The sequence below is a fragment of the Bos mutus genome, chromosome 18, assembly GCF_027580195.1.
Source record: "Bos mutus isolate GX-2022 chromosome 18, NWIPB_WYAK_1.1, whole genome shotgun sequence".
Taxonomy (NCBI): Eukaryota; Metazoa; Chordata; class Mammalia; order Artiodactyla; family Bovidae; genus Bos; species Bos mutus.
The window spans coordinates 50944018-51431285 of record NC_091634.1 but is presented as its reverse complement, the minus strand read 5'-3'; the positions used below and the strand labels follow the sequence as shown (position 1 = coordinate 51431285).

Sequence of the window (487268 nt, the reverse complement as noted above, 5' to 3'; positions counted from 1 at the left end):
ACCAGTTCCTGAAAATAAGTCTCCTCATACATTCGATTGATTCTGTTTCTGTGGAGCCCCCAGCTCTTTTAGGACCAGGAGAGCAGGACCGGCTACAAAGCCATTTCAGGTTTCTGGGGCTCCTGGAAGATGGGGGGGAAATCAATGTTTTCAGCAACACCACCAGAGGGCAGCAGAGACCCCCTAATGAGGCATTCCCCCGTGGTGGGCAGAGTGGGCTGTGACCTCAGGAAACGCAGCAGAGGAAGAACATGCCTTCAGGCAGGATGGGAGAAGGAGCCGCAGGTCAGAGAGAAAGGGCAACGGGTCGTTTATGAACTTTAAGAACTTTAAAGAACGGAAACTGCCTTCTAGAAAGGGCCAAACAGAGACATCTTGTGGCCAGAGAGAGAAAAGCTAAGAGACTGGGCGGCAGAAGCTGGGGCACAGACTCCTTCATTGCCTTTGGCTGCAGGGGCAAGCATATCTGTGTCCTTGAGAAAAATGGCACGAACCCTGTGTGCCCCTTGCTTAGAACCCACGACGCTCTCACTCTCTCTGCTGTATCCTCAGCCGCATGAGAGCCGGTTCTAGACATCCTGACCCTTTGCCCCCAAATGCAGTGTGCACCTCCAGAGAGCAAATACGTCGTCTTGCAAGAGCTCGTGTGACCTTCACACCCAGGAAAGTGGGATGCGGTGCTGGCATCCAACACTCTGCATCATCATGTTTCCCCAGCTGTCCCACCAAAGTCACTGGTGGCTGGTTTTCCTGCTGATTCGGGGTGTGTTGCAATTCCTACTGAGTCTGTTTGCTCTCGTTGAGTTGAGAATGGCACCCCAGGTGTTTTCCTTTTAGGATATGGACTTTCTGTTTGTAACAGAAATAATTCCTGATGTACAAAAATAGTACAAGAATTCCTTCACCTGATTTCTCCAGTTGTTAACGTTTTACTGAGTTTGCCTTATCATTCTCTTCTCTTCCTCCATCCCTCCCTCCCTCTCTCTGTTTTATTTTCTGAACCACTTGAGAGCAAGTTGCAGACCCGATGCCCCTTTACCCAAATACTCGCTATATGTTTCCTAAGAGCAGGACCAGCCTCACACACAGCCACAGACAAATCTTGAAACCAGACCATTTGCACTGTTACATGTTCTTTCCTTCTATTATCTAATCTGCAGACTGTATTCAGATTTCATACTTGTCCCTGAAATGTCATTTTGGTACGTAAGCAAACAGATCATTTTCTCTTGCTCCAGGGTCCAGTCCAGGGTCACTCTCTGTCCTTAGCTGGCACAATTCTGATGTTTCTTTTGGATGTGGGGGGCAGTTACTTTGGGGCACATAGCTCTGTGGGGTTGGATGCAGGTCTCACACCTGGACATGAGGACTGAGAGACAGCCCTGCCCCATTTTATGAGATTGTCTTCATAGCTGACTCTTTTCCCTCTGCTGTTGCCCCACATGACGCCGGCTCTCACCATCTGTGCCTCTTTAGGGCCTGGTGAGCCCAGGATCTGGGTTCGGTCATCTTCCATCCCTCATCGGGCATTTGCTTAGTGTCTCTGCCACCCCTGGCCCTGGGTGGCTGGATAGAGACACATCTCTACATAGGCAGATGGGTCCCTGTCTCCTGGAGCTTGTGACCAGGGGCCAAGTCCAGGCCCTTTCCTCCGAGCTGGGCCCCAGGCAGGCCAGGACTCTGCTGAGCCTCATCTGGGCAGTGGGGTGAGTCGTCATCCAGCCTCACAGGGTAACCTCAGGGAGGACATGAGATGGTGCTGGGGAGGGATCTTTGGTGTCTGGCCACAGTAGCCCTGGGTGGGATGGGGGTGGCTGCCAGTGCCCCATTCCCATGAGAGGTCTGACTACGCCTGCCTCCAGGGAGCTCTGCCTTCCCAGATCTAATCCCTGACATTTTTAGTGCTGCTCAAGATTGAATAATAATTTTTTCTTAGCCGACGTGTCACACCAAGCTGGCATTTCACAGGGTTCACGAAGCCAGCAGGTGGGTATGTAAACTTGGAAAGGAGCGCTCAGTCAGGGCTGCTGCAGACCCCACAGTGGTAGTGACTTTGTAGCCCTGCCAGACTGGCGTTTCTCCTGACTTTGAACCCAGCTTGGGGATGTGCCTGGAGGCCCCAGGGGGACTGGGATCAGGGAGGGCCCCACTGGGTCCTGCTTGGTGAAAGCAATGGGATGACTCCTGCCCCGAAAATGGCTCCATCCTGGCCAGGCTGGCACTGGGGGCATCAGGCCAGCTGGGAGGGCTACAGCTAGACGGGGAGATGGGAAAGGTTCCTGAACTGTGCCAGGCCTCAGAATGGCAGAGAGCAGTCAAGAGCCAAACACCGTCCCAAGTTCACACAATGGGAGGCGTTGGGGGCAGGGCGGGACTTATCCTGCTCACCCCTCACCCCCCAGATTCTGCTCCCGATCCGACTCCTGGCCTCCAAAACATGAGATAATAAACGTGTGCTGTTTGGGGTCATTTGGTTCCGGCAGTCCCAGGAAACTCCTTTTTAATTCAAATCCTGGCCTTTCATCCGCCCTCTGGGGCTGATCACAGAGGACACAGAGCCAGTGTGAACCCTGGGGGAACAGAGGATTCATGGGGGTGCTGACTGACCCTGCCTTCCACACATACTGGCCTTTCTCACACTTCCCTCTCCTGGGCGCAGGGCCTAAGCTCTGGACTGGACCCCAGCACTCTCCTGGGCAGCCTCTGTTCCTGTCCTTCCCATTGCCTGAGCCTTGGTTCTCAGCCTACAGACCCTCAGTAGGGACAACCACAGACAGCGCCAGAATGCAGAGCCCAACTCGGCTCTGCCGGGTAACCTCGGTGGGGGCCACCTGTCCTCCCCAGGCTCAGCTACCTCACCATGTAATGCGGGTGGCGCGCACCTACTCCACTTGGTTCTGTGGGCATTGCCGTGCCATGCTGTGCTAAGTTGCTTCAGTCATGTCCAATTCTTTGCGACCCTATGGACTGTAGCCTGCCAGGTTCCTCTGCCTGTGGGATTCTCCAGGCAAGAATACTGGAGTGGTTGCCGTGTCCTCCTCCAGGGGAGCTTCCCGACCTAGGGATCAAACCCACGTCTCCTGTGGCTTCTGCATTGTAGGCAGATTCTTTACCGCTGAGCCACCAGGGAAGCCCTCTGCAGGCATTATGTGAAATTATATCTGTAATACAATCCAAATCGTGTCAAGGCCCCAGCGCCTGGTGACATCACTGTTCACCAGTCTCTGCTTTCCTGAGTCCCATCTATAAAGCCCAGTTCAGATGCTTCCTCCCCGGACAGCTCTGTGTCCTGTGCACCAGGGTACATGGTTTCATCACCTACAGTGACAGTACAGTTACTAACGTTTATTGGGTTCTTCCTGTGAGCCAGGCACTGGGCTGAGTGTTTTACACACACACACACACACTGATAAATGTCAGCGATTATTCTTACACACAATAATTATCAGTTTCATCACAGAGCTTCCTTGAGCCTCTTACACATAGACCCTCTGCAAATGACCGCAACTCACTTCCCAGCCAAAAAATGGTACATTACTTAAGAATAGTATTGTCCACAAATCAAAGGAAACGCCAAATAATTGTGGCTTTAGGAATATGGAAATTGGGAATTTCCTGGTGGTCCAGTGGTTAGGACTCCAAGCTTTCAGTGCTGAGGGCCACAAGCCATACAGTGTGGCAAAAGAAAAAAAAGGAAGATGGAGATTCATTTCCCACGTGGGGTACTCCACAATGTCAGGGCCTAGATTTCTCCTATCTTGTTCTTGCTATTCCTAGAGTCACCTCAGGCTCCAAAATGGCTGCTGGAACTCTGGTCATCACATCTACTATCTAATCAGCAAGAAGGGAGGAGCAAAGAAGGCCATGCCCCTGTCTTTACTTAAGTTGAGCACATCACTTTGTGATCATATCCCACTGACCAGAACTTAGTCACACGACCACACCTAGCTGCAAGAGAGGCTAGACTGCAGGGCCCCACTCTGGGAGGGCCCACAGGTGCCAAGTCTGCATAGACTCAGTCTGCACTTGCAGCCACTAAAGCCCCAGCCTCCGGGGGCTCGGTATAGACTCCCTCAGTCTTCCCTGACAGGGCCCCACATCAGGGATCTGGGAAGCTTGGCAAACACCCCGCTGTGTTCCAAGAACTCGGGACTCATGTGCTGAGCAAGCACCAGGGACAGGCCTGGTGTCCCATCTTTCCCCAGGCCAGTGGTGGCCTTGGATTCCCCAGGCTCAGGATATTATTTGTGGCATGCCTCGTTGCCTGTCTGCAGTCTTGACCAAACAATTAGAAAGGGCTCTCAGATTTCCTTATATGAGTGGGAGAAAAGAAAGAACCAAAACCAAACTATGTTTCCCTTGGAAAGCCAGGAGTGATTTTGAAACCTGGTGATGCAGGATGTTGGGAGGGGTTGGAGTAGTTGTTGTGTGGGTCCACCAAACAGAAAAGTTCAGGAGCACTCCTGGGAGAGGGCCCTGGAGGATGGGGAGAGGGGTCTGGGAGGAAAACTCAGAAGTTGTGGGATCAAGTCCTGCCTTGGCTGCTGGATGCTGTGTGACCTTGGACGGGTCACTTCCCCTCTCTAGATCTTGTGTTCCTATCTGTATAATTGGAGGGTAGGACCCAGCATCCCCTTAACTCTTCTGCCTTGTCATCAGTTCCGTATGCCAGAACAGCCTGCCCTCTGACCTGTATAGCTTTCTGAGATGCCTTCAGCCCACAGCTCGGCACTGTCCTGGGAACCCATGGTTCCTGGGAGCCCAGCCCCAGCTCCATGTAAAGGGGCCTCTCTCCATTTTCTTTCATCTTCTGGACTCCTGGCAGCACAAACATTTCCAGAACAGGAAAGCCTTGTTCCTTCCTAGGCAAAGAGAAGACAATTTGGGAGCAATTAGCAACTCCCCAGGAGAAGAGAGAAAGGGAAGAGTGGTGGGAAAAGAAAACCCTGAGGTGCATCTTATTTATATTTCTTGCAAAGCTTTTCCTCTTTAATTATACAAAATTCTGAAACATAGGTAGAAAGTGCGGAGGAAAAGGCAGTAACCCACATCCAGAAATTTCCATTAGTTGCATTGGGGCACGTTTCCTTATAATCTCTTTGCTAAATAATTTGTATGATTTCATAATTTCTACATATCACAGGCCTGTCCATGTTGCTTCTTATAAACTCTGCATGGGTATAATTTTGGGGTTATTTGTTCCAGCTTTTTATTAGGAAAGATTTGAAATATACACAGCAGTGGAAAAAAATAGGACAGTATAATTTGTGTCCCCGCCATCCAGGTTCAGACTCTGTTACTGTTTGCCAGTCACTGACCTTGTTTTAATGGCTGTATACTATTTCACGAGAGTATGTGTACTGAACTCAGTCAGCGACTGAACAAATGTTTATTAAGTGGCTACTCTGTGCCCAGTCGTCTCTTAGGCACTGGAGCCACATCAAGGAGCAGTAGCCCTGCGTTTGCCGAGTGGACATTCCAGGGGGAGCACAGCCAGGTCAGGGAACCAATAGCCAGCAGGTGAAGTAGGATTTCTGACATGCAGCCCAGCCTTCCTGGGAGCTCAGAGCACCCTCAGGATGGATGGAGCCCTCTACAGGGACTTTTGGTTTTCATGTGTGTGTATGTGTGTGCATTTAATTTTATCAGAATATAGTTGATTTACAATATAGTTTTTAGTTTCAGGTGTACATCATAGTGTACAGTTATTCAGTTATAAATCCAGTTATAATATATACATGTTCAGTCTTTTTCAGATTTTTTTCCCCATATAGGTTATTGTAGAATATTGAGTAGATTTCACTGTGTGATACAGTAGGTCCTTGTTATCTATTTTATATATTTTTCAGGGACTTTTGGCCCATCAGTTTGAGGCTGATTTCCTCAGCAGGATGGAATCACTAGGGCATGCTCCAGCCAGTGGGAAGTGAGTGCCAAATGGTCCCCAGATTTTTTCAGCCACATCTCCACAACAGCCACCAGCTGTGTGTAGGACACCACCACTGTGGGGTCCAGCCAGTGGTCCCCGAAGGCTGAACACATGCCAAAGCAGGCCTGGTTAGCATTTGGAGTCCAAAGCAAATAGGAAGGGACATGGGAGATGCAGAAACATACTTACAAAGTGGGGACGATCCCATTTTAAAAAACTTCCAAGACTGTTGATTTCCTTTGCTTTTGGTGCCAACATGTCTCTTGTTTGGTACAAAATGCCAGTGGTTGTAAGTGGTACTTTAAAATTTGTCCTTTCTTGACAAAGCAAAGAGTTGGCAGTCCCTCTGCTGGTTCCTGAAATTAGGGAAAAGGTAGAATTATCAATCTATGATGTGTAAGAGCTGAAAACCGCCATCTGGTCTATCTCATACACTCACAGAGGATGGGGACAGTAAGGCATGGTGACCCTTTCGTGCTTTCTGATCTGTAATTTGAATCCTTTTTTCCCTTTATTTGTGAAAGTATGGTTGATTTACAATGTTGTGTTAATTTCTACTGTACAGCACACTCAGTTACATGTATACATACATATATATATATATGTATACATTCTTTTTCATATTCTTTTCTGTTATGGTTTATCACAAGACACTGAATAGAGTTCCCTGTGCTTACAGCAGGACCTTGTTGTTTATCCATCGCATATATAATAGTTTGCATCTACTAACCCCAAGGGCTTCCCATGAGGCTCAGCTGGTAAAGAATCCGCCTGCAATGCAGGAGACCTGGGTTCGATCCCTGGATTGGGATGATCCCCTGGAGACGGGAAAGGCTACCCATTCCAGTATTCTGGCCTGGAGATTCCATGGGCTGGATAGTCCATGGGGTCGCAAAGAGTCGGACATGACTGAGCGACTTTCACAGGAACTAACCCCAACTCCCAGTCCATCTCTCCTTCACCTTCCTCTGCCTTGGCAGCTACGAGCCTGTTCTCTTGTGTCTGTGAGACGGTTTCTGTTTCGTGTTGTTGTTGTCGTTCTGTTTCATAGGTGAGTTCATTTGTGCCACGTTTTAGAGCCCACATGTGAACGATATCGTATGGTGTTCGTCTTTCTTTTTCTGACTTAGTTCACTTAGTATGAGCATCTCTAGGTCCATCCACGTTACTGCAAATGGCATTATCTTGTTCTTTTCATGGCTGAGTAATACTCTACTGTGTATAGGTATCACATCTTCTTTATCCATTCCTCTGTTGATGGACACTTAATGTTGTTTTCATGTCTTAGTGATTGTGAATAGTGTGCAGCTTGAATTTCTTCCTGTCCAGCCTGTCCCAGTGTCCACAGGCCCCAGACTTTGAAGGGGAAGGGCAGTGTCACCTGGGAGGCAGGTGAGCCATCAGGGTCAGTGAGGAAGAAGGGGAAAGGATGTTTGTGGCTGCAGGGATACAGTTTTCTAGGACATGTGATGTGGGCACCTTTATTCCAGCTCTCCAAATGAGGAAACTGAGGCATAGAAGGGCTTGTGTTCTGTGCCCAGGGAAATCAGAGTTGGATGCCAAAGTCTGTGCCTTCTATCCATATAGCATCTTGATTTCACCATTCAGGACAATTAAAAAATAATAATCTAGGGTAAATGAATGCAGATAAGACACCTTTTTATTTGGCACAGCCAGAAACATTTATCAAAAGCCCAGAAAACTGAGATCTCCCTTTCACAGCATTTTGTTCAAGGAAAGAATACTACAGCACACATGCACACGTATGTACATTGCGTATACACACACGGATGTACATTGCGTATACACACACGGATGTACATTGCGTATATACATGCGGATGTACATTGCGTATATACACGCGGATGTACGTTGCGTATATACACACAGATGGCCTCAGGCGAGGTGCCAGCTGCCCCTTCACACTTACAGGCGCTAAATGCTCAGATCCCTGTTTTGTTTCTGTTTTGAGCTCCCTATGACCTAGGTCTACCTTTTGGGGATGACCTCAGCCAAACTGCTTGGTCTGAATCCCAGCTCCTCCACCTCCCAGCCCTGAGACTGTGGCCCAGGTCTGACCTGCCCCACATCTGTAAAATTTTCCTCATCTGTAAAATAGGAACAGTAAGATAGCCCTTTGAAAGGGTGTGGTGGGGGTGACTTCCCAGGACGTGATGGCCACTTTTGTTCTCAGACCTGGAGCAGGGACCTGGCTGGGCTTGGGACGGGGAGGAGGGGGAACATGAGCCAGCAAAGTGGGAAGACAGCCAAGATCAACTCTACTGTCTTGAGGCTTCAGTGAAGCTGTACCACATCTGTACAAGGCACTGGAGGGTGAGTTCTCTTTGGGTGCCCTGATTCCACAAGGACAACTCAGTGTCCTCCTTGCCTCTGTAGAACATTTTTCTCTGAACAATAAGTGCTGAGTTCCTGTGCTTCCTCCCTCCCAAGGCAGCATTGCACATCTGCCACGTTTGGCTGGGATGGACACTGCAGAGGCCAAGACTCGGGGGATGGGTGCTTCTCAGGAGCAGAACTTCAGATTGGAGGTGGGGCGGGGAATGTGGCCTGAGACCAAGTTCCTCTCAGGGCAGTAACTTTGAGGATGCCATCTACTCCAGTGGGGCCTTCAGTGACCATACGATGTCAGAGGAGAACCTGATGAGAACTTGGAAATTTCCATAGAACACCAGTTTGGGTTTGGTTCCTTGGACTTCTGAATGATCAAAGGTCTTTAGAACTCAGAGAAGTATGCGATTAGGATCCATGTTCCCATGTGGGTGCTTAGGATGGTCATAAAGCCATCCGTTCATTCAAGACGATTCTTATTCAGCAGCTGTTCTGGACTAAACCCTGGAGGACCACGGTGGACAGGACAGGTGTGTGCCCCAGGTTCCTGGTATCTCAGTCTAGAGGGAGCCTCCATTTAAAGAAGAGCTTGGCACTTTTGGGGGCTTCCTTTGTAGCTCAGTCAGTAAAGATCTGTCTGCAGTGCAGGAGAGCTGAGTTTGATCCCTGGGTTGGGAAGATTCCCTGGAGAAGGAAATGGCAACCCACTCCAGTATCCTTGCCTGGAAAATCTCATGGACAGAGGAGCCTGGTGTGCTACAGTCCATGGGGTTGCAAAGAGTTGGGCACAACTGAGCAACTTACTTGGCACTTTTGTGGGTGGTAAAGACTATGTTCAGAATATCTGGCAGGAAGAGAGTTAAGAGCAGAAAGAACCCACATCACCTGCCCCCACCCCCGCCCCTGGATGGCTGCAGTCAAAAAGATGGACAGTCACAAGTGTTGATGAGGATGCAGAGAAATCAGAACTCGCACGCATTGCTGGTGCAGCTGCTTGGAGGGATGGCCTGGCAGCTCCTCAAAAGGTTAAACATAGAGTGACCATGTGACCCAGGCATTCCACTCCTAGGTATCTACCCAAGACAAATGGAAAAGCCCGCACAAAAATGTGTCCGCGAATGTTCACAGCAGCACTTTCACAATAGCCCCACAGTGGAAACAACTCAAATATCCATCAGTAGATGAATGAGTAAACAAAACGTGGTCTGTCTGGGCACTGGGATGTTACTCTCCCATGAAAAGGGATGAAGCACAGGCTATGACACAGGTAAACTTTGAAAACATCCTACTAAGTGAAAGAAGCCAAGTCACAAAAGACCCACATATTGTATGAGTCCTCTTGTATGAAATGTCAAGAACAGAGACATTCACAGAGACAGAAAGTAGATCAACAGTTGCCAGGGCTGGAGGGAGGGAGATCAGAGGGGGTGGCACTAAAGGATATACGGTTTCTTTGGAAGGTGTTTTGCAGTTACACAGTGCTGATGATTATATGCCCTCGTGAGTATGTTAAAAAAAAAAAAACTGCTGAATTGCACGCTTTAAAATTGTGAATTTTATGGTATATGAATTATATCTCAACATTAAAAAAAAAAAGCAGAGAGAAGGGCTGGGAAGTGAGGGCTTTCAATCTTTCAAGGATCTCCCCCCTTGTAAGTCCTCGAAAGTATGTAAGATAGTCATCATCCCTTTTTAGCTTTCCAGAATGTTGCAGCCCACAGAGTTGTGGCCCCCTGCTTCTTGCTAGGGGTTATCTCTGTGGCCTGGGTGGTCCATAGAAGTTGCCGGAACATTTTGAGCACAGTAAGTGCTCAGAAAAGTCAGTCATATCAGAAGCTGTGGAGGTGTCTAAGGCAGTCACATCTTTGCTTTTCTTCGGAGGTCAAAATACCATCAAATCTTTCTGCCCCTCAAAGCCAGCTCTTGTTGGACCCTCTCCATTTAAATGTATATATAGCCTTTTAGTGAAAGGTAATAGCAAGGGTACTGCCAGGTACTATTGGGCAGGTTGTTCACTGTGTAAGCAGCATTTATTGAACATTTGCAATATACCAGAAACTGTACTGAGCTCATTTTCTATGATAAACTTTGTTCAATCTTCACACTTAACCTTGGGTGAGAGTTGTTCTCCTCACTGTATAAAGGCAAGGGCCTTGGGAAGTTTCATGATTGCAGAGAACTCCGCTCCTTTCACAGCTCTGCTGGGAGTGGTATAACTCTGGCAGGAGCCTGGCCTTGTTGTAGAGCAGGCCCTGCCTGACTGCTGGGTGGAGCAGGGGATTCTCCACCACCCCAAGCCTCCCCAGGCGTAGAGGGGCCTTAGCCTGGGGCAGCACAGCGGTTAGAAGCTTGCGCCAGGTGTCAACGGGACCTTTGTCCAACCTTGCTGTTTCTGTTCTTGTGCAAATTGTTGAAGCTCTCTGGTTCACAGTCCTGTGCTGGTTGTATTTCCCCCTCAGTGCATGCCGGCAGGGGCCTAGCTGTCCTCTTCAGAGCAGTACCAGTGCCTAGTGCAATGCCTGGCATGTGCTAAGCATGTAATTCATATTTCTTGAAGAATGAGTGAATAAATGAATGAGTGCTACTCAGTGCTGGAGGCTGGACCGAGACTGCAAGATGGGCCCCTAGAAGTCACCAGACCCCTCATAGAAGAGGCCACAGCCCCCAGGTGCCCCATCCTAGCAGAGGTCAGATTCTCCGTGGGTGGTCCTCCGCTGGGGTCTGATCAGCACAAAACCCAGAAAACAGGGCTGGAGGGGCCTCTGGCCTGGTAGGGGAGCAGGGGGGCGGGGGCGAGTCCTGGCCTCTCCTGTTTCGGCCTTGCTGGCGCCGTGACCTTCCCCACCTGGCCCCGTCCATCTCACCGGCTGCCCGGGCCACCAGGGAGCCTTTCACAGTGAGGGGACCTTCTCCATCTGCAGGGCCTCCCGGGACTTTCCTCTCCAGCTCTCCAGTTACATTCCATTCACAAAAAACAATCTAGATCTTAGAAGGAAAAAAGTGAGGTGGAAAAATGTGGTCAGGGAGCAAGTAAGCTGGGATTGGGGCACAGGAAGTGGCTGCTCCGCCCCCTTTCCACCCACCCACACACATGCCAGCTGGGGAGCCTTTCCATCTGCTGTGTGGACTGCCTGCACTGCGGAGGGGGCGGGTGCTGGCCCAAGAGGCAAAGACACTCAGAGGTGGACCCCCTCCACTAACCAGCCCTTTCTTTCCTCGCTGCTGGGGGCTGTTGGGCAGGTTCACTCTGGAGAGGACCTGGCTGTGTCCTGCACGCCGAGTGCCCTGGCACAGGGCTCTGCCACTCAGCGGGCAGCTTTTCCTCACACACACCAAGGACCACCTGGACCCACGGTCCTGGCTCCTGTATCTTTACTTCTTATATGCCTAAAGCAGAACTTTGCTAAGGGAGGACCACCCCACCACAACTCTGAGACTCTCCATGGCTCCCACTGACCTACAAGATAGAATAATAACAATAATAGCCCTTACATTTCCTAACCATTTACTGTATGCCCAGACTGTGCTAAAGGAGTTTGTGTGCAATGCCTCTTCCCTCTTCCCCTGTCACATGCAGTCTTCACATTATGAAGCACGATACAGAAAACTGCACAAACATGTATGTACTAACAAACTAGAAACCTTTAACCTTCACAGCGGCCCCACAAGTGGGCACTGTTACTATCCCATTTTCCAGATGAAGAAACTGAGATGCAGAGGGTTAGCTAGGAATAGTTGCAGGCCTGAGGTCACACAGTGAATGAGAGAGGCTGGATCTGAACCCAAGCCTCTGGGTGCATAAACCCATGGGATCCTGTGCTGCCTCATCTCAGGGAGTCCTTCAGATCCCCCTCCCCAAGGCTTTTCTCCTTGTGCACTGAGGTCAGAGGGTTCAATGGCTTGCTTGTCCAGGAAAGGAGGAGACCCTATTATGCCACCGCACGTGCCCATGCACAGAGTAGGTGCTGGGTTGTGCCTGTGCGCTCCTCTCCAGGCAGTTTTGTGAGAGGCGGTGGGGAGACAACATTCCCTGGGAGGCCAAGTCAGTCACGAAGTCTGATGGGAGCCTTCACCCCTTCACCCTCTTTTTCCGACTTTGCTGGTACCCAGAAGAGGTTTGTTTTGGGACAGAGTCCCAAGATCGCCAGCCTTTGCCTCCCACTGGCCCCTCTGGAGCAGGACCCACAACTGCATCTCCCCTCACCCCAGAGCGCTTTGCACACAGTAGTAGGACCTAAACAGACTGAATTCCAGACTGCATGGTCATCTCTGCCGCTGGGAGAGCCAGTGTTCAAACCCCACCCCTGGCGTTGCCACCTTCAGAAAACGCTTGGCTGCTTAGGACCTCAGTTTCCTCACCTGCGAAATGGTAGGAACACCTTGCCTGCAGGTTTGCTGTGCAGCTTCAACCACCCCTCTGCAGTGCGCCTGGGGGGGTGTTGGCACCTGTGGCAGTGGCTGTGTCCCCACCTTCACGTGGCAGCGCGCATAGATCTGGTGGCTTAAACAAAGCCCTGGGCTGCTCTTCACCTTGAATCCTTATCCTCGTTGTCCCACAAAGCTTATTCTCATTCGGGAATTTTTTTTTTTTTCCTGTTGCATCTGTCAGTATCATAAATACTTGCAAAGGGAAGAAAAAAAACTCCCCCAGACTTTACGTCAACACAAACAGCCCTAATTGGTCCTGGAGCCTCATAATTCTCAGATTGTCTTGACCATGTGTATCTAAGAAATTCACAGCAGCAAAGGTGAAGGGTGTTTTCATTCGTAAATTGAAGTGGAGGCTTTGTCTTCAACTGAAATTTGGCTCCAGCCCCTTGCCTTGGGGCACTTTTTCTGTGTGTGTGCAGAAATCTGACTTATCACTTTCTTAGGGGAAGGAGAAAATGCATGAATATTTAATTATTCTGCTGCCAAGAGGGGAGGGTTGGAAGCTAAATGAATAAAGAACTGGATTTTTCTTTTCAAAGGCCACGGCAGAATCCGATCTGGCCCTTCTGATTTCCCCCTGTCCTCCCGCCCTGTGGCATGTCGGGGGCCGCAGCTGTCATGTTCCTGCTACCCTGGCCTCTCTAGTTTTGGAAAGGATCACTCGTAGGCGTGTTTGGGTCATTTCCGGTTGGTTCTTCTGGGCTCCTTGGCATATTTTGTTTGGCTTGCAGCAAACATAGGCGAAGGGGGTGGTGTAAGGGGAGGTAAGATCCAAGCACGTCTTTGGCAGAAGAATTGCCGGCCAGCAGGGAAAGGGAGCCTGTGGCTGATGAGGCTAGAACATTCTGCTATGTGAAAGCCAAAAAATTCCAAAAGAAACATTCTGTAGTTTCCAGCCTGTAAGAAGGAAGAGGATTTCCTCTGTGGGCGGCTTCTGGGGGCTCAAGGGAGGGCCCCCAGCAGTGGCGGCCAGCACAGAGGGGCGGGGGTGGGGGCGGGAAACAGGGTCGAGAGTCTGGGGAGGACCAAATTTGGAGAAACTCAGGGGCAAGCGTTTCAGCCCAGGAGGGAACGAGACTGTCTGTAAAGGCAGAACACCCTCCCCCGGCGCTGGTCCTGGGGCCAGCTGCCTTTGCTTCTTGGGGCTGGGGGGAGGGTAAACTGAGGCATCAAGGTGCCTTCACTTTTCAGAGTGAGTTTCCAGGAGGGCTGCATGTTGGGGGGGAATGACCACAAATACAGCTTGCTGGGCACCCACTGTGTTCCATAGGCTTCCTGCACACATCCTTGCAAGGAACTGGCCATCAGGCCCATAAGACAGATGTGGAAACTGAAGCTCAGAGAGGCAAATGATCTAGCCCAGGCTCATTAGGAAGAACCACCTCTTCCCCAATAGATAATTTTAAGTTTTGCTCTTCTCTGTTTAACAACAGGATGCCAAATATAAAGGCATTCTCTATAAACTGTTTAACATAAGAAAAATAGGAATTCAGTTTTTTCATAACAATCATTAGGAATAAAAAAGGGAAGGGGTCAATTTTGTTATCATGTGTCCATTTGTTGCCATCTGACAAAAAAATAGGCATAATTGATGTGCAAATAGCCCATCTTTCATATCAATAAAGCTATAATAAAAATTCAAAAATGTTTTTAAATAATCAAGATGTTTACAGTGTGAATAGCATCCCCTTGGGTACGACACCTTATGCAGTGCACATACTAAATATCCGAACACAGCAGCCCTGATGAGCAAGCAGACTTGAACTTGAGTCTGCCTCTCCACAGCCTGGGTACTCCGGCTCATCCCGTGGCTTAGTTGGCTTGCAATTTGGCCTCATCCCAGCTTCTAACCATTAATGACAAAGAACTCTGATGAATCAGAAAGGAAGGAATAGAAGGGAGAGAGGTATAGGGATTCAGTCCAGTTTGTACCACTCTCTCCCCGTTCCTAGCACAAGGCCTGGCACGCAGTGGGCTACTTAAGGCAGCCTGAATGAATGACTGTGTGAATGAAAGCTAAGTCCAAGCCTCTCCCCTCCCTCCTTGTCTGCATCCCGTACAGTGCTGAGCTCAGGGATGGTGGCAGACGGAGGGGCCAGTCTGAAACCCCACTGAACCAAGGGAAAGAAGCCAGTTCCCACAGGCCCTGGGACACAGTGAGCCGTGTGAAAACCGCCAGCCAGAGCCTCTTATAATCAGGGACAATGCTTGGCCCTCAGTCTCGAAGGACATCCCGGGGTCTCCGGAGGCTGGACTGGTCCTGCCAAGGGCCCTGGCCTTCTGCCCACCCGGCACTGACTGCCGAGGGTGGGGCCCACCTGGCGACTCCTTCCTTCCAGCTGCTGGCTCCAGGGGTTCCGGCCACACCCTTCCTGTGGCTGCCTCTTCTCTTCCCGCCCCCCTGCTGGCCGCGCTGCTCAGTCTCTCCCTGCACCACCCCCAGCCATTCCAGGCTGTTCCCTTGGGGCATGGAGCTGGAGTCCTCAGCCCCAAGCAGGTGACAGAGGTGTGGGTGTGTCAGCTCTGGCTCTGTGTGGGGGACTCACGCGTCACGCTCGCTGAGGATGGGTCTTGAGACAGCAGTGCTCACCTGTGTAATGGGTCATTGCCTCAACTCACAGGTGGGGACATGATGCTCTCAGGAGTTGAGGGACTTGACAAGGTCATACAGTTAAGTTTGTGAGAGATGGTTGAGGTTTGAGTTCAGGCATGTCTGCTTCCATATGGGGAGTGTCCAACCACTCTGCTGGTCTGCCCTGCAGAGGCTCTACAGACCCCAGGATTTCAGCCTGCTCACTCAGGCTGCATCTGAAATTCTCACACTGGTGAAGATACCCAGGGCTATGTTGGAATCAGAGAGAACATTCCCCCTCATGCCACCCCTGCATTCCTGGCTCCAGTAACATCCAGCAGAACACCCTGAATAGATGAGAAAGCTGAATGGACTTTGCTCAAACAGCAATTCTTGCCGGGGAGGGGGAGACCAGAAGGGGTCGTGTTTCTTCCTTCTGAGGTTTCTCCAGGACAGACCATGGTGGGGGTTTGTGTGGGTGTCCTCCTACGCCTGGAGGACAGATGTCTCCTCAGAACCTGGCTGTCAGAAGAAAGATGGAGGCAGATGGTGGCAGGGAACACACTCAAGCCACAAGGCTGGGGTGGGAGGGTGGGCAGTTATGAGAGAGGTGTGGCTCCTCAGGTGTGGATATGGTCCCTCAGATCACCAGTAAAGCCCTGTGCTGCCAGAGAGAGACCCCTGGCCCTTGTGAGCAGTCACGTTCTTGGACATGACTTGGACATTACCACTCTGACCCTTAGTCTCTTCATCTGGAAAGCAAGCACAACATAATTCCTATGTCATGGGTGGTTGTGAGGAGTAGTTGACCTATCAAGATGAAATTAGTGTGCTTCTTGGTGCTCATACATATTAGGAAAAAGGAAGAAGGCTCAGACTATCTCAAAAGTTCAGTTTGTAGGTTGAGGGAAATAATTTGCCATTTCCTCCAGGACCTGGCTTTGGTTTGGCCCTACTTCCTGTCCCACTCTGGCCAATCAGGCTTGCCCTGATATAACCCCTCCCTTGCCCAGAGTCATCTCAGCCACTTGGCCGGGGTCTGACCTGGCCCCGTTGGTTTAATTGGTCTCAACCTGCATCTGAAGGCAAAAGTGGCCTCTCTGGGCATGGTCTCCCCACCCTGCCCAGCTGCAGCACTGCTGACCCCTCCAGTGACTCCGATTTCCTGTTGCTCTAGAGCTCAAGGTCAGTGGGTCATCAAGTATGATCAGTCCTCCCCTTCTGTCCCTGTAAGCCTGGATCTCATCTCTTTGTCTGGATGGTGGATGGTCAGACCACCTGAACATCCTTCTAGCTCCACTCCCCACAAGGTCCACACTCAGAGTGGTGTTTCCCTACACCTCATCCTCCTAGAAAAGTCTCAGGAAGGACTTTGATTGGTTCTGGTTAGGTCACATGCCCACCCTTGCACCAGTCACAGAGGCTAGGAGAATGTGAAGCTGTGATTGGCCTGGACTGGGTCACTTACTCTTGCATGTTGCCAAGGGACAAGAGCAAAATACTGTGATTGACACCTTCCCCCAGAACCTCAGGGTTGGTGCGGGAGAATCCACTTCCCTAAGTCAGGGATGCAGTTCTGCAGTTTCATGGGGCAGGGTGTGGGGCTATGGGAAAAACCCAAACCCCAGATGTCTACACTCAGGCTAAGTCCAAGGTGGGGTGAAGCAGGGTGAGATGGAGCTAGGTGGACAGGGCCAGCAAGGGGAATGCATGGGACCCCTTCTGCTGTGTGTCCAAGGAGAAGGGGTACACTGACACCCACTGTGTGGGTCCTGGGTGGCTGTCCTGGTGCCTCAGGCCTCCCTTCCCTGCCGCCAGAGCACACGTTGCAGACATCTGCCCTGCTGGCTGCTGGGGGTCGCCCCCCTGGAGTTTCCTGCTGCTGACAGGAACCATTTGCCTTTTTATTACCCGCAGCGCACATCTGGGAACACTCTTGGATCAGTCTGGCTGAGCCAGTGGGCTGAAGAGCTGGCTCCCAGGCCAAGCTGAGGGGGGCAGGGCAGGCAGCAGTGGCGACAGCCTGGGTCTGGGAAGCGCCTTCCTCCCCAGCCCCTCCTGTGAAGCTACCCCATGTGACTGGCTTCCTGGACCGCTTCCACAGAGGGGTTGTGTAACCAGCCTTGTCCAGGAGGGAGGGGATGGCCTGGGCCCAGGGTGGGGTCCCACCAGCAAGCCTGGCCTGCCAGGTCCAGCAAAAGGCCTCTGGGGGTGGGTAGCTTCAGGTGCCAGGGCAGTGGGCTTCTCTGGTTAGGGGTTGAGTTGTTAATTCTCCCCTTTCTTTTTTTTTTTTCTTTTCTGTTTTTCTTTTTCTTTCTTCCCTCTGTCCCGCCCTCCCTCCCTTTCTTCTTCACCTTTCCTTCCTTTCTTCCTTTTTTCTTCTCTCCTCCCCTTGAAATGACTTTTTCCTCTTCCCACTCCAAGAGCACATCCTCAAGAAGCACCTTTGAAATAGCAGGAAGCAAGCAAGAGACTGAATAACATCATTTTGGACAAACCTAGTCTTTCTGCTTAAAGATAATGGGATCCGGGGAGGAGCTGTTGTGCTCTTGCCTGCCTCTCTGTGTCATGTGCTGCGTCCCCTTCCCCTCCAGCCTTTAAAAGAGAGAAATGACCCTTCAGCCTCCAACTGCAGGCCCAGAGCTTCCCTGGTGCTCATGGATCACAGATGCTTGCTTCTGAGGTGAACTCAGGTGCAGAAAGGACTGCACAGAGCTTGGCAGCTTGTGAACTAGACCAAGGTCCTAAGGAGCCCTTTCAGAGGCAGCCATGAACCCACCAGCCTGCCTGGCTGGGCATCAGGCAGCCCCTTGCTTTCCTGGCCCTCAGTCTGTGCATCTGTCCCTCTATCTGTGGCTCCTTCCAACAGCCACCTGCTCAAACCCGTACCAATACCTGGCCATTTAATTTATTTATTATGGCATGTTTATTTTGTTTGAAAGTGTCCAACTCTTCTCTAATGAAAAGCCTCATCAGGGGAGGTTGAGTGTCTTTAGGGGGCAGGGGCCAGGGGATGCTAGTCCCTGGTCTCTTCTAAGCTCGGAGAATCCCTGAGGTGTTGCTGAGGCTCTCAACATCCCCATGGCTTGGCCGGGAATGTTCCTTGTGTCCCTCTTATTGTTCATTTATTTCACAAATATTGACAGAATCCATCTGGACATCAAGGCATGTGCCAGGTATCTAGATTATAAGAGTGTGCAAGATAGAATGTTCCTGCCTCTTTTATTTTAGTGGAATGTTAGAAATAAAACCAATGCAAATGATTACAGTTAGGAAGGTGGATCTATAAAGGCACTGAAGCCCATGGATCCTAGGTTGACCTGCTTCAGAGCTGGGGCTCCTCCAACCTGGGCTGGGCAGAAAGAGAGGGTCCACTCTTGGGAGGAGAGGGAAGAATGCTTCAGGCATCAGGAGCAACACATGCAAAGGCCCTGGGGCAGCAACAGCTTGGTTCTAGGATCTGAATGGAAGCGGGTAGGGCTTGAACAGAGGGAGGAAGGGAGAAAGAAGGAGAGAGGAATAAGAGGACATTGGGGGTATGGGGCCTGATAACTGGGTCCCTGAAGACTGGCTAGGACTTTGGGCTTTGTTCTGAGTCATTCCATGAGCTTCAGCAGGGAAGTGTCATGGTCTAGCTTATGTTTGAGGAAAGGAAGACCACTTTTAAGGTGGAGGAGCATACAGCGGGAGGCAGAGAGCAAGGAGGAGTCCATTGTAATCATTTAGGCAGAGGTGATAGTGACGTGAAGGTAGAAAATAACAGGGTAAACCTGGAAAAGTCAAAGGGTCCCCCCATAAGGGCCTAGTTAAGAAGGGGAACAGTTAAACAAGCATTTACACAACAGAGTAAAAAACATAAAGTATAGAGGCAGCTCTGAGGGCTGCAGGAGTTGTTCATGAGGGGCATTCGAACCAGCCTTGGAACAGTCAGGAGGGCTTCCTGGAGGAGGAGACATTTAAGCTGAAAATGGAAAGAGGAGTAAAAGCTAGGGGAAAGGGGGGTGGGCAGGAGGAAAGTACTGTTCCGGGCAGTGGGAGCAGCCTGTGCAGAGGGCTGGAGATGAGAGGAAGCAGGCACGTTTGAGGACTCCAGCAGGTCAGGGTTCTCCAGAGTAAGATGAGGATGAGGAGCCAATCAGGGCTGGGCTGTGACCAGTCTTGAGGTCACAGAGGGCAGAAGATTCTGTTTTGAGGACCCAGGGCCAAGGAAGGGTTTAAGTCTCAGTGTCATCATCAATTCTGTGGTTTTGAGTAATCCCAGTGGCTACTGGTAGTGTTGGTGTTGGGGAGACAGGTCCAGAAGAGTTAGTTCTAACTCAGCTGCTTTGTCCTGTGAAAATCAGTCATCGAGCAGCCAAGTCTAACAGGCCTCACCTGGGAGGTGGCATGTGGCACGCATGGTGTGGTGGGCTCAGGAGTTAGAGATCCAAGTTCAGGTCCCAGCCCTGCTCTCATCTGGCTGTGTGACAGATGAGTTGACTGAGAGAGGTCAAATTAGGCTTTGGGAGATAGTTCCATGTTATGGGTCCTGGCGTTCCCATGGCTCGTTTGTGCCTCCTGCACTGGCGCTTTATGGTAGCCTGGGGTGTCCTGCCGGTATCAGTCTAACCTGGCCCCATCTCCCACCTCTGGAAGGAGTATCACCCAGACCCAGGTGTTGGCATCATGTTCTCTTTTGGTGTGTACTAGGAACAGGATCTTTTTTTAAAAAAGTATTTATTTACGTCCGCACTGGGTCTTCGTTGCTGTGCAGGCTTTCTCTAGTTGAGGCGAGCAGGGCTACTGTAGTTGCAGTGAGTGGGCTTCTTACTGCAGCGGCTTCTGCAGGGCTCCAGGGCGCACAGGCTTCACTGCTTGTGATGTGCGGGTTTAGTTGCCCCACAGCATGTGGGATCTTCCCAGACCCGTGTCCCTTGATTGGCAGGTGGATTCTTAACCACTGAACCACCAGGGAAGTCCCTAGGAACAGGATCTTTTTTAATTAAAAGAGGAAATGCATGATATGTTTGACTATTAAAGCTATTGCATGAACAACCTAGCTGAAAAACAATAACTAAAGTATTTAAAGCAGTTGAGTTCCTCGCTGCAGAGGAGGCTTTCAGAACAGCAGTTGAGGCTGGTTGATGATGTGGCCCCTTGGTCATAAAAGGCAGTGTTTGGAGAAGTGGACGAAATGGAAGGAGAAACAGATTATAGGAATTAGGCCCACCGGTATTTACGAGGCTCATCGTTGTCACCCCATAACTATAACGTGCGCATTAATGAGTCCATTTAGCTCAGCACCAGCCTGTCATCTGCCGTGGGCCTTTCCCAGGGAAAGCAGAGCGAATGCTGCTTAGACTCTCTATCTGGGGGATGAAGAGGTGCACGGTTTAGTTCCATTCTGAACATTGTCCCCCGGCTGCCTGACCCCAGGGTGGATTTGCATCAGGACCCAAATAAGGTCCACACTGTAAGGAATTACATACAGAGTCTTTGACACCTCTTGTTTTATATTGGCACATAGTTGGTTTATGATGTCGTGTTGGTTTCAGATACACAACCGAGTGATTCAGTGGTATGTGTACATTCAGCCCTTCTTTTTCAGATTATTTTTCCTTATAGGTGATTACAGAATATTGAGTAGAGTTTCCTATGCTATACATAGGTCCTTGCTGATTATCTGTTTTATATATAGTAGCTTGTGTATGTTAATCCCAAACCCCCCTAATTTTTAAGTACCGTTTAGTTTACTTATTCAGTCTCTCGGGCCTCAGCTGTGGCATGCGGGATCTTTGCTGCATGTGTGGGCTCTTTTGTCGCAGTGTGCAGTGTGCTGCACGGGCTTAGTAGCTGCAGCACACAAGCTTAGATGCTCCATGGCACATGGGTCTTAGTTCCCCCGCCAGGGATCAAACCCTTATTCCCTGCATTGCCTGGTGGATTCTTAACCACTGGACCACCAGGGAAGTCCCCCAAACTCCTAATTGAATATATCGGTTTCTCCATTTCTTTCTGTTTTTTTCTCTGCCTCTCTCTCCCTCCTCCCCATCTGTCTGTCTGCCGCTGTCCTGTCTCTCCCTTTCCCTCTCTGTTTCATTACAGTCTATTTGTTGAAGAAACAGGGTTATTTGTCTTCCACAGTCAGAGGAGTCTGTTGTTAAGTGTGCATACACAGACGCACATATATAAAAGTGTAACCCTCCTGCACTGTCAGGGCTTCTCAGGTTCTCAGGCTCAGGGCCGTGGACGTTAGGGCTGGCCCATCCTCTTGGACAGGGCTGTCCTGTGCACTGTAGGGGGTCAAGCAGCATCCCTGATGTCCACTCACAGACACCAGTAGCATGAAGCCAGCTCTGCGAGGGAGCTGACCTGCAGGAGTTTGGGGGGCCTGGGTCAGCACCATGGGGAGGAAGGCATCTTGGCTGGTCCCCCCAGGAGCTCCTGGGCTGACGTGGCCCTCAGTGCTATATCCAGCTGGGCCGAGAGGGTTGAACTTTATGCACCAGTGTTACTGGGTCACTGAGCCTGGCTGCCTGGGAAGGGCCTGACCTGGGAAGGGCTTACTGCCCCACCAGGGGTCAGGACGGATCCCCTTTGAGAGGATCTGGGTGGCTGCACAGGTCACTGGAGTGAAAGGACATGTGCGAATGATGGGTGTGTGTCAGGGGTCCTGGCAGGCAGATGGCAGGGCCATGACTGCTGCCTGGGGAGGAACAGCACGGACAGCAGCCGCGTCTCTCTGAGCACTTACCGCACGCTGGGCCTCACCAGACGCCACTGTGGAGTGACTGAGAGCAAGGCCGTGGGGGCTTGCAGGCGGTGGGGCAGGAGTGGGGCATGTCATCTGCAGAGAACTTAACAAAGCAGCTAAAGGTCCATCTGCTTTTTAACGTGTAACTGCGTCATTGATGTACAATCCATATACCATACAGTTGACCCCTGAAAAGTGTATGCATTTGTAATATATTCAGAGATTCTGCAACCACCAAGACTTCCAAACCCAGAATATTTTCATCAACCCCGAAAAGAAACTCCATTCCCTCCAACTACCCATTTTGCTCAACTCACAGCCCTAAGCTACCGCTGATTTACTTTCTGTCTCAAGCCATTTGCCTGCTTTAGACATTCCACGTAGAGAGAACTTACACTATGTGGTCTTTTGTGATTGGCTTCTCTTACTCGACGACATACTGCTAAGGTTCATGCATGTTGTTTGTCATTCTTTTTGAGGCTGAATAGTATTCCCGTGCATGGATAAACCATATACATTGATCCATTCACCCATGGATGGACATTTGAGTTGCATTCACTTGGGGCTGTTATGAATAATGCTGCTCTGAACATTTGTGGATGAGATATAATGTGGGTGAATGTTTTCACTTTTCCTATACCTAGGGGTGGAATTGCCAGGTCATGGTGACTCTACATTTCACATTTTGAGAAGCTGCCAGGCTGTTTTCCAAAGCAGCTGCCTCATTTTACATTCCCATCAGCAATGTATGAGCACTCCAGTTTCTCTGCATCCTCACCAACACTCACTACCCTCTTTTTGACTCTAGCCATCCTAGTGGATGTGAAGTGCTATCTCACTGTGGTTTTGGCTTACATTCCCCTAATGACTAAAGGTGTTGAGCATCTTTTCACGTGCTTATTGGCCATTTGTATGTCTTCTCTGGAGAACTGTCCACTCGAATACTTTACCCACTTAAAAACTAGCTTGTCTTTTTATTGTTGGATTGTCATGCGAAGAGTTGACTCATTAGAAAAGACTCTGATGCTGGGAGGGATTTGGGGGCAGGAGGAGAAGGGGACGACAGAGGATGAGATGGCTGGATGGCATCACTAACTCGATGGATGTGAGTCTGAGTGAACTCCGGGAGTTGGTGATGGACAGGGAGGCCTGGCGTGCTGCGATTCATGGGGTCGCCAAGAGTCGGACGCGACTGAGCGACTGAAGTGAACTTAACTTGAAGCATTCTTTATACATTCTGGGTACAGATCCCATATCAGATTTGTGATTTGCACATAATTTCTCCCATTCTGTGAGTTGTCTTTTCGCTTTCTGGATATAAGTGATTAGAATTGGAGGAGCTGTCAGATTCTGTCACAATTAGCACTAAAATAAACTGGGCTGACCATTGGAGCTGAGACAGTGAGCGCAGTGATGGTTGCCCAGACAAAGACTTCAGTCAGGCCTGGAATGTTTGGAGTCAAGACAGGAGCCTGGCTGGGATGGAGGCTGCCATTGGTGGAGAGGCTTGAGGGAGCCTTGACTGCCGAGCTTAGAGCTTCGGTGTCTGGAGTTGATCCTGTAAGGGGGAGCCACAGGTGTGGGAGCAGAAGAGTAATATGAGACAGGGGTGCTAGGAAGGCTGTCCCTCTCCAGCTTAAATGCGTGCCACCCTCGCCCAGGACAGCCTTTCTATCCCTCACCAGGGGGCCACCTGGCCAGTCCCTTTGGAAACCACCAGGGCCATCGGCACCTCTTTCCTGTGCACGGGGACCCCTGGGTGGCCGGAAGCAATGTATTGTAATTCTGGCCTCCAGGATTTCCTGCAGCGGCCTAGGGGCTGAACGGGTCTTTGTGAAAACCCTCCCCAGAGAGCCCCCGCTGCCTGGCCAGGGTCAGACCCAGGAGGGATGTTTGCTCTGGGGCCTTGAGGAGAGGGCCTTACGAGAAGCGAATGCTGTCTGCTTGTTGGGCTGAGGGGCCCTCCGGAGCCCCAGCCACCAGCCTCCTGGCTCTGGGTGAGGGTCACCTCCCAGAATCCTCTGCAGTGGGCCCAGTAGGGTAGGCTGCCAGCTCCTGACCCCAGCTGGCTGTCATCAGCTTCCCTGTACTTTGCGTTCAGCAGAAATGAATCTGGGATGTCAGAGACCTCAGTGGAGCCTGATGCCCACCTCCCATGGGCAGGGGGCACGACCCCGCACTGAGGACATGAAAGGTCACCCTCGACTCCCCTCCTGCACCTTCTCTGGGGACAACCAGATCTCGTCACTCCTGGGCTCTAACCGGCTTTTGGCTGAGGCAGGGACACACACTGGCCAAAACGGAATTTTACTTATACAAACAGTCCACCCAGTGCCAAGCAGACAGAAGGGGCTGGGTAAATGGGTGTCAGAGAGGACGGCGGGGGCTGTAGGACACCCCGCTGCCCTGCCCAGCCAGGGGTGAAGGGCTCTCCCACCACCAGGGCCTTCCACCTCTGAGGGCTCTGCGGTCCGAGGCTGCAGTACCGGGCACAGCCTGGCCACTGCAGCCTCCAGACCCAGCCAAGGCCACATCACGTTTCCTGTCACCAAACTTCCGAGACCAGTGTGTGTCTCTGTGGCCTGGCTCCGGCCCCTAATTGTTCTCATGAGAAGCTGGCTAGGGAGTTGGAGCAGAGCCTGGCCTGGTGTGGGTCAGGGACCTGATTTCTGCTCCAAGGTGGCTGGAGGGTTTGTCCTCTGAGCCCCCACCTAGAACACCTTGTCCCCACTGTGCCCATCCACACCCAGCCTGACCAGGAAACTGACACAGCTGCTCTTGGGAGTATGAGGAGCCAAGGATACAGTTGGATATTTCTATCCCCCTGCAAAGTGCTCCTGAACCCCACTGTCTTCCTGTGGACCACAGTGGAACGCCGTGGGGGAGACATGCTGGAGCAGGTGTGAAGCCTGGCTGTGTGATCCTGAGTATATGGCCTCATCTAGAAAGTGTCCCTTCCCCCAGAGGTGACGCTGCATGGCTGTGGGTCTCCTCTCACCCTCAGTTGGACTGGAAGGAGGACAGGACTTCTAGGGGCCGGGCTTTCCACTACCAGGGAAGTTGACCACCTCTCCAGCTTGTGGGTCAGGGGGTTACCTTAGTGGCCATATGGGGCAGTGGAGGGAGATGAGAGCTGATACTATTAATAACTGAGCATTTACTATGTGCTGGCTTGTGCTGGACCGCCACACTGGGTGTCTTGTTTGGCTGTCTCTGTCCAGGTACTGTTGTTGCCATGTTTCAGGTGAAACACCAAGACTGAGAGAGGAGTCGCAGCTCACTGGGGGTCACCCAGTGATCGGGGGGCCTGTGATGGAAGCAAGGAGTCTGTTTAAACTGCCTCTGAGGGCTCTATGGGTCCCCCTCCTTGGTGTAGGCACGGTGCTGCCCTCAAGAAGATTCTAGGGGGAAAGAAAAAAATGTTAAGCAGTAAATGAGAGGATTTCCACTTTCAAGGCATGCCACATGGGAGACCTCTGATAGGCAGTCGGAGAGTACTTCTCTCAAAAGGCGACTTTCTCATTTACATCTTGTTAAGCCCTGAGAACAGACACCTTTGCATTGAGAAGGGAGTAGCAGTCCAGGAACTGCTTAGTCAGAGGCTCAGCTGAGGGGTTGAAATGGGCTGCCCCCCTGAAGTGCAAGATGCGCAAGGGGAGGGCAGACCCCAGGCCTGTGGGCCTGGTTAGGCCGTGTGTGCTCCTGCTGAGCTGCATGCTAGGGGACAGACAGAGACACCTGTCAGGTTTCCTGCCTTTGAGGAAATTCCAGTTAGGTGGTAGGTGAGATGCAGAGGCACAATAAGTGACCCACAGTAGCAGGGTGGGGAAGAAAGTGAGCAGGACCTGGGGGTGAGGGTGCAATAGCTCCGAGGCAAGCGAGCCCTGGGCTGGGTCAGGGTAGGACAGGCATGGCCAGGACCCTCACAACAGGAGGGGAGATTGTAGGGGTTTCCTATGGCCGCTGTAACTAGTGGCCACAAATGTGTTGGCTTAAAGCATCACAGATTTATTCTGTTACTGTGCTGCAAGTCAGAAGTCTGACACGGATCTTCTTGGACCAAAATCAAGGTTTCAGCAGAGCTGGTTCCTCCTGGGGACTCCAAGCGGAATCTGTTTCCTTACCTTTTCCAGCTTCTAAAGGCTGCTGCATTCCTTGGCTTGTGGCTCCTTCTTCCATCTTCAGAGCCAGTGGTTCAGCATCTTTGAATCTCTGAATTTGACTCTCTTGCCTCCCTCTGCTGAGGACCTTGTGCTTATACTGGGGTCACCCAGATGATCTCAGACAGTCTCCCCATCTCAAGATCCTTCACTGAGTCCATCTGCCAAGTCCCCTTTGCCATCTTAGGTCAGTTATTCACAGATTCCAAAGATCAGGACACGGACACTTTTAGTTCAGTTCAGTTCAGTCGCTCAGTCATGCAGGCCTCCCCGTCCATCACCAACTCCTGGAGTTCACTCAGACTCATGTCCATCGAGTCAGTGATGCCATCCAGCCATCTCATCCTCTGTCATCCCCTTCTCCTCCTGCCCCCAATCCCTCCCAGTATCAGAGTATTTTCCAATGAGTCAACTCTTCGCATGAGGTGGCCAAAGTACTGGAGTTTCAGCTTTAGCATCATTCCTTCCAAAGAAATCCCAGGCCTGATCTCCTTCAGAATGGACTGGTTGGATCTCCTTGCAGTCCAACGGACACTTTGGGGAGCTGTTATTCAGCGGATTGCAGGTTGATATCAAGATAGGCATTTGGGGGCTGAGAATCCAGAACCCCAAGGGTGAGGGTAGGTGACAGGACTGAGCTGCTTAGTAAGGGGCTGGTGGGGGCTGAGGTGCCACAGAGAATCACCATAGGCTGAGACTGTCACCTGGCAGCCTACATAGACACATGCGATTGAGTGGGGAGGGGGAAACCCTGGCGTGGCCTCTTGCCAGCAGTGTGACCTGGGACGATTCACTCTACATTTCTTAGTTTCACTCTCTGCAGGTGAATGGGCGGGGGGCATGAGAAGCATTTATAAATTGTGAAACACAGTGTCTGGCACACAAGAGATGATGACCCTATGATGGCAGCCTACAGTGGGCCTGGGGAAACAGTGCCATGGGAGTGTGTGTGGGCCAGGCCGCACCTGGGTGATACGATCTATCGCAGGACTGTCTCACAAGCTGAGAAAGTAAAGGGTGTCCCAAGAACTCTGATGACAGCAAAGACACCAGGGGCCACGTTGTGGCCCACAGAGGTGCCTAATGGTTGTGTGTAGTGGGGTGGGGGGAGCAATGGGGGACCTGGGTTTGTGCAGGGGAGGGGCCTCCGAGGGGAGAAGTGGGGGCCGCTGAGCTCTGCCCATGGACAGGATTGGGGTGGACAGAGTCCTGGAGCTCAGCTGAGCCCCTGCCCTCCAAAAAGTGCCCCTTTCTCTGTAAAGGTCCTTTCATCTGACGGGTGGCCTGGGGGCTGGCTGTGCACCAGCCCAGCCCTGCTCTGGGGAGGGCCGGATCTGGGCGGCGACCCAGAGGCCGCTGTCTAGGGGACTGTCCCCGATGTGGACGGGCTGGCACTCCTAGGGGGGCTACACGCCCAGGGCCACCGAAGCCCTAAATCACCAGGAGACAGTGTGCAGGACAATGGCAACATGCAGGAGATTGAGGGCAGGACAGTGACCTTGGCGAGAGCTGGCATGTGGGGAGGGTGCTGCCCTTCTGCTCAGGACCCTTGGAGCCCCACAGGGCAGCCCCTGAGGGACATTCACCCACCACCTGGAGTCGCCACAGGCCCGACTCTTGCCTGGTGCACCTGTGTACCCGCACAAGCCATGGCTCACACCTGAGGGATGATCGTGTTGACAGCACCTACTATGTGCCAGGCCTGTGCTAAGGCTGCAGAGATGCCACGGAGCCTGGTGGTTAAGACCACAGGCCCCAAAACCTCAATGCCTGGGTTTCAGTCCTGCCTCTTCATGTCCCAGCAGGGTGGCCCTTACCGCTTTGTGCCTCGATTTCCCCATCTATCAGGTAGAGATAGAGCAGTACCAATCTTACAGGGTGTGGTGTTGATGAAATGAGTTGACATATGGAAGGCCCTAGAGGGGCCTGTCCTGGGGCCTGGCAAGGTCTTGGTGTCCACTGTTCTTGTTCCGTTGTCAAAATGTGGAGGCCCCACTGTAATGTGCAGAGCATGGGGCAGAAGACGGGAGGCGACATTGTAGTGACGGGGACAGCTGTCCTCAGAGCTGGCCGGAAACAGCCAGGTGGGGGCTGTGCACGTTGGCTGGGGTGGACTCGGGACACTGGCCTCAGCCACATGGAGAAGGTGGACTGCCTCTCTCCCCAGTATTTGTAATACTCAGAAATAACCGGCTGGCACTGCTCTGAACACTCTCCACATAGTGTCAGCTCATGGACTCTGCCCACGACTTGGTGTGAGGTAGTGTACTTGGCACTACTACGTGCCATCCTTACTCCACTTTGCAGATGGAGAAAGTGAGGCGAGGTGTGGCAAAGGGACTTGGTGACGTCACTCGCTTTGTCTGTGGTGGAGCCAGGATTTGAACTGAGATACCCTGACCACAGTCCTTCCTTTTTGCTGGTTTCCAAACTGCCTCTCTGGGGGCACTAAAGAGCTGCAGATGGTTTGAGGGCAGGGAAGTCACGTGAGCAAAGTGGAGTTTTGGAAGGCTGGATGTGGAGCAGAGTTCCAGTGGTCTGGTGTGGGCTGGGGAAGAGAGGGGAGCAGCTCTAGGAGAGACTGTTCTGCAGTCAGGCAGGAAGTGATGTGATGGCCTGGGGGAGGGCTCAGTGAGGCTGAGACTAGCTCAGGAGAATTTCAAGACAGGGGATGTGCCCACAGCCACAGGAGGCTAGGGGCTGAGACCGCCTGCAGACAGAGAGCAGCCCAGGCCCTGTGAGCGGGTCTCCCCTGGCTTGTTTCTGCTGCCTTTCGCTCACTGCCTCTTTCCTCGTGAGCCCCAGTAGAGTCCCTGGGAGCAGCCTGCTGGCCTGGCCTCTGTGGGGGCCTTCTACCTGGCTTGCCCAGGACCCCTAGGCAGCCACATCCCCTACCCTGCTGGGAGCCCAGGCTCTCAGAGCAGGGTCACAGGGATACAATTGGCCTCCATTCCCCCCAGATCTGTTAAAACCCAGCCTGAGAGGCGGGGAGAGGCCCTTATTCTGTGAAGACGGCCAAGGGCACCTCTGCCCATGCATCCAGACTCCATGACGTGTGTCCTGAGGCTCAGGGCTGGCTGACAGTGCTGTGTGCTCACCTGGCCCCATGGACTCCGAAGTCAGCCAGCCCAGGCTGGTGGCTGACTTTGGGAGGGTTCCTTATCTTGATTTCCTTCTCTGTAAACATGGGGAGATTAATAATAATAAATGTTAAAAGATTCCCATCTGATGAGATTGTTTTGAAGATTTCTTGAAGATAATGAACATGAAGGTCAGAGTAGCTGCAGACATGCTCATTACCATGTTTTCCTGGCAGGGCATTGCCTGAGGGACTGGGGAGATTGGCGAATGTTTGTTGAGCACCTATTATGTGCCAGGCAGTGTTCCGGCCCTGTGCTAAGTGCTTCTGTGTATCATCTCATTATTTGTCACAGGAATCCTATAAAGACACACTGTTATTATCAGATTATCTCCAACTTTAAAAAATTGAGGCAAAATTCATATCCCAGGCATGCATGCTAAGTTGCTTCAGGCATATCTGACTCTTTGTGACCCCATGGACCCCAAGTAGCCCACCAGGATGCTCTGTCCATGGGATTCTCCAGGCAAGAACACTGGAGTGGGATGTCATGCCCTCCTCCAGGGGATCTTCCTGATGCAAGGATTGAACCCACACCTCTTACGTCTCCTGCATTGTCGGGCGGGTTATTTACCACTCGCATCACCTGGGAAACACACATCCCATAAAGTTCACCAATTTAACATTCATCACGTTAAAGTGTATGATTCAGTGGCATTTAGTATATTCCCAAGAACTTTTCTGGTGGCTCATTGTAAAGAATCTGCTTGCCAATGCAGGAGATGCAAGAGACTTGTGTTTGATCCCTGGGTCAGGAAGATCCCCTGGAGGAGAAAGTGGCAACCCACTTCAGTATTCTTGTCTGGGAACCCCATGGATAGAGGAGCCGTGCAAGCTGTAGTCCGGGGGACCGCAAAAGAGTCAGACGTGGCTTAACGACTAAACAACAGCAACAAGGCTGTTCAACCCTCACCTCTATCTGATTTCAAAACATTTTCATTACCCCCGAAAGGAGACCCTTACCCATTTGCAGTCACTCCTGATCCCCCTCCCCAGCCCTAAGCAACCATTAACCTCCTTTGTGTCCTTGTGGATTTACTTGTTCTGGACACTCCATATAAATGAAATGGAATTCTACTTTTTGTGGCCCTTTGTGATGCCAAAAACTGGGCTTTGGTGCACTGGTAGCAGACTGAATCTCAGAGACAGAGTTTTGGGTAAAGTAGAAAAGATTAGTTTTATTGTTTTGCCAGGCAAAGGGGACCAGAGTGGGTTTGTACCTCAAAAACTGTGTGTCCCAACCTGGGGGGATTTGGTGGGGAGTTTTATAGCAGTGCTTCAGGGTGGGGCTGCTGATACGGGTCACAGTGTGTGCAGGGCCCGCACGCCTTTAATCTTGTCTCAGGTGGTCTGATGAGTTTCTCTGAAGAGGAGAATGCCGATATCTTCCATTTGTTGGGGGTTTTAGTTCTGCAGAAGAGCTCAGAGATACTGTTGCATGCATCCCTGGTGGGGGGCAGACCAGGGCCCTGCCCCAAGGCTGCACTCTTGTTTCTTGGCTGCCCTCCCTTGCCTGATGAGCAGCTGTTTGATTTTGACTTGTGGAGCTCAGAATCATGGAGGCTGAAGTCTATTCTCTACAAACAAGAAATGGGGGACACAGAAAGACTTCTGCACTCAGGACCCCCGTCGGGTCCTGCTCGTTTCCGTTTCTGTCTGGTTTCTTTTCCTTTGCATGGTGTTTGCATCGCTGTGGTAGCCTGTGCCAGAACCTCATTCCCTCATGGTTGAGTAATCCTTCACTGTGTGGATGAACCCCATTTTGTTAATTCAGTCATCTGTTGATGGACATACAGGTTGTTTCCACTTTTTAAAATCCCTGTTTCTAAAGACAAGGGAAATGGGCCAAACCAGCTACTGGCTGAAGGTCAGCACCTGACTGTGACCCAGCAAAGACAGTTCCTGAGGGGAAGAAGAACCCACGTGCACACCACAAGCTGAATTCACATCCACAGCAGCCGTGTTCACAGTAACCCCACATTGGAAACCACCCACATGTCCATCAGCAGGGGGTGGATACCAAGCTGGTGTCCGCATACAGTGGAACATCATCCATCGGCAAAAAGGGAGACGAGACCCCTGCAGGCTTTTTGGGAGACCCTCGAAAACCCACTGAGTGAGAGCTGCCAGGCACACTGTGTGACTCTGTTTATATGAAATTCTAGAAAAGACAACTCTACTGCCACAGGTTTTCAGGGTGTGAGTGGAGGGTCGGCTGGGGAGGGGTAGGAGGGAGATTTGGTGGGGTCAGGGCTAAGGACACTGATGTTGGCTTGTGAGGTGCTGGGTGTCTGGCTGGCACTGGCAGCCCTGGGTCACTGCCTGAAGGATGGCCCCAGAGTCCCCTCCAGCTGCTCCCCCAGAAATGGGCTGATTCAGGATGATGAAGGCAGCGGGGTGGAGAGGCCCTGTGCAGGCCTGTGTCTCTCCGTTTCTGTCTCTGTTTTTCAGACTCTATCTTTGCGTTTCTCCATGTGTGACATCTCGTGTCTGTGTGTGTATAACTCTGTGCATCTCTCTCGGTGTCTGTCTCCCTCTATCTCCGTATCTATCTTTGTCTGTCTGTCTGTATTTCGGTCTCTATCTGTATGTATCTGTCTCTCTGACTTTATATCTCTGTCTCTCTCTCTCTGACTTTGTCTCTGTCTCTCTCTCCCTCTCTGACTCTGTCTCCCTCTGACTATCTCTGTCTCCCTCTCTCTGACTTTATCTCTGTCTTTCTGACTCTGTTTCTCTGTATTTCTATCTTTGCCTCTGTTTGTGTCTCTCTGACTCTCTCTCTCTGTGTCTCTGTCTCTTCCCATCTCTGTATCTCTCTCTCGTGTTTCCGTCTCTGCATGATCAGAATCAGTGTCCCCTCCTACTTCTGGCTCGAGTAAGAAAACCCTCCTCAGGGCGGGGACTTGAGAGGGGGACAGGCCCGCCCTGACCTGGCGCGGCTCCTTCCCAGGCCGGCTCTGGCGCCTCTGGGCCGGCGGGAAGAGGCATACAGCCCAGGGAGGCCAGGGCCTGGCAGGCAGGCCTTTCCCGGGACGGGACCGCACTCCCCACCCCCTGCAGCTGGCTGGCTTTCTTCTTCCTTGCCTTAGAATCAACTCCCACTCCCTGGGTCTCCGGGGCCCTGAGCACTGGGGGGATGGACCTGCCCCCATGCAAGCACCCCCAGCTTGCGTGCCCTGGGGTCCCAAGGGGAGGAAAGGCACCAAGCAGGGCTGGCCGCCTGGAGGAGGGGGCCTGTTACAGAGGAGGGGCTTGCACAGGGGAGCACGCACTGTAATGGTGGCCCTCCTCCTTCCCCCAGTGGGTTAGAAGCTGTATGTGTCTCCCCAGCCTCAGCTTGCAGGCCAGCACTGGACACCGCACCCTGGGGTCCCAGCTGCTGGGAGGGTGACAGCTGGGCCCCACCCTGGGGATGGGTTCCAGCATGTTCTCTTCCAGGGTGGAGGCAGATGCAGGGAGGAGGAAGGAGAGGGGTGGCTAGGAGGACCAGTGAGGGAGCAGCTGGGGATCTGAGTGACCTGCTCCAAGTCTGGGCTTGCCCTGGGCACGCTGGTAAATGACTTGACACTTCCCTTCTCTCATCAGCAAAACGCTCATGATATTGACCACCCAAGGTCATTTTGAGAATAAGATAAAAGTGCGTGAGGCTAAAGTCGAATAAAAGGATTCACCTGTCAGCTCTTAAGAGGGTGGCACTGTTGTTATTACTCCCGTTTCACAGATAAGGGAGTCGAGGCTCAGAGAACTTCAAGAATTCTCTCAGGTTGTCAGCTGCAGAGCTGGAAAACTCTTGCATTTTTAAGTTTTGGCTTCTCCTTGCTAGGTTTATAGGCTCTCTGAGGCCTTGTTTCTGCAGCTGGCAGGGAGGGAGCCTGTGCAATAAACAGTTAAGAATCAGTGAGTGAATTGGTAAATGTCAAGCTGTGTGACCCCCGGCCAGCTCCTTCGCCTCTCTGGGCCTACATTGTAATATTTGTCAAGTAAAGGATGAGCACTCTAAAGAGCGTTTAGGCCAAACTCCAGGAACCCAGTGAAGAGAAATGCAGGGCAGGGCCTGAGCAGAGGGACTTTCCAAGGTTCGTGGTCATTTTTAGACTTGCTCTCAGGCGACAAGTGACCCGCGCACTGTCCTCGGCCCGGCCCGCTCTTGGTAGTTCTTTTTCTGGCTGCATGAACTCAGGCTGTGTGTGCAGCCAAAGTTAAACTCAAGAGGGCTGGACACGTGGCCTGGGCGGGAAGCCGGAGCAGATGGCAGGCCACCTGTTGAGGGGTGGCTGCAAATCAGCGCTCCTGCTCCTCCAGTGGCCCCCTGCCTCCTGTGTACCCTCCCTTCCCGCCTGCCTTTGCCTCCTGCCTGCCCTCCCCAGTTGACCTGGGCCCCTGGGGCATCCATGGTGGGGTTCTGGGCTGAGGACCCGCACACAGGGGGATTGCAGGGGCTGGTTCCCTCTAGAGCCTGGTTCTCTGGGCTGGGGAAGGCAGGCCCTGAGCGTGCAGGCAAGGGGCTTTGTCCACCCTCTGAGAAGACCGGAGGGGGGCTGTGGCCATGCTGCCCCTGCGTCTCTGACTCCCTTGGCCTACCACTCCCCCTCAAAGGGGTCATCTCACCAAGTCTTTGTGCATTTAAAGATTTTGAAATTTGTATTATTAAAAAAAAATCACAAAGCAATATATGTTCATGGTTCAAGGTAGAAACTTTTGAAAATACTCATAAGCAAAAAAGCAAAAACCCCACCATCTGTTGCTCCAGGTGTCAGGCATACCCATTTTTCTAGTCTCTTTGCCTTGGACATGTGTATTACTTCAAAAAAAAAAAAATTCTCTTACTTTTACAATATGGTGCTAATTTCCTTCTCAGTTCATACAGAGGTGGCCAGAGTGTGATTTTTTTTTTTTAATATCGTCATTCTGGATGGCTGCATCTTTATACAGGGCTCGATCCCCTATTCACAATGCCAAAATCATAAAAGCTGGAAAAACCAAGTTTGTCTGTAACTCATTTGGTCTCAGAAATCTGCCTTGAATGGACATGAGGCTATTTATAGCCTCCATGGCTGCTCTTCAGCATGAAGATTCATGTATTTTGGTACAGAAATATCAGTGGTTTTGTTTAAGGGGGCTGCCCCCAACCCCACTGAGTTATAAGGTAATGTTGAGCCTAGGTAGCATTTTATATTTCTAAAACCCACAGAACTGTGAATCCTGGAACTCTTATGAGGCATGGAGATGAACTAGATTTTAACTGAGTGGACGAGTTCAGCGCTTACCTTTGCTGGGTGTAACGCTCTCTGCGAGTGTTTTGTGCATAATCCTTATGTCACCAGGGAGAGAGAAAACTCTGGTGTTGTATGCAGTTGGTGGATGGAGACACAAGGCTCAGAGGGTCCCCTGGGACGGGTCAGGGTGGAAGTCAGAGCCTTGACTGCCAAGGTCAAGCACATGCCGCCTCCCTGCCTCCTCCCCTGTGCCTCCCTGATACAATTTGAGATGGCACCATTATCAGTGTTTTTCAGGCTGTGGCTTATGAACCGCCTGCGTCTGAATCCTTGAATGGCCACTAAAATAATGCAGATTTCCAGACCCCCCCCCGCCCCGCCACCACCACCACACCAGCCTTGGGACCTGGACCTGAGAGTACTGCAAGCAGCAGCTTGCCAGATGGGCTCAGGGTGATTCTGGGGCTTGTCATGTTTGAGCTTGTCTGGGTCCCAGGGATTTGAGTGAAGAGATTAAATACTGTCTATCTCCTACTAGACATGTGCTTGGGGGGTTCAGGGGGCTCAGTTTTGCCACTACCTCCTGCTGCCAGGGACATGTCAACCTGAGCTGTCAACTCAGGAGCCCCTTGTCTCCTGGGTAGCCCAAGGGCTACTGGGCACACCCTCTTGGCCTCAAAGTCGTGACTGGAAATGGGCTCTCCAAATCAAAGTTGTTAATCTTGGTGACCAGAGGGAATTGTAGCTCTGTTCAGAAACTAGGTTCCCCACCCACTCCCTTCTCAGAGCCTTACCTTCCTGGATCTTTGAGGGACTCAGCATAAGGTTCCTGCTTATTTTCTGGCCCCTCTGCTTTTTCTCAAAAGAATGGTTACACCTTTTATCTTAATCCAGCCTGCCTGTCTTCCCTCCTTGCCTTCCTTTTCTTTCCCAGGAGTGAATCCTTCTCTCCTCTCACTCATCTCCTTACCCGTCTGTCCGTTCTCCCTCTCTCCTTCCTTCCATCTACCCATGTATTCATCCATCTGTGTATCCATCCGTGCACCCTGGCACCCACCCAGTGAGTGCTCAATAACTTGTAGTTGAATGAATGAATGAATGAAGAGTCTCTCCAACCAGCCTATCCAGTAACCTCATGAAAGACAGGAAAAAGATTCATTTAGAGTAAATGGTTGTGGCTGAATGAGTCCCTCACACTCTCCTCGTTCATTCATTCATTCAGCAAATGTTTATTGCGTGCACCTAGGTGCCAGGCCGAGACCAGGTTGTGGTGCTGGAGATACAGTGTTGAGCAAAAACAGATGTCTGGCCCTTACCCTCATGGAACTTGCAGATTTGGGGGGAGACAGATGTTAATAGAATAACCACACTCATGAATTCATAATTGCAAACAGCAATAAGTGCCCAGAAGGAAAAGAAATCACCCAGCATATCCCAGAGGTTCCTGAGCCAGGCCTGGGGGGCCAGGGAGGCTCCTGTGGGGTCTGGATCTTCATGCAGGAACCACAGGATGAACCAGCCTCCAGGAAAGAGCCACTGTATCAGGTAACTCCAGAGAGGAATTAAATAAAGGGACCTGGTTACAAAAGTGGTAATGCAGTTGAAAGAGCAAATAGGGGCGATTAGGAACTGCAGGAAGCTGCTGTCACCTCTGCCTGAGGGACAAAGAGGAGACAGTTATTGGGGCTGCAGCTGGAGCACAGAGGAAATGCAGCCATTTCTGGAGACTCGGCCCAAAGCGGGAGGGGAGATGGAGAAGGGGAAAGGGAGAGAGGAAGAGAAAGAAAGAAATACCCCGGCTTCTCCCTCCTCTCGCCCTGGGGTCTCCCCAGTGCCTCCATGGGCTGACCCTGAGTGGAGGGGAGAAGCAGAGGCCAGGGGACCTGCAGAACATGATTTGTAGGGTCAGCCTGCAGAGTAGAAGGATGGAGAATGGCTTATACCTGGCATAGGCAGGAATGAAATAGGCACAGAGGGGAAGGAATCAAATGCAGTCAATCCAGACGGTACATGCAAAGGCCCTGAGATGCAGTGTGTGTGTGTCTTGGAAGGTCAAGGCCAGGGGCCCAGAGGTCCTGGAGTCTCCTGGAGACGTGGCAGGGCCAGAAATAGGAAGCTCAACCTGTCACCTGAGAGCTGTGAAGCCTGAGGATTTTAAGCAGCAGGGAGACCATAACCAGATTTGTGCTTTGAACAGATCACACTGTGCAGCTCCTGGGTAGAGAGCGGATGTGAAGCACCCCAAGGGGAAGCAGGTGGGGTCACTGCTGCCCTGCCAAACCTCCCAAGCCCCCAGCTTCCACCCAGGCCTGGTAGCACTCCCCTACCCTCCCCATCCCCACTCTGGCCCCCGCATCCACAGCAGGAGGGAAGCTCCAGCTTCTTCTAGTGAGGCGGCCATGTCCTTGGTCTTCTGCTGCCCCCAGATGAGGTCCCCTGTTAAGGTGGCCTTGTCCACCCTGGTACCCTCCTCTAAGCACCACCCCCACCCAGCTGCCCACAGCCTGAGCTGGAGTGCCCGCCACCGTGGCACCTGTTCTCGGCTATTTTTTGCAGCTCTGTTTTCAGGTCTGATAAATATTGATGGCCGAGCAGGGTCCTGGGTGGCCCTGCTGGGAGATAATCTTTCTGGAAGACGAGTCAGGGTGCCTGGCTGGAGTTGCAACGGGACACCCAGGCCTGACTCCCGGCCTCCGTGCCTGCCCCCACCCCACCTCACCCTAGCCTACTCAGGGTTGGGGGTCGGGTTCAAGCCTGAAGCCCCTGGCAGCCACCCAGAACGTCAGACTTGCTCTAGTTTTCTCAGAAGTCTGGAGCTGGTCACCAGAGGCCTGAGCTCTGGGGTCCCAAGGAAGAGACAGGGTCACCAAGATGTTCTTGAATGGCTGGGTGAGGGCACCTTGGCCTCAAAACCAGAAACCCCCAGTTTTCAAAGGTGAGAGAGCTCGAGTTTAGGAATTCCCCTTCCAGCTCTGCATGCGACCTTGGACAATGTATAATTCCCTGGGCTGTGGGTCCTCACCTGCCAAATAAACAGGGTGGTCAGAGAGGGGCCACAACCTCAAAACTCTCTCCAAAAAATACACTTCTTGGAGGCGGAAACCCTTCTGGGGGACTCCAGAGGTAGGGGGCAGAAATGGCTCCCCATGCTGAGTTCTCAGCCCTTCTGCATTCAGGAGTGTTTCAATCTTCCCGAGGCAACAAGGGGTGATGGGCATGGTTGTGGACTAAGGAAGTATGGCTGAGAAGTCCCAACCACTTGCCCAGGGCCGTGCAGAGAGTAAACGACAGGGCTGGGATTTCCATCCAGACAGTGAAAGCCAGAGACAACTTACTGCAGTCTGAAGTGTAGGCTCTGAAGCCAGACAACCTGGGTTTGAATTCCAGCTCTGTCACTTAGAAGCTGTGTGGTCTTGGGCAGTAGCATAGCCTTTCTGAGCATTTGTCTCCTCATCCATAAGGTGGAAATAGTACTTGTGCCTCTATCTCATGGGGCCATTGGAAGGATTAAATGAGAGGATGTACACGGATTCAGAACACAGATTCAGAACTGAGCAGGGCTGACTTAGGGCTTGGGACCCTCTCCTCCTAAGACCCGTGTCCCTGCCACTGCAGCATCCCGCTGCCCATCAGCTTGGACCCTGTACAGCATCTGACCCAGACCTTCGGATGGGCAGGCGCTCAGGAAATGCATTCTGAACCCAGGAGGGAGTGGAGTCAGGACCCAAAGTGGGCACTGGGGACTGTAAGTCACTGTTCCTGGTGAGCGCTGTCCTCTGGACAGCTGGAATGTTCTAAATCATTCTAAGACATGGGCAGATTGGAATTTTAAAATATGTTTCCCCTTTTAGAGTGAGCCATGCCTAAGTATTTCTGGCCTGTGAAAGGAACACAGTTTCAGAGCCAGGACAGGGAAACCATGCGTGCTCACACAACCCAACGAAAATACCAGCCACCAAGCCCTTTTCCTCTGCGGCCCATGTGGGCTGCATGGGGGCTGCTGGGGTGGCCAGGGGGTGGGTGCCCTGCAGGGAGATGGCCCACAGCGTCGGGCAGCTGAAAGACAGTCTTAGGAGCCAGGGAATCCTAGGAATTCCACAAGCCACCACGAATATGGTTTCAAATGTCTTAGTATGCATTGGTGTCTAACATATACCTACCCCATAGGAGCAACTCCAGTAGAAATACCTCGTGTGTTTTCAACAAAAGACATGGACAACAATGTTCAGAAAAACAGTATTGGTGTTTGAGTAAGATGGGAATGGCCCCAAAGCCAAGCAGTGGTGGAATGGCTGGAAAAATTGTGGTAAGCTCACCAGTGGAATATTATGCAGCAATGGAAAAGAATTGGGTACTCTCAGGTGCAGAAATGGGAGAATTTCACAGACATAACATAGAGCCACAAGGCAGACTCAGAGACTACATATGATATCCTTCCATTTATATAATATGCAGTCTGTACTGACATGCAGTTGAACCCTGAAAACATCATGCTCAGTGAAAGACGCTAGTCACAAAAGACCACGTATCGCATGATGCCATTTCAGTGAAATCTCCAGAATGGGCAGATCCACAGAGACAGAAAGTAGATGAGTATTGCCTAGGGCTGGAGGGTTGGGAGGTGACAGCTTATGAACATGGGGTTTTTCTTGGGAGCAGTGAAAATATTCTCCAATTGACTCTGATGATGGTTGCACAACCATCAGAGATTAAAAGCCACTGAACTATTCACCATTGAATTGGTGGATGGTGTGGCATGTGAATTATATCTCAGTAAAGCTGCTAAAAAATAAAAAGCAGTTTGGCATTAGAAGCCAGGACACCTGGCGTTCCAGCAGGGACTTGTTACCCTTGATGGGGGTAAGGCCTGGATGAGATGCAAGGGGAGCTGCTGGGAGGAAGCTCAGTTCAGGAGGCTAGCCGTGCCTTATTTCTGGGTGCTGATGACACAGACATGCTCAGCTTGTGAGAATTCCACAAGCTGGACCCACATGATGATGCCCATGGTTCTATATATACGTGGGCACACTTTTCTATATGTAAAGCCTAATGAAAGCTTTTAGAAATTACTGCACCCTGGTTTAGTATTGGACACACACTTCAATCCTGTTTTACATCCCCATCAATGAGTCCAGCACCAACCAACCGCAGAAATGAAAGACCAGGGCAGGCGGGCTGGCCATGGGGTTTGGAACATCCTTTGGTGATTCAGAGGAACAGCTGGAAGGAATCTGTGGCTGCTGGCTCCCCCTTCCCACCACCATTAGCCTGAGCTGAGGTACCTGCAGCCCACCAAGTAGTCCAGGGCCTGAGAGCCTGGGCTGCTGAGGGTTGGGGAACTTGGGCTAAGCTGCGGCTGCTGGTGGAGCCACAGGCAGGATTTGAAGGTGTCTGGTAAGTCTGCCTCCCTGGCAGGACCCATCTAAGGACAAGAATTGGGAGGCTGGCCCAGCAGGCCAGGAGCTGGGCACGAAGCAGCAGGGTAGGTTAGAGAAAGGCTCTCTGGCCAGACTCCCTGGGTTTGAACCCAGCTCCCCCAGTTCTGCTCTGTGACCTTGGGGACATGTGTTCACCAGTCAGAGCCTCAGGGTCCCCATCAGTAAAACAGGGTAAATAATAATGCCTATTTTTCAGGCTGTTGTGAGATCTAAACTAGGTGATGATGTAAGCTCTGAACATAGCACCTGGCATCTAGTCAGCATGCTGTGAACCTGAGCTGCTTACTATCAGTACACACTGGGGGGCAATATTGAGCACCTACTGCATACCAGGCACTCTTCAGATAGTATGAAGTCCGTGGTCTACTTCTTCCCCCTCTCCTCCCCAACCCACCTATTCCCTACCCACATGAATGATTACTGTGGGTTTTGTGCGGCAAGTCAGGGGTCTGTTGAGAAACCAGTGGCAAGGGAGTCTTTGAGGACACACAAGATTCTTACGGCATTTGTCCCCGCATCTCCGGTGCAGATCCACCCAGGTGATCATCTATCAAAGGAGCTTTATGAGGCCCTGAAGTTCACAGGAATAACCTCGGGTTTTGCGATGGAGGAGGAGGTCGGGGAATAGTGTCACCAGAGGGGTGGGCCTGGGCTGTTTGTGTCTGTTTTTTTTTTTTTTTTTTTCGGGTTCATGGGAGCAAGGCAAGATTTCAGGGATACCTGATTCTGCTCTTAGACTCTTTATCCCATGCTTTTGCCCTTAATTGTGTAATGCAAGCAGCTTACAAAGTAGTTCTCTGGAGCACTTTTCTCAGGCCCCAGAGATGGAAAGTGGTCCTCCCACTTCCACCCTCTGACACCCCTATATTTGAAAACAGAAGGGATGCTAAGCTAGGGTCACCAAACACGCTATATATTTTTAATGTTTACATTGAACAGATCAGCCCAGTTTACACATACAAACACTAGGAAATTTCACCAGCCCCAGCAGCTGGGCGCTTACCCCAGGCCCAGGAGATATCCCCTAGAACCTCAGTCTCTCCATCTCTCAGGTGGAGCTGGTGAATCCTTCTTCACCCCCTGGATTGCTGTGTCATACGAGCTAACGGATGTGAGACGGCTCATAAGACGGCCTTCATAAATCCCAGGGATTCTTTTTTTTTTTTTATTGTTAACGGTTGCATTCCTTCCCTCTGAGAAGGAGGATATGCTTTTGCCTGTGGCCTGCCATGTTTGAAACTCTGAGCACAGCTTAAAAATACTTACTTCATTCTTAGGAGGAAACAAATGGAAAGAAATAAAAAAAAATAGGACAGTCAGATGATAAATTTTGTTTTTCTGGTCCCCAGTGAGCCAGAAGCCAAACACATAAGCACACGTTGCCTCTAAAAGAGGAATGGTGGGCCAGCCTCCGAAGGGGACGGGGTTCTGGGAGGGGTGCCTAAGGCCCTGTACAGCATAGAGAGAGGAGGAAGCAGGCAAGGGCGCCATGAGGGGGGCAGGCGGGTTGCAGGGTCGGGGGGAGCTGGGGCCACAGGGAAGGATTTGGTCTGGATTGCTGGCACTTGAAAGAATGAAAGACTGGAAGCCGGTAGAAGCAGCCAGGCAATTCTGGAACTTGGAAGGCACTGCGAGGTTTTGGATAGAGTCTGGCATCCCATGTTTAAGCATGGATTGGGCCCCAACTGAGTCCCCCGCCTTGTGACGCTGTGGGACCTCGCAAGGGAAGCCACCCAGAGACAGACACACAATACGACGTGTGATAAGTGCTTGGAGCCTGGAAACTTGCTCTCCCCCGCAGTGCGAGGGCAGATTCCTGCGGTTTCTGGGCCAAGGCGACCCTACAGGAAGCTGCAAATTTGCAATGTGCCCAGACGTTTCACGCTGACGGTCTTCTGGTCTCCTGCAGACCCAAGGTGGGCATTTTCTCTCTGTCCCTAACACTGGGGTGCTTGTGAGCATCTGTTGGTGCTTCACAATCCCATCATGCTTGCGAGTCCCAAGAATGAAGATGGAGAGCACTGGGTGGCGGTCCACGTGGTCTGCGGGTGCCTGGCCCCCTCTCCGCAGCTGCAGGGAGGGCTGGGGGGCTCAGAGGGAAGCGAGGAGCTGACTCTGCTGGCACCTGGAGGCTGTGGCTCCAACATGAAGTTATTATGAATGAACCTTGAGACTTGGCCTCATCGCTGGCACAGACTCAGCCTGTTTTGTGTCTGAGTCTCCTTAGGTGTGAAACTGGGGACATATGTGAGAACAAGCTGGCATCACAGGGCTCAGGGCAAAGCTAATGGCCAACATAGCCAGGGAGTGACAGAGACACACCTCCTGGGCTCTGGCCCTAGCTTCGCCTGCTGCATGACCTCCAGCTTTTATGTCTCTTTGTCTCCTCACCTGGAAACTGAGGACATAGCAGAATCTATCTACCTCACTAGCTTGTTGCAAAACGTGTGGGTCAGGGACCTGTGTGTGCTTCACACTCAACCCATGTGCACAAGCGCTCCTGTGACGTCTGCATCCAGAGAGAGTGCTCCGCCTGGACGGTCTCACTTCACCTTGCTCGCAGCCCTGTGGGGTGAGTTGCTTTGTTATCCTTGTTTTACAGATGGGGAGCCCGAGACTCAGAGAGGTTAACTAGCAGGCCAAGGCTCTCACAGCTAGTAAACGGCAGAGCTGTGATGTCCATCTGGTATGTCAAACTGTACCAGCGTCTGCACCCCGGTCACCTATCCACAAATGACCAACCGTCATCACCTGCCTTCCTCCTGCTCTGCTCTGTTTTCACCTGTTCCCTGGCTCCACGATGTGTGCCTGGGGACCTTCCTGAGCCACTGGGTCATAGAAGGAAATAGAGACATCCAGTGAGCAGCTCTTCCCTCCACTCCTGGCCCCCTTTGTACACACACATAGGTACAAGCGTGAATACATGCATACATACGCATAGGGATGCACACACGTGTACACACTGACACATGCACACACATGAATGCAGGCATATGTGTACATACAGATGCATACATACACACATGCACACTCCAACACTTGCATACACATACTTTCACACATGTTGCACACACTCAGGGTACTCTCTAGATGACTAGCTTAGCCAAGAAAACCACTCCCTCTCCTCCTGTCAACCTCTGAGGCGCTTCTCCCCCTGACTGTGTGTGTGACTTCTCTACCGTGGCCCGCTCACCTGGGAGTGCAGACAGGCAGTCGCAGAACCTCCTCAACCATTGGACAGGACCAGGAAGGATACCCACACAGTCACCTACCACGTGCCAGGCCCCTGTCTGTGGAGGGTCACGACCCCATTGCACAAGGCAGAAAACTGAAGCTTAGGGAGCTAAGGGGTTTGCCCAGGGCTCACACGGCTTGAGAGCGATGGGGCAGGATTGGGACCCAGGAGGGTGGGCTCCGGCAGTGAGCCAGGCTTTGGATCTACACAGTGAGCAACAAAGACGTGCTTCCCGCAGGAGGGAGCACCCGGGCTCCTGGGGGAATCAGTCAGAGAACAGTCAACAGAAAAATAAATAAAATCGTTGGCAAATTCCGATGCCAGTGAGCTGAGACTGAGAATGACAGGGCAAGCTACTTCAGTTGGAGAAGGAGGAAGTCCTCTGGGGGAAGACCAAGACCATAAAGAGGAAAGCAGCTGGCTTCATAAAGAGAGCCTGGAGAAGTGTTTGAAACAAGGAACAGCATGAGCCAAGCCTTAGGGGACCCATATGTAACCCCCAGCGGACCTCTCTTTCCTGAGCCAGGGACTGTGTTACCAGCAAGCTCTTGGTCTATGTGGGGCTTGAGAGTTATGCTGGGACACAGTTATGCAGACCTCACCCTTTAACGTTCTCCTCATCAGGCTCCCTCCTCCCAGCAGGTATTAAAGATGCCAGAAGCAGGGAAGCCCCTTGGCCCTGCCCCCAGCACTCCCTCAGGACAGGCCTGCTGACAGGGCTTTTTCCTGGCCTGGGTGAGAGCCCCCAGTCCTGCACTTCTGGCCATGGTGATGGTGATGCGCTTCCTGTTGACCCCTGAACTGTGAGCCCTGGAATATCCACCAGGGATTCCAAAGAGGTGGCCCTTTCTCTTGTTCCCTTTACTTATAATGCATGACCTTCCTCCATGCCAAGAGGAAGCCTCGTTTTATTTACATGTCAGTGCCCCAGAGGGCAGAGGGGCCAACCTGGCACCTTTGTCCCCAGGCTGACTCTGGGCTCCAGCTGGCGGGTTGGGACAGTTGTTAACTGCTCAGAAATCAGAGACTCAGATTTTTGAAGCTGGAAGGGATGGGCATTTTGCAGATGAAATGTGAACCCAGAGAGGCCTGGATTTGCCCAAGGCCTCCCAGCCAGTGCCAGAGCAGCAGGGAGGATGGAGCAGTCTTGGCTGTGTCCCCTGCTGTGGACAGTCTCCATCAGCAGCTGGATGACGGGGCCCAGATGTTTGCCTAGTGACTGTGCAGCCAGGGAGTTGAGAACAGGGGCCTGGAACTGACTGCCTGGGTCTGAATGCCAGCTCCGCCATTCACGAAGTGTACCTTAGAGCTCAGTGCCTCCTCTTTCTCATCTGTAAAGTGGGCTGATCATGGCACTTAATGCAGAATTATTGGGAGGAGCGACTGAGCGGATGTGTATAAAGTACTTAGATTCTGCCCCTGGCAGGTACTAAGGTTTCTCTTTCTGTGTTTAATAAATACAATGGCAACCCACTCCAGTACTCTTGCCTGGAAAATCCCATGGATGGGGGAGCCTGGTAGGCTGCAGTCCATGGGGTCGCTAAGAGTCGGACACGACTGAGTGACTTCACTTTCACTTTTCACTTTCATGCATTGGAGGAGGAAATGGCAACCCACTCCAGTGTTCTTGCCTGGAGAATCCCAGGGACGGGGGAGCCTGGTGGGCTGCCGTCTATGGGGTCGCACAGAGTCGAACACGACTGAAGCGACTTAGCAGCAGCAGCAGCAGCATACATAGGTACAGTAAATACATGGAAACAGTTAACCCCCTGCCAGAGCTTCTGCCTAACAAGAGGAAAAATGGGCCCAGAGTTGTTGAGTCATGTGTCCTGGAACACACAGCCCTTACACACAGGACCCTTTCTGCCCCTGCCCAGCGGTGGGCTGGGGTGTGGCAGGCTAAGGAGTCTGTCCCTAGGATGGTGCATTCTCTAATATGTCCCAGGAGACAGGGGACAGCTCTTACCTCTGTCACCAGAATTAGAACACTGGGCCCTGAAAGGTGTCCCCAACCCCGGGCTCCTCAAGGCTGTAAAGGGCCCGTTAGAATGGGGAGGGGGCAGGGGCCCCCCAGCTGACTCGGCAGCTTGCCTACTTCGGGGTTGAGGGAGCAGCCCTCCCTTGTCTCCTGGGACGCCGGTCGCGTCCTTACCTGGCTCCGGCTGCGTCCTGCTTGACCTTTACTTAAAGACCAGCTCTAGCGGCTGATGGGTTTCTGCGGGTCCCCGAGGAGACCCTTCAGACGGCTCGAGCCAGGCACGCTGGAGAGAGCCCCTAATTGGGGCAATGAATCATCGAGTGCGGCTCCCGGCTGGACACAAAATAGATAGAGGAGCCGGCGAGCTATTGTGCGCAGTTTGGGACGCGGGGGACGGGGGGTGGGGTGGGGGTGGAGTGGGGGGGGTGGGGGCGGGGGGGAGGGCGGAGGAGTAGGGGGAGGGGAGGGGGGAGGGGAGGAGGGCGGGGGGAGGGGAGGGCGGGCAGAGGGGAGGGAGCTCGAGGGAGGGATTCCCCCCGCCCGCCGCGCTCCCGCCCTGCCGCCCTCCTCCTCCCCTCCTCCTCCCCTCCTCCCTGCGCACCGCCCGCCGCCCCGCCTCCCTCCTCCCCAATTAAATGACCCAACGCTTTGGCAGGCGCCGGAGCTCGCACATGCGGCTGCCGCTCCAGCCGCCCGGAGCCCGCCGCCGCCGCTGCTGCGTTCCGGGCGCGCTCGCCGCGGCGCCGCCGGGGGCTCGGCTGGCCGGGGGGGCGCCTCTGCGTGCGGCGAAGCGCCCGTGCCCGCCGCCAAACTTTGCGGCGCGCACACATGCTCCAAGTTGGGCGCGGCGGCGGGCGGTGAGGGCCGCCCCGGGCGCGCGGGGGCCGGGGCGGGCGGGCGGCGCGGCGCGGCCATGAGCGGGCGGCCGGCGCCGGTCTCCCGCAAGCAGCGGCTTATGGCAGCCGTGGGCGAGCGGACGGCGGGCGGCGGCGGCGCGCCGCTCTCCTGCTTTATCTGCGGCGGCTGCATCGGGCGCGGCAAGGAGCTGAAGCTGCAGGTGAAGCAGCCGGCGGCGGCGGCGGGCGCGGGGGCCCCGGCACAGCCCTTCTTCCCGTTCCTGCAGCAGCAGGAGCCCGCGCCCGGCGCGCGCGAGCTGTCCCCGGCCGACGGCTGCGTGCTGGTGTGCGCCGTTTGCCGCTGCTTCCTGGGCGAGCAGTGGGCCGCCTTCGAGCGCGCCCGCACGCCCGTGGACAAGCGCATGTACTGGCTCAAGCGTCCCCACCAGTGCGACGCGGGCGCGGGCGGGCGCCGCGGGGGCGCCGCGGCCCCTCGCGAGTGGAACGTCGCCTATGCGCTGGGCGGCGCGGACGACGAAGATGAAGGCGGCGGACCCGGGCCCCGCGCGGCTGCCGAGGAGCCTCGAGACTCGGAGCTGTCGGAGCTGTCTGACACCGACCCCCTCTCTGAGCCCGACCCTGCGGCGCGCGATGGCCCCAGTCCCCACCAGGATGGGGCGCCAGCTGCGCGCTCCGCCCCGGGGCCCGGGCCTCGCGGTGGCCGCTGCCTGGAGTGGAGGCCGGCGCTGGGACCCTCTCCAGGACAGGGTGCGGAGACTCCGGCGTCTGGGGATGTGGAAGAGGAGGGAGTCCCCTCGAAGCTCCGCCTGGATGGGGAGCCCAAGGCCGGCATCCGGCGCCGGCGGAAGGGCCCCGGGAGGCACTGGGTCCCAGAGGCCCGGGCCAGCGTCCTGAGGGGAGTTCAGGACCCTTGGCAAGGGCCTTCAGTCCAGGTGGCCCCTGCAGAGGGCACAAAAGGAGCTCCTTTGGGCAGGGTCGCCAAGACTCCCGAGAGCAGGCCACTGCGGGAGAGCCGTGGGGGCTACTGCATGTCTGAGGACAGTGACATCAACATCACCAGCGAGGAGGAGGACCGCAAGGAGCAACCTCTCCCAGGCCCCCGAGGCCCCAAAGACAAGGAAAATGGTAGTGGCCATGCACCCCGGGTTCCCCCGGAGAGCCGGGCAGCACCACCAGAGGGCCTTTGCTGCTACATCTGCGGGTCAGCGCTGTCCCCAGCCTCGCAGCACCAGATCCACGTGCAGAAGCAGGAGAAGCTGGCCCAGGCCCCCTTCTTCCCCTTCCTGTGGCTGCACAGCCCGCCGCCGGGGGCACAGCCCATCAGCGAGGGTGGTAGCACCCTGGTGTGCCCCTGCTGCTTCTCATCCCTCATGCAGCAATGGCAGAGCTTTGAACTGGCCAATGTGCCCGTCCTGCAGCGGCTCTACGTGGTGCCCCTGAACAGCCACGCCCCAGGCATGGCCTCCAAGGGCAGGCGGCTCCTGAGGGAAGAAGGCCCACCCAGTGGGTCCCTACCGGAGGCCTGCTACCTCTGTGGGGAGGACTGCACCCAGGATGCCCGGGCCGTGGCCTCCAGGAGCCTCAACGGCAATGCCAGGGCCTCCATGCATTTCCCCTTCCTCAGCCTCCTGCCCTGCCCGCCCAACGCTCAGGGCCCCAACAAGCGCTGTGAAGTCCGCAGCTGCCCCAAGTGCTTCAGCGTCCTGGAGGACGTCTGGGCCCTGTACCGGGCCTGCCAGAATGAGGAGCTCATCACCTCAGTGCAGGGCTTCCTGGGCAGGTACCACCAGGCCTTCTCTGCCTCGGACCCTACTCTCTCCGAGCCGCCCTTGTTGGCCCAGGGCAGCCCAGCATCAATCTGTTACATCTGTGGGACTGAGCTGGGCCCCGGGAAGGAGTTCCAGCTCAACGTGAACCCGTCCAGCCGCTTGGGCGAGAAGGAGCCCTTCTTTCCCTTCCTCACTGTCTATCCGCCCGCCCCGCGTGCCAGGCCAGCCGACGCCACCGGCCTGGTGGCCACCTGTGTGCTCTGCTACCACGACCTGCTGGGCCAGTGGCTGCAGCACGAGGCGCGCGGTGCCCACCATGCTGTCAGCCCCTGGTCTCGGCAGTACCGCGTGGAGACATTTGTGTGCTTCTTCTGCCAGCAGGAGAAGAAGCGGTGTCTCGGGCTGAAGGCCGTGAGGGTGGCCAGGCTGCCCTTGTTTCTCTACACCCTGCGAGCGACCCACAGCCTGCTAGTGGATGACGGGCGGCAGCTGGTCATCGGCGCCTGCATAGAGTGCGGGACCCTGGTGTGCGCTGGCCAGGGGCTCCCCCGCCAGGCACCCGTGGGCTGGAGCTCCCCAGTGGCAGCTGCGAGGAAGGTAAGCAGCCGTCCTCAGTCATCCTCTGAAACCCCAGCAGGGAAAGAAGAGATGTTGTTTTCTATTCTGCCGGGGAGCAGTTTGCACTGATTCTGTGTGCTGTGTTCCAGCAGGAGGGGCCCTCTTGGGTCACCCTGCTGTGCTAGCCGAGCCTGGAGGCCTGGGGCAGGCCAGAGGAGCTGGGGGGCCGAGTGGTCCTGTGGAAGAATAGGGCATTGCTGAAAGCAGCAGGCATGGGCCTGAACTTGAGTGTGTGTGCAGCGGAATCTATCAAACAGAGGAAGTTCGGGGCACGTCTGTCATCCGCCTGATAACATTGGTAATTAGTCCAGCCACGCGGGTCACTGAGAGGTCTCGTACTTACCCGGTTTGAAACACATCAGAAGTTCCTCTCTCTCTCGTTCCCACTAGGCTTAGTTTTTCCAGAATTTTCCACCCAAGTTCACACTTTTCCTTTGAGGCTCTCTGGTTGCTTAACAGCCGATGAAGAGAGATTTCCAGACATGGAGGTTTGGGGCCCGGGAGACAGTGGCCTAGACAGGCCTTTCTCCCGGTGGGAAGAGAGTCTTTCTTCTCTGCAAGTCAGCTGTGCCGGGGGAGGGTGGGAAGCCTGGCGTGCACCCTGTTTATAAGGCGCCTGCCTTCACGCTGCCTGCCCGGGAGGAGCCAGACGGGGTTCAGTTAATTTTGGATCCGGCTTTGCAGAGGCCAAAGCAGGAACTGCCCCCGGTGGGTCTGGGGAAGCAGACATCTGTGAGTTATGATCACCATCATGGCTACCGGGGCCAGGAATCCTAGTTTCCACTGAAGCCAGTGGTGCTAGCTTGCCTAATCCCATGCCTGGAGTGGTGGCCATTGGCGAGGGACTGGCGGAGGACACGTGAACAGGGAAGGGTGCCTTCGCTTGTCCAGGGGTGGATGTCCATCTGCTTGAAAGCTTCCTGAGTCTGCCTGCCACACAGACAGACTGTGCGCACGTGTGTGGGCTCCTGGGTTGCATGTTCACACGTGGTGGCTGAGTCTATAAAGTAGGTGCCTGGCCCTGACACCTTTGTGCTCTGCCCAAGGTTCCTTCAGCGTCAGCATCCTCTTTGGGCTTAGTGCTTTCTTTGGGGGCTTTGGTCTGGTTTGGGAGCTTCTGTCTTTAGAACGTTTGGGGATGGCTTCTCACCCCCACTGTAGATGCTGAACTCTCCTGGTGGTGTGGGGCAGCCCTGCCGGGGGTCTGCTGCTGGGAATCTAACCTGCAGTTCCTGGAAGGGTTGGACCGAGAAGAGCCCAGCCTAGCTTTGGAGCAGGACAGGATTGGGTTCCAATCCTGCCCTTTCTCTTGTTAACTGAGTGCCAGAGAGGACACCTCTCGTCCTCCCTGAGTACATGTCTTTAAACTGAGGAGTGGAAATAAGCATTACCTGCCTCATGGGGCCATGCTGCTGCTGCTGCTGCTAAGTTGCTTCAGTCGTGTCTGACTTTGTGTGACCCCATAGACGGCAGCCCATGAGTACTGAGAATTAAATAAATCGGGGCATTTGATTGCCTCTGCAAAATCAAGTGCTTGGCATACAGTGGGACCCTTCATGTTCTCCCAGTGTGTTGGGACAGATTCTTCCAGGATGCAGGTGGCTTCTGTAGGATGGGTACAGATTTTCATCTTGGCATTGGGGGGCATGGGGTCATCAGAGCTCTCCCCATGAGGCTTCTCAGACTGTTTGCTGCAGACCGTCTAACTGCGATGGGTTTTCCCATGTTGGTTTGCTCACCTGTTGGGAGTTACTGAAATGCTAGCTGGGGGCCTTAGCTGATAGAACTTAAGGAAGCAAAGAAGCTGCAGTTCCCAGTCCAGCTGGGACATGGGGCGTGGAGGGAGGCCAGGTATGGATGAAGACGCTAGCTGCAGTCTGCCCAGAAGGGGCCGGTGTGAATATGGGAAGGCTAAAACATCACACTAACTTCTGCACGATTTCTAAAACAACTTATCTCATTTGCTTCTTGCCATGTCTGTATGAAACCTTATTATTCCCTTTTTAGAGATAAGTAAATGGAGACTCAGAGAAGTCAGATGGCCTTGTGACTATCACACAGCCGGTAGGTGGCCTAGGTGGGTCTTGAACCTAGGTCTTTCTACCCCAAGGTCCTGCTCCATCCATCTGTCTGGTGGAAGAAGAGCCTTGGAAGATGGGTGGGATTTGTTGGTGGGGGAGGATTCAGGAGAAAGGGAAATGAGATTGGAATGAACTAGAAGCCTTGAAATCAGGAAAAGAAGAAAGGGTTTAGAGTTGAAGATGCAGAGGGGCAATCAAAAGTGAAAGCAGGTTCGGAATGGGCATGGGAGAGCTCCACCTGGGGCTGGACCGTGGCAGCACCCCAGGTGGCAGGGGAGGCCACCGGGCCTGTGTGAGGTGGGGCAGCAGTATGGGGCTTAGGCTCTTCCAAACAGAGGGAAAGAGAAGCCACCACTCTGCCCCTAGGAGAGCCTGACTGACGGTCAGCAGACTTCAGGAAACACAGCCTCCCGTCTCCGCATTCACGCAGCAGATATTTACGGAGCGCCTCCTCTGAGCCAGCCGCTGTTCCAGGCCCTGGGCGCTGGTGGTGTCAGGGGAGGGGCACGAAGTGTCCACAGGGAGGACAGCTTCCTGCAGGGCTGCGAGCACAGCAGGACGAGGCTGCCGAGGGCCAGGGCGGGCACAGGATGAGCACTCAGGGTCCCGGGGACTGCAGGCAAGCCCAGGGGAGGTGTGGAGGCCCCCACGCTCCTTTCCCGATTCCACTCTGGAGACTCTGGTGCTCGAGTCTGTATTCCATGTATCTCTTGGGGACAGTTTGAGAATCTGGGGTGGGGCAAGTGGCTGGGGCATTGGAAGGTGGCCGCAGGGAAGCCGCTTAGCTGGGACAGTGTGTTCCAGAACCTGGTCTATACCACCTGCTACGATGCCTCAGTTGTTTCCTATAAGTGTTTATCTATGACTAAATCAACTAGAAAGAAAACATGGAAGGAAGAAAGGAGGGGTGTCATTGGTACCCTCTGTTTAGATTGTGGCTTTTCTCACCAGCTGGCCCCCTCACCCTGCAGAGCACCGTGCTCTGTAGCCACTGCCTCTGAGCTGGCTGCTTGGATAGGGCTGTGTTGGGGATGGGCTGGGGAGGCTGCAGCCCACCTTTTTGAGGGAGCTTTTCCTAGGAGGGGCCTCAGCACTGGGACCTTGGGAAGACCCTGGGTTGGCCTTAATATAGATCTGGCTTCAATCTTCATTCTGCTGGAAGCTGGCTGTGTGACCTAGGGTAAGACTCTTGCCCTCTCTGGGCCTTAGTTGCTGCCTCTGAGAAATGGAGATGCTCTTTCCTCTGAAAAGTTTGTGATGTGACAGCTGCTGGCGGGCAGCAGAAGTATGGGTCTCATTCATTCCCTTCTCGTCCCTGAGCTGCTCCTAGCTCAGGGTGGGTCTCTCACTGGCACCCACGGGCTCCAGTGTCACAGCCTCTGCCCCCACTTTTCTGCTGAGGCAGGGAATGATTGTCCCTCTTGAGAGCTAGGAGGCACGGCTGGCCAGGCTGCAGAGATGGTATCTGAGGATATAATAACCACGAGGGTCTAGAACGCTTCCCGAGTTCCAGCCTGTGCCAGACTTTACTGTACTCACACTCACTGGGTCCTCACAGCAACCCCGTTTAGGGAGGTACTGCTATCCTCATGTCATAGAGGAAAAAGCCAGTCCATAGAGGTCAAGGAGTTTGCCCAGGGTCATTCAGCTAATGATGTTGAGGTCAGCACTGGACTAGGAGCCTGGCTTTGGAGTCTGTGCTCTTGACTTCTGTCCCCTCTGGGGCTCCAGCTGTAGGGGTGGCAGTGCCCTGGGTGGGCAGGTCGTGATAGTCCTTGTGCGTGCCCCTCCCCGCCCCCAACTTGAGCCAGCAGAGCAGCTGGGAGGCAGGAGCCAGCTTGCCTGGGCCAGAGGTCCTGAGAAGCCCCCACCAGCTGGCTCTGCTGCCAGCCCCCCTGACCCTGCACATTTTCCCACCCACTGAGAAGTGGTGCCCTTTCTCTTTGCTGCCCCCAGCATTGCCCAGGTGTTAAGATGTCAGCTGGGACCTCCTCCTGCTGCCAGGAGAAGCCTACTCCAGTCAAGGATGGGTTTGCCGCGTGATCGAGCACTTTCCTTGTGAGCCAGTTGGTGGCCAGGCCACCCTTGCCTCTTCCCTCTGTCTGGGGAGCGTTCTGGGCAATGGAGCGTGCAGCTGTTTACCTAACCACACCCCGGCCTTCTCCGAGGGGACGCCCGCCCAGCCCCCCGAGCCTGGCCTCCCAGCCTGGAACAGGTGTTGCCGCTGGGCCGCCTTTCTTTTCTCCGCGCTGACATCTGAGGCCTGCAGAGAGCGTCTGTCATCACTCGCCTGTCAGGACCGCGCGCACATCTGTTTCCCGTGTTCCCTGCTCTCTGCGCCCACTCGGCTCCTAGCTCTTCAGGGAGGGCCTGGCAGCCCCTCCTCCCAGGGCCAGGCTTGAGGGGCACCTGGACAAGGTGATTGGACAGAGGAGCCTTCCAGAAGGTGCCAGGAGAGGCTGCCAGCTGGGTTGACCCTGGCACCCTGTCCCTGGCAGCTGCTGCTAAGTGACTGGGCTTTGGGCCTTTCCCAAGCTCTGACCACCTCCTCCGAGGGGACGTCTCTGCTTTTCTTGGCGAGTTAGGAGCCATCTGCTCAGTCGAGTAAACTTTCCAGATGCGCCTCGTCTTAACCCTGGAGGTGATTGGAGACAACTTGGATGGCCAAAGGTCTTCAAAACTCAGCCTCCCTGGAGACAGGGAAGGGGCCAGGGCAGGGCTGGAGGGATAGCTTGCCCAGAGCTTTTTGGCCCCTTCTCTGCCTAGATCTCTCTGGATCTGACCCCTGGGAGGTTAACTCTGCTGTGACTGTCTTCTGAGCAATTGAAGGTTCTGGCCTCATTGGCACATTTTCTTGGCTGAGGAAGAGCCCACATCTGGATTTCAGGTCCATCTTCTGTCCCAGGTCCGTGTCCCTGCAGGGACTGTGGAGAGGGATGGTACTTCTGCCCTCTGGGAAGAACATTTAGGGCCTTGGCTTCCATTTGCCACTCGGCCCCAGAGGGAGCCCCGCCAGGGTGGTGGTGGAAGGAGCGTGTGCACACCGTGTGACCTGTGCTCGTTTCCCGGCTGGTCCTCAGGGGTCACAGGTAGTTTGCCAGCCACACGTGGAATCTGACCTGTGGTATTTATTAAGTTAATTTTTTTTCTTTTTCCTCCAGCTTTATCAAGCTATAAGTGACTTACAGCATGATACAATTTTAACGTATATGCAGAGTACTGATTAGATACGTTTATCTATTGCAAAATGACCTCCGTTCCACCCCATAGTTGCCATTTCTTTTTTGTGGTGAAACCATTTAAGATCTGTTCTCTAACAGCATTTGAGTATGTGATACAGCGTTGTAAGTGTAATCCTCAGTTAGATCCCCAGACTTGTTAACCTGTGGCTGGAAGTGCAGTGTTTCCCCGTTTCATGGGATCTAGGTTTTAAATTTGGTATGTCATTCTGTGGCCCCAAAACACCATGATGTTCTATGCTGGGGAGGATAACGTGTTAGGGTCAGAAAACCCTCTTGGGTCATCAGTTTTCAGGCAGCATTATGTCAGGAGGACCAACAAGCCCACAGCTTAAGGCCGCTTTAATGGGTTTATTTTTTCCAGTGAGGAAGCTGCAGTGCCTGAGGGCGAGGTGGGGTTCGTCTCAGGTCGGCAGGGGCCAGTCGGGTGGGCCTCGCTGGGAGTCCGGACTGTGGGCTGGCTCTTGTTTTTGTTTTGTTTTTACATTGAGATCTAATTCACACACTAAAGACTCGCTCTTTTAAAGTATACAGTTCAGTGGTTTTTAGTGTTTTTACAGGGTTGTGCAGCTGTCTCCACTGTCTAGAGCATTCCTGCCACCCCCCAAAAGAAACCCCTTCCTTATTAGTGGTCACCTCCCGCCCCCAGGCCCTGGCAGCCACAAACCTCCTGTCTGTGGATGGACATATTCTACATTTTGTGGAAATGGAGCCGCACGGTGTGTGGTCATTTGTGCTTGGCTTCTGTCATTTTGCATGTTTTCACGATTCACCCACACTGTAGCATGAATCAGTACTGCATCCCTTTTAATGGCTGAATAATATTCCACTATATGGATAAAGCACATTTTGTTTATCAGTGGATGAACATTTGGGCTGTTTCTGCTTTTGACTGTACACTGTGAACATTCGTGTACAGGTTTTTGTATGGATCTGTTTTCTCTTGGGCAGGTAACCCAGAGTGGAATTGCTGGGTCTCCTGGTAATTCCACATTGACTCTTTCAGTTCTCTCTTCCTTTAGGGGTTTTAGGCAGCCAAATTACATGATATGACTTAGGTTTGAGAAAGGCACATTTATGACTCCTTAAAGCTGTGTTCCGTCAACTCACTGACCACCGTCACATATCCATAGGTGGTCTCCACCATGGGGTTTGTTTGGAGCTGGGAGTTGGTCTTCTCCCTGGAATAAGAGGAGTTTTCTTAAGAACATGTTGCACTTGCTCGTGGGGATTTTTTACTTGCTCCAGCTATACCCCTGGAAATTAGAAGCCCAGATTCTGGCCCCAGGACTCAGTGGCCTTCCCTCAGACCCTCCACCTGTCTGGGTCTCAGTTTTCCCCTCTGTGAAATGGGATCAGATGGTAAAGAGTAGAAGCTGAGCCCCTTGGCTCCTGTGCAGCTGTCAGGCTCTCATCTTTCTACACCTGTTTGCAGGAGTGGTGCTGGGCAGTGGGGAGAGAAGATCCTCGAGGTTGAGCTTTAGCTTGGCCTGTGAGTCCAGTGGCTCTGAAGGTCTCTGCCCCCTCACTGGCCGCCCCAGCCACTTGCTGCCCGACCTATTTGGTGTGGAACCCTGAATGAAATTGATTGCTGGATTGGATTTCCTTCCAGAGGTGCCAGCAACCTTGAATGGATGACACAAAGGTCACAGTTGGTATTTGGCTCAGCTGAGCCAGGCAGGCATGCTGGGGCCCTGGGCAGGAGCAGCCACCTCTTAAAGCTGTTTCTACCTGCAGAGTGTGAGTGAAGTGGGGAGAGGAGGCAGTCCAGGGTCCAAGGAGGACCCCACAAAGGTCAGAGCCCACCAAGGTCACTTTGTCCTGCCCACCTATTAGTATCAATTGTTGGCAGAGCCAATGCCAAGGAAGATCATTGAGGGGGTTCTGTCCACCCCCGCTCCTGACACAGACATCGTGAGGTCTCAGGACATGGTGGTGGTGACGATGAAGCTGTAGCAGATGATGCTGATCTGATGGCGCCCACTCTGTGCCAGCCACTGCCCTCCTCCGCAGACTCCCTATTCCTCCTGTGACCACAGAGGGTGGCGTGCACTGGCCCCTGGAAAGGTGGCATGAGTCCCTTTTCTCAAAGGGGGAGACCAGGGCTCCTGATCCTGAGAGTTTTGGATTACATGGCAGAGCCAGGATGTGAGAGAATGGGTGGTCTAACAAATGGGCTCTCCCCATGCCCAGGTGTGAGTAGCACTCATGGGAGAGAGTATGGGGCTGGAAGGAGCCCACCCTGATGGAGCCACAGGAGAGGCTGCCCTTGGACTCCTGCACCAGCTCCCTGAGGGGGACAGCGGGGGAGGGGTCGGAGCATTGGCACACTGCAGCCGTGTTTTATAAGCCTTCCCAGACCCATAAACCTCACCTGGCTTTCAGACGAGGGTTCACAGATGGGGATTAAGAGGTTTGTGTGGGTTCTGCCACTGGGAGGGACGGAGACAGGTGGGAGGCAGGCATGGCTTTGCAGACTCCCAGACGCTGCAGCCCCTGGTCAGAAGGCTCAGGGGTCCTGTGTTCACAGCCATCGGTCCAAGACGCGGGAGACCTGGAGGAGCCTTTCAGGCCTGTGAGGCTTAGATGGCCTGAGAGGGTGGCCTTGCATGGGCGTAGGTGCCAGCTCTTTTAATCCTGAATCCTTTGACGGCAGGGTCTCTCCCCAGACCCTTTTCCTTCCGGAGTGTCTTGCTCCGATGTGTGCTGTTCTTTCTTTTGTGTGATTGTGCGATGCCCCAGGGCCATCGCATGAGGCGGCCTGAAATGTTTGAGCAGTCTGCATCACCGGCCCTCCACACCCAGCGCCTTGGATGCTGAGGGCCCCAGTGTGAGGAAAGAAAGACGGGGTTGGGCAGCCTCACTGTGCACTGCCCCCTGGGTCTTGGTGGGGAGGGGGCGATGGTGGGGGCAGGGCCCTACTGGAAACAAGGCTTCTGTCTTGTGCCAGAGCTGAGGCTCCTTGGGCACACACACACCCCGGTCCAGAGTAGGGCAGCCCTCCATCCTGGCCTGGGCACAGCCTGGTCTGACTGTAGTCACCCAGCCCCCCTCTTGCAAAGGGAAAGACTGCTTCCCTTGCTCCTCACCTTCTTCCTCTTGTGAAACTGCACTTTCTTTGCTTTTCAAAACTGTGAGGAAAGTGGGCTCTGGCTCCAGTGACTCCTGCCATGGAGTGGCCAGAGTCCTTCCAGTTAGCAGGCAAAACCTGGACCTCACTTACCTGCCGCTCACGAGGTGATGGGGAAGCACCAGGCTTTCTCTGAGGTGAGACCTGGCTTCGGGGCAGGTCCTGAGGAGGGTGGGCACGGTAAGGAGCCTGGAGACACTGAACTGGAGGATGGCCAGTTGTGGGGGCATGAGAGGATAGACCCTTTCCCCCCACAGCCCCTGGCCCACTGACTGGGCACACCCTGACACACTCATCTCTCACACTCACTCTTTTTGCACACATACATTCACACAAATGCATGCTGTCTTGTATGAACAACACATACACACTCCCATATCACATTCTCTGAGAGGTCTTAATATCTGTCACAATTTTTAATGTCTTTTTTTCCCTTTAGTTTTGTCAAATTTTGCTTCATGTATTTTGAGGCTCCTGCACGTTTATGGTTTTTTTCGTCTTTCTGATGAATTGGCCTTCTCGTCACAGATACATATCTCTCTGTTTCTGGAAAGATCTGTGTCTTGAAGTCTGGAATCATCTCCATCTGAAAATCAAGGCCTGTGAAATCCAGAGAGGGAAAGGGACTTGCCCATGGCCACATCACTGTCGGTGTTGAGGGCAGGATTCACTTCTCTCTCTGCAGCTCCTAAGATTTCTCCACCCCAATGGTGGCTTCGAGGCATTGGGTCTGAAAGGAGCCCCATTCTGATAACTTTCTGGGCGTCTGCATTTTGTTGTCATGATTGTCAGGTGGCCAGAACTGTGTCCCCGCCCGCCCTCAGTAGAGGACCCCCCAGGAGCCCCAGAGGTCGGCCTCCACTGGAGCCGCGCATCTGGCTTGCAGCCTGCGGAGCTCAGCTGAGCATGCTTGGAACACCCTCTGGAAATTTCTGGCCAAACTCTGCTCTGCAGCTCCTGACCCTCCCTACTCCGTTTGGTGAGATTGTTCCGAGCGTGTTGGGCGGGCCTTCCCAGGACTCACATGTAGAATTTTTCCAGGTGGCAGGAGAATGTCCCCCCTTGCTGGCTTCTCTGGTCTGTGTAGGCCTTTTGGAGCTTGTGCCAGATCCACTTCCTGGTGGCTTGACCCCAGCCAGGCCCACAGTCTGGAGCTCCTCGGGGGCTCTGTGTGCTCCATCTGAAACTCAGGCCGCCCGCCAGTGGGGCCGAGTCAGCCCAGCCAGGCCTGCTCCTGTGTCCTGGAGGAGAGCCGCCTCCACCTCCCTTGGGCATCCTGGGAAACCCTGGGACCTGCAGGGGGCTTGGGAGGGGTGTTGCTTAGGAGATTTTGTGGGGAGAATTGATGCAGTAAGGGGACATGTTTGCCTTAAAGCTGTAAATAAGGGAGCGTAAGTGAGGTGATGGGTTGGTTCCCTCAGCAGCATTTCACTGAGCCCCCACAAGGCCCTAGATGCTACACGCAGAGTTGAGGACCATAACTGTGCCAGGGGAGGCGGTGAACGCTGTCATTATCTAATGCTAGACGTGGTCTGTTCTTGTAAAACACATGCTTGTTTTACATACCACTGGGCAAGAAGAGTGCTGGTCACGAAACCGACACTCTATCCATGATAAGGTTCATCCTGATTTCAGAAGTTTAAAATGTAAAATAGTCTGGGTCCTCAAATCAGTGAGATGCAGTGAAGTGAATGAGGATGATGGTGATGAGGAAACAGCAGCGGCAGCTGCCACGTGTTAGATGCTCGTAAGACATTGTCTTACTGGCCCTAGTGACTAGGACTCTTGGGGGTGAATGAGGGAAGTTGGCACCTGTCTTTCTGGCTGGGCCCCTTGGGGTGACTTTGCAGAGACTGCTTAAGGTCCCACTGAGCCCGGATAGGGCCGTGGTTGGAGTTGCCACAGCGAAATGGCTACACTGGGCACCACGGAGGAGCAGTCAGCCTTGAAAGGCCCCTCGCCTCTGTCACCTCCAGGTCCAGGCCAGGCAACAGGGAGCGGCCCAGCTGGCAGGCTGGCCCTGCAGTGTCCTGGTGCCCCGGGCTCTGTGCCCCGGGGGGAATGACGGGATCCCTTGTGATTCTGGCTGCAGTGGCGCTGGGGCCTTAATTAGGTGGAACAGCCTCAGCAGAAACTGGCAGCTGCGTGCTCAGGGGCCCCGGCTGGTGGGAGCGGCAGCAACAGGGCTGCCACTGACCCCCCCACTCCCCCACCACCCTACTAGGGGCAGCTTCAGGCCAGACCAAGGTCCTAGGGAGGGTTCAGGGTTCCTGTCAGGACCCTGCAAGCATAGAAGCCTTTCTGCTTTGGGGAGAGATACAGGACACCAGGAACTTGGTTCCACACTTTTCCTGTTAGGATGCCCGCCTCTGCGCAGTGTCACTTAGCTCTCCCAGCTGTCCATAAAAGGGGGGATGGAATCGTGGCTCTAGGCAAGGCTGTGTTGGTTGCTCTCCAAGGGCAGATGGTGTGGTTTGGCCAAGGGTATTCTGAAGTCAGACCTCGCTACCCACCCCTGCCACCCATGTCGTCCTCAGCCTCACTTCAAAGCTCTGAGCCCCAGGCTTCTCATCCATACACAAGGACAATCTTATGTTCTCCCTTATGGGGGTATGAGGCAGTTGAAGCCCTTAGTGACAGCCTGGCAAGCCATCAAGACCCCAGAAATGTTTGCTGTGGTTACTGGGGGCAGAGGAAGGAAGGGGGTTTGAAGAATCTGAAACTCCACTTGGAGGGGGTTAGAAAGCTTGGAAGTAGCCCAAGGCACCTGGGGTCTGAGGTCCCATCATCCCCTCCCTGGGCTCCCAGCACTCATCTGAGAAGTGAAGGGAGCATTTAGGTGATTATCCCTCACGTGGCCTCTGTCCCTGAGAAGAGCCATGCTGATATGTGGTGGCAGTCAGCAGGTGTGTGTCAGCTGACTGCTTGTCTGTGGGCCTGTTTCCTCATCTGTATATGGGAATTATTGTAGTGTGTGTGTGTCATAGAGCTTGGTACACAGTACATGTTCAATAATATTGGCCCTTATTGTTTTTAAAAAATGCTATTGAAGTATAGTTGATTTACAATGTTATATTCGTTCCTGCTATACAGCAAAGTGATTTGGTTATACATACTTTCTTTTTTCATATTCTTTTCCTTATGATTTATCACAGGGTATGTTTTTTAAGATGTGTGTGTGTACCATTTTTAAAGTCTTTATTGAGTTTGGTACAACACTGCTTCTGTTGTTTGTATTCTGCTTTTTTTTGGCCATAAGGCTTGTGGGATTTTAGCTCCCTGAGAACCAGTCGAAACCCCACCTGCCCCAGCCCCACGCTGGAGGCAGAATCTTACCTGCTGCGCTGCCGGGGAAGCCCCGTCACAGGATGCTGAACATCGCTCCCCGTGCTGCACGGTGGACCTTTGTCCGTCCATCCATCCTGCATGTAATGGTTTGCATCCGCTCACCCACACTCCACCGCGCCCCCACCGCTCTCCCCTTGGCACCCACAAGCCTTTTCTCTGTGGGTCTGTTTCTGTTTCACAGATAAGTTCATTTGTGCTGCATTTTAGATTCCACGTGTAAGTGATATTATGTGGTGTTTGTCTTTCTCTTTCTGACTTGCTTAGTAATGATAGTCTCTGGTTGTATCTGTGTTGCTGCAAATGTATTTTAGCTCCTTTTCTGACTGAGAAGCATTCCACTGTGTGTATGGACCACATCTTCTTACCCCATTCCTCTCTCGGTGGACGTTGAGGTTGTTTCCGTGTCTTGTCTGTTGTGAATCATGCTGCTATGAACATTGGGGCACATGTATCTTTTCAAATAATAGTTTTGTCTGGATATTTGCCTAGGCTCTTAATATTTTTGCTGTTTGTCATTTAGTTTCCTCTCTAGTTCTCATCATTCTGGAGAGCTGACCCATAGATCTCAAAAACACAGAGATCTGAAGCCCATTAGTGAGATGAAATGAACCAGGAGCGGCACCTTTTGGATCAGGCCATGAGGAAGAGGGACGCTTTAGAGGCAGGAGTTTGGGGAGCTCACAGAGACCCCTCGTTCTCAATGCTGCATCCCCACTCCTATAGACAGACTTCTTAACCTCGAAAGCAGAATCTGGGGCACACATGCATTTTTCTGGGGAGACGACATCAGTGGCCTTTATTAGACTCTCAAAAGGGTGCATGACCCCCCAAAGGTAAAGAGCCACTGTTGGCATCTGCACACACCCATAGCGTGATGCGTGCGGGCTGACTCCTCAGTGTTCCTTGAAACCATCTGACGTGTTCCCACTATCGTATCTTAATATATGCTCTTTCTTTCACTTTTTTGCATATTTTCCCACTCCCGGAAGCCTTCCTTGCTAACTTCTACCAGCTGAAGTCTTTCTGTGCTCCCCTAAGGGCCTAGGCCCTTGTCTGTATGCAATTTTCCCCTACTTGGTAATAATTAATCACTTCATTATGTGCGCTTCATGTTGTCTTCTGGTTGCTTCACATCTGTAAGCCCTGTCTCTCCAACTAGATGGAATAGCTAAAATTGGAATTTTTATCCTTGAACTCTCCATTGGTTTTTCTATTGTGCATTGTACACGGCAGATCCTTGCCAGCTGGGAGAATGGCATTCCTAAAGAGTTCCATAATTGGCAAAACCACAGTTGGCAAAACAAAGTCTCAGAGAAAATAGGTTAGGGAGGAAACAGTAAAGATAACATTAAGTATCTGTTTTTAAAAATCATAGTAAATTTCTAGGAGACAGCAAGTTAAAACACACCAACTTCGTCCACTTTTAAAGCCCTATTCCACGAGGTAGGCTTTTCCTGAGTTTCTTTCTTCAGTAGATGGTTTCTTTCTTCACTTTCCTGTCATCTTGAGGTGCTGAGGGAGAATTCTCCTGTAAGGTTTATTTCTTCTTGAGTCAGTTTTGGTAATTTATGGTTTTTCAGGAAACATCCATTTCATCTAGGTAGTCAGAATTAATTGGCATAACTCCTTCATCAGTTCAGTTCAGTCGCTCAGTCATGTCTGACTCTTCACGACGCCATGAATCACAGCACGCCAGGCCTCCCTGTCCATCACCAACTCCCGGAGTTCACTCAGACTCACGTCCATCGAGTCAGTGATGCCATCCAGCCATCTCATCCTCTGTTGTCCCCTTCTCCTCCTGCCTCCAATCCCTCCCAGCATCAGAGTCTTTTCCAGTGAGTCAACTCTTCGCATGAGGTGGCCAAAGTACTGGAGTTTCAGCTTCAGCATCATTCCCTCCAAAGAAATCCCAGGGCTGATCTTCAGAATGGACTGGTTGGATCTCCTTGCAGTCCAAGAGACTCTCAAGAGTCTTCTCCAACACCACAGTTCAAAAGCATCATTTCTTCGGCCCTCAGCCTTCTTCACAGTCCAACTCTCACATCCATACATGACCACTGGAAAAACCATAGCCTTGACTAGACAGACCTTTGTTGGCAAAGTAATGTCTCTGCTTTTGAACATGCTATCTAGGTTGGTCATAACTTTCCTTCCAAGGAGTAAGCGTCTTTTAATTTCATGGCTGCAGTCACCATCTGCAGTGATTTTGGAGCCCAAAAAAATAAAGTCTGACACTGTTTCCACTGTTTCCCCATCTATTACCCATGAAGTGATGGGACCGGATGCCATGATCTTCGTTTTCTGAATGTTGAGCTTTAAGCCAAGTTTTTCACTCTCCACTTTCACTTTCATCAAGAGGTTTTTTAGTTCCTCTTCACTTTCTGCCATAAGGGTGGTGTCATCTGCATATCTGAGGTTATTGAGATTTCTCCCGGCAATCTCCTTTTAATGTCTATAGATTCTGTAATGATGTACCCTCCTGCATTCCTGATATAGATTGTTGGTATCTTCTCTCTCCTTTTTTTTCCCCCTGTTGATCAAGCTGGCTAGAGGTTTTTATCAATTTTATTAATCTTTCAAAAAGTTTTTATTTAGAGATGGTACCTCTCTAATGTTTTGAACCAGTCCTTTTGGGCTTGAAATGTAACATCTTTTGCACTTATATCCTCTCTTGCTCTATTTTTGCAAGTGTGGACAAAATGTTTTGAAACCACCAGGGCTTTTCCAAGTTTTTTATGCTTAAGAGCACGTTTTCCAAGCCTGATCTCTGTCTGTGTTGAGTCAGTGGATGTTAAAATGATTTCTGTCAACCTGCCCTTGTGACCTCCACAAGTGACGTCAAAAGGGGACGTTCTTTTGCTTTAGGGGATTTTATCAAACCTCAGATAGGTAAGAAAGAATTATAAATTTTTTAATCTAGATAAGAAAAAAAGACTATCTCAGAGCCACAGATTGTGAAGGATTGATGTCCTTTTGTACATTGGCAGCTCTGTTATTTAGAATATACTGTTCAATAGTGCAGTGTTTCACTTTTTTTATAGAGTATCCACTCTTTAAAATGTTACATGTTCATTGATGCTTTTGCTACAAAGTATATTTTATCTATAGCCTGATTGAAACTTTTGTTTCTCTTGTCTTTGCATTTATGACAAATCTCAGAATGTCTCTTTATTCGCTTCATCAAAGAGGTGTGGAGAGGGGAAGGGACTTGCCCATGAACACAGAGCATGTGAGAGGCTGAGGCAGAGTGCCAGTGCCCTGGGATATTTCCAATTCATCAGTCAGGGCTCTCCCTCCCATCACAGATGTCTTGATATTTTTGCATTAGCAGTTTGAGGGGCTGTGGGAGGCCAGTGCCAGCTGCTGAGCCCGTGTGGAATCCCCACCCAAGGCACACGTAGGGGGCTCACGAGGGTGCAGCTGGATGGTGCAAAGTGTCCTTCTGTGAACCCACTGCTCCTCCATCACCACAGCCACCTGGTGTCCTCTCAGAACCATGGCAGTTATTTCTGGGTGAGTTGCATTCTTTAAAAAATCTTTTTCTTCAGAGAAGGAAATGGCAATCCACTCCACTGTTCTTGCCTGGGAAATGCCATGGACGGAGGACCCCGGCAGGCTGTAGACCATGGGGTCACAAAGAGTCAGACGCTACAGAGTGACTAAACAGCAGCCATGTGGGAGGGAGGCCTGCTGGAGTCCGGGTACTGCTGAGAAGGGGACTCATGGCTTTGAGGCCTGTGTATCACTGAAGTACCGACGTAAACCACCAAGTGATCTTTACTTGTCAGATCGGGAAACTTCAGAAAGATTGATTCCAGACTTGGCGAAGGCTTGACCCTCTCATTTGTTGCTGGCAGGTGTGCCTTGCTACCATCTTTGTGAAAAGTAGACTATTGTATCACTTAGAATATGTGTGCTGTGTATTAATATGTATGCAAGTACAAAAAACAGAGTCTAGAAGGATATATTCCAAACTGCTGAGAGCGACTGCCTTTGGGGAGAGGCTGGAACTAGGAGGGTTTATGTGAAGCACTGCTGAGTTTTAAAATATGAGTCTGTTCATGTGCTGTGTAATTTAAAAATAACTGGAAAAAATTTTTCAGTAGGTTTATGAGATAATTTACCCTTTTAAAGTATAGAATTCAGCTTTTTTTATTATATTCACAAAATTGTGTGACCATCCTTACTGTCTAAATTTAGAACATTTTCATCACCCCTAAAAGAACCCCTATTCTCCCTTCCCCCTAGCCCCTGGCAACCGCTAATCTCCTTTCAGTCTCTATGGATTTACCTCTCCGAGACATATTATGTAAATGGAATCATGCAATATGTAGTCTTTTGTGTCTGCCTTCTTTCAGTCAGCATAGTGTTGTCAGGGCTTATCCACGCTGTAGCATGTGTCAGCACTTTGCTCCTTTTCATGACTGAATAATAGTCCTCTTTGAATGTATAGGCTACATTTGTTTATCCACTCACTTACTGATGGATATTTGAGTTGTTTTCACCTCTCAGCTGTTGTGAATAGTGCTGCTTTGAACATTAGTGTACAGGTTTTTGTGTGGATGTATTTTTTTGTCTCTCTGTGGTATGCATAGAGTGGAATTGCTGGTTGTAGCATAACTCTAGGTTTAACTATTTGAGAAAGTTGTCAGATTGTTTTCAGAGGTTATACTGGTTTATATGCCCACCAGCAATGAATGAGGATTCTCATTTTCAATTTGCTTTTTAAAAGAGGAACAAAGCAGGTGGGCATGTTATGTTTATTTATGTATCAGTAACAGTATGCACGGGAGAAGGCAATGGCACCCCACTCCAGTACTGTTGCCCGGAAAATCCCATGGATGGAGGAGCCTGGTGGGCTGCAGTCCATGGGGTCGCTAAGAGTCAGACACGACTGAGTGATTTCACTTTCACTTTCCACTTTCATGCACTGGAGAAGGAAATGGCAACCCACTCCAGTGTTCTTGCCTGGAGAATCCCATGGACAGAGAAGCCTGGTAGGCTGCAGTCCATGGGGTCACACAGAGTCGGACACGACTGAAGCGACTTGGCAGCAGTATGCACGGAGAAGGCAATGGCACCCCACTCCAGTCCTCTTGCCTGGAAAATCCCGTGGATGGAGGAGCCTGGTAGGCTGCAGTCCATGGGGTCTCGAAGAGTAGGACATGACTGAGCGACTTCACTTTCACTTTTCACTCTCATGCATTGGAGAAGGAAATGGCAACCCACTCCAGTGTTCTTGCCTGGAGAATCCCAGGGACGAGGGAGCCTGGTGGGCTGCCGTCTATGGGGTCACACAGAGTCGGACACGACTGAAGCAACTTAGCAGCAGCAGCAGCAACAGTATGCATTCAAAAAATATTAAAACTCTTTTCTGTCCTTGAGCCATCATAACGAAAGAAGGTTTTAATATTTAATTTTTTAAAAAGGTGACAAATGTCAGCTGTGTGGTCTTGGGCGAGTAAATTCACCTCTCTGTGCCTTGGTTTCTTCTTCTGTGAAACATTTGTGATTGTACCTGCTTCAAAGAAGGGATTAAAAGAGTTAATGCATATGAAGTGCTTGGTATCTGGCAGTTAGAAAGCCCCAAAGAAGTGCCAGCTATTGTTTTTATTATGATTCCATTATTATTGTAGGGATTTGGGAAAGTACATGAGGAATAACCCAGCCCAGCCTCAGTACTTGCTCCCCACTTTGCTCAGAGGCAGCTACTGTTAACATCATTACGTGTTTCCTCCTGGGCATTTTCAGTGTGTTTTTTTTTTGAAGTTAAAATGAAACTCTCTTGTGCAGTTGCGGATCTTGCTCTTGGCGTCCCAGCATAAGCAGGTCCCAGTGTTGTGGTAAACACAGTTTTCATGTCAGTGCGGTAGGCTCCCAAATAAAAAGGCCATCACCCACCTCTACTGCCCCGTCCCAAAATGAGCATTTAGGGAGCTCAAAACCGTTTATGCCACTGTAAAATGTATTTCAGGCAAAGCTGTGTAAGCTTTTTGGCTTGAGAAGATTTCCCTGACCTCATGACAGGCCTCAGGGCGGGTATGGTATGGTGCCAAAAAGGACTCAGGCTGTGAGCACAGTTTCCAGAGCTCCTGGGCCTGGGTGGGGACATGCAGAGGGAGGGCACTGGGAAAGAGAAAGGAGGGACTAAGGGCAGCTGACTTGACATTTTTGGATCTTTTCCTGGAGTCTGATATGTTCTGTGTTGACAATGCAGACGGTAGAGATACAAGGGAAGTCATAAAAATGACCCATATTCCCATGACCCAGAGCTTCCAGCCATTTGCCCTACACACGTGTGTACACACACTGCTGTGGGTGGAGTCACACCCTATGCTGTGTTCTCCAGTCTCTTCTACCTTGGACATCACAGGTGTTTCCAGAGCGGCTCAAACTGTAGACTGTGGACCAAGATGCCTGGTTCTCCTCAGGGCTGCCTCCCTTACTAGCTGTGTGTCCTTGGACCAGTTCCTTAACTGCTGTGTGCTGTGGTTGCCCCAGCTGTAAAGCAGGGTGACAGCCGTCTTTATGTGAAGCTGTTCTGCAGCTTGGACGAGCTAGAATGGGTGAGAGCGGAGGGCCGGCTGTTATCCTCGGTTCCCACATCGCTTAGCATCCTCTGAGAATAGGGATTGTATGGGCTCTGTAGTGACCCCGGGTCACCTGTTGCTGGACACCCAGCTTGTTTCTGGGTTTGTGCAGATGTGGCGGCTCTGCAGTAAGCCTTCTTGAACCTCAGCTGCCCCCACTCTGGGCCTGCCCCTCACTCCCTCCCCTTGGCTCTAACTGGATGACCTCAGGAGCTGCCTGGCCTGGCCTGTCAGGTGGTGGGGAGCCTGGGGGCCTCCCGGCCACATTGCTAGCCATGCAACAAGTGGCCAGAGGGCTGGGAGATCAGGAGGGGGAAGTTTTCTTTGGCAGCCTCTGAGTGGCTTCCTTGGATGTACTGAGGCCAGGGGGTGGGGCAGCCCGTCTCAGGCCTCGGCCTCTGTTGGAAACTACCTCGGCCCTTATGGGAGAGAGGTAGGATTCGAACGCGCACCTTCCCAAACAAGCATGAACCCTGTTCTTGGCTCTGCCGGCAGTGCCTGCTCTCCCCCAACCCCTGGCAGCTGGCAGGTCTTGACAAAGCCTCTGCTGTGGGGAGACCACAGGAGCCTCTGGTGACAGCGTTCCCAGCAAGCAGGCTTCGGATGAGTTCACTTTGCTGGGCTGAGAAGACATTATTGGAAGAATAAGGGAAAATACTGAGTACCTACTATGTGCTCCTCATATTCCTCCTTTCATTCAGTTCTTTGGTGCCTGTTTACTGAACACCCACCATGTGGTTAGGCATCGCAGAGGGAATGATAAATATACCATCTTGTTGAACACTTGCAGTGTCTCCATGGTATAGGTGTTAGCCTAAAAAAATGTCATTTTGAGATAAAAGTGATTTTACATATAAAATCACCCAGTTTTCCTCAGTGATAACATCTTATGTAACTAGTGCAACGTCAGAGCTGCAAGTTGACATTGACACAATGGGCCCATCTTATTCAGATTTCACGTTTTACGTGTACCTATGTGTGTGTCTGTGTCTCTGAGTATATTTGTGTGTGGGGGGCCTGTTTCAGTTTACAGGGAGGAAGTGAAGCTCAGGGGTCAAGGCCTTACACACAGCCAGGCAGCCAGGGCGCAGCAGAGCTGGGCCTCACGGCCAGACATCCTGGCTCCACGTTCCTGAGTTACTTTTGGAAGAAAATCACCCTTCCTCTCTGCTGCTGTTCTTGGACTTGGTAACCTCACTGGTCTCTGCTGGAGCTGTGAACTGAGACCTCGGCAGACTAGAATCCACGACATTGGTGCTGAGCTGCTGGCTCCTCCATTTCACAGATGAGAAAACTGAGGCTCAGAAATCTTAACGGGTTTGCCTAACATCACCGGCTGATCAGGGGCTGGTCCGGGTCTGTTTCTTCTGGGTCTGCACATGGCAGTGACCACAATGAGCTGCTTTTTCCAAGAGGTAAAAGGACAGAGGACATTGTTGAATGCAAACAACAGGCTCAGGATTCAGATTGGTTACCAGGGTGACGTGGGGCCCTTCGGGAAGATGTCTGAGCAGGAGATGACTCCGGAAGTGTGTGAGGCGACCTCAGGCACTTAGCATGCCCCCAAGTGTGTGCCAAGGAATACTAACGATAGGGTGTTGGGGTGATTTTTTTCCTTGCTCACAAGCTCTTTTTTGCTTCTACTGTTTGGGAAACAGTAGATTAGAGAAAGCTAAACAGGATTGTGTGCTGCGGGACTTATCAGTGCCTTTAATGTGCTGATGTGTACTGTGACCCTCCAGGTAGAGGAAGGACCTGTGTTCTACACAGTATATCTCAGGAAATGTTTAACAAGACTCTCCAGTGTGAGATGATGAGGTTCTTCTGCCAGGGCTGGGGTGGGCAGACGTGCACAGGGAGCACTTTTTTTTTTTTTTTTTAAAGAAGAGGCTGAATAGAACATTCAAGGCAGCTGTAGCTCTGCTGGGCCTGAATGAACGTAGGACCACCAGCTCTCAGATCAACATGAAGCCTCCTTCCCAGCACAGGAGGCACTGAGATGATGTCAAGGGCAGACACTGGGAGCAGGACTGTCCAGCCACTGCGATCAAGCCATGTGCCTTGTGTGTGTGGACATGTGTAGATGGGGGAGAAATAGGCACAGATGAAGCCAGCCAGGCTGACAGAATTTCAGGTGATTTATTATTTTTAATATAGAGTTTTTTTTTTTCCCCCTTCCTTAAACCAACAGAGACGGTTGGGTTCCATTCACTGAGTCAATAAAAAGCCATTGTGTGTTTGGAGTGAGGGTTGAGAACAGCGTAAGAGAAGTGGTTTTAAAAGAAGGATTTTTCTGAGTGGTGTTAGGCAGGCGAGCTGGGAGAAGGAGAAAAGGAGACAGGTATAAGCCACTCGGGAGGCAGCCGTGGTAACCCAGGCCTGGACAGGAGCTGAGAAGGCGGAGCTGGACGCAGTCTCACAGCTTCCTATTTTCCCTGAGGCCCAGAGAGGTTAAGTCACTTGCCCTAAGTCACACAGCTGCCCATCTGCAGACCCAGGATTTCAGTGTCTTGGAACCTTGCCATGTGGCACATCGCTGTCTTCATCCGCAGTGTGTTTTCACTACCATTTGGGGTGCGTACTGCTGATTTACCCTGTAGAAAACAGGACTCCAGTGTGTGTGTGTGTGTGTGTGTGTGTGTCAGGATGTCCACTGCAGCATTGCGTGCAGTAGCAAAAATGAACCCTGTGAATTTCTCTGTGACGGAGAAGATTCAGGATGTCCCAGGCACTGCGCCACTGTGAACATCACGGGAAGGTTAGAGAGAAGGAGAGCCTGTCATTGTGAAACCTAACAGCTGCCGTTCGTGTCACTGCTGGTCCACATCCCTTGTTGGATGCCTTTCAGGCCAGAAACATTTCCAGACTTTTCTGGCCCTTAGTCAGATTCTTTAGTGTGATGCTATATTTTACATAACATCTCTGCGGGGCTGGGGGCAGCACCCTGGAGTCAAACTCCACCCTCTTCCTGCAGTAAGATGTGAATATCCCATGGGGGAAAAGCCCGGGACTATAAATAGTCTCCAGGCAGGGCCTGTTTTGCTGACAAATGAGTGCAGAAAGTGTTTTGGTTTCCAGAACTTTTGGATTTGGGGCTTGTGGGTAAGGATTTGGGGATCAGCGTTACAACTGCCTCCACTGGAGTGATGCCGTGTGATGCCGAGTCCCGGGTATAGGAGAGTCTGGGTGATAGGAGAGAAGGCCGCTTTTGTGTGCTTTTGTGTTCATTTGAAGATGGAGAAGGGTGGGGAAGGAGTTAATCTGACCATGTAGAGAGGGGGACAGCTGACTCTTGACCCACACGCTCCTGCCCTGTTTCACTGGTGCAGTGTGTGTGAGTCACATTTTCAGTGTTAGGAGAAAAGGGAGAAATGGCCTCTGGTGTGCCTGGTGCTCTCCTGGTGTTGGGGGCACTGGGGATCTTTCATAAAGTCAGCTTGTCTCCTCCATGAGGGAGTCCCAGCCTGCTCTCCGCCCGTTGCTGGTCCCAGCTAGGCCAGCCGGGACCCTGAGCAGCCCCATAAATCCTCTGGCAGTGTGCTACCATCCTACACAAGTGCTCCCCTGGCACTGGGGGAGTCCCAGACACCGCGCATTTAGATGGGGTGGGACCTGCTGGTATTCGTGGTTCCTCATTCAGAAGCTAAATGGATCTTTTATTAAGGTCAGCATAGTCCATTTCTAACTGAATTTAAAGGTCACTCCGTGCTTGGGTTTCTCCTGAAGATGCTGGAGTGGCCGGCCGGGTGTCCATGGCATTTGGGCACTGGCAGCATGTCTGGGAGATCTTGCTGTGTGGGGGACCAAGCTCTGCCCAGGGAGTCTCCAGATCCTAGCCCAGACTCGTCAACTCTCTGTTTATCTTGGACCAGCAGTTTGAACGTCTGTTTTCTTGGGGTCAGAAGAGGGGCCAGATATGATTCATTTATTGATCAACCGTTTACTGTGAGCACCTTCTCTATACCAGACATAGTGGAGAGAACCCGTCCTGAGGAGCTCAGAGCCTGGTGGGCAGTTGGGCTGATGGACAGACAATCCCAGGAAAGTAGGGCAAGCTGGAGTCAGCCCCGGGGGACAGACAGGGAACACAGGGAGGCCCTCACTCACCTGGGGAAGGGCAGGTCGGCTTATGACCCCTGGGGCCCTTCCAGCTTTAAAATCTTAAATCGCTGTCTTAGTTTCCCAAAGAAGTCTGCTCATTAAATCGCAGTTCATGAGGATGGATAACGGGAGCTGTGCTTCCCCCTGAGGGCAGCGGCCCCTCAGCAGGGGCACCTCCATAGGCCTGGGCGCATGGCCTTCTCCCCCAAGATCGAGGCCACGTGTCACCCAGGTCAGGAATCTTGGGCCTGGTGTCCCTGCTCTGTCATCCTGGAGCACAGCGCCTGAATCCAGGACCTCTGTCACCCAGCTGGCAACATGGGAAAGTTCTGTGAGGTCCTGGGCTGGCGGTCCCGAGTCCTCCAGTAACAGCCAGGAGGCCGAGCCCCAGAGGGAAAGCATAGTGTATCCAGGCAGCGCGGCCGGCCCAGGGCCAGCCCTCAGCCTCACAGCCGGAGCGGAGCTGGTCTGATGGAGCAAAGTCAGCACGATGGCTTAGTGTGTTCTCACTCACCTTCAGCGTGTGATGGGTGTAGAGGGCAATTTCTGGATTCAGTGACAAACTGAGCGTGTTCTGTCCAAGGAGGCAATGGTTCTTTCTTCTGGCCAAGGATGCCTTCTAAAAAATATTTAAGTATGATTGATGTACATTGTGAAGATTTCTGCCGTACAGCAAAGTGATTCTGTGACACATATACATGTAGTCGGGCGAATCCTCCAATGTTGGGGGTGTTGGGCCGCTGAACGGTGACCCTCAGGGTCCCCACTCCCTGAGCCTGTTTGGAGACGGGAGGAGGGGAGGAGACGGAAACCCTGGCTGCCTCTGGGCCTTGCCCTCCAGCTCCAAGCTGTCCCATAGCCTTGGGAGCCCTCAGGATCATGGCGCAGGTCATCCCAGCCCCCAGCCATGGGGCCAGGGGTCACAGAGAAAAGAGCTCAGGTATCCCTAGATGTGAACGGGAAAGGAGTCTTCCTCTGCTGGTCAGCTGGAGGCATGCATGAGAGAGGCCAGCCCAGCGCATTCCCTGAGCAGACATTTCCTAAGTGCCAGCTGCTGGCCAAGCTCTGTCCCAGGCTGGGCCGGGGGGGCGCAAAGCCATGAACAACACGGAGTCCCTGCGCGCCCGGAGCTGACCCCGCGCCGAGGAGACGGGTGGTGAAGAAGTGGATGAGCAGGACAGGCGGCCTGTCTGACGGTGGCCTTGGGGGAGAGGGGGTGTGGTGCTGGGTGGGAAGAGGTGGCTGCAGTCCTGCCGGCTGGAGGCTGGAGGCTGGGCCTGGGCAGGGAAGCCGCGCCCCCCGGGGAGGCCCAGGTGGCTTCAGAGATGCTCCAAACTGCCCGCAGACAAGCCTAGACGCCACCATCTGATTTTGATGAGCAGCACGGAGAGCCCCCACCCGTCACACACACACGGGCTCCTGGCCTCCGGGCTCAGGTCCCAGCGCTGCCTTGGGCCAGGCCTCCTCTGTGCTGGCAGCACGTGTGCTAGGCGTGGGGCTCCTCTGTCCCCCGGTGTGGCTCACATGGAGCCAGGCACGGACACCGGTCCTTTTGACCAGACTCAAGGGAGGGAGATGTATTTATTCTGAAGTGTAATCACCCTCTCCAAGAATATACAACAGAGGTCCTGCAGTGTTTATTTTGTCAGAGGCGTACTGGCTTTAACTGCGAAAAGAGGCTAGTTTCTTCACCAAGATCCCCTCCTCCTTTATTTCTGTGTAAATATGCAGTTTTTTCTTGTCTGTCAAAAGTGTTTTGGGTGGGAACTCAGAGTTTGCACCTCTGCCCTTTTTTTTTTTCCTTCTCTGAATTCTAACTTTGGGAGTTCAGGATTTGAAAAGGATTAAATGGGGACATTCCGTCTAGAGGGTACACTTTGTCCCTGCAGAGGGCCTCAGTCAGGGGCAGTAGGGGAAGGATTTTGAGCAGGGGCCTGATATGACCAGAGACAAAGCCAGCCCCTACATGGAGGTCCAGGTGACATCCCAAGGCTGGTGGCCGGGAGAGCAGGGAGGAGGCTAGTGCAATGGTCCAAGCACAGATAAGGGGCAGCGTGGATGGCCACAGTGGGAAGGGTCAAGCCAGGCCCACAGACAGACTTCTAGGCTGGAGAGCATGGTCACCAGGTCTACCTGACTTTGCCTTGCTCTGCTTTCCCCGAACGAAAATAGCTAGGACTGTCGCCCTCCCCTCTGCGGTCTGCGGACGGCCCCGCCTTCTCCCTCACCTGCTCCCTGACACTGTGTCACTCTCTTCTTCCTGCTTCCTTCTGCCTTCACATATACTTGGGTCTCAGTTTTGTCACTAGCGCTGCTTGTCCTCTGGGGCCAATTTTATCTCTGTATCCAGGCTCTGAGTTCCCTCTGGACAGGGGCCTCTTGGAAGAATCCTTGGGTGTTGTCCCTGTCTCCAGTCTTGGGTGCCCAGACCAGCATCACTGATTGCTATGGCCCGTGTGTCATAATAGAGATAATCAATATTTGTGGAGTGTCTCTTGAGGGCTTTGGTCTCAGTGGCTGTACAGACCATCTGCTTCAGGAGCAGGGAGACAAGGAAGCTTCACTCAGGCGACCTGACTTCCCCCATGTCATGTAGCTGCATTGCAGAGGTCAGGCCTGAACTCTGGGTCTTGTGCCCTCTCCCTGGGCCAGCATTTCCTGGTGTGGTTGGTGCTCTTACACAGGCTGACATCTTGTAAGGGGCCCAGAGTTTTGGGTTTAACCAGCTGTGTGCATCACATGTGAGAAAGCTGTCCTTCAGGTTCCACTTCTGACCTTGTGGCAGGGAAACCCTCAGGGCTGGGGTCTTAATCAAACCCCTCCCCTCACCCCACTTCTCTCTCTTTCTCTATCTACACTAGTGTAGTCACATGGACATATCATAAAACTTGCCATAAACTTGTGAAATTTTTCAACATTTTTAAAGCTCTGTATATTTCAGAATTGAGGGTGAAGAAAGCAGTGTTTGCAGACAGAATTCCTGGGTATAGTTTCCTTACTAACATCTGCGGATGGTGAATGATGCTGGTTTCTTCAGTCTTCCGAAGGTTAGAAAAGTGCATTGAAAAGGAAAACTTCAGATAAATGAGAGCCTGGTAGGTGGCCCAGGGCCGTAACCAAACTTAGGGAGGTGAGGTGGGGAGACAGCCCATCAGGCCCCGTGGATGCCCGTCGGGGAGGAGACGGGCATGGAAGAGCTGGGGAAGAACTGGGGTCTAGAGCTGCGCCCGCCTGTCCGGCAGTTGGCAGGTTGGGCGGTGAGGGCCAGGGCAGGCTGCTGTCATCCCTGACCCTCTCCTCCCCTGTCCCCACTTGTCTTGGGGAATCCAGCACCTTCCCAGGAAGGAGTGTGAGTGCCAGGGTCTCAAGGAGTTTCCCACAAGCCCTGTTCCTAATGAAGCCAGGTAAGATTGCACAGCATCAGTGCAGGGCACGGGCACCAGGCGCCTGCTTGAGGCCTGGCCTGTCTCGCCGAGGCCAGGAGGTTGCTCCCTGGGCTTCCAGGAATCTGGGGGGTAAACAGAGCAGAGCCCCGGGGGGCAGCGGCAGATGCTGATGGAGGAGGCTGGCCGCCACTCCAGAGTGGGCCCTGGAGAACAGGCTCCACACCAGCCCCGGGTCCCGGCAGGGGTGAATATGTGAGTTTTCAGTTCTCACGGTCACGGGGCTGCCAGCACTCCTGGTGCCCTGTGATCCTTAGGATGGACCCAGAGAGGGAACTGTCTCCCAGTGTGCCAGGGGTGCCCTCCCTGGGACCCACCTGCCCCTTGGAAAGGCCCCTGGGGTCCTGGGGGCCCAGTGTATGTGGAGATGACTTTGCTGATGGCCCAGAAACCTCCATTTGGAGCTGGGCAGAAATCACACCCAGTTCCCTGTGTCTGCTCTTGCCTGAGCGCCCTCCTCAGAGCCCAGATGTGGTCTCCCCAGGCCCAGGGTGGAGTGAGGCCTGGCTTCCAGGCGGAACGGGGAGCCAAGGGCTCCGGCTCGCCCCGCCGCCGCCCTGGCGACAGGCTGCAGGCCTCCTGGCCGCTCCCCAGGCCCTCAGGGAGGCTGGCCAGCCCACGGCGCTCCCCCGCCCCCGCCTCCAGAACATCTGTGCTCATGGGAGAGAGGCTCCCAGCCCCACCCGCCCCACAGGCCAGTTCTCCCCGGATGCTCTGGCTCCCTTGGCCCCAGTCTTCTCCAGGAGCCAGAGCCCGGGCACCTGAGCTGTGAATTCACTCCTGGCTCTGGGGCCTCTCCCCCAAGGACCTGCCCCCACCGCCTCCCCAACCCCTGTCCTTCTTGGCACCCAGACGGTCTCTCCAGGGCCAGCCTTGACCTGTGAGCCTTCTAGATCTGCAACCCCTCTGCAAGGGGTGAGCATCGGGCCTGCTCAGGGGGGGTCCTGGCAGCCATGGGCATGCTTGTATGCATGGCCAAGAAGAGCTTAGAGGTGTCGGGAGAGCAGGGGGCTGCTCCCTGGGCTGGTGAGGGCAGAAGGGGGAGCACCAGGGTCCTTGGGCAGGAGGGGGGCCATCAGTAAGTGGGGGCACGGGACACAGCTGGTCCACTCCGCCCTGCAGAGAGGCCCGGGTGGTGGACACAGCCGAGCCCTGCTCCCTTCTCCTCTGCTGCCCCTCTGACTGGAAGCTAGCGGCTAGGGCCCCGGACACATGCCGCCCAGATCTGCCTGGCAGGACAGAGCGAGGGCAGCAGGGGCCTGGGGCCCAGCCACAGATGAGGGCAGGGGCCAGGGCCTGGGCCGACTGTTCTATGGCAGCTGCTTCTTTTTTAAATAGTGATTTGTTTGGTTAAAATGTGCCTGTGCCAGCTCTTGGCTGTGGTGTGGGATCTAGTTCCCTGACCAGGGATTGAACCTGAGCCCCCTGCCTTGGGAGCAGAGTCCAAGCTACTGGGCCACCAGAGAGGCCCCTCTAACAGCTTTGTTGAGACAGAACGCACACATCACACAGTTCCGCCATCTAGTGTGTACAGCCTGGTGGCGGTTAGCATTTTCACGGGATCAGGCGGCCATCACCCCTGTCCGTGTTAGAGCATGTTCATCACCCTGAAAGGAAGCCCCATGCCTGTGAGCAGTCACTCCATCTCCACCACCCCCACCCCCAAGCCCTAAAGTCACCACTGATCTTTCTGTCTGTCTGGATTTTTCTCTTCTGGACGTTTCATATAAATAGAATCATCTCTTATGTGATCTTTCCCATCTGACTTCTTTCACTCTGCAAATGTGTTTAAGGTTCATCCGTGTTGGAGACTGTGTCAAACTCCCTTTTTATGGCTGAGTGACTCTCACTGTCTGGATGTAGCACTTTATGTATCCCTTCATCAGTGATGGGCATTTCTGTGTTTCCGCCTTTGGCTGTTGTGAATAGTGCAGCTGTGAGCATCCATGGACAAGGCTTTGTGTGGACGTTAATGCTTTCATTCTCTTGGGCAGATGCCTGGGAGTGGAATTGCTGGGTCACGTGGGGAACTGCAGGACTGTTTTCCGTTTCCACCCGCAGTGTTTTCCGACATCCTCACCAACACTTGTCTCTGATTCCAGCAGCCTCAGTGGGGGTGTGGTGGTGTCTCAGTGACCGGAGACTTCCGGAGGAGATGACTGTTGGTCTAAGGTCCAAACAATAAGAGGAAGTAAAGAAGGCATAAGAGAGGGGGAAGGGCATTCATGGTACAGGGGACAGCATGTGCAAAGGCCCAGAGGCAGGAGGAAGGTGCATGGTGGGGAGGCTGTCTGTAGCGGAGGCTGAGGAGGCAGGCAGGGCTGGAAGCACCATGATGTGAAGGGCAGAGGCCCTATTGAAGGGTTCTAACTGGGGGTGGCGTGCCTCACCTTGCCTTTTGAGAAGATATTTGGCTCTGGAGGGTAGAACCAGAACAAAGGCAGCGGTTCTTAAGCCTGGTGTGAACTTGCAGTAGGGCATGTCCAGGGCAGAGTGAGAGGTGACTGCTTCCCAGGGCTAGTAAGGCAGGGTTTGCAAGATGGCTGGAAGGCTCCTCAGTGTGACCTGGGCCTTTGCTGCCCAGGGACTCTCTGCCTCCCCAAGACCCAGCTGGAAGCCCTGGGTGGGGTTTGGGGTGCTGTAAAAAGCAATTGCCTCCCTTGGCCTTGACCAGGGCCCCTAGAAAAGGCCTCAGCCCTGCCCTGTCCCTTCTCCAGCCTGTGGCCGGCACTGCCCGGCTGGGCCTCTGGGCAGCCTCCCGCGGCCCATTCATTCACAGCCTCCCCCTGCCTCCTTGAGAAAGGAGGGGCTTCCAGACCTCGAGGATGGAGGTGCTGGCTGCAGTCCAGCCCCGCTTCCCCGCCCACCACCCCCTCCCCAAACACCCCCACCCTGGCCTGCCCTTTCTTTATGGCAGGCAAAGTGCTAATTCCCAGTGCAGAGAGGTGGGCCAGAGTCTGCGGCCAAGAGAGACTGTTTACAGCCTCCGGCGGTTCTTGGCTCCAGCGGTCCGGCGGGCTGGCCTTGCAGTGACATGTTTATTCTCCAGGCCCACTGCCGGCCCGGCACTTGGCAGGGCCGAGCGGAGGGCTCTTGCTGATGGGGACGGGCTGGCGGCTGGGGCTGTTTGTGTCTGTGCTGCCTGCTCTCTCACTCCCTCCTGTTTTACATTCAAAGGGGAGATTGAGGCCCTGAGGCTCAAGGGCCCTCTGCCTTCCCCAAGGGCGCTGTCCCCACCACAGCACCTTCAGGAGCTTCACCCTGGCTCCCTGTTTGGGCTCCCAGGGGAGACCCTGTCCAGAGTTGTACTGGGAAGGTTGTGGGGGCCCCCTCTGCCTGCCCTCCAGGCCAGCCTCAGTCACTGAGTCACTCAGCAGAACACCTGGCCTGGGCTAGGCCCTGGGTGACAGCAGTGAGCAAGACAGATGGGGCCCCGTCCCCAGGGGCTGGCGGCCCAGCTGGGCGGGACTGACCATCCGTGGGTGGAGAGAACTAGGCTCCTTCAGAGATGCCCTCTCCTCCCCACCACAAAGCCCCTTCCTACCCACAGCACCTGGGCGTCCCCGTCAGCCCCTGAGATGCTGTGGCGAGGAAGCCGGGCTTTGGAGCTGGACTTTGATGCTGGCTTGGATCCCATCTCTGAGTCCCCACTCCTCTCACAGCCTCTGCTCTCTCATCTGTAAGATGGGAGGAAGAGGGTAGCCCTTTACAGCTGACCTCCAGGGCTGATCAGTCAAACATCCACTCAGGATCCCCAGATGCCTTGCCAGGCATGCAGTAGCAGATGAAGACTGGAGTTTAGAGGCAGCTTTCCTGAGGGACCAGGCTGGGAAAGGACAGATGTGATTCTGTCTATCTTGGGATGGGGTTGGTGTCCCTGGGTCCCTATCCTGGGGCCTCGCTTGAGGAGCACCCTTGCCAGGCCAGGGTAGCCCCATGAGAGAAGTTTCAAGTAGCCACTTTGGGCATAGAGGTGTTCAGGAGGGTCCTAGGTGCCTGGGCGCACGTATGGTGTGGAGTGTCGATTGGCTGGTGACTTTGGATCCAGGCTGGCTCTCTTGTTTCCCTGGGGTCTGACCTTGTGATGTCTCAGCATTCCTTGCAGATCTGGGTTCTGAGCTGTTGGAGGGGCCACACCATGTGGCTGGGCCCCATCTCAGTGGCTGCTTCTGTCCACCCCGCAGAGACAGCAGAATCAATTGGGTTCCCCAGTGGACACGAGTGAGTGCCCGCCCCTGGGCATGGACTGTTTCTGATCTGCAGGTCCCTCCGTGCAGCCCTCCACTTGGACACTGACATCCTTGCTACTTCCTCTCCTGGCTCTGCCCCCACCGCCCATCCCCTCTCCATTATTCCACCAGAAATTTCCATGTCTCTAGACCTAGCTTGGTGAACTTGTTCTTAAAGGACCAGGTGTTAGATATTTCAGGCTTTGTGGGCTGGCCTCTGGTGTCTGCTGCATATTCTTCTCTGTTATTTGCTTACTCTTTAGAATTCTTTGAAAACTTAAAAGCCATGCTTAGTTGGCTGGCTGGGGGGTTGCGGTTTGCTGCAGCCTCCTCTGGACCAGCCGCGTGGGGTGTGGGCTGACTGTGACACCCACCGCGTGAAGTTTTTGTTTCCTAAGCACCAGCTGTGCCCCCAAGCCTGCTGAGCTGTATTCTTGTTGGCTCCATTAACTCGGACAACAACCCTGTGAGTGACACTGTGAACCCACTTCACAGAGGAGGAAACTGAGGCACAAGGAGATGAGAGGACCAGTCTGTGGTCTCACAGTTGGTCAGGGCAGCACTGGGATTTGAACCCAGACCAGCAGGGTCTGTCTTAACCATGGAGCCTCACCACATGGCTTTGGTGCCTGGCTTCTCTGCTTTCTGCCCCTTCCCTGATAATTTTGGATATAAAGGAAGCCGGATTCTATTCCTGGCCTTTTCTGGTTCTCGTGCCCCTAGCTGGCCTGCGTCCCCATTGACATTTGCCTCCTCCCATCCTGCCCCATCACCTTTGCATGCCCCGAATTAGGGAGACACCCTCTGGAGCCACTCAGAGTTCCAGAAAGAGCTTCAGCAGCACCTGCTCCTCTGTGGCCAGCCCTCAGGTCACACCAGGCAAAGCAGTGTCCCTTCAGCCACTCGGCCCACATTTTGCAACTTAATATCTAAGCCACGTGGGCTTGGCCATAGCACATGACCGAGGCGGGGAGTAGAAGCCCCAAGTGGTCAACCCAGCATTGCCTGCTAGACTTACCCTGGCGGTAGGGGCAGCTGTGGCTGAAGGCTCACTGGGAGAGACTGTCCCCTACCATCAGCCAGCACAGAACATGATCCCTTGGTGTCCTGAAGCTATGGGCCACCAGACAGACTGGTTCTGAACTTTCTGGCCTCCCTGGTTGCTGTTAAAAAGACAGGGAATTTTGGACAGGTGGTTCAAATGGGAGAGAAGACAAGTAAATATATGGGGATATAGTTACATGAAAGCTATTAAAATACCAGGAAAAATTAATAAGACTTGGTGCTGGTGAAATTGCAGAAATTCGGCTGATTATTACTGCTGCTGGCAGCATAGATCTGTATCATATCGTCTGTTCCCCAAACCATTTGTCAGTCTCTATCCAGGGTTTTAAAAACGCTCCATGCTGCTGCCCAATAATCACATTGCTAGAAATGTATCCTAAGGAATGCGCTTGGAAGAATGAAAATGGTAAGACACACAAAGATGTTCTTTGCACTGTTATTTATAATGGGGGAATTCTGAACATCCAACAGCAAGATACAGTTAGGTACACTGTTACGTATCCCTAGGGGTGGAATATTCTGTGGCTTTAAAATGAGGTCCATGGAGCCCATTTGAGCACAGAGAAGCTGATGATCTAATGCTGAGTCAAAATAAGCAGAACACAGAATTGTAAACATGTCTTGATTACAGCCTTAAAGAAATATGTCCATGTAAGTCCAGACTGGAAGAGGCCTTGAATCGCTGGTGCGACTGTTCACAGGGTGATAGGACCCCTCCCATGGAAGCACACTTTAATGCTGTCTCCGTTGGTCTCAGTGCTAAATGTCAGGCAGACGCTTTTGCCACTTCCGTGTCGTGTGACCTTGGACAGGCCACTGGCTGTGTCTGAACCTCATTTCCGCCGTCTGTGAAACCTCCACAGTTCCCTGGGGCTGTGGGACCTGGAGGGGCCTGCCTCACAAGGCCTTTATGGGTGATAACTCGCTATCCAGTGTGAAGCGGGATCGCCACCGTCTAGCCTGAGGATGGCTGTGAGGGTGGAGGGGCGTAGACCGGGCCCCCCTGCCGGCTGCCCCGAGGAGCTCGGCCTCTGCCCCTGAGCCACCTGCGAGGCGGCCTGTCCAGGGCACTCAGCTCCGGAGACTTGGAGCTGGGTGCTACCCCAGGCCCTTTTTCTCTGCTTTCCTGCCGTCACATGGGGTGTGTTTCAGTCAGGGCTTCCATCCTGGGAGCCAGTGAGATCTTGGAACTCTTGAGTCTCATGCAACAGGGGGCTGAAAGCTTCTGTGTCACCACGATGCTGGTGTCACTTGAAACACGGCCTCTCTAACGGCTTTCACTTGGTGAGGATGCCTGTCATGGGCTGAATTGTGTACATACACGCGCACGCACGCACACCTCCAGTTCCTATGTTGACGTGCTAACCCTAGCGCCTTAGACTGCGGCCATGCTTGCAGACAGGGTCTTTAGAGAGGCAGTTAAGGTAGAATGAAGTCGTTCGGGTGGGGCCTGATCGAGTAGGTCTGGTGTCCTTGTACGAAGAGGGAATCAGGACACAGACACACACAGAAGGAAGACCACGCGCAGACGCGGGGAGAGGACGGCCGTCTACACGCTGCAGAGAGAGGCCTGGGAAGGAGCCAAGCCTGCTGACCACCGTGGTCCCCAGCTTCTAGCCTCCAGAACCCTGAGAAAAACGCATCTGCTGTTTGGGTCCATGCCTGATCCCTGGTTACACACTGCCCCCCCCCGATGTCCATGAGAGGTGTGCAGCACCCATGGGTGGTGACGGAGGGTGCTCAGCAGTGTGTGAAGGGTGCGTCTGGGCTTCACATTGGACATTTACACTGTTTCCCCCACTGTTGCAGATAACGTCTTCCTGCATGTTAACTGCTCTTACGCCTGTAGGGTGCGTCTCCAGAAGAGTCCTGGGGCTGCGGCTGCTGCGTATGGCTCTCCACCCACCCCGAGTGCATTGGTCAGTGCAGCGGGTCCTGCCGTGTGAGGAAAACACCCCTCCGGCCTGGGGAGCCCAGGGCCTGGGCCCTCAGCCATGCGGAGCGCCCTCCAGGGGGCCATACGACCTTGAAGGTCATCTTCTGGGCTCTGAGTCTGAGCTAGGGTTCTCACAGGAGCGGGGAACATCAGAGGAGCCCCTTGGCTGGGAGAGGGAAGACCAGTGTCCACAGGCAGCTCAGGCTCACAGGCTCCCGGGGCGGAGGTCAGCGGGCTGTTGGCAGCTGGGCTGCGTCAGTCATGTGGGAACGGAGGTCCTGGTCATCCTCACAGAGATTTTCTGTGGCTGGTTCTGTGACAGAGAGAGGGAGAGAGCGAGCTGCGAGTGGGTGGAGCCGTCACCAGGCATCTCTGCCAGGCTGGGAGCCAGCCCTGGCGCCCTCCCTCCCTCCCTCCGGGTACAAAATATCCCGTAATAGGCTCTGGCTGTTAGGAGTCCAGAGGCAGAAAGAAGAGATTGACATCATGCAAGTATTGGGTTCGGTGAAGGAGTCCCTCTGGCCCCATTGCCGTGTTTGTGGCTTCTGTCCACCTGGAGAGGTCTGCTCGGGGGCCAGCACCTCAGGGGCCGGTGCTGGGGCCAGTGTCCCCCCGGGTTCATGGCCACCTGAACCTGTGAACTTGCCCTTATTTGGAAATAAGGTCTTTGCAGATGTGATCTAGTGACGATGAGGTCAGGCTGGATAAGGGTGGCCCTGAATCCACTGCCTGGTGTCCTTATAAGAAGAGGGGAATTTGGACCCTGGCAGCACAGTGATGGGTGGAGACGGACACGCACACAGAGGCCACGTGAAGAGGGAGGCAGGGATGGGAACGCGGCTACAAGCCAAGGGACGCCGTGTGGCTGGCAGCTGCCAGAGGCTGGAGAAGCCCCGAGGGCTCCTCCCTGATCCCTTCAGGAGGCCTGTGGCCCTGCCCACACCTTGGATTCAAACTTGTGCAGACTGAGCAAACGAGTTTCTGTCGTTCAAGCACCTGGTTTGTGGTGACTAGTGACGGCAGCCCTGGGACACTTGCACGCATGCACACACCGCCCCCCCCAGTGGGCCTTCCTTTTCCGCCCTCTGGCCCTGCGTGTGCCCTCTTACAAAGCCACGATAGTGGCCGTTACACGCCTTGTCCCCTGGGTAGGGCTGGCCATGGGATGGGGCACTGTAGCTGTGCAATAAAGTTTTGCAGAATAGAGGGGCAGGGGCCAGAGCAGGAGGGAAAGGGAAGGGGTGACTCTCAGAGCTGACCCTGTGGGCAGGGGATGCCCCCCTCCTGCACTTGCCCTGGCCTCTTTGTCCAGTCTCGGCTTCTGGGTGGGAGTGAGGAGTGGCGCTGTGCCAGGGCCAGGGCCATCCAGAGTGCCCAGTGTGCCTGTCCCTCTCAGGCCTCAGTTTCCCTCACTGTAAGATGGGTTCATAACACCCTTTTTTTAGGCCCTCTTGGGGAAACAAGCAAGCTGGCCCATGGAAGGCAGTGTGCTGGACATTTGGGTGGGCCTTGACAAAGCCTGACTTGGTTGGGGAGCAGCTGGGCCTGCCGAGGGAGGGCGGCGGGGTGGGGGATGCCCACGGAAGAGGAGGAGGGCACAGTGGCTGAGGGTGTGCTGTTGAGGGGGCAGGTCCCACATGGGGCCCCAGCTGTACCAGTGCTGTCCTGGGGTAACTGATTCTGCCTCAGTGTCTCCACATGGGAAATGGGCGAGGTGAGCACACCAGCCCCACAAGGAGCCTCCCGTGGACTCTCAAAGCCTGTACCTCCGGTGACAGATAAGAGGGTGGGAGATCGAGCCTGACACGTATGAGACTTGCTGTGCCTGTGGAGTCGGCTTGTCTTCATTTCTGAGCTGTGTTTGGGGCTGAGGAGCAAAGTGCTGGCTGGTCAAACCAAAGGAAGCTTCTAGGTGCAGAAGCCTTTGCATCTGAAGGTTGGTCATCCCTTGAAAGAGCAGTGGAGAATGTGACACAGTGGGCGTCTAAAGGTCCCTGAGCCATCCATTCCTCCCCTCTGTGCTTTTGAGTTGGGGGGACCCATGTCAGAGGGACCCATGCTCAGAGGGACCCTGATATGTGGGAGAGGTGGTGCTGTCCAGACCCGCTCGCTCTGCTCCTGGCCCACTCTGGTTTGTACAATGAGAACTTTGCATAAAACTGGGGTCCCACACCCATGTCTCTCCCCCACTGGGACCCCGCTCATGCAGCAGGAAGCATCTGGCAGGGGTCAGTGGGCGGTCTGCACCGCAGAGGTGTGGTGTCCTCGGGCACGGAGGCCTGTCTCATCACCGTGGACCCCTTGGGCTGGGAATGGGCAGCTCCCCAGGAAGGCATCTTTTCTTGTCATCACTTCTTTCCTTCCTATGTTTTCCAGGATTGCATAAAAGCCCCTCTATGCTAGCTACAGCCCCAAGATCATAGGACCCCATCCTTGTTTCCCCAAGACCACCAAAGTGCTGTGTTAGGCCCACTGCACAGATGGGGCTCACTGAGCCCTGCCAGGCTGGTGTTTCTGTTTCTGGCCTGTGTCAGGGAAGGCGGGCTCCCCTGGTCGCCCAGCGCTGCAGGGGACAGGTGGGTGGCACTTCCCAGGGTGGCCCCAGCCTGAGGGAGGGGGGACTCTGCCACAGCTTTCGGCTGCTCTGGGGAGCCCTAGGCTGCTGCCACCCACAGGGGTCTTCCGCTGCCCAGGCGGGCTCGTGGGCCTCACATGGTGTTGGAGCATCCTCCTGGCCCCGGGGGCCGGCACCCCCACACTCAGCCACTCACCCCTTTCCTGGAGGCAGAGGGTGGGAAGCATTCTGTGACGTGTCCCCCACCCCTCTGTGCTGGAGGCAACTCAGTGTAACCCTGTGCCTGGGTTTCCCTTGCCCTGTTGGGGCCCCCTCTCCAGTGGGTGGCTATAAAAATAGCACTTGCTTTCAGTTAGGAGCTGGGGGCGGCGGGGGTCCGGTTTCCCTGCTCCTGGAGGAATTACCGGCCCACATGTTGCCAGGAGCCTTGGCTGGGAGAGGCAAGCGTGGCTCCAAGCCGGCGAGCGGGTGGCGGCGCAGATGGAAACTCGATCCCGGCTCAGCAGACTGTTTGATTTATTTTAAAATCAAGCAGATGGCTGCTGCAGGGGTTTGTTTAAGTTCAGCTCCGAGCCGGGCCCACGGCCAGGAGCCTCGGGGCAGCTGCGCCAAAAATTTTTCAATGACTTTGGTCGTCTAACCACCTCTTCCCTCCCTTTTGAACTTGAGCCTCACCACACACATGTCGGCCGCTCGCGCCATCTCCATGCGGCCCGGCTGCGCCCAGCTCTCCGGTCCCCGCTTTGTCTTGCCGCGTCCACCTCTTTGTCCTCCCGTATCTGTCTGTCTCTGCCTCTGTCTCTGAGTCTGTGTGTCTCCTGGTTTCTGGGTCTCCTCACTACTCCCTTTCCCAGGAAAGCTTGCCAGCTCTCCGCCAGGCTCCCTGGCTTCCTCTGCACCCTCTGCCCTGCCCTCACCCACCCCCAGCGGCACCACTCCAGCCATTGGCGCGTGGGGGAACAGCCAAGCTTTGTGGCCATGCAGCGTCCCCTGGGCTGTCCCCTGTCCGAGACACTGTGGCTGGGAAAACCAGGCCTCCACCGTAAAATCCTGGAGTAGACCAGCCCTCTGAGGGCAAGCGGTGCAGCTCCCGCCCGGGGCAGGAAGGCCAGTAGCCTGCAGCTGTCCCTGCTGGGGTGGAGCGGGTGGCCTGGGCACCCATAAGGAGCCCACTGTGTGGCTGTGTATCTGGGGAGGCCGGCCGGGGGCTGCCAGCGGGATTCTCACGCCCCCACGTGCTCATGCACAGACACTCACACACCTCCCCCAACACTGCTGGTGGACAGACCAGGTCATATCCCCCAGGCCCCCAGAAGAACTGACTGGTCCCCTGCTCAAATGGCAGCAGGCTCTGCAACCCCAGACCCATCCCCTAAGGGACCCAGCACCCGCTGCCACTTCCTAAACAAAGCAAGGCTTTAAATAGCTGCCAGCTCTGTAAATAACCCCAGATCCACGAGGGGCGCTCTCTAGACAGGTGGGACACGGCCTCCAGCCAACCCTGTACCAAGGAGCGGGGTGGAGGGCTGATGGCACTCAGGCCCCACGGCAGCCCTGGTTGGGTCCAGGGTGTTTTTCTGTCTCTGGATGGGATGGCCATCTCTGGTTGATGTGGTGGGTTCTGACTCAGCTGCCCATCCCAGCCCCTAGAGTCACCCCAACTCAGTGACCCACCTCAGGGAGGGCGGGAGAGGCCTGCACTAGCCTGGCCACAGGGCAGCTGGGGGTCCACAGGGGCGCTGGGGAGAGGACAGGGCAGGACGCTGGCTCCACACCTCTCTTCCTTTCGGCCACGTCCACGCTGGCAGGGACCTAGCCTGGCCCCCAGTGCCCCTCTGCCCCGCCCCAGGGTCCTCAGTAGAATGACATGCTTCAGGGTAGAGGCCCCAGCTTTCTCCATCAGACTCTGCCCTGAATGGATCCAAGGAGACCTCAGGGACAGACTTGTCCAGAACGGCAGCGCGCGGAGCCCAGCCCTCAGCTGGGTCCAGAGCAGAACTCCTGCACCCCTTGCCTGAGGGCCAGTTGGTCAAGTGGTCACAGGACCATAGGATATGCTGGAGGCAGCGCCCTTGAGTGCAGGACCATGGCCTCTACACATCCCCGGGGGGGATAGTTTCACATCCCAGCACAATTGCATTAGTTCTCCAGGGCATCGTGGATGGTGGAAACCAGCCCGCCAGCAGCTTTAAAAATCTTTGTATCTGTTTTTCAAAACAGCCCATTCCCATCTCCCATGGCCATGTACCAGCATCTCTGTCAGATCAAATAATTTGAAAATTGTAATGATTTTGGCATTTCCTAGAACAGCCCAGGAAGCTGAAAGCATGGCCCAATTAAAAAATGCGTCCCAGTTCGCTTCGTGGATTGGATGGGTGGGGGTCATTCCTGTTGAAAATGCACCTTGGGAGGTGGGGAAGTTTTTGTTGATTTATTTTCTGTCTCTCTGGTCACCTGCCTGGGCTGGCCTTCACTGCACAGAGGCCTGGATCCACCACAGGGCTTCATTAATACTGTGACTTCTCTTCTCTTTCTAGTTTAATTTTTGTGTAAGAAAGAGGAAAACAAAAATTTAAAAGCTGCATATCCCCAAAGCTGTAAAACTTTTTGAAATTTCATTTTCTAGGTGGTTTTACCAGATTGATGTTTTTGTTCATTTACTGATTAGTTGTATGAAGGAGAATATGGTTTATGGGCAGGCAGGCATCAAAGCAATCACACCCGAGTATTCTACCTCAGGAAAACCCAGAAAAGTGCCTTTAGACTTACCAGTGTTATGAATTATAAAGTCTTCAAACTGCTAAGCTTGATGATGACCAAATGGGGCCAGCACCATTTTTCTTACCGTTCTTTACTGTATAAAAAAATAAACATCATGTAAAATTTACCATTACACCATCTTAAAGGGTCCAGCCTAGTGGCGTTAAGTGTTTGTGTGTGCTGTTGTGTGACCATCACCACCATGTAGTTCCAGAACTTTCTTATCACCCAAACTGAAACTCCATACCCACTTCCAGTGCTATTTTCAAGATGTTATGGAGGCAGAGACGCTGCCTGGGCAGCACAGAGCACACACAGAGGTTTTCCGTGTAGGGGCCAAAATCCCTGGATGCGGTGGAGAGAACAGACCAAGGAGCAGAAAACGGTGGCAGAAAATTGTATGTCGATGACAGGAGTGGACACAGAGAGGGACCAGGGGAGAAGCAAAGGAAGAGGGGGGTTGAGGAACAGAGGAGAGGTTCCAGAAGCCAAACTTAAAAAAAAAGCACCCTGGGTCTGGTTGGCAGCTGCAGAACATTGTTATATTTGAGTGGAGCTGGAGGCTCTACAGATTAGCGAGAGCTGTTCCAGTTCCAGTTTATAGCTTAGTTTGAGTCAGACTCCCTGGTTTCCTGGATGCCCAGTCCTTGGTGGGATCCAGAAGCTCCATCATTCATTCCGTGGAGGTCTGCTGAGCATGTTCTGAGTACAGGAGACCCAGCTCTGAACAGGTCAGACCTCCCTCCGCTCCCCACACCTTCCCCCATCCAGTTCATCTTCTGCAGGCGGACCTGACTGAGAAGAAAGGAGGGAACAGGTACACACCGTGCTGTCAGATAAACCTGCAGCCAGGTATCACCGGAGAGGTGGGGAAGCCTGGAGGGAGCTGATGAGCAGGGGCTGTATGGGGATTGACTGGCATGCTTGGGAGCGGCTGGGAGGCACAGCTTTGACTGGCAGGAGGGGCTGGTCAGGCGAAGAGTGGTCCTGGCAGAAGGGAAGAGGAGCAATCACTGTGAAAGTTCTGGTGGGGACGCGCTTGGGACTGTGTAGGTAAAGCGGGTGGTTGGCTCGGCCGGTGGGTGAATAGGGAGGAAGGGGAGCCCAGGAGGACTGGAGGATGTCAAGCCCTGAGAGTTCCAAGTGGGAAGGGGATTTGTTGGGGTGGTTCCCTGGGGAGATGTAACCTGATGGGTGGAACCCTATCCCTCTGGCTGCTGGGTGGGGAGCAGAGTGGAGAGGGCAGGCATGGACGTGGCATCAAAGAATATGTTGAGTCCCATCAGGGTCCACCAGCCACCCTTCAGTTGGCCTTTGATCACTCTGACTGCTTCGTGGAGAGTCTCGGGCTCTCTTCAGCGCCCCCTTATTGCTTGCTGTGTCACAAATGCCCCCAAATGTTGTAGCTTAAAACAAGGTTTGACTGGGGCTGGGCGGTCAGCTCCAAGATGGCGCCTCACACAGCCTCGACTGGAGCCTCAGCTCCTTGCCGTGTGGGTGTCTCCCTAGAGCAGCTGGCTTTGCCCAGAGTCAGTGACCCAAGAAAGAACCAGTGGGGAGCCTCAGTGCCTCAAATGACCTGGTCTCAGAAGCCACGCGTGGTCACTTCTGCCCTGTTCTCTTCACGGGACGCGAATCCCTAAGTCTGGCCCACACTCAAGGGCTCTGCCTCTTCAGGGGGAGGCATGTCAGAGCATCCATGGATATGTTTTTAAACCACCACACTCGCTGATCTCCATCTTTAATAGAGAGAGAATAGGTCTTGGGTCCCGAGCCTTCATTGGGCATTTTATTTGGCTAAAATTGAATAGCATTGCATCATTTTCACAGTATGTATTTTTAGGGTTATTTTCCACTTATGTTGCTTAATACTGATTTTCCTTTTAGGGTAGTCATGTACATTATAAATATATTTAAGCTTAAAAAAATGAGTTGACTTAAGGGAGATTATGAAGTAAGAAACACTAAGTAGATTTCAGAGGAAGGACAGAGAGAGTGAAAATGCCATAAAGTAGGAGGTGGAACGTGGTGGCCACGGCTGGGGCCTGCTGGCAGCAGAGTAGCTGAGAGTTCAGGCTCTGGGTTTGACCCCGGCTCAGCCTCCTGCAACTCTGTGACTGCGGGTGGTAATCTAGCCCCTTTGGACCTGTTTCCCTGTTGATAAAGTTAGTGAGCCACCTGCTGCCTGGGCGTTGTGGGGTATCCAGGGAAGGGCTCGGCACAGGGCCGGGTAGGGAGTAAGGGCCCATGAGTGTCCACTGCTATGATGGCAGCCTGTCCACACAGTCTTCAGGCTCCTTGAGATGCTCCTGGAGTGTGTGGGGGGGTGTGTGTGTGTGTGTGTGTGTGTGTGTGTGTGTGTGTAGCTGGAGAACTGAGGAGATACCCACCCCCTCTGTTCACTCAGAGCAGTGGTAGCACCTGTTGGTGAGGGGGGGAGGCTCCTTTGGGGGGCTCTTCATCTGGTCAGAACACTGAGATTGCCCATAAGAGATCAGTGGCCCGAGTAGCGGCCGTCCTCCTCACCCACTTGCCTGCCCAGCCGTCCTCCGTGCGTGCATCTTCTCTGTCCTTTCATCCATCCCATGCGTGTATGCGTCTGGCCTGCCTGCCTGCCGTCCGTCCTTCCACCTACCCATCCATCCACCAATTTCCTTTGCACTGTCCACACGCGTGTCCATCGCCCATCTGTCTGCCATGCACCTGCCTGTCCTCCCCCGTCCCTTCATAGTTCTGTCTTGCCTGGCTCCTCATGGCATCTACCTGTCCATGTATCTTGTTTTCCTTCGGGCGTCCACCCACCAGTCCATCCATCCATTCCTCCTTCCTTTCGTCCTTCCGTGCATCCACCTGTCCATCCATCAGTGCATTGGTCCATCCATCCATTTAACAGGCATCTGATTTTGTACTGCTGCTGCTGCTGCTTCTAAGTCGCTTCAGTCGTGTCCAACTCTGTGCGACCCCATAGACGGCAGCCCACCAGGCTCCCCCGTCCCTGGTATTCTCCAGGCAAGAACACTGGAGTGGGTTGCCACTTCCTTCTCCAATGCATGAAAGTGAAAAGTGAAAGTGAAGTCGCTTAGTCGGGTCCGACTCTTCGCAACCCCATGGACTGCAGCCCACCAGGCTCCTCCGTCCGTGAGATTTTCCAGGCACGAGTACTGGAGTGGGGTGCCATTGCCTTCTCTGGATTTTGTACTGAGAATGTAGCAATGAACAAAAGAGCCCCTGCCATCAGAGCATTCCTGTCCAGTCAGGGAGGCCTGTACATTGTGAAGGATGAGAAGAGATGGTGGGTTATGCTCTAATGGTGTAGTGAGCGCCTGCTGTATGCATGCAGCCTCATGATCAGTGAAGGCAAATGCATGAGGCCCTCATAGTGGGTGTGTGTCCACAGGACAGAAGTGTCAAAAGGGGATGTGATCAGCTCTACCTTGCAAGGGAGGGAATACTTGAAGGGCTCCTGTGGGATGTGCAGGAGGTGGCCGGAAAGGGTGATTGAGGTGGCAGGAACCACACAGGCAAGTTTGGGGATGTTTGCATGACTGAGGAGCCTCTGGACGGCATCCTGTCCTGGAGGAGAACTTGCAGGTTGGGGCCAGAGTCGGGGGTTGTTGGGCCAATTTGAAGGAAACTCTGGGAGTCGCAGAGGATAAGCGTAGGCAGAGAACGTAGCAGGGAGGTTATTTCAGGCCAGTCAGGACTCCGGATACATGCTGGCTCCGTGAGGAGCCCTGGGAGAAGGGAACTCATTCACTAATTCACTCAGCGTGTCCTGCATGCTGGCCGTGTGTGGGCACAGGGGGTGCAGCAGGAAACAAGACAGGCCAGGTCCTGCCTCACCATCTGATCGGAGGCCTCAAACGTTAAGCATAAATCGATGCCACAGGATGCCCTGCCAGTAGTGAGAAGAGTGTAGTAGAGAAGACACTGGGGTGGGGTGGCGGTGGGGAGCACTGCCTGGGATGAACAGGCTGGCCTCTCCCAGGATGGAGGGCAGGCATGCCACGGGGCATGGGGGGAGAACAGCTTCCAGACAGAGGGGCAGCTCACAGAGGCCCTGCGGTGGGTGCAGCTGGCCTGCTGGGGCAGATGTGTGATCCAGTCTCTACGGACCCTAGCACTCAGCTTGTGAGGAGTGAATGGACTATAGGCATGATGTCGGAGATCAGAGATGGAGAGGCCTGTACAGAGGGTTTGTGTTTTTTTTACTGTGGGTGCTGGGGAGCCTCTGAAGGTGGGTGAGCAGGGGAGGTTCCTGAGCATCGTTCTTGGGCAGCAACATGCAGGATGGCCAGGATGGGGAGGGCGAAGCTCTTGGGCCAAAAGCTTCTGGGGGTGCTGAGTCATGCAGTTAATGCCAAGGCTTTAAGATCACCTGAGCCTGGGACCCAGTCCTCCCCTGCCGCAAACCAGCGCTGTGACCCAGGCGAGGTACTTCTGCCTCTGAGCCTCCGTGTCCTCACGTTCAGAACAGGCCTAACCACGGGGCCTGTGTCTGGGGTTGTCATGGAGATGCCAGATGTCAGGAGTGAGCAGCCCCTCCCCTGACTGCGTAGGAACCTTGTGCCTGCTCAGTCGTGTCCAACTCTGCAACCCCATGGACTGTAACCCACCAGGCTCCTCTGTCCTTGGGGTCCTCTGGGCAAGAATACTGGGGCGGGTTGCCATTTCTTCCTCCAGGGGATCTTTTTGACCCAGGGATCAAACCTACGTCTCATGCATTGCAGGTGGATTCTTCACCACTGAGCCACCTGAGTAGGAACCTTGCTCACACTGATTCTGGCAGCTTCCCAGGCCGGCGAGAACCGCATGTGTCGTGGATGGATGCAGTCTGGCAGGAGGGCAGCTCTATCGTTTCTGATGAAAAGAAGATGCAGAGACGTGTCTCAGTGTACCATGCCGCAAAGGGGCCTGGGGCCTCCCGCCCTCCCTGGGGAGAGAACACACCCAAGTTACAAGGCCCCCAGCCCCGCAGTCTGTTCCGAGCTGTGCAGGGCCTGGGCGTCCGACAAGCCAAACAATTGTTTTTGAGTCACTGCAGTATGGCAGCCAAACGGAACTGCTTCCATGGTCGGCTCTGGCGGGAGGGGTGGAGGGACACCACCTCCTCCTCGAAGGGGAGGCTACTTGGCTGGAGTCAGGAGCACAGCTTGCAGAGTTGGGGTGGGGGGCCTCTGTGGACCTGGGCTGAGGTCTGCCCCAGGCCGACAGGGTGCCCACTTCGGGGCTGCCACGCTGGCTCTGGGTCGGCAGGGGTGGAGGGAGACGGGCGGCTGCATGGAGGGGTGTCTCTCCCTGCAGGCATCGGCAGGCTGGAGCCAGCTGCTCTGGCCTTGGCAGGGCGAACACAGAGCAAGTCAGCACAGCCTCCGCAGTGCCAAGGCCGGGAGCAGGCTTGCGGCTCCCGTTCCACTTCTGTGGGCGGGGCCTTTGTGCCCACCTGGCTTCCCCCTGGGGCCTGGCCCTCCTGCACCCCCACATTCTCTGACAGTGATGGCTAATTAGAGCTGATGTCCTCTGGGGGCACTTTCTATGTGCCAGGCACTGTGCAAAATGTTTTCATGTATACTAAGTTGTTTAACACTCGCAAAATACTGTTCGCATTTTATGGAGAAGGTGATGGAGGCACAGAGGAGTTAAGTAAATTACCAAAGGTCCCACAGCCAGCAAGTAGTAGATAGAGCTGATTCCAGAATCCATGCTTTTAGCTTCTTCACGAGATCACCTCCTACAGCCAATGTTGACAGTGCCAGCTGCAGCCCCTAGCCCCCGGTGTGCAAGAGGCAACCTTTCCCTTAAATTAAAGTGAATCCAAGTATAATAGTCTCAGCCCTTTCCTCTTGGTCACAAGCTGGCTGCCACAGCTCCAAGCATCGCATTCTTACAGGAGGATAGCATCCAAAAGCAGAATGGGAAGGGATGGGGTCTCCTTTGCCATTTTCTCTTTGGGGCAAGGGTGTTTTCCAGAAGACCTTAGCAAATTTGGGTCCATCTGTCCAAGTTGGGTCACATGCCCATCTGTAATTGCAAGGTGCTGGGAATACAAGTATCTGACCTTTCCAGACTTCACGCGCGGCAGGCTCTGCCATCAGAAAAAGAAGCAGATAGGAATGGCTGGTGGGGAGCAGCCCAATTGGCCTGATCTTCAAGCAGGGGTTGCCACCTCCATTTTACAGATGAGGAATGAGGCTCAGTGGCAGGAGCCTGGCCTGGGTCTGTGGACCCCGTGCTGGCATCGAGCATCTGGGCGGGGTGCTTCCTCCGCGTTCGTTTCAGAACTGCACCTCGAGCTGGGGGTCAGCCTCTGGAAGGCTGCAACAGGGCGTGTGTGTCTTTTGGGCGTCCTTGTGTGACTCAGGAATGAACATCTAGAAGGTTCTGAATCACCCTGTACTGTACTGGAACAGCTCGTGTTACCCACACTCCTCTCTGTTTGCAAATGCCACAAACCCAATTCCAAAAGTGTGTTTGTGGACTCCTGTAACCAGTGACGGTGCAGCTGAGCCCAGGCACCCTTGGATCCAGACGCATCAGTCCTTCCGCCGGTCTCCATCCTCAGCTTTGCTTTCCCCTGTGTGGAATGCATCCTCGGGCATGTTCTCCTCACGGGTCAGAGATGGCTAAGGTCAGTTCTAGGCTAGCATCTAGTGATTCCAAAGAGGGCACGGAGAGGAATTCCTGGGAAATGTGCCAAGGAAGATTCTGACCGGCCCACCCTTGTAGAGGGGAAAGGAGTCTGTTGGTGGACGGGGCCACTGGGTCAGGGAGGGACAGATGCTGGTTAGATACAGTGAAAAAGTTGCTTACTCCAGATGAGTGAGTGATGGAAAGGTGAAGGATAGATAGATGGACAGATGAATGGAGGCATGAATGTGCTGATGGTTAAACAGATAGGTGCTTAGATGGACAGATAGATGGACCAATAGCTGGATGTGTGGTTGGAATGGGAGACAGCTGGCTGACTGTAGCTCCCCCTCCTTTCCTAGAAGCTCCCTGGGCAGAGCTGCCTGTGTGAGTGATAATGCAGGCTCTACTGGGTCTTCCACTGAGGCAGCTAACTGCTTAGCCCCCAAAGCCCGTCTAAACCTTCAGTTTCATTTTTGTAGCAAGGTCATTTCTGCTCCTTCCCCCATGAGTGTCTTTAATAACACTTACTCTTCCCACAGCACAAAATGATGCCTTAGAAAACTTGAAAGATTTAGAACAACTTGCAAAAGCACATGGGGAGTCGTCATGGTCCTGGCCTGCGGACCCCTTGACTCTGCCAGCTGGTGGGTGTCCGTCTGTGGCTCTTCTCTGACAGCTGCAGGTGCCGGTGCTTGGCAGCCCCTGTGCTTTGGTTTAGGGAGCGCCAGCCTCATGGGGCCTGGTCCCAGCCAGACTTGCTTCCTCCCAGTGGGGAGATGAACGGTGGTGACCTTTTTGGCAGGCGAACCAGAACCAAGGTGTGGGCTGTTCCTACCTCTCTTTGGAGGTGTGTCTGTTGCTACAAGGCCGCAGGGAGGCGGGCGCTTTCACGGCTGCTCCCCTGGGAGCTGCCTTCTCAACTCAGAGGAACATGCACATCGCAGGAGGCCACGAGCTGCCTGCCTCCTTGGGGACACGCTCTGAACGGCCAGCCCTCACCTGAACGTGAATGTTCTGCCCATTTTCATACCAGCCTGTTCCCCTCAGGCAGGCTTTTCAGACCACCCTGTCAGACACCCTCAGAGGGGCAGGCAGACGGGGTCTCAGGCGCTGGATGGGCTATGAGTGTCCAGAGCAAAGAGGGACAGGGTTGCTCCCTGGTGCTGCTTAGGGTATGGGCTTGGGAGCAGAGTACACGGGTCCTCAGTTGGGTGCTGCCACTCAGGCCCTCACAAGGTCTGGCTGTGTTCCTGTGTGAGGCGCAAGGCAGGGAGAAGGCGGCCCTCTCCCCATGTCCTGGGTTTTCCTTCTTAGGCCCCGCAGAAACAGCAGCGCCCTGCTCTCAGGTACCTGCCCTTCTGCCCAGAATATCTGCTGCTTTTCATCAAACATGCTAGTGTCACCTCCTCCAGGAGGCCTCCATGACTACTCCAGTTGAAGAAAGCTTCTGTATACCCTGGTTGCCTCTCTTGGATATCAGCCCTGTGTCTGTGTCCTTTCTGATGTGGATGGACGTATGAGTGACTCTGGGTTCCAGTGTGTGACGCGCTTGAGCAGGACTCCCACGGCTGGGCTTCTGGGCATGTGGCCATGGGTCAGAGCGGGTGGTGGGCAGGCAGAGGCAGGGGACGTGCCTCTGGTCCCAGGGCTCTCTTGAGGGCTGATGCCTGGCCTTGTCCTCATTAGTGCAACGCATGGGGAAATAGCGTACCAGCCTTCTCGCCCCAAGAATCCGAGTAGTCACCTCCCTCCCTTGCAAAGCTGCTTGCAAAGATGAGGCGTCTGCCAAGCCACATTTATCAGCCAATCATTAATTCATTTCCTCATTTTTTATTAATCACTGCCACCAGCCAGAGCTTCAGATGGGGATGAAAAGCACTAAGGAGGCACCAGGTTGGCAGAATTGCCACCCCAACCAAGGGAACGGGGAGCTGGAGCCCGGCTGGGGCCCTCCAGTGGGGACTGCTCCACCTTTGGGGGCATTTAGAACAGCTCCAGGGGCCCTGCTTGTCTCCTTTCATCAGGGGGAACTGCTCTGACAGCCTGTGCACACACGTCTGTATGTTTGCATGTTTGTATTGCTGCGTGCATGTGTGTGGGTTGACGTTGTAGTGTGTTATGTGGTGCATCTGGGAGACATGGGTGTGTGATGTGGGTACACACAGAGCCTGTGTGCACAGTGTGTGTTCTTATGTGTGTGGTATGTGGGGGCTGTGGGTGTGTGACATGTGTACACACAGAGCCTGTGTGCATAGTGTGTGGTATGTGGGGGGGTGTGGGTATGTGATGTGTGTACACACAGAGCCTGTGTGCATAGTGTGTGTGCTTGCATGTGTGGCATGTGGGGGCTGTGGGTATGTGACATGTGTACACACAGAGCCTGTGTGCATAGTGTGTGTGCTTGTGTGTGTGGTACGTGGGGGGTGTGGGTGTGGTACGTGGGGGGTGTGGGTGTGTGATGTGTGTACACACAGAGCCTGGGTGCATAGTGTGTGTGCTTGCGTGTGTGGTATGTGGGGGCTGTGGGTGTGTGATGTGTGTACACACAGAGCCTGTGTGCATAGTGTGGGGGCTGTGGGTGTGTGATGTGTGTACACACAGAGCCTGGGTGCATAGTGTGTGTTCTTGTGTGTCATGTGGGGGCTGTGGGTGTGTGATATGTACGCACAGAGCCTGTATGCGTAGTGTGTGTTCTTGTGGGTGTGTCTGTGCATGTGGTGTGCGCAGTGTGCATGGGTGGAGGCAGGGGGAACACACAGACTGACAAGGAGTTTCTCTGGATGATTAATGGCCTTTGGAAGGAGGCGCCGCGTCCATCAGACGCTCCTGGCAGGTTCTGAGCTCGGCTCCCCGCCTGCCTCCTGGCTGAACCAGCCCAGGTGAGGCTGTGTTCCCAGCCGGTGGCCCAGGGCTGGTGGGCCAGGTCCCTGAGGGAACAGAGCCCCCTCCAGGGCTGCTTGCTTTCAGCTTGGCCTGCCCCAGGTCCTTTCTGCCCTTGCCCCTCCGCCGTGTGCAGTGTGGACCACCCGGTCAGCAACGCGGAATGCTGCTTTGACCCCCACCCCTAGGGCACCCACCCTCCAGGGACTGTTGTTCAGCAGGATCAGACCAGGGCCCAGGAACCTGCATTTTTAACAAGTGTCACGGGGGTCTGATTCTGGAGGGCTGCAGACCACACTTTGAAAAACCCACTAGTGCTACAAGGGAAGGTGCCCTCCCCCTTCTGTATTTGTCCCTCGTGCATCCATTCTGCCTCCCTTTCGTTGGCTGTGTGACCCTAGGCAAGTCACTTTACCTCTCTAGGCCACTTCCTCACTTTTTAATAATAATCCTGCCTCTCACTCATCTGGGGATCTTTCTGGGCCTCAGCTTCTTCATCTGTGCCATGTGGGTATACTAGCCCGAGCCTCCTTGGGTTCTCAGGTTCTTGGGAGGAGTGAATGAGTCATTCCCGTGGGCATCTAAGTGGCTGTCGCTGCTGTTCCATGCCCTGGAGCTAGGGTGTGTGGTTAGGGCCATGTGGCGCACAGTGGGTTTTCAGGGAAGTGAATATCTTTCTAAATCCTAGTAATAGCATCTGAGCTTACTGAGCTTCCTACCACCTGTGGCTTGCGACCTCCTTACCCCCATTTTACAGACAAGAAAACTGAGGCTCAGAGAAATCACGTGACTCACCTGAGGTGAGTTGGCCCAGGAGAGCTTGATCCCCAGACCCTTGGGATCTTATTTCTGCCCTTGGCCTTCAGGTTGGGGAGGTGGGTGAGGTTGAGGCTCCAAAGTCATTAACCCCCTCCCTTCCCCCAGCAACCCTGGGAACGCCGGCCGAGGGCACAGCGGGGCGGGCGGGGCTGGAGGGGTTGGGAGGCGTTGGAGCCACAGCCGCCAGCAAATCCAGCCCAGCTGGGGGATTAGACCGCATCTGGCTCGGTTTACACCAGAGAAACAAAGGCGGCTGCCGGCGCCTTTATCTGGTACGGAGGGTTGGGCGGGGGGAGCTGCCCTCAGCCCTGTGGGGGACCTGGGTGGAAGGGAGGAGCGGAATCTGGGCCCTGATCCCGACACTAGCTCCCCTATCTGCCCTGTGACCCACAGGGAGGTGACCTCACTTCTCTGGATGAAGGACAGAGTGTTTCTGGGGTGAAGTAGAGGGGCCAGGCTGCGGGGTAGGGGGGCAGGGAGTCCTCGGAGCCCCGGTTCCCTGCAGCTGCCCTTCCCAGGCAGCCTGCCCAGCCTGGAGTGGGGGTCCCCACCCTAGGGGCACGTGGAATGTGAGCACTTCCCCCTCAGGCTGTGGCCCCAAACTTAGCACTAGGTCTCCCCTTTCAGTCATAGAAGGGAAACAGCCAATAAAACAGAAAATCAGAGCGAGCCCGGAACTGCACCCCTCCTCCAGCAGCATGGAAGTGTTGGCTTGGGGGGGTGTGCTGGTTATTTATGCCTCCCTGACCCCAAGGGGGTTCTGGCCCCCGGAGGGGTGGGTTCTTAGCTCTCCCCCCACCGACAGCTCGCGGGTGTGGAGGTGTTCTGACTCCTCCCCGTCACCTTAGGGGCGGGGGCTTGAGCTCCCCCTCACCGCCTCAGGGGTGGTGTGGGCCTGGCTCCTCCCCAACGGCCCCAGGGCTGGGGGTGGGGGGTGCACCGCCTGCCCACCCCGGGAAGCAGGAGGGCGCGGGTGCCAGGCTGGCGGAGGTGGCCGGTGGGTGCGCGGCTCGCCGGAGCCAGGAGCTGACCTTATTAGCCGGGGGCAGCTGTTCGTGAAGCACATCTGGCAGCGGGCTGCGGCTGTATCCCGCGGACTGCCCCCGCCCCCCAGCCTGGCGTTACCTTCCAGGAATGCTGGCAGCGCCTCTCCATCTGGAGCGCGTTTCTGGGGCAGCCGGCGCCCCCTCCGGCGCCGGGCCCGGGGCTGGGGGTGGGCGCCGCCCGCCCGGATTTCCTGGCTCCTCCCTCCTCCGCTGCCGGTGTGGCTCCCAGGGTAGGCCCGCCACTGGGCCCGAGGCAGAAGGGGCAGCGGATGTGATGTGGCTTTCTTCCTGGGAGGAGTGCGAGGCCTAAGGACCAGCTGCTCGGCCCCCACTTGCCGAGAGGGGAAACTGAGGTCTGGAGGAGTCCGAGGCCTCCTATGGGGCCCTGTGGCTTCCGTGTGGTGCTGATTTTGGTGTTAACCTGACACCATACAGGTGTGATAGGTTCATTATCAACCCGCTGTGTGACCGTCCTGGCCCGGTGTTCACCTCTGGCTGGCTGGCTGGCTGGGTAGAAGCTCCAGGGCCTGGGACCCGGCTGAGGGGACAGTAACCACTGAAAGGCAAAGCAGGCAGCCCAAGGCTATGGCTGCGGGCAGACAGAGCCGTGTAATGCCTCTCTGGTTCCTCGCCCAGCCTCATCATTTTCAAGCTGTGTGATCTGGGTGTGTGACTTCACCTCTCTGTGCCTCAGCCTTGGCTGTAGAATGGGCTGGTAGTGGTGCCTCACACAGGAACGTGACACTGTAGGTGAGAGATAGCCTGAGAACAGCGCGGGGCGGGATGGAGCTGAGGGCTTCCATGAGCAGGGCCGGGGGAGATGCTGTGAAACACACACAGTCAGATGTACAAAAGAGAGCAGCAGGTACGTGTGTCTGAATCCAGAGGAAAGGTGGGTGGGCAGCTTGTAGCCAGTGTGAAGGCTGGGAATGCCCACTCTTGGGTGCATCTCTTGAACTCTGTGGCCAGGCAGTGGGAGCCCTTGAAGGTTCATGAGCAGGAGAGTGAGCTGGGCCCTGCAGCAGCAGTCCCCTCTCCACTTCGGGTGGAGCGTCCCTCTGCTTCACACTGACTTTTTGGCACCTACCAGGTACCCCAGGACCTCTGCCCAGCTGCCCCTGCCAGCGCCTCCCCAGCCCCACACCCTTCTCCTCCTGCAAGGCCTCCTGTGCATCTCGTGTACTCTGATTGTGTTTGTCACCTCAGCCTCACACCAGGGGTCTCCAGTGTAAAACTAGACGCTCGTGGATGGGGTGAGGGGGACTTCTGCAAAGACTGGTGGACAGGGGCCATAGGCCGAGGGCCTAGCATGGACAGAGGCTTGGAGAAGCGGTGAGCTTGAGTAGCTGCCTACTCTGGGGGCCTGTCCCATTGACTGGAATCCTGAGAGGGGAGTCCAGATTTGAAGTTGACAACAGGCTCCACCCTTCAGGGTTTGCCTTATCCTGGAAGTCATGGGGAGCCAGTGAAGGTGGGTGAGTGAAGCTCCTTGGGGCAGGATGAGCTTGTCTGCTGCACTGACCCCCAGCGTCTTGAGTGGGCAAGATACATCCTAGGACCCCCTAGTCACTGCTCAAGTGAATGAAGAAGGGGTATCGGGGAGCAAAGGCAAGGGCTTGGCTGCAGACAGGGTGGTGGGTAGGAGTGGACGGGGGAGCGCTGGGGCCTGGGCTCCTGGCTGGGCCACCCAGCCAGCTGTGCTGTCACACCCACGATGGGGGAGCCGCCGTGCGCATAGGCACCCCCGGGGGTGGCATCCTGCCAGGGACACTTTCTCTGCCCAAGTTCCCTGCAAGGCCCAGCAGGAAGAGTCTAGGGACCCGACCCTGGCCTGGTGCCATAGGGTACCTGGGGGGCCACCCCCAGCCCAGTCACCCGCCAGTCTGCCCTGACTCCCCCAGACACCAGAGCTCTCCCTCCAGCATCTGCTGCCTGCTTCCTCCCTCCCCCAGAGCCTGTTTGTTTTTCTTCCAGAACTATCGCCTCCCACGGAGGCAGTCATCCAAGGGAGGTGCTGTTCTGTCCCTCTGCCCTGCACAGCCCCGCCATGCCTCGCAGCCCTGGAGAGGATGCTGTGGGAAGCTGGACCCCGGGCGGGCAGGCGGCATCCTCAGATGCCGGGATTTCGTCAGCCTTGGCTCCCAGTTCTGTCGGTGGAATCCCGGGCGCGCATCCTGGAAGGGGGCTCTGGAAGGCCCTCTGCTTGTCTTGGCCCCTCTGCCTGCCCCACTTCGCCCCTCCCCCCGCAGGGTTTGGGTGGAGATCCGGTGCGGGAGGGCTCGGCGGGAGGCGAGGGCGGGGCTCTGCCGGGTTCTCCAGGTGGCCCCCGACCCGGGCCTGTTTGGAGCAGTCGCTGCAGCCTGCTGGCGCCTGCTGCTCTCCCCCATGCTGGCTCCACCCCTTCTTCCCATTTGTTACTTTCTTTTAGTCAGTTCATCTCACCCCTGATGAAGACTTACTGTGTGCTGGCTGGCCAGACCTACCGAAGTAGGGCCGTAGGAGGGAGCTGGGACCAGAGTGGGCTCCTGACAGACCACTGTTACTCTTGTGGAGAAGGGGGCGAGGTGTCTGATCTGCCTACATGAGGACAGATGAATATTGAGCGAGGTGTGAGCAGGGTGGGCCTCAGTGCCCCCTGCCATTCTCCTGGGGATTTGGGTAGGGGTTTGGAGGGGGCGGGGAGAGGCAGGAGCTGGGAGAGCCATGAGGAGGCACGTGGATGCACGCACCGATAGCTGAAAATTCCCACTGAGCCTCCCCTCTCCTGAAGCCTCTCAGCGGCTCCAGGCTCCTTCAGGGCCAGACGTCTTGCCCTTGAACTCGGTCTGCAGCTCTCCAGCGCACTGGGGCTGGGAGAGCGGGTAGGGGTGTAGCTGGAAGGGCCCCTGCTGGGCCACTGTGTCCCCTGAACGCAGTTGGGGCATCACCAGGGTCTGTGATTTTTTTTTAAAGTTGTTTAGGTGCCTTAAAAAAATTGTTTTTTCTTAACTGAGTATAGTTGATGTACAACGTTGTGTTAATTTCTTTTGTATAGCAGAGTGACTCAGTTAATCATCTATATTCTTTTCCATGAGGGTTTACCACAGGATACTGAGTATAGTTCCTTGTGCTGTTCAGCAGGGCTTTGTCCTTACTCCATTCTATGTGTAATAGTTTGCATCTGCTAACTCCGAGCTCCCTCTCCATCCCTCCCCCTCGGCAACCACAAACTTGCTCTGTCTGTGAATCTGTTTCTGTTTCATCGATGGGTTCATTTGGGTCATATTTTAGTTTCCACATTGTTGTAGCCACGTGTTCTGGGAAACAAACTCACTCAGAAGGACAATGCAGATAGTGGAGTGCAGTTTATTACACCGGAGGGCCCAAGGCAGAGTCTCTTAGCCAAGGACCCCGACCAGCATTTGTGAAAATCTTTTATACCCCATGTGTACGTGTCTGAACCCACCACTCCAAATCCTTTGAGACTTGCATAAACCAAGGAAAATACAATCCCAATAACCCCATCATTCATGTGCTATGTGCTAAGTTAAACAATTAGCCAATAATCAATAATTGCTTACACTCCGATAGATACAGAAAAATTTATGGCCTGTCTGGAGGAAGGGGTGATTAGTGTATGTTTTCTCTTAGGCGATGAGTAACCTAGATATGATCTTCAAGGTTCCTCTGTCTTGAGGGAGTCTTATCCTTTTGTTGTTGTCTTCATAGGCACTAAACACAGAGTTCAGAGTCCATTGGAAGGGTGGCTGAGCATGATCAGCCTGAACGGGCCTAAGATGGAGTCCAGGCCCTATGAATTCCTTCTTCAACATGTAGGTCATATCATGTGGAATTTGTTTTTCTGACTTCCTACACTGAGGATGATCATCTCTAGTTGCAAGACTTCATTCTTTATCATGGCCGAGTAATACTTCATTGTGTGTATATACCACATGTTCCTTATCCCCCATCTGTTGATGGACATTGAGGTTGTTTCTGTGTGTTAGCTAGTAAGAATAGTGCTGCACACCTGGAGCCGTGTGAAAGGCTGAAGTGTGGATTAAAGGGTAAACTGAATCGCAGGCACACTGACTCAAGAGGCCCCGCCCACCATGGGCCGCTAACCTGAGACGTGCACCTGGGGATGGTCACCCTGGTGGGCGCACCTCCCAGACCCCATCACACCGCCTGGCAGCAGGAGGGTGAGATGCAGACCAGGGGACCACTCTGTGTCCGGAACGCTGCTCTGGTCCAGATGTCCAGCTCCACCACAGCGCTGAGCGACCTGGATGGTCGATGAACCTTCCCTGGCTGCTGTTTTTTCCTGAAAGATGGATGCCAAAGGCGACCCTTTCATGAGGAAGTCTCCAGCTGGACATGTTCACCTCATGTGACACTTACACCAGTATTTGAATCATTATTTTATTTAAATAAGACCCCTTTTTCCTTAAGTAAATTTGTTTTAAAAGAATCACTTCAGTCACTCAGTCATGTCCGACTCTTTGCGACCCCATGGACTGCAGCCTGCCAGGCTGCCCTGTCCATCACTAACTCCCGGAGTTTGCTCAAACTCATGTCCATCGAGTTGGTGATGCCATCCAGCCATCTCATCCTCTGTCATCCCCTTCTCCTCCTGCCTTCAATCTTCGTTTCCCAGCATCAGGGTCTTTTCATCAAAATTGTGGTAAGCAGCTGTGGCCCTGGCTGGATGCTAATGTTATTGTTGTTTTTGGAGAAGGAGCTTGCTGACTGTGATAAAAACTCCTTTTGGGCCCCTTTTGTTTGGATTGTTGAGATAAAGTTATATTCCTTAGTGTTTTAAGCAAGTTGCCTTAAATTTGTTATGTATCTAATTCTTAAAATAGTCCTTACCCCACACGCCCATTGCCAGTTAGTTGCGAGTTTTTTATATGCATATATGCCAGAATTGGTACAGATTAGGGGCCTTTAATAGAAAGAAGTTTCCTCCTCTGGCTGGAGGGAGAAGGAGGGACTGGGGCCCTGCCTTGGTGTCAGCCTTGTGCAGGCCGGCAGTTCCAGTGATGGACCCTAGGTGGCGCCAGAACCCCAAAGTGCAGTATCCCTCTCCAGGAGTTCCTCACCAGGGATCCTGAGTGTGTGTGCGTGCGCACACCCATGTGCGTGGTGTGTGTGTGTGTGGGGGGGGGGGTGGCACGTCTGTATATGTGAATGTGTGTATGTGAGTTTTGTCTCTTGATGTGCTCTCAGTAGTGGGTCAGGGTGTGTGTATATGTGGGCATGTGTGCCTTTGTGTATCTGTGTGTGTGTGTGGTTGTGAGTTTGAGGGAACCTGGACCACCCTCTCCACCGGCGGTCCACACCCTTGCTGGGAGCATGGTGGATGTGGGGTGCATGGACCCCCTGCCCGAGGCCCCAGCTGCAGGGCCCCTGTCCGCCCCTGCCTGGCCCATCCTCAGGAGATGTGATTAGCAGATGTACAGGGCCAGGCCATGATTTATGTTCCCGGTCGCCTAATTATTCCCAGCCTTGAAGGAGGAGAAATAAAATGCTTTGCAGGGCTGGGAACCCGAAATCCCAGCGGGGGCTACCCCACCCCCACCCCTAAAGGCCCCAGACCTCTCGCAGCCTGGAGAGGAGGCTGTGGGGGGGCAGCCAAGGGTACTGTGCCTGGAAGTGATGAAAGGGGGGCTCTGTAGAGAGCAGACCTGGGTGGGGGACGTCTGTCATCTCTTCTGAGTGCTGAAGTGGGGATTCAGGCCCACAGTGGTGCGTCCCCTGCCCTTGGCCCCAGCAGCCTAGTAGAAGGGCCAGACTGTGTGCCCCGAGGCATCATCCCGGTGCTCTTAGAAGGAGGTTCCAGCCCTTGCCTTAGGGCCCAAGAGGTGCCTCCAGATCTGAGCCCCACTTCCTGTCTGACTTCATCTTGTAGCCACCCCCACATCCCCTGCACCGTGGCCTCCTCCCACTTCTCAGATGTGTAAGTTCGTTCTCCCGTGGCTTTGGTGTCCCCTCAGGGCTGCTGCCCCTTCACGCTGTCAGTGCAGCCTTCCTTGGCCACTGTCCTTTGGCATACATCTCTGAGCACAGGGACCCTTGGCATCACGTGGGCAGGGTCCACATCCCCTTGTCACGCTGTCCCCAGTGCCTGGACCTGCACTTGTGGATGGGGAGTGCTCAGTAAATATTTGTGGTTTGGTGGAGGACAGACAGATGGTAAGCCTGCAGCCTTGCCGAGAGGCCCAGGCTCAGGGCAGAGGATCTCAGGACTCAGAAGCTATGGGGCCCCGTGGGTGGCGGGGAGGAGTGGCCTTGGAGACTGCTCAGGGTCTGGAGAGGCCTCATCCTCGGAGGAGTGCTGGTCGCAGCTGGACACACAGGTCCTCTGTCCCTCCTCTGGGAGCCTGGCTCAGGCCCTTGGCCCCAGGGGGCTGTGTTTTGTCCCTAAGCCTCCAGCAGAGAATTTGCTGCTCCCAGAGGAGGTGCACCAGGACTGCGGAGCTCAGCTCTGACCTCCTGGGGTCCCTGGCCTTGAGCACCAGGGGCTCCCTGGTGGCTTTGGGCAGGCCGGTCACTCAGCCTCTGTGTGTCCCTTCACACCCCTGCGTAGGTTGGTACGTGGGCTGTCCCTGTCCCGGGGACCTGAAGAGGGGAGGTAGGGAGGGGCTGGTCTGTGATGGCTGCAGGAGATGGCTGATTCCTGCCTTTCTTTTCCGAGCAGTGTCAGAAACACATAGTGTGATGAGCAGCCAGGCTGGACATGCACTCGAACTCGAGGGCCTTTCTGTAGAAGGGTCTGGAGTCCGTGCCGTGGTGGTGACTCTCATCTTTTGGCCATAGGAATCCCTGGGGGATAAATCAGCCAGTGGCATGTGGTTAGGGCCTGCTGCGGGCAGCCCTGGCCTTAGAAGGGCTTTCTTGGGGCCTTGCAGCCCTGCCCGTCTACCTGTGGGGCCAAGGACAGGCAGGCCTCTGGCTGTAGGGGTTGCAGGGGAACCTGGTGGGGAGGTGGGCCTGGGGCCTCAGGAGCATCACACCCCCTCGCAGAGCTCACAGCCCCCTCTCCCTTGGCTCTCTCCTGTGTGTCTTTGTGCCTGACTCTGTCTACCCATCTCTCCCTGCTTCTTGACTCTCTGTGACTGTCTTTGTCATCCTTGCCACCTTTGTCTCTTTCTCTCCTTTGGTCTCTTCCCCCTTTTCTGTCTCTCCTCTCCCTCACTTCTCTTTTCCTCTCCCTCCTCTTCCCCGCAGCCTCCTCTCCCCCTGCCTGCGCGCTCTCTGAGCAGCTGTTACCTAATAGGCTGTTAATGATGATACAGTAAGTGGAAGGCAGAGTCCTGCGGGAGCCGCCATGATCTGTGTAATTGGTCTCGACGGAGACAGAAGTATCTAATATTTACACACCAGCATTAGTCCTTTGGGAGCCTTATTTTGGCTGGAGCCAAGCTGGGAGAGGTGGTTCTGGCTGGTACTATCTCCCCCATCTGCACCTGCTCAGAAGGTCTTTGGTCGGTAGGACCTGCTCTCCTTGGGTGGGGATGCCAGGGCCTGGGACATGTGGGCTCAGTTGGGGAGGTGATCTGACTGGAGCAGCGGGGGTGGGTGCTGAGCATTCAGCACCCCCTCCAGTTGGTTCTCCAGGGGACATCACAAGGCAGGAGTCCCCTAAAAGTGAGGCCAAGGTGGGAGAGCTTAGGGCTGGGGTGGGGAGGCGGAGTGGGAGGGACAGACAGGTGGGGGCAGAGACAGACAGGCGGCAGCTTCCAAGCGATGTATGTGAAACTCTGGATCCAGCTGTGCCTGAAGTCCTTCTGCCCGGGACTGCTCACCTTACCAAGTCAAGTCCATCTTGCTCGATTTGCTTTTGAGGCACAGCTGAGAAATCCTGCCTTACCCAGGCATGAAAGGTTTTTTAAGCAGCCATGGTGTTTGTTCAGATTTTATTGTACCCAGTAGCCCAGTATACCCAGTCAGGAGGAACAAAGCTGGGCCAGAGCCCACCCCCCGCCTGACTCTTTCTGTCCGTCCCAGGGCACAGTGGGGGATGCTGGTGGCAGACCCCTCCCCTGGCTTCCCAGCAGGAGGAGTGGGGCCCAGGAAGGGGCAGTTCTGAGGAGCGCCTCATGGAGATAGCAACCCCTGGGATGACAATGTCAGCCCAGCAAGCTCACGGCACAGCTGGGAGGTGAGCCAGGACCCCCAGCTCTGGAGCCGGGGAACATCTCTGGCTAAGGTCGCCGCTGGCCTGGGGCGTGGGGGCCTCACACATTGGAAGTCACTCAGTGGAAACGACAGCTCCTCGGAGCAGAGCTCTGGGCTCTGTGCCACCACACGGGACAGGCGGGCATCCAGGCCAGGCCTCAGGGCCAGGGGTCTGGCTGGGGCTCCCGCTCCCCAGCTGTCTGCCCAGCAGGATGCTGCAGGCCTTCCACAGGGCTGTTCTGGGGCTGTAGCCTCTATAGTAAACCCCTTCTTGTAAGTCGTGTTTCCCTGAGTTGTATGAGCCTTTCCAGCAAATCATCAAACCCGAGGAGGGGGTTGTGGTAGTTCCCCCAGTTTAGAGCTGCTCAGCTGAAGGCGAAGGCGCCCCAGGCTGGCAGTGGGCATGGACGCCGGTGACAGAGGGGGTGGGCCTCATGGCCTCAGCTGTTGCTCACCGACGCATCCTGCTTAACTCTGCTGGTTAGCATTAAGACTTGAGTTAAATTGTAGGAGCCCTAGTTCTGTGGGTAGAAATGGATGGTCATCGTGGGGAGGCATGTTATTCTGGGATCCTGAGGGCCTGGCTCTGAGTGGAGCTCAAGAAGTGAGTGCCAGGCTCGCCCTGCAATGAGGCGGGAGGCAGGGGCCCAATGCCCAGACGCCCCCGGAGCACAGCCAGTGTTTCCGCTGTCATCACAGCAGCTGCGATGTCCTGGGTCCAAGAGCCATGTGACAGGGCCACCCAGTGCCTCGTTCTCGCATCTTGGCAGCAGGCAGGACACTGGGTCCTCTTCTCTGGCTCTTGCGGGTTGCCTGAAGAACAGCACCCGAGAGCCCCATGCTGTGTGCTCTGTGTTTATCGTGTTGGCCGTGACCTTGGGCAGCTCCTCGCCAACCCTCTCTAGTTCCGTCCACTACCCTGCACCAGGCCGAGCCCTTGGCTATCCCCGGAGAGATCCTCTCTCCCTCCCCACGGCAGAGAAGACGGTGGCCTTCTTTCTGAAGGTACTTGGATCCCTCGCCACAGGTCCCTGTTCAAGGTGGCCAGTGGTCATGCATACACTACTTGGTCTCTGGCAAAAACCCCTGCCAGCTCCAGGCATGTGCCCCCAAGGCTAGGCCCTTGAGCACCCACTGACAGTTTACAAACTGAGCTCCCTCCAGGGCGAGCTGGGCTTTCAGAGACAGGGCGGCCGCCTCCTGGGACCCCCGACGAGGCCTCCCCTCCCTGAACCACCACAGCCCTGCCTGAAAAGCCCTTTGTCACAGAAGCCCTTGCAAGTGCCTGTTATATCTCTGACCACAGAATAATATGGGGCTCATTCCTTTTAATTTTTATAATTTTGAGAACACCCCACCTTATGAAAAGTAGCATTTGGTAAGTGTTAATACTGGTTTTTAAAGTAAGAGTTTTGTAATGGTTCACCCATTTAAGTGTAGAGTTTAATGAATTTTAGAGTAGTCACAGATGTGTGCAGCAATCACCAGCGTCGAATTCTGGAATATTGCATCAGTTCAGTTCATTTCAGTCGCTCAGTTGTGTCCGACTCTCCGTGACCCCATGAACCGCAGCACGCCAGGCCTCCCTGTCCATCACCAACTCCCGGAGTTCACCCAAACTCATGTGCATCGAGTCGGTGATGCCATCCAGCAATCTCATCTTCTGTCATCCCCTTCTCCTCCTGCCCCCAATCCCTCCCAGCATCAGGGTCTTTTCCAATGAGTCAACTCTTCGCATGAGGTGGCCAAAGTATTGGAGTTTCAGCCTCAGCATCAGTACTTCCAATGAACACCCAGGACTGATCTCCTGTAGGATGGACTGGTTGGATCTCCTTGCAGTCCAAGAGACTCTCAAGAGTCTTCTCCAACACCACAGTTCAAAAGCATCAATTCTTTGGCGCTCAGCTTTCTTCACAGTCCAACTCTCATCACCACTGAAAACCAACTCTCATGACCACATGACCACTGGAAAAACCATAGCTTTGACTAGACGGACCTTTGTTGGCAAAGTAATATCTCTGCTTTTTAATATGCTGTCTAGGTTGGTCGTAACTTTCCTTCCAAGGAGTAAGTGTCTTTTAATTTCATGGCTGCAATCACCATCTGCAGTGATTTTGGAGCCCCAAAAAATAAAGTCTGACACTGTTTCCACTGTTTCCCCATCTATTTGCCATGAAGTGATGAGACCAGATGCCATGATCTTCGTTTTCTGAATGTTGAGCTTTAAGCCAACTTTTTCACTCTCCTCTTTCACTTTCATCAAGAGGCTTTTTAGTTCCTCTTCACTTTCTGCCATAAGGGTGGTGTCATCTGCATATCTGAGGTTATTGATATTTCTCCCAGCAATCTTGATTCCAGCTTGTGCTTCTTCCAGCCCAGCGTTTCTCATGATGTACTCTGCATATAAGTTAAATAAGCAGGGTGACAATATACAGCCTTGATGTACTCCTTTTCCTATTTGGAACCAGTCTGTTGTTCCATGTCCAGTTCTAACTGTTGCTTCCTGGCCTGCATACAGGTTTCTCAAGAGGCAGGTCAGGTGGTCTGGTATTCCCATCTCTTTCAGAATTCTCCTTATTGCCATATTCAGACTTAAATTGAAGAAAGTAGGGAAAACCACTAGACCATTCAAGTATGACCTAAATCAAATCCCTTATGATTATACAGTGGAAGTGAGAAATAGATTTAAGGGACTAGATCTGATAGACAGAGTGCCTGATGAACTATGGACTGAGGTTTGTGACATTGTACAGGAGACAGGGATCAAGACCATCCCCATGGAAAAGAAATGCAAAAAAGCAAAATGGCTGTCTGAGGAGGCCTTACAAATAGCTGTGAAAAGAAGAGAAGCGAAAAGCAAAGGAGAAAAGGAAAAATATTCCCATTTGAATGCAGAGTTCCAAAGAATAGCAGGGAGAGATAGGAAAGCCTTCCTCAGCAATCAATGCAAAGAAATAGAGGAAAACAACAGAATGGGAAAGACTAGAGATCTCTTCAAGAAAATTAGAGATAGCAAGGGAACATTTCATACAAAGATGGGCTCAATAAAGGACAGAAATGGTATGGACCTAACAGAAGCAGAAGATATTAAGAAGAGGTGGCAAGAATACACAGAACTGTACAAAAAAGATCTTCATGACCCAGATAATCACGATGGTGTGATCACTGACCTAGAGCCAGACATCCTGGAATGTGAAGTCAAGTGGGCCTTAGAAAACATCACTACGAACAAAGCCAGTGGAGGTGATGGAATTCCAGTTGAGCTATTTCAAATCCTGAAAGATGATGCTGTGAAAGTGCTGCACTCAATATGCCAACAAATTTGGAAAACTCAGCAGTGGCCACAGGACTGGAAAAGATCAGTTTTCATTCCAATCCCAAAGAAAGGCAATGCCAAAGAATGCTCAAACTACCGCACAATTGCACTCATCTCACATGCTAGTAAAGTAATGCTCAAAATTCTCCAAGCCGGGCTTCAGTAATACGTGAACCGTGAACTTCCTGATGTTCAAGCTGGTTTTAGAAAAGGTAGAGGAACCAGACATCAAATTGCCAACATCTGCTGGATCATCGAAAAAGCAAGAGAGTTCCAGAAAAACATCTATTTCTGCTTTATTGACTATGCCAAAACCTTTGACTGTGTGGATCACAATAAACTGTGGAAAATTCTGAAAGAGATGGGAATACCAGACCACCTGACCTGCCTCACGCCTCAAAAAAATCCCTTAACGCTTAGCAGTCACTGTCCATTCTTCCCTGCCCTTGCCTTAGCAACCACAAATCTATTTTACTTTCAGTCTCTGTGGATTTACCTCTTCTGGAGATTTCCTGTAAATGGGATCATTTGGTAGGTGTCCTTGTGAGTCTGACTCCTTTCACTTGGATGAATGTCCTCCAGGTTCACCCACGTGGTAGCATGTCCGTGCGCCACTCCTTTGTGTGGCTGAGTAACATTCCACGGGACGGCCGTGCCACATTGGGTCCATCCTTTCACCACTGATAGGTGTCTGGGCTGCTGTGAATGCCTGTGGACAGGTTGTGTGTGGACGTGTTTGTCTTGGGTTCACACTCCCGGGAGTGGAGTTGCTGGGTGACTGCAGGCTCGGGCCCCCTTGCACAGTACCACCTCCCCCAGCTCTTCAGGGTCCTACCCCGGTGTTACCCGGTCTGGTCCTCTCACAGATGTCCTGAGGGCAGCATCACCTGTTCCTCCCAGGAAGGACTTGGGTCTTGTGTGCCACTGTGTGCTAGTCCTGAGCCCAGCAGGCACAAAGTAGGTGTTCAGCTAACTCAGGACGGGAGACTGAACCATGAGACCTGGAGCTTCTGCCAGCCTGGTCACCCCTCTGCCCAGGGGGCAGCAACTTCCCTTTGGTGCCTTGCTCAGGACATGTCAGCGGTCAGGAGAGCAGACACTTCTGAACTCCCTGTTTCACTGGGCTCAGCAGAGGTGACAGGGCCCAAGGTCACTGAGCCCTGCTCAGCCTCACTTGGAAGCCAGACAAGGCCAGAGTCAAGGGTAGCCCTGGAGGAGGCCTGTGGCTTGCCTGCCTGCCCATGAGATGCCTACTGGGCATTCCTGGGCCATCTGACCTTGCCTACTGTGGCCAGACCCCCAGCTTCCCAGGTTGCAGACAAGGCTCTTTCTAAACCCAGAAGGCTTTTCTTGTTTCCTCAGTAATTTTGTGTGCAGAGGCCCCCGTAATGCAGCAGCTGCCCAGTGGCCTGGCACCCGGCTCTCTCCTCACCCCTGCCCGCCTCCCCGTCAGAGGCAGCTCATTCGTGGCTGCATGACTGGATTAGGGGCTTCCTCTCACCCCACTGGTCCTCTGGGTGACCAGGCCCCACCAGGTACTCAGACTCCGAGATGCTCAGAGCTCCCCATTTGCATCTCCCTGGCAGGGGTACCGCCTGGTCTGTGATTGGCACAGTCACCTGCCTAGTGCAGAGAGGGCTCCATGGTGGTTTGCCAGATGGGAACCTAGCAGTCAGGTTGAGCTTCCTGCCCTTTCCTTCCTCCATCAGAGCCAGCGTTTATCCAGCAAGTGTTCTGTACCAAGATGATGCTACTGTGTGCATCGAAGTGAATGGAAATAACAGCAATGCTGACTCCCATGAACTGCGCCCTCCCGCGAGGCCACGCCCTCCCGGTCACACACATACATCCCTCTACCCTCCGCCCCATGGGGTCCCGCCCTCCCACTCTGAGGTTGGGGTTGTCTCCCCATTTACAGCAGGGACCCAGAAGATTAGAGAAGCTGGTGTGGTAGCTGGGTAAGCAGCAAGCCTGCACAGATGGGCCCCCCTCCAGGACAGTAAGCAGTGCTCATGGGGGTGATACCTATGCTGCCAGACAGGTGGCTGGGGGGCATCGGGCCAGGAAGTGCCCAGGCGGTGGAGGCGCAAAGACGGATCGGATCCAAGCCCCACACTGTGGGACTGAGTCCAGGCAGACGGTTCACCATTCTCAGCCTTGGTTTCCTGGTGCCTAAGAGTGGGCCTGAGTCACCCTCTGGGTGTTCAGTGAGAATCAGTAAACCCATGTGTGTGCCAGTCATTTTTCTTACCTGGGAGGCAGAGGTCATTGATTGGATAGTATCCCCCCAAATGCCTGTCCACCCAGAGCCTCAGAATGTGACCTTGTTAGGAAGGAGGGTCCTCACAGGTAGAGTTTGTTAAAGTGGCGTCACACTGGATTAGGGCCCTAAGTCCAATGACTGGTGTCCTTATGAGAAGAGGGGAATCTGGACACAGTGGCATGTGGGGACAGACACAGAGGACAGCCACATGAGGACCGGGGCCAAGATGGAAGGTACGCTGCCACAGGCCGAGCTGAGGACCACTGGCCGTCTCAGAAGCAGAAGGAGGCAGGAGGGCCCCACCCCTTGACCCCGGACTGCTGACCTCTAGAGCTGTGGGAGGACACATTTCTGTGCTATTCGGTCCATGAACTTATCTAATCCATTGTCATAGGTAGGAACTGTTCCTGGCTCCATCTCAGAGATGAAGAGACTGAGGCACCCAGATGGGGTCCCTCACCTGAGCTGCACAAGCCGATAGATGACAGAGGCTGGACCTGGGAGCCCCGGGATTGTGATTCCCGAGCCCCCCAAGGCCACCCCTGTATATGGGGCTCAGGGACCCTGCCTGGCCTTCAGGAGGCGCTCTGAGTGCTGCTGACACTGCCCCATGGAGCCGCCTCGGCCAGGCTCCTGCAGGGGACTTGGTGCCTGCGGACGCTGGGCCTGTCCTCACATGCCCAGCAACGCCTCCTGAACTGTGCCGGGCTCTGGAACTTTCTGCCTCTTACTTTGGACTGTGCTCCCCTGTACTTACTATGGAAATCACCTCTTGACACTGTGGTTTAAGGAGACCACTCCCCAACCTCTCGATTTCCCCCAGCTCCTCAGGCAGACCCCAAGCCCACCTACAGGACAGTAGATCTCCGGGAACACACTTTGAGAAGCACTGATCAGGTTCAGGCTTCTAGCGCAGAGTGCCCTGGAGACTCTGCTTCTCGGATTGTCAGAACAGGAGTTCAGCGAGGCCAAGGTCTCAGAGGGGACCCTAATGTCCCCATGGGTAGGAGGTCATGGGGGACTCATAGGACCAGAGCTTGAGCAAGCTAAGCCTCTGGCAACCAGAGAATTCTATGGGGCTGTGTCCGGCCCAGCCCCCCTCAAGTTGCAGATACACAGCCAGAGGCTGTGGGGCCCAGGACACGTCTGCCCTTGCAAGCGCTGTGGCCTCGAGCAAGGCACTCAGCCTCTCTGAGCCTCAGTTGAATAGCCTGTGATACGGGATCACAGGCCCACCTCGCTCACAGCAGGGCTGGCCCTCCTCCGAGCGGCTCCCTGTGCAGCTTGCTCCACATAGCAGTTGGGGCGAGCTCCAGCTCTGAGGCACCCCGCCCCCGCCAGCAGGCTGCTCGCAGACCCGTGAGGATGCTGTGACAGGGACAGCATATGGCGGGCATATGCCACGTGGGAATGCGGCTGCCCACGGGAGGAGGTGCGGGAGTCCTGGGGAGACAGAGCTGAGCAGGCACTGGTGCCAGCGATTCGTGGCACCTGCTCGCGCCCTGGTCTTCCCTGGAGGGTGAGCCTCCGTGCCCTGGAAACTTGGGGTACCATGGGGGACCTCCTGGGGTGATGGGCAATGTGCCTTCAGCCCACTAGATGTCGCTGTCCTCTGCAAGATCCAGTGGACCCACAGCCTAACCGGACCTGGAAATAGGATGGGGTCCCTCTCAGGGAGACGGCCCTTGCAATTTCCCCTTGGCACTCCGAGAGGTCAAGTCACTGGCCTGCGGTCACAGAGCCAGGAAGTGGCAGAACCAGTATGGAGTCCTTTCACGGTGTGGTGTCAGAGGTGAGGAGAGCAAAGGGGAAGGTCCTGGGTGCCCACTAAGCCCTCCCTGGCCCTCAGGGTCGAACTTTTCTGCCTGTGGAGGCTTCCCTGGGTTCCTCCTGTGTCCCCTTTGGCCCATGTGCCCTGAAGGCCTTGTCCTCTGGGCTGCCTAGGCTGGGACATGTGGTGAACCTTCAGGCATCTAGTACATGCTCTGCTCTTGTGCAGTGGCCCCTTGGTGTGGCTGTACTGAGGGGAGGGGTCCACTGAGCCCCCAGGAGCTCTGGCAAAGGGGTCACAGCTTAAGACAGATGGCTCTGAGCTCTCAACTTCTAGGGGCCTCTGCCACCAGCTGGGAAGCTGTCATGGTCCCCACCTACAGGGGCTCCTCCCCTTACTTGCTTTGAGTCAGGTCACACCCCAGGAGACAGGGATGATGGTGTTTCTGGGGAAGCAGCAAACCTTTGCAGGGGAGGGATCCTGTGGTCAGAAAACCCCCCAGTGCGAGGGACGCAGGCAGGGGTCCCACTCATGGGTAGGGGTGGGTTCAGAGTTCCGAGCCACACGATGGTGTGTGCTGTGCCCGTGACAGCGGGGTGCAGGGAGGTGAGGGCACCCAGCCCACTGTGCCCCTTACAGCCCCCCCTGGAGAAGGGGAGGCTGGGGCACAGCCCCTCAAGACGGCGGAGGATGGTCTCGGCGAGGACCTGGCGCCCACTGCGATCCCGCGAGAGCAGATGGCCAGGGAGAGGGGCGGAGGCGGCAGCAGTTGGTGCCGCCAGCTTCCGGCTCCCCCGCGGCGGCGGGTGTGAGAGGCGGCGATGGGAGCGAGTGGCAGAAGCCCAGCCGGCTGTCGCCACCTCCCCCGGCCCCCCAGCCTTCCTCAGCCCTTCAAGAGGCTTCTCCCCAAATACCCTGCCTGGAGTCTGCTGGGGAGGCCTGAGAGCCCAGGTGTCAGAGCCTGATCTGAAGAGGTGGAAGTCCCAGCTTCCAGCCAGCCCAGCTCAGTCTCTTCCTGGCTCTGTGACCCAGGGCCATGAAGACACCCATCCCAGCCTTGGTTTCCCAGTCTGTACAATGGGGTGATGTCAGTTTCTACTTTTGAATTCTGACTCGACTGCATGGAGCTGTGTGACCTTGGGAAGGTTCCCTAACGTCTCTGTGCCTTGGCTTTCCCATCTGTAAAATGGGGAAAGCTATAATACCTGACTTGTAGTATTGTGGACTGAAAGGGTTCACTCTGGGAAAAGCATGAAGGGGCCAAGGGACACCAGGAGCCACGAGCTCTGCCCTCAGCAGGGAGATTTAGATGGCACCGAGCAGAGGCCTTAGGTCGAGAGAAGCACAGCCAAACTGGCAAGAGCGGCCGTCGCCTGCATGCTGGTGTGCCCAAGTGCCTCCCACGCGGAGCTCGCTTAACCGCACAGCGGCCGTCGCCTGCATGCTGGTGTGCCCAAGTGCCTCCCACGCGGAGCTCGCTTAACCTCACAGCGTCCTTGGGTTTGGCACCATTACTGATTCAGTTTACAGACAGACCCAGGCCCAGAGCAATGAGGGCGCTGGCTTAGAGTCACTGCTGTGTTTCCCTCTGCAAGCCCTCCTCTGCTCCGCCTGCCTCTCAGCACCTGCAGATGCCGCACTTGTGGCCAGGGTCCCAGGTCCTGTCACCTCTCCCCGCTCCCGCCCGCCACTCAGCCAGCCGTCCGCGGTCTGTTCCAGTGCCCGGGGTGGCTCTGGTCCTGCCATGCCGTCAGCCTTGGGATCTGTCCTCTCCCCTGCCTACACCCTAACCTCCGCTGCACTAACCCTAAACAGACGTTTATTCCAGAGGGAGCGTGTCCTGCATGGGGCGGGCGGCCACTCAGCAACACACAGTTAGAAATCCCAATGCTAGTCTCACTGACCGACTTCCAAGTGCTCAAAAAACATACATGGCTGCCTGGCGGCTGCCGCCTTAAACAACACAGATCTAGAACATTCCGCTGATGCCTCCTGGGGAGGCTTGGGGAGGCAGTAGAGACGCAGGGTGGGCTGCATTGGCGGTCCTCGTCTGAGAGGCAGGTGGGACATGTTGGAACCGCTCTCTGCATCTTATGCCATGTTTCCCCAGGAACTCAGTCTGTTCTGTTTCACCAAACCTCGAGCACATGGGCTGGGCATGGATCGTTCTTATATATATTTGTAAATTGATTTGTAGAAGTCTTAAAAGACATGGAAAATGGAACCATGTCTAGGTAAGCATTTTACAGATTGCCTTTGCTGAAAAGAAGAGGAAAGTAACGTCTAGTCTCTGAACGTCTTGGATGTTGATCATCCTTCCTCCTGGCCTCAGTTTATGCATCTGCTCGAGGGGTGATCTCCTGGGCCCTGGCTCGGAGGTCCTGGGACGCTGGCGTGGGGAATGGTGGGGCGCACAAGGCCTGGACTCAGAGCCCCGCTTTGCCCAGCAAGCTTAGCCTGCCTTTGGGGCCTGGGTTCCTTCATTCCTAGAATGGGCAGAAGAGCCCTGGCTGAAGTGGGGAATCTCGACGGGTGTTGGGGGTGCATGTTCAGCACCTGAGAGAGGCCTGGCGAGAGCAGGGGAAGGGGCAGAATAGTCAGAGCTGGGCACAGAGGCCCCTCACTTGGCACCCAGTGCCACCCAGACCTGGCCCAGTGAGGCCATTTTCCTGCAGGCCCATCACACAGCCGGAAAGAGCCCTGCCCCCTGTCCTGTGATGGAGGGAGGGAAAGGGGCCTGGAGCTCCCTGGGAACGGGCGTCTTCCTGGCCTCCTGTCCCCGGAGCAGGGCTCTGAGTTCTTCCAGGGTGCAGGTGAGAGCAGGAAGGGTTCAGCAGGGGTGAGTGCCGCTGCCCTTGTCCTCAGGGCGGGGGACAGAGGGGCAGACGGGCGGGGTTGATCTCAGTGGGTCTTTTGTCCCTCCCCACCCTCAGCAGCCTCCCCTCCGCCCCTCAGCCTGAGCGGTTGTGAACATGCCTGCCTGTTCTTCCTTCCATTCAGCCCATTGCACTGGGTCCCTACTACACGCTGCAGAAACGAGGACCACAGCCAGTGGAGCGCCACCTCCTGGACCACACAGCCTCATGGCCCTTCCCCGCTGAGTTAGAGGTGTGAGGAGGCGGGGGTGCCCATTGCCTCAGAAGGAATCAGAGAATTCCAGCAAGAACCCCTACCCTGTGTGTGACCAGAGAGGAAGTGGGCTTCCCTCAACATCAGTCCTGGCCTGTGACAGCGCGGGGGGTCCCCACACCCTCCTCAGAGAGGCCACGGCCTTGTCACGTTGGTCCCCCGCTCCACACAGCCCCTGCGCCCCAGCCTGACCTTGCCCTAGTGGGAGGCCAGACCCGCTGCTCTGCCAGACTCCACTCCTGCCAGCTGGCCCGCCCTGCACGGTTGCCATGGAAATCCTGCCGCATGTCAGCAGGGCCTGCTGCTCCCGCTTCGTCTCTCTCTGGGGCCAGAGCCACTTAAGGGAGGCCCTGGGGGCTGCCAGGCAGAAGGGAGATTCCCAGAGGCCCCTCCAGGTCCTGGGCCTAGGCCAGGCCTTGACCCCTGCCAGCGGAGGGCAAAGGATGACGAGGGCGTCCCTGGGTGGCCAGGGAGATGGTGGGAACCTGGCGGGGGGCAGGGGTGTACTGTAAGGACAGAAATAAAACAGCCCCAGGAGGGGGCAGGTGCCCCGGGTCTCCAAGGGCCCGGCTGACGCCTCCCAGCCCGTCACCTACACTGGGAGGCTCGCCCCAGCCCCACTGAGGGACCCCGCCCCCATGTGCCGCCCCCACTGTGTGCTCCGGCCCGCTCCACTGGGTGCCAGGCCCCAGGAGATACCTCCCGTGTGACAGAGATGCAGTGCCAGCCGTCCTCGGGTGGGGGAGATGGGCAGCCCTCCCAGAGGGACAGAGAGAGTGAGCCACCAGCCCAGAGCGACACAGGGCTGTAGGTACAGAGCATCAGTACGGAAGGCAGGGGGCCCCTGGGAGAAGGGAGGACTCTCACGGTGGGAGCACTGCAGCAGCTCAGAGGCAGTGGGGCCCTGACTTGGCTTCCTGCAGATGGAGTCCACCACGCCCCCCAAACAGGGAGTTGGTCTGGCTGGAGCTGAAGGAATGGAGGGGCAGGGTAGGGGGCCCGGTGGATGTGGGGGCCTAGTGAGGCAGTGGGCAGAGCCACACTCCTCCCGGCACAAGCTCCTGAAAGGATCCTGGAGGGTGGTCCCAGACTCAAGTGGCCCACAGGAGGGGCCCCATGGCCACCCACCTGTCCTTCTAGCGGCATGGGCCCCGGGGGGGAGGAGCTATGGGGGGAGGGGGGAGCTCCAGCCCCGCCCTCTCCAGCAAGCCCTCCCAGCCTCCTAGCCCTGAGGTCACTACTGGTCTCAGGGGGTTACGCCATGGCTTTAATTTCAGTGACCTTGACGCTTGTCAGGTCAAATATTTCAACTCAGTGGACTCATCCAGCAGGAGCGGGTTTCCATGGCAACGGGGGCCGACCCACAGGAGCTGCCCTGCTCCCCCGGGTGGTCACTGCTGTGGGCTCGCCCATCGCTCCCCAGACTGTCTTGTGCAAAGACCAGGATTGTGTCTAGCAGGGCCCCACCCCTACATCCACGTCCTGTAACATGAGCACGTGGGTCCTCGCACAGAAGGACACAGGGAGTCCATGTGTGACCTCGGTCTTCTGTTGACACAGCTCTTGTTTTTCCGTGAAGACATCTGCTGACCCACCCCAGCTGCAGAGAAAGGGGGAGGGGTGTGGGCTCCGCCTGTCGGCAGGAATTCCACCAAGATGCCCAGTTTCAGCCGGGCCGTGTCCCCTGTCACAGGAGCTCAGGCCACCTGGAAGTTGAGTGCTTCGCCTGACTTGCCAGCTCCCAGCGCTCATCTCACCTCCCACCCCGCAGGGCCTGGAGGGCCAAGGCCACCCTGTGATCTGGGTGCTGCCGTCTGTCCTGGAAAAGCCCTCCTTTGCTTGTGTTTCTGTAGCCCAGGCCCGGAGCCCACATATTCCTGCTGATGGCACCTCCTCTGTAGTCCCATCACCAACCAGCGTTACCAAGTGCTTGCCGTGTGCCGGGTGCTTGACTTAATCTTTGCAACACCCCACGAGGGCTCTTGGGGGACAGGACTCCCGATGTCACCACTCACTAAGTGTGTGACTTTGGGGAAACCACTTTGCCTCCTGGTGCCTCAGTGTTCCCTCTGTACAATGGACTGTTGCCAGAACTCTTGGGAGTGAATTCATGGATGGACTGTTTAGAACTGTGCCTGACTTCTGGTCAGGGCTCAAGGAGGGTCAGCAATTCGTGTGCATCTCCCTGAGGAGGGGCACAGAGAGGGTGTGCATGTCTTCACGGGGGCACAGCTGGTCCTGACCCCTGGGCAGCACTTCTAGCAGGCTCCATGGGGGCCACACGGGAGAGGCAAGGGCAAGCTCGGGGTGAGGGGCAGGCCAAGCCCCATCTGCGGCAGTCCTGGCTGCTGGTAGGAGGGAGCATGGCATTTATTGGTCTCCCTTTACACCTTCAAAGGTCCACAGAGCCCAGCAAATACCCTTGAACTGTGACCAAAGCAGCAACCATCTACCCAGGTGTGTTCCAGGCACTCATGCATTCACTGAGTTCTGAGAACTCTGAGGTCCAAGCTGTTGTCCTTGCTGTTGTAGAGAGCAATCACAGGCTCGAGCCTGTTTCCCTAGCTCAGTGGGGCCGGCGAGCAGCCTGGACACAGGAGCGCTTCCGTGCATTTGTCTCCTAGCATCTTCCGTAAACCTGATCGTGCGGGGCCTCCGAGCACCCCCACTCCGTGAGGCCCACTCACACCAGGTGGCAGGGGCAGAGCCTGTTTAGAGCCCGGAGCCCAGGCCCTCCACCACTTCACGGACCCCTCCCAGCCGATGCTCAGAAGGCCCGGAACAGGAAGTCTGCCCTTCAAGAAGAACTTCTTTGGGAAACCTGACGATGACAAATTATTTTTTTAATGGTTTTAATTTATCCCCCTTTCCTCAGAGAGTGTCAGAGGCAATCTGCTTCTCTCTGCCTCTGTGCGCCTCCTCGTCTCTTGTTAGTGGCTCGGCTTTGAACATATTTCCTTTTATCATGTGGTGACACGCGGTGGCAGAGGGCGATTCCGGGAGAGGCTGTCGGGGAGGGGCCAGGCTAGAGTTTGCATCGCTCCTGACAGCTAATTAGCTGTGTGTCTTTACACCGGGGGGCCTCTCATATGGCAGGCATCATCACCGCGGCCCTGAAGCTGCAAGCCGAGGCTTCAGAGGAGGCCCGCCACGGCCTCCCTCTCTCCAGCCCTGGATCTGAGGTGCCCAGACCAGCAGCTTGTGTGTTGGCGGTGCCCGTGGACCGTGGTCCCTCCAGGCCTGCTTGTTGGCAGCAGGAGGAGGGCAGAGCCAGGATGGAGGGTCCCTGGGGCCTGAATGTGCCTACAGGCGCAAGGCTCTGGGTTAGGACTCAGACCCGAGTGGGAGTCTGAGGCTTCGTTTGCTGTCAGGCAAGTCTGCGCTGCCTGAGGCTCCGTTTGTTCATCTGCAGATTGGGTATAAAATGATACTCGTCCTCAGACATGCTGCAAAGCATCCAGTAGGGGCATGTGTTGCAGTGAGCTGAAAGCAGTAACACACATCTGGGTCCCATGGATCCAACATGTATTGGGCACCTACTGTATGCCAGACCCTGCACTAGGCGCTGGGTGCTGAGCAGTGAACAGAAAGGCTGCTGACCTTCCAAAAGGGAAGGAGAAAAAACGGAGAGATCACATATGTAATCCCTGCTGTTGTCAGGGAGGGGGCCGGGCTAGCTTGCATCCTCCTGACAGCTAATTAGAGGTGATTAGAGGCAGGGAGGAGAGGGAAGCTGGGGCGGGCGGAGAGGCGGGGAGGGCAGAAGGGTGCAATTTCAAACAGCGTGGTCAGGAAAGGCCGCGGTGACATCACAGATGATTACTGCTATCGTGTGTATTTATGAGGATGAATAACAAAGATCACTTCTCCCCACCACCACTCCTTTCCTTTTTGGCTTGTTAGAAAAACAGTGTCCCTTTATATGTTTTAGGGCAGGGTTCTCCCATTTGAGCGGCATTGGGATCCGCTGGGGGGTTTGTTAAACATGTCGCCTGGCCACCTGAGCTCTGCGTGCAGAATATACATTTCTGACTAGTTCCCAGGTGATGCCGATGCTGCTGGCTCAGGCGGTGGTGGGGGGGTGGGGTGCGGTCCTGGGCCCGGAATAAACTTGGCTCATGTGTGAACATTTGAATTTCTTCTGTCAGTGGATGTGGCCGAGAGCCACTGATTCTGTGATAGATACTTCTAAGGCCCCGAGGATCGGATCCAACTGCATGAAGCTGCCGCCTTTTGCACCGCATTTTGTTCGGCTTCGTGTATGCTGAGTCTGAAGAGCCGTCCCGGCCTCCTGGAGCTGCTGACTAGCAGGGAGGCCAAACATGGACAGCGTGTGAGGGCGCAGAGCTCAGCCCTGAGTTCCCGGCCCGCTGGGCATCAGGGAGGGCTTCCAGGAGGAGGCGCTGCCCGAGAGACACTTGCATAGCCTCTCAGTGCCCCCGGCGGTGAAGGTGGGGCGGGTTCTCCGCGTGGAGAGGACCTCTTGCTCAGAGGTTAGGAGTGAGTGACCTTGGGACGCAGCCTGCTGGGGGAGGGTGGGGGCAGTGAGGTTAGGGACTGAGGACCCTCTCCAAGGGCTTCAGATGTTATCTGTCAGGGACAGCTCACCCTGGAGTCCCTTCCTGAAGGCAGAGGAGCCCCAGTGGCTGAGGCATGACACCGTTGTGTGGACACACACTGTAGATGCAGAGTGTGATTCTGCTCCCCGGCCCCTCCCCCTGCCGCAGGGCCTTTCTGGAGCCCAGGGAAGCCCTGGCGGGGGGCAACTCAGACTGGGCCCGTGCAGCCCTGTGGACCAGGCCCCCACCCCCTGGGGGGGAACCTGGCGCTGCTGGCCAGGAGCTGGTCCAAGTGGAGCGGGGGCCTTGGCCGCACCCCGAGCTGGCCCTTGCTGGGGTGTCACACCCGGCACGCTGGGTGTCCAGGGCATCTTTATTTACTTTGGTTGCTCCGTCCTCACCATCTCCTTATTTTTTATTTCTGACTTAGTGGTGGTCAGAGTGCCTTCCACTTCCTATCCTCGACTCCCAAGCCCTCTCGGAGACCTGAGAACCTCCTTCAGAGCATCCCAGGGCAGGAGGAGGGGGTGCGGGATGGGCAGGGATGGCCTGGGGGCCTTCACTCCGTGTGCAGTGCTCCAGGGGACTGGAGCCCTCGCTCTCCCTGCCAGTTCCCCAGCAACAGATGTTCCAGCCAGACCCTCCCTCTGCTGAGAACCTGGGCTGCGGGATGTGTGGGCAGCATGCAGGCACCCAGGGCTGGGAAGGCCAGGGCAGTGGGGTCAAGTCCTTGCATTTCAAGATCAGACATTCTGCGTCCTGACTTGGGCTGCTGTGTGATGCCGGTCTGGTTACCTGGCCTCTCTGAGCCTCTACTTTCGCCTCTGAGAAATAGGATGGTAACAGCACAGTGGCCGCACGAGGTCATGGTGAGGAGCGGACAGGAGCCTCTGGAGTGAGTGCTTGGAGTGGTGGGTGGCGTGTTGTAAGTGCATGGTGAATTTTCCAGGTTGGGGGGGGCCCCTTCCCTGTGTTGCCAAATTGGGAGTGATGGGCAGGGAGGAGAAATATCATTCTGTTAATTCTTACGAGGAAACGAGCAACGGAGTTACAGAAACAGGGTCCTGCGGGCAGATGCAGGGAGTGTAAACGGGGCTGAAACCAGCTTATTTGCAGCAAGAAAAGCTTATCCCTGATTTTGGCGGCCTGGCATGCTGTTTTCTACAACATAGAAGGGAGCTTGCGGCCACCCTCCAGTGGGGGGAGGCAAGTCACAACTCTGCTGCTAATGGGAGCTGACTGCTCAGAATGCTGCTTTCCCTGCTGAGTCTGACCTCCTGGGACCCGGTCTCTGCTCTCCAGAATCCTCCCCACACCACCTCCCAGCTCAGGCCCCCTTCTGGCCTCCACCTGAGTATGCTTGGACTGTCTCTTGTAACTGGGATTCCCCACCCCGCCTTTCTCCTATGGGAAAGCTCACCCCCCAGTGTCACCTCCTCCAGGAAGTCTTCTATAATAGGCCCCTCCAAATCAGCTTTCTGGGAACTGGTTTCACACCTGTCTCCCCCTTGAAACATGAGCTGCTCAGGTCAAGGCCTGTGTCTCTGGTTTATTCCTCGTGGTCAGCACCAAGAGGGCCAGGGGCCTTACGTTTGATGAATGAATGAATGAATGATGTTATTCTCTGCCCCAGGTCCTCCTGGGACACGTGGACCCCAGCAAGGCATCTTTGTATCCCTCACTGTAGGTTGCTCTCGTCTCCTCTGGCACAACCCTGACTAGGCCAGGACCCCAGGCTGGCCTGAGCACTGGAACATAGTCGTTGCCCTACCAGGAGCTCCCTTGCAGGGCAGGAGTGCATTCAGAGACAGGGTGCAAGGCCTTCTGCAGATCCCCGAGGTGGGGGGCATCGCCAGCAGACCCAACCCAGACCTGCCTGAACCCATCTCTGTGTACGGAGAATTCTAGATCACAGACGCCATCACACCTCGGCTCCCTTGCCTGGGGCCACCTTCTCTCAATGTCTATCTTTTTCCAAGGTCAGCCTCACCACCCGCTCTCCCCACCCCAGGAAGGCCTCCCCGACTTCTCCTTTATTTCTCAGCCCTGCGCCTCCCCTTGGTGGCCTTCCCTTGGTCCTGTGCTGTAAGTCCCCAAAGGCCCTTTGAGGGTTCACAGCCCGTCTGTAGCTGCAGACCCCATCCTCAAGCCCTTTGTCCCAAGGGTATGGAAAGTGGCCTGGTGATAAAGGGCCCCGCAGCAAGGGAGCTGCAGCAGCCTCGTGCCCTGGGCATGCAGCCTGGCTCCAGGCCCCATTCCCCTGGTCGCTGCTGCTGCTTTTCCTGAGGGAAATGCTTTCTCGATTAAGCCATTGAGGACTTGGTGATAGGCACAAGAAACGGGGGTGCACGGTTCCTGCCTGCACCCCAGGTGTTCAGGGCTCGTGGGCCCTCGGTGAGGGCATTTCTCCGTGAGCATCCCCGGGCCAGGAGGTGAGGCCGCACGCCCACGGTCATGGGGCAGGTGTCAGGGCAGGTGTCTGTACTCAGCCTTGATGTGCCCCAGGCCCTGTGCTGCCTGGAGACGTTCCCTGCGCTCCCCGCGAGCATGGCCCGGCGGCCGGCAGCACCCTAGACAGACGCCACGGAGTGATGGATTCCAGGCCTTGGCGCCGGCTCCAGAGGGAGGAAGGGAATCGCTCATGCTGTCAGGGGAAGGCCGTTCCAAGGAGCCTGAGCTTCTTGGGGAGGTGGGGGCACCTCATCCCAGCCGGCCTCCTCCCACAAAGCTTGGGCACCCCACCCCTGCAAGCCTCCTCCTAGGCTGTGGGGTGCCTTGGGGGCCATGGGGACCCCTTCCTGCCCCAGGGCGAGGCTGCCAGGAGGTACGTCTTCTCTCTCTGGTGTGCCTTCTGCAGTCGGGAAGGAGTGGCCTTGCTTGTCATCCAAGTTAAGGAAACCGAGGCCTTGCTTATCGCCCAGTTAGGGAAACCGAGGCCCAAGGAGCAAGTTGGTGCTTGTTAGGGCCCACCAGGAAGGCCTTTACCCCTTCACTTCAGCCTAATTGGGGGTTACTGACAGCACTGCAGAGCTGCCCGGGGCCCCCCTGGAACTGGGCAGGGACGACGGCATCCCTGGAAAGGAAGCCCGTGGTCCCAGCCCAGCTGGCACTGCCCCCACTTGGTCACGGCCCATGAGTGGCTCTGAGGGACTGGGCGGCCCCTGCCCAGGGCCCCCACGTGTGGACCTGTTTTTTTCTCACCTTCAAGATGTCTTCTGTTGTGCCCACTTCACAGAGGGCAAGACCTAGGCCAGTGGGTCCATAGTGCAGCCATGCAGACCTACCCTCCTAACTGGAGGGGGTGGTTTGAGGCCTGGAATAAAGAATGAGAAAAAAGGAGGGGAATGTTTTCTGGGGGTGTTTCGGGGGCCAAGAGGGGTAGAGACAAGGATCTAGTGACCACTCTGAGTGCCATGAGGTTGCATCCGGGAGAGACTTGTGTGACCTGTATCTTTCAGAGGCCTGACATCTGACCCAAAGTCGCACAGCCAGCAGGTCGGGGAGCAGGGATTTGAACCCTTGCCCTGTCCCCAGCTTGTCCCCACTGCTGCCTGCTGTCCAGCACTTGCCAGGCCAGCTCTGCCCTCGGCCGCAGCCCTGGGGCCCTGGAGCAGCCGGCTCCTTCTTGCCTCAGAGGAGAGGATGTGTCTCCTGCTCAGCTAATTATGTGGAAAATTGGAAGAAATTGCATGAGCCTCGGTGGGAAATGAGGTCAGGGCTGAAGGTTATCAGAGCAGTAGCGGTGTGGCTGCTCGGCCAGCTTCCCCTGAGACGCTGGCCCCCGCTGGAGGCAGAGCGCATCTGAGGCCCCCTCCCCACCCAGAGCTAAGGCCCCCGGGAAGCGGGGGTGGCAGCTTCCCTGCAGTGGAGTGCCCGCCCCTTAAAAATCCAGAGCTCAGTGGACCGGCTTCCCCAGCCGCCGCCGCTTCCCCGTCACCCAGTCCTCTCTTCTCAGTCACCCCCCCAGCAGCTCCCCAAGGACGCTCAGCATCGGGGGCGCAGCCCTGGGCGATGCAGAGGCACCACTGGGGGTTGGCAGGAAGGAAGTGAGAGCAGAGAATGTGTCGGGGTGGGGGGAAGGGGAGTGGCAGTGTGCATGCAGGAGTGTGCCTCAGCCTGCGCCCCCAGCCTGCGTCTCACGCTGTCCCCACCGGCACCTTGTTCCATATTTACTTTCTGAGCACCTACTGTGCGTCAGGCATGGGCCCGTTTTCTGTCCTCCTGTGCTCACTCCTCTCTGTTCTAGAGCACACATCCACGTTTTCCCCAACCCGTGAGTTGTTTCCACTGCCAGCCAACTCCTATTCACCTGCAGAACCCTCTGTGGGCTGCCCCTCCTCAGGCAGCCACACACCGCGTTGCTGCCAATACACGAGGGGCCAGAGCGGTGCTGGTTAAAAATGGATGGTGGGGCCAGAGGCCTGGTTCAAAGCCTGCTCTACCACAAACTCACCGGCAACCTTGGTCAGGCTGCTTCTCTGAGCCTCGGTTTCGTCATCTGTGAAGTGGGGATAATCGTGCGGGCATCAAGATTCAGTGAGCCGTAAGTGTGCTGAGCTGGAGTCCCTGCCTGCCACAGCCCGGGTCTGGCGTGTCAGGGTTTGGCGCTGGTGGTGAGGAGGGGCGGTTTTCTCAGCGCGCCTCCCCCCGCCGCGCCCCTGGCAGCCGTCTCCCCTGCCTCCGCCTCCCCACAGTGCTGTCCCTCCGTGCTTCCCAGTGCATTGTCCGTGCCTGGACCCAGGAGCAGCTGTGCTCTCCCGGCTGGGGGAGGGGGCCGCACAGGCCTGGGCCAGCGGGGGCCCGGGTCCTCTTCCTGGTGGTGACATGATCGTAAAGTACCGGTGCCAGCCGCCAGACAGGCTCTGCACGGCGAGCCCCGCTCCCCTCCACCCAGGACCCCTCCTTGCCTCCCTCCTCGCCTCCCTCCATGGTCCTCGGCGAGGAGCAGCGTGGGCAGTGGGTCTCACCGTTCGGGGGATGGGGGTCTCTCCATACTCAGAGCTGCCCAGACAGAACCCTGCCTGGGGTCTGAAGCAGGAGATCCATTTCTGCCCCTGGTGTCTGGGCCCACTTTCTCCCGGCCCCCAGCAGACTCTTAACATAAGACTAAGGTCCAGATAGGGTAGGTGGGAAGGGGAGGGGAGGCCAGGGAAAGCTCAGGAGAGGAAGAGACTGACCTCGACATTGCTTCCCATAGGGGAGCCCTGGGGTGGATGTGGGCTGCACTGTACAGAGGGGGAAGCCAAGGGCAGGGACGTTCAGCAACTCACCCGAGGCCACACTGGAACCACGCTGTGTCTCCCTTTCTCGTTGCCCTGGTGTTTAATACGGAGGTCGAGGGATGAGAATAAATGAGGCACCCCCACCTCCGATTTTCCTCCTGATTGACAGGCAGCGGCCTCCCGAGGGCGGACGGGCCTCTCCTGGGGGAGCATCCCACGTCCTTCCTTGGTGCCCTGATACGGGGCGATGGTTGCCCTCGGCGGCATCTGAGGCTGGCAGGGAGGTGGGCGTAATTGACTTGTAACATTCAGACCGTGACAGGCTGTCATCTGTGTCAGGCTCGGGGTGGGAGAGCACCTGTCAGTGTGTGTGTGTGTGTGTGCGCGCGCGCGTGTGCTGTGTTCTCGCCTCGTGTTTTATGGAGATAACAAACCATCTTTCCTGATTAGGGAGATCTTTACAAGCACAGTGCAGGTGGCGAACAGGGCTGGGGACGCAGACAGGCCAAGGGACTCCAGACTCCCACACCATCCTCCCAGCTCTGCCCGCCAGCCCCTTTCCTGGCCCCAGAGAACCTCTCTCCAGCCTCCCTGGCCCCCCTCAAACCCTAGTCGTGGGAAGGGGCTCCAGAGACCCCGGAAGGTAGCCAGAGTGGCCCCTGCACCCCAGCCTTTGGCCACAGGTCTGCCCAGGGCCTGCAGACAACAGATGGGCCTGTAGGTGGGGCACCTGTGGTCCACGCACGTGCCGTGCCACTGACCCACCCGTGGACTCTGTTGAGCACTTGGGTTTGCACAGCCAGCCCCTTTTTCAGGCTTGAATACTGAGGCCCAGAGAAGGCCAGTGACTTTCCTGAGGCTGCACAGCTGAGCTCAAGCTCACTGGACTCCACCCCCGTGTCCTCCCTGCGGTGCTGCTGCTCTGCCTCCCACCCAGGGAGGGCCTGGGAGACTTTGCTCCTTTGGCATCAGTCTGGCCAGAAGGGGCTGGAGAGGTGCTTCGAGCGACCTCCCTGGGTCGCCAGCTCCCCGCGCGGACTCCGGGGCTCCAGCCCTGCGTCCTGCCTGCCGCAGCACTGCCCCCGGTCTCCAGGCGATGGAACGCTGCCCGAGCCCTGTCCCTCCAGGGCTCGCTGGCAGGGTAATGACATGCTGACCAGCTGCTCTCCCACCCACATCCACCCTTGTCTGGCCAGGTGAAGAGGTCCTCCCCTCGCCGTGTCTTTCCCCGCTTGGGCCATCCGTCTGGGTGACATCAGGGGCTCGCTCCCTCTGCCCAGGTGACTCTCCGAGGACACAGCCTGTGTGGACGTCCAGCACAGCGAGCTTGGGAAGCCGCGGTAGCCAGAGGTGGAGTTTTCCATTTGCATCCTCTTTTCAAATATTTTCAGAATCTGGAAACAATTAAAGTGGCCCAGTGGGGGCCGCTTTTATTAAATCAAAACTCACAGGCTGTTGTGCTTGTTGGACTGATGCTGCCCTGGGCTGGCCACTTTGTTAACGCTCCGTCCTGCGTGCGGCCTTGAAGGGAACACACACCAGAGGGAGGAAAAATCCATTTAGTCACCCTCTGCAGCCGTGGCTCCCCAGAGCCGCAGAGGATGTCACCCTGGGTGTTTCCGGGGAGGGAGCAGTTCTGTGTGAGGTCCTGCCATCCACCTAGGAAAGAGCGGTTTCTAAATGGTCCTGTCTGCAGCTTCCGACAGCCCATCCATCCCCAGCTAGACGGAGCAGGAGGAGTGGGAGGCAGGCGGCCTTGGGGCAGACACACCTGGCTTCAGGGGTCTGCCTGTACTCACGAAGGCCTGCGGTTCTCCGCTTCGTGCCTGCGGCCGGCGTCCCCATCTTCATGGCTTGTCTGGGGGCAAAGCAGAGTCTGTCAGGCCAGCCCGTGCCGCCCACCCCTTTCATCCTGCGGGCCCGGCTTCCAACCGCCTGCCCTTGAGTAGCTCTCATTTCCAGGTGCTTCTGGGGCCCCAGGTGTACCCCTGGCCTGTGGCCAGACAGGTGTTAAGAGCCGCGCCCTTCCTGGTGCCTGCAGGGAACTGGTGAATCAACAGCCGGGCGCCCTCACGTCGTCGGGGAGACCCCTGAGCTCTGGGCAGGATTGGTGGGGTTGAGGGTTGGGTGACCTGCCCAGCAGAGTGCTTCCCTTCCCTTCTCCCTCCCCTCCTGCCCACGCGATGTCACGCGGAGGCATGTGCCGGGGTCTTCATCTGCTCTCCTGGGGCTGGGTGGGGTGCAGAGCATCTCAGGGACACAAGGCCTGGAGGCAGCGGTGAGCTGTGGTTATTGATGTCAGCAGTCTCTGAGGGGTGCGTTGGAGAGGCACCCCAAAGCCTGAGAAGCCCCTCCAGGTCCGGGAGGGCAGCCACACCGAGCGTTTGACTGGCTTGCCTGTTATGAACAGCGTCAGGATGTTGCCCGTCCCGAGAGGTGCTCGGGGCCGCTGGAACCCTCAAACCAGGCCAGAGGGGCTGAGGTGTCTCTGGGGTCACAGGCCTGCAGGGGCCTTCTGGCCCCATGCTCCCCTTCCCTACCATCCTGGGTGCTGAGCGGGAAGAGCAGCTCAGCTAGGGGAGGGGAGGGCAGGGGGCAGCCTCTGGGTCACATTCTGGCTGAGATGTGCCTGGTTCTGGGGGAGCAGCTGGAGGCCCCAGGGCTGGGGTGGGGGCGCCTGGCGGAAACTGCAGGGGCCTCAGGGCCAGGCCGGGGTCTGCAGGGCACCTTCTCTTACGGACGCTCCTTCCAAGCACCCTCCTGCCTCGGCGCTTCCCTCTGTGGAGGGCACCCTGCACCCACCACAGGCGGGGGACACCCCCCCCCGGGGGGGCACAGTGGATCAGCCCTGTGGGTGCGGGGCGCCCTGGGGTCCCCAGGCCCACGTCCAGCGCTCCCGTTGTTACCACCGTCCGCTCCGGGAGCTGCAGGGCAGGCGGGCCCCCACCCTCCTCTCCCGCACGGGTCTGGGTTCTGACGTGGCAGCTCCTCCTGTGCCCTCAGCCGCGCGTCCGTCCAGGAGCAGCGCTGTGTCCCCGCCAGCTTCCAGCTCGAGAACGATCCATCCCTCCACGCTCCAAGGCAGCGTGTCTGGCCTTCACCATCCTTGGAGTTAATCCTTTGACAACTTTTGCTGTTTCTCCCCGGGTTTGAGGTCTGTTCATGTTTCTGCTGCTGCCTCTCGGATGAATTTTGGCAGTTTCTACTCTCCTGGAAAACTGTTCGGGTTTGGTGCGATTTTCCCACGTGCACTGTTGAGCTGCACGCGGCATTCCTTCACCCCTCGGAGCCGCCGCCCGATGGTTCAGCACCCCCGGCCCTGAGCCCCGGCCCCGGGCTCCCGGCCCCTCTGAGAAGCCACCTGCTGGCCTCACACTGCAGCCGGCGAGCCGGGCGCCGGGGAGGTAAGGCCCTGTGGCCACACTCGGGGGCCTGATGTAGGGACAGGCAGAGAGGAAGAGAAGCCTGCAGGGCTGCCTGTGCCAAGCGCCCCGCGTTTTCTCAGGCAGGAACGGAAGCCAGGGCTGGCTGGGAGATGACATGATGACAGCCTGGAGGCAGGTGGCGCCAGCCCTGGGGCCACATGGGCCTGCTCCCCGGAGCCAGGGGACCCCAGGAACAGCCTCTTCAGGCCCCGGTGTCCTCATCTCCCTCATGGGGTGAATGTCCCCCACTGCCCCGGGGGGTGTGAGGGTTGGAAGGGGAGACATGGGGCCATGAAAGCTCAGCGAAATGTCTACTTGAGAAGGGTGGACTTCTCTGCTTATAGTTCCACCTCCATGCGCCTGACCTTGAAATACCATAAAGGAGCTTATACAGGTGTATTCCCCGTAGCGTAATTCACAAGAGCCAAAAGGTAGAGATGGTCGAAAAGTCTATCAACAGATGATTAAAAAAACACAAACCAACAGGGTCCATCCACACAGTGGAGTATTACTTAGCCATAAAGAGGGATGAAGCGCAGACAACGGCTATGATGTGGTGAACCTTGACGACAGCCTGCAGAGTGAAGGAGGCCAGAAGGCTGTGCGTGGATGACTCCACGGGTGTGAAGTGTGTGGAGCTAGCTCACCCCTGGAGGTGGAGACAAAGTGGAGGAGCCATTGTGAGGGGAGTGACTGCCAGTGGGCACAGCATCTCTGTGTGGGGCGATGAGAATGTCTTGGCGTCAGACAGAGGTCACGGCTGCACACTGGAGTGACGGTGTGAAATGCCGCTGAGGTTTTGTTCTAAAAGTGGTTAATATGTTCAACGGCATCGTGTGTGTGTTTTGCCACCATGACAGAAGGAGGGGAGGGGTCGGGGTGTTTTGGGGGACACCCGTCAGTGATGGCTCGGAATGGGTCCCAGCGGCTGTGTGCTCTGCTCTCTGGGACATTTCGGAATGCTCTGCAAGCAGGGATGATGGGCGGCTTAGTCTCTGCAGTGCTGATGGGGCCCGAGTACCCTTTCCCTTCTCCCTAGTGGGAGGGGCAGAACCCAGAGTCAGGGTCTGAGCTGATACGGAGTCCCTGGCTCCTGCCCCCTGGAGCAGGTCACCTGCCAGCTCCTCAGTGCAGGAAGCCAAGCCCTGTGGGCTCCCTGGGGGACCAGCCCTGCTCCTGCAGTTCGTGGGGAAGATGAGGCATATTCTGTGGTTTATCTGTCAGCAGACTTGAGGATCAAAGTGTCCCTAATTATAGTTTGCTGGCAGCCCGTGTCTAGCGCTGGGAGGTTGTCAGGACTGAGAGTCCGCGTGGGGTTCTACTGGGGCCACCTGCAGAGCGCGGCATGGCACGGTGGCAGGGGGACCTGAGGTGCCCTCTTGACTCCCACGGGCACAGGAGGGTTCCAGAGCCAGAGATCCAGGAGTTGGGAGGTGGTTGGGCAGTTCTTGCTAGAACAGCCAGAGCCCCAGCCCCTCAGCGTGGGACATGAAGGCCCTGCGGGCTCAGGGGGACAGAGAGGAAACCGGGGCCCAGGGGCCTGGGGAGGGGCCTAGGCCCTCAGACCAGCAGGAGCGTCTTGATGGAGGGGCCTGCATCTCACACACTCGGGCCTTGGTGTGAGTCTCAGCTGCCTCACCAGCCTCATAAAGAGCTACTGAATTTGAACCACGCCAACAAAAGGAGAGAAGGTTCTGGAGCCAGCACCCAGTATTCCACCCCCAGGTCTGTGGGCGTCAAGGCCCAGTGCCGAGGGTCTGTCCTGGGATGGGGAACAGTTGGGGTGCAGGGACTGTAGGGGCCCAGTGTGGCTAAGTTAAGGTCATGACCCCACCAGCCCAGCAGAGGCACACCAGGGTGCCGAGCCCCATGCCCCCAGCAGATGGCACCCTTGGCCCAGGAAGGGAAGAGGCAGATGGCTGGGCTGCAGGCCTGCACACTGCCCTCTGACCCGGTGTGTTTCTGCACATGTGGGTACCAGGCCACACACAGGCCCAGTCTCAGCTCTCGCAGGGCTGTGGACAAAGCCAACACCCAGGGTCCCCATACAAACTGGGTGTGTTTCCTGCCTTGGAGGGTGGGGAGCCCGGAGGTGATTTAGCCATGTGCTAGCCTGGCAGCCAGAGCCGCGGAGGAGGAGGGCTCAAGCCTTAGGTCGGGTTGGCAGGGTTCTCATCCCTGCTTTGCAGATGAGGAAACTGAGGACCAGAGAGGGTGCAGTGCATTACTTGCCTAAGGTCACACAGCCGGCAGGACTCGACCAGCCAGTTGTGTGTACCTTACAGGGAAGCTGGAAAGAGCCTTCTGCTGTAGCCAAGTGCTTGCTTATGCACTGCTGGAGCACTTCACACAAATCACCTCACTTAATCCCAAGGAGGAAACCGAGGCAGGGGGACCTACGGAAGTGGGCCAGGGGCCTCAGAGCTGGTCCTCGGTGGCCCAGGAAGTCCAGCTCAGACCTCAGCCAGGTCAGCATCATCCAGTTACCCACAGTTTTCTCAGCACCACCTGTGTGCCCCTGCAGTCTGCTTGAGGAGAAAGATGTGAATGAAATCAGCTGCCAGTCACTGAGCAGTTACAGCCCCAGCAGGACCGGGGAGGAGACTGCCCAGTGCCTTGGGGCAGCATCAAAGATGTTTGATCCAGAAAGGCTGGTGGGATCAGGGAAGCCTCTGGAGCATGGCGACCAGAGGCAGTTGGCCCAGGAGGTGCAGAGGAGGGTGGAGAGTGGCCTTCCTGCAGATGTGGTCCAGGGCGGGGGGCGGGGGGCCCAGGCAGCAGCGCGGGCTTCACCCAGCAGCCTCAGGAACGCACTCTCGGGCCCCACCTAGGCCCGGCCCCAGGCTAAGGCTGTTCAGATGAGCCACCGGGGATCCGGTGAGTCCAGGGCAGGGCCTGACCCTCTGCATTTCTAACAGTTCCCCTGAGCCACCGGTGCCTAGAGGAGACCCCGAGTGATCCCGGGACATGGACGCCAGGCCCTCGACTGGGGCGGTGTGTGGTTTCTTTGAGCTGCCACGGCAGGGCTCCCTTCTGCCCAGGGAACCTCAGATCTGTGCCGTCTCTGCGGGCAGGGGCTGTGGGCAGTAAGACAGGCCCTGGGGGCTTTCCTGGCTCCACTCCCAGGAGACAGAGTGGTGGCTACTCTTGCCCTAACTACATGGTCCCATTTAAACCGTACAGCTGCTCCACAAAGAAAGTCCTCCGTAGGTCTCATTTTACAGATGACAAAACTGAGGAGAGAGGTGCCCAGTTCTCTGGGCCAAAGTGCAGGATTTGATCCCAAGCGGGTGAGGGGCTCCCTTGGACTCACCCTCCCCTCGTGGACCCCCTCCCTGACCCAGGCGTGGCAGGTCTCAGCCTGAGACCCTGTCTCCTGGCCGTGGAGCCGGGACCCGAGTCTGCGGGGCACCTTCTGCCTAAGGCAGGGGCTCTGTGCCGGTTACCCAGCAGCACCTTTTCTGTTTTTATTTGCCCATTTCTCATTAGGGTTTTTTGTTGTTGTTGTTTGTGAAAGGTGACGTGATACTTAAAAATGCAGATTCATTGAAAAAAAAAACAAGCTCACGTGATCCTGGGCTGACCTGTGCTTCCCCCGTGAGTGTGCATCCCTGGAGGCTGCTCACGCTGTTTCAACGTTTGTCTGTTTGTCTGGCTGCATCAGGTCTTGGTTGGGCACACCGGGGCTTGGTTGCGTCACGAGGGACTTTTGGTGACGGCGTGCGGGCTTCCCTCTAGCTGTGGCTCTTGGGCTCAGTTGTTGTGGCACATGGGCTTAGTTGCCCCCACGCTATGTGGGATCTTAGTTCCCGGACCAGAGATCGAACCTGTGCCCCTGCCTCGGAAGGTGGATTCCTGACCACTGGACCGCCAGGGAAGTCTCTTGTTATTGTCTTTTCACCTCAAATGTTTTGGGCGTATATGTTTACGCCCAGCTTTTTAAAGTGCAAATGAGATGAGGTTCTGTGGTGTGGAAGAGAGGCTTTGGGGGTCTGGTTCGTTCCTCCAGCTCAGGTGTGGAGCTGGGAGAATAGGAGACAAGCCGGGAGGGAGGAAGCTCCAGATCTGAGGCCCTGGGGCGAGCGGTACCTGTGTTTTCCCATTCCCAGGCGTGATACTCGTCTGCCAAGCCTGCCGTGAATCCCTCAGGAGGAAGCTCCCAACCTTGGTGCCTCCGCCTCCCCCCCCCCCTGTAACCGGCGTCACACCCCTCTCCCTTCCTGCTCCTTGGGGTGGGTGGGGAGAAGATGGGCCCCCGTATCTGATCACCTGTGAGTCCCCCAGTAGCTGGGCCGGAGCTGCAGATTCCAAACCCCAGCTTCTCTTGTCCTCACTCAAATCCCTGAGACTCTGACTCTCCCCAGAGTTAGGGTCTGAATTTTGGGAGAAGCCCACCTCTCAATGGAAGGAACGTCATCTCAGAGCACACAGGGGCCTTTAATCTGGTGCATCACTAGCCAGGGAGACAGCCGTTCATTGAGTTAAAGTGAGTGACTCCAGGAATTCCCGGTGGGATACTTAATTCTTTGCACCGCCAGAGTTGAGGGAGGAAAACTGAACCCCACTTGGGGCCCCAGAAGTGCTCCCTTTCGCCCAGGGCTGCTGAAGTCAGCACTTTTGTTGGCAGTTTTCCCAGAACTGGAAGGTCTGCAGCTCTCATTCCAGAGCTGGTGTCATTTAGGAGCAGACGAGCTGGCCCTTGGGGACCCAGCTTCTCTGCAGGTGGAGCCTGAGGTGTGTAGGGCGGGAGCTTGGGGCCAGGAGTGAGGCGGGTGTGGGGAGCGTGCCCCCAGGTCCTGCTTCTGTCTGCCAGTGACCTCGACAAAGTGCCTCACTGGTCCTGGATGTGAATCCTCTGCCCAAGATGCCTCCCAGCACCACAGTCTCTGATTCCAGCCATGGTGGTCGTCTCCCGGCTGAGATCGCTGGGGCCCACGACCTCTTTTATTTGGGGGCCTCTGCCCCACATCATTCCTGCAAACTATTATTATCATTTTCCAAAACATCACCCTTCCTTCTGTGTATTTGCATAAATGCCTTTCCTTTTTCAAAGCCCTCTGAGGACACTGTTTTGTGTTATCATATATGGTTTCTTAGAAAAACAAGGCAGAGAGAGGCAGAAAGCCTGGGACAAGGCGCTATCCCACGGCCGAGCTGGTGTGGCCGAGGTTGACGTCCCAGGGCGGAACCAGCGCCAGTTCCACCCTGCCCACCCTGGCTGGGTGTGCTCCAGCAGCCCGCCAGGTGAGCGCTCATCTGGGAAGGGCCAAACCAGGTGGAAGAGCCGGCTCGGTGCCCTTGCTGTGCTCGCGGCTCTGGTTGCCATGGGGAAGTGTGGGGAAAATGGGCCTCCCTGCCCTAACGTTCCTTAAGGACACATCCAGGACAAGGTGAGGCAGCAGGCGGCCCCTCTTCCCACCGAAGCACCACTGAGCTTTAGAGCTGCAGGGGTCAGTGCTGGGCCTCGAGGGGGCCCTCCAGGTCCTGGAGATGCAGCTGGGCCACGAACTTTTGACAGAAGGCAAGTGATGGCTTCTTTCTGGAACAGCACTTGGGACGACACTCACCCCCAAGCTGGCCACGGAGCAGCTCAAAGCATCCCCAGCCACGAGTTAATTAACCCTCCCAGCACCTCTCTAAAGGAGATAATTATTACTCATATCCCCTCCGTAGGTGGTTAAACCCAGGCCCATAGGGGTTGAGCGAGTGTATTAAATGCCCCATAGAGAAGTTACTCTGCATCAGAGCTTAATCTAACCTGCCTCTTAATTAGTCGGGGCGATTAGTTTCCAGCTACTTTCAAAGACTCCAGTTTTGGTTTTTTTTTTTCTTCTTCTTTTTCTTCTAAAAACCATATGCAATGCTCCAGAAAAAGAAAACCCCAGAAGAACATAAATCTCAAACTGTGTCCAACTTGGTCTCTGTGGGCAGAGCTGAGGGGAATGGATGCGGGGGCCGGGGTAGTTCTACCCCAAAGGCTCTGCTTCTTAGGTGAATCGGCCCTTCCCAGCTGATGGGTGATGTCTTTATGGGATAGGTGGGGAGGGCGGCAAGAGATTAGAATTCCTTCTAAGCCTTGCTGCCATGCTCCTGCTTTCAGAAGATCTAGAAGCAGTGCTGGAGATTCAGGCGTCTGCAGGGCACAGCCCCCATGACGTGTAGGGTTAATCGACCAGAAGGCTCAGGGCCCTGGGTTCAGCCACCCTACCTGCAGATCGCTGGCTTCCTTTGGGGCCTCAGGGCTGACATTTACCCGACCGAGGTCTTGGGGGGCCCCCACGGTGCTGGGAGGGACTTCCAGGGCCATCCTCTGGCTCATGCCTTTTCATTCCCAGCAACCTCCCTCCTGCAGGGGTTGACTCATTTTAGAGCCTTCCTTCCTCCAGACTTGTGAAAGTTGCTTTTACCAAAAGCCTGTTCCAGAGTTCTCAGATCTTTGGGGGAGACCTCAGGGGCGGGTATGGAATCAGTGAGGGCTGCATATTCCAGACTGCTGGGAGGGGAGAGTTTGGTGATGAGGATGCTGAGCCCGCAAAAGAATGGGATTTGCTCGAGGGCGTTGGGGGGACCCCAAAGGCTCTTTGTTTTTCCCAGGAGGATTTTATCGTGAATATGACTTACCTTCTTTCTGTCCATGATTTTGTATGTTTTCTATAACCAGGTTTCTTAAGTCCAGATTCACCTTTATTGCCTACTGCACGGCTTTGTTTCCTGGCTAACTTGTGGAATTCAGTGCTTTATTACTAGTTCCTAATGCTGTATAACCAGTCACCCCTAAACCTAGTGGCCTAAATCCACAATGAGCGTTGACTGTCTCTCCTGTTTTTTATGGACTGGGGAGCCACTTCGGCATTGGCTTGACCCGGTGGTTCTAGCTCGGGGGTTTCTCGAGACATTGGCAGGGGCTGGAATCAGCGGGCAGAACTGGCCCAGGGTGGGAGGCTTGTCTTCCAAGGAGAGCCCTCGCATGGCAGGAGCTGGGCCCTGTCTGTGTGGGGCATCTCTCCACGGGCCTGAGTGAGGGACCTTGCAACCTGGCAGCTGGACCCCCAGTCGGGTGGAAGGACTAAAACGTTGGCTGTCCTAGCCCCAGGAGTCGTGCCCTGTCCCTTGCACCGTTATTTCACTGGCCACTCAGGTTGCTGCCCTTGGTTCACTGCCCTCCAACAGCCCCATCCGTGCTCTGTCCTCACCAAGTGCTGAATTGGCAGAAGCTGGAAATAGCCTGCGGGGATGGGGTGGGGCTGTGGAAGCTGGAGAAGAGTGGGTGCCAGCCCAGGGCGCCCGGAGCCACCTGGCCTCGCGGGCTCGCAGCGGGGTCCGCGGCCGCAGCCCGGTCGTGGACGCTCTTCTCTGGAGCCCAGGGGCCTCGCGAAGCCCGCGGCCCTCACGTGCTCAGACTGGGCCGAGCCGGCAGCCGGGGGCCCAGAGGGATCCGGACTATACCCGCCGCGGTGGCCCGGGTGGAGAGAGCCGGTGTGAGTCCGCAGGCGCCCTCCCCGGGTGAACCGCGGAACTGCAGCAGGCAGGCTTCCACTGCACGGTCGGGCCTGGGAGTGGGCCCGGGAAGGACGCTGGACCAAGAGAGAAAAGAACCCTTGCAGCTGTTTTCCTGCCGCTGGGCCTGTTCGCAGGGCCTCCCAAGTGTATCAGCTCGTGTAACCCTCAGACAAGCCCTGGGGAGTCGGACTGCTGTTATCCCCCTTGTAGAGATAAGGAAACCGAGGCCCAGAGAAGGGAAGTCCCTTGCCTAAGGCCACACAACTGGGACAGGATGGAGCTGGCATTTGAACCTGAGCAATCTGGGCTTCAGTGTTCTTTGGAAGGACTGATGCTAAAGCTGAAACTCCAATACTTTGGCCACCTCATACGAAGAGTTGACTCATTGGAAAAGACCCTGATGCTGGGAGGGATTGGGGGCAGGAGGAGAAGAGGATGACAGAGGATGAGATGGCTGGATGGCATCACCGACTCGATGGACATGAGTTTGGGTGAACTCCGGGAGTTGGTGATGGACAGGGAGGCCTGGCGTGCTGCAATTCATGGGGTCACAAAGAGTCGGACACGACTGAGCGACTGAACTGAACTGAATCTGGGCTTCTTTCCCTGGCTCAGTTGGTAAAGAATCCGCCTGCAATGCAGGAAACCTGGGTTCAATTCCTGGGTCGGGAAGATCCCTTGGAGAAGGAAATGGCAACCCACTCCAGAGTTCTGCCCTGGAGAATCCCATGGACAGAGCAGCCTGGTGGGCTTCAGTCCATGAGGTTGCAAAGAGTTGGACACGACTTAATGACTAAACCACCATAATCTGGCCCCAGAGCTCCTACCCTGATTCCTGCTACCCGGATGCCTCCTGCTGCCTGGGCGCCCCTGGGCCTGTGCCTCTGCCCGTCGGAGCCTCGGTTTCCCAATGTGAGTGGCACGGAGTTGGGGGCAGGGCAGGACCGCACGGGCTCCACGCCCTCTCCTGCCGCTCCATGTGTGCCCGCGGCCGCGGCTCCCTCCCTAGCGCATGGCTGCCCGCTGGCCCTCAGAAACACGCGGTTCTGCTTTCAAGATGCCCCCGGCCCCGGAGAAGGTCAGGAGGCTGGGAGAATTGAGAGTTCGCCCGACGGGGGTGTGCTTCCGCTGTCACTGCGGGATGAGCCTGGGCATGCGATCACAGCGTGTGCGGCGCGGGGACAAAGAACGTGACACAGAGGGTGATCAGACAGGGAGGAGGCAGGCAGCGTCGCTTTCATCCACTCTCCTCCGAGCTCGTGGGGGAGGCGGCCTGTGAGACCTGCCCCTGGCCCTTCCCTCTGTTCCTGCCCTGACATCCGACCTCCAAGCAGCACAGCCTCTCCGGCCCCCAGGACTTTGTGATTCCAGCACACGGCCCTGGGTTTTTCATGTCCACCAATTAAGGGATTTGCTGGGTTGAGGCTTCTCAGGAACTCCATACAGATGTTGTGTTGGAGCCAGTGAGGGGGTGGTGAGAGCCACTCACTGGGTATTAATTGCCTGCTGCTGGGGAGCTGTGGCCCATGGCCTGTCAGGATCATTGGAACGTGGTGGCCCAGGACTAATAACGGGCAGGCTGGCTGATACCTGGGGCGTGGTGGGTGGGGGCGGGGGCTGGCCTGTGCCACCAGCATGCAGAGAGGTACCTGCTTGTAACTGGATGTGGACTGCTCGCTGGCCACAAGCAGACATCAGGAAGGCTGCACCTCCCCCGTATCTGGGCTCCTCTTTGTATCAGATGTGCAACAACAGGCCAGAATTTGAATCAGAAAATCAGCGACTATAGAGGGGATGATAGAAACAGCAAAAGGCCATTTGCAGATAGCACAGTCGTCATTGTTTCAGGCAGAAATCATCAACAGATGCGGAAATCAGTGGGCAGAATGGTGATGAACAACAAGAGGTGTGCCTCGTCTTAATGTATCTCTCCCCGAGATCTGTCGTGATTGGGAAGATGAGGGTGGTCCGTGCTACCGTCACGGGGGTGGGACAGATGACCTCAGGGGCCTCCGGATATCAGATGCCGAGAAGGACACAGCATCCCTGCTGAGCTGTTCCTGCTAAAAATGGCCTGTTTGGTAAAGTAAGGAGAGTGGGTGTTTCTTGGGGCTTGGACCAGCCCCTCCACAGTCAGTAATGCTCGACGTGGTCTGTGCACCAGGGGCAGCCCACTCCGCAGAGCATGCAAGGAAGGCAGAGTCTCAAGCCCTGCCCCCAACTTGGAGCAGAACCTGCACTTTGGTGGGACCCCCCGCTCCCTGCCAGGCACGCTACGTGCACCGTGAAGGCTGCAGACGGCTCCCTCAAGAGCTCGAATGCACCTCCCAGCTCTGAGGGTACGGTTTCCATCCAGTCAGTTTCGGCATCCCAGGGAGCCCTGAAGGAAGCCAGAACTTGGCGGCAGGACCCTGGCAGATAGGAGGGAGCCAGTGGGGATGTTGAGGCGGGTGACCTGGGAGCCGCTGGTTCCCTGGACGTTGGCGCAGAAGAGGTGGGGTCCTGGCACGTGAGGCCGGAGATGGCCCCTCCTCTCCGGTGCCCGCTTGTGCTGAGCTGCTGAACTGACGTCCCTCTCGAGCAGGAGGGGGTCAGTGGACCCTGCCTTGGAGATCGCGCATGGCCAAGGGCCCATCCCCCACTCCGGTCGCGGGGACGCCGTGGTCACTCGCTGTTTCCGAGGGAGAGTTCAGGAGGGTCAGTCCACGTGCTGGCTCCAGCACCGGCGTCTCAGCCAAGTGACTCACTGGAAACGGGAACATCTATTTGAGGGAATGTGTGACCACACAGCTCTGGAAAATCAAACGGGGGTGTCTGTGCCTGGTGGTCTGCCCCGAACATTGCTGCCGTCGCCACCTGGGTGAATCCGGGACTTGGCATGCCAGGGTGGCTGTTCATAAGGTGGGCTTCCAAGTGCTCTCACGCTGGGAGACGTCCATCCTGACAATAGATCATTGTCGAGAGCCTGGCCCGGAAGGCGGGGTCCTGTTAGAATAAATTAGGAGCAGGCACGTCTGAGCTATAATCATCACCACGAGGAGCTCTCCTGCTCGCCAAAAACTGTTTGGCGCTGCAGTGGACGCATCTATTAGTCCAGGCCCCGACAGCTTCAGATTGGATTGTGTGTGGGCTGTCTTTTCTTTTTTTTTTTTTTTTGTGGAAAGATGAAAGATTGGGGGCTATTGGAACATCTGTTCTGCCATCACTTGGGAAGTTTCAAGTCAGGCGAGTTTGTATTATTAGCCAGAGTGGGACATTTTATTCCCTGCACAGGGAATTCAAAAAGGAGAAACAGAAAAAGGTCAGAGCAGCGCACGGGTGATTTCCTTGTCCCCTGTCCTGGGGCCTCGGGTCTCCCGGGGCCTGGGGCTTTATAGGAACCGGCTCTACTTCAAGACAAGCTATCACGAAACGTGCGTCCTCCCTGGGAAGGGCGAGGGTCTGTAGGCTCCAGGAGGTCACCCGGGTGCCATCGGGGGCGGCGCCTGCCTTGCCTCGGCTGCACGCACAGCTCTCAATGCCGCCTCTGTCCACCCCCCCTCCGCTGCCCAGCGTCTCGGGGGGCCGGGACAGCAGATGAGGGTTCGGCGGTGTCACCGAGAACGCTGGCTCGTGCGAGGGACCAGCTGGAGGCAGGCGCTGGGGTCTGTTCGAGACAGATGGCTCTGTCAGATTTGGCTCCCGGAAATTGTGCAAGACACGCTGCACTTGGCGGGCCTGCAGAGGCCTGGGCTCCAGGGTGGCCTCGGTGCCGGCTCCATGTGGCCCGCCCGCCCCCCGTGCCACCCATGCCAGTGTTACAGGAGGACCTGTTGGGGGCCAGGGAGCTGACCGACCGCTGCGACCTCACAGCGACTCCCGGGCCGTCCCTGATCTGCCCACACCCCAGCCCCAGCCTCCTTGCCTCTTCTCACTCACTCCTGTCCGGCCCGGCTCCCCTGCTTGCTGTTGCTGGTGGAGCCAGCCGGGTCGCTGCCCCGGGGCCTTTGCGTGTGCAGTTCCTTCTGCCCGAAATCCCGTTCGTCCTGGCAGACACGTGCCTGGCACTTTCACTTCCTCCTGGGGCCCCTCCTGTTGTTACTTCCAGCAGCCACTGATCTAAATTCTAGCCCCAGCCCCGCAACTCCTCTCCCGCCTCCTCAGCTTTACTCTCCTCCACGTGTGTCCCTGACATACTGTCGTACTTACTTGGTGTCTGTGTCCCCCAGGGCCACCTAAACCTAAAGAACTAAGCTCCGTTGGCCCCGAGACGGCCTGGTTTGCTCATGCATGGCTGTGTGCGTGCTGCCAAGGTCAGTGCCTGGCACACAGTAGGTACTTAATAAATACTTGTGGATGGAAGAAGTGAAGATCAGTGAGAAAGAATCACTACTACCCTTGTCTCTCCACTTCTTGATGTTAAAAAAAATAATAATAATGAAACACTGACTCTGCACTCACTGGAGAATATCAGAACCAGGGCTCAGGGCAGGAACCTCACAGACGACAGAGACAAGTGGGCAGGCGGGTAGGCCCAGAGCACAGGGGTGACCCGCCTGGGGCCACGGTCAGCACCCGTGCGCCCAGCTCGCCGCCTCAGCCACCGGGCAAGGACATGGCCAGCCTCAGCATCTGCAGCACATCAACCTCGGCCTGGGAACCCGACACGGTTCCAGCAGGTTCTGATCCTAAGGGGCCCCTTGTCTGGAGGCGGACACCACTTAGAACAGAGGAAGTGAGGAAGTCGGGACTCAGTCTGCCCCTCTGAGGAGGAGCCAGTGAACCTGGCGCAAATGAGGTTGTGATGCCATGTGTGGCAAAGCCAAGAGACAAGTGTCATGTAATGAGGCTCCTTCTCGGATGTGACCCCAAACCCAGCCCCCAGGGCAGGACCCCCAGGAGGAAGTGCAGAAAGGGTTTGGGTGAGGCACCCAGAGGACAGACTCTGAGAGCTTCTTCCCGAGTCTCCCAGACACCATCTCCTCCGAAGGGCTTTCTCATCTCTGCAAGGCCCCGAGAGGCTGCGAGTTTGCCTGCGGTCACCCTGGGTTCGAGTCCACGTGCGCTGCAGTAGCCGGGGGCCCTGTAGGGGCCACGGAGAGTGGCTGTGTCGTCCCTGTTGGTTGTGGCAGCCTCACCTGTCCAGCCTTCGTGTTAGGTCTCTTGTCTGATCCTGGCAATGGGAGAACTCAGAAGTGGGCACCCACGGTTATCCCTGCTGCTGGCTGGCATTTTCTGAGCACTGGGTCAGGGTCAGTTAGCACTGTTACTAATACCTTGCGAGGATTGTCTCATATCTAGTTCCTCATGCATTGTTGGAGGTAGAGACCATTACTGTCGCCGGGATGCAGAAGGGTGATTGAGGCCCAGAGAGGGCAGGTAATTTGCCCAAAGTCACTCAGCTAGGAAGTGATAAACCAGGATTCAAACCATGGCAGCCTGACCCCCAGGACACGTCTAACCACGAGGGCTAAATGCACCCACAGGGCCGCCTAGCACCTGCTGCCACTTCCGGACCAGTGTTGGGAGGGCAGGGCAGGCTTTCCCCCAACAGGCCCACAAGGCCTCGCTCAAAGCGTCTTTGGAGTCTGCTCCTGGCCTCTCAGCAGCCCCTGTGCAAAACAAAGCCAGCAGTGTGGGAGGGGCCCTGGGAGGGAGCCCAGCCCCCCTACTCCGCCCCGCTGCCCAGCTGGCCCAGCTGGCCCCTCAGGACGAGCCGTGACAGCTGCTGGGGGATTTGCATGGGTAAGGGCCAGAGGGGTTAGGTGCGCTGAGCAGGTCCCCGGGGCGCCTGTCCATCAGATGGGCCCTCCTACATATGTGTGTGCATGTGCACGCATGAAGCTCAGGGCAGCTCATTCCTAGCCCCAAAGGGTCACTTGGCAGGCGAGGCCCGAGCAGACCCCTCTTTCATGGCCCTCCCAAGACGTCACGGACAAATAACTGTGCCTCTGAACATTCAAAACTGAAGCCAGCCTGGGCCCTGGGCTCCTGTCAGGCAGCTGCAGCCTCCATGACCCTTCACTGGTGGGGCATGGGCAGGAAGGAGGTGAGAGCAAGCTGCCGGCTGAGACCCGGGAGGCGGGAAGCGGAAGAGGCACTGTGCAGGGTTGGCAGTGGGCCTGGGGGCATGAGGGGCCACCTCTCCTGGCCCGCCCTCCATCCACATGGGCCAGGGGCTGGGCAAGCTGTGGGGACCCTGGGTGCTCAGCGAGAACCGACATCGCCTGGTGCCCCTGCCAGGCTGCTGCCTGAACCTAGGAGATGGGGGTCAGGCCACGGTGTCACTGGGGTAAGGTTTAGCTATTTATGCATCCTTAGTTTCCTCATCTGTAAAATGGGAGGTTTCTTGGTCTTTGTGAAAGTGCTGAGCACTTGGCCTGATGTTATCAAAATGCCACCATGACGCTGATGCTGACATGGTGGGTATTTACAAAGGACCAAATTACGTGGTCGAGCCTTGTGTGCTGGTCGGGAGGCCAGCTGACGTCTGTCTGCAGGGGCTGCCCAGAGGGGTGGCCTGGTGACATTCAGACTACGGGCAGGGGCCGTTGTCTTCTGGACTGATTGATTCTAGCCCCAAAAGGCTGTGAGTGAGAAGAAAAACTGCTCAGCCTCACAGGCTCTGTCCCCTGGCCCAGCTGGAACCATGCCTGTGCGGCTCCCATGTTTCAGGGGCTGGAGAAAGGGGGTTTGGGAGAGGGAGAGGCAACTGGAGACCCCAGGGGCCTGGACGGCTAAGGGCTGTTTGCGGGCAAAGATCTCTGGTCTCCAGGGAGGAGCCCGAGGGCCTTGTTGCCAAGTGGAAAGTAACCGTGGGCAGCGGGGAGCCTCTGTGGGTTTGGGGTGAGGGGCACCTCAAAGCCAGGGCCTGCTGGTCTCCCTGGGGACGGGGGCTGAGTCATCATTGAGAGCCATCCAGGTCTCTGGCACTGCATCCCAGGGGGCTGTGGAGGGAGTGTAGACCCCCTGCTCCCAGCTGAGACCCCTCTTCCCTGAAGGCTGGGCCCCATAGCCCCAGAGCAAGCCGCCTGGACTCTCCCTCCAGCAAAGATTTTCAGTGACGTGGCTGAGCACCCCCCTTCCTCTTCCTCCTTTGCTGGCGTTTCATCTCCCTCTTGCGTGTCCTCACAGGCGGAGGTTTTGGAGACAGGGCCAGGAGCGGGATCCAGGGTGCAGAATTCCAGAAGCCTGAACCCCCTGCCGCCGGCTGAGGGTGGGTCTGGGTCCAGACGGCCCCTTGTGGGGAAGGAGGCATTCCTTTCCCTCCCTGAAGGGCTGGCTGCTTAACCTTTCCCTTGATTCAGAAGTTTGGATGCCAGCTGCTGGACAGCTGAAATCTTTCCTTAGAGAGGTCAGTCATGTCACACCTGAGGCACCTGTCCTGCCCTTGGGCCCAGCTCATCCTGGCCAGCTGGCCTCCTGCGCTCCCAGGGCTGTCCTCTGATCACTCGGCCTTGTCCACATTGCTCCCGTGGCCTGGCCCCTCGACCAGGAGCGCTCAGGCCTTCAGGGATCCTGCCCTGAGGCTTCAGCATAATTGCATGCTGCTTTACATTGTTAGCTGAAACACAAGTGGGTCTGTTTCCTGGACCTCGATGTTAGGCCTTGAGAGATCTGTCATCCCTGGGGCTCCCATGTGCAGTTGGGCAGGTTCCACACTGCACAAGGAAACCCAGCCTGCACACCACTCCCTGAGTCATGAATCCTGGAGCAAGAGGAAACCTTTTCCTAAAGTAAACCTCTAATTTACACCTTGCTCCTCTTTTGGTAGTGATCTGTGACGTTAACCAGCTCTGCAAACAGCCTTGTGGGGGTTGAGACAGACAGAGAAGAAGGACTCTGCAGGCCATCCTTTAGTTTCTGCGTTACTTGGTTTTGCCCAGAGACTGACAGGGCCCAGGTCCTGTACTTCTTTGCCCCTCCCGCAGCCACCGCCCGCTCACACAGTCCCCCAGGAGTGGCCGCTCGAAGGGTCTGCCTAGTGCTCCAGGGCAGATGAGCAGGGAGGCGTTTCTCCACCATCAAAGCCACGTGTGCCGGCCGGAGCAGGGCTGCTGGCCCCCGACAGTCACAGAGCAGCAGCAGACCCTGACACGGCCCTGACGGCACGGGGTCTGGGATCCCGAGGCAGCACAAGCCCAGCGCGGCAGCCACTCTGCAGAAGGGCGCCTTTGTGCCTGTCTGGTTCTGGCTGTATTTTTTTTCCTTCCCGAGGCAATGAAGCGACGTGTTCTGGATTATTCCCTTCCTTCCCTGCCCTGGGGGAGGTTGCCACACTTCCCGCCTCCTCCTCCTCCTCGGCCCTGTGCTCCTGGGCGTTCTGGGGTGTTGAATGGAGGTCTGTCTGCCCTGGTAGGGTGGACATGCCCACGAGGCTCAGGGCCTTGGCGTGGACACAGTGTGTGGCCTCTGCCCAGCAGGCAGGAGGGCCTCACCCCAGCCCCTCTTCCCCTGCCAGCCCCAGCTTCTGACCAAGCCTCTGACCACAGGGAGACCCTCCGCATACCGTCCTCACTCTGCAGGAGGCTAGGGGCACAGGTCCGGCCTGGCCAAGTCGTCCAGTGGCGAGAGGCCGCCTCCCAGGCCTCTCTGTGGGGTCAGCAAACCCCTGGCCGGGCTGTGCCCTCCTCCCTTCTAAGCACAGAACACTGCCCTTGTCACTCTTACCACAAAAGGCCCTTATTCCCCTCCATCTTTTATTAGTGCTGGCTTTGCATTGACTGGGTCAGGCTTAGACAGAAATACTGCAGCCCTGCCCTTGACCCTCGGCGCCCAGTAAGGAGGCAGACGGCTAAACAGAAGAACCAGCGTCAGCCTGGGAGGGACCACATCCCACATCTGCGGCTCCTCGCTGTGCATCTTTGGGTGAATCGCTTAACCTGTCTGTGCTGTGACGTCTTCTCTGTGGAACGGGGCTAATAACGGATGTCACTTCTCTTCTGAAGAATGATTATGTGTGGGTGTGTGTGCAGGTTAAGCTGTTTCATTTTTGATCAGTTTTACTGAGATATAATTTATATACAATAAAACCTGTGAGTTTTAAGTGCCAAATACAGTGAGTTCTGACAAATGTATGTAGTCACGTAGCCACTGTCATAGTCATCACACAGACTGTCTCCATCACACCGGAGAGTTCTGTGTGCCCCTTCGTGGTCAGTCCCCTGTCCCTACCCTACCCCTCGCAGCCGCTAGTCTGTTCACTTTCATCAGCTGGGCCTTTTCTCTTAGCTATTGGGCAAGTTACAGACCTGCTTTAGTGTCCTGGGACAGGTGTAACAAATGCCTACGGACTCGGCGGCCTCAATCAACAGAGAGATCTTCTCTCAAGTTCCAGAGGCAGAGGTCTGAGGTCAGGGTGTCGACGGGGCTGGGTCCTGCTGTAGTAGGCTTGGGGTGAACCACTGTTCGTGTGTTTGTAAATTCCTTAAAATTTCATTCCAGCCGGGCTGCCGTGACAGTTTTCATTCCATTCATTCCTTACTGCCTAACGGGTTGCCCCAGTCACAAATTGGCCCGTCACCTTTGAAGTTTACGTTCCCTCTCGCCCCTCTGTCACGGGGCTCCCTCATCACCTGCCGGGCTCATTGTGGGGGACCCTGTGAACTCGGGAGCTAAGTGGACTGACTCCACCCCAAAATGTGAGGATGAAGACGGGAAACGGGCCTGCCTATGCAGAGCTCAGTGGAAGGCCCGCCTTCTCGGAGGACGGGTCGGGCCGGGTCACTACTGTGAAAGCTTGGCTCTACTGGTCCAGTTCCGAGGCTGCCCTACTCTCCGCCAGCCACCAGGATCCTGTTGGAAAGAGCAGGTTCCGACTCCACGGGCCAGGGAGGGCCTGAGACCCTGTACACCCACGGAGCTCCGCTGGTTTGTGGAGAGCCCTCTGAGGCCCCCAGACCCGTCCAGCCAGCCGCCTCCTCTGCCAGATGACTACAAGAGGCAGACACGACACCTTCAAGAAGAAACTTGATCTTCAGCCCTCTCCGGCCCGGCAAGGGCATCACCCACCCAGTGACCCTCCCCGGCATGTCCTGTTTCCTGGCCACTCACCCCGCCCCACGACCAGCCCCTCACCAGCCTGCTGGGGTGATTCCAGATTCTTCCTGGCTCCATCCTCCACTCCCCACCTCCACGCAGCTGTGGTTTCGGCTGCACCTGCAGACGGACTCAGGGGAGACGGCCGAATCTTGGCCAGAACACTTGCAGGCAAGATGTCACCCAAGATGGCCTGATATTTCCAGCCAGGCAGGAGGAGGAGGCCCATTTCCACCCCAGATAGACTGTCCTTCGGGTGGGGGGCCGCGAGTAGCAGCCCCTGGGTGTTCTGGGGTGCCCCATCCCCGCTGAAGGTGGGCAGGTGTGCCCAAGGACAGGGAGGCAGGTGGACTGGCCCCTGCATTTTCACCTGGCTGTTGCCAAGGGGGAGGGGAAGGGGGTGAAGTTCCACCTGCCCAAGTGTCCCCAGCTTGAGCCCACAGGTCCCTGGGGGGCTTGTGGAGGTGCTGTAACTGCAGGTCCCACATGGGGGCTCCCAGAGCTCGGCCAGGTCTTCCCAGGTTCCCTCCACGTGGGTATGGAAAGGGGTGAGCAGGCGCCCAGCTCCTTGCTTTAGCACAACGACGTCAACATCCCTTAAGCCGCAGGTGAGGGAAGTTTCTATCCCTGCTGTTTTCTCTTTTTGGCGGTACCGCACAGCTTATGGAAACTTAGTTCCCAGACAAGGGGTTGAACCTGCGCCCTTGGCCGTGGAAGTGTGGGGGTCTTAACCGCTGGACTGCTGGGGAAGTCTTTCTTGTTCTTAATGAGTTTCACATAGTGCTCTCTAGTTCCTGCGATCCACGTCGCTTCTCAGAAGTCTAAGAAGAAAGGCCTCCCTGGCCCACAAGATTGTGTGGTTTTATCGTTGCACTGTGGCTGGGTCAGACCTCAGCAGTGCCCCAGCGTCTGCCGGGCCAGGCCTGCTGCTCTCGTGGACCTGAGGGCTCCTGGTGCTCAGAGGATGGGCTGGAGGGTCTGGGATGCAAGGCTGGCCCTGGGAGCCCCTGGGGGTGGACTGTGGCCCCTGTGGTCCTAGGAGGTGAGGCTGTGGGGGTGGGGGGTTCAAGGTTGGACTTGAGTGGGACCTGGCCCCACGGTGGGGCCAGGACACAGTGACGTAAACCAGCAGCCCCCGTGGGAGGAGCAGAGGCCCCGTTGGACTGGAAGCGTCCTGGTGGTTGGCGTTGATTCTGTAGGTGGCAGGCAGCAGTGACCGCTTTTGACAGGCAAGTGACACCAGGGGAATTCTCCCCTAGGACGCTTCTCGGTGGCTTGCAGGGGTCCACCCCGGGCTGGTATTTAACAGGCAGCCTCCGCCTCTGCTCTGTCCTTCCACCTTGCAGACCTGCCGGGACACAGGGGAGAGGCTGGGAGGGGCGGAATCTGGACCAGGGTGGCCGATCCCAGGGCCATGCGTGCCTTGGTCCCTGCCTGCCCTTTGGGGAGAGGGGCCTCCTTAGGGCACCCCCACTCTTGCGCTCAGCTGACCAGCGACTCCGTTCTATCTCAGCAGCTCAAGATGAGCCCCCAGCCCGGGCACTATCTTCTGTGGCTGCTTAAAAAATGACTGATGGCTAAAACCATGCATGCACATTTATTCTCTTACAGTCTGTAAGTCCGACACGGGTCTTGTGGGGCTAAAACCAAAGCGTTGGCACAGCCAGTTCCTTTCTGGAGGGAGAGTCTGTTTCCTGGTCTTTTCCAGCCTTGGGAGGAGCCCACGCTCCTTGGCTGTGGTCCCTTCCTTCTTCATAGCAGCAGCATTGCGTGGCTTTGACCTGCTTCCACTCATCATGACTGGGGACCACCTGGATAACCGAGGATCCTCTTCCAGCTCAAGACCCTTAACTTTGTCACCCCCGTGAAGTCCCTTGAGTTACATCAGGTCATGTGTTTACAGGTTCTGGTGATTAGGGTGGACTTGTCTTTGAGGGCCACTGCTGTGCCTGCCACACCCTGGGTGACCAGTTGGCCAGCAGGTGGAGGCCAGCAACGGGGGGCGGGGGGCAGGAGAGACAGCAGAGCGCAGGGCCCAGCCCTGGGCGAGCATGTTTCCACTTCTCAAGGTCAGCCAGCCCAAAGACAGCCTTTCTTTGCAGCCCTTTGCAGCCAGCCTGGGCAGTGGGACCCCTCTGTGAATGAAGGCCCCCCCAAATTTCAGGAAGTCACTTGGTTGGGGAGCCTCTTTCCAGTGTTGTCCTTGGAGTCAAGAACACCCCCTTTGGCTGGTTGATGTCCTTGGTCCATGAGAGTGGCCTCTGGGAGGGACCTCTCTTTGTCTAGCCCTGACAGAAGAGCTCTCATATTAATTAAAAGGCGCAAGCCCAGTTACTGTCATGGCTAGGACACGGACGCTTGGTTGTCGATGGCATAGAATTTGTGGAGTGGTTCAGAGGGGGTCTACGTATTTGTGTACATGGTGTTGGACAGTTTTCCTTCTTGGCCAGCAAAGCCCCTCGCTCCAGCCACCTGTGGTTGTGGACACCCCTCCTCTGTCTGTCTGTCTGTCTTCCTGACATTCTGCAGCCCTGTCTCCCAGCCTGCCATGGGGCATGGTCTTCTAGGTGGCAAATTTGTTCAGTAAACATCGTATATCACGATTCCAGTCAAACCTCGTACTGTCTCATCTTCAGGGAGAAAATGCATTTGGGGTTGACCTGGCAAGCCTGGGCTTCCATTGTGACCCAACTGGTAAAGAGTTCCCCTGCAATGAGGGAGACCTGAGTTCAATCCCTGGGTTGGGAAGATCCCTTGGAGAAGGGAAAGGCTACCCACTCCAGTATTCTGGCCTGGAGAATTCCACGGGGTCGCAAAGAGTCAGACACGACTGAGCGATTTTCACTTTACTTGACAAGTCTCGGAAATATGCTGGCCCAGTAGTACCTTGTTGATGGGTTCGGTTCTGAATGTCCTAGGCGCTGAGTCTGGCAGAATTCCTGTGTCTGTTTGCGAAGTGGCCGGTTTTCAGGACAGCAGGCTGGTGGGTGATCACGCTGGAGGCAGGATCCAGGCTTCTGGGTCCACCGAGCAGATAGGGGAAGCTGTGACTTGCCCACGGGTGCAGGGAGCGTGTCCTCAAGCGGACCTGCCTCTGGGCCTCCAGTGAGCTTGCTCTTGTTTTAGGATTCAAGGGCAGCAAGTCCCATTTGAGGCCTCTGCCCCATCCCTTCCTCTGCAGAAATTAACTGTAGACTTGACGATCATGTTTAGTTACTGTGTTACAATAGATACAATAAAAAAACCTGCCATTTTAATCGTTAAGTGGACAGTTCAGTGGCATCACGTACATTCACAGCATTGTACAACCATCACTACTGTCTCCTTCCAGAACTCTTTCATCTTTCCAGACAGAAACTGCACCCCCTCCAGCCAGCCCTGGTACCTCTTGTCCGTCTCTTGTCTTGTGAGCAGGCCTGCTCTGGGTGGGTCCTATAGATGGAATCATCCCCTGCTTGCCTGTTTGTCTGGTGTCTGGCTCACCGTGATGTTTTATGGGTTCGCACCTGCTATAGCTCTGTTGGCGCTTAGCTCCTTTTCGTGGCTGAGTACTGCTCCGCTGTGTGGAGAGACCACAGTTCGTTCATCCACTCAGTGGTTAAGCACAGTATTTTTAGAGCCGTCACTGTGCTTCTGGCTCCCACCTTGGTTCTCACGACAAGCCTGGACTTTAGATCCCAGCCTCACAGGGTTTACAAAGGTGACCAGCTCAGCCCTGACCACCCACCTAGCTTCCCCCTGAGCTGGGATGCCTGGAGAGGGCTTGCACGCCTTGCCCTGCACCCTGAGCCCCCAAGCTGGCCTCCTGCCTGTGTTTGGGGGTGCTGAGGGCCTGGAGGAGACTTGGGCAGGGTGGCAATGTGTCAGCTGGTCCCATGAGCTGGCGCCGCAGGGCTCAGTCACCTCTCTGGCCCCCTCGGGAGTGGGACGGAAGGTTTGGGGGAAAGGGTCCAGCTGCCCTCCCCCCAACCCTTCAGGGGGGTTTCCTTTCCCTGCACCCTCCCACCGCTCAGAATTCTTGCAGTTCCAGCTGCCAGCTCTCTGAAGTGGCACAGAACCTTCCCAAACCCAGAGAGCTGGCGGGGACCCGTCCCCACTTCCCTCTCACCTCACATGGCGCCAGGCCCGCTGCAGGAATGTTTATGGTTAAACCTCCCAAGTCGAGCGACCGTGTTGACTTTATGAGCTGTGTGGGCCCAGCAGAGCGGTGCCCTCTGTGAATGTGTGCTGACAACCCAGGCAGTTGCCAGCAGCGGCCTTTGCTTGGGGGATGCGTGGAATTCCTGGGGGCGCTTGGAGAAGCCCCTGGAATGGGGTGGCCCCTGGGAGAAGGATCCCATGGATGATGAGCGCTTTCCAGAGAATATAGTCACCTCCTAAAAGTCTGTCCTGGAACACACAGGCCTGTCTGCACTCACCTGTACAAGCCCCACACGGGTGGGGGTGGGGGGAGATTGGGGTAGCCCCAGCTGCCCTCAGCACGCACCCGGAAGGGTGTTCACCAAAGTGATGTCAGGGCGCTGATCTCAGACCTGTGCGCTTTGTGGATCCTCCGTGGGGACTGCATCCTGACCCCTGTCTATCCTGCGTTCAGCTCCGTGGCTGTGTCTCATCTCTCTGTGACCTTGGAGCCGGGCCGCACACCCCTGGGTCCTCTCCCAGGGCAGGGCAGAGGGGTCCCCCCACCGGCAGCAGTCCACACGGGCCTACCCTCCCTCCACGTGGCCCAGAGGCCCCGGGTGTCAGACCTGCTGTTTGTCTCACAAAACACACGCTGCGACCTTGCCCCCCACCAGCCTATCACCCCCAGGCCCCAGAGCCAAGCCCCACTGGGGGATCCAGGTGCAGTGGTGAGGGGGAGAGGAGTAAGCCCACCTGGGGTCCATGACCAGGGGGATGGCTGGCCTCCTGGGTGCGTGAAGAGCCTCCAGAAACAGCAGAGCTCTCCAGGCAGCCGCCCCCCTACCCCCCCGCCCTGCCCGCAGCCCTCTGAGCAGCTGCTAATGGCTGCTCCGCATCTCCAAATCCTCCACTTCCAGTTTCCCGTCTCAGAATGTCACCTGGGGGAGGAGGCGCAGCCCAGGAAGGGAGAGAGGAAATAAAAGGGAGAGAGAGCCAGCTCGAACGCACACTCTAATCTTCGCTTGGCGGCTCAGCTTTCAGGAGCCCCAATTAATCATTATTAATTTAATCCGGGATGACTCAGAGTCGTCGTGACAAGAGATCAGCTGCGATTTATCCCACCTGCTAAGAGACGACCTTATCAGAATTCAATGAATTCATCATCGCGTTAAGCAAGGACCCTAATGAATCTCTTGTCTGCCCAGTGTACTGAATGACCATCAGCCTCGAGTGACTCATGGCCCCCACACCTCCGTGCGGGGCTGCGGTCCAGGCTCCTCATGGACAGCACGGGGGGCCAGGCTGGGCTCAGGCAGGAGCACCCAGCCTGCCCCCTTCTCTAGCACCAAATGAGAGTCGTGATGTTCTGCTATAGTGCCAGCTGCTCTCGCATGCATTGTGCATCAGAACCGCCAGGGGTGCTGGTTTAAAACGTGGGTGACAGTTCCTCCTCAGAGCTCCTGATTCAGACGGCGTGAGCTGGGCCCTGGTATCTGCGTCTTAACAAACCCCTAATAACGCTAAGACAGAAGGCCCGTATGTCTTTCCCTGAGAGCCCTGTGAGTTCCTTGAGGTGGGATCTTGCCTGAGCCATTGTTAAGGTTTGGTGTATTAGACAGGGTGGGTGATGCTAGCTGCTGTGATAAACAGCCCCCAACCATTCATGGTTAATGCAGAGAAAACTGAGTCTCGTCTGCATCGTAGTCCAATAGGGTGTTCAGTAGGTCTTCCCGGAGGTGGTTCAGGGTTCCAGGCACTGCCGTCTCTTGGGACCTCAGAGCCCTCAATGTTAACCTGCGAGTCCTGAGAGGTGGAAAGTGTCGCTTAGCTGTGTATCCAGAGCTGTGGGTCCTGTTTGGTGAACATTGGCTGGTCTCTGCCTCGTGCAAGGCCTGGCAGGGTTCTCAGCACATGCCTGGCATTTAGGTGAGGTGGCCAAGTGACTGGAGGCTTGCCCTGTGGTGGTCACTCTGATTTAGCTTGTTTCTGGGGCTCCAGGACACGCTCCAGCCATGCTGAGATCAGGAGCACCCGAAAAGTGAGGTGCCTTGGGTCTGAGACCCATGTGCCAAATCAGCGCTGGGCCACAGCCAGATGTCCCCAGAGCAGGGCCCACCCTGATGCCACCGCCACCTGTGGTCGGTGTGTGGCGGCTGCGGCCCTGCCCTGCCTGTTGTCTGATCCTGCTGCCCACCTCCTCCTGCGGGAGACCTCCCTGTCACCAGAGGGCGCGAAGGCGCCCCGTCCTCTAAACTCACGGCAATCCTAGAAAGTGGCCCTTCCTGAGCTCTGGCTGTGTGCCCAGGGTTCTTCCTGGACTCATTCATCTGACCCTCACAACAGACTGGGGGCCAGTGGGGTCTACTCTTGACCCCATTCTATCAGACAGATAGACTGAGGCCCAGAGAGGTAAATTGGCCTGCCCAAGACCACCCAGCTTGCAAGCCGCAGACCAAGTTACAGATGGCCGGGCTGTGGAGCCTGGCTGCCTGGGTTCACAGCTGGCCCTGCCTCCTGTGCTCTGGGGGCCTGGGAGAAGTGACTTTAACCTGATCTTGCCTCAGTGTCCCCATGGGTAAAACGAAGGTGAGAACAGCACGCACCCTTTGGGGTGACGGCAAGGATGAAGTGAGGGAACATGCTTGAAGTCCCGGCCAGGGTGAGTGTCCAGCGGCACAGTGTGTGGGCCGCTGCAGCTCCTGCTTTCTCAGGCCCGAGGCCCTTGGAAGCTCCATGTGCTCTTTGGGGCCTGGCCAAGGGCATCCTAGCTGATCGACCACAGGAGGGTCCTGCTTCCTTGCTCTGGGCAAAGGCAGCGACCCATGCAAGGAGAACAGGACCAGAGTGGTCCTGGAGGGCAGAAGTAGATCCCACAGTTGAGGCCTGGACAGAGGCAGATGGCAGGAGTTTCTTCTGGAGGCCCCAGGGTGGCTGACTGTCCAAGCTTAGGGGACAGGGCGGCTGCTGTGTGACCTCTCTGCACCAGATGCCCAAAATCATGGACTTTGAAAGCACAGAGGGACCTCAGCAGCAGCCTTCCTGTTCCATGTGGGGACACTGAGTTACGGGAGGAGGGTGGTGCCGACCCCTCCGCTGTTCCGTTCGGAGCTCAGGGTGGCCCCGGGCTGATGCCCAGGCCAGGTGTCTTGCACGGCCGTGGCCAGGAGACAATGGGCACTCAGGTGATGTGGAGGCCACGGGGCCTCACTTATGAGGCTGAGTTCCTGCCAGGGGCAGCTCGGTTCCACGTCAGGAGAAGCCCCACGCTTGTGTCTTCAGAACGGAAATGGAAAGAGGGCTTTCAGGATTGAAATGAACAGCCACCGAGGCCACAGGTTCACAGGCTACAGACAGGGCCTCGCTGGACACAGGCAGCCACTGTCCCACCCCAGGGAGGCTGAATGTCCCCACTTCTGCCAGCATCACGACTGCCATGCAGTGCTCTTATCAGGGATAATGCTAGCCTCCTAGAAAGAAATCAGGCTTCCCCATCACTAAACACCCCCTGCTTTAGGGCTGCACCCAGATCGGGACTCACTTCCTTACAGCCTGCCAGAGGCCGAGCTGCACAGCCCAGGTCCTGTTAGAAACCTGCGCCTTCCCCCAGCCTGGCCCCTGTCATGGGGCACCCCGCATTCCTTGGGGCGCATGCCCCTCGTTGCAGATGCATCAGAGATGCAGGTGGTGGGCCCTGCCCTGGCAACACTCCTCCCTGGGGGTCCCGGGTTCTCCTCCTACTCCCAGTGCAGGCTGAGGGCCAGCAGTGACCCTAGACTCCCCTGCGCCTTACAAACCTGGGAGCTTTTAACAAAATCTTGATGCCCGGCGCCCCCCCCGGCCAGCTGAAGCCAAAGCTGACAGAGCCTCAGGCTCAGTGTTTGGTGAAGCCCTGGTGATGCTGCTGTGCGGCCAGCTGTTGTTGCTCAGTCGCTCAGTCGTGTCCAGCTCTTTGCAACCCCACGGACTGCCGCACGCCAGGCTTCCCTGTCCTTCACCATCTCCTGGAGTTTGCTCAGACTCCTGTCCATTGACTCGATGATGCCATCCAACCAACTCATCCTCTGTCACCCAAGGCAGGAATTTCTGCTGCAGGAAAAGAGCAAGAACATTCTCTGGTAATTTACTAGCTACCAGTGCCCCCACTCCACCCCCAGCTCTGGCTTTGTTCCTGTGCAACGTGGCTTCCCAATCCTCCCCTCTCCGCGGGGCGTCAGGGCAGGGAACAGGAGGGCAGGTGGTGACACGCTGGAGCGCTGACCCAGCCGAGCAGGTCTGGGGAGGGAGGTGGCCAGCACGGCAGGCTCTGGGAGCCACGCTGCCCCAGGATGAGGTGAGGGGGTTGGACACGCTTAATCACGGGCCGCTTGGTGGTGGTTCCTGCGAATGGGAGGTGTCAAGGGCAAGTAGGTTTACTTGGGATGGAGCCAGGGGCTCCCACAGACTGGAGGCGGGGTTCCAGAAGACTTTGTAATTCAGTAGGGGAAGGAGCTTTCTAGTTATCTGAGGCCAACCAGAAAGGGGGCTCCCTCTGTCCCTGGGTGAGGCCACATGGGGGCAGCTTGGAGAGAACTTGGGTTGGGAAATCTCTCTTATCTGTTTAGTAAAACTGGCCCCCCGCAAAGATGCTCAAGAGGCAAGCTCAGCTTGCATTGCTGTGTATGTCCACAGAGCCTGAGGTACATGTATTTTAAACACCTTGCCCGTGGAAGGCGCTCGGTAAACTGTGCAAGTCTGGAAACTAGACAGTCCCTCTCCATTCAGTTTAAATCAGAGACGTTTTGACCAGAAGCCCTTTGGAGGAACCAGGGCAAGTTCAGAATTCTAAGGTCGTATTTTCTGCCACCGTGACCCACCGGAGGAATTCTCCCCAGTTAGGACCCATGCTACCTCGGATGGAGGGCTGGACCTTTCTGCTGACTTGGGGGTGCTTTGCAAGAGCCCTTAAAGCCATGTGGTGGTGTGGGAGGCCGGACTCGGTCTGGAGACAGGTCACAAGCACAGCGGTGGTAGGGCTCCGGAGCTGGCCTGGGGACGAGGATGTGACTGCGAGCCTGTGTGGGGCCTGGGAGCCTGCGTGTCTAGCCTGCTTCAGGGGACGCTGACTCTGTGGGCCCGGACCCATTGCCCAACAGAAGTGGGCTGCCAGCCGCGCATGGAGCGTCACAGCGTCAAGTAGTCACATTTTAGAGGTGAAAAGGAAAGGTGAGGTTAGTCTTAAGGGTAGGCTTTATTTCCCTTGGTCTGTCTGAAACAGCATGTCACAGGAGGTGATCGGCTGGGCCGGGCAGGAGGCAGCGTGTCCTTCTGTGGTCCTCCAGGCGGGGAACCGTGTCTGCAGCTGCCACGGCTGCCTGCCCGCGGCCCCCCTGCTCTGCAGGCTCCATCTGGGGCTAATGGTCCCTTTTCCATGGCTGGCCTGCACACTGGCACTCGGGAGCGTGGCTCTGCCGTAGAGCTGGGCAGCAGGCTGGTCCCCTGTGTGCCGGGCCGGCTGGCGTCCCTGGCTGAGAGGTGGCCGCAGCAGAGAAGCCCCCCATTGTGCCCGCAGCAGCTGATGTGCTTACAGCTGGCGCCCCCCCACCCCCACCCCCCGCCTCCTCCTCCTCCTCCTCCGCCCCAGCTCGGGAACAAACATCTCTTCTTACAAAAAAATAAAAAAGGAGAAGTGACAGGGGTCGTGGCTGTGCTTTCCACATGACCTGCCGGGGAACAGAGTGCGTCTTTGTTAATCCAACCGTCTGTCAGTCGGCCTCTGCACGGAGGCATAAGCCACTTAGCGCGGCCTCACCCCTGACCCGCCATCGGGCGCTCAGCTGGGCCCGGCCGGGGGGGCGGGTGGGGGGGGCGCGTGCTGGCCTTGGCCGGTGCCTCCTGCCGTCTCCCCCACCAGCTGACCCCCAGCGGGGCGGCCCACACGGAGCTGCGCTGACGACGGTGTCCGAGGAGGACCGGGCCGCCGCGCCGTCCGTCTGTCAGACGCCCCTCACTGCCAGGGGCCTCTGTCTCCTCCATCAGGGAGGCGGAATACGAGCCATGGCCACCCCACTGGGTGGCAGCGCTCAAGAAGCAGTAGCTGTGTTTGTCCGACCCCCATTCTCTTTTCAACAGGTCTGTGTTTGATCTGTTTGGCTGTGCAGGGTCTTTGTTGTGGCACGTGGGGTCTAGTTCACCGCCCCCCACCCCACCCCCAGGGATCGAACCTGGGCCCCTGCTGTTGGGAGCGTGGAGTCTTAGCCACTGGACCCCCAGGGAAGTCCCTAAATCATCGTTTGGGTTACTATTGCATCATCCCACCCTTCGTTTCCATAGTGACTGGGATGGGCCTGCCCTCCTCTCCCCTCACCCCTTCCTCCCTCCTGTCTCTCTACGCCTGCCCCCGCACCCCCCACTACACCCCCCTCCCCGCCCTCTCACCTGCTCCCCCTCCTGGCTCCTGGCTCCTGCTCCTTCTGTCTCCCTCCTCCCTGCTCCCAGGCGCCAGGCATCGCTCCCCAGCCCCTCTACAGTGTCCAGGGTGTGACTGCCCAGGCACGCCAGGTGAGATGGGGGCCCTGGAGGAGCAGGCCAGGCCAAGGAGGGGGGCCTCCAGCCCTGTCTGGAAAGGGCGTCCAGGGAGGGTGCTCGGCCGACTCTGGCCTGCCTGCCCTGCTAGGCAGCTGGTCAGCTGGCCCAGGTGGGCTGTGGTCCCCCACGCGGGGAGCCCCCACTCCCACTGTTTGCAGCCAAAGCCCTGAATTGGAAAGTCTTCTCTGGGGGCCGGGGCACTTGCCCAGGGCGCACACAGAGGGGCCAGGGCCCGGCTCCTTGCCCCGACCCTGTATCCTTCAGCCCCGCACCCCCACGCCCCTGGTACTTCACAGCTCCCCAGGCAGAGCAATTGGAGGCTAAATATAGCCACGCCAGCCTCTCCTCGGCAGTCCAGGAATGGTGGTGGGCTGTCAAGACCAATTAGCTGGTCTGCCCGCAGGCGGGGGTTCTGACAGCGCGGAGGACAGCTGGGAGGGGCGGCACGGCTGCTTCTGCACCAGATTCCAGGCCCCAGCAGAGCCTCCTTTCTCAGCGTCCCAGTCTCCCCCAGCAGGTGGGCGGACACCTAAGTCCCAGCAACGCTGGGACAAGATGGGTGGGCCCAGGGCAGAGCAGGTGCCCCTCCTGGGACCTGGGGCCCGGGGCTCCCCAGGCAGATCTCTCTCTGGCTCCTGGCATCCCAGGCTTGTGGCTGCACCCCTCCAACCTCTGCCTCTGTGGTCACACGGCCCCTCCTGCGCCTATCTCTTGGGTCACTGCCATTGTTGTAGGGCCGCCCTGCTCCAGCCTGATCTCACCGTAACATGATTCCATCTGCAAAGACTTCTTTCCAAATAAGGTCTCATTCACGGGTTCCAGGAGGACACGCATTTTGGGGGAACACTGTTCTCTCCAGTACAGGCAGGAGTAGGAGGGGAGGTCTAGTCTTTCTAGACCGAAGCTGGCTTCAGAGGGCGGGCCATAGCCCCCTCCCCGTCACTGTCTAGGCCGGGCTGGGCTATAGTGTGTCCCAAGGTGCTGGGCCGCCCAGCAAGGGGTGAAGCAGGCATCTGGCCAGTGGGGGCTGTGGGTCCCTGGGACCCTCTGGTGAAGCAGGAGCTGCTGTCCACGGAGGCGCACAGAAGCCCCAAGGACTGATGCCTGGGTGTGCGGCCAGCCCGCTGGATCCCCAACTATGGGGAGCGGGGCCCAGGGCAGAGCCCCTGCCGCCATCCCAACAGGAGCAAAGCCCTGAACCTGCTGAAGGCCCACCGGTGCTCTTGTCCCAAGACCGCTGGGCTCTGGGTTCCAGGCCCTGCTCTGCACCTTGCTGAGCCACCCTGTCATTGGTCCGAGGAGCAGACACCCCGGGCGCAGCCACACGAGGGCCGCCGTGAGTGAGCTGGTCCAGCGTCGCGTGCAGGGGAGGGACCAGAGAGCCCCTGCCCCCCGCCCTGCTTCCGCTTGGCTGACACCCCTGTTCCCCGTGTCTCTCCCTTGCTCAACTCTCGTCGTGCGGTTCTATGTTTGGGGGGCTGCCCTACACTAAGACCACCCTGGTAGACGTCCCGGGACAGCCTGCCTGCTTGGGCCGGGGCCAGGCCCTCTTGGCCGTCTCTCCCTCTCTGGTGGACAACGGGCCTTTTCACGTTCGCGCTGAGGAAGCCAAGCAGATAATCCCCCTCCCCCAGTTCTCCTTCCTCCACCCCCGTGTCCTGCCCTTTGCCGTGAGAGGGTTTCATGCCCTGTCAGTCACCCCAGAACAGCTGAGGGGGCCTCGGGCTGGGGGCAGCGAAGCCTTGACCCAAAGCAGGGTTCCAGGGCTGGCTCAGCAGGCACCGAGGGCTCCACAGTCTGGGGGTGGGATAGCTGAGCTGCTCTCCTGGTCAAGACCCAGCTTCTGCCGCCCCCTAGCTGGGCTGGACTGGCAGCATCCCCCTGGGGTCCACCCCCTGCCTGCTCACTTGGAGGGCTGGGAGGCTGGGAGACCCAAGAGGTGAGAGCAGGTCCTGGGTGATGTGATGCTGCACTAGTCCCAGTCAACAAGTGTGTGTGTGTGTGTGTGTGTGTGAGAGAGAGAGAGAGAGAGAGAGAGAGAGAGAGACCTTGGCTCAGAGAGGGGCCCCTCTTTCCCACCCCATCCTCCCAAGCTGTGCCTCATGGATCTGGGGAAGGAAGAGAAAGGAAAAGAAGGCATCCCACTAGCTGGGGCCACAGAGCAGCCCAGAGCCCAAGGCTCACCACACACAGCTCGCCACAGTAGGGGACATGAGTCCTGCCACCAGCCAGGAGCCCTTTGGAAAGTCTTGAGACCACTCGGGAGTTCATTTTTAAGCTTACAGCTTGGTGGAGGTGAGGCTCACGGTGTGCCAGGACCTGGCCCAGCACTGGGGAAGGTCAGCTGGGGGCCAGGTGGGCAGTGGCAGGCACAGTGGAGTCAGGCTGGCTGCCCCTGCCTGAGAATAGCTGTGTGTGCGTGCTCCCCATGTGCACGCACGCACGTGCATGTACGCACATGGGCTCCCTGGGTCCTCTTCCCCCCCTCCGGTGTGTTCTCGTGGCCCCCCAGCCTGGTTAGCCTGCCGCGTTGAGCTGTCTGGCCCGTCACTTGGCCCTCGGTGTTCTCCAGCTTGCATTTTTCTGCTGTTCCCAGAGTCTTATCTCCCCAGACAAGATTCCCCAAGGGCAGGCAGCAGTGTGGACTCTGTTTCTTGCTTATCTGCCAGGGCATCTGGTGGGAGAGAGAGAGCCGCTCGGGGCCCCTGCATCCCAGCCAGGAGTTCTGGGTCCTGTGTATCTTGATCAAGATGCAAACCGGCAACAGCCCTGCCTCTGCCGCTTGCTGATGTAGCAGAACATTGAGGACATTTGGATGGTTTGGAGGGACACCTGGTAGCAGTGTCGCATGAAGGCTGGCTCAGAAACTCTGCTGTGTGTGTCCTGGGCCAGAGCAGAGGCCCAGCTGATCTGTGGGCGCCCAGCCCTGCCCGCTCTGGACAGAGGCAGCCAAGGTGCCCAGTGACCCTGTCTTTAGCATCTCCCTGCAAGAACTCCCAGGGTTAGCTTTTGCCAGCTGAGAAGAACACAGAGGGACTGGCTGACGGAAGGGGATGGAAAGCCGGTGAGCACTCTCTCCCACTGCCCAGACCGAGGGCCACACAGCCCAGCTGTGTCTGTAAAGCAGGAGCCAGGCAGGAGCGTGGCGGCACCCGCGGCCATCAAGCCCACTCTCTGTGTCTCTCGCCGTCTCATTTCTGCCGAGGCCTGTCCTGTGGGTATTTCAGGACTGGAGGATGTTTGCAAGCAGTCAGGCTTTCTGGGAGCATGACGCCCACCCTAAGTGTGTGAGGGTCAGGAAAGGGTCAGGGGGATCTTAGGTCAGCTGTGTCTTCTGTGGAAATGCTGGTTTCCCCCATTCGTTCCACAAACACTCGTCGAGCACAGATCACGTGCCCAATGGAACTAAATGCCAAGGGTCCGAGCGTAACAAACCAATGCCCCTGTCCGTGGGGAGCTGTCACCCCGGCTCGGGGGACTCCAGTCAACCTGCAAAATAAGACTTCAGACCCAGGAGTGGTGGGGGTGCCAGGCACAATCCAAGGAGCCCAGTTAAATCTATTTCCATCAATGACAAATTTTTGATATAAGTATATCCCCAATAGTGCATGGGCTATACTTATACTAGAAAAAGTATTTGTTGTTGATCTGAAAGACAGACTTAACTGAGCACCCTGGATTTTTACTTGCTGCATCCGGCAACCCTAAGTGGGGAGCATAAAGAATGTGGAGCCTTGCCCGCAGGGAAGGGCAAGAGCTGGTCATCATGCAGAGCTGCAGTGTTAAGTGGGGTGCCAAGGAGAGTCTGCAGAGAAGAGACCTCTGGGGTTAAGGCCAGAGGGGATCGGCTGCATCCTGGGGGCATGTGGTCCCTGCCAAGTTGTGCTCTGACTCTTCCAGAGGTGGTGCTCAGGGCCCCAAAATGTCCTGGACAGACGGCTGCCTGGCTGGCGGGTCTGCCTGCTGGTTTCCCAAGGGCCAAGTGGCTTACTGGAGACTCCAGCCACTGTCCAGTGAAAAGGACAATGCCAGCCAGCTATGGAATCTTAGATTTCCTAGTCACCGCGTTAAGAAAACAGTAAAAACACTTCATCCCAAGGAAGAAAATCTGTAACTACCTGAGGTGGTGGCTGTTAACTAAACTTATTGTTCAGTTCAGTTCAGTTCAGTCGCTCAATCGTGTCCAACTCTTTGCGACCCCATGAACCACAGCACGCCAGGCCTCCCTGTCCATCACCAACTCCCCGAGTTCACTCAAACTCATGTCCATTGAGTCGGTAATGCCATCCAGCCATCCCATCCTCTGTCGTCCCCTTCTCCTCCTGCCCCTAATCCCTCCCAGCATCAGGGTTTTTTCCAATGAGTCAACTCTTCGCATGAGGTGGCCAAAGTACTGGAGTTTCAGCTTTAGCATCATTCCTTCCAAAGAAATCCCAGGACTGATCTCCAAACTTATTGTAGTGATCAGTAAATATGATATTTGTATTTATCAAATCATTATGCTGCTTACTTTACCATGTTATATGTCATTTGTATCTCAATAAAATGGGGGTGGAAAGAGGTGAAATTCATTTTGATGTATGTTTTCTTTAACCCAATATATCCAAACACTATTGTTTGAATATGCAATCTGTATTGAATGGTTAGTGTGATTTTCTTTTTCTTGTAGCAACTCTTCAGAACCCGGTGTGTCCACTTCTCCATCACACCACACGCTTTTCAAGGGCTCCGTAGCTCGACGTGGCCTGTGGCCGCGGCTTTGGTCAAGCGTGTCTGGGACCCACACTGCCGAATCCTGGCCCCGATTCTTTCTCCTAGGGGAGCTGGAAACCTCGTGTTGACTGGGGTCTCATCCCTGATTCCAGAAGGGAAAGATGAGCTCATGACCATCGGCCAGTAGGGGGCAGTGCTGGGCCAGTGCCCGGGTCTCCCCACAGCCCAGGGTGCAGGACCACCAGCGTCCTCAGCAGAGGGGCCACGGAAATGACCAGTGGTCTCGCCGCAGAGGGAGCTGGTCGGGGACCCCGCCATCCCTGTGGCACTCTGCAGGGCTCGGGTCCCTGCCGGCTCCATCGCGTGTTTCCCCGCGTGCCTTGGGAGCTGGCAGGAGGACCCGTTCTCTCATCCCGCGCACGGAGCTGGACCTGGGCATGTGAGCACCACCCTGCTCGGGGCCCCCAAGCCGGCTGGGCTGCGGCCCGGCGGGGCATGGGGGGAGGGCTTCATGGAGTCTGAGTATGGAATGAGCTGTCATGGAGTCAGTGGTCCTCGGGGCAAGCACCCCAGGAGTAGCGCCCTGGTGCTCGTTGGGAGCAGCAGCCACAGACCACAGGCGGGGGTGGGGTGGAGGTGAGGGGCAGGCCCCACGGGGCACACCACGCTCCCCTGCCCCGGGGGCTTTCCATCTCCCGTTGGGCCAAAGGCAGGGGCAGTTATTCCCTGCCCGTGTGGAAAGGCCTCTCGCTCCATCTGCTCTGTGTTTACTTAGCCAGGAGCTTTTATTGAGCGCCTGCTGTGTGCAGTGGGCAGGTTCTCTGGCTTGCATTGCTGGGGACCAGGGTCCCGGGAGCTGCTCCCGGCCAGACCACACAGCACCCCCTGTTGCCGTGATGTCACCCCGTAAGAGTAGGTGCCCGCCGGCTCCTCCCTTCTCATCTCACCCCACCCGGCCTTCCTCCCACCCACCCCCCAAGTCAGTTTCCACTCCAGTCCCCGCCTCAGGGTCCGCTTCTGGGGACCCCACACTATCGATAAGACGAAAAGCCTGCTTTACCAGTTGCCAGGTATTTGAGTATCAACCTGAGGCTGCAGGAAAACCAGGAGGTTCTAGAAAGCTGGGAAGGGTGGGGGGCTGGCTGCATGGCAATGAGGCCAGCACCTGCAGAGCCCTGGCAGAGGCACCGGTAAGGTTTGCAGCAGGGACCAGTGTCTGCACGGGCAGGACGCCACGAGACAGCACCCGCCAGGCCCCTTGGGAGAGCCCGTACTCTGCAAGCAGAAGAACAGGGGCCTTTTTCTGTCCGGGTTTTGGCCACCCCAGGAGACTGGGGGCTGACAGGCACCCTGTGCCTCCGTTTTCTCATCTACAGAGTGGGCAGTGTCTGGGGGGCTGATGGCATGGTGTCCGGTGGAAGCAGGCACAGCAGGGGCGGGCACAGGGCACACCGGAGAACCAGGGCTGCTGTCAGGGTCCACGCTGCTGGGTGGTGGAGGCCGTAGGGCGGGTGCTGGAGCAAACCACCAGCAAGGATGTGGCTTCATAAGCTAGATGTTCATCGGCAGATGAATGGATAAGAAAGCTGTGATACATATACACAGTAGAATATTACTCAGCTATTAAAAAGAATGCGTTTGAATCAGTTCTAATGAGGTGGATGAAACTGGAGCCTATTATACAGAGCGAAGTAAGTCAGAAAGAAAAACACCAATATCGTATATTAACACATAAATATGGACTTTAGAAAGATGGTAACGATGACCCTATATGCGAGATAGCAAAAGAGACACAGATGTAAAGAACAGACTTTTGGACTTTGTGGGAGAAGGCAAGGGTGGGATGATTTGAGAGAATAGCATTGAAACACAAATATTATCATATGTGAAACAGATCGCCAGTCCAGGTTCCATGCATGAGACAGGGTGCTCTGGGCTGGTGCACTGGGATGACCCTGAGGGTGGGATGGGAGGGAGGTGGGAGGGGAGTTGAGGATGGGGAACATATGCACACCCATGGCTGATTCATGTCAATATATGGCAAAACCCACTACAATAATGTAAAGTAATTAGCCTTCAATTAAAAGTTTTTAAAAAGGATGTGGCTTCGGGCTCCTCCCTCCCCAACACCCACTCTGCCTGCCCCCAGCTGGTGCTGGAGACACAGGGCGGGGCGGGGGACCCCTGGATGTGGGTCCTTGAGCCTCCTTAGCTGCTGGCTGCAGCCATCATGCTGAACTGTCATTAAGTGGCCTTGGACCTGAATGCCCTCACCTCTGAAGCAGCCCCTCCACTTCATCAACATGACTGATGAGTGGCTTGTAAGTAGGGCGGCGTTCTTAGGGGTCCAGCCGGGCCGGGCCCCAGCGCTCAGATGGCCTGTGGCCCGGTGTCTGGGTGCCAAGTTCTTGGCTGGAAAAGTTTCCAGGGTGGCTCAGAAGGACGGAGCCAGGGCAATGTCCGACGTGGAACCCTGGGGCCTGGCGCGTAGTAGGTACTCAAAACATCCCATGTCTCTCCCCTCCTCCTCTTCTGCCCCAACATGGAGACAAATTCCCCGGGGCTGGCTGGGGTCTCAAAGCCAATGAAGACAGCAGCTCCCTTCCCCCCAGAGGCTGGAAATGTGTGCAGAACGTGCTGAAGAAGCGGGCACGTGACCGAGGCCTATGGTCAGTATTGAAGAGCCGGTGGCAGGGTCGCCAGACTCCTTCCAGAAGCTTCTAGGTCGAATGACTTCGTCGCAGGCCGCAGCAGTGGTGTGCGGAGTGCCTCTCCTGGGCCTCGTCTCAGGGAGCGTCCGGCTCCCCTAGGTCTGGCCTGGCGGGGTGGGGCGCGTCTGGGGACGAGCTGCACGTCCCAGGGGAGCTCTGCGGTCAAGCAAGGGCGGGGCGGCCTCCTCACAGCCGCGTCGCACCGGAGCCAGTGGCGCCTTTGCTCCCAACGCGCAGCACACGTGAGCCAGGGCCCAGGGGCCTCCAGCACCAGGCGTGGTGTTAATTTCACTCCGCGTTCGCGCGCGGCGCCCCGTGACCTCTCAGAGGCCCATCTCCCCTAGAGGTGCGCACTCTGGCCTGGTACCCCAGCGCCTGGCCGCCCTCAGAGTGTACTCTTGCCTCACCTTCCTGGAAGACCTTCTTTGCACAGAGGGGACACACTTAGTCAAACTCTGAGTCGAGGCTGTGCCATGGGGACATGCAGCGCCTGGCAGGCACGAGGGCAGCGGGTGGCCTCCCCTGCGTCCCCGGCTCCATCACCTCGTCCTGGGGCTCACGGCTGGCAGACCGTGTGGCTCACAGACCCGGCTGACTCACTTCTCCTTTGGGGCTGTGTTCTCTTAAAAAAAAAAATTACAGGTTCTCAGATGCATAATGAAAGGTTCTAGCTTTTCAGAGGGGAAACTCTGTCTGGGAATCTTTAAATAAGGCAACGGGGAGAACCAAGTGGGGCCGGTGAGTCCATTTCATTGTGTGGGCCTCTGGAAGGCAGGGCCCTGGTCACCCTTCTGCTCAGGTGACCACTGGCCATGCGGGGTTTTTCTTTTTCTTCCCCAGAATGCTGGGCCCGTTAGCTTCCTCTGAGGCTAGGAGCCTGGTACGGGGAGCCATGTGAGGTCACCTCAACCTTCTAAATGCCAGGCAGTTCATGCCATGCTCCTCATGTCCGTGTTGACCCCCATCTCACCCCAAATGAAACCAAAGTCCCTCCCTGGGTGTTTGGTGTCTGGGGGCTGCCATGCCACGTGACCACACACCGGGGGCTGAGCAACGGGAATGCTTTCTCTCATGATCCGGAAGCCAGAAGCCCAAAATGAAGATGTGGGCAGGGCCGGGCTCCCTGCTGAGGGCTCCAGGGGCTCCCAGAGTTCCTTCACCTGTGGCCAAATCTCTCCAGCCTCTGCCTGGCTTTCCCCTCTGCGTCAGTGTCCTCTCCTCTTTTTATACAAACACCTTTTCTGGATTTTAGGCCTGCCCCAGCGCAGCGTGACCTCACGTTAAGGCACATGCGTCTGCAAAGACTGTATCTGCAGGTGCGGTGTGGTGCTGAGGTTCCTGGGGGACGTGAATCGGTGCTGTGCGCTTGGCCAGCCAGGGTGGGATCTGACCCCTTAGCCGGCTTTCCCACCTCCTTTCTTCCCACTCTCCTTGGCTGCCTCCAGCACTCGGGCCTTCCTGCTCTTCCTCCAAAGCCCCGCGGGAGCTCGTGCCTCAGGGCTTTTGCACCTGCCACCCCTCCCACCTGGAGACACAGAGAGCTCCCCGCCTCGCTTCCCTGTGGGTGCCCCTGTGAGGGCCTCCTTCATCCTCAGTCCTCCTTCTGGGGTTCTAGTTCCCTTCATTCCACTCGCCCTCTGCACATTGTATGTTTTGGGTTTTTGTCTCGCTGCCTCCAGGAGCCTGGAAGACGAGGGGCTTCGTCTCCCTTCTTCGCAGCTGGGTCCATGGCCCCTTGAATAGTCTGTGTCATATAGTAGGTGCTCAGCCAGCCTGTGGCCTGAGTGCTCATGGGTTTTAGGGATACCATGGTGCCCTTAAGATAATGATGTATTCAGCAGTGGGCCGCAGAGGCCTCAGGACGGAGAAGAAAAGCAGCGGTGACAAAGAGGGTCCATGCACACCCCCTGCCCCGCCAAGCCTGGGCTGCTCTGCTCTCACCTGTTCTACCCATTCCTCCTGCAGAAGGAGAGTGGGGGGAATCCTGTGGCCTGCAGCCGATCGAGCCTCAGGCCAGACTGACAGCCCCTGTACAGATGCGGATGCAGTGGCCCGGGCAGAGGCCAGGCTCCTGAGCCCTCTAGGGTAGACTGAGCCCCAGAATCTGCTCTCTGACCCAGGGTGGTGTCCCCACCCCGGCCCTGACGGCCCCCGCTCCCTCTCCAGGCAGCCGCGGGGACCCATTGCTCTGGGTCGGCCCTGGGCTTTCATGGGAGGCACCGAGTCTCTGCACCCACCAACGCCGTTCAGACAGAGCACCGGCTCACTTTCCAAGTTCAACATTGCCGGCCGCCACAGTCACCTGACGCATGTTCCAGGAAACAGCGCGTCCTCTGCCATCCCCGGTGGCCAGTCCTGCTCTGATAGCGCCTGATGGGTGGGTCAGCGTCCTGAAAGCCGGGGGTGTGGGGGCGGGTGGGGGCAGCCCACCCAGAGCCGAGAGAACTCCCGGAGCCTTCTGGAAACACGAACTGGCCGCACTGTTTGCGTTTCCACACCCTATTGCAAAGAAAAATAAACACATAAACCTAATCAGAGGTGGATTTGCCGCATGCGATGACCAGGGACTGTTTACCCTGCTGCTGTGCCAGCCACTGCCACCCGTGGGGTCTGCTGGCCTGGATCCTGAGGACAGGGCTCCAGCTGGGACGGCTCTGCGGGCAAGGGCTGCCATCTCCAGGTTACCCTCGAGGAAGCCGAGGCTCTGACGGCCCCAGGGTCCAGTGGGGCCCTGGTCTAGGGCCAAGGTCACACTGTTCCTGTGGCCTCCAGCCCCCCGAATCGTCCCAGGCACTGCGGCCTATTGTTTCTGAGCATTTGCGGCTCCTGAAGGAGACAGATCTTGGGGGATGGCCTGAAAGCCTGTTTCAGGTAGGCCTGGGCCCCAAGGCCGCAGTCTCCATACCACACATGGGCTCACGTGCACCCACGGGTGTTTCTGAGCCTTCTCTGAGCCATCGCTGAGCTGGAGATGTCCCAGGGAAAGCATTTGGTGCCAGAGGCTCAGCATTTTCTGGAACCTTCTGTGGGTGGGTAGTGACCACACAGTAGTGGGATGAGACCCCTCGCCTCAGTGGCCCTTAGAAAGGTTGAAAGGTTGGGGACCGGGGCCACTGATCAGCCAGAGCTGTGCGAGTGAAATTCCTAGGAGGCTCTCAAATTGAGCCCATTCTGAAAGAGGAGGAGAACTTTCTAGAAGCAGGGAATCTGGGTGGGAGGGTGATGCTTGGAGTTGGGCTGGCCCCTTGTGGAGAGGAGGGGTGTGTACATGAGACCTGGAATGGATGGAGGGGCAGTCCCCGGCCTTTCTGAGTAGCACCTGCCAGAGCTCCCGGAGGCGCTGCCCTGTGGGTCCACAGCCATCCCGGGTCCTGCCAGGCTGAGCAGAGGGCAGATGCCTGGAGGGGAGCCCTTGCCCAAGTGGGCTGACCATGTGTCCAGGGCCCCCCACCCAGTGTAATGCGGTTGCCGTCTTGACGTTCTTAATTGCTGTTGATCAAAAACCCCGCTCCCCGTTTTCATTCCGTGCTGGGCCCCGCCAGTGATGTGGGCCTGTGTGTCCGTCACACACTCGCCTCTCGTTTGCATTATGAGGTCCTGACACAGTGAGGCTGGTTCCTTGGCTTGGGGCCCACAGCTTCCGTGTCCAGTAATGCCTTCACCCCGAATCTGTCCTGAGCCCAGGAGAATTTTCTGTGAACTGCCTGTGTCCCCCGATCTCTTTTTTGCATGAAAACTCCACCACCGTGAGACGGCACCTCACCCCACTAGCACGGCTAGAATCACAGACGGACAATAACAGATGTCGGTGGGGATGTGGGGAAATCGGAACCCTCGAACACGGCTGGCGGGAGTGTGAGATGGGTCACTGCTGGGGCGGCAGTGGGGGCTCCTCAGACAATTGGACACCGAGGCACTGCACAGCCCTGCAGGCCCACTCCCACACAAATTGAAAACACACAGCCACAGCACACACTTGTCACAAATGCTCGTGACAGCAGCAGGCACAATAAACAAAAAGCGGAAACAAACGTCCCTCCACCGGCGAGTGGATAAACAAAAATTTGGTCCATCTAGACAATGGAATATTATTTGACTCTCAAAAGGAACAAAGTGCTGATCTGCACTACCACACGGATGATAAACCTTGAAAACCCGCAGCCGGACACAAAAGGCTGCGTGCCATACGACGCCATTGAGTGAAACGTGCAGGAGAGAGACATCGCAGAGCCAGAAAGCAGATGAGTGTCCGGGAGCCGTGGGGGGCGATGAGCAGGGAGGGCGGGGAAGAGGACTCTGGAGGGGACGAGGTTTTGTCTGGGGCGGCGGCACTGTCCTGGAGGAAGTAGTGCTGATGTGCGAGCGTGCTGGCAGCCACTGGGTTGTGTGCTTTGAATGGCGCCTTGCACGGCATATGAATTACATCTCTGTTTTTCAAGAAGGCTTAGTGGCCAGAGTGTGCTTTGGGCCTGGGCTGCACATTTTATTTCTTTGCATCCCAGATCACTTTGACCCGTGGGCCTTATTATTGCCCCTCTTGAGAGGTCAGTCTATCACAATTATGATATTCAAGCAAAACCTGGGTCCTAGGATCCGATGCGTACGTGCGTGCCAAGTCGCTCCAGGTGTGTCTGACTCTGCAGCCCCGTGGACTGTAGCCTGCCAGGCTCCTCCGTACATGGGATTCTCCAGGCGAGAACACTGGAGTGGGTTGACGTTTCCTCCTCTAAGGGATTTTCCCGACCCAGAGATCAAACCCAGGCCTCCTGCATCAGCAAGTGGATTCTTTACCACTGAGCCACCACCTGGGAAGCCCTTTGATCTGATAAAGGATATTTTTTAATTGATGTTTAAATATTTTCGCATGAAAAAATTTACAAGGACAGGAAAGTGGCTTGAGAGTTTGTACTTAACAACATCATTTCATTGGAAAAGACCCAGTGTTTGGAATCAGGTCCCTCCTGGTTTTTCAGGACCATTACAACCCGTGAGAAGGGGCAGTAAAAGCGAAAGGTTAGTGGGGAGGACTCTGGAACCTCTGGCCCAGTTTGAATCCCAGCTCTACCACTTCCTGGCTGTGTGACCTCGGAAGAGTTCCTTATTCTCTCTGTGCTTTGGTTTCCTCCTGTGTAACGTGCAAATGAATGCTGTTTGGATGAAATGAGTTTGATGCTTAGAACAGCGCCTGCCTGGCCCTTGGAAAGTCCTTAGCATCTAGATTTATCTCATGTTTTAGAGCTGATTGTCAAGACCTTGTGGGGGCCTGGTATGTACTAACTGCTATGGGGTCCCAGTCGGGAGGCGGCGGGGCTTCAGCCCCTGCCTGGAGATGCTTCTCCCAATAGTCATCTGTTGCTGTGTGACCAACAGCTCCCGAACTCAGAGCAGAAATGAACCTCCGGTTGCTGATGCTCACAGATCTACAGTTTGATGATGTCTGATGGGGAGGACTGGTTTCTTCCCCCACCTCTACCCCCAGGGCAGGTGTTGGAGTTGGTGTTGGCTCCCCGCGTGGCTTGGGCTCCGCTCAGCCCCGTGGTTGCACCCCAACACCAAGCGTCTGGGGGAGAGAGCCGGGCAGGAGCCACAGCACCCTTGCCGGGCAACCCCCCCGCACCCCCCCCACCCCGTCACCAGGCACCACCCGCACCAGACCATCAGTGGCAGCTGTCCCCGGGCCCCTGCCCGTCCAGTCCAAGGGAAGGGAGCAGAACTGGAAGGTTCTGGAAGAGTTGTGGGGTGGGGAGGACCACTGTGGCCCTTTTGGAAAACAGAACCTGTTCTCGTGACATGAAGGGTCAGGGCTGGACGGGTTCCTGCAGGTCACTGGGCCCCACCGCACACCCGCCTTCACAGATGGGAAAACAGAGGCTCTGAGGGAGAAAAGCGGAAGCTCAAGGTCACGGACTCCCCTGCTGAGACCCCACAGTCCCCTCCTGGGGAGGGGGCTGCATCACCTCTGCCACCGTACCTGCGCTGCGCCCCCGCCCCGACCCCCAGATCAGATTCCTGGCCAGCTGCCTCCCCTGACCCCCAGGCCAGGACCTAGAGGGCTGCTCGGCTCCGGCGTCTCTCTCCCCTGCTGGCCTTACAGTGAGCGCTCAGTCACTGCTTGACTGGCTGCCCATGCCTGACCCACGCCTGCCAGGCCAGGGACCGGGGCTCAGCAGCGCCTCCTCTTCCCAGCCCAGCCCCGGCCCCGCAGGAGTGGAAAGGCCTGGGGTGCCGGCGGCCTGGGCCCCACCCCACCCTAGAGGGGACAAGAGGCCCAGAGGGCTGCCTTCCTGAGCGCCCCCACCCTCTGGAGGTGGCTCCGCGGCTCCGGGGAAGAGCCAGATAAAGGCCCAGCGGGGGCCCTTTCCCCACAAAGGAGGCCCGCGGAGGCCTCTCCTCTCCCGCCCAAACACTCCAAACGCCTTTCAAGCTCCCGGCAGACGGCAGGCTATTCAGAGGCGAGGGAGGAGGTAACCACCGCACGGAATGGGGTGGGAGGCGCCTCCGCCTTCTTCCAGCAACCCCGAGGCACTCCATTCACTTTAGGAGAACTAAACAAAAACCCCCACGTTCTAGAATATTCCTGCTCAGAGAGCGGGGTCGGGGGGCCCTTTCTAGGCCCTGCAGGATGTGAGCTGGGGAGGGGACCAGAGAGAGGTGATGGGGCCCCCCGCCAGCCTTGCCCATGCCAGCCCCCCCACCCCACCCTGGGGGTCCTGTGGGCCCCGCCCACCTCTCCTGTGATTTACGAGGCTGCCCCTCCAGGCGCACAGCTGCCTCTTCCTTCTGGGGATCCAGCCCCGTCCCAGGACTCCTGCTACTGACCTGACCGGAAGGATGGGTACCAAGGAGAATGTCCCCTGCTGCCCACCCCCGCCCCTGCCCCCAGCTGCACAGAGGAGATGCTGGGCCTCCAGGACCCTGACCTCCGCATGGGACAGGCATTCGGTGATGGGCTAAGCTGGGCGGGGGGGGGTGTCGTTGTCCCAGCCCCTCATGGGGGCCAGAGGCTCGGGCGGCACTGCTGTTTTAACACTTGAACCCTGCCCTCTGCCCCTGCTCGCCGCCCCCACCCAGCTCCCTGGATCCCTAGAAAGAGCTGCCGCCTGGGAATCAGACCAACCCTAGTGGAAGTCCCAGCGTGTCCCTTTGGTTGCCAGCAAAGGCTGTTCTGCACCGTGGTTTGCTCATCTGTAGAGTGGAGGTCAACCCTGCCAGCCTGCAGGGCCAGTGAGTGAGATTAATACAGGAGGTGTCTGCCGGGTCCCTGGGAATGCAGGTCTCAGCTCCCCTGGGCGTCCCCAGGGCCCACGGATGACACAGGACGACAGTAGGGATGGGGTCAGGGTGTCGCCACCACACAGGTCGGGCCTCAGCCTGGGCTCCCGGTCGGTGCTGAGGCAGGGGCCCCCGGCCTGGGGACACAGAGTGGCCCATGGGAGCAGCTGCCCAGTCCGGGCATGAGCTGGCCCCCGGGCCTCAGTCCCCCTGGGCTGCCAGGGCATCTCTCGACAGGGCAGAAGCCGCTCCGTAACGAGCCCCAGGGGCGCTGCGGGGCGCCTGGGAGAGGGCAGGCCCCGGTTCACTGGTGCCAAGGCTCATTAAGCCTGCCGTTCAGATGGGGATTAGGCGGGAGCCAGCCCGCGATTCCTTGGGTTTGGTTATTAAAGGCTCCTTGCAAGGTAAACACCAGGCGCTTCCTTTCAAAGCCGCACCTGCTAATTAGAGGGCAAGGAACTCATTAAAACTGTAACTCGGGGCTGCCTGGGAAGAAGGGCTGGGGGAGGGGAGGCTGGGCGGTGTGTGGGCAGGACCCAGGGCGTAGCATCCTTCCCCGGGAAGGGGGACAGACGCCCCCCTCCATCATGGGCTCAAAACGCAGGTGCCAGACCCCCTTCTCCAAGGGGCTTCACTCAAGAGCCCAAGCCTGGCCCTGGACCCCCAGCTATCATTCCTTCGCTTTTGCCCCCCCCTACTGGAGCTCTGCTGTCTCCTGGGAGTCCACGTGTTCTTCCTGTGACAGTGAGGGGTGGAAAATAACGGGCAAAGCCACATTTGGGGATGGGGGGTTTTGGGGGTGGCTTGGTTTTTTTGGCCACACTGTGGAGCATACAGGATCCTGGCTCCCTGATCAGAGGTCAAACTCATGCCCCCTGGCGTGGAAGCATGGAGTCCTAACCACTGGACCACCAGGGAAGTCCCAGGTCTTTTTTTTTTTCATCAAATGCCTGCTGTGCCAGGCCGAACGACAGCCCCACGACGTCCATGCCCCCATCCACTGAGCCCTGTGTATGTGATCTGACAGGGCACAAGGGACGTCCTGGGTGTGATTCAGTTAAGGACCTGGCAGTGGGGATCCTGGCTTATCCAGCTGGGACCAGTGTCATCCTGGGGTCCTTGTGAGAGGAGGTGGGGAGGATTTCACAGAGAAGGAAGTAGGACATGTGACTGCAGAAGGCAGAGCTGGGGTGACGTAGGGAAGGGGCCCCGAGCCAAAGGATGCAGGCGCAAGCAGAAACCAGAAACGAGAAGACGGAGTCGCCCCTGGAGTCTCCCCAGGAGGAGCCAGGCCTGCCCACACCTGAGTGTGGCCCCAGAAGACCTGTGTCAGATGTCCGCCCTCCAGACTATAAGCGAATGAAGTGGCGATGTTGGAAGGACTAAGTTTGTGGTCACTGTTGCCGAAGCCTCTGTCGAGTGGCCAGCACCCTGCTCGGGAGGTCCCACCCCTCCAGTCCTTGAGAGAGGCCTGGCCAGCACTGCTGATGGGCAGGCCCGGTCAGGGCTCTCGAAGCTCTCGGGCAGGGATGCTGGCTGCACGGTGGCGTCCATCTCTGCTGGACTGGGGAGGGGTGACATGTGGGTGCCTGTGTGCTTGCTACATTATTTTCCGTGTCTGAGATGTTTCATTATTTAAAATGTTCGTAAGGTACATATCCCTGGTCCTGAATTCTGCACTCTCTCTCAGACTCCTCCTGTCCCTCTTTGGCAAGTCTCAGCTGCAGTGTGTGAGCCCTGGGGGCCCGGGGCCACCCCTTCCCTTGTTTGGATCAGGCCCTTAGGGAGGCTGAGCCAGGGCAGGGAGATGGATTGCCCAGGGCACCAGGGAGCCATCAACCACTCACATTTCCCAGCCTGGCTACAGAGCAGGGATCAGGGCAGCTAACCAGATGGCAGTCGGAGAGACCAAGTTCCCAGCCTGCTGTGTGACCTTTGACTGAGCACCTAACCTTTCTGAGCTCAGGCTTCTCTTGTAGAAAACAAGGACAGGCTTCTGGTATTTGCATCTCTCGAAGTTGTGAGGTGCAGGAAGTACGGACTCGGGGTCTCCCTGTCAGGTAGACACCTGGGATTTAATGAGGTGTGTGTCAGGCCCTGGGACCTCTGGATGAAAGGGGTGTGGCCACTTGAGTCACCTTTACAGTGAATTCCTCCTGCCTTGACGTGGAGGCTCAAGGCTGGACCAGTTTGGCTGCCTCTGCAGTCTCTCAGCTGCTCTGCTCTGGGTCCTGGGGGTTGGGCAAGGACCACTACAACCCCTTTCCTGGACTCGTGGACCTGGTCGGGGGGAGATCCAGACTCTCAGTCACATCCTGCTGGCGGGGCAGGTGGCAGACAGGGCATTGACCTAGAGGTGGGAAAAGGCAACCCCGCCGCACGCCGTCTTCTGGGGCCGCGTCCCCACGGGCCACGAGATGGAGCTGCTGCTCTGTGCACCCCTGGGTCTGTGTGCCCACGTGTGGGTTTATGGACCCGCGTGTGTAACTCCTTCTCCAACTTCCAAATAATGTTAAAACTAGCCCGAGTGTGTGATGAGTACACGCCGTGTGCTCAGTCACTCAGTCATGTCTGACTCTGCGACCCCACGGACTGTAGCCTGCCAGGCTCCTCTGTCCACGGGATTCTTGGGCAAGAATACTGGAGTGGGTTGCCATTCCCTTCTCTAGGGGATCTTCCCAACCCAGGGATGGAACCTGCATCTCCTGCAGCTCCTGTATGGGCAGGCAGATTCTTTACTACTGTGCCACCTGGGAAGCCGTGTACTTTATACCTAACTCACGGAATCCTCCAGCATCTCTGCAAAACAAGGGCGACCCTTGGCCCCACTTTCCAGATGGGGCAGCAGAGACTCAGATAGGTGGAGAGACTTTCCGCAGGTCTCACAGGAGGATTCTCAGCAGCTCCGTTGGGTTCGGAAACCAGAGCTCTTAGCATGCCTCCTCTCCACTCCCCCACCATCTTCTCCTGGGGGCCTGGGCGGAGCTGCCTGGGGGCCACAGGAGTCACTGCCCTGCTGCCTTCAGCCCCTCCTGAAGGGCTAGTCTCTATTCTCGTCCCTGTCACTGCCTCCCCCACCCCTGGCTGGGTGGATCCCTGCCTGTGAGCGCGACCCCTCTTCTCAGCCTCCCTCTCCGGGGGTCCCTCTCTCCTGTCTCCGCTCCTCCGAGTCTTGCTCGTCCCAGGAGGCTGAGCTGGAGGGTGAGCGTCGATGGGCAGAGGTGTGGGGTGGAGTGGGGTGGGCCCCTCAGGTAGGAGCCCTTAACTCCCAGGCACCAGGTGCCGGGGAGCCCCTGCCCCGAGCTGATGGGCCCTCCAGGGGGCCCCAAGCCCGCCAAGGCACAGGTGGCATTGACAGGGACTCACTCTGCAAAAGCCCGGGTGGGCAGAGGGAGGGCTTGTAGGCGGAGGCCAGGCTGTCTTAGCTTTGTTTCTGAGGCAGGGAAGCAGACAAGTTCAATCCACTTTTTTAATAAACAAGGCCTTTGATCTGCAAAAATGAGTAATTAGCAGGGAGCCAGTGAGTTGGCACCTTGGCAGCCGTGGGCTGGCTGAGCACACTAAGCAGGGCCTCTCCAGGGGCAGCTCCCATGCAGACCAGGCTCCTGAAGATGCTGGGGTGCCTGTTTTTTTTTGGGGGGGGGTGTGGCACCAGGGACAGGGAACCACGAACCCCAGGCTCCTCTGCCCCCACCTGGAGCCAGACCTTGGAAGCCACCTTCCTCTCCAGCCTCAACTTCCCCATCTGTAGAGTGGGTGTATTGGCCCTTTACTCAGGAGGCTGGTGTGAGATGCGGCCTGTGGGGTGAACAGAGCAAGATGAAGTCACTCTGGTCCCCATGCTTGCTCCGGATGCTCACCCAGGGCCCCGCTCATCAGAGGGGTGACCTTGCGGCTGCAGGAGAAGGCGGCCCCTGGGCAGCACGTCCCCTGCTCCATACTGTCCAGAGCTTCCCGCACAGTCCGTTCCAGGACACCTGGGAGCCTCCCCCTGCTGGCCAGGCCTTGTTTCCAAGGGCGGCTTATCCATCCTCAGGCACCCCCTCTTAGTGAGCTACAGAGTCAAGGGAAGGCTCTGGGGCTGCTAGTTTGCCTTCTTCTCCATCAGCCCCACCAGGCATCCTAAATAATCTGAGTGTGAAGTTTTAAAGCTCAACTTTCAGGCGGCACCCTCTCAGTGGACAGGTCCCCCCTTAGGGACGCGTGGAGCCCCCCACCGCCTGGTGGCTGTCCGTTCTGAAGGACAGCCACAGTAATGACAGCCTGCCAGAGACGGGGAGGAAGGGGAGAAAAGACCACCCGCAGCTTAGGGTCGGAAACCCTGAGGCCCATGGAAGACAGGCTGAGTGTGAGCCTCGGGCCGTGCTAGGGACCGGTGGGCACTTCCTTCCACCCCCATGGCCAGGGAGTGCTTGGGTGGAGTTCTCTGCTCCCCTCAGGGCTCCTGTCAAGAGCCCCCACCTGCTCCCCGGCCAGCGTGGGGGGATTCTGGGGCTGGCCTCGCCCCCCACTAGGCAGCACTGGGAGGACGGCTGGGGTGGGGCTCACGGCCTGAACAAGGCAAGACCGAGGTCTTCCTGGGACCCCAGTGTCTTGGGGCTGTGACAGAATGGGGCACCAGGACTGCTTCTGACTCATGTGTGGTCTGGGGTCCTTCTAGAAGCCTCTGGGCTGTGCCTCGGGCAGCCACTGGGGTGTTTGGGGTCGTCCATGAGCCCTTTTCCCGCTCTGTGGCACCCCATAGTGCCTGGGGCTGGGCCGCTGGGTTCTGAGCCTGTGTTTCTTCACGTTCTCATTCAACCAGAGTTTACGAAGCCTGGCTCTCCAGCTGGGAGGTTGACAAGGGTTCGCTCAGGGCACTTCCAGATTGAGTGTCTGACTTTGAAGACGGAACATCCAAGGTGCCAGTGGTAAGGGAGTCCCCCCGGGAGGACAGACGTGTGGGGCAGGGTCAGTGTGCCCACCCGCTTGGTGAATCGGGGTGGACCAGGCAGCCCTCTCCAGCTGCTGGACTGTGCGCTACTGAACACGGGCAGTGCATCACACGTGCATGCCCACACACGCCCACAGGTGCACACCACATGCTCACATGCCAGGTACATGGGTGCACACAACCCCACACCAGAGCCACACATTTGGTCCATGTGTACATGGGTGCACACAACCCCATGCCAGAGCCACACATTTGGTCCATGTGTACACAAATACATATATGCACACATGCATGTGTGCACACCTGCGTGCTTACACAATGCAGTTCATGTGTATACGCACGCTTAGTGGTGCATGCATGCACACGTGTGCACACAAACATGCCCACATAGACACAGGCATGTGCGTGCACACTCAGGCATGCACAGAGGTGCATGCCTCCGTGTGCACACCCACATGTGTACACACGCATGCACACACGCACCAGGTCTGCCCCAGCATCTGGGGGTTGGCGACAGTGGACAGAGACTCGTGCCCATCCCGTCTTCTGTCCGGTACTGTGGCCCGCAGGACATGAGGCTCCCACACGTGGACACCCAGCCTGCTGGCCCAAGTTCCAGCCCTGCTGCCCTTTGATGGCCCTTCTGGGGGGCTCTCTCACGGGGTGATCCTCTCAGGAGGTGCACTGGAGGGAGGCCTGCACAGCTCTGAGCGTGGACTCGGGCGCGCAAGCAGGGACCCTGGGGTCCCGGAATGGGGGGCAGGGTCTGAGGGCAGAGTGGCAGTGGGGTGTGGCCCGTGGAGCCTCCTGGGGGCAGGGCCAGAAGACGGGTGGGCTCTGCACACAGGGTGTGGGGGTCCTCGGTGCCCGGGTCCCAGGCGACGCTGACATACATCAGTGCCTGAAACCTGTTTCACAAAATGGTATTTTTACTACATATGGTGCATGCCAATATTTTTTTTTTCCTATTCCATTCCCTTTTTTTAAAAAATTGCTCTTATGTGGGACACATCCTGAGTTTGAGAAGCAGGAGGTAGACGACATTTCAGGTCCCTCTCCCCTCGGAGATTTGGGGGTGCTGGAGACTTCCCCGAGCTCCCATTCATCTCTGCAGTGAAACAGAGATTACGCAAACAAAGCCGGCTCCTCCGCGCCTTCCCAGCCCTTCCCGATCACGCCAGCCCCTCCGCTCGAGAGGTGCCGGTGGTGGTTTTCCTTTTTCATGATGATCAAAAGGAACGCAGCATCAAAATAAAGATCTGGAAAGCGGTGTGGGACTGAGGAAGGGCCCCTCCTGTTCCCGGAGCCTCCGCGCCCAGGCTCCCCGTCCTTCCCCCGTCCCGGGAGTCAGGGCCCTTTGCCTTCCACAGAAGGGGTGACACACTCTCACCCGCCAACCCCAGCCCACCGTATGCTCGCTTTATTCTCCTTCTGATCGTCACACTATTAGATCTTCACCCCTCTGCGTCTCCAGACTTGCCTTTATCTTCTTGCCTCACCTCTAACCAGCTGTTTGTATGAAGTTGCTTAATGTCATTTGTACTGTGGGGGTCCCTGAGCGCCCTCTGAACTTCCTGGGGTGTTCTGGGGGACGGTGTTGTGAGAAGGTTAATGGTATAGACCAAGGATGACGGCAAGCGTGACAGCATCTGGGTGCAGAGCTGGTGCTGTGTGACCTGGGGCAGCTGACTTACCAGCTCTGTGCCTTGGTCTTCTCATCCATAAAGTGGGCATGTGATACAGTAGAACCTGCCTCATAGGCGTGTTAAGAGGATCAAGCCAGTCAAGATGTTTCAAGTGTTTGAACAGCGCTTGGTACGTAAGTCAAATGACATTAAGTAGTTATCTCAAGGAAAATAAAATCCTCCGGGCTTTCCTGAGCAGCTCCTGAGGGCCAGGTGGCGTTCTGAGTACCTGAGTCTTTTTTTTTTTTCCTTTCTTGTGAAGGTACTGTCATTATGACCATTTTACAGGTGAGGAAGCTGGGACCCAGAGAGGTTTAGTAACTTCTCTGGGCCACACAGCCCCCAGGGAAGGAGTCACCGCCTGACTCCAGGCATGCTTTAATAGGTGGAGGCTACTGTCGATCGTTACTGATACGGTGGCTTAAGAATGAAATAAGGTGACGTGCAGAGTGCGGCCAGGCATGTGGTGGGCTGGGTCACAGCTCTTCCCACTGGCATCCCACTCTGATCCTTCAGGCAGAGGCCCCGTGAGGTCAGCACAGGGGTTCCTGTGCCCCGAGGTGACTGGGGCTAACCCAGGTGGCTGCTGTGGCCCGAGTGAATGTCGTGCGAGGTCACGGAGGTCGCTTGCAGCCGCTTCCTCTCCTGGCTCGGGCGTCACGTCCCCTCCCGCAGACCGGCCGGCAGCCGGGAGTCGTCCGGTGCCCTTCACCGTGGTTGCGGAGTCACTCCCCACCCCCACGATGATGTGTTCTGCGGTCCACCTGGGTGTGATGCCAGGCGAGCAGTCCCGTCACTTCCATCCTGGGGCTTCGTTCTCTCCTGGGAGAGGGGCGTGCATGTCTGTGCCGGCCCGGGGTCTGCTCCCGTGTCTCCCAAGACTTCTCTGGACCAACCGTGGGCAGAGCGGACCCAGCCCCACAGGACTTGCGCGTGTGCCGTGCCCTTTCTAGAAGCTCCTGTCTGCATTTCCCACGTTTACTTTTCCCTTTTCCACCTCAATCAGGACTCACTCCAGTCAATTATTCCCTCCAGATCTTTTCAGGGAAGACAGCAGTGCAAAGCCATGAAAATCGCTCTTCTCGAGGTTTCTCCCATTATTAGATTTCTCTCCCTGGAAATGGTGTGTGTGTGTGTGTGTGTGTGTGTGTGTGTACACGCACACGCTCAGGAAGAGAGAGAGAAAATGAGAGATTCCTTCTAATCTTTCCCTTTATTCTTTTTAAAAGAGTAAGCTTAGAATCCTTTGCAGGTCAGATTCTTAGATTTTTGACTTGTGTCTTTCCATCGTAAGATGGTATTTGGATTTTCATTTTTGGTGACTTCTGTCTTTGCCTGTGGACCTGAAATGAGTGGCTCTGTAATTATTTCTTCCAACCTTTTCAAACATTAGCGGCAAGAGGCCTGGAACTTTCCTCGTCGTGCTGTGAATCTCCAGTGCCTAGAACAGTGCCTGGCATTTATTGGGGCAAGGGCCCGATAAGTATTCCAAAATTTAATTCTTAGGTCTGTTTTTTTCTTTACCCACCCCCAACCCCTGACCAATGCATAATACCTAGCACAGTTTTAAGTTGTTGGAAGCTATAGGAAGCTTAAGTGAATTCTCAACCTCAGTAAAGGTGAAGCCAAAATAGAAGTAAATTGTACAAGTCGTGTGAAAATAAGTGTATGTTACCACACTCGGGTTTTTGTGTGCAGCACACAGTGAGACCAAACAATACCGAACCATCCGAGTTTGGAGCAGAAAAAGGCTTATTGCAGGGCTGTGCAAGGAGACGGGTGGCTCATGCCCTCCAAACCCCAAATTCCCCGAAGGGTCTCAGCAAAGTCCTTTTCAAGTCAAGGTGGGAAATTCCCCGGCAGTTCAGTGGTTCAGACTTGGCTTTCACTGCAGGCTGTACGAGTTCCAGCCCTAGTCAGGGAGCTGGGACCCTGCATGCCACTCGGTGTGGCCAAAAAAATAAGTGAGAATAAAATAAATGAATAAGTCAAGTCAAGATGAGGGAAGGGCGTGGCTTGTTGTTGCAAGCCTCCTGGTGTCGGAATCCTTTGTTCTTGCATCAGCTCGTGATGTTCCTGTGAACCTCCAGCAGGGCAAGTGCTGTTCTCTGTTCTCCAGCTGCTCATCTCTATAGGAAAGGAAGAGTGTTCGACCCTTAGAGGCCAGAGCTTTGAGAATGGGCTAGCCTGTCTATTTCAGACTACCGGAAACATTCTCAACTGGAAGCCGGCGCGATAAACCGCGAAGGTGAAAGCCGAGTAAGCAGACGTGATATGGAGTCTGGTTTTCCTGTCTCGTGCGTGTGCAGGGCCCCCGCTGACGCCGCTGCCGGTGCCACGTTCCGAGGGTGGCTCCTCCAGAGACCTGCCTGCCGGCCGGGGGCCCATCCTCTGCTGGGCTCAGGGGCCCTGAGCAGGGGGCTTCGGAGGCCAGCCTAGAGGGGGCCGAGTGACCGTCCCTGCAGGCGGGCTGCACAGCCTGCCTGGGCCTCCAGACGCGCTTCCTCGTCTGGAACGCGATGACGATAATGACCGTGTTTGCCTCACCGGCTGTGTCGAGGACTAAGTGAATTAAAACATGTGGAAAGTACTTGAAACAGTGTGGTGCGCCGGGCAGATGCTCTGCCTGTGATTATTAGTATTTTATCGCCGTTATATTTATCATTCTTTCACACGCCGCACTGAAGCCCCTTGGCTGCTGGGGGACGCTTACGCTTCACCGCCAAGACCAGAGCACGCAGGCTCCGTCTGATGGGCCGGGGCCTCCGTGATGAACACGTTCTCATGGGCGAGTTTCACGCTGGCCTCCAGCGTTGCGAGCCAGGCCCCGCGGTGGCCGTGGTGCTGGAGTGCCGGCCTGGCTTGCTGAGGGCCCGGCCCCCTCTGCTCCCAGGAGGGCCTGCAGCACCCCAGGACACCCAGGGCTCCCCGAAGTGGCCCTGGCCTCATCCTGCCGGCTGCCCCTCGGCAGGGGCTGGGTGGTGAGCGAGGCCACAACTGCCAGCCCCTACCCTACCCCAACCCGGGCGCCAGCCTCCAGGCAGGCCCGTCGCCCCCCAAGGCTGCTGAGCCGCGGCCCGGCAGATGGGAGGCCCTGGGAGGCTGCTGTGGCTGTCGCTGTGCTCCCACCATCCTGTGTCAGAAACCCTGCCCCCGCGTTAATTTACAATACAGCCAGTGCACCCTGACGTGTGTTTTTAAAGGGTATAATTTCTATCAACTTCAATTAGAGCTATTTTTATTTTTGTCACCCTGAAGAATTTCCCTGCGGTTAAGCTGCCATTTTTCACTGTAATACCCCTGGCAAGGGCTGGGGAAAAAAAATTAATAGTCTAGTGATCACTTAGCTAATGCACTGTCAGCGCTTGATAAACTGACTGCCCCGGGTGAGACAGCACAGTTCCCTCCGCAGTAATTATGTCATGTTTACCTGCAGCCGCCCAGGCCCCCCTGGTGGAGGCACAGGGTCGAGCGGAGCCCCCACAGGGTCCAGGGCAGCCCTCGCGCCAGCCCGCTCTCTCACCCTGTCCTCAGAACCCATCTCTGACGCAACTGAAGCACGCCAGGGTGGGCATCGGCCCGTTTTCCAGCTGTGCGGCTTTTGGCAGGTTGTTAAACATCTCTGATCTGCATCTGAACCAGGAGCGCTCCAGAAGCCTTGGGTTGACAAGCCCCCTGACTCCCCAATTTGGGGCATCTAAAGAGGCTGTGTGGGGTGGTGTAGGGGTGCATCATGCCTGATGAGCAGGGTGCTGGTTCCCAGATGGAGGGGGTAGGCCCCGGACAGGGAGCTGGCAGGTAAACCAGGTGCAGATTCTGAAGACAGGAGGAGGGGCAGGGCCGTGGTGGGACATGAGCCTGGGATGGGACAGAAGAAGCCCCTCAACCTGCAGGGAACCAGCTTCCCTCTGCTGAAACCAGGCGACAGGCCCCCAAGACGAGGAACAGCCACGCCGTGGATGATGACTTCCGTAATAAAAAGGAACAAACCACCAAAATGCCCGCCAACCTGGTGAACCTCCAGGGAGCCGTGCTGAGCGGGAACAGTCCCAAAGGGTTACAGACTGTGATTGCATTTGCATAACATGCCTGGAACGGCAGAACGTAGAAATGGAGAACAGATCAGCGGCTGGCTGGGCTGGGCGTCTGGGGCAGGAGTAGGGGAATGTGCTTGTCAGGGAGCGTCCCGGGGGATGCTGAGGGTGGGCCTGCTGCCTGTCCCTGGTGGAGGTGTTTGTAGGAGCCGATGCTGGAGATAACACTCAGGAGAACAGAATGCACACGCCCGTGCAAGTCCAGGTCCCACTGGGGACACGTGCCCAACAGAGGCAGGTTGTCCTGATAGTTCCTTCCTGTGACCTTGGCTCTGGTTTTGTAAGATGTTACCTTTGGGGAAACTGAGCCAAGGGTACGCAGGCTCTCCTGCGTACTGCATGTGAATCTGGAAGCATCTCATCGTCAAAAGTTAAAGCAAAAGTCAGATCACATCTGTCCTTGACTTGGAACCCTCCCAGCTTCCCTCTTACTCTGAATGAGAGCCCGAGTCTGTCAGGGGCCCATCCACGTGGTCCCCATTACTGACCCTGGGTCACACCAGGCACTCTCCTGCCTCAGGGCCTTTGCACGGCTGTTCCCTGTGCCTGAAACGTGGTTCCCCACACCACCATGTGGCTCCTTCCACAACTTAGATGTCTCCTCTTTGTGTTGTGTTGGGGACACTGCCAGGCCTTGGAGTTACCAGGTGCTGTTCAGGGTGGGGACAGTCTTGAGGGGCCAGAAGCATAACCCCTGAATCAGTGGTACTCAGATGAGGGCTCTACTGGAGGTGGTCCAGGGGAGGGTCTGCCTTTGCCTGGGAAGGGGAGCCAGGGAGAGTCCGGGGGAGGGGGGCAGGCTCTTGGCTGGAAAGGAGGCAGGGACTTGGGGAGAAGCAGAGGGCATTTTGGGATAAGAGGGGGGCTCATGGACATGACAGTGGCTCGTGATCAGACCCCTGTGTTGTGCTCGCCCTGAACCTCGAACCTAGGGAGCCCTTGCCATTTTACAAATGGGGAAACCAAAGCCCAGAGAGGTAGAGTGGGTGCACAAAGGCACACAGCCCCCAGGCCCTGCGGAACGCCTGCAGGGGAGCGGAAGCGAGCAAGCCCATACTGTCTGGCCTTTTCACGAAAGGTCTGCACATGTGCTCCCCGCCTCGGGGCATCTTGTTTGCTGTTCCTTCTTCCTGGAACGTTGATGTCCTGAAGAATTGATGCTTTTGAACTGTGGTGCTGGAGAAGACTGTTGAGAGTCCCTTGGACTGCAAGGAGATCCAACCAGTCCATCCTAAAGGAGATCAGTCCTGAATGTTCATCGGAAGGACTGATGGTGAAGCTGAAACTCCAATACTTTGGCCACTTCATGCAAAGAACTGACTTATTTGAAAAGACCCTGATGCTGGGAAAGATTGAAGGCAGGAGGAGAAGGGGACGACAGAGGATGAGATGGTTGGATGGCATCACTGACTCGATGGACGTGAGTTTGAGTAAGCTCTGGGAGTTGGTGATGGACAGGAAGGCCTGGCGGGCTGCAATCCATGGAGTCACAAAGAGTCGGACATGACTGAGCGACTGAACTGACTGACTTCCTGGAACACTCTTCCTGCAGATATCCATGGCTAGCTTTCTTGTTTCCTTCAAGTCTTTGCACAATGTCCCTTCTCAGTGGGGCCAGCCTATGGAGAGTTCTAACTCTGGCCACGCTCCCCCTCCCTGTCCCCTTCTCCTGTTCGTCCTTCTGGCACCTCCTACCAACTGACACGTCAGTATGGATTTACTGAGTCTGTCTTCCCCAACCAGAATGTCACCCACAGAAGGGGGGAGAATACTGTAATAAACCCTCCCGTACTCTTTTTTTTTTTAATGCGTTTATTTGGCTGTAGGTCTTCGTTGCGGCACACGGGATCCTGGTTGTGCCCTGCGGGATCTTTCTCGTTGCAGTGCATGGGCCCTCTAGCCGTGGCATTAGCCCAGAGCTCTGTGGCGCCTCCAGGGCGGGCGGGCTCATCGTTGCAGCACACAGGCTTAGTTGGCCCGCAGCATGTGTCATCTTAGTTCCCTGACCCAGGGATCAAACCCACACCCCCAGCATCGCAAGGCTGGGCCACTGGGGAAGTCCCCGGAACGTCACCTTCCTAAGGGCAGGGGCGTTTACCTGCTGTGTCGGCGGTTGTAGCTCAGGTGCAATGCCTGGCAATAGTAGGTGCCTAATAGATGTTTATTAGATGGATGGATGGTTGACTGGACGATTGGATAGATAGATGGAAGGGATGATGGACGGTTGGATGGAAAGATGGATGGACAGATGGATGGACAGTCAGATAGACAGGTAGAAGGATGGGTGGATGGAGGCAGGGTTGGTCAGGTGGTTAGGTGGACGTGAGGCATAACGTGTGAGAAGCTAGGCTGGCCCAAATCACATGGCTCTCAGATGTCCCGCGGAGGGGTCAGGAAGGATTTTGTGCAGGCTGGTTGAGTGTGGTATTCTGGAAAGTTGGCTCCGGCTCAGGCGTGGTTGGGCTGAAGTGAGGAGGGCTGTGTGCCCAGAAACTGGTGGGAGACTTTCCCTAGGAGGCAGGAGGAGGTGAGAGAGCACCACAGGAGTAGGAGGGGGAGCCCCGGAGAGCCGGGGGTCAGGCAGTCTTTGGTCTGATATCAGCCTGCTCCCCCTGCTGGCTTCCAGGGGTCCCCAGACTCCGGAGGGCCTCATCCCTAACCCTGGGCCTGAACTGGATTCCCCCAGCATCACCACCCGCACGGCCTGCAGCCTGGCAGTCAGGGGGCAGCAAGCTCGCCTCTGGAAACAGTGCATTCCTCCCTGCAGACCCCTGCCTCTGCCCCTGGCCAGACAAGGGACTCAGCTGGCCCAGAGGCCTCCCTTGAGTGAGGGGCCGGGCTCGCACCTTCCGAAGGTCCCATTCAGCCACAGAAGCAGCATAAGTTGGGCTTGCCTGCCTCTGGCCGGCTCCAGTCTCCCTGGGGTCCTGTGTGTCCAGCTGCACCTGCCCCACCCAGGTGTGCCTCTCGATGCTCTGAGTGCTGTTAGCAACAGTCTCCGGTTTGCTTTCCTGCTTTCTTTTCTTAATATTTATTGACTTATTTGGCCGCATCCGTTCTTAGCTGTGGCATGCAGGATCTCTGTGGCGTCCTGCTGTGTCTTTCACTGTGGCACACGGATTTTCTAGCTGTGACGCATGGGCTCAGTTGCTCCACAGCACGTGGGATCTTAGTTCCGTGAACCAGGGATCGAACCCACTTCCCCTGCACTGCAAGGCAGACTTTTAACCACGGGCCCACCAGGAACTCCCAGACTCTGGCTTTTCTTTTTTCCAGAGACATCATGCCCCACCTGCGCCATCCAGACACAGCCACGAGCCAACCTTTCTGGGTCTGTTACCCCATCTGTGTGATGGGGCCCAACAGTTCCTGCCCCTGCCCAGAGCTAAGGCGTAATGGGCTGACACCCACTGGGTGTCACGGGTGTGGGGCCTGGCGCTCTGTAGGTGCAGTCAACGTATACCTGTGACCAGTGAAAGACATTTTTGTCCCGAGTCTCCTGCCCTTCTGCTGGGACCCTTCAGGGACAGACTGGCTCCTGGCTCGGAAAGAGTGCCTAGTTTCGGCTGAATTTGGATTCTCTTCAGCTCCGGCAGCCCCCGGGACTTGAACTAGGGGCTTTCTGGTTCTCTTTGTGGCATTAGGAGTGGGCTTTCTTCTCTTTCTGGCTTTAGCAAATGCGTCCATGACGTCCGTGTGTCAGGCCTGGGCTGGACTGCGCGAATGCTAACTTTGGAATCCTCACGACTGCCGTGTGCCGTGGGTGTGACTCTCAGCACCCCCTTTGCAGATGAAAACGCTGAGGCTCAGAGGCTTTCAGAAGCATGCACAAGGTCACCTAGTTTGGAGGAACCCAGACGGTCGCTCCCTTTGTCCACGTAACTGCTCCAGTCTCCTGAGAAACAGCAGTGCCCCCGTCTTTCCCAGACACTTGGGAGGCGGTGTCTGTGCCTGCTGCAGAGGAACCAGGCTGGGTGAGTTCCGTCCCCTTCTGGTCCTATTAGCCTCCGTTTCCCCATCTATAAAATGGGCTGGTCATGCCCCTTGGCTGGCCTGCCTGGCAGAACTCCAGTGAAGCTCTCAGAGGTGACTCTGTGCACACACTTTGCAGGTCATTTGGGGGGACCCTTATGACTGTGTCTGTCCCCTCAGGAGGCTGCAGCGAGTCCTCTCCTGGCCAGATGTGCGGCTAGGGACAAAAACCTTCTTTTTTTTTTTTTTTTCTGAGTCCAGGACCTTGTGTCCTCAAGGCTGGATAAGCCTCCCCACCCCGCCTCCCGCCCCTGAGACGTGGGAACACCTGGCGGGACTCGGCTGGGGGAAGAGTGGGATTGAGACCCCCGGCTGGGACTCTGCCCGAGCAGGCGACCCCCCTCCCTGCGGGCGCCGCAGCCGGAGCGCCCCTAATTGCTGCCACAGATGTGGCAGCCACCAGCCTCTCCGGCGCGATCTGCCGTGTCGCGTGAGCTTAATTAGCCCCTGATTACTCATTTACTGGGTGCTGTGTGTATTCCATATCTAATAACTTTCCAATTACGCCCGGTCTGCCCCGCACGTTTAATAACCCGCTCGTTGTCTGCTTGTCGGGGACTGTGCATTCAGCAGCTCTGTCTCCCCCTGACCCAGAGCTTGATCGTCCCCTTTCCTGAAGCATTTGGAGTTCTCTGCTCACCATTATGGAGCTATTACAGGGAATTAAGGGGCATAAAATACTGGTCTTAGGCCTCTGATGCCCCAGCTTGTAGCACAGGACAAGAAGCCCCCCCAGAGAGGCTTGAGTGCATCTTTGGGGGTGGGCTCTCGTGGGTGGGTGCCAGGAAATGGGGGGGAGGGTCCTCATGGTAGGGCTGGCCCGTGTGTCCTTATTCCCTCCCAGATAGACAGCTCCAGGCCTGTGACCCACAGGTCCCTGGCCGGTGGCAGGGTCTCCCACCAGCCGGGCTGTGCCCACCCACCCTCAAGCCAAGGCAGGCCCCCAGCCACTGCTGTTTGCGGGGGAGGTGGCTCTTATCCCCTGGCCCAGGCCTCCCGTCCGTGTCTGATCACTCCTCGGGGCCAAGGGCCGGTGATGCTGTGTCCATGGGCGCCGTCGCATGCTGGTGTCTCCTCGTCCCTCTCCAGCAGCTCAGTTCTGCCTCCCCTCCCAGCCTTGCTCTTGAGATAGACCCTCCACAGCCCACTTGCTCACCCACAATCCAGGCTGCCGTGTGTCTGCTGAGCCAGCATGAGTCAGGCCCTGCCGGTGTGCAGTGAGGACCCCCTGGTGCCAGCGCTGTGGGCGCTCTGACTCTGACCAGCTGGGTGAGCTTGGGTAGCTGACTCGACTTCTCTGTGCCTCGGTTTCCTCCTCCTTAACAAAGCAGGCGTTAAGGGAGGGCTGTTGGAAGAATGACTCTGGCTACCGACAGCAAGTGCTCAGTGGACTCCTGGCACAGGGCAAGCGCTCTGTGAAGCTAGGCTAGGGCATCACTGGCCCATTTCCCCGAGACGTAAGCTGAAGTCCGAGCAGTCATGACTCGTCTGTTACTCTTAGTTATGGCTGCAGGCAGGCAGCACTCAGGATTCAGGCCCGTGTTTGCTTTATTTGGGATTGGCAAGGCTGGCTTCCTGAAGTGTATGTTGAGCCGATTTGGAGGAAAGAGAAGATTCGGGGTGATCAGGAAAAATGGGAGTCTCACACCCCAGATCCTACCCCATGACTTCAGGGACTCCAGAACTGCCTCACGCTCTGTGCCCGCAGTGGTCGAGGGGACCTAGAAGGTGGCCCTGCCAACTGAGGCCGAAAGTGCCCAGAGGCCCGCTGGGGCCCCAAGGCCAAGACTGTGACACCTTCTCCAGCACACACCCTTCCAGGCTCTGTGGGGTCCCCTGGCCCCGGCACCCCTTTGGCTCTTGTTCCCGATGCTTATGTGGTTAGGTCTTGAGATAAGCGACCGTTTCTTGAGCACCTACTATGTGCTTTAGCAGAAAGAACTCATCCCCTCCATTTGCCTCTGGGAGTCAGACTTTGCTGGGTTGTTAATACATTCTACAGAAGGGGAAACTGAGGCCCAGAGAGGTTAAGTCACTTTGCCAAGATCTCCCAGCTGGAAACCAGTGGAGAGAACCCAGAACCCAGTGCCTGACCCTGACGCTCTGCAGGAAGCCGGAGAGGTGGAATCTGCCTGGGTGCTGGGGTGAGTGGGTGGTGCCCGGGGAACAGTCAGTTGGCAGGGCTGCCGGAGAGGGAAGTCCTGGCATCTCGTCCAGTGGCCTCTGGGCTGCTGTGGGTCCTCAAACTGGAACTGCCTTTGTTTTTAAAAATACATGATTTACAATCTACCACGTGGGCAAGTCTGAGAAACATTATGCCGAGCGAAAGAAGCCAGACTCAGAGGGCTACATGGTGGACGGTTCCGTCTATATGCAGCATCCAGAGGAGGCACGCCTGTGAAGATGGAGGGAGACAAGCAGCTGCCAGGGCTGGGGGGGACAGAGTGATGGGTATGTCCTAGATGAATGCTGTTGGTGGTCACTCAAGTCTGTGCTTATACTCAAAGCCCCCGAATTGTATATACTTTCCATGGGTGAGTAGTATGGTATATGGATTTTATCTCAATAAAACAATTCTACAGAACAATAGAGCAGGAGTTCCCAGACCTGGGGAGCCCGAGGACTGATACGATCCATCAGATACCCTGGTGCTGACAAGCCTGATACATGATTCTCCTTTCTGTAGCCATGATGCTGCTCTCTGCCGGCACACTGCCCCCCATGCCCCCAGCCACCATCATCCCTACCTGCAAATTTACCTGGAATCGGCGCTCTGCAGAAATCACTTAGCTCCCCAGAGAAAGTGTAACAAGGCAAGATCTCATTAGGATATTCAGTGGTGGGCTGCAGATCCCTTTTATGGTAAAGAACCCTGGAAATTTCCATCCCCCCCCTTTTTTTTCCTTTCCCTGTTAACTAATGCTTTAAATGTGGTGGCCCCGGTCCAGGGAAATAAAGGGGACAATAAAGTTTATCCTGCTCGCTCCACAGGGCCCCATGGACTCTCTGGGGTGCTGCCAATTTCCAGGGTCCTCAGGGCAGGGAGCAATGTATGTCCCAGGCCCCCCTCCCAATAGCACAGTAAGTCCGGCCGTGAGCTTGGAGCTCTGGGCTCTGGTAGCGAGAAGACACAGTGGATGTGTTGGTTCAAGGGTCTGCTTTCTATTAGTCGGGAACTGTTGTAAATTTGGCCTTGAAGGGTGAGGAAAGGCTGCTCTCTGCCTCCCTGCGATGGTCTGGCCAAGAACCTTTGCGAACCTTCACCTCCCACCTCCGATGATGCTAGCATGAGATAACGATACTCCCGCCCATGTGTGTCTGGCAGCCTCGCCCAGCAATTAACAGTGACTGAGCCTCCTTGGCTTCTGGGGCAGCTGCTGACAGACCCCAGAGAAGGGGGTGAAATCCTTGTGGTGGGGACAGCTGGACCCGAGGAGGGAGAGTGTCTGGCACATGATGGTGCCGGGGAGCGTGTGTTTCTGGGCCTGGCCCTGCTCTAAGGTTGTCTTAGTTATCCACTGCTGTGTAACAGAGGATTACGCGTAAGCAGCTTGCACGCCTACCGTTGCATGCTCAGCAGGGGCCCCCACTGCAGGTCAGGGTGTTGGCAGGACTCGACGGGGGAAGAACCTGCCTCCAAGTTCATCGCTGAATTCTTCTGTGAACTGAGAGTTGCTATGAGCATTTAGAGGCAAGCTTTCGTGTGGACGTCTGCTTTTGTCTCTCTGGGATACCTGCCTAGGAGTGGAGTGGCTGCGTCCTGTGACAACTCTGTGTCTCTGGATCTTGACGAACTACCAGGCCGTCTCCAAAGCAGCTGCACGAGTTTGCAGCCCCACCAGCAGCATGTAAGGGTTCGTGTAGTATTTCAACACTTAACAATCACGCGGGTGTCGCTTTTAAAGATGGATTCCCCACTTCCTCTTGAAAGATCAGGCCTGGTGGGATGGAGCCAGCTTCCCTCCACATGGCGCCGGGTGGACTGGCGCTGCCCGCCTCCCCCTCCCCAACCCCCAGTCTCACCTACCCGGTACCTCCTTCCTGTCCCCCCTCCCTTTCCAAACCTGCTCTCTTTGAAGGTCTAGTTCAGGACAGTTCCACCTGCTCCAGGAAGCCTGCCTGGATTTTCCCAGCCCTTGGGGAGTTCTATTCTCCAGCTCCTGCAGTCGTTGTCATCTGCACCCACTCCCACCCGAAAGTATTCTCTTCTGCCATCTGCTGCTCTCTGCTTAAAGGCTATGTCCCTGGTTGTTTTGGAGCAGCCAAGTCTTCTCCCAACTGCTAGGGTTCAAATCCAGGCACCTCCACTTACTGCAGCCACTTGTCCCCGTGCGTCTCCGTGCTTTCTTCCCTGGAAGATTAACTGTAGCGCATAGTAGGTGCTCAGTCACGGCATCCTTATGTCCCATCCGGGGAGCCGGGAGGCATTGCCAGCCACCTCCCCGTGCTCCAGGAGGAGGAGCAGGGCGGGGGCGGGCCACACCTCTTTCTCCTTTGCACCAGCGCACAGCAGGGTCAGGGCCAGGGCAATGCCAGCCTGCCCCCAGGGGCTTGGAGAACGCTGCCCACTTGACCTGGTGCCACCCCGCAGACAGTCCCCGGGGTTGGCTTGGCGAGTCATCCTGTGACTAACGGGGACACAGCAGCCCTGCGTCTGGCAAGAGTTTCCCCGAGTGGTGATGGCAGGGTTTGCCAGAGCAGCGAAAACCCTACGGAGTGGGGTCTACAGGGGCTCCAGGCTCCCCGCCGTGCGGTGGGCCCCCAGCCCTAAGCAGGCCAGGAGTGGATGAAGTGTGCCGGGGCCAGGCGCCACCCCCTCCTGGCTCCAGCCTAAGCTGCCAGCACCCCTGTGGGATTTGCGGGGGCCGTGGTCAGGGCAGCGTCACCATATGGATCCCATAAATTAAAGCGCTCCCGGAAACAAATGGTAAATGTACCCGTCTCTCGCGTGTGGGGCTGGCGGAGCCTGGATGGAGCACCATCCATCTCTCTCAGGCACTTTGCTTTTATAGCCCTAATCCTTGGAAAAACGGGATCAACGCAAAGTTGTTCTCTGACAGCCATGCAGTCCCAGAGCTTGTAATCGGGGAGCTGGGGGTCGCCAGGCCCCGGGACCAGCCCCCAGGGAGCTGCCAGGGTTTCAGGCCTAGGAGTCCAGGATGCGAACCTGTGTCAGCCCTGCCTCGGCAGCTCTGTGACCTCAGGCTCCCGCCGCCCCTCTCTGAGCCCCAGTCCCCCGCGCCCCTGTGGACCGGGGGCAGAGTGAGCGGCCGGGATGGTGGGTGCCGGGGTGGGGCAGGGGTGAAGAGGTAGTGTCTAATGAGTATGGAGTTTCCATTTGGGCTGATGAGAAAGTTCCGGAAATGGATCTGGGGGATGGTTGCACACATGTTTGGACTTCCCGCCACTGAGTTGTATCCTTAAAATGGTCTAGATGGTAAATTTTTTGTTATGTAACCCACTCCAGTGTTCTTGCCTGGGAAATCCCAGGGACAGAGGAGCCTGGTGGGCTACAGTCCCTGGCGTCACAGAGTCGCACCCGACTTAGCGAGTAATCAGCAAACAGCAGCGACATATTTTACTAGACAATATTTTTTAAAAACACAGGGCAACAACCAAAAAGACAAAGACTGGCTGAATGGATACAAAAACAAGACCCTACATATGTTGTCTACAAGAGACCCACCTCAAAACAGGGGGACACATACAGACTGAAAGTGAAGGGCTGGAAAAAGATTTTCCATGCAAATAGGGACAATACTCATATCAGATAAAATAGACTTTAAAACAAAGGCTGTGAAAAGAGACAAAGAAGGTCACTACATAATGATCAAAGGATCAATCCAAGAAGAAGATATAACAATTATAAATATATATGCACCAACACGGGAGCACCACAGTACGTAAGACAAATGCTAACAAGTATGAAAGGAGAAATTAACAATAACACAATAATAGTGGGAGACTTTAATACCCCACTTACACCTATGGATAGATCAACTAAACAGAAAATTAACAAGGAAACACAAACTTTAAACGATACAATAGACCAGTTAGACCTAATTGATATCTATAGGTCATTTCATCCCAAAACAATGAATTTCACCTTTTTCTCAAGCGCATGGAACCTTCTCCAGGATAGATCACATGCTGGGCCATAAAGCTAGCCTTGGTAAATTCAAAAAAGAGAAATCATTCCAAGCATTTTTTCTGACCACAATGCAGTAAGATTAGATCTCAATTACAGGAGAAAAACTATTAAAAATTCCAACATATGGAGGCTGAACAACACGCTGCTGAATAACCAAAAATCACAGAAGAAATCAAAAAGAAATCAAAATTTGCATAGAAACAAATGAAAATGAAAACACAACAACCCAAAACCTGTGGGACACGGTAAAAGCAGTCCTAAGGGGAAAGTTCATAGCAATACAGGCACACCTCAAGAAACAAGAAAAAAAGTCAAATAAATAACCTAACTCTACACCTAAAGCAACTAGAAAAGGAAGAAATGAAGAACCCTAGGGTTAGTAGAAGGAAAGAAATCTTAAAAATTAGAGCAGAAATAAATGCAAAAGAAACAAAAGAGACCATAGCAAAATCAACAAAACCAAAAGCTGGTTCTTTGAAAGGATAAATAAAATTGACAAACCATTAGCCAGACTCATCAAGAAACAAAGGAGAAAAATCAAATCAACAAAATTAGAAACGAAATGGAGAGATCACAACAGACAACACAGAAATACAAAGGATCATAAGAGACTACTATCAACAATTATATGCCAATAAAATGGACAACGTGGAAGAAATGGACAAATTCTTAGAAAAGTACAACTTTCCAAAACTGGACCAGGAAGAAATAGAAAATCTTAACAGACCCATCACAAGCATGGAAATTGAAACTGTAATCAAAAATCTTCCAGCAAACAAAAGCCCCGGTCCAGACGGCTTCACAGCTGAATTCTACCAAAAATTTAGAGAAGAGCTGACACCTATCCTGCTCAAACTCTTCCAGAAAATTGCAGAGGAAGGTAAACTTCCAAACTCATTCTATGAGGCCACCATCACCCTAATACCAAAACCTGACAAAGATCCCACAAAAAGAAAACTACAGGCCAATATCACTGATGAACATAGATGCAAAAATCCTTAACAAAATTCTAACAATCAGAATCCAACAACACATTAAAAGATCATACACCATGATCAAGTGGGCTTTATCCCAGGGATGCAAGGATTCTTCAATATCCGCAAATCAATCAATGTAATACACCACATTAACAAATTGAAAATAAAAACCATATGATTATCTCAATAGATGCAGAGAAAGCCTTTGACAAAATTCAACATCCATTTATGATAAAAACTCTCCAGAAAGCAGGAATAGAAGGAACATACCTCAACATAATAAAAGCTATATATGACAAACCCACAGCAAACATTATCCTCAATGGTGAAAATTGAAAGCATTTCCTCTAAAGTCAGGAACAAGACAAGGGTGCCCACTTTCACCATTACTATTCAACATAGTTTTGGAAGTTTTGGCCACAGCAATCAGAGCAGAAAAAGAAATAAAAGGAATCCAAATTGAAAAGAAGAAGTAAAACTCTCACTATTTGCAGATGACATGATCCTCTACATAGAAAACCCTAAAGAATCCACCAGAAAATTACTAGAAATAATCAATGACTACAGTAAAGTTGCAGGATATAAAATCAACACACAGAAATCCCTTGCATTCCTATACACTAATAATGAGAAAACAGAAAGAGAAATTAAGGAAAAAATTCCATTCACCATTGCAACGGAAAGAATAAAATACTTAGGAATATATCTACCTAAAGAAACTAAAGACCTATATATAGAAAACTATAAAACACTGGTGAAAGAAATCAAAGAGGACACTAATAGATGGAGAAATATACCATGTTCATGGATTGGAAGAATCAATATAGTGAAAATGAGTATACTACCCAAAGCAATTTATAGATTCAACGCAATCCCTATCAAGCTACCAACAGTATTCTTCACAGAGCTAGAACAAATAATTTCACAATTTGTATGGAAATACAAAAACCCTCGAATAGCCAAAGCGATCTTGAGAAAGAAGAATGGAACTGGAGGAATCAACCTACCTGACTTCAGGCTCTACTACAAAGCCACAGTTATCAAGACAGTATGGTACTGGCACAAAGACAGAAATATTGATCAATGGAATAAAATAGAAAGCCCAGAGATAAATCCACGCACATATGGACACCTTATCTTCACAAAGGAGGCAAGAATATACAATGGATTAAAGACAATCTTTTAACAAGTGGTGCTGGGAAATCTGGTCAACCACTTGTAAAAGAATGAAACTGGACCACTTTCTAACACCATACACAAAAATAAACTCAAAATGGATTAAAGATCTAAACGTAAGACCAGAAACTATAAAACTCCTAGAGGAGAACATAGGCAAAACACTCTCTGACATACATCACAGCAGGATCCTCTATGACCCACCTCCCAGAATATTGGAAATAAAAGCAAAATAAACAAATGGGACCTAATTAACCTTAAAAGCTTCTGCACATCAAAGGAAACTATTAGCAAGGTGAAAAGACAGCCTTCAGAATGGGAGAAAATAATAGCAAATGAAGCAACCGACAAACAACTAATCTCAAAAAATATACAAGCAACTCCTACAGCTCAACTCCAGAAAAATAAACGACCCAATCAAAAAATGGGCCAAAGAACTAAATAGACATTTCTCCAAAAAAGACATACAGATGGCTAACAAACATATGAAAAGATGCTCAACATCACTCATTATCAGAGAAATGCAAATCAAAACCACTATGAGGTACCATTTCACACCAGTCAGAATGGCTGCATCCAAAAGTCTACAAATAATAAATGCTGGAGAGGGTGTGGAGAAAAGGGAACCCTTTTACACTGTTGGTGGGAATGCAAACTAGTACAGCCACTATGGAGAACAGTGTGAGATTCCTTAAAAACTGGAAATAGAACTGCCTTATGATCCAGCAACCCACTGCTGGGCATACACACTGAGGAAACCAGAAGGGAAAGAGACACGTGTACCCCAATGTTCATCGCAGCACTGTTTATAATAGCCAAGACATGGAAGCAACCTAGATGTCCATCAGCAGATGAATGGATAAGAAAGCTGTGGTACATATACACAATGGAGTATTACTCAGCCATTAAAAAGAATACATTTGAATCAGTTCTAATGAGGTGGATGAAACTGGAGCCTATTATACAGAGTGAAGTAAGCCAGAAGGAAAACATAAATACAGTATACTAACGCATATATATGGAATTTAGAAAGATGGTAACAATAACCCGATTATACGAGACAGCAAAAGAGACACTGATGTATAGAACAGTCTTATGGACTCTGTGGGAGAGAGAGGGTGGGAAGATTTGGGAGAATGGCAATGAAACATGTAAAATATCATGTAGGAAACGAGTTGCCAGTCCAGGTTCGATGCATGATGCTGGATGCTTGGGGCTGGTGCACTGGGACGGCCCAGAGGGATGGTATGGGGAGGGAGGAGGGAGGAAGGTTCGGGATGGGGAACACATGTATACCTGTGGCGGATTCATTTTGATATTTGGCAAAACTAATACAATTATGTAAAGTTTAAAAATAAAATAAAATTAGAGGAAAAAAAAATAAAAATAAAAACACAGGGCAAGGGTGGGGATAGGATGACCGCCCTGCGGGGAGAACTGAAGATTAGCTAGAGTGGTCAGTACACGTGCGACCAGCTGGTAGCTGTCACAGAGGCCTGTGCAGAGCGGAGGTGCCCAGGTGGCAGTGGGTCCTGGGAGTGGACCCCCAGCGCCTGGGGGTCAGCCTGGTGTCCCTGGGCAACGTTTGCTGGACGAGGAAGACACTCTGGCTCCCAGATCCAGCCACACCAGGCCTCTGACAGCAACGCCAGGCCACTGTGGGCGAGAGGCGATACCCAGCATCCTGGGGCACCTCCAAGCAGACGTGCCCAAGACTCACCACATCCCCCTCCTGTTCTTCTAGGTCACATCTGCATCTCTCGAGACGTCGACAGCCACCCACGCTCCCGCCCGGGAGCCTGAGCCTCGGCCGGGTGCCCCAGCAGAGAGCCTGCCCAGGGGCCCCAGGGCCGGCCAGGAGCAGGGGCCAGCCCGGTGTCAGCAGAGCAGCCTGGATGGGGCCGGACCGGACCTTGCAGGCACAGGTAGGTGCCAGCATTTCACCATTTCTGTCTACTGGAGTGGATCCGGCAGCTCCTGGAAGCCAGAAGCCTCCCCAGAAGTTGGGGTGCAGACTCCCACCCCAGGGTCGCCACATTTTAGTGGGGAGCCAGGAGGCTGGGTCTTCCTGACTTGAGTTTGATCGTTTCCCTCTCTCTCGTTGTCAATTCACAGCCTTTGTTGGTTTCTTTTTTTATCTCTACATTCCATTGTGTTCACTCATTCATTTAAAAAATAGCATAATGGATCTAGCTCCATGAGCCACCAGACCCTGCCCTAGAACTCACCATCTACCTGGATGCCCTGTCGCCCCAGAGCAACCTGCCAGGATCCCGTCTGCTCTTCCGCCACACCTGTGTTTGCCTGGCACCCCGTGGCCGGGTGTCTGGGGTGTGAGCCTTGCCTCTGGGGCCTGCGCAGCCCTGAAAGGCCGCCTGTTGTCACAGCTGCCGTCCCGCTCCATTTCACGTCGTGTGCTGCGTGATGTCCAGCTGCCGGTGCGGGGCTCGCCTGCCCTCCCGCCGTGGGGGTGCGCCGCTCACGTCCAGGCACATGGCTCCCGGTGTAGCCTCATTTGGGACAGAGGGAACAAGGGGGTCCGGCCGCGGGAGGTGCTGCCTGGCGTTTTCCAGCGTGGGCGTTCACTCCTACCCCCTCCAGCCACCAAGACCCTGTCCCCACCATCCCTACCCTGTTGGACGCGTTGCTTTCCCCAGTGATGGAGAGGCTGGCCCCAAGTTGGTTGTTGGGCCTGTGAGCGTGGAGTCCTGAGGCATTTGTTGTGTGGCCCGTGGGCCCTGGAATGGGAACGGTGAGTGGACACCTGCTTTCTTACCTAGGGAGGGCCCTGCAGCAGCCCCTTAGGCCAAGACCCCGCGGGGTGGCTCTCTGGGCATGTTGTGCCCCTAAGAGGACTAATGCTTAACAGCCCCCAGCCCAGCCTTCCCTGTTGCTGGGCCACTGCGGGGGCGGCTGGTGGAAAACGCTGCTTGTCAGCGAGTGGGGCAGCCAGCTCGTGGTGCTGGGGTCCTGGGAGTCCATCTCCAGGATGCCCCCAGGCACCCACCTCTTGCTTTCTGCAGTGTGGACTCAGCAAGGGAAGGGGCTGGCTGACGGGCTGATGGGCCACCAGCCCTCCAGGGGGCATCCAGCCCGTGGCAGAGGGGGACGGGGTGTCTGGCAGCAAAGGGGACTGCAGGTGGTGGGCAGGGACGCCTGGGACAAGCGTCTCCTTGCGCTGCGCCTCGGTTTCCTCATCTGAGGAATGGGCGGGAAGGCCAGTGGAGTGCCTGGCTCACCAGCCGGTGTGAGAATGGCAGGTCCAGTGCAGTCCTGGCCCCCCTCCCCTGAGAGCCCGGCGTCCTGGCTGGTGTCAGTGCTGTTGCTTGTAACTCCTATTCGCCCCACTGGCGCCTCCTCCGGCAGCCCAGAGCATCCCTGAGGCTGCTGTCCCAGCCCGCCCTCAGCTCTGGGTGATAAGCTGCACAGCCATGACCCTCAAGGACCTCCCTACCCCGCTGGGCACACACGAGGCCCTGCCCCCCTGCCCTGGGGCCCCTGGGGCAGGGCAGGAGCACAAGACCCACGCCAGCCAGCTGCTCCCCTGTCAGGCGGCAGCCCTGCCGGCAGCCGGGGGGATGGGGGACACGCAGCTCACAGCTGGAGACCCGCCAGGCAGCGCCAGCCCGCAGGCAGCCCCTCCCGGGGAGGCCGCTGCTTGGAAACGTGACAGTGACTAATGGTTTATTACACACCTGCCACCTCGCATCGGGCCGTGCGCACGGCCCCCCGGGTCCAGCTGTGCACCGCCAGCTGGGCGGCGGGCGGGCGCAGGGGCGTGCACCTACAGACACATGGACACGCTGCGTGGGGACGCGCGGGGGACACGCACAGACCTGGCAGGCGCACCAGGCACGAGGGTGGGTGTGCAATACACACAGGCACACGCACACAGGCCCCGTCGCGCCCCCTCCCCAGAGCTCCTCGCCCCTCCCGTCTCCCCACTGTCCCTCCAGCTCCCTCCGTGATGGTGGGCTCCAGCCGCCTCCCCTGTGCCGGCTGGGGCAGGGGCCTTTCTCAGAGGGCCGGGTGGCTATGGGCAGGTTGAGGGGCTGTGTCCCTTGCCTTGGGGGGCAACTGTCCACTGTCGGTCTCTGAGCCCCAGTTCCCTGCATGTGTGGGGACAGCGGCCCTCGCCGGGGCGGGAAGCCGTTACACCACCGCCGCCCTGGTGCTGGGCTGGGGGGCTGGAGGCCGCGTGCCCCGGGGAGAGGCATGGCCCAGCTGCCTGCGTCCCTCCCAGACCCAGGGGGAGCTGTGTGGTTGTCAGGCACTGCATCTGGAAGGCCCGCCTGGGGGGTGCTCGCTGGCTGGCTGCTGGAGAACAGCTCTGGGGCTGCAGGGGCAGCAGGGACCCCCGGGGCTGGGCTTCTTCCTGGCAGGCAAGGCATGGACCTTGGGTGGACCAGGCTGGGGGGAGAAGGGCGCTGTCCCAACCTCACAGCGAGATGGCTGTCCTTGAAGGTGGTGACCCCCCACCAGCCCCAGCTCCTTCCAGTATCCTTCAGCCTTTAGTCAAAGGAAAGTCCATCTCTCACAAAGCACTCGCAGGTGGCGTAGAATCCAGCCAGAGGTCACTCGGAATCCATCAGTAGCCGCGGGGACGGCGTTCCCGAGCAGTGGTCTCTGTGCAGGCAAGGGGCAGTACTGTCCGGTGACAGGCGAGGGAGTGACTGGAGTCTAGGCCCAGCATCCCTCCACAGAGCTTCCGCCAGGCTCAGAACCTTCCAGAGCTGCTGAGCAGGCATGAGGTTGTAGCAGCGAAGCCTCCCTGGCTACAGTTCAAGGTAGAGTCAGGGGCCTGGGAGGACCCCCCAGGGGCCCCCAGTGCTGCCGGGCAAGGCTCCGCAGACTGCCTGCCACACAGCTCCAGGGCCGCCCCTCTGGGCGCAGGCTCCCCGCGTGGCCTTGGGGCTGCCTTGCCGCCCAGCTGAGCGGTGGCCCTGTGTTCTGCCCCGTGGGCCCTTGGACGTCCTCTCTGAGCTCTGGAGCGGCATCTAAAGTGGCAGATATCGTCTTCATTGGTAGACGTGGTTGAAGCCGCAGACCCAACTGATGGGTTTGGGTTGGGGGGCAGTCACCAAAAGCCGGAGCAAGGTGGACTCCCCCATCATGGTGTGCTCCTGCTGTCATTCAGTCACTCAGCCGACTGGGCTTCCCGATGAACTATCTCCTGTAGTTTGTTCAGACTCATGTCCATCGAGTTAGTGATGCCATCCAACCATCTCACCCTCTGCCTCCCCTTCTCCTCCTGCCTTCAATCTTTCCCAGCATCAGAGTCTTTTTCCAGTGAATCAGCTCTTCGCATAAGGTAGCCAAAGTACTGGAGCTTAAACTTCCGCATCAGTCTTTCTGGTGAATATTCAGGGTTGATTTCCCTTAGGATTGACTGGTTTGATCTTCTTGCAGTCCAAGGAACTCTCAAGAGTCTTCTCTAGCACCTGAGTTCAAAAACCATCAGTTCTTTGGCGCTCAGCCTTCTTTATGGTCCAGCTCTCACGTCTGTACATGACTACTGGAAAAACCATAGTTTTGACTCTATGGACCTTTGTTGGCAAAGCGAGGTCTCTGCTTTTTAAAATGCTGTCTAGGTTTGTCCCCTGGGCTCCTGCCTTTCCTCCAGTCACATCAGGGTGCTGGGGTCTGCCAGCCCTGAGGGGTGGTCTGTTTTATCAGACTTCTGTCCTATCAGACCCCTGCCACCCTACTCCCACCCAGAAAGCCTCCATCCTCATGTGTGCTTGTCCCTGGCTTTGGGGGACCCCTGGCCCGGTAGAGAGGGGTGGGCAGGAGCAGTTCTGGCCAGCGGAGTAGGAGCGTATGTGGGAGATGCAGTGCATCCTCTGTCTCCAACCCGTGCCGGCCCAGGACCCCTCCGTTCACCTACTCTGGTCCCATGACGGGAGTCTGGGAAGAGTTGGGGGTTGGTGTCTACTGCTGCTGTAGTGGCTTAAAAAAATACATGTTGTGCTCTGCTCCAGTCGCATCCGACTCTTTGCGACCCCATGGACTGTAGCCCGCCAGGCTCCTCTGTCCCTGGGGATTTTCCAGGCAAGAATACTGGAGTGGATTGCCATGCCCTCCTCCAGGGGAATCTTCCCAACCTAGGAATGGAACCCCGTTCTCCCACATTGCCGGTGGATTCTTTACTATCTGAGCCACCAGGGAAGCCCTGGGTTTAAATACAATCAGTATTTGTTGGGTGTGGGCCTCTCTTAAGCGTTCGGGTCCGGCCTGGCACATCCTAAATCCGCATCCTGCCTCTGCCCCTTCCGAGCCCCTGGTTCCAGGCACAACTTCTCCGCGCCCCGGCTCCCCCGCGAGTGCCGTGAGACCCCAGGTGACCCACATCCGTCGCCAAGCACCACACCTGACATTCAGGGATGCGGGAGCTGGTGGGGCCCTGCGAGGAGGGTGAGCTGGTGCCCACCGGGGTCCTGGCCCTGCTGCGGCTCTTGTCACTCCTTCGTTGGGTGGATGGACTCCCGGCCAGCGAGGTTGGGCCTCTGCAGCCAGGAAGGCAGGGCCTCGGCTTGGGTACTTGGCTCGGGCCCCAAGACGTCCTTGGCAGGCCTCGCCTGGAGCGGGTGCTGGTGCTGAGTGCTCTGGCGGGAGGCACTGGGTGGATCCTGTTCTCTGCAGCCAAGCGGCAGCTGCTTGGAGGGCAGGGCGGCCGGGCTTGGCTGCAGCCCCCCAGCCCCCGCGCCGGCTCCACGGGGAGACGCTCTGCGCCGCGGCAGTGTGTCCCTGCTCCTGCCGACCGCTCTCTTCCTTTGTTCATCTCCAGCTGAGCTGGGATCCAAAGTCTGTTTTCTCTCCAACCAGAGACTGTTTATCTTCTCAGGAACTTACTGTTCCCTGGGGAGCATGGAGCTTGCATGTCGAGGCAGGAGGCAGAGAAGCCCAGGCAGCCCAGAGGCTCTGGGCTTTTCGGTAACCCCTCCCCAGGAGCCTCTGAGTGTTTAGAGGGGGCTCTCGGGGCTGGGCCCCAGGCCTCTCCCCACTCGCCAGGCTCTGCTTGCTTTCAGCTGGTCCCTTGTCCAGGGTGCGACTTGGTGGGTCCTTGTCACTGATTCAGATTTCCGTGACATGGAAAAGAAAGGAGAACTTGGGCAATTTCATGAAATGATGAACTAAGCGTTGCCTTCACCAAAGTTCAAAACGGCACTAAGATAAAAGCAACTCTTTTGACCTGGCAAAATTGCTGTCAAGTGGGTCTGTTTGCCCTGATATCTATTTTCCTTCCAAGTAAGTCTGTGATCAAGATTTCAGGGTAGAAAAAAGGAGATCCAGCTGAGCTGTAGACATGGCCATTCTGAGACCCAGGTGGGGTATCGCGGGGGCAGTGTTGGGGACCCCAAGGAGCTAAAAACAGCACAGACCACCTCTCCAGGGCTCCTGCGCTTGGGGCCCGCCTGTCTGCCGTCCTGGCCATGTCCTCCACCCACTCACCACCCTGCTTTTGCCAAGGCTGGGTTTAAGCTGGTAGGTAAGCCGGCACTCGGGGGACCTTGGCTCACCGTATCGATGTAACAGGCTACAAGAGCACTGTGTGTAAGACTCCCCCTGCGTCCATACCAGCTCTCACCCACAACCTTCTAATTTAGAAGCAAAAGCCGTTTGAAAAACAGACATCTCTCCAACAGACCTTTGCTCGTGTCTCTAACCGTGGTTGCCTGTTCTCACATCTGTTTCCACCTCTAGGCCGCCGTTCCTGTGAGTGCATTTGTTCACAAGTGTTTGTTGAGCACCTACTGTGTGTCAAAGACTGTGCTAGGTAGCATGCGTGATGCCAGGCAGGGACAGGTTCCACGAAGCAAAATAGGGCAGAAGAACACAGAGATGAAGCTTGTGACTGTAGGCGGGCTGGTCCCAGAAGGTCCTGCCGAGGAGAGGACCCTGGGCAGAGTCCCAGCCACAGGAAGCCCAAGTGCGCAGCCCCGAGGCTGCCCGCTTGCCCGCTCCATGAAGACGGGGACACGTCTTACTGTCCTCTTTATGGCTCCAGCACCTGGCCCACTGCACAGGAGGTGCTCAGTCGATGTTTGTTGAGTGAACACAAGTTTCAAGTCGGCTGGTGCTGGGGACCTGATGAGGGGAAGGTGAAGAGAAAGTCAGATTTTCATAGACACCGAGAGCGTGCGTTTACCCAAGCTTCCTGGCCCCAGGGTCGATGTTCCAAGCAGATCCTCATTCCATTCCAGAACTTTTCTTCGCTCTCCAGGGCTTTGCTGTGAAATACAGAATTCCAGTGACCACAGGCTGTTTGCTTTTCCCTGAGGTCTCCCAGTGCAGTCACATGGGGGACAAGGATACTTCACAGTCACCTGTGAGAGATTGGTCCTTTCTCCTCCTTGGACTTGGCTGACTCTAGGCAGGGGCTGTGAGCCCTCTGGATCAAACATGCAGCTGTTGTCCAGTCGCTCAGTTGTACCTGAGTCTTTGAGACCCCATGGGCTGTAGAACGCCAAGCTTCCCTGTCCATCACCGTCTCCCGGAGCTTGCTCAAACTCATGTCCATTAAGTTGGTGCCATCCAACCATCTTGTCCTCTGTCATCCCCTTCTGCTCCTGCCTTCAATCTTTCCCACACAGAGAAGAGCATTAATTGAGCACCCATTGAATATCAGGTTCTGTGAGGCTGGGAACAGTTGTCTTCCTAGCTGTGTTACTTTCCCGTGGCTGCTGTAACAGATAGCCATGAACTTGGCAGTTCTATCACCTTACAGTCTGGAGGTCAGAGATCAGAGGCCTGACCCAGGTCTCACTGGGCTAAAATCAAGGTGTCACAGGCCTGGTTCCTTCCAGAGGCTCCGAGGAAGAATGTGTCCTTCTGTTTCTGCTTCTGGAGGTGCCTGCATTCCTTGGCTTGCGGCCCCACGTCCCTTCAACCTCTTACTTCTGTCGTCAGATCTCCCGCCCTGCCTCCCTCTCACAGGGACCCTTGTGATCACACTGGGCTTGCCTGGGACATCAAAATTGAGCTCCTGTCTCAGGGTTGGCAGCCTTCTCAATCTCCCAGGTCCCTTTTGTCCTGTAAAGTGACATGTTACTATTGTCCTGTAAAGTGAAGCATCAGGTGTTGGGGATGAAGCCTTGGCTGTCTTTGGGGACCACTCTTTGACCTCCACTCCCGTCCCTGTGGCTGGTTGAGCTGGCCACGTGCTGCCCATGGGGCGTGGGGGCCATGCCCACAACTGAAGAACAGGCTGGCTGGTGAGGACTGCATGGGGATGTCGCGCTGACTCTGCGCCACTTGGCTGGGGCTGGCCCCTCTGGCCTGGTGGCTGTGCTGCGGGGGTACCTGACCCAGCAGGTGTGTGCTAGGTCACCCTGGGACAGTTCCCTCCCTGGAACAGAAGTGTAATGCTAGCACCTTTCTCCAGGGGATGTGGCATGAAGGTGACCTCAGTTACTAACCACTGTGTTTAGGATGCGGGGACGGGGGTGTTCCCACCCTGCCTGGGAGGGGCTGGATTCTCACCTGTACCAGGAGGTTCTGGGTGCAGCTTAGTGTTTGCCCAAGGAGGTGACTGTGAACATGGCCTAAGCCATACTCCTCGGGGCGTCTGCAGCCACAGTCCCCCAGCCTTCTGCCCACCGCAGGCACAGGGAAGGGATTGACCCCAGAGACCTGACAAGGCTCTGCCCCCTCAGCCTCCCACCCTCACCCACCCCCAGCAAGCAGCTTGTGGCACACCCTCTGGGCGTGTCATGGGTGACCCTCTGGGCCCAGCTGGCCCCCTAAGGCAGCAGAGTCATGGTCTCCCCCCCAACAGATGTCCAACCCTTCTTTTTCCAAATGCACCAAGATGGGCTCTAACAAGCCCAGCGCAGAGCACCCGGAAGGGCTCTCGGGAGGAGGCAGCGCTTGAACTGGGCATCTGGACCTTGTAGGGAGGAGACCCTGGGAGCCGAGACCCCGATGATAGTAAGCTCCTCCCCTTCCCCTCCATCCTTCCTTCCTGCCCCCACGAGTCTCCCGCCACAGCGTCTCTGTGGGTCCCCAAGACCATAGCCTCTGCCCTTCCTCCCACCTGAGCTGGGCCGTCCTTGGCCCTTTCTCTCCAGGAATGCCCAGGGACAGGGGCGGCTCCTGCTGCCTGGAGGACACCATAGAGCTCCAGGGACCGGGAACCAGTGCAGGGCCTGGCACGGGGCAGGTGCTCGGGGGAGATGGCTGAGTGAGGGTGTGAATGAGCGAGGGCCGCCTCGGTGGGGCTGTGACCCCCTCGGAGTCTGGGGGCGGCCCCGCTGCCCAGGGCAGAGGTCTCCATGTGCCAGGAATCCCTCGACCCCTGGGTCCTGCGGGAGTTGAACTGCAAGGGGCAGGCAGGAAGTGGCCGCCACCTTCCACCCTCCAGAGCGCGGCTCCCGTCTGCAGCAGCTGGGGCGTGAGCCGGCGGGGGGAGGCTGGGGGCCGGGGGAGGGCGGCCGCGTGGTTGATCTGTGTCTCGCTGGGCAGCCCTGGCTTGCCGCCCTTGACCTCTCCGCTGGCGTCTCAGGACTCTGGTCCAGTCGGAGCCGGTCTGCAGACGCTGGGCAGGCTTCCTCTGCTGCTGCTGCCGCCTTGTCACCCCGCCCCCTCGGCCCCCCTCCCTGCAGGCTGAAGGGAGCTGCCCCTTGGGGGTCAGGCCGGGGGCCCAGGGGCAGGGAGAGCCCGCTCCCATGGACCCGAAGAGCCCCACGTGGCCGGCGCTGCTGCCGGGTGAGTCCCTGGGATGGCCCCATCTGGGAAGGGGGTTTCTGGGTCAGTGCCCAGACTCACAGGGTGGAAGGCCGAGATGGGGGAGCCGACACTGAGCTGGGACTCGGTGAGGGGTGTGTGTCCTGGCTGCAGGGACACAGCGGTGTGTGTGTGTGTGTGTGTGGAACACAGCGTGACCCAGGAGAGAGATGGAGAGTCCCCAGGGGCTGGCCCAGTGGCCCCAGTCTGAGCTGGGGCCCAGGGGAAGGAGTTGGGATCATAACGAGGTGCAGCGGAGCTCCGCGGCATGGCAGCAAGCACTGCAGCCCTGGGTCCCCCTGGCGCGTCCCCTCTGCCCCCATCGCGGCGGCTTCTCTGCCCAGCGTGCCGTCACGGGGCCCAGGCTGGCACGGGGCCTGGCGCTGGGCGCCCGAGGGTGTGCACAGGTGAGCCTGCTGTCCTCCCAGCTATTGTAGGCAAAGCGCAGAGCCGGGTGGCTCAGAGAGGCACCGACTCCTACCACCCCTTCCTGCAGAGGGGAAACTGAGGCTCACAGGAGGGCACGTCCCTGCTGGGGGGCTCCTCTGGGCCTGCTCCGGGCACCCAGGGCCCCCTCCCCAGAGGACAAGCTGCCCCACCTCCCAGTGCTGCAGGTGCCCCGTGGCCTGACGCCTGCTTGTCCTGGCAGGACTAGGGCTGTCCCCAGCCTAGCGGAGGGTCTAGAACTCGGTGACTCATCTGCCAAGTCCCTTCCTGCTTCTGGAAGTGAGAGGAAGATATGGCAGGAGGACCGGAAGAGGGGCCAGGCAGACCCAGGAATGGAGGAGCGAGTGGAGGGGGCCAGGGCAGCCTCTGAGGAGGCGCCGGTGGGACCACAGGAGTGCTCGGAGCTCCCCGTCCCACACCAGTGGGGACGCACAGGCCCCTCCCCTCCCTCCTCCATCACGACCACCTCTTGGCTCCTAGGACAGCAGGCCGGGCCCCGGCTTGGGAGGTGGGGGCATGGACTTTAGTCCCGACTCCCACCTCCCACCTTGGATTGAGTCTGACCACAGTAAGCGCGCTGACAAAGAGGGCACGCCCCCGCTGCCCGCCTGTAGGCCGGGTGACTGCGAGGCAGCGAGCGCCCCAGCCTCGGCGGTGTGCAAGCAGGAGCCTCCCACCTATTGGGCAGGTCACGGAGGAGCAGAGGCCAGATGGGAGGGTCTTCCTACCACGCCTCAGTTCCGGTGCCCACCTCCTCCACGTGCCTGTCTGTGCAGCAAGGACCTCCTTTATACCGAGGCCCTTTGGCGCCCGTGGCAGGCGCCCATTCAGCAAACCCCCCGCGCCCTGCGTGCCAGGGCCCTTCCTGCCCCGTGTTCCAGGCGAGCAGCCGGCGGTCCCCGGGCCGGTCAGCTGCATGGCAGAGCTAGAATGAAAGTGAGGCGCAGAGCTCGGGTCCTGGGCCACCATACGGGGTAAGGCGTGTCCTCAGTCACAGGCGGCCCGCCCCCATTTAGGAAAACGCTCCCTGAGCTTTGAGAAGTCCAGAAGGTTCGCCGGGGTCGCTACAGGGCTTGGGCTGGGAAGACCTTGCTGGGAGGCCCCAGGTCCCCTGCCAGGCCGGGGACAGCCCCAGTCCTGTCTGGACGGGCAGGTGCCAGGCCACACGTGGTGATGGCTGGCAGGACAGCTTGTCCTCCCAGGGGGCAGGGTGCTGGGTGCCTGGAGCAGGCCCTGGCCCAGCCTGCCTCATGGGTACTGGGAGAGCAGCCAGGGGCCACTGGGGGCTTTGATCCCATCAGCCTTCCCAGACTCCAGCCCCTTCCCAGACCCTCCAGCCCCTTTGCCTCCCCTGCCCCGATACCCTGGTACCCAGCATGTCTGTCCTCAGACCATCCCTTTCCCTCAATATGTGTGGTGGGCGTGGGGTCTTGGAGGGCAGTTTTCCTCCAGGTGGCTCAGCTCCAGAGTGGGAAGGGAACCCTCCCTTTCCCTCAACTCTTTTTCACCCCAGGTCTAAACCAGGGCAAACCAGGGCATGTGTGAGAACACAGGTGGCACAGTTACCTCTTATGTGGGGACATTAGCTGAAAACCAGGACTGTCCCAGGCAAGCAGGGACATAGAGTAGCCTAGCTTATACCATGATTGTTGGCCATTTGGGGTCCTGACTTCTCTGGTTCTCTTTCTTGTCAAATAAGACAGACAGAAATGGAAAGGGGACAGAAGGGAAGGGAAAGAGTCAAAAGCACAGGCTCTTGTGTTGCTGCTTTTCAGCGGAGCCTCAGCTTTCTCATCTGCGAAGTGGGCGTGCTGGTGGCGTCTGCCACACAGGGTCGCCATGGGGTTAAACGAGGCTGCACGCACAGCACGTGTTCAGTCATGCTGTCCTTTTTCCAGCACCACGCCATGTCAGACAGGGCCTCCGACGTCCTGCTTGCTGCCTAGCAGAGGGTCTGTGCACAGTAGGTGCTCAGTAACATTTCTAGAAGGATGGATGGATGGAGAGTGGAGAATGAATGGATGGATGGATGGATAGAGGGTGGAGGATGGAAGGATGGATAGGAAGTGGAGGGTGGGTGGATGGAAGGATGGATGGGTGGGTGGATGCTTGACTGAATGAAGAATGAATGAATGCCGGGTCTCCTCTCTTCCCAGGCAACATGGAGACCCCAGCCCACAGGGAGCAGACAGCCCGGGGCAGGAATGACTGCTTTTGTTCCCACAGTCCTCTGTGGTCACCCGTCACCATGGCAGGACCACACACTCTCTGCATCTCCTTCATAAAACACAGGCCCTGGCTGCCCACCAGGCTTCCCTCCTTCCCTTTGATTTCCATCAGGACAGACGGAGAGGCCAAGTGGATTTCAGATCAGTTGCTCCCTACCCCTTCTCCCTGGGGGCTGTGTGTCTGTCTGTCTGTGTGTCTGAGTACGCGTGTCTGTGTCTGTGTATGTTGGTGTGTGTTGGGGGTTGACACGCGTGGTTCCCTTGCATGTTCACGGGCACGTGTGCGCACACCCAGAGGTTTCAGCGGGCCAAGGGAATTAGTGTGCAGACGGTGGCTTGGGCAGCCAGCCAGGCCCACTGTCCCTGGAGGCGGCAAGGGGCCTGGACGTGACGTGTGTCTGACCTGCTGGTTTGGCGGGGACCGTGGAGGAGAGCGTCCCTGAGGCTGGCTTCTGGGACCCCAGCCGCCTCCTTCGGGGGCACCCACTGCTGCCCCAGCCTCTGTAGGGTGGGGACAGACAAGTGACTGAGGCCAGCCTCCCTGCCCCTTCTCCAGCGACAGTGGCTCCTCACCCTCCCTGAGGGGGCCAGGAGACCACCCCAGGCATCCCCTCTCCCCAGACGTGGGGTGACAAGTGGGGCTCTGGACCAGGCTGGCCCGGGGTCAGATCCCCGCATGTGGCTCCGGCCCCTTCCCTGCGTCTCCCCCTCCCCCAGGCGATGGCTGACCACACAGTCTCAGGAGCCAGACCCCGCAGGCCGATCTGAGCCCGTCTCCCCATCCGTGCAGTGGGCACAGCCAAGGACGTCCGTCTTCCCTAGCGAGGGGGAGGCCGGGCTGCTGAGGCCTGCCCTGGCCCCCAGGGGCTGGTCCGGGGTGAGTGCAGTGCTGGGTGGGCTGGCCTGGCCGCCTCGCGGCTCCCTGATGGCAGGCTTGGGCACAGACAGAGCCTGTGGCCTGGCGGTGTGGGGCGGCGGTTCTGCTCCCCGCCCGCCTGCCCTCTTGCCCGCCGCCGTGTGGTCCCGGCGGGGGACACGTGAACACAGCCTGGCTCTGTTCTCGGAGCTGTGGGAGGCAGGCTGTCACCGCGGGAGCCAGAAGCTGGAGGTGCGCCCGGGAGTGGGGGAGGGTGGCGGATGTCTGCGCCTTCCTTCACCCTCAGCGCCCGGCCCTGCCAAGCCACAGGTGCCCCCGCGGCTTGGCGGGGAGGACTGGGGCTGGACGAGGCGGGGAGGGGGTTCTTCTAGCGAGAGAGGTGTCCAGGGTGACACAGGTTGGTCAGCATGGCGACTGTTACCAGAACTGCAGGCCCCGCGGGGCTTCTGAACTGCTCCCGCCGTTGCTCAGGCTGTGCACTGCACAATCTCAGAGGGTCCCCTGGGCAGACTTGCTCAGTGTGCTGTGGCCTAGGGCCTCCCACCCTCTTCTCCACCAACCAGGTCTTTGTCTTCGGTTCTGGAGCTCTGGTCGTCTTTGATCGGAAGCCTGGCGTGCTGGTTGTGGTGGGGGCATGTGAATGACCGTGGGTGACAGAGCACCCACCTCTCGTGGGCAGCGTGTGGTTTGGGGGGGTTGCAAGAGCCATGTCTGTCCTTCAGAGGTCGGAGTGACGTCTGCGTGTTCTGAGTGTCCCATGCATCCCATTCCCCAGGGGCATCTGTGTGGCGTCAGCACCCCGTGGGTTCCACGGCCCCTGCCCCCACCTTGCCCTGCCCCTCTCCCTCCTAGCCTGCCTTGCCAATATATAACGTCTCAACTTGAGGGCTCACTGTGGGCTGCTGGCCAAACAGAACCTGGAAAAAGAGACACCGACCAAAGAGAGACTCATGAGCTTCGGGCAAGTCACCTAACTTCTCTGTGCCTTTGTTTCCTCATGTCAGAAGCAGAGCTCATAGGCTGGATTCTAGGGTTGTGGATAGATTAAATGAGGTGAAAAGCACTTAGGGACGGGACAGCGTGTAGAAAATGCCAGTTGCTTCCTCACTCCATGTGCCCTGGGTAGAAGCTGCCAGCTTTGTTCTCTGCTCTGACACCTGGAGGTCCTGGCAGTTAGGAGGCTGGGGTTCACCTCCGCTGTCCCCCAGGGGTGGCTGGCACCAGACTTGGCGTGGGGTGAGCCCTGGATTCGTAAACAGCTGCAGGGCTGCAGGGGGCGGCCTCCCTCTCTCCCTCTCTGGGAGCCGGGTGGGGGCAGGCCTGAGCCCCCTGTCACCCCAGCTCCTCTGCCCATGCCGGCCCCACCTCCCCAGCACAAGGAAACCACAGGCTCGGCGCTGCCTCTCAGCCTTATCTCAAGGCCTTCTGCAGACAGCCCTGTCCCCAGGAAAGGGGCTTATCGGCCTGCTCATCTGTGCCCCAGCCAACTGGGAACACGTGGTCAGGCAGCAGGGAGCTCAGAGTGGGGCAGAGGCCGCACCCACACTGGTCTTATGCGGCCCCCTCCTTCCTCCACGGGCGCTCTGGGCATCTTAGGAAGGACCATGGCCCCAAGCTCCCTTCCTAGGCTCCATGACATTCAGGACCCACCAGCCCCTTCCCCAGCCTGCCGACCTGGCGCCCTCCACGGGGACACCGTCCACTTGGGCTGGCCTCCCAGGGCTCGTCTGGAGAGTGGGTGTGCGTGGGAGGGTCGAAGTCGGGAAGCCCGTTTTGGGGCAATGAGCTGTGGGGAGCCACCCAGCCTCCCTGATGCCCCGCTCACGGCAGGGGGACCCGGTTCTCCCCCTTGTACAAGCAACAACTTATGAGCGTTGAGCACTTATTGCGCCGGGTCTTCCCGCCCAGTCCAAGCCTCCTGGGCGCCCCAGCCCTGCCAGCCTTGGTGGCAGAGAGGCTTATTTTCCAAACCCAAAGATAGGCCCTCAGGCAGGTATCTGGCCTTGGGAAGGCAAAACGTGATTTCTAGAATATTCCTGTGGATTATAAGAACTGCAGGACTGGCCGGGAAATTCTAACATGGATAGTCGCTATCTCCCTGAATGGTAGCAGGAAGTCACAGGTAGAGACCTTGTCTTCAGGGGTCTTAGAGTCCAGCCAGGCACCCCAAAGGTTAAGGGCACACATCAGAGAAGTCTGGGAGGGCTTCCTGGAGAAGGAGAGACAGCACCATGACTTGAAGGATCCAGGATTCCAAGGAGGGTGGTGGGGGTCCTACTGGAGACAGAGGGAGACTGTTCTCTCAGGAAGGGGTGGAGCTCCAGGGCCTCATCTGTACTGGGCGGAGGTTGAATCCTGCCCCATCTCCTCCTGGAATCCCAGAGTCAGGCCCTTGTTTCTGCAGACGAGGAAAGTGAAGCCTGGGTAGCCACTGGTCAAGGTCACAAGCAAGACAGGGGCAGGGCGAAGTGAGGTGAGGAATCCCCCTCTCTCCTGCCCAGGTGTCCCCACCTCCCAGCACCCCCCACCACGATTGGGTTTACTCTGAGTCTCAGACCTTTGGTCTGTGCTCTGTGTTGGACGGTGGTGGCTTGAAATCATGACATAGACCCGTTTCACAAATCGGCTGCATTTGGTGCAGCCCCAAATCTGATTGGATCCACCTAGCACTCACTGGGTGGGTGGGCATCCGTCATCCACCCTCACAACCAGCCTTCCCAGCGGCTCCTTCCCAGGGCACGTGCTGTCCTGCCCAGGTGAGAGGTACTCCTTCCCCAGCCTTTACATTTCATTAGTTTCTGGGTGGGCGTGGGAGCCTGCTGGTAAAGTCTTGGCAGTGCATGTTAATTTAAACTTTTTGCATTGAGACAGAACTCACATAACATAAAACGGGCCACTTTATAGTGACTAACGCGTTTGGCCCATTCACGATGTTACACGGCCATCACCTCTTCCCAGTTCATCGCCCCCAAAGGGACCCCTGGGCCGTGCAGTGGTGCTCGCTCCTCCTGCCCCCACCCCTGGCAGCCCCCAGCCTGCTTTCCGCTGCTACGGATTTGCTTCTTCTGGGCTTTTCACGTACATGACTCAGACGATGTGCGGTCCTTTGGGTCCGGTCTCCCTCACTGAGCTTGTTTTCAAGGTCCGTGCATGTTGTAGCTGTATCAGAGGATCCCGTTCCTTTTCGTGGCTGAGTAATACTCCACTGCCTGGCTGTGCCCCATTTTACGTATTCATTCTTCTACAGACGGCCACTTGGGTTGTCTCCACATTTGGGCTGTTATGATGAACGCTGTTGTGAACATTCGTTCACAGGCCTGACTTGGAACACTTGTTTTCCGTTCTTTGGGGTATACAGTCGGCCCTTGAAAAGTGCAGGGGCTGGGGCGCCAACACTCCAAGCAGTTGAAAATCCTCTTGTAAGTTATAGTCGGCCCTCTGCACCCACAGTTCCCCCCATCCAAGGATTCACCAACCACAGATCCTACAGTACTGTCCTCTCTACTGTTTAAAAAAAACCCGTGTGTAAGCAGACCCATGCCATTCAAACCCGTGCTGGTCAAGAGTCAGGTGTATACCTAGGAGTGAAATCCGCTAGGTCACACTGTGAATTTAATTTTATTTCGTAAACGTGTATAGTGCTCTGACTAGGTACAGCTTCATATTCACAACGGCCCCAAGAGGAAGGCAATGTCAGCCCCATTTACAGATGAGGAAGCTGGGGCTCGGCAGTTAGCCAGGACTGGAACCAGGCAGTCGGACCCTGGCAGTTCCCACTGGCCCAGAACCGAGGCTGGCAGCTCCCTCTGGCCCTTGCCGTGGTGACCTCGTCTCAGGGTCACCCAGAACGCCGGCCCGGTCTGGGACAGCTGTCCCTGCTCACCCTCTCAAGGGGCTTCTGGGTGAACCGGAGGTGGGCATGTCTGTTCATGGAGAGAAGTGTCACCGAGAATGAGAACTGGGCGCCTCTCCAGGTTGGCTCCCCCTCCTGACGGCAGCCTGGGATCACTGTGCTGACTCGGGGGCCGGCCCCGTGTGACCCACCCCCGTCTCCCCGCCAGTCACGGGGTGCCGAGAGCCCCATCGGCAGCTAAGGCACCCACGCCAGCAGTGCAGGCCCTCAGTCTGCCCGGCCCCCGGCCCCCTGGGCCTCCGTGGAGCCCCTGCTGCTTCCCGTGCCTGCTCCTGCGAGCAGCGGGCTCGTCCCTCCCCTGGGCATCAATCACACAGCCCCGACCCCGGCGGCCACCCCCGGAAGCATGGTTATCTCCCAGCCACACACCCTGCGGGGCTGGGGCACATGGCGGCCCCAGTGGCTTATCTCCCAGCCCGCAGTCCCTCCCCAGTCCCTCCGAGTCTGGCTTTATCTCGCAGTTCCGGGCCCTTCCTTTACCCACAAGCTGGAGGGATGGGGGCCGGAGCCTTGTGGTCCTGGACCCTCGGGACTGGCCCCTGCCGGGAGCACTGGTATCCTACAGGACATGTGGTGACCCCGAAATCTTCCGAACACTCAGACCCCGTCTCTGCAGTGTGGGTAACTGAGTAAAACCTCTCCCAGTCTCACATCCTGGAGGGACCCCGGGCCAGACAGTCAGCCCCTCTATCCCTGGTGACAGAGGCCTGGACACCTGGGGGCCCTGCTCGGGGGCTTTCCGCTGGTGCCTGGCGGGAAGCCCACGGTGGACCCTGAGTTAGCTGGAAGGATGGAGTGGGCCTGGGACAGAGCTGGTCAAAGTGCTTCCGAGTAGAAGTTCTAGAAGCCTTCCTCCTCCCTGTAGGCTCGTCTGGGGGCAGGGACGGACTCCAGCACCCTCCAGCCTGGAGCTGCTGCGGGGCGTCCACCATAGCCTAGCAGGCTGGCCCTGGGCACCCAGAGCTCCGTGCACACACGTACACACAGTTCCCAACATATGTACATGCCATCTCTCACACACACACACACATACACAGCCTCAGTGCATGATCACACATGTATTCATACACATGCACACTCAGACACTCAGTCTGTCTCACACTCAAGCACACACTCAGTGCTCCCAGCGCGCACACGCACACACACTCATTCGTGGGCTCTCTCTCCCTCTCCCTCTCTCTCTCACACACACACACACACACACACACACACTCCTCCCCCAGGGCCAGCCTGGGTGACTGTGAGTTTCCTCAGAAGCTGCCCACAATTGACTATTCATGCTTCCCTCTAATTGCCTCGTGGGTGTTTGTCTGCCTGGGGAAGGTAGCCAAGGCCAGGGAGGTTTTGAGCCTCAGGGTCTTGAAGGCCAGACTGGGATAAGCAGTATCTGCTATAAAGGGCCCCCAGCCCAGGGCAGGAAATCCTCAGATCAGGGATGGCAGGGCCCTTGGGAGGACCCCGCGTGCCTCCTACCTACAGAGCCCGGGGTCAGAGTGGACCACTGGTCTCTGGGCCGCAGGATTGTGCCTTTGGCCCAGAGGCTGCTTGTCCTCTGTCCCTGGCTGTCCCCTCTGGGGCTTGGCAGCCGCCTCCAGCTTTGGTTCAGATCCTGGTTGGTTTTCCCTTCAAAATCCAGGCAATGCCAACCACCCCTCCTGCCAAAACCGCTTCACAGCGTGTCCCCGCCCAGAACTCACTCCACGCTGAGAAGCAGTCAGTTCCCTCCAGATGAGGACAGGCTCGAAGGAGGGAGCGTAGCCGTGTGCCAGCCCAGGATCCTGTTCTGGGGCCCCAGAGCGCCCCCTCCCCGGGAGAATGGGGAACACGCCTCCGCACACCAGCTGAGCCGCCTCTGAGGACATAGTGGGGGTTTCAGGGGGGCCTTCACCCTGAAAGGGCCAGGCTCGGCTTGCAGAACCTCTTTCTGGCCCCTGAACAGGGTGCTGGCTCCCCTCCCAGCCCCTGCTGCTTGCTTGCTGTGTGACCTCAGACCACTATCTCAACCTCTCTGAACTTTTCCGTATCAGCAGCCTCATCAGCAAGGGCCGGTCCCAGTTGTTCAGCACAGGGCCTGCAGAGTTGGCACCGAACCAGCCGTCTCCAGTGATATCAGAAGAGCTTCCGTTTGTCTGTCCGCCTGTCCCCTGGTCTTGCTCTGGCTTCTCAGACAAGCCGGGGCCTGTGCAGGGGGCCGCTCAGCCCACAGAAAGGCTGTGAGCTCCCGGCCAGGCAGAGGGGTGGAGGTTACACGTGCTGGGTGGCCCTCGTCTCTGGGGACCTCGACGAGCTCTGGCTAAATTAGGCCCCGACCCTCCTGAGGGACAGCCATGGGTGGAGGCATGGTCTGATTTGAAGCTGGTCCCGCAGTGGAAGGGTTCGGGGGTAGGCCTGGAATAGGCCTGTCCAAGTCTCGTGGGCCTTTCCTGAACCCTCCCAGGGGGCTCTTTGGTGAGTAATGGGGGGAAACCAGGGGAGGTGAAGACCCACCTCTGGAGCAGACCTGCTCAGAGCCTCTTGAGCTGGGGGAGGGAGCTGGGCGCCTGGCCCCCAGCGCAACCTCTTCTCATTCAGGGTTCCACCTCCCTGGCCCCTGCCCTTGGCCCCGGGTACTCCGCCAGCTGGGAGATGAACCCGTTCTCGCCAAGGAGGTCCCCTGTCCCACGTGGGGCCCAGCTGGGTAGGGCCACCTCAGCAGGTGTCTAGGGGTTGCTGCTGGCCGGGAGGCGCTTATTTGTGCCAAGGGTTAGGGGCAGAGAAGGGTGGCCCCCACTGTCAGAGCCCGCTGGCCAGAAGCCTGGACAGACTTACAGCTGCAGAGTCAGGACCTGAGGGGAGATGCTCACTTCCGGCCCCCATGTCACGGCGGGGCTGGGCCCCTTCTTGGGGTCTCTGGGGAGCGAGGCGGGGGGCACAGCTGAGCTGAGCTCCCAGCCTAGGTGGAGCCCCGACAGCAGGGAAGGGGTGTCCGCAGCTTCCCCCCACCCCGCTCCAGGGTCGGGCTGGCCACTGATGGATGGTAATGAGACCCAGGGAGTCTGATGAAGTTCATTTTTCACCTGCCCGTGTTTTCGCCTCCTTGCTCTCCCACGGCAGCCAGTAATCCATCCTGGAGCCCTTCAGAGGCCTCGGCAGTAATGGGGTCATAGATCACTCCCTCGCGGAGCTGGAGCTGGACAGGAGAGTGGAGCCATTAAGGATGACCACCGGTGACCCCGGGCCGGGCCGGCTCCAGCTCTGGCTCCAGCTGCAGATGGGGCCTGTCGCGCCCTGAATGCGGCCGAGGGTGGGAGAGGGCGAAGCAGCGGCTCCGGGGTTGGCGCCTGCCCCCTGGGAGTGGGGAGCACCAGGGGAGGGCAGGTCTTCCCAACTGAAGGGGCAGACCCCGGCCCCGAGGACACCCAGAAGGGGGTCACTTTGCAGGCCTGTCCAGGGCTCCCTGTGGCCATGCGATAGCGGTCCCTTCACTCAAGGCCTCTGGGACAGGTCCGGGTTGACAGGATGCCTGCGTGGAGACCACCCCCATCCCCTGCTCTGTTCAGACAGGGTGACTGCAGGTGGAACCCTCCACACGCCTCCTCGCCCTTGTCCAGTTGAGCAGTGTGGCCCATGGAGACTAAGAACAGCAGCGGGCACCCTGGCCACCCTCCTGGGATGTTCCGTAGCCTACTAGGGGGGCAGAAAGGAGGGAGTGTGGTGAGCGGGCCCTGATGGTGAGGCTCCAGTGCACGTGAGCCAGATTCTCATCACACCAGGAAGGGAAACCGACGCACCAAGGTTTGGCAACCCCCAGGCCATCACGAGCAGGGTCCTCGCCCAGCCCCTCCACTGTCCAAGCTCCAGACAGTTTGAGAGGGGATGCTCTGAGCCCCTTGAGGATGCAGGAGGCCTGCCGGGGCGGCCCCCAATCCTGTCTGACAGCTGTGGTCTCTGGGGGCGCCCTTTCCGGTCCAGGACTCGGCAGGTTCAGCATGCAAGCTGCCCGGGCCTTCAGGGAGGAGGGTGTTGGCTCTCCTGGCACCCGAGGGCCCCGCCTCCAGGCCCCGCTGAGTCCCACCCCTGCAGGTTTAGAATCACCCCTTCCCAGCTCTTGGCCTCCTCCCCAAACCCAGCGCAGGCGAGCCCCAACACCACCCCTGACTTCCTGTGGCCCCTTCTTTCCTGGGCCTGCGAGGGGACCTTTGCCCTTGCTTCCCTCCCACCCCTGCTGCCTGCAGCATCCAGGCCCCACGCTCTGTGGGACTGGCTTCCCTTGCCCTTCAGGCATCTGCTTCAGTGTCACCTCCTCCATGAGGCCCTTCTGGATCATCCGACCTGGTCACCTTAACCCCTCATTCTCATATACGTTGATGGTCTTTCTTCCTCATCCTTGGCACTAATCACCCCAAACTGTCTTATTCATTGATTTCCATGGTTTTTAGTGTCTGCCTTGGCTATCGCGAGAGCTCCTGCGTCTCTTTTGTTCCTCCATGTGTCCCCAGAATGGGGGGAGAGTGCTTGGTGCGTAGTACGTGCTCAGCTAAAATACCGAGTTGCACAAATGCGTGGATGGAAGGACAGATAGGTGGATGAGCGGATAGGAGGCATGCAGGGAGGGTGTTCGGGTGGATGGACAGGCCGCAGGTGGGAGGAAGGAAAGCAGAGAGGAAGGCAGGCTTCTTCCTTCCTCTGACCCAGGTTTGCCCGCGGACGGGGGACAGCAGGGAGTGGCTGGTGGCTCTATTAGCGGCTCCGTTTTAGTGGCTGGGCTGTGACAAGGTGAGAGGGAAAGTGGGTTAGAGGGAGCGTCTCCAGGCAATGGCACAGGTGTGTGATGGATTCTAAACGGTGGAGAAAGTCTCCCTAATGTCGAGGGTCCTCTCAGGACTTACGGGTTGGCCATCTGATCAAGACGGGGACCTCGGTCCTGAGGCCAGCCAGGTCTGAGCCCCCACGCTGGGGAGAGAGGAGCCCGCCTGTAGCTGTGCGACTGAGCGGAGCCTCTCTGAGAAGCGGCTGGGCTTATCCCAGGGTGGGCGGTTGGGGCTGCAGAGTGGAGCAGGAAGACCCTGCATCAGATTTGCATGGCCGCTCAGAGCTCCTTGAGGGATGCTGTCTCTGGTCCCCTTCTGCGCCCCACCCACCCTTTGTCACTGTCCTGTGGGCCCTGAACTGGGGAGGGGGCGCCCTGCTCTGCTGGCTGAGCCTCCGGGGTCTTCCCTTCTGCGCCCCTAAGAAGAATCCCGACAAAGCACGGAGCTCTTCCATCTGAAGCCACTACTGTGTGAGCCCCTGAGCCCTCCCACACCATGGGGGAGGCGTGGCTGTGGCCCCCGTCTCGAGAGGCGCCAACTGAGTCCCAGAGCGCGGCATCACTCTCGAGCAGCCGCGTGGTGGGTAGCCCCGACCTTAGCGCTCTGTGTGGCCCCGGGGTGCTGAGGCTCACAGACCCCACCCAGAGAGCCGAGCCCCTTACCCCTTTCATCCAAGAGGCCATGGAGGCAGGGCAGAGGCCCCAAGGAGGGACAGAGAATAAATCACCAGCTGCAGTTGGGATGAGCTCAGGTGCGTTCTCAGATCAGGCTGGGGGCCCTGTTCTTGCGTGTCCCCAGGGCCCAGGGCTGCTGCTGGAGCCTAGGAGGTGCTCAGTAAATTCATAGTGCTTGTAGCTTTGTGAGGTCTCAGGTACAACCCTGCCAAGGCAGGAGGATGCGTTCAAGTGACTGAGGGGAGGCGCCCAGCAGGACAGGCGTCTCTTTACAGCAACGTCAGGGTCAGATTCCCACCAAGCGGGGGGAACCTGGGGCCAGGTGGACAGGCGGGCCCAGGAGCCCCCTTTGAGCCCTAATTCCAAGAGTCCGCTTTGTGTCCCACCATATAACAGTATGATAGCTTAGGGTCAAGCTTTGGTCGCATAACTTGTTGGAAGACGTTTCAGAACAATAAAGGTGTCCGGCTTTATATCTGCTCGTATTTCATCCTTGCTTCAGCCTCTCCTGCTTACCCGCCTTGGATTTACTGTGCGAATATTTTAAACGGGTTGAGATTTGATGCCCGCGTTCCTGGCGGTGCCTGTCCCCTCCCGCCCACCCTGGGGCGGGGGTGGGGTGGCTGGCCTCCGCCTGCTGAAATATTTACCTCCCGGCTCCTCTGACAGCCTGAGCTGTCTCTGGAAGCAAAGGTGATTGGCCGGTGGGTGTTACGACATTACACCCCATGTCTGCACTCCCCTGATGCGGGCAGAACGATAAGGCGGGTGGGGATTGATAGCCCGGCCTCACCGCGGGTGCCCCCGGAGTTGACAGAACAAGGGCTCCAGCCTCCCCGGCTCGGGCTGCATAAACGGCCTGATGCTGTCAGCCCTCCAGGTCCCCGCGGCTGTCAGCCCCGCGCCCTCCAGAAGGGGCCAGGACCGAGCGGACAAACCCGCCGCCGCGCTGCCCGGGATTTAGTGGTTCTGGGCGGCGTGCTGAGTTTGGGTTTGTGAATGTGGCCGTGCACACACGGCCACCCGAGGAGACAGGCCGTTTTATCCCTTTTGTCAGTGGAAGAGACTGAGGCTCAGAGATAAAGCGACTTCTCACTGTACTCAGGTCCCCGGGGCAGTCATCACAAAGGACCACAAACTGGGCAACTTAAAACAACAGAAACGGATCCTCCTGCAGTCCCGGAGGCCAGACGTCCAAGATCGAGGCGTGGGCAGGGCCTTGGTCCCCCGGGGCGGGTCCCTCCGTGTCTCTTCCAGCTTCGGGGGGTTCCGGCCACCCACCCCTGGCACCCCGTGGCTCACAGCCACATCACTCTCTCCCTGTCGCTCCTTTCATGTGGCTGTCTCCCCCTCTGTGTCCACGTGCTCCTCCTCACGTGAGGACACCAGGCACTAGATGAGGGCCCACACGAGGCTCATTTAACGTGGTCATACCTGCAGAGACCCTCTTTCCATAAGGACTCACACTCATAGTCTCCAGATGGACGTGACCGTGGGGGGACATGTTCACCCCAGTACTCTTGCCCGGGATGCCCATAGTGGGTGCTGCTGGGGCCCTGCCCGCACCTCTCCCGCCTGCCCTGGTGCTCCCCGGCAGAGACGGAGCCCCTGTAATGATTTAAAGTCTTAGCTGCCACTCCAAGCAGGGGGTTGGCATCCCACCAAAGAACAGACGTGTCGCTGATAAAGCCCCCCTCCTTCTGTCCTTCCTGGGGACCCTTCTCTCCCCGAGTCCCCAGAGGCCCACTCAGCGTGGTCCTTCCCCTGCTTCCCAGTCTCTCTCTCCCCACTTCCCGAAGCCCCTCACAAATAAACCCCTTGCCCGTGAATCAATCCTTGTCTCAGGCTCTGCTTCGGGAACACAAATGAAGATAATACAAATAGTTAAAATAACAGAATAGCCAACATGAGTATCGTTGACTCTGTCTGAGGCAGTTAGTTAATACATCTAATGCCTACAGCAGGCCCCCGGGTGGGGCTGCCTGATTCAGAAAGGAAAGCAAAACAGGGCGCTGGGTTAGATTTCAACTTGAGATAAAGAATTACACTTTTGTATAAGTATATCCCAGAGTCCCTTGGACTGCAAGGAGATCCAACCAGTCCATCCTAAAGGAAATCAGTCCTGAATATTCATTGGAAGGACTGATGCTGATGCTGAAGCTCCAATACTTTGGCCACCTGATGCGAAGAGCCGACTCAATGGAAGAGACCCTGATGCTGGGAAAGATTGAAGGCAGGAGGAGAAGGGGACGACAGAGGATGAGATGGTTGGATGGCATCACTGACCCAATGGACATGAGTGTGAGCAAGCTGCAGGAGTTGGTGATGGACAGGGAGGCCTGATGTGCTGCAGAGGGGGGCGCAAAGAGTCAGACACGACGACTGAGTGACTGAACTGACCAATCCCATGTCATGGGTCTCCCAGGTGGCTCAGTGGTAAAGAATCCACCTGCTTTTGCAGGAGAAGCGGGTTCGATCCCTGGGTCAGGAAGATCCCTGGATAGGAAATGGCAACCCACTCCAGTATTCTTGCCTGGGAAATCCCGTGGACAGAGGAGCCTGGCGGACTACAAGGAATGGAAGGGATGCTAATGAGTATGGGACCATGGCATCCGTGCCCAGAAGATAGCAACCGGCTCCAGCACGCTGAGCTTTCTAGGGGTCCTGGTTCAGAACCAGGCCGTCCCCCAGTCTGGTGGCCCAGCCTGAGCCCAAGGGTTTGTGGTCAGCCCTTCACCCCCACCCCATCCTGCCAGCCCGGGCAGGTGGGCCTCATCGCCGCCAGGGGGCAGCAGGGGCCTGGCCACCACTCCAGCCCTGCAGTCCATACCCAGGTCCCCCGGGACAGAGCTGGGCTTGGGGAACTCCGGTCTTGGGGGGCGGTGGGTGCTGGTCTGCTGGCGTCAGTGTAATGGGCCCCTCCCCCAGGGCACAGTCCCTCAACCCCAATGCCTCTCCTTACCTACCCGGGAGTGAAGGAATGAATGAAAGTCTGTGTCACAGGGCCGCACGTTGCTGCTGGCTGTGGGGTTCTGATTGTTGAGTGTGCTCTCAGGTGGCCCAGGAAGGTTCCCGCCCTACCTGCTGCTCACAAACATCTGTGAGGGTGGAAGCCGGCGAGGGGGCTGCGGGAGAGGAGAGGAAAGAGGTCAAGGCCTGAGAAATTAAATGTTCATCAACGTAGGCCCGTGCTCACAAAGTAGGGCAGAGCCATTAGCACTCATTAAAATTTAATACCTGTCTGTGCTCCGCGGCCCCGTTGGACACTGCTCTAATAATGGGTGGAGAGGGAGAATTCTCAAATAATCGTGGAGGCTGGGTACTTGCTTTCCTCATGTTAACGTGGAGAGGACGGGCTGGCTTTGAGCTTCACCTTCAAGCTAGTGGTTTGGTGGGTCCCTGGGCAATTGAGTCCCCTGCATCTGTTCTTATATTGTGGCTGGTCTTGTCCTGGAAGGTCTCTGCCCCTCCTCCCCTCTGCAGTTCACCCCAAGCTTCCAGGCCCTGCCAAGGGGAGCCAGGCATGGGCTTCCCCTCTGAAGGTCTCTGGGGGAGTTGGCATTAGTTCATTTGTCTTCCTTGGGAAGGCGTCCCCTCCTCCTTCCCCCAGACCATCTTTTCCTGCAGCCAAGTGAACCTTCCCTGTCCCATTGGAAGTATGCCTCCAGGAAGCATGTCTTCCTCGGCACCATGAACACCCTCCATGCCAGCCCCAGCTCCCTGGGCACACGGTTTCTGTTCTCAGCATGGGCCGGGCCAAGTGCTCTAGAAACTCAACAAGGGGCCCGACTGGAAGCATCCCTGGAAGACTCCCTGGAGGAGGTGGCGCTAAAGTCCTGGGAGGACGTATATGAGAATTAGACCAGTGTAAGGAGGCAGCTGGCCATTCTCAGTTGGGGAGCGTGAGCTTGTAGGAAGGGCGGGAGCTTGGGCACCTTGAAAAAGGGAGGCTGATGTCAGGCCCTGGCCAGGTGGGAGGTGAGCAGGAGGGAGGGTGTGGGGCAAAGTGGGACAGGGCCTGAGAAGGGAGGGCCCGTGCCAGGCGAAGAGTGTGGACCCCGCCCTGAACCCCTGGTCCAAGAAGGCAACGGAGCAGGCCCAGAAAAAGCTAAAGCCTGTGGCAGCCAGGGCTTCAGGGCAGTGTGGACTGCGGAGTGTCTTACAGAGGAACTAAGGGAAGAAACCAAGATCACCGCGTCCCTACTGTGCACCAGGCTCTCCCCACGCGAGGGGCAGCATGAGTCTCCCATTTTACAGGTGTGCAAACTGAGGCAGCGCCAGGGCCCGGTCAGCCCAAGGGTGGAGCAGGAAGATGCAGAGGGGCGTCTCGGAGCCTGCAGGTCCGGCCTGGCTGGACACAGGTTGGCACATCCACCAGCCGGAGACACCTCCCAGGGGCCAGTGCCGAGCTCTTGTGGCTCCGGCTTTGGGCCGGGCACGCTGCCCAGCCCTCACCGCATCAGCTCCCAGCATCCCTTCCCACCAGGGCTCCCAAGAAAACCCTTCACATGTTTTGACTCACCCTTAATAAATGCGCCTTCCATCTGTCACCTCCGCCCTCCCTGCCCACACTCTCCCGGGGCCTGCCCAGAGCAGCTCCTAAATCATCCAGCCTGCCTCCGCCTGGCCCCCCGCTGCCCTCCCCCCGTGCCCCACCCCCCCCACCGCCATGCAGCCTCAGCCCCTCGCCAGCCTGACTGCAAGCAGAGCACGCCCAGAATAGATTAGGAGGGAGGAGAAACCTCAAACGTCCAGGCCCTACAGAAGAGGCGCCTGGGGAGTCCTTCAGGACTCAGGGCCGCCCCAGACCAGACCCGGGACCCCTGGCCTGGGGCCTGGGGGTGCTGATGGGCTGTCCCCAGGCTTCTTTTTGTCCACTGAGCTCCCTCCAGGGGCTCTGGGGTTTTCCTCCTTTTTTGCCCCGGCTTTCTTCCTCTAGAATGTTCGCTCAGGTGCCATTAGGGCCATTGAACACATCCTCTCAGCCTGAGGCAGCCGCCCCCAGCCTCAGTCTGCCTCGCTCATTCAACAGCTCATGGTCCTCATCGGAAAACCCACTCAGATCCTGCGGGAGGAAGGTGGGGTGTGAACCTCCGTCCCTCCTGTTCCCCAGCCACCCCCAAGCGCCTGCGGGCCGGGGGTGGGGGAGCAGATAAGAGTGACAAAGTGCAGCTTCTTCTGGGCCAGCTCAGGCCCTGGGCTGTGGGGTGGGGAGGGGAGGGGAGGGCTTGAGAGTGGGCGGCGTATCTTGTCTCAAGAGACAGGAAATATCCGGCCACAGGCCCTAACGCAGACAGGTCCCGGCTTGAACTCCAGAACAGAGCCGGTTATCTGCCCCTGTGATGCAAAAGCTCCCCTGCGCCACCCAGCACCCTCTCCCAGTTCCCCGTGGGAGGAGCCGCCACCCCGGGGCGCCTGGCAGAGCTGGCCGCGGTCTGCCAACGCCTTCCGACGCCAGGCCGCTGCCAGAGGCGGGTTGCCCACCGCCAGGCGCCGGCGGAGGAAATCCGTTGGCTCAGGGCCCGGCGGGTCCTTCCTCTCCTTGACGTGGGGGTACAGGGCGCTCGGCTGTGCACCCTTCAGGGCGCCCAGGGCGTGTCCGAGTCCTCTCGAGAGCTGGGAATGAACATCCGGGGGCTGCCCAAGTGGACCGGGCCCCTTGGAGGTCACAGGCCTGGTGGGACTGGGACCCAGGGTGTGTCAGAGGAGGTCACATCTGGAAGGCCTTAGTGCTGGGGGCGGCGGGGCGCTGCGAGCAGGCCCTGCTTCCTGTCTGTGTGGGAGACGGACTGCCCCCTCTAGGGAGCCTGAGACCTCACGAGGCTTGGGGCCACGGGACGAGGGAGACCCCGAGAGGGACGGAGTGGGGGTGGGTGGGAGAAGGGGCGAAGGGGGTGGCTCCGTCCTGCCGGCGAGGCTGGGAGAGGGAGGGTGCAGGGGAGATATGGAGTGGACGGGAGAGGGGAGAAACCGACACCGCCCCACAACTCGTGGTCCTCCATGAAGCCCAGCAGGGAGCAAGGGAAGAAGTGAGGCTTGGTTTCCCCTACCCGGGGCTGGGGTCCAAATGCCTTTGCTCAGGCCCTTGGCAAAGGGCGGGTTTTTGCCCCCTTTCAGGCTCAGAGAGGCAAAGTGCTGGACCCAGAGCCACACAGCAAAGCTCACCGGCCCTAGACATGTGGCCCTCGGCACACACACTCTCCCTCCCTCCCTCCCTCCCTCCCTCCCTCTCTCTCTCTTTCTCTCTCTCTCTCCCTCTCTCTCTCTTTCTCTCTCTCTCTCTCTCTCTCTCGCCTGTGTCCACCGTCTGCTGTGAGCCCTGTGCTGCCCTCACCCTCCAGGCAGGTGCCTGGCACTGGGGTCCCCTTGCACTGTCCCAGCCTGGAGCGTGTGGTCTCTGATGACTGAGGCTTGGGAACAGGCTGGTTCTGAAGCCATCATGGCCAAATTCTCAAGCTTCCAAAGTCACCTTCCGGGCAGAAAGCCTGGGTTTCTGACTCAGCCCGGCCTCCCCAGAGCTCCAGGCAGCGCGGGTGGCCCCGCCTGCTGGCCGAGCCGCCATCTGGCCGCCCAAGGACACCCGGCAGCCTCCACCTCGGTTCTCTTTGCTGCTGCTTCTCTGGGGACCTGCTGGCCTCAAGTTTCGGGCCTGAAATGACGTGGGAAGGGGCTCCCGTCCTGAGGTCTGATTTTAATTTGGGCATCTCCCCTGAAACCCTCTGCCGGCGGCTCTCAGAAGGAGGCGTGTGACTTCCAGGAGCAAAGGAGCCCCAGGAAGCTGGGGCCACCCCTTCTCATCACAGTTCCAAAACCCTGCAGCCCACATTCCACCCTGCAGACCCGCTCATTCAGAATCTCAGAGTGGGAGGGTCCAGGGATCCATGTGTTTTTAAGACTTCCGGTGACCCTGTGTGCCCCCAGAGGAGAAGCCCCTTGTAGAGGTACCTCGCTCTGCCTTCTGGAGTCTGTGGGGTTCAGACCCCAATAAGTGCTGATCTCGTTCTCTACCTCGGTGTTCACATCTGCGAAGTGGGCCTGATAATAGTGCCGACTCCACGGACGGGCTTGGGGATTGAACGAGTTAAGGCGTGTGAAGAACTGGGGTGCCTGCTGGGAAAGCGGGGTGGGGTGTTAGGAATACCATTCTGTAACAGATGGAGGGACCCAGGCAGACCCAAGAGCTCGGTCCCACCCCAGTCAGGAGGCAGGGGCTTGGAGGTAGCCGGCCTGTACCCCATCCCAAATGCATCACTGTCTGTCTTCGGTGAAGCGGCTGTTCCCCTTGGCGTGTCTGCGGCGTGGAGACCTGTCTGCCCCCTGTGGCCGTGGCAGGAATAGGGGTGACCTGTGTGACCACTGCCATGCCACTGGCACTAAATTCCAGATCTCAGGCAAATCGCTGTGCGACCTGGCGCCTCAGTGTCTCCAGCTGTAAAATGGCACCACGGGCTAGAAGAGAGGGGCCTGCGGTTCGGATGTCAGAGCTCACGGGGGACCCAAAGCTCACAGCCCGTGCCGGGTTCCTGAACCAATGGACAGTGTCCCTTTCTGGCCATTTGGCCTGCTCAGGGAGACTGTGTGCACGTGTGGAGGTGTGCTTAGGCGTACAGTGGGGGTGACAGCAGCACGGAGCTTTTTACTCCTGTGTGTGTGCTGAGCACCTGCTGTGTGCTGAGCCCCTGGGCGCAGGGGCTACCCCTGTCAGCAGACAGCTGGGGCCACACCCTCATGGGTACAGTTTCCAGGCTCAGCCCCCAGCCCTGCCCCCCTCAGTGATGGCTAGAGGTCATTTCCAGCCAGGGACAGACCCCCCCACCCCACCCAGTCCCAGGGGCTCTGCCTGGACAGTGCAGCTGAATGCGAGGCATGCCAAGTCATACCCTCCCTGTGGCCACTCTAACACCTGCACCCTCACAGCCAAGCCAGCATCTTGAATAATTAATGCACGTTCTTCAAAAGTCAAGAAAAAATACGAATTATCCACCAAAGCTTCAGCCAGCCCTCCCCACTATGACGAGATTTTGAGATCACCAAAGATAAGGGAAAACAAGGTGTGTGTGGCTGTGTGTCTTGTCTGTGTGGTTACATCTTTGCATGGTTGTGTGTGTGTGTGTTAGGTGTATCTATGTGTGTCTGTGTGGTTACATCTTTGTGTGTGGTTGTGTGTGTGTGTGTGTAGGTGTATCTTCATGTGTCTGTGTGGTTACATCTGTGCATGTGGTTGTGTGTGTGTGTGTGTTAGGTATATCTACACGTGTCTGTGCGGTTACATCTTTGTATGTGGCTAGAGGAAATGACCTCTAGCCATCACTGGTGTGTGTGTGTGTGTTAGGTGTATCTTCATGTGTCTGTGTGGTTATGTCTTTGTGTGTGGTTGTGTGTGTGTGTGTGTTAAGTGTGTCTACGTGTGTCTGTGTGGTTACATCTTTGTGTGTGGTTGTGTGTGTGTGTGTGTGTGTAGGTGTATCTTCATGTGTCTGTGTGGTTACATCTTTGTGTGTGGTTGTGTGTGTGTGTGTTAAGTGTATCTATGTGTGTCTGTGTGGTTACATCTTTGTGTGTGGTTGTGTGTGTGTGTGTGTTAGGTGTATCTACGTGTGTCTGTGTGGTTACGTCTTTGTATGTGGTTGTGTGTGTGTGTGTGTGTGTGTGTGTTAGGTGTATCTACGTGTGTCTGTGTGGTTACATCTTTGTATGTGGTTGTGTGTGTGTGTTAAGTGTATCTACGTGTGTCTGTGTGGTTACATCTTTGTATGTGGTTGTGTGTGTGTGTGTTAAGTGTATCTACGTGTGTCTGTGTGGTTACACCTTTGTGTGTGGTTGTGTGTGTGTGTGTGTAGGTGTATCTTCATGTGTCTGTGGTTGTCTGTCTTCGTCTGTGTGTGCATGATTGCGTATATCTGTGTGTCTCTTTGTGTTTATGTGTTTGTGTGTCTTAGTGTGTGATTGTGCACGTGTGTCTGATTGCATATGTCTGGGTATGTCTGTCTGTGTGTATTCCATGTGGTGTGTGTATGTGATGTGTATGTGTCTGTACCTTTGCATTTTGTATGATTATGTATATGTCTGTGTATGATTGTGGGTGCATGTCTGTGTGTCTGGGAAGGGGGTGCGGCAGAGACCTGGCTCTGACCATGCAAATATATGTTTGTATGAGCGGCTGAGCCTGAGGTTTGGTTTGAATATGCAGAGCACATGGGTGTGGACCCTTGACCCTGCACCCTGAGTGACCTCAGAAATCTGCCCGAAGATCAAGTCCAAACCTTGAAGGACTGAATGGAGGAAGTGGCGCCCAGGACCCCAGCGTCAGCTCTGAGCAGCCCTCCCGTGGCCCCTCAAAGGGGGTGCAGTCTCTGGGGGCCAAGGGACCCTGCCCAGGTAGGAGAGGGAGTGAGGCGGATGGCATGCATTATTCAGCAGCTCCTGATTTCACATTATTCTCCCTGATACTTTTACAACCTGTCAGTAAATAAAAAGATTCTACATTATTTATAGAAATGGAGCCGAATTGGCCATGAGGATTTAGGAGTGCTATTATTAGGGAGTCCTTGGGACCATTGGAACGGGGCGGGGCGGGTAGAGAGGCTGCTGCCCAGACCACAGGGGGCCTGGTTTGGTTGGTTGGCCCCCAGGGGGCCCGCGGCTGCCATCACTGGGGCGCCTCCGCAGAGCCATGCCAGGCGAGTGAGCTGGCCCAGGGGCAGGCGGCGCCTCCTCAGCTGGCCCAGGATCTCTGGGGGAGGCTGTGGCCAGCCCGGCCAGCTGTGGCCCCTCGAGGGCTGGCCTCGCGCTGGGCAGCCGCCTGCGGCCACGAGGTGGTGGCAGGGGACCTCCCAGGTTGGATGAGGGAAGGGGTGGTGTGGTGGGGGCACCTGGAGGCTGGTGCTGAGCGAGACGCTGGGAGTGTGCAAGAGGCTCTCATTACAGAGTGTTTATGGAGCACCTACTTGTACGCAAGGGGCTGCGGAGTGTTGAGGCCTGGGTGTGCTTCCTGGGGATGTGCAGCATTTAGCCTGATCCTTTGTCCTCAAACCAACAGGCCATGAGTCCGGTCAGGTTGGGAAATGGCGTTGCAGACGGTTCAGGCCAACTGAGCACGCACGTCCTGGTCTAATGCCCCACACTGCCCGGTCCCCTTGTGGACGCCGCGTCTCGCCCTGCCCTGCCTGGGGCGCTTCCCCAGGGGCGTCCGTACCTCCTATTCTAGGCTTTAGCCTTTAGCAGGTGTGTGGGGCTGCCTGGCAGCCGCCCTCCCAACAAAAACATAATTCTCAGCCTGGGTGCCACCAGCTCCCTACCAGGATACTTTAACTTTGCACTCTCCACCTGGATGGTGGTCTACATGTAACTGAGCACATTCTGGTTACCGGATGACCACCCTTTAACTGAGCATTTCCAGGGACTCGGGGCACACATCTGTGTGCAGTCACGTCTGCATAGAACTCCCCTGGGGACAGCGGTGAGTGCCACCCGCCAGGCCTCTCAAACTGGAGCCTGGCACATTAAGAGCACCCACTGAGGGAACCACTTTCTCACAAGCCCTGCAGTCCCCAGGTTTGAGGACTGTTGGCCCAGAGAGGGCAAGAATCCTGTGCCATTTGTCTGGAAGCCTAGCCTGCAGCACACGTTAAGTGCCCTGTGGTGTCTGGCATTGAGTGGGTTAAGAGTTATCCGTCCTTAGGAACCTTGCTGCCCACGGAGGAGGCAGGATGAGCCAGCGGACGCTGAGCCTGGCATTTGATCTATCCCTGGGGCCATGGCGTTCTCTGAACTGAACCCAGCGATGCCGGGGAGGCCCAGGGGAGCAGAGACTTGGATGGGATGGAGTCGATCAGAGAAGCTGGCCATGAAGGGGAGACTGGAGTGGACCTAGGAGGAGTGGAGCCTCTTTTAGGTGACAGAGAGCAACCTCGCAGCTGAGAATGAGCTCACAGGGCCCGTCATGGTGTGATGGAGAGTCAGGGCCAGGCTGAGCTACAAGAGCTGAGGTTGGAGGAAGGATCTTGGGTAAGAAGCAGGGCTCTGCCAGCTCAGCTGAGTGTGGGCTGCGAAAGCACAAGCCAGTGCTTCCCAGAGGAGGTGCCCCAGGCCTGTCTGGCTGGGTGCATCAGCTATCCATGGCCGCATAACAAATTACCCCCAAACCTGGCGGCTCCCAGCAGCATCTATTATCTCCCAGTGCCGGTGGTCAGGAATCTGGGTGCAGCCCAGCTGGATCTCCTGCTTCAGGGGCCCTCACAGGCTGTGATCCAGGGTGGGCCAGGGCTGCCATCTCATCTGAGGGCTCACTGGGGGAGGACCCACTCACAGCCACTGGCAGGATTCAGATCTTTGAGGACCGTTGACAAAGGGCCTCAATCCCTGGATGGAGGTTGGCTGGACGCCTCCCTCAATTCCTTGCCATATGGCCCTCTCCCACATGGCCGCTCACAACATGCTTTGTCAAAGTGAGTAAAGCAAGAAGGCAAGAAAGTGCCGGGGATGGAGGGAACCAGCATCTTCTAAACAAATCTCACGAGTGACATGCCATGTCTTCTGCCGTATCCCGCTGGTTGGAGGACAGTGGTGCTGGGCAGCGCCCCTTACCCACCCTGTGCACTAGTGCGTCCTGGAGTGGAGGCGCTGACCCCTCGGGGGCCCTCTGCCCTAAATTAAGGGGCAGCCCACGGGAAGGCAAGGTTGAATTTCACCTTGTAGTGGGACCGAGAAAGATGGAGCTGGCCCGACCCACAGACCCTGGGGGCTGTGTCCTGACCCATACCTGGGTTTGTGCCCCTCCCACGCCTCACCCCGCAGACATGGAGGGGATACCAGAACCGGAGCCTCCCGCTCCCCACACACAGCTGGCTGCTGCTCTGGGGCAGGACCATTGCTCAGCCAAAGCTTCAGGCACCACCACCCCCCTGCCCGACCCCATGCATACTGTTGTCTCATCAGACCTCATGTATAAGACACAAGTTGAAAGATGAGAGAATTCCTCTTGTGGTTAGGACACTACACTTCCACCGCAGTGAGCACGGGTTGCATCCTTGGTCAGGGAGGTAAGATCCCACTAGCTGAGCAGCAGCGAGGTTTAAGAAAAAAAAAAAAAAGACAGAATGATGAAGGGTTTAAAGGCAGCAAGCAGAGGGCACTGAATTCCAAGCACTCCTCTGGAACATGGGGCCTTCTGAGTGCCCCAGGGCCACCGAAACAAATGATCACAAACTCTGCAGTTCAAACAGGGCGTTTATCCTCCCGTCGTCGTCCTGAAAGTCCAGAATCGGAATCGGGGGCTGAAATCAAGGTGTGGGCAGCGCCGCGCCCCCTCTGGAGGCCTGAGGGGGATCTGTTGTGGTCTCTGCCGGCCTCCGCGGCGGCGGCGGCCTTGGGCTGTGGCCGCGTTGCGCCCACCTTGAGGGCCAGCCTCTCCACAGCACGCTGTGCTATGGCTCTGCATGGCCCTCCGCTCTCTGGATGGCAAGCTCCGTCTGCCCCCTGCCTGGGAGAATGCCTGCGGTTGCACTCAGGGCCCACCTGGGTAACCCAGGCTCCCCCACACTCAGAGCCTCACCCTCATCCCGCCAGCAGAGACGCCTCCTTCTGGTGTGCTGTGTGCATTATGCAGTAACATGAGGGCAGGCACATCTTTGGGGGCCAGCCCTGCCCCAGCCTTGTGCCACTCCCCAGGCCACACACGCTCCCGATGCCACCCTGCTGCTTGTTCGGTGACAGCCCATAAAGCCGAGCCTTTGATCCACATGTACGATGTCAGATTCTGCTCGTGGAGGGCCTGGCTTCTGGAAGGTTCCATGCTGCCGCCAGGAACCCACAGGGAACACCTCTCCAAGCCCCAGCTGTTCTGCTCGCCTCATGGCTGACCCATGGGGTCAGAGCGCTTATTCTCATTTCAAAGCCTGTGTGTTTCTAACATGCCCTGCCAACCCAGCCTGACAGTTGGCGGCTGTCACATGTCAGTGGGATCCATGGAGTCGCTGGGTCCCCGGCCCCCCAGGAGTGCTGACCCAGGAGTGCACAGCCAGGCCTGGGAACCTGCATTGTGGCAAGCATTGCAGAGACGCCGCTCCACCCAGATGAGAGCCCCCTAAAGGTGAAGCTGCAGCAGAGAGACAGGCTGCCTCCCGTGTCCCCAAAGAGAGCATGTTGCTGGTAGCAGCTGGGGTGTGGGAATCAAGGCACCCATAGAGGGCTGTGGAAGCGGGGTGGTGAGTCCCCAGGAGAAAGGCCAGCGCCCTGAGACGTTGCTGAGGATACCGGGATCGATGCCGCCCCTTCCCCAGCTATTGCTCCCAGGGTCAGGGGCCTTCAGCCCCATTGAGCTGAGAGCACCGTCTTTAATCGCGAGCATCAGGGACTCTAGGGTGGTGGGCCACCTTGGGTCCCAGGCGTCTACAAACCTCACGAGCCTGTGTCAGTCCAGTCGTTTTTAGCCCACGTTTCTCAGAACATGTATACTTACATGTTATATCCATGCACCACTGTCCTAGCAGGCTGTGCACCTTACAAAATTGACTCCAGAATTGCAATTCTGAAAGGGTTCAGAGAACCCTAGGAGTTACTCTCAGAGCTTCGTGGAGGCTGCACGCATTTGCATATCCGTGGCGGGCCCTCACATTCGAAACCACTGTGGTATGGAGGAGGGGATCAGTTAGATGCAGGGCAGGGTACAGGGCGTTTATGGGACTCACGTAGGACAAGCAGGCCCTTCCACATGGCAAGACGCATTTCAGGAACCGTGTCACTTGGCAGTGAGCGGTACAGACGCACGTTTCTCAAACTCCCGTGTGTCTGCAGCTCACGGGATGAATTTTCCGTTTTACCTCATTACCCAAACGCTACGTGCATATGCGTGCCCTCGAAACAGTGTTTGGGCGACTCGTGTTCCCTGTCCTGTTGAGTGCCAGAGAAGAAAGATTCTCACCCCCTCCATAGAATGCGTTCACGACTCCTTCTTGGGTCTCGGCTCGCAGTCTGAACAAGAAAGGTGTGAGAGTCGGTGCCACGGAGCTTCCGAGAAGGGAATAGATGGTCATAGACTAGAGACACAGAGAAACGATGTTAGCAGGGGTGGATTTTATACTTAGGGATCCTGGCTTCTCAGCTGGTGGTCTTCCCGTGTCCTCTCCGTGTCCTCACAGGACCTGGAACATAGAAGGGCTGAGTGTAGTATTAACAACGGATGGATAGATGGACAGATGGCTACGGAATGAACCCATCATGACACTAGCAGGCTCCAGGTGCCAGAGGTGTCCTGATGCTACAGACCCACATCCTAGAGCTGAAGCGCCTGTAACCCAGGCCAGGAAGTAACTGGGTCCCCTTCTCACCCCCAGCCCCCTCGCAGGCAGACAGCCACCACCCCGCCAGCCACGTCCCCAGCAGACCCGTCTACCACAGCCGGCCTCTGTTGACCCCTGTGAGTGGGATCTGCTGATTGAAAGAAGGTTCATTCCCTTTGCGGTTGACAAGCCTGCAGAAGAGCCCCGGGGGTGAGGGGTGGGGGCGAGGCCCCCGCCGGCCTCCAGAACTCAACGGCTTGTCCCCCTGTCCTGAAGGTGCTTGCTGCCAGCCCGACACTGACAGTTTTATCGGCAGGCGGGCCTGCTAGAAGGATTGTAGGCTATTTACAGTGTTGAGGCCATGGCTTTGCACGGAGACAGTTAACATAAATTCACATGATGGATCCGTTATCACTTCATTGAACTTCTGGCGGACCCATCGAAGGCCGAGCGATAACACACTGTTTCCCGGGTTTGCACAGCCCTGGGATACATTAAATACACTTTATTTATGGCTCACCATCGCGGCACTGTGGGCAGGAGAATGCAGCTTTTGCAACTATCGTCTAATTTTATGATGAGCATTAAAGCTGGGCCTATAATTTGCACCTTTTTATTCATTAGACAGTGGTGCAGCCATAAGTCAAAAAGGCCCAGGGATTTAGATGCCGATCCAGAAGATAAACTATTGACAAGCCAGATGTATTTTTACATTAGAGCGCCTTTACAATAGTTTATGTTGAGAGTGGAATATAAATTGCATTATTAAATATGAACCGCTCTTGGAACCAGTGCTCGCCAGCGAGAGGAGTTGGTGGGGGGCGGTGCTCCGAACCGGGAGCTGGGAGGGGCCGCCTAATTTCTCAAGGTTGAATGTGTGATTCTGCTCTGTTCGGAGCCCCAAGTGGGAGCAAGTGGCGTGATGGGATGTGGGCAGTGGGCTCAGTCGGACCCGCCTCTGAGCAAGGTGAGGTCCGGGGGTACCCGTACAGTCCGGCTGCCCCCAGGAAAGAGGGCTCAGTCAGCTGCCTGGCCAGACACGCCCACTCACTCCCTGGCGGGGTGTGGAGGAGTGGTCCCGGGACAGTGGTGATGGAGGGTCCTCGGCTGACCTGCAGGACACCCAGCAAACCCTTTGCTGGGTGTTTTCCCACCACCATGCAGAGTGTGGCAGGAATTTGAGGGCCTGGTACATAGACTCCTAGGAGATCACTAATTTCCTGGTCTTGCGTTGACGTGGAGGCCGCTCAGCGCTCTTCAGCATCGCTGCCACTGACGTTCGGGGCTGGAGCATTCTCTGTGGTGGGGCTGTCCTGAGCACGGTAGGACCTTGAACCACATTCTCAAGCTGTGACCCACGAGCTGCCCTCCGCACCTGCTCCCCTAGGTGCAACAACCCCAAAACGTCTCCAGGCCTCACCAGCCGTCCCCTGGTGGTGAAACGGCCCCTGGTGGAAGCTGTCAGGCGCCCCACATCAGGAGCCCTGAGGTCACGCTCCAGCTCAGCCGCTGGCCACCCCGGTGGTTTATTTTGACTTTCCTGGCCTCTGTGTTTTCACCAGCGGGAGGATGGAGTCAGAGCGGTGGATTTCTGACTTGCTCTGCTTACCCTCCTGTGTGGTTCTAGAAGGGCTGGCACGGGTGTGTGTGGACAGCCGCAGGCATCCCCCGTTGCTGCTGGTTTGGTGTCTCTGCGTTGGGGCCTGCAGCCCTCTTCTCCATCCGCCACCCACAATGGCCCCGGCCGCTGCAGCTGTCCTACAGTCAGGGGGCATTCCTTGGACAGAAGGCTGGATCCTGAGTGCACGGGGAAGGGACAAGCCTCCGGGTCCCAGATGTTCGTCAGCGTCCAGCATGGCTGGACGGCAGTTCTCTGACTCCAGCAGCATCAGTACCCCTGGAGGGTGTGTAACATCTGCAGTGCTGGGCTGTCTCAGCACTTCTGACTCAGTGAGGCTGGGTGGGGCCAAGACTGCATTTCCGGCAAGTTCCCTGGCGACCTTGATGCTGCAGGTCTAGGGTCCGCAGATAGAATCACTGGGCTCGAGGAAGGCAGGGAGGGGTGTGGGGGTTACTCTGGGGCTGCTGGGAAGCAGGTTTGGTGCAGAGTCACAGAGGTGGGGCTAAAAGGCTGACGGCTACAGGACCTGGGGCCCCAGGGCCAGCCCAGGGGCACCCTTGACCACCGGCTCCCTCAGAGGCGACGATCCAGCTCCCGGCTGCCTTTCCCACACGCTGCTCATCTCGTCTCTCAGTCTCTGGACACGATGGACTGCCCATCTCCCTCCTGGCTGCCCATCCAAATCAGCACTTAGCACAAACCCCACCTCCTCCAGGAAGCCCTCTCTTGATTGCTCCAGCTTCCCAGCACAGAGAAGCCACTGCCATCTGTGGGGTGTGGTGACAGGCACCGTCAAGAGGCGGTCCAGAGCTGAGAGGATACACGGCCCGCTATGTCATCCCTTCCAGGCTCCACCCCAGGGCCCGCCGGGCCTCTGTGTGGGGAACAAAGGGAACCAAGACAGAAGCAGGGGCACTGGGTGGTTGTCGCAACAGTCGAGGCAAAGACGTGACGGCTCCTGGGCACAGGGTGGTGCTTTGGAGGGGGTGCTCGGCTTCCGCGTACACTTGGAACGCAGAGCTGTCGGGATTTGCTGGTGGCTCAGAGGAGGGAGAGACAGAGGACTCAAGAACATCTCCAAATCTGTGACTTGAGGGACTGGGAGGCTGGCGTTGCCAGGAGGAACGGGTCTGGGGAGAGGAGCCGGAGCTCCGTTCTGGCCACGTTGAGAGATGCTGTTAGACACCAAGTGGAGATCCAGTTGGCAGTTGGGTATTTGAGTCTGCAGCTACGCACACAGCACCCTTGGTGCACAGATGGTGTGTGAAGCCGGGAGCCTGGGGGAGGCACCTTGGGAGGGAGCGGTGGTGGGGAGCCCTGGGTCTGGAGCTTGCTGACAGCTGAGGGTTGCTGGCTTGGTCACTGCAGGGACCGCAGCGAGGGTGCAGGGCACTGCCCTAAGGGTGGGTGCTGAGACCACCAGGGACCCCCATCTAGAGTTGGGGGGCAGAGTTTAAGAGTCCACCAGCCTTTCCCTTGGCTTGGTGCAGTGCTCCCCAGCCCTGCATACGTGTTCACATCAAGGGACTCTGAAACACCTCCGATGCCCGGCCCCACCCCCAGGGATCCTGATGCAAGCGGCTGGATGGGGCTCGTGCAGGGCTTCCCAGGGGGCGCTAGTGGTAAAGGACCCGCTTGCCAGTGCGGGTTCTGTCTCTGGGTCGGGAGAATCCCCTGGAGGAGGGCATGGCAACCCACTCCAGTATTCTTGCCTGGAGAGTCCCATGGACAGAGGAGCCTGGCGGGCTGCGGTCCATAGGGGTCCCACAGAGTCAGACATGACTGAGTGACTGAGCACACACGTAGCCAGGGGCAGAGAGCCGCTGCTCTGGGAGGGCCAGAGACGTGGAGTGCTGGTCCAGCATCTTAGCCCCCAGAAGGCCCCTCTGAGACCCAGCTGGGACTGTCTGATCACTCCTTCTGCCACCAGGTATCATGAGTCTGTGAAGTGCCCAGGTCTGTGTTAGGGGCTGGGATGCTGACCTGAACAAGACAAGCCCCTTGCCCTCCTGGTGTCTCGAAGAGTCTGGCGGGTACCTCGGCAGACACTAAATAGCATGCTCATCACAGTGGCTGGAATAAGCACAGGGAGCACGGAGCCTTGCCTGAAATCAAGGAGGGCTTCCTGAGGGTGGTGATGCTTGAGCTGGGCTTTGAAGGCAGAAGAAGTTCCCTCCGTGGAAAACGGGAGAAGGGCCTTCCAGACAGAGGGAACAGTGGGGTGGGCTTGGAGACTGAAACAGTGTGGACGTGGGGCCATGCGGGCAGAGCTCCCCGTGGCTTGGACAGAAGATAAGGGGCCAATGGCAGGGCAGCAGGGGCCTCTGGGGCCAGCGAGTGCTAAAGTGTGCCGACTGGCCTGGGGCCTGAGTCCCTGCTGAACGCAGGGCTGTGCTGGGTTTGGTAGTGGCCCCCCAAACGCGTTGTCCGCCTGGAACCTCAGCCTGTGACCTTCACCAGGAAGAGGGTCTTTGCCAGCAGTTAAGATACGGTGATACAGGACTAGGGTGGAACTTCAATCCAAGACCAGGGTGCCTATAGGAAGGTTTTGGGAAGGGATCAGGGTGTCCAGCAGCCACAGGAAGCTGGAAGAGGCAGGAAGGATCACCGCCCGCCCCTGGCCCAGGGCCTCCGGAGAGGTGAACTCAGAACCGTGAGGGAGTGAATTCTGGGCTTTGTAAGGGTTCTTTGTTCCAGCAGCCGCAGGACACTCCTAGGGGACCACACAGGTTTTGATTCTCACCTCGCATCCTCCCAAAGGAAAGCAGGGGAGGCCCCGAGAGGCCCAGGCGGCTCCGGGGCTGAGGCTCCACACCCTGCTCTCTGGCCCCACCGGGCCTGCCCGCCCTCTGGGTCTCACCCGGTCATGCCTCCCCTCGCTGGCCGAGTGGACCCCCAGTGACAGTGACAGAAGCAGGCGGGCCCCTGGTACAGACTGGGTACACCTGCCAGTCCCCTGAGGCTCAGGGGTGATCAGTCCGTGCTGGCCCTGGGATGAGCGGGCTGAGGCAGGTGGCTTCCTGAAGGCATGAGAGGGGGGTTAAGGGCCTCCCAGGCCCCGGGGTGGGGGTAGGTGGGGCGCGTGGTGGGGGGCGCACCAGCTGCAATGCCAGGGGCTTCCCTAAGGGGCACCACCTGGATGCCGCCCGTCCTGCTCAGGCCGAGTCACCTGACCCCCGGGGCTTCAGTCTCCTCCCCTGTGAAATAGGAACAAGAACAGGACCTACCCAAGGGAGGTAGGACTGGCGTGGAATCTGCAGCATTTAGAGCAGCGCCCGGCGGGCAGTGAGCCCCGTAGACGGGAAGCCAGGCCATGGGGGTGCAGGCGGAGGCCCTGGTCTCTCCTGAACCAGGTCCCCTGGTGGCCTGGACTCAGGATGGAGGTGTCCAGGGGTCTCTCTGGCCCGGGGCCCAGAGCATTGGAGGATGGGGCCCAGGACATCCTGCCGGGTAACCTCTTTCTGGCCCCTGCCCAGGTTCCCCATACCTCTCTCCGTCTCACCCCTCCCGCAAAAGAGCACAGCCAACAGGGTATTGACTACACACCCCGCTGAGCGAGCTGAGGCAGAGAGGGGCTGAGGACGCCCGGCTGGCCCGGCGGGGCACCCTGTATGGTATCTCATTTAGTCCTCACTTGTGACGCAGGGTATGCGTGACTCTCCCCACCGTACAGCCGGTGACCCTTAGCCCACGGGCGCTCCTGGGCCCAGCTCTCGAAGATAGCAGGGTGTCAAGCCGGGTCTCCAGCAGCCGGACCCCAGCCAGCTCATCACTTATTCATTCGACAAAAGGCTGGCCAACTACTTTCTGACAGGCAGAGAGAAGGCAGGTTTCCTAACTGCCACTGTTTCTGCAGGCCTGTCCTTGTGAACCGCCTCCATCCAGGTGTGTGTGTGTGTGTGTGTGTCTGTGTGTGTGTGTTCTTATCCCACCCGCTTCACCAGAGGCAGAGCCGTGGCAGTAGCTGTATTTCCATCCTTAACATTTCCTTTAGGAGTGGCCTCCCAGAGGCCCTGACTCCAGAGCTTTCTTCCTAGAGGAATGGATACTAGTTGACATTCGTTGACGCATCTTCTGGGCCAGGCCCTGCTCTGTTTCTTTCCGCGTGTTATTGGCTCAGTCCGCGCACCACCCCACCAGGCAGGCATTTATCGTCATCCCAGGACCTCCTTCCTGAACCCCTCCAGGGACAGCCTTCCGGGGCGGCCTTGGTAAATGCACAGAACTGACCGTTCATTTCTACGAGGATGACCTACCGAGGAAGCTGGAACCCAGGCGGCCCATCTGTGGACCCCTAAGCCTAGCTGTCCCCCGGGGCACGTCTGAGGTCCAGGCCACCCCCCACGTCCCCCCCCCACCCCCTGCCTCCAGGCCTGTGACGCAGCAGCGGCTTCTCTAATGGGTTAAGTGACTCTGCTCCAGACACAGTCCCGTTTACATTATCAGCATGAATAAAAGATGAATTCCGCCAGGGTGGCTGGCAGGGTCCTCCCACAGGCACGCAGGCTCCAGGCAAGACTGACAGTAAGAGGCTTCTCAGGAAGGAGCCGGGGGTGCCCCCGCAGAGTCGCTAAATGAGGGATGTCAGCTTCCTCCCTGGGCGGGGCCGGGGGGTGGGGGTCCCTGGGCCAGGGTGGGAGGGTGGAGCAGGGAGCGCTTGTCTGGGGGTCTCGGCCATGGCGCACGCAGTGCCTGGCACTGTCCTGGCCAGAAACGGGGCACACAAGGTACCTGCCCTCACGAGGGATGTGTGTGCTCAGTCACTCAGTCATGTCTGACACTTTGTGACCCCAGGGACTGTAGCCTGGCTGCCAGGCTCCTCTGTCCATGGGATTCTCCAGGCAAGAATACTGGACGGGGTTGCCATTTCCTCCTCCAGGGAATCTTCCCAACCCAGGAATCAAACCCGCATCTCCTGCATTGGCAGGCAGATTCTTTACCCCTGTATCACGAAGTGGAGTGGATAGAAGTAAACATGTACTCCAGTGAATACGTGATCCCAGGCCGGGTGTGATAAGCTCTTGAACACAGTCAAGCAGGGGGAGGGGAGGGAAGGGACAGGCGGAGCTCTGGTTGCAGGAGGTGACCTTCCAGCCTGAAGGGGGTGAGGAGGAAGTGTCCCAGGCGGGTGCGAACGCCCTCAGGTGGTGCACGCTTGGGCGCTCAAGGCTGGAGCTGGGGTAGAGGGGAGTGGGGCTGGTTACGCAGGGCCTCGGCGGCCACCCCTCAGAGTTCCAGCTCCTCTGCTGAGCAGGGCAGCAGGGAGCTCCTGAGTCCCCCCAAGGTTGGAGCACTGTGGCCCTGGGGTCGCGCTTGGTGAACTCTGGCAAATGGGCTTTGGAGGAGGGGCTGCTGGAGCCTGTAGGCTGCTCGTTAACCAGGTCTAGCTGCTCTGGGCTCCATCGGGGCGGGGCAGGACAGGGCACCCTGCTCACCCGCTCGGTGGCTTTATCTTGGCAACAGATTGCACAAACCCCCGAGCTAATATTGAACTTGCCAGGATTTTAAATAGCAGCTGTAAACACCACTGCTCCCAGCCCCTGGCCCTGTGATCCCTTTCAGAGGCGGGCATTCAGGTGCGGCTGGCCCCAGGCACCGCCTGGGCAAACACACAGAGGACAGCAGGGCGGAGTCGGTTACCAGGAACCAGAATCCTAATCATCTGACCCGCGCCTGAGGGTCCATGTCCGTAGGAGCTGGAAGTGACCAGAAGGGACTCTCCTCTGCAGAAAGGGACAAAGGTCCCAGCCTGTCTTGAGAGCCATCTCCAACCCTCCATGGACATGATCCCTCATGCAAAGCCAGGCTCCATCCTCCCGAAGTCCCTGATCCCACAGGCCCAGTGCTGGGGTTGGGCCACCTGGGGGATGCTCAGCCAGCCTGCACCCCTGTGCAGGGGTTCCAGACCTGGGCCGCTGCTCCTGGAGTGCGGGCACCTTCTGCTGAGCCTCAAACTCCTGGGGCTTTTCTGAAACCACCCCTGGGCAGAGTCCCACCTGCTGGGAGTTCCCACTCATCGGTCTGGAGTGGCCGGGCCTTCGCACATGTTCCTGGGGGTGGCTGTGCCCTGAGCTCTGTGGCTCCCTGAGTGGATTCTATGAGGGGCTGGGGGTTGGGAGGGGCTTGGACCAAAGAGAAGGTAGATCTAGGCAGGCAGGGGGTCATGGAGCACTGGGGCCCTGTCCTGCCTCCACTAAGCCGTGGTGACTGTGTGTCTGTCTGTCTGTCCTCCCCCGCCCCCGACTGCCCCAGCCCTTCCCTCTGCCTGCAGAGCTCCCCAGCCAGGTGCCTGCTTGTGCCCCCAGCTCCCAGGACAGGGCGCCTGTGGCGCCAGCATCATCAGGTTTCTTTAAGGGAGCCCCTGAGCCCTCAGTTGGGGTGTCAGTTCCGGCTCTGCTCCCCGTGCCAGGGGGCTGACTGAAGACACTCTCAGAGCCAGGCTTCCTGCCTCCACTCACCCTCTAGGCTGAGAGAATGCAGCCCCTCCCAGCGCCCCATAGCTCGGGCACATTATTTGTTCAGACAAATATCCTGGGGTCTCCTGAAGGGGCCAGAAAGGCAGCTCTCACTAGTGACTCTGTCCCCATTCATCCACTTGCTCACTCACTCGCTCACTGGTGCACGGAGAACTCACTGAGCTCCTCCGTGTGTTCTCAGCATGGGAACAGCAGACCCGAGACCCCTGCCCTCCCCGTGTCAGGGCCAGGCATTCCTGTGGGAAGCGGAGCTTGACGGGCAACATCAGGGCCAATGTTCAAGGTATTTCACCTGCTCTGCCCATGGCCCCGCCTTCCTTATGGGTCCCAGGGAGACTGGCAACTTCCTGGCAAGAGGCCAAGCCTCCTGGAAGCCGCTTGCTGGGACCTGGGGCCTCAGGATGGACGTACGTCAATATTCTAACAACTGGCCCAGCTGGCCTAGATGCTGCAAGCTGCACAGGGACCCAGTGGCCAATGGGATCCAGTGTCACATGGTCCCGTCCCATCCCATCTCTGCAGATCCCCTTGGCTGGACCCTGGGGGGGGGTGGCCTGGCCCACCATCCAGGCTCCCCCCAACTCCCAGCCTCTAGGATCTCGCTTAAATACTTTAAAACAATCTAAAAGTAATTATCACGAACAGGCTGCTTGGGAACACCTGCTCCACGCGTCCCTCGGAATAGCTAATGTGCCCGCTCGGAGCGTTGACAGGCGCTGGGCTCCTCCCGTGTCCCGAACCGCCAGATGCTCCTGTGCCAGGGCACCCCCCTCCCCACCCCGCTGCGCAGCACGGAGAGGCCGCCCAGCCCGTGTTTCCAGCACTCCCTGCACAGCTGTCACTTACGGCGATCAGTAGGAAAATCATCACCCCACGAAGTCATACATATGGAACATCATATTTGCAGAATATTTATTTTAACACTTGTCAGGGCCTCCGTGGGTTGCAGGCAGAGCCTCTGCCTTGCACGCAGGCAGCTGGCATGGGGCTTTCTTCCCAGAGGACAGCAGAGACCAGGGGGCGCAGGGCTGAGCTGGGGGCCCCATTCTCGAGCTCGGGGGCCCCGGTCGGCCCTCCCTTGGAGCTCTGGGTGGTTGGGGAATCAGCAGGCAGTGCTCCCACGTCCCTGGATGCTCCCATGTCGTCACAGCTGTGGAGCAGCTGCCTGTTCTGTGGTCTCAGTTGGGGGCCAGCCAGAATGTAGAAACCACACCACACGAGGTATCTCAACAGAGAGAATTTAATCCAGGGCGTCGGTGACACAGGTGTTGGAGAACTGAAAAGGCGAGAGGAGGACACGCGGGTAACAGAGAGGTCACGCCTGCGCGGAGCACTGCACACCCCCAGGGCCAAGGAAGGTTGGGGCTGCTGAACAGCAGAGGCTTGGCAGATGAGAGGCCCACGGAGCTGGGAGCCAGATCTCAGAGGAGTCAGGGAGGCTGGGCTGGTGCAGGGAGTGTGGGGAGAAGACGGAAGCTGGAGAGCGGAATCACTGGGCTGACACTCATGAGACAAAGCAGATCTCTTGGCGGCAAAGGGGCGTGGGATCTTCCTGCCAGGAGACAGAGCTTTGGAGACAGGCACAGGGAAAGGATGCCACCCTATGCTGCCCTGCCCCACCCTCCAGGCCAGCCAGGTCAGCCTCCCCTCCCCACCTTCCTCACATCACGCCAGCCCCCATCCATCAAGCCATGCAGGGCAACCTTATCTCACTGGCCTCTCAGCACTAGGGACGCACAACTTGTTCCCAAGTTACAGATGGGGAGATTGAGGCTGAGCATGAAGGAACTTTAACCGTGGCCAGGAATCCACAGCAAGTCGCAGGCGGGTGGGAATCTGAACTTCTTAGCCTGCAACCTCACAGGCGAGTGTCTCGTAGGTGATATCTTATAGATACATCCCTTCTTACAGCTAGGGAAACTGAGGCACGGAGAGACAGGGTTACCTGCCCACAGTCGCTCAGTGGTCAGTGGCAGGGCCAGGATTCAAACTTCAGAGAGAATCTGCACTTTTCATCACCACTCTTAAGAACTTGTTGGAAGTAGGTGGACAGATAGATGGACAGGTAGAGGGATGAGTGGATGGATTGTAGAGGTTGCAGGGGAGGGAAGGACAAGCAACAGAAACATCCCTAGGCTGGAGGCATTTGCGGCCACTGGAAATGTGCTGAGTTAACCCTGACTTTTAGCCCCTTCTGCTGGCTCAGAGATCCTTATCTTTATTTTCTAGTAAGAAGCACTTGAGGAGGAGATGGGTTGAGGGGACAGAACATGGGCTGTGGTGTGTCCCACAGACTTTGGTTTGAATCCCAACTGCTCCCCTTACTACTGAGTGACCTTGGAGCCTCAGTTTGCTCCCCTGAGAAATGGAGCCCTGGGGCCGTCGATCCCATCTCCCCGCACCTACGACCCCACATGGGAACAGCTTGCCTGTGCTGTCTCTGTGTACACACAGAATACCCAGAGCTCTAAGCCCAGGCCCACACGGGACACACACACAGACCCAAGCACACACCCCCCCACCCCGCCATGCTGTGTAACTTCTGAAAACACTTCTGGGAGCAGCAGACACTCGTGGGCCCCCACGTCCCTGCAACACACACGCTCGAACAGAACACCGCAGAGCCGCACGCCTGGAGACACACTCCCGCCCGGAACACACACGCAGGGCACCCCCAGAGCCAGACACCACCCTCTCCTGGCAGCACGGGTGTGTGTGCACGCACCCAGAGCACAGGGAGCTCCCAAAGGGGTGGCACCAAACTGCTGCCCGGAAATAGCCCTCCCCGGAAGCTGTGTGCGCAGGGCACCAGGGACCCTGTGTTCACCCCGAGGGCTCCGGGGGCAGTGAGCAGGGGCTGCGTGTGCAGGGCACCAGGGACCCTGTGTTCACCCTGGGGGCTCCAGGGGCAGTGGGCAGGGGCTGCGTGTGCTGGGCACCAGGGACCCTGTGTTCACCCCGGGGGCTTCAGGGGCGGTGGGCCGGCAGGGGGCCGCTTTCTCCATGTGACAAGTGGGGGTCTGCTATTCAAGTGTCATCAGGCCCCTCCTTGCTCAGAACCTGCCATGGCTCCCATCACTGGAGCAAAGCCAGTGTCTTGCTCTGGCTCCAGGCCTGGGGTGATCGGTCCCGTCGTCCTGTCTCCTAATCTCCAGACACAGCCTCCTCCTCCCTGGCTCTTAGACAGGCCCCAGGGCCTTTGCGCGTGCTGCTTCCACTGCCTCTTCCCACTCTTCTCACTCATGCGAATCTGCATGATCCGCAGCCACTCTTCTTTTCACCACAGGGCCTGGATGAGACTTCCCTTCCTCCCCCCAGCACCCCCCACCTCATCCCTCCCTCGGGGCCCTCCATCCACCTACTCTGCTGTTCTTCTCCAGAGCTCAGCATCACAGCCGGCACACACGAATGTGTGTATTTGCTTATTATCTGTCTCCCTGCTGGCCTGCCAGCTCCACCGGGGGCTTGTTCCGCACAGGGCGCTCTCCCCAGGGCTGCGAGCGGGGCCGACACACAGCAGCGCACAGTGTACGCTGTGGACGAGCGAGTCTTGGCCCATTTCATTCCTTCTTCCGTCTCTTCTCTCCCCAGCCCCCCACGAATAGATTAGGGGCTTAGTGTGAGCCCAGCTCCGTGCCAGCTGCAAGGCAGGATCCTAACAACTCCTAGTGCTCTCTGAGCACTCACGCTCCTGAGTTAGGAGCGTGACCTGTTAACTCGTTTAACTTCGCAGCCTCATGGCACACGAAGGTCAGACTGACAAGGCAGGATAAAATCCAGCCCCTGACAGCAGTTTGGAGCAATAAGACACACAGTGCAAAGATGACCTGTGATAATCAATGATGATGACTGGAACCCAGGGCATGCCTCCTGCATGGTCCAGATCCCCAGATCACGGATGAGGGGAAAAGCCCACACAGAGGGGTCAAGCAGTCTACTCGAGGTCACCCAGCTCGGCAGATCCCAGAGGGAGGCAGGCAGAAGCTGCTCCGGGAGGGCACAGGGCCCTGGGCATGAGGGCCTTACCCCCACCCCCAAGAGTCTCCTGTGCAGTTAAGGGCAGAAGCCCCGGCCCCTCGGGCCAGAGTCCTTCTGTCCAGTGTGCAAAACCTGCAAGCTGGGCTCAGAGTCCCGAGCCTCGGGAACATTCACGTGCAAAGCCTCTGCATCCACCCAACAGGGGCGGCTGAGTGAAGCAGGCGTAGAAGGCTGCCTGGGGATACTTGCAGGGGTCTTTTCAGGGCTGGGGGCTTCACTCAGCGCGGCTGATTGTTGCCCCGTGGCGCATGGCAAAATCATTGTATTTTTTCAAGAGAAGCCAGAAGTCCAGATTTTTCTGTCAAATCTGATTTTTAAATGCTGGCAACTAATGCGAATATACTATTCTTCTGTTACCGCAGAGCACACAAACCACACAAAACCGCAGCCGCGCTGAGGCCCCGTCTGTGGAACCTGCTTCTCGGGTCCCGGCCCCCGCTGGCCCCTGGTCACAGCCTTTGGGGGATCAGGGCTGGAAACTGGCCTCCGGGGGTGGGGGTGGCATCATTCTCCTGGCTCCCCCCCTACTCAGCCAACCCACCTTCTTCCACCCCAGAGCAGCCCTGCCTTCCCGCCCCCTCCGAGCCCACCTGGGCAGGAGCGGGTCCCTGGCAGCCTGACACAGAGGGTGTTGGGGGCCCCCTTGGGCCCCCGCCACCCACGCACCCTCTCCTGACAGCTTTATCAAGCCTCCAGCCTTCCCAATCCCATTGTTCCTGACATCTGTTTCGGTAAGTGATTAATTGCAATTAGCGAACGGTTTGAAAGCCCTGGAAGAATACTCAGCAGAAATCTCATCAAGATTAATGAGTGGCGGGGCCGTCGGGGTTGGGGGGGACGGGGGGAGCACCACCGCCATGCCGCCGCGGTGGGACCCAGCGGAGCCGTTGTCGCCCGCACAGGTGCTAGAAGTGAACGGGAGGCGAAACCCTCGCTCCACGCCTCCCCACTTGCCCCGAAACCCTCCTCCCCCATAAGCTACCACTAGATGATTTCTCATCAAAATGCATGAATTACCCACTAATAGGCTATTAATAAAGCCCTTAGAGGGTCATAAGATGAGGTTCTAGGCATGCGGAATAGATTGCAGGGTTTCCAGAACACTCCACCACCACTCGCCGACGTGGGCATGCCCAGGTGGGGGAGGCTGGAGCTGGCAGCCTGCACACAGCCACACCCCCATCAAGTGCTTGTGGGGAACTGGGGTGGCACTTGCCCTCAAAAGTCAAGTCCACCGCGAACTGAGACCTTGCCCCCTCGAAGTAGGACTGTCTGGAGCATGCACCTCACAGGCAGGTAGGGGCCAGGTAGGAGAAAGGCGACAGGAACCGTGAAGCTGAGACCCCGCGTTGGCATCCCGATTGTACCCTTCCGCCCTACCAGGCGCCCGAGCACCTGTGTGCCATGGCTCCGAGCACGCGTCTCCACGCAGCTGTTTTCGTGTTCGCGTGCTCCCCACGTCCGTGTCGCACCTGTGTGCCACGGCTCCAAGCACGCGTCTCCACGTAGCTGTTTTCGTGTTCGCGTGCTCCCCGCGTCCGTGTCGCACCTGTGTGCCAACAGCTCCTAGCACACGTCTCCACGCAGCTGTTTTCGTGTTCGCGTGCTCCCCGCGTCCGTGTCGCACCTGTGGGCACGTGTTGCCCATGTGTCGTGTGCATCCCTGCACATGGGGCAGCTCTCGCTTGCCCACCCCTGCACCACCTGTGCCGTCACACCCTTTGTGCATTTCTGAGATTCTTTGCATCCCTGCTCTGCCCTGTTTGCAATGGTAACAGGTGTTTATGGAAGAACAGTCACATGTTGGGTGTTTCCCAGTCGTTCTCCGTAATGCTTCCAACAAGCTCAAAGTGCCTCTGGTTTCCACGTGACGAGACCGAGGGTGGGACCTTCAAGCAGTCTGGCTCCAGAGACACCACTGGTGTCAGAGCCGGGTTCGAACCCAAGTCTCTCTGGCGCTGCCGATGGACCTGGTGTTCCCGAGGACAAGAGTGCTCACACTGGACGGGGCTGGAAGGACTCTGCTTTTTCAGTTCTGCTCTGGAGCCCAGATGGTGATAAATCCCCCCGAGACTCTTCTGGGGAAGTTGGGAGGGGCCTGGAGGTTCTGGGGGACTCAGGGGCTCGGCGGGGATGCAGACACTGACCCTGGCAGGGGCTGTTATTGACAGTGGCTGCGTGAGACGTGAGCAACTCACCCAGCCCGCTTTGAGACAAATGCATTCTCCGGCTTGGTTTATGTTGTCATTTTCTTATCATTTAGTCTGGACACCACCCAAATGACGTAGTTCTTATGTCCATCTTGCTGACAAAGAGACTGAGACTCTGGGACATTAAGTCACCTGGGTCAGGTCACCAGACGTAAAAGCAGAACCGTGATTTGATTGGGTTCAGCTCTGTCTGACCTAGGTCCAGGAATGCCTTTTTTTTCTTCTGACCCCCACAAGTCACTTGTCTTGCCCTCTGTCAGCCTTCAAGAGAGAAGCCCAGTCAATGTACGTCATGGACCATGACTGCTGGCCACTCCCAGAGCCCTCTGCTGCCCACTCTAGACAGGTTGTGTGGATGGCTCACAGATGATGGATGGATGGATGAACAGATGATTGGGTAGATGTTGGATGGATGGACACTTGCGTGGAATTAGATGAATGGATGGGTGGATGGTTGGATGGATATAGTGGGTGTTGGATGATGGATGGTAGGTGGTTGCATGGATGAATGAATGTTGGTTCAGTGGATGGCTATTGGTTAAGTGACTAAGTGGAAGGAAAGATGGAATGGAAGGTTAGATGACGGAACAGAAGGCTCTATGAGGGGAAGAGCTGTAATTCCTTGTATCCCTGCTGAAAGGGATGACCATGAGCAGGAATCCTGCAGCACCAGTTTGCAGGACTGTGGCCCAACCCCTCACGGCACCAGGGAAGGAACCACAACTTGGGGCCGGGAAGGGGCCTGCCACAGTTACAGGATTTATTCACAGCAGGTCGGAACCCGGGCCTCACTCCCGTAACACAGCGGAGCTCCCACAGAACACCCCACGGTCCTCTTTCCTCCATGAGCCGCTTCTAGCTCTGGACGCAGGGGGCACCAGGGTGGTGGTGAGTAACAACGGAGGTTGTATTAATAATTAAGAGCACTCACGTCATAATGACTCTGTGCCAGCTCTTTTCATGTGTCTGTAACGCCTTTAAATTCCCCAGCAATCGCGTGGGAAGGGGCTGCTTTCTGTGTGGGAGAGGAAACTGAAACACAGAAAGGCTGGGTTGTTTGCCCGAGGCCACACAGTTGGGAAGTGCCAGAGCCAGGATGTCAGACTGGCTGAGGTCTGTGCTTGCCCGTTTCTGCCCTGCCCCACGAGGGCGGGTCCTTTCCTCCCTGACCCCACAGCAAGGGGGCTTCGTGGACACGTGACCCAGAATGGTCACACGAGCCTGTACTTGGTCTCACGCCTGTATTGCCATCTTGACACTCAGCTGTTTTTGAACCAGGGGCCCTGCATTTTCATTCTGCCCTAGACTCCACAAATTTTGTGGCCAGTTCTGCCTTGGGGCCACCCCCGACCCCCCATCCCTGAGGACCAGGGCGGGACCCTGCTGAGAGGCTGCACACAGAGGCATGCTCTAGCCGCTCTAGCCGGCAGCCTCCCGAGGGTGGGCCTGGTCTGGGTCCTCCCTCACCCCCAGCCCTGGAGATCTGGAGCTGCGACCCTGCGCCCCCACGTCCCTGTCCCACCCCTGCAGCGGAGATTCCTCAGAGCCCTGTGTGTGCCAGGATGTGTGTCCCAATCTGTCCGAGCCACCCCACCAGGTGCTCAGCAGCTGACTTCAGGGTGGGTGTTGTGGGAGGAGCTGGGACTGGGGCTGTGGTTTCCCCCTTTCCGTCACCCCCCAGCCCTCCACCTTAGGTGGTCTTGGAGGGTCATCTGGGCTTGATAGCATATCTGAGAGAGGGGGAGAGAGGGGGAGCGAGCCTGTGTGTCAAAGGGTCCCATAAGGGGAGGAGCGTGGAAGCCCTTCCGGATGCAGTGGCCTCTCAGCTGTCGCTGCCAGTGCACTGTTTGCTCATCTGTGCAGTGAGGTCTGGGCTGGGGTTTGGCCAGGGGCCAGGGAACTGGTGAGCCGTCTCACTGCAAAGTGGGTGTTGTGGGCCCCATTTCCCCAGGCAGGAAGCTGAGGCCAGGGCGGGGGGATGGGGGGGTCACGTATGTGTGTGCTCAAACATCAGCCAGTGGGCCACGTTCCATCCCTAGGCTGTGGGCCCCCAGGTCCAGAATCTCAGCCATGTGCTTTGGAAATTCAATTAGGCTTCACTGGTTCCTCCAGGGAGGGGCACAGAGCCTGGGTCAGGGGCCCTGGAAATGGGGGGCTGTTAGAACTCCTCTCCCTTCCTGTGCACTTGGGAGAACATCCCAAGGAGGTAGCTGCATACATCAGTTCTGGGCAAGGTGAAAGTGTAGCCAAAGTGTTAGTCACTCAGTCATGTCCAACTCCATGGACTATAGCCTGCCAGGTTCCTCTGTCCATGGGATTCTCCAGGCAAGAATACTGGAGTGAGTTGCCATTTCCTTCTCCAGAGGAGGTTCCCGAACCAGGGATCGAACCAGTGTCTCCACTAGGAAAGCCCTCTGGGCAAGGTAGTTTTTTCTTACCCTGATTTTGCAAATAGGGAAAGTGCTCAGAGTACTCAAGACAGTGGCCGTGGGCCACACAGCCAACAGCTGGCTCAGCCTGTTATCAGAGCCCTGACCCTTACTGGGCATCAGCTCGGTCACTCGTCACTCTGGTGCAGTGGCGGCCAGCCTGAGCCAGTCCCTGCAGTCTGGACAGCTCTGGCTGGCTGTTCACTGGTGGCATCCAAGCCTCCCCTGGGGCAGGAGTGGGGGATGGACCTTTCCTGTGCTGGGGCAGTTCCCCATCTAGAGTGCAGACCCAGAACGTCCGCTTCAGAGGGAAAACTCCCTTCTTCAGTGGGGCGAGAATTCAAACCCGCCCCAGAGGGTTAAGACGTGGACCTCGGCAGCCCAGCCCGGTGAGGGAAGACTTGACCTCCCCGGGAGTCCCCCGGAGCCAGCTCCAGCCCCAGGCCTGGCCAGCTGGGCGGCGGCCCAAACCCCAGAAGGCCCGTGGGCGCCGGTCTCCCGCCCAAGGGGCGGGACGGCTGCCTGGCAGGTTCCCCGCTGGCTAGGCGCCCGGTTCCCGAGCTGAGACCCCACGCTGCGGCCTTCGCGGGGCTGGTGGGGGGTGCAGAGCCCACAGGCCAGAGAGTGGGCGGGCCTTGGGCCCCCTGCGCCCCCCGGCCCCCTCCGAGGCGCGCGGCCTGGGACGGTGGGGCAGCCAGAGCGAAGCTCCCGCTCATCCTTGGCAAGACATCTGCTGGACAAGTAGGGGTGGAGAGAGGAGGTAAACGCCGGGGTCGGAGCATCGGAGCCCGCAGCAGCGCCCCCCACCTCCCCCGGCGACTTCTGGCCTCGCAGCAGATGGCGGGGGCGGGCGGGGTCGGGGAGGGGGGGCCACGGGCGCAGCCGGCGGGTCTCACGCGTTACCACACCCATGAAATTTCCCATTGTGGGGGGCGGGGACGGGGCGGGGACGAGGCGGCGGCAGCGCCCCCCTTCTCCTCCTCTGCAGCCCCTCCCCCTCGCGGCCATCTGATGTCCCTCCCAGCGGACGCCCCCGCCGGACTCTCAGGGGAGGCGCCGGGGGGTCACCGAAATCCCCCCGCGCGCCCTCGAAACCACACCCCGCTCCCCGCCCCCAAAGGAAGCTGGGGGAAGAGGGGGGAGGGTCGGGAGGCGCCGCGGAGACCCTTTTACATGTAAATAGGAGAACTGGGCGCCTGGAAAGGCGTTACCCCCTCATTTTTATTTCCAGAAAGCCCGCTGTGGCCCGGCCCTCCTGCGGGCCCCTGGAGGCCGCTACGCGGTGCCAGGATTGAAATAAGGAAGTAAGGTCCTCCAGGGAGTCAGCACCCATGCCCCCCGCCCTGTGGAGGGGCGGGCTGCAGGTCTGCACGGCCCGGTGGGCCCTGCCCAGGAAGGGGGCCTGGAGGGGAAGGCGCGGGCCGCTGGCGATCAGAGCCCAGGTTCAGGAGCTGTCGCTGACCGTCTGCGGGCTGCGTGTCCGCACCTGTGAAGGTGCTTGCTGCTTTCCTTGTTTCCGTCTCTGAGAATCCAGTAGTTAGAGGGGAGAGCTGTCGTGAAGATTGGATGCCACCCGCCTAGAGCCTGCTGGTCAGTGACTGGACTGTCTCTGGGTTCAAATCCTCCTCTCACCCTTCCCGTGTGTGTGGCAAGTCGCTGAACCTCTCTGAGCCGCCAGTTTCCTAGACCACACTAGGACCTCCCTCACAGGGTAGGATTTTGTGGGATTAAATCAGTTCTGGGTGTAAAAGACTGCAACACAGCATGCAATCAATAAAAGCTACTCTTAGGACTCATTACCTGGCTCTACAGTCTACGCCCCCGGGGTAGCGGTCCCAGGCTGCTGGGAGGGCATCTGTCCCGGGCATCCTGGGGGCTGCTCCCCTCTCTCTGCGTGTGCCCCGCTGAATAGGATGCTGTGTTTTTGCCTCTGCCAGCCCCACCAGGCTGTGAGCCCCCGACCCTCCCCTGTGCACCCTGTGAAGTGTGTGGAATGTGTGACTGAATGAAGAGACCGCAGTTAGAGTGGTGTGGAGGGGGGGCAGGAGTGGGGAGCCTGTGCCTTTGCCCCTGTTCCTGTCGGTTTACACCTAGGGTTATGGTTAGGATCACATTAGCTCAGACCCTGTTTTAAGCACTGCCTCATTTAATCCTAGCAGGAGCCTAGCAAGGTTAAGTGCAGTCACAGATGGGGAACCTGAGGCCTGGAGCAGCTGCCTCACTTGCTCAAGCTCAGCAGGTCTGGAAGGAAGACACCAGAATTAACCCAAGCAGTTGGTTCCAGAGCTTGAGTGTCCAACCCAGCCTCAGTCCCCTCCCTCCGTTTGTTGACTGTCTGTGAGAAGGACCGTTAGCCACAGTGACCATCCCCGGGGGGGATTTCAGCGTGTGGACTGAAAGGCGACATCACTCAGCTGCACGCAGGCCAGCAGGCCGTGCCCGGGCTGCCCCTTCACTGACCACAGTGTGCAGAGGTTCAGGTCTGGGGTCGGCTGGCACAAGCAGCTGCAGAGGGCCACCCAAGTGCGGCCTCCTGTTTGTTGTCTGGGGGATGCCAGGGTAAGGCTTGGCCTGAACCCCTGACCTGGGGCCTGTGATCCAAGGCTCCCTCCCTGTGTGGTGGGGCCAGCTACCACCATCACCCAGAGGCCCAGGGCGGCACTGGGCCCCCCTGACCTTCCCACTGGCCCCTGGAGGTCCCCGACCAGGGCTGTCAGGCTCTTTGGCAGCCACTCTGTCTGCGGGCCCCCGAGGGCTGTGACCTGGACCGTGATTCATGTGGCAGCCGCAATTGGCCTCTGGCGGTGGGGCTCCGGGGACAGGGTCAGGACAGCTAGGAGGCGCCGAGGAGGAGGGTGGTGGCCTGCCCCATGACCCAGGTGGCTGGGGGCTGAGAGGAGGGGGCAGCAGCCCGGGCTCGACCTCCCTTGGGGGAGAGGAGGCCCTGATTCCTGCCATCTGGCCTCTCCCGGCCTGGAGGGGGGTGCCCCCCTCGACTGGCTCTAATGGCCGAGCCCGGCAGGAGGGGCAGAGAGACAGATGGCGGTGGCCCTGAGAGGTAGAGGGTGGACTTTGTTCCGAGGGGCTTGCTGGGGGAGAACACACGTCTGTGTCTCACACACATGCACGCACGCACCAGGCACCGTGCTGAGGCACTTTGTAATTCCAGGCATGTGTCGGGGTGGGGGTGGGGGCTTCTGATGCGCCTCAGGGTCTAGGCTTTCCCACTGAAGCCTCTCCTTAAGACATGAGCTCAAACACGTGTGCACACACATGCATGGAGATTCCCCAGACACACACACGTGCAGAGACCCTTGTGCAGAGACACAGAGGCCCAGAAGTACACACCCTCGCTCACCGCCAGGCCCTCCCTTCAGGGAGGGGGGTCGGCCCTCCCGGCTCCAGAGCAGTTCTCTCCGGCTGGACCGTCGGCTCCCGCCCGCCCACCCGCTCTCTCCCCCAGCAGAGTCTTTCCCAGAGAGCCAGCCTCTCCCTGCTGTCCTGTCCTCTCATTTCACCATGTTTATCTGAACCGCCTTCTTTGACTCCTGAGCACGTAAACCCCCAGCAAACATACTTCCTGTGTCTTGTTCGCCAGCGTATCCCGAAGCCCCGTCCAGTGGCTGGCGCAGGAAACGTCTGCTGAGTGAGTGAATGGAGGGATGACTTGAGGCAAGTCTGGGTTGGAGAGATGCCGCCGGCTGTTGGAGTTTAGAGGCGGCCGCACGGAGTGCCTCGCTGGGCCCCTCATTCCTGCTTCAGAGCCTTCACACTGGCTGTCCCAGGAGCATGGTGCCCTCTTCATGCAGATACTTGTAGGATTCAGGACCCACCTTGATCAGGCCTCAGCTCAAGCATCACCTCTCCGGAAAAGTCTTTGCTGACCACCCCTCCTTAGTACAGCCACCCGTGGCTGCCTGCCCGGCTTCATTTCCCCTCTGGCAGTCCTCGGTGGCCCAGATGGTGGTATCTGCTTCTTTACAGTCTGGCCACCCAACCCCCGGCATCAGCCTCTTGCAGGCAGGATCTTTATCACCTTCCCTGCCACGTCCCAGTGGCTGGAACAGCGTGGGGGCTCAGCTGGTGGTTGACACGCGTTTGTTGAATAAATGAATGGAGGGTGGGTGTGATGGGAGCCCATTCAGAGTGGCGGGCGGGTTGGGAAGCAGGAGGTTGGACCCCGTTGCCAAGGTAAACTGAGGCTGGTGATGCACAGTAGTGAGCGCCCAGCGGTCATGCAGGATTTCTCAGTCTGGAGAGAGGCACGATATGACGGCTCTAGATCTCAGACTCAGAATGCAGAGGGTCCCAGGAGTCCCAGGCGGGTGGCCCATCAGGTGGGGTGTCTTTGTCAGCAGCGACCAGCCTGGTAGCCCCTGTATTAGTGTCCCAGGGCCGACATGACCCATTATCACGTGAGACAACAGAAATCTACTCTCTCGCAGTTCTGGAGGCCAGAAGTCCAAAATCAAGGTGTTGGCAGTGTTAGTTCCTTTCAAAACTCTGGGTTTGGGGGGTCGTTCCTGCCACCCCGGCTCCTCGGTGGCCCCAGGTATCCTTGGCTTGTGGCCGCAGCACTCCAGCCTCTGCCTCTGTCCTCACATGGGCTCTCTCTGTGGCCACCCTGACCCCTGACAACTTCCGGTCAGTTTCCTCTCTGTCCAGGGGAGATACAGCTTCCATCTCTGGGGCCCAGGACTGGCCTCCTGGCATGTTCCCCAGCAGGCTGGCCACCTTGAATTCTCAGGTGGCAAGTGGCTTGATGTTTCCCATGCTGTGCCTTCACCGTGAGAGCTACGGTCTGAGCACAGAAATCTCAGGTCCCTGTTGTCTGGGACAAAGATTTGGTCTAAGCAGCTGTGACTCGGTGCTCCTGGAGATGGGCCCATCGGGGTCCTGCAGTACAGCACCCAGGCCAGAGTGTGACTGCAGCTGCTTGAACACAGACTAGAATCCTGCCTCCAGCTGTGTTACCTTGGGCCAGTTTCTTCACCTCTCTGTGCTGCTTTCCGTCTGTAGAATAGAGACGGCAAAGCCTTCCTCCTTGTGTCGTTGACGGAATCGAATAAGGAAATGTTGTGAAGTGCTTAGATCTGGATCTGGCCTGTGCTGTTGTTAATATTTATGTAAGTGTTAGCTATTGTTACAGGCCAGAACTTAAGTATCATTAGGGAAAATAGAAGAATTGATGCTTTTGAACGGTGGTATTGGAGAAGACTCTTGAGGGTCCCTTGGACTGCAAGATCAAACCAGTCCATCCTAAAGAAAATCAGTCCTGAATATTCATTGGAAGGACTGATACTGAAGCTGGAGCTTTAATAGTTTAGCTACCTGATGCGGAGAGCTGACTCATTGGAAAAGACCCTGATGCTGGGACAGATTGAAGGTGGGAGGAGAAGGGGACGACAGAGGATGAGATGGTTGGATGGTATTACCAACTCAATGGACGTGAGTTTGAGTAAACTCCGGGAGATGGTGATGGACAGGGAGGCCTGGTGTGCTCCAGTGCAAGGGGTTGCAAAGAGTCAGACACAACTGAGCAACTGAACTGAACTGAGGAAAAACAGAAACCTAGAGGCAAATGCAGACAGTGGGTGTATTCCCAGCCCCCCGGCCCTCCTCACAGGAGCGACTGGGACAGCAGGAGCACTGGCATCGGAAGACAGAGGACCCCGCCCTGAGGGGAAGGTGGCGGGCTGTGTCACCCCGCCCCGGTCCCGACCTCTCTGAGCTTCAGCTTCCTCCTTTGATGACGGGGTGTTTGTACCCGTGTGATGGCCAGAAATAATGTTTTCAGAGGCCCAGAGCTCCTGCAATTGAGTGAGGCCTTGAAGGACAACAGGCAGATTCTGGGGGGTGGGAGGAGGCTCTCCAGGCAACAGGAAGGGCCTGAGCTGCAGGACCCCCGCCCCTGCCCCGGGGACAGGAACCACAGCTTGGGAGCGGGAGAGGAGCTCGTCATCGGGGAGGCAGAGCCTCGGGTTCGGGGGGAAGACCAGAGAGCTGGTGAGAAGGATGCTCGGCGCCTCTTCCAGATCAGCAGCCCTGCATCTAGCCGGCTCCCTGGGGTGCGTGATGCAGAAGGCTGCTGGTTTTTACAGCTGCTGAGCCTGGTTTATTTGGAGAGCGGACACCCCAAACGACCTGGGAAACCTTGGGGGGTGGGGGGTGGGGCAGAAGTGGTGGTTTTGTTTCCTGGGCTACAGTCTAGAGGGCAAAGGCCGTGGCTTGCAGTGCCCTGGTGCCTTGTGTCCCCTGGACCTCACAGGCTAGATGGGGCAAATCCTTCAGCCTCCCCCGCCCCGCCCCCACATCCTGACATGTGTGCATGCACACACGTCCACGCACACACACACTCACTCCAGCTGGGGCTCTGTGTTGGTGGGGAAAACTGCCTCCTCTGTACACAAACATGATACTGGGAGGGGCGGGAACCAGCACCCACTTCAGGCCTGATCTCCAGGACTCTCCTCACCTTCCCACTAATGGGAGTCAGGTGGGTTCAGATGTGGACACCAGACTTGAAGGGGTCCGGTGATGCCCGATCTTGTCGTGTCTCTGGGAGGCCCCAGTGGGCCTCTGGCTCTGAGTCTCAGCCTCCATGACCTCGAGGCAGAGTCTAACTCCTCGGCCCCCCACCCCCCGCGCCACACGCACACCACGAGGCTGCATGGTCGCTGTCCTTTCCGCACGCCTCTCCCTTGATCTTCTCAGGCTTTATCTTCCAGCCTGAATCGCCAGCGGCGCCCTCACGGGGCCCCATGGTTCTGAGCCTCCTGGTGAAGGGCTTGAGGCGCCTCGAGCTCCGCCGCCAGCACCCACCCCCGCCCCCAACAGGGCTCCTCGCCGCCTTCTCTCCCCCGCCCCACACGCACCGGGAGCACCTGGCACGCAGGGTAATGAGGGGCTCGGCTCCAGGTGCGCCGGCCCCGGGCTGACACGGCGGAGGGGGCGGGGCTCCCTGCTCCCTGAGCGTGGGGGCGGGGCTGAGAGGGGGCGGGCGGGGCTGAGAGGGGGCGGGACCCGGGCTGGTGGCCACCTCCGCGGCCCCCTCGCAGGTGCGGGCCCAGATTCTGTGGAGCTCAACTCTGCGCGGCGGGCGGCTGGCAGGGAGCTGCTGAGCCTCCCAAGGTAGCAGCCATCTGCACTGTGATAAAAAGCCCCGAGGATGATAAATAGACAAGTCGCACTTTTATTGGATTGCAGCTCGGGCGCAGCCACTTTGGGTTTGGCACCGTGCTAACGACAGATTTCTGCTTCCCTTGCAAGGCTTGCCCTCTCGGGGAGGGTGCCAGCCGTGGCCCTCTCCTGGCAGGAGGGAGAGCATCCCCTGGCCCCGGCCCCAGGCGGCCGGCCTGCTCTCCCACCCCCACCCCAGCCCCACCGCACGCCAGCCTGTGGGGCTCTGCCCAGGCCCACCTCGCCGCTCCGGGGTCAGGCCCAGGGGCTCACATCCTGGCTTGACACCCGCTGGCTGTGTCTCCGGCAGGCTATCTAACCTCTCTGTGCCGTGGGCGCTCCATCTGTAAAATGGGCAGGTAATGGTGTTCCCTGCCCACGCAGGCCTGGCACCTCCGTGAGTAACTGTCGGGTCCCCAGCGTTTGGAAGAGTGCCTGGTGTGCGTTCGGGGAGCGTGATGTACTCACCACCACCCATACAGTGAGTGTCAGCGCTGGTGCTCCTGGGAGGCCTGGCCTGGCGTCCTGCTGGGTGGGGAGCCGTGTGGGGTTGGACCTGGAGGACCAGGGCTCTCGCAGGACACCAGGCCCCTGTTCGTCCTTCCACCCATTGGTTCAAGGCGGGGGCTCGAGAGCTGCACGGGCGGGCGCAGCACCTCAGGCTCTGCCTGCACCAAATAGGAACCACACTTGCCTGGCAGCACAGCCAAGAGGCTGAAACGAGCTGATCCGCTCTGACCTCCAGTTCCTTGTGCAGTAGGCACAAGGGATCGTCTGCTCCTGGTGTTGTGGGAGGTCCCCTGGGTGAATGCAAGGAGGCAAGGAGTCAGGACGGAGAGAGAGAGGCGCAGGCAGGGTGCCCGGGGCCAGGTGGTGCTCTGGGGTCCTCAGCAGATGGCCCGCCCTTGGTTCTTGGCCTGTGTCTTGGTGGGAGCCCCCTGCGTGCCCGCCCACCTTGGTGAGCCTGAAGCTCAGCCCGAGGAATAACGTGGGAGGGCGCGGCCTGTCTCACCCGGCTTCCTGTGCACCGGCATGGGGGGGAGCCCTCGGAGGCCCTGTGTCCTTGTCTGTGCCCGCCCGGCGCCCCTGGCCCAGCCGCCTTGCTCCCTCCCCGCCTGGCCTCTGTCCCTCTGCAGGCACTCAGCTTTCTTTGTTGTTCCCCGCTCCTTCCTTCTCCCCTCCTCCACCCTGCCCCCTACCCCCCTATAATGTCAGATGCTGTGTGTGCTGAAGCCCCAGACTGGGCCTCTCTGTTCATCTGCGACTTGAGCCAGCTGCCCTGTGTACAGGGACGCTCACCCTGGGCCCCCATGCCCCTCTGTTCCTGAACATCTGCAGGGGGCACAGCACCACCACCCCCCACCGGCTTCATGGCCCAGGCCCTGTGTGTGTCCCGATCCTTCCACACCTGGCCACAGCAAGGTCCTGGTGGCTCTGGTGGGAGAGCCCGGGACAAGAGGAGGCACCCGCAGGAGGCCACAGGAGCACGCAGAGGCCAAGGCCTTGGACTCAAAAGTCAGGGTTCAAATCCCAGCCTCACCAGTTAAGCTTGGGGAAGTGACCTCTCCCCAGACCTTGGCTCTCTTATCTGGGGAACGGGGCTGCTAAAAGAACCTGCCCCCTGGTGTGCCATGAGGTCTCAGGATGTGCCCGCTGTCCCATCACAGGGCCAGGCTCTTGCTCAGTGCCCGTGTCCCCTTCATGACGGATGGCCTGCGAGGCTGGTCCATCCCCTGGTTCCCCAGTGAGGCTTCGCAGGGTTCAGCTCGGTTAGCATCGTATAGGTATCGAGTGGCAGAGACTAAACTGAAACCCCCTTTCCCCCAGACTGCCAAAAGCGCGCAAGTGCACGGAAGAAGAAACGAGACAGGATTTTAGGTGTCGGGCTGGACCCCAGGGTGCCTTCCGGACACAGCTCTGAGGCTGTCAGCACCTAGCCAGTACCCAGCCAGTACCCAGCCTTTCAGCAAAGGTCCAGAGACGTTAAGCTACTTGCCTGGTGTCACACAGCTTCTCGCTGCCAGGCTGGCATGCGGTGGGGCGGACTCAGGGGTGGCTTCCTATCCCTCAGGGCCTGCTCTGCTTCAGTGTTGGGGGACACGCATTCATGTGTTAAGGGGGGGGGCAGGGCAGGGCAGCCTGGTGGCTGGCTCTGGGCTCCACAGGTCCTCCGGACGATTCTACCGTGTGACCAGAGTGGAGCGGCCCTGGTTCCTGTGCCCTTTAACCGTCGGGTGTTAAACGGTGGCGTTTCAAACGCACGCAGAGGCTACTGCCAGGGCGGGGCGGGGGGCCTTCATGGAGCAGCTGCTGCGTGCCCAGAGATGCCCCAGGCCCCACGCAGGCACACGTTAGCCCAGTGAAGTGGCCATGAGACCGTGAGGAAGGGGGTGGGGCCCCAGGGGAGGCAGAGCGGTGCCCCCTGCCTCCTGGTACCTTCTGAGGAGAGCAAGGTCCAGACCTGTGGCCTTTTCCTGTCTGTCTCCCTCGCTTATCTGGCGCCTCGGCCTCCCTCCATCTGCTGAGTTAATGCAGACTGGCAGGGCGTTGGGGAGGGGGGCTTTGGATCCCTGCTGGCAGCCGGCCCCTGCACCCGCAGCCCCGGGCAGGAAACCACCAACGTGCTTAGGAAAGAGGCGGGCGCAGCTGCTGTTAACAGGTGAGCCCTCGCGAGCCGGCTCTCCCAGGGCCTCCTGGAGAAATCCGTAATGAAGTGCAGCTGTGAACTCCGGTTTTGGGTCAGAAAGGCAATTTCTCAGCTCTCCTCGCAGCAATTGAGTTGAGAATCTGGGAGCTGTTGGCCTCGGCAGTGCCCCTGCCCCCTCAGCCCTGGCGGCCAGAGCCCAGGCCAGACAGCAGCATCAGTGTCCCCGCCGTTGGGGGCAGGTGGCCGGGCGTGGAGGGGGTGGCCCCGGGGGGCGAGGTGGGAGCAGGGCGCAGCTGGCCAGGGAGCCCTGGGGAGTGCCAGGCTGTTTTTCCTCTCGTTTTAATTGGTCTTTGTGACTCTCACGGTGCCCGATTCACCTCATGGCAGCGTGCCGGCCGGGGGTCCTGCCCGCACACCATGGCCGAGGCTCTCGGGAGGCGGCAGGCAGCTTGTCCCCAGCCTCGCCCACCATGTTCCAGGTGGTGCCGGGCCTGGAAGGGCCTGGGCAAGCAAAGCCGGGGTGGCTGGGACAGTGGTGGCAGGGGCGTGGGGGTGGGGGAGAGCCCTGGCCCCCTGATCGGCCTTGCCACTCCACCTCCACGGCAGGGTCACCCGAGAAGCCAGTTTCCATTAAGGCCAGGGCGACAGGAGACACACCCGCCAAGTAGCATTGATTGGGAACGTGAGCGCGGCCGTGACTCCTTCCTCTCTTGGGAACACGACTTTTGAAGCCCCGCTGCCTGGTTTTCTGCGCCGCTAAGAGTCACTCACTGAACACTGAGCTCCTGAGCCCGCTGCCGTGGGCGGGGCTCTCCCTGCACTGCCGCTGTGCAACTTTGAGGGGAGGGCTTGACTGCTCTGATCCCCGCTCCTGCAGAAGGTCGGGGCTGGATTTGAAGAGCCGCTTTGAGGGTCTGATGACAACAGTGATAACAACACTGTGGAAAGACACGGAGTGTGCCAGAGCACCTGCTGCCCCCTTCCTGCGCGCCCCCCAGGGCCCCCAGCTCAGCCCCCGAGGAACAGGGCCTCAGCCCCCGTGGCCTCCCCCACCAGCCCCTTTGGATAGGGTCTGAGCTACCAGGCTGCACCCAGGCACCCTTGCACGGCTTCACTTTGTGGCCCACTCCTTGCAGGCTCCTCATGTTTGTTTTAAATCAGGGTTATCAAGACACAACTCACATGCAACACCGTTCGTGCTTTTAAGCATACTGTTCAGGGTGCCTGTGTGCTGTCTCTTCTGTCGCGTCTGACTCTTTGTGACCTCGTGGACTGTAGCCCACCAGACTCCTCTGTCCATGGGATTCTCCAGGCAGGAATGCTGGAGTGGGTTGTCGTGCCCTCCTCCAAGGGATCTTGCCAATGCAGGAATCGAACCCATGTCTCTTATGTCTCCTGCCTTGGCAGGCAGGTTCTTTACCACTGAAGTGAAGTGAAGTGAAGTTGCTCAGTCGTCCGACTCTTTGCGACCCCATGGACTGTAGCTCACCAGGCTCCTCCAGCCATGGAATTTTCCAGGCAAGAGTACTGGAGTGGGTTGCCATTTCCTTCTCCAGGGGATCTTCCTGACCCAGGGATCGAACCCGGTCTCCCACATTGCAGGCAGACACTCTACTGTCTGAGCCACCAAGGAAGCTCTTTACCACTAGTTCCACCAAAATGTATATTGTGGCAAGACCACAGCACAGTCCAGATGTAAACCTTCCCCCCATAACCCAGGAAACCCCGTCATTCACTCCTCTGGCCCCTGCACCGCAGGTCTGTTTTCTGGCCCCCTGGCTTCACTTGGGGGAAGCACTCATCGGGAAGGCCCCGCGTCTGGCGTTGTTCTCTCAGCACGCTGCTGTTGGTGCCGTGTCGTGGTCGAGAGTGGGGTCCTGTGGTCGGGATGCGCCAGCACTCATGTGTCTGCTCACCCATCAGTGGACATCTGGGCATTTACTCTGTGTCTTCGTCCGCCCAGGCTTCTGTAACAGAGCGCCCCCTCCCCTGGGGGTTTAGACAACAGACGTCCATTCCTTTCCACCTGGAGGCTGGAAACATGAGAGCAGGTGCCGGCCAACCGGCCACTGGTGGGGCTGCCTCCTTGCTGTGCCCTCTGGTGGCTCCTTTGTGCACTCGGGTCTCACCTCTCATAAGGGCACGAATCCCATCGTGGGTGCCCCACCCTCGTGACTTCATTGAACCCACATCACCTCCCACAGGCCCCACCTCCATACACACCACTGCCCTGGGGATCAAGGCTTCAGTGGGTTGAATGTGAGGGGGACAGAGATGTTCCATCTGCAGCAGCAACTCAGGATGCCCCTGTGAAGTCCAGGGGGGTGAGTGGATGCCCAGGGCTGTGCCGTCAACTCCCCGCTTCCTTCCACAGCCCAGGGGGCAACAGAGTGGGCTCTCCCTGCCCGCCTCTCTCCCCTCTCTGGCTCCTGGAGAGACCGGGCCCGCGTGCCCTGAGGAAGAAGTGTCTGGGCCCTGCAGACCTGTCTCAGCGTCAGGGCCGACCTTGGCTGGAGATGCGCCTTTGTCCCTGCCGGAGCCCCGTGGCCAGCTCGAGTAATTGGATTTTAATGAAACGGATGGGGGTGCGGGAGCAGTTCACCACCCTGGCCTGCACCGAGGCCCTGCAATTAAACCGATTATGTCTTGAGAGTCAAGCTGTCTGACTCCGCATCCCTAATTTGGCGGTGCTGGCTGGCCCTGCCAGCACGGTTGTTTATTTATTTACCCAACTTTCGCGAGCTGGGACGTGCCAGGGGGCTGGGGTAATTAACGTGGGGTGGTGAGCCGGGATCCGGGCTCTGTGTGTTCCCACCCCGGCCACCCACCTCTCCCTCCATCCACAGCGTCTGGGTCCTGGTGGCTGAGGGAACCCCTGGGAGACTAAAATACTGATGCACGCCCCCACTGCTTCCCTAGGGTCGTGATGGGGTTAGTTTGGGCTGTGGCCAGGCCATCAGGAGTTTTTCAGAGTCCCCCAGGTGAGTGTGGCTGGCAGCCCCCAACCTAAACAGACAGATCCTTCTGGAGCTGCCGCCCTCCCTGGACCCACTGGGCTCCAGTGGACGCAGGCGGTCCCCACGTGCAGGCTGTGGTCGCCTCCTCCTCGCGGCCTTGTGGAATCCTGGAGAAGGGTTTGAGCACAGGGACCCTCGGTGTAGACATTGCTGGAGAGAAACGTCTGGTGGGCAGGACGCTGGATGTCTCCCAGGCATGGGGCTCGCCTTTTCTCTCCAGTTTACACCGGGTGCCCTCTTTGCTCCAGGTGCTCTGTGGTGCCAGGCGGGTGGAGACCCCTTCGTGGGGGCTGGGGGCCGCTCGGTGCCTCCACCCACCGGTGGGCACCAAGGTCTTGTCTGGAGGCCTTTAACTTTTTTCTGGGAGTGTGTTTTGGCTGTAATTCCCTCCCTTGCCTGTGTGTTTCAGGCTTTGGGGCCCCCCAAGAGGTGCCCCAACGCTGCTGGTGATTCTGGGCAGACCTTGGCTCAGAATCTCGGACAAGGCACAAACTCCTGGGCCCCCTCTGTTAAGTGGAGGCAGTGGGTTGCCAACCGCAAGGCAGCTGCTCTGGTCCCCACACTGGGTGAATGTTGTGGATTTGGGCATCAGCACGGCTGATGGGGTGAAGAGAAGCTGTTTGGGGAGCTCTGCAGTTAAATCACTGGGCGGGGGACTCTGGGCAGCTCTCCTGCCCACTGCGTCCCTTCCTTCCCGCAAGCCCCTCACCCCCAGAGGCTCACTGCACTGTGAGCCATCACCTGTGCAGGAAGGCTGGGCCCTGAGCTCCGGCTGTGCTCCAGGTGTTGTTAATTACCATGAATCCGGAAGGCAGGGGAGGCTGCAGGTAGGGCTGGCCGCTCTGGAGCGAGCAGTGGGGGTGGGGGCTGCTCCATGAGGCCTGGCCCCTTTAATTAGGGGTGAAGTCGGTGGGTGGCCATGGGGCTGGTCTCATCAGGGTGAGTCCTGGAGCCCCAGCTCTCACTGCTGGGGTTCCCTGTGTCCCTCAGTCCTCAAGGCGGCCCCCAGGGCTAGGCTCAGACAAGGCAATTCCGAGCCTGGGGTCTGGGGCCAGGGAAGGCGGGGGAGGCTCTTGCCTTTCTTGTGAGTGACTCTGCCCAAGTCCTTCTCCCTCTTGACACCTCGTTGTCCTCATATGCAAAGTGAGGTCACGCCCACCTACCTGACCTGGAAGATGCAGATCTATTTGAGGGAGGCCTTAGGGACAGTCCCACCTGCTTGGTGCCCTCTCCGAAGTCCACTGGCCCTCAGAGCCTCTCCATAGCTGCCCAAGGACCCTCGCCTAGAGCCCGGAAGCCCTCACAGTCGGCTCTTGCATGGCAGGAGTCAAAGCTTGCCACCCACTCCTCATCCTGGGCTGAAATGCTTGTCCCCCAGCCCAGACGCAGGTGACTTCATGGGTCAGGCCTTGCTCTGTGCGCCTTACAAACCTGTTTGAAGTCGTGTTATTGTCACTAACCCTGCAAGGAGATGCTTGAAAGCATCCTCATTTTTTCAGATGAGGAAACAGACAGAGGCTGATGTCTTGCCTGGGGATATACATGGTTGTTAGGGGACAGAGCTATGATTTGAACCTAGGTATCTGGCTTTCCATCTGGACTCGGCTTACCCTGGTCAGGTCCATTGGAGGCCAGCGTCTCTTGACTTAACTCAGGCGTGGCTTCCAGGGGGGTCCCTGAAAGGCAGGACGGTGCCTTGGGAGATGCCGTGCGCCAGCCCCACAGTGTGGCGGGCAGAGGGAGTCCGCCCCCTCTGTGTCTGGCTTGGAGCTGATGGACGTAGCATCGTGACCAACCAGTGAGGAGGTGTCCAGGGAGGAGGGGGCATTCCCGGAGGCAAGGACCCACGGAGAGCATGAGCGCTTCCCATTGTATGCCCCAGAATCCCCAAACTTCAGCAGTCCACATGGCGTGAAGTACAGGCCAGCGTGGTGGGGACCCCCGAACATCCCCAGGGACCCTGGAGACGGGGGTGGGCGGGGGTGTTCTGCCTTGTGTGTGTGTCTGAGCCTTGAGGTGGCTCAGCGGCATTCAAGGCAGATCCATCCAGCATCTGTCCTTGGGGAAACTGCTGGGAGCAGCAGCCTGCGGGAGACTGTCGTAGGAAGCCGGGCCCTGGAGGGAAGACCTGGCCGTCGGTGCCCCTCTCCAGGGGAGAGCATGGGGCAGACTGCTGGCGAAGAGGACGCCATCCCGCCTTCCCTGCCTGAGAACGGAGCAGCCCCTTCTCTGCTGTGCTGCAGGGTTAGAGGCTAAACGGGGCTCCTGGGGCCTCCTCCCAGAAGTCTCTGGGAAACAAGCCTAGGCAGCGGGGGTCCCAGGCTGCCCGCCCACCCAGGACCGCTGCAGAGGGGAGCCAGCGGCCCCTGCACCCTCGTCTTTTCTCTGATCCCAAAGAAAAGGCCCCTTGGTTTGCCCCTGGGCCCCGGGAGTGTGGTGCCCACAGCCAGATAGGGGTGGGGAGGGGGCAAGGCCCTGTGAGGTTTATCTGGAAAAGGTCAGGACCCCAGACTGGGCAGGACTGGGAGTGGGGAGGTACATCCCCCCTCCTGAGGCAGGAAGCAGGGCAGAGAGGCCACAGCTGCTCATCGCGAACTCCAGGAATTTGGCATGGCCGGGGTGAGGCCTCTCTGACCTGGGCTGAGGACGCAGTCCGTCTTGGGTTTCCCTCCCGTCCCCTGGAGGGTCAGCACCACAGACCTCATCATCTCCCTCCCGGGGATGAAACGTGCCATCACCCCTGGCCTGGCAGTCCCTGCATTCTGGGCATGTAGGAGGTGGGATCCTCACCCAAGGACCCAGGCCACCAGCACTTGTGAGCCGGCCAGCAAAGTCCTGACACCCCAGGAACAAGACTTGGGGGGTTCTGCTTTAACCCCAAGGGGGACAGATATGGGGGCCCAGGGAGCTTCCCTGAGTCCCCTGAGCCCAGAACGTAGGACCTGAGACTTGATGCTTTCCCTGGTTTCCCAAGAACAACGACGATAATAGCAACAAACGTTTATAAAGGACTGAGCAGACCCTGCCCTACACCCCTCCTGTGCCTTGCCTCCTCTAGCCTGTGACAGGGCCGTGCTGTTGGCCCCATTTACAGATGAGAAGGCTGAGGCCAAACCCTCTGGCTCCTGTCTCCAGAGCAAGGTGGTATTCAGATTTGCTTGTGTCGTTTTCTGTCCTTTGTTCCCAGGCCCCAGGGGGGTTTGGAGACTTCCTTTTTGCCCCTATATGTGACACCATGACTGTCTCCTGCTGGCTTGGTGGTTTCTAGTCATGCCTGTAACTAACAGACCCTGAAAGTATGGCGTCAGGGCAAGTCTGGAGGTGGGCAAGTTACAGCCAGGTGATGACCCTGCCTATCCCAGCACTGCCCTGGGCTCTCCTTTGTCCGTCTGTGAACGCTGAGTATCAGTCATTTACCCCTTTGAACTACTGGAGTCCCTGTCCTTCCTGGGAGGTTGTGCTCCAGTCTGTGCCCTTGGAGGGGAAGGGAAGGGAGGACTGTCCCCAGGAAAGGAATTTGGAACTGGGAGGGCAGAATTTGGGAGGCAGCAGCCTTCCCTAGGAGAGCCACCACCAGCCCATTCGGGCCTTTTGTGCAAATCAGAAGGTGCCTCTTCCTCCAGGCAGGCAGGACCCGCTCCAGGTGTGTTTCATGAGCAGAGCAAGGGCTCCGTTTCAGCAACCGTGTGCCATTTCATCCAAGCGCAGCAAATGACTCGAGCACTATACTGGGTGCCCTTCTCCCGGGTTCCTGTTGGCGCCCATCACCACCCCCGACACCCATTTGGCTGCTGGTGGCTCGGAGCACAAACCCCCTCACCCCACCCAGCATTCTTTCACCCTGGGGGCACCAGAGTGCTCGTCTCCACTGCCCTGCTTTGTGTCTTTGTGCCCATGTGCTTAGTGGGCCTTCTCTGGGATCTGCCAAGGGGTGGTTTAGAGACGGTGCGTTCTAAGAGCACATTTAGCCCAGTGTGCCCATTGTACAGATGAGAAAACCGAGGCCCTGCACGTTAGTGTGACGTTGAGTGAGTTGGTTGTTTTTCTTCCTCTTTTGTCTTGAGACCTGGCCGTGCACAGGGCTGAACCAGCATTCACCTGTCTGTTAGAGAGGACGGTGCTGAAGCCCAGGGCACTCACACAGGGAGTCGGTAGCCCTGCTGGATCCAAGTCTATACTCCGGTGTCTCCCAGCAGCTTCTCAAGGAGTTCCCACCAGGCAGCAGACCCCACAACTCCCTGGGATCTGGTTCTCTTCCCTGTGGGACACACACAGGGCACAACTTCACCTGGTTCCTGGCCTGGGGGCTGGTTGTGCCCAGGCTGGCCCCACCAGGGATAAGCATGGGCAGCCCTCCTGCCATCAGCAGCACGAGGGCAGTGGGGTGCTGCCGCCCCCTCGGGGTGCCTGCCCAACCCCGGCTCCCTCCCAGCGCACACCCCTGGACCTGGAAGCTCTTCCCCCACGCCACTCTTGCCTGAAATGCCAAGTGCATTCAAGGTCAAATGTGCTGGCTTGGGGGGAGCTGGTGGCCCCATCCTTACTGCAGCTGCTCCCAGCTCTGGCTGCACCCTGGGCCCACCTGTTTTCTAGAAATATTACTGCTTCTGAGCCAGCTCCAGAGATTCTGATATGTCTGGACCAAGGCAGGGCCCCAGGCCGGTATTGTAAAAACTCCCCAGGTGATTGTTCTCCAGACATGAGAACCACCCTCACACGGATACCCACGCCCATGGGAGGGCCACTGGTCTAGTCAGATGTGGAACCCAGGCGTTTGCTAATCTGCTGGACAATGGGAAGAAAGCCCTGGGTAAAATGCAGTGTCCATTCTCTGTAAAGTCACGTAAAGTCCAGGGCTTAGTTTCAAAAAGCAAACTGATGAGCAGAGGATGGGGAACTTGGTGGGAGGTGAGGTGGCCTTGGCCATCCCGGGGTGGGGGTGGGGGGCGCGGGTTGGGCAGGAACCAGCAATGACTTCTCCTGCTGTCGTCTTTGGAGGCGCTGAGAGTGGGAGGGGGGCTGGAAGAGGTGGAGCGCACACGCGTGGTCATGGGCCTGCTGCCTCAGGAGGATGAACTCTCAGGAGGATGTTGATAAACTGAGGAGCAGTCCAGAACCCCAAACTGTGATGGGGAATGAACTAAGGAAACCAGGGGTGGCGTGGGGATGGGGTGAGAGTCTGTCGGAGCAGAGGAGACTCAGGGGGCCCCTAAAGTGGGCTGCTAGTGAGTGTCTGGGGTCAGATGACAGATGGGGAGGGGCTTGGCCCGGGGTGGGGGTAGGAGTTCCCAGACTTCAGCTCAGCTGCAGAGCTGTCCTCACCCTGGGAGGGGTTCCGGAGAGGAAGGAGATTCTTCGGGAGCACCCTTGGGGCAAGCGTGGAGCTGGGCTCCCTGGGAATAGCGTTCGCAAGGGCACTTGCCTGCCCCCAGGATGGACTGGCCTAGCCCGGGTTCCTCAACCAGATGGCAGCGCTGCAGACGTGGGGATGGGTCACCCTCCGTGCGGGCCGTCCTGTGTGTGGCAGGGCGCTGAACAGTGTCCCTTCACCCGCAAGATCCTAGCGGCCCCTGCCCCCTGCACTGCAACCACCAAAGATGTCTGCTGATCTTTTCCAATATGCTCTGACCCGGGAGGGGGCAGGCAGAACCACCCCCACCCCGCCCCCGCCCCTGGCTCACTAAGAACCGCTGTCTTAGAACCACGGCTCTCTACCACGGCTACCCACCACGGCTACAAGTAGGAATGTCTTAGATGCTTTAAGAAATGCTGATGCCTGGGTCCATGCCTAGGGGCCTGATGTCATTGGCTGGGTCCTGCCCAGAAAACCTGGGGGTGGGAGAAATGGTTCAGATTCCCTTAGGTGGTTCACAGCAGCGTTTGAGACTCCATGGTGTAGACTGCATCTCACCAATTACCTGGGTGGTGGCTCTGAATAATGTCCTCAACTTAATTAGAACCACCTGGAATGCTCGGGCCAGTGTGGGACTCACAACCCTGAGTGTCCATAGGCCTCTTTAGGAGGGTTCAGAGCTGAAAGGCCCTGTCCAGCCAGCAAGGGACCTCTTGTGCCTCAGTTTCCCCCCAGCCTGCCTCCCAGTGCCGCCCCCCCCCCCGCCCCGACCCCCCCAGCCCTCCTCTTCCAGCTGAGTCTGGGCCTCTTGCTGCCCCCACACCCCCTCCTCGCAGAGACTTCCTCTCAGCCCCCACCCCTCCAGCCACTCCTGAGAGCCAGCCAGCAGCCCCCCTCCTCCTCTCCTCCCAGCCGGTGGCTCTCAGCGCCGGCTTGATTTAGTAGGCGTTGGAGGAAAGAGGCAGCCTGAAGAGTCACTAAGAGCCTGATGCTCGCCAGCACTTATCTGGAAAGGAGAGGCCAGGAGGGAGCTGGGGGTGAGGAGGGGCACACTGCTCAGCCCGGGGTTGGGGGGCCTGGCAAGCCAGCCTCTGCCGGGTTGTTAGCTCCTGGGCTACATGACACCCCCCAGCACACAGTGTGGGAGCTGCACCCCCTCCTTGTCACACCACCCAAGGGTGGAGCGATCGCCAGGGGAAGGGCAGGGGCTGCCCCTGCAGCTGCCTCCCGCTGGTGGGGCTCAGCTCCTGGCAATGCTCAGTCCAGGAGATCAGCGACCCCTGGGTTAGAAGAGATGTCAGGTGGGCTTAGAGGCTTAGCGGGAGGTGTCCCCTCGCTGCTGACTGACTGCTGGGGCAGAGGAGGGCCCCCTGCCTGGCCCCTCTGCTCCCCCTCCCGCCTTTCCGTTGTTCCCTGCCCTCCTCTCCGGAGCCGGCCCCCCGCTCCCTGTTCTCCTCCTCCCTGATGAAACATACAAAAGGAAAATGCGCCGGTGCCCAGGTCCGGGGAGCCCCAGCCTGCGGGATGGAGAAATGAAAAGCGGCCCCAATTAGAGGCTTTGGTTCTGCAAACTTGATGCTCGGCACTTGAACTGTCACGGCGGAGCCTTAATTAGCAGCGGCGGGGGAGAGGTCAGGAACAACTCAGCAGTCTTGACAAGCGCGTTATCAAGTGCAGGGGAGCGGGGGCTGCCCAGGGAGCGGGCGGGGCGCGGGGAGCGTAGGGGAGGCGGACGGTGGGGGCGCCGCTGCGCGCTGGAGGTGGCAGGGAGGAGGCGCGCGGCCCCAGCAGAGCGGGAAGGGAATAAAATGGTTGCTGCCAGGCGGCCGCGTAGCCACGGCCGGCGGTGCGTGAAGCCGCGGGCGAGGGGGCACGGGGTGCTCCCTGGGGCGGCGTGAGAAGCTGCTCCGTGTGACCCCCCGGGTGCCCTGGCCTTCCTCCCCAGGTCCCTGCATCAGGCAGGCGGACGCCCCCGGCGGCTCCTGACCCCCAGGTCCCCGGCCCCTCTGGGGCATCCCGCTGTCCCGTGACGCCCCTCGCCCTACTACTCCCCCCGCCCGCCCTTTCCACCTCCCTGGGACCCCAGCCCCCAGCGCTCAGCGGGCTGCAGGATCGCACGGGGCGCGTGGATGCCTCGCCGCTAGGTGACCCTGCGCCCACGCCGCGGGCTATGCGGGAAAGCCCCTCCTAGAGCCCCTCGTAGAGCCCCCGGGGGTCCCCGCGGCCCCCTGGGAAGGTACAGCATGCTCGGCTTGAAGACCTGGTCGGCCCTGCTCCAGAACCTCAGTAAGTGCCAACTGCCGCCTGCGGAGAGGGAGACTGGGAGGGCCTGGGATGGAACTTTCTGGGGCGCCGCCCACCCCGCCTGGCTTGCCGACCTCGGATCACCCCCAGGTCGTGCACGTGCCCCTAGGCCGCCGCCTGCCAGTTCCTCTTCAAGCCAACCGATTTATTTTTAAGTAGAAAAGCCCAATCCAGCCGGGCTGTCTGGCCTGCCTGCGGCACATCCATGGTCCAGCCCAGAGGCCAGGGCCTCCCCTGCAGATTCGGTGTGTGGAGGTGGCCGGCCTGTAGCAGCCTGGCAGGGGTCTTGCCCTTCAATCCACACCTGGCCCCTTGTGCCAACAGGAAACCAGGGGGGTGAGATCCAGGAATAACAAATGGGGGGTTCTCCCCCTCTTGCATGCAGGTGGGGAGCAAGGGTGGATTTAAAGGATCTTTCACCCCTCCTTGCCCCCCTCCCCAGACCATGCTAGCATGTCCCTGGGCCCCCCACCAGCTCTCCTGGCAGGGGAACTTGCTGGTGGTGTCAAGGTTGGGACCTCACAAGTTGTGAGAGGATGAACAGGTCACAGAGCCGCTGTGGGCAGTGTTGTCATCAGTCCCTGTCTGAGTCCAGGGCCCCCCTGCAAGCTGAGCCTGTGAAGGTGGAGTGGGTGGGGCGGGGGCCCCGAGGTCCTTGGCTGGAGGGCAAGGAGGTGTTGGGGGAAGGGTGGGGAGAAGGTAGCCGTGGACAGTCACTCTGGTTGCTGAGTACCTTCATGGGGATGTTAGTGACAGAGGCTGGTAGGGGGGGGCGGTGATGGTGGCTTCCACACAGCTCCCCCTCCTGTGTGAGGCTGGGCATCCTGACCTGCAGGCCTTTCCTCCCAGGTGACCCTAGGGTGCCCTCCTGCTCCCCACCCCACCCCACCGTCCTCACTGCTGGGGTCCCCCGGGCCCCTTCTCGCCACCTCACCTCTCTTCCAGCCCTGCATCTCTGTGTGTATGCATCTCCGCCTGTTTGAACGGAGGCTTTTAAAGCTTTTTGCCTTTGGAGAACTCGGGGAGGGGAAGAGTGGCTTGTGGAGAGGTCGTGAACAGCTGATGGTTACAGTGCAGTGGGTAGAAAGAGCTTAAAACAAATCCTCGGCTGTCAGATGTTGGCTTAGGCGGTTTCCCGAGCTCTCCTGGGGGGCCAGGTGTGGGGCAGCAGCTTAGAGGAAGGCGGAGGCTCTTTCCTTTCAGTTAAATGAACCTACAAAACTCCCGTCTCATTCAGGTGTTTGATCATCAGTCCTGTCTGCTGGCTTCCTCTGATCGCCCTTCCTCCTGGGGCTGGCGGATGCGGGGCAGTGGAGGCCCTGCCCTATGGGACCCTGGCAGCCCCAGGAGGCCCTGGCCGACTGTGTGCCCTTGGCCAGGCCACGTTGTCCCCTCAGACCTCAGTTTCCCTGGGATGTACGGGGGTGGTTGCCACTCGGATGTGAGCCCCCTCTGCCCAGCACACTCTGTCCCTGGCCTGCAGAGCGTGGATGTGAAGTCCCAGGCCTCACAGCAGCTTCAGGAGGAGGCCCGTTTTGATGGTGTCTTGTTTAGGCGGGTGAGGAAGTAGGGTCTGAGAGGTCCGGCTCGCTCCTCAGGGTCACACGGCTAGTGAGGCGGTGAGGGAGGGCGGCTGGAGCCCGGGCTGTCCCATCCTGGGCTGCGTGCCTGGTGAGCCGTCTCTGGGTGCTGGGCACCTCTTCCTCCCACCGCACGTGGTCCCTCTGCTCTGTAGCGGTCTCAGGCGCCCCAGCTGTGCCTTTGGGAGCAGCCTCTTTGGATTATTCCCCAAGCAGGGTGGACAGGGGCTGTCTGAACCCCATGGCCCCTTGCCACCAATGCCAGCACCCAGGGACCCAGATCAGGCTTCTCTCAGGAGATTCCGAGAACTTGAAAGGGTCCTGATGGTCTACTCTGGCAGCTGAGCCTGTCTGTCCTCGGGTCAGCTGCTGTGAGAGGTGGGGATGGCCCTTGTAAACCTTGAGAGAGAGGCAGGGGCAACACCTCTGCCAGTGGTGCAGACCTCTGGGGTGGCGCTGCGGGCATCATCACTCGTGCTTTTGCCAGTCAGCAAGGAAACCAGACAAACCATCTCCAGGTTTGCATGTACATCTTGCTCTGTTTGGAAGAAACATCACTGGAGACCCTCAGCTTAGAGGAAGAGGCAAATTAAGAAGTGGGGCTGGAGGACCTCCCTGGGGTCCAGTGGCTAAGACTCTGAGCTCCTAATGCAGGGGGCCCAGGTTCGATCCCTAGTCAGGAAACTAGATTGAACATGCTGCAACTAAAGTTCCTGCGTGCTGCCAGGAAGATTAAGATCCCCATGTGCCACAATTAAGGCCTGGTGCAGCCAAACAAATATTTTAAAATAAAAATAAATTAAAAAATAAAAAGAAGCGGGTCCAGGAATTCCTTGTTGGTCCAGTGGTTAAGACTCCGAGCTCCCACTGTAGGGGGCATGGGTTTGATCCCTGATCGGAGAACTAAGATCCCACATGCCGTGTGATGCAGCCAAAAGAAAGAAAGAAAGAAGTGGGACTGAGCAGGTGGCTCAATTCTACCAATTCTGATTTCAGCAGAGCTTCAGTAGCCAGGTGGGAATGCCGGCCCTTGCTTTGGACCGTAAAGGCTGAGTATCAAAGAATTCATGTTTTTGAACTGTGGTGTTGGAGAAGACTCTTGAGAGTCCCTTGGACTGCAGAGATATCAAACCAGTCAATCCTAAAGGAAATCAATCCTGAATATTCACTGGAAGGACTCTGATGCTGAAGCTCCAATACTTTGGCCACTTGAGGCAAAGAGACAACTCATTGGAAAAGAGCCTGATGCTGGGAAAGACTGAAGGGAAGAAGGGAAGAGGATGACATTGCTGACTTAACGGACATGAGTTTGAGCAAGCTCTGGGAGATGGTGAAGGACAGGGAAGTCTGGTGTGCTGCAGTCCATGGGGTCGCAAACAGGTGGACACAACTTTGCAACTGAATAGCAACTGCCTCTTACTGGCTGTGTGCCTTTGAACAAGACACTTAACCTCTGTGTGCCTCGATTTCCTCCTCTATGAAAGGCGGTTATAAAGCACTTGTTCTAGACAGTGTAACAAACTGCCCCAAGATGATGGCTTTCAGACAAGCCTCAAACCTCCCCTCTCCATATCTCTTAAGGGTGTTGGACTAAGTGGTTAGAACATGGAATTTGCCTAGTAAACGTTAGCACTCCCCACAGCTGGGTCCCAGAGAGATCCTTCACGTCTAAAGTGACACAGGGGGACCTCTCTGGTGGTCCAGTGGCTAAGACTCCACACTCCCAGTGCAGAGGGCCTGGGTTTGATCCCTGGTCAGGAAGCTAGATCCCGCATGTTGCAACTAAGACCCTGTGCAGACAAATAAATTTAAAAAATAGCATGACTCTGGGTGCCGGAGGAGAGCATGTGGTACCAGGTGTGGGAGGGTTTGGGGTCGCAAGCCCACCTGCTGCTGGGTTATCATTCCCTGTCTGCCCAGCCTCTGGTTTTCACAGTGACCCTTGACCTTTGATGTCTGCTCTCCCCCTTTCTGCCTGCGTCCTGACCTCCTGACCCCATCTCCTCCTTTGATAGAGGTCATCCTGGGAGGGTGCCTCTCACTACCCAGGCTCCATGTGTCTGTGTTCAGGGGTCCTGGGGCCACAGGAATGGGCACAAGCCAGAGGGATGTCTGGAGGAACAGGAGGAACCCAGGAGCAAACATGTGGCCTTGGACAGGCACTTCCCTTACTGAGGCTCTGCCTCCCCAGCTCTATGAGGATGGACTAGACAGCTCCTCCCTGGGCCGCCACACCTGTGTCATGAGCTCAGGGACCCACTCATGTCTGGGGGCAGGTGGGTTGAGCCACATCAAGGCCAGCAGCCCTTCTGAGCCCATACGAGGACCCTATCCATGGCCTGGCCTCAGAGCTTCCAGCCAAGGAACAGTTCTCTACATCTCTGCTCCTATTTCCCCCTGCTGGCCATGCTGGCCTCGAGAATAGTAACTGCGTTTTCCCATCTACTGACATCAAAGAGTGTCAGCTCTGCAGACTTTCCTGGGGGTCCAGTGGTTAAGAATCTGCCTGCCAATGCACGGGACACAGGTCCAATCTCTGGTCCAGGGAAACCCCACACGCCATGGAGCAACTGAGCCCGTGCGTCACAACTAGAATCCACGTGCTGCAACTCCTGAAGCCTGTCGACCCTAGAGCCTGTGCTCCGCAACAAGAGAAGCCACCACACGAGAAGCCTGCAGATAGCAACTAGAGAGCAGCCCTTGCTGGCCACAACTAGAGAAAGCCTGCACACAGCAACAAAGACCCAGCACAGCCAAAAGTAAATACTAAAAAAACAGGATGTGCGCTCCAGAAAGGGTGATGCCCGTGTTAGCGTGCTGGTGACATTGTGAGTCAGTGTGCTAGGGTGAACGGTGTCTCCCAAGGTTCATGTCCACCTGGGAGCTTGGAGCGTGACTTTATTTGGAAACATGCATGTAGTTAAGGACCTCGAGGTGAAATCGACCTGGGTTAGGATAGAGTCTGAAGTCCAATGACTGGTGGTGTCCTTATAAGAAAAAACAAGAGACACGAAGGCTGTGAGAAGGTGGAGGCAGACACTGGGGAAATTAGGCCACAAGCCAAGGACACCTGAAGCACCCAGAAGCTGGAAGAGCTGAAGGGAGATCCTTCCAGAGCCTTTGGAGGGATGGGGACCAGCCAGTACCTAGAGTTCAGACTTCCGGTCTCCAGTACTATGACAAACATTTCTGTAGTTTCTAGCCCCCCAGATTATGGTCATTTGTTATTGCAGCGCCAGAACACTAATACACCATCACAACTCCCCTTATGTATTCTTTAAATATATTAAAAATACCATCTAATGCTCCTCTGAAGACCCTCCAGTGTTGTGGGATGGCTGAAAGGATACTAAACCTGACTTGGGGGGCCTGTTTCCCAGTGCCCTGGACCTCCCTGGCCTCCAGGTCAGGTGGGAGAAATGAGCTGCTCTGCCGGGAAGAAAGGCCTCCAGTCTGAAATGGGTGCAGTAGACGACCAGGCTTGGCCCAGCAGCCGCCCTGTGTCACCTGTCTGCAGGAGGCAGGGACGCCCAAGGGCAGGCAAGACGGGGAGAGGAGCCGGGCCGTCTCGGTCACTCTTGCTCATCCCGGCCTGGGCCTGAGATGCCGCCACCTCCTCTGCCCCCGGGTCCCCCCTCGGACTCACTCCAGGGCAAGGCTCACAGGGTCCGCAGGAACCCCCCGTCCACTATCAAGTTCAATAGTTGACCACCTCCCGCCTTCTTCTAGAAGGTCAGCAGTGTAAACTAGCCAGTCTGTACCCTGGTGTGTTCCCAGCACCCAGAACATGCTGGAACCCGTAGGCGCCCGAATCCTTGACTGCCTTGAAAGGCCCTATGTGGCCGGCGGGTGCCTGCCTGCCTGCCTCCTCTGACCTGACCTCACCTCCTGCACACTCAGCCCGCGGCATCTAGCTCATGCCTGTCCCAGCAGCCATCCAACCAACTGCGTGTGGCCCCCCGGGGCAGACATGGAAACTGAGCCCTGAGCAGGTCAGGACTTGCCCAGGCAGGCGAATGGGGACAGAACCGGGATCTGAGCCTCCTTCCCAGGGGAAGTTTCCACCTGGGGCCTGAACCACAGCACAGCCCTGTCCACCCAGCCCCTGCATCTGGCAATGCCCTGGATACTCATCGCCTCTTGTTGGGATGCTGAGCTCATTACACTGGTGACCCACACCCGACAGAGCCAGAGTCTCTCAGGGCAGAAGAGCAGTCCTGCCCATTCTCAGGAGCAATGGGGGCCGGGGAGGACCACTGGGCCTCCTTGGGGAGGACCATGCCTCGTTCCTCGGGGGTGAACGAGTGAGCAGGGCCTTTGGCCCCCAAGCTGCACCGCCAACCACCAGTGTGGAGAAACCCTGGTGACCCAGTCAATGTTTCTCTTGATTAGAGACAATTAAAACAGTGTGACGGTGGCAGTTTGGTAGCTTTTTTAGGAGAAAGCAGAGAGCCCAAACGGAACCTAAAAAAATAAAATAAAACTGAGTGAATTTTTAATAGCGATTATCTCCTGACACATAGCGCGTTGCCATCTGGCAGACACACAAGCCCATTGAAGCTTGAGGCTGGGGAGCAGGGAGAGGGTGGCAGGAGGCGGGGGGGAGGCGTAGGGTTCCTGCCCAAGGCCCAGAGCAAAGCGCTCCCTCCGTGATGGCCCCTGTGGCACCTCGGTGAGCCGGGCCACATTGGAGGGACTCGCCTGCCCGCCCTGGGCTTTCTCAGCCTGGCCCCCTCATCTCAGAGGCCCCCCACTCTGGGCTGACTCGAATGGAGGGGCTGGGGTCCAAGCATCTCAGCCGATTGTGGGGTTCGTTCTTATTTTGTGCCACCCGCCGGCCCCTCGGGTCAGTTCTTCGGCCCACCGCATGTTAGATGTCTGCTTGTCCTGGACCCGGGATGGGCCTTGATGGCTCAGGGGTGAAAAGCGTGTCCCTGTCACTTCAGGTTGGGGAGAAATCTTCCCGAGTGGTTACACCCTAAGGTGCTGGGGCGCTGTTGACATTCGGGGCCAGATGCTTGTCGTGGGGGCCGTTCTGTGCGTTGCTGGCCTCTGCTGGCTGTGGGCCAGTAACAGCCCCCAGTTGTGATGACCAAGGAGGTCTCCAGACTCTGCCAGGGTCCCCTGGGTAGAACGCGGGGGCAAAATGATGGCCACAGCTCCGAGTAACTAGCACCCTGGGGCCAGCTCACCCTGTGCTCAGCTCACCCTGCGCTCAGTTGGCGTCTGAGAGGTGAGGGGCGTGTGGCCTGGGGAGGGGCCGGCCACGCTGGAGGCCCAGCCTGGTTGCAGGTCACGAGGGACCCAGTGTTCCCCGGTCAGGAGCATGTGTTCCAGGCAGCGAGTGATGGAAACAGCGTACGTCACGCTGTGCAGCTGTGCAAAGGCACGGGCGAGGACCCGGTTATGACGCAGTGCGGGTTGGGGGGGCCCTGCCGGGGTAAGTTGGAAGATCAATAGCTGTCCTGGGGCAGCTGTGATAAAGCTCCACGAACTAGGTCCTAAACCAGATGTGTATCCTCTCAGTTCAGATCCCAGCTCAGGCCGTCTCCCTTTGGGGCTCCCAAGAAGAACCTGTCCCGCCTCTCCCAACTTCCGGCGCCGCCCCTCCTGGCTTCCTGCGTCTCCCCTCCTGGCTTCCGGCGTCTCCCCTCCTGGCTTCTGGCGGCCGCCTGCTCTCCTTGGCTTGTGGCCTCAGCCTTGCTCCGTCTTCACAGGCCTCCCTCCTCTCTTACACTCATTCTAGGACATAGGGCCACTCATCAGATAATCCAGGATGGTCTTACTTCAAGATCATTAATTACATCTGCAAAAACCCTTTTTTCCAAATAAGTCCACGTTCACAGGTGCCCAGGAGTCAGGGTGTGGTTGTATCTTGGGTGCCAGAGCTGGTTACACCGAGGCTGCGGGAAGCCCCGGGCAGGACGCAGAGGCACCTGAGCGGGGAACCTGCCTGAGGTGTCCAGGAAAACAAGGGGTGGGGAGAGTGGGGTGCACGTGCAGGGGTGCTGGAAACTGGCCTTTCCTGGGAGCGAGGTGGGAGCCTGTGAGGGTTCGGGCAGAGTGGAGCATGAGCCAGCCTCCCTTCTCCCAGGGTCCTCTGGAGGGTGGAGCACAGGGCAGGGAGAAGCCGGGGCCAGCGAGTATGAGTTCGAGTTCGTTGGTGGCCGCACCAGGCCGACAAGAGGTGGAGTCCAGCTGAGTCTGCGAAAGAGCTGGCCTCGGTGCAGTGGTTGTCTTCCCAAACAGCCCTCCCACCTCCGCCCTCTGCCCTCCCCACCACGTTGGCAGTTGTTGTTCGTGGGCGCAGGGAGGAGAACAGCTGGAGCTGCGAGGAGGGAGGCTGGTGGGGGACCCCGGCGGCAGGGATGCTGTGGGGCCGTGCCAGCTCCGAGAACCGGTTATCTCTGTCTTCAGGGTTTCCCACCGTTAGACCCGAGTGCCTGGTGCCGATGGCGTGACCCTGCCTCGCCGTCGCTCCCCCACCTCCCTCCGCGGCCCTTACCCGCTCTCTCCCTTCCTCTCCAGCCGAGAGGAAGCCGAGCCTCCAGCCCCAAGGGCTGCGGGAGCAGGGTGCTGTGAGGTCCACGTGTCAGTTTCCTAAATGAAAGCCACCTCTGCCGCTCCATCCTCCCATCCTTCCTTCTAGAAGGTGCTAGGCACACCCTTGGCACCCACGGACTCCCAGCTCGGACCTTGAGTCTGAATTTCACGGTAGTCTCCTGCTTGGCTCTTTCTACGGACGATTCTTCTTTATCTCCTGATTCAGCCGGGGCGACCCCACGTCCCCCTGTGCCACAGCTGATATGGTCCAGGGATGATCAATTTTAACTAGTCATAACATTCCCACGTTCCCGGTGGGCTCGTTGACCTGCTCAGGGGGGCGCAGTGACCCCTATCTGCTCTGCCCCTCTCAGACAAGTTTCAGCTTTTCTGCCTGACCCTTCTTCATCCCTGCCCCCACCTGCCAGGCCTGCAGCCTGGGGCCACTGGAAGTGGGAATGTAGCGGGGAGAGCTGCTGAGCCTTTAGTCAGTGCTGAGAGCCCCATGGGCCTGCACGGTGGGAGCGTGGCCACCAGGCCATCCGCGGCCAGGCTCCGACCGCTTCCAGGGGGGCTCTTCCTTCCTGGGGAATGGGCTGTTTCTGGCCGCATCTTAACTCCCGCAGGCCAGGCCACCTGCTGCCCTGTGGGACTCAAGACGGTGTCCCGAAGTGGGTGGGGGCCAGAGCCCGGGGTGCTGGTCTTTCAGCCTGCCGAGCCGAGGGAGACAGACTTCTGTCTGAGAACCCGTAATTACGCTGAGGAGTGATTACTTGTAATAATACCAGCCCAGCCTTCAGAGCTGGTTTATCTGTAGCCTGCTGTGGTCTGTGTGTAGAGACGGGCAATTTGGGGCCTCAGTAATCTTTGCTGCTGGGGCTGCGGGTCCTGAAGTCCTCTGTGACTTCAGGAGCCTGTGTCTGGGTGTCCAGACCTGTGGTTTCCCCAGCGGGAAGCTTGCTCAGGAGGGAACAGGGCATCCTGCCTCTGCTGGGAATGGAGAGGAGACAGGAGCCCAGTGGGAAGTATTGCTCTTGAGGCCTGTGACTGTTCCTGAGAATACGAAGGGCTAGGAACTTCCTGGGGGGGGGGGGGGTCCAGTGGTTAAAACTCCACACTCCCAATGCAGGGGGGTGGGGTTCGATCCCTGGTTGGGAAACCAGACCCTCATGCCTGTGTGCCACAACTAAGCCTTAGCACAGGCAAATAAATAAATAGATATTTCTTATACAAAGGCAACATGACAGGCTTCCCGGGGCCTGGAGTGCCTGGAGGGGGTCCTTGGCAGTCTGGAGGACCCATCAGGGTTGGGGTGATGTTCAAAGACTGCAGCCGCTTAGGGGCTGGCCTAGTCTTCGCTCCTCCTCACCTTCCATCCTCACACACACATCTGACCGTCCCAGATAAGGTGAGCTGTGCCTTCATCCCTACCCCGTCACAGCCTGGTGGGGACATTGTATGTGTTCGGGGTGCAGGACAGAGCAGGGGGATTTCCATTGTCCCAGACATTGGTCCTAGAGCTGCCAGTCTTGCCTTCCGTTCCTGGGTCTGGCTTCACCAGGCGTTTTTAGCCCTTTATGTTCCCGTTTGCCTCACAGCCTCCGCACACGCTGTTCCCACCTTCTCTATTCCTTGCTGACTACAGCTTTTCCTTTGGGTGGAGGGTTTCTTGGCCCGTTTCCTGGGACTCCTTGGTGTGGATGTGTTGGCATGACTTTGTGGTTCCAGGTGTCCTGCCGAACTGGCCTGTACCAGGGCGAGGACTAGGTGGGTTCTCTGGCTCTGGAGTCCAGGAACACGTATGCAGGAAGTGCTCAACAATGATTCTGGAGAAGTGTTCTGTTTTATGTGCTTCCCACTCTTTCAGTTCAGTTCAGTTGCTCAGTCATGTCCGGCTCTTTGTGACCCCATGAACCGCAGCATGCCAGGCCTCCCTGTCCATCACCAACTCCTGGAGTTTACCCAAATTCATGCCCATTGAGTCAGTGATGCTATCTAACCATCTCATCCTCTGTCGTCCCCTTCTCCTCCTGCCTTCTATCTTTCCCAACATCAGGGTCTTTTCAAATGAGTCAGCTCTTCGTATCAGGTGGCTAAAATATTGGAGTTTCAGCGTCAACATCAGTCCTTCCAATGAACACCCAGGACTGATCTCCTTTAGGATGGAGTGGTTGGATCTCCTTGCAGTCCAAGGGACTCTCAAGAGTCTTCTCCAACACCAAACTTCAAAAGCATCAATTCTTTTGCGCTCAGCTTTTTTTAATGTCCAACTCTCACATCCATACACAACTACTGGAAAAATCATAGCCTTGACTAGATGGACCTTTGTTGACAAAGTAATGTCTGTGCTTTTTAATATGCTGTCTAGATTGGTCATAACTTTCCTTCCAAGGAGTAAGTGTCTTTTAATTTCATGGCTGCAGTCACCATCTACAGTGATTTTGGAGCCCAAAAATATAAAGTCAGCCACTGTTTCCACTGTTTCCCCATCTATCTGCCATGAAGTGATGGGATCAGATGCCATGATCTTAGTTTTCTGAATGTTGAGCTTTAAGCCTGCTTTTTCACTCTCCTCTTTCACTTTCATCAAGAACCAAAACTGAGATCTTCCCCCGTGTGCTGCTGCTTGTGAACTCTGCCCTCCCGGCCGAAGCCCGCCTTCCTCCTGGGTCAGGCCATTCGCCGAGTGGGCCCCTCTACCCGCCACCCCCACCCTGTCCTCATGCCTGCAGAGAGCCTCCCAGGCCCTTGGCAGTCACTTGCGAGGCACAGGATAGGCTTCAGGGATTTGGGTTTTTTAGCGGTTTTATTGAGATATGGTTTGCATACCATGAAAACCACCATTTTAAAGTGTACAAGCCAGTGGTTTTTGGCACAATCACAGAATTGTGCAACCACTGCCACCATCTCATTCCTGAACATTTGCATCACCCCACGAAGAAACCCTGCTGTCACCCCCCTCCCCAGCCCCTCACAATGAGCAATCTACTTTCTATCTCTGTGGATTTACCTAGTCTGGACGTTTCCTGTTAATGGAATCATAAAATTTGGAGCTTTTTGTGTGACTTCTTTCACCAAGCATCGTGTCCTCAAGGTTCATCTGTACTGTAGCGGGAGTCAGCGCCTCACTCCTTTTCACAGCTGAGTAATATTCCAGTGTGGGACCACATTTTGTGTACCCATGCATCCGTCAGTGGTGTTTGGGTAATTGCCACTTGTCTCTTGTGACCAGTGCTGTATGGACACATGTGGACATGTTTCTGTGCAGGCGTATGTGTTCAGATCTCTGGCCCCCTGTGTGTAACTCGCTTGCTGCCTCCTGTCTTGAGGACTCCTTGTGGTGTTGAGTCCAGGGGGACAGCTGGGGGTGCCCAGCATCACGGCAGAGAGGACATTTCTCGAGTGTCGCTGTGTACCCTGTGCTGGCTCCAGCCTATTCTGTTCTCTGCTCGCAGTTCTCCAGGCCCCATTTCCTGATCAGACGACGGCAGGGGCTGGGGACGGCGCAGCAGAAACGGCGGCAGTGGGTGGTCCCTTTGGAGCGTCTCCTGTGTTCCTGGCCCGTCCCGAGCCCTCGGCTGAAATCTTTCACCTCTCACCCCTTCATCAGTGTGCAGACTGGTACTGCTCCCACCTGACAGATGAGGAGACCGAGGCAAAGAAAAACCAAGTACCTGCCAGCCACGGGCCTTCATGTCAGGACTGGAGCTGACGGTGGTTTGTCTCCAGACACTGCTGCCTGATCCCCAGCATTGTGCTGCTGGGGTGAGAGGTAGATGTGTGGACGGGGAGGGAGGGAAGTCCCAGGGCCCCACCGGGCTAGGTGAGGCCCTGCCTTTCAGGGCCTCTGTGTGTTGATTTTTTTACTGGGGGGGAGGGTCCCTTCTGCTGCCCCCATTCCTCAGCCCACCCTCTCAGGCTCTGCTGTTCCTGGGGCCCAGGAGGGCCCCCCCAATCCCAGCTGCCCTCCAGCTGATCAGCGCCCACTGCCTGTTCCTGCTCTGTGTGGTGTCTGATTGCCCTCCCAGGAGGGAGAGCAGGGGCCATCCGCCGAGGGGTGTCATTTTCACAGCAGGTGTGGCAGACAGTGGGGGCGGCCGAGGGTCCCCCAGAAGAGTGGGGGCCAGATTGGGTGGCAAGCAGCATCAGGGCCTGGGCCCCCCCAGACTGATTTTCTGCTTGGCACCCCCTAGCAGCCCCTCCCCGAGGTTTCAGCTTGAGGCCTAGAGCCCTCCACTTGCCTCCCTCGACTGCTGAAATAATAATCGTCCGGAGCAGCTGGGTTCCGAGCTGAGCGAGCACTGGCGGGTCCCCCAGGGAGTGGCACGTGCAGAAACCACGGGTCTCTGTCACCCCCCTCCCTGGACAGCGTGTGCTTGCCTCCGATCGGATTTCAGTCTTGCTCTTTGGCTCGCTCTTGCTTCCTCCCTGGGTCGAAGGGCCTCCTGCCTCGTTCCCGGCAATTTTCTCCTTCGCCATTCCACCAACTCCCGCCAGGCCCGACCCTGGCTCAGCCCCGCTGAGATCAGAGCCAGACTTGCTGGGTTCAAGTCCAGGCTCTCTTGCTGGCCAGCTGTCAGCTTCAGCATGTAGCTCAACCGCTCTGTGTCGTCAGTTTCCTTATCTGTCAAATGAAGAAAAATGGTACCTCTCATTTTGAAAGATTAACTGAGATAAACCACAGAAAGTCACACTGCAGCATCTGGCTCATGGTCATCCGTTCTGTTGATGGGAGAGGCGCAGCTCAGACTCTGAGATGGCCGGAAAGAGGTCGTGTTACACAGGTCGGGGACAGAGGGATGGGGTGCTTGAGAAGGCTTCCGAGGGGTGCATAGGAGTTTTCTTGAGGGATGTTGTTCAGTTGCTAAGTTGTGGCTGACTCTTTTTGACCCCATGGATTGCATGCCATACTCCAGGCTTCCCTGTTCTCCACTACCTCCCAGAGTTTGCTAGATTCATGTCCATTGAGTCGGTGATGCCATCTAACCATTTCACCCTTTGCTGCCCTCTTCTCCTTTTGCCTTCAGTCTTTCCCAGCATCAGGGTCTTTTCCAGTGAGTCAGCTCTTCACTTCAGGTGGCCAGAGTATTCATTTTGGTGGATGAGGAGGGGACCAAAGGAACTCTGACCAAGGAACTGAAGTTACATCTGTGTGGATGGGCTCCTCCTCCTTCCCAAGGGGGCGTGGATGAGAGGCTTTCAGCTGAGCTGAAATCCTGTCCCGTGCACAGGCCAAGGTTTGCACAATCAGTGCCTGTGTGCTGGAAGTGTGTGGTGTGGTCAGTTTCCAGGAGCTGAGATGAGCTGGTGAAGACAGGGCCTGGCAACCTCTCTTCACCTTGATGCCGCCAATTCTGCGGCTGGAGCCAGTAATGCCTCTTGGAGGGCCTCCGCTCTGTGTTGGCGCTTTGGGAGATGGAGCGAGAAGCACAGGAAAGGTGGGGTGAGGACAGCCTGTGCCCCGTGCTTCATCTGCACTGACTTCACTATTCTCACAGTGGCCAGAATGAGGAGGTGCTTCTGCTCTCACCCCCATTTCACGGGGGAGGAAACTGAGGTCCAGAGCTGTTACGTGTGATTTGCCTGAGGTCAACAGCTGGGGTGCGAGCTGGTCCCCCACTCCAGCAGTGTCCACACCCCTGGCCACTGTGCTTAGCAGCCGCTGCAGGACAGGCCAGCCCTCCACCTCAGGGCCCAGTGGCCTGGTGTCTGGTCCCTGACTGTGACCCCTGGGGTCATCTCACCCCAGGATTTCACATCCTCACCTCAACAGCGGAGCTGCTGTTGCTGACGACCTTTCTGGCGATTATGTCCATTCAGAGGCTCTGATGGTGGCAAAAGGGCTTTGTAAGCTATTAATGAGTGCCCGCTGGCTGCTGTCGTTGTCCAGAGGAGAGCAGCAGAGAGGAGGTGGGAGTGGCCCAGGGCCCCAACATGCCAGAACGCTCCACCCATGGGCTGCGTTTACTTTGTGGGGGGTGCCCTGGGAGGTGCTTGTCTCTGCTGGGTGAGAGGCAGGAGGGGCGTGATGGTTTGTCCCGGGGGAGGGGCAGGTATGGAGCTGGGCCTGGCTGGTGCCAAGCACGTGGATATCCCAACGGCCTGGTCTCCAGCCCCCACCTGCAGCACTGGCCCTGTGGGTGAATTTGAGTGGGTCCCTCCACCACTCTGCGCCTCAGTTTCCCCACCTGAGCCCTTGTGTGCTGAGGGGCTGGCAGTGAGGGCTGGGAGAGCCCCTGGGGCCGAGGGTCTGCCCAGGCCTAGTGCACAGGAACGCCCTGGAAACTTGTCCCTGTGCCTTTCCCCTTCCACCAGCCAGCGCCCGGCTCTGGGCCACTGTCCCCACCCACTTCGCAGGCCCTATGGGATCAGGTGTCCCAGAGGCGGCGGGCTGAGACCGCCAGGCCTCCCGGCCACACACCTGAGAACCCTCTGGCAGGAATGTTTGCTTAATTAATTGACTTTGCGAGAAGGAGCCTGTCCCCGAGTAAATCTACCAGCAGGCCCTGGTGCTCGCCGCCACCCGACGCGCGGATGCAAGACTAGACTTTAAATAAGGGTGCGGTTATTGTTTGAATAATTGAAGAACGTCGGGGAGACAGCCACCCACAGCTCACCGTCCTCCCAGCCGCGTCCAGCTGGCTCTGGGCTGCCAGCGGCCCCTCAGCCCACAGATGGAGGGGCTCGCAGACCTGGGTGCTGGTTGAAGCCCCCCAGCGGCCATCAGGAGAGGGAATCAATTGAGTGCCCCCATTTTCCAGGTTGGGAAACTGAGGCCGGGGAGGTTAAAGGGCAGAGCCCGGGCCTGGGATCCGGCGTCCTGGGCCTGGGGCTGGTCTTGCTTTCCTGAGACTGGAGGAGGTGGCCCCGCTTTCAAAGCCTCTCATGGATGTGACGTTGCACCCACGGAGGCCCACACATCCACAGGCAGTGGCAATGTCATGGGACACTGGAGAGTGTTTTGCATCACGCTGGAACAGAATTTCAAGTAAAGCCGCCTCATGGGCTCCCTGCTCTGCTGTTTGCTCCCAATCCTGTGGTGAGAAGGGCCAGCAGGTGCCCATGGGCCCTACACACTCCAGCCCCTGGCTGAACCCCCTCTGAGCAAGCTGGGCTCAGCCAACAAGTCTCAGGAGGGTTCGAGGCCGGGGTGCTGCCCTTCCCCTCCTGCTGGTGATCCACGGCTTCCTTCTGGATGTAAACTGTTTTTTTTTTTTTTTTTTAATTAGTTGTAAATTATCCCTCCAGAAACCAAACAGCCGTTTGAGCTGAAAGAGTAACTAGTGTGTAGTTCGGGGTATGCAGGCATGTCCTGGAGGGGCGATGCCACAGCTGGGGTGCTGACAGCTGACATGGCCCCATCCAACTTTAGACATGTCCACTCACCTTCTCATACTGTCAGGGGAGGGGGGCACTGCTACCTGCCATGTTACAGACGGGAGGCCACAGAGGGTGCATGATCCCCCTCCTCACGCAGCAGAGATAGGACGTGAGCCTGGCAGCCTGAACTGGAACCCAGCTTGTGCCCCCAGGGCCCCTTCCCCTGCAGCCAGCCCTCCTGCCCGCCCCGCCTCTCTGGGCCACCTTTCCAGCTCGTGGTCTCTGCCATGACGGCCGACGGGGGCGCCCCCTCCTCTGCCCCCTCCTCCCAGGCACAGCTCACCTGCAGCTGCCTGGGCACGGCTGCACCTGAGTCAGGCCCGAGGCATGTACCTGCTCACTCAAGCTTGATTCCTCAGCACCTGTCCTAGGCCCCTTGCCAGGGCACCCACCCCAGATGGTGCGGTCGGGCCCTTCTGCCACTGCACACAAAGGCAGGATTTATGGTTGTCAGGAAACCATCTGGAACATTCTGGGTGACATTCACGCCCCCACACCTCCCCGGACACGTGAGGGATAGCTGAGCCCAGAAAAGGGCACCCCAGGGCCGCCCACCCACGGTTCCCTGTGCCCTAGGGGCACCTGTTCTAGCCCTTGCTTTCCCCGCCCAGGACGGCCTAGGCCCAGAGAGGGAGGCCGAGGAGCCTGCAGTCACACAGCGGGGCAGGGCTGAGCTGCAAGTCTGGCCTTTGCGCAGCGGCTCTCACACCAGAGGAGTGGGTCTCTGTCCTCCCCTCTCCCCGGGCCTTCACCCCGCCTTCACAGCTTCTTGCAGCGCGGGGGAGGGGAGGGGAGGGTGAGCCGCCCGCCCGCCTCGCCTGGGAGGGCATCCTTCACCCGCAGCCCCGCGCCGCCTCCGCCGCATTAAGGACAGACGGATGACGGCTAATGAGCCTGCTCGCACCATTAACACCGGGGAGCCTCGCCGGGATTACCGCTCGCAGCCCGCCGGGGCCTGCTTGTCACTCTTGCGATGGCGCCGTGGCGGCTGGCGTGCAGCAGGGCGCCCTAATTGTTCCTGTAACTGAAGCCTCGGGGCCCCCTCCCGGGGACCTGCCCCACCGCTACCAGCTCGACCCTGAGGGTTGTGGGTCCCAGGAGCAGCTGCTGGCGGCCCTCCTGCCCCCCAAATATCAACTGAGAAGGGGAAGAGCCCCTCTTGTGAACCCCCCACCCTCGGCCTGGATGGAGGGCCGCCTCCCCTCCATGGGGGTGAGTCTTGGCTGAAGCCCCCGGGGGCTGGGTCGTGGCCCCTTTTACAGATGAGAGGGTGGTGAACTGCACCCACGCCTCAGCCCCCTCTCACACACGCACATAACACACGCTCGTAACACTCCCTACACACCCACACACGTGCACAGTCTCACACGTGCACACACGCACAGTCACCTGTCTGGGCACCTGTGTACATGCGAGCTTACCCTCACCCAGGGGTGCACGGCCCCTCCCCCAGCTTCCCCAGAATCACCCCTGCCCTCAGGGTAGCTCAGCTCATGGTGGTGTTTCTCCTCTCAGAGGATTCACGATTCTAAACGGATGTGGCCTCCCTCTGTGTAGAACCCTCTGTGGCTCCCTGTGGCTGCGCAAGGTGCTGATCGGGGGTGGGGGTGGGGGTCTGCCTGTGCTGACTGAACGCCAGGGGGCGGGGGGACCCCAGTACAGGGAGGGTTGTGGATCTGCTAGGACCGGACAGAACTCTCTGAGCGAGCCTGGCTCCCATCACTACAATGACCGTCAGCCCCACCCCCGGGAGAGTTCCCATTAACTCAGATCTAGTTTTCAACGCAGAAGGGGTGCGTTTACTTGGCCCTGGGAGCTGCACCTTCCTGCTTGTCCAGTAAGCTGGTCACACGCAGCTGGAGAGCAGTGGGTTGAGCGCTGCCCTTGTGGGCCTGGGTTCCAGGGATTGTGGGAGTTGCCCCGGTTGTGATGGGGTTGTGTCTTTTTCCTGGGTGAATTGACTTCATAAATGCTTACGGAGGGTTTGCGTGAACCGGGCAAAGCTGAGCTGGCTGCAGCCCACAGTAGCCTCCCAGTTCCTCCCATCTCATCTCCGTGTTACAGGGATACAGGGCCCAGAGAGGCCCAGAGAGGCGACATGCCCAGGTCTCACAGCTGGGGACGGCGGGCCAGGATTCAGATGCGAGCTTTCTGGCCCACTTGGGGATCCTTGTGCAGCCTTGAGCAGAGCAGAAGTTGGGGACAGGCACTCAGGGGGCAGGGCCGTGCCCTTGGGAGACAAGGGAGGTGATGTAATCGGATGTATCCTTGAGGTCTGCCCCGGTTCCTGACTCCTTGGAATTTCCTGAGTGAGAGGAGCATCCTTTGTTCTAACGAGGTGACTCTGTGTGGCCTCAGGGTGGGGATGGTCCCCAGCACCAGGTTGGGAAGATGGAGCTTTCAAGCCCCCCACCCTCACCCTCCAGAGAGTGAGTACTGGTCAGTCGTGGCTCTGGGACGAAGCCTTCGTAAATATCCCTAGTCTACAGAGTTCAAGAGCCTCCAGGTTGGTGGACATGTCCTGTTCAGGAGGTGACGTGGCTGCTCCATGTGCACCCCCAGGCCTCACCTGAGGTCTCTCTTCATCTGCTGTCCTGAATGGCATCCTTTACAATAGCTAGAAAAGTAAAGCGTCTCCTTGAGGTCCGTGAGCCCTGCTGGCAAACGACAGACCCCCGAGCAAGGGTCGTGGGAGCCTCGGATTTATAGCTGGTGGAGCAGAGGTGTTGTGAGCAGAGACCATCTCCCTTTAGGAAGTGGGGGCTGTGCGCACTCTGGCAGGGGGCCGGCCAGGTAGCCCCAGGGAGGCAGGGAACCTGCCTGACCTTGGACAGTCAACTTGTCCTCTGACTCTCAGCCAGCCTGGTCCCTGAGACCAGGGTGTCCGGTCCCTGAGGCCGGGGTTCCCGGCCTCTAAAGGGCTGTTGAGGCCACAGGGACCTGTCACCGATGCCCTCTGGGTCTCCTCGTCACTCCCCTCGGCCCTCTGCAGGACAGTGGCATTGGCAATGGGGTCAGGAAGCAGAGGCGGCCCCTCTGCCCAGCCCCAGAGGCTTCCATCAGGAGAGGAAAGGTGAGCCTGGGAGAATGGGCTCAGATCATCCAGGGAGCCAGTGCCCAGCCTCACAGTGCCCTCACAGGTGGCCCCCCGCCGTCTGAGTGAGGATGGAGGCAGAGGGTAAACGGAGCTGGAGCCGGAGCCCGCTTCCCGTCCAAGTCTGTCCTCCTGGAGGGCCAGGCTCCGCCCACCTCACTGTCCCATTGGTCCTTCTGACTGGTGTTTCTACACCAGTAGCCTCATCCTCTGAGTCTTTTCTCTGCTCCATTCAGCTTCTCCGCTCCCCTCCATTTATTAAACTCCTACTGTGTGCTTACACTTATGCTCAGCGTCTGGAGGGAGGGTGTAGGACCTGACCCCTGATCTCTGTGACTCATTCACTCATTCGTGCCCCAGATCCAGGGCTCTAGGCAGCGATAACCTCTAGGTAACTCAGGGTCTAGTTGAGAGAGAATTTTCTGAGTTACTCCAGTTCTTACAGCGTAGTGTTAAGCTAATGAGTTTGGTTGCCAAATGCTCACAGCTAAGGAGAGGACAGATGTACAAATGACTCAAATTCATGGTGGGAAATGCCACAAGAGAGCAAAGTATAGGAGGCTGTAAGAACAGACTTTCTAGAAGCCATGAATTTGAACTGGGGTTTTGAAGGATACCTAGGAGTTCTTGAGGCTGAAAACATAGAATGCAGTGTTCAAAACTGTGGAGGAGGGTCTTGTGGAAAAATTTGAGCAAATCAGGGAATTAGGCAAGGGCAAGAATGAGGGAAGGTTGGGGAGAGGTGAGTGATCTCTTGGACTTGAGGCAGGGGCTGGGCCTGGAAAATGTGTCATGTTTGGTCAGTGATGGGAGGAAAGGTAAGAATGCTTACGCCAAAAGCCTCCCAGGGGCTGGATTTGGTGTGATGGGAAATCAGCAGTTCTGTCTGCTTTCATTTGTTCATTCTTACCTTTTTTTTTTGGTGTTGATTCCTTTTGCCATGGTACAAGATGCCATGTGGAAATATGACTGTAGCACAGCTTTCCAGTAGAACTTCTGATGGTGGGAAACGTTCTGCATCTGTGCTGTCCTGTCCTAGCTACGTGTGCTTCTTGAGACTGAAAAATGGAATTTCAAATTTTATTTAATGTCAATCAGCTTGAATTTGAATTCCAGTCACTGCCCGTGGCTAGGGGGTGCTGTACTGGACAGCAGAGCTCTGGAGGGCAAATGAAGCCACCTTTCTGTCCCCAGCTACTCCACTCTCCGTCTCGATGAGCTCTGGAGCAGGGCTGATGGATTGTTCTGAACGACGACCCTGCAGGAAGGTGCTTGAGGTGTTCCCCACACTGCTCTCGCTTCTCGGTAGGTGCTGTGGGCTTAACCCAGCCGCCAAAGAAGCCTGCCAGGGAGCCAGGTGGCTTGTGGCTCAGGCACCCGTCTGGCCTCCGCAGGTGTTCAGAACAGGCTACAGAAGCCCCCGGGGAAGAGAGGCGGCTGACACACGCCCTCTGTGGGAGCAGGTGCAGCCCACAGACCCAGGCATGTGGGTCCATCGCCCTTCTGCGAGCCTGGCCTCCCTGGTTCAGTTACTAACCAGCCAAGGGCCCCCGTTAGAAAAGAACTGGGGGAGTTCCCTGGCGGGCTGTTGTTAGGACTCGACACTTTCACTGCCAGGAGAAGGCTGTGTGTGACGGGAGAAGATGGATTGGTGCAGCCATAAGCCAAGGGTGCCTGGAGCCACCAGGAGCTGGAAGATGCAGGAGGAAGGCTCCCAAGGCCCTGCCCAAACCCTGTTTCAGACCTCTGGCCTCCAGAATGTGAAAGAATGCATTTCTGTTGTTTGAGGCCCTGTCTGTGGCCCAGGCAGCACACAGAGGGTGTGGGGCGCGCCCCTGGCCTTGGCCTGCTGGGTGGCCAGCTGTTCCATTGGCTCCACCTGAGCTCCCCCCACAGGCTGGGGCTTCCAGAAACACCTCGTATCGTCCATCTCAGCTGGAGGAGACCAGCATGGCTGCCAGTCCTCATTCACTCAGGGTGCGTGCTCGGTCGCTCAGTCCAACTCCTTGAGACCCTATGGACCGTACCCCACCAGGCTCCTCTGTCCATGGGGTTCTCCAGGCAAGAATACTGGAGCAGTTGGCTATTTCCTTCTCCGGGGATCTTCCCGACCCAGGGATCAAACCCGCATCTCTTGCGTCTCCTGCAGGGCAGACAGGTTCTTTACCTCTGCACTACCTGGGGTGGGGAGCCTCTAATGGAAGGAGGGGGTTACCTGAGACCCAAGACACCCATCTGTCCGAGATTCTGCTCACTGATTTGCACCCGTTGACCTCAGTTTCTTCATCTGAAAAGGGGCCACAGGTTGGGGCAGGTGGTATCTGCAGAGCATCCATCCCAGCAGTGTCCTTGGAGGTCCAGATTATGAACTTGACCTTCCAGGCTCAAGTCCAGCCCCCTGAGATGTCCAGAGGCAGGAGTCGCTGACAAGAGGCAAGTGGTCTAGGAGACGGCTCTCAAGGCTGTTGCCATGGCACTGCCAGCCCACTCCCAGACCAGCCCCCCTCACCCTCCAGCCCTCGCCACCCTCTTGAAGGTGCCAGCCCAGCCCCGTTGGCCACAGAGGGGCACCCTGAGCGGAGGCGGCCACACACTGTCAGGGGCTGGGGTGCCCGACCTCGATCCCAGGGCCGGGCGGCAGCGTTGCTGACACCCCAGCTGTAGCTTGGAGCACCATATCCATCAATATAAGAGGAGGCTCAGTGCAGTAATAGCATGGGGCCTGCCGGGCAATTGATTTAAATCATTTTATAGAGAACCTATGTAAAATAAAAAGCCTTTAATCACATTTGTATCCATTTCCAGGCTCAGTAAATCAATTTGAATTGAGCTGGGTGCCACGGTTACAGCTGATTAGCGTGTGTATATATGGTCAAATTAATGCCGGCCAAGTCAGCCGGATAGTGCAGGGCCGTCAGCTCCTGCCTGGGCCTGCCCGCTCTCGCGGGGGCGGGGGTGCCGCAGGGCAGGCGTCTCTTCCCCTCCCTCTGGCCGCCTGGTCCCCCAGCTCTGCTTCCGGTGGGCCCTGTGGGTGCCGCGTGCCGCCCCCAGCCCACGAGCAGCATCTGTGCAGCCCATCCCCCGCTGAGCCTCAGGGGGGCCTGCCCCCCACCCCCACCCCCGATCACGCGGGCAGCGGGCGCTGATTGAGCCCTCCTCTGGGTGCACCCCTGGGCCCAGGAGGAGGGACCCTGGATCCATCTGCTGCTTGCCCGGTATTTGTGGAGCATCTGGGGCACGCTAGAGGTACACCGATAGAGGGCCATGCCTGCAGAGACAGATGATGACCCTGGTACATCCACGCGGGAGCTGGGGTTGGGGAGACGCAGGTGCTCCGGGGAGGAGCAAGTGGATGGGGAGGGCGGTGTCTGAGGGAGGCCCTGGGCAGAGGGAGCAGGCAGAGCTGAGGCTGGGGAGGGCTTCAAGGGGATGCGTGGGCATCCTTGGCGGGTTGGGCAGGGGCAGGCATGCCCCTCCGGCCGTGGTGCTGGGGGTGGGGACCAGGAGCAGAGGGGCCTAGCGAGGGAGGAAAGGAGAGAAAGGCCGAGGGGTCCCCTCCTCCTAGGGTGGGGTGAGCTGAGCAGGGCCAGAGAATTGGGAATGGGGGGCACACTGTGGCCTGGCTGCCTACAGCCCAGTGCCCCTCACTCGGGGGCACAGTCCCCGGCCGTGTCTAACAGCTCGGTGGCAGCTGTGGCCTGTGGCCCGTGTGTACAGGAGGGGCCCTCTCTCTCCCATGTCCTGGACCCCACATGGGTTGCCGGTTGGCTCAGGGCTCCCTGGGACATCTGGGGAATCTTTCTGCTTGCCCGGCACCCCTGACGTGGGGAGCTGACCCCTGAGTGGCAGCCAGGCCCAGAGAGAGCTGGCTGCCTCTGACCTTGAGGGCTGCACCCGCCCCGCAGAATCTGCGAGTGCCAGGTGGGCTTCACCAGAGCACTGGCTTGCCTTGCTCCTGCTCCTCAAAAGTAGCTTCTTGCTGGGGATGCTGGGATCTTTGTGTTTGATCTGAAAATAAGCTGTGTAACCCTTTAAAGGGTTTGCCGCTGCCCAGACAGGCCTGTGCAGGGGTCTCCTCTGTCCTGCCCCAGGGGGGTCCCTCATCCCATCCCACGAACCTAGTGGATGCCTGCCGTTCAAGTTCTGTCTCTCAGGTGGAGCCTTGCCCGTCTCACCTCACTGGTGTTTTCCAAGAGTTCCCACAACAGCAGCGTCATCAGTAACAGCTGACCTCGTCCTTAGGAAACGCCACCTCTGTTCTCAGGGCCCCGGCCCTATTAACTCATTTAGTACACTCAAAAAGTGCACGAAGCAAGATATTTTTATATCCTGTTTATAAAACAGAGACCCAAAGACGTTCGGTAACTTGCTTGAGGTTGCCCAGCCTGGAAGGGGCAGGGCCGGGATTCGAGCCCAGGAGGTTTCCAGGTATCAAGCCATAAATGCTGTGCCCCCTGCCTCCTGGTGGTGACGCGCACTTGGGCTTCTCCTCGGAGGACTCTGTCCCAGGCCAGCAGTGACATAGGACCTGAGGGTGCCTGTGCTGACGCTGGGCTCAGGCCACGCCGGTGCCTCCTCCAGGCTCTGTGCTGGGAGCAGGACACAGCGAGGATCCAGGTAGGCACCTGTGCCCGCCTGTGTTGGAAGGACCGGCCGTGCGTCTGACAACAGCGCACGGGTGATGGGGGGTGTGGGGGATCAGCGCAGTGGTGATGCGTAGTAAGAAGGCAACGGCAGCCAGGACAGAGGATAGAGAGCCTGGCGGGCTGCAGTCCATAGTGCTGATGTCAGTGGGGCGGGCAGGGGAGGGACTGAAGGAGACCAGAAGTGGCCGTGACCTTGAGCAGAGGCCGGCAGGAAGTCAGTGAGCGGGCCTGTGATACCCACCCGGGGAGGGTGCCCCAGTGAGCTGGGGCAGCATGTGCCAAGGTCGCGGGGCAAGCCCTTCCCTCAGCGCCTTCCCAGTAAACCGGGTTTCACATTTCAAATTTTCACTTTCCTGGGGCTGCCGTAGCAAATTACGTCAAACTAGGTGTCTTAAGGGGGCTTCCCAGGTGGCCCTCATGGTAAAGAATCTGCCTGCAGTGCAGGTGTGACACAAGACGTGGGTTTGATCCCTGGGATGGGAAGATCCCCTGGAGGAGGGCATGGCAGCACACTCCAGTATTCCTGCCTGGAGAACCCCATGGACAGAGGAGCAGAGGAGCCTGGCGGGCTGCAGTCCATAGTGCTGGACAGAGTCGGACACGACTGAAGGGACTGAGCGCACACAGGTGTCTTAAAACAGCAGAAGTTTTGTTCTGTCTCAGTTCTGGAGGCCAGAAGTTTGAGATCAAGGTGACAGCCGGGCCGTGCTCCTCCAAAGGCTCTAGGGGCGGGTCCTTGCCCGCCTCTCCTAGCTTCTCGGTGTCTCTCAGATGTCAACACATCCCTCCAGTCTCTGCTGTCACACAGCCGTCTTCTTACAAGGACACCGGGCATGTTGGATCTGGGGCCTCCCCCTTCCAGGATTACCTCATGTTAACTAATGACGTCTCCAAAGACCCTGTTTCCAAGTAGGGTCACATCCTGAGGTTCTGGGTGGTCATGAACTTGCAGGGGACACTCTTTGCCCCAACTACAGATTCGGATTGCCGGAAGGAGCTTTGGGGCTGACCAGGCAAGACCCTCACATCCGATGAGCCCAAGAGCCCTGTGACTCAAGGGCAGCCCTGCCCACAGTGGGGAGGTGGCTGGCACGTGGGCCCTGTGCCCAGTCCGTTGTGCTGCCTGAAAACAGGGCTGGACGGCAGGGAGGTGACCACAGGGTGAGTGGGCCCGACCTTGGCCTGGCTTCCGAAGTCTCTAGGTCAGGCCAGCAGCCCTCCCCTGGCTGTGAGCACGCCAGGCTCTTTCTGGCACTACATTATTTAGAACTAGGGCAGTGCCAGCGTTCTGTGGCCCTACTGGGGCGAGGAAGAAGAGGAGGGAAGGCCTGGAATGGCAGTGGCCCATCCCCCAGAGCTCTTGGGAAATCCTCTCCTACATGTCCCGAGGCAGGGGAATTCCATCAGGAGAGGAAGGGCCTTGGACCTGGAGCCCAGGCCCCCCGGGCAAGTTGCTCAGACCCTCGGGGCTTCTGGGCCCTTTGCTCTCAGACAAGGGCTGACAAAAGACATCCTGGTCTCCCTGGGTTTTGAGACTCAAATGAGAAAGTGCTTTGAAATCTGTAAACTGGTGAGGGATGTTAAGACCTCATCTTAGCCTCCGGGAGGCTGGGAGAAGAAGAGAGGCCGAGTCTGTCACCCCAGGGGACAGCTGGCCCCGCTGGAAAGGACATTGGAGCCAGGAGACCTGGGGGTAATTCGTCCAATGTCCCTGAGTCTCTGATTCCTCATTTGTCAGAAGCCACAGCCAGCACCTGCCTCTGAGCATCAGCAGGCGGCCCCAGCGAATCGATCGTCCTCGAGACTGGAATTGGCTCCCCTGGCTCACGGTGGGGCCAGATGCTTGTACGTGTGGGGGAGTCAGGGCACTGCCCGGGGCAGGGGTCTCCTGCTTCATTTCCCTGGGGGCCGGGCCCGCGGTGGCAGTGACTTGACCCTGCTCCCCAGAGGTGAAAGGTCCCCACTTTGCAGCCGGCGCTAATTCCCAGAACCATCCATCTCCCGGCGCCCTGCGCCTCCGGGTGCCATTGTCGTCGAGATGAGCGATGGGCGTCTCTCTCGCGGGCCCAGGGACGGAGGGGGGAGGAATTGCTACAACAGGTCTAAGCCGCATGAGTGATGGTGTTTGCATCACTGCCACCCGGGGGCCGCCAGGACCAACAGTGCCAGGGCCGAGACTTCACCAAGAGCAGGAGAAGGAATACCGCGAGAAGCTTCCAAAGAGGGAAGGGTCGTGGCTCCTGAGAGACCACCGAAGGGCATGCTCGGGAGGCAGTGGGGACGGGAAGGCCTGGCCTTGGGATGTGTCTCTAAGTCTTCAGCCAGGCCAGCCCCACAGCTGATGAAGGGCTGGCGATTTTTGCGGTCGAAGGCAGAAATGGAATTGGGGAGAAATTGACTCATTTGGGATTGGGAGCTGGAACCATGTTGTCAGTGGCAAATAGCAGCAGCAAGACTGAAAGATTCAAAGCCTGTAATTCCAAGGCAGGTTCCCTGGAGTGCAGGTGAGGCTGGCTGCGGGAGAGGGCGGGGCCGGAGCGCAGAGGGGCTTCACCAAATGTCCTACCCACCCCCCTCACCCCTGCCACTGGCTGTCCCCGGAGGCCCTCCAGGGGAGTGTTTCATGGCCCCCTTTGTGCCTGATTTTTCTAGTCCCACTGAGCTGTCACTTAGCATTGCCCCTTGAGGACCTGGGTGCTCTGCTGAGCTTGGGGCTCGTCTTAACCCCTTTCCTCCTCAACCTTTCCTTTACATCAGCAAGCAGATGGCAGCGGGGACTTGGGGTCCCCACACGTGTGTGTCAGAAGCCATGTGCCCTGAGTCAGAGGCTTCCACCCTGGGGCCTTGGTTTCCTCCTCTGTAAAGTGGAGCTGTGGATCCAGCCGTAGGGTCGTGGACGGTCAGGACACATGAGCTCATGTGCGTGAGTTCTTCCACCCAGTGCGGGCGCCCTGCTCCCTAGAAGGCACCTGGGTGTTACTTTCAGTCACCGTCTCTCATGTGAATGTGTTCTTCTCCTGATGCGAGAGTCCAGGAACTGTGAGCCTGGCCTCACACGGCTGGGCAGCAGCGTGGGGCGGTGGGTAACGCCTCCTCGGCTTGCTTACATCTGAATCCCAGCTGCAGAGACCCGCCCTCTAAGTAGGGTCCCAGTAGCAAACTCCAGGGGTTTGCGCGAGATCACTGCCCACAGCTGACTCGGGGTCTTAGGGCTGGGGAACCCCAGGATTGGACACACTGCCATCCTGGATGTCGGCCCAGTGCCCCGCGGTCTCAGCACCCAGCACAGGTGTTTTTGGTCCTCAGGGCCGCCCTGTGAGGGTAGTGCTCTGGTTATCCCCATTTTGCAGGTGGGGAAATGGAGGCCTGGGGAGCTACTGTGGCTTTGCCGGAAGTCTCCCTGCTGGGGGGTGGGTGGTCCAGGCTCTGGGACTCGTGCCCCGTCTGCTCTGCCTCTGCTGTCCACCTTCGGGGGCAGGGTGGGGGTACCTGGGCCCAGAATCCAAGGACTGATGGAGAAGGGGCAGCACTGGTGGGTAGACGGTGGGAGACGGAAGCACACAGTGCTGCCCATTCCGGGGTGCCCCAGCCCTGCACATCAGTGCCCTGACCTGCTGGGGTGCCAACGGTTTCCTCATTCCCGTCACCAGCATGCATGCATGCACCCAGAGATACACATGCACACAGAAACAGGCATTCACATACACACACATACATGCCTGCATAGGCATATACATATGCAAACGTGCGCTCACAGACGTATACACATGTAATACACCCACACACATGCTACCTGCACATACATGTATCACAGACGTATACACATGTAATACACCCGCACACATGCTACCTGCACATACATGTATCACAGACGTATACACGTGTAATACACCTGCACACATGCTCCTACACATACATGTATCACATGCAGATGTGACACACGTATTACACCTGCATGTGCACACACTACATGCACATATGTGTATAACACAGATGTGACGCGCACACTACACCCACGCTCATGCACACTACACACACATACGCATACCACACAGATGTGATGCATGTGCTACACCCACACACATACACGGCACATGCACATGTGTGTATCACACAGAGGTGACACGTTCGTACGCATGCACACTACACATGCATACACACATCACCCAGCTGTGATACACATACCACACCCATGCGCGTGCACATGCACACTACACTCACAGGCATGTATCACACAGATGTGACATGTGCCTGCGTGCACACACATACTACATGTACACACACATCACACAGAGATACGACACGTGTACTACACCCGTGCACATGCACATACATACCCACGTGCACATATACACAGATGTGACACACGTACTACACCTGTGTGGACACACACACACTGCATGCACATACACGTGTCACACAGATATATGACATATGCACACACCTGTGCATACACACATACACATACATGTATCATACACAGATGTGACACACGTGCTATATCTGTGTAGACACACGCACACTACACGCACACACACGTGTCACACAGATATGACACACGTACTCTGCCTTCACACATACACACTACACGAGCATACACGTATCAGCCACATGTGCCACATGTACTACACCTGTGCACACATACATATGCACTACACGCACATACACATATCACACAGATGTGACGCACCTACACATACATACACATTACACGCACGTGCACATTATCACATGCAGATGTGACACATGTACTATACCCACACGCGCACGCACATAACACACTAATGCACATACATCACACGTGTGACGCATGTGCTGCACCCACACACACACACAGTACTTGCACGTGCATGCGTCACACGTGTGACACATGCACCTGCGCGCGCACACATGCACACTACATCCACACACATATCACACAAATGTGACCCATGTATTACACCTGCACGGACACACGTGTGCACACTACATGCACATACACATATCACACACAGTGTGACACACATACTATACCTGTGCACATACACACTACACACACAAACACGTATCACACACGGATGTGACGTGTGTATACACATGCACATGGGCCCCGAGGGCCAGGGCATGGCTGTGCCAGGTTCCCAGGCTCCACCGGCGGGAGGCGCCCTCCCCACCCCTCCGCCTGTTCATGACAAGGAGGATGCCCATGGCAGGGAGGCCGGTCCCACGGGCGAGGTGCTCTGCAGGACGCTGCCACCTTGTCCTTTCAACCCGGCTGCTCCCCCTGACAGCAGTGAGGTGTGATGGAAATAGCAGCAGGATTCTGCAGCAGGGACAGCGGTGGTGACGGCCAGAGCCCCACAGAGCCTGCAACTTCGGTCTTCTTGGGCTCGGGGCAGCCGAGGAGAGGGGGCCCTGCTGCTAGCTGGGGTGCAGGAGGACCTGATTGGGGTCTTGCGTGTGTGGGGCAGCAGGGTCAGTGTGGTCTGTGCGCCTGCCTTGCTTGCAAAAGAGCAGGAGAAAGCAAACAGTGGCTTGAGCAATCGGAAGCCTGATGTCGGGGGAGGTGGACAGTCTGGTGCAGTGGAGTGACCTGCACCTGGCTGGAGGGGCTTGGAAGGCACGGCTTTTCTGAAAGGAGCTGAGGTCCCATGCGCTGGGCCAGAGGAGGCCCTGCAAGGCTTTGAGCAGCATAGGATGCCCCTGTGCAAGCCTGGCATACCAGTGAGGCGGGGAAATGCTGGACTGCAGCTCCTGAGAGGTGGGCCTGGCCACGTGAAGGGGGCAGGGCAAAGGTAGGGTAAGCCGAGCATAGAGCATCAGCTGCCATCTCAGAGCGATCTTCACATAGGTGAGGAAATAACTTTTTAAAAATGTGACTTAATGTGAATGTACTTAATATCACTGAACTGTGCACTTAAAGGGCTTCCCAGGTGGCTCAGTGGGTAAAGAACCTGCCTGCTTTACAGCAGACACCGGAGATATGGGTTCTGTCCCTGAGTTGGGAAGATCCCCTCCAGAAAGGCACTGCAACCCACTCCAGTATTCTTGCCTGGAGAATCCCATGGACAGAGGAGCCTGGCGGGCTACAGTTCATGGGGTCACAAAGAGTCGGACATGACTGAAGCGAGTGAGCACGGTGCACTTAAAAGTGGTTAAGGTGGTAAATTTTTATGTTGTGTGTTTTGCCACAATTCAAACTGATTTTTAAAAAGTTCACCTATACGTATGTTTGAAGCCACCTCACCCCTGTGCCATTTTATACTTGCTAAGTCAGCTCCCAAACGTTAAAAAATGATAACATGCATTGCTGGCACTGTTGTGGTAAAACGGACAGATGGCTGGAGCCTGACAGCATGTGGACAGGGAGAGCCCTTTTGGAAAAGCAGAAGGGCAGGCCATAGCGAGATCCACAGAGATGCTTCTTTACCCGGATCCCGGAAGTCCCATGCTGGGATTTGTTCTAAGGAAGTCGGTTGTAATAGACAAGCAACAAAGCAAGAAATGTGAAGATACTCACCCTTCCGTGAAAAACTGGGACCACCCTCAGTACCCCCACAGTGGGCTCGGACATCAGCATGGCAGAGTATTAGTGCGTCCTCAGGGTGATAATCCTAGACCCCAGATAGTAAACAACAGGCTGCCAGGTGCTCAGAAGGGTCTAGAAGCAGTTTGTTCTTTTTCTCCTCCTGTCCTTCTGGAAACGGGAAAAACAAATGCGGATGTGTTCTGTAGTTCCCGTGGATTCCCTGAAAACCTCCAGAGAAGTGATAAACAGATCTTTGCATCCTGGTGCTGGCTAATTTGTTTTCAATAGGTTTCAATCAATTACGTGGGGTCCTCAGGAAGGGGAAGTGCACCAGTAATTGGCTAAAATAAATCACTCGGCACTTCAAAAGCAGCTCTCCACTGAGATGCAGCAGCCCAGCCTTCGATTCTTAATAAACAGGCGTGTTTGTCCCCCACCCCCTGGGTCCCTGAGCTCCATGGGAACCGCACGCCAAGGGCCCGGGAGGAGGGGCACGCTCGACACTGATGGATTTGGCCACCCCGCAGAGGTCACCGAGCCCGGCGTGCTCCTCTGCGGGGTGCCTGCGGGAGTGTCCGAACCAACAGCGATCTCTATTCCCTCGAGTTCTGGGGGACAGGGGTCTGAAACCAAGCTGTCCACGGGGCTGCGCTCCCTCTGATGGTGCCGGGGGGACCCTCCCTCGTCTCTCCCAGCCTCTGGCCTTGCTGGCCATCCTCAGTGCTCGTGGCTTGCGGCCGCATCCCTCCCGTGGCCATCTCTGTCGTCAGCTGGCTTCCTCCCTGTATGTGTCTATGAGTCTCTTCTCTTCCTGTAAGGACCCCCGTCATCCTGGTGGAGAGCCCACCCTTCTCCAGTGTGACCTCCTCTTAGCATCCATTTTAATTACATCCTCAGACTTGTTCCAATAGGGAGCCATTCAGAGGTACTGGAACCAGGGTTTCATTGTATCTTTGGGCAGGGACACAACTCAGCGTACACACCCGCTTCTGGTTGAGGGGCTGGGGGGCGGGCTGCCCGCTGACGGATGCTGTCCCCTCTACATGTGGTTTGGAATGGGTGTCTGTCCCCCACATAGGGCCCTGCCTGCCTCATCTTCTCCTTTAACGGCTGTCTTACTGCCCGTGGGTCACAGGCAGCTTCCCTCTGAGTGTCGGGCATTCCTCCTCCAGCTTCTGTGGCATCTCAGGCTCAGGGGTGACCTCGAGCATAGACGGCACAGTCAGGACGGTGGACCTCCCAGACCTCGGCTCCAGGCGGAGGAGATCCAGGAGCGCGGGCTGGGCAGGTGTTCGTGGATCAGGGAGGGCCCGCATCCCACTGGAGTCGTTCACGGGCCCTTCCTTGAAGCTTAAGCGAGATCAGCCTGGGACAGAGACAGTGGTGGCCTCAGAGGAATGGGAAGTGTTGTGATAAAGAGCCATTCATTCCCATGCCAGGCAGGACTGAGTCCTCACGGAGGACAGAGCACAAGCCGGGGCACACCCCCACAGGGTGACCTCAGATGGGGACGGGGATCCTCCAAGGGGACAGGCAGGATGCAGGGCTGGGTGATGGGGCAAGAAGGTCAGGGGAAGCTCCTCCCCTCCAAGGAGGGGACCGAGCCAGTCCCTGAACAAAGGGACAGGGAGGGAAACCATGTTGGCATCTGGGGGGAGGGAGCCGCAAGTGCAAAGGCCCCGTGATCTGAGTTCACCTGGCCCGAGCAGAACAGTGAGACACGGAGCCAGGTTCCCGGAGCCAGGACCCTGTCCTCCTCGCCGCTTCCTGTGGCGTCTGGGGGTCTCTCCCTTGTATTTGTCATCACACCGCCTGCCCGGATTGCCCCGGGGGAGAGGGTGGCAGTCCACAGCGGGGAAGGGCGAGGGCAGGTGCGGCCCCTCCTGCCTCGCCACCCCGCCTCCGCCTCTCCTGCTCACAAATCACGGCTGCCTAATGAAGTACCTCGCTCCTTGAAAGAACTCCAGGGCCCCTTGCTCTAAGCCGGGTCAGAGCCCCCGCGAAATTACAGCTGTAAGACACGGCGGGGGGAGCAGGCCCTCGCCCTGCCTGTAATTACGGACCTCGGAGCGCTGATTGCCGCAGTCCAATTAATTAAACACGGCAGCGACCCAAATTATGATCCCTCGCCTCGTACCGAGCAGTATTTTTAACCTTAACTGTCGCGGCTGAGCTTAAATTTCCTATCTGGACAGAAGTGTCACCCGCGGGAGAACGAGTGGTGTTGAACTGAACCTCGCCGGTGACAGACCCTGTAATTAGAAACTGTAGTGTCCCCGAGACCGGTCTTTAAAACTGTCAGAAGCCAAACGGCCGTCATTTGATACAAGACTATCATTACCCGTGAACCTATTAGCTGCAGGTAAATAACATATTATGCCGGGGACAGAAAGCAGGCAGGTTGGGGAGCTCGCTGACGCTTAATTAGGGCCGGCCGTGCTGGAGACGGATGGTCACCTTCTCACTCCCCTTCGTTAGGAGGGAAGGTCAGGTGTGGCGGTGGTCGTGGGAGGGATCCCAGGCTGCTGACCATGCAGAAAGGGCCGCTTCCCTCGTCCACACCGCCTCTGCCTGCCTCTGCCCTGCCCTCCCCACTCTTCCAGACTGAGGTGGACACTGATCCCCTGGGGTGGGAGGATGCAGACCTGACCCATGTACACCCCTGGGCTGAAGGGTGATGGTGGCGCGGACCCCCCGCTGGGCAGAGGACATCTGAGCGGGGGTGGAGAGGTGGATCGTCCCGGGGAGCCGGGATTGATCTGCGCACTGAGAACCGCACTCTACAGTTTGAGAAGGCCGCCCCGCCCGGGCACACTCAAGCCTCGCAATCCTCTGCCTTCTCTCCCCTCACGCTCTACGGCGGATCTGGAAAGGCCTTCTGAGGCCCGGTTTCCCAGAGTGTGGAGTGAGGACCAGCCCCGACCACAGAGCAGTCACGGGCAGCGCGTGGATCCCAGCTCCAAACTTCCCTTCTCTGGTGTGTTTAGTGGGCGGAGCTACCTGTGGAGCCGGCGGTGTCGCGGGTGTCTGGGTGAATCTGCGAGTGATTCTGTTTAGACATCGTGTTAGGTAGATGGCTCTGCAAGCCGCCTGGGGCTGCAGGTGTCCGAAGGCCTGACTCCACTGGCTTAAATCTCCAGGGACCCTAATGTCCCAGAACAAAGGGTGCAGAGAAGGAGGTGGGCTCTGCCCCTGGGTGGACGTTGTGCTTGGCCTTTTTGTCGGATGAACAGATTTAGAACAAAGGTCTGAAAAGAAGTTACAGCTATACAGTTGCCAGACAGAGAATTCTGTCTTGCCCAGCCGTCCACCACAAGCACACACGCTCGCACGCAGTCACATACACAGGAGCTCCCATGTGTACCTCCTACAACACACATGTGCCCACTCCCCCGTGTATGCGTGCACACACACCCCATGCACACAGAAGTGCCCCACTTACACACTTGTACACACGCACCCCCCACATGCACCTCTTTACACCCGTATCCACAGGCACTTACATGTGTGAACACACACACACGGGCACCCAAACAGCATGGGCCCTCCCCATGCCTCCTTCAGGTTGGACCCTGGTTTTTTAAATGTTTGCTCTGCACCCGCTCCACCCCCGTGGCTGTGTCTGGAAGGGCTCACCGGGCACTCGCTGTTGGAGCCCCGGCCTGCACTGAGCAGAGTGGGCGTGTGGGTCACCCGGTGAGGGGCGCCCAGAAGCAGGGCTGGTGCCCGAGCACAGGGGACGGGCAGACCGAGGACAGGCATCTCTGTCCCTCGTGTTGGTGTCACCTGGGCCTTCGTGTCACTTGTCCCTGGGGCTAAGGAGGGATGTGGGACCCAGCAGGGGAAAGAAGGAGGGTTATTCCAGGAAAGGGGGACAAGACCAGCATGGGGAGGAGCTGGAAAGGGCAGGGCCGTGGGGCTTCGGGAGACTGGAGTGGCCAGTGTGGCGTGAGGATGGCCCAGATGGGAAAAGCCTGGAGCCCTTCTATGGGGTCACGTGTTTCTTGCGGTGGAGGTAATCCACGTCGATGCGAGCTTGATCCTGGGGGTGGGGGTGGTGGCAATGTAGTGACACTGATGGCGACAGCTGGTTTGTATCAGCCATGTGCTGAGAGCTGTGCTGAGCACCAAGCGTGGTGTCATCCAGCGTCATTCATTCAGCCAGCCAGCCATTCATTCATCCGTCCTCCCTTTCCTCCCCTCGTCAGCTGCTCAGGCAGCTCCTGCTCCTTGCTGGGGGAGGCAGCACAGACAGCTGCCTTGGGGTAGCTTGCCTTTGCTCCGTGGGGTCTGGCAGCTTGGGGGTGCAGGGTGGCAGGGAAAGCCCCTCTCCTGCTTCCTGTCCTCCCCATGTACCCACGTTTCCCAAGCCAACACCCCCTTTCCTCCCGAGTCCCAGATCAGATCTGCACGCGCGCTGTCCCCACACCTGGAGTCCCCAGCTCTGCTGGCCCGCAGCCCCTTCTTCCGTCCCCCGCCCCCGCCCCTCGGGTGTGTGTAGAGGCTGCAGTTTCTCAGGAGCGTGTCGTGGTGACATATTTGGTGGGCCCGGCCGCCTGGCTGGGAGAATCCATCAACCAGCGTCCTCGACGCTCGCCTGCCCCAGCCCTGTTTTAATTTGCCAGTCTGTGGGCTCCTGTACACATATTCATCTATATTTGTGTCAGGCGAGATTGCCTTTGTCCTCCTCTGCCTGCTAATAAATCCCTCCATAGGTCTCAGCCTCGGCACTCGGCTCCCTGGGTGTCCGGTTTGGAAATCGAGTTGGGGGCTGTGATGACTCTGAGGGAAAATGACCCCATGAAGCCAAACCTGGCCGCTTCTCTCCCCACAGGACCCCCTGCCTTGGAGCGGACCGGACTGACCACAGGGCTCCCCGGCTCACCAGAGGGGTGCTCGGGTGCTCAGCATCAGGCACAGCCGCCCAGACAGCGTGTATTTTCTCATGGTTATGGAGGCTGGAAGTCCAGATGCAGGTGTTAGCGGTTTGGCGTGTGGACAGCCGCCTTCTCCCCATATCCTCGCGTGGCCGTCCCTCTGTGTATGTCTAGTTCTAACCTCCTGTTCGTATAAGGACACCAGTCGTATTGGACGAGTCCCCCCTGCCCCCGTTCCATGACCTCATTTTAACCTGACCACCTCTTGAAAGACCCTGTCTATCCAGAGAGTCATGTTCTGTGGTGCTAGGGGCTAGGACTGCAGTCCTGGGATTTTAGGGGCCACCATTCAGCCCGTGACACATGAAATTTCTCCTTTTCAGTTATCTGTAAAGTATGCTGGTCATCAGAAAGTGCATGTAAGTGCCCAGTCACGTGTGTTTACCACTGAACTCACCAGGTGACCAGCCCTCAGGAAAGAAATGGGGTGTGAGCAGTCCCAGAAGCCCCCCTCAGCATCCCCCCCAGGCCCAGTTAGCCACTGTCCTCCTGGGGAAGCCACTGCCCCGACATCTAAGTCCATGGAGTCATTCTTTAGATCAGATGATGCTCCAAAGTGACATATTTTGAGTGGCTTCTGTACCACAGAGGGTGGGGGAAATGAAGGAGAAGCAGAAACGGTGCCTGGAGGCAGGGACAGGCCATCCAGGGGCTTGCAGGTGGGCTGCCTGCGGGAGCAGGCTTGGTCCAGCTGTCGCCATGACCGTGGGCTTCAGGGTGGGACTGGTCAGCTGCCGAGGCGCCCGGCCGCTGTTTCACGGACGTGGGACAACAGTTGTCCAGAAACTTCGGCCAGAGGGAAGGGGATCGCCTTGTGAACTAGAAGTGCTGGTGAGATTGGTGTCTTGATTTGTTTTCCCCACAGTGGAAAATCCACAGGAACTTTATAGCACTTTTTTCACTTGTGTCCCGGTGCCCCTGAACTTGACATTCGGAGGAGCGGCTTGTAAACATCTCACATCACGTCCTCTGGGCTGTATTGGGTGCACAGCAGCTCTGTGCCCTCTGACTGTGTGGCTGACAGCCGACGGCAGTTCCCTGGGCAACCGAGTGCTGGGTAGGCTGGGACACTTTAGATACGACCATAGGGATTGGAGTTCCTGGAGGTGGACGACAGTGGGGGTGGCAGAGGAGAGACTTGAACCGCTATCCGAGGTGGGGTGGGGTGACCTGAGCAGAGGAGGCTGGCCTGGGGAGGGTGCAGCGCAGACACAGGCCTGTCCACGGGATGGGAGCCAGGTTCCCAGGTTTGCACAAGTGCACATGGAGAGGAAGGCAGCTAGGAGGGTTAGATCTGGGCCGGGGACGAGAGCCAGACTTCAGGAAGAGGTAGCTGGCGTTCTGGCCTTCCCAGGTGGCACAGTGGTAAAGAATCTGCCTGCTAATGCGGGAGATGCAAGAGACGCAAGTTAGATCCCTGGATGGAGAACATCCCCTGGAGAAGGAAATGGCAACCCACTCCACTACTCTTGCCTGGAAAAGCCCCATGGACAGAGGAGCCTGGTGGGCTACAGTCCACGGGGTCACACAGAGTCGGACAGGGCTAAGCACGCACAGCAGGCATTCTGGTCTCGGGGAGGTCATGTTGGTGGTGGGCTCTGAAGGCTCCGAGCCCCCTTTCCGAGCCGGCTCCTGAGGTTGCATGGGCCTCGCTCAGAGCTGCAGGGTGGCGGCTGACCAGGCGACTCTGTGTCTTGTTCATCTGAGGAACTCAGTGCTCCAGACACAGGGTCTGCTGCCCAAGGACCTCTCCAGGCCGACTCCCACTGGGAGAGGCTGCCTCCTGGCTGTCCACCCGGAGGGCACCTTGGTTCCGGATCCATAAGTCCTGCAGCCGCAGGTCTGGACTCCCTGGCCTGGCTTGCCCAGGCCACCACCTGCCCTCGGCTCCCCTGGCCATGGGTGGGCGTCTGATCTCTGTAGAGCCCTGTGAAATCGAGACACAGGAAGCTCTGCAGAAGGTGGAGCAGCGGCAGGCTGGCCAGGCCGCGGGGGAGGGGCCCACTACTCAGCCCCAACAGTGTGCGGGAGCTCGCTCACGGGGGCGCGGGCGTGCCCCTTCCTCCCCCAACCGGAGGCTGCGGGAGGCTCAGGGGTGTTTGGATCGCACCCCCCCCCCACCAGCCCCCGCGTCCCATCGCCCCTCCTGATCTCTGCGTCCCCTGCAGACGGTCTCCCTGACAGAACCTGACAAGAGCCATTTCCAAGATGGATTGATTCAATTTAGCACAAATTTTTGCTGGATTTGGTGACGTATGGCTCCCTGTTGGAACCGCATCGAATGTGACTCCAAAGAGAGAGGGTTTATTAGGCCAGGCGGCGCCGAGCAGGTGAGGCCCAGGGGGCGGGCGCCAGCAGCGTCCTGTGCGCTTGCCCTGGGGTGCCCCGGGGCCCCCACCTGCCCCTCCCTGCCCTCCCATCATTGGGGGCCGCTCGGCAAGCTCAGAGGGAAATGCCTTGTGAGCCCGGCTTGCGTGTACCCCAGGGGCTGCATTTCCATTTTATTCCCAGAAGCAAAGTTTTGCTGCTGCCGAGGACCCCACCGCAGGAAACCCAGAGCTAAAGACTTCTTCCCTCTGGGCTAATAAATTCTTAATGGAGGCTGCGGCTCCGGAAGGCACAGCGCTGCCCCCAGCTCACCCCCAGCCTGGGACCAGGCCCCGAGTGTGTGTGTGTGTGTGTGTGTGTGTGTGTGTGTGAGAGCACACATGCTTGCATGTTCATGTGTGTATGTGTGTGTGGTGTGTGTTTGTGTGTGTGCCTGCATGCGTGTACGTGTGTGCACGTGTGTACGTGTGTGTTTGCGTGTGTGCCTGTGTGTGGTACCTGTGTGCATGTGTGTGTGCGTGCGTGCACGTGCGCGTGTGTGGTGTGTGTTTGCACGTGTGCCTGTGTGTGTTTGCGTGTGTGCCTGTGTGTGTAGTACCTGTGTGCATGTGTGTGTGTACGTGTGTGCACATGCGCGTGTGTGGTGTGTGCGCATGTGTGCCTGTGTGGGTGTGAGTGTGGGTGCAGCTGGCACACCCCGCCTGGACCAGGGCACGCACAGCACAGCTGGCAGCTGTGCCTTGTACCCTCCGCTGTGTGCCTGAGCACAGGCTTCTGGACCAATGCTCAGCAAGGGCGGGGGGCTGCTTCTGCTGGTCCCCACTGGAAGGGATGGGGTACCCAGCCTTGGTTAGGGAAGCAGGACCTCGCTGACCCCAACTGTGGATGCACACGGCTTTGGCCTTGTTGTTGGAGCACCCCCCATAAAAGTCAACGTCACAGCTAGAACCAGAAAGCCTTTCTTGACCCCCAGCCTCCTGTCCCCTGCTCCTGTGTCCAGCCTTGCTTCACTCCAGCCACACCCTCTGCCTCGCTGTTCCCCAAACATGGAGCCTCAGGGCCTTTGTGCCTGCTCTTCATTTCCTTTACCACTGTAACCCCAATGCCCGGGACAGCGCCTGGCCCTTGGTAAGTAGTGAGTAGGCGGGTGACAAGCCCCTGGACGAGGGCCTGACTTTCGTGGCCATTTGATCTGGACAGAAAAGAGCGGGAACCTGGCTTGACTTCCCCTTCGTGTCTGCGATAGAGTGCAGTGCCCCCCCAAAGACATTGCGTCCTAACGCCTGAGCCTGTACATGTGACCCGACGCGGGAAAGAGGCATTTGCAGGTGCAGTTAGGTTCAGGCGTGTGCGCTGTGGTTAGTGGGATTCCCCAGGTGCACGTGCAGCGCGGTCCTGAGAGAGGATCTGACGCAGAGGGAGCCACATGACCACAGAGAGCCCCCTGGAGCCGGGGCACGGCGGCTGCCCCCAGGATCTGGAAGGGCCAGAGTCCCTCCAGGGCCCTGAGTCTGGGGCCTTCGTGCCAGACCTGCTGGCTCAGGCTGGTTTAGAGGGTGGGAGTCAGGGCAAGGGTAGGTGGCAGAGGAGAAAGAGGAGCCCGACATGAGGTGACTCTGGGGAGCCCCATCCCTTGTGTCCACAGACTGGTGCAGCCCACATAGGAAGCGTTACACCTCAGCCTTGGGGCCCCCCTGGGGTGCAGGAGGGTCCCCTCAAAACTCAACCTGGGCCTCAAGCCACATTTCTTGGAGTTGTGACCCCAGCGAACAGAACGAGTGACCAGGGTGGAGCAGGTGATGGGCCAGATAGCCGAGGGAAGGCTCCAGGGCCACAGGGCAGCGTCCAGCACTGTGGCCTGTGTCCTCCCGGAGGGCCCCCAGACCCTCCCCGCTCCAAAAGCCACAGGCAGCCCGGGGACGGTTCCCACGTCCTGGCAACCGCCGTTTGTCTGTGGTTGGAACCTCAAGCTTCAAAGTGCCGGCGTGCTCATCCAGCCCCCTTCCAGCATTTTTTCAGGGGCCTGCTTTTGAAACGTGTGGTGTTTCTCCCTTTCTTTTGAGGCAAATGGCTGATTGATTGCCTTTCATCTCCTACTTTGAGTAGCTGTAAGAGCTACTTTATATAAACATCAATTACCGGCACGTAATAAATTAAGGGTCCCTCGCACCGCACGCATTAGAGTCCGGCCCGATATCAAAGCGCCCCCATCACCCAGCAACGGGAGAGCGGGGGCTGATGAGCCGCACGACGCTGGTGGAGATGCTGGTTTAATTGCAGATCTGCAAGAGGGTCGCAGGTGGAGGGACCCGAGCCTCACGTGCTTGTCCCCAGCCTGGCAAGCAGGGGGGCAGTCAGGCAGGTCACTGGTCAGGGCTTTTGCAAGTCTATCCTGCACTCTTCCAGACCCCAGACCCCAGCATGTGGCATTCAGGTCACCTTGGGGACCTCTGCAAGCCTTTGAAACCCTCCTCCACTTTGACCTCTGTCTGCTTTGTCCATCCCTCTGCCATCTGGTCCACTGACTCATTGTGGGGAGCTCCTGGGCATTGCCCAGCCGAGACTCTGCCCCCCCCCCCGACTCCTGTCTCCTTGGGATCTGTACCCGCCTCTCCCCGTCTGCACAGAGAGTGGTTGAAAGCGAAGACCCTGACTCTGGGCGCGGTTTCACTGCTGTCCCCACTCAGCCCCTTTGCAGCTGGGGGTCCTCAGGCCACTTGCCCTCTCTGTGCCCCATTTGCTCCTATGTAGCGTGGGAGGTTGCTTCAGTCGTGTCTGACTCTGTGCGACCCCATGGACTGTAGCCCACCAGGCTCCTCTGTCCATGGGATTCTCCAGGCAAGAATACTGGAGCGGGCTGCCATTCCCTTCTCCAGGGGAATCTTCCTGACCCAGGGAATTGAACCCGCATCTCATGTCTCCTGCGTGGGCAGGCTAGTTCCTTGCCATCAGCGCCTCCTGGGAAGCCTTTAGCACGTGTGCACGCAGTGTGAGGAGGGTGGTGTTGGTGAAGCGCACCTAGACACACCAGCTGTCCCCACCGCTGTCGTTGTCACAGGCCGCAGCCCATGCTGGGGCTCTTCCTCGCCGCCCATCAGTGCTGAAGCCCCCCGGACCTCCCCCCACAGGAGCCACTTTTCTCTCCCCACCCCCGGCTCCTGCTCCTCAGCCTGAGCACATCCCAGGCGTCCCCTTGTCTTGACAATCAGACTCCTAGGACTTGGAGCACCTCCTGCCTCAGGCTTCAGCCCCCGCTCCAGGAAGCAGGACCCTCCCTGCTTGCATCCCCATGGCTCACGCGCCCTGACAAGTTGCCCCCACCTTGAGAGCAGGTTGCTCTTAGGGGTTTCCCCACCCCCACTCAGCATCGGCATCCCCTGGACATGTGGTGTGATAAACACCGCTCTGCGAGAGCCTGAGAACCTGCATTTCTGCCAGGTGACGCTGCTTCCCTGTGGGAACCCCACTTTGAGAACCAACACAGGGTGGATTCCCTAGCGGCCCTTGGGAAACCAGGCTTCCCTGAGTGGTTCCAGGGTGCGATTGGCGGACAGCCCCCTCCCGATCTTCCCTCCTCCTCGGCTGTTCTCCCCTGCTCCTCCTCTCCCCCGCCTGCCTTCTCTCCCCTCCCTTGCCCTCCAGTTCAGTCTCAGGGGAGGCCCAAGGATCGGGGCCCCTCTGACCAGGAGCCCCCAGGGCCTCCCAGGAAACAGGCTTCAGCCTCTTTGGAGCCCCGTCCCCTTCCTGGCATTGCAGGAGTTCTGCCCCCGCCCCACAGGGCAGCTCCTGGAGGAGGGAGCAGGCCCAGCCCTGGGGGAGCAGCCCCGGGAGCCTGCCCAGCGCCCCGCCTCGGGGCACACAATCAGCTTGCCCAGACGCCTCACACTCAGGCGCCCGCCATGCTCAGAGCCGCTCAGCCCATTGTTCGGGGAAGGGCCCCTTGTGCCAGAATCTCTTATTACGGGATGGAGATTTCTCAAGTCCAGACCGCAAGGCCTGGCTGTGAGTGCCGCTGCCCCCCCAGTGTTCTGTTCCCGAGGCCCCAGGCAGCCCTGCCAAGCCGCTGCTCTCCCTACCTCCCCCGGCCCTCTGCCCGGGGCTGCCCGCAGGCCGGCAGGGATCCCGGGGCGGAGGTCAGGGCTGGTGAGTCAGAGACTTGGCAGGGCTGTGTGTATGTGTGCGTATATATGTGTGTGCATCTGTGTGTGCATGTGTGTATCTGTGTGTACGAGTGTTGTACACACACACCTGTGTGCACACATGTACGTGTTTACATTTGTGCACACATGTGTTGTACACATGTACATCTGTGTGCGTGTGTTTTTTACACATGTACATCTGTGCATGCGTGTGGGTGTGGGTGGTGTGCTGTGTTTGCATGTGCATGTGTGTGCACAAGAGTACACGTGTGTGGCCTGGTACACACATGTGTACCCATGTTTGTGTTCACGTGTGTCGGTGTGTGTGTGAGGGTTGGGAGGTGTGTGCATGTGCTCCTCCTGGGGGTCCCAGGAGCCCGCCCCCCGCTCCCAGGGTGCCTCTGGGTGATGGATGAGCTCTGGTGTTTCCCAGGCAGCATTCCAGCTTTCTGAAGTCACAGTTTCCATCTGCGGGCCCGCCCCTCCTCTGCTTGGCCCCTGTCCCTGTCCCCCGGGGCCTGCTCTCCAGCCTGGGGGTGCCCAGGGAACAGGGCTTCCTGGCCTCGGCCCCCCACGCCCAGCCCACTCTCTCCCAGTCCCTCGCGCAGGCCTCCCGAGGGCTCCCTGCTTGACAGGGTTAAGTAGCGAGCTGGCATTGCTGGGAAGAAACACAACCACTCCTGCGAGCTCTGTGGCCTCGGGTCACCCTGGAGTCCACTGATGAGATCTGGCAGCAGGCAGGCGGGGTGGGGGCACGGAGGAGGGCGGCCGCCTCAGAGAGAAGGGCCAGCAGCAGCCGCCAGCTCATGCCTGTGTTTTCTCGGGGCTCAGGGCTGGTATCTTCTGTATCTGGGGAGGTCACTTGAGCAGGTGGGGGGCCGAATGTGCCCCCATTTCCTCCCAGGGTGCTCTGTGGATGGCGGTATGGGGCTGGGCTCTGAGGATCCAGTGGTTCAGGGCAGGGGACACACGAACCACAGCATTGCTCTCTGGTGGGGCCCCTGGACCACCCCAAAAATGCAGTGAAAGGGGAGATTTCCCATCTCTTGTGCTAAGACTTTATGTCAGTTTCCTGCCCCGCTAGCTCCATGGCTGGTGGGCGCCCTCCCACCCCTCACCCACAATACGCCACTCCCCGCCCAGCTTTCTCACCACTGGGGACACAGGATGGTGGCCTGCAGGGACTGGAGACAGACAAGGTGGGCGGGGGGAAGGAAACTCTAGCTCCCAGCCACAGGCAAGGCTGGAGAGGGACTTCAAGCAGTGCCAGCCCTGCGGGCAGGTGCCCCGTGGGCATCCCACGTCTTCACTCGGGTCCCTCCTCTGGCCAGAGCACCCTCAGAGCGGAGATCACCAGCCAGCCCCTCTGATCCCTATGGGACCTCGGGCAGGTTCTGCATTTCCTGTGACAAGGAGGCAGTGGGGTCCTACCCCCGGGAGTTCAACGGGGCGATGGCTGGGAAGAGTCAGCCAGATTTAGGGCTGGCGGACCGTCGTAGGATAGTCAGGTGTCCCCTAGACTCCGTTTCCCTGGCTGTGAATTGAGCGGGGTCTGGGGGGGGCGGCGAGGTGCTGTAAGTCCCCTTTGCCCTTTTCCTGCTGTGATTTGAGGAGCTGGCGTGGAATCCTGGAGGTCCTTTCACCGTAGGGAGGGTGTGGTGTGTCACCTACTTCCTGCTGCTTCGGGCAGGTGGGGCAGGGCAGGCTGTGTCCCAGCCTGGAAGTGCAGAGGCGGCCCAGGGTCAGGCTGCTCTGCACACAAGGAGCATCAGATGGGGTCCCTGCTGGTCTAGCTCAGGGGTCTGACAGAAAGAGTCGTAGGGGCAGGGCACGCCTTGGCCCAGTGGCTCAGCCTCCCTGTGCCAGGACTTTGTCATCCGGGAAATGGGGCCACAGGGCTGGCAGTGACCGAAGAGCCCGGCATGCAGGTGCTTGCAGAGGGTCCCTGGGTGCAGAGTTGCCGCCTAGCTTCTGTGTTATCTGCCTACCCTCGAGCTGATGCCGGAAGCTTCCCCCGCCCTGCTCTAAGGTTTTTGCCCTGAAGCGTTTGTCTGGGGAGAGAAGATAGTTGAACCGCTCCCCACTTGCCTCCTCCCTCTGCCCCCCCCTGCAAATCCCAGGCTCCCCATGAGCCCGCCCTCCCTCTCTAAGCCGGCTCCCTCGCCTCCAGCCCCAGCAGCTTTTTCTCTTTCTCTTTTCTTATTTTATTTTATTTTTTTTCCATCTTGCCAGCAGAGCATCTCCCAGCCGGTCATTCCATTTCATTTCTGGTCTTGGGAGAGTGACATTTACATATTAATATTTTCCGAGGGAGCCCCGCTTGCGGAGCAAGTGTCTGCCTCGTGGCCTCACATAATGTGAGGGAGATAAAGCGCCCGGCTTCTCCATGAATAACGACAAATGAAAGCCGCGTGGCCGTGAAAGGCCTCGCGTCTGCCCTGTCAGCATGTGGTACATCGGCTCAACAACCGATCCCGCGCCCGCTGCCTCCCGGGGTTTATCTCCACTTACAGGGGACGTGCTCTTTGTGAGGGCCCGTCTCCCGCTCCGCCGCCCTGTCACTTCCCCGCCGCCATCCCCAGCCCGGTGCCAGGGCCCGGCTCCCGCTCGAGGGACCGCATCAGGTGCCTAGGAGCCGGGGCCAGTGGGTTATCTCTCTCCTGCAGCCCTGCCCACGGGGCCCCATGTCCCTGGCCGCCCGGACAGCTGCGCTTCCGCTCCATGATGACCCCGAGGTGCTCATGCAGCAGGGGGCTTTGGGAGCGCCCGGGGGCAGGGGCGGGGGCTGGCGGTGATCTCCCAGGGTGTGAGGGTCCAGGAGAGAGCGTGAGGGTCTCCAGGCAACAAGGATGCCCACGTGGATGGGGGGAGGCCGGCCACAGGAGAACGGCCGCGATACAGGGGCGCCACGGGGACTGCGCTGGGTGCGCGTCTGAATCATCTCGTTGGCTGAGCCAGGGATGTGACGTCAATGTTTTCCGCCAGCGGGGGCAGTGGAGGGGGAACAGGCATGGAGAGGGAAGTGGTTTGGCCAAGGCCACACAGCCGTGGAGAGCCCCAGGTGGCCACGTTCAGGGTCCAGCTCTGCCTCGAGCCAACTCCCCCCACTGTAGAACGGGGACAGGGCAGCTCTCCGGGGGAGGTTCAGAGTCGGTCTGGGGTCAGCATGCAGTGTGCAGCGCATGATCTCGGGTGTAAATCCAGCAGTTGGTGTGTGTTTAGGGCACATTGTCCTGAGTGCAAGACTTGCCCCTGGCTGCTTGAGTGGGGGACACCAAGGAAATGCCCGCCCTGCCCCCCAGCAGCCCAGAGGGTCTCTCTCACCCCATTCATCAGTCTGTTGGTCTTTCTGTCAGTCTTGGGCTGGGCAGAGAGATGTCTTCGCTTCGAGGCGGGTAGGGTCGGGGAGTGAGTCTGGGGTCTTCAGCCAGGCCTCCGAGACTAACAGCGGAAGCTGTTTGCAGCGGAAGCTCTGACCTTGGGGCCGCGCCTCTGCCCTGACCAGTGCCGGGAGGCCCCCCCACCCACTGACTGCAGCCCAGGGATGCTGCCCGAGGGCCCAGAGCAGGGCACAGGACGCCAGGCTCAGGCCTGGCAGCTGGTTCTCTGTCCAGAGTGAGACATCCAAGGCTCACCTTCAAGGATGAGGAACTGGACTTGCCCAAAGCGAGTCTGTGACACAGCCAGGATCGAGTCCCAGGCTTCCTGCCTCTGGGCCCAGCGCTGTCCTCCCTGTCCATCCTCCCCAGGCGCCGTGGCCCTCCCTCTTGCCTGTGCGGAAGCCCACCCAGGACTGGGCTGTGGGCATCAAGAAGCCTGAGTTCCCAGCCCAGCTTTACCTGCTACAAACTCTGGGCGTGTTTGGGACCAATGTGGACCTCGGTTTCTTCTTCTGTGCAGTCATGGCCCCCACACCCCCTTCCTCCTCCAGCGTCCTTCCCTTGCGTTGACGATATGTGTTTGCAGCCATCCTGTCCACAGCATCTGCGCGAGTGGGCTGCAGAGGGTTTCCAGCCCCACCCCTGCAGGAGGAGGGGACACCGGCCTTGAGGGCAGGAGGCCTGGCTGTGCACTGGAGTTGCCTGCCCGCCGGAGAGAGGCCAGCCTTTCCGTCTCAGTGTTCTGGCCCTGTAAAATCCGGAGCATGCTGGCGCTCAGCCCAGGGGGTCTTGAAGGGTTTCCACATACTGTTTTAAGATCCTCTGCTAATGAGGGCCCTGGCAGTGCCAAGTGTTCCCGTGTCTGTGTGTGCCAGCCAGAAACCGGGCACTGCTCACGGGAGCCGGTGGGTAACAGTGGCAGGGGTGCAGCCCCACGTCCACCTCCCCACAGGTGCCCGCCGGGGCCTCCTCCCAATTCTGGGAGCCCTCGTGGGCAGAGGGCACTGGGCAGGCAGGCTGGGCATGCCCTGCCCTCTCGAGCCTCCCTCTCCCCACCCGCAGCCAGGGCTCCCCGAGCCGCGTCCAGGACGGGGAACCTGCAAGGGTGGATGAGACAGTAGGCAGCCCCCACGCTGGTGGGGGGACCTTGAGCAGCAGCGCGTCCTCCCCTTCGCGGGCCCCGGGTGAACTGTGGGATCTGCCAGGAAGTGGCTCGTCCATTATCTCTCTCACCCACACCGTTAAGGGCAGCCACAAATGAGAATGCAGCAGGGCGACCCCCCACCAGAGGTCCCCCCAGACGTGCCCTCCTGTGCCCTTCACCACACCTGCCCGAGGGCCACGATCAGGAAGGCTCAGGGGGTCAACGGGTGTGAAAGGTTAGCATGGCCCGAGGCCCGGCACCCCGAGAGGGCAGCCCTCCTCTCCCCACGTGGCACCAGCTCCAGCCATCTTGCTTCCTGGGTCAGCAAGTCTCCCTCCCTGCAGGTCCTTGGGGCTCACTCCCCCTGAAGGGGCCCTGAAACTGTGCATCCTGGAGGGAGCAGTTCAGGCGTGAGTAGGGGTGTCCAGGAGCACTTGCTCAGGGTAGGCTCCGACCTGAGCCCCTTGCATGCACGTGTGTGAGATGACGTCACACTCACAGCAGGGCTCCTCCTACAGGTTTGTAAACTGAGGCATCAGCGGTGAGCTGGGTCGCCCAGGAGTACAAGGCCGCAGAGAAGGGAGGTGTGAACCCCGGAGTCTGTGTGTGTGCTGACTGTGTGTGGGGTGTGCTGGTGTGCGCGTATACATGAGTTTGTTAGGAGAGCATGACCTGGTGGCCACCCCACCTTCTAGCCTGGCTCCATCTTTGGCTCTTGTTGAAGTCCCGCCTCTGCCCTCTGAGTACTCTGGGAGGTGCTGGGTAAATATTTGTTGATTGACTGTCTGATGAAATCATCTCTAGATAGGGAGGAATTGGGAGGGAGGGCTCTCTGGGGACTGATTAAGGAGCCCAAGTCGGGGCTGGGGAAGGAAGTAGGGCTGGAAGACCCTAGGGGCTGCCTCCCACCGCCCCCCCCCCCGCAAGACCCCCAGCCCTGGGGGTAGGGCTGACGCAATTCTAGGCAACAGAGCAAGGCATGGTGCCCCAGGGTCTTGGCTGCTTGCACCCCAGACCCTCCTGTGAGTCCCAGCTGTCACCCCTCAGGCTCCCTGGACATCGGGAGGTCAGAGAGTCCCAAAGGTCCCTTCTCGGCATTGTTCTAACCCCCGGGGGAAAGGCTTGCCCTCTGCTTACTCCACAGTTCTGGCTAATGGACAGGCCTCTGGGAGGAAGGGCTGGGTGTGAATGGGCCGAGGCAGCAGGGGGAGCGGTTGCGGGGGGTGGGGGGGGTTGCATCTGGCTGCAGAGGCGCCGCCTGTCCAAGGCCAGGGCTTTTGGGAGTGATGCTGAGTACCTGGGGTGGAGGCCTGCAAAAAGGGCTGGCTCCCCAAGGGGTGGAGTGCCCCCATTCCCCAGCCTCCCCAGCCATTGAACACCAGTGCTGGTGGCTGCCTGCCAGTGATCTGCCCTCTCCGGCTGGTGAGTAGGTGGGTTTGGTTGGCCATAGTAGGTGGGGGAGAGGGGCGTGGTTGGAGCTCCGGAGACCTGATCTGCCTGGTCACAGCTCCTGCTGGCTGTGTGGCTTAGGGTAAGGAACTCAGCCTCTCTGGGTCTCTGTTTGCTCATTTAGAAACAGGGGCTGCTTGTAAAATGCAGAACGAGATGGCCTGAATATAAAGATGCTTCTGGCCCATTGGAGGCTCTCAGCAACGCTGGCAGGGCCACCACTGTTGAGGGGGTTGACGGATGGGGGGCCCAGGAGGAGCCCGCCAAGGGTGCTTGAGACCACCCACGGGACACCTGTCAGAGACAACCTGAGGCCCGGGCATGAGGAGCCAGAGGTGGGTGTGCACCGTGGCGGGGCCGGAGGCCATGGTCTGGGGCGGACATCCAGCAAGACGAGTGGAACTGGGCCCCTCCAAGGGCTGGGAGGCATGTCTGTATCGCTGTGACCTGCTCACTTTCCTGGGCTGGGGAGCTGGGGGCCAGGCCTGTAATGGCGAGGGGGAGATGGCACCCGCTTCTCTGGGCTGGGGGGGTGGCCATGGGGGCGTCTGCTGGCCTCTTCACAGCCTGTGTGTGCAGGAGGTGGGCAGGGCGCCCACACCTCGGGGAGACCAGGGAGGCCAGCCCACACCTTGGGGCTGGTCCAGGGCGTGGGGGGCTTCGTCCAGGCACCTCTGGGCTCTCCCACCACCCCCTGGGGGCTGTGCAGGGGCCATGCAGGCTGCCGTTAGTGCATCCACAGCAGGATTAGAGCTAGTGAGTGGACCCCCCACCCCCTGATCAGCTCCCCTCTCCCAAACGAACAATTGCTCGCTCCCCTGGTGATCGGGACGTTGGCTGGGCAGCCGGCCCGGGAGGTTATGTCAGCGCCTGCTGGCTTTGCTTGTTTCACGGCCTTGCGGCCTCCCAGCCTCTGCTTGCAGCCCTGGCCCAGTGGGTGGGGCCTCATCCAGGCCGAGGGAACTGTTGGCAGCTCGATGTGCCGCCCCCCGCCCCGCACCTCCCCGACCCACTCGTCTGCAGCCTAGGCTGGTGCTGAGACCACCTTAGGAACACAGATGACCCCTCTGCCGAGATTTGCTCCCATCTCACATCCCCAGGCTCTCTCTGGCAGAGGCCCCAAAGGTGGTGGCAGAGTGGTAACCGGCCTGGCCCGGGGAAAGGACGGTTTTGCAGGTGAACCGAGGCCCAGCTGCCTGCCCGGTGGTCAGCAGGGTCCAAAGAGCTGCCAAGTGGGAGGAGGCCAAACCAACGCTGGGCTTTCTTATTCAGTGGGGGCAGGTGCCCCCTGTGATAGATCAGCAGGCTTTCCTTTGGAGATCTGGTCTTCAGGGTGGGGGCCACTGCCCATGTGCCTGGAGGTCAGTCTCAGCGGGAGCCCCAAGCCACTCCTCCAGGGGCACTGAGATGTGGGCTCTGCCTGCCCCCCCAGTGTCTGGTTTGCAGTGCCTTCTCCAGAGCGGCTGGCTGTGTGACTCCGGGCAAGCTATTTAACCTCCCTGGGCTTCATTTCTTCCCGTCAGGTGTGGGTCGGAGTAGTCGCCCCTGCACAGGGTTGCCGTGAGGCTGACATGCAGAGTACCTGGAAAGCACATTCTAACAGCGCCTGGGGGAACGCAGGCTGCGTGCCCCTTCAGCTCACCATAGACTGCGCGTTCCACGGGCCTACAACCCAGGGGCTGTCATGCGGTGGGAGGTGAGGACCCCCAGGCTCCCCTCTAGTCCCTGGCTCCAAGGCATAGATGGTCCAGACCAGGTAGGGTTGCCTTGAGACGGGCCAGAGCCACGCTGTGCCTGGGTCTCTCTCTTTCTGAGCCTGGCCTAGTGTCCCCGGCAGCAAGCGTGGAGACACTCAAGTACCTGCTGCATGTACTGAGCACCTACTGTGTGCCAGGGCCTGGTCTGGGCACTCCCCAGGGTCAGCCCGGGGATCCTTGTCCCGACCCCGTGAGAGAGGGGTGCCCTGGCAGCCTGACCCAGCTGGGCCCACCATGTCCCTTATCCCCCGCCCTCAGGGGGCTGCAGAAATGTAGGCCGTGTATCCCATGCTCAGATTTTGGGGAGACACACAGACACACACACACACGCTGCCCAGCCTGACCGGCCCCCTGTGGAGTGATGCAGGTGGCCAGAGCTGTGGGGTGGGACATGTGAGCGCTCCCAAGGAGAGAGGGGCAGTGAGTGGGGATGGAAGGAGGCCCCATGTTGGGGCAGGAGCCCCCCCCACCGTCAAGGGGTCAGGCCCAGGTAGGGGAAGGGCCTGCCAGCCCCGCCGCCCTCTGGCCGGGAGAGCAGAGCTCGAAGGCCCCTCTGTTCCCTTCTGATGATGGATAAAGATGTCCGCTCCCTCACACAGGCGACCAGAGCCAATAATTAGCTTTTAACCTGTCCCCGCCGTTAACGCGGAAAGGCCACCATTTGTTCCAGGGAGCTGCTAGTGTGTATAAAGAACCAAACATGGCCAATTTTGTTCAGGATGAATTAAGACTTGTAAATGTAGAATGAGTTCATCTATTTAATTAAGTAGCAGCAATATGGATGTTAAATTAAGTTCACAGCGGACGTGCCAAAACAGTGTTATAAAAATATTGCTGGCGGTGGGGGCAGGGATTTGGGGAGAGGGCACCCCCCACCCCCAGTGGCCGTCTCCCAGGTGAGCGGCGCCTCCCTGACCTGCTCTCGCCTCCTGTCTTCCCGGAGCAGCAGGCTTCCTGGTTGCAGCCAGGACCGTGTCTCTCGTGCTTCTTGAAGAGTTGTCTGCTCCCGCTGGCTTCCCCCGCCGCCCCGGCCCCCTGACTTGTGCCCACATGCAAGAGGCTCTCAGGCTGCCTGCCTTCTTGGCAGGGGGTTTTGGGGGAAGGCGTTGCCCTTGCCACGGGGGCGGGAAGCAGACAGGACCCAGTGAAGAGAGGTCTGCTCTGGGGAGGACCCTCCCAGGGAGGGCGGAGGGAGAACAAGCCAGAGAGAGGGGTGACGATGAGGGTGGTGTGCCCAGAGTGGGGGGCGGAGTTGGGGGGGGGTACAGCCAGGCCTAATGACACCCAGCAGCAGCACTGGCATCTCAGAGCAGGGGGTCACTCGAGGCCGAGAGCACGCAGATCAGAAGGCAATTCTTTTCCTTCCACCCCCAAATCAAGCCTCCCCGAGGAGGGATTATGGCAACAATGCTGTTTTCCTGGGACCGTCAGCTGCCCTGGTTGGGGGGTGCTGGAGATCTTTGATTGACAGCAGTGGGCGGAATCTGGGGGACACGGCAGACTGTGTCCTGGAAGACAGACACGGAAGGCTAAGATGCCAACGTTGACACGCGTGGGAGCAATAGTGGAAGGAGGGGTTAGCTATAGTGGGGAGTATGGACAAAGTCAGGGAGGGTTTCCTAAAGTAGGGGATTTTCTCACTGGGTTTTAAAGGATGAATAGGTGTTTGCCTGGTAGATGGGGAGAAGGGCATTTTAGGAAAAGAAAAGAGCACGTGCGTAGACTTGTACTAAATTCACTGCAGGTAGTTCATCGCCGACGGAGAATCGGGGATATAGCTGGAGAGATGAGTAGGGATGTGAGCGGTCTCGAGCGTCGTTCTGAGCAGCTTCTGAGCGGGGTCCCTGGAGGAAGCGAGACATTCATCCATGCCCTGCTTTTCTCCCCTTGGCTCTCAGCACACTGTTAGTGAGCAACACAGTCACAGGTCCTGCCCTCATGGAGTTTACAGTCTGCTCAAGACCGTGGATAAGAAACAAACACAACAAGATAAATAGGCACAAGGTTTCGTGGTGACCAGCGATGTGGAGAAAATATAAGGGGGTCAGGGTGTTTTCCCTGGGGCGGCCAGGGAGGGCTTCTCTGATGCCCTTTAACAGAGCCTGGGGAAAAAAAAAAAAAAAACAGGTGACAGGCATGTCCCGTGTGCCGCAGGCGGTCCCGGTTTCTGCCTCTTGCCCCAGCGTGACTGCTACTGGAGCCCCTTCGTGGTCACATGGACGTCAGACCCAGGTTACAGTAAGGGCAGGGCAAAGTGCAAAGGCCCTGAGGCGGGAGAGGAAGCCCGAAGGCCAGCGAGAGGGGGAGAGTGGGGCAGAGGGCGGATCGCGCCGAGTCCCAGAGAGGGCCGCACCGGCGCGGCTTTCACTCAGAAGGAGGTGGGAGCCGCGGAGGGGTCTGTGCAGCGGCGCCCTCGGTGGGACAAGTGTCCTCGGCTGCTGTACCGAGAGCAGACTGCAGGGGGCGCGGCGGCCGCAGGAGAGTCGCAAGGAGGCGCTGCAGGAGCCCCCGGGTTGGGGCCAGGACCCGGTGGGAGGTGGTCTAGCTCCGGGTGCCTTTTGAAGGAGGAGCTGCCGTGTGGATCGTGCTAGGGGAAGTGAGAGGAAAGGGGGCAGGCTGTGGGCGAGTTTCCCGAGGGAGGTGGCGGGAGCCAGCAGGAGCAGGTGGAGAGGAGATCCTGCCGCGGGCAGAGCCTCCCCGCTGGGGCCTGTGCAAGACCTCGGGAACTTGGCCTGCAGCTGGGTTTCACTTGGTCCCCACACAGCTCTTCGTTTGTTTTTTTTTTTTGAAATGTATTGCCAATATTTTAAAGCCGGGAGATTTAAAAAAAAAAAACAAAAACGGATTTTTAGGCTTTCTTTAAAAAGTCCGAAGCTCTGGCTCCACTGGGTCTCATTGCCTCCTGGCACCTGGCTGGGCCATTTGAGCTGCCCAGCCCACATCGCGAGAGACACGTGTCCGGTTTTCTCCAGGCACTGGTGTCCAGAGCCGCTAGACTTCTGCCCGCGACGCCCCTGAGCCCAGCTCCCTGTGCAGCGCATGACCTGCCCACATGTACCCGGCCTTCCAGCCCTGATGGGAACCAGCTCCCGAAGGTAGGAAATGGGAGGACCGAAAATCCCCATGGGTAGTGCCTGCCTCCCATCACCGGCCCCCCTCCCCCCGCCCGGCCCCCCAACTTCCAGCTCAGCTGTCTGCCTCGGCTCCTTGAAGCCTGTGGAACCATTTAAAAGGCTCCTAACGATATTGATCAATCTCTCTAAAATGGATTATCCCGTTTGCCTCCCAGCCTGACTGGATGCCCTGGGTAAGATCAGAGAGGAATTATGTGAGCCGGAGGCCGCGGGAGCAAGGGTGAGGATGTATCTCCTCCTGGTGATGCAATCTTATCAGAGCTGAACTCTGCTCTCCATCTGGGGATATAGGACACTTTGGGGCTGTCGGAAAGAAATAATAATCTTAACAATTTGCAGCCCGTGCCGTGCCACGCGGACTCAGCGGGGACGGTCGGTGGGAGCTGGGAGGCTGCGGTGAGGACCCCTTTGCTTGGAGCTGCTCCCTGGAGAAATCAAGCCCTGGCAGGAACCCCTTGGAGCCCCCGCCTTGGGTGGCACGCCTGCCACCCGCTCACAGCCCACATCTCCAGCCCAGGGGACAGGCGTGTTCATTAAAATTTGAAACACAAATGGAAAATTGCTACCTGAAGCCTCAGCGAGCAGCCAGCCTGTGGATCTGAGTTCCCGTTAATGGATGGAACACGAGGAAGCAATTACAGCTCCCACCCCGTGGTTCCTCTGGAGACAGTCAGGTCTAATGGGAGAAGAGGAGATCCAAACCCGTCTGAGTCCCCCATCCCAGGGCTGAGCCGCAGCACAGCCCCTGTGAGCTGTGGTGTTCTGGCTTCTTCCCCCCGACCCCCACGCCCCCATTGTCTGGAGGGCAGGAGCCACCCAGGGCCTGCTGGCTTTGTTATCCCAATTGACCTCCACGCGGTGATGCTGTGGGCACACACCTGCCTCTGGATGCATTTGGCTACCTAGATTCAGGACTTAGTGCAGGAGCTCTATCTGGGAGGTCATCCCAGGAGACACCAGGGGCACCAGAAGGAGCCCGATAGAGGGGGCTCTGTGTAGGCCCCTGGAGCTTGGCTTTGCTGGGGCCCCCGGAGAGATGGTGGGGAGTGCTCCTCCGCTGTCCCGCGGGCCTGGGGCAGAGAGCTCCAAGTGCCGCGTCACCCAGCGGGGGCTGCGTGAGGAGTGGGCGGCAGCAGCAGTGGGCGGTGGGCAGCCCTTGCACAGGGACTCCTGCTGAGAAAAGCCTGGCCGTCCAGGCAGGGTCCTCGGGCAGCTCTGCCAACAGAGCCCTCTGGATGGGCTCGGGCTCCCGGGGTCCCCAGGATCCCGGTGGCACCTTCTGCAGCGGGCTCCAGAAGCTGGGCCCCGCCTCCTTCCGCCCGGTGCTGCCCCCAGGCCCCCCCTCACCGCCCGCCTGCCCAGGGTCTGTGCGGGATGTCTTTTGTGTGTGCTGGTGTTTATTTGGTCAAGGGCTGGGTCAGGGACTTGGAGTCCAAGCCACTGTGAGGAAATGGGGGTGGGGGGCTCCCTTGTTTCCCCCCAGGACAACCGGATGGCCCTGGGTCCAGAGACAATAGGTCCAGGGAGGGGCCAGGTGCTGCGCCCGGGGGCAGGAAAAGGACGACTTAAAGATAAACACGGCCCCGCCCGGGCTTGAACTCAGGGCTGCAGAGAGGTGGCCCACGGAGCCTGAGGGGAGAAGGGGAGAAGCCGAGGGGGTGGTGGGCAGAGGCCTGAGGAGTCCAGAGAGAAAGTAACAGCCGGGAGCCTTGAGAGCTTGGTGTGCTCCAGGGCTTCTGGCTTGATTGTGATTCTCTGGACCGCCCCATGGGGAGCATCATTGTGCCCCTTAAATTCGGGGACACTGCAGCACAGGGAGGGTGCGTCCAAGGCCACAGTGGCTGAAGGATCCCCGCCCTCCTCTGGAAGCTGAGTTCAGCACCAACCACCACCCCCAACCCCCCACACCCACCATCTCAGGTCTGGGATCGCCCCCAGCTACGCCCCTGGGCAGAGGCTGAGCCCCCCGGGAGAGGTGGCACTCTGGACTCAAGAATTCTGGCACACCTGCCCAGTTTGCGGGGGTGGGGTGGGGCATCATATCTCTTCTTGAGAGAGAAGGGGCATGGCGCCTTGGTCTCAGGGCCACATCAACAGACAGCAGGGCCTTGAGATTGTCCCACGTGCCCCTAAACCACCCCCAGCTCATCCTCCTGCAGCCACTAGGCCTCACCCTCAGACTGCCTTGACCCCTGCTTTCTGGTGTGGGGCCCAGCAACCCTTCACTCAGGAAGAATTTTTTAACAGAGAGATTATTCATATAGAGTACCTAAAAATAACTTGTAAATAAATGTGTATTGAGATGAGAGTTTGAAGTTGTTTTTAACATTTAAAATCAGTTTTATTGAACTATTTTTGTTGTTGTTCAGTCGCTTGGTCATGTCCGACTCTTTACGACCCCATGGAATGGAGCACCCCTGTCTTCCCTGTCCATCATCAACTCCTGGAGCTTGCTCAAACTCATGTCCATTGAGTCAATGATGCCATCCCACCATCTCACCTCTGTCGTCCCCTTCTCCTCCTGCCCTCAGTCTTTCCCAGCATCAGAGTCTTTTCCAGTGAGTCGGCTGTTCTCATCAGGTGGCCAGAGTATTGGAGCTTCAGCTTCAGCATCAGTCCTTCCAATGAATATTCAGGGTTGATTTCCTTTAGGAGTGACTTGTTTGATCTCCTTGATGTCCAAGGGATTCGCAAGAGTCTTCTCCAGCAGTACAGTTCTGAGTGAGTGAAAGTCTCTCGGTCATGTCCGACTCTTTGCCACCCCAGTCCATGGAATTCTCTAGGCTGGAATACTAGAGTGGGTAGCCTTCCCTTCTCCAGGGGATCTTCCCAACCCAGGAACAGTTCTAAGGCATTGATTCTTTGGCGCGCAACCTTTTTTATTGTCTCACATCCGTACGTGACTGAGTATTGGAAAAACCATAGCTTTGACTGTACCAAACTGTATAGGCAAAGTAATGTCTCTGTTTTTTAATACACTGTCTAGGTTTGTTGTTGCTTGTCTCCCAAGGAGCAAGCGCCTTTTAATTTCATGGCCACGGTCACCGTCTGCAGTGATTTTGGAGCCCAAGAAGATAAAATCTGTCACTCTTACCACTGTTTCCCCATCTATTTGCCATGAAGTGATGGGACTGGATGCCATGATCTTCATGTTTTGAATGTTGAGTTTTAAGCCAGCTTTTTCACTCTCCTCTTCCACCTTCATCAAGAGGCTCTTTAATTTCCTCTTTACTTTTGCCATATGGATGGTGTCATCTGCATATCTGAGGTTACTGATATTTCTTCCCACAATCTTGATTCTAGCTTATTGAGATATCTTGTGTTTAGTTGCTCAGTCGTGTCCAACTCTGTGACCCCATGGACTGTAGCCTGCCAGGCTCCTCTGTACGTGGGGCTTCTCCAGGCAAGGATACTAGAGTGGGTTGCCATGCCCTCCTCCACGAGATCTTCCCGACCCAGGGATTGAACCCCAGTAGGGAAGCCTTATTGAGGTATAGTTTGTGTTTAATAAAATGCAGCCATTTAAAGAGTTTTGTTCCTTCGCCGTTGACACATCTGTGCACGTCTGTGTAACCAGCGGCTCCGACCAGGTGTAGAAATTGCCATCACTCCAGAAAGTTCCTTCCCAGGTGTGCCTGTCCAGTCCACTCTCTATCCCAGCCCCTGCTCTGGGTTCTATTACTGGAGGTTAGACTTTCTTCTCCTTCTTTTCAAATTGTGGTAAAATACACAAAACATAAGCTTTAGCGTCTCACCCGTTTTCAAATATTCAGATCTGTGGCATGAAGTACATGTCCAGTGTTACACGCACATCACCACGGTCCATCTTCCGAAACTGACACTGTCCGCGTTAGTCCCCTGACCCCCCCACCCCTCCCCCAGCCCTCTGCCTTCTGTGTGTATGACCGCGACTCCTGCAGGGTTCCCGTCAGTGGACTCATGCAGGAGCTGTCCTTCTGGGACGGGCTTCTCTCTCTTAGCACAATGTCAAGGTCATCCATGTTGTCACAGCTGTCAGTGCTTGGATCCTTTTTAAGGCTGAATAATATTCCCGTGTGTGTGTGTGTGTGTGTGTGTGTATCACGTTTGTTTATGTGTTCAGCTCTCGGGGACCCTTGAGTTGCACCCACGTTTGGGCTGTGGTGGACAGTGCCTTGCACACGGGTGTGCCAGCGTCCGCACACCTCGGCCCTTCTTACACGTCCTCAGGGAAGCGCCGTGTAAGTGGAGCTGTGTGTGCCCGAGGTGTTCGGCAGCCTGGCTGCCTCCACCCTGCATTGTCTGTGACACTCATCAGGTTGCTGAGCCGTGTTCCTTTGTGTGAGTCAGCGCAGTTGTCCATCCGCCCTCCTGCTGATGGACAGACACCCCAGGGGGCTGTTCTGGATGTGGAGTGAGGGCCTGGGGAGCCAGGTGTGCGTGGCGCAGCGCCAGCTCCTTGCCGGCTGGCGGGACAGGCCTCGGGCTTCTGCAAGCAGGCCACAGCGCCCAGAGCAGTGCCCTGGACCAGGCTTCTCCCTGATGCAACTGTAACTGAGACCGGCCCCTGACCCGAGGGGCTCCGGGCAAGGAGACGAGGAAAAGAGACTGCCTTGAGATGCAGGGGTGGGGGAGTCGCAAGCAAGTCTTGCCCTCTGAGCTGCTGGCTGGCTCCTCACTTCCTGCTTGACGGTGCCAAGATTATAAACCAGCCAGCGAGCCAGTCCTGCAAACAGGCTTCCTCGCGGAGGCCCACCAGCTGTCAGGCCTGGCTCTCCGCCCGGCGCACCCCTTCCAGGCTGCCATCTTGGCCTCCTGGAGTCACTGCCAGGTGTCCTGGGAGCTGGGCTTCTCCCGAATGGGGAGCCCGACCCTCCCAGCTTCCTCCTGCCCTCCTGGGGACGAGGGGTGGAGTCACTGGGGTTACCACCAGAAACCCCGGGCGGTCCCTCCGTTACTGGGGAGGCTTTTCCAGGCCACCAAGGGTAGCAGCAGAGGGTAAAGGCTGGCCTCCTTATCAGGGCTCCCTGGAGGGAGGGACAAAAAAACAAAGCCACCGCAGCCTCTGGGCGTGACAGCTGCTGATAAGAGGAAGGCCGGCTGGGTGGTTTGTGGTGACACCCAGTGAAAGCAGAAGTGGGTGGGACCCCCACCCTCATCTGGAGCTGCATGTGGTCAAGACCCCAGCCCCAAACCCAGGGACCGAGAAGCCAAAACAAAACAGCCCCTGGCCCAGCGCCCCGGGGATCCACTTTTTCACCCCCTCCCTTGATGTTGCTGGAAACTCAAGCGCAAGGACAGGGCCAGGAGGATCAGTTTCCCAAGTTCCTTCAGACGGTGGGCCTCCAGGGCCTCTGCCTCTGCCTCCTGGCCTGCGCTCATGGGGCACCTGCTGTATACTAGGCAGGCCTTGGGTGTTTGTGTGCTGCTGGAGATGGCAGAGGCTGGCGTCTCAGGACAGAGGTAGCTGGAGAGGGCCACAAGCATGCAGGCCCCGAGGGCCCCGAGAAGGGGACGCAGCGGGGAACGTGGAGGGGACATGTAAGGGGAAGCGTCCCAAACAGGGAGGCCGGCAACTGCCTGGGGATTAGGAGAACTGGCCAGGTCACCGGCCAAGCTTCTGTGGGTTTGGCCAAAGGCCAGGACGCTCTGAGTTCTCCACAGGGCCCCGCGGGCTTGTTTCCTTTAGGGAAGTGGGCTGATGCTCAGGCTGAGATGAAGACTCCTTCAGAAAGGGGAAGCAGAACCCGTTCGGTGAACTTACGGTGAAGCTGGCTCCAAGGGTGGGAAGAGGCGAGGGCCCTTCCTGAAGCCTCCTCCATTCCCACAGTGTCTGCCACTTGGCAAGCACATATGCTCTGGCGGTCCCTGCCCAACCTTGGGTGGGGACATTAATCACATCTCAGAGATAACAGGGTGCGTGGGGTGGGGGCTGGGTGTTCCACACTTGCATCCATACTCAGTGGTGCGAGGAGCCGGACGTGGAGAGAAGTCAGGGGCCATGAGTGACAGGTGGGTGCAGACCCAGGCCACCTGGCCCCTGGACTCCCACCCCCGCCCCAGGAGGCTCCTCCCTGGCCCAGAATGGCTATCCCTCCCCTGTTTCCTGCATTCAAGACACGATCCAACCCAACCAAGCAGGGGCTGGGGGGACAGGTGGGGGCTCTGGGGCCTCCAGGGAGAAGCAGGCGTGACTGACGCGGCTGCCTGTCAGACTCTCGATACTGGTCACGATCAGGAAGGCTCCAGAAACTCCCAGACCTGGTGCGGTAGGGGTGGTGAGGCAAGGACTACACTGTGCCTGGGGCACACACTCTCAGAGTTTGGAGAAGCGGGAGACCACGGGACCCGAAGCAGCCAGTGTGCCCCCACACCATCCGCAGGGCCCATCCCAGCAGGCGGGGCGAGAAGAGGGCTGTCCTGGGAAATCCCTTAAAGCCGAGGTGGAGTAGGGGACAAAGAGGGGATGAAACTCCAACCTGCTCTTCAGGGGGTCCAGCAGCAGCTGCGGGCGGTGTTTGCTGCAAAGGAGCCGGGGCCTGAAACAGGGCCGCGGGCTCTCTGTGTGCTGCGGTGGTCCCTGCTCCCACTGTCCCCATGACGACAGATCATCGAGGCCTGGCCGTTGTGAAGAACAGCGATCTCGATTGGGATTTTCACAGGCATCGGCCGAGAGGGTTGAAGGGCAGGAGAGGGTCAGAGGCACAGGGCTCGCTCCTAGGAGCTCAGTGATTCTTGGCGCCAAGTCAAGCTTTACAAATCAAAAGCTAAATGAGGAGACACCGGCCACATTGGCCTGTGGTCTCCTCTGCTGCCCGGGGCTGCAGATTTGGGAGAGGGCTGAGGCCAGGGACGCCTTCTGACTCCAGCTCACATGGGGAGGGACACTGTCCCCTGCCCGGAAGCCTCCACAGTACATTCCCTACCTGGTCTCCAGCCCAAACCTCCTTCCGAGGCAGCGCCCTAGGTTGCTTTGTATCCAACCTGGGCATCGTTCATTCATTCACTTATTCAGAACTGAGTCCCAAGCCCCAGCCACCACACCAGGCATCGCTGAAGTGGTGGTGGGATGCCAGATCCGAGTCCCGTAAAAAAAAAGACGGAACAAGATGCCAGAAATGTCAGGTGTGAGTCAAGGGGTGAAGCGCTGCAGAAACCCCACAGTCGAGTGAGAGCCCGGGGCGACTGGGGAGGGTGGTGTGCAGCCAGGATGGGCCTTCCTGAGAAGGAGATATTTGAAGGGGGCAGGGAAGCTATGTGTCTGGCTGGGGGAGGAGAGCTCCAGGCAGCCGGCACAACCAGTGCAAAGGCCCCGAGGCAGGAAGAGTCCAGGCTGGCCAGCGTGGCTGGAGCAGAGGTGAGGCGAAGGCGCAGCCCCGCCCCAGTCTTGCAGGGACTCTGGAACAGAGTCCAGGCATAAGCCCACTTCTTCTTGGAGTGGAATTTCCCAGTGGTCACCTGCCTGCCTCCCAGACCTCTCATCTCCTTTAACCATAGCTGCAAGGGGAGGCGAGAAGGCATGCTGGCCATTCTGAACCATTGCTGGTCCACCCCAAAGCCACCTGTCGCCACCCGGCTGGCCCATCAGCAATGGGTTTTTAATTATCTAAATATTGCCTTTGCCCTTTGCTTCCAGCCGGGACTGCTGAGCTCTGCAAAAGGCAAATGGCTTTCAGTGGCACTGCTGGGGGAGCGGGAAGCTTTGCTCCCTCGCCTGATTACAGCGACTGTAATCTGCTAGGTTTTATTGTCGAGAAGCAATCCAGCAGCGTGGCAGGGAGCGAAGAAGTGTGCAGCAGGGCTGGCACTGACGGTGAGGCCTGAGATACTGAATTACCCACCACCACCAACAGCCATTTCCCGCCCCCCCCCCCGGCAGGCCTCAGCCCTGGCCACAAGTGTCCTTCCTTTGTCTTGAACCGTAGCCGGCGTCCAGTTTGTGGCTGCGGAGGCTGGGCCAGGGCCTGGGTGTCGTCCACCGAAGGCCTCAAGCAAGCTGGCCTTGGGAAGCAGACAGATGATTTGATTTTGGACTTCACCACTCTTCCGGGGCCCAGGGAAGAGGCGGTGGGCGGAGAGCAGGTGTGCCTGCCTTCAGGGAAGAGGTCGTGTGCCAGGCCAGGCCAGCTTGTGGAAGAGGGCAAAGGAGGCCAGCCCCATGCTGGCGTCCCCTGGTGGAGGGATTCCAGTCTCCTTCAGTCCCTTCCCTGGCTCCTGCCTCTCTCTCGCCCTGAGGACCGGCTGGAGACCCCTCCCCACCCCGACAACCCTCCTCCAGCTCCCAAGCCTGCCCTCACCCCCACCAGCATCCCTTGCCTGGAGTGGTCTGGAGCCTCCCGTGATGGATGGATGGAGGCCTTCTGCTGGGCTCCGCCATCTTGGCCCAAATGGCATCCAGGCCCCAGGCTGGGCACTGGCCCCACAGGGCCGTGGCTCTCCTGCCCCTTTCCTCTCCCAGCCTTGCCCACTCCTGTAAGTGGCTTAATTAAGGAGCTGTGCGGTTTATTTATGTATGGACCTAGCCTAATTGGCGTGTTTGTCTTTTCTCATTATTCCCAGCTGGACAAAGCCGTTTGAACAACAAATGGAAAGAGGCTGGATCTCTCCAACACAGTGTCTATTTTTGAAAGGCTGCTCGGTGCCCCCGCTATTAGCTGCGTGCACATGTTTGCCGGCTCCAGCCACATGCCCGTAAGCACTTAATTGTGGGTGCAGTTAGTCAAGGCGGGCGGCTCTCTGCAGATTTCAGGGGTGAGGGAACCTAATTACACCTGCAATTGAGTGCTTTAGCGGGGACAAAAGATGCCTGTTCAGCTAATTGCAGGCACCAAAATTGCCCCCACAGAAAGATTCCCTGGTAGATGCTTTGAGAGCCAAGGCCAGGAATTGTAATAAAGAACGGATAACTCGAAATTATAGCGGTGGGGGCTTGCTTGTTTTGGCCTAAAAGATTCAGTTTTTTTGCAGCAGCCATTACACCTCTGGGTTGTTGTTTTTCCGCTGTGGAGGCCGCTCTGTGGCTGAGTTTGTTTTTTTTTCATGCGCGCCTACCTTCACACAGAGAAATGTCAGAGTGGAGGGAAAGTGAGGATTAATCACCTCCTCTCGCCTATTTGCTCACTGACTAGAGTGATTCACCAGGTTTACCTGGAAGAGGCAGATGCCCCCACGCTCGCCTCCCTGCAGGTCTTGCTACTGAACTCCTGCTGGGGGGCAGGCATGGTTCCCAGGAGGTAGTGACATGCAGGGAGCATCCTTGCCCTCGTTCAGGGCTGCGTCCTGGCGCGATGTTAGGCTGTGGTGCCTCCCTTGTTTCGGTTTCCAGTCCTCTGCGCATCCCTCCAGGCCTGTCTCCTCTTTCTTGATCGGAGCCGGCAGAGCCGTCTAGGCTGTGAAAATCCCAGCCCTCTGGAGTCACTGCAGATCTGCTTCTGTCAGCCGTTGGAGCCACTGACTCTCAACCAGGAAGAGTGTACTTCCTGGGTGCCTGGTTATCTTTCACAATGTGCAGGTCATTATATTTTTTAAAATATATATTAAAAAATATTTTTAAATTATATATATTTTTTAAAATTGGCAGGTATAGGTTGAAGGGACTATCCTTCAGGAGGATGTGTATTTGTTTCTGGCAGGTGCTTAAGAGACATGACCTCTTTGGCACCTTCTTAATCCAGTCCAGGACTTAACGTTCCCAGGGCAGCACCTGACTTCAGCCTGGCTGTGCTTCTGCACAAGGGTTGGCAGGCACCCCCTTCACTCTCAGGCTGAGTGGGTCGTACTCCAGTGCATGCATGCTAAGTCACATGACTCTTTGCGACCCCATGGACTGTAGCCCACCAGGCTCCTCTGTCCATAGGGTCCTCCAGGCAAGAATACTGGAGTGGGTTGCCATGCCTTCCTTCAGGGGATCTTCCCGACTCAGGGATTGAACCCACGTCTCTTATGTCTCCTGCATTGGCAGGCGGGTTCTTTACCACTAGTGCCAGCTGGGACCCTGGCTTAGGCCCCCAACTCGTCCAGAGAACCCAGGCTTTGCATTCAGTCCCCCTTGACCTTCAAGGCCATAAAGACCGAAGTGCAGGTTTCACAGGATCCGTACATGCCCCTGGGGCCAGCAGGGCGTCTGTGCCAGGTCAGCTCTGGGGACTCCAGTTTCCCTGTCCCTTTTGGCCCAGTGCCCTTGAGAAGCTGGAGGGATATTTTTATCTGGCTCCTTGGGTTGATTTTATTGGCCATTATGAGAAACAGGAAGTCCAGGCCACTTCTCCACGCAGGGGGATGGGGGGAGCGGTGGACGTGCCGGGGACAGAGGACAGGAGTGAAGTCTGTGCTCCGCCTGGGGTGGCTTGGAGCGGCTGGCGCTGTGTCCAGAGCAGTCAGGGCAGCAGCAGGCGGCCAAGCGCAGCCGCCGGCTGAGAGCGGAGGGCCTGGGCAGTGGGAGGAGGCCACAGGGCAGGCCCATCGGGACACCTGGCTGCCACTCAGCCATCCTGGCCTGACCAGGCCCTCAGGTTAGCCACCTGGGCTCGGCTCTTGAGCTTGGCTGGGCTACGTCTCCCCCCGAGCCCCCTGCTCTCTGCCTGGCTTCAGATGCCTTCGGTCATAGGCCACTCGGTGGACGCGGCAGGGCCACGGGCCTGGCCAGAGGGTCTGTGTCCCATGTCTCTGGCGGCAGAGTGGGCCTGAGACCCGTTTCTTTAGAGACCAGGCCTCCCTGGACAGTGATGGGCATCCTCAGGACAGAGCCTTGGGGTGTCCTATGTGACGAGTCGGGACACGGACATTCGATACGCATGGACTCCGCCGAGGTGACGCCCCTGCTGCCCTGCCTGTCACCCTTGTGCCCTTGGGGCGACCCTGCCATCTCCAGCTCAGTTTCCCCATCTGTGAAGGGGGTCAGCACTTCTCACTCCCCAGCGCTGAGGAGGAGCTGAACCAGCAGGAAAGATGAGTCAGCGCCACCTTAGTTGTGAAGTCTGGGGCCGTGCCGTCAAGATGCACGTCTCTCCCTCCAGCTGAAGAAGGCGTTATACCAGGCGCAGGGCCCGGGGAGCTCCGAGTTTGACCAGGGCATCAGCTAGTCCTGCAGGGAGGAACGGAAGAGACAGCTCTGTGTGTGCCTGTATGTATGTGTGTTTGTGTCTGAGATTTTTTCAAGTCAGGGCTGGGATACGGGGAGGGTGTGAACCCGCACTCAATCAGCAGGCGAAGGAGGAAAAGCAAGCTGCATGGGGCAGCTTTCTCTTTGGAAACCTGTTCTGTTTCTTAAATGTCAGAGTGAGCAGATGGTGCGTCTGAGTTTTATTAATCATGGGCTTGCAGAGCTGGAAGGCCTGGGGGATCACTTAGTCCGAGGAGGAGACTGACGGCCAGAGAAGGCCACAGCCGTCCTATACCTACCACGGGGGTAGAGCTACACTCGGACCCGGTAGCCTCTCCCGAACCCACGTGGCTCCCACTCTATGGGATGAAACAGGTGTAATGCTCCCCGCCCCATACACCAGGAACAGTCACCCTGCCTCCCAGCACAAAGCTGAAGCAGAGCTGCTTCTGGGATCATCCACCCCCACAAACAACCGGAAATCCTGTCTTTGAGACACATGGGTCAGGATTGTGGTCACCAACTGAGAATGTCCTGGCCTCGGTGCTCTGTTTAGCGTAGCCCAAGCTGGTGACTGCCAGGTGCTGTCAGGAGGGTGATCCTGTGGAGTCCGGGGGCTGGCCGCTCAGCGCCTGGGTTGTTGGCGGTTCTGCTGGACCGTGCTCTGTATCACGGTTCATCCGAGCCACACAACTTCTTCCGAGCCCAGCTCTTGACTGATGCTGTTTCCTCCCCCTCTGCAGCTGTTGAAACGGACTGGGCACCCGGAAGTTCACCTCCTCACATGATGTTATGAAATTGAAACCACAGTTTAAACCCAAGTGGGCAGAATGGCTCTTTTGCCCTGCCTTTCCCAAATACATGCTTCAGCTGTTCCAGTTAGCCATGAGATGGCTCCCGCTGGGGCCACAGTCTCAGTTCTGATGATAGTAGAGGTGGTGCTAAATCGTACTAGAGTGTAAATGACTGATCACAGGTACCTTTTATTTCAGGGCAGGATTTGATTAAGTCAGAGAGAAAGAGGACTGTGGAGAAAAGGCCACAAGGCTCCAGGGTTGCCCACCTGACATTTTGGCTACTCTCTCCTTTTCTCTGTTTGAACACTGTGACATCACTGGATTTCTTTCCTTATGACCCTGTTTCCTGAATCCCAAGCTCATCTTTACTTTGGAACCATTGGTTCTATGCAGGCTCAGCGAATCATGTCAGCTGAAAGACCACAGCACCCCCATTCAGGCCCTCTGATTTTGTGTGCTAAAACTGGGGCCAAGAAGGGGGCACTCATTTGCCCTAGGCCAGTGGTAGTGCTAATTCTAAAAATCAGGTCACTCAGAGCCATGGCTGGATCCTTTTTTTTTTTTTTTGGCCATGCTATGCAGTTTTCAAGATCTTAGTTCCCTGACAAGAGATTGAACCTGGGCGCCCAGCAGTGGGAGCCCGTGAACAACCAGGGAATTCCTGGTTTATACTACATGAACGACTCTCAGTCAGGGCAACTTTCGTACCCACCAGGGGTGTGTGTTTGTGCAGATCTGGCCACTTCTGAGGACGTTTTCATCGTCACAACCAGGGTGTGCCATTGGCATCCAGGGGGATGCTGCTGAACAGCCTACAGTGCACAGGGTGGCCCCACAAGAAGGATGATCTGGCCCCAAATCTCAGTCACGTCACATCCGTGCTTTGAAAACGGACCAACAGAAGAGCCGTTCTCTAGGGAGACGTTGGGGGCAAGTCAGGAGTCCCCTGAGTTCAAGCGTGACCCACTGGAGGATAAAGAAAGGACAGCTCAGGTCTTGGGGGACACAGTAGAGAGACTGTGGGCAGGGGAGGTGCTGCAAAGGGAAAGGAAGTGGCAGGGCCCCCCCATACACACACCGGAGGCGGGGGGTTTTTGCAAGGTATAGGCAGAAAAGAATAAAAGAGGGGCCAAGGTTCCCTCCTAGAGCTGTGCCCAGCGTGAGGAGGAGCAGGCACAAAGCTGCCTCTTAAGAACCACATCGTGTCGGCCAGAGGGCTACATCGACCCGCAGCAGTCAGGCCCAGGGGTAGACAGGCAGATCCATGTGTCATCCGGAGACGGGTAATTACGTCCCGGCGGTGACTCCCTGCCCGGCAGACGCCAGCAGCAGGCAGCGGGAAGGGCTGTTCACAAATGCCTTTTTCCCTCGAACAGGCTCTCGCCTGGTCCCTGGTGGGCAGACACCGGTGGGGAGAAGAAAGCCTTGTCAGCCTGCCCCCGGGCAGCTGAGCGGCACGGCGCCCGGAGCAGGATCTGAGCAGACAGTAACATGGCTGTCGCCCTGTCCACAGAAGGGGCCACCAGGCCTGACCCCCGCGTGTTCCCTCCTCCCCGCCACCCCACCTTGGAGACCTTCCTCCCTGCTTTTCGACAGCCACTTGCCAGCCCTGGGCTTGCTGGCTGTGCACAGAGTTGGACATTGACAACCAGAGCTGTCTGAGACTAATGACAGACCACCTCCAGAAGAGGCCCGTCTATAGCCTGGGGCAGGGGGCACACGGGGACAGGTGAGGGTCGCCCCTCAGAGGGGAGCTGTTTGGCCCCCGCAGCCCCAGACGCAGCGTCTGTCTGATTTCTCTGGCACCTCCGTTCGGCCCGTGGGGAGGAAGCACTTTGGCGCCATCACATCCCAGCACGGCAGACGTCTTGTAAAGAGCTCCCAAAGCCGAGCTTGCCCGGCAGCCCCAGCCTGAAGGTCAGGTGCACAGTTCTGTGTGTAGACAGTCTCAGGCAGCGTTATCCTGTTTGTCTGCTTGCTTGACTTTTCATTAAAAGGGGGGATTTAAGCCCCTTTGCCAGATCCTGCTAAAGAAAGTTGAGGGGGATGCCAGAGACAGCAGTTGAACATACAGGATCTGGGTTTGAAGCAGATTTTCCTCTTACTGGCTGTGTGACCTTGGGCAGGACATTTCTCTGGACCTCAGTTTGTTCATCTGAAAAATAGGGGCAATGATAGATTTACTTTTACTGTGAGGATGACGTGAGAGAACGCATTTAAAACATCCAGTGCAGTGCTGGTCATCAAGTAAATACCCATAAAGGAGACGTGCATGCTGCTGCTGCTGCTGCTGTCGCTTCAGTCGTGTCCGACTCTGTGCGACCCCATAGACGGCAGCCCACCAGGCTCCCCCGTCCCTGGGATTCTCCAGGCAAGAACACTGGAGTGGGGTGCCATTGCCTTCTTGATTTTGAGTTATTTTGTACGTGTTTATCTCTAACCTTAGCTGCTCTAACGAAGAGGCGCTGAGAGCTAAGTGGCGCCTCGCATCATGGCCTCTATACACACTCCCTAGTAGAAGTTCCACAGTAGAAATTTCTTCATCATGTGCCAACATAACGTATAATTGGTGCAGGCGGTGGAGAGGGGGGAGGCTGGGACCTCCGCCTCCACAACATTTAGGGGTGTGATGGAGGCGCCTTGTCTTCTGTCTCCTGGGAGCTGGCGTCTGGTGAGCAGACCCAGAAGGGGAGCACAGAGGCTCTTCTGTGCTGGGCCTGGAGGTGGGGAGTCACTACTTCCACCACATTCTCTTTGCCAGAGTGGTCACCTGACCCATACATCTGCATGGCAGGCTGAGAGATGTAGGCTGGGTATGAGCCCAAGAGCAAAGGGAAGCGGGTTTGGTGAAAAACCAGGCACCAGGCTCCCTGTTGTTCGTTGCTGTTGTTACCCCGAGCCTCGTGGGGCCAGCCAGGATGCTCGAGGCCGGCAGAGCCCTCAGTTTACAGGCTGATCGGGCAAGGCTGGCCAGCTGACCACTTCCCGGGCAGATAGCCATCCTCGACGATCTCCAGCAGGCCAGGCTGCTGCCCAAACACCAGCCGACAAATGTGTGTCGCCGGTGCGGGAGAGGCAGGAGGGCAGGCAGGTCACCGAGAAGGCCCCCAGCCAGCAGGGGCTGAACTTCGCTTTCACGGAGCACAGGCGGCCGGAGCGCACACCTGCCCACGGGCCCTAGACATTTTATCTTCCTCCCAGCCCTTGCTGCAGGCCTGCAGGAGAGGGTGACCTAGCTGGCCCGAGGCCTGCAGTGTCCAGCGTTGGACACGGCCCAGGGCCTCCCCTGCTTGGCAGGACAAGAGTGCATTCCATTTTCACAGAAGTGACAAGATGTGTGAGTTTCCTGTGGCTTCTGTAACAAAGTACCCCAAACTGGGTGGCTCGAAACCTCAGAGGTGTTATCACCCAGTTCCAGAGGCCAGAAATCTGAAACCGAAGTGTCAGGAGGGCCACTGCGCTCCCTATATGCTCTCAGGGAGGGCCCCTCCTGCCTCTTCCAGCTCCTGGGGCTCCAGCCATTTCTCAGCCTGTGGCTGCATCCCTCCAGCCTCTGCCACTGTCTTCAAGGAGCCTCTTGTGTGTGTCTTCTCTCATGTCTGCTTGTCTTTCTGGGTACTGGCTGTTGGGTTTAGGGCCAGCCCTGATGATTCAGAATGATCTCAACTCAGGATCCTGAGCTGAATGACACCCGAACAGACTCCTTTTTCAATGAAGGTCAGATTCATGGTTGCAAGTGGACATATATTTTGGCAGGACACCGTTGAGCCCATCACACAGGGCCCGTGGAGAAGGCCGTGGGGGACCCGGTTAGACCCCTAAGAGGGGATGGCACTCCGTGGGTGGGGAGCCTGGAGTCATGGGAAAGCAAAAGTAAGCGTGCCAGGCCGAGATGGAAGCAAAATCTGGGTTTGCAGACGTGACCTTGACGGGCTGGAAGTTCTCGTTTTCTCTTCTAGCCTCGGCCTTGCTTCTCTTGAGACTGAACTTTCACACTTGTTCACTCACCTAAGGAACAAACTGGACGGAGGGAGAAAGCGGGTGTGTCTATACCCTGGGTACCCTTGGGTGAGTGACTTCACCTCTTGGGGCCTCAGTGTGCTCATGTACAGATTGGGGTGATGGTCACTGTGGGTCAGGGCAGTCCTGGGTGTCCTGAGGCCCGTCTGTGGTTAACTGCTATTACTCAAAACACAGTAATTTCCAGCTCTCTTTATGGAGTCCTTACTCTGTGCCAGGCACCTGAGTGGTTACCAGCTGCGTCTTCCTAGATTGCAAGCGCTGATTTCATCCCATTTTCCAGGTGAGGCAACAGAGGCTCAAAGGGTGACATCACTGCCTGAGGGCACATGGTGGGTGGGGCCCAGCTGGAATCGGAACTCTGGTCTAACTCCAAGGTTATGGACGTGGACTCTGGAACCAGCTCAGCCTCAAACCCCAGCTCTGCCACTTCCTGGCTGTGTGTCCTTTGAGGAGACACTTGACCTCTCTAGGCCTCATCTAGAAAATGGAACTCTTAAGGGTGACCTTGAACACGGTTGTCATGAGGATCCAATGAATTATCCGTGAAAAGCGCTTAGAACAGCAACTGACACTTACCAAGTGCTCAGGAAATATCAGCTGGCGTGATTATTCCAGGGAGGGAATTGGGGGGAGGGGGCAGACCAGAGGGCATTTCAGGTGAGCACCATGGCCTTCTCTCGCCTCCCTTCCCTGGAGTCCCTGGGGAGCAGTGCCCCTCCAGAAGGTGAGGTCACAGCCTGGCCTGGGCAGCCACCAGAGTGCCAATGGGCACACAGAGGCCGTGAGCCCTGCGGCCGGGAGCCGGACATCCCACCAGCTGTGGCGCGCCCCAGACCCCTCTGCGGCCTCACTGTTCTCAGCATGTGCTGGGAGCTATCTTTACCACATTCAGCTGATGCTCTTGGCCAGTGAGACTGTCTCTGTTCTGTGGCAGCTGCCACCCTGCTAGAGGGAGTCTGGGGTCCCTCCGTTTGAAGGTGCAGCAGGGGAGAGTGGTAAGGAGGGCACCCTCGAGTCTTTGGTGGCCGGAAGGAGGCGGGGTGGGGGTGGTGTCTGGTGGACTTGGCACTGCCTCCAAGAAGCAGCCAGCCCCATTGAGGGATGAAGCGCTTTTCTTTCCACTGGGCCCAGGGCATGCCTGAAGCTTCCCTCTGACCCCAGGTGGGCTGGCTGCATGGACGGGTTTGCCCTACAGTGGCCCCAACTGTAAAAAGGGAGCCTGGAGGCTCAGCCTGCACTGACTGCTGCCTCTTTTCTATAAACGCCTGACTCTTGCGCAGAGGTGAGCTGGGATAGTAGCAGGAGAGGCCGCGAGAGAGGAGAGGGGGTGGAGATAGGCCCCCATCCTTGCAGAGAGTCCCGCAGAGCTAAGGTCCCCAGAAGAAGGTGGTCCTTCTCACCTGGGCACCTGGCAGCTGGTCCAGGTGTGGCCCAGACGGGCTGCCCCTCCCACCGCCCAGCCAGGCCATAGGCACCGTCCAAGGAGGGGTGAGTCCCTTGGAGATGAATGGCCTTAGTGATGGGTTCCAAAAAACGACAGCCAAGCCACAAGGGCCGGTGGGAAAGAGAAGAGCCTTCCAGCTCCCCGTTCAGCCCCATTATGGCAAACAACCGAGCCATTCAGTGGAGAGGCCGCCCGTTAAGCGGGCTGCTTGGCATGGCAGGGGGTGCTTTATATTTTTCAGCTGTTTTGGCATCAGGTTGGGAGCTGTGGTGCAGCCACCCTCCCATGGTAGATCTCATATTTTCCTCCCTTACAAATGTCCCTGTCACCAGGAAATGTCACTCACCCATTTTGAGCCACCTAGGCCCAGGGCCAAGGGAGGTTGAGGGTATCACTAGAATCTTACAGCTTACCTCCTGCCCCAGGGAGTGGCTAAGAGCAATTAGGGCTTGGCCCCAGCATTTTGAAATAGTCTGATGCAGGAATTCAAATACTTATTGGGGGCGGGGGTGGGGGGGAGGAGATGTTTGCCTTTTGACCCGGAAGCAGAAATAAGCTGTGCAGGCCCGCAGGGTAGGGGTGGGGGTGGGGGTCTCCTCTTCCGCTCACCGACCACCAGTGAGCCAGGCCAAGGAGCTCTTCAAGTCTCCAGCATGCCTCCCTCCCACCATCTCAGTTTCTGTTGGCCCTGGAGTGGCTGTCTCCAAGGGGTCTCATATAGAAGCCAGGCCCTTAAAACTCAAGATGGGAGACCCCCGGTGCCATCCCCCAGTCTGGGAGCATTCTCCACAGGTGGCTCCCAGAAGGCAGGCTTCTCTGTGGCACCCTCTTCTCCACTTTAGCAGGGGAGGGGGGAGCCCAGCAGATTGGGGGAGCATCCCTGCCTCTGTACCCTGCCTGTGATTGGCCCATAATTACACGTTTATTGCCTGTACCGCTATTGTGTAATGACATGTTTGCAAATTAATTTTTATGGCTCCTGCCATTAGCATATACAGTAGAGGAAGGTTTAGTATTAATTACTACTGTTGTTCGTGTAATCCTGGAGAATTAAAAACCAATAAAAGAATGACAACAGAAACTGATAGTTTAGGGTCTTTGAAAAATAGTTTTATTTCTTCCTCCCTACCCCAAGTAGAATCAGAAATTTTCCTAGTTTATGAGGGGTCATGGGGGTGGGCAGCAGCTTGACTGAGCTGTTCCATGCGCGCCTTGGTGCCCCCCATTCCCAGAGGGGCGCAGATGATCAAGTATGCGCGTGACACAGGGGTGGGAGGCCAAAGCGGGGACTGAAGCGAAGGCCAGGCTGGGGTCGGGCGCACAGGTGCTGGACCCGACCCCGCCGGGCCCAGGCCTTGTCTCCCTCGCGGGGCCGCCGTAGGCGGCGGGCGCAGGGGGAGGCGCGGGGGAGCACGGAGCGCGCCGCCACGCAGCCCCGGAAACAAAGGGCCGCCGCCGCCGAGGGCCGGGCGCGACCTCTCGGGTCAGCGCGGGGCGGAGCGGCCAGATGCTGGCGGCGGGCGCCTGCGGCCCCGCGCGGCCGGTTTCCTCCAGGTCAGCAGCCTCGCGCCCTCCCGGGTGCCCCCGGGTGCCCGCGCGAGCCCGGCCGCCGGTGGGGGGGCGCGGGGGGACGCCGCGGTGGGGGATGGGGGGCGCCACAGGGACTGGGGGTCTCAAAGAGGCTGCTCGCAGCCCCGGCGGCCCAGCCGGCGGAGAAGGCAGCCGCGGCGCGCTGCACCCACTCAGCCGTTGGCGGCGGGGAGGAGCGCCACCCCTCCCTTGGCTGCCGGCGCTCCGCCCAGCCCATTTAAGATTTTCTGGCGGGGTGGGCGTAGTGAGGGGGGAGAGTTGCAGAGAGGGGTCAGAAGGCACGCGGGGTCCGCCCACCTCCTCCAGTTCGCCCTTAGGAGCCCTTCTCTAGAGGATCATATTCCGGGAGTCCAATTGTCACACTAAGCCACCGCGTTTAGCGGGGAGCCGGGGGCTGGGGGGAGCGTGCTGCCGCTGGGGACCCTTGATTTACGCAGCGGCTGGAAAGCGTTGGCAGGAACCCAAGCCTGTCGTGACCCGCAGTGGCCCGCCAGTGCGTACCTGCAGGCTCAGGTCCGTTCCTCAAACCATGGTGATTGTATCTGGGGTCAAAAGGTGACCCCTTAGTGTTACCAAGTCGCGATTCCGGTTGACAGTGCCACCGAGGGGGGCCTTCAGAAGGTAAAAGGGCTTGAAAATAAATTGTCACATCAAGAGGCGGCTTTGCGGCATGCGTTTAAGTGTGTGTGTTGGGCGGGGAGTGGGGGGGCGGTGGGTAAATGGATCCTGTCTCTTTAAAAGCGCTGGGCTGGACAATGAGCGCACAGGATGTGGTTTGGCGGCAGGGTTTTTTCCCTTCGATTTGGGGAATTATCACATGGGGCCTTCTTGAGCTGGTGTGAAAGGGAGGCGGGTGGGGAGGAGGGATACAGGCTCCACACTCACTCACACACACTCTGTGCAGTTGGTCGTTTTCTTAAACCAAATTAGCCAAGGCTCTCGTTACTATGGTGCAGCCGGGGCTTGCAGAATCCCAGTAATAGCATTTATTAGGTCTATTTGCCTGGAAGCATGCCTTCCCGGATCTGATAATGCACCAGTGCAGGGAGAGTGTGGGAGATGGTATCAAGCATTTGATTACACTTCCAACAGGGATTTTTAAGGGGTGGGGGTGAAGGGTGAGAGGTAAAGGAGAGAAAGGAGCCACTGGCCTTAGGAGCTCAGCCCGGGTCAGGCCGGTGTATTGCCGCAGCCCCGTGTGGGTTTCACAAAAGGCGGGCCAAAGCTACCAGGGCACGATTTGGGGATCCTCCTCCCAGGCCCCAGCGGCGGGTGAACTCCCCGCTCCCGCAGCTGTCAGACGTGGGTGGGGAGGACGGGCGGGCGGGCGGGCGGCCAGAGCGCAGAGTTGGGCAGCCGGAGGGGGGACCGGCGGCGCCCGCAGCCGCCCACAGTGTGCAAGCGGCCCCCGCTTTGGGGCAGAGGGGAGCACCTCGCCGTCAGCAGTAGCACCCTCCCCACGTTTGGAGAGGGGAGCTCAGTTCTCTGCGCCCCGATCCCGATTCTCATGAATCTGCTGCCCGGCGCGGCAACCGCCGCGCGGGGGGAAGCTCGCAAGTGAAACTATTATTATCGCCCTGCGGAGCATGGAGCTCTCGGAAGATGCCGCGTAGAGACGGAAGGAGCCGCCGCCGCTGCGCCCCTACCCTTTCGCTTTCATTAGGGGAGACAAATCTGCTGTCAGGCAGCCAGCTTTCCAATTTACCGATAATGATTCTTGCATGAAAATTGATCGAGGGCTCTCCACCGCCGCGCGCTCTCGCCTGCCCGCTCGCCTTCCTCCTGCTCCTTCTGCCCGGGCGCCCGAGCCCCCGCGAGTTCTTTCTCCTCCTTGCCCCAACCCTGCTCTCTGAGTCAGTGGTGGGACGCCGGGCCAGGGAGATAACCCCCCCCCCCAAAAAAAAGAAGAAGAAGGTGGGGGGGTTGGTGGCAAGGGGGGAAGGGAACCGGCTCCTCGGCCTGCTTTCTCCTGCCCGAGACTTGTTTGCAGTCGCTGCCTCTTTTATTTACGAGAAGAAATCTCCCCCTCGGTACTTCTTGGCTGTTTGGGTATTAATTTTCTCCTTTCTCCTCCCCGTTCGCCCCCTCCTCTTCTCTCCCGCCCCCCCACCCCCACCCCGCCCCTCCTCACCCAGTAGCTAAGGGGAAACGAAAACAAAGCCGATTTCTCCTTGGCAACAAGAGATACCCCCCTCCCGCCACCCCCCCCTTCCTTTTTCCTTCTGGTTCTGAACGTGAAACCCTGTTGGAAACAGGTCCCTTGACCCTCGCCCTTGACATTCAAATGGCTGAATGGAGGAGAGATTGCTACTCGCACGTCTTGGGGGCTGCTTCTCTCTCTTTCTCTTTTTTCTTTCAAATGAGTAATCCCTGAAGATCTTAACCCCCCAATTTCCTCACCCTCACCTCCCCCCTTTATTTTTCTCGCGCTCCTCTCCTCTCTCCCGCCTGCTTCCCTCCGCCGTGCGCCCCCCTCCTTCTTTTATTTGCATCTCAAGTCCAAAAGGCAGAAAATACACACGCGGCGAAGACACCGGGCAGCCGTGGAGGCTCCGGCCCGTCCTTGGTCGTCAATTACCTCATTGTGGATCTGCCAGGGCCAAGGTGGCCGAAACTGCCCGGTCGCTGGCCGGAGAGAGAGGCTTTTGATCATTTTAGGAAGGAAAAGAAAAAAGGATTCCCCCCGCCCCCCCCGCCGCCGCCGTCGGAATCGCTCTTCTGGCTTAATTTTATTGTTTTGGACATTTTTGAGCGCCGTGGCTCGGACGGCGCTTTTTGTCTCTTCGCTGGGTTTTAATTTTTTTTTTCCTTCTTCATCCCTCTCTGGCCACTATGGAATTCTAATCTGAATCATGTTTGGATTGAAGCCGCCTCTGTATTACTTACCAGGTAAGCGAGCTCTGTGCGCCTCCCCGGGTCCCGCGCGGCGCCGGCGCGCCCCGGACCCCCACCCTAACCTACCCCTCCAGATCCCAGCGCCCTCTCTACCCCGGCCTGGGTAGGGGCGATGGGTCCGCCGAGCTCCCAGCAGACCGGCGAGAGCGCGCGGCCCCGGCTGCTCCCGCTGCGGTCCAGCCGGCGGTGTGTGCGCTACGTGCGGCGGGGAGCGCCCACCCGGCCCGCCGCCCCAGTGCACAGCCGCCGGGGTAGCGCGTCTCGCTCCTTTTGTCTGCCCGGAGCCGGCTCCGTGGTGGCCGCGCAGCGAGCGGCCGGGGCACTCAAGCCTTCCAAGGTGAATTAAGCACCGGGTGTGAAGTTACTTTCCTGCAGGCCGCCCTGATCGGGTAGCATGCGTTCCACCCCACCCCGCCCCCCGCCAGCCCTAGTCCTGGGGCTTATTTTCCTCTGCCTCCAGCCAGCCCCTTGCATGGTCTCCGCGCGAGCGTGGCGCGCCTGCCCCCACCCCCACACCCCCCTTCCTGCCTGGGATTCCCTGGAAGGTTTTGTGCCTGCCGAGGTCGAAGGAGGGGGCCGGGGGAAGCTCTGGAGGGTGGCTGGCGTGGCTTCCTGTTTCCCTAACCTTCCTGCGCGCTGACAGCAGCCTGCCCTGTAACTTTCTGTTTCGGGGCAAGTCGCTCTTGCAGCCCAAAGGAGAGGGGAGGGGGTGACAGCAGGAGGTTTGGGGAGCCCCTCTTGTGTTCACCTTATTTGGACTTTGAAACCTTAAAAATAATTACATGTAGGCTAAAGGGAAGCAGGGGAGCCAGGGTTCCTGGTGAAGGAGGCAGCAACCTTGGTGATTCCTGGGGTCCCGCTGGCAGACTGTCACCCCCTTCCAGGGTCCCCTGGGGTCGGGAGCATCTCACCAAGCCTGCCCCAGGCAGGGCACGTGACCCGCAGGTCAGGAAGGCTGGTTTACATGTGACTGCTGGTTCTAGGAATGGGCTGTTTTTATTTCCCCCTCCTTCCTTTGAGAGTCTTATCTTCCCTGTGCGTTGTCACACAGTTCCTATGGAAGTTGGGGCATCCATGGATTTTGGGGGGATGGGGGCGTGTAAGAAGAAGGGCTTTTAACATTCTGCAGAGGAGGCTGCCAGTGGAGGTTTACTCCTGAACTGCTTTGCTGGCAATAGGTGCATGTGGCCGGCTGCGGGGGTAGGTTATTCCTCTGTTCAGAAGCTGCACCACCACCCCACCACCCCCGTCACCTTGGCTGTAGCTCCTGCAGCTCTCCCAGATCCCCCTGGGAGGCGCGTGAGGGGAGGGGATGGGCCCCCGGCAGGACCCAACTCTTGGAGATCTGAGCCAGGGCAAACATCTTCACCCAGTTGGTAGAGTAGGAGGAGGCCGGAAGAGGAAAAAAGTGGGAAGGACTTCTCAGTTCTGTGTGAAAGCTGCCTGTTTACTCTTTCTGAGTCTTTTTGTGGCTGGTTTGGGTCCCTTCCCCAGAGTTGACAAGGTCCGTGTCTCTCGCTTGATGTCTCCACCACTTTCGCAGGAAGCATGTTTCTCAGGATCTGCACTGCCTTCTGTCTCTTTTCCTTCACAGCCTGAGATGCAAATCCAGCACTTCTCTTACCTCTGCACGGCACTTCCCAGATCCGCTCCAAATTAGAACCGGAATCCCCAGTTTATAAAAGGGTGCCGGGCCCAATCCTCGGGCTCAGAGCCAGCTCCCCAAGGCTCCCCCGAGGCTCCCCCATAGGAAGACCCCCGGGTGGCTGAGAGCGATGCCAAGGCCCTTTGAGCCTGAGCTCTGGCTGGCGGCTCCCAGTGGCCTCCCCCCACCCCCTTTGTACCTCCTGCGCCACCCCCAGAGCCGTGTCTGGCCTTTTAGACATTCACTACACGTTTGTAGCAAGAATGAATCTTCTTAAGTACAGGGCGTCTTTAAAGCACAGGTGTTTGTAATCTACACCCCACTTCACCTGCCATTGGGTGGCTGCTGGCACATATTTATTCATCAGGTGACCGATTTTCTATTTACACTGGGAGCCTCGGAGAGAAAAGGAGGAAGTGTCAGGCTAGGAAATCCAGAGCAATTAAGAGAAATGAGTCGTGGCTGGTGTGAAGCTCTGAGAAGCAGAGTGTGAGGTCTGCAGATCGGGACCCTGAGGAGGTCAGGGCACACGTCCTCTGGGTCTGTGAAGGGACGCGTGTCCTCCTTTTTTTTTTTTTTCAGTTTCCTCACCATGGTTTGTACTTTATAATTTCGCCGTCACAGTGTAGAGGCTTCACTGAGAAGAACCGTGGTCCAGTGGCTTTGCTTCCCTGGACTTCAGTCAGCTCATCCTAGAGTAGCAGATAGAGTTGTAAAAGGAGTGACCTGGTTCTTGTGATCGGCCTCAGGCTCCCTTAGTGCTTTGCCAGAATTTGTCCTGTAAATCTGACTCCAACCCCTGAGATGAGTGCTGTTGTCTGCCCATTTCACAGATGAGGAAGGTGAGACTCAGAGGCGCTAGCAGCTCACCCAGCTGGGAAATGGAGGAGCTGGGCTGCAAAGCTGACCGCCGCCCACCCCGCTGGCCCAGGGTGGAGGGGCCTGGACTGGGCCAGCCCCGTGTGCTCCAGAGCCTCTGGGACCTCGTTCTTCCCCGCGGCCAGATCCCATCACAGAGTGCAACTGCAGAGAGCCGGGACCCAGAACCTACCATCCAGCCATTCCCTGGGGCCTGAGGCGGGTGTGGAGGGGCAGTTTGTTCCCAGTCAGGCTGGCATCAGGCGAGTCTCCTCCTGTTTGCCAAGACTGAGGCCGAGCAGCAGCATAGGTTTGAAGTCCTCTGCCTGTCCCGAGCTGTGACTTCAGCAGGTGACTTGAGCTCTCTGGGCCTTGATTTTACCATCTGTGAAATGGGATCCCTACTTGGGTCTCCCTCAGTGTCAGTGTAAGGCAGGGGTCAGCCCTCTGTGGCCCACCGCTTGACTTGGTGAGTAACGTTTTCCTGGCACTCGGCCAGGCCCGTTTCTCCGTGTATTATCTGTGGCAGCTTTCCCACTCCAGCAGCAAAATGGACTTGCTGGGACAAGGCCGGTCAAACCTAACACGCATTATCTGGCCCTTGCAGGGGAAGTGTGCTGACATCTGGTGTAAGGGATTAAGTGAGGGAATCCTTGCGAGACACCGAGGACAGTGCCTGGGGTGATGTTCACACAGAGAAGTGACAGCTATGATAATAATTATTATTAAGGTGGAATTATTTGCAGAAAATCACAAGGGCCTCTTAGCAGTTGAGCTGCACTTGAATTCAGATCTTTGGACCAGACAGGCCCCTTGCACCCCATGATGCATTGCCTGGCCTCTGGTGTTCATTCACTGTTGGGGGGTTTGGTGTCCAGGAGGATACCTCCTATGCCACGAGGAGGAGGCACGGGTGTGTGTCAAGGGAGCTGGGGCTGGTGGATGGGTGGGTGGGGTCTCTTAATACCACTTGAGATTCCCTTCTGTGTGCACGCGTGCCCAGTTACCCCCTTTCCTGAGCGTGATCAGACTGCAGGCTCCACGCAGGTGGGGACTGTGTGTTTCTTTCCTGCTCGACTCAGCGCCAGAGTGATAATAACAGGGATGAAAATAATCAGGAAGAAGGGGTGGCAGCAGCCACTGCTTCTCTGGTGTGCATTCCATACCAGCTGTGGTGTTAACATACTCCCATTTGCCAGCTGAAGAAACTGAGGCATGGGAGGTGGAGGCCGCGAGGGCAGTAAATGGTGCAGCTGGGCTTTGACCCCGAGCAGCCTGGCTCCAGAGTCCCTGCTTAATAAATATTTGTTGAACGAGCGAGGGAGGGAATTGGCCGTTGGTGTTGGCGGTGGCGCCCTGCCGGCCCCCTTATCTTGTTCCTGGAGTTCGCAGAGGGAGGACTCTTCAGCTGTCAGCTGACCCCACCCTGGCCCCGTGCTGAACTCTGGGTGACCCTGGTTTCCCCTGGGGACCTACTGTCCACTGCTGGAAAGGACACTCCAGATTCTCCAGTGAGGAAACTGAGGCCCAGAGAGGCCTGGGGTTTGGCCCAAAGCAACACAGCCTGCTCTCAGAGAATCCGGGTCTCCCCAGAACATTTTCCCTTCCCCCAGAGACCCCCCCCACCCCCAAATTCCCTGATGGCTCAGTGGGTAAAGAATCTGCCTGCCAACGCAGGAGGTCCAGGAGATGTGCGTTCGATCCCTGGGTCAGGAAGCTCCCCTGGAGAAGGAAATGACAACCCAACTCCAGTATTCTTGCCTGAAAAATCCCATGAACAGAGGAGCCTGGTGGGCTACAGTCCATGGGGTTGCCACGGGTCGGACACGACTGAGGACTGAGCAGAGCAGCCCCGAGGGTCAGCGGTCCTGGGCCCCTGTCTGCACTTCCTTTGAGAGGCTTGCAAATGGTGGGCTTCCCCTGCTGGGAGCGGCGGTGCCCGAGAGAAGGGACTCTTGGCCCAAGTGGCCTGTGGGAAGCTGCCTGGTTTTCTTTTTCACCGCTCCCCGCCCCCCCCAACCCAGCCTGCTTCCAGAAGGCCCCAGGCTGCGGCCGGCCCAGGTCTGCTCACCTGATTTGGGGGAGGCGGCTGGGGGCGAGGGCCGGCCAGAGCTATGGGCCTCCAGCTGCCAGCTGCCCGATCCCAGGGGCCCCCTCAGGAGCTGAAACTGGGGGGTGGGGGGTATCCGCCGTAGGCAGCTGTGACAGAGCTCAGGCCCAGCTCTGGCTTGTCGAGAGCTCGTCCTGGGAAGCTGCCGGGTCATGAGCAAACCCAGGGCTTTCGGGCAGCTCTGGAACACCCGAAGCCTGTTCTAGGGGCAAGTTGGGCCTAATGGGATCTGAGTCAGATAAAAGGACAACATTGCTATTTCATTGGTGATTGAGAAAGCTGCTTATTTACAGCTCAGAAACTCAGCAGGGACAGGCGTTTCGGCTCCCATCTAGCACTTTCCAGGCAGTCACTAATTAATCTTCCGATACCCCTGGGAAGTGGGGAGGGGCCGCCACATTTCCATCTGTCGGCTTTCAGGCGGGGTGGGGGGGCCCTTTTGTCCCAGCTGCGGCCCAGCCCTTCTCTGAGGGGCCTGGTCTGGTTCCCACCCCCCCGCCCCTGCTCAATTTGGTTCTCATTAAGCCTTTTTCTTGCCTTAAATGTGTTACTTTTACTCCATGGGTGGAAACCTGATATAGCCCCTTTGGAGACCCTCTGCTTCTTATCTTCTTGGCTCTTGGAGTCAGGAGAGGTTCCTTTTATGTGCTGGGAGCAGGCAGTCATTATGATACCTGGATCCCTGCCCTAGAATGAGGCAGGGGCAGAGGCTGGGAGGGTTTGCTTCCTTCTGTGCAGGAGGCAGAGGAGAGCCAGAGGGCAGCTGGCCAGGGCCACCCAGCTCCCAGAGACACAGCCAGCCGTGGGATGAAGTGTCTGGACCCGGACTTCTGTTCCGAGTCCGGGCTCCATGTTATTTGGATATGGACCTGTGTGAATGGAGCAGCCCCATGGTGCTGCTTTCTCTCCAAGGTCAAGTGTACATGGGCCCCTCTGGTCATCTGGTCTACCCCATACTTTGCAGCTAAGAACTTGGATGTCAGAAGACCTTGAAGGGACCTGTTGACTTCTAATTCTTAGATTTGTGGTGAGATTGAATTGGTAGACATGGACTACATGAACTCTTCATCTACTCGGGAATGTCTTAGCATATTAATAGCCCCTCCAATAGCCTTTCCCAAAGGACAGTGGCCTCAGCTCTTACGGGGCCCTCAGCAAAGCAGATCTGCATCCATACTTGGAATGGTCGCTTCTTGATGGTCTAGCTACACAATCAAAAATTTTGAAGCCACTTGGCGGATGGAGGGGCGTATATTAGAAAGAAAGAGGGAATTTGGGGGTGAGGGAATAAAAATAGATGCAGTGCTTTTTTTTTTTTTAAGAGCTCCATATAGATTTAAAGTCCTTTTGTTAATTTAGGAACATAAAACTGTGTGATGTATAGCTTAGTTTGCTCGTAAAATTACTAAGTGTGGCATATTTAGAGCTGTGAAAGCTTGGGGTAAGAGGAAAAAAATCAGTGAGAATTTTTTTACAAGTCTTTAGGGGGAAATGCATTTTTCTGGCTTGTTCCCACCAATGCCAGGCCTTCCACTACTCAGGCTGGGTTGATGGTTGCCCTTAGGCCAAATTACAGCTAAGGCCAGTGCTTGCCTGGGGTGTTAATCTGGGCCCAGGTCTCACCCCCAATGCCCAAGTCCAGGCCCCTAGCAGAAGCCCACAACCGTGAAGAATCAGGGCCTCCTCTGTCTCTCCCGCTCCTCCCGAGGCAGACAGGAAGCGCCCTCTGACCAGGCCTGGACTGCCGCCCAGTGGGCATCTGTCCGCTTGCTTAATGGCCCGTGGGGTTGGGAAGTCACAGAAGAGACTTCAGAGGGAACTCAGAAGGGACCTCAGAGGTCAGATGGCCTAACCCCTCCCTTCTTGCCATTTGGCGGTCTCTGGGGCTCAGCCCCGCCATACCACCGTGGGTTGTTAGAATGTTGCTTTTCACACGGAGCACACGCATGCGTCTGACCTAGTTCTGTCCTCCAGGGACACCGGACTAGTCTGTTGTTGTCTAGTCGTGTCCGACTCTTTGTCACCCCACAGACTGTAACCTACCAGGCCCCTCTGTCCACGGGATTCTCCAGGCAAGAATACTGGAGTGGGTTGCCATTTCCTCCTCCAGGGGATCTTCCCAACCCAGGGATCAAACTCGCTTCTCTTGCATTGGCAGGCAGGTTCTTTGCCACTGAGCCACCTGGAAACCAGTCTGTCCCCACCTAAAGATCACCATCTGACCTGGACCCAGTGTGGCCCCCACAGGGACAGCGAAGGAATCTGTGTCTCATCCTCCGGTTGCTTTAGAATGAGCAGGGAGTGAGATGAGTGAGGACAGAATGCTCTGGAAACTCACAGGATCCATTACCCTGGTGGAGGAAATGACTCTGTGGAGGACGCGGGTGTTGGAGGCAGGCCTTTGAAGTGGTGTGCGCCAGAGGGGTGAGGATTGGTAGAAGGAAGCTAATGCAGTGAGGAGGGATGAACAAGAATAGGGAAGCTGGACTTCCCTGGTAGTCCAGTGGTTAAGGATCCACCTGCTTAATGCAGGGGACAGGGGTTTCCATCCCTGGTCTGGGATCTAAGATCCCACATGCCGCGGGGCAACTGCTGAAACCTACATGCCCTAGAGCCTGTGCTCTGCAATGAGAGAAGCTGCTGCAATGAGAAGCTCGTGCGCCGCAATGAAGAGCAGCCTTGCTGCAGCTGGAGAAAGCCGACGTGCAGCAATGAGGACCCAGCACAGCCAAAAATGAATGAATGAATGAGTAAACAAATAAAGTGCGCTAATCTTAAAAAAGAATAGGGAAACCACTCTTAAGACAGTCAGCATGTGACGTTCATACCAGGTGTGCTGAGAAGGCCATTCTTAGAGGTCCCCACTGGTGGCCGGGCTCTGCAACCTGTGTGTCCTTGAAGAGGGTGGAGACCTCCACCCTGAGAGCGTCCAGACTCCGGCCCCACCTTCCAGACTCTGAGGCCCTGGGTCTGAGGACGAGAAGGAGAGAATGAGTGGGCAGGATGGAAGCCCCCACGGAAGGGGCTTCCCTGGCCGTCCAGTGGGCCGCTCTCCACCTCTGGAGGCCCGGCAGTGGCATGAGGACCGGAGAGTGGGGACAGGGGCAGCTGGTGGGAAGCGGGCCATTCCCCTGGGGGGCTGGGCCTCCCCAGAAGGGCAGGAAGGAGAGTTTTAGGGGCATGGGAGGGCTTGGTGAGGAGGGATAAAGCAGGGTGCTGGGGAATAAAATCACTGGGTGGGTTGGAACCACACTTGGAGGGTCTCGAGGGTCATAAGGCCAATGACACGTGACACCAGTCCTGCTGTAAGTGGGCGGGAATCCAGGGCTTTAAAGCACCAAATTCATTGGTTTGCTCCCCAAACATGTTTACCACGTGCCAGGCACCGGCCCTGGTGCACAGAAATTTGGCTGAGAATCTGGAGAATGGAGCAGGTGGCCAGAGTGTGTGTGTGTGTGGTGGGGGGAGGTGGGGGGTGCCCCGAGACCCCAAGAAAGGGAGAGGTTAGCCTTGGGGAGGTCTGAGAGGAAAGGCCCGGGGACAGGGTCACACTCGTGTGAGGGTCCTGAGGCCTCGAAGGTGTCCACGTGGCCGCAGGGGATGAGATGGGAGCTGGGGGCGGGGTGCCTTGAGCAGCCCCTCCTGGCCACGGGGCTCAGGGAGGAGGTTCCCGGCGATCAGGGGTCGGGGGCGCAGGAGGGAGACCAGCATGGAGGTGACAGCCATGGTCCAGGCGAGAGAACAGGCGGGGAGGCAGCGCGAGGCAGGGCATCTGGAGGTACAGGCCGGGGCAGGTGGCCGTGCACCCCATCCTGTCTGTTTGGGAAAGTCCACTCGGACAGCCTCCCTTGTGGAGGCGAATGGTCGGGCAGGGGGCGCCTCTCAGAGCCACAGGGTCTGGCAGGAGGAGGACTGGGCGAGGGGCTTCAAGTGTGGGCTAGTGACACCCCAGCGGTTCTCCACACAGGGCTCCCAGGCCCGCAGCGTCAGCACCAGCTGGGAGCTGAGAAGGTGTAGATTGTCAGGACCGGCTCCCCCCACCCCGAACAAGACATACTGAGGCAGAAAGTCTGTAGTGGGCTCTGGCGGTCTGTGTGTTCTCGAGCCCTCCAGGGGATTCTCAGGCTCGCTCGAGTGTGACACCTGGTCTGACACAGTCCCGAGTGCAGAAACTAGGCCGGGGTAGCCTGTCCCTGGGACATCTGAGCACGGGGCTGTCGTGTATAGAGGTGTCCTTGGCCAGTGAACGAGCAGGGGGTGGGGATAATCCGGGAGGGCCTCTGCACCTGCCCTGGGGTGCGAGTGGGGTGTGGGCCTGCCCCTCAGGTGGGTGACAGCCAGGAGCTGACATTTGGGGGTCTGCCTGGCAGGCCTCGAGGTCAGCGACATTTTCTGATGCTGCAGTGCCGGGTGGAGCAAAGACTGGGATGAGAGCCCTGGGGTTGATCTGGTCTCAGCTCCTGACACGCTGTGTGACTCTGGGCAGGTTACTCACCTTCTCCGGGCCTCCATTTCCCCGTTTGTCAAGTGGGCCAGCAGTAGGGCCTCCCTCGTCGGGGTCTCATGAGTGTCCGGGGAGTAAATCGGCAGGAGGCCCGGACCAAGCGCTGTGGAACCATTCGCTGCAGCTACGTTTGGACTTCGAGCTGCCCATGTCTTGGATTGTTCCCGAGGGGCCTGACTGAGTCACGCTTGACCAGGGGCAGTGACCAAGGCAGGGTGGACATTGCCCGTGGGCCCCTTTGCCCAGATTCCAAATTGCTGTCAGGCAGCTGGGCCCATGCTGCTGCTCTGGTCACAAGATGGCAAGTTCTAAATAAGTAAAGGAACCATGGAATTGCCTCGATTAGATCGTCCTGGCCTCTTCCCTGCTGGCCCCCACCCCCCACATCAGGAAAGCAAAATTGGGTGAACCCCAGGCCCTGAGTCTTAACTGGGTGGCCTTGCCAGACCATCTCCAGTGGAGAATTTCGTTTGAATGAATCCCTTCTCCGACCACCCCCCGCCCCGCCGCCCAGAGGACTCGAGCGTCACCCCCAGGCCCGTGACAGAGCCCACGCGGAAGGCAGACGGCACCTTGCCTCAGACGCTGGGGCCTTCTTTGAAGCTGCTTGACGCGGGTCCCCACCCCCTTGTCACTCTTGTCCTGTAATTCATTTAGGATTAGCTTTCAGACCTCCTCGCCAGTCCTAACTTCTGTTGTCTTGGTAACTGTGTCAACCGTTTGCCGGTTTCCCGTGATTATCTGACAAGAGAAGAGGGGGCAGGCGGGAACATAAAGGAAGGGGAGGAGGAGATGGTGCCTGGGTCTTAATTGAGCTCGCTGGAGGGGCCTGTGGGGTGGGGCTGCCTGCCTGGTGGGGAGCAGTGGAGAAAGGACGGGGTGCGGTGAGGCAGGGCATGCAGCTGCGTGGAGGGGGGCGGGCCCGGGAGTGAGCGGCGCAGATATCGTCCGCCTCTGTCTTTGCTCTCAAGGACCCAGGGGTAAAGATGCCCCTTCCTGCCCACCACTGCTCTTTTGAGGTTTCCCGCACAGGCAGATTTCAGCCAGCTCTGCCTCGGCACTCACCACAGGATGCTGGCCCGGGGTGTGGTGGGCCACATCAGCAGCTGGGGTCGCTGGTGGGGGGGCCTGCAGGGGGTCAGGATCCCCTGGGATGGAGGAGGATTTCATTTATTGTGCTCACGTGTGCTGCGGGTCAGGCCTTCAGGAGGGGCACGGTGGAGTGCGGCTGGTCTCTGCTCTGTGAGGCCTGTGGCCTCTGCTGGGAAGACTGGGAGGCTGGAGGACACTTGCTGGCCAGACTCTGGAGTCATCCGAGGGCTTGTCCCACTCTCCTGCCCGGGAGGCGGTGCTAGCTGCTGCCCAGGACCCCAGCTGGGGCTCTGGGTCCAGCATCTCTGTGTGGCCCGCTGTGTGTGGCTTGGGCTTCCTTCCACCATGGCTGCCTCGGGGACGCCGTGTTTCCTGTATGGGGGCTCAGTGCTCCAAAGGCTGGGGTCCCGGCTCACAAGGGAGAAACTGCATGGCCTTTGAGGACCTAGCCTCAGAAGTCACATGGTGTCACATCCTGTTCATTACAGTGAGGGATGAACCTGCCTGGGATCAGTTGGAGGGGAGTTAAGCGGGGCATAGCAAGGTGCTATTAATAGCAAGAGCGTGTCGGGTGGGTGATGGGGGTGCCTCTCTGGAACACAGAGCCTGTTGTACATGCACACACCCCATTCACCTGCCGGTTCCCCATCCAGGTAGAGGGTGAAAGAAAAGAAAGTGAAAGTGTTCGTCGCTCAGTCATGCCTGACTCTTTGCGACCCCATGGACTGTAGCATGCCAGGCCCCTCTGTGGATGGGATTCTCCAGGCGAGAATACTGACGTGTGTTGCCATTCCCTTCTCCAGGGGATCTTGCCCACCCAGGGATCAATCCCAGGTCTTCTGTACTGCAGGCAGATTCTTTGCCATCTGAGCCACCAGGGAAGCCCAGGTGGATGGCAGCCCTGTCTGCCAGGGGAAGAGAGTCTATGCATCTACAGGGACAGCTCCATAAGTGTCCTGAGTCGTATGTGGGCGGGGCTTCGAGCAGAGGCCTTGGCGCCCCTGTGGGGCAGCTGGGAAGAGGGGGCTCACACCTGGGTGGCCTCCCACGGCAGTGGGATCCCCAAGTTCCAAGTTCACTATCCCTGCACAAATAAGAGTTGTTGCTCAAAATAAGGGCCTCATTAACTTGTCACAGAAGAAAGCCCCTCCCCAGGATCAGTGAGAAGCCTGGAGTGCCTTTTGGGGAGCTGCTAATGAGTTATGTCTGATTTTTATGGAACTCCATGGTAAATTATTAATTTGGGCCAGAAATGAAAGTGTGGAACCAGATAGGCTCATGAATATTCATCCTGGACTTCAGCGCACAGGGATTGATCCGTGTCTAGGGCAGCCAGCTAGACCCTTGACCCAGAAACTGGCAAGTCACCAGGTGAGGAGGCTTCTGGGAACTCTCTCAGCCTTCCCTCCCTCAGTTTCTCCATCCAGAGATGGGGTTGATAACTCACATCTCATTAGCAGAGTTACAGCCAGAGCAGGCCCAGGCCCGGCTTGCGAGTGGGAAGCATTAGTCAGAGGGCTCCTGAGCCCCCGAGTTTCACAACAGCGGAGTCCCCGGCAGGGGTAATGCCTGCAGGGGAGAAACCGGACGCCCCCACTGCTCTGCGTCCGCCCCCGGGAGTCACGCTGGGGGCCCCCATAGGGATCAGATCCCCTTTGGATCTAGAATACGATGGTGGCCGGTGTTATTAAGGTCCCCTCCAAGGTGGGGTGTAACAGGCCTCCACCATATTTGAACTGTTCTATGTAGTAGGTTAGCGTTTTCCAGGATGGTTCTGCTGGGATCTGCCTTCCTCAGCAGAGCCCGGCTTCCTAGCATGGGAGGTAAGGCCCCTGGAAGTGAATCCCCTGCCTGTCTGTCTAGCCTGACCTTCTCTAACCCTCTGCCGTGCTCTGAATGGGATCTTTCCACTCCCTGGAAGGCCGGGGTCAGAAGTCTGGAAGCCTCTCTGAGCTCACCCATTAGGACCGGTTACTCCTTCCTCCGCTCCCAGGTTCAACGGCAGGAGCAGCCTCCATTATGTATGAGGGGCATAGCCTGGCGGTTGAACTCGTGGGCTCAGAAGCCAAGTGACCGGAATTTGAGTCCTTCTTCTCCCATTTATTCCCGGTGAGGCCTTGGGCAGGCTACCTGGATGCTCTGTGCCCCTGTTTGTGCGTGCACTAAGTCGCTTCAGTCATGTCCGACTCTGTGCGACCCCATGGACTGTAGCCCGCCAGGCTCCTCTGTCTGTGGGATTCTCCAGGCAAGAGCACTGGCATGGGTTGCCATGCCCTCCTCCAGGGGATCTTCCCGACCTAGAGATTGAACCTGTGTCTCCTGCACGGACACACCGGTTCTTTACCACCAGCACCACTTGGGAAGCCCCATGCCTCAGTTTAATTGAGTGTATATGTGGAGGGTGGCATTTCCCGAGCTTGCTGTGGGAAGTAAAGGGTCTGTGCATTTAAAATGCCTAGCGTGGTGGACAGCACCTGTCGGCCCTCCGTGGATGGTCACCTGTTATCAGCATTGTCTTTAGTGTGATTGCTATCACTGTCTTGTTTCCAACTGGGCCTGGAGATCTGGGGCAGGCCTCAGCTGGTTATGGCAGCCTCCTGTTAACCCGTGTTTCCCCTGCTTCTTGGAAACCCATGACTAAAGATGACACCGTAGCCCTAGCGTGCCGTGAGGAGGCCTTGGAGCCACGTCAGGCCTGTGTGGGTTTGGGTGGGTCTCTCCAGGGCTTTGCACCTGCCCTCAGCCTGGACAGGCATGTTTATATTGCAGCCCCTGGAGACCGTCTCTCCGCGTGGGGCTGAGGCCACTTCCTGCCTGAGCCGCAGGGGTGGAGGCGGGGGTTTCGATCCCCCGCCCGACAGAGGAGGACACAAAAGTGATGTTTCTGGCAGCTTCCGGGGTTAGAGCCAAGACGTGACCCGTGGCCCTAGGCTCCCAGGCTGAACTGCGGCTCCTCGCACTGAGCTTTTTGGAGAAATGGCTGTTTGGGGGCAGGCTGAGCTGCCTGATGGGATGAAGTGTGGCCTGTGTGAGCCTCAGGCTCCCAAGGGGAGCTTCTGGGGGCCTGGGTCCTTGGTCAGCGTTGGCCTTCGAAGCCTTGGCGTTAGGGAAGATCTTCAGAGCCCAGGATGCACGGGAGGCTACCAAGTGTGGCAGCGAGAGGGAACGTGCTGGGGGCGGGAAGACCCTGCCCTTGACCTGCCTCTGCCCGCGATGCTCAGGGGCCTCCGGGGTCCCGGAGGTGGGCTCCTGGTGAGCTCTCGGGGCACTGACACCTGCTGCGTGCTAGAGCTGTGGCCCTGCTCCTGACCTGCAGAGAGAAAGGTTCATGAAAAGCATGTGAGGCTTTATTTGGCTCACTGAAACCAATAACTCCACCTGCCTGGCCTTGGCTTCTGGTTTTGATGCCTTTGACTCAGGGCTCTGTCACCTCCCAGGCGCTAGGGCTCGGAGAGAGGCGGCCAGCGGGTTGGACCGGTGGGGCAAGCCGAGTGGAAGGAATAATAAAGCAAATAGCCTGCAACCAACTCTGTTCTCCTTGCACTGGTCTATTCTCCTTGCCCTGGTTTGGCAAGATGTTTGGCTTCTTGTAGCTGCAGCTGCCCCAGCAGTGCTTGAGCACCTGCTGGGTGCCAGGCCCAGGAGGGCAGAGCAGAGAGTGGAAAGTAAGTCATAGGTCATGCCTCTGAGGCCCTCCTGGCCACCTGTGCAGGGGAGGAGCTAAGCCACACATGGACTGCAAGCCACACATGGGCCCCATCCCTCCATGGGTTCCCTGGAGGGATGCACATGACTCCGGGGGCTTGGAGGTCAGTGAGTTCCCAGTCAGCTGGAGCCATCTGAGAGGGCTTCCTGGAGGAGGTGGTGTTGGAAACAGATTCTGAAGAATTAGGGGGTTTTGAAAGCGGAAGATGGGGGAGGTGTGAAGGGAGGAGACACAGACCGTACCGTGCCCTCGAGTCACCCAGGCTCTTAAGGGGCAGCTTCTGATTCAAGTGGGTCGAGGTGGTACCTGACAAGGCAGATGGGGACTTTCCCTCCCTCGAGGCTCTGAGGTCATTTGTGTCCCCCTTCCCCAGGCCCACGTGGCTCCCATGTGGCTGGCCCGTAGGCCACACTTGGAGTTTCCAGGGACCAGACCTAGCTGCATGTTAACCATCAAAAGGTAAAGCGTTAAATGAAATGGCTCAAAATGAAACAAAATCAAAACGTCCGTTCCTTAGTCACTCCAGCCCCACTGCTGGATTGCCGTGTGGGGCTGGTGGCCACTATTGGATAGGGCAGGAAGAGAGTGTTTCCATCTTTGTGGAAAGTTCCATTGGCTGGGGCTGGCTTGTGACCTGGGGTGGGGTAGAGGATGCTATGGGGGTCTGGGGCAGCCTTTTCAGTCTTCGGCAGGGGGCAGGGGGCTCTCAGAAGCTGGGGGTGCTTTTTGCTGTATTGGACGACACGGGGAACCCCAGACGGGGATTGACCTACCCCTGACATCAAACACAGGATGGGAAGTTCAGGGGTGACAGGAGCCCAAGTGGGGGAGGCGGGGGCCAGAGCCACCGTGGAGCTCGGCCGGCAGCATCCCGTGCGGCTGCCAAGGGTGGGCGAGGGATGGAAGGGAGGGGCGTGGGAGAGGCGGCCGCGGTGCCCATCAGTGAAGTGGGAAGTGGGCTGGGATGGAGGTGGGGGTCTAAACCTCCACGTGACAGTCCGACGGAGGAAGGCGTGGTTTCATGGTCAAGTGGCACCGGGTGGGGGGCCAGCGGGCCCCGGAGGACAGCAGCTCTAGTGCTCTGTCACGAGCGTGTCCACGCACGTGCCTGTGTGCACGCTCGCATCATCTCCTGCAGGGGCATGTCTCTTTAGAAGGTCTCAGGCATCCCCTGTGGTCCAGAGGCTAGGACTCGGTGCTTTCACTGCCAGGGGGCCCCAGTTCAATTCCTGGCCAGGGAACTAAGATCCTGTGAGCCTTTGCAGTGCAGAGGGAAGAAAAATAAATAAAGGGAAAGTCTCCAAACGGATTCACTCCCTCTCATGCACACACGCACTTTAGTCCGTCCTCACCACGCCCCGGGGAGTCCAGAAGGACTGAGCAGGTGAGGTGTGCGCCTGGAGCCTGAACCTGAAAGAGGCTTTTCTAGAACCTGGCTCTCCTCCCTCGGTTTCCAGGCCCTCCCCCTCTCCCACACCCATGGGATCTCACTGACTTCTAGGTGCTCGAGGGTATCTAGGGAAAGGACTCCCAGCATCCAGGGGGCTTGCTGACGTCCGTGCCATCAGGGCAGTCAGCATGAGAGGGATCCCAAAGGCTGAACGTCAGGGAGACCCAGGCTGCAGAGAGGGGGTTTAGGCTGTGTGGGTGTCGGGCTCCTGAGGCCCCATGGGCTCTGCTAAGGGGGCTGCCTGGAGCCCCTGGGTTTAAGAGGCTTCCCATCCTTCACACTCCCTGTTACCACCAGCACCACATCCAGAGGTGGAAACAGAAACACAGAGAGGTGGAGTCACTTTCCCAAGGTCACATAGCTCTACATGGTAGAGCCAAGGTTGAACCCTGACGTTTTGATTCTGGAGGCAGTAATGACATCCCCCCGCCCCCAATTTCCAGCCCCTTGGTTACTGCCCACCACCCCTTTCCCGCCTTGAAGATCTTTGCACAGACTTGCCATAATGTAGAGTCAAGAGCCCCTCGGGGAGTTCTGCACCTCCTGGTGGTCTCCTCCCGGGCCTTGCCAGCTTGCTTGTTTGTCTCAGAGTTTCAGCTGGTTTTTTGAGTCATTGAGATATAATCCATGCACTTCAACATGCAATTTACAACATGCACTTCAGTGATTATAATACAGAGTGTTGCAACCATCAGTAATCTAGTTCTAGAATATTTTTCACTCTAAAAGAAACCCTGTGTGTTAGCAGCTGTGCCCCATTTTAACCAGTCACCCAAACCTTGCAGTTTAGTCGCTAAGTCGTGTCCGACTCTTGCAACCTCACGGGCTGTGGCCCACCAGGCTCCTCTGTCCGTAGGATTTTCCAGGCAAGAATACTGGACTGGGTTGCCGTTTTCTTCTCCAGCGGATCTTCCTGACCCAGGGATCGAACCCGGGTCTCCTGCACTGCAGGCAGGTTCTTTACCGACTGAGCTACCAGGGAAGCCCACGCCCTAGACAACCGCTACTTTCCGTCTCCTCTCCATGGACTTGGCTGTTCTGGACGGTTCACAGATGTGAAATCCCACGGCGTGTGTCCTTCTGTGTCTGATTTCTCTTCATTTAGCATAATGTCCTCAAGGTTCATCCGTGTCATAGCAGATGTCAGGACTTCATTCCTTTTTATGACCAAATACCCTACTATCGTCAGGAAGATCCTCTGGAGGAGGACACAGCAAGCCAATCCAGTATTCTTGCCTGGAGAATCCCATGAACAGAGGAGCCTGGTGGACCACAGTGCTCGGAGTTGCACAGTCCCTAAGTCCCATGACTGAAGGAACTGAGCACACACCCTTCTATCACAGAGTTGGACACAACTGAAGGGACTGAGCACACAGCACCCTTCCGTCGTATGGATGGGACACGCTTGCCTTATCCATTCACCCATCGATGGGTGTTTTGGCTGTTTCCACTTCTTGGCTGTTACAAATAATGGTGCTGCGCACGTATGTGTACAGGTTTTTGTGTGGACATGTTTTTATTTTTCTCGAGTGTGTACCCTGGAGTGGAATTGCTGGATCGTTCGTGGTGGCCCCGCATTTAAGCTTGTGAGGTGCTGAGCTGCCGGACTGTTTGCCCGAGTCTCGGTTTTCAGTGCTGGGAAATGGAGCAGTGTCCTGGGGATCCACTGTCTTTCAGTATCGAGGGATACGTCTTCATTTGGAAACTCAGAAGCAAAGCGATGACTTTCATCACTGCAATGGACTTCCGTGGTGGCTCATTGGTAAAGAATCTGCCTGCCGTGCAGGAGACCCGGATTTGATCCCTGAGTCAGAAAGATCCCCTGGAGAAGGATATGGCAACCCGCTCCAGTATTCTTGCGTGGAGAATCCCATGGACAGAGGACCTTGGGGGTCACAAAGGGTCAGGCACGACTGAGCAGCTAGCCATCACTAGTTGCTGACAGTAGCACAGGTGTCACTGGTAGCGACACCTTGGCCACCCGGCAGGTGAGGCCAGAGCAGGTGCCAACAGCACCCTTGCCAGCCTCTGCCCAGGAAGCATTTCCCCTCCTCTGGCCAAGAGCACTCAGGATGGACTTGTTGTGATTGAGTGTCCTGCATGCGTTTCTGAGGAACTTCCTAGGAATTCTAGAGCAATTTCTCCAAAGGCTGAATTCCATAGAAAGAGGGATGAAGGCTGGGACCTGTGGGTGACCTCTGCCACCCTCCTCTGGGTGGGAGGATTTGGGGGAGAACTTGGGCAGTGTTATTCCTTGGCTGGGACAGAACAGGGACCCCCACCCCGCTGGGAGGACTGGTTCAGAAAGCCTTGTTCCCCCTTGGGGAGCAGGGGTACCTTGGCCTCCCGTCTGGTTCTGACAGGCGGCCCCTGGAGCCTGAGTTTTTCTTGGAGGGAGTCCAGCTGGTGCAGAGCTGGCTTGGCCCTGGTGCTCTTGTGGGGGAGAAAGGAAGCTATTGAAGGCCAGCCGTGGAAGTTGTAAACTGGATAAATGACCCTCCAGGATGTATTTCCTCGGCTCCGCAGTGAGAACTCAGCCTGGGGAAAAAAAAAAAAAAACCTGTGTCCGTTTATTCTGCTGCAGCCCAGAGAGGGAAAGTGGCTTGCCTAAGGTCACACAGCAGATTGGCAGCTAAGCAGGACAGGCTCCTCCTGACACTGATCTGTGCCTTTCAGCGGCTCTGAAATCCTCTCCTGCCCTCTGACATAGCCTCTTCTATCCCATTAAATCTGAGGCTTAATCCCCGCAGGTCAGCGGCAGCCGGACTCAACAAAGCTGCCTCTCCTTCTGCTCACAGGGCCCTGGGGTCAGAAGGCCACCAGCTCTCCCTCGTGGCCCAGGTCCCCAGACCACACAGCTCCCTTTCAGCATCTCCACCCTGCTTCTGAAGGGCTCCTCGGCCACCGCCCAAGCCCCCGGGAGCAGGCAGAAAGCACAGTGCCAGCCCGTCCTCTTTGCAGCTCGGCTGAGCGTTGAGTGGCTTCGTAGATGGCAGGCCCCCTCGGCCAGGCCCCCTAAGGGCCTCCTCCTCACCCATCAGCGCGGGGCAGAAGGCAGCCTGGCATTTTTCCCTGCCACCCTGGAGACCTCCGGGGCCCCTCAAGGGAACCCGACAAGGTTATCAGGATCTGCTCTTTGAGGGTGGGGGCTGTAACTCCCAGGGCCCCTGCTTTCGATTTATCAAGCTTGTCTGCATGCCCGCACCACCACTCCCCCCGCCACCCCCACCCCCGACCCTCGCCCCCATGGCCCGCCAGCCGCTTGCTCGAAAGGTTAATCCCCTCGCCCTGTGTCTGCTCCTGTGTCCCCTCCCCCATCCTCCCAGCTCTTTACGCTCCAGTTAATTAAATGGGGCTGCCTATTGTCAGAAGATGAAGTTGGGTATTTATTACACCTTGGCACTCCCGAATGTCAAAGGTGCACAGAGTTTGGAGAAATACTGGCAGCGAATAAGCCTGAGCATATGTCTGCGGGGCCCGGGACTGGTGGGCGGGCGGCCACCACTTAGAGTGACCCGAGTTCTTTTGGATTCTGCTGCAGCTCCGCACTGCCTGACCACCGCCTACCCCGGGCGTCTGACGGCGTGTGTTTCCTAGGGGAGAGCTCTGGCAGGATGATCCAGAGATCAGTTATCCAGCGTCAGCATCCTGGTCCCGAGATGATTCCATTGGAAGGATGATGACTTGAAAATACACACACATCCGCCCTAGATCTCTCCTGGTGGGGCAGACACCCGGGCACAGCCCAGGTGAGGGGGAACGGCTGCCCTTCCCCTGCCCTTTCTAATGCCTTGCGCTTGGACTTTGCCATTTTATTTTCGTGATTTTTCACTTGGGCAATGCAAAACCAACGTGGCTAATTGTGAATTTTTTTTTAAATGGGGGGTGCGAATATGGATGTGTTCATTTTATAGAGTTTTTTCCCCTTAATAATCATGCTTTAAAGATGTTTGACATCTGTAACTAACAGCTGGCATCCTGGTATGGAGGAATGTCCTTTTATTTGGAAGCAGGTTGAACTGTCATTAATAGTATAATTAGGTGATTATCACTATATAGCAGAAAACTGCTTAATTGCAGAGATTGCTTTTCTAGGGTTCTAGTCTTTTTATGGTTATATTTGTTTTAGCTGTTTGAATTTCATGATATTTTGGCATTTGGTATGTTGCGTCATTGTGTGTGTGTGTGTGTGTGTGTGTGTTTCTTTCTGTTTTCTAATGTGTCTGACAGCTGTCTTCAGGAGCATTTGGTCCCAGGGAATCTTCTGGTGTTAAGGCGGTGATGGGGGAGCATTACCTGGAAGCATTAAGGAACATGGGGCCCTGTTTAACCCACTCAGCGCCAGGCAGGTGTCCTGCGGGAGTGGGCGCAGAAACCTTGGTGCCCTTTGATGTGTCTGACATCACTGCTGATAATGGTACAAAATTGGACGTTTAACCCTAGAGCCCAGGTTGTCTGTTAAGAGGCCTCCTTTTACAATGCAATTTATTTTTATGGCGCATCCTTAATACACGATGTTACCAAACGCTTCTGAGAAGTGTGGATTCTGGAGAGAAAAGCACATCTAAAGGGCCTTGGTCTCAGAGGTATCTGGAATTTGAAAATCAGTAGGTTTACAGAATCCAGGAGGAAAGAGTTTATCTTTCTAAAAAGAACTTGGAAAGAAATTGAATCCAGAGGCGAGCTTTTCTTTTCAGAGCCAGCAGAACCCGGTGCTGCCTCCTCTCCTTATTCCTAGGCTCGGGTGGCCCAGTGATGGGGTAGCTGGGTGTGCAGAGTCCCCGGCTGACCTGTGAGCGTGAGCGGCTTCCTTCTGCAAACCTCCTCGGACTCCCAGCACCTACTTCCAGTGGGGGTGTTCCACTCCCAGCAGGCAGTCCCTCCAGACCCTTCCTTTCCAGAAACTCTATCCTCCCAGAGTTGGGGTGTGTTGTGGGTGTTCTGGCCCCTTTCCTTCCTGAGAGGTCATCCTGGGGTTGCAGCTCAGGCCCCCAGCTCGCCTTGGCCAGGCCAGGTGTGCATTTGGAGCCCCACGCTTGGCCACTGCAAACCCCAAGGGACATGAGCAGACCTTCCCCACCTCCCCGGGTTGTCACTGGGCCACCCTGGAAGTCCCCACCAGCTTTGGGTGATGCTGCAGGGCTTATAAGAGCAGGCCTGTCCCTCCCTGACTGCAGGCCCCATCCCCACGTCTCAGACAGGAAGCTGAGGGCCTGGAGGTGGGGTGATCTGCCCCCACCGTCATCCAGGAACTCAGTGAGGGCCCTGACGGGTGCCTCGGAACACGGTGGGGGCGGAGTGGGGGACGGAGGCTCTGGGGTGCCGACCCTTCAGAGACGCGGGCTGTGCACCCAAAGCACAGTTCTCTGCCGTCCTGAGCATGCTGCCCCGCACAGGGTGGTGAAGAAAGGAATTCAGGGCGCGCCCTCCTGCCCCCAGCCTGTCTCGGCCGTGGCCAAGGCGTTAGCTCATCCAGTCCTCTGCCCACCCCCACATCATCCCCATCTCTTAGAGGAGGGTGTGCCCGTGGCCCAGAGGTTCAGGTCGCCCACCCCAGGAGACACCCTTCAGAAGCCTAAGGCCACCTTTACCCGGGAGTTTCCGGGAGAAGCGGGGGCCTCGCACAGCCCCCTGGGCCTCCAGCGCTTTGTCATTCTCAGCCAAGCCCGCCACAGCTGGCCCGCTCCTCTGCACAGCAGGCGCCCTCGACCGCGGAGGGACCACGGGCTGTGTGACCGCAGGCTGTGTGACCGCAGGCAGGGCCCTGCCCCTCTCTGGGCCTCTTGCTGAACTGTCAGCCACCTGGTGCTGGGAGGCTGCTGGCCTTTGTTCTCGGGAACCAGTGAGCCTGGAGGCTGGTGAAAGGCCCTGAGATCCTTAAGATAAGTGCAGGCTCCTCCCAGCCCCTCCTGCCGGCGCCCAGCAGGCGGATTGGCTCTGCAGGGGCGTCTCCCCAGAGGCCAGAGCGGCCCCAGACACCCTGTGCTGACACCCGGGAGGGTGGAGACTGGGCAGCTGCTCCTGCTCGGCTGCCCCTGGGTTTTATGGCCAGAGGGTAAATAACCCCTAATCAGTTTTTTCCCCTGAACGCTGTTGATCACATTGAGAGCATGGCCACCAAGCCTCAGTGTAGATTGTGTGTTGGGGGAAGAGTCTACTCGGGGTCACATGGGCTCCCAGATGATAGGCACTGGTGACCCGGCCGCTGGTGCCCATTTTACAGATGGGGCAACTGAGGCCCCGAGAGCTCCCTCCCACTGCCCCCCCGCCACCCGTGTGCCAGCCCATCTTCTTTGTGTTCTCTCTGCAGCTCTGCACTGTGGGTTTGTGGTAGCTGTTGCTGTTTTTGTTTTGCGGAGGGAACCAGGGGCTTCCGGGGGTGACAGACCTGTGCAAAGGTCCTTTGGCCAAGAAGGGGGAGGAAGGATTCAGACCCAGGCCCAGCCGGCACTTTAAATCAGAGCCGGTGGCTCCCTGCTCAGAACCTACTTAGAGTGAAAGCCAGCGATCTTCTCATCACTGCTGCGCCCCAGCCTGACCACTTGTGGTCCCACCGCCGGGCTTTTGCACAAGCCAACCATCTCCCACCCTGCGTGTACACTTGACACACAGGAAGTGCACTATTTGTGTATTTTCTCATCTGTCTTCCCCACAGGACTGCAGGCGCTGCCAGAACCCGGAGAGGTCTGATTTGTCTCTCGTCGTATCCTGGTGCTAACAGTGCCTGGCACACAGTAGGTGCTCAGTGATGCCTGTTTGGAGAAGGAAATGGCAACCCACTCCAGTATTCCTGTCTGAAGAAGTCCATGGACAAAGGAGCCTGGCAGGCTACAGTCCATGGAGTCTCAAAAGAGTTGAACACGGCTGAGCGACTATCACTCAATGTCTGTTCGAGGCTCCGCCTCACTGTAGGTCACAGCCAGGATGTGGCTTGAGATGTGTGGTTCTCTCTACCCTAAGCAGAGCAGGCTGGGTGTGAGAAAGAGGGGTCCCAGTGATGCTTACAGCCTCCTGGACTAGGGAAACCCAGAGAGGCTTCGGGGGTGGGGCTGAAGGGACCAGGAGGACCGTCCCGAGGGGTGGGGCTCAGAGAGCCAGAAGGCCCATCCCTGGGCTGGGCTTCTGCAGAATGGGGTTTCTGCAAAGTCTAACCCACCTGCTTTTTTTGAAATTCTGGCCGTGGCTAGCCTGGGGAGGGGGCTCAGGCTCAGGCAGAGACACAGCAGTGCTTTGTATCCTTGGAATCCTTCTGAAGCCAACTTGTTGGGGAGGGTGCTTTGTATTGTAAATTTCCACAGAGTAATTATGTCTTAATGTATGATAATCCGGCCTGGCCCTGTTGCCAGGCAGCCTGTGTCAGCTGTACGCCTGGGCCGGCTGTGGGCAGGACAGCTGGGGTCAAAGCGACATGTCCTGGAGGTCTGGGGACAGTGGGGTCTGCCTGGGTCCTGCTGCGTTGCTCCTGAGGGGCCTGGGGCTGGGGGATTTCCCCAGACCTGAGCGTGGGAGACCCACTAAGGGCTGGTTTCTGGGGTGGCCTCCCGTCCCCCGCCTAGGAGCAGAGTTCCCCACGGAGCTCCATCTCAGGAAGTCACAGAGCTGCCAAGTCTTAGATCAGAAGCAGCCCTGAAAGATCATCTGTGCTTGACTTAAATACCTCCACGGATGGGGAGCTCACCCCATGCAGTCGGCAAACATGTATTGAGCACTGACTGTAAGCTGGGCACTGAGGGTCTGGGACTGAAATTCCATCTGAAAAAGCAGACGGAAATTCCTGACTTCCTGGAATACTACTACTTCCTCCCCAGCAGTAGTTGAGGAGGTAGACAACAGACAGAATCAGTAAGATGTGGGATAGATGGAGTTACAGAGAAAAGATACAGCAGGAAAAGGGGAAGGCCAGTGAAGGATGGTGGGGCTTTCCATAAGACAGCCAGGGCAAGAAGGCTGGGAAGCCTCAGGTGAGAGAGATGATGAGAGTGAGGGAGGCAGCCCCATAGAGCCGGGCGTGTGAAGGGAGCGGCAAGTGCAAAGGCCCTGTGGCTGGAACCTGGGTCAACTCCTGGACCAAACTGCCAGGTGCCCCAGCTCCATCGTTGGTTCCATAGATGTGTATTGAGCTCCTGCAAATCGTGGGGAAAGCAAAGAGGAGCAAGAGGCAGCTTTGGTTGCAGATGCTCTGGTCCTGCCGTGGAAAAATGTATGATGAAGGGGAGAAGTAGATGAGCTGAGAGAGAGTGAGTACAAGCAATACATGCAGAACCTTTGGAGGGACCCATCCTGGAGATGCGAGAAGGAGCTGGGAGCAGGTGGTGAGCCTTGGAAGCCAGGCAGCGGCTGAGCCACAGGGAAGGAGGGCAGGGCTGGTGTCTCTCTGAGCTGCTGTTGAACTTGGGTCCTCCCGGCCGTGTGTCCTCTGTGGGGGCCCAGGAGAGCCTGTCAGACCTCATCTACACCCCTCTACCCTCTGACAGGGATCTGTTAGCTCCATGTAACACCCGCCCCACAACCGACACTCAGAGACTCAAGTGCTCTGTTGTCCACACAGCCTGGCAGTGGTGGCTGACGCCTGTCAGGGGGTTGCTGTATGGACTGAATATTTGTGTCCCCCCCCACCCACCCACCACCAAATTCGTATGTTGAAGACCTGACCCTCAGTGTGGCTGTATTCGGAGATGGGACCTCTAAGAAAGTAATTCAGAGTAAATGAGGTCACGATGGTGGGGCCCTAACCCCATAGGATTAGTGTCCTTATACACATCCAGAGAGAAGGCAGTGGTCTGTCCCCCAAGGGGAGGGCCCTGCCAGCGCTCCCGGCCTCCAGAACTGTGATCAAATAAGTACTTGTGGAAGCCCCCAGGTCCACGGCATTTTGTTACGGCAGTCCACGCTAACCAAGACAGTCACTGAAACCCCAGATACAGTACCTGAGCATCATCTCCTTGTCCTGCCTGGTAGTGTGGGGTCACTGGCTGGTGATCTCCACTCAAGGCCAGGCCCGGGGCCTGACCCAGAGAAGGGTTTTAATTAGGACCTGCCGAAACGCCTCTGGCCTGGTTTGGGAAGGGGCCCACCTCCTCCCCTCCTGCCTCCCTCTCTCCTTCTGCATTGGGAGCTGGAGTAGGCAGCAGAGGGAGGCTCCCCGAAAGGCAAAGATGAAGCCCCTTTGATCCCACCCCCTCACCCCAGAACTGGGAATCAGGCAGGTGGCAGTGTGGAAGCTGGACGGGAAGACGGGGGCAGACTTCCGAGGTCCTGGCGTTGATGGCAGGTTGCTGAGCCCCTGGGTGGTCAGCGTATCTGATAACAGATGCTGCAGAACAGACCCCAGCACCGCCTCCACAGGCCTGGGCCAGGGCCACGCGGGCCGGCGTCCCAGGCGCCCGCCGAGCCTGCAGACTGAGGAGCCCCTGGGATCCCTGCTGAGCCTGAATGGGACAGTCACAACAAGAGGAGGCTGGCATAAACTTGGGGGCGTGCCTCTTGGGCTTAGGGTTTGGGGCAGCTGGGGAGGGCGGGCTTGGAAGGCCTCTCCTGTTTGTGTATCACGGCTGTGGGAAGGGTCACAGGCAGGGATGCAGGTGAACCTGGTCCTCTGGGGTCCTTGCCCCCTGACTCCATAGAAGTGCGTGTGTGCACGCGTGCATGGAGAGAGACAGGGAACGGCGGGGCCAGGAAACTTGACCGTCCCTTGGGGACCAAGCTCTGCTTGACCTCCTGGCATAAAACGCTGCGAGTCTTGACGGCCCCTCCCCCGCAGCTGCCGGGAACTTTCCATACCTGGTAAATCCCGCTGACCTCTGCCTTCATTCAGGGAGCCCTTCCCACAAGCAATGGGAGTGGAATCCTGCCCCTCCAGTGTCGTAATTCGCAGGCTGAGAGGTTCCCAGTTCCCAGCCCTGCCTGGCTGAATCCGAATTTCTTGGAGTTTAAAAAAAAATACAGGCTCCCCCTCCCGACCCATCCCCCCAAGCCCTCTACCACCCAGCACATCCAGTTCTGGGGACCTGAGGTGGACCCTGGGTTGGGGAGGGGGCTGCATTTTTCAAAGCTCCCCCTCCCCTCCGGCTGGATGGATCAGTCATGTCTAGGATGCAGATGCTATCAGCGTGGGGATGTCTGGGGGCGGGGGGTGCTCTACTCAGAATCTCTAAACCAGCGGTGGGCAGCCTCCTCCTTGGTTTGTGGACAGTTGCGTGTTGGCCGGGAAATCAGGAGGGAGGGGGGGTCAGACACACAGCTGCTTCTGCACCAGCCCTGGTGTCATCGCACTTAGAACCCTGAACCTGGCAGACTTAAGGGGATGCACTTAGCACTCCAAATGGGGCTCTGCAAACATCACCCCTCCTCCCCGGGAGGTGTCAGCACCCCCGGATTAACGTGTCCCGGCAAGAAGGGAGCATGCCAGGACTCCACGTGACCTTGGATCCTCAGCGCCTTCGGGGTGTGGAACTCCGCTGTGGAGTTGGCCGGGGTTCAGAGGGGCCGGAAGCCCCGTGTGTTGGGCGCAGTGAATGTCAAGTTCAAGGAAGGAGATGGCCTTCTTTGGGCCTATTTGGAGGCCGGCCAGGGCCCGGTCACTTGGGAGAGGGCAAAGCTCCCCTGGCCAGAGATCAACCAGGGCGACACCCTCAGAGAGGGGAGGGGTGCTTCCTGGCTTGCTCCTGCCAGCCGGGTCCCCCAGGAGCACAGTCCCCCCGGGTGCTGAGCGCAGGCACCCCCTGCTCCATAAATGGAGGGAGTTGATAAACGGATCTTCTGTGCTCCGTGGTTGAGGGCATCAGGTGGGGATGGGCTGTCCCAGGCCACCCCCCGCCACCCAGCCTCTTAATGCCTTTTTACCCCCAGAGCCTGTCTGCAGAGCCTGCGGTTGGTCTGCTGCCTTGTCATTTAGCTGTTCCAAGCCAGCGATCGGGAGGCAGCACAAACTGTGGCATTTGCTGAGCGTAAAAATTCAATTAATTCCAGAAGGCAGATTAAATATAAGTGAGTTTTAATAATTTGCTGTAAAGTCGGAGGATTACTGCGGGCACGAGGAGGAAACCACACTTGCGTGCGTGAACAGGTTGGCACCAATGTGGGGACGCCAGCCGGGGACAATTCCCGGAGTCCCTCACATCTCCCGGCGGGGTGTGCCCTCGCTGCCCAGTGGCCACCTCACCCAGGGTGGTGTCACAGGGTCCCCAGCTGGAACTCTGCATGGCGGCTGGCACGGCCAGCCCAGTCGTCCGGCACCTCAGCCCCATAGCGGGGCAGCAGGCTGCTGAGGAGACAGGCTGCCCTTCTCAGCCAGGGTCTGCTTCTAGGGTGCCGGCGGGGGTGATGCCTGTGCTCTGCGGTTCTGCCAGCAGTCCTCGTTCCCTCAAGGGTCCTGGACAGCCCGAGGCCACCAGTTCTGGGCCTGGGTTGCTTTTGTTGTCCTAACTTTTTTAGGAAGAATGAAGAAATCAAGAGCAAGAAAGGGGCTCAGATTCCAAGGCTGTCAGTCCCCTGGGGTTCCCCACCCCACACACATGTACACACACATCCACACATCTCCCATCCTGCATGTGGTCAGCACACATGCAGTCACATGTGCGTGCATGCACACCCTTGCATGCACACCTGCTTCCGCACATGCATGTGCATGCGCAGTGACACACATGTGCACGCACAGTGACACACATGTGCACACACACACACAGACACACACAGGGTCCCGTCCCAGAAAGCCAGTAAGTTAGTCACCTTCCAGATGCCTCTGGGAGAGAGCATGTTTTTCAGGTCTGCCTTTTGTCTTTGCCCACCTCCAGCACACGCACACACACACACACACGCACACACACCGAAAAAATAACCCCCCCAGCCTCCTCTGAGATGTGCCACCAGAAATGAGGCCTGACCCAGAAAAGGCAGTTGGTGGAGGGGGCCGTCTGGAGGTCTGGAGCCGGCCTTGCTGGCCGCCCTGCCCCAGGGGAGGGAGCCAGGAGGAAGGAGGCCGGCAGCTTTTATGTAAAGACAGTGATGGTCCAGTGAGTACAAAATGCTGTTTCAAAGCCAGCGTTCATCACTACCACTTCCCACTGTGATCTCCATAGATTTCTTTGTCTCCTTCAATTGGCCCTAATTATGGAACTGGAGGCTGCCTGATCAGTTTCATTCTTGTCATGAAATTCTGAGGGCACACACGGGGACGGGGACACAGGCCCGCCAGCTGCAAGCCCGCAGACTGGCCTTGGGTCTTTGTGTGCGTGCCTGCGTGTGTGTGTGCCTCTGTGCGTGTGTGCGCATGCACGCGTGCCTAGAGACCTGCTCTCTTCCCCTCTGCCCATTCCCCCAAACGCGCCTGGCTGGTTGTGGGCGCCTCTTTGGGGCAGGAGGGAGTTCCCAGCGGACCTCCCAGCTGAGAACTGGCTAGCCGGGATGTGCATATGGTAAGCAGGCTGGGGTGCTGGCTGCCACGAGATGAACACCTGCAAAGATGAAAGCCACAGCCAAGCGTGGCATACCCTGCCTTCCCTCCACGCTCCCTCTAATGCCCTAATTATGCCGTGTTTGTTTCAGTAATTTACACTCTCCGGGTACTGATCCATCAATAATGAATGTATTACCTGTCTCTGGGTAAGGTTTGGGAGATCCAGGATGCTGCTTTGAAAATGTCTGCAAAGCAGGAGGATCAGGGAGGCAGAGTGGCCCCCCCTTCCCCGGCAGACTTTCCCTTTCCGAACGCTCGTTTTTTTCTCAGATGGCATCGTATTTGGCAGAAGCTGTCTGAGGCTGGTACTTGGTACAGCTTTTCCATTCCCCTTCCGTTTTATGCCTTTTTAATATTTAAAGCCATCATTGGGCTGAGAGATAAAATTCTTTCAAATCAAATTTTATCCTCCAGTCTTGTGCTCCGGCTTCCCTTTGGCTGGAAAAGTTGTGTGTGTTGTGGGGTGCGGATGTGGGCAGGCCGCTGGCTGAGCTAGGGTTGGCCGAGGGGACAGTCTGTTTGAACGAAGTGTATGCCAACATGGGGGCTGCTGAGGGCTCTACCTCCCCACTCACACCCGCCCGATCCACTCCCTCCCGCTGACTCCTGTGCACCAGGCATCCAGAACCCATGTGGAAGTAAATATTGGGGTCCAGGTGACCCGAGCTGTCACAGTGACAGACCTACCCAAGATGGGCCAGGGAGGCACTCCAGGGCCAGACCCCACCGTGTGGGCTGGAGCCTGCCTCCTCTTCTCTGATGGGAAGGAAAAGTTGCCAGGGCATTTTCTAAAAGGTGGCGTGGAAAGACATGATGAACTGTGAGTGGTTCAAGAGTAGAGCTAGCGGCCCCCACCTGCTCCCGTCTCTGCGGCCGGGAGGGCAGGGAGATCAGATGTGCTTGGCCTCTGGGCTCTGCCTGCCAAGCCCCGTTTACCGCCGGCACGCTGGGGGCCCTGCTCTACCCTGGTCCCCAGGGGCCATAGAGACCAGAGGCCCGTCTGGAACGCTGCTTTCGCCGCCCTGCCACTGAAAGGACCCCATCCGTCCACCTGGGGCTTCCCTGCACCCCCTCCCCCCAGTAGTGGCCCTCCTGTGTGGCAGCCACAGTGGCATTTTTAGGACACCCAGGAATGGAGTCCGGAGCTGGGGGAGCTGTGCCAGGAGACGCCAGCTGGGACGCCAGGGACAGCAGGATTCTCTCCCGTGTGGCCGCGGTTTCTCCGGCTCCTGCTGGCCCCTTGCTGGTTTGGGGGCGGGGCGAGTTTCCAGCCTGGTCCCAGCTCAGGTCTAGCACGCTTCCCTGTCCTCGCTGTCTGGCGTCAGGAGATGTCCATCCACCCGGTTCTGATGCTGTCCAAACGGCCTTGGGCACGTCCCCTCTGCTCTCTCGGCCTGTTTCCTCGTGTGTAAAGCTGACCGCGATGACACTAGCTGTCGTCTTTCCTTAATCTTTCCGAGCCAGGCGCTGAGCCAGGTCCCAGGGCCACAGCTCTTCTTGCTCAGAGGTATGGTGTGGTGAGGACTCAGGGCTGGCCCACCTGGGTGCACTTCCTAGCTCTGCTACTTCCTTGCTTAGCTGTGTGACCCTAGGCAGGTTAATTAACTTCTCTGTGCCTCAGTTCCCTTGCTTATAAAATGAGGGTAACAGAAGAACCTACTTCGTGGTGGGAGGCAGGGATTTGCAAGGATTCAATGTGAAACACCTAGAAAGATTACTACTATTTGGATGTTATTATCATCAATTATTACCAATAATATGGTTTCTATCTCTTACCTACGAGGGAAGACAGAAATGACTCCCACTGTACAGATGAGGAGGCTGAGGCTAACCCAAGTGGTCATTCGTTTCAAGTCAGCTGTCCGGGGGCTGCCCCAGCAAAAGTACCATTAAATACAGACTGAGTGGTTTCAGCAAGAGACGCGTCTCAGCTCCAGAAGCCAGCAGTCTGCACTTAGGTGGCTCTCGGCAGGGTTGGTCCCTCTGTGGCTGTGGGGACAGGGTCCGTTCCAGGCCTCTTCCCTTGGCCTGTAGGTGGCTGTCTTCCCTCTCTGTGGGTCTGCGACTGACTTGTCCCTTTTCATAGGGACGCCAGTCATTGGATTAGGGGCCCACCCCACTCCTGCATGGCTTCCCCTCAAGTAGTGAATGAGTGACCCTGCACTGACCCTGTTCCCAGATGAAGTCGTATTCTGAGGTCCAGGGGTTGCAGCTTCAACGTACGAATTTACGGGCCCAGACATCTTCCAGCTGCAAAACACAGGGTGCCCTGACCTTCCTGGGGTAGAGGAGCCTCATCCCCCCATCCCACCTGGCTTTTCTCCTCCCTCCTCTCTCTGGTCCTGCCCCACTGTGGACTGTCCACTAGCTGGCCCTGGGGTGTGTGGATGGCTCCCTGCCCTTTGGGAGCCTGGCCACCCCAGCCGACCCACTGCCAGGCTGCATGGCCAAGACTCATAGGTGCTGCACCGGTGTGCCTGCTGGCATGCCCTGTGGCCTCGTGTAGGGGGAGCATCCCCTTCCCCCACCTCTGGGGCCGGTGCACACACAGCTGGCCACCCCTGGGTGCAGAGGCTGCTTTCTCCCTGTGCTGCAGACCCCGTGAGCTCCTGCCCCCTCTCTGCCATGCACACAAGTCATATGTGCCCCAAGTCCCACTGCAGCCCCCGAGACCCCCAGCCCCACATCACTGCTCCTGCCTGGTGGGAGCTCCATGTAGAATGCACAGTAGCTAACTTTTTAATTTTAAGTAATTCCAGGAAGCAGCAAGGGAGAAATAAGTGCCCGCAGCTGCCAGGGGTCTGATGTAGCTGGGTTTTATTGAACTACCTCAGTTCAGTGTGTGGATTGGTTAAAGTCTGCCTTTCTTGTTGGGCTCACGTTACCCCTCTGAGGCATAGAAGTGGGGGGTACCTCCATGGCTTGCAGCCTGGAAAAACAGAAATAGAGAGCGCCCTTGGCCGAGGCGAGCTGGGAGACCAGGTTGCGGGCTGCTGGCCACAGCCTGGATTCCCTGGTGAGAGGATGAAGCCCCCACCCCCGCGGGCATCTGGAGGGCCCGGCTGCGGAAAATGAAAAAAATAAATAAAAAAGAGCGGGCGGGAGAAATAAAGGGGGAAAACGGAGATGTGGAGCCCCAATTGCTAGCAGATGGTGCTGGTATTAGGAAAATGAAAATACATGCAGTAAATTTGCTATTTGCCAGTGTTAATTTCTTATCCCAAGGTAAAACCTTCCCCCTGGCCCAGCCATGCCATCTGCATGTTCATAAAACACATTACAGCAGAATTGATCGAGCGGCAGTGTGCATGTGGGGCTCCGGGTGGTCGGGCTCCAAGGCGGGAGGGCGGGGGACGGGGACGCACCTGCCGGGATCCAGGGGACGAGCTGGCGTGCTTCCCACCTTCAGCCCAGGTACGTCCAGGGACACACCTGGTGCAGTAGGACTTCTTGGGTCAGGCCCCTTGTAGGTTTTCCTCCGTCACAGAACAGAGGCCCAGGAAGGGGGTGGTTTCAGGACCTCAGGGAGGTCTCCACATGAGAACTGACTCCTGCCCCACTTGTCCCCAGGCAGCCAGTCCCAGCAGGGCTGGTGAGTCCATCTCCCCACAGCCACCCCACCCCATGCCTTCCTGAGGTCCCCCTCGGTCCCCTCCCCCAGACCTTCCCATACTGGGGCCAGTAGAAAGTTACTGGTTTGGGCTTGGAGGACAGGCAGCCTTGGCCCCTGCTTCAGCCTCTGGCCTAGCTGGACCGATTTTGAAACAGTTTAATGTCATCCCTGTACATGTTCCCCTCTCACCTGTCACCTCCGCAGAGGTCACCGGGTCCTCTCCAGAGGAAGCCGGCCCCTTCTCTCTCCATCCAGCCCTTTGCAGTTGCCCGAAGGTCAGCTGCTGAGGCCACCCCTTTGGTGGCGGGGTCATGTCCACACCAGCTTCAGTTCACCTGTTCGCCTCCCGCTGGGTTCCCACAGGAGGTCAGAGCCTGCCCTAGGCAGGATGCACCCACTCAGGGCAGTTCTCGGGGGAAACGACCCCCTTCCACCCACTTCCCATGATGTAGTGTCCCCTATAGGCCAGCGGGCCTTCAGTCCTGCTGTGCTGAGGGTGGGCCTCTGAGCCCCTGGGGGCCCCTGGAATGGAGGGGACCATGCACAGGCTCAGTGTCTGACCACTGCCCGACACCCCCGCCCTGCCCCCGGCATCCAGTGTGCTCCCTGCCTCCCTCCTGCCGCCTGCCTTGGGGGCCAGTGGCCCAGCCTGGGCCGCGCTGTCTGCTAATTACCAGTGTGGGAATGGCTTTATGGTCCTCCGGGGCCCAGAGAGAGCCCCCCACATCTGGTCAATTAATGCTGAATCTGTAATTCGGATGACATACAACCCCAGCCAGCTCTCCAAATGAGGCGATTAAAAGGCTCTTCTCCTCCTTCGCTGGAGAACAAGCAAAACCGGGACCTTCTTTATTTCCCGGGATTGATGGGCCCTGCCCGTGACCTTTGGTAGGACAAGAAGTATTATCAGGAATACTTCTGTATTTCCCGACTTTGCAGGCTGCATAAATCTCCTATCAACCCAGGCAGGCGGCAGAATCCGCCGCCGCTGCCGTTTATTAATATACGGAGGAGCACTTCCCCGGAGGAAGGCAGGCCTTTGTCAGGAGGGGGCATGGGCTGCAGGCAGGGACGCCAGCGCCCGCGCCCCTGCGGCCGCCCCTCGCCCCGGCTCGCCGGAAGGGCGCGGTCGTCCTGATCTCCAGGTCCTTCTCGCTCACCCCCGACCCCCACCCCCGTGCCCATAGTCTCCAGGCCTGAGCTCTAAGAGAGCCTTTTGCAACAGATTTCTCATCTCGGCTTGGAAGTGTGTTGGCGCCTGCCCCGAGGGCTCGAGACCCCAGACGTGCTGGGGTGGTGTCTGGGTCAGGTGGGGCCCTGTTTCTTAGTGACGGGTTGGGAGGCATGTCCACCCCCACCGAACGCAGGCCAGCTTCTGAGGCTGCGTTGGGTGACATCGGAGAGGGCTGCGATACAGGGCAGCGGGAGGGCGGGGCCTGGACGCTTGGTGGGCGGGGCCTGGGGCCGGGTGGGCGGGGCCTGAGCTTTTCTGGAAGATGTTCAGAGGAAACGTGTGCCTGAGCGTGGAGGTGTAGAGCACCAACATAGGAGCCTGCCGTCCCTTTGCACTCAGGCCTGGCTCACACTCTGGCCGCAGCCGCCGGCTCTGTGGGCCTCGTTTTCCAGCCAGTGAAGTGGGGACACTCCTGTCCCCCAGGGATACTGCATGCAGCTGGGCAGAGGGGACTTAGGCCCGCGTTCTTGGGGGGCAGGGCAGGCTCACAGAACTGACCCACGTGGCCAGGTACCCTTCTGGGGACAGTGAGGGGGCTTCATCCAGACCTGTGGAGTAGGCCCTTCACCCAGGCATTTAAGGTCGGGCCAGGTCACACTCTGTATCTTGGGGGCCACCTCAAGCCCGGCTGGAGAAGGGGTCCCGGCCACCTTCTTCCTCCTGCCCAGCTGCCGGGGCGCCAGACACCTCCTTAGTCTCACCTCTGCCTGCTCTTCCAGTGTATAAAGACATACTAGGGTCACAGAGGGTGAGATGGTTCGATGGCATCACTGACTCGATGGACATGAATTTAAGCAAGCTCCGGGAGATGGTGATGGATAGGGAAGCCTGGCGTGCGTAGTCCATGGGATCAGAAACAGCTGGACACGACTGAGTGACTGAACAACAGGCCCCCTGTGTTCTGGCACAACTGGGGTCATCCTGACTGTCTTCCAAGAGAAGGCCCCTTGCTCCCACTGGACCTCAGGAGACCAGCTGACCCCACAGTGCAGGGTCCTCACTGGGCGGCCTCCGCCTTAATCCAGGGCTCCTGGAGACGTCCTTGGAATTGGATTGTTAGCCAGTTTCCCTGAACTTGCTCTCCCCGCACAACACACAAAGGAACCCAGGGCCTTAACTCAGGGCGGATGGCAATTCAGAGATGTACCAAGGGTGGGGGTCCCCAGGGTGTGCCCCACTCTCCATAGAGAATTGACAGCCGTCCCTCTTCCCGTGGCCTTGCTGGGCCGGGGTCCTGGGGAACGTCCCCTGGACACTGACAGTGGTGGGAAGGGCTTCCCCAGTGGGCACTGATACAGGCCCGGGGCTGGTGGACCCGGCGCTCGGGGGCTGTCGGCCCAGCCTGCAGACAGCGCCAGGATTCCAGCTGCTCCTTCATCTTCCATGCCAGCACCCTCGTCCTTCTCGAGGGAGGCCTTGCACTCACTTTTCCTTCTGCAAGTGAACAGTTAGGCGTGGCTCTGGGTGCTAGGGGTTCATCCGTGAACAAAACATAAAAATCCTGCCTGTCCCTACCTTACTCTGGAGCAGCACCGTTGCTGAAACGTTCTAGAGGTGCGATGCCAGGATTGGGAACCACCAGTCACGGATGGCTGTCGAGGATTAGTGAGACTGAGAAACTGAAGCTTTTATTTGATTTTAATTAGTTTCAATTTAAGTGGCACCTTGGCCAGTGATGACCCTGGAGAAGGTTCACATTTAGTAGAGAGAGCACCCTTGGTAGGAACTGGCTTTCTACGTGGTTTTCCTTTTCTGCCCCCCTTCCTGTGTCTCAGGGCCCTTCACAGTGTGTCTGAGGGAGGAGAGTTTGGACCACCCCTCATCTTGTACTACAGGGGTGGGAGGGGAGGAGCATTTCCTCCTTAGCCCCCCACCTCCACTTAATCACAGCTGTTCCTAAAATGTCACTGCACCGGAACGCAGGTCCTTGAGAATGGAGACCTTCTCTTATGTTGGTTTTTGTGTTTAACTCCAGCCTCAAGTGCTTCCCTGTTGGCTCAGATGGTAAAGAATATGCCTGCAATGCAGGAGACCTGGGTTTGATCCCTGGGTCAGGAAGATCCCTGGGAGTAGGAAATGGCTACCCACTCCAGTATCCTTGCTGAGAAAACCCCACGGACAGAGAAAACTGATTGGCCACAGTCTATGGCTACAGTTCGTGGGGTCACAAAAAGTCGGACATGACTGAGCAAACACGTCTAGCCTCAAACTTGGCTTTTCAGGGGCTGCTCAAATATATGTGGAATGAATCAGTGCATGAGAACCCCAGCTCTGCCATTTGCCAGCTATGTGACCTTAAGCGAGTTACTTACCCTCTCTGTGCCTCAGTTGATGGGAATATCAGTAGCACCACCTCACAGGTGTGTTGTGAGGCTGATGGGGTAAGACCCCCCAAGGCCTCTGGAGTAGGACGTGGGACTGGTGCTCTGGGCGTTTCTGCTTCTGTTAGTAACAGAACAAACCAGTGGTGATTCCTGGGCATCCCCACAGGCTGCCGCTCTCTCCAGGTCTCTTCCTCTGCTCTGCTGTCTTGAAGGAGAGCTGGATCACATTAGGGTGTTGGTGCGTGTCACCCCCACTTTTAGAGGGGCAGGGAAAGGCAGTGTCGTTGCCTCTAGTCCTTTTGGACACTGAGCCAGAGACGGGTCAGCTGTCAGGGGCCACACAGCTGCTTGGTCAGTCATGGGCCTGGGGCTGATCCTGGGTGTCCCCAGACGGCTAGTGGGTCCCTGTCGGTGCTCACCTACCTGAACAGACCTGTCCTCGTCGGCTGAGAGTTGCTCCCGTGGGCAGCCCGCCCTGCCCCCTCCAGCTGGGAAGCTGCCCTGGCAGGCTGGGGGCTCAGTGCCTGTCTGGAGGCTGCCCAGGGCCGGCCCCATCCACACCAGCCCTGCAGGCCACCTGGGCAAAGAGTCTCATTAAGCCTCAGTTTCTTAATCTGTAAACCAGGCCCCTGGTGCCGTGTCTCCAAGGTGGTGATGAAGAGCAAACAGAATAATTGGCTGCAATGCGCTGAGTCTGGGGCAACCTTGGGAAGCCACCCGCGTCCCATCCGAGGGTCCAAGTCTCCTCTCCTCCCCTCCCCTTCCCTGGCTTGGGGGCTCACCGCCCTGCAGCATGGTTGCCTATGGCCCTGTTCTTGGAGCCTCAGCTTGCCCTGTCCAATCTGGCCTCCAGGTCTCCCTGGGTTCCCCCTCCCCCAGGCACATGTTCCCTGCAGCTCCTGTCATGCCGGCTGGCTTGATGTTCCTCCTCCCAGGGGCCTGATGTCACCCCCAGGGCAGCCCGGAGGCCTAGGGGGAGGTGCTGTTCCCACAGCTGATCCTCTCCACCGTGCTCCCTCATCCCCTTTCCCTCCATTCTCTCTCCTTCCTGACCCCCAGCCCGGCCCCTTAGCCTCCCCTCCCCCCAGACTCCCCCCTCCGCTCCCCCCCCACCCCCAGGGGGCTGCCCTGTGCCAGCTTCTGCCTGTGTGAATGTCTAATCTCCAATTTTATTCGCCGGGCTCCAGCCTATTTGCATAATCCACATAGTCACCCTGGTTTTAATTGCCCACAACTCTGCAGAAAGATCGTGTGGTTAAGTGGTAAATCATAATTAGATAAATAATTGGTTTGGCCACAGCAAGCTGCTTTTGTTACACCTGCCATCTGCTGGACCCGTTTTTTCTTTTGGCCAGAACAATGCGGTTCTGATGACAGAGCATGCTGCTTCTCTCGTGTGGGGGGTGGGGGGGAGGAGCTGGGGGTGGGGGGCCGGGGCGGGAGGGGGCCCAAGCGGAGGGGCTCGGAAGCCGGGCCTGGAACATTGCCCGGTTGCTGGGGTCTGCGCCTGGCCTGCGTCTCCCTCTCCAAGCGGGCACCACCGCACAGTCGCCATTCATTACCGGCTTGGTTAATGCATCGAGTGGCAAATTTGACTTCTTTGCAGAAAAGGGAGGGAGGAGAGGAGCCCTGGGGGGAGGAGGGGCGCGCGGGGGCTGCCCCAGGCCTGGCCTGCCTGTGGTTTGTCCAGTGGCCCTGACAGCCGGGGCTGGGGGCCCGCTGTGGAGGGCCGGGGCCCTGTCCAGGGGGGGTGCCAGGGGGAGGTGGGCAGAGGTTAGAACCCGAGGATGTCCCTGCCCAGCGTGGTCAGCTGCTCCATCTGCTCTTCCAAGTTCCAGGCCCCATCTGTGAGCCCAGGAGTCTCCGGGGGAACTGGCAATCCTGGGCCGGCGGGGTCTCTGGCCGGGGGCCTTCTGCAGGGCTGGCCGGCCTTTATGCTTCTCTCTCACTAGCCTCTGTCCCCTAGCCCACCAGGAGATACTTCACATTGTCCTTCTTTCACGCGCCCTCGTGCAGTCTTCCAGCAAATGCACAGCAGGCTTCTCCCTGCGTGATGCGCATCTGTTTCAGGCGTTGGTCCCTGTGAGTCAGGCCTCCCTTTGCGACTTGAGGAAGGTCTGGGCGGGGGATCAGAACCGTCTGTGCCCAGGGATGTCAAAGGACATGATGGGGATAAAGTCCGTCAGGCGACCCCCACACCAGCTAGAGGCTCAGGATCTGTGGGTGCTGGGTCCGTGACTGCCGATTACGGCCGCCGATTGAGGGGCAGCCCTGATGGAAGAGGCAGCCGGTGTGGTGGGCAGCATCCAGGGAAGACAGGTCTTTGGAAAGGAAGCCCAGGTGATACGGGAAGGAGAGGAGAGGCGGGAGCCCCCCAGACCTGGACATCCCTGCCTGCAGGGCGTCTGTGTTTCTGCTCAGGCCCCTGCGGCCCCGCGCCAGGCAGCACTGTCCCCGGAGGCCTTTCCCTGGCCTTGCAGGCTGTTCAGTGGGCTTTGTGAGTCTAGTCTTCAGGAGTTCACATCTACAGAAACCCAGGAAGCCTTCTTTCTCAGTGGGAGCGCGGCTTCTCCTTTTCAACCTGACAGAAGGCAGCCTGAGAACACCAGGCCCCTTTCTAGATGGAGACCTAACGGGAGGGAGGAGCCCCCTCCGGCTGAGGATCCCTGGGGCAGATTGCTGGCTTAGTGGCATCTTGGTCTTATTGACCAGAAAATACTTGTATCTTCCTGAAAACCCACTGAGGTCTGTTGGGAAAATTCTGGATATGATCATGTGGCTGGGACTTTGGAAAACAGACATTTTCTGTGTTTTTCCATCTATCTGTCCACCCATCCATTATCCATTTTCCACCTTCTCCCACTCTTTTTCCTTTCTTCCTTCCATCCATCCATCCATTCACCATCCGTTATCCATCCACCATCCATCCATCCATTCACCCATCCATTTATGATGCCTATCCTTGATCCAGAGGCCAAAGGCAGGCCTCTTCCTCCTCACCGCTGCCACGCCACACCTCCCAGGAAGGGTGCCTCTGCTCTTCTGACACCACTGTGATGGTCCCCCCGCCTGGTGAACGTTCGCTGCAGACCCCTGTCACTAACTCAAGAAATGAGGCCTCAGAACAATTCCCCAGGGAGGAGTATTTTCAGGCTCCTGTAATGTTTCTAGACCACAGCTTTCCAGGAGACCTCCCCCTGGGGGCAGGGGGCTGCAGCTGGGGTCTGAACTCACCTTAGCTGTGAGCTCTGGATTCTCCCCAAATCACATACTCTGCTGAGTTTTGTCCATGAGCCCACGTGCACCTCTCAGACCGAATACCTCAACTTTTGGCTTTAAAAATGTGATTGTTTTTATAGCCTACATCTGTGCTTCCCTGATAGCTTAGTTGGTAAAGAGTCCGCCTGCAAAGCAGGAGACCCTGGTTTGAGTCCTGGGTTGGGGAGATCCCCTGGAGAAGGGATAGGCTACCCACTCCAGTATTTTTGGGCTTCCCTGGTGGCTCAGCTGGTAATGAATACGCCTGCAATGTGGGAGACCTGGGTTTGATCCCTGGGTCGGGAAGATCCCCTGGAAAAGGGAAAGGCTACCCACTCCAGTATTCTGGCCTGGAGGATTCCATGGACTGTATAGTCCATGGGGTTGTAAAGAGACACAACTGAGCGACTTTCACTTTCTGTGTTTTCCAGTATGGTAGCCCCTGGTCACATGTGGCTATTTAAATTTCATTTTTATTAATAAATTTTAGGTTAATTAAAAGTAAGCAAAATTAAAGATTTAGTACTTCGGTTGTACTGGGCGTGTTTCAAGTGCTCGGTGGCCACATGTAGATGGGGACAACTCTGTGGGACAGCTCAGACGCAGAGCACTTCCCCCGTCACGGATGGTTCTACTGTGGTGCTGTTGTGAGCGGTGATTAGGGCAGAGTCTTAAATAACCAAAAGATGGGCCATCCTCAGCCATTACCAGTCTTGGGTTAGATTTTCCTGGGTTCTCTCAATAGGGGAGAACTATTGAGACGCTGCACAGCCCTGTCCTGAGGGCTGCACAGGAAATCAGATTGGAATTTCATCTTGTCTGTGGTGCTGTGTGACATGGATTCAATCACTTAACCTCTCTGGGCTATAGAGATCAGACTTGGGGACCTTTGGAAGAGGGGGTGTCCTTCTGTCTTTCGGAATGATAGACAGGAAGGGGAGACATGGGCCAAAACAGATGTGTAGTGTTCCCCAGGCCTGAAGACACCACAGTTGTTCATAACATAAAACATAGAGATGGTGGTGGTCCCTCGGACCTGACTCTAGACAGTTTCGGGGCAAAGTGGTGTGCCAGGAGAGAGGCTTTGCTTTCTCTCTCGGTCCTCCTCCTCCTGGCCTGTGCCCCATGTCCTGTTTCTTCACATCTCACCTCTCTGGGCCCAGTGATCCGGAATGTTCTTTGTAGCAGGGCCCTGCCTTCTGGGTCCTGTGGGCTGCACCAGGTCTGGGCCGGCCACTCCCAACTGCCCCCGCCCTGCCTCTTGTCCCCTCTCCTGTGTAAACCATTGCCCCGACCATTAGGCTGCCGGCCGGGGCCACCCTTGGAGTGGGGGTGAGCCTGTGTCACCACCCCCCAGCAGGCATCGGCTTTCACAGGGGCACCCCTGCCCCCAGCGGGGTCTGGCCTTCTGTGTCCCACCTCCAAACCACACAGGTTAGAAGCCCACTTTGATCTTTCAGGAACTGCAGTATAATTCACAACATGCTTAAGAAAGCAGCAGCGCTGCTAAGAGCTGAGCAGGGACACCTAATCCCGCTTCCCCTCACCTGGGGCTGCTCCATCAGCCTTCTTGGCGAGCGCGGCCTCAGGCCAGGGGAGTGTGCCCCCACCCCCGGCCCTGGGCAGCCTGGCAGAGGAGAGGCTCCTGACCAGCCCCCATGCAGGGTGCTCCCCCAGTAGCTGAGCGCTGGGGAGGGGTGGCGTGGCTGGTCCGCGTGAGCTTGAAAGGAGCTCCCTTCTCCCAGAAGTTCTGTCCAGATGGGCTTAGCGGTGCCAGCCCACCTCGTGTGCCTGTGGTACCCCACGAGACATGCCCAGAGTGGGCCCTGCGGCTTCCGATCAAAGCCAGGGGGATACTTGGGGTAACTGGCAGCGGGTGGCCCCGAAACCACAGTTGCCCGTGGGCCCCTCCCCACGCCCTGCTTCCTCTGACTCCTCCTAATTATTTTTCCTGGATGTTGTGAATTAAATCTTCTGGCAACCACGGGAGACGTCTCTGGGTGAGGCCCCGCTCACATCTCCATGCGCCAATAGAAGTTGTTAAATGAATAATGTTGACTTACGCTGGGGACCCAATTCTCTATGAATATAATTCCCCTTTGGGTTCTGGGGAGCTTCCTGCAGAAACTGTAAAAATAATAAACACGTCTCCATATCAGAGGTTGGTAATGCTGCTTCGAATCCTTCTGGGGGAGAGAGAGGCAGGGAAGAGATAAATTAAAATTAATTTTTTAAAAGAGGATCACGCCACAAATCAGATGACAGAGTAAGCCAGGGTAATGGGGTGGTTCTCAAAGGCGGAGCCCAGGGGCACCCCTGAGGGAAGAGGGAGGGGCCACCTGTTGAAAACGGAGATTCCTGGGCTCCCACCACTTCCAAATTAGCATGCAGGCAATGGACAGTGGGGGAGTGACACAGGCTCGATCATTGTGGAAAGTGAAGTTTGGAGATCGTGGGTTAATAGGGCAGTGGGGTTGGTCTGTAGAATTGTCTTCCCGTCCAGGTCTGACCAGCTGTGACCCACCCTCTTTCGTTTCACCTCTCTGGCTGGCTTTGCGGCTGTGCAATTGCCAGGAGTAGGCGGAGGCAGCTGGAGGCGCTGGGAGGACCACTTAGGCCGGCCCCTCCTCCTAAGAGCCCGGCCAGCCCTGCACCACCCGGGAGCATCACCTGTGAGCCAGGTGGGCCTGTCGCCCTGGCCCCGAGGGAAGCGTGGCCACCCTCCCCGCTGAGACGGAGGCCTGGCCCACAAGGGCAGGTGCCCCTTGGAGCATCCGAGGCCGCAACCGTGTGCAGCTCCCCACGCGCAGAGGGCTTCCAAGTGTTGCGTAAGCAGCCCTCCCACGGCTCCTCCACCAGCCAGCTGGAGAGACACGGGGTCACCTCGAGACACCGCGGCGTCCAGCGGGCCCGCTTCTCACGCCCCGCCTCGGCGCACACAGAGGGGGTCAGGCAGCGTGGGGACTTTCCCAAGGTCATGAAGCAATTTGCCGGCTGAGCCAGGAATAGAAGTCCTGAGCTGGGCTGTGCTAACTCCGGGCTCAAATTGCTAGCCAGGCAGGTATGCACGCGGAGCTGGGTGCTTGGGGTTGGGGGGGGCGGGGACAGGGTAGGGAGCCGCCAGGAGCCCTATATGTGGGCCAAGGGGAGGGGCTGGGAGCTGTCCTCCCCACTCAATGGCGAGGGGGAGGGCCAGAGCTCTCTCCGGAGTCCCTGTCATCCCTGGGAGAGGAGCCGGTTCTGCGGTGGGAGCAGGGCTTGGTGAGCGTGCAGGTGGGAAGGTGCTGGTGGGGGCCTCCCTGCCTGCCTCTTCTCAGGTCACCTGGGAGCCTTCCGCAACAGCAGAAAACCCCAGCGTCTATTCCCCTGGTGCCTCTCTGCAGAAGACTCCAACCACTCTTAGGGGGAGGGATTGGCCTGTCTTCGCAGATTGTAGGATCCCACAAGGGCTGACAGGGAAAACCCACCCTCGTCTGCTCTAGAAAGGCACTCAGCTTTCTAGAACCAGAGGACAGATGTATATTCCAGGAGGTTCCTGCCTCCTGTTTTTGGCTGAGTTTATTTTGGGGGCAAGAGGGATGCACACAGCATTTGTTGCTGATGAGGGCTTGTGTCCTGGAAGGGGCTTCTCATGTTCATTTAGATGAATTCAGCAAACAGCTATTTAAGGGCTTGTGAAGGTCCAGAAATAAGGATGGCTGTTTCCTCTCTACCATCGACTTGGTAAGCCTGGGGCGCAATGTAAGGAATTCAAAAGTAACCCCCCATGGGAGTGGGAACATCAGCTTCCCCTAATGGAGGTTAGAGACACATCCCGGAAGGCTACCTGGAGGAGGTGGAATTTAAGCCAGGGCCTGAGCAAAGAGGTAGGTGGCAAACAAAAGAGCTTTATGAGGGGCCGGGGAGGGGCCCCCCAGCACAGGTAGAGCCTGGGGAAGGTGAGGAAGGGAGAGGGCTCTTAATCTAAATTACCCTGCCTTCGAGGGGGGGTTGAAGGGTAGCAGGAAAATGTGTTGGGGACCTGTCTAGACACTTCTAGGAAGGCCTGTGTGTGAGAGGGGGGAGACCTGAGCTGGCCGGCACCCGCATTTGCAGGGCGAGACTGGAGAGATGGGAAGTGAGGTCTTGAGGGGCAGAGGTGGTGACTTAGGACGGGAGAGGAGCCCAGGGAGGTGGGGGCAGGGGTGTGGGAGGTGGGCAGCCCTGCTAGGAGGAGACAGTGGACCTGGAGGCTCTGGGCGCCCTTGCAGGCGATGTCACGGTGGGACTGGGCCAAGCCAGGGCTGCAGAGAGTGGGGGGCCAGGCAGCTGGGTGGGCGGAGCAGCCTTCATGGGGGGTGGGGGGGTCAGAGTGGGGAGGAGGTGTTTCAGGGTGGGGGCTTCACAGCTGAGGCTGAAGAGCCCCTGGGAGGGAAATCAAAGGCCCTTCTTAGAGCAAACAGGTGGAAAGTGAGAGGGACACCCCAGGTAGCTCGTCCCCTCCTTGACCTTCCACACGGGGCCTGCAGATGCCCGGGGACCTTACCAGCAGCCACCACCACCAGAACTTCCCGTGGTGAAACGGCACGCCTTTGAACGAGGTCCTTTTGCCTTGGTTATTTCCATTTGTGAGACCAGGTTATAAAAACGTACATGCAACAAGAGTTGAGCAAGTGGCTCCTCTCTCTGCCTCTGTGAGCCGGCAGAGAGACGGGGGCCTGGCCTTAACCGCTCGTCCCTGGGGTCCCAGGCCTGGCCATGGGGGCAGAGGCTGGGTGAGGGCCAGTCCCCTGCCCACATCAAACTTGTGCAGTTGGCAAGTGATAAAGGCATCTGGGATTTGATTGTCCCGGTGATGGTTTGCGGCTTCGACAGGCAGTAGATAATGAATCCAGAAATTTGTCAGGAGCACCGCCATCCTGAAAAAGGAGGCGGGGGGAGGTGGGTAGCAGAGGAAGGGCGAAGAGGACTGGGCTCAAACCGAGGCCTTAGTCTCCTGTGGCAAGAAGCAAGCCTGGCGCATAGTAGGCACTCAACAAATGTTCACTCCCAGAACCCTAGCTGCCATCTGCAGAGCAGGGCCCATGGTGTGGGGGGGTGAGGTGGGGAGGAAGAGGCCCAAGGAAGGGGGGTGGGGAGCCCACCGCATACGTGTGTGCAAATCCACAGGCCTATACAGACGTTGGTTTTCCAGAGCGGTTTTGCATGAAAGAAATTTGAAGGCTTTTAAACGAACAAGGAAAATTGGGGATGAGGACCCCACCCCCAAATAAGTTTCTGAGGACTACTTCAAGTTGATATCAGCAGTGACCCCACGGCTTGGCAGCCTGGGTTCTAGAACACGGCCTTCTCCCTGCGCTCAGCAGGGTCCTGTGGTTTCGGCCTGAGCCTTGTCCCTCCCAGATGGGCCCAGGACCTTGGGGTGACTCAATACCCCAGGGCTCGCCTGGGCCCGTGGCCACCTGGCCGGGCGTCCAGGGACCCTGTCCTCTAAGCTGACAGAGCAGGAAGAGAGGAAAGCCCCTTGCCTGCAGAGGACAGCTGGTTAATCTTTACAGAGGAGAGTAGTTCCTGAGAAACTGATGCGGGAACCACCCAGATGTCTGTGTCCACCCGGGCCTTCTGGCCTTCCCCCAGGCAGCCAAGCTGACCTCAGGCTGAGGTCAGGGTTCTGGGACCGCAGGTTCCCCTGTCACCTGTGATCTTCGATGCGCCTGCCATCACCCTTCCCTGTCCGCTAGCCTGCCCAGGTCCCTGCTGGCTGCTCTCCAGCCCAGTAGCCAGGTGGCCGGGGATAGATGTGTGCCTGTCTGTGTCCTGACCTCTAGCTGCTCATGGGGGCCCGGCCTACCCTCCCTGAGTCCAAAGAGCTGTTGATGAGGACAGAAAACGTGGCTGAACCCTCCACCTCGAGGGCCCAGCAGTCCTGCCTGCAGAGACAGCGCTGTGTCCTGGGTGTGTATGTGTGTGTGTGCGAGGGTGGGGCCCACGTGTGGAAAACCTCCCTGGAAACAGGAAATGCTGGGACCTGATGGGTTTCCCTCATCATACCTAAGAGTCACGAACAGTGCGAAGAGGGTTTCCAGGGGGTGCTCGTCCTCAGGGGTGTCCACGTCGGGGGTTTTCTGGAAGCTGTGGGCCCCCAGCATCAGTTGGAGGGGGGGCTTCAGATCAGAACTTCTTTTAAAAAATGGAGATAAAAATCACACCATGTGAAATCAACCTTTTAAAAGAGAACAATTTATCAGCATTTAGTCCATCTGCAAAGTTTTGCGACCACCATGTCTGTCTTGACACCAGACATCCCTTTCACCCCGGGAGGAAGCCCTGTGCCCGTCAATACCCACTCTCCTCTCCCCTGACCCCGCCCTTGCCCTCGGCAGCCACTCAGCTGCTCCATCCCCGTGGACTGACCTGTCTGGACTCTGCTCCGGATGGAATCACGCCGATGCGCCCCTGTGTCTGGCTGCTTTCACTCAGCATACGGTTTGCAAGGGTCATTTGTGCTGTCACATGGCTGGTGCTTGCTTCCTTTTCACAGCTGTATAATACTCCACTGTGTGAACAGACCACAGGCTTTTAGATCCCTGGTCCATCGGTGGACATTCAGGTTGTTGCCATTTTCTGGCCATTAGGGATTTGCTGCCACAAACATTCACGTCTAAGGTTTTGTGTGGACATATGTTTCCTGACTGTGTTCATCCAGGTCGGAGTGAATGTCAGAACTTCACTCCTTTCTATGTCTGGTCAGTAGCCCATGGGAGGACTGTTGGGTTGGGTGCGTAAATTTTAAGACACCTCTCTGAGGAGGAAGCCAAGACTGGGTATTGTCAATATTAAAAAAAAAAAAAGCTAAAGAAGCTTGGGTGGCCCGCCAGGTCGCCCCCTTCTCTCTGACTGTCCTCCCTTCCGCCTGGCTGCACAGACCCTGCAGGTGACCAGCCAGGAGCACTGACCCTGAAGCCAGCACAGGGCTGTCTGTGTGCAGAGACGGGCCGGCCTGATTCTCTGAGGGTCTGGGATTCCCGAAGGCCCCTCCCTGCGTGGGGGGAAGGGGAGGGACGTGCCTTCCAGGCCACTCCAGAGAGCGGGCCAGCCCGGTGCTGCCTGGTTGCAGGCCCCAGTGCCTGCACGCCTGCTTCCCCGTAAAGCATGTTTGTTTGCCACCCTCCTGTCCCCCCACACGAAACGTAAGTCATCCTGTGGAGCTCCAGCTGTGTTCCAGGCTCCACGCTAGGCTCCTTCTAGCTTATTACTCGTCTCACCCTCAGTGTAAAGCCGGGGAGGGGACATGTGGCTTCCCTGTCACCAGCTGGCAACACCCGTGCACAGTGCCAGGTGGCAACGCACCCGGCCAGGTGGGGGTCCCGTGGACGGAGCCCGGGTGTCTGTCCTCTGACCACACCCTCCCCGCCACACTCACCTCCCTCCCACAGGGCCAGGGGCCCTCTCGGGAGTCGCATTGTGACGTTTGCTCTTTGGTGATGCTGGAATGTAATGAGGTTCGCCCCCAAGATGACCAGGAAGTCATGCTTAGAAAGGGATGGTGGAAAGGTCGGCCGAGGCTGTGGGGTTGGGAGGCTGGAGAGAGAGAGCATGGTGAGGCTGAGAGGCCAGTCTCCCGGGTGTTCAGGGGCTTGGACGCCAGGCTGGGATGTGGCGGCCCCGGCGCTGAGCTGTGCTGGGACTGGAGATGTCCTGACGGGAACAGAGGTGGTGAGGACACAGCGTTCCTGGGCAAAGGGGATGTCTTTGGTGTGGTTTTTGCTAAACTGACATTGTTGAAAATTACACGTGTGCTGTTGACTTGGGCCACATTCTCTGCCCCACCGCCCCTGACCCCACACACGCACCCACTCCCCGAGTCCCTGGAAGTTTCTGCTCCTGCCCTGAAAAGCCTGGGTGTCTATACCGGCCGCCCCCTCACCGCAGGTAGACAGATGGGACGCCGAGTGGAGGAGCCCGGTGCACAGCGATTTCATTTAAAAGCCTGCTAAAATAAGACCAGTCAGGAGCACAGCCTCTCCCAGCTCTAAATGTTGACAGTAGGAACATGTGGCCAGGTTTCTCTCAAATATGAAAAATGGGAAGTAGCCCTGCGAGGAAATGAAACCTCCCCCCGTACCACCGCCCCAGACAGCAGCGTGGAGGCGGTGGGGCCCTGCCAGCCCCCGCGAGCCTCATCTCTCTGAGCCCCGACTTCTGCATCCGGGCAGTGGGGTGGCGCTGGCCAGGGGCTCCGAGCACAGGGGTGCTCAGCGTGCTCCCACAGCTGCCCATTTGGGGGTGCACACGCGGCCTGGGGCAGTGCCGGGCCTTCCTGCAAACCGCCTTCTCGCAGGAAGCCATGCCTGGGGGGCCACTTCCCCACTGGGACTCTGCCAGCAGCCGGGGAAGGGACAGCTTGAGGATAGTGGCCTGGGGCTCTGCCCCGGTGGCTGGGGGATGGGCGGCACTCCAGCCAAGCCCCCCGTGAAGGTGTGGACCCCAGCCCCGTGTGCTTGGCTTGGAAAGGCCTCGGGACGCCAACGGAAGGCCTGGGCTCCCGGATGAGTTGGGAGCTAGGAGGGGTTGTACTTGACCCATGGCGAGGCCACCCAGGCCTGTGTTGTCCGTGGCTAGTGACTTGCAGGAACTGGCTGGTGGGGGTTGCCGCCAGTGGCAGAGAAATTCAAAACTGCCAGCCTCAGGGCCTTCATGGACCCCCAGCAGCCTGTGCTGCCTCTCCCCCACAACCCCCAGCCTCTGCCCCCCAGGGTCCAAGCACCTCCCTTCCATCCACCCTCCCCCTGGGCTTGGCCTGGCCTGCCATATAAAGTTTAAAGGTTTTAAATGCAAATATTTCTCTTTTATAGATGCCAGCTGTCTCCAGAGAGCGCGTTTCCTCGCTGCTCAACTTTATTGTCCAATTAGCTTCCCATATCTGGGTACTGGAGAGCCTGGGGGGCTTCGGGGGGAGGGAGGGCTGGCTCCTGCAGCCGCTGTGGAGCTGGAAGCTGCCCCCCCACCCTGGGTCCTGTGTCTGGGGTGGGTTGGGGAGCTCCAGGTCAGAGGCGGGTGGCGGAGGAGGGCGTCCCTCCCCCAGCTGGGGAGCACCCTTCAGATTCTGGGCTCCGGGAGGAGCGGCAGGAGGTGGGGGGGCGGGGGCCTCAGTGGGTATTCTTCTATTAAAACATAAAAATAAAAGCAGCCGGCCGGCGCACACTGGCGTCCTTTGAGTCCCTCTGGAGTGTCCCCCCTCCCCGCCTGCTTTCTAGCCGCGCGGAGGCTTCCCCATTCACCGGGGCTTCGGAGTCTCACAAAGCGAGGCAATTAGAATTGAAAATCTATGCAAAACAGCTGTTAACTGATTGTAAAGGAGCGCAGCTGTGCGCGGGTGCAGCCCGCGGCCGGCGCTGAAAGGGCAGGAAGTGTTGGGGCAGCCCAGGGTTAAGAGCCCGACCTCTGCCACCGCGTTCCCCCGGGTCACTCGGGGCCCTCGCCCCTCCTGCTCCCCGGAGGTGACCTTGGCTACCGGACAGCCGACTGGAATGGCGGGGCGGCGGGGGCTTCCTAGGCCAGGCCTGGACTTGCCCACGGGTCCCCAGGAGAGCCTGGCTCCTCCCTAGGTGGGCAGTGGTCGGGGAGGGCGTCTGGAGAGGGTTGCCCTGGTTTTCCCTCCCTTAATCCCTTCTGCGGGTCTGCGTGAGACGCAAACGTGCAGAGGTCGGGGCCGGATCACAGCTACCCCATGACAGTCCCTTCCCCTCCGGGCACCCGCTGTCAGTGGGGGGGTGGGGGTGGGAGGGGAGGCTGGGGCTCCAGCTGTCAACAGGAGAGGTCCGGACACCCCACCCCCTCGCATTTGCCCCCAGCTCTTGCTAAAGATCCTCCTTCCTTTCCCTGACCCCAGGAGCTCCGCTGTGTGGCCTAGCAACCAGTACTTCACACACTCCTCCCCATCTTTCCCCCAGTATCTGAGACTGCAGCCCCGTGCGATCTGTATCTAGAGTGGGATGTGGTGCCTGGAGAGATGAATTCCAGAGGCGGGGATGGGAAAAGCCTCCTTGGAAGAGATAAGATTTAAGCTGGGCTTTGAAGAATGGAGAGAATTTCTGGGCCAGTGATAGCTAGCTGGAGAGAGAAAGGGGACTTCGGAGTGTGAGTGATGGAGGCTGGGCGGCAGGGCCTCCTGCCGAGACGGGATGGGGGGGTGACGGAGGGGGTGGCAGGGCAGGCCCCCTGTCCGTCATCCCTGAGGCCCCTAGTGGCACCCTCTCCGCTGGTAGCCTTGGGGTGGGTGGACCCATCATGCAGAGGGACTTGCAGATCCCAGGGCTCTGGGCCATGGGTCCCCCAACCCTCCTGGAAGGGAGAATGGTTTTCAGACCCCAGGACAGCTGCCTGGTGTGCTACAACCCTGCCTCGCCCCGAGGTATCCGCAGCAGTAGCTACAGAGAAATGCTGCTGAGTACAGGAGAACAGCCAGGGTCTGGATCTGGCTTGGAGCGAATGTGTGTGCCCTAGGCAAGTTAATTAACCTTCTCTGGTCTCCTCACCGGGCTTTGTGATGGAGGTCAGGAGGCCGCCTCGCAGGGCCCAAGGGGATTAAATGACAGGAGTTGAGCAGCTCTGGCACATGTTAGGTGTTTGGTAAATGGCAGAAGTGGACCTCCCTTCCCACCTGCACTGACGGCCAGGTCCCTGACGCTTGTTTGTCGATCAGGTGCTGAATGGGGTGGCCAGGGTGATGGAAAATGATGGTGACATGCAGCCCTCAGGTGCTGGAACAGCGGTTTAGGGTAGACAGTGCACTGAGTCCTGCTGATCCCAGAGAAGGCAGGGTGATAAACAGCAGGACCTATGCAGGCTCTCCACCCCTACCCCCGGCATCAAGGGCCCAGCACAGCCCGGGCTGGACCCGGGCCGGGACACCTGCACTCCAGGGAACCTCACCTGGCCGGTGGGGGCCTGGCTGGTGGTACTGGTAATGGGTAAGTTGCCCACCCACCCTCCTGTCTTTCCAGCTCCTGGGTGCCTTGAGGTGCCCTCCCTGTCAGCGCCTCTCACCTCGGGCCTGGTGTTTTCAGTTCTGTATTTGGGAAGGCCAGTGTGTTTGCTGAGTGACTGAATGCCCACCATGTTGGTCAGTGGCATCGCTTTCTTTCCTGCAGATCCCTCGTCAGTATCTCTGAGGGTCAGTTTAAGGAGGGGCTTTTACTTCACTGAGGGCTTCATCGTATAGGTTTCCCGAGTTCCAGGCTGCTCACGGGGCTTCCCTGGTGGCTCATCCACGGGTGATGCAGGAAACCCGGGTTCAATCCCTGGGTCAGCAAGATCCCCTGGAGGACGGCATGGCAACCCACTCTAGTATTCTTGCCTGGAGAATCCCATGGACAGAGAGGAGCCTGGCGGGCTCCAGTCCACCAGGTCGCAGAGTCGGACAGGATGACTGAGCGTGTGAGCTGCTGGAGGTGGGCTGGATTTTGAAGGAACCTCCTGAGGAGGTGCTCAGCCAGGAGAAGGCCTCCTGATCTCTGCTTCCTGCTCCAGTTAATTTGACCCCAGTCGGGGGTGTGAGCGGGCACTCACCAGCATCCTCTTGCCCCTAGCACCAGGGAAACAGGATCCTGGTGAGCTGGGTCATTGGGGCGGGTGTCCCCACTCCGGGAAGGGTCCCCATTTGGCCCCCCCCTCTGCCATGGGACTGACCATGGCCTTCGGTAAAAGTTGCCCTTTTACTCCAACCTTCTTTTTCTGTCCGGTTCCCAAGCATCTGGGGAAGAAGGAGAGGAGGGCTGAGCCCAGGGAGGGCTCTGGACCGGCTACGGGGTGGGAACAGGCCCCACCGGGAGGGGAAGAAACGCCCCTGAAGAAATGGAGGGCTGCCAGCCCCAGGCTGAGTGGCGGGAAGTGGAGGAGTCAAGCCACCAACCTCGCTAGCGCGGAGCGCACGGGCTGCGGGAGAGCAATTCTCACCCTTCAACCCGGAGGCCATGCTCCGGATTACTGATTTCCCGGGGCCGGGCGCACCGACAGCGAGTGTCACCCATCGCCACCGTGCCAGCCCGCCTGGTGGCCGCCAGCATTTTTCTGGCCGGGGGCGGACAAGCCAGCTCGCCGCTGCCCCCGTGCGGCCGCGGGGCGTCCCTGCAGCTCCCCGAGGCCTCGACGGGCTGTACTGGGAAAGGGAGACTGGTTGCAGGTGTGAGCAGCTCCCAGCACAGCTCCCATTGCACCAGTGTGTGCACGTGACCTTGAGCAACTGCGGCCTCGACTTCCTCATCTGGGAACCGGGATCAGGCTCCCCGTCCCGCCATGCAGCGGAACCAGATGCCTGGGAGGGGGCGGGGGAATCTACCAACTCTGAATAAAGTAGCCAAACGATGAACCCAAGTGGCCACTCCACAAAATTCTGTGTTTTGCCACGGTGGTCCTCAGACATGTGGAAGAACTTGACCTCCCCCTCTCTACCACCACCATCAGGGTCTCCCCAGGATGAAGGGAAATGAGCTGGCCCACCGTGTCCTGGTGAGAGAGTTGGAGGGTGGGCCCCAGCGTCCAGACCTGGGGACGGGGCTGGGAGGAGAGTCCGATCCAGGTGCGAGTTTTCCTGCGTAAGTTACTCCCCCCGCCCCAGCCTGTAGTCCAGGTGGGAAAGTGTGGGACCCGCCCCCAGAGGTTTTTTAATTTGGTTTTTCAGGCCCTAGGCCCTTGGTTGAATTCTCCTGACTCCTCCCTCCGCCCCCCCCTCCTCCCGGAGACTCCCGGCGGCGATGGAGGCACCGCGTCCTCCGCGCCCTGGCCGCGGTGAGTCTGCTGTCCCCTGCTGAGTGTGAGTTCCCGGAGGCCGCGCCGTGGAGACACCGTGTGGTGCGTAAACGAAAGCGTCCGGCGGAGGCCTAGGCCCGCACGAGGGAGGCGCGGCCCGAAGCCAGGCGGTGGGGGGTGAAGGGGAAGCGCCCCTCCCACGAGGTGCCAGGGCCGGCCGGCCGGCCCCCACAGGTAGGAGCCGGTAACGGCCCCCGGCTCGGCCTCGCAGGTCCGTTTCCCTTTTCGTTTGTGGTCGGCCAGGAGCCTTGTGCAAGGCGAGGGGCCGACCCGCGTGCCCTCGGCGGAAGGCGGAGCAGGGGAGTGGGTGGCTTGGGGGCGTCCGTCCGCGCCCTGCCCCTCGCCCCCCGGGCGGGCGGGCACCCAGGCGAGTCCTGCTCCCCGCTGGCGCGGGCTCCGACTGCTCCAGGCCCGCCAGCGTCATCGGGAACAGATGGATGGGGGGTGGCAGGCGCCCAGCGCTCCCTCCCGTCGCAATCCGGACTGGCGCGGGGAGGGAAGGGAGGGCGGGAGAGGGAGGAGGAGAGGCGGGGGAGGCTGGGCCCGCGGGGACGGCTGCGTGCGCGCCTGCCAAGCGCGGCGCGGGCATGTCCTGGGGCAGGTTTGGGGCTGGCAGAAGCGCGGGCTGGCACCGGCGGCCGAAAGTTGAAACCCGCAGCGCGGCGCTACGGCGGGGTGCTGAGGGGTGGGTGCTGGTTTGCCTCCGGGGCTGCAAAGCAGGAAGGCTGTAGATGGAGAGGATTTTCAAAAAGAGGATGTACAGGCAGAGACCCCGGTGCATCCGAGCAACCCTGGGAGCTTGGGACGCGCGGGGTCAGAGCGCGGGGCGCGCCAGGGCCAGGGGGCGTCGGGCGAGGCGGGCCGCCATTGACCCGGCGCTTCCCGGAGACGCGGGGCTGGGGGCGGGTGGGGGGTGCCGGGCTGGTCCTCTGCGCCCGCCGCCGGTGGGGGCGGGGAGGCCAGGGCCCTCCGCTCTCGCCGTGCCGCCTGTGGGTGCCCAGGAATTTCAGGACGCTCCCTGAGTCATTCCAGTCTGTCAAGTGCCTGGGTGAGGTGGTGGTGGCGGTGGTGGTGGGGTGCCAGGAATGGGGAGGCGCTGTTCTGGGGCCGGAGGCCCAGTGGGTCGTGCCAGTTTCTGGAGGCGGGCGGCCTCGCCTCTGACCGCAACCCCAGCTACTTAATGACCCCCTGGCGGAGCGGCGCCTGCGTGGACTCTCCAGCCGCTGGGACGTGAGTTCTTTAAAAGAACTACCCCGCCGCCCCCCGCACTGTGGCCTTCCCCAAAGTTACTTAGAACGAGAAGGCGGAGCTCTTGGAATTTGGGGGGAAGAAGGTGCGTAGGCCCGAGTCCTTAACATTCAACTCTTTCAAATTGGGAGAGTTAAGAGCGGCTGGGGAGGAGAAAGGCACACAGCCTACTTTGTCTGCCCCCTCCTGCCCCCACCCCCCAACACAGACACCAGCTCCGAAAAAGTTTTCCTCTAGGAGGCCTCCAGCACACGTGAGTTTGTCCGCTCACTCCTCGGGGGGTCTGCTTTGTGGCACACGCTGTTCTCGACGCTCGGAAAGCAGTCGGGAGACGCGCACGGGCGCTGCTCGCCTGGTGGGCGTGTTGAAAGTGACCGCTCCCAGCTTTTGGAATCCAGTGGCTGGTCTCGGACACCAGTGTAGGTGGGACCCCTGAGCAGTGAAGCCCGGGGTCCCCGGGAACCTGAGGGTGGCACTTCCCCTACCTGCTGGTGTCCTCGGCTCACCTGGCCGGCCTGTCTGGGGAGGGGCGTGTGCCCGCGCGGGTGTACCCGGGCGCCGGTCGGTGCGCGCGCGCGAGCGCGTGTGTTTGCGGCTGAAACCCGACACCTCCCGCTGGCTGAGGTCAGAGAGCCGGGAGCGAGCCAGTGGCCCGAGAGTGGGCGGCGTTGCGCTTGGGTGTGTCCTCGGCGGCGGCGACAGCAGCAGGTGTTTCTTGGCCGGGGCCCCGGAAGCTCCACCTCCCCAGCGGGCCAGAGCCGCCGCCGCCGCCGCCGCCGCCGAGCAGCCCCGGGTGAGATAAGCAGTTTAGACAAACACTGGGCGACGGTGGCTCCAGCATGTGTCAGCCGAGGCGGAGCGGCGGGGCCCTGGCATGAAAGGTGAGCGCGTCTAGCTGGGCGGGCGGCGGTCTCCGCGCACGCCCCCACCCCGCGCGCCCGCCCCCCTCTCCTCCAAGTTCGTGGGTTTCGCGGGGGCGGCCGCCAACGGCTCCGGGGCAACTTCCCCCGGAGTGTGTGCGGCGATAAGAGCCGGGCGGGCAGGCCAGCGACCCAAGGCCCCGCGCCCCGCGGCTGGTCGCAGCCTGGGCGTCCGGCCTCCAGGGGGGGCTCGGGCCTCCCCGGGGCTCGGGCTCGGTGGCTTCGTTAGGCGAGTGGTGCTTTACGAGCGTGCGGCGGGTGGGAAGCAAGGGAGCTGGGGGGCTCTCTGTGAGCTGTCTACGCTCCAGAGCCGGAGTGAAAACTTTGCGGCGGCGGGGGAGGGAGCGAGGGGGGCGGCGCTGCGCCCCCGCGGCAGGTGCTGGCGGCGGCTGCGGTGGGCGGGGGGCATCGCCCGCTGGGGCCGCGAGGTTGGGTTTTTTTGTCTCGCTCCCCTCCCCCTTCCCTCGGAGCTAGGGAGACCGCCGGGAGGGCGGGACTGCAGCCTCCAGGTCTCCGACCCCCACGCCCTGCTTCCCAAGGGCGCGCCCCGGGCTCCACGGCTTCTCCCCCGCTTCTCTGCTCCCCCCCGCCCCGTAGGAGCCGGTCCCCTGCCCCTCCTCCCGCTGAAGATGGCTGCCCCGGCCTCCGAGGTGGGAGGTGATTGCATCCGCCGCCCCCCACCCGCGCTGCCCTTTCCCCCCCCTCCTCGGCCTTTCTTGCTCCGCCTGGATGCGCCTCCCCGCCCCCAGCCCGGCGGCCGCGCTGATGGGCGGCGAGTGGCCCGACCGAGTGGAGCCGATTCAATTATATTGCAGCAGCAGAGACACCTCGTCGGCCGCCCGCCCGCCTCTCCAGCAGGCTAATTAAATTCCCTCCGTGGAGGCGGAGCGGGAGTCGGGCTCGTCCTCCCGCCTCCCCCCCTTCCCACTCCCCCTCCCGAGTTTGGGGTGGGGGATTAATGGGACCCCTGAGAAGTGCGCAGGGGAGATGGAGGCGCGGGGTCGTGGGGGGAAGGGGTCGTTCGGATTGGGTGAAGTGTTGCCGCGATACCCCCCACGTGATGGACCGGGGTCCCCTGCCGGAGCGACGGCTCTTAAGTTTGGAGGGCTGTGTGCGCGGCGGGGGAAGCACCTGCCCGCCGGCTGGTTGGTGGATACTGGCCGAGTTGAGTCGATTTGGCTCTTGTTTTGTAAACTAGCCTTTGTCTGGGAAGTGCGTCTAAAATACATTAAATCCTTGTTAACCCCTGCAGTGCCTTATCTGGGGCCCACACAGGCTGTGGTTTGGAAACAAAAAGCGGGACCACCAGATGAAACAAAAAAGGGCTTCTTTTGTGAAAGGCTGGAACAAAGGGCCCCCGCGGATCCTGGGTGGGAACCTCCCTGCCTAAGCCGATTTCCAGGCCGGAGGGTGGGGGTGGGACGGAATGGGATGGGAGGGCAGAAGGTCTCCGGTGGGGCACTTGGGTCTCCGGAAAGTAGGCCTGCTGGACCTTCTCCCCCTAGTAGAAAGTTGGGTCGGGGGGAACCCCAGGTGAACAGGCTGCCTGCCTCTGGGCCTCCCTGGGTGTTACTTCTGCTCGGGGCACGTCAGCGTTGCTCAGCCTGTGTTTATGGGCGCCTCCACCCGCGGGTATGGCAGAACCTGCCGCCTGACTCAGCCGGGCCACGCCACAGGTGAGGGGCCGCCGTGTGTCATCCGGCAGGGCAGGGAGTCGCTGCCCCGCCCGTCCCGGGCTCGGCAGGCCTGGCTTTGTGATAACAGCTACACGGATACTTCCAGCGGGCCCTTATCGGGGCAGTCCTGCCCCGCTGCCGTGAAAGGGGGTGCCCGGCTGGCCTCTGTTACTTTGTCTCACTGCATGCAGAGAGGAGGGAAGGGGGCCGCAGGAGCCAGCCAGGCCTTTGGCACTCTTGATTTTCCTTTTCCGTGAACCTCGGGGGTGGTGGAAATCTGGAGCTGGTGAGCGGGTGACCGAGGTCAGCCCTGGCCTTGGGAAGGGAGGCTGGGAGGCCCGCCCCGATCTGCGGGGCATCGGGCAGCAGGCTGCCCCTGACGGCGCAGGCCCTGACCTGCTAGGGACAGCTTCCCAAATCCTGCCTTGTCAGGGTTGAGCAGGGTTTACTGATCCCTCCGTCTGGGTTTGCTGAGAGTTCCCCGGGTCATGGCTCCTGTCCACCCGAGGCTGGGAATAAGGAGGTGGGGGCCTGCAGGAGCCCGCAGCAAGCAGCAGACCTCTTTGGAAGCGCCGATGGCCTTTATTCAGCCATGCCCGCAGGCGCAGGCAGACCTTTGGCCTTCATTAACTTCCCTGTCTCTGGGGGAAGGTTAGGGCCGGCAGAGCCCAGAGAGCCTTGGGGTTTCTGAGCAGAAGCAGCTGCCCGCCTGTGGGTTCAGCACCTCCGGTTTCTGGCCTGAGGCGCCGAAGCAGTCTGCACAGCGCCGCTCTGTGGCAGGTTCGGGTCCTGCACCTCCAGGCTGAGCACCTCCCCAGCCGGCTCAGTCCCTCGTGGCCCTTGACCCTTTGGCAGCTGGCGTTCCCCTGCTCCGACAGAGGAAGGATCCCTGGGCTCCAAGCCCCTTCCCTGAAGGCGGGGGGGCGGTGCCCTCGGATTCTGCTTGCGCAGGTGAGCAACCCTGGCTGCCAGCTCTCTCCTCTCACCCCAGAAACTCGTAGGGGCTTGTGGAGTCAGCCAGCAAGGCAGGTTTTTCCTGGCCCCGTCGGAAGGCTTGGAATTCCCAGCCTGGGTTACTCGAAGTCCAGGCGGGCTGGGCTTGGTGGTAGCACGTTCATTACCTCTGTTATGGCAACACGGCCGCCTCCAAACCACAGGGCTGCCGGCTGCGGCCCGCCCCCTCCCCTCGGTGCGCCGGTGGAGCTGTTTTTCTAACCTGCAGGGATCCGCGTCTCAGGTGACATTTCAGCTTGGCCACGCGCTTTAATTTCTCTCCTCTCTCGCCCAGAGTGGTGTGGGCTGCCGAGCCACTGGCTCCACTTCCCCGTGCTGGCCTCTCTCCCCGGCGGAGGCCACAGGCGGGAGGTGGCGCTGGGGAGTGTTCCTGTCAATGAGAATTTATTGAGCGCCTCCTCTGAACTCAGCCCTTGCCCGCCGCTGGGAAGTGTGCACACCGATAACACCGCATCCAGAGCGGCCCTTTGCACGCCTGCCAGGGCGCGCACCGGGGGCCTTTTAATCTCGCCTCGGCAGCGTCTTCTCCCCACCGTCCTCTTGACTTGCGCCCCTTCCCCCAGCAGGGTGGAACCGTGGGCGATCACGCTCTGTGCCCCGCCCCGTGCCCCGCCCCCCCCCATCTTTGCTGGGCTGCTCCTCTGTCTGCCATTCCTGGATCAGGGCGGTCAGCTCCAAGTCCCGGTCCCTGAGACCGGCTTCCTGTGCCCCTCCCTTCCCGAGGCTTTGAGCTGGTTTGGGGGAGGGGGTGACCCCTGCAGAGCTAAGGCAAATGAGAGCAGCCTGGGCAGGGGAGGCTCTGGGACAGAGGCCAGTCGGCTGCTGGTGGGGGAGGGGACCGCAGTTCTGAGGGTTCGTGGAAAAGAGGGCATCTGGCTGAACCTGAGGCTTTGGGGGATCCCAGTGGAACCTTGGGGGGGAGTGTCTCTGGGATGTGACTTTTAACTGAGGAAGAAGGTGTTAGGGGAACAGGAAGCCCCCAGACCAGGTGCTCATTCTTGGCTGCACTTTAGATTTACCCGGGGAGCTTTAAAACCCGGGGCCAGACCTGTGACAGGTTAAGACCCACGTCTCTAGGCGTGGGGCCCAGACATCTGTATTTTATGAACCCGCAGCTGAGCTAGAAGGGCCTTCTGCTGGGGGGTGGGGCACAGTTGGGAAGGAATTCCTCTTTCTGGGGGAGGTGGGGGCCTGATGCTTCTGAAGGAGAACCGGGATCCCTCGTGGGAAGCCAGAGTCCGCTGGGAAGCCAGAGTCCGCGGTGTTTGCCGGGGTGTTTGCCCTAGAATGGCCTGGGGCTGGGTACCCTCCCCTGGCCATGCTCTCAGCCCCATCCCTGGGTCATGGCGGCCCTGGGCTTTGTACGAACCCAGGGTCAAATCCTGACGCTGCTCCTCCTGCCTGCCCCAGGCGAGGTGCTCCTCCTGTCTGCCCCAGGCGAGCGGCAGGCCTTTCTCCTGAAGGGACCTTCAGGTGCTGAGCTGTTTGGACGGTGGCTCCTGTGTCTGTCTGGAGCTCCAGCCAAGCCTCCAATTCTGGAACCGGTTCCTCCAGCTGGAGGCCTTGATGCGTGTGAGGAGTTGCACGTTGGCGAGGCTTTGGGGCGGCCAGACCAGGGTGGGGGCGTCCCCTGGGCAGATGCCGCCGGCCTCCCCAGCACCGTCACTGCCCCCAGCTGCTCCCTGTCTGTAGGATGGGCCTGCGGAGGCCTTGTCAGAGGTGAGGGCTCAGATGTTATGCGTGCCACCTGCCTGCCCCCGTGGGTCCGTGCAGGGCGCGGGCTGCAAACCTCAGGGGCCTGGGGTCAGCCCCCAAGTGTCTGTGTCAAGTGGCTGGTCAGTCCCTGACCAGGGTGTTCCCACCACCCCTGGCTCAGCCTGTACGACCATGCGCGCTTTCCTGTGGGCCTCTATGGTAGGAACAGCCACGGCCCCCTTGTTCTTGGGCTGTTGGGAGTTAAGTGCTTTCTTATAAAGAGCTCAGAGCAGCGCCTGGCACCAAGGGCCCCTGTGTACGGGTTTGTCAGAAGCACACGGTCACCCCTGTCTCTGGCTCTAGGATTCCCGGGACTTGTAACTTCCGAAACCCAGAAGGCTCTGTGCCCCTGGCCTCTGGTCCTGCCACATTTGGTGTGGGCGGGGGCGGCGGTGGCTGCTTCTCCAACCGAGACCTCCAGGCTCAAGGTCCACACCAGCCCCGCGGACCCTCCCCAGTGGGGATGGACGCTCCCCACCGGGGCCACACCCACCCCAGGGTCTTCATCCCATGCTCACACCACACCAGCCCCTGTGGACCCTCCCCACTGGGGCTTCTGGGGTCGCACCCCCCCACCCACCCTGGTCTTGATCCCAGGCTCACACACTGGCCCCCTCCCCAGCAGCAGCTTGCCTGCTTGTTGCCGGCCCGTGTCGGTGGGATTGCACCCCAGGTCAGCAGGAGGGAGGTGAGATATGCCCTCCGAGCCCCAGCCCCGCCCTTCCTCGAGCTCAGATGCTTCTGTGGCCACAGGCAGCAATAAAAGAAATCGATCAGCAGGCTTTCGGTCAGGTTAAGCCGTCCCGAAGGAAGATCCATGTGTCAAACTGAGGAGGGCCGGGCCTGCCGGGTCGGGGGTGGGGGTGGGGGGGCAGGCTCCTCTTTTGTGCTAACCGCAGTCTCCTCTCCCCCTGAACTGAGCCCGAGCCCAGGGCTCCACCTGCCCTGCCACCCTGCCTGGTTGAGGGGCCTGGCAGGCCGGCTGCCTTCATGTGACGTGGGTCACGTGGGGTCACTTCTCGCTCCGCTGTTCATCTTCCCCGGAGGGTCTGACTTGCAGGGTAGGGATTACCCCCACCGACTGTTAGCCAGGAGATACAGGGGGTCCCATGGGGCCTGCCTTCCTGCCTGCCATCAGACAGCTGGTAAGCCGTGTGAAACGGGAAAACCAAAGGGTGTGAGTGGATTCGTCCTGCTGAATTCCTGGCATTCATTTATCTTTGTGCTTTTGTAACTTTTACATAGGGTGTGTGGTCTCTCTCTCTGTTGACTTACAGGTGAGGCTGGGCTAGACTAGACGTCAGAGGTAGATGCAGGTGGAGCTCAAGGTCTGCAGGTGGGGATGCTGGAGGGACTTTGAGCACCCCAGAGGCACTGGGGCCCTGTCCGCTGCCTCCTCGTGAGTAGGGGAGGGTGGGCTGCCCCCATTTAGCAGCATAAGAACGCTGAGGCTCAGAGTCGGCCCCCGGGGTTGCGTTCAGATGGCCTTGTGTGAAGGATTTCTGGTCAGCCCTGCTTGGACTCGCCAAGGGGAGCAGACCTGTGGGCTGAGATTGTAGGTTTTACATCAGCTTGACGGCCAGGTCTCTCCTTTGCCAACACGTTGACGTAGCTTTCTGCAGCCTGCATTTCACCTAAAAACAGGTCTTGTGAGACTCTGAGACTCTGGAGGGCTCCCTTAGGAGGCATGCCAGTCCCGGGAGCCTGTCACCTGGACCAGGGAGTGCATTTTAACCAAACAGCTGGCTTCCTAGCTGAAGCTGGCAGGTCCGCGTTGCCTGCCTGCCTGCCTTCTTGTACCCCGTGTGGTGGGGTGTCAGGGCTGGGCTGCCCCAGCCAGGGCGCTCAGCAGACCTTGGGTTTCACCACTGCAGTTTCCAGCAGTGTTCCTGGCACATGCAGTGAGCCCCCCACGGGTGTGTTGACACCTCAGGATTGAGTGTTGGATAGATTTTGAGAGGGGAAAGGGCTGGGTGTGAAGGCTTGAGACATCTTTAAAAGACATTGGCCAGATTCCTCCAGAAAGAGCGGCAGGGACTCGCCTTTCTGCCCGCCAGCACAACCCAGACCTTTGTTTACCTGACTCTGGTGAATGGTTCCCTCCACGCCCCTCAGCCCTTGGTTTCTAAGGATGTCCATCCTCCCCACTAGGGGAGGAAAAAGCCTGTGACCAGCCTCGCCTTTTGCTGCACCCCTGGCAGGTTTTGGGTAGACTGGACCACTTCTTGCCCTGTGATCCTTGACTCCTAGGACGTGGTACCCGTGAGAGCCAGTTCTGGCCCCAGCATCCTGCCTGAGGCACTGGGACCTTACACGTTCCCGGTTGGAGCCGTGGGGGAGTTTTTGTTTGTTTTTTTTGAGAAAGTGAAGGATTACTTAGGCCTCGGCAGTTGGCTCAGGAAGTCGGTGGAGGATGGCTGTGGCCGGCTTGACCTGGCTTAGGACACGGTTGGGACTGGGGAGCTCATGGCTGGTGGCTTATGACTGTTTTTGCAAACTTTTACCCGGTGGACCCGCTTTGAAATGCATTTTGGCTGCAGGGTAGTGTTTTTGTCCCCCCTCGCCACCCAGTGGAGCATTTTCGGACATCTGGGCATGGTATGTGGGGCTTTGAAGATGGTGGATGAGCCCGGGTGAGGAAACACTGTTAGAGTCTGGACCACAGGACCACCTTAAGAACTTAGTATCTTACCTCTGACACCCTGAGCCTGGGTAGAACATGCCAGGGGAGAGTGTTGGTACTTGGGGTGTAGAGAATTCTGTGCTGTAGGTGTCTGTAGCCTGGGTTCTGGGATGCCACGCACCTCCTCACACACATCCCTGTGGGTTTACGGATGAACTGTTCTGGACTTGGTCAGACTGACTGCGTGCAGGATTTGGGGTTGGGGGTGCGGGGGACTTGGTCTGCCCCTTTGAACCCTGTTGAGAATGGATCTTTTGCAAAAGCAACAAAGCATAAGTTGAGGCCAGGTCCTGGCTTTGATTCAGGTGGGACCCACCCGCTGTTGACATGTGCCAGGCTCCCCCCCGAAGCTGAGGGTGGGGCTGGACTTCTTTCTGCTGCGTCTGGATGGACAAGGTGCCAGTGTCAGAGCTGAGCATCCTGGCTGCGCGCACGTTTGTTAAGCTCCCATGGACCCAGTTCATCCCCAAAAGCCGCGTGGCTTCTAAACTGGCGACCCCTCTGGTCTTGAGTGAGCCCACCAGCCTGAGAGTGGGGAGAGTGGGACAGACTGAGGGGGAGTTCCCACTCTCGGGATATGGTTGCTGGCTCCTGATTTTCCAGGGGAAATTGGAAATCTTCATTTTGACCAGAAACCTCCAGTTTTAAGTTACCGCCCATCAATTCACATTTAAAGATGTCTTGACTTTGCGCCAAATAACGAGGTTGCTGGATGAAAGTGGCCCCTTCGCCTCTGCCCGCTCCTGCCTAGTCCCCGCCCCCAGGGGTGCTGACGGGGACACTGAGGCTCGGGGCATATCGGGACCGGACAGGCCCCTGCTAGGAAGTTTGGGGGGCCGGGCCCGGACCCATCTTCTGGCTGGCTTCCTAGCTAAGCCCCCGACTTAGCTCCCGGGAGTCCTGCCCTGTGACACTCCGGAGTGGCCCGCCTGCCTGGGCATGACACCAGGCGCCTTCCTTCTCCACGTTCAGCTGATGGACGTGAGGGCGGGGCCGCCGTGCCTGTTCCGTGGGCTGAGGACCTCCCAAGTGCCCTTTGAGGCGGGGGTGCAGGTGCACAGGCCCGCCCTATGGACGGCTTTGCCAACCCCCCTGCGTACGGAAGGGGCATGGGTGCTCTGCTGCGTGTCCCCCTCTCACCTGAGGGGTTTAGACACCCGGGGCCCGGGCACACCCCGTCGGCAGCGGCCTCACGTCTCATCTCCCAGCCAGGTGTCCTCCCTTCGGGAAAAGGGCCTTGACCCCTGCCCTGTGGCCTGTTGCCCCACCTGCCTGCCCTGGCCAGCCGCTCCGTGGAAGCTTGGAGCGCGCTGCCGCCTCCTGGCCGGGTTCGGTTCCTGTCCTTTGGGACCTCTGACCCCAACCCCAGCCAAGTCCTGCACCCTGAACCTGTGAGCTCACTCAAAGGGCTCCTTTGTGGGGAGGTGGCCTGGTTAGTTCGGGGCCCTTGGGGACACCAAGGAGTCACTCCAGGGTTGTCGGCTTGGCGCCCTCCAGCCCCGAGCTGCCGCAACGTGGGGTTAAGGGGTGCAGCCCAGAGGCAGAGCTGCTCTTCCTCCCTGATACCCTCTTTAAGGCGATGCGTGTAGGTGGGCCTACGTGGGCGCTCCAGCAGCCTGCGGGATGGGAGGGGACCCCTAGCTAGGGTTGGGGGTGGGGTGTCTTTCTAGTGTCTTCTTATTTAAAAGGAAATTGCCAGCACAGCAGCAAGGAAAACTGGGTCCCCACCCTGGCTCCTCAGCGTGCAGCCCCCGACAAGGATGTGACTCTTCCAGCCTCAGTTTACCCATCTGTAGAGTGGGGCCAGGATGGGCCACGTTAGGAGGCTGCTTGGCTGATGAGGGGTGAGGTCTGTTCCTGGACTGACTCTGAAGGGTGACGGCGATGCTCTGGGCACAGCCAGGCCTTGTGGTTGTCAGTGCTGACGCCAACCGCCTCTGGGGTGCCCTCAGTGCCAGCCTTGACCCTGTCCCACAGCCTTTTTTGCCTTAATCATGCACTTCCCCAGGGCTGTCTCTACCCACTCCGCGCCCCTCCCAGGCTGCCCTCCGTCTGCCCATCCCAGGCTGCTCCAGACACCACCCGCTTGGAATAATCACCGTCAAATGTCGCTGCCATCTGCTGCCTGACTTCCGTCCTTTGCCTCCACCGGAACCTCCGGGATCCCTCACGTCTGTGGCCTTGAACCTCAGCCGCTCACTGGGCTGTCCTGGGAGGCCTCCATCGGCAGGCTGCCCAGGTCCAGGCCCTGCCCAGCGCTCTCCTCTCCACCCCGGGAGCCAGCCTAGGGGCCTAGTCCCACCCACACCTCCCGGCTCCCCTGGCACCCCTGTCCTGAGTGACAGGCCTGTGTGGGGTGTTTGTCCTGAGCACTCTTCTCCCTGGGACCCAGTTTCAGCCTCCTGAGAGCCCCCATGCCCCTCATCACTGCCGTGGCAGTGTGTGGGCAAGGCCGGGGAGAACCCAGAATGCTGCACACCCCCCACCCCACCCTGTTGACTGCAGGGCCCTCCCTGAACCCATTTGTGGCAGCTTTCCCAGGGACCCCAGAAATGAGCTCTGCAGACGGCTCAGCCCGTGGGGCTGGTTCTGGGAGTGCGGAGGGCTTCCATTGTCACTGACTGGGGTCCTGGCAGACCCTCCGTGGCTCCTGCCTTCCCAATCCCCTAGTAACCACGCAGCCGCATGAGCGAGAGGACTGCGGGGGAGGGCGGCGGGCTTGTCCTCAGATGAGCTGCCTCTTAGCGTTCTACTTCTGAGCCGGGGTTGGCGCTGGGCACACGGGCCCACGGGCCGGCCTCGTCTGCCCCCCGCTCCCCGTCCTTCTCAGTGGTTCCGGGTCAGGATGCAGGCTGTCCTCTGCTCCAGCAGTTAGTGGTGGACCGGAGCCTTGGGGAGGATGTCCAGGTCTGGGCAAGAAAAGTCCCCCGCCACCCGGTCCCCTTAGAAATCCACAACCCAAGGGGGTGTCCTTGGAAAAGAACAAGGGGGTCTAAGGCAGGCCACCTCTGTGCATCCAGGGGCCAGGACGCCTTCCCAGGCTCTCCCCCGGTGCTGCCCCCGCCCCCACCCCCAAGAAAAACTGCTGCGTGCGAGTGAGCTCAGAACACGCCGGAAGGCAAATATAATGAATGTGTTATGAAGCTGCTCAGGCTCCCGGGTCACGTGGTGCCCCACGCCGCCATCGTCTGCCTGCCTGCCGGGTCTCTGCTCAGGTGACCCCGGTTCGTTAGGGCTGCACAAGCATCGCCCTTTCGGGGTAGGGGGCGGTGCGTGGAGGCCCAGAGCTGGGGGACACCTTGTATATTTGTTCACAAACATTTCTGTCTGCGGTAATGAAGAATTACCGAGAGGGGTGATTAGAGAACCCAGGTCTGGACTGCGCATGCAGAGCTGACTGAGGCCCTGCTGGGCCCGGCCTTGTGGGGTGTAATTACCCCGGGGCGGGGGGCGCTGTCAGGGGAAAGGGGTGGATCGGTGCTTGAACCGGGAGCCAGCAGAAAATTCATCTCAGCTATTAGCTTGTAATTACAGAGCATGCAGGGAGCAGGCCCGAGGTCTGGGGCCGCGGAAGAGCGGGATGAAAGGAAGCGGTAATTACGGGTCCGCGGGAGGCGGAGGGCGGCCGCGGGCTGATTAATACACCCTCCGCCTGCGGAGCGGGAGCCCGCCGCGAGCGGGAGCCCGCCGCCGCGTTTAATGGAGCGTCAGGGGCCTGCCCCCGACCCCCCGCCCCGTCGTGCCTGCTGTCGCCGCGCCTTTGGACAGCAGGCTCCCCGATCGATCGGGCTGTGTTCTGAAGCACCAGGGACGAGGTGGTTCTGGAGAATGTCCACGGAGCCGCCAGCCAGGCTCGCCCCTTGGCACTTGGGTTTTTCTTCTTTACCTTTTGCTTTGCTTTTTGAAGCTTTGTGCTGCTTCTGGCCATATTAGAGACCTGGGAGGAGGAGAGGAGAAAGTATCGATTAAAGACACCTCACTTTGGTAGAAGGTGCAGGCATTGGCAAGGGGCCTCCACAGGCCTGGCGGGCCTTGCTTCTGAACACCAGTGCCATCCAGGAGGGAGGGGCCCGGCTGATTTTGGGGGTGGCTTTTCCTCTCCGGTCCCCCGCACTGCCTCAGTCATGGGGGTCTCATCTCTGGGTGTGTTGCTGTAGCAGCTCTTTTTTCTGGGGTCCCGGGGCGGCAGCTGATGGTGGCAGGTGGGGGGGGTCAGACAGCAGCCTGTGATGCAGCTGAGATGTCCAGGAGGCCCCCTGAGCATGTGTGTGTGTGTGCACGTGTCAGGGCGGTCGAGCAGGAAGGGAGCCTGCCCCAGCCCTCATCCATCCCTGGCCTCCATGCTGTGGAGCCTGTTCCCAGCTGTTAGGATGATGGATTTACATGAGCTGATAATGTAGACGAGAACCCAGTTGATGGCCAGGAGCGCAGAAGTTAATGAATACCTCTCTAATGAGTGGGGGCTGTGCCCCTGCTCTGCGGGGCTTCTCCAGGGTGCCAGGGCTGCCTGAGGCCCCCTCCCACTTCCCCTTGCCCCTGTGGCTTCCACGGTCAGGGTGGTGCCTGCCTGGGCAGGGCTGGGGGGCAGAGCCATCCTGAAGCAACCCCAAGGCTGCAACTGGGGGCGAGACCCAGAGATGGGGACTGTGATCTTGCGTCGACCCCCAGCAAATTCAAGGTGACCCTTCGCAGGGTCCCCCACATTTGGCCTTTGCCTGCCTGCATCCTCAGTGCAAGGGGGCTGTCACCCCAGCGGCCGGTGGTCCCTCGGGCCCCCTGCCTCCCCTCCCCGCCCCTCCCGGCGCACACAAGCTGAGGAGGAAAGCTAATTTTAGACTGCCCTAAGGAAGCTGCTCATTTGGAATCCTATTTTAAGTGGCCTGACATCAGCAGAGTGGCTTTCCTGGCTACAGGATGCTCCAGAGCCCACAGTGACCACAGCAGGGACACTCGCTCTGGGGGACCCCCAGGAGTCCCAGGGGGCTGTCCGTGAGGTGCTGCAGGGGTGGGGTGTCGCTGGGTGCCATGAGGAGCCAGGCACTGACATTCAGCGGCAGCTCTTTCGGGAAAGGGTCAGGGGTGCACCTTCCTCCCAGGACCCTGGTCGCCAGGGAAAGGCTGGGGCTGTCAGTGTTGGGGTTCTGGCAGGGGCACCCCAGTTCCCTCAGCTCCCATGTCTGGCCAGCGGAAGGCCCTGGTCTGGGGGGAATCCCCACCAGGAGTTATTCCAAACTCAGGCAGCCAAGTCTCTCTTTCTTTGAGGGCACCCCATTTTTAAAAAACCTGGTTCACTCCAGAAAAGCTGGAACACAGGCAAGGAAGTTCTGCGTTAAAAACATAGAGCGTTTTTAACATAGAGCTAAAATAATAAAATTGTTCCTCTTGCTGACACTCGAAGGTCTCCACCCAGGGCCTTAAGGGGTGTGTGATGTTTTGGGGGTCTGACCCTGGGTTTGCTTAGTGGCTGCTCCCTGGCACCTCTGTACCATCCTGCCCAGTGCTGGCAGCTGGTGGTCACAGCACATCCACCCAGGTCACCAGCTGGCCAGTCTGTCACGTGGCCGCTGGGCAGTGACCTCAAACCTGCCCCCTGGGCCGAGGGGACAGGTCCCTGGGAGACGGGGGACCTCTGCGCCTGCCTCACGTCCCCAGAGCAGGGCTGGACCTGAGCCCCGACCAGCTTCCCGTCCGTGGGACACGGGTGCTGTGTTCAGGTAATCCCAGCCCCGCTGGTGACCTTCTGTCGGCCCTTGGGCCCAAGCCTGGACTCTCCCATCTGTTAAGTGGGCATAATAACATGTTTCTTTAAGAGGCTGTAGGGTTTAAAGGGTCGTGGCCAGTTCTCTTAAGGAATCCCGGGAAGGGGGAGGGAGGTGATGTGAACAGCACCAGAGGGTTCTGTTTTGGAGACTCTGGGTGAAGAAGACACAGCATGTCTGCAGATGGTTGAACTGCACAAAGAAAGGGAGAGGGACGTTGAGAGTCCTGTTCAGTGGAGAATGTGGTGGCCCTCCCCGTACCAGTTAGCTAACTAGCGCTGCGTAACAAACCATCCCGAATACAGACGTGCTGGGCTCCGGGAGCAGCTGCGCTGGGTAGCTCTGGCCCAGCGCCCCTGATGTAGTGAAGCTGGTGCCTGGCCGTGGTCCCATCACAAGGCTCCCTGGGGCTGGAGGAGCCACTGCCTCACGTGGCTGTGGGTTGAAGGCCCCCATTCCTGGGACGTGGGATCCCCGCGCAGGCGCCTCTGGCGTCTTCACAGCCTGACAGCAGGCTCCCTGCAGCCCACGTGGTCCAGGGAGCGCAGGGGGTGGCCAGGCACTTTGATGACCTCACCTTGGCAGTTGCCAATCTTCTGCCGTTTCCTGTTCCCTGCAAATGAATCTGGCCCACGCACGAGGAGAGGGTTAGTCCCCGCCCGTTGCGCAAACGAGGGACAGACTTGGACCCACTTCGGAACCACCGCGGCCAAGTGACCTTGAGCTCTGAGTGCATCTGTGCCTCTTGGTCTTCCATGGCGGTTTGGCCTTGGACTGGGCAGGTGGGGTCATGGGAGGGCGTCCTGCCCTTCCCCCCCACCCTGGTTCTTCCTGGTGAGAACGCCCAGGAAATGGGGTTCCAGTCCTGATGTGCTGCTAAGCCATGTGGCCCTGTGTGGGGACCCCACACACTGTGCCTGGGCTGGGGGCCCTGCAAGGATGGCGCTCCATCATATGTCATGCCCCCCATCCTAAAAAAAACCATTGGCTCACGGAGTGGGTGCTGAGGGCGCTTTGGTCCAGAGCAGGACCCAGCAGGCTTCTGGACCACCCCAGTCAGGTCCTGCGTGGGCTCCATCCCTGGGCCTCCCTGCGGGTAGCAGGACCAGAGCCCTGGGCCCCTCTGTCCCCGGCGTCCTCTGTGTTCACTTTCAGCAGCCAGTCCTGCCCAGGGGCAGGCAAAGCTGATCTGTGGGCGCCTGGCCCACCCGGGAAGGGATGGTGGTGGGGAGGGCTTTCAGGGGTGATGGCTGCACATATCGGGCAGCTCAGGTCGTCTGCCCAGACTGACCCGTGCGGCCTTGGCCTAGCCCCTGCCCATCCAGGCCTGGGTTTCTGCCCCGTCCACTGACCGTCAGCGTGACGACACGAGGAGGGGTCCTTGAGATGTGCCGGGCCTGCTGTGAATCACCTCCTGGCACCCTCGCGGGATTGACTTCATGAGGTGGACTCTGTCTTCGTCCTCACGTTATAGATGCAACTGAGGCCCAGAGAGGCAAAGGGACTTGCCCAGGGTCACACAGCTAGAGGCCCCAGAGCTGGGATCCGGGCGCCCACTGTGTGCGGCAGCGTAGTCTGTGCAGAGCTTGTCCTCCAGGTGCCCCCTTCCTCCTTGCTCCAAGGCTGGTCCACACGGTCCTGTTCCCTCATTCCGAGGAGAAGGGGTTGGGGAGGATGGGGTGTTGGGGAGGGCCTGGGACTGAGCTTCTGGGACATGGTGGGCCTCCTGCTCAACTGCCCTAGCAGCTGGCCAAGTGCCGGGGTGGCTGAGAGAGCACTCTAATCCAGAGCCTGTGGGCCGTGGACCTGTCCCTCCACCCCCAGGTTCCTTTGCTGGGCTGTGAGGCCTGTGGAGTCGCCTGTACTCTGCCCTCTCCCCCGCTCCTCCAGAGAGGTGGACGCACAGGGTCAGGGCCGTGTCACCCGCCGGCAGCTGGGAGGCCAGCCAGGGTGCTGGCCGCGGGCGCCAGGGCTCTTGTGGGGTCCTATGTCCCCAAGGTGTGAGCCCTCTCCTGAGAGAAGGGTCCCTCCGAGCACGCATTGGCCTCTTGAACGCCCCTCTCACAGTCATGGCCGTTTACCCTTTGCGCCCCCGAGATCTCTTTGCCCACCCGCCCTGCAGGGGGGGCGATGGGGGCCGCAGGCCAGTTCTCCAGGACTCAGGGTGCAGGCTGTGTTGTCGGGGCCCGCAGTTATCTCTGCTGGCTGCCCGCGGAGGGGCGGGGGCCCCGGGGGAGGCACACGTCCCCGCCACACTGCCCTCATGGGCGCCCTCTGGCTGCAGTTTCCAACCCCTCCCGGAGCGCCCCAGGTGGCCGGCGTTCCCTGCCGCGGTCCTCCCAGCTCTCTGCGCTTCTCCTGCACTCAGCCCATGGCCTGCTGCCTGTGAGGCTGTAGGCCTCGTTTGCACCCCTCGAATGTACGCACAGGTTGGGAGCGGGCACAGGCAAGGTGTCCATCGAGAAGGCAGGAGACACGCCCGCCAGCCCGTGAGGAGCGCGGCCTTTGTTGATGGGGCCCATGGGGCCCGCAGGAGGGCGAGTGTCCTGGGGGGGCGGCAAAGGCTTAGGGTGTCCCCTTGGTAAGCTCCTTGGCCAGCGTGGCCGAGCCTGGACCCCCCGCCCCCGGGGGGAGCCGTCTAGACCTGCCGCCTTGCGTCTTCAGTGTCTCGGTAGGCTCTGCGCCCGGCTGGACTGCCACGGGGGCCTCAGCGGCACTTCTCACCTGCCCACTTCTCACCTGCAGGGAGCCTTCTCTGTGCAGGCCCACTTTGTCCCCCGGGGGCTTTGAGGTTCAAAGGGCAACAGCAGCCGCACATGAGGGCCCGGCCGACCCACCCAGGACAGGTCCCTGCGGCCTGCCTGAGCCTGTCTCCTCTGGGAGGAGGAACGCTGTGCGCCGGCGCCCGTCTGCGGGACGTGCTGGAGGCCCTGCCTGTCCTCCGGGGGGGTCCCCGCTCTGGCCCTCTTCTTTCCGCTGGCCTTCCTCTCTTTCTTGCGAGAACGCTGGGCTGGGGTCCTGGGCCCCGTAGTCCTCTGGGTGTGGAGTGCAGAGGGACGTTGGGGTGGCAGCCCCCCTCGCTCCACAGAGCTGGCTCTGCCCTGCTTCGCCTGCCCCCCGCCCCACATGCCCGGCTGGTGCCCGCTCTGGTGCTGGGCCCTGTGCTCTCGGGTGACTCTGGTTCTTCTCTTCCTGTTTCAGGCATGAGCCATGAGCCCAAGTCCCCTTCGCTAGGGATGCTCTCCACCGCGACCAGGACCACCGCCACCGTCAACCCCCTCACCCCCTCGCCACTCAATGGCGCCCTGGTGCCCAGCGGCAGCCCCGCCACCAGCAGCGCGCTGTCGGCCCAGGCCGCGCCTTCCTCCAGCTTCGCCGCCGCCCTGCGCAAGCTCGCCAAACAGGCGGAGGAGCCCAGAGGTAAGAGGCGCGCCCGTCCTGGGCAGCCGGCCGAGGGCGGGGAAAGCACGGTCCCGCCCGGTCCCCGGGCCTCTGGGCGCAGGGCGGGCTCGCACACCAAGTGTCCACACTGGCTGGTCTTCCTCCTGCTGCTGCTTCGCGGCGGGGACGCGCTTTCCTGGCTGCTGAACCCCACTCTCTGTGCTGTCTGCTGACTTTCTTCTTTGCTTCAGGAGCCGCCGAGGGGGCCCTCCGCCGACAGCAGTGGGCATGGGGTTGGGGTTTGCAGGCGCCATACTGCTTTTAGAGCCCCCAGCCTGCTCTGGGGCCTCTTCCCAGGAGGCGTGTGTCCCGACGTGTTCCCGAGTTGGGGGCACGGCACACCCACCAGTGCCATCTGCACACCCCACCCCTCCCTGTCCCCAGGCAGGGGTCTTGTGGTGTGGACAGGCGTCCCCCAGGGGTCTGGAGCCCTGGCTCCTCCTGTCACTGGGGCAGTGACGTGCTGTGTGGCTTTTGGCAAACGCTGGCCCTCTCTGAGTGTCAGCCTTCCCGTGCATACAGCCTGGCTCCAGGCCCTTCCAGGATGACTGTCAGCCTGTGTTAGTCCAGGACAGGGGCCGCCGGCTGCACGAGTGGGTGGCAGGCAGTTTGCCTCAGAGCTGCTGGGAGGCCTGGGCCGCTACGGTTTCCAGCGCGGGCCTCTCAGGTACCCTGTAGGTACCCTGCTGTGGGGGGGGGGGCGGCGGGGGGCGGCAGGGATTCGACCTCCTGGGCAGAGGAAGCGGGGACCCTGGGTGGTCTGCCTCGCCCCGAATGTCCAGGGCTTGGTGGTGTGTGTTCCAGGGCCCTCCGGGCACCCTGAGAACACGCATCTGTCTGTATCGACTCGGGGGGTCTCCAGCTCAGCAGAGCGGACTCTTGCTGTGATGGGTGCGGCGGGGGCCTGCTGCTGTCTGACTCTGACTTGTCCGCACCCCTTTTCTGCTCACGTGGTCGCTGGGCAGAGGAGGGAACGGGGTAGACTGGATCCCAGGGCAGGTGGCTGTGGGCCCAGGAGTCCAGGCCTTTGGGCCTGGTTTCTGCGTTGCCAGGGTGTCGCCTTGTGGCTAGCGTCCACCCGGGCGAGGAGTGGGCACAGTGGCTCCAGCCCTGAACTGGGGTCTCTTCTGAGTGGATGAGGAGGCCCCCCCGAGGCAGAGTTTGCCTGGCGGCTCCCTGCTCTGGTATCATCGTCCGTCACGTTCCAGGAGGCAGAGAGACGGGGCCAGCACGGCCTCCACGGACAGCTGTCAGCAGGCCGGGGACGCTAGGGCCCTCTGGCTGAGTCACCCCCGACCCGGGTATCAGGGCTTAAGCCAACATCCGTGTCCATGCCTGGGCAGCTGAGCCCGTCCCGGGGTGACACCACCTCCCCACACACCCCGCCGTCTGCAGAGGACTAGACTCCCACGGGAGCCCTGGGTGTGGGGCGAGCCTGGCCTCGGTGGCTTTTGTCTCCTCTCCGCTGGCCCCAGCGTCCAGCTCGGATGGTGAGCCAGTGGGCAGCCCACGTGCCAGAGGCTGTTGGGCCTCGCTGGCCGGGAGCACTGTGCTGCAGGGGACCCGCTGCCTTCGGCTGTGGTCCAGGTGTTTGCATGACGCCCTGGGAAGGGTGCCCGAGGACTTTGTGATGGAGGGATGGGGCGGGGTGGGCCACGCGGGTCCGCTCTCAGGCTGTCTCTGGAGCACGGCGTCCGCCGCTGGCTGGGCTGATGCGTCCCCATCACCCGGATGAGGAATCCTGGGGCCTGGGGAGCTTGGGGTCTGGACCCCAGGCTGCCGTGATGCTCGGTGTAGTTCCGCTGTGCGTGCTGGGCACCACAACCTCGTTTCTGGCTCGTGGGGCCACAGGCCAAGCCTGTGCTTAAGTTTAAAGCTATGGTGATGAGCTCAACATGGAACGCTCCATCTGGGCAACCCCAGTGGGGCTTTTGCTCTGAAGAGCTGAGCCCCGTCACTCTCTGGAGCCTCCTCCAGGCCACATCCCTAGGCCTGGTCCCCGTTTTTTTTTTCTCATGGAGTCACCCCCAGCTCTGCTGTGCTGTTCCCGTCTGTAGAATGGGCCGGCAGCCTGGCGGTGGCCCAGTGTGCAGGGGGGCGGGAGGCAGCCTGGCGGTGTCCCAGTGTGCAGGGGGGCGGGAGGCAGCCTGGCGGTGGCCCAGTGTGCAGGGGGGCGGGAGGCTGAGGCCCCGCGGGGTCACGTAAGGAGCCTGGGATCACAGAGCTGCTGAGGACGCGCCAGCTGTCCCTTGCTGCTGCTGCCTGGGCCTTTCCACGTGGACCTGGAGGAGCCGGGCTTAGGACGGCAAAAGCCTGAGCATGGCCCTGGCAGGGAGAGGCGGGCGTCCTGCACCCCTGCCCGCCCCAGCACCCCCTGCAGCGGTGTGGGGAGCACACGGGGGTCTTGGCTGGCAGCTTCTGGGAGCTTGGAGGGCTCTGCGGGCACGAGGGGAGGGCCGGCTGCCCCGGCTCCCCTGTCTCTCCACCGGAAACCGGAACGGCCAAGGGGGACACTTGCTGGGCTTGGTGATTTGGAGCAGGGGGGGCTCAATTTTTCTCTTTGTAAATTTCTTATAAAATTCATTTCTAAAAGGACACAGTTCAGCGGGTTGTCACGCGTTCAGAGTTGTGCGACCATCATTTTATAAAAATTTATTAATTTGTCCAAGTTTCTGGCCGCCCTGGGTCTTGGTTGCTGTGTGCGGGCTTTCTCTAGCTGTGACGAGCGGGAGCTACTCTTGGTTGCAACGCACGGGCTCCTCACTGCCGTGGTGTCTCCAGCTGCAGAGCACGGGCCCTGGGGCGCGCGGGCTTAGTTGCTCCCTAGCTTGTGGGGTTTTCCCAGGCCAGGGATCGAGCCCGTGTCCCTTGCATTGGCAGGCAGAATCTTAACCCCTGGACTACCAGGGGAGTCCCAGCCATCACTTAGTTATAGAACGTTCTGTCTCCCCAAAGAAGCCTGCCCCCCTCCCATGCCCTCCCCCAGCCCTGGCAGCCCCGATCTGCGGCCTGGCCGCCTGCTGCCTGTGGGCACACATGGCCCCGCTGCTGGCTGTCCGCATGGGCATCCCCCCAGGTCTCGTGGCTTCCTGCGGCTGGTTGGCACCACACTCCTGGGTGTGAGGGGTGCAGCCAGTGAGGGCTCTCCCATCCTGAACCGGGCAGTGACTGTTCGTTGAGCACCCGCTCTGTGCCGGCGGCCCCTTGCTGCGAGAGCCCTGGCCTCTGTTCTGCGTCTACCTCTCTGGAGGACCTGGCCGCACTTCAGGCTTGGCTGGCGTCCCGACTCACAGGCCGTGGAGCAGAGATGGAAACCACAGTCCTCCTCCAACTGCCGCATCCGAGTCCGCCCTCCCAGAGACGGCCTGACACGGCCTCCACTTCGGCTGTTCCTTCAAGGCCCCCTGTGCCCGCAGGGTACCCTCAGGGGGACTCTCCCGCCCTCAAGGGTGCAGCAATCCCTGCACAGGGAGGACTGATGGCTGAGAGAAGACAGTCGAGGCTTTGGTCTCCCCGCTTGCCGCCAGGCCCGTCCCGGTCACCTCATGCACCCCAGGTGCTGGCCATGGCCCTGGGCGCCCCGACTCCCTGAGACCCTCTCCTCTGCCCCTCTGGAGCATCTCGTTCTGAGAGCCGCGGCCCAACTCTCCCGTCTGCTCCTGGGCTGATGTCTTTGCTCACGTCGTGCCTCCAAGGTGCAGTTTAAAAATTCAGCGCAGAGCAAGTAATCCGCCTGCCTTGTTTGCTCTGCCCCCAGAGAGCTCGCGAGCGGGAGACGGCACGCCCCGCGGGAGGTGTCTTTCCTGGGGCCCTGCCTGGTCCCCATCGGCCGGCGAGGGGCCAGGGATCTGTCCCTGGGGGGTCCCGACGTGCTCGGCCCTGTAACCCACTACGGAGGGGGGCGCCCCATGTGGGGACACGGACGTCGGCAGGTTCTGTGTCCTTGCTGTGTGACCCGGGCCCGGCGCACGACCTCTCTGAGCTGCTGCCTGTTCTCGGGACAAGGGTGGTGCCTGCCACGTTGATCATGAGGGTTCAGGAGACCCACGCTCGCTCCAGGCACGGTGCCTGCGGGTGACGGTGCAGGGCCACCCACACTGTCACCCCACCCCCAACGCGCACAGCCGGGGCTCAAGGGGCCGAGCGAGGTGGGTGCGTCCACGGCTGAGGGCTGGCGTGGGTGCCCCCCACGCATCCTTTGCGGGGAGACCCTGTCCTGTCGGGGCGAGCTGCTCCTGTGTGTGCCGACGGACCTGGGCATGACCAGGCCCACACAGCACGTTCGGGAAGGAACCTCGGGCTGCAGGCGTGGGCCTGACCGTCACCTTGGTCTGCCTGTTCCCGTGGGGCTCTTAGCAGTGACGGGCAGGGGCCGCCTTGCACAGGTTGGGGGAGCGGGCACCCTCCTGGCGAGGTTGGAGGTGGGACTCTGCCCACCAGCAGTGCAGCCACCTGAGCCAGGAGCGAGGTGGGCGCTTGCGGTCTGCCGCCTGAAATCCGCCTCTTTTCAGGAAAACAGCGAAATGGGGCGGGGGTGCAGGGACCGGCAGGGCTCGGTCTGCAGCCCCGTCTGTCTCGTTTACAGGTGTGAGTGTGAGGGGGCATCCTCAGCGCCTCGCCCCTCCTCTGTGTCTGGGCCACGATTCCAGGGAGAGCAAGGCCGAGGGGAAGGGGACCGAGCCTGCTCTGGAGGGGCGCCCGGCCCTGGGCCGTTGGGACCAGAGGCCTCCCCAGGCTGTGACAGGGCAACAGTGTCACCCCCAGAACCCGCCTCGGCACCCCCTCTGAGCCCCCATGGGAAGCAGCACAGACACCGGCCTTCCCGCTCAACCCCGGGAAACGCATCTTGTGAGAAGAAACACCTTTGCTGGTTGGGGTTTGGTGACGCGGCTGGCAGTCCTGGGAGCAGGCGTGTGTTGCCCCCTGGTGAGGGGGAGAGGCTTCAACTGTCCCCGCCGCGGAGGGGCCGGCAGCCCTGCGGCTCCCTCAGCAGGGTCTCCCCGAACCCACCGTGGGCTGGACGTGTGCCCGCTGTCCCCAGCCTCTGTGTCCTTACGATGCGGACTTCACCTCCAGGGCTCACTCGTGCTCGCGGCTGCAGGTCGGGGGTCCCTGCCGGTCCTGGGTGAGGTCTGGGCAGGGCTCAGCTGTGGGGGCCCCTCCACATGGATGCTGGTCCTCATCCCTCATCCGTCACAGCGCCTCCCACCCTGCCCCCACGGTGCTGCCCTCGGCCCCAAGAAGCTCAGGGCACCGGAAGGCGGCCCGAGGGTCCTGTTTCAGGGACGCATCAGGGGTCCCTGTCCCTCCCCCCGGGGAGGAGGGGAGGGGGACAGGCTGTGAGGCTGAGGCCGGGCCTGGCCTCCCCGCTCAGGGCGGGCCCTGGCACAGGAGCCCTGGTTTGGGGCATCCAGTTGGTGCTTAGCTGTTGTCCCGGTGGCAGGTTGGGGGTGCATCTGGGAGCTGACGGCCTCTGTGCTGCCGCTGTGACGTGTTTTCAGGCCGCACTCCTGCCCCCGTGGAGGCGACTCTGGGGTCTCAGCTGTTAATGACGGGAGCCTGGGCAGCCCCGGGCGCTCACCTGCCGCGTCAGAGATGGAGGGGACGCAGAGCGCTGCACGCTGCCACCCCAGCCGCCCCCGGCCCGCCGACGCCTGCCGCGTACGGCGGTTTATCACGGCTGCCCTGAGCCCGGGGTCGGGGGCAACGCTCACTAATAGGCCGGTGCGTGGTCAGGCATCGATCCAGCTGCTGAGTGGCGGTGGCTGGCCCATCCCCCAGGGGCCAGGCTGCTAACTGCCCATGGCCTCCGGATCCCGTCACCCCGTCCCCAAGTCCCACCCGCCCCCTTGGAAATGGGGCCTTCTCACTCACTGCCCAGCGCTTGGAAATGATGCCAGTCCACAGAGATCTGCTGGTGGCGTGGGGTGCAGAGACGGAGCAGGCGGCCAGGCAGCAGGCAGCCCTGAGTCCCCGCGTGCAGGCGGCGGGGTCATCGGGCCTCCCCAGTGTGAGGCTCGGCTCCCCCACATCTGCCCAGCCCTGGAGGCTTGACCCCGCTTCCCCCCTGGGCAGTGCAGCCTCTCCCAGGACTGCTCGGGGTGCTCGGTGCGTCCGTTTTCTTTCTTTTTGGCCTCCAGAGAGCATGGCCCGATGTCCCTCCACCCACAGGGTGGCCCTGGGCGCACAGGCGGTCCCCCCTCCTGCCCTGTGGCTCCGTGTCCTTCCAGCAGCAGCGGGCGTGGAGGGAGGTTCGGGTCGGCACTGCTGACCCGTGTCTGGGTGGGCCGGGGCCCACTGCCCGCTGTGCGGGTCCTCGGGGCAGGGCGGGGACGCTGCTTCCTGGCCTCCGCAAGCTGCCCCACCTGGTGGGGGTTTGGGGTGCGGGCCTTCCCTTCGTCAGCTCTCCGCGCTGCTGGGGCGGCCAGGTCAGCCTGCCTCCCACTGCTGCCACCTTGAAGCTGGTGTCATAGGCAGACCCCCAACCCAGCAGACGCAGCTAGTTTCAGAACCTGGGAGACTGAGCTGCGGAGGGTGGGAAGGCAGCTGACGGTCCCTGGCATTGGCCACCCAGCAGCCGTGACAGCTGGCGGAGGCCGGAGCTGGCCCGGCCAGTGGGTGGCACAGCTGGGGGAGGGGGCGCCCTGACCCAGGGCTGAGCTTGGTGTTGGCCTGGGTGACTCAGGGTTACAGAATTGCTGGTGTGTGGGCCGTGGTTGGTGGGTCCATTTGGAGAATCCAGTCATACCTCAGGGGCAACAGCCTTCAGGTGACCGCCTGCTGGCCAGGCCCTGACGGGTCGGGGCTGGGAGCAGGGGCCGCCTGGCTCTGGAGTTGTTCCAGGGGTGGATGGCCAGGCTCTGTGTGCACCGGTGTCTCCCGCGGGTCGTCCTGTGCAGTTGTGCAGGTCGTGCACAAGCCTAGGAGGTGCACCGACTCAGCCGCCATGGCGCACCTTCTCGGGGCAGAGCCCTGTGCCAGCATCTGTGGGCCTCGGGGTCCGGCCACTCTGTCTCCCAGTTCCTGCTGAGCCCACACCTGGCTGGGGGTCCTCGGGGCAGAGAGAAGGGCTCCGAGCCAAGCGCCCTGGGCCATAGACTGCCCTTCTCCCCGTCGGGCAGAGGTGTCACTTGGTAGGAGTGTGGTTTCTTGAAGAGATGAGAGAGTACCAGGGTCTTGGCCCCGGGACCAGGCAGGTTCCGCAGAGGACCCGGGGGGAAGTATGGAAGCCGTGGGGTCCCACTTGCAGAGGGGGCGGTCTGTGCTGGCCCCAGCTTCCCTGGCCCCCTGGTTCAGGCCTCTTCAAGGGGCGCTTTGCGAGACAGGGTGTCTCCTGGGCCAGGTCTGCCACCTCTGGGTGCCCGAGCAGGGCCGTGGCTGAAGTGCTGCTGTGACAGAATCAGGGGGGCCCTCCTGGGCTCGCCCTAGACCCGGTGCCTGGGTGTTCTTCGTGGCTCACAGATTTGGGGGGTCTGTGTGCGATGGGGTACCATGTGGGCATCTGAGGGGCCTCTGACCGCCAACTGCAGCCCAGAGCAGTGCGGGGTATGGGTGTGAACCCAGCTGGGCTGCACAGGGCCTGGGCGTGCCTCTGGGGGTCCCCCAAACCACCGACTCCAGCCCCCCTGGGGCCACGCTGCCAGGATAGGCCTCAGACTAGAGACCCACCTGGGAGCGGGGGCATCAGGGGCTGAGGACGGGGGGACTGGACGCACTGCCGCCCCCTCCGCCGCTCCTTGAGAGAGCCGCTGCAGGCGGGCGCCTTCCTGTCAGGGCACAAGTGGTCCCCCCGGCCCCCCATGCCCTGTGCTCTCCTCGCCTGCTGCCTCTGCAGCTGCTGGAGACCAAACTGACCCGCAGGCCTGGAAGCCTCCGGCCATACCAGCTCCCCATCCCCGCCACCCACTCTGGGGAAGAAGCCCAAGGGGGCAGGCTGAGGGCCGGGGGGCGGACGGAAAGCAGGTCACGGTGATGGTTGCACAGCTCTGTGAACGTGCTGACCACCCGTCTGCCGTAAACCCCACATTATGGTTCAGTTCTCAAGATAAAATGAACTCGTTTGATGTCCTGATAATATAGGCCTCTCTCAGCCCCACCCCCAGCCAGGCCTGGCCAGCAGCGGGCCCACTTCCCCTTCCCCCCACAGCATCCTGTAAGCCCCTGCACTTGCTCTCCCGGGGCTCAGTCCCTATCCAAGTTGGGGGGACCTGCTTACTCCCCTGGCTCTTCCCCCCGCCCCTGGGGTAGAGTTGGGTAAGCAGCCCCAGGGAGGGGCGGGCACGCCCACCTGGTCAGTCGGTCGGTTGTGTCCCCACTTCCCGACCAGACCCCAGGCTGGGCTGGGGCGCGGCAGAGCCCGGGCCCCTGCTCAGGCGCTGTGTCCTTCTCCCGCAGGGTCTTCACTGAGCAGCGAGTCGTCCCCTGTCTCCTCTCCGGCCACCAACCACAGCTCCCCAGCCAGCACGCCCAAGCGCGTGCCCATGGGTCCCATCATCGTCCCCCCAGGGGGACACAGCGTCCCCAGCACACCCCCCGTGGTGACCATCGCCCCCACCAAGACTGTCAATGGCGTCTGGAGGAGTGAGAGCCGCCAGGTGAGTGGGGGGCTGACAGGGGCTCATTTCGTGTTGAGATCCGCTTCCCCCCGAGGGAGCTGGGGGACAGCAGCTGCCCGGAGGGTGTGTGTGTCTCAAGAGCACTCCCAGGGCTCGTGGTCTGGGGCTGCCCCGGTGAGCCCCTCAGAGTGGGCTCAGGGCAGGTTAGCTATAGGGCTGGGGGCCCGTGTTCCGGCTGTGGGCAAGGCCAGGCCCTCCTGAGGCCTCACGCCTTGGCGTGTGAACGGCCGTCCTGTCCCTGCATCTTCATGGGCTCTTCTGTGCGTGCCTGTGCCCTGGTCTCCTCTTCCTCCAAGGATACCAGGGCCCGCCCTAGTGACCGCACGTCGCCTCGGTCACCCCTGCACACACCCCCCGTCTCCCGCACGTGGTCACTTTGCGAGGTCCTGGGGGTTGGGACTCCCACAGAGGAATCTGGGGAGACAGAATGGTGTTTGCACATCATGAGGGCTTCTTGTAAACGTGAGCTGTTATTATTCCTGTTTGTTGTACCCACGTTTTCACAGGTCGCCTTTACTGATACCTGTCTTAACTGTCAAGGCCTGCCTGCCCCAGGAGGCCTTTCCCACACTTGGCGGGGCTCCCTGGGTGTGCGCCCAGGGGGTGTGGCTCCTCGGGGGACCCGCCCCCACACCCCCAGCCTGGAGGGCCCTCCTAATTAAGAACGTGGTCACTGCGCCAAGCTCTGGATGTTTCTGCCGAGTCCCCAGAGGGCCAGCGCCACTTGGAAGCACTAATTAAACCCGGAGAGAGCAGGAGGGGGGTGGGGGGACAGTGGGTCTTCAGCTTGGCCCCCAGCTCTCTGCCCTGCTGGGTCGGGTGGGGGTAGGCGTCACTCGGGGTCTGTCTGTTCTCTGCCCTGGAGGTGGTGGGGGGGCAGCCTCCGTCCACAGAGCGGTAGGGGGGGGCCCCTGAATTCCTGAAAGAAGGCGAAGACCCAGCTGGGGGTAGCCCTACCTTGATCCACGAGGTGCCGGACCCTCCTGGCTCATCCTTGGGCCGGGCAGGGCCCTGCGGGGCTGATCCCAACCAGAGCAGGGTGCGGACACCCAGCCGTCCCCCGGCCCGGTTTGAGAGAGGACCAGCATCCGCACCACAGTGTCCTGCCTCCAGGGGCCTGTTGCCCCCTGACAGTTGGCCCTGACCTCTGGGCCCAACCACCTGCCTCTCCCCTCACCCCTGGGGCCTGGCGATTGCTCATCCTGCCCTGCACCCAGCTGCTGCCCTTCCAGGCCCAGAAGCCTCCTCAACGCCCCCGCTCCTGGCCATGGGCCCCTTCCCCTGAGCTCGGCCCTCCTCCGAGGGGCCTCACGGCCTCGGAAGCACCGAGTGACCCCGAGAAAGGGCTATAGGGGCGGTGCTCCAGCCACTTAGCGTGCAGCGGCTGGTGAGCAGGACCCAGGCGCCCCGGGGAGGCGGGCCGGGGGCTGGGGAGCAGCGAGGGATGGCCAGCTGGCACAGAGGCTCAGCAGAGGGTATAATCCTCCTGGGGGGGCAGGGGACAGGAGGGGGAGTCGCTTCCCGGCGGGGAGGCTTGGGGGGCGCCCCGCGTGGGGTCACCGGCATTTCCCAGGTGGCGGGAGCAGCGTAGGGACAGATGAGATGACAAATAGCCTGTTTTAGAGCTAACAGGGCATGTCTGCCCGTCTGCCTGGTAGAAGCCTCTCTAATCATCAGAGAACAGAGGGTCCCCCCTCCCCGTGCGCCCTCTGTTTGCAGCTGCGCCTGCGGCCGCCGCTCAATAGAAAGAACCCGCAGGTGCTCCTGGGGCGGCAGCTGGGGCTCCCAGGCACGGCCCCTGACCTCGTTCCCAGGTGCCTGTCACGAGCTTGGCGGGGCTCGGGGCTCCAGGCAGGTGGGTGGGAACCCCCTGCCTGCCGTCCGCCCCTCCCCCAGCCTTTCCCGCCCAGGAAGGTGCCATCTGGCCCCGCTGCCTTCAAGCTGGGCTTTGTCCTGCCGCAGGCGGACGGGGGCGGCCCCACCCAGGGATGGTGTATGGGGCCCTCACTCTGGCGTTTGGTTCAGCAAAGGGGGCCGGGAGTGGTCTTAGCTCCTCTCCAGGCTGTGTGCACAGGTCCCCTGCGAGGCCTCTGCCGTCTGGGGCTGCCAGCCTGGAGGCAGTGCCCAGGTCCCCTCACTGCGGGGCCCAGCGTTTCCTGGGGGCCGCCCTGTACTCGGGAGCCTCAGGCTCCAGCCGCTGCGTCACCACCCAGGCAGCACCGCCTGCGCCGCCCCCACCCCCACCCCGTCCCCGGTCAGTCCAGCCCAGACCCCAGGCACAGGGTTCAAGACCTTCACCCCTTTTATGCTGGCCGCATCCCGTGCCAGCGGAGGGGGTATGAGGGGGGTGCAGCTGCATGTGCAGGACCCGCCTCCTGTGCACGTCCGACAGGCGGGGGCCCTGGGGCAGGGGCAGTCATGGGGACCCGTCCAGGGCCTTGGGGACCAGAGGGGAGTGCTGGCTTCCTGCCCTGACCTGTGTGTGGGGCTCGCCCTCAACAGCCCCCAGCCTGGTGAAGCCCACCTGGGAAAGGGGGAATCGGAGTCCATGCCCTGTGAGGGCCCCGCCCTGAGTGGAGGGGCCAGCCTGCTACGCGGGGTGGGAGCACAGGCAGCCACTCGCCCGGGTGTTCCGTAGACATGGTGACGGGTGGGCCCCTCCTCTCTGCGGGGCCTGTGTGGTCCCTCCTGTGCCCCCCATTTGGGAATGAGGTGACCTGAGGCTCTGCTGCCCCCATCTCCTGACTCCGATGGGGGAGATGCCAGGCAGACAGGGGAGGGTGTCTCCCTGACCTGTGGGTCTGGGGTGGATGGACCTGGGCCTGCATCCTGCTCTCCTGTCGCTGACCGGGGTAGCCGGGCCAGGCCCGACGCCAGGTGAGGGGGGCACCGTGCGGCCTGGTGAGGAAGGGCCTGGCGCGTGGAGCTCTGGGGTCGGGGAGGCCGGGCAGCCGCGTCTTCCTTGGCCGCATGGCAGCGGGACCCTGGGCCAGTGGCTGTTAACGCTCCGCGCCTGCCATTTGCTCCCTTCCGGCTATGTCAGCGACCAGAGTGACAAAGCCTCTCCATGGCCTGCCAGCCCAGAGCCGGACATTCCTGTGGGTGGGCCTGCAGGATGTTCCTCTGTGTGGCTGGGGCTGGTGGGGGCCGCCGCCTTTCCCTTCCTGCCTTGCGTGAGCCCCTTCTGATTTCCTGGGGTCTCCCCCGCACTGAACCCTCCAGGCCCCAGGTTCCTCTCTTAGGCAGGAGTCTGGGCAGGCGGGCCCACAGCCCCCACCAGTGAGCAGAGGTCCCCTGACAGGTCTGGCCCCACAGCTGCCTGCTCTGGCCAGAGCCAGGGACGCCCAGGGTCTGTCTCGGGGGGACAGGCTGGCCTGTTTGGCCCAGGGCAGCGCCAGCTGCTCAGCCACGTCTTCCGGGGGCACTGAGGCCCAGTGATCTGTGGGGCAGGCCGGCAGCTGCCGCCTGGGCCCCTGGGATGCCGGCGTGATCGGGCGGGCGGTGGGTAGGGGCTCAGTGGCTGTCACCCCCGCCGTGGCGTGGAGACTGTTTCAAGAATGTCCCCCTGAAGCTCGACCGCTCCTGTGTGTCCAGAGGAAGGCCTGGCCCGCTGCTGGTGGCTGAGCTATGAGCTGCCCCCCGGCCCTGACCCACACTGTCTTCTCCAGCAGGACGCTGGCTCCCGGGGCAGCGGCGGCGGCCGCGAGCGCCTCATCGTGGAGCCCCCGCTGCCCCAGGAGAAGGCGGGGGGCCCGGCCATCCCCTCTCACCTGCTCAGCAGCCCCTACCCCTTCGGCATCTCGCCCAGCTCGGTGGTGCAGGACTCCCGCTTCCCACCGCTGAAGTAAGTGCGGGCCGGGGCGTGGCACGGTGTGGGGTAGGACCCCCGAGGTTCTGGCTGCCACGAGTCCACACCAGCTGGGCCCGAGAGCTGCCAGATGGGGGCCCCGCCCTGGGCTGGCAGCCCTGCTGGCGTTGCCACTTGAGCCCACAGTGGGCTCACTGCCTGCGTGACCCTAAACCCCCAGCCTGGCTCCTAGGGCCGGGGGCGGGGGGTGGTCTCCCCAGGCTGCAGATAACAGACCCATGCCCCCTGGTGAGGGGCCAACGTGGCCCGAGGATCGGCAGCTGCCCACTTCTGGGCCCTGGGCCTCTGGCAGGGACTGCTCTTTCGAGGAGGGAGGTGGTGGCGGGGTGCGGGGCGGGGGCCCAGGGGCCCGGAGCTCACCTCCACCACCCCCTCCTGCCTGCAGCCTGCAGCGGCCCGTGCACCACGTGGTACCCCCCAGCACGGTGACCGAGGACTACCTGAGGAGCTTTCGGCCCTACCACACGGCCGAGGACCTCCGCGTGTCCTCCCTGCCTCCGCTCGGCCTGGACCCGGCCACCGCCGCAGCCTACTACCACCCTGGCTACCTGGCCCCGCACCCCTTCCCGCACCCAGCCTTCAGGTGAGGCGTCCGACGTCCCCAGCCGCCTGCGGGTAGACCCTGGTCTGAGACCAGATTCCCTGAGGCGGGGACCGTGGGGTGGGCCGCTCCCCCAGCCTCTGGATGAGCCGTCCAGAGCTTGCTCCTGGAGGGAGACTCTCCTCGCGCCGTCTGGCCTCCCTGTCCCCCGCCTCCACCGAGGGTTCCCCGGGCACGCGTGACTGTTAGTACCCTGAGCAGCCGGCGCTGTGCCTCCACTCTGTGTAGGAGCTTCCCGGGTCAGACGGTCAGACCTGGAGGGGCCACACTGGGCCTGGCCCGGCTGAGCTGAGGGGTGGCCGGCGGGGCCTTGTGGCCTCTGGGAGTGCAGGGCTTTGGGGCTGGCTGTGGAAGGGGGCTCTCTGCGGGACCTTTGTGGAGGCCCTGTCCGCCGCTCCCGCATCAGTACCTGTACCTGGGGGGGGGCTGGGTCCTGCCTTCCTCTCCACATTAGCTGCTCACCGGCCCCCTCTGCCCCCTACAGGATGGACGACTCCTACTGCCTGTCAGCCCTGCGGTCCCCCTTCTACCCCATCCCTGCCCCTGGCTCCCTGCCCCCGCTGCACCCGTCGGCCATGCACCTCCACCTCTCCGGCGTCCGCTACCCGCCCGAGCTCTCCCACTCGTCCCTGGCGGCGCTGCACTCGGAGCGGATGTCCAGCCTCAGTGCCGAGAGGTAAGGCAGCCCCGTCCCGGAGCCCAGCTAGGCCAGCTGTGCTTGGACGGGCCACCCCTGTCCTCCGCCCGCTTGCCTGCAGAAGGGGCGCTGCCGGGAGCTCCCTGCCACTGTCTGGAGGTCGCGTCCTCACAATCGCCGGCCATGGCCGGGAGCCTTCCGGGCGCCTGGAGAGTCTCTGTCCACCGCTTTCGGTCTCCAGTGGACGCTGAGTTTTTTCTTGGCGCGTTAGCAAAAACAACCTGGCCCCTGGCCCCTCCCCATTGGGAGGGGGAGAACCCCGGGCTCACGTGTGAGCGCCTCGCTCCTGGGGGTTCTTCCCGCTACGGAGGTCACATCCCCGTCCTTACCTCCAGGCTGCAGGTGGACGAGGAGCTGAGGCGGGAGAGGGAGCGCGAGCGCGAGCGGGAGGCTGACCGTGAGCGCGAGAAGGAGCGGGAGCGTGAACGCGAGAAGGAGCGCGAGCGCGAAAAGGAGCTGGAGCGCGAGAAGGAGCGGGAGCTGGAGCGCCAGCGGGAGCAGCGCGCCCGCGAGAAGGAGCTGCTGGCCGCCAAGGCGCTGGAGCCGGCCTTCCTGCCCGTGGCCGAGCTGCATGCGCTGCGGAGCCACGCCGCTGAGGAGCGGGCCAAGCCCTCGGAGCAGCTCACCCCGACCCGCGCAGGTACCCGGGGAGGGGCGGGCCCCAGGGCAGCCGCACGTCGTGTGATCAAGCCTGGTGGGCGGGGATGGGGGCAGGGGACGGCCCCGGACCGGGAGCCGAGAACAGGGACGTCCACTGGCAGGATTCAGACTTGGTGTGAAGGCCGGTAGATAACTGAGATTGTGTACTGTACTTAGATTGTGCGCCATAGCACAACCAAATTTTTAGAGATGATAGCTTGGAGTATTTAGCCTTAGTTTTTAGTGTACTTTATTTTACTAAAACAGTGAATTTGCACAGCAGCCTAACTTTCATTCTTAACATACTTTAATCTCACTATATTTACGTACAACCTTAGTCTGCACGGTTGTCTAACCACTGGCTCAGGTCCGCTCTGCTGCGTCAGACAGGAGGGACCCCCGGGGAGCAGCCGTGTCCTGCCCGGCCCCACGGAAAGGGGGCGCCCTTCTCTGAGGGGGCGGGGCTGAGCCAGGCGCTAGGACCCCGCCCCGCCCTGACGGCCTCTCTTGCCCACAGAGAAGTTGAAGGACGCGGGCCTACAGGTGCCCAAACCCGTGCAGCACCCCCTGCACCCGGCGGCCGCCCCGCCCCACGCGGCGCCCGGCCTCCTCGCCGGCCACGGGCTCTTCTCGCTGCCGGGCAGCAGCGCGGCCACAGCCCTGCTCCTGCAGCGCACCAACGAGGAGGAGAAGTGGCTGGCGCGGCAGCGGCGCCTGAGGCAGGAGAAGGAGGACCGCCAGTCACAGGTGTCCGAGTTCCGGCAGCAGGTGCTGGAGCAGCAGCTGGACCTGGGCCGGCCGCCAGCACCCGCGGACCCGGAGCACCGGCCGGAGAGCGCCAGGTGGGCCCTGGGGGCGGGCTGGGGCCCAGGGTGGGTGGGGGGAGCGGGGCGGAGCCTGCGTTTAGCGAGTGCCTTGGTCTAGCTGCCTGTGGAGCGCTGTTACTTGGGTTCCGTGTCACCTTCTAAGACCCCCGTCTGGGCCGAGAGGAGGGAGACAGGGGAGGAGGAAGCTGCTCGCTTCAGGGGCGTCATCCGCCAGGAACTGTATCCGCCAGGAACTGTGTTCACAGCCGGCCCAGCCCCTCTGGGCAGGCTTGGTGCCTGAGAGGGGCGACCGAGAAGCTTCCATGGATATTAATCTCTGTGCTAGCATCTCTCTCTGTCCAAACTGGAATGAGAAGGGGACTCCCTTTGATTTTTAATCATACAAAAAGTTAATTTTATTGCTTTTATAATTAAAATAACCCATTTTTTCCTGCCCTGTTGTAAAAAAAATTTTTCCGAGAGGCTTTTGAACCTGTCTCTGGGACCCTGGCTGCCGACACTCACCTTGTGAGCTGGGCCCCTTCTCAGAGCTGACCCGGGGCCTCGCTGCCCCTGCCTGCTGATCTGGCTGTCACCCGTGTCCCCCCCACCCCACCCCACCATCCCTCCAGGGCTCCTTCCGAAGGCCCAGGTGGAGACCCTCAGCCAGAGTTGGTGGCAGGAACGGGACTAAGCCTGGGGGACGCTGGGCCCTGCCCCCATCTCCTCTGCTGTGCACAGAGTTCAGGCAGGAGGGCTTCTGAGCTTCTTCCCAGCCCTCGGCGTCCATGGTGCCGCCTTCTCAGGATGAGAAATACTCGAGGTGTCTGGGATGGAGGTGTGAGTGTCCATTTGGCTCCCTCCCTCTTTGTCCCAGCTTCTGCTGGCCAGTGGGTTTCTATATCCTGGGCGTGGCTGACCCATCCAAGCCCCTGCCTCGGCATCCACTGGTAAGGGTGCCCGGGGTGGATTGACCCGGCTAGCTGGGTGTGGCCAGGAGTGAACCATGCTGGGGCCCCTGGCTGGGTCTCCGTGCTGCTCGGCCAGGCTGGACCGTCTGCTGCACGTGGTCCCTCTGCTGCTCTAAGCCCACTTGGGGCCACACAAGGGCTGTCTCCTCTACTTCTGAGCTGCCCTCTGCTCCCGTGACCCCGTAAGGAACCGGGCGAGCCGGTGGTACACGTCCACCATCTCCTGATGAGTCCAGGGCACGCTGCCTCCCTCGGCCTGGGGCCCCAGGATCCCAGTGCAGCTGTCAGGGCCTGTGGGCTGCTGCCCCAGCAGGTGTGGCCTCTGACCCCTGGCCAGGTGGTCCCCATGGCAGCGTGACGTTCCTTTGGGGCCCTGTGATCAGAGCTAGAAAACCAGTCTGTGCTTGGCTCCAGTGCAGGAAGTTATTTATTCTGGTACCAGGTTTTATGCCTTTGCCGTTTACTTAGAGACTCACAGCTTTTTGATGCAGCTGGTTCCCTTTGGTATTTGCCCAGCAGCAGTGCAGCAGCCTCAGGGGCTGTGGTGAGCCGGCCCCTTCCTCAGGCAGGAGGAGCCCTGGGCACCTGCCTCGTGTGCCTGCTGTGGCCTCTGCTCTTTCCCCTCCAGTCCCCTCAGATCCTGCCCTCGGTCACCTTGGCAGCATGGGGCTTCCCTTAAAAAATTGTAGGTAAACTTTGGCAAAAACAGCAGCCACGTAGTCTTCTGAAGGTTGAATTTGAATTTTGTTTTAAATGCACCAGGGAGAGAGGCACTTGGTTCAGCCTTGAGGCAGAGCTGCTGGTCTGAGGCCAGTGGGAGGGTCGTGTGCTCTGCTGGTGACCTGGCTCTCGGGACAGGCCCCGGTCTAGTCCTCAGAGACCCTCTGGGTGTAGATGCTGCTCCCCGGGCATGTGGGGTTGCTTCGGTCCTGACAGGGACCACCAATGGGGAGTAGCTGGCCGTGAGGGTCTCCTCGGAGGGTATCCCCCAGTCCACTCTGCTGGGCAGACCCCTCAGGCTGGTCTCATGCCGCCGTCTGTGAGCACAGTGCGGGGAGAAAAGGTCGGCCCCACCCCCACCATCTCCCACGGGTGGCACGCCTTGGGTCCTCCGGGAAGCTGGTCTGCATCAGCCTGCGGAGGATGCGGGTCCCTTGGCTCCAGGGTGAAAGGCACGTTCTCCCTCCAGCCCTGGAGAGGGGGCCTGCAGGAGACCTTCTCACCCCCACCCCAGTACTGGCTGGGGGCTCCCAGCCCGGGGCCCTTGGCTGACAGCTGCTCCTGCCCCCACCCCCCTAGGCCGGGACCGAACCGCCACGAGCCGGGCAGCCGTGAGCCCCCGCAGCACTTTGGCGGGCCCCCGCCGCTCATCTCACCCAAGCCCCAGCACCACTCGATGCCCACGGCCCTCTGGAACCCTGTGTCCCTGATGGACAGCTCGCTGGAGCCGCGGCGCGCCCCCGAGGGCCACCCCCCGCACGGCCACCCCGCCCCATTTGAGCCCAGCCGCCCGGCTGTCGTCCCACTGGTGAAGGTGGAGAGGGTCTACTGCCCGGAGAAGGCAGAGGAGGGGCCCCGCAAGCGCGAGGCCACCCCCCTGGACAAGTACCCGCCGCCGCCGCCCCGGGAGCCGGGGGCCCTGGAGCCGCAGGCCTTCCCCCCGGGGCCTGGGCCCTTCCTGGCGGAGCTCGAGCCGGCCGCCCCGACTGTCTTGGGCCAGCCCCGGGCCTCACTCGCCCCGCCGGCCGCCTTTGGGGAGCCCCCCGGACCCCTGAAGCCAGGCTCGCCCTACCGGCCCCCGCCGCCTAGGGGCCCCGACCCTGCCTACGTCTACGACGAGTTCCTGCAACAGCGCCGGAGGCTGGTCAGCAAGCTGGACCTGGAGGAGCGCCGGCGGCGGGAGGCCCAGGAGAAAGGTCTGGTCTCCCTTCCTCGCTCCTGCGCCAGGTGGCGTGGGACTCAGCCAGCAGCGCCCTGGGGTTCCCCGGAAAGCCACAGAGAACAGGAGAGCAGGCCCAGGGCAAGCGTGGCACCTCCCACCCGCACAGCCTCTCAACAGCCAGGCGGGACTAGGGGTCCCAGCCCAGCTCCTTCTGCTAAGTGCCGAGCCCAGCCTTGCAGCCAGAAGCGTGGCCCGAGGCCACATGAGGAGCGCGTGTTTGGTCCCAGAAGGGCCGTCCCTCCACTCACCTGTGAGGCTGCGGGGTCGGCCCTGGGCCCTCGGGCTCTGCTGTTCTGCATGGGACTGTGCCTTCGCGCAGACGGGGGGCCCGAGTGCCCTGGCCCTCCTGAGCAGGAGGGGAGCGGACGTGCAGAAAGACCTAGGCTGCCCTGTCCCCGGGCCAGCGTGAAGGACAGTCCCCTGCTGGGGCTCTGTCAGCCCTGGTGCCCACCTCCTGCCCCACCGCCAGCCCTGAGAGGCCTGGGGCTAGGGGGTTAACGGACGCAGGGCCCAGGGTTGGGGGTGGCCAGGGGCAGCGGGGCCTGGCCTGCAGGTGGGCTCTCGGGTCCAAGGGGTGCCCCGTGTGCATCCCCTGGAGAGGCGAGCCCCCTTGCCTGGCTGAAGAGCTCCTTTCCTGCCTCCAGGATACTACTACGACCTGGATGATTCCTACGACGAGAGCGACGAAGAGGAGGTCAGGGCCCACCTCCGCTGCGTGGCCGAGCAGCCGCCCCTCAAACTGGACACGTCCTCTGAGGTATCTGTGGTCTCGCCGCTGTCGGGCCCTGGGCTGGGCTGCGGGCACCCCCTCTCGGCTTCCCCGCGCCGGCTGGGACGCCTTCCGGGCGCCCTCTTCCCCCTCCCCGGGCCAGCCCGGAGTGTCCACAGTGCAGCCTTCGAGGCCCAGGAGGCCCCGGGGTCAGCGGGAGCCTCTGCCCATGGTTTCAACCTCATTTGTTTTCTTTCCCAATCTAGAAGCTAGAGTTTTTGCAACTTTTTGGCTTGACCACCCAACAGCAGAAGGAGGACTTGCTGACCCAGAAGCGGAGGAAGCGCCGGCGGATGCTGAGAGAGCGCAGCCCGTCGCCCCCCACGGCACGGAGCAAGCGGCAGACGCCTTCGCCCAGACTAGCGCTGTCCACCCGCTACAGCCCTGACGACATGAACAGCAGCCCCAACTTCGAGGAGAAGAAAAAGTTCCTGACCATCTTCAACCTGACCCACATCAGCGCCGAGAAGAGGAAAGGTGAGGTGGGGTGGGGCCGGGCCGGGCCTCGGGGCGGGCTCACCGGGGTGGCTGGGGGTCTCTGAGGAAGCAGCGGGGCCATGGGCTCTTGGGGTTGAAGCCGCCCCTCTGCTCTCATGGACTCGTCCCCCGTCTCTTCGCCACCACGCCCCTCTCCGTCGGGAACTCACACAGCCCCTCCAGAGCGTGTTTTCTCTTGTGTCGTCCCGTGAAACTGAAGGTGGCTGGTGTCCTGTGTAATCAGCTGTGGACTCCCACCCGCTCTTGTCCCGGCCAGGTCTTCCGGTGCCTGTGGTCGCTGGGTCTCCGCTTCGCGGGCGGCTCACGTGGCTGCCGTTTCACGTTCTGATGGCAGGAGGTGTGGGTGGTCCGCAGCCACAGGGCAGGGCCGGGCCAACACCCACCGTGTGTGGACAGCTCGCCCTTCCGGATCGGTCTGGCCACGAGGGGCTGACTGGGCTGGAATCTGAACTCGCCTTCTGGGGCACCCCCTTCCTTGGTCTGCGCCTTGTCCTTGCTCAGCAGCAGGGGAAAACTTGACCTTTCTGGGCTGCACGCCCACACTGTCCCCCCTTGCTGAGGCCTGGTCACCTCTTTCTGGAAGGAAGTCAGAGGAAAGCAGGAGTGCTTATCGGTCATTTTAGTTGCTTTCACTCATTTCGTTCATTCTGGGCCGATCCGGTGGATGTGGATTCCTGCTCTCCCTTAAAGAGGCAGTGATGGGACCAGGACACGTCCCTGGGAACGTGATGGGTTTTGAGAAGCGCATCTCTTGGCCTGACTCAAGTCCTAAGGAAGTTCGGCAAGGGGCCCCTGAACTGCGGGGTCACAGGGGGGGTGTGTGTGTCCCTCTTCCCTGGTGGCAGCTGTCATGGGAGCCACGCTTGCGGCCGGAGCAGCGGGGAGTGGACCGCCCCAGGAGAGAGCCTGCCCGCCCCGAGGCGTGGTGTGGCTTCTGGGGTTGCTTCCTGTGTTGAGGCCAACTTTTTAAAAATGAGAACTCACCCACAGAGGCTTGCAGGTACCTGTGACTCGCCACACGCGCGCACCGTTGTTCTTGGAACACCTGAACCGTCAGGTGGCGACAGTGAGGAGTCCAGGCTCTAAAGTGAACATTCTTCCTCTAAAGCCAGCCTGTGCCTGCGGCTTCGTGTCTCATTCCGAAGGACTCACGCCTGCCGGCCGCGGCCTGAGCCACACTCCTGCTCCTCTGCCTGCTCAGGAGTGGTGCGATCCCCACCGGTAATCTCGGGCTGCTTTTCTCACAGACAAAGAGAGGCTTGTTGAGCTGCTCCAGGCCATGAAGCAGAAGGCGCTGTCCGCTGCGGTGGCAGACCCGCTCAGGACCTCTCCGAGGGACAGTCCTGCCGTGTCCCTGAGCGGTAAGGCCAGCCCCATCCGCCACCCCCGGGACTGTCCCGGGGGTGCCCAGGGCCGCAGGCCACCGACCACCCCAGGTCGTCTTCCTCCTGGACACGGCGGGCTTCTTTCTTCCTCTCCCTTCTCTCTCTCAAGCTTCCTGCGCGTGGGAAGATCTCAGCAGAGCACAGTGTCAGCAGTCACGCTTTCAGGGGTGTGGGGGTCCTGGCTCCTCCAGCGGACTCAGCCTGGTGGCGGGTGTGGCTGGGCCGCCGTCTGTTCCCCCCACCGTGGCTCAGGTTTCAGTTTCAGCACTTGCCGCTTGGGCTGTGTGCTCCTGGCGTGTGTCTCACAGGCCCTGTGATACCTGCTCTCTCTCTCTGTCTCTCTGTCTCTCACGGCTCTGACTCTGCTGTCCTGCCGACGAAGCAGGAAATGGTGGTGGTCCGGCCCTGTTCTTGGCTCCTAATTCAGTCTTTCTCTCTGGATCCGGCTGTGTAACTTCCTGGCTCTCGGATGACCAGAAGTGACTTGCTCCTTCCTTCACATTCTTCTTCTTCCCAGACGCCTTCCTGGGGCACCTTTCAAGGATGGCTTTGCTGCTTAAACACACCCCGTCTCAGACCAAACATTGCACGCTGACCTTTAATTAAATGGCTCCGGAGTCCGGGTCCTCTGTCCTAGGTTAGAGATCAGGGTCGGCCTGTTCACGTGTAGGTCTGACCATGTTCCTCGCTTTCTGTCTCTTAAGAACCCACCACGCAGCAAGCCTCCCGGGACACGGAGAAGCCTGTGGGCATTGCCGCCTCCTTGTCTGACGTCCCGAAGGCCACGGAGCCTGGGAGGCTGGAACAGCTCCGGCCTCCGGAGCGCATCCAGGAGCCAGCCCCCGCCAGCGGTGAGAAGGCCAGGCCGAGTGAGGCCCCCGGGGGCAAGAAGAGCCTGAGCATGCTCCACTACGTCCGGGGCCCCGCGCCCAAGGACATCCCCGTGCCGCTGTCGCACAGCATCAACGGAAAGAGCAAGCCGTGGGAGCCCTTTGTGGCGGAAGAGTTTGCGCACCAGTTCCACGAGTCCGTCCTGCAGTCCACCCAGAAGGCCTTGCAGAAGCACAAAGGTAAGGAGGCCGCTAGGACTGGGGCCACGGCACCTGGTGTTAGAGGCAGGCTCTGCCTCCCAGCAGAAGTCATTTGACTTTTTTGTAAAAAAAAAAAAAAAAGTAACGACAAGGGAGGAGCCTTTTCAGCAAAAATAGGATCCACGCTTTTCACGGTGCACGGATCTCCCAGCCTGCCCGCAGACTCACCTGGGAGCACCACTGTCACTTGAGCACCAGACCCAGCGGCACTTGGTGGGACATGCTGGTTGCTCTGGTCTGTGCCTGAGCCCCCGGAGTCGAGATGCCCCTTGGACATCTCCGTGTGGGAGTCACTACAGTTCAGAGTACAGGGGTCAGTACGTTTGATTCCCACTGAATCAAAGGTTGAAACTGACTAGAAAAGAATGCTCAGGGAGCAACAGCCGAGAGAAAATTATATGATTATTTTCACATTATTTTGCCAAAACAATTTTTAAAATTTTCCTCCTAAAAAAAACTGAATAGACAGAGAAGCATTTTTAGATAAACAGGTCTGACAGTGTCAGTATCCTTCAGGTAAAATAATGCTGTCAGCAGGGATGAAATGAAAAAGCGAAGGGTAGTGGTTTTGATGTGGATTTTAAAAAAAGGGCAAAACAAAACTCTCCTCTGTTGGATGTTTTGTTGTGAGTTAGGAGTCATATTTTTCAAGAGGGGAAATGTTTTGGCTAGATTAAACCCCCGTGCTCCCTCTAAGACACACCCACAGAGGTTTTCCGGCAAGCTTAAGGACTTAACTTTTCCTGCCTGATCTCACCCCTTCCCTGACTTTACACTTGCCTGTTTCCTCAGGACTTGAGCATCATCCAGCCCCTGCCACTTTGGGCCTTACGGGTCCACTGACTGCCCAAGGCTGCTGTCCGCACCGGGAGGCGGAGCAGACCCGGTCTAGACAGGCCCAGCCTGCTCAGACTCTTGGTAGCACGGGGTGTGCTCCGGGACCGGAGCGCCTGTGTGTCCTGGGAGAGGGTGCAGACGCTTTACAGACCCGTGCAGCGCGGCTCATAGCCTAACCCAGCCGAGCGTGTCGGCACAGCATGGTGACCTGGACCCAGCTCTGCCGCCATTGCGGCGGCGCGCTCCAGCCTTTCTGATGGAGCCACCTCTGGTCTCCGAAGGGTAGAGGCCTCGCGCCGCTCCGTCGTGTCTGCCGGGACCTGTTGACGGCGTTGCCTGCCCCCGGGGCGTGTCCCGGGGGGCCCTGTGACCGCCCCGGGGGCCCTGTGACAGCCGTCTCTCTCCTCAGGAAGCGCAGCTGTGCTGTCGGCGGAGCAGAACCACAAGGTTGACGCATCCGTCCACTACAACCTCCCCGAGTTGCAGTCCTCCAGCCGCCTTCCTCCGCCCCAGCACAACGGGCAGCAGGAGCCCCCCGCCAGCAGGAAGGGCCCCCTGGCGCAGGAGATGGACCCGGACTCGGAGGAGGAGGACGACGGAGAGGACGACGACGAGGACCCGCCCAGGCGCAAGTGGCAGGGGATCGAGGCCATTTTGGAAGCTTACCAGGAACACGTGGAAGGTACGGAGGGCCGGGGAGGGTGTGCCAGGAGGCTCCGCGGGCTCACGATGGGTGCCGGTCTCCATCGCCAGGCTGGGGACTGTTTGAGTGACAAGACCCCGGGCTCCTGGGCCACAGGCAGACAAGAGCCTCAGAACCGCTCCTCGGGCTTCTGGGGTGCCCGGCCTAGCTTGCAATAGCTATCCCTCAGGGACAGACGTCCTCCCTGAGGAACCTAGGCGCAGAGCGCCTGCCCCACCCGGCGTGACAGCGTGGACCTAGGCCTGCTTGCCCGCTGAGTCCTGTTGCACTTCTGAACATTCTGTCCGTCCTCGCCCTGTGTAGAAAAGGCAGTGTTTCACCCAGCCGAGCCCAGGTCTCCCTCTGGCACACCTTGCGGGCTGTGTGTCTCGGAACATGCCCACAGGCTCCGATCCTCCTGGCACAGCACTCAGCACAGGAGGCCAGCCCTTGTCGGCCTCCAGAATGTCAGAACCCTGGCCGTCACCACTTCCAAATTCTACTTATTACCATACTGTAGAGAAGTTTTTATCATGAATATCACGATCATTTCGGATATTTTGAAATAAGCATCGTAAAACCAGCTAAGTATTCAATACAATCAAAAAGAATGCTCTCATAGCCATAACAATGGAGAAGGCATTGGCACCCCACTCCAGTATTCTTGCCTGGAAAACCCCATGGATGGAGGAGCCTGGTGGGCTGCAGACCATGGGGTCGCGAAGAGTCGGACACGACTGAGCGACTTCACTTTCACTTTTCCCTTTCATGCATTGGAGAAGGAAATGGCAACCCACTCCAGTGTTCTTGCCTGGAGAATCCCGGGGACGGGGGAGCCTGGTGGGATGTCGTCTATGGGGTCGCACAGAGTCGGACATGACTGAAGCGACTTAGCAGCAGCAGCCATAACAAAGAATATCAATGCCTATATTTTTTTTATTGAAGTATGTATAGTTATTTGTTAGTTCCAGGTATACAGCAAAATCAGTCTGTTAAACACACATCCACCCTTTCTTACGTTCTTTTCCCATATCGGCCATTAGAATTTTGAGCAGAGTTCTCTGTGTTAAAACCAATCTCCTAATTTATCCCCCACCCCCATAATCAGAAGGCTGTTCTCTGCATCTCTGACTTTATTTCTGTGTTGTAAATAACTTCATAGGTACCATTTTTTTTTAGATTCCACATATATGTGGAATCATATTTGTGATACGTGTTTTTCTCTAACTTACTTCACTCGGTATGACCATCTGTGGGTTTATCCATGTTGCTGTGAATGGCATTTCATTTTTCCTGTGGCTGAGTAGTATTCCACTGTACATATGTTCCACATCTTCTTTATCCATTCCTCTGTTGATGGACATTTAGGTTGCCTCCATGTTTTGGCTGTTTAAAGTGCTGCTGTGAACATAAGATTGCAGGTATCTATTCAAATTATTGTTTTCTCCAGATATATAGCCCCCAGGGTTGGCATTGCTGAATCGTATGGTAGGTCTCTTTAGTTTTTAAAGGAACCTCCATAGTCCTCTTCATAGTGGCTGCAGCAGTTTATTTTCCCACCCACGAGTAGGAAGGTTCCTTTTTTCCATACCCTCTCCAGCATTTACTGAAGGTTTTTTGATGATGGTCATTCTGAATGGGGTGAGGTGGTGGTTTTGATTTTCATCTCTGATAATTAGTGATGTTGAGCATCTTTTCAGCCATCTTTATGTCTTCTTTGGAAAAATATCTATCTAGATGCTCACCCAGATGGTGAGGTGGTGGTCCAGTGCTTAAGAATCCACTTTCCAGTGAGGAAAGTGTGGGTTCAATCCCTGGTCAGGGAACCCAAGATTCATTAAGAAAAATAAGGTGGGAGGCAGGGGGCGGAATCTTCACCCATTTTTTGATTAGGTTGTTTTTTTTTTTAATATTGAGCTACATGAGCTGTTTGCATATTTTGGAGATTAAATTCCTTATTGGTTGCATCTTTTATAAATACGTTCTCCTGTATGGTGGGTTATCTTTTTGTTTTATGGTTTCCTTTGCTGCAAAAGCCTTGAAGTTTAATTTGGGCCCACCGTTTGTGTTTGTTTTCATTATTTTAGGAGGTGGATCAAAAGAGCTTGTTGCAATTTATGTCAAAGATTCTCCTGCCCATGTTTTTCTCTAAGGGTTTTTATAATAACCAGCTTCACATTTATGTCTTCAGTCCATTCTGAATGTACCTCTGCATATGGTGTTAGTGTTCTGCTTCATTATTATATACAGTTGTCTAGTTTTCTCAGCACCACTTATTGAAGAGACTGTTAAAACAGATTTATCCTTGAAGATTTGAAGCTCAGTATTTTTCGGAAAGGCAGAGGTTTTACTTTACTTGTTAAAACTATAAATTTCTAACAGCTTAAAAGTTTTCGTGTCTAACCCTTTTATCTTTCTTGAAAAATGCAAATTAAGGCTGTAAGTTGTTACTATTCCCTAAGCTGCACCCCTTACATTGCCCTTGGACGCTGCGTCCTTGGTCTTTACTCCACTGGGCTGGGTCACTTTAGTGACATCTAGTCGCCAGCTCAATCGACAGGGCAGGGAGCCATGTGGTCCAAAGGGGAGAGCTTCGGCCAGCTGCTCTGGAGAGAGGCGGCCGCGCGCCGGCCCCGGGCCCTGCGCACAGGAGACGTCACACCGGCTTGTCTTTTCAGAGCAAGATCTGGAGCGGCAGGTGCTGCAGGCGCAGTGCAGGCGGCTGGAGGCGCAGCACTACAGCCTCAGCCTCACGGCCGAGCAGCTCTCCCACAGCATGGCGGTGAGTCTCAGGGATCAGACTGGCTCCGGGGGGCTTTCTTGACTCCACAGTGGTTATTCCCGTTCAGCCTTTCGAGTCTGGGTTCAGGAGCACCCATACAGACAAGTTTTAAAGGGAAGTTGTGCTCTTGAGAGATAGGGGGTAAATTTAGGAATCACCTGAGGAGGGAGTGTCATCTGTTTGCAGAACATGGATCTGGAAGGGTGGGGGCTGGTGCACTGCCCATGTCAGTCTCTCCCCGTGACGTGCTCAGGAGAATGGAGGGAGAGGGGAGAGCTCTTGGGATGGGATGGACCCCCATACACACAGCCGTGACAGCGAGAACCCCGCCGGCTTCCTCCCACCCGCGGGAAGGACAGGATGGACCCCCTACACACAGCCGTGACAATGAGAGCCCTGCCGGCTTCCTCCCGCCCACGGGAGGGGTGCTGTCCTGTTTGGGGCTTGAACATCTTGGCCACTCCTGAAGCGGCAGAAGCTTGACAGTGACGGGGCTGAAGCTGCGAGAGCAGCAGACGCTGCCGCTGGGAGATGCTGGGGGCAGTTAGAGCGCATCCCACAGCCTTCCTTACTGTGTCAACTGCGGGTCTGACACGAATCTCTCTCCAGGAGCTGAGGAGCCAGAAACAGAAGATCGTTTCAGAACGGGAGCGGCTCCAGGCGGAACTGGACCACTTACGGAAGTGCCTTGCGTTGCCTGCAATGCATTGGCCTAGAGGCTACTTCAAGGGTTACCCGAGGTGACGGTTTCCCTTGCACTAGGCCGAACCTATAGTATAGAAATATTATCTATTTTATTACCTTGAATATTTAATATTTTTCACTGGGAGGTTTGACGCTTAAAAAAAAAAAAGAATGTGCCATGCATGAAGCAAAGGATTCCAGGCTCCAGAAAAAAAGAACGAACTCGCCTTGACTTCAATGCAGTTGAATCACCTTTGTCATTCGGCAAGCAACCCGTGTAAGATGCCCATAGTTTTTTCCTTTTTAAAGGCGGTTTTACCGTTTCCAGCGTCGTCATTTTTTAGTCTCGAGATGAAGGCTCCGTCACCAACACTAAGCTCTGACTGTTTCCCAGCCCCAGGGCGCGTGAGTGGCACGGACCGTCGGTGTGCGTCTCGTGTCACCAGGTCCTTTGGCCTCAGGAACCCGGGCTGCTCTGGCCGTGGGGTGGCTGGTCTCACTCCTCCCCGGGATTGAGACCTGCTCCAGCAGAAGGAAGGTGGGGTGCATTCTAAGTAAAGGGCTTATTTGTTTCAGTTATTTTTCCTGCAAAATTTTCCTGAAAGCAACAGGTCCTAGGAGCACACAAAGCAACAGAACCGAAGCCTCACCCAAAGGCTTTTCCCCGGAAAAGCTCTTACCTAAAGTGAATCGCCAGACTGAAGGTACCTGTTATTCCTTCGTGGGGGAAAGTGTCCAGAGCTCCATGTGTACATTGATCCACACCCACCCGATTGTTACTGCGGGGGGGCAGGGGTGTTTTCATACAAATGTCAATTTTGAGAGAAAAGTCAAAGGTGCTTCAGCCTTGTACTGTGTATATATATTAAAAAACAAAGTTTTGTATGTTTTTATTACTTTAATTATTGTTATAAAAAGCCTGCCATTTTTAATATGTGGTTTGGGGGGATTTTTTGTTGTTTGTTTTCCTGTTTGGGGGTTTTGTTTTTGTTTTGTTTTTCTGGGCAAAAAAAAAAAAACCAAGCCTTGCTTTTAGTGTTTGTACTGCTGCTGGTCAGGACGTTATTGACGTGTTTTTAAAAATTAAAGAAGAAGAAAAGTAAAAAGAGCTTACCACTGGCGCCTACACGAGCACTTCATTTTTGAGTTGCACCAGAGAGTGATGTGGAAAGCCATGGTTCCTCCTTCCCTCTCGCCGGGCCCTCCCCGGCTGCCCCAGCTGGAGAGCGCTGCTGGTCTCCAGCGGGAACCAGGCAGGCGTGTGCGTGCAGCTTCACACGCGCACTCCGTGAGGAGAACCTTTGAGGTGGGCGCAGTTTCTGTGACGGTGCCAAGGTGTCTACAGCAGTCTGAGCAGGAGGAGGGGCCTGGTTTAGATGCAGAGCTTCCAAACAGCCTAAAGGCAGGGTGAGCTACGTGCGCCAGAACCTCTCCTCGTGGGCTCACTGTGATGAGCGCAGGAGCCTCTGGAAACGGGGATAATCGTATCAGGGCGAAGCGCGGGGCCGGGGGAGCCCGCCCTCCTTGCCGCAGTTGCTGCTGGTTCAGGCTGGGTTGCGTCTAGATCAGAAAGGCAGCTCTTGCCCCAGTGGGCCTAAGCCGGAGGCCAAGGCAGCCTGTGGTCGGTGTGCCTGGGGGAGGGGAGGGGACCACACGTCAGGCCACGTGCGCCCCTCCGCCCCGGCCTGGGGACGGGCTGGCTGACCTTCAGGAAGGCCAGGCACTGTGACCAGTGGCCACGCCCTCAGCCCAGACCTTAGCTGTGCAGAACAGCTTGCTGGCAGATGGCACTGTGTCACTTTATCTGTTCCCACGCAGTTTGCTTTGTATGCCTGCCAACAATCTTCCAGTTATTAGCAAACTCAGACAAAAAGTGCCGCCAGTATTATCAGCAGTCAGCAAGTGCTTTCCTCTCTACAGAAATGACTTGAGAACTGAGAGCTGTTCTGAGGCCCTCTTCCCAGCAGAGACACGGAGAGCACCACGTGCCACAGGTGGGGACAGGTGTTTAGAGGGAGCCCCACTGCCAAGAGGCAGGGCAAAACATCACTGAATTTCTCTATTTAGAACCTGCTTGCTGTTCTGAAGGCCTAAGGCTTACATCTTGGCACTTCCCACCAGTCATCCTCCTCCATCATAGAAAACGTCTGGATGCCTTTGCTCCTGGGCGCTGGTAAAGGGCCTTGGCTAGAAGCAAAGGGAAGAACAACCTGATGGGAAAAGCACAGCCCCGACCCCTCACCACCTGGCGGGGGGCGCCCTTGGCTGCCGTGTGTTGGTTGGGGAGGAGTTCGTGGCACACAGGTTAAAGGACAGCTGACCAGGGGTGGCAGCTCTGTCCCTGAGCGGGTATTAACAGTTTTCCCCTTCCGAGTGGCACCCCCTCCCCCACCTACCTGTGAGGATCTCCGAATATCCTAGGGCTCAAGAAGTAATATGACAATCAGAATATAAATACAGACCAGTAAGGCAACATGAAGAAAGAAAAAGGTAACAGAGGGTCTTGTGAAAACAGAAGTGCGCCTCTCTGGGAGACAGCATACTCAATCATGCCCCCCACTGAACAGTTTATAACCTGAAAACTCTTCTTCCAAAAGAACAGTGAGTAGCATCAGTCTTTTTTCAGTTTAGGCTTAAAAGCTGACAAATATGGAATCCCTAAAGCTTTTTGTTCAGCTATTTCACATTGAGTTTTTTGAAAGACAAAGTTCAGAAATATAGCAAATTTTCTCTCGAAGTGATTCTGGAACTTCTGTGTCAGCATTTTTGTGACCTGACGGAGTTTTGCTAAATTTGAGGGGTACCTGCCAAAGCTGAGTCGTGTGGCTCTGTGCATTTAATCAGATCAGCAGTAACTAGAGCTTCCCCCCCACACTTGGCACTGCACGACTTGATCATTTGAAAATGAGTGTTTCATAGAAACAGGCAAACTGGCATAAAGTATCATAATCTATTATCTCACATAAATGACCAATAGTTTAGTCTATATTCTAAAGGAAATGCAACAATTGGCAGCATGCAAAGTGCTAAAAAAGATTATATCCTCAGGGAAATTCAAAGACTATTAAAAGGAGCCCCCTTTAGCAAACTAGCAAAGAATAACAACAGGTAATCTGAGTCTGTGTGTGGGGTGGCATTCCATCGAGTAGCTCGCGATGCTGCCCCATGTCTAAATCTAAGCCACATACCCCGTTTCCCTCTGAGCCACGGTTTAAAAGTGTAGACAGTTCCGGGGACCCACCACCAGATGGGGATGGCTAGCACAGGAAGTTGCTCCTCTTACAGTGTAGAGTAGCCACTTAGCAGCAGCCCCCTACTCTTCTAGTAGCCACGCTATCGACGTCACTGCTTGCAGTAGCCTGTCCCCCAGCTTCCGATCCAGTGCTGAACTAGACCCCTTAACTCTGCCTGAGCTGAGGAGGCCCATGCTACCAGCCCGTGGTGCTGCTAACTGCCAGGACAGCCAACCAGGACTCGGGGGAGGAGGAACGGTGCCTCGGTCACTCTGGGGGCAGTTTAGATGCTGTGAAATTAAACCTGTTCTAAGTGTACTTGTTTGAATTAACTGTATTGTAATATTATTTGTTGAATGTAGTAATTAGGTATTTATGAATATATTGCTGTAATTTCTGACAACATCCAGAAAATAAAATCTTCCTAAATCATGTTAAGAGAAAAATCTTTTTTATGTTATAGTAAGGGGGAAAAAATAACAATTCTACAGCTTTACAAGTAAAGTGTGAAGACAGATTCAACTGGACCTCAGCCCGGTTTCAGGAGAAGGGATGAAACTATGGAGACCGAGTGTTCTGGGTCATAGTCCCTCTGTGTGGCCCTTCCTTCAGTGTTTAAACACGAGCTGCTGTTTAGAGGGACATCTGGGGACCCACCTGGAATGGACGAATAGCGCCCAGGTAACTTGAAGTCACTTGAGTTTTAAACGCTGAAGGGTCAAAACACCAGCAGGGCCCAGTTGGTCACATGATCACACACATACCCCCGCTTCAGAAACCCTCGAGAACCACCTGGAGATTGAACCCGCTCATTACAGGACTGGACAGTCATTGCCCCCCGCCCCTGACTTGAGGGAAAGTACTTTCTGTAAGGAATCAAGCGGTGCTACAGCTGAAGATTCTCCTCCCAGGGAAAATCAGGACTCTGGCCTGAGCCACGGCTGCCTCAAGCAGGCTGTCCCCTCAGTCCACCAAGAACCACCGCACAGGCCCCGTTCTCCCCTGGCAGCGCATCTTCAGCTTCACTTACACACACATGGAATTCATTTCCCCTACTTTCTTGCTGATAAACAACCTTTTAGCCCTTTCCCAGAAGCAGCCAAGCAAACAAGAGACACCCAAGAGTGGGGGTCAGAAGGGCATGCTGTCTGCTAACCCTCTCAGTCTGCTCTGTCAGATCCTTAAGCCACTGAGCCTGCTCCCTTCATGCGGGAGTGATGCAGGAAAAAACCCAAAGAGAACTGGGTGATTCCACCTTTATTGTACATTGGGGCTTAATGAGAAGCACGGGTCACCGTCACCAGCCGAGTGCTCAGGGCTGTCCCGCACGGTGTGAACAGTCTCTGTGGGAGACTGAATGTAGCCCAAGAGAAAGGCCACGTCACTGGCCTGCTGTATCTTATCTTAAAAGCAACACCCGACATCACTGAACACTCAGCTGCACACGACTGTCCCGTGCAGGAGACTGGGGCTCTGCTGGGGACGCTCCCGTTCTGCCAGTGCTTTTTCTTCCCCCATAAAAGGCAGCTGGCTCCCAGACACAGATAAGGAATTACAGAATGTCTCAACTGAGCGTAAGCCTGTTGCTTTCCAACCAGATTATAAACCCATTCCTTCCTTCACTGCACTTTTTTTCGTAGATTCAGAAGTGGTCTAGAGTTCCAGAAACGTGAGTATCTCTGTCATGTCCCGAACGCTCACGCCGCCTGGGGAGCCTCTTGCCGGCAGACACGGGCCTGGACAAGCGGTCCCTGCCTAGAAGTCCTGAGACTGGGCGCTGTCCGAAGGCTGCAGGTTTGTGCGGAGTTTGTACATGTGGTTGAGCGCTTGTGTGAGGAAAGCCCCGCTGGTGTTGATCTCCATCAGGGTCAAGTTATCCAGCTAAACGTGAGGGAAAACAGCTGGTTGAGTTTTTGATTTCAAGAAAGGTTAAATCTACTGGATAAAGAACCAGTGAGCAATGGTTTTCTGAAAGCCAGCTCGGGCGTCAGCCCCTGAGCCCCCGCCCATCGTGCGCACCTTGGCGTGTGCCTCCTGCTGCCTCACGAAGCTGTCAGCAGACACCCGGAACTTGGCTATGCGAGTGTCCCACACGTCCTTGATCAGGGTCCGGATCTCATCTGCTTTCGGGATGTTGTCCGAAGCACTAAAGGAAGAAAATGTGAGCTAAGTCGCACAGGGAAGCGTGCAGTAAATTGAGCCAGCATCTGGGGAAAAGTGGCTTCTTCCTAAACACTGCTTAGACAGAAATGCACAAGCTGTTTGAGGCTCAAAGTCTGTTTTACCTTTCAGTTTTAAAATGTAAGGATTTCTAGCAGTTAACCTTGGTGCCAGGAAAATTCAGCCAGTATGCTCACCAAGTCAGCTGTGCTCATATTTAGCTGTCCCGGGCAGCCTGCAGTACAAGGACTTCTGTTTATTCACCAAAAACGTTGAGGTATTGGGGCAGCAGCTCTGAGCTGGTCTTCCTGTCTAGGGGTAACTGGGTGCTCTGTGCTGTGTTCTGTACAATTCCCGCGAGAACGCATCTTTCGAAGGCCGGCTCAGAGGTCATGGCCTCTGACGCTAATGCCCCAGGGCTACAGCCCACCAGGGAAAGCGGGCGGAGGCTGTGTGCCAGGCGCAGCCCTCTGCACTACACAGCACAGCACTTCCCTCCCCTCAGAAGCCCGTGAAGGACAGAGACCACAAAGATACGTTTGCAAAAATTACAAAACAAAAAGCAAATCAGCATAAGTAGCCCGCCCATACATAGCAAATTTGGGGTAAAAGTATGGCCTGGAGTCTGCGCAGGGCACTGACAGCTTTCCTGTGACACATTTTTAAACTGACCTTAACCTCTAAAGGAAGGGACAAACTAAGACAAAAGCAGAGGCCAACATCCTTCACCAGGCCTCCTGGAATGAACTCCAGGGACGACAGGCTGGATGAGCCTCCACAGGCTACAGTGAGCTCATGAGTGGAGACGGAGAGTCAGTGGTATAAAGCTGATGTAGGAGACTTAAGACCCAAACGTGGATCTTACGGTCTGAACAGCAGGTGAAGGAACAAAGGCCCACAGCTCCTTGTGAACTGCACTGCAGAACAAAGGCCCCTTCGCTGAATGAATGACTCTAAGGAAATGGGGGGTTTGATAGGAACTGTGTACATGATATTCTGAACTTCAAAACCTACAGACGCGCAGACCTTCCCTCTGCTTCTGTATTCTCCTTTCTGAAGTCACTCCCCTCCAAGGCAGCCTCTGGGTCCTCCAAATGACACCCCCTCCCACCCATGCCTGAACACCCTCCTGGGGACACGGCTTCCGCTCCCCTGCCCTCAGCAGGCACGCGGGTCCCAGCAGCCCCGCTCCACAGCCCTGGGCTCTTCACCTTCTGTGCTGCCTACACCCTCTCCCCTAATATGTGTCCCTCCATCCTCCGAGCCACGGAGCCCTCCCCGGGCAGTGCCAGGCGTGAGGGCTGCATCAGGCTGTTCTCCTAACAGATTGTCACACCACACCGGTAACAGAACCAGAACTTGGGCCTACAGGACCAATTCCACTGCCTAGTGGGACACTTAGCAGGCTGTACAAGGGGAGTGTTGTGAACTGCACAACTGCCGCCTCAGGTCAACTCAAGGACAAGCCCACGTGACGCAAGTCTCCACTTGAATCCGCAATGCCGTGCACGGGGCCCCAGCCCTCGCTGTTCTACAGCAGGCAGCAGGCCGCTTCCAACTTCCGTTCTGGACCTGCCCTTGAATTCACCAATTAAAAGGTGCTCAGCGTTTGAAAGGCTTGGCATTGTGCAGACTACATTCTAAGCTGCTCCTAGGCAACGCTGTCTATACTTGCCTGCTTTCTCCGCTGATTCATTCATCTATTGACAAACACGTGAGCAACAAACATGTGAGCACCCGGCACTGCTGGGGCACGAGACGGCCCCTGCCCGTGAGAACGGGGGCGGGGCAGAGGAGCGGCCCAGGCAGACGGCGGTGAGAGCAGAGCGCTGACAAGGGCTGCCCTGGAGACGGGGATGAGCACAGGCGTGCTTACCTGGGGGGAGGACCTGTGCTAAACCCAGGAGGAGGCGGGGACAGGGGACTCGCTGGGCAGAGGAACGGGGCAGTGGACACGCACACGTGTGCTCTGAGGACCTGGACCTTCTACTTACGTGCGGAAGTGAGAGAGGCCAGCGTGACCCCGGACCCTGGAGAGAGAGGAAGGCCTGCAGAGCTGTGAGACGAGGAAGAGGGGAGCCAGGCTATGCAGCGTGAATGCCACGAGCAGGACTGCAAGCCTGGAGAGGCTCCAGAGGGCAGGGGAGGCCCACGCAGCCTTCTCTACAGAAGCGCACTCTGGCTGAGGGAGAAGCCGACAGGGAGCCTGACCAGGGGCCTTCCCATCCAGCTCAGGGTCACAGGCAGACGGGAGCCCCGGCCCTTCCCTGTGCAGGAGACGGAAGCTCTCAGACACCCAGGCCCCAAGAAGAAAAGGGGTGCAGGGTGACTAACAACGGTGACTGCTGTGAAGGAAAAGCCACTGTTAGAGGGAGTCCAGAAACAAGCGGGGGTTAGGATGCAGAACAGAAAGAACACGGGGTTCACCAGGAGAGGGAAGGACAGAGGAAAGGAAAAGGGGAAGTGGGACAGCCGGAGCCCAGTCAGCGTGTGTGTGCCCGATGCCTCCAGGCTGAGGGCTGGGGCGGAGAGGGGTCCAGACCGATGCAGGCGGCACGGGCTGTGGGCTCCGTGGAGCTACTCACTGATTTAACAGCAGTTTGGTGAGCTCCATGTAGTAAGGGCTGGGCATAGGTGTAAAAGTTTCTTCCTTTCGTTCATGATCTCGAATCTTCTCCAACTTTTCTGAAATTTAGAAGTGAATACATTTTACTATGACCATAAGCAAAATATATATTTAAAACCTTCCAAATTTACCAAGTGGGTTTCCCAGGTGGCGCAGTGGTGAAGAACACACCTGCCCAAGTACTTCATGTTACCTAGTCAATCAACTAACCGAAAAAAAAAAACACTTTATCATTTATTATCACTAACTAGATATTACAGGGTTGATTTCTTCAAACCTCTAAGCTTCTCTTAGAGAAGGTGGTAGATTTGGGTTATAGCTGTTGCTGGGCCTGCAAAATGCATGACTGAGAACAGTCAGAGCCAGGTCTTTTCTTGGGGAGAGTGAAGTATTCTACCTTTGATCCAAGGGGACATGATAGTAACTAGTGACTGGCAAAGTTTCCTTCTTCATACCAAACCTTGTTTAGGACTTCCCTGCTGGCACAGTGGATAAGAATCCACCTGCCACTGCAGCGGACATGGGCTTGATCCCTGGTCCCGGAAGACTCCACGTGCCCTGGAGCTAAGCTTAGAGCCTGTGCTCCGCAACAAGAGAAGCCACCACAGTGAGAAGCCCGTGCACTGCAAGCAAGAGGAGTCCCTGCTGGCTGCCACTAGAGAGGAAGCCTGCACAGCAACGAAGAATCCGCACAACCAAAGATATTAACAGACAAAAAACACTGCTCAGAAGAGAGCAAGACAACCTACAAGTAAGAGGAGCTTGAAAGCCCCAAGTCTGGAACCAAAGTGCTGAGTCCGATCCCATCCAGCAAGAACATCGCACACCGGCCTCCCCCGTCCTTTCCCCTGGCTGAGAAACCCTGGTCCTGAACCAGGCTGCAGCTGTGGTGAAGGCGTGCACAGGCCACTCTGCGTGGGGTCTCCTCTGACTGCCCACCCACCCCCAGGGCCCCTGGTGCCCACCCCCTGCCATCCTCACCCTCTCCAGCCTTCTCCCCGCACACTCCCGCACCCCAAGGGCGTGCTGGACCCCCTCTCACTGCACAGAACGGGGCGTGGCAGCTGCCCTCACTGCTGAGTGCGCCCTCCTCACTCTCCAGTCCATCAGCCTCCACGCAGCACCTTCTGTCTTAAAAAGAAAACTCTCCTCTGACTCCCCACAGTCAACGCCCCTCTCCCAGTCTAGCCCAGGCTGGTCCCAGTCTTGGGAAACGGCACCCCAGCTCCGCCAGCAGCCCCAGCGGGCACCCTCACTTCTCTCTGATCCCACGGCCTGTCCCGCAGCAAACCCTGCCCATCTGTCTTCAAAACACACCTGGACCCCAACCACATCTGCCCACCTCCATCAACCCAGTGGTCGGGCCACCCTGAGCTCCTGATGGGACCCCCGCCTGCCCTCTCTCCACACTCGTCTTCCCCACACCACAGACCGACTCTCCCTTTTTACATCTACCTCAGAGGATAAAACACCTCTGTCTGATCTCTGCAGCAGAGACCGACAACACCCAGCGTGGCCTGGGGCGGAATAGCAGCAGCTCGTACATCTCTGCTGGGTCACAAGAGCGGTTCAACCATGCTGCAGGGCTGCTGAGCGGCTCCTCCGAGAGTGAGCAGTCTGCCCTGTGAGCTGGCAGTTCCAGGGCTCTAGGCGTTTATTTACCCAAGAGAAATAAAAGCAAATACCCACAAAAAGACTCAGACACGACTGTTCACAAAGCAGCCTTGATCACAATAGCCTAAAATGGGGAACAACCCAAACATCCACCAACAGAAAATGCGGACAAGCTGTGGAATACTCACACAGTGAGTGAAACATTATTCAGGATAAAAGAATAAGGTAACAACACATACAACAACAGGGGAACGAATCTCAAGAACGTTACGCTGAATTAAAGACGTCAGAGCAAGGACTTCCCTGGTGGCCCAGGGACAAAGATGCCACGCTGCCGGTGCCGGGGTCCTAGGTTAGACCCCACATGCCAGGACTCAAGAGTGCACACACCACGGCTGAGACCCAGTGCAGCCAAATAAACGTTTAAAAGAAGCGAGAGCAAAAACTGACATGCTAGATGATTCCATGTGCGCCATCCGAGAACAGGCAGAGCTAATCCACGGTGGCAGCGGCAGCAGCGGCCCTCGTGGACTGATAAGCGATGCCCACTCCTGTGCCCAGGATGGCCCAGGCCTGTGAGAAGGCCCAGAGAAACTTTCCCACGCCTTCCCGCTGACTCGGGGCTCCCACCAGACAGGTTTTTGCCCCACATCACCTGGGGTTGGAACAGGCTGGAAAGGGAAGAAGTACCGATGGAACCAGGACCTTGGTGTGTGGGGAGCCAGCGGGGCGGGGGGCGGGGGGCAGTGCTGAGGGTATGTGTCCCTGCTTAAAAAAACCAACAAGCCCTCAAAGCCTAACGAACTTGAGTTTCCTGCCATGTTTCTGGACCACCAGCTTCACACACCCCTTTGGGATACGGACTAAAGACAAAATGCTCACGCAGTCTCTAACCTATATTTGAGTCACACTTGGCTCCAAGTGTCCAAGCTTCTAGGAGGCAGGGGCCCCTGGGTGATTCCCAAAGGGAAGGGGACAGTCAAACTCATTCAGAGGCTTTTCAGATTCTATATTCCCCCAAACCCAACCCTAGATAAATTTGAGATTCTTCTCAGTAGTGAGCCATTCTTATCACCAAGGTGAGGAAAAAAAGCCTGCAAAAGTTTGGGATAAAGACAGACAGCCTCTTTGACCCAGTATTTTCCTTTTTTTTCCCCCCAACACCTTTATACAGAGGCATAATCAACATATCATGCAATTCACCCACTCAATGGTTTTTAATATAGTCACAGAGTTGAACACCGATCACTTCAATCGACTTTACAGTATCTTCACCACCCCAAAAGGAACCCCATAATCTTTCTATCACCCACTCAAACCTCCATCCCTAGGCAACCACTAATTTCCCTTGTCTTTACGGATCTGCCTGCTCAGGACAATTCATCACATAAATAGAATAATTCAATATTTGGTCTTCGTGTCTGTGCAGCTGACAGTGGAGACAAGACGGCAGAGAGACATGAGCTCACCTCTTCTTATGAAGACACCAAAATCACAACTAAGTGCTGAACGACCATCGACAAAGACTGCTGGGGCCTACCAAAGAGATATGCTACAGCCTTTGACTGTGTGCATCACGATAAACTGTGGACAATTCTTCAAGAGATGAGAACACCAGACCACCTGACCTGCCTCCTGAGAAATCTGTATGCAGGTCAGGAAGCAACAGTTAGAACTGGACAAGGAACAACAGACTGGTTCCAAATAGGAAAAGGAGTACATCAAGGCTGTATACTGTCACCCTGCTTATTTAACTTATATGCAGAGTACATCATGAGAAACGCTGGACTGGAAGAAACACAAACTGGAATCAAGATTGCCAGGAGAAATATCAATAACCTCAGATCTGCAGATGACACCACCCTTATGGCAGAAAGTGAAAAGGAACTCAAAAGCCTCTTGATGAAAGTGAGAGAGGAGAGTGAAAAAGTTGGCTTAAAGCTCAACATTCAGAAAACGAAGATTATGGCATCCGGTCCCATCACTTCATGGGAAATAGATAGGGAAACAGTGCAAACAGTATCAGACTTTATTTTGGGGGGCTCCCAAATCACTGCAGATGGTGACTGCAGCCATGAAATTAAAAGACGCTTACTACTTGGAAGGAAAGTTATGACCAACCTAGACAGCATATTACAAAGCAGAGACATTATTTTGCCAACAAAGGTCCGTCTAGTAAAAACTACAGTTTTTCCAGTGGTCGTGTATGGATGTGAGAGTTGGACACATCTTTCCTTATAGAAAGCTGAGTGCAGAAGAATTGATGCTTTTGAACTGTGGTGTTGGAGAAGACTCTTGAGAGTCCCTTGGACAGCAAGGAGATCCAACCAGTCCATCCTAAAGGAGATCAGTCCTGAATATTCACTGGAAGGACTCATGCTGAAGCTGAAACTCCAATGCTTTGTGATGTGAAGAACAATGCCACCTGATGTGAAGAACTGATTCATCTGAAAAGACCCTGATGCTGGGAAAGATTGAAGGTGGGAGGAGAAGGGGATGACAGAGGATGAGATGGTTGGATGGCATCACAGAGTCAACGGACATGAGTTTTAGTAAACTCCAGGAGTTGGTGATGGACAGGGAGGCCTGGCGTGCTGCAGTCCATGGGATCGCAAAGAGTCGGACACAACTGAGTGACTGAACTGAACTGGCCAAAGTATTAGAGCTTCAGCTTCAGCATCAGTCCTTCCAATGAATATTCACGACTGATTTCTTTTAGGATAGACTGGATGGATCTCCTTACAGTCCAAGGGACTCTCGAGAGTCTTCTCCAACACCACAGTTCAAAAGTATCAGTTCTTCGGCACTCAATCTTCTTTATGATCCAACTCTCTCATCCATACATGACTAATGGAAAAACCATAGCTTTGACTATACAGACCCACTGCACTACAATATGAAATAAAACTTAAAAACAAACATACAGTACCTAATTAAACTCAAAAGCTTTCACACAGCAATGGAAACCAAGAACAAAACAAGACAACCTATAGAATAAATGTCTGCAAACAATAAGACCAAGAAGGGATCCATCACCAAAATTGACAAAGAGCTCACGGAGCTCAATATCAACAAAATCCAGGGCTTCCCTAGTGGCTCAGTGGTAAAGAGTCTGCCTGCCAAAGCAGGAGACACAGGTATGATCTCTGATCCCCACATCCGCAGAGCAACTACGCCGTGCTCCACAACGATAAGCATGTGCTCTAGACGCAGCAGCTGAGCCCACACCACAACCAGAAGCCTGAGCGCCCGGCGCCCACGCTCCGCAATAGGAAAGAGCCAGGTGAACGGGAGGCCGAAGACTGCAACCGAGAGCAGGCACAAGCCATTTTATTCAGAATGGATAAACTGTAAGTTTCCAGTGTTTGCCACTGAGAACTACATCCATCCTCCTGGGATAAACCATAATGGAAAAGAATATTAAAAAAAAAAAGAATGTATGTATCTAACTGTCACTACCCTGTACAGCAGAGATGGGCACAACACTGTAAATCACCTATACTTCCATTTTTTTTAAAAAAGATGAGATAATTTCCATGTGCAGCAACATGCATAGACTTTGAGATTATCATACTAAGTAAAGTAAGCCAGACACAGAAAGAAAACAAAGACAAATATCATACGATATCACTTGTGGATTCTAAAAAAAAAAAAAAATGATACAACTAAATGTATTTACAAAACAGAAACAGACTCAGTAAACAAATTTATGCTTAGCAAAAGAAAAACGTGGAGAGGAAGGATAATTTGGGAAACTGACATAAACACACTACCATATTTACAGTAAATGACCAACAAGGACCTACAGTACAACACAGGGAACTCTGCTCACCATTCTGTAAACCAAGATGGAAAAAGAATTTGAGAAACATACACGTAATACGTATCACTGAGTCATCATGCTGTGCATGTGAAACTAAAAATCACTGTTATTCAACTATATTTCAGTACCGGAGAAGGCAATGGCACCCCACTCCAGTACTCCTGCCTGGAAAATCCCAAGGATGGAGGAGCCTGGTGGGCTGCAGTCCATGGGGTCGCTAGGAGTCAGACACGACTGAGCGACTTCACTTTCACTTTTCACTTTCAAGCATTGGAGAAGGAAATGGCAACCCACTCCAGTGTTCTTGCCTGGAGAATCCCAGGGACAGAGGAGCCTGGTGGGCTGCCATCTATGGGGTTGCACAGAGTCAGACACCACTGAAGTGACTTAGCAGCAGCATACTTCAATATAAGATAAATTATTTTTAAAAAAAGCAAATAGGAGCAAATGAAAGTCAAAAGCTTTTGCACAGCAGAGGAAATCATAAAGACAATGACAAGACAACCAACAGACCAGGAGGAAATATATGCAAATGATGAGACAGACAAGGGATTAGTATCCAAAACTGACAAAGAGCTCAGGCTGCTCAATATCAAAAAACCAACTCCATCAAAAAATGGATGAGTCCTACATCAACGTGTCTCCAAAGCAGATACACAGATGGCAACAGGCTCTTGAGAACATGCTCAACATTTTCAATTGTTAGAGAAATACAAATCAAACTACAAAAAATACCACTGCACTCTGGTCAGAATGGCCATCATCAAAAAGTCTACAAAAAATAAATGCTGGAGAGGGTGTAGAGAAAAGGGAACACTCCCACACTATTATTATTAAGGAATATCGGTGCTGGAGATGACTTGAGAGTCCTATGGACTGCAAGATCAAACTAGTCAATCCTAAATGAAATCAACCCTAAATATTCATTGGAAGGGCTGATGCTGAAGTTCCAATACTTTGGCCAATCAATGTGAAAAGCCGACTCATTGGAAAAGACCCTGAGGCTGGGAGAGACTGAGGGTAGGAGAAGAAGGGGTGGCAGAGGATGAGACGGTTAGATAGCACCACAGACTCAATGGACAAGAATTTGAGCAAATTCCGGGAGATAGTGGAAGACAGAGGAGCCTGGTGTGCTGCAGTCCATGGGGTGGCAAAGAGTCAGACATGACTCAGCGATTCAACAACAGTCACTCTGGAGAACAGTTTGAAGATTCCTTAAAAAACTAAAAATAGAGCCACCATATGATCCAGCATTCGTATTCCTATGGATACAAAGAAAACCATGGTTCCAATGGACACACGCACCCTAGTGTTCACTGCAGCACTGCTTCCCACACCCAAGACATGGAAGCAACCCAAATGTTCATGGAGAGACTCATGGATGAAGAAGATGTGGTACATACATACAATGGAGTATTACTCAGCCATTAAAACAAATAAAATAATACCATCTGCAGCTACATGGATGAACCGGGATTAACATGTAGATTGTCATACCAAGTAAACTAAACCAGAGAAACACAAATATCATATGAAATGGCTTATATGTAAATTCTAAAACAAAATGATTCAAATGAATATATTTACAAAATAGAAACAGACTCACAGATTTAGAAACCAATCTTACCCTTGGCATAAAGGAAAAGTGGAGGGGAGAGAGATACTGGAGGTTGGGATTGACATGCACACACTGCCATACTTAAAATCAATACCCCACAAGGACCAACTGTGTAACACAAGGGACTGACAGCAGGGTGCCGAGAGCAAGGAGGAGCGTCCCCTTCAGCTGACTGGCCCATACTGCCTAATGGCACTGAAAGATATACAAGCCCCCCCACAATACACCCCCTACCAGTACTCCAAAATGGTCAAGGGGAAAAACCCCACCAGCGAACTGGTGGGACTTTCCCCACTGCAGCACGTGCACACACACACCACTAACCTGTGGTGGCCACTGGGCTCATCAGCTGCTCATAAACACTCCATGAAGACATATGTCTAATTAATGAGAAGGTATGTGCAGTAGAGCCTCTTGCTATATAACCTGCTGCTATCAATCAAGGTTGTCAATCAGTGACCCTCCTCAATTATGCAAATGACCTTGCCTTAAAAACTTGTACCCCAGACCTCTAGGGCCATTTGCCTCCCTTGGAGCGACCCACCTCTCTCTTGAGGTGTTCTCTCTGTTCTTTCTTTTCTTTTCTCAGTCACTCACTTGTGTCTGACTCCTGGTTACCTGTTCTTTATTGTTAATTAACTTTCTGGTAATGGTAGGATCTTAGATTCTTTTTTGGGTCCTTACTGAGAACCAAGGTCCACAGGAGGAAGGGTCTCCAGACTCTCTTTCCACTAACAGAACTCTCTGCTCACTATTCTTTAATGACCGAAAGGGGAAAAGAATTTGAAGAGAGTGGATACATGTATATATACAACTGAATCACTACACTATATACCTGAAACTAACACAACTTTCAGTTCAGTTACTCAGCCGTGTCCAACTCTTTGCAACCCCATGGACCGCAGCACGCCAGGCCTCCCTGTCCATCACCAACTCCCAGAGTTCACTCAAACTCATGTCCATTGAGTCAGTGATGCCATCCAGCCATCTCATCCTCTGTCATCCCCTTCTCCTCCCACCTTCAATCCTTCCCAGCATCAGGGTCTTTTCAAAGGAGTCAGTTCTTTGCATCAGGTGGCCAAAGTATTGGAGTTTCAGCTTCAACATCGGTTCTTCCGATGAACAATCGGGACTGATTTCCTTTAGAATGGACTGGTTGGATCTCCTTGCAGTCCATGGGACTCTCAAGAGTCTAATCCAACACCATAGTTCAAAAGCATCAATTTTTCAGCACACAGCTTTCTTTATAGTCCAACTCTGACATCCATACATGACCACTGGTAAAACCATAGCCTTGACTAGACGGACCTTTGTTGGCAAAGTAATGTCTCTGCTTTTGAATATGCTGTCTAGGTTGGTCATAACTTTCCTTCCAAGGAGTAAGCGTCTTTTAATTTCATGGCTGCAGTCACCATCTGCAGTGATTTTGGAGCCAAAAAAAATAAAGTCTGACACTGTTTCCCCATCTATTTGCCATGAAGTGATGGGACTGCATGCCATGATCTTCGTTTTCTGAATGTTGAGCTTTAAGCCAACTTTTCACTCTCCTCTTTCACTTTCATCAAGAGGCTCTTCAGTTCTTCTTCACTTTCTGCCATAAGAGTGGTGTCATCTGCATATCTGAGGTAATAGATATTTCTCCTGGCAATCTTGATTCCAGCTTGTGCTTCATCCAGCCCAGCATTTCTCATGATGTACTCCACATATAAGTTAAATAAGCAGAGTGACAATATATAGCCTTGATGTACTCCTTTTCCTATTTGGCATCAGTCTGTTTTTTCATGTCCAGTTCTAACTGTTGCTTCCTGACCTGCATACAGATTTCTCAGGAGGCAGGTCAGGTGGTCTGGTATTCTCAACTCTTGAGGCATTTTCCACAGTTTGTTGTGATCCACACAGTCAAAAGGTTTGGCATAGTCAATAAAGCAGAAGTAGATGTTTTTCTGGAACTCTCTTGCATTTTCTATGATCCAGCGGATGTTGGCAATTTGATCTCTGGTTCCTCTGCCCTTTCTAAATCCAGCTTGAACATCTGGAAGTTCACGGTTCACATATTCTTAAAGTCTGGCTTGGAGAATTTTGAGCATTACTGTACTCATGTGTGAGATGAGTGCAATTTTGCAGTAGTTTGAACATTCTTTTGGCATTGCCTTTCTTTGGGATTGGAATGAAAACTGACCTTTTCCAGTCCTGTGGCCACTGCTGAGTTTTCCAAATTTGCTGGCATATTGAATGCAGCACTTTCACGGCATCATCTTTTAGGATTTGAAATAGCTCAACTGAAATTCCATCACCTCCACTAGCTTTGTTTATAGTGATGCTTCCTAGAAAGGCCCACTTGACTTCACAGTCCAGGATGTCTGGCTCTAGGTGAGTGATCACACCATTGTGAGATTATCTGGGTCGTGAAGATCTTTTTTGTACAGTTCTTCAGTGTATTCTTGCCACCTTTTAATATCTTCTGCTTCTGTTAGGTCCATACCATTTCTGTCCTTTATCAAGCCCATTTTTACATGAAATGTTCCCTTGGTATCTCTGATTTTCTTGAGGAGATCTCTAGTCTTTCCCATTCTATTGTTTTCCTCTATTTGTTTGCACTAATCACTGAGGAAGGCTTTCTTATCTCTCCTTGTTATTCTTTAGAATTCTGCATTCAGATGCTTATATCTTTCCTTTTCTCCTTTGCTTTTCGCTTCTCTTCTTTTCACAACTATTTGTAAGTCCTTCTCAGACAGCCATTTTGCTTTTTGCATTTCTTTATTAATCAACTAAACCGCAATATAAAACAAAAATAAAAATAAGCAAAGGGGACATAATTAAACTCAAAAGCTTTTGCATAGCAAACTATAAAAAAAAATGAAAAGACAACCTTCAGAACGGTACAAAATATTTTCAAATAATTAGAGCTACAAGGGATCCATCTCCAAAATGTATAAAGTCATGCAACTTGATATAAACCCAATCCAATCACATAATGGGAAGAAGACTCCAAAAGACTTTTCTCCAAGGAACACATGTAGTTGTGCAAGAAGCATCATCATCATCGCTAATTATTAGAAGAATGCAAATCAAAACTACAATGAGATATCACCTCACGTCTGTCAGAAAGGCAGACACCAACAAGTGTACAAACAATAAACGCTGGAGAGGGTGTGTGGAGAAAAGAGAACCCTCCTCAACTGTTCGTGGCAATGTACGTTGGTGCAGCCACTGTGGAAACCAGTATAGAGGTGCTCAGACATTAAAATTAGAGCTACCATATGATCCAGCAATCCCCACCCCCCCACCGGCATCTAACTGGGCAAATATATACTTCAAAAAGATACATGCACCCCTGTGGTCATAGCAGTGCTGGTTACAACAGCTGAGACACGGTAGATATATAAATGTCCCTCAACAGATAAATTCATAAAGAAGATGTGCTACAGCCATGCACTGGAGTGCTCATCAGTCATTAAAGAGAATGAAATAATGCCACTTGCAGTAACATCAGTAGACCTGGAGATTACCATAGCAAGTGAAGTAAGCCACACAGACAAAGGCAAACATCACAGGATACAGCTTACATGCAGAATCTAAAAATATACAAATGAACTGATTTACAAAACAGAAACAGACTCAGACAAAAGCTTACCATTACCAAAGGAAAAACACGGAGTGAAGGGGTAAACTGGTAGTTTGGGATTGACATATACGCACAGAAACATTTAAAATGGATAACCAACAAGGACCTACTATACAGCACAGGGAACTCTGATTAATAATCTCTAATTATTTAAATGAAAAAAGAATTTAAGAAAGAGAAAATACATGTAATGTGTTATAACTGGATCACTTTGCTGTACACCTAAAATAACACAACATTGTTAATCAACTACATTCCAATGAAAAATAAAAACTAAAAATAAACAAATGAAACCTCATTAAATTCAAAAGGTTTTGCACAGCAAAGGAAACCATAAACAAAACAACACACAGAATGAGAGAAAATGTTGGCAAAATGATGAGACTAACAAGAGACCCATCTCCAAACTTGACAAAGAGCTCATGTAGCTAAAAAAACAATCCAATCAAAAAAACGGTCAGGAAACTTGAACAGACTTTCTCTAAAGAAGACACACACATGGCCAAGAGATGTATGAAAAGATGCCTAATATTGCTAATTAGAGACAGGCACATCAAAACTATAATGGGATATCATCTCACACTGGTCAGAATGGCCATCATCAAAAATTCTACAAACAATGAACGCTGGAGAGGGCATGGAGAAAAGAAGTCCTGCTGCACTGCGGTGTTAATACACGCTGGCGAACTTATGGAGAGCAGTATGGAGGTTTCTCAGGAATCTAAAAACAGAGCTATCCTATGATCCAAAAACCCCACTCCTGGGCACACACCCAGCCTAAATCCAAAAAGACACATGTACCCTATGCTCATAGCAGCACTGCTTACAATAGCTGAGACATGGAAGAAACCTAAATCTCCACCAACAGATGAATTCATCGAGTGGTAAATACATACAATGAAATACTATTTAGCCATTAAAAAAAGAAATGACGCCATTTGCAGCAACCTGGATGCAATTAGAGATAACTGTACTGTCAGTCAATCAGGAAGAGAAGGACACATACCACGTGGCATCAGTTACACATGGAATCTAGAGTTCGGCACAAATGAACCCGTCTACAGGACGGGAGCAGACTAACACAGAAGTCAGACTTCTGGCTGCCAGGGGAGGAGGGGTGGACAGCTACAGGGGTGGACTATGAATTCTGCACTGGTTGATGCAAACTATTTTTAGAATGCATAAATAATAAGGTCCAACTGTCTCACACTGGGAACTATATCCAACCTCCTGGGAGAAACCATAATGGAAAAGAATATTTTTAAAAATGTATACACACACACACGTGAATAATTAAGTCACTTTGCTGTACAGCAGAGATGAGCACAGCACTGTAAATCATCTATACTTCAATTTAAAAAAAAAGAATGAAATAATTCCACTTGCAGCAACAGGCATGGACACGGAGATTATCATACTAAGTCCAGGAAACCAAAGAGAGAAAGACATATCATATGATATTGCTTATATGTGGATTCTATAAAAAGTTATAGAAAGGAACTTATCTACAAAGCAGAAACAGACTCACAAACTTATGGTCAGCACAGGGGAAAAGTGGAGGGGAAGATAAATTGGGAGTTTGGGATTGATATATACACATTACTATATTTAACATAAATAACCAACAGGACCTACAGTAAAACACAGGGAACTCTGCTCACTATCCTGTAAAAACCGTAATGGAAAAAGAATTTGAGAAAGAGATACACGTAGGCATGTGCATGCTAAGTTGCTTCAATCGTGTCCGACTCTTTGCAACCCTAGGGATCGTAGCCCACTGGGCTCCTGGTCCATGGGATTCCCCAGGCAAGAACACTGAGGTGGGTTACCATGTCGTCCTCCAGGGGGTCTTCCTCAACCAGAAATTAAACCCACGTCTCTTGCATTGGCAGGTGGGTTCTTTACCATTAGAGCCACCTAAGAAGCCCAATATGTATATGTATAACTGAAATACTATGCTGTAAATCTGAAACTAAGACAACACTGTTGCTCAACTATATATTTCAATATAAAAACTAAAACCAAAAATAAACAAATACGACCAAATAAAACTCAAAAGTTTTTGCACAGCAGAGAAAACCATGCGGAAAATGACAAGACAACCCACAGAATGGGAGAAAATATTTGCAAATGAAGTGACCTACAAGAGCTTAATCTCTAAAATTTACAAACAACTCATACAATTCAACAACAAAAAAGCTTGAACAACCCAATCAAAAAATGGGCAGACAGTTTCTCTGGAGGCTCAGTGCTAAAGAATCCACCTACCAATGCAGGAGACATGGATGGATTCAATCCCTGATCCGGGAAGATGCCACTTGCTGCATAGCAACTAAGTCTGCGCACGGCATCTGTGCTCCAGAGCCTGGGAACAGCAATGACTGAGCCCACGAACTGCAACCACTGAAGCCCAAGCACCCTGCAGCCTGTACTCCACAACCAGAGTGGCCACTGCAACAAGAAGCCCATGAACCGCAACTGCAAAGTAGCCCCTGCTACCCACAAGCAGACAGAGGTGTGCAGCAGTGAAGACCCAGCACAGCCAGAATAAATCGATCACTTCTTAAAAAAATGGGCAGAAGATGTAAATAGACATTTCTCCAAAGATGGCACAGACAGATGGCAAAAAGCACATGAAAAAGATGCTCGACTCTTTTAATTATTCAGTTCAGTTGCTCAGTCGTGTCCAACTCTTTGTGACCCCATGAATCGCAGCACGCCAGGCAGGCCTCCCTGTCCATCACCAACGCCCAGAGTTTACCCAAACTCATGTCCATCGAGTCGGTGATGCCATCCAGCCATCTCATCCTCTGTTGTCCCCTCCTCCTCCTGCCCCCAATCCCTCCCAGCATGAGGGTCTTTTCCAATGAGTCAACTCTTCGCATGAGGTGGCCAAAGTACTGGAGTTTCAGCTTCAGCATCAGTCCCTCCAATGAACACCCAGGACTGATCTCCTTTAGGATTGACTGGTTGGATCTCCTTGCAGTCCAAGGGACTCTCAAGAGTCTTCTCCAACACCACAGTTCAAAAGCATCAATTCTTCGGTACTCAGCTTTCTTCACAGTCCAACTCTCACATCCATACATGACCACAGGAAAAACCATAGCCTTGACTAGATGGACCTTTGTTGGCAAAGTAATGTCTCTGCTTTTGAATATGCTATCAATATGCTATCTAGGTTGGTCATAACTTTGCTTCCAAGGAGTAAGCGTCTTTTAATTTCATGGCTGCAATCACCATCTGCAGTGATTTGGGAGGCAAAAAAAAAAAGTCTGACACTGTTTCCACTGATTCCCCATCTATTTCCCATGAACTGATGGGACCAGATGCCATGATCTTCGTTTCTGAATGTTGAGCTTTAACCCAACTTTTTCACTCTCCTTTTTCACTTTCGACAAGAGGCTTTTTAGTTCCTCTTCACTTTCTGCCATAAGGGTGGTGTCATCTGCATATCTGAGGTTATTGATATTTCTCCCGGCAATCTTGATTCCAGCTTGTGCTTCATTCAGCCCAGCGTTTCTCATGATATACTCTGCATATAAGTTAAATAAGCAGGGTGACAATATACAGCCTTGATGTACTCCTTTTCCTATTTGGAACCAGTCTGTTGTTCCATGTCCAGTTCTAACTGTTGCTTCCTGACCTGCCTACAGATTTCTCAAGAGGCAGGTCAGGTGGTCTGGTATTCCCATCTCGAGGAATTTTCCAGAGTTTATTGTGATCCACACAGTCAAAGGCTTTGGCATAGTCAATAAAGCAGAAATAGATGTTTTTCTGGAACTCTCTTGCTTTTTCAATGATCCAGCAGATGTTGGCAATTTGATCTCTGGTTCCTCTGCCTTTTCTAAAACCAGCTTGAACATCTGGAAGTTCATGGTTCATGTATTCTTGAAGTCTGGCTTGGAGAATTTTGAGCATTACTGTACTAGTGTGTGAAATGAGTGCAATTGTGTAGTAGTTTGAGCATTCTTTGGCATTGCCTTTCTTTGGGAATGGAATGAAAACTGCCCTTTTCCAGTCCTGTGGCCACTGCTGAGTTTTCCAAATTTGCTGGCATATTGAGTGCAGCACTTGCACCGCATCACCTTTCAGTATTTCAAATAGCCTAACTGGAATTCCATCTCCTCCACCAATTTTGTTCGTAGTGATGCTTTCTAAGGCCCACTTGACTTCACATTCCAGGATGTCTGGCTATAGGTGAGTGATCACACCATCGTGACTATCTGGGTCATGAAGATCTTTTTTGTACAGTTCTTCTGTGTATTCTTGCCACCTCTTCTTATTATCTTCTGCTTCTGTTATTAGAGAAATGCAAATCAAAACTACAATGAGATATCACCTCCCACCAGTCAGAATGGCCATCATCAAAAAGTCTACCAACAATAAATGCTGGAGAGGGTCTGGAGAAAAGAGTACCCTCCTACCCTGCTGGTGGGAACGTAAAATAGTGCAGCCACTATGGAGAAGAGTATGGAGGTCCTTAAAAAGCTAAAAAAACAGCTAGCATATGATCCAGGAATCCCAATCCTGGTCACGTATCTGGAGAAAACCACAGTTCCAAAGGATTACATGCACCCCAACGTTCACCACAGCACTGCTTACAGCACCCAAGACATGGAAGCAGCCCAGATGTGCAGCGACAGCTGAGTGGATAAAGAAGACGTGGTGTGTACACACAACAGAGTGTTAGTCAGCCAAAAAAAAAACAATGACATCTGCAGCAACGTGGATGAACCTGGAGATTATCATACTATGTAAACTAACCACACAGAGAAAGACAAATACCATATTATATGGTTTTATGTGAAGTCTAAAAAAAATACAAATGAATTTATTTACAAAATAGAAACAGACTCAGAGACTTAGAAAACAAACTTATTATTAGCAAAAGGGAACAGTGGAGGCGAGGGATAAATTGGGAGTATGGAAATGACATACACACACACTACTATATTTAAAATAAATAACCAACAAGGATCAACTGTATAACAGAGGAAACTCTACTCACTATTCTGTTATAACTGAAATGGGAAAAGAATTTGAACAAGTGTAGATACATGTACATATACAACTGAATCACTATGCTGTACACCTGAAACTAACAACTTTATTAATCAACTAAACTGCAATAAAAAACTAAAAATCAAAGTAAACAAATGGGACATAACTAAACAAAAACTCTCACACAGCAACAGAAACCATAAACAAAATGAAAAGATAACCCACAGAATGGGAAAAAGTATTTGCAAACGATTAGACCCACAAGATATCAATCTCCAAAATTACAAGAGCTTATGCAGCTTGATATAAAAATAAACAATCCAATCGCTTAAAGGAAGAAGACTCCAATAGACTTTTCTCCAAATACATACAGCTGTGCAAGAAGCACATGAGAAGAGATCAACATCACATAATTATTAGAGGAATGCAAAGCAGAACCAGAATGAGATATCACCTCCCATCTGTCAGAAAGGCCATCATCAACAAGTGTACAAACAATAAATACTGGAGCGGGTGTGGGGAAGAGACCCTCCAAGCTGTCGGTGGCACTGTAAGTCGGTGCAGCCACCATGGAGATCAGCATGAAGGTTCCTCAGAAAACAAAACTAGACCTACCATATGATCCAACTATTGGGCATCAGTTCAGTTCAGTCGCTCAGTCGTGTCTGACCCTTTGTGACCCCATGAATTGCAGCACGCCAGGCCTCCCTGTCCATCACCAACTCCCTGAGTTGACTCAAACTCATGTCCATCAAGTTGGCGATGCCATCCAACCATCTCATCCTCTGTCATCCCCTTCTACTGCCTTCAGTCTTTCCCAGCATCAGAGTCTTTTCCAATGAGCCAACTCTTCGCAAGAGGTAGCCAAAGTACTGGAGTTTCAGCTTTAGCATCATTCCTTCCAAAGAAATCCCAGGCCTGATCTCCTTTAGAATGGACTGGGTGGATCTCCTTGCAGTCCAAGGGACTCTCAAGAGTCTTCTCCAACACCACAGTTCAAAAGCATCAATTCTTCGGCGCTCAGCCTTCTTCACAGTCCAACTCTTGCACCCATACATGACCACAGGAAAAACCATAGCCTTGACTAGACGGACCTTTGTTGGCAAAGTAATGTCTCTGCTTTTCAATATGCTGTCTAGGTTGGTCATAACTTTGCTTCCAAGGAGTAAGCATCTTTTAATTTCATGGCTGCAATCACCATCTGCAGTGATTTTGGAGCCCCCAAAAGTAAAGTCTGACACTGTTTCCACTGATTCCCCATCTATTTCCCATGAACTGATGGGACCAGATGCCATGATCTTCATTTTCTGAATGTTGAGCTTTAAGCCAACTTTTTCACTCTCCTCTTTGACTTTCATCAAGAGGCTTTTTAGTTCCTCTTCACTTCCTGCCATAAGGGTGGTGTCATCTGCATATCTGAGGTTATTGATATTTCTCCCGGCAATCTTGATTCCAGCTTGTGCATCTTCCAGCCCAGTGTTTCTTATGATGTACTCTGCATATAAGTTAAATAAGCAGGGTGACAATATGCAGCCTTTATGTACTCCTTTTCCTATTTGGAACCAGTCTGTTGTTCCATGTCCAGTTCTAACTGTTGCTTCCTGACCTGCATATAGGTTTCTCAAGAGGCAGGTCAGATGGTCTGGTATTCCCATCTCTTGAAGAATTTTCCACAGTTTATTGTGATCCACACAAAGGCTTTGGCATAGTCAATAGCAGAAATAGATGTTTTTCTGGAACTCTCTTGCTTTTTCCATAATCCAGTGGATGTTGACACTTTGATCTCTGGTTCCTCTGCCTTTTCTAAAGCCAGATTGAACATCTGGAAGTTCACGGTTCACGTATTGCGGAAGCCTGGCTTGGAGAATTTTGAGCATTGCTTTACTATCGTGTGAGATGACTGCAATTCTGCGGTAGTTTGAGCATTCTTTGGCATTGCCTTTCTTGGACAAAACTATAATTCAAAAAGTTACAATGCACCCTATGTTCATAGCAGCACTGCTTACAATAGCTGAGACATGGAAGAAACCCAAATGTCCATCAACAGATAAATTCATAAAGATGAATTCATATATATTTATATGGTAAATACACACAATGAAATACTACTCATCCATAAAAAAGAATAGTATGATGCCATTTGCAGCAACATGGATGGAACTAGACATCACCAAACTAAGTGAGGTAAGTCAGGACAAATCATATATCAGTTATATGTGGAATCTAAAATATGGCATATCCTGGAGCAGGAAATGGCAACCCACTCAGTATTCTTGCCTAAAATCCCATGGACAGAGGAGCCTGGCGGGCTACAGTCCATGGGGTCGCAAAGAGTCTGACACAATTTACCTACTGAGCGCACACGTGTACACACAAACACAGCGTTACAGAACAGAAAGCAGACACAGCATCATTCTTAATTTTTCCATATTTATATGCAATTAAAACGTAGAAAAAGGTGGGAGAGGAGATGGAAGTATTAGTGACAATCACCCATACCCTTACACCTGCAAGTCCAATTCTATTGTGAGAACTTGAAATATATGATAAAAAAAAAAATCCAGTGTGTGTGCATATATACTGTACATTTAAATTTTCCCTAGCTTGTCTGAGGAGAGGGTAGAAGCAACAGTATGCTTGGCACAAGGCTTCTTTTTTTTTTTTTTCCAAGATTTTTTTTGATGTGTACCAATTTTTTAAACTCTTTATTGAAGTTGTTACAATAGTGTTTGTAACACTATTTTTGGATTTTTGGCTGCAGCATGTGGGATCTTAGTTTCCTGACCAGGGACTGAACTCCTACCCTCTGCATCGGATGGTAAAGTATTAGCCACTGCATCACCAGGGAAGTCCATGGCATGTGGTTCCTCAATGCTGTTCTCCATTAAAATAAAACAAGCTGAGAAGACCAATCTGAGTTTGGGGTAGGGAAAGCTTAACTAAGCCTGAAACATCTTGTCCCAGAAATAAAAATGTGCTCAAAGAATGATAGTGACATAATAAAAGGACAGAGCAGCCAGCCCAAAAGGGCTCCCACTGGCCAAATTTGAAATAACTTTAATATTAAAGTATATAGTAAAATATAGTTGGTTTTAACCAATTGCATAAAATAAAAATCCATTAGTTTCTTTTAATATAAATAAATGCATACATATATACATAATTAGATGTGATGGGCTCTCTTTTACAATAAAATGACAGCAAATAAGTATAGAAGTAAATCAATGGATGCAAAAACTGCTAGGTAAGAAAATGATAAGAAAACAGATCAAAGTTAAGTTCATCGATTTCAGGGCAATCTGATGTTATGTGCCTCTGTTTTTCTTTTTGGAGGACAGTTGCTCTACAATGCTGTGTTAGTTTCTACTGGACAGCGAAGTGAATCAGCTATGCTGTGCTCAGTCGCTCAGTCACGTCCAACTCTTTGCCACCCCGTGGACTGCAGCCCGCCAGGCTCTTCTGTCCATGGGATTCTCCAGGCAAGAATACTGGAGTGGGTTGCCATGCCCTCCTCCAGGGGATCTTCCCAGCCCAGGGATCAAACTCAGGTAGCTCGCATTGCAGGCAGATTTTTTACCATTTGAGCCACCAGGAAAGCCCAAGAATACTGGAGAGGACAGCTTATCCCTTCTCTAGGGATCTTCTCAACCCAGGAATCGAACTGGGGTTTGCTGCATTGCAAGCAGATTCTCTACCAACTGAGCTACCAGAGAAGCCTAAATCAGCTATATATATACATATGCTGCTGCTGCTGCTAAGTTGCTTCAGTCATGTCCGACTCTGTGGGACCTCATAGACGGCAGCCCACCAGGCTCCCCCATCCCTGGGATTCTCCAGGCAAGAACACTGGAGTGGGTTGCCATTTCCTTCTCCAATGCATGAAAGTGAAAAGTCAAAGTGAAGTCGCTCAGTTGTATCCGACTCCCAGCGACCCCAGGGACTGCAGCCCACCAGGCTCCTCCGTCCATGTCATTTTCCAGGCAAGAGTACTGGAGTGGGGTGCCATTGCCTTCTCTGATATATATACATATACCGCCTCTTTTTTTTTGGTTTCCTTCCCATTATATGCCTCTTGATATAATGCAATGAGGAAGCCCCAACATCACTTCCCAGGCATCTCTGCTAAAAATGTATAACCTGAATCTAATTCTGAGGAAATGTGAGGCAAATCCAAGCTGACAGACAGTCTATAAAATAACTGCTGTACCCTTAAAAATTTTAAGATCGATAAAGACAAAGATTGAGGAAATGTTCCAGATTAAAGGAATCTATAGAAAAAGAGCACTAAATCCCTTGCGGGACTGTTAACTGGATCCTGAAATGGAGAAATAATAGCTGTAGAGGACACTAGTGGGACAATTTAAAAATCTGAATATGGATTGTGAATTAGATAATAATATTGTATCAGTGCTAAATTTCATAATTTGGAGAATTATACTGAAGTAATATAAGAAAATACTCTTGCTCTTAGGAAGTACACATTGTGTACTGCTAAAGGCATACATTGTCTCCAACTTATTCTCAGTGATTCAGGAAAAAATTAATATGCCTATACACTGGAATGGGTGAATTTAACTCAGATGACCATTATATCTACTACTGCAGGCAGGAATCCCTTAGAAGAAATGGAGTGGCCACCATGGTCAACAAAAGAGTCCGAAATGCAGTACTTGGATGCAATCTCAAGAACAACAGAATGATCTCTGTTCGTTTCCAAGGCAAACCATTCAATATCACAGTAATCCAAGTCTATGCCCCAACCAGTAATGCTGAAGAAGCTGAAGTTGAACGGTTCTATGAAGACCTACAAGATCTTTTAGAACTAATACCCAAAAAAGATGTCCTTTTCATTATAGGGGACTGGAATGCAAAAGTAGGAAGTCAAGAAACACCTGGAGTAACAGGCAAATTTGGCCTTGGGATACGGAATGAAGCAGGGCAAAGACTAATAGAGTTTTGCCAAGAAAATGCACTGGTCATAACAAACACCCTCTTCCAACAACACAAGAGAAGACTCTATACATGGACATCACCAGATGGTCAACACCGAAATCAGATTGATTATATTCTTTGCAGCCAAAGATGGAGAAGCTCTATACAGTCAGCAAAAACAAGACCAGGAGCTGACTGTGGCTCAGATCATGAACTCCTTTTTGCCAAATTCAGACTTAAATTGAAGAAAGTAGGGAAAACCACTAAACCATTCAGGTATGACCTAAATCAAATCCCTTATGATTATACAGTGGAAGTGAGAAATAGATTTAAGGGCCTAGATCTGATAGATAGAGTGCCTGATGAACTACGGAATGAGGTTTGTGACATTGTACAGGAGACAGGGATCAAGACCATTCCCATGGAAAAGAAATGCAAAAAAGCAAAATGGCTGTCTGGGGAGGCATTACAAATAGCTGTGAAAAGAAGAGAAGTGAAAAGCAAAGGAGAAAAGGAAAGATATAAGCATCTGAATGCAGAGTTCCAAAGAATAGCAAGAAGAGGTAAGAAAGCCTTCTTCAGCGATCAATGCAAAGAAATAGAGGAAAACAACAGAATGGGAAAGACTAGGGAATTCTTCAAGAAAATCAGAGATACCAAAGGAATATTTCATGCAAAGATGAGCTCGATAAAGGACAGAAATGGTATGGACCTAACAGAAGCAGAAGATATTAAGAAGAGATGGCAAGAATACACAGAAGAACTGTACAAAAAAGATCTTCACGACCCAGATAATCACGATGGTGTGATCACTGACCTAGAGCCAGATACTCTGGAATGCGAAGTCAAGTGGGCCTTAGAAAGCATCACTACGAACAAAGCTAGTGGAGGTGATGGAATTCCAGTTGAGCTATTCCAAAACCTGAAAGATGATGCGGTGAAAGTGCTGCACTCAATATGCCAGCAAATTTGGAAAACTCAGCAGTGGCCACAGGACTGGAAAAGGGCAGTTTTCATTCCAATCCCAAAGAAAGGCAATGCCAAAGAATGCTCAAAACTACCACACAATTGCACTCATCCCACACGCTAGTAAAGTAATGCTCAAAATTCTCCAAGCCAGGCTTCAGCAATATGTGAACCGTGAACTTCCTGATGTTCAAGCTGGTTTTAGAAAAGGCAGAGGAACCAGAGATCAAAGTGCCAACATCCGCTGGATCATGGAAAAAGCAAGAGAGTTCCAGAAAAACATCTATTTCTGCTATTGACTATGCCAAAGCCTTTGACTGTGTGGATCACAATAAACTGTGGAAAATTCTTCAAGAGATGGGAATACCAGACTACCTGATCTGCCTCTTGAGAAATTTGTATGCAGGTCAGGAAGCAACAGTTAGAACTGGACATGGAACAATAGACTGGTTCCAAATAGGAAAAGGAGTTCGTCAAGGCTGTATATTGTCACCCTGTTTATTTAACTTATATGCAGAGTACATCATGAGGAACCCTGGACTGGAAGAAGCAGAAACTAGAATCAAGATTGCCGGGAGAAATATCAATAACCTCAGATATGCAGATGACACCACCCTTATGGCAGGAAGTGAAGAGGAACTCAAAAGCCTCTTGATGAAAGTGAAAGTGGAGAGTGAAAAAGTTGGGTTAAAGCTCAACATTCAGAAACGAAGATCATGGCATCTGGTCCCATCACTTCATGGGAAATAGATGGGGAAACAGTGGAAACAGTGTCAGACTTTATTTTGGGGGGCTCCAAAATCACTGCAGATGGTGACTGCAGCCATGAAATTAAAAGACGCTTACTCCTTGGAAGGAAAGTTATGACCAACCTAGACAGCATATTCAAAAGCAGAGACATTACTTTGCCAACAAAGGTTTGTCTACTCAAGACTATGGTTTTTCCTGTGGTCACATATGGATGTGAGAGTTGGACTGTGAAGAAGGCTGAGCACCGAAGAATTGATGCTTTTGAACTGTGGTGTTGGAGAAGACTCTTGAGAGTCCCTTGGACTGCAAAGAGATCCAACCAGTCCATTTTGAAGGAGATCAGGCCTGGGATTTCTTTGGAAGGAATGATGCTAAAGCTGAAACTCCAGTACTTTGGCTACCTCATGCGAAGAGTTGACTCATTGGAAAAGACTCTGATGCTGGGAGGGGTTGGGGGCAGGAGGAGGAGAGGACGACAGAGGATGAGATGGCTGGATGGCATCACTGACTCGATGGACGTGAGTCTGAGTGAACTCTGGGAGTTGGTGATGGACAGGGAGGCCTGGCGGGCTGCAATTCATGGGGTCGCAAAGAGTCAGACACAACTGAGCGACTGATCTGATCTGATACACAGAGTGGCAGATGGAAACTGGTGAATCTGTGTAGAGGGTATATGGATTTTGTTTACAGTACTCTTACAATGTTTCTGTAAGTTTGAAACTATGTCAAATAAAGAGTTATGAACACCTAAAAAAAAAAACATGGCCCAAATGAACCTATCTACAAAGCAGAAACAGACTCACACAGAGACCAGACTGTGACTGGTAAGCGGGAGTAGGGGGAGTGGACTGGGAGTGCTGGGTTGGCAGATGCAAACTTTTAGGCTGGATAAACAACAGGGTCCTACTGGTTAACACTGGAACTATAGCCAACCTCCTGGGATAAACCATAATGGAAAGGAATATTAAAAAAAAATACATAACTGAGTCAGTTTGCTGTGTAGCTGAGATGGAACAACATTATAAATGATCTATACGTCAATTAAAAAAAAAAAAAACAATGATATAATTCCATTTGCAGCCACATGGATGGACCTGGAGATTATCAAAATAAGTGACGTAAGCCAGACAAAGATACAAATGAACTTATTTACGAGACAGAAACAGACTCACAGAAAAGTGGAGGGGAAAGATAAATTGGGAGTTTGGGACTGACATAAACACACTACTATATTTACAATAAATAACCAACAAGGATCCACAGTATACCAAACATAACTCTGCTCACTATTCTTTAATAACCAAATAGGAGAAGAATTTGAGAAAGAGACGTATGTATATGTATCACTGAGTTACTATGCTGTACACTTGGAACTAAGAACACTGTTATTCAACTACACTCGGATAGAAAATAAAAATTAAAACCAAAAATAAATGGTACCAAATGAAACTGAAAAGCTTTTGCACAGCAGAGGAAACCATAAGGAAAATAAGACAATCCACAAAATGGGAGAAATATTTGCAAATGATGAGACCAACAAGGGATCAATGTCCAAAACTGACAAAGAGTTCATGTAGCTCAATATCAAAAAAATAAACAACCCATCAAAAAAATGGAAGGAGACCTAAACAGACTTCTGTCCAAAGAAGACACACAGATGACCACAGGCACATGAGAAGATGCTCAACATCACTAATTATTAGAGAAATGCAAACCAAAACTACAATGAGGTATCACCTCACACTGGTCAGAATGGCCATCATCAAAAAGTTTACAAACAGTAAATGCTGGAGAGGGTGTGGAGAAAAGGGAAACCTCCTACACCGTTGCTGGGAACAGACCGTGGTGCTGAAGACTCTTGAGAGTTCACTGGACTGCAAGATCAGACCAGTCAATCCTAGAGGAAATAAACCCTGAATATTCATTGAACGTCCTGATGCTGAATTTCCAATACTTTGGCCACCTGATGCCAAGAGTTGACTCCTTGGAAAAGACCCTGATGCTGGAAAAGATTGAAGGCAAAAGAAGAAGGGGCAGAAGATGAGACAGTTAGATAGCATCATCAACCCAATGGACACAAAGTTGAATAAACTCTGGGAGACAGTGGAGGACAGAGTAGCCTGGTGTGCTGCAGTCCATGGGGTCGCAAAGAGTCAGACACAACTTAGCTACTGAACAACAGTCACTATGGAGAACAGTATGGAGGTTCCTTAAAAAACTAAAAACAGAGTTACCATATGATCCAGCAATCCCACTCCTGGGCATATATTTGGACAAAGCTATAATTTAAAAAGATACACGCACACCTATGTTCACAGCAGCGCTGCTTACAATAGCTGAGACAAGGAAGAAACCTAAATGTCCATCAACAGATAAATTCATAAAGAAGATACGCTACATATATACACTGGAATATTACTCAGCCATGAAAAAGAATGAAATAATGCCACATGCAGTAACATGGATACAACCTGAAGATTATCATACTAAGTGAGGTAAGCCACACAGAGAAAGGCACATATCACATAATGTCGCTTATATGCACAAATGAAAAAGATGCAAATACTTATTTACAAAACAGAAACAGTCACAGACTAAAAAAAAACAAACAGGATTACCAGTGGAAAAAGGTGGAGGGAAGGGATGAATTGAGAGCTTGGGATTGACATATACACACTAAAATGTTTAAAACAGATAACCAATAAGAACCTACTGTACAGCACAGGGAACTCTCAACAATCTCTAATAGCTTAAATGAAAAAAGAATTTGAAAAAGAGAAAATACATGTATATGTATAACTGAATTACTTTTCTGTACACCTGAAAATAATACAACATTGTTAATCAACTACACTCCAACGTAAAATAAAAACAAAAAAGACAACCCACAGAATGGGAGATGTCTGCAAATGATGTGACCAACAAGGGATTAGTCTCCAAAATTTACAAAAGCTCAGGATGCTTAACAGCATTAAAACAACCCAATCAACTAATGGGCAGAAGACCTAAATAGACATTTCTCCAAAGAAGACAGATGGCCAAAAGGCACTTAAAAATGTTTAACATCGCTGGTTATCAGAGAGATGCAAATCAAAACTACAATGAGATATCGCTTCACAGCAGCCAGAATAGCTACCATCAAAAAATGCACACACAATAAATGCTGTAGAGGGTGTGGAGAGAAGGGAACTCTCCGACACTGTTGGTGGGAATGTAAATTGGTGCAGCCACTCTGGAGAACAGTATGGAGGTTCCTTAAAAAACAGAGCTATCATATATACGGCCCTGCAATCCCACTCCAGGCATATATCCAGAGAAAAACATGATCCTAAAGGATACACACATCCCAGTGTTCATTGCAGCATTGTTTACAACAGCCAAGACACGGAAGCAACCTAAATGTCCAGAGAGGAATGGATAAAGAAATGTTACATATACACTAGGAATATTACTCAGCCATTAAAAAGAATGAAATAATGCATTTGTAGCAACATGAATGGACCTAGAAATTGTCATAGTGAAGTAAGTCAGACAGAAGAGAAATATCATATGACATTCCATATATGTGGAATCTAAAAAGAAATGATACAAACAAACCTACAAAACAGAAAGAGACTCACAGAGAAAGAACTTATGGTTGCCAGGGGGAAAGAATAGTTAGGGAGTTTGGAATAGACATGTACACTCTGCTACATTCAAAATGGATAACCAACAAGGACCTACTCTATAGTATATGGAACTCCACTCAATGTTATGTGGTACCCTGAATGAGAGGGGAATTTGGGGGAGAATGGGCACCTGTATACAGATGGCTAAGTTACTTTACTGTCCACCTGTAACATCACAACATTATTAATCAATTACACCCCAATACAAAATAAAAAGTTAAAAATTAATAAAGTAGATAACCAACAAGGACCTACTGCACAGCACACGGAACTCTGCTCAATAGTCTAATAGTCTCAATGAGAAAAGAAATTTAAAAAGGGTAGATACATGTATATGTTTAACTGAATCACTTTGCTGTTCACCTGGAACTAACACAACATTGTTAATCAGCTACACTCTAACGTAAAATCGAAAACAAAAAGGACCTCATTTGCGGGGAGCGAGCTCCGCCCCTGGCAAAGGTCATGAGGAAGGAGGCTTGGCATACGCAAAGGCGGGATCAAGCCTCAGGAGTCTCCCTGGAAAATCTCGAGCATCTACCCCCAAAACCAGAGTCTGCCTACTTTCTGCTTTGTGCTTTCACCTACACCTCTGACTTTACGGGGGGCTGTCCCCCACTACCTCTCTGAAAAAAGAGTTAGCTTACAGCTCCAGTTAATAATTCCTGGGTGTGACAGTGTTTCAACCTACAAACTCCCTTGGAAGTCCTCTAGCCTGCCTGAATAGGTTTTTCTGGCCACATGTGATTGCTCAGAGCCTCCAAACTGAGAGGCATGAGATGTTCTCAACTGTCTAAATACAGATTCCTTTGAGCAGTCAAAAGATTGATTAGAAATTGTATTGGTGAAGGGATTTTCACTTGTTGGGCCAATATTTGCTGCTAAGTCTCCATATCCCTTACCTGCTGTGTCCCTGGCAGTGTATTGATTAATATAATTGGTGTAAATACTAGCTTTAATGTTTGTAACCTGGGACCCTTGAGTTAATTCTTTTTCTTGTTATAGCCCACCACACCTTTGCTCTGTAGGAATGCAACTTTATCTAATGCTTTTTGGAGGCTGGCGCCTGACTTTAGAATAATCACCTTTAGAGGAAAAGGCCTCCGGGCCAGAAGATGATGCAAATCACCTAAACTTTTGCATATGATAAGTTTGCAGGAAGAAAGCCTGGCTTACTGCATGACTCTACCCCTTCCCCCATTATCCTCTATGCATAACTTAAGGTATAAAAACTACTTTGCAAAATAAAGTGCGGGCCTTGTTCACCGAAACTTGGTCTCACCATGTCGTTCTTTCTCTTACCTTCCTGGCTGAATTATTCAGCCTCTTTTCTCCACTGAATTTCCTCACTGAGCTATCTTCATTCTATTACTCTTTATATCCTTAATTAACGTTTAATTAAGCAATTGTTTCCTGATCCTCGCCGATGCCGTCCCCACTTCGAATTCCCTGGATCCACCGGGGCTGGACCCCGGCACTCATTAAACTCAAAAGTTTTTGCACAGCAAACTAAACCATAAACAAAAGACAACCCACAGAATGGGAGATGTTAAAAGATCAATCTCCAGATTTTTCAAGAGCTCATGCATCTCAATATTAAAAAAAAAAGAAAAAAACCACCCAATCAAAACACAGGCAGGAGACCTAAAAAGACTTTTCTCCAAAGATGACATACAGATGTCTACTAAGAGGTACATGAAAAGATGCTTAATATCACTAATTATTAGAGAAATGCAACCAAAACTACAATGAGGGCTTCCCTTGTGGCTCAGCGGAGAATTATCTGCCTGCCAATGCAAGAGATACCAGTTTGATTCCTGGTCCGAGAAGATTCCCATATGCCTTGGAGTAACTAAGCCCGTGCTTCACAATACTGAGCCTGTGCTCTAGAGCCTGAAAATCACGACTACTGAGCCCACGAGACTCAACGACTGAAGCCCGAGTGCCCTATGGCCTGTGCTCTGCAACAAGAGAAGCCTGCACACCAGGATGAACAAGCAGCCCTGGCTTGCCGAAACTAGAGAAAAGCCAATCCGGTAAAGAAGATCCGGGACGGTCAAAAAATAAATAACACGAAAAAATAAAGTTCTTTAAAAAAAAACCTACAATGCGATATCACCCCACACCAATTAGAATGGTGATCATCAAAAATTCCAAAAAAGATAAGGATTTCCGTAGAGGTTCAGTGGTTAAGACTCCAGGTTTCCAAGGCAAGTAGCATGGGTTAGATCCCTGGTTGGTCAGGGAACTAAGATCCCACATGACATGCAGCTCAGACAAGAAAATACATTTAAAAAAAAAACAAAACCTACAAATTTTTTTTTTTACTGACTGAGGCTTCCTGATGCCTCAGTCAGTAAAGAATCTGCCTGCAATGCAGGAGAGCTGAGTTCCATCCCTGGGTCAGGCAGATGCCCTGGAGAAGGAAATGGCAACCCACTCCAGTATTCTTGTCTGGGAAACCCCATAGACAGAAGAACCTGGCGGGCTACAGGCCATGGGGTTGCAAGAGGCGGACAAGACTTAGCCATGAAGCCACTCATATACTTTCCTTAAACAGAAGTTACAATAAAATGTTTTTTTAAAAAACTACAAAGAATAAACGCTGAGGGTGAGAAGAAAACGGAAACCTCCTACATGGTTGGTGGGAATATAAACTGGTGGAGCCACTATGGAGCACAGTATAGAGGGTCCTCAGAAAACTAAAAAAGAATTACCATCATTCTGCAATCCCACTACTTGGCATCTACCTGGAAAAACACCCAGTTCAAAAAGATACAAGCTGTTTTCTATGTCTGCATCTCCACTGCTGCCCTGCAATCGGTTTATCAGTACCATCTTTCTAGATTCCATATACATGTGGTTAAGATTTGTTTTTCTCTCTGACTTAAATCACTCTAGCTAAATCATGTTGATGTATGGCAGAAATCAAACCAATATTGTAAAGCAATTATCTTTCAATTAAAAATAAAATTATTAATTTAAAAATATAAGAGGAAAAAAATGCAAACCAAAAAAAAGGTACAAGCTGAGGGCTTCCCTGGTGATTCAGTGATAGAGAATCTGCCTGCCAAGGCAGGAGACAAGAACCAAGGCAGGATCAATCCCTGGTCTGGGAATATCCCACATGCTGCGGAGCAACTAAGCCTGTGCACCACAACTACTGAGCCTGTGCTCTAGAGCTCGTGACCCACAGCGGCTGATCTCAGCAATGGGAGGAACCACTGCAGTGGGAAGCCAGTGCACCGCAACTAGGGAGTAGCCCCCGCTCACCACGACTAGACAAAGGCCTGTGCAGCAATGAAGACCCAGCACAGACAAAAGAGTGAGTGAGTGAGTGAAAGTCTCTCAGTCACTTCTGACTCCTCGCGACCCCATGGACTACCCATGGAATTCTCCAGGCCAGAATACTGCAGTGGCTAGCCTTTCCGTTCTCCAGGGGACCTTTCCAACCCAGGGATAGAACCCAGGTCCCCCATATTGCAGGCTGATTCTTTACCAGCTGAGCCACAAGGGAAGCCCCAAAATACTGGAGTGGGTAACCTTTCCTTTCTCCAGTGGATCTTCCTAACCTGGGAATCGAACCAGGGTCTCCTGCATAAAGGCGGATTCTTTAACATCTGAGCTATCAGGAAAGCCCCTGACACAGCCAAAAATAAATACATAAAAAACTAAATATGTTAAAAACAAAAAAAAAAGAGTTCTCTGAAATTGTTAAAAAAAAAGAAAAAAGATACAAGTGGGACTTCCCTGGAAGTCCAGTGACTAAGACTCAGAGCTTTCAGTGCAGGGGGCTCGCGTTCTATCCCTGGTCAGGGAACTAAGATCCCATATACTGCGAGTGCAGCCAAAAACAAATAAATAAACACACGCACCCCAATGTTCACTGCAGCCCTGTTTACAATAGCCCAGACACGGAAGCAACGCAAATGTCCACCGACAGATGAATAAACAAGATGTGGTGTACGTACACACACACACACACACACACACACACACACTGGAGCATCACCCAGCCATTAAAAAGAATGCAATAATGTCACTTGCAGCAACATGGGTGGACCTGGATATCATCATGCTAAGTGAAGTGAACCAGACAGAAAAAGGCAAACACTAAAAGCACAAGCAACAAAAAAAGCACTTCATTAAAATTTTTAAACACTGTGTGTCAAAGGACACTGTGGAAAATGTGAAAAAACAATCCACACAATATAGGAGAAAATATCTGTATCATATAGGTGATACATATTTTTTAGATTCCCCATATGATATGCCTTATATGGGAAAATCTAAAAAAAAAAGATACAAATGAACTTATTTACAAAACAGAAACAGACTCAGGCTTAGAAAATAAACTTTGAGTTAGGAAAGGGGAAAAGTGGAGGGGAGTGATACACTGGGAGTTTGGGACTGAGATCTACACACTATTACATGTATTTATTATTTTGTATTTTGTATGGCATGTGTGCGTGCTCAGTTGCTTCAGTCGTGTCCAACTCTTTGCGACCCTATGGACAAGAGCCCAACAGGCTCCTCTGTCCAAGGGAATTCTCCAGGCAAGAATACTGGAGCGGGTGGCCATGCCCTCCTCCAGAGATCTTTCCCACCCAGGGATCAAACCCACACCCCCTGCGATTCCTGCACTGCAGGTGGATTCTTACCTACTGAGCCACCTGGGAAGCCCCATTTTGTATTGGGGTATAGCCAATTAACAAACAATGTTGTGACAGTTTCAGGTGAACAGCAAAGGGACTCAGCCATCCATATACATATATCCATTCTCCCCCAAACTCCCCTCCCATTCAGGATGCCACATAACCTTGAGCACAGTTCTATGTGCTACAGGAATGTGTCCTGCTAGATTTTAAATGGATAACCAACAAGCACCTACTGTATAGCACATGGAACTCTGCTCAATATTCTCTAATAACCAAGATGTAGAATTTCAAAAAACAGTGGACACGTGCTGCTGCTGCTAAGTCGCTTCAGTCGTGTCCGACTCTGTGTGACCTCATAGACGGCAGCCCTCCAGGCTCCCCCGTCCCTGGGATTCTCCAGGCAAGAACACTGGAGTGGGTTGCCATCCTTCTCCAACGCATGAAAGTGAAAAGTGAAAGTGAAGCCGGTCAGTCGTGTCTGACTCTTCGCGACCCCACGGACTGCAGCCCACCAGGCTCCTCCGTCCATGGGATTTTCCGCCTGAGGTGCACATATACCTGAATCACTTTACTGCAGACCAGGAACTAACACAACGTTGTTATTCAACTAATACTCCAATATAAAATAAAAATCAGGGACCTCCCTGGTGATCCAGTGGCTAAGACTCCCCACCAACCCGCACTGAAAGGGGCCCAGGTTCAATCCCTGGTCAAGGAATTAGATCCCCCAAATCACAACTAAAAGACCCTGCATGCCTGCAACTAGGACCTGGAGCAGCTAAACAAATAAAAATAAAATTCAAAAAAATTTTTAAATAAAGCGAGTGGAAATAATATTACAGTGAAAACCTGAACTACAGTTGGTACACACGCCCCAAATGGCACCCCGTCTCCCAACCCCTCGCGGGGCCCCCTCCGCGTCCTCACCCACGTCCATCCATTCAGGCGGGAGCAGCCGACACTTCTGTCTCTGCTTCAGGTTGACTGCCAGCCACAGAGGTACCAGCACCGGTAGGCCGGGGTTGAAAGGCCCCAGGTCGCCCTGCAAACACGCACACCCCGTCACTCACAAGTGCAGGGCTTGGACCTCCGCAGTCCGCGAGCTGACGCCCTGCGCGGTCTCGACCGGCCCCGCGCCCCGCCACCACCCTGCACCGGTTCCCCAGCCCCGCCCGACTACATCTGCGGGCCTGGGCCCCGACAACCCAGCCCGCCGGGAGCGGGAGCCCACCAGACCGAGCCGGGGGCCCGGCGGTTCTCACCCCGATGAGGTAGATCTTGTCCAGGCTGAAGTTCGGGATGATGGTGACCAGCTCCTTCTCGGCCAGAAACTCCACCTCCGCTGCATCCATGGCGTCGCCACCGGCCGACCCAGGGCTCGCCGCCGCCGCCTCAGGTCCCTCAGTTTCCGAGAAAACACCACTGCGTCTGCCGCTTTCCCGCCACCGCGCAGAGCCCGCCCCCTGACCGGAAGGAGCCCTGGCCGGCCTATAGGAAGACGGCGCTTTACGTGGGGCGGTGGAAGGCGGGGAGAATGACTGTTACGAGCCCGCGGATTGGCCATCTTGAACGTGACTGCGGAGCGGGTCCTGCCCCCTCGAGGCAGGCCCCGCCCGTCCCCGTGTCCCGGTCTCGTCCCTCCCGTGCGCCGCTAACTTGGAGCCGCCGGCTCACCTGCACCTAGGACCGCCCTCGGTGGCCCTTCACGAGCCCCGGGCGCCTGCCTTCCCACACCGCGAGTCAAACTGGGGCTGGGTGGGCTTCGGGGCCGGGAGTTGTTCATTCGCTCAGTCGTGTCCGACTCTTTGCAACCCCTTGGACTGCAGCGCGCCAGGCCTCCCTGTCCATCACCATCTCCCCCAGCTTGCTCAAACCCATGTCCATCGAGTCGGTGATGCCACCCAATCATCTCATCCTCTGTCGCCCCCTTCGGAGCCAGGAGTTAAAGCATGTAATTGGTAACGGTGTAACCTGGCTACACAAACGCGGTGCCCCCACCGACCCACCCAAGCAGAGTGAGGGAAGGCGTTGTTTCCTTTAAGTTCACAATCTTCTGGCCAATGCAGATTCCTTCATCGCACCCACATATTCCCATTCAGAAACTGCTGGAGAAAAGGCTCACAACCTGCACTTTTACAGGCTCCGCAGGTGAAAACCTGTGAAGGGGCGAGTTTGCAAATACGGATCAGTGAGTCCGGCTATTAACTGTTGGTCCGTCCGGGTGCCCTCTATAGAGTGGGTTCACGTGAACCATTGCAGCAGTGGTTCTCAGGCCCTCCTCTGGCAGCATCCCTTCCCTATCCTCCCTCACCCTTCCCCCAGAGATGCCCCGTGTTGACGTGCACGCTCCCGCAGACTTCTGATTCAGTGGTCTGGGTGAGGATAGAGGACTGACCTCTAACCAGGGTCAGGGGGATTCCAGTGGCGTGATGATAAGCCAGCAGAGCTTCCACCTGAGGTGAAGCAGCTAGAGGAGGACTGGGGTGGGGGGGAAGGTGATGCTGAATTTGACAGCATTAGCTTTAGGCTCCAAGAAAAAGCATATGTGACAGGAGTATTTCAGGGTTCTAGATCCCTTCAGGAAAGCTCCCTCACCCCACAAAACCACACACTTTCCTGTCTAACAATCCAGAAAACTGCCCCATGCCAGGTTGTTGGGAAGATGAAATAAAGCCATCATCCAGTTCTGCCCATTCACACGGCCTGGAAAGCGGTTTGTTGTTTATCTGCGTTGGAAATGATCATGAGGAGCCTGGAGATTTCCTTCATTGTGTCATTTACGAAGACAAATACTTTCCAAGAAAATAAAAGATCCCTCGGGAATGCTGTCTAACCGAGAGCAAGTGACCACTCTGAACCTCTGTATTTTCATCTGCAAGAGAGGTAGGAAGGGAAGGAGTCCCCAGGGTATTTGGGGAAGAGGGGGGTGGCAGGCCACCTGGCCCCTCCTAAAATAAAAGCTCCCTCAGGCATCTGCAGAGAGTGTGTGCCAACTTGTCTGGGTTTTGATTGATGGGGCAATGTTTCCTTGACTGGCAAATATTTGTGTTTCAAAGTTGGAGAGGCTTCCCTCCCTGATTTCCGCAGACTGTAAAAGCACAAAGGAAAAGAGCTGGTGGGAGAGCCGAGGTTCAGAGAGGCCCTGGTGGGATCGTGAGTGCTAGCAGAGCCCAGTGTCCTGGCGTCCTTTCTGGGAACGTGGGGACTTGCTGCTGCTTACGTCACAGGGCTGTAGGCAGAACGAGACAAAGGGGGTGCGGCCTTCCACACTACAAAACGGTGGCATCTTGGAGCCTCAAACTGGAGTAGACACCAAGGTCCTTCAGTTCAGTTCAGTTACTCAGTTGTGTCCGACTCTTTGTGACCCCATGGACTGCAGCACGCCAGGCCTCCCTGTCCATCGCCAACTCCCAGAGCTTACTCAAACTCATGTCCATTGAGTCAGTGATGCCATCCAACCATTTCATCCTCTGTCGTCCCCTTCTCCTCCCGCCTTCAATCTGTCCCAGCATCAGGGTCTTTTCAAATGAGTCGCATCTGGTGGCCAAAGTATTGGACATGTATTGGACAAATATTGGGCAAACAAGTATTGAACAAGGTATTGGCCAAGGTCCTTAGGGGGACCTTGTTAAAGCACCATGATTCACAACAGCCAAAAGGTGGAAACCACCCAGATGTCCACTGCTCTCCTGTGGTCCCCGGGGAATGGCGGGGAAGCAGCGACTTGTTGCGGGTGGCGTCTCCCAGCTAGGGAGGTGGCTAGAATTAGTCATGGAAGCAGAAGGGACATGCAGAGCAGAAAAACACCTCCTCCTGAAACTCTCTTCCCTCATTGCAGCTGAAAGGGGCCCTTGGGATGGTACCCTCCAAGGACAAAGACTGCTTCACTACCTGGGCCCCTCTAAGGTCTCAAGGCAGGGGTGATAGCATGACCCCTGCAGGCCTGGCTCTCCTGCTGTTTCTGGCCACTGGCGAATTTTACTGGTGGGGCCCAGCCGCTCCAACTGGTACCTCTTCCCACCTTCACCTCCTAGAGCCCTCGGGAGGCTGGGAGCGAACGACTGATGTAGGCGAAGTTCTCAGATGCGTCTGGCCCAGCTGTGTAGACAGCCGTGGTTCCCGCACCTGGCGGCAGGGCTGGCTCTGCTCACGACAGCCCTCAAGGTGTCCTTCTCCCTGCTGAGTGCTGGTGAATGAAGCAGGAAAGACAGACAGCTCCCGTCATCCAGGGCCGCTGTGTAAGCTGCTCCCCAGAACCTGACCAGATCCTGAGCAGGCCGGGTGAGAGATGCAGGTCGGGGAGTGACGTGAATGGATGAGCAGTTTACAGAAAAGAGAGCTCTGGGGGGCGGAGTGGGGATGGGACCCAGTCCAGCAGCAGGAGAATCACCTGAAGGCTGGGACCGGATGTCTAGCTGAGCACTAGCGGTGGCACCTAGGGCAACAGCCAGGGGACCAAGAGGAGGGACGGTCTGAAACCAGAGCCCGAGGACTGCCTGCAGGGTCCCGGCAAGCCTGGCCCGGGAAGCCTCCGGACCCCACCCAGTGGCCACAGGTCTTTCCCAGCCGCCTGTGGCTCCGCACAGCCCGGCAGCGTCCCCCTAATCGCTGCCGCTGGGCCTTCGAGTCCCTCCCTGCTGTTTGCAGGCCACCAGAGTCTGGCAGGGGAGCCAGCCCGTGAGCCGCAGGGCGCACATCACGGCTGAGCCGGGTGGGAGCTCTCAAATGCCTCCGACACAGTGCCAATACACTCTTGTGTCTTTTTGCCATCTGCTGCTGTCATTAAAAAATTACATTTCCATCTGTTTTCACACTTTTCTCCCCTCCCAGCCTCCCCTCCCGGAGGCATACAGCATGAATCCCACGTCGAGGACGCGATCACTGCCTCGCCTCTTGGAGCCTAGGAACATTGCTGGGACACACGGGGTTAGGGGTAATGGGCTTCATGGGCGACCAGAGCTGTTCATTCCTCCTAAGTCGACACTGACCGTGACCTCTGCCCTCCACACACCAACCCCTCCACACACACTTTGCGGGAAGCCACTTACAAAGCTTTTTTTGGTTGCTGGTTTTAATTAGTATGTGTGGCTTTAGCATTAAAAATAAATGGAAAATAAACTGCAAGCATTAGTAACCATTTCCCCTGGGAATGTATTTAAGGAAGAACAGACTCAAGAAATAAGAATCAGGGAGCCATGTCTTGGGCTCAGAAAAAAATTGTCATTCTAGACCAACCCCAAAGATGTAACCCCCCTCCCTGACTGATACAGCATGCCTGACCTTTCATGAAGGGTCAAGTCCACGGAAAACCCAACCCCCTCACAAGTTTGTGACCACAGACTTCGCCTGGTGGATCTCCTCAAACACAGCTTTGCAAACATCAGCATAATCGGTAACACTCTAGGTTCTGTACGTATGGTCATCTGTTTCATCTTCCCAACAACCTGGTTACTACCTTCTTTTGAAGATGGAGGAAGCTGAAGCTCAGAGTTGATCAATTAATAATTTATTTTTTTTAAACTTTTGGCTGTGCCCCACAGCACGTGGGACCTAGTTCCCCAACCAGGAGTCGAACCCACCTCCCCTGCATTGGAAGGGGGAGTCGTAACCATTGGACTGCCAGGGAAGTCCGATGCTGAGGCTCAGAGAGGCAAAGTAACTCGCTCCAGGTTGCCCATCTGACAAAGGAAGCATGGGGGTGGACGCGGCAGGCTGGGCCCTAGGCTCCGAGGAAGGCTTCAGTTTATTCACAAGGCCCTCCTGGGATGCTCCAGGAAGGCGGGAGATCTCCAGGGCCAGTTCAGGTTAAGGAGCAAGTTTCTACTGCTGGCCCCTTGGGGCTCAGACCACCCCCACCCCACCCCGCTCCCCACCAACCTGGGGCTCCCAGGGAAGCCTGGCTCCTCACAGTACCAGCACTGCCCCCAGGGAGCTCGTTAGAGACACAACAGTAGGCCCACCCCAGACCTCCCCTAACAAAGGGCATCTGCCTTTGAACCGGCTCCCTGCCGACAGCACCGGCACAAAGCACCAGGTTGTCTGAATCCCCTCACCAGCACCAGGAGGAGGAACAAAGGAGGTGGGGCATGTATCTGCTAACTCCCATCCCTAGTGGGTGAGGGGTACCGCCAGGCGGCCTGGAGAGCCCCCAAACCAGCGGCTCCTGCAGCAGAGGAAGCCCTTGGGTGCTGGAGGGGAACCCTGCCCTCGTGCACACACACGGGGCTCTGTCACGCCCAGGGACGGGGTCCCAGGTGCCCGCTTCCACCACCTGCCCCACACTCACCCCTCCAGACTCCTCAGGTCCCCGCTGCGTTGTGCCCATTCCCCAGACGAGCAAACGGAGGCCCAGGGAGGTGTGTGCCCTGTGTGATCATGGCCCCCATTTACTGACTGTCTGCTCCATGCCAGGTACTATGTGGTTGTTGCACGGAGATCGTTTTCCTTAACGCACGTAGGCTTGCCACGTGGGAGGTCCTGCTCTCCTCACTTCACAGGTGAAGACAAGATTCAGAGGGGCTGAACAGCTTTCCAAGGTCACACTGCACAGCCCAGGGTCTGGCCAACACCCTTGCTGGCATCCATTCCCCCTATTCTTTCTCACGCTCCTAAGAAGGAATGCTGGGGGGCTGCAGTGGGGTGCCCTGCCCCCTGCCATCACACCCCCCGCCTCGCCCCTTCCTCACGAAGAGACAGAGCTAGCTTGAAGGCAGAGCCTCAGGAGCAGTGAGCATTGCACAGGGTTTCTTCTGACTTGGGGGGCAGGTGTCACCAGGAAGGGTCCCCCTCACTCAGCTGGGGTGCATGCTCCATGCTGGCTCTAAAAGGAATGAGCCCTTCACATTCAAGAGGCCCAGAGCCCAGGACTGGTGTGGGTGCCTTGGACTGCAAGACCTTTCTGCAGGAGACCAAGGGGACTCACCTGGCCCTGCAAGAAAGCCAAACCGGCCCCCAGGGCTGCAAAGCCTCTGGCCAGCCTCCACCTGCTCTCCAGCTCACAGTCCTCTTGCTGTTGCCATGGGCACTAAAAGCCTGGGGTGAAGTGTCCATT

General features: G+C 56.9%; 2 protein-coding genes across 7 annotated transcripts; one reads left to right on the top strand and one right to left on the bottom strand.

Moving 5' to 3' along the window:
- The first annotated feature begins 45868 nt into the window (after positions 1-45868).
- On the top strand, positions 45869-445737 carry GSE1 (Gse1 coiled-coil protein). 6 transcript variants are annotated; one of them, XR_011467737.1, is made up of 18 exons: positions 45870-48403; positions 197833-198013; positions 414437-414655; positions 423071-423270; positions 426960-427135; positions 427545-427742; positions 428245-428436; positions 428793-429097; positions 429614-429938; positions 432173-432789; positions 433460-433572; positions 433791-434061; positions 435330-435443; positions 436172-436537; positions 437805-438077; positions 440756-440859; positions 441469-443537; positions 443611-445737. XR_011467737.1 is itself a non-coding variant. In XM_070388604.1 (17 exons), exons 1-17 carry the CDS (start codon positions 46094-46096, stop codon positions 441601-441603), a joined length of 6057 nt encoding a protein of 2018 aa, XP_070244705.1. In that variant the 5' UTR covers positions 45869-46093; the 3' UTR covers positions 441604-445737. The 6 variants fall into 6 exon arrangements, 5 of the variants coding, with proteins under 5 accessions (XP_070244705.1, XP_070244706.1, XP_070244704.1 ...); XM_070388604.1 differs by having other exon boundaries at positions 45869-48403; positions 433833-434061; positions 441469-445737; XM_070388603.1 differs by having other exon boundaries at positions 426963-427135; positions 441469-445737.
- A 292-nt stretch (positions 445738-446029) lies between these two features.
- On the bottom strand, positions 446030-481669 carry GINS2 (GINS complex subunit 2). Its single transcript, XM_005892422.3, has 5 exons — positions 481480-481669; positions 481145-481259; positions 449522-449621; positions 446796-446922; positions 446030-446657 (listed from the first exon to the last, which is right to left on the bottom strand). Exons 1-5 carry the CDS (start codon positions 481567-481569, stop codon positions 446532-446534), a joined length of 558 nt encoding a protein of 185 aa, XP_005892484.2. The 5' UTR covers positions 481570-481669; the 3' UTR covers positions 446030-446531.
- Positions 481670-487268: the final 5599 nt, after the last annotated feature.

Bases quoted from the DNA above. Each gene is read 5' to 3' on its own strand.
- GSE1 (XM_070388602.1), top strand. From the start codon at position 46,094: ATGAGCGGGCGGCCGGCGCCGGTCTCCCGCAAGCAGCGGCTTATGGCA. The intron at 414,656-423,070 runs GTAAGAGGCGCG...CTTCTCCCGCAG, and splicing joins ACAGGCGGAGGAGCCCAGAG to GGTCTTCACTGAGCAGCGAG. The intron at 429,098-429,613 runs GTACCCGGGGAG...TCTTGCCCACAG, and splicing joins GCTCACCCCGACCCGCGCAG to AGAAGTTGAAGGACGCGGGC.
- GINS2 (XM_005892422.3), bottom strand. From the start codon at position 481,569: ATGGATGCAGCGGAGGTGGAGTTTCTGGCCGAGAAGGAGCTGGTCACC. The intron at 446,923-449,521 runs GTGAGTAGCTCC...TTCTTCCTTTAG, and splicing joins ACCAAACTGCTGTTAAATCA to TGCTTCGGACAACATCCCGA. The intron at 446,658-446,795 runs GTGCGCACGATG...CCTCACGTTTAG, and splicing joins AGCAGGAGGCACACGCCAAG to CTGGATAACTTGACCCTGAT.